Here is a 576,716-nt window from a genome sequence, read left to right as displayed (position 1 = left end):
TGTACCCCTCACGTTTCTCATGCATATAGACTTTTGCTGCTGCCTCTGTGACTTGTTTCATACACCTTTCTATAGATTGAGCGTGATTTGGCCACTGTGGTACTTTCATCGGAACGTCTACAAATTTCTTTACTACTACTGTTGAAAGTTTGCATTTCAAGGGAGATTCATAAACACCCTTAGACTAGTCGATCATCTCTAGCACTAACGAGGGATTGGGGTAGATAGCAGGTGTTTTCTTCGGACGTACAGAGAGATTTCCTTGTACTGCCTCACTTCTCAAGTTAAGTATCTTTTGAAGTACAGCATCCACAACAATCTTCTTCTGCATACGAAGTCACTGCAGTTGAAACAAGATGTGGCATGGCCCTTTTTCCCAGTAATGCTTGACTTTGATGTTGAACCAGCAGGGTAATAGACACTAACAATGTATTTCACTATCCGCGTAAGATTTATGAGATATTTGACGTTAAGTTCATGTTTAAAAACCCACAAACGACGCAGTCTATGTGCTGTAGTCAACCATCTTGAATGACTGACTGGACCAATTTCAAGAAGCGCCAGATCCCATCGAGATTTTCCAGTGGGAATGGAATGTGTAATCTGATATCCATATGCTTGATCTCTAGATAAATCTTTTACGATATTTTCACTCAGCGCAATAAGAGGCTCTCAAATTGGGAGTTTTTGCTATGAAGGATCGATTTCAAGTCCAGTAACTGCGTCTAGCATATCTCCAATAGTACCTTTCCACTGATAGCTAGGCAAAATTATGCCATCCACTGTTGTGATTAAGTGTCGAAAAGGTAACCAGCTGGTGTGAAGAGCACACACTAACCAATTTAGCTTACGACCAAGTTTGACTTTTACCCAATGCATAGTACGACCTTCCCAACCATTGTTGACGTTAGTAGAATCACCTTCAATTGCTTGTAAGATTTTATCAATGCCCTTCTAAAATCTTCAAGATTATCAGCAAAAATTTCAGCTTGCTTTTTATTGTAACAATCTTTCTGAGGAGTGAAATTATAAAGATAGCATCTACCTGGTTCGCTGTAAACAGAATAGTTTTGTTCTCATATTATCCCAGGGAACTGGTGATTTGAATTTTGTGCTACCAACATAACGTTCGTAATATCTTCACGGCCGTCAAAGAAGATACAGTCGATTATACCTTGCTGACAGAACTCATCAAATTCTTGGTCCACGGATTTCATAATTTTTTTCTTGTGCTCTCTTCACTTTATTGGGATCAATCACAAGCCTTTGGTCTTTGTCGGTCTCCGTCATCAAGCCAACATCCATAAGGGCGGCAGTAGATATGGCAGCTGTTGCACGCAAGCCGACAGCATACCAAATGCTCTGCATGACAACATAGCTTAATGACGGGAAGTTCAGAGGGTAACAATTCTCTGCCGGTTCCAATCAAATTACTCCTATGTGTAAATATATCACGTTTCGTTTTTGTCTTAGAAGTCATTGTAAAGAAACATCAAGAAACTACGATGTTAATATCAGGACTATTTGAAAAAGTTTACACACTCAAATTTGAAACTTTCAATCTTATACCCTTGGAGTTATTATATAATAAATGTGAAAAGTTTAGCACCCGTTTAAAATTGAAAATGTATCTAATTTAATGATTGTAGAATATAAATTTGACATAATATTAAAACTGTAATTCAGAAACGTGCAAATAGATAAAACTAATCTTAACAAGCATGTGTTTATGATCAATAAATGAAATAAAACGCTGGCGCCATCTATGAACAACAAAAGTAAATTTATAAAAAAAGAACGAAAATGACAAAACTTTGGACTGATATTTACCTAGCAAAACATTATATCGAATTTGTAAATATATGCTTCGAAACCCAATGTCAGGTCTCAACTTTTTAGCACCCCTCATTTTAGGATTTTGAAAATTGAAAAAATCGACACGCCCTACTATGCACATCATTTTTCTACGTAATCTCTCTCCTTATCAATGCACTTGGCCCAACGGTCAACGAGCTTACACATTGCTTCCAAATAAAAGGTTTTCCGTTGTTCGTGAAGCCACTTTTGCACCGCATTTTGCACGTCTAAATCTGAAGCAAATCGGCGAGCACGCAAAACATCCTTGAGTGGCCCAAACAAGTGAAAGTCAGATGGAGCTAGATCTGGGCTGTAGGGAGGGTGTTGCAATAACTCAAATTTCAGCTTGTTGATGTATTCAATAATGTGATGGGCCGTGTGTGATCGTGCATTGTCATGCAACAACAAAACTTTCTTCAACAACAAACCTCGGCGTTTGTTGAGAATTGCCGGCTTCAGGTTCTTTTCCAACATTTCACTATAACTCGCACTGTTGACCGTCTTTCCCTTTTCCATGAACTTTGCCATTATGAGCCCCTTTGAGTCCCAAAACACAGTTAACATATCCTTTTTTTGCGGATGGCCCAGTATTGAATTTTTTCTTCGTTGGAGATCCAGGGTGTTTCCACTGCATATTCTGGCGCTTTGTTTTTGGCTCATAGTGATGAACTCATGTTTTATCGAAGGTGACTATTTTGCTTAAAAATGCATCATCTTCGTTGCTGAAGCGAGTGAGTAAGCATTGACAGACCCTAAGAGAGTGTGCTTGTGTTCTGCACTAAGCTTTCTTGTTACTCACCGTGCGCAGACTTTATGAAAACCGAGCTCGTCGTGGATGATTTGATGGGCAGAGCAGACTGATGTTCAAAGCAGATGCTACCTCATCGATAGTGATTCGCCTATTCGCCAGAACCATCTCTCAAGTTTGCTGAATGTTGTCATCTGTAGTGGAGGTTGATGGCAGTCCTGCTCCCTTTTCATGCGTTACACTTGTTCAACCACTTTTAAACTTCTCGAGTCACAAAAAACACAGTTTTACGTGGTAGTGCACTTCTCCCATATTGCGATGATAGTCTGCGATGAATGTCTGACCCTTTGACCCCCTCCGACCAGAGGAATCGGATCACTGCTCGTTGTTCCTCTTTGTTGCAAACTTCTAATGGAGAAGCAATGATATATCTGCAACAGAATGAAGAAAAATGGAGGAATTAAGATCACACTTTCACAACATTACCACAACGGTATAATAATAAAATATGCGAGGACAGAAGTCAAAGTGCGCAATGGAAGAAAAGTTATGACAAAAGTGTAGATCATTTTTGACCCGCCCTCGTATATTCGGCATTAACAATAGTTTTCACACGTTACAAGGCAGTAAGGTAAGCAAGGTAGCATAACTAAATTCAGCGTCCACTTGCATAAATGTAGTAGATATTCGTACTATCGCACACAGTTATTTCTAGTAACACGTTGTGTTAGATATGTATTAAACAAAGCACAGTTTTCATCTCTAAGTAGATGTGATCCTTTAGAAACTATATGAGTAGTTGTTTTAGAGTTTAATATAAAATGAGATGAAAAAATACTCGGGTCTATTAAGTAACATAATTTACTCCAACCCGCCTTAACAATACTAATTAATGTTTATTTTCTGTAATAGTTATTCTCTATACATACATGTTTGTTTACCTGACTTAGTTTCCGCCATAAATCGCACTCGGGAAGGGTAAAAGAAAAGAAGGAAGGGATAGTGAAACTTAGATGGATTTTGATACTGACCTTGTTTGTGGCTACTAAAAAGTTAATAAAAAGAGCGCCCCGTACAAAACTTCGGTGCCTATCACCATGTAATGATTTTATAGGTAGAGGCTAAATGACGGTCTGGACTAGTCTTTTCTCCTTTACCAATTTATTATAAAAAATGATAAATACAAATGTCTTTGATTACAAAGAGTAAAATAGTGTGTATCTTGCTATTGACCAGATGAGAGGAAATAGGTGTTTTGCACGGTGCCCCTTCTCTCAAGGCTGTCTCCAAGGCACCTGCTGCTTCTGGTAAGTCTTGAAGGATAGCCCCCTCAGCCCAAGGCAGCTTCGCGAGGCTTGGTTGTAGTAAGGATCCCTAGTTCAGTGCGACCTAAGGGCAGTTGTTGGTTAGTTGATCAGTTGGTCGACTGATGCCAGGTCCCTCGGTGGTTGGGCTTCTATTTGTCCTCTTCGAGTCCTTTCGTGAGGTCCGTCTTCTTTTGGCTTCCCTCGGAAACTTTCGTGTCGGCTTCTCGTCTGCTACACTGTTTATAATGTATTGACATGTGCTTTTGTTATGATGTGGGGATCCTTACAATATAAATAAGTGTCAAACCTTGTTCATACCCTTAAAGCTGTACGTATGGAAACACTAACGGAAATACTAATACTCATCTTCATGGCACTAAGAAGCACTAACGCTACTCTAACCGTTAAATTCATTTTAGGGGCGATTCTGAGATGTGTCCCTGCTGGCCTAAGTTAGTAGGCCTCATTAAATGACTGTTTATTTTTCGTCACTTTTACGCTGTTTTCTCCTCAGTACACTTAAACGTCAATTTGTGCGGCACTATCAAGCACTAATAAAAAAGCTTATGGTTAGCATGTTCATTCGGCTGATTTGAATAAGATGAGTTTGTTGCATGAAGTTGGCAGACCCATGTTCTTACTCCAAAACCTGTACATATGGAAACGCTAATGTTAACATTCATGACACTAAGGATCACTAACACTACTCTAATCTTTGACTATATTTTTGGGACGATTCTGGGATATGAGCCTGTTGGCATAAAGTTAGTGGACCCACAGTGATTATTTAAAAAATAGGAATTATTTGTGGAGCATTAACGATGGAATTTGCGGCACTATTAAACGCTGACGATGTATGAAATCGAAATTGGGATACCATAGCTGGTCTGACAACATCACGGAGAAAGGTACAATTTTAGTTTCTAGTTTCGATTACAAAGACTGGTGTAACGAACAAACATACGAAGTCGAACGTTATAATAATACCAGAAATTATCTCGAAAATCTCTGAAGAATAGAAACTGATCCAGTCAATACCTGAGCAGAAACTCACAGTGGCTCAGTTGTAGATTATTTACCTCTGGTCTGTTGGGACCATGGTTCGATCCCACAAATGTTTATGATAGACAATATCATGTCCGTGGGTTTTATTGACGTACTGCCGTTTCCTCCCACATTTTCATTCCATCAATTCTTCCATCATGATTTACTCGTCTTAATAATTCTTCTTCCTTAGCCTAACCGGCATAATCATGAGACGTTAAATAAAAAAAAACAGGTGAAAACCCTCATGTCTATTAATCTTGAATGACATAATAAGTTACCACTCAAAAAGGTCAGAAGATTGTGTGGATAGATTTTCTCGTGTGTGGTATCATCATCATCATCATAGGTATTGTGCCCTTATTGGCAGGTCGCTTGCCGCAGCTGAGAAGCTTCCATGCTCCTCGGTCCTCCGCTAACCTCTCCGTCTTCACGTATGATCTTTCTGTTTTTATATCATCCATGAATTGCAGCCTCCTTCACCCTCTTCCTTTCTTTCCTGCCACCATACCCTTTAGGACGTCCCTCATGATAAAATTTCCTCTTAGGCAATGTCCCAAGCAGTTTCTCTTCCTCTTCTTAACAATATCTAGAAGCGTTCTCTTCTTCACCACCATTTCTAACACCCTCTCATTCGTTTTCCGTTCGACCCAACTAATTTTTCCATTCTTCTCCACACTCACATTTCGAAGGCTTTTAGTCGTTTCCCATTACTTTTACGCAATCTCCATGATTCCGCCCCATATAGTACAACATTCTATGAAACATTTTATGAGTCTTTTTCTCAGCTCTTTATTCAAGGTACCACAAAACAGACTTTTCTTATTCGTAAAGGCTTTTTTCGCCATTCCTATCCTTGCTTTCATTTCATGTTCGCACTTCATGTCATTACTTAGAATACTACCCAGATATTGAAAACTATTCACTTGTTCTATTTTCTCCCCTCCCACTTTCTTATTTGATACAGACCGCTTCGTTCCAATCACAATGGCTTTTGTCTTTCTAACATTTATTTTTCATCCCATATTCTTCACAGCCCTTCTTAAGATTTTCTGTGAAGCCAATTCTTTTCTTCAGTTTTCGCCGCTTTCTTTAAGTATATTTTCAGAAGTTTGATCCAATTGATCCGGTCGAAAGTTTTGTCAGTCAATGAACCACAAACACAACTCTTCTCCTACATCAGGAACTCGTTCTAGTATAATTCTCATCAACCCAATAGCATCTCTGTTCCTTTTTCCTTTCATAACTAAATATTTCATTAATATTGTGTAAATCTCTTCTCATGAAAATATTTCACGTGGAGTAGTTTCCTTAGCAATCAGTTTTCCTACTTCTAATTCTCCAAACATGATGCATGCGACTTTGTTTATATTTCAAAAATAAATATTTTATTATTAACCCAGTAAATGGCATGCTATTATTCTTCATGAAAAAATCAACGAGGAATAGTTTTCTTTTCGAGGGAGTGTGTTTTCTTAAGGTAAAGTTTGCCGAAGACGTCTTATAACTTTGTTGGTATTTCACTAAAGGCATGTTGCCAGGCTACATGAATCTTGTAACTGTCATAAAAAATCTTGAAACCCTACCATATTTCTCAATGTAAACATGTCTTGAAATGGCCATACAACATTTTTTCCATCTTGCAAGTAGTTGAACCATGTGCAACTTTCTGGGTCGTCTTGCTTGCTACCTGTTATCGCCCTCCCGCTGACATAAAGTTAAAAAACAGTTTCGCCGCTTCAGAAACAACGGATTCTTTTGGACAGGGAGGGGAAGTGCGCCAAAATACGCGTTTTTAATGAGAAGGTTCACTATTTGTCCATTAGAGTGCACTACTGCATGGGTGGAAATATCTTTCTTGCTTTCAGAAAGTTGTAATGTGTAAAGAGTAAACAGAAAGATCAGGTTGCAAGATTTTTTAAAAGACAGCTACAAGATTCATGTAAAATGGAAACCTACCTTTAGACCACGTTTCCATTTTAAATGAATATTGTAGCTTTCATTAAAAAAAACTTTGCAATCTACTGCCGCCCTTATGGATGTTGGCTTGATGACGGAGACCGACAAAGACCAAAGGCTTGTGATTGATCCCAATAAAGTGAAGAGAGCACAAGAAAAAAATTATGAAATCCGTGGACCAAGAATTTGATGAGTTCTGTCAGCAAGGTATAATCGACTGTATCTTCTTTGACGGCCGTGAAGATATTACGAACGTTATGTTGGTAGCACAAAATTCAAATCACCAGTTCCCTGGGATAATATGAGAACAAAACTATTCTGTTTACAGCGAACCAGGTAGATGCTATCTTTATAATTTCACTCCTCAGAAAGATTGTTACAATAAAAAGCAAGCTGAAATTTTTGCTGATAATCTTGAAGATTTTAGAAGGGCATTGATAAAATCTTACAAGCAATTGAAGGTGATTCTACTAACGTCAACAATGGTTGGGAAGGTCGTACTATGCATTGGGTAAAAGTCAAACTTGGTCGTAAGCTAAATTGGTTAGTGTGTGCTCTTCACACCAGCTGGTTACCTTTTCGACACTTAATCACAACAGTGGATGGCATAATTTTGCCTAGCTATCAGTGGAAAGGTACTATTGGAGATATGCTAGACGCAGTTACTGGACTTGAAATCGATCCTTCATAGCAAAAACTCCCAATTTGAGAGCCTCTTATTGCGCTGAGTGAAAATATCGTAAAAGATTTATCTAGAGATCAAGCATATGGATATCAGATTACACATTCCATTCCCACTGGAAAATCTCGATGGGATCTGGCGCTTCTTGAAATTGGTCCAGTCAGTCATTCAAGATGGTTGACTACAGCACATAGACTGCGTCGTTTGTGGGTTTTTAAACATGAACTTAACGTCAAATATCTCATAAATCTTACGCGGATAGTGAAATACATTGTTAGTGTCTATTACCCTGCTGGTTCAACATCAAAGTCAAGCATTACTGGGAAAAAGGGCCATGCCACATCTTGTTTCAACTGCAGTGACTTCGTATGCAGAAGAAGATTGTTGTGGATGCTGTACTTCAAAAGATACTTAACTTGAGAAGTGAGGCAGTACAAGGAAATCTCTCTGTACGTCCGAAGAAAACACCTGCTATCTACCCCAATCCCTCGTTAGTGCTAGAGATGATCGACTAGTCTAAGGGTGTTTATGAATCTCCCTTGAAATGCAAACTTTCAACAGTAGTAGTAAAGAAATTTGTAGACGTTCCGATGAAAGTACCACAGTGGCCAAATCACGCTCAATCTATAGAAAGGTGTGTGAAACAAGTCACAGAGGCAGCAGCAAAAGTCTATATGCATGAGAAACGTGAGGGGTACATGATAGTTCAAGAAGCAAGTCCACAGATGATATCCGAAAATGAATCAAAACAGGACATAATGAAACTTGTTTTGTGAATAACTTGTGCGTTAATAGTATTGCTTACTTGTTGCTATTTCTTGAACACATTTGTATTAAGTAAAACAAGGACAGCTTTATCACAAAATGTAACACAAATTTAGCATATATATATAGTAATACTATAGTAGTATGCAAGAAGTGTATGAACTGTATGATGCAGCAGTTACAAAATAATTCTTTATAATGAAAATCAGTAGTTTGTCAATGTGGTTGAGTAAGGTATTTTTAAAATCAATGAAAAATGTGTTTCTCAAGATTTGTAACAGAAGCGACACACTTCAAACATGGAGAATGTTACATGTTTTTTTTTTCTAAAACAATTATAAAGAATAATAGTACGAAATCAAAATATTGCTTTCTGTTCTTAGTAACTGCAATACAATAATATAAAGTCTAATTACAGTATTTAAGTACGTACGTCTATATATGCAGAAATTTTATTGTTTTCTCAAAGTATTGGTTATATACACTTTCTTACTGTACCTCTAGCTTTATTAATATGTTTGATGATTAATAAAATGTTTCATACCGAAAAATAATTTATTTTATAGCATTGCATGGCATTTTCGAAAGTATTTCAGTATGAAATTCCGAAAACTGCTCTTGTGCTATGTTCAAATCTTGATTTACCTAGCTAGAATTTCTTTAATCACAAAACTAAGTACGGATTTGAATTTCTCATACCTAAAAACATACTTTTAAGACCCCTCATCATGAAAAATTGCAAAAAGTATATTTCCTCCTCAAAAATGACACGCCCTAGTGCATAGTATAACCCTAGCTTTATGTAAATAAATTGTAGAATGAAAAGTGTAGATAATTTTTGACTCGCCCTCGTATTTTGAAAACATAGTGAAATTGTGCACGTTTATTGACTTTGTGTAAAGCCTAGTAAGTGGAAATCTTACCTCGTGTAATAAGTGTAAGAGATTTGCAAAGCATTCTCAACATTTTATGATTGATGATGATTTATGATGATCCAATTCAGTTCATTGAAACTCCCATCAGTACATATTGTCGGGATGATCTTCATGCCATGTTTCACGATCTCCTTATTGCAAACTTTGATCGATTGTTGTCTACACGTGGCCAGACCGAATTTTAATCACGGATCTAAAATTAATTCATTCCACAATGCTTTTTTTCGTACATCATTTGAAAGGTCATCCGCAGCAAGGAATATAGTCTAGTCTGGGCCAAGTGCATTGATAAGGAGAGAGATTACGTAGAAAAATGATGTGCATAGTAGGGCGTGTCGATTTTTTCAATTTTCAAAATCCTAAAATGAGGGGTGCTAAAAAGTTGAGACCTGACATTGGGTTTCGAAGCATATATTTACAAATTCGATATAATGTTTTGCTAGGTAAATATCAGTCCAAAGTTTTGTCATTTTCGTTCTTTTTTTATAAATTTACTTTTGTTGTTCATAGATGGCGCCAGCGTTTTATTTCATTTATTGATCATAAACACATGCTTGTTAAGATTAGTTTTATCTATTTGCACGTTTCTGAATTACAGTTTTAATATTATGTCAAATTTATATTCTACAATCATTAAATTAGATACATTTTCAATTTTAAACGGGTGCTAAACTTTTCACATTTATTATATAATAACTCCAAGGGTATAAGATTGAAAGCTTCAAATTTGAGTGTGTAAACTTTTTCAAATAGTCCTGATATTAACATCGTAGTTTCTTGATGTTTCTTTACAATGACTTCTAAGACAAAAACGAAACGTGATATATTTACACATAGGAGTAATTTGATTGGAACCGGCAGAGAATTGTTACCCTCTGAACTTCCCGTCATTAAGCTATGTTGTCATGCAGAGCATTTGGTATGCTGTCGGCTTGCGTGCAACAGCTGCCATATCTACTGCCGCCCTTATGGATGTTGGCTTGATGACGGAGACCGACAAAGACCAAAGGCTTGTGATTGATCCCAATAAAGTGAAGAGAGCACAAGAAAAAAATTATGAAATCCGTGGACCAAGAATTTGATGAGTTCTGTCAGCAAGGTATAATCGACTGTATCTTCTTTGACGGCCGTGAAGATATTACGAACGTTATGTTGGTAGCACAAAATTCAAATCACCAGTTCCCTGGGATAATATGAGAACAAAACTATTCTGTTTACAGCGAACCAGGTAGATGCTATCTTTATAATTTCACTCCTCAGAAAGATTGTTACAATAAAAAGCAAGCTGAAATTTTTGCTGATAATCTTGAAGATTTTAGAAGGGCATTGATAAAATCTTACAAGCAATTGAAGGTGATTCTACTAACGTCAACAATGGTTGGGAAGGTCGTACTATGCATTGGGTAAAAGTCAAACTTGGTCGTAAGCTAAATTGGTTAGTGTGTGCTCTTCACACCAGCTGGTTACCTTTTCGACACTTAATCACAACAGTGGATGGCATAATTTTGCCTAGCTATCAGTGGAAAGGTACTATTGGAGATATGCTAGACGCAGTTACTGGACTTGAAATCGATCCTTCATAGCAAAAACTCCCAATTTGAGAGCCTCTTATTGCGCTGAGTGAAAATATCGTAAAAGATTTATCTAGAGATCAAGCATATGGATATCAGATTACACATTCCATTCCCACTGGAAAATCTCGATGGGATCTGGCGCTTCTTGAAATTGGTCCAGTCAGTCATTCAAGATGGTTGACTACAGCACATAGACTGCGTCGTTTGTGGGTTTTTAAACATGAACTTAACGTCAAATATCTCATAAATCTTACGCGGATAGTGAAATACATTGTTAGTGTCTATTACCCTGCTGGTTCAACATCAAAGTCAAGCATTACTGGGAAAAAGGGCCATGCCACATCTTGTTTCAACTGCAGTGACTTCGTATGCAGAAGAAGATTGTTGTGGATGCTGTACTTCAAAAGATACTTAACTTGAGAAGTGAGGCAGTACAAGGAAATCTCTCTGTACGTCCGAAGAAAACACCTGCTATCTACCCCAATCCCTCGTTAGTGCTAGAGATGATCGACTAGTCTAAGGGTGTTTATGAATCTCCCTTGAAATGCAAACTTTCAACAGTAGTAGTAAAGAAATTTGTAGACGTTCCGATGAAAGTACCACAGTGGCCAAATCACGCTCAATCTATAGAAAGGTGTATGAAACAAGTCACAGAGGCAGCAGCAAAAGTCTATATGCATGAGAAACGTGAGGGGTACATGATAGTTCAAGAAGCAAGTCCACAGATGATATCCGAAAATGAATCAAAACAGGACATAATGAAACTTGTTTTGTGAATAACTTGTGCGTTAATAGTATTGCTTACTTGTTGCTATTTCTTGAACACATTTGTATTAAGTAAAACAAGGACAGCTTTATCACAAAATGTAACACAAATTTAGCATATATATATAGTAATACTATAGTAGTATGCAAGAAGTGTATGAACTGTATGATGCAGCAGTTACAAAATAATTCTTTATAATGAAAATCAGTAGTTTGTCAATGTGGTTGAGTAAGGTATTTTTAAAATCAATGAAAAATGTGTTTCTCAAGATTTGTAACAGAAGCGACACACTTCAAACATGGAGAATGTTACATGTTTTTTTTTTCTAAAACAATTATAAAGAATAATAGTACGAAATCAAAATATTGCTTTCTGTTCTTAGTAACTGCAATACAATAATATAAAGTCTAATTACAGTATTTAAGTACGTACGTCTATATATGCAGAAATTTTATTGTTTTCTCAAAGTATTGGTTATATACACTTTCTTACTGTACCTCTAGCTTTATTAATATGTTTGATGATTAATAAAATGTTTCATACCGAAAAATAATTTATTTTATAGCATTGCATGGCATTTTCGAAAGTATTTCAGTATGAAATTCCGAAAACTGCTCTTGTGCTATGTTCAAATCTTGATTTACCTAGCTAGAATTTCTTTAATCACAAAACTAAGTACGGATTTGAATTTCTCATACCTAAAAACATACTTTTAAGACCCCTCATCATGAAAAATTGCAAAAAGTATATTTCCTCCTCAAAAATGACACGCCCTAGTGCATAGTATAACCCTAGCTTTATGTAAATAAATTGTAGAATGAAAAGTGTAGATAATTTTTGACTCGCCCTCGTATTTTGAAAACATAGTGAAATTGTGCACGTTTATTGACTTTGTGTAAAGCCTAGTAAGTGGAAATCTTACCTCGTGTAATAAGTGTAAGAGATTTGCAAAGCATTCTCAACATTTTATGATTGATGATGATTTATGATGATCCAATTCAGTTCATTGAAACTCCCATCAGTACATATTGTCGGGATGATCTTCATGCCATGTTTCACGATCTCCTTATTGCAAACTTTGATCGATTGTTGTCTACACGTGGCCAGACCGAATTTTAATCACGGATCTAAAATTAATTCATTCCACAATGCTTTTTTTCGTACATCATTTGAAAGGTCATCCGCAGCAAGGAATATAGTCTAGTCAATATGTACACTCATGTCCAAAATGATGGTCGCATATCTATAACTGTCTTCTTGTAAGAATAAAATTTGATAATGATTTTGCAGGATACTTTTAATACTGATACTAGGTGTATAATCGGGTAATGTATATTTGTGGTAAATTTCATAGGAAAAGCGTTATAAATACGAAAATTAGAATGAGTAAAACAAAATGTTGTTAAATGAACAAGAAAGTTTTATTTTGGTTTTATTGTTTTTATTTACTGCTCCTTTGACATGAAATTTTCCACATACATGTCTTTGCCGATTATACACATACTAACATTATAAGAAATACCGGGCGAATTCGTTATCAAATTATATTCCTATAATTATATTCCAACAGATTTATAGACATGCAACAATAATTTTGGACATGAGTGTACATTAAACCGAAAAAAAATCATAACAAGCTAAAATTGTGTACATCCCTTTGGAAAGGTGTATATAACAACATACTAAAAGTCCTGAAAAATCCGGTGACGGGTTTGGCTGCTATATTGGAAAATGGCCGCCAAACCGTATTTTTTTAAAATAATCACTCGTTCTCACTTTAATAGTTATAACTCACGTTCTGTTTGCACTATTGATATTATTTTACTTCATTCGAATAACAAAGGATTCGGCTTGCAGAGGAAGTCTTCCTGTGATAAACATAAAAGCGAGAAAATGTCTCATAGAATACCTTTAAGAAGCTCCAGTCGTCGTCAAAATCGAAAAAAAAAAAAAACATTTTTTTCTTCTTCACTTTTCTTGCTTTAAACGAGTCTCTATGACATTCTGAAGTCTTATTATCGTGGTACATGCCTGAGTAATTGCATACAGATTGATAATACGTGTGCAGACTTACGTGCCATGAAAACGATTTTTCATGGAAGAAAGCGCGCACCAACGTGTGCTAGGGTAGAATAGAGTAGAGTAGAGTAGATGAGTACAGTAAAATATCGTCTAACATCTGCTAGGGTAGAGTAGATTAGTAGAGTATGTTACGTTAGGTTAGTAGAGCAGTTAAAGTTACTACAAACGAGTAGATAAGGTTACTGCTTGTATGTTGCACTTACCAGTACCGTAATGCATTTTACGGTTTCGCTTAATCGGTTTCACAGTAACATGAGTTCCTATTGCACATGTAATGTTTTCATACTAGAAACGCTACACTCGTAAACATAAAACACGGGTCTTCTACACTGTGCAGAAATGCTTCGCCGGATGAAAATAGTATCTAATGCAGTCATATTGTATATGCAATTACTTATTTTAACTGACGTATAGCATTAGAAATGGTTTCAGACTAGTAATCCTACAATTGTTGGTTGAGTTGATTTTAACGTCCCGTTCAGCAGCGAGGCTATATGAGACGCGGACCTACTGATTAACGTGGAATCCGAACCACATGAGCTCCCGCCGGGAATCGAACCCGGGTCTCCCGCGTCTAAGACGCGTACGCTAACCGCTTAGCCACGGAGGAGCTCAATCCTACAATTGTAAAATGTAGTACAACTGTACTACAGTGTGCCGACTACACTGTCGGAAATTAATATCTACTACAGGCCTCTTCTATATGCATTCACCCATTTTAATAGTAAAGTTATCATTTCCATCATGAACTATTGTAAGCCTGTACCACCTCATTTTCGGATTTATTTCAATTTCCACGGAAGACCATTGGGGAAAAATGGACGTCTCGTGAACATCTTGATATCCTGAGTGTGGCGTTGCTTATACGTCCATCAAGAAATGTCATTATGCTCTGTGGACAGTACCTGCGGATTAACTGCTGTATCGCCGGACCAATTTTAGGAAATTTCCGGGTCAATTGGAGAATTTATTTAAATTTGTGAGGAAGAATGAGTGAAAGTCAGGTAAGGGGAATAGTAAAAGTTAAGAAGGTGGTTGCATTTGTTGTTGTTTTTGATGTTGTAAGCAGCAGTGTATGTGCAGGCGGATGGACTATTTCGTGGAGAGGTACACTTGTTTTACTATACGGATCCATAGATTGTGAAATGTACAGAAAAAATTGGGCAAGTCTTTAATTTCCGCATTTCATGTCGAGAACAGGACCCAACCAACCCCTGTGCGGCTTCTAATCCGATCCTACTACTACTATGTAATCCAACCAAATATAACCGAATGCAGTATATTTTGGTACTTTTTCTCGGTTTTCAAATTGGTCCGCCGATATAGCAGTAATGCCGTACCTACATTCGAGATATCGTTAAGTGAAGATCTGGTATTAAAGTTCCACTTCAAGAAAAATCGATACTACTTTAGTCACTTCTTTTGTAATGGAAAGTCTTTATCATTTACCCTATATGCAGGTACGTAGCCAGGATTTCGTGAAGGGGGGGGGTCGTCACATGAAATACTGTGGTCATCACACCAGGGGCTCGATCATTCTAAACTATTTTACTGGCAACATATATTGGTTCGTTTAGCACGGATTTCGTAGCGGGGGGAGGGCGTGACATGAAATTCTGAAGGCCCAGGACCTCGACCAATCTAAATTACTTTACTATCAACATATATTGTTTTGTTATTACAATAAAATGAGGATATGTTGGTAAGTATTTTAATAACAAACTATGAAGAAATCTCGAGTAAAATAAAAAAAAATGTATTGAAAAAGATTTTACAATATTTACGTCCTTCCTCTGTTCATTCAAATATAACAATTTTCCTTTCATTATGACCTCAACTATTACAAAAAGTATATATTCACTATTAAAAAAAGTACATACTCAATAATGTCTTGTAAATCATTTTACAATATCTGTTTCTTTCTCTGAATCAAATGTTAACAGAACTTCCTTTCCACATAATTTTTTTGTTTTTTATTATTCTGTCAACTACTGTCTGTTCCAAATGACAGGTTAAAGGAGTAGTAGAAAATTGTTTTGAAGTAACATGTTTGACACTGCAAGGATGCTATGACAAAAAATTATGATAAAAAATGTCCACGCTTTACACAACGGCACTATGCTTTCGGAAGCTTGAAATCTCCCTGACTAGTAGCAGAAATTCTGAGAATTCCGTAAGTTTTCTAGAAATTTCAAATTCCCTGGCCCTTACAGGATATGTCGCTCACCTCGCCACCATGTATTGCAAGTAATACAAATCTTCTCATAAGAAAAAGTAACCAAAAGTTTCCTATAGTTTTTTTTTTTAATTTTAAACGCTGATCCTTCTTTTTCTCATTTCATTTTGTTTCATCCTTCCTTAATTTTTTTTTTCATTTCTGGTCTGGAAGGGGGGTCTGGACCCCCCGAACCCCCCCACCTTGGCTACGTGCCTGCTATACGGCACAACTGAATTAGTTACAAGTATTGTTGTCCATGAGACGAGAAATTAGGCTTTCTGGTCTTGTCTCGTGAATTTCGTTTCGTCTCGTCTCGATTCTCGGATAAGCTTTTCTCGAGTCGTCTCGTATTGTGAATTTATGCACACAATTTAAGCTCCGATTTTTTAATAAGTTCTTCTAGAAGTTACCAGAATCCTTTTGAGTCACAAGAGGTCAACTAGGAATGTGATATAACAACATTTAAACCATATTAATTATTGGGGTATGTTGTATAATGACTTGCATAACTTTAAATGTTGATAAATGCTCTTTATTGTGTTCGTACAATCAATTTATTGTTTTTTTAATACCATGAATTATGTAACACTAAAATGGTGTTTGAGACTTAAGACTTGTGTGAACTGTTGCTCACGAGACTTCATGAAATTTCTCGCCTCGTCTTGAATTTATAGTCTAGCCATAAATACTGTTACAAAAATACCAGAGTCTGCAACACTGTTGTGAGTAGAAAGAACAAACCTGGTGGTGAAAAGGGCGATCATGCATTGAGAGTGCCGCTGTAGAAAGGGATGCAAGTAACCCGTATAGGCTGGACATAAAGGGTGGGTACGAAAATAGGTTAGCAATGATAGCGCTACACAAAGTTGGAAAACCAGCGAGTGAAATTTTTGACACACTTAAAAAACGCTAAACGTTAGTCGCATGCTTCTGTAGCGCACCATCCAGTGGTTCCTTAACACTGGGTGTGTTCAAGATTGCCCGAGAGTTGGGCGACCACGAAGTGCAAGGATTCCAGAAACTGTGGAAGCAGTGGTGGTGCGTGTGAGGAGAAATCCCATACGGTAGCAGACAGTAATGACTCGTGAGATGAATATCTCCAAGAAAGCGACGTCCAGGCTACTCAGGAACGATCTTGGTATTCGAGCCTACCGACGGTCAACGGGACACTTTCTGATGCCGCGTCTGATGGAGCAAAGGAAGCGTAAAAGTAAATGTCTACTTCAGCGGTACGCGCAAAATCGGCACAGACAGATCCTGTCCACCGATAAGAGGTTGTTCTCTATCGAAGAGTGTTTCAATCGAAAAAATGATAGGGTGTATGCGTCATCGGCTCAGGAAGCCAGGGACAAATTTTCGAAAATACAGAGAGACCATAATCCCGCGTCCGGCATGGTGTAAACTAGTGCCCGGGTGTACCAAACCACTGTGCTGGAGCCTATAGTAAAGGACTTGACCACCACCCTCTTCAGAAAACCCACATGGACTTTCCAGCAAAACTCGGTTCCTGCTCACAAGGCAAAATCAAACCAGGAGTTGCTGGCACACAATGTGCCTGACTTCAAATCCATTCAGGACTAACCTTAATCCTCTGGATTACAAAATGTGGACAATGCTTCAGGATATTGCCTGCAAGAAACGTCATTCCACAGTTGCCAGTTTGAAGCGATCTTTACTGGCTGCAGTGGCGTCAATTCCCCTGGAGACAGTACGTGCCGCCATAGACGAGTGGCCTGCCAGACTCGAGCCTGAGTGTGTGACATTTTGAAATATGATTGGTGCAAACTATTGTCAGACCATGTATGCTTCACATACTATATGCATATTAAATTCTCTTTTTTCTTATTGCTGATGTTGAGTTTTTCCTTTGTAACAGTATTTATGGTTAGACTAAAAAGATGCTTCGGTAGGCAACATTAACAACAAATTTCACTATTCCAAAACGAGTATACAAAAACAACAGTTGGACTATATATTGGGGTGTCCTAGTACACAAACCGCAAATCTTTTAGTCTATTGTGGAGATCCTACGAAAAACAGATAAAAAGTATTTGATACTGTTTTCATTTCGTTTAGAATTATTGTTCACTGCCTATTCAATGACAGTATGCGCTCAAATACAAAAACACAAGCAGCACCAATTAGACCAATTATTAAAATACCAAATGGTCCTGCCAAATGACTCAAAGAAATTGATACATGTTCAGTTCCATAATCATTGTTATCCAATCGTGAAGAAATAATATCATTATCCCATTTACTACTAAGTCCGGACTCAAACAATCGATCTAATAGACTTGACATTCTTCGTTCGAGAAATGAGTCCTTTTGTAACAGAAGTACGTTATAAAAATTGACTATTATTTCTTTCATTACATGTAACGACGCTTTATTGTGGAAATATTCTTTAAAAATATAATTCGTAATTATTCTTTCCCATGCAATAGCATAATCCCTGTGGTAAATTGTATGATTAATTTCTACGGCAGGATTTCTTACATTCGTGTGACTGTTCTCATAGATAAGTTTTGAAGTGGGATCACTCATGTCTTTATAGTACTGTCTTATGATGGGATGAACCTTAAGTTTAAGTCCGGAATTGACAAGGTCTTCTAACGAGTTAAGGTCAACTTCATAAATAATACTGGTCAAGAAACTCACAAGAGAGCTTTGATACGCTGTGCATATAATGAGAGAATAGAGAACCCATATGATATATAGGTATCTAAGAAATAATTGTTCTGGTATACGCGCAATCGAATTACCTAAAGCTAAAGCTAAAGTATTGAAAATTGAATTCGAAAGAAACGATCCATTTCGAGATTTTTTGGTTATCAAAAGTAAGCATGAGTAAGTCACCAGAACTGCAAGGATGATTATCCAACAACAAACTGTGAATGGTAAGAGAATTTTTTCCCACTTTGGAACTTCCAATGCTTTGGGAACAATCCACACAAATTGTCGACTCAAATACGTTAGAACAATGGTGCAAATTTGATATCTTTCTACATTTGAAGAAAATCCAGCTGCAGCAATATCTGCTCTGCTATGAGCCACATCACCATAAACTCCACAAACAGTTCCATTTTCGTATTTAAACCCCCAGTTCATGTTATCTGCAGGAGGTCTGGCTACTATTGTAAAATTCATTTTCTTAGAAAGCGTTGTAAGTATTTCCCCTTCAGCACCTCCCAAGTCACTTGAATCAGGTGACTTAATGTTTATGTATGGAAGGACATTAAATGCGCTTATACGCACGGTGCATTGATGTAAGTTAGCACCTCTACCAGGAAATATGGAATTAGGTCTTGATTTTGAAAGATTATAGCAGTTACCCATTTCAGTGACTTTGTGTGCATAACCACAATGTTGTGAAGAATATAATGAATACGTATAGAAAATTATATCGTTCTCTAAATACCCACCAATTATAACCAATGTTGCTTTCAATTTCAACATAATGTCAAATACAAGTTGAACTTGATATCTCACGAGTAATACATCAACTAAGAGAATAACAAACTTTGATTTTGGATTCCATAACGTAGTCATAGACATTTCATAAATTATATTGCCAAAATCATTCATTGAAGTACATATGAAAATCATATTTTGTTCTCCATAGAAATTTCCTTGGAATTTTGTTGTCAAATTATTTACTAGGACAAATGTGCTTTGTAAATCTTGTGAGCAACTCTTTAGACTGTTCCAAGTGATTGTTTGATTTTGTGATGATATTAAAATGACATTTTGTTGTCGTATTAAACTTTTGGTGAGAAGAGTAGACACACAGTGTTGAATAAGTGAACTTTGTGTCTCCTGTAGTAAAGCAATATTCAGACCACGATAGCAATGAACAGTATATACCAAAAGTATAATGAGAGTACCGCTTGAAGTATTCATTCTGCTTATGCACCTGTAACCAATAGAAAAAATAATGAGAAGTAATTTAGTAATTATATATTAAGTTCATGTAAGTGTGGCGAATATGAAATATTGTAACTGACAATTATAAACTTTTTATTTCTGTTGTACTTTGATTTCAATCTTACTATTGTCAAAAAAAATAAACGAAACAATCAAAAGATTCCTTCACATAATTTCAGATCAGAAAATCTTAACTATATATAAAACTACATGAGCTGACATAAATTATTGAGCACTTCCTGTAGGGCTACAATTATTAAATTTGACATGATTGGAGCTTTTCGGGACAAATCCACAGAAAAATTCCCAAAAATCAATATCTTTAATTTTTAGGGGGTCTAAAGAGGGGATGAAGAATTTCCCAATGCTATTTAAATCAGCCTTTCTTTGGACCTATAATCTCACGTTTTAGCTACTTAGAATCGGAATAAAAACTTGAAATTTCGTATGGTTGTACGTTTTCATTAGCTTTACCTAAGTAAATCATCAGAAATAAAAATGTCCAATCGTAGAGTGGTTTTATGGGGAACTGAAAAATCTTTCCCATTTATTTATATGGGACGTCTTCTACATCCCAGAATGTTTAGGTACTTCCGGCAGGATTAGAATGATGAAACTTGGCATGATTGTAGCCTTCCGGGACTAATTCACAGGAAAACTGCCTAAAGTGAATATTTTAAATTTTTTAGGGGTCTAAAGGGGAATGAAAAAATTCCCATTGCTATTTAAATGAGCTTTTCTTGGGATACAAAATATTATCTTTTAGATAGTTGAAAATAGGAAATGAAACGATAGAATTGTGGGTTCAAGAGGTGGGAGAACGTAGACTGAGCAAAGACAGTGTGTAGGTGCGAAGCCCCCGGATAGGCAAATTCAGGAAATATGAGGAGCAAGTTCATGAAATTCAATGTTGATGCAAAGGCCGATAGATAAGAAATGCGAGGCCGTAGGCCGAGCAAGCTCGGAGGGTCTGGGACGGAGCCCCCAGCTAGCCAAAGCCTAGTCTATTATAAAATGTTAAAAGTTATTATGTAATTTTGTCTGCAAATTCGTTTTATGTGCTGAAGACAGTTTGACCTACATAAGGAACTTTCTCATTATGTAAATCTTGCGTTGACAGATTTCGTCCTTTAAACTAAATTTCATCTTGTACATAAACCTGATTTTCTGGATCAATCTTTCGATAGCGGGGTTCTACGTCATAACTACAGGCACTGCGGGTAACAAACCTCAGCAAAAGAAATGGTATAAAACCTCAAAATACTTCCGGAGTAGTATGGTGTGTTACCAAATATTATATCGTTAACTGTATCGATGTAGCTCCAAATCTAAAATCACATTTCATCTTTAAACTCTAAATATCATAGTCATCATCTGTTAAAGCTCAAAATAAATGACAGTTTTATCAAACGTCAAACCTCTCTGTGAATCTCCACAATATTAGATACTTGTGCTGAGATTGCGCTCCAAGTAACTGTGTTGTAAAACAATAGGCCTAACCTCAATTTAGAGGCCTGCACGAGCCGGAATTTTTAGGCCAGGTCCGGCCCGGCCCGTATATTTATAATGTGAGGCTCGACTCAAGTCCGAAATAAGTTTTAGTGTTTAGGCCCGAGCCCGACCCGAGCTCGTGTGATAATCAATGAGCCCGAAATAAACCCGAATTACAGGAAATTTGTAATTAACCTAAAATTGCATTTTAATTTACAGCAATTAGAAGTTTAATTTTGCAGTTGTGCTTTAAAAGTTCTCTAGAAAGAACGGTTCAACGTCGAATAAATATCGTTGTATATACAATATATTTACAAAGTTGGGCTCGAGAAAGCCCGAGAAACGTGGTTGTGTATTTAAAAAATTACAGCGCGAGTCCGGCCCGCGGGCTTCGCCCGAGCCGATGCAGACCTCTACCCCAATTACAAACGCGGGTTATATGTTTAAAAGAAATCTGTTTAACTTTCAAGCATGTCTCGACACAAACAATTCACGAACACCAAACAACAACTAATCAAAAACTTAAATCAATCACACATTAAAGCTTATATCTTTTTATTCATGCCTAAATTTACCTAGTTTGAGTATTGTTATAAAACTCTTTTATCTAAGAAATTTAAAAAGTTAGTTATGTTTAAGTCACGAAAACCTCTCCCAATGCATTAGAATTAAAATTTCAAGTAATAATAAAACTTAAGCATAACCACAATATTAAGAAGGAAATAGAAATAATACGGAAAATTAGTACTGAAGTTCCTTAAATTTAAGTTTGTGATGTCGATTAAGGTACAGGCATAAAATCCCAACATTTCCATTCAAATTTCCTACTCTTAGTTGCTTGTTTTAATACCTATTTGGGATATAGACCGCAATAATGTGCCGATCTTATTGATACTCTACGTCTCCCATTTGCTAATAAATGCCTACTTCGAAGCTCATCCTGAAGATTGGAGAACTCTTTAAATTGAAGTTTCAATTGTCAATATCCTCTAAATTATCAATATCTCTAAACTATGCATCTCTGAACCTCTCTGTCTTTTGTTCGTCGTTGGATATCTCTGTGAACCTGTAATAGCCGGAACTCAGTTTCGCTAGTTTGATTGTATTATGTATTATGTTAAAACTTAAAAAAAAATATATTGTCTTTCATAAAAAGCGTACTGACCTTATTTCATAGAAACCACTGAGGTATCAAGGAAGAATAATTGACAACTTCTAAAAACTAATATTCAAAAATTTTTGAAATCTCTTCTTTCAATCGTGTCCTCCGTGGAATCAATGAATTCTCTCGGAAGTGTACAGAAATCCTCTTCGCGACAATAGGTAAGTCATTCTAAATTCTCGGTGCTTTTCTATGATTGGCCGAAATCTTGATGATTAGAAATGGCTATTTACGTTATTGTTTCTTTAATAAAATCTTTGATACTCTAAAACTTTTGGAAACTGATTACTCACGAAATTTCTTACGTCATTATAAGCCCGTACGAAAAGCATTTACTGCTTGGATGCTTACTTATTATTCTGTCAAACCCCTGTACTATAAGAATACAATCGCCACTTGCTTCTTGAATATCTATTGTGAAGATATCGCGTCTAGCACGATCTGATGAACGATGTGGTTTGTGTAATAATAATAATAATAATAATAATAATAATAATAATAATAATAATAATAATAATAATAATAATAATAATCCCTATGTTTTTGAAAATTAATAATTAAATCTTCATTCAACTTTCAAAACATATTTTAAAGAGATTTGTGTGTAAAATATATTTTTAGGTTCGAGATCTCGTTGAACCGAAAATGAATACTCGGTAATGTGTAGTGCCTAATTTAGATACTATTTAAGCCTGTATGTGGTGATTTCAATTCTCGTCTACACCAGTACCGGGATCTGTGAGGTCCCTAACCCCTCCACTACTCTCAAATCGGCAATCCGAGACTATGCTCTTTCGTGGGTTAGCAAAAGCGCCAATCTCTCCTTCCCAAATGCCACATTTTAGAATAATGGACATTCCTTTGCTATTTGTTGATATTTCGTAAAATCATTGATAACATACAACTTCTATGCATCTTTTACTCCTCTGTGTTTGAGGATTTCTCGGTAGTATATACAAGGTGTATGCGGTAAGTATCGTTATTGGTTTGTTCCGAAGTCTGAATGCGCGCACAGAACAGTCGCAGTGGCGGGACGTGGAAGGGAGGATGGCGGGGAAGCGCGCTGACGGCCGGCAGTAGGTTCTGAGGCGCTGGAACGAGCATAGCTTGATTGTAGCAAGTGCGTATGTCTGCCGTAATCGAAATCTGGGAAAAGTGAAATGGAGCGACTTGTGGAACAGCGTTATGCGATCAAATTCTGTGTCAAATTGAACAAAAACGCTACGGAAACATGTACTATGATCTGTGAGGTTTATCAGGACCATGCCACGTCACGTACAAGGGTGTTCGCTTGCTTCAATATGTTCAAAGATTGCTGTGAAGCGGTTTAAGATGATGAACGCGCTGAAAGTTCCTCAACGAGCCGAAGTAAAGACAATATGATAGAAGTGCACGAAAAGTTGTACGCAGATCTTCGGCTCAGTATGTGATTGCCGACGCAGTAAGTTGCCGAAAACGATTGTGCTCGAGATAATCACAGAAACGTTGAACATGAGAAAAATCTTCAACCGCCCAAACTTGTGCCCAAAATGTTCACTGACGATCAGAAGGCATGGTGTGTAGCTGTTGTTGCAGAAATTGTTGCACGTTTGGAAGAGGATCCAAATTGTTTAGACAATGTTATCACTGGTGACGAAACGTGGATCTTCGAGTATGACAGGGAAACAAAGCGACATAGTGCAGAGTGGCACACGAAGCAGTCATCAAAACCGAACAAAGCTCGCATGAGCAAGTCGCGCGTCAAATCTATACTTATTACGTTCTTAACGCGAAAGGGGTAGTACACAGGGAGTTTGTACCCACCGGAGAGACCGTCACCGAAAATTTTACGCAGCAGTGCTCCGTCATTTGAAAGATCTAGTTCGCCGAGTTCGACCGGAGATCACCGACCAGTAGACACTCCATCATGACAATGCGTCCAGTCACACGTCGCTAGTTGTCGCCAAAGTGTTGGCCAGGAACAACAGTAACACTACCTCAGCCACCTTACAATTCGACCTGGCCTTCCATGTGACTTCTTTGTGTTTACCCGCATCAAGAAAACCTGAAAGGACGACGTTTCGAAGATTAACATTGTGCAAGTAGCTTCGACGAGGTGCCTCAACAGTGTTCCGGTTGCCTGGTTCCAGGGAGCCTATGAAAGTTGGAAAAAGTGCTGGCAGTGGTGTATTGATGCCCAAGAGGCCTATTTTGAAGACTTCTAGTCCATTGTACACAAATAGCAATAAATGTGTTTCATATGAAGCCAGTTCCAATACTTTCCGGACACTAGTGGTGAGAGCAAGAGTTTTGGTCTTGCATTTTTTGCAAGAATCTTGCATGCAAGACCAAGACCAAGACCAAGACCAGGAATCCCGATGCAAGACCAAGACCAAGACCAAGGGGTGCAAGACCAAGACCAAGACCATACCTGCAAGACCAAGACCATACCTGCAAGACCAAGACTAAGACTCTTGCGCAAGAGTCTTGCACAAGTATCAATACTACTTGAATGTTTTCATAGAATGTAAAAAAGGGGAAAATAGTTACATCTATCACTTGAATTTCGTTTCTTCAGTAAAAATACCACTGGAGTGAATGTGTTCCCAGTAGTTTATGCAATCCCTGTGAATCGAGCTGCCCCTGTAGCATATTAGCTACAGTATGTCGTTTTCTGAATCGGTTGTTCGCGTTTTTTGTAATTATTACTCGTTTTCAAGCCACACAGGTGTCATTCTAATCAAAACTTGTTACACACAAAGAAATGTGTCATTGGTGCTGGATTCCTGCGTTTTTAAACAATGAGGACTACTTGCCAGGAAATCAAACACTATCCTACAAGTGTGTTATCTGTCGTAAACTTAAACCTTCGACCTTCGAGCTGGTAAAGTTTGTCGGCTCATCATCTGATAAATATAGCAAAAGAAGAATGCTTTTTTACCCTTGAGTTGATTTGCCTCAGGCAAGCTACTGACGAAACGCCACTGCAAAATAAAAAAAACGCAATTGGCGAGCGCTAAAAGTAAATTTCATGCTTACTTCGAAGTTGTTACGGGAAGTGAGGAGTATCCCTATGGGTTATGCATTTTATGCAAAAATCAAAATAAAGAGGCAATAAAAATGAAAAACAGAAACCCTTCAGAACTGACAAACATCTTTTATCAGTACATAAGAACGAAGCGCAGGAATTATTTCCATTAAGCAGCAGCATACTTGAAATATTGCAGATTTCTTTAAATCTGGTTCGGTTATAATCAATATTATTTTAATTTTTCTCTCCTTTTTTTGACTAATATTGCTAAACATATCATCATCATCATCATAGCTATTCTGCCATTATTGGCAGGTCACTTGCTGCATCTTAGAAGCTTCAATGTACGGTGGTCCTTAGCTAGTCTCATCGGCTTGACATAGCAATTTTCTGTCAACTACAGTCTTCTTCGCCTCTCCCTCTTTTTCCTTCCACCATTCCCTCTAGCATGTTCCAAATAATACAGTTCCTTCTCAGCCAATGTCCCAACCAGTTCCCATTCCTCCTCTTAATTATATCTAACATTCTTTTTTTTCTTCTGTACTGCTACTACTTCTAACCCTCATTCGTTTTCCGTTCAACTCAGTTAATTCTTTCCTTTTTTCTCCATGCTCACGTTTTGAAAACCTCCATTTTTTTAAATAGCTTTTGCGTAATGTCCTTGTTTCTGCCCCATAGCAGGGGTAAAGATGGGGGAATTAGGGGAACGGAGTTCCCCCACATCCAACAATTATGCACTGCGTCCCCGTAGTTCCTAAAAATTACAATGGGCAAAGATAGGCAGGGAGACGGCGTAACGTCATGCCGCTACCTACCGTACCCCTATCTTTTCAGATCCAGTTTTATCGATAGCCCATAGAGTACATATTAGAATCAGTAAAACAAAACCTCAATGCGTAATTGGAAGATTGTTCAATACAAAGATTAGGTTGAAAAATCTGACGCTTTTAGAGTGTAAAAATAATTTTGCAATTTATGGTATTTTAGTAATTTCTGCCGTCTTGAATTTCTTTTATGCGTCTCAGGGGTAGCCTTCCCAGTTTGGAAACAAGCGGGGTATTGGATCTGTTAAAAGAAATATAAAAAGATTATGAAACCTGTTGTGATTTGTCTTATGAGTAATGAAGTGAAGTATGGACACCCATTAAAAAAATAAAAGTCATCATCTATGTTGTACACTATCATCATACTTACACGAAGGTAAACTATGTTACATTTAGAAACACATATTGTATTTCTGTTATTATTGGCACATTGTAGAATTTATTATCCCTTATGTCCAGAGTAAAATTTACCTATGAAAAGTATAAGATCATTTAAAAGCAAGACTTGCAAGACTCTTGCAGGCAAGACCAAGACCAAGACCAAGATTGGGTGTGCAAGACCAAGACCAAGACCGAGACCAAGTGTTCCAATGCTAGACCAAGACCAAGACTGCATGTGCAAGACCAAGACCAAGATTAAGAGCAAAGGTTCCAGTGCAAGACCAAGACCAAGACTGGATGTGCAAGACCAAGACCAAGGGTTCCAGTGCAAGACCAAGACCAAGACTGAATGTGCAAGACCAAGACCAAGACCAAGACCAAGACCGCCCCGGTCTTGGTCTTGGTCTTGCATTTGCTCATCACTACCGGACACTCCCTGTATAATGTCATCAGTGGAAATTCTACATGTAAAATAGAGTTGAATAAAACAACTACCCGAATCCTGGTTGAAGAGACCCATAAGCATGCCGACATCGATCCGACAACTGGCATAATCGTAGCACGATAGTGGACTAACAAACTTCACGGCCAAGTGCTCCTGGATCTTTGCTATGCAGTGTTTCTTAATTTACATGTGTATTTTATTCCTGTCTCTGTTAACGAACTATTTTTCGTAGTTATGTTTCACGTGTTTTAACAATACCTTGTGATGATCTAAAGCAAAGAAAAAGAGATAATGGAACCAAACCACTTTAACCACAAATTATACTGATTTCAATGTAACCAATAGAAACAAAGTAAACAAGCACGAAGTTCATTAATTAGAGGTATGCCTCAATTCATTAATTACAGAAAAATGCTATTTTAGGTGTCAGTACTTTTATTATTTAGGAAAATAGTTCCAATTATTCAAGTGACATTTTACTCCTTCTATCAATAATTACAAATATAGATCTAATTATCGTTCACATGCATTGAAAGGAAAAAAACAAAATTTGATGGATGAGACAACACAAATTATTTTCTTCTGGTTTCGATATAACATCTCCCAAGTTAATATATATTTACTATCTTTCTAACGTACTACCTGCATTAATAACAACCTATACATATGCCAAATAACTGTCAACAACCTTATGTATATGATTTATTAAACGATATGACTATATATCTCTATGTTGCTTAAAATAACGTATTTGTGGAACATTTTTATAATGATGCATGCTTATTATCCTTTGATTCTATAACATTACTGTCTAAGTTCTTAGTAGTTGCAATCATTACTATTATTGTTAAGTATCCTGCAGTGCAGAACTCTTTCTATGCTGACAGGTCCTGGGACTACTGAGTTTTTTCATTTTTTTTTTTTTTTTTATTTTAGATTTAGGTCTGGAAATGTTTCTTCCACGTTTCTCGATGCTCAGCTTCCTCTTTCAACTCCCAATATTTTCTTCTATTTTTCAAATCATCGATCACTTGTGTTCTTCTTCTTTCTATTTCTCGCTATCCTTCCATTTTTTCTTCTATCGTGGTATGAAGAAGACAATTTCTTCGTAAGATATGTCGAATTCAATTGGTCTTCTTACGAAGAATGCTGGCTAAAAGTGTTCTCTTCTTTCGTATCCGTTTCGAAACATCTTCATTTGTTACTTTCTCTGTCCATTTTATTTTCTCCATATTCCTCCAACACCACATTTGAAGCTTTCTAAATATTTCTTCTCTAACTTCCGTAGTGTCCAAGCCTCTGAACCATACAGTCCAATGCTCCATATATAGCACTTGACAAACTTCTTCCTTAGTCCGACATTAAGCATGCTAGTTAAGAGTGATCTTTTCTTGTTGAACTTCTTTGATTATGGCAATTCTTGGTCTGATCTCTTTGGTACAGAAAGCGTCTCTCGTTAAAAATACTTCCCATATACTTGAAATTATCGACCTCTTCAAGTTCTCTTTGTTCTAACATGACCCGTAAAGGCGCGATTCCACGGGATATTCTCATAACTTTCGATTTTTCTATATTGATTTCTATTCCATATGGTTTCCCCAGTGTGAAATATTTTCTCAATCATCTCCTGTAGTCTTTCTTCGGTTTAGATACAATTACCGTCTTCCTGTCAATCTTGAAATCTTCAATTCCCATTAGGTCTAATGCTCCCTTCATTAAACATTCACTGTAAATGTTGAATAATTTGGGCGACATACTACATCCTTGTTTGACTCCTCTTCCATTCTCCACACTATTGGTTTCTCCTTTTTTCAAGCGCAACTTCACTCGTTGTCCTACTGTATGTGTACATGTTGCGACTGTGATTAGATACAATTACTACAAGTTATTGAGGTTACATAATTCTAAGCAGTGTTGCAAACTTTATCAATCTTTATAGTTTTATTCCAGAATGGTTTGAGATATCAATTGGTATTGTGACTTCTTTTACGTCTATTGAAAGCCGTGATACTTATTTAAGCAGATTTTTCGATATTCTTCAATATTATTAGTATTTAACGAAAATAAAATGCCCAAAGATGAATCAATACCAATCAATAGATCTAATTGGTATCAATAGAACAATGATATGGTTCAGCACAAAACCTCATGCGTAGTTTTCGAGCAAGTTTAGAAATAGGAATCATTTCCTAAACCTGATGTGTGAAACTGATCAAAAATCAGGCCAGCTAACGAAGTGATACTGATACTAAAGTATAACGTCATAAAACTTTCCATTATGACACTAGCAAAGACGACAATACATAGAATGGTTAATGCGTTATAGTACAAAATTATGAATAACTTTTAAACTTTAAATTCTATTTAACTAAGATGCTGTCCAAAGATAAGAGATATGGCAGTCAATAGATCATGTCGAGCTTAAGAGAATGTCATGCATAAGGGCAAATTCTGATGCTTAGTTTTCGAAAAATTGAATGAATAAAATGAACGAATGCACTGAGAAAAATCCGTTATCCGAACAGCGGTATATTATACAAATATACGTAATCCTTATGTTTACTACGGAAATCAGAACGGAGCTTACGTTATTCATATGCTACATACTTTTCCCGTTCAGATGTTACATCATGCCGCTGTAAGATATCTTACATCTAACAATGTTCCGTATATTACATACGTATACGTATTTTACATACGTCAGCTAAATGTTACATACGTAAATTTGTATGTGAGATCCTGACCGCCGATATAGTACAGTTCTTTCGTTCGTACGGAAAGCACGTTTATTCGGAACACTTATATGAAAAGTACGTATAAAATATAATTTTTCAGTTATACGTTTTCTCTACGTTAAGTCCAGAAACTACTGGATTTACACGTGTAACATACGTTTTTACGTATGCCACACACATTTTTTCTTAGTGTGATTATGGTTTAATGATATTTCAGCAACGAAACTTTTGTCCCCATCACGATAAGACCACTGGCCGACACATACTATACAATTAATACTTATAATAAAACTCCTCTGAAGTATTTCAAATCAAAGTGCTACAAAATAAGACAATAAAACACACAAAAAAGACTTAGACCCATAAAACGACTAAAAAATAAAATATATAACAAGAAAAATAATTCAGAATTGGCCATATCAATAATACATAACGCAAAAAAAAATAAGAAGAAGAAAACCTCAGAGAGCGTTAGCCATTCCAATTCCCCGCATAAAGCTGCAAATGCATTCATGAAAGACCAAATTATTTCCCAAAATCTGACAGGTTTGAGTCTAGACATTCTACATAGATGTGCCGTATACTCAGAGGGACGAAACAGTCTCTATGAAAGATTAGAACCTACACACTTCCTAAAAATAACGTTTATTAAGAAAAAAAATAGCTATATAACCACGAAGATCCAAGTCATGAAACTATTTTAAATTTCCGTAACCACGTTCTGTCATAAGCCTTTTCAAATCGAAAAATATAGCAACAAGGTACTCACAATGGAAGATGGCTTCTTGAATTTGGCGTCCAAGATTAACAAGAGTATCAGTAGTATAACAAAAAGAGCAAAAGCCACACTAAAATTTGGTCAAGACAAGGTTTGACTCCAGATGCCACACCAGTCGCTTGGTTTATCGTAAGTTCGAACTGCTTACAGATACAACCCGTGAGAGGAGTGCCTCTGTAGTTGGTGGCATGCGTTGTGACTTTCTGTGGTTTTAAGATCAGAAGGGCCAGACCTCATGCCATTTAAAAAGCCTCCTCTTTCTAGATACTATTGAACAGCTGGATGCAACATATTGTAAGACATACGATCAATCCCTGGAGCAGTATTTGACGACTTATGTAAGGTAGAGTCGAATTCGAGAGCTGTAAAGGGTACATTGTAATCCTTCCAATCAACGCTACGGAAAATTGAATCGTTTCTCTTTAAACGAGTACGAAAGCGATTAAACTCAACCGAATAGACGAAAAATGTCCAGAATCCTGATTACTGATAAAGCTGTCACACTAGGAGAAGAACAGCGGCAGAGTAGAGAAGAACGATCGCTCTTACAGTTGACATAAGAGGGCTTGATCGCTGTGCAGGGATCCGCACCATGTCTACCCTGGCTACAACTCACGCAAAACAAAAAAAAACTGCTGCCGTACTGCTGGTATCCTCAAAAGACTAAAGCTTAAAACAACGAAGAGGATTGGAAATGTAGGATTGAACATTCAGTCTATAAAATTCAGTCTTTACAAATTTCGGGAGCATAGACAAACTGAATGTAAGACATAGTGACTGAGTTGGAAGTAGTTCACATGATTTCTTACTTTAAATTCGAGCTAAATTTATGACATAAGAGCAGGAAAACTCAGATTAGATCTCTTCTTTAGCAGCGTTCAAAAGGTCCCAGCTAACATTCAGTAGACAGTGAAGGCTGACTGATACAGAAACCGGTACAATGCTATTCAATTTAACTACATTCGCAGTTTGCTTTTCATTTACGGTTTCCGTTAACAAAGTGCTATTTCGCAGTTTTTGGATGTTTTTAACTTGTCCGGCTGTAGCCTATAGTTGATAACTATGTTTATGACAAAAGGAGACAGGCCCTTAATACAGTGGTGCCCACCCCCCACCCCCTTATGTCCATGACGCACCCCCCAATTGTCTATCCGTAGGTGTTCTTCCATGAAAAAAAATAATCTTTTCGATTAATTTTTACACCCCCTCAAACATATTTATATAGATTTTAAACCCCCCAAAATATTTCAATGACGCAGTTTGCGTCACAGCCCCCCTCTGTGGGCACCCCTGCTTAATACTAGTCTGATGGATGGGTTCAGCACTCGCATTGTCATGATAATTTTCCTAGTTTTTAACATTTAATATTATGTGTGGTATTGTAGGTTTTCCTTTAATATGTCGATTTGAAATATTAAATCTGACGTAATGTTATTTGAAAAACTATATATTTTTTGTTGACTTGTTGGGCTATAATTATGTCTGTGTAAGCATGATTATTAACTTGTTGTGTATCAAAGCTAAAGAGCCAAGGATCTTATAAAATAGAGGATCTGTCCATATATATCTTCATCCTATTAAATCAATGAAGCCAAAAAAACAACCGAGAATCGGCACGTCTGATTGGCTACTATCGTTTCTGCCATCGTCTGATTGGCTACTTTCGTTTCCGCCACGATTGTTGGCTCAAAACATTGCGATCCTATTGGGCGGAGTGGGCAGAGTAGGAGTGGCGAAACTGTGACGTATGGCTTCAAAATTTTATTGTAAGGGCAGATCCTCTATTTTATAAGATCCTTGGTCATTACGTTAACAGATGTTTTGTCTACGAAATATATCCAATTGTTAGAAGTCAAAGATAACAAATTAATAGATATTTTTAGATAATAATTAGCAACTGTAGACCGTTGTCAAAGGTCTAAAATAGTGTAACATTAACAAATGATGTAATTTATGACATTACAAAACGCTTTCGGAAAACGTTCATTATGTTTAATTTTTATTTTTATTACTAGAAACAAGATCGACATTAAATTAAAAGTAATGGACATTTTCTCTAAGATTAAGATTATTATTATTATTATTATTAATAATAATAATAATAATAATAATAATAATAATAATAATAATAATAATAATAATAATAATAATAATAATAATAATAATAATAATAATAATAATAATATGCAAAAATAACTTTAAAGTTAATTGATTACAAATGATTTTACTCGTTTAGGCGATATATCAAACTAATTGTCAATACCTCAATTCTTCGCAAGATTCACATGCTTACACGTTATCTTTCGTTTCGAAGAAAGCTTTATTCTGCTGAAAACACTTGTTATGAGCTTACAATAGCTTATATTAGTAGCTTACAATAGCTTATATTAGTAGCTTACAATAGTGCACGCAGAATTCCATCAACGGAGATTCAAACCCACAAGTTCATATAGTTTCAGGTGTTTGTATAAGTAGATATATAAATGCCATTGTGGCACGTTGATTAAAATTTTCTAATATTAAATTAAATTAACTTATGAATGATTATAAGATGTTCGAACTAATTTTTTAATAAAAGTTTGTTATTTCTCGAGGATTACAGTTATAAGCTCTTATAGATATATTCATGGAAACAACTTATATACAATTACTTACACCTAAACTTAAACCTAATCATTTTTTTTAAAAAAAAAAATCTTCCATTTTTTGTTTTATTTTGTCTTTTCTTTTCTGTTATAATCATGTTCTAATTCTTTTAATTCTGTAATTCATTTTTCTTTATTTAAACCTATTTTGTAATGTTCAAGCTAGGGATATTCCATCTTTTAATGCATATCTTTCACTATCGTAAGCGCTTAATGTTAACTTCTTTTCTTTAGCTGAGAATACATTTTGATTTTACTTCGAATAGTGTTTTCTATTTTTGCACAATTATTTCTTTTTTCTGAAGCACAATTTCCACATTTTAAATGTAATTTTATTTTAACAATGTTTGACTTTATTCCTTTCACTTTTCTTATTTGTTTTTTCCTTATATTTATAGCTTCTTTATCTCTACATCCGTATTTCTTAAAAGCATACATTTTTCACTTACAATCTACAACTTTTTTTTTCCTTTTGACATTATTAAGTTTATTTTTAGATTTTCCTAATACTAACAACGGTAATACTTTCTTAATAAGTAACTTCAAACTATATTTATTTTCCTCATAATCTGATGTGTCTAAACTTTCATATATATTTTTCATATTTTACAAATTTGTCTTCTGTTTCTATGCGCGTCATAACGAAGTAAGTATTACTCATTAACAATTTCAAATTATCTCTATATTTCTTTCTTTAAAACATTTTAGTACAAATCATATAAACAGATTTTAGATATATCTAGAATAAACTTTACAACGTAGATAGGCTGATTAAAAATAATTTTAGTTTCATACATACGAATAGCAAAAAGATTTTCAGAAAATATTTCTCTACCTTTAAAAGTAGGTTTGGCAATAAACTTTTCAACTAAACCTGTATTATGTACAAATCTTATATTTTCTCTTCTTCTAATGTCCATAGCTTCACAAACACGCAATTATTTACAGGTTTAAAAAATGTCATTCTTTCCTTATGATCAAAGTTCTGTATTTATATCTACATATTTCTTTAACCACGCTGATTGTTTAAATGATAATATTCTATTTATTTTTAATTTTAAGACTCTGTGATAGATGGAATTTTCGATTTTGACAATATAATATATAATTTTGTTTTATAACAAAATATTATTAATAATTTGGAAAGTTTTTATTCTTTATATAATTTTTCTGGAGCTAATGGTAAATTTAAATGCTTATTATGAAGTTTTTTTTGGATATTTTAAATCTACTTCTAAAATATATCCAATATTAGAGTCGTCTTTTCTAAGTAATATTCTGTTTATCCAATATTCCTCATTTTTGTTGTTACTATATTTTCATTGGAAATTTCCATAAGACACATGATGATTCATGGATGATCCATAATCATTATTCGCACCCATGTACATTATGTAAGGGCATTTCTTATTAGAATTACAATTTTCTAAATACTTATTATTTGCAACCCCATATCGATTTGAACATTGAGAAATTCCTTCTCTTACACTTTTTTTTATAAACAGCTATTCGTCATAATCGGTTAATAATTCGAATTTTTATTGTGTAATTTTTGTCATCGCATTCCAATAATATTCTGAACCGGTAAACTATCATGCTGCATCTAGTTTATATGTTGTAAGAGTTGTATCTATAATTTTTTATAATATCCCCTAATTGAGAAAATCTATTTCGTTATAAAATTATGTACATTCTCTTAAATTTTATAGGTTCAATGTCTTACAGATTATAATATGATGATTACAATCTTCGTCCTCTATCTCTTCTTCTGATAGTCTGTTTGTAATTTTGACTCTGGATAATGGAATGGTTTCTTTAAAGCTTTCAAGCGAATAGACATAATGCTATAGGATTTTCTTTTCAACAAAACACTTACGCTTTAGGAATGAAATTTAATGTTTTCTATAAATTGTTATGCTTTTAAATTAACTTCTAATTCTGCTAAACTCTTTGATAAAATCTAAATGACTCGAAGTCTTAAATCAATTGATTTTTCTTTATTTTTCATCTTTGTATTTTATTGTCTATAAGAATGAAATATACTTTTCTTCTGTGTTGAATATTATATTTATTTTTTATTTTAATTTTCAACTTCCTAAACTTTTAATAAATAAATAAGTGTCATATTCTGATAAATCGTGCATAAATTCTGGGTTTCTATATTTTATATTGCCATACGAATGAGCCGGTCCGCTAAATGTTGCAGTAAAATGATCATGAACAGCAACTTTTGTTTTGCATGATTTTTTCATTACTTTGAATTTTTACTAATAGTTTCTTTATTTATCAAATAATTATTTTGTATTTTTTCTTTCCTCTTTGATTTACATTAATAATTTTCTACATCTATCCTATCTTCCACCCAGGCACGTAGACATGAAATACTGTGGTCGTCACACCAGGGGCTCGATCATTCTAAACTATTTTACTGGAACATATATTGGTTCGTTCAGCTAGAATTTCGTACCGGTGGGTGGAGGGTGTGACATGAAATTCTGAAGGCCCAGGAGCTCGATCAATCTAAACTACTTTACTATCAACATATATTGGTTTGTTAGGACAATAAAATGAGAATATATTGGTAAGTATTCTAAAAACAAACTATGAAGAAATCTCTAGTAAAATGATTAAAAAAAAGTGTTGAAGAAGATTTTACAATATTTACGTCCTTCCTCTGTTCATTCAAATATAACAATTTTCCTTTCATTATGACCTCAACTATTACAAAAAGTACATATCCACTATTATAAGAAGTACATTTCCAATAATGTTTTGTAAAATATTTTACAATATCTGCGTTCCTGTCTCTGTTGAATCAAATGTTAACAGAACTTTCCACATAATTTTTTTGTTTTTATTATTAGGTCAACTACTGTCTGTTCCAAATGACAGGTTAAATGAGCACTAGAAAATTGTTCTTGAAATAACATGTTTGATACAGCAGGAATGCGATGACGAAAAACTATGATAAAAAAATGTCCACGCTATTACACAACGGTACTATACTTTCGGAAGCTTGAGATCTCCCTGACTAGCAGCAGAAATTCTGAGAATTCCGTAACTTTTCTAGAAATTCTGAGTATTCCGTAACTTTTCTAGAAATTTCAAATTCCCTGACTCTTCCAGGATATCTCGCTCACCTCGCCAGTTATTGTAAATAATACAAATCTCCTCATAAGGAAGAGTAACCAAAAGCTTCCTGAATTTTATTTTTATTTTTAACGCGATCCTCATTTTGTTTCATTCTTCCTTATTTTTTTTCATTTCTGATCTCGAAGGGGGGAGTCCAGGTGGCTACGTGCCTCCTTTCACCATATACAATTCTCCTTTTTATCTTCCCGTCATTGTTCAATTCTCTTTTCTAAATACTTAATTAAAATATTTATACTCTCTATCTTCTATTCTTCAAATGTTCTTTCACAGATATGACAATATCAACAGACATTTTTCTGATTTTCTGTAAGGAAGTTCATAAGTTCATATATCGTATATCTTTGCTCTTTGAATCGCTCTTAATTTCTCTACAAAGAAATCTGTTACATCGTCGTCTATAGATGTTTAATAGATTTACTTTTATAACAATTGAAAGTACTTTTAATAAAGTATGTAAAACTATTGGCTGTATGTGCTTGATAAACGTGAGAATAAGATCTTTCTGAATCAGGTTCAGATACCATATATTAATTTGTTTTAATATTGATTAAAAAGTCTGCAATTATTGTAAATGAAATCCTTAAAGAGCGTTTTCGATTAACGGATTTAAGTATTTTATTCCATTCTTCTGGTAATATTAATTTTTACAGCAGAATGTAATCTACAATATTCTTCATGTTCTTTTAATAACTCTTCAGATTCAAAATGCTTACCTAAACATTCTTTCCAGAAAAATCTCTTATGTCCATCTTTAAGTAGTTGTTTGCCTACAAGTTTCCATATATTTTTAATCAAACAATAAAAAAAAATATCTTTTAAATATGACAAATGAATATGTTTTCTTTTGCAATTCTAAGTGCAAAAATTGAAAAGTTTTTATCAAATTCAAATACATTAATGGAAATATTCCTTCTATTTTAACATTTCTTATGTCTATTAAAAACAAGAACAGCAATGTTTTTAATTCTATAGTTTTAATAACAGATTATAATGCAAATTCTTAGTATTAACGCATGCTCTCCTTCTATTTACAAGTTCTATATAAGAAGACTCATTCGCATTGGAACATAATCCTTAACTCTAAAACGTCTATAGCATTTAACATCCATCCCGATCCTTTTCCTTAATTTTCTTCCATTTCTATTCTCAATTTGTTCATAGCATTTGCATAAACTTCATTTAAGACTGTAAATTCAAGTATTATTTTATTTGTTTTTATTTAAAATTGACTTTCGTATTTCGTTTTTTGTAATTTAAAAATAAATAACATATTTATACGCACGTTAAAAAGTTTCAGACCATCTTTAACTTTATTATTAACGACTCAACCATTTCATCTTTATTCCTTCAACTTACTCAGTAATGATGTTCGAAAAATGAATATCATGTTCACTCACCTTTATTTATGAGTACAATTACAGGAAACAAGGTTTTTCATTCCTTGGAGGCCTTTTTTCCAAGGCAATACAATAAAATATGTTACTCAGTAATATGAAATGAATTTTTAAAAAGGTCTGGTAGTGTTTAAATATGAAGTGTTCAAATATTCATGTACTTATATATTCAACGTAGTTTTCACGGAGATTATTATGATGTAAGATATAATACTCCTGGGTTTCTAGTTCAATATTATTGTAACAATACTAATCAAATTCAAGAAAAGATACAATTCTTTGATGCATTAATTACGAAAAAATACAAAGGCATTTAGGATATAGTGTTCACAAAAGCCGACTTACATAGATCTTTATGAACTCCCTTTTTTGGCCATATGGTTAGCGTATGCGCGTTCGGCGCAGGAGATCCGGGTTTGATTTCTGATGGGAGATCATTTGATTTGGATCTCACTTTAGCATGTACGTTTACATCTCCTATTGCCTCGCTGCCGAACGAGACGCTAAAAGCCAAAGCAACATAGATCTTTATGTAAGCAAGTTTTCTTTATCATCATCCAGAAGAGAAGAACTCCATCATTATACAGAGCTAGGATTGATTGTACCTGTAGAGTAAACTACTTTTCATGGATATATTTATGAGACCAAAAATTAAGGAAATATATCCCTGTGATGTATAGATAACGAAGAAAAACATTGTATATTTTGGCCATACGCTAATTCTCCCAGTCCTTGTGTACAAGCTGATTGCTAATCATCATTTAGGCTAAATGAAGATGCTATTGTACACATTATTACGTTATGTTCTTGCAATTAATTACAACAAGACAGAAGTAAATAAAACAATAACCAAAACCGTAACTGAATAATGAGACAAAGTCGGAAGAAGACTAAGAGAAACTTTCACTTTTTTACTTCATTTCATGTCTAATCATGTGGACAATTTAACATTATAGTGATATGATATTAATATTACATTATTCAATTCATATTAAATTCCATGCAATATATTGCTGCACTATGGATTACTGTGTTAAATTACATACAACGTGGGCGTCCAGGGTAATAATCACAATAAATTTCTAGAGATATGAATTAGGTCACAACACCAACCTGGAAGTGATCCTGTGAGACTAAAATCACCTCCAAATGATAATCTATATTTCGATCATATATATTTATCTTGAATGCTCATCGTCGGTATAGTTCATAGCTTAAATCGTGCTACACTGATGGTAAATCGCATATCCTGGTGTGATACTTCAGTGAAAATAAAGTAATTCGATTGAAGAAAATTTGTGTTCTTCATTGATCTTTATTTTAAGCGCAAACTGCATTTACTTAACGTTTAATTTCAAAGCATTTCATGTAAGTACTAAACAACTCAAAGTCTACCTCCATGCAAAATTTGGTCAAAATCCATGGGTCCTGTAAATCGTGTATGATATGTAACATCCTTGTAATCGGTTCTTTTTAAAAAGAAAAAAATAAATAAAGGATCAAAATAAATGAAGCACTTGGAGGATAAAGGTGTTATGTTACATTTTTTCGAAATGTTGCATTCTGGCTGTTCATGCACATGTTATATGCTACTCATGTTACCTAACACATTATTTGGCGAGTCCTCGTCCTAGTTCAGATATTTAGAAACGATGAAGGTGGTATGTTAACGGACAAAGTGTGAAAGTCAATTTTCCCATCATATTCAATTTGTTACATACCGCCTTTATTCTCCAAGCGCTTCAAATGTCTACAGTACCTTTTAAAAATCTAGAACTTGAACAGCTTTTGTATTGAATTGCATATATTACAATCAGTCTGGACAGCAAGTGACACTGTTGCAACATAGTGCACACAATCATTATATGATATCAATAATAACAACAATAAAACACCTAATCTGTAACTTAAAGGAAGTTATGTTAGTATGAATTTATTGAACTTGAAAACTAGTAACACAAAGCAAGTTGTTGTAATCTTTGGGGACAAACTAATTTCAAAATTATAATTCTTTTAAAAATAAAATATTGTGATTTTTAATAATAAATAATAAAAGTTTCGTATCATTTCACTCTCATGATACTATTATGCACTCACTTATGATCCAACACTATCTTATTTATTAGCAGATTATGTTGGTAATCAGAATTGTAAACTGTACATTCAACAATCAGAATGGCTGGAAATTGAAAGGAAGTTAACCTCGAGAAAGAAAGTTTCAAGGTGCTTTCTTTCCAACGATAATTTCATGACAAGCACTACAAGCAACAAGCATCCTATATAGGTAAAAAAAATTAAACTATTGTCACTTTGAAGGCCATATTACTGCTTTTGTTCAGATTTCGTACGAGAGATTACGTGGAAACACTCTTAAATTTAGTCCTCTATATTAATAGATAATGACTTATCTTATAAAGTTTTTGATTTCGAAACTATGGTATGCATAAGTATGAATTATCCGTCTACTCTTCTGTCGACAGATAACGGAGCAAAAATGAGAACAAATAGTGTGAAACGGTTTTCCGGTATCAATTTATCGTCCCAAGAGTAGATTCTATCTCTGCATTTGCTTCTTAATTAAAACCGGAAGAGGTACCAATTTTAATCTCAATTCCTGTTTCAATACTTTGGATCCCTTGCAATACTGCAAAATGGCAAGAAATAGCTTAAAATGTTTCAAGGCATGAGTTCAATGTCTCAAGACTAGGTCCTATCTCTGTTCTTATCCTTCTATTAAAACCGAAAGTTGTAGAATTAAGCACATCCGGCTTCAATATTACGTTCCCATAGAGTAAAAACAGTGCAAGATGTTGAGAAATAGTTTTTTTCTTAATATAAATTTAGGGTTCAAAAAGTAAGTTCCGACTCTACTCTGAACCTTCTATTGAAATGAAATATTTCAGTTTAACGTCCCACGATTATGCCCTTTTAGGCTAAGGGATACGGATTATTTAGGCAAGTGAATGATAGTGGAAGAATTGGTGAAGTGAGAATGTGGGAGGACACGGAAGTACCCCGAGAAAACCCACAGACACAATGTTGTCCACCACAAACTTACTGGGCCGGGGATCGAACCAAGGACCCCACAAAAATTTTCTTTTTAAACGGAGTGGTAGATCTATTACTTCTATTTCAATAATGGATCTTTACAGCTTGGAAGTCGTAAATATATGAGATATTTTCATTTAAAACAAAGTAGAAAATTGGGACGTTCAAATTATTCTTAGATTCTTGGCTATTGTCTTAGTAATTTGATACTAATTGATATTTCCATACTTAGTACTACAATGGTAATCCGTTTAATAACATGGTCAACAAAATTCGAGTTTAAGAAAATATTCTGCATGAAACTGGTTGTTCCTTATAGATTTTGAGGCCCTGAAAATGAATCTGAACTTAGTTTCTATTTTACTTTTTTAATTTTTTTTTAATTTTTTTATTTATTTTATTTATTATTTATTTATTTATTTATTTATTTTATTTATTTTTTATTTTTTATTTTTTTACTTTTTTATTTTTTTGCTTTTTGCCCTTAAATTTAAAAATAATGTCAGTAGTATCATTAATCCTTTAAATAGTTCTTTTAAGAAAATTTTAGGCTTTCACCATAATTAACTTAGATTTGTGTTTAGTACATCATTATCTTTGTAATGATTCGTGCTTTCGAATAATATCACGCATCTCACGATCCATAATTCTGGGAAAATCAGGCGAAATTCGAGAAATTTTCCAGAAAAATATGTTCTTTAGCAATCTGAGCGTCTCTGGCGGAGTCCCATGTGAAGCACCAAATCCAAATGTACAGAAGAGAAGATATGTATTTTTTTTTATGAAAGCAGGAAAGAGAAAAAAATGAAGATCCAACCCAGTTTTGCCTTCAGGCGAACTACTGACGTTCGACTAGATAAGAGTCAAGAAAAAAAGAAAGAAAGAAAGAAAAAAATATGCTTATTTCATGGAGATAGGCTTACTTCTTGGTATTAAGTGTTTCAAAACCAAAACTGTTCTGAATATTCATTTTCTAATTTCCATAATAAGAATAAAGGGAAATGTTAATTCTCATATATAGGAAGAAAGAAAGAAAAAATATATTTCACACAGATAACAAAACAAAATATTCTACTTAACTACGCCTTGGCCTTGTGTGTTTCAAAATTGTTCAGAATGTTTTTCCTAATTCCAATAGAAAAATGAAGGAATAAAAAGAATTGTTAATTCCCATAGAAAAAGAAAACTAATTGCACTTGTTAAACAAAAAGAACAAGATAAAATTCTTCATTCTGCCTTGGCAATTCCAAATGCTTAGAACTATTTTTTCTTCCATCTGCTTGTGAACCCTTCATATCTTCAAACTAATATTAGTCTTGAACAAAACACTTTCCAATAAACGTGAAAACCTTATAATTTTAAACCTAATAACGTTTCCACAAACCATGATTATCTATCACCACATTGATTCGAGGAGGTATGGAGTCAATTAGTGACGAAGGAAGAAAGGAATGGGAAAGGAAGGAAGTGGACTAGAACCTATATGTTAGGTGCCATCCCGGCATTTGCCTGGTATGAATGAGGAAAACCGAAGAAAAGCCTCACTCAGAATGGCTGGACTGAAAAAGCTGTTACATCTTTTCGACCAAGCGTTCCCGTACACATAGTGAATGAAACATCTTATTTCTCAAGACTTGCAATCAACAGTTTTTTTGGAGCGTTTTATGAGATCTGATCCTTGATTATTTAATGGAAGATGAAGATGTCGAGGTCATTGTCCTTCGGAAAATAAAATTTTTCGTTTGGTGTGGGCAACATAATATTCAACTACAAAGTCTCTCTTATTCCTGTTACCTAAGGTTCTTCTTCCTGTTACCTAAGGGTTTTTTTATACTACTTCCTTCAAGACTAAGCACGATTCTTCCTTAACCTCCTAATCTCACTTACAAAGAATTTGTGATCCAAACTTCCCCCTTAACAAAGAGAAATAATAAAAACTCTTGAAACAATATTGGTGAAAATTTCACTAGCAATAATTACGCAATAGATGATTAGGCTATTTAAAACACAGCCTATACGATTAGTAGAGATGCTACAACTATATAATAATTTAATTGAAATGTATGAGGAGTAAACAAAACGCCATAATATTGAAAACTGATACACATGCTATTTACTCTTGTGTGTGTTATTATTTGCAGAAAGTAGTGTTGCTGAGGAAACGAGAAAAGACAACATCGTCCAATATAAATAGTTAAACCTTTTTGAAAACGAAATTGAATTTCCATGATACTTCACGAGACGAGAGAGACCCTCTTCGTGAACAACACTAGCAAATATGCAAATATCACGAAGTTTACGCCGTGACCGTGGCAGTGGCAGTGGTGTTATTCTAATTATTTAACAAGCGGTTCTGTATACGTACATATATATATATATATATATATATATATATATATATATATATATATATATATATATATATATATAATATGTCTTGGAGACGAATTATCCTAGCTAGGATGGCTGTAAAAATTATTGGAAAGACCTTAATCCAGTAATGGATCAAAAATTTTGATAATGGTATGTATGCGTTTCGAATATAAATAACCTTCACAACTAAACTGATGTAATCGCAGTTCTCATTCTTGATATCTGAGCGTTTGAGATTAAGAAATAAACACTTATACCTTGTTCTGAGAGATCATATGTTTAACCCTGTAGCTGTAAGAGGTTCGAAAAACAAAGATAGTTAAACAAAAATTTACTGTTTCTGAGTGTAACTGGGTAACATTTACTGCTGTCTGGATTTAACAAACGGTTCTGCGAACTGAAAATATTTTAACAACCGGTTCTAGCGAACCGGTGCGGAGCTGCTGAATAGCACCACTGGACCATAAAACGATATTGAATATCTATTTTGTAATTTCTTCTATTTTTATATCTTGATTTTGGGTAACGGTGCATAAAAGTACACAATCTGTCGTGTAGAAGAAGAAAAAAGAATATATATATGTTGTTGATTTTAAATAGAAAGAAATAAGATTTAATATCAATAGTTAAAGCATATGTTGGTTTTATAAGTGTAATCTGCATTTATAGCTATCATAACAGCAGATAGTTGCTTGTTTAAAACGTTGCTATGACAACCGAAAAAGAAATGTATAATTAATGAAGTTTTGGAGAATAAAAGTAATAGTAATATAATTTGTCGTGCCTGATTTAATATGATTGGATCATTTTGACATTTTTTAAAACTTACACAGACTGTGGGTTGGAATGTAACGTAAAATATATGTAAATATAAATTGATCGTTATATTTTAATTGGTGGTTTCCAAATTAATCATTACATTTTAGATGGTGTTATCTCCCCCAGGACGTTACATTTTAGATGGTGTTTACCGCCCAGGAGTACTTTTAGATGGTGGTTTACCGACCAGGACATTGAGATTAGTTTGAAGTATAGTAAAGCAGTCTCAGCATAGTGATCAACACGGAGTATACTTTACTCAGAAGTGGGAAAAGAATTTATAGAAGCATAAAAATGAATGTTTCTGGAAATGAAAATATGCATGAAGAAGGTGGTGATGTAGAGCTACCGGGTACGAATTCATCAACAAACGTAGCTTGATCAGCAAATATCGCAACAGCTTGGTCAGCAAATATCGCAGCAACAGCAAAGAATGGATACTCAGCTAGAGCAAATAACTAACTAACTAACTAACTCTATGGCCTATGGAACCCGGAGGTTCAGTGCCGCGTTCACAAAAGCTCTCCACTGACTTCTATCCTTAGCTAATTGGATCCAGTTTCTACTTTGTATTCCTATCTCTGCGAGATCCATCTTAATATTATCCTCCCATCTGCGCCTAGGTCTTCCTAATGATCGTTTTCCTATGGGTCTACCAGTCAAGACTTTGAAAGCGTTTCTACTTTCTTCCATTCTAGCTACATGACCTGCCCACCTAAGCCTCCTAGACTTGACGACCCTAACAATGTTGGGTAAACCGTATAAACTATGTAGTTCCTCGTTATGAAGCTTCCGCCATTCCCCATTCTCGTTCCTCTTGGGTCCGAATATTCTTCTAAGGATCCTGTTCTCAAATACTTTCAGTCTATGTTCTTCCCTCAGAGTAAGCGACCATGTTTCGCAACCATACAGAACAACAGGCATGATTATCGTTTTATATATTTTAAGCTTCAAATTCCTCGACAGAATTCGCGACGACAAGAGATTTTGAACCGAATAGTAACACGAATTCCCTGCTTTTAGTCGACATTTAATTTCTTCGTGAATATGATTTTCGTCTGTTAATATTGATCCTAAATATTTGAAAGTATCCACTTTATCAAAAGTATTATTTAATATTTTAACGCCTCCACAATTTGCCGTATTACGGTCCCGACGCACTTCCATGTATTTAGTTTTCTCTGCATTTACTTCTAAACCCATGTCCCTGCAAGCGTTTAATAAGATCTCTGCATTTATTTCTACTGTTCTCCTATCATCCCCTATTAAATTTACATCATCAGCATATGCCATAACCTGGTGAATGCCGTTCAACTCTAGGCCCTGGTTGCTATCTTTGATTTTCCTTATGGCGTATTCCAGCACAAAGTTAAATAATAATGGCGACAACGCATCTCCTTGTTTCAGGCCATTTTCGACGTGGAAGCTCGTGGACAAAAATTTTCCTACCCGGACTTTACTTTGGGATTCACTTAAACATATCTTAATTAATCTAATTAGCTTTCTCGGTATTCCAAGCTCTGTAAGAACGTTGTATAATGTTTCTCTCCTAACCGAGTCATAAGCCTTTCTAAAATCAATAAATAGTTGATGTACCGGGGTATTGTATTCCCACTTCTTTTCGAGTATTTGGCGAATGGTAAATATTTGGTCGATAGTTGATCGATTTCGTCTAAATCCGCACTGATAATCTCCAATAATTTCATCTGCGTATGGGGTCAATCTTGCTAACAGAATATTTGAAAGGATTTTATAGGATGTTGACAGAAGAGAAATGCCTCGATAATTATTACAGTCAGTTTTGTCGCCTTTCTTGTGAATTGGAACAATGATTGACTCTTTCCACTCTTGTGGCAATTCTTCCTTGTTCCTGATAAGGATAATGAGTTTGTGTATCTTGTTCCACAATTTTTCGCCTCCAGCTAAAATTAACTCAGCCGGAATTTCATCTACACCCGGAGATTTGTGTTTCTTTAATTTCTTTATAGCGGCTTCCACTTCTATTCGATTGGGTTCTGGAATATACGGTTCTGCGGTGTGTATCTCTTTTTCTCCACGCACATTAGTTTTTGGCTGCGTGTTCAGCAAATCGTCAAAGAAATCTTTCCGTCTATTTAAGAGGCTATCCGTATCAGTGAGAACTGTTCCGTCAGATTTCTTTAATATATAAGCACGAGGTTGATAGCCTTTCTTAAATTCGCTGATCCCCTTATACATGTCCCGAATATTTTTATTTTTACTATTATCTTCAAGTTCCCTAATTTTGGCTTTCAAAAAATCCCGTTTCTTTGTTCTAAAAGTTTTGGAAGTTTCCCGCCTGATATCTGCGAAATTTTGTGTAGTTATTTCATTCGGATTTTGTAGCCACCGTAATTTTGTCTGTTTTCTCTTCTCTACTAGTTTAATGCATTCTTGGTCGAACCATGGTTTGTTCCTACGTATTTCCGCGTGTCCCAATTTTTCTATTGCTGAACTTTTAATGCTATCTCTAATTTCAATCCAAGTATCCTCAACACTAGTGCACTCCGAGTCTTCTAAAACCGAGAATTTATTCGAAACTTCACTCTGGTATTCCTCTCTTACCTGGCTCTCTTCTAATTTCTTTAAATTAAATCTCTCCGTTTTCGGACATTGAGTATTACATTTATTCAACGATAATCTATCCCGTATTATCGCTGCTACCAGGTAGTGATCAGTGTCACAATCAGCCCCTCTAAACGACCGGACGTCAATTTTGCTAGATTGTCTTCTTCTATCTACTAAAACGTGATCAATTTGATTATGTGTTTTTCCGTCTGGTGATGTCCAAGTGTATTTATGAACGTCGCGATGTGGGAATTTTGTACTCTTCACGATTAGGTTTTTGGATGTTGCAAAGTTCACGAGTCTAACACCGTTGTCATTACTTTCCTTATGCAAACTTTCGTTCCCTATAATCGGTTTGAAAATATCCTCTCGACCTACCTTCGCATTGAAATCCCCTAATAGAATCTTCATATGGTATCGCGGGAGTTGGTCAAATATCCGTTCCACTTCTTCGTAAAAACTATCTTTTATATCGTCACCCTTATCTTCAGTTGGAGCATGTACATTTAAAACAATAATATCACACCACCGTCCCTTAAGAGTAATAAAAGAAAGTCTGTCAGTAACAAATTCAACCCGTTTAATTACTGGTAATATTCGTTTGTGAACGAAAAACCCTGTTCCTAACTGGTGATTTTTATTTCCTTCCCCGTAAAAGAAAGTAAAATTTCCGGAATTCTCAGATCCATTTCCTTCCCACCTAACTTCCTGAACTCCTACTAAGTCCATCTTGTATTTCTCTAACTCACTCGTTACAGATTTTAACGCGCCTGCCCTATAAAGACTTCTAATATTCCATGTTCCAAATCTCATGTCCATTTTCTTTTGCTGATGTCGTGCCAAGTTATCAGTCCTTGTCCGAGGCTTTTGTGAATGTTTCTGAACAAGTACCTTTTTTTTACAGGATGAGGGTGTTAGCCTTACCCAAACCCCCAAGCTGGAGGACCACTCCTAGTCGTCTGTCCGCGACTGCTTATTCAGTATATTCGCAGCTAACCTCTATATCTAGAGGCCTTCTCCTCGATCCGCAACCTGAGGACGCGCCATGCCGTGGTGACAGGAACCCACGTTACACGGCAGCTAGAGCTAGCTAGAGCAAATGTCCCACCAAATATCGCAGCAACAACAAAGAATGGATACTCAGATAGAACAAAAATTTCAGCAAATGGATACTCGATTTCAACAAATAGATACTAGATTTGAAAAAATTACACAGGTTATGACTCAGCGAATGGATAATAAATTAGATCAGATAACACAGCAAATCAACACCAAATTTACAATTGTACAAAGTGCAGTAGATGAGATTGAAACACAGGTGAATGAACATATCAATCAGATCCGAGAATTGCAAGAAGAAGTGAATGCTGAACTGCACCTCCTCAACCCATAGATGAGATGGTTAGGAAAATGGCGATACTTATAATTTATATGTAGACATCAATCAAATTTGGCCCGGCATCAACGGAATCGTCACCCTCGCGCGTAACGGCTTGGGAACTTCAGAAATATATATATATACATATATATGATTCTTTGATCAAAGACAGACATAGAAAACAAATAAAATATAAGATACACATGCAGTTTTATCGTCTATTACAAAAATATATTACATGAAATAATAACAATAACAGTGAATCAACATGCAGAATTAGAATGACTATGTAATCCATGCATTTGGTTTATCGATTGGATAACTTGTTTAATCGTATCTTACTCCAATATTCCCATGACATCTCGATAGCTATACATTTCTGCTCATAAATACTGCTTATTATTATTATTATTTGCACAGAACAATTACTCATCTCCGCCATTTTATAAATAAGATTCTTTCTCTCGTAGTAAAACATTCATCACCATCACAAATATTTATCGTATTTTTATCTTCTTACTAGTATATATCTATCTATATACGTATATATATTATAATCATACTTCATTTATATTTTCTTATATATTTTTAATCATTTTACATAATCAAATAGCATAGATAACTTTTGACGGATTTAAGTACTCCATTAAAATTAATAATAATAATAGTTCTGTATTAAAATAAATATTCTATCATGATGTTATTTCAAGTGATAAACTCATTTGTTATCATATATGGAACATGGTAAATATTACGTTAGTGTGCACAATTAGATTATATTTTTCATCAATAGAATCCAAATAATGAAACTAGATACTGAAATTTAGAAAACTTGTTTAATTTTGAATAATTTTGAATTTAATTAATCCGTTTATTGGCAGTGGCAGCACATTTATGGAGAATAGGGAGAGGAAACTCTCTCCCGACCTGAACTTTAGATTACAACTGCATTTTTATTTAGATTACTCTTCTTGGAAACATTTAACTTTTCTTTATTTACTACGATTACCTGGAATACTTATTTTTTTCTTTCCAGCACTTTCTCAGCGGATTTTCAATATGTATATCAATTTAATCACTATTCATGTACAAATTTTTAATTAATTCCACAATGTTCTAGATTAGCACATTTAGTTTGTTTATTATTTTCGATTAGAAAAAATCTAAATCAAGAATTATATCTTCTGATACGGGATGTCCACACTGCTACATACAATTTAGAAAATCTGTAATGCGGTGCTGATGCACAATAGCGGGGCATTACAATGCGACCAGAGAATGTTCACCTATTGAGCCTCCAAGTCAAGTAGCATGTCGAGAACATCCTGCAGAAAATTCAGTAGTGCCTCCTGTTTCCAGTCATCAACTTCGAGAAGTAACGGATGAAGAGATGCAAGGCCTGACGAACACTGAGCCGCTGTGGTTGATCTTCAAATAGGATTGGATCCATGAAGAATTAAAATGGCTCTATGTCAGAAAATGGAACAAACAGAATTGCCGTTTAGTTCGACTGAATCATTAATTGAAGCAGCGTTAGACATTCAGTTGGAGGAAGACCGAGATAATGATGAGGAAAATAATGAAGAAGCTCCTTCTAGACAACGTGGCCCAGGATCTTCGCAAAAACTCATTCCGCTGGATTGATGAGAAACACTTATCGGACACGAATACGGAGCAGTGCATTATCAATTGTACCGGTAATGTAACCGAACCTAATTTCAGAAGCAATTCATTCCACTGGATTAATGAGGAACACTTATCAGACACGAATACGAAACAGTGCATTATCAATTGTACCGGTAATGTAATCGAACCTAATTTCAGAAGCAAGAGAAATAGTAATCGCACAACATTTAGAAATCAGCCAAATGTAACCGAACCTAATTTCAGAAGCAACAGAATTATTAATCGTACAACATTTAGGAATCAGTCAAACAATAGATCTAATTTCCATCAAATTGGATTTCGTAATAGTTCCTAGATGGTACAAATTCTCAAAATAAAAACCAAAGTACTTTTGAAGTAAAGGACACGCCGTACTGTATTTATGATGGTGTAATTCAATGCATGGCAATATAACTTAAGCTAATGTTGTAGAGTCCGAGAAAACATATTCAATTAATTCTTGCTTATTTACACTTTGAATACAATTATAATTTCATTTGTCATTCGTACTTTTAATTTTATACAAATAATAAAAATGATGGATACTAAATTTCAGCACGTTGTGATATGAATACGAATATCGTTTACTAAAAGTTATGATAGATATGCTTGAATAAATAAAACATGTTATACGGTATTCTAACCCACATAAACTTTGCTGATTCTTAATATACCGGTAGTAATTTCTTTATTTGTATTGTTTCTGATAATGATATTGATCAAGTTTTGTTTTATTTCACTTTGAATATTGTTATAATTTCTTTGTAATTCGTACTTCTTCTGAATTCTATGCTATTTACATCTAAGCAACGATATAAATATTATTTATCAAAGCTATGTTAATTATGCCCAAATAAAAGAAATAAGTTATATAGTATGCCAGCATATACTGAGTTGATTTGTCAATGAGCTCCCATAATATTGATTTAAAGAATCTATTTTTGGACCTAAATAATTAATAATTAGATATTTTTTTCCGAATTAGTCCTCTTCGTCGATAATTTTATACATTTAAAATGGAATTAATTGTTAAATAAATATAAGAATGAGATAAAATGAAATTAATATATATGTATTGTAATTTATATATATACGAGGGCTATTCGAAAAGTAATGTAACCTTATATGTAAAATTATGTAACGGTCCAGGATTCTTTCTTAAATTGTAACCAATTTAAGAAGTCCTCGTCAGGAGCCATTTATACAACGATACTGTATATCTATTTTGTAATTTCTCCTATTTTTATAACTTGATTTTGGGTAACGGTGCATAAAAGTACACAATCTGTTGTGTAGAAGAAGAAAAAAAGAATATATATGTTGTTGATTCTAAATAGAAAGAAATAAGATTTAATATCAATAGTTAAAGTATATGTTGGTTTTATAAGTGTAATCTGCATTTACAGTTATCATAACAGCAAATAATTGCTTGTTTAAAACGTTGCTATGACAACCGAAAAAGAAAAGTACAATTAATGAAGTTTTGGAGAATGAAGGTAATAATGATATAATTTGTCGTGCCTGATTTAATGTGATTGGATCATTTTGACATTTTTTAAAACTTACACGGACTATGGGCTGGAATGTAACGTAAAATATGTGTAAATATAAATTGATCGTTATATTTTAAATGGTGGTTCTCAAATTAATCATTACATTTTAGATGGTGTTATCTCGCCAGGACGCCCAGGAGTACTTTTAACCGTGGGGAATTCCCTCGTAATAGCTAGAGTTCTGATCTTCAGCACAGGAGACCCGGGATCGATTCCTGGTGGGAGCTTGTGTGTTTAAGATTCCACGTTAAGATATAGATCCACGTCGTAAAAAATAAATTGCCTCGGCGCTGAACAGAATACTTAACTCCAAATCAATCCACCATCCAATCAATCGACGTCGGAATCGGAAGCGCCTTTCCGTCACAATTAGAGTATAGTGGCTCAATGACGGAGCGCTCACTTTTAGTTTCAAGGTCATAGGCTCGATTCCATGCTACACTATGTAAGTTTGTGTTGAACAGCATTGTGTCCATTGGTTTCTAAGTGTTCTTTATTACCTTCCACTTAATTCCTCAGTTCCTTTCATTATTCATTTTGTTCACTCATCATCTGTTTCCTTTAGCCTCCAGGACATAAACGTGCGTTGTTAAAATTCTCATTTCATTTCATAGTGTTAGACCAATAACGCAGTCTTGAATTTCCGAAATCACTTTTCATTGTTCACTCCTCAATTACCTGTGAGTAGATCACGAGTATTTAGATACCTAAATTAATTATAATAGGTAACCTGGAACTTGTAAACTACTATGTATGAATTATTTGTTATCCTTGAAAACAAATTCAAGTATTGTTTTCCTTCTCTGTGTAAAAGCACTAAGCTTAGTATCGAAAAGAACGCTGCTTTACAGCAGACACTGGATTTGTTTGGGAGAGCTGCCTACAGACCTCACGTGAAAGCAGCAAGTCTCTCGGAGATGTTAACTCACGTGAACAGGGTTGGGAATATTTTCTTCTCTTACCCAGCTGACTTATTTATTTCGTAACTGTACCCAAAAATTATTACATATTTCGGATTATATTTAAATGGATCGGGAGAACATAATGGTGAAATTAAGTCGTTATGTGGAATAGGTTGTGATCGAGCCACAGAAGAGTATGTAGGTAGTTTTACTTCTGAAATGTACCTGTAGAAGGTAAAGTAAGCTTATTTGGTATGTGTCAATGCATTGAATTGCATGGGAATGGTCAACCTTCTTTCCAGCTTTACTCGAAAGTTAGAAAATCCGACATACAATTACGTTCATCCGAGCCATTCATTTCTGCTGAGCTACATTAAGGTGCATTATATATATATATATATATATATATATATATATATATATATATATATATATATATTAACTATATTGCAACATTTTAAAATATAAGCTCTTAATTGTACCCTAAGTATCATAGGTTTATGGTTTGTACCAGTCGAATGAAAATACTTTATTTCGACTACATGTTGGTCAGAAGATTTTAAAAGGGTTAAGCTTCCAAATTCGTAGGCTGTATTAACCCTTTGACTACCATTTTTATAATGAATATTCTTTTATATATACATGTACGACTCTTTTAATGTGGGACATTGCTGACATCTGTACACAGTTTTGGAAACTAGCATCTGAACCTCACATCTGAACTGGAGAACAACATATATTGTTTCAGAATTTTCTAAAAAAAAAAAAAAAAAAAAAAAAAAATGTCACCGATGTTTGAATTATTCGCATGGGACACATGTATCCCGTTGGTAGTCAAAAGGTTAAATTAAGATTTATATTTTATGCACAAAGTCTACTTAGAAATCAATATTACAATGTAACTCATTGCGAGTGGTGCTTCAAACACAGGAAAAGTTTGGCATATCAGTGTGTAGTGGTATTTCTAATTACAATGACCCAGGCCCGTATTTAGGTAAGTGCTATTCTGTGCTCGAGCACAGGGCGGCATTTGGGATTTTTTAAGATTCCCAATAAAGCAATATTTAAAACTAGCAACCCACAGAGTACCGCGCAAACGTGAGAAAATATGTTAATATGTTTAAAACGCTCTAATTACAGTAGTAACTAATTAGCTAGATTATCTGATTATTTTTAAAGAGTCATTCTCTCCCATCCCACCCCAAGCGATGAAGATGAACTAGAACATCATGTAACTGGTGCCGTTAAACTCAGCGACCTCGAAAACTATGAATTCAACACTAATATTGGTCATTTGTCGATTACTTTTAAAATCTCGCCCCCTTCGTGGAGAGTATAGTATGACCTTGAAGTTGAATTGAATTAAAACTGTCACTATTCATCTCAGCGACCCCAAAAACTATGAATTCAACTCTAATATTGGTCGTTTTCGATTTCTTTTAAAAAATGCCCTAATGTTATTCTTATGGGGACTTTACACCCTCATATCTCAGCTCAAATGTGACCTAGATACTTGGAACAGGTTATTTGGATCATTTCTCTGAGAACTTTAAAACATATCAAAATTTCATGTTTCTATCTATTCTGGTTCTCGAGTTGAAAATCGCTAGAGTCAGACAGGTTATTGTATTATTAATATAAATCCTATTAAACCATTACGGACGATGAATAATGTAAACAGTTGTTTTTCTTAATAGTTATCATCAATAATTATTGGTGTCTCACAGTGACGTCTACCAATGATCACCTACCTTTGGGCAGAATACCACATCATAATCATCATTGAGAGAATTAGGCCATTTAAAATTACGTTATAACTTTTGTAACTTGTAATACCTAAACTGCTACTCATCACGAGGTGGTATGTTCGCAAAATCACGGCTAGTTTCCTTGTTTGACATAAGTTTTTGCGGGAGGCGGGGTCAGCAAATTATTTGGAGCACAAGGGCGCACAATATATAAATATGGGCCTGCAATGACCTAATAAAACCATACATAAAATGTATGGGGTGCAATAAAAAAAATATGTAAAAGAATGACCAACTCACTATTTTACGTTTGATTCTTCCTGTGAATGTCTGCGATCAGAAAGAAAATCCTTCCTCATACTCTATCATTCTCCCTTGTTCCTCTCTCTCAAAAATCATGTTCATTATTTTTTTTTAAAAAAAAGTATTACCCTTAGTTCGAACACTTACTATATGTTCATAACTACTAATCTTCTCTTATTTCAAGTTGGCAAATATATAACCTAAAATAACGGATTTTTTTTTTTTTTTTTTTTTAATATCTGTTGTGCAGACACCTGACATTGGAGTCCTGGCAGAATTGTCTAATTAAAATATACGTCTTTAAAAGCCAATTTCGGAATTTTTTTTGAATTTCTCCCGAATTTATGGACCCCTACAAATGTGTGGAGTACCAGTCGAAATTTGAATTATTCTAAAGACGATGACGTACAAACCATGAACATATGATGATTAGAGTACGACCAGGAACTTCTTAAGTACATATTTTTGTATTAAAATTGTCAGAACATATTTCGAACACTTTTCTTACCTTCTCACCTGTCAACTATACTTAACGAAACTTGGCAGAAATACAATGTTTGAGTATATTTTGCTTAGGTAACTCACTTGGGCTCCTCCAAAGACGCTCAGATTGCTAAAGAACATATATTTTTGGGGGGTGGATTTCTCGAATTTTCCACGATTTTCTCTAGATTATGGGTTATGAGGTGTGTAATATCATTCGAAACCAAAAAAAAACAATGATGTACTAACCATGATTCTAACTAGATAATTAGGCTAGGAACAGAACTTCTTAAGTGAAAGTCTAAAATTTACTTTCTAAAGAAACGTAATTTCCAAAGAACTTTTTTTCTTTTTAAATTGCAGCACTACTCTAGATCGTCAGATCAAGTCTGCAATCAAATCAGAACGAAAAGAATTTAATGTGTTAATACTTTCAGCCCTAAGCTCAAGTTGAACTTGAGGTACCTTATTAACTCAAACAGGCGATGCCCGAGTCTAGTTCTTGCATTGCATATGAATCTCTCAGATACCTAAGATGGTGTTCTATTGTCGGTTGTGTTGAAAATTGTTACAGACTCTCATATAAAAATAAATAAATAAATAAAAATAAAAAGTAAGAAGTCGACATCTAGCGACGAAATTGTAGAGTTTGTATGTTTTGTTCGTATGTTGTTTGTATGTTCGGCTGTGTTGTCAATATTATTGTTTTCCTGTACTTTACTAACCTATATAGGTGAATAAACGAATGTTTTGTGCATTGTTTAGGAATATATGGAGGAATATAAATGGATGAAGAACAAATAGCAGTTACAACTAATGACAATTGTGATAAAGGAACTTTTTCATATTAAGTTTCTCTTGTATTTTTTAAAATATGTATGTGCAAGTTCACTTGTTTGAAGTAACCTATCAATTCCACTAAATTAATACCAATAAATGTTGTATTTATCTTTAGAGAATGTTTAAAGATATGTTTGTCATGTATTTCGCATGCCTACCTTTTATTACACTACCAGATATACATCTATTAAAAAATGTATTACTGACAAGAAGATAGAATTCGCATACAAAAAGAGTTAAAACTTCTATTCTAATTGGAGTGAAACATTATTTTTAACGAAATTACCTATCAGAAAGTAAAGCTTCGATGTTGATTGAAATGTGTGGAGATTTCAAAACGTTGTAAGTATTTAACTTTATTCATTATTTTTGTAATATTTAATAGTTATTATATTTATGTAGTGTAATATTTGATACTCCATTAAATCAAACTAGTCTTTGATCTTTATTTGTTAAGATATTGCAGAACCATTTAGTAACCTTTGAGCCAATGTTACTTTCTTAGATACTGTTGCTCCCATTGGTATTGCTTTTCAAAGCTATTTGCTATAATTTTATATCGAAATTTCAACTCAATTTCTTATTAACGTATAAAAAACGAACCTTTATTCAATTCAAGAGTTTTTACTAAATTCATATTCCATCCAATGTGTCCCACATAAAACCAGTACGCCTCACGTATAAGATTAAAGTAACATTTTAACAGCGACAATGAACTTACTAACAATGAATAGATAATAATAACGTTAAACAGTTACCTGTTTATAAGAGATGCTGGAAGTGGTGGCCATGGGCATCCAGATATTGCTGACCTCATTTGATGACGTTACTTGGAACACACTGTAATTCTACAAGCGTGATGTTGTTAATGTTAATTTCTAGTAATGTTCAGTTTAAGATTGTCTATTGTGTGAGGATTGTCAGCATACACTTTGATTTTCAATGTGCCGATAAATGAAGCTCACACGATATTAAGTCCGGGGACGTTGGGGACCAAAGGAATTTACTGTCGAGTCTGTTTTCAGGGAACACGTTGCTGATGTGGGCCATATTTTGGTTCGATGTGTGGGCGGTTGCACTATCTTGTTGGAATACTGAAGTGTAGCCAATTTTCGAGACAGCTTTGTCATCCCACAAGCAATTGACTAGAGATGATTAACTGGTATGGTAAGAAACTACTTGAACAAATTTCAGGAGCTAATCCCCGACACCAAAACCAGCAAAAAAGTCCTCCGGAACTTTGGAGAGTGAGGGATACTTACGGCGATATAAAGTGCCGAAAGCGTAGGAAAATGAACTTCAGAGGGCTGTATTTCAAAAACAACGCAACGTAGAGAGTGCGGTTTAGAACATGACACTCGAAGTCATACCTGCTCGATTGAAAAATGTAAGTTTCAAACCTCCACACCATGTGTGCGAGGGATTCCCTATAACCTGGCAAGTAATACCTACGTTTCTTTGGGGAATCACTCGCACACATGTTGCGGAGGTTTGAAACATACATTTTTCAATCGAGCGGGTATGACTTCGAGTGTCATATTCTAAACCGCACTCTCTACGTTGCGTTGTTTTTGAAATACAGCTCTCTGAAGTTCATTTTCCTACGCTTTCGGCATTTTATATCACCGAAAGTATTCCTCATTGTCCAAAGTTCCAGAGAACTTTTTTGCTGGTTTTGGTGTTGGGGATCAGCTCCCGAAGTTTGTTCAAATAATTTCTTACCATCCTGTACACTTTACAAACCTAAATTGCAGTTTGTGATCTCAGTTCATAAGTGGGAAGGCTAGAAAAAATGAAAACAAGTAAATGTTAGGTTTAGAATTATATATTATACCGTTCAGTTACAGAATCTGCCTTTCACAGTGTGAATCGAAACTTGTTGGCTTGTTATTTTGTTGTTGGAGGGAAAAGTCAGAAGAGATTCGTTATTGTAAAAAGTAAATATTGTCGGCAAAGCCCTATTTATTAGGATCACGCAGTGAAAGTTATAAAATTATATTCTTAATATGTACGTCCGTCTATCTATCTATCCATTCGTCAGTTAATCCACACGATAACTTTTGAACGGATGCGAATTTTTAAATTCTTTTTTTAAAATGGCTAGAGCGATTATCTCGGCCAAGTGCGTTAATGAAATCAATCCATTAATATCTTAACGGGTAATGGCGACTTTGAAGGTCGCTATCTATAATCCATATCCGATACAAGTAAAATAATTTTTGAATTCTGCTTCTTGCAGTAGATAACATAAGCAATTATTTAAACTAAGTAATTATTAAAAGTTAACTAGCTTATTTCTTATGTATTTATAATATTAATTAACTTGTAAAATAGGGAGGGATACAATAATATTTTCATAAAGTATTAAAATTCAAAAATGTATTCGATTTTGATCGCTTCTAAAGCAAATTTCTTGTTAATTTGACCATTTCTTTTCAGTACTAAAATAGATCTACTGTTTAACTTAAAATCTGAATCACATCAGCTCCAACTGGAATCGGACCCTAGTATCCCATGCATAAGACGTGTTAAATAACCATATATCCACAAAGAATCTCCAAAATGTGCGTAAAATTTTGCAAGCTTAGTGGAAATCGAGTTTACTGAACACCCCGTAAGTGTTCTCCGCCTTAAACTACCCTACATGACTTGACAATTAGCTATTCTGTACTTATTGATATTCTACAATTTTTTATTTGAATTACAAGTATTACCTATGGCTTTGCATGCTTGCTTTCACAGTAACATTTCAAAAGTAAACTATTTAAAATATAGTTCAAAAATATTCATTCGTTCCCTAAATGCATGCCAAAAAAATGTTTTAATATACATCACGTGTTATTAAATTCCGAAATTGTAAAGTGTATTAAGAAAGTATGTTACTTTTTTCTTCATAATAATCTATATATGAGCCTTGCAAAAAATGCTGCAAAAATGTACTGTGGAGTCTTTTCGCCCTTGAAACAATATGAGTCCGTCTTCCACTGCGACAAGTAAGTTTTTCTTCCCATCGTCAGTGTGGAGCACGGAATACCAGCACAGAGTTAAGGTTCTCTATCCTTCCACCCGCTTCCTCACCTCTCCTCAATCGTCGGCTCCAAGGTAGTGGGTAGAGAGCACATTTTTATTCATATTAAAAGTGTGATTACATTGTACGTAAGGATACGCATTAAAATACTATTCTCTGGGAAAGGATAAGGCGAGAAAGAGCCAAATGGAACACGTAAACAGTAGGTAACATCAAACATCATTACTTGAGCTATGTTTCCAATTCTCCCATGGACATCAACCAGGATTGCAGACTCAATATTAAAATACTAGTATTTTTGTTCGGTTATTTCTCATTCCAATACAGTACTTAATGTCTATAATTATTTTTATACTAATTATTAGTTTTTTGTATTAATTAGGAAAGCATATGACATTGTGACTACATTACAGAGCCGCACCTGCTTGAAAGCATGCTTGTATATTATGTACAGCAATGTTGATGTACTCCCCACTCTAAGTCACTGAGGATAAGGCAAATATTCCACATTATGTGAGATTTTGGGATGATGTTACAAGTTTAATTTTGAGCCAAAGGGGAGTATCTCATAGTTAATTAAATTTGTTTCTTCGATCATGTGCTCCTAAATGGATAATGGGTGAAGTATTAATTATAGTTCCTGGTAAAAGTGATGTTTTATTTCCTTCTTTCTTTTTAATTTGTCGTTATTGCATCATTATACAATGATATTTAAGACATTTTAATCATTTTGCATATTACTCTTTCTGTCATTTTACATTAGGATTAAATATCTTAATTTAAACTACAACAAAGGGTATCTTAGTAAACAATGGGATTACATTATAAATTCATAGCAACACTAGTCTCGGAATTGCAAAAAATTTTGTTCGTGTCTAATTCACCTAATTTCTTTAAAAATTTGGATGCTTTCCATGGTTTACATTAAAATAGAGTAAAGTGAATTCATTACCATTCTGAACTTTGTACATAAAGGATATTTTGATGTTAAACAATATCAGCAAAACGCCAAAGTATTAAGTTAGATAAGTTGTCAAATAGTACAAAAGAAGTTTGTTGATTGAGTGTATACCGTTCTTTATTTTTGTGGAAATTATTTCTTGTAACAGTGAATTAAATGGACTTGCACATTTAATAGAGTGGTTATAATTTAGATTCAATGTTTTTCCACAAATATAATAATAAATTAGCTACAATAGGAAAGGAAGATAAAGTTATAAAAATATAAAAACTTTGTATTGATCTGTAAGTAGAAGATTCTATCTGTAAAAGGCCACATAAAGCGGTGGTTGAAATATTAATCAAATCATAAATCGTCCAACAATCCAGGTAATAAGTTTTATTATTTTTTAACTTCGTACAATTTACATAAAATGTAATATATTTTATGTCCTTTATAACCTCGAAAACAGTTATATATTGCCTCGGTTCGTCAATTTTTATTTTGGAACAATTAATACATAAAATATTATGTATAATAATTCATTGCATAAACGAACACACATCAAATAGAATTGATTTAGAAATCCATAAATTATATATCTGTCAATTACATAATAACTAAATCACAGACGTCTTCATAATTCAGAGTTCTAATTAGATATATCTTAATTATTAGAGTAAACAAGTACGTAAATACTGTACCATTTTCTTAGCAACTGAAATCGATATCGGTTCATTATCATAGTAACAAGTAAATAACAGCAGTGAACACAAATACTTTAAATAAACAACAAACAAATCAATATTAACCCATATACGCTCAAATTATTTTTTCTTGAGAAATTTTGTGAAATTTACCATATTGAGTCGACACTTGTCCAGAAGGAAAGTTTTAAATTAATTTTCGTATAATATAGATATTTTCGGCCTTTTTTTAAATGTTGCAATAACGCATCACTAAGCACATACCGATGAGATACCGGCAGAAGCTACTTCTAACGTTGCAAAGTGAGTTACTGAAGAAATAAGAGTGAAAACGTTTCTGCTTTATTTTCACATTGCTAAAGAACACATATATGGTTTATGTGTGTGTCAACAGTAACAAACAACCTGTTAAACAATGAAATAATAGAATTACACACTGTGCACTATAGCAGAGAACTTAAATATAATACTTGAATCAATCGTTTCACCTGATGTTCAAGCACCTATTGTTTGTGAAATATGTCGAAGTACTTGTCGTGCAGGGTCACTTTGCACTTTTTCGTTGTTTGCTACTTGTATAACGCACACCTCCGTATTTTGATTTCAACACCTATCATATGCTGTCCCTTATCATATTTCACTTCAGTAGGCATTCTCTTTGATTTAGGAGTTTTGACTCTTCCTGCCTTAGACTTTTGGGTTCCGTACTTCTAAAACAACAAAGAAAGTGCCACACTTCTAAATTCTAGGAACTCTATTAGTTTTTCACTGTATTTTTACTGCATTTTTAGATAGAGAAAAAAGCGTTTGAAGAGCAATGTCAATCCCTCAAATAAACAAAAACAACCACCACGTCTTACTTCTTATATTTATTCTGTATGACGCTTCGTTTTCGTCCATTAGGTAGCGGTCCCATCAGTAGCGGTTTCTGACGTAGGGCTACCGGGCTACAGCACGCTTCTTATGTTTGTGTATTTGTGTTAGACTAATTTTAGTTTAAAAAATTTTCATCTATTCATTTGTTTAAACTGTTCATCAATTAACAAAACACAGAACTTTCCCATGACGATCTTTTTCGAGCGTGGAGCGCGATTATCAGCGCCTTCAGCAGTGTGGAAGTTGTACTAACGAACCCAGCGGGCTGTACTGAATGCAGCCCGCTTGAACTATACAAGCCTACTCAACAAATATATCTCTAGCATGGAGCAAAGATCTCAATATGCCTTGTCCACTTTCCTTTTTTTACACCCAGAATAGCTTCCACCGTGCTGTGTTAGGTTGAGCCCGAAGACATTCTGCGCAAGCGCCAAGTATTCCTCTTTCTCACTTTCTTCTACTTACTGGCGGCGCTCACCGCTCGGTTCTGTCTTTTCTCCTCTTTTTTATTTTCTTTAATCCTAAAGGTCCGGGAGCCCAGAATTGTCGGGAGTGTATATTAAATGAATTGAACATTTTTGACACAGATTCAGATCGTAGCAAAATTATAGCGCACACATTTAATAGGGCATCGGTAATAAGCTATCAATTAATGACGTACAATCTAATATTAAAGAACACTTTCCTTTGGCACACTACATCCATTGTTAACCAATTAAATTTGATAATGGGAAGAACTGCATCTCAAAATCAATCGACAAGGGCTTTTTTCCTGTAGTCTTTCAGGATTTTCCACATTTTTCCTCCTGCTCCCCACAGCGTGTATCTGTTTTGGAAAAAGTGGCTGTACGACGTATTCCTAGTGGGTCAGCTACTCGATGGAATTTCAAGTCACGAACCGTCAATTCCATCTATGAAAATTAAAATGTTTGGAAAGAGTGTTTTTCAGAACTAGAGAAATCCAACACAGGGAATTCATGTTTTGGTTAGATTTCTTTCACAAAATAATGCCGCATGTGAATATTTTCTATAATCAAATTCAGTGCAGGCCTACCATTAAAGTACAAACAGCACTTAAACATTTCATTGAAGCCATTGAGAAAATTCGGAATGACACAGACAATATTAGGACAAGTGATATGTTTCTTCCAACAGTTGGTAAAACAAATATGGGCGGATTATACCTTGCAGAGTACCCAATGCCAAAGAAGTATGTGATCGCATTTCTGCGGATGCGCGAAATCGATTTGAGAAAACAAGCCATTTGGATGCCGCCAAACTTTTGGATTCTGCAAATTTTAGTGATTTTTCCGGAACATATTCTGGACACTGCGGTTGAAAGCTACCCAATGTTAGGTAAGCAGTGACTTCGCACTGAGCTTTTGGTTCTGTCAGCTTATCTTTAAAAACAATTTACAGGACAATTTTAGCGAAATAACAACCCTTTTGCAAATAATAGTGACCATACCAATGTCCACAGCAGAGCCTGAGAGATGTTTTCGTCTGTAAATAGAATTAAGACATTCGTAAGGAATTTCCGTAGGTCAGGAAGGTTAACTGCCCTTGCCATGCTCTCGATAGAAAAAAGTTTGATCAACAACATGCTAGATTTCAACTCCAGGGTGATAGAAAAGTTTGCTAACATTAAGAATCGAAGGATGGATATCAACTTCCGCCTTCAGTGGGAAAATACACGTAGACCTATATATATAAATAAAATATAAATATATACTATAAATATATAGTATATACTATATATATACTATATATACATATAGTATGTAGTATGCTATATACATATAGTATACTATATATATATACTATAAATATATACTATAAATAAAATACACTATATATATATATATATATATATATGTGTGTGTGTGTGTGTGTGTGTGTGTGTGTGTGTATGTGTGTGTGTGTGTGTGTGTTGTAGCACGCTTTGTTAATGACAGTACGAGCCGCCACTGCCTCCCATATATTCATTATATTTACCACTAACATGCGGTAGAGGAAATTTGATCTTCTTGCTTTTAGCTGCTCAGTTTCTCGAGACTTCTTTCACTTGTGCCACACATTCGCAATTTGATATGACAGATACCACTCCATTATCGTTCCAACGACAAATTACAAAAGTCTTTATACGTTTGGAAGTCAAAAGAACTTCTCTCCTCTTTCCATAAAACATTTGCAGCCTTCAGAGGACTTCCTTCTATTCTGACCCGGTCAACCCTATACCACGTTCTATGAAGGCATTTACAACTCTAGTAGATAGGAAAAAGTTGTCTGCAAACACGTGATTACCGACGCCATCTCGTGGCAACGTATCTGTAAATTTCATATGTACCCATCCAGCTAGACCGACGTTCGCCTTGTACTAGTTTGATTAGGATTAGGATTTAGATTTCTGGGCTTTCGACATCTAAGGCCATGAAGTCCGTCACGTTTGACTGATGACGTCCCTCGGTGAGCACACTATCCGGGGAAAGGGAAGGAAGAAAGGATTGGGGAACGAAGGAAGCGGCCTGCTATCTATAAGGTAGGTACCACCCTGGCATTTTCCTGGTGTGAATGAGGAAAACCTCATTCAAAGTGGCTGGCCTGAGAAAATATTTTTACACTTTTTCGTCTGAGTGCCTCCAGCGGGAATCGAACCTCAAACGCTCCCACCGAAGGGGTCCTTTGAACCCTGGTACACTTCAAAATAAATTAGATAGCCCAGTCGAGAGTTCAGACACCATATCTTATATCCTACACGTATGGGTTTTCCTTTATGAATTACTTGAGACTATTTCTTCCATAGTATGACGCTATTTAATGTACTCATATACAGGGTGTCCGAGAAGTCCTTCCCTGATTACAGAAATTGCTAACTCAGGCTAGAAATAAGATAGAAATATGAAACTGGTGTTGAATTGTTTACAAACTATAAAAGTTTTGGTCACATCAGTACACTTCCACATGAGCACCCTTGGTAGCACGTAGCACATCTAGGCGATATTCAATTTCCATCCACACATTAGCCAACATCACTGGAGGGATCGATGCAACGACTGTGGTTATTCGTTGCTGCAGGGTTTCAAGATCTGGTACACGTGTTCGGTAGACCTCATCCTTGACATAACCCCATAAAAAGAAGTCTAATGGGGTTATGTCAGGAGAGCGTAGAGGCCAAGCTGTTGGTCCATCACGACCAATCCATCGCCCAGTTAGTTACTTACGTACTACAAACCTAAAACAACAACAACAAAAAAAATTGAGACTTGGTAAAACAGAACAAACCTAACACAGACAAAAACTTTTATAGTTTGTAAACAATTCAACACCAGTTTCATATTTCTATCTTATTTCTAGCCTGAGTTATCAATTTCTGTAATCAGGGAAGGACTTCTCGGACACCCTGTAAACTTGGTGATACGAAAATGTAACATTTCATTTTTTCCTGCATTCACTTGTATGTGCTTAGTGATGCGAAAACGCAATATGGGTTTTGGTCATGCAAAAACTCGAACATGAAACAAATTAAGTACAGAGAATTACTGTACAATATTATATTTATGTATTTTCTTTTGAGTTAACAAACAATATAAGTTTTTTCATAAATTAGGACGCTTAACTTACATTTCATTTGCCATGAAGTGCTGATTTTTTCCACAAAAAGAAACATTGTTTTTGTCACTTCAGAAGGTGAAACAATTGTGCATCCGGGGATTGGTCGTATCAAATAACAAAGATCGTCATTATTGCCAGCTACTCGAAACACAAAATGCAGCATCAGATTATAAAATAACTAGATGTTGACCCGAAACCCAAAACCTGTGAAATGTTGTCTTGTCTTCATCACTACGAACAGTGATAATTTTTTTGAATCATTTTTTTTTTCACCCAACTGTGTTTCTAATGCTGAGTATTGAATATTTAGTAAATTTATATATCCTTCTAACAGTGCTGTAGGTTGAAAACTGTAAGCTATATGTTTTAAATGAAATATATCCTTTTTATGTCTCTAATTTTGTTGTTGTTCCCATTTTATCAGTAAGGCCCTAGTCCAAATTTAAATCAAATTTCTTGAAGTACTATAACTGTCTGATTCATATATAGCTTCTTGAATGTTACTATTTTGGATCTATATTTGATATTATTATATAACTTGTTGTCTTGGTTTTTTACTTGTAATGCGTCTTCATACTGTTATTCGATGTAATTTTCCTTGATATATATATATATATATATATATATATATATATATAAAATATATATTAACTTTTCTTCTTGTATTTATTGAGCTTATACTTTTATTTATTTATTTATTTATTATTTTTTGTATGTACAGTGTTTTCATAAAGTCTGGACGGATTTAATTCGCTTATAATTTACATAAAAATGCTCATATTGAAATCAAATAAAGTGCAAACGGTAGCGGAAGGATTAAATTTTTACCTGTAATCTGCACCAGCTCAGTTCATTCACCGCCACACCTCCAACTGGACCGTCTAGGAATCGACTTCTGTGGGCTGTTGATGATGCTTTCCCTTACCCTGCTCACTGTTGCAGGCGATGTTGGCGGCCTCCCACTTCGAGGACGGTCCAGGACGCTTCCTGTCTCCAAGAACTTAGCATGCCACTTTCGGATTGCACTCTCAGTCTGTGCCGGCTTTTTGAACTCTTTGGTGAACTTTCGACACACCAGAATTGGTGATTTTAGCTCTGCGTACCACAGAACACATTGCGCTTTCTCTTTCACCGACGCCATCTTTGATACGGTAAAAAAAAAATAGTCTTCTCAGAGGAGTTTTTCATTTATTTATTTCTTTAAAAGACACACACACACCAATACAGCTTACAACTTACTTTTAACAGTCAACATTGAAACAACAATGAAAACAACAATGGATGGAATTTGGTAAGAAACTGACCCTTGCCCTCCCTCTCCCTCTCTCAACGTGTTCAGAGTTGCCGCTTATCTAACAGTATTGCCAACTAATAATTTAATCCTTCCGCTACCATTTGCACTTTATTTGATTTCATTATGAGCATTTTTATGAAAATTATAAGCAAATTAAATCCGTCCAGACTTTATGAAAACCCTGTATATAAATTGTTTCCGGTTGCTATCAAGTATTGAATTATGATTTTTATTAAAGTCCAATTGTGTGTTGCCAGAATGTACTTATACGTTAAAGGAGTATATCCATGTATTGTACACAGTTGTTTTAGTAAGTTGATCCTTAAATGTTGGTATAATTCACATTCAAATAGTATATTATTTACTGTGCCAATTCCTTTGTCACACCAACAGTGATATGTTTCCTTTTTTTTTAATTTGATACAGTTTATATGGTGTTAATGCCGTTGCGAAGAGTAATCTACAATAAATAATGATCTCTCTCCTGGACCATGTCTTGAGAAATTGTTCATGTTTATTATTTTTCGTGGAATAAATGTTCCAATATAATTTTCCTTGAAGATTTTGTTGTTGATTTCTCCAATCATTTAATTCGTTTTTTGTTATTCTTAATATATCTGGGTAGAAATTTTGAGGATTAAGTTTCAATGGAATATTAATTCCTTCTGTGCATGAGTTCTTAGCAGCAATGCTAACATGCGATCTCATAAATCCTAGTATTATTGAGTATTTTTGCATGGTCAAATAAGAATAGAGATATTTGATGTTGAGTATGATCCATATAACTTTGCTGTTCCAATGAGAAGTTGAAAGAGCAGTGATTACACTTAATGAGTCTGTACATATAAACGCTTTTCTGATTTATTTTTATTTATTTTTTTTTATTTATTTTTTTTAATGTACACAGAAGAGCTTGTCTTATTGCAAATGCTTCTCCGTCAAAAATGGTCGTGTGTTTTGGTAGTTGATATTTTAAAGTAATTTCTCCGTCTGCTATATAGATTTGCTGCTCCAACGTTGGTGTTAGGGTATTTGGATGCATCTGTGTATATTAGTGTGGGGTCGTGAGGATATTTTTCTAAATTATATTGCCAAATATTTTGATAAATTTGTTTTCGTAGTCCTATATTTTTAATATTAATATACGATGGAATTATTGCTTTTATATGAACCATATTTACTGAATATTTCCATGCATAGCAGGGTATAGAGGGTAATTTATGAATGTATTGGTAATATTTTTGAAGTTTAATATATGCTTCCACAACCCATGGTTTGTTTTTTGCATATGGAGTTTACCAATTTTCTAACATAATGTTCATGTTTTGTAATTTAGTAATTATAGGTGAATTTGCTTTACTAAAATTATTGATGATAAACTTGTATGCTAACTTTAGGGTCTCAAATTGTATTGACATGCATTTAGATTCATTTAATAAAGCAATTTTCGGGCAAAAAGCTGGCTGTGAAAAGATAATTATTGCTATATTATACAATTTTTGTTCCAACTTGATATAGTGTTTATTTCTTTTGTTAGAGAAAGCACTGCCATAAAGAAGCTTTGCTTGGCATCCTTGCTTTAATATTTTGATTAACGTGAGCGGGTTAATAACCCATTTTTTCATTGATAGGCTTTTGAGGAGCTGCACATGTTGTTCTAAGTTCTTTAGGATATATTCCATATGATGATTCCAGTTAAGCTTCTTGTCTAAGTATATTCACATATATTTAATATAAGGTTCGGGTTGTAGTTTTATGTTGTTATATGATAGGTGATGTTGTAACTTTTTTCTTTTCCGAGAGAAAATTATAAATTCGGTTTTTCCCCAGTTCAGCTCGAAATCATTATTGTGCATCCAAGTGACTAATTATTTAATATTATGTTCTAGTATATTTATTCCTTTTTCAATAGACGATACAATAGTACTTAAAATTACGTGGTCGGCAAATGAAATAATTGTGCTGTCCTTCCAATTACTAACAGTATTGGACTTAGATTACTTCCTTGTAAAAGTCCTAGAGATGTTTCTCGAGGTTGTGAATAGGTATTATTTATTTTTATATATATCTTTCGATTTGTAAGAGTGTTGTGAACTATTCGGATTATTTTTCCTGGGATTTTAAGATTTTCCATTTTTCTTATTAAAATATCTAAAATTACATTGTCGTGGGCGCACCTTTTATATCGAAAGAAGTTACTAGCATTGAGTTCCTTGTGATGAAAGCTTTGTAAATATCTAAAATAGTTTGTGCCAAAGCGTCATGCGTTATCCGTGATATTAAATGGGAATTTTTGATGATATTCTAAGAACCAATTTAATCTATTTAACATTAAATTTTCAAATATTTTATATGCACATAGTAGTAAGGCTATTGGTCTATAATTATCTAATGGATTTGTAGGGTTTTTCAACTTCGGTATTGGAATGATGAGTACTTTTTCCCATTCCATTGGTATGTTTCCAGTTTTCCGTATATGATTGTAATATTTTAATAATAGTTGAAGTCCCTTCGATGGTAAATTTTGTAATATTTATAACCAATTCCGTCAATTCCAGGCGCCGTATTACGATGAATGTTATTTACAACTAATTGTAATTCTTTCATGTCGAATTCTGAGTCTAATTCTGTGCAAGAATTGCTAAATAAGTAATCTTTCACCAAAATATGATTATTATTAGCCAAACAGGGAGATAATTTTTGGTGAAATTGTTCTGTCCAGGATATATCCTGTAAGTGTAATTGTGTATCTTGATTTAAATGATAATTTTTGAGTTTCTTCCGGAAGGACCAAATCTTATATGTTGATGTGCGTTCTAATAATGAATCACAAAATGTTTGCCAGCTTTTCCGTTTGGTTTGATTGATAATTTTCTTTTAATGTAGCTTTTTTTCTTTTGGTATTCTAAAAATAAATAAGATTTTCGATAATAAGAAAGTTCTTAAGTGCTGTATGACAAGCATTAGCGCTTTGTTGACATGTTTTGTTCCACCATATAGGTTTTCTAATGTTTTGTGACTTCAATTTAGGTATGTTGTTGTTTTCCATTTTTCTTCGGTTATTTAATAACGATGATGTGGATTTTATTATTTTAAATATATCTGATGATGATGTTGCAGTTATAATATTGTTTTCAATTATTTTTTGTTTGATATTCCTTGCAGTTAAAGTTTGAATGAATATGCTGAAGATTGGATTTTAAACCTTCAAATTTTGGCTGTGATGGATTATCAGCGGTTCTTATGTAATGAGTTTTGAATAATATCGGGAGATGGTCACTACTACAAGGATGATGAGAAGTAGACCACTTCGTTTTTATATAGTGGGCATATTTAGTTAATGTTAGATCTGGTGCGCTATATGAATTTATGGATATTCGGGTAGGAGATCCATCATTAAAGAAACTATAGTTAGAGTTTGTAAGCGATTTCAGTAACGCTTTTCCTGGCTTATCATTTCTGTTTGAACCCCAAATTTTTGCATTAGCATTGTAATCTCCTATAATATAGTTTAAATTATGATTAGCATCTAGCAAAATATTACAAAAATTTGAAACTGGTTGTACTTTTGGTGGAATATAAATATTTAATATTTCAACATTTTGAAATTTTATTCCTATTGTTTGGATGTGAGGATGAATGAAATTAAAATCTAAAGAAAATGTTTGATAATCAAAATGTTTTTTATGTATATTGCTAACCAAGATAGAAATCATGTCTGAGTTGATTAAAGCAGTTATAGTTTTTAATTTTTAAAGGAATCCTGGGGTTGCACCAAGTTTCCTGAAGGAAAATGGTATCTGGCGAAAAAATGTTAATTAATAACTGAAGATAATGACCTCTCCCATACACACTCTGTCTGTTCCACTGAAGTACTGTAAACCTTTGATAACTATTTCTATCCATGTTCGCATTTTTTTTTTTAAATCTAGGCAAGATTGAATGTTATTGAGTATAATTTCAAGTTGTGTGCTGTTTCTATTTTCCAGAGTGGAGTCGAAAAAAGGAGTAAGACATTTTTTAATTGCTTCCATTATTTTCTGTTTTTGTAAGCTAATTCTATCATATGTTCTTTGATCTAAACCATTGCTTTGAGATGTTGTAGCATTACTATGCTGACTCAGACGTGATGGAAAAGTTGATAGCTGATTTGTCTGATTTAAAACTTTTCCTTGGATTCTAACAATGTATGGTCCTTCGCTATGAGCTTTTGTTTTTGGGTATTTTGATTTGCAGAAAGTTTTCTTATATAGTGGTATTCTTCTCTTGTTGTGTGAGAATATTGATGAAATTCTTCTGAATGTTTTTGTGAATTCGAGTTCTTTATATAGTTTGAGAAAATGAATTTAATCGTGATGAAGTTTGTAGTGATGATGGTCCAGCTAAATTCAAACCTGGATTTGTATCTGTGTGTGTTCTTGATAATCTGTTGTCAGTTTGGTTTCTTCTTTTTTTCTCTGGATGTCAGAATGTTCTTGGAGAGGATTCACTAAAGGGTGCATATCTTCGTATGATGCTGCTGAAATTGCTGATTAATACAATTTATTGTGCGGCGTGAAATTAAAATTTGGTTGAAAAGGAGGTGGGCGAGGCGAATTCCTGCCTAGGGGTTGTGTAGTATTTGATTCTGATTGAATTTTTCTCCCTAATATATTGTTTGCTATATTGAAGGATAATATTTCTTGGGTCATAAGTTCCATGATTTTTTGCTGGCGAAGTCTCTCTGAACAATGAGGTAAATTCGCAGCATGATCGTTTCCGCAATTTATACAGTGCAGAGGATTGGAGTACAAATCATGCGTATGATTTCCACCACATGTTATGTATAGAGACTTTTTGAGGCGATCACTGTCCCTCCGATGGCCAAATTTATTGCAACCATTTATGCACTGACGTATTGTTGGAATATAAGTATGTACTGTACGTTTGATGTAATAAAGTTTTATCTCCGTGGGGAGGGCTTGAGAGTCAAAAGTTAGAATTACAGTGGGTGTGGGGTGTAACTCGTTTTTTTTTTCTTTCTATAAATTCTTCATGCCGAAGTTACAGTTACATCGCATTTTATAACATTTAGTAGATCACTAATTTCAATATCTGTATCTACTCCTTTAACTACTCCAGTTGAGTATATCACACGATAAGGTATAAATGCTTCCAAATTATGTTGGGTTAGAATATCGTGATCTAGAAAATTATTGGCCTCTTCACCTGAACGAAATTGAATTTTTACCAAATTTTTACCTATACTGTTTATTTTTTCAATTCCTGAGATTTCTGCGAAAAATAATTTTCTACTTATACTCATTATATGTTTGCGACCTATTTCTTTATTGTTGGACTTTAAAAATACATAATATGGAGCAAGATGATGGGTTTTATATTTAACTTTTTCTACTTGATATGTATTATTATTTTTAAAAAATGCACTTTTATTATTATGCTTTGAAGGATGAATATTTGTGCTTATATGTGATGTGATTGTTACATCTTCAATGTTATCCTATTTTTTTTCCAAAGATAGATCCCTATTATTATCTGTATCTATGATCTCTGTGTTTTGTTTTTCGTCCTTTTTTGTTTAATATTTGTTCATCCATTCTTTTTAATAGTAACTATTGAAATTCTAAACATGCATCTTCTATGTACAACAAATAAAGTTTGAAATGAACTCTTTGACAAACACTGCACAAATAAACTCTAAAAGTTAAATAAGAAATAACTTAAGAACATTCTCATCAATGTGATGGAAAGTTCCAGAGTTTTCTGGACAAGCACTTTGATTATTATTAAAGTTTATATTATCGCTTAGTATAACTTGTTATAAATATTCTCACAAGTTTGTGAGTGCGTTTATCTATATTTAAGATTCACTTTTGATTAAAAATAGCACTGATTCATAATATATAACTTCACATTATGTTTTCTTGAACATGATGAGTTATATCACTGCAATCCGACATAACCAGAAGTCCGACATATTTTGATTGTCCCTGTGAAATGTTGCGATAACGCAACACTAAGTGTATATGAGTTAATTAAAACATTTTAGACTACATTTCTTTTTCTTTCTTTACTGATTTATGACAACATTTGTAAGCGCTTTTTGCCCTAAAGATGGAAATATATAAAACGTTATCGTTGCATAAATGACTCCCCAATTGTGGTACTTGTTAAGTTGTAAAGGTCTGTCATTCATCCAGACCGTAACATGATAACAATGTCACTTTACATAACGTTCGCTAACTTACTGAATGATCCTCAAAATATTGTTCATGTTTTGTTTATAATTTCCTTACTACAATTATTTTGTTAACTTATACTCTTATTACATTCATATTTAAAATTATATTTCAATAACTTATTCACAAGATGGCACATCATTTAGTAACGTTTATAAATTATACTTGGTAATTGGTCCACAATTGTATTTTCAGTTCTTAAAATGAATTACAATGATTCTAAGGTTGAATCAAGCCAAACTAATATCTAACTCTTATATATATATATATATATATATATATATAGCATTTATACTACTTCGAATTCTTGTTCGGGTGCAAAAGACATATATAAATTGGATTTTTTTAAAATTTGATTTAGAACTCTCACTTAACAAACAAATCGATACTAATACGATTTAGCGAACAAATCAATATTAAAAATATCCATATAAATTAATGAAAAAGCTAAAATATTCTTATTAAAATTGACGTAATTAGTGTTAACAGTGAAATTAATAAATTTGCACTTTACCGCACTTCCATGCGTAAAGCTGTGTAAGAGATATATATTTTTTTCTTACTGTTGAAAATTATTTGGAAGAAAATTGTCTTAATCAAAATTGACTATAGCATAAGGATGGGTTGCTGACGCAATTTTAACCCATTCCACGCCAGCCACATCTAGTTTAAAGTACTGTTACTTAATGGTTCAATTAGATTACATTGTACAGCACATTCTCGTGTGAAACTTGGTATAATTTTCGATTCATTATTTCTTTGTACATTCCCTTGTAGATTACTGTCACCTCTGAAATTATTACGAAATCTTGAATTACGTGTAAAATTGTACCGGTTATATTCATTACTTCTAAAAATTGTAGCACTATGTAACGAACCAACGAACGTTTAGAAGAAGAAGATACAATATAGAGATAGATTGTTGTCCAATACCTATGCATAGTTACGGATTAACTGAGACTGTTTTTAGTGATTTGGTAATATTATGAAAGATACAAATATGTTGTAAGTTGATTAAAGGCAATTAAAGCTTTTTCTATTGCAATTTGAGGTTGTTGTGAAGAATTTTGAAGTATAATTTTGCAATGCGTACGATAGCAATATATACGAGTAAAACAAGTTCAAGGCCCTTCAACTGCTTCGATTTCACCTTAAAATATGCTATAATCTTTCTTTTAACACTTTAATCTTCTGTGCTGAGTAATTTACTGATAACTCAATCCAATTATATTTAATCTGCCATTAACTTGCTGATGATAACGATGTGCTTGGTAGTTATTATACTAAAATGAGTTTATTAACAAAGTATGAGAAAATGTATCTGATAAATTAGCATCTGTACATAACCAGGCTAACGTATAATTAATATAGTCATGGTGATGCTATGGAGAGAAATGTTCTTGTGAATGGGTAGTTCGAGCGAAGTAACTACCGAACCGGCAAGTTCTTTACTTTAGGCAAGGCAGTGACAGGAACCGATTCATCTGAACCGGTTCCCGCAGTTACAGTTACAGTTCCCAAGAACAAAAGACAAAAAACAACGTGCTCTAAGGGACTCTAACTGAGGGACTCTAACTAACTGTAACTAAGCACGGGACAAAAAACAACGTGCTTCGATTTCACCTATTCACTCGCTAACGTTCGCTCGGCAATACTACAGTGAATCAGAAACAGAAACGACATTACTGAGAAAATATCCATGTGAATTAGGAACAGCAAGGAACCAGTGACAACCTGTGAATAATACTAATAGTGACAGGATATCACCGCCTTGTCCAAAGTAAAGCGTTACCGCCGAACCTTTTTATATGTAAATATAAGTGCGTTGAATTCTTCCTGAGTAAGCACGCTCGTGACGCCAATGATAAATGTTGACTGTGTTGCTAATGTGGAATTCTAGATGCTTTAATGGTGTGTGATATTTCTCATACGCTCTGGTCTAAATTTTATGTACAGTTGTCCTCAGTTTTAAATGAGATTATTTGTTTCCTTGAAGTTATATATTTTTATTGGAATTACATCAATCATATACAGATGGTGATCAGAAAAATGGAAACACCTGAACGAAATTGCAACTTACCAGATTAATATGGTGTCGGGCCACCTTTCGCCTTCAAAACAGCCTTGATGAGATGTGGGATGGAGGCATAGAGGTCGTGAATGATAGCAAGTGGAATTTTACACCATTCCTCGTGCAGGGCATCGGCCAGTTCTGTGAGAGAAGATGGAGGTGGAAATCGTCGCCGGAGTCGTGTTTCCAAGACGAACCACAGATGTTTAATTATGTTGAGATCTGGGGATTGGGCGGGCCAGGGGAGGTGTTGAACTTCATCCCGATGTTTCTCAAACAATGCTGCAACAACGCCAGCTGTGTGAATCTGTGCATTATCATCTGGAAGATGGCGTCATTGTCCGGGAACAACATCCGGACCATAGGATGCAAGTGGTGTTCTAAAATTGCGACATAATCGTTGGCAGTGATTCGTCCGCAGGACCCAATGACCACAGGACCCAATGAAAACCGTGATATGGCGGCCCACAGCATCACCGAGCCGCCGCCATGTTTCACAGTTGGGCGGAGACACTGCAGATCATAAGCTTCTTTGGGCGTTCTCCACACATAAACACGGCCCGTGGTTGAGAATAGGGTGAAGGATGACTCATCCGACCATATCACACGTTTCCAGTCCTCAACGGTCCAAGTTGCATGGTCGCGGCACCATTTGTGGCGTGCGAAAGCGTTATGGTCCCTGATGAGCGGTTTGGCCCGTGCAACACGACCCCGTAAGTTCATGTCATGTAATTCGCGGCGGACTGTGATTGTCGAAACAAGATGGGGGAAATGCTGATTGAGTTTCTCCGTCACTTGCTCCGCAGTGGCACGACGGTTCTGCGTGACAATGCGCTTTAATACCCGGCGTGACTGTCACTCATGATTTTCTTCCGCCCACTGTTCCGCTTCCCCGATGTAGTTTTCCCGTGTGTTGTGTAGGCCGTCATCACCTTCGACACTGTCTCACGCGACACACCTAACACAGTAGCCACTGCCGTCACACTCACTCCACATAACTGCGCACCAACAATTTGCCCTCTTTGAAAATCCGAGAGGTCTCCCATTTTACACTACCTGCTGCAGCCACTGGACACTGCTGTTCCATTGCGCCTGATGTAGTATGGAGACCGACCTAACACACCACCACCAGCGGTCCGGCACTGCGGGCGCCACGACACAACTGCCAACCCATACATCTGACGTGTTGCCAACTACAGGTGTTTCCATTTTTCTGATCACCATCTGTATATACGTATCAAAAGAAGGAAAGAAAAGTATGAAGCCAGTGATCACCGTTGACATTCAAGAAACCACGGGAATCTGGAAAAGCGATATCTTGAATATTTAAAATGTAAAGTCTACAGTATCATCGTTCGAAGACGTAACGTGTGAGGCTATAACAACTACTAGCTCTTTAGAAAGTAGGTTCGGTCGTATTATTATTTTATTACCAGAAAAACTAAAATTGTCTCTAGAATTACAATTGGTATCTTTTTTAACATTAACGTTTCGAACAGGAAGATGGTTAGCTTGGTTTCTATTATTTTTATTTTACCGTATATCATCATTTGACTTTCAAAGTTCTGAACTATCACAAGTAAGTGATTAAAATTAATTCACTGTGAAGATAGTAGTATTTTTGTAGCTTAATGGATAAGAGCATACGTATAGATGCAATAATGTGTGATTCCTGTTGATACGGATTCAACAATATTAAATCGTTCCAATCCTAGATCGCAAAATCCCTAACGCTTTTATTTATTTTAGGATCAAAATGCCTATTCCTAATCTGAGCATCACGATTTGCTAACATAAAATCGTTCTCAAAGTTTGCTGTCAGTGCATTTTTAAAAACGGCATAATTATGGAAATTACTTCTAATAGCTTTAAATCACACCAAGCAAGGCAGTAACAAAATATGAGGTAAGATTTCAAGAATACTAGACTTATTTACAGCTATTAAATCACACTCTTCAATTTTTTTCTGAAAATGTGCTTGCTGGAATATCGTCAACGCGACAAGAAAATTTAGTCCAAGGCCTTACTTCACTAATTTTTTTTTTCACATGACTTTCATTCCCATCCGGAGATGGGCGGGCCGAAGAAGGTTATGCCTTCTCTATGGCCAGTGATATTTTCACTAAATTTTAAATTTGTTTTTGAATATCTTAGTTTGTTAGGTTTTATGTGAGCATTAATATTCCGCTGTAGTCTTCTCTCTTCACCTCGCTCTCGGAGTTGGAAACCACGTCCTCCATTTCGTGATGATATACCAGTAGATGCCTGTCCTCCTCACAAAGTCGGGTTTCAATTGTATTAAGATCTACGTCAACTGCATTCACAATAAGATGGTGATTGCCATCTGTTGTTCCGAATTTTCTCTGAGTTTTTTTTTTTTTTTTTTTTTTTTTTTTTTTTTTTTTTTTTTTTTAAGTTTCTGAATCTGGTTCGAGTGATCATTAACTTGCGGTTCTACCGCTTAAACTGAACTTCTTACAACCATAAAACTGTGAAGAATTGGTTCCATTTTAGCATCCGTTTATTCCAGTTTGGTATTTAACTATAGTAACTATAGTTAATATATTGTGTCATTTGTTCCATTGTTTGTTCCATTTTGACATTTAACACGTTGACTGCCAAAGCCAAATCGAGTAAAATGCACCTTGGAACTAGTTTTTTTTTTTTTTTTTTTTTAATATGCATCAATTTCTGAAAAAATAAAAACATCAGAAGCCGGAAACCAAAAATACGGAACATCTATCTGAGGCCGGAGAATATATTTAACCATTAAAACTTACGTGCTTGTGCATCATCGGTGCTCAAGCGGTTTCAAAAACAAGGATGCAACGCCTGCGAATCACATTTGATGCTCATGGCTCTGCAAAGTACAGCCAATGTGAATCATCGGTGATTCACATGGCGGTCAACGTGTTAACTATTGTGTTATTTGTTCCATTTTAGCATCTGTTCCAATTTGGCATTTAACTACTGTTCGAGTTTCCGTATAAGATCAACCACACTTGTTATTGAATCAGATGCTGTTGTATCGTTATCTTCTATTCTAACATTAATGCTATATCCTGTTTCTTGAAGATTAATTTTAGTATTTCCATACACTTTCTTATTATTACGCAACAAAATATAATCCATTTTGACTACAAATGATTAAAAATTTAGATGATATAGTTGTACTTTATTTCCAATCAATCTTAATGCAATCCTCGGCGGAACTACCAAAAATATATAACCTCAAAAGCAATTATATATTGCCTCAGTTCGTCAATTTCTATTTTGGAGCAAATAATACATAAAATGTTATGTATAATAACTCATTGCATAAATGAACACAAATCAAATAGAATTGAGTTAAACTCCATATCTGTCAACTACATAATAACTAAACCACAGATGTCTTCATAGTTCAGCGTTCTAATTAGATATACAGAAGGCTGTTTAAGGCTTATGGTAATGAAGTACAGACCCGTGCCCTAGGGCGTAAAATCCCGTTTCCACCAGCGATCATGTTCGATGTGAGAACCCCGTTAGTGAACGATTGCATGACATCGTAGTTTCCACTGAAGAAAACCTCCATTGAGCACTGCCTGATCCAATTTCGCCCACTCCTCCTTGCACACTTTCCAAAGGCCACCAAGTGTGGTCGGACAACGCTTATTGATGTTCGTTTGAGGAGGCCGAAAGCACAGAAGTCCATAGGGGATGCATCTGATGACTTGACGGGGATGTCTCGAAATGGGATAGCCTTTACACCTGTCTCCTGTTCCATACGTATCATGTAGGTGATTGTTCGTTTGGCAGTATGGCTGCTGGCCTTGTCCTGGTGGATGAACACTCTGTCAGTGTCATTGCCATACAAAGCCGGGGAATGTTGGTGATAGATGGGTTCCAGTACATACTCGATATAATGCGTTGCATTCACCTTGACATTTGATGACACCGGTGAATGGGAAACTTTCCTTTTGCACAGAAACCCGTCACTACCATAAATCCCTTTGGAAAACTCTCCTTGCAGGAGCGAACCCACTTTGCATGATCGGTTCCATCACTGCGGCGGTAGTAAATTCCACGCATCTATTGGAATCCTGTCAAATAGACCCATGCTTCATCTAAGGTGATCACATAACGCCATTTGTCATCTGCCAGGTAACCTTCATACAGATTTTTGCATGCCACCCGCCGTTCTGCGATGTGCGTTGGCTTCAGAACATGGACCCGCCGCTTGTGTGCACTTCTGACTGCCAAATTGTCGCGTATGATTCGGTGTACAGTTGCAGTTGACCGTCCAACACGCCTCGCTATGTCACGTTGGGTGGGTGGATTCTCCTGGATCACAAACCGGCGGACCTTGGCAATGACGTCTTGACTGCGTTGTGGAGCCGGTTGCTTCTTTTGTCCCTTTTGACGACGCATGGCAATGGTTTGTTCTCGGTTTGCACTGCGATGGATGACTGTATTAATTCCCTTATCAGACACTGTGAAACCTTTCTTCTTGCACTGTGTTCTTATTCAGCTATAGTTGTAGCCTATATCAAAAAGTGCTACTATGTAGCCCTCCCAAAAAGGGCCGATTTTCGGCGGCATTCTGCTCACACACGTCTTTCCTCTGCACGGCTTGTACACAAGTGTCTGGCTACTCCGTACTGCGTGCGTCACGTTGCTGACGCGAAACTAGCGCCTCTGGTGGCGACTGCAAATTGCTACCATAAGGATGAAACAGCCTTCTGTATCTTAATTATTAGAATAAACAAGTACATAGATACTGTACCATTTTCTTAGCAACTGAAATTAATATCGGTTTGTTGTCATAGCAACAAGTAAATAACAGCAGTGAACACAAATACTTGAAATAAACAACAACCAAATCAATATTAATTAAAACATTTTAGACTACATTTTTTTTTTTTTTTTTTTTTTGTCTCTTTCCTGATTTATACAACATTTGTAAGCGTTTTTTTGCCCTAAAGATTGAAATACATAAAATGTTATCATTGCACCTTATACCTTTGACTGATGTATGGAGTTCAGCTTTCGAAACAAGGACATTTCCGAGAGATCCTAAACTTTCGAAAGTAAGATCTGTATACAAGAGAAAATCAATTACTGATCCAGAGAACTATCATCAATCTCTATATTATTTATCTTTTCCAAACTTTTAGAGATAATTATGCATAACAAACTAGTATATTTTCTGGAGAAACACTCTGCATTCACGAATTGTCAGTTCTGATTTTGAAAGTACAAATCAATTAACAATGCCGTAGCCGCTTTTTTTTTTTTAAAAAAAAAAAAGCCATAAAGCAAGAAAAATAGATATAAAATGTATGGAATGTTTCTAGATTTAGCAAAAAAAATGTATCTAGTTTATTACAAAATAAATAATTTACATAATTATGGAAAGAATTGTGTGTTTTTTTTTTTTAGATTAATGTCCCACGGTTATGGTCTTTAGGCTAAAGGAGACGGATGATTAATGAAAATAAATACGGTACATGTGGCCATATTGATACAAATAATACATTTTGTTTAGCATTGAAATACATATATTTAGGAAACTTCTTCTAAATTATGTATATTTATATCATTATAGTATAATCGTATTTTAAATATTCGATTTCTTTAATTGGGATATTTTTTTTTAAATTATTCAATCAGAAAATACGATGATTATTTAAAATATGTGAGTTATATTCATAGTCTTCTATATTGTAATGTATATTTGGTAGAGACAATAAAAGTTCGGAATTTTTCCCTTCACCAATTTTATTACAATATGATTCTCTTTATAAAATTGTTTACAAAGTTTTTGTAACATAAGTAAGTGTTTTCCAATATTGAACCTCAGCGCACGTAAAGTGGTCTCGGTTTTGATGAAGGTAGAAATTAGGTTTGTACGGACACCTCTTTGCCCAATGCGACCTCCAAGGTGTTGTAAAAGTAGTCTCACAAGCTAAGGAGCTAGTCTCACAAGGACACCTTCTTTTGCCCAATGTGGCCTCCAGGAAAGGTTCTAGTTGGGAATCTTCTTCGCCCAATGCAACTACCAGAGATTAGGTGAGGTAGCATCTCCCTTGTCCAATGCGACGTCGAGAACAGGTGTTGTATGTTATTTGATCAGTGATCCGCTTATAATTTGATCCCCTTTTGGCCTGGGTGACCTTAAATTTTCAGCTGAAAGCGGGACAAGATCCGGTTTTATAAAAATCATGAGAAATAAGAAACAGATCAGTGCGTAAATTAGTACCTGTTTACCTTACCAATACATCTTACCTTCCCTTATCAATACCTCACTAATACTACCTATTGTTAATACAAGCTATAAAATATAAACAGCATTTAACTTACAACATAGTAGGACATGATGCTGCCTGCATGTTCTGCTTTGCCTTTGCTGCGCCCTATTACATTGGTTGAGAAGTTGACTCTTGAACTGAAGAATGCCAGAAGTATTTCTCAGAAGAACCTATCTTCTTGAGAATAGCTTTATTCTTCACTAGTCTTTCATAAGATTCACTATAGTTCTCTGTGAAGTTTACCCGTACCAGTAACATAGATTTCATTGTTGCAACATGTAAGGAAGATTCTTCACTTGTTCAGATGTTATTCATGATTGAAAAAACATGCTCGACAGGAGTTGATGTACCAGGCAGGCACAACACCATTCCTACTACTTTCAATAGAATATCAAACTTTATATTTTCCTCTTCTAATTTATCAAAAACTTGGACCCATCGTTCCGACAAGAAAATTAGCAACCCTGAACTTTTAGGCCTACCTTTGTTCTTATCAGTGCCCTGATATCAGAGCTCCCCCTCCTCTCTCTCTCTCTCTCTCTGTTACAGAGAGGGGTCAATTAATTCGATATTTATTAAAAAGGAAAGACACGTTGAAATGTGTTCAACAAACAAGTAACTGCTAAAACTTCTGGTGCGTTTCGAGCAGTACTGCGAACTATAAATCATGTTTAATGTAGAGAATTTCAGTTTAATTCTTGCCTCTTTGTTACTATTAATATTTTTACAAGGAGTAAAGGTACTGGGTTTATTATTTACTTCTTTCCCTTGCATAAAACGGGACAATATTACTTTTTTCTATCTACTGATGGGACGGCCAGGACACGCATCTGAAACGGGACTGTTTCGGTCAAAACGGGACGTATGGTCGACCTACTTCTGGCCTCCTTTGTTAGGTGATTTCTGGGTGGTTCGTTCCTCCTCGGGTTCCGTCGTGCAGACCTAGTGTCTTCCTGTTTACTTCATGTTTTGTCTGCTTGAATTGATGGCTATAAACAATGGCACGTGTCCTATGATTGTAACATGTGCTTGAAAGAATGATACACTGAATGGTGGGGATTCTTACAATATGTTTACATTTCCATATGATTTAATGTAAACGTTACCATTGAAACAGACGTGTGAATCTCTGACTAGAAGAATATCTGGGTTTGAGATTAGAGGATTTGAGGATGTTTGCAAATAGACGACAGTCGTGGTTAATGTTCGTTACAGAATTTACTAGCAGTTTTTGCTATTTTCGTCAGAAGTAAGATATGTTTGAGAACTGAAGTGTAACTAATAAAGCTCAAAAAGAACTAAATTTTTCTGAAGAAAATCTATTCAATAAAATAATTTGGAAAAAATATCTTAAGAAAAAAGTACGGTATCTTTTACTTCATCAGTGATTTAACGTGTTTAATATGCTTGTTGATTATTAAATCTTGATCATTACTTTAAGTTGAATCCTTATATTGGCTTAGAAGATTCTTCAAAATTAAGTTAGAACTAAATATAAATTTTTGGCAGTTTTAACATTACAATTCAAATTACTTTTACTGGTAGAAGAAGTTGGAATTTTGACAGCATGGCAAAGGCAACTTACATGATTTGTGGCTACTTTTGTTTTAATCCCTCCTTTCACGAAGTAAAATTACTACTTTCCGAGCATTGCACAATATTTAACATAAAGACACAGCATATTAATACCAATGGAACAAGTACAGTTTAATGAGCACTTTTATTTCAAATGAATCTTTGCTAATGTTTACAAAATTAATTCCCACAAGTGTTTAAACTTACCTTGCTGTTCTGATTCTAGTACAGATGCATGATTAGTGGACCAAGTTAAATTATGTTTTGATAATATTTGTATTAAATTATAAGTAATGAAATGTGAATTATAGAATACAAATAGTGCGTAATTTCCAGTTATGTAGGCACCAATATTAGAGTAAGGTAGTGATGTATATTACAATATGTACAGAAAGCATGCAACCCTATAATCATAATTTGGATTTGATATATATCTTGACATTGCATGTACAGAAAACAATGATTTCGTATTTCATAACTTATGCATGGAAACAACTAAGCACTATCTTGTAAGAACATGTGAAATTTATTTTATTAGAAACTTGAGAAGTACCTAGGTACATAACTATTGAAAATCGATTACAGCGACAATTGTGAATTAAGAAAATTGTGAATTAATTAAGATCAGCTGTTACTAGGTGTTCATTATAGATTTTTTCCCCATTTAAAATACTTATATACAATTTGCTATTAATAAAGAATAACCTAATCTGTACGCAATTTTATTTCAGTATTTAACTAAATAATTTCTTTGAATTTTGAAATCTATTTCGTAAGAACTTTTCAGTGTACTTCCAATTATGATTTTTTTTTGTAATAGCAATGAGGTTCTGGAATATATATATATATTCTGGATTACAAGTTGGCAGGTTTATGAAAAGTCAGATTACCATTGAAAAAGAATAATACCGCATTTTACAGACTATAATACGAAGAGACGAACCTTAAGTTTTAAACATTTTTTTCTTTCTTTTTTTGTAAATATCATAACATTTTTTCAGTTTTTCGCAGAGTTTACGGATTGTATATTATACTCTGTGGTTCTGGGTTTGTAATGGCGGGACGGTGGTTTGGTTTGGGCTTGGTACCTCTTCGCAGAGCAATAAATGGTAACATTAACTTTATTATCATTATTATTTACATTAACTATTCATTAACAACAGAGAAAGATAGAGAAAGATATTCAGTTTTGTACCGTTGAAGTAGTAATGCATCTATTCCAAAACATTATCTTTACCTTTGGAACTGCATGATTGTCAAGCCTTTGTCACAATACTATTTGCTTAGATACTAATAAATTGATCAGAAACTTTATATTTGGATAAATTATTTGAATTTATAATTTGAAATTTATGTATATAGAAAGAGATGTTCGGAAGCTTGGCTAATTTACGCTAATATGTATGTACCGTATTTTCCACTTCTATTATCAGTGTGCTCTTGTTCACCTTATTCTGAAATTATGCTAATTTGTGTTAGAATGGCTTCTCAAAGTGTACAATGGGGAAAGTATTTCTATATATTATATCTACAAAACCAAATAATTATTGCTAGATAGTGATTTAAAAAAAATAATGCTTGGATCATGACGATTACTGTCCGATGTATAAAGTTTATTATTATTATTATTATTATTATTATTATTAGTAGTAGTAGTAGTAGTAGTAGTAGTAGTAGTAGTAGTAGTAGTAGTAGTAGTAGTAGTAGTATTAATAGTAGTAGTAGTAGTATAAAAAGAGGAAAAAATTGTGTTGAATAGTTCTGTTTCAGAAATTAGGATTTGTGATGATGGTTGGAGTATATTAGTATTGATAGTCTTAAATCAAACTATGAGAAGTTTGGAATCTATTTATTATCTCTGTAAATGTAGAGTTTTATCTTAGAGCGACCTCACTACTCCAAAACATAAACACACTAATAATTATTGATTCTTTTATTATACTATATTTGTATATCCCTGAGAAAGAGTAACTCAATTGCTGAAAGAGTTTATATCAAACAAACAAGAATACCCATTAACTAAAATAGAGATTCCTCTATAAAAGAGTACATGGTTTGAGAGTCCTGAAAATAATATCTAGTATATCTTTGTTTGCACAGATTCACACCAACCAATAATTCTAATAAGAGTATATACAACCTTCTGTGGCACTTTGAGCCCAATACAAACATTTTGTGGCTCATTGAACCAGTTCCAATTCCCAACAATTAGGCTGTTCCTTGAGTCAGTTGACCATAAATGTTTTATAAATTTTTTCTTTAGTTCTGCTTTGAGAAAGATGAGTGAATTGTGATGCTATAGAGTGAATGTTTTGCTTGGGAGGTTCAATCTGCTGTTTTGTGCCCTGTCTCTACGTATGTGAGATTTTCCCGTCTTTATCTCTTATTTATTTATTTATCTATTTTCTATTCCATGTCTTGAAATGCATTTATAGATACTGAAAGTAACTACACATTTTGGGATATACAGAATAAAAGTGAAACACGTTTCAGTGATGTTAAGTTAAAGTGGTAAAAGATGGCGGATGAAGAGTACAAGGACTATGTTGATTAGAGGTTATTTTTACAAAGGGTAAACAAAGGGATTTGTTTGCTTCACTGAAAGATATTCTCTTAATTGCAAAGCTGTTTTTTGGATATTCTGGACAATTTATTTACCCATTTCCCGTATCCTGGTTTGAGTGAAAGGATTTAATAGGATTATTTCATTGTGTTTGAATGTAATTTTTCGAAGAGAGTTTGTTTTATTTGTGTTGTTTTTGTACTGCATTTTGTATTGTCATATTTCAGGCAACCGCTGATACATTGTTTGAATGCAGATGTGTATATATGTTTGTATATACAGATCGACTGGAATCTGCTGTAGTAGATAGATAAAGTTTGCGAGTTGATAGTTAAAATTATTACTTAGTGACATTTGTATGTCTGAATGTGTGTGTTCTGAACATCCATCTTGTTTTTAAGATTTCTTGTTTACATTCCTTATTGTGAAGAATATCATCTATGACCGACATAGCACAATTAGGAATAAATGCCACCTATTTTGTCGTGTCAAAATTGAGTTGAGTAGGAAGGCATTAGCGCCTTTAAATGCGTTAAAGCATATCTTTATTAGGATCATGCAAGTAGGACTTAAACTAGTACGTCCGTCCATCCGTACGTAGCTACGTTACTATAATATTGTAATGATAGTATGTCGTCCAACCGTCCTCTTGAACGATAACTCTTGGACGAAAACGATTGTTTGAATTTTGATTTTCGCAGTAGATAGCTAAACGATTATCTCAGCCGAGTTCGTTAATGAGCGAATATTTTAACGGGTAACGGTGATGAGTCAGTCTATCACTCCTCATAATTTTTTGAACGAAAGCGAATTTATTAATTCTGTCGCTTCGCAATATATATAGCTAGAGCGATTATCTTTGCGAGTTCATTAATGGAGTTAATCCATTAACGTCTTACGTCCTCTATTACCCCGCACCACAACTCTTGAACGAAACTGATTTTCTGAATTATGGTTATTGCAACAGAAAGCAATTATCTCCGTCGAGTTAGTTAATGAAGTCAATCTGTTACAATCTCCACGAGCAACAGCGAGTTTAACGGAAGCTATCCATATCCCATTTTCTACTATTGAAATAAAGGTAGTAGAAGTTACATATCACGCCGCTAGATGACAGAAAACATACTTCAGCGGTTTACATCTACCGGACAAAATTGAAACTTCTAGCGTTTGACCGTTTTTACTATCTACCAAACTTCATTTGATTTCGTTCTCTAAATTCAAATTGGCATAAGTTCAGTAATGAATATGTAGCAAGTTGCTGATTTTTAATGAGATTTATGAAACACTCACTTCGTTGATTGCGTCTGTGAGAATTTTCCTGTACAATTTCAAGCACTTATTTTGTGGCCTTGTTCATCAGGTTAAGTGAAGGTCGAATCACTTTATGAACGTATTTCACACTTTGGTGCAAGGATTCTAAAAAAACCTGTTGAAAAACTGGTTCTTTATGTAGAAAAAATTGCTGTGATTTTCTGATGAAAATACTGATTCTTTAACATTTTTTCTATATATACCGACAATGTAAGAGTATGTCGTAAGAACTGCTCTTTATTTCTTGATGTGATTTATACACTATTGAACATCTAAACATTATAATACATTACCACTCAAGCACCAAATGCTGACAAAAATTAACTTCGTAATTTTAGTCCTGAAGTGTCTATGAAGATGCAAAATAGCTGTAGGATATTAAAGGCCAATTTAATCTACTTGTGATTTTTTAACGACTTTTCCCATTATTTTTCTAAGTAACCATTTTCTAAGATTAAAGTTGGATTCTTTTACCTAAAATAAAGTGATATGAAGGTACTTCTTTTAATGAAAGAAGAATATTTGAGCAAATACTTTATCCTTTAACAATATAATTTATGGAAATGTTGTGTTTTGATAGTCCTGGAACAGCTGTTCTTTACTCTTGACTTCTCTGTTGTGTTTCCTGATACTGGTCTCAATGTTCCGGTTTGTTGTGCCAATGTATGTTTCGGAGCATTCACATCCCCCCTGGTAAACGGCTGATTGTACAGGAAAACTATTACAGACGCAATCAACGAAAAAAGTTATTTATTTATATCTTTAAAAATTAGATTTAAAATGTGAATTATTGTCTTTCAATAAATAGCATCGTGTTCATGTACTACCATGAGCAAAATAAATGACGCGTCTCTTTATTTTGAAGTTTTTTGAAAATATCTCCGTTTTCTTTATATGTTCGAAATTTCGGAAGGTTTCCCCAGCAGGACAGGTTAATAACAAACCCGTTTTTAATATTTGTGTTAGATATTAGCTTAAAATAAAGAAATTAGAAGCAAAAAACATTAAATCGACAGAAATCTCGAGAATTACCAACTCTGCTAAAGTGGGAAATTTTCAAGAACACGAGGGAATTCTGCATTTCAACACGAAGCAGCGACATCTATGTCATTGAGAGAAATGTGGATTAAATCTACAAACTAAACTTTTAACGAATATTTCTAGTATGTCTTATTATATGCATTATCTGCAAACTCCAAATATATGAATATATGCTAAGTATTAACATAAAGATAGAGCAAATAGTGGAAATTATCTATGGAAAAGGACGAATTGGTAGGACGATCGTAATGAAATATCGTCTTTACCGGAACAGGCTCAGTTTACGTAAAAAAACAAATAGCTCAGTTAGTTAAAGCAATGAGTCTGTATGCTGAAGGTAGCGCGTTCGATCCCATGGAAGTGCCGTTGTCATTTTTATCTCTACACTACGGTTATTTTATTTATTTTTTTATGTGGGAAAGAATTAAATTGTAACGTATGTGTAAAACTCATGACGATACCAAAAAAAGAAAAAATGCCGTTGTCGCACTTGCATTAGCGTCCCTAATTTTGTTTGCAAACAGTTTCGTAATTATTTTCCCTGTGCTCACTGCTCACCATATGCTCGCTGGCGCATAACGAATGTTTCCCAGTAAATGTTAATTCTATTTGGTCTAGGAATTAATTCGTGCGTGTGGACAAGAGATGGCGCAACGAACGAAACGTCCCACAGTTCCGTGTATCCACACATGTGTTGCAAACCCCTGTCATCGCGTATCGTTCGTAGTATAGGGCAGTGGATTAAAGCGTCAACAACACCAGTTTGTAGTTAAGAGAACATGGCGCAATTTGTGCCTGATAAAGTGTTTTTGCGGGGTGTCCTGCTGCATTACTTTAACATGCAGAAAAGTGCGACTGAAAGTCATCGTATTTTGGTGGAAGTGTATGGTGACCATGCCCTAGCTGAGCGAACGTGTCAGAAGTGGTTTGCACGGTTTAGAAGTGGTGATTTCGGCTTGGCAGACCAAGAGCAAGCTGGACAGCCAAAAAAATTTCAAGACGAAGAATTGACAGCATTGCTCGAGCAGGATTCGTGTCAAACGCAGGAACAACTTGCAGCAGCATTAGGCGTTGATCAAACAACAGTCTCCAAACGCTTGAAAGCCATGGGAATGATTCAAAAGATGTCACATTGGGTTCCACATGAATTGAAAGACAGAGACGTTGAAAGACGAAAAACCATTTGCGAATTGCTGCTTCAACGACAGAGCAGAAAGGGGTTTCTGCATCGAATTATTACGGGTGATGAGAAGTGGATCCATTACGAGAACCCTAAACGAAAAAAGGCCTGGGTGAAACCAGGTGAACCAGGTCCATCACAACCAAAACGAGATATTCACTGTGCAAAGGTTATGCTGTGCATATGGTGGGATATGAAAGGTGTGGTGTACTATGAGCTGCTGCAACCGGGTGAAACTATGAATGGAGAACGTTATCGACGACAATTAATGCGTTTGAAGCAAGCTCTGGCCAGAACACGACCAGAATGGGAGAACAGACATGCTAAATTTATTGTTCAACATGATAACGCTCGCCCACATGTCGCAAAACCGGTCAAAACCTATTTAGAAAATGTCGGATGGGAAGTTTTACCCCACCCGCCGTATTCACCAGACGTTGCTCCTTCGGACTACTACTTGTTCGATTGCATGAACAACGACTTGATTGGACAGCGGTTTACTTCTTCAGAAGATATCGAAACATGGGTCTCTGACTGGATCGCTTCCAAGGATGAGGACTTCTTTCGCCACGGAATCCGTACATTGCCTGACAGATGGGCGAAAGTGGTAACTAGCGATGGACAATATTTTTCTTAAGGTATGTATGTATTTTGTGTTTGTACTACAGCTTCAATGTGTGCGTACCAACCGCACGAATTAATTCCTAGACCAAATAATTGATATTCTACGTTAAAGCAACCTATTGTAGAATGATGATGCTTCTTACCTTCAGCACATAATCTTTACGTTAGAGAGTCAGACAGAGAAAAATCCTGGTTTTTCCTCCTCTATGACCACCCATCTTAAACCTCTACATATCATTGTTCGTCTCACAAAATTTCGGTGCTCCAAAACCATTCAAATAATAATAATAATAATAATAATAATAATAATAATAATAATAATAATAATAATAATCCTGAATATGCCATCCTTACATAATGTAAGGATATCTTAGTTTCCTAGTTTAAATCTTAAATATCTTAGTTTAAAATGCTTTCTTTAGTACTTATTTGAGCAACCATGTAGGAGGGGTACGACTTTTTATTTTGCCCCTCTCATTTCAGTACCCTTCCAACAGAAAGTAATTTTTGATAAGCAGGACAGACAAAATGAATAAGAAATATATTTACAGCATCCTCTCCCCTTTCATGATTGGAATATCACGTAATATTTTTTATTCTACGAAAGATGGCCCTGTGCGGTTAGGGGTAGGTAACTAAAAAAATACCTAATATATAGCGCCCCTTGATTGTAATATTACCGCTTCTTTATTTGTACGAGGGAGCCCCTACACAATCAAGGGTGACACAAAGAATAGGAAGAGTGTCTATTGATTCCAGTGGTGGATCCAGCACGAAGTCCTGGGGGAGGGGAGGTGAAGTGAAACATTCTTTTGATGATGTGAAGCTGTCACAAATTACCACTTAACTAAACTAAACAATAGTGGGGGGAACCGGAACCCAGTCAGTTTAAATTGATGTAAAAGTTTAATTTTTGACTTCATATTAAAAGTTGTGGTTTCAAATGAGAATTTCAGTCCAAGTGGTCAATCATCAAATCTCGTGGGGCTCTTCAGTGTAGGCTAATACGGCCCCCTTATGAGAAAAGGCAAAATTATTAACATGTTTATAGCTTTCGAATTTTTCGTCTATTTTAAAGAAATATTTTGCTTCGTATTAAAGTGTTGGTTCCAAATGACAAATTCAGTCCGAGTGGACAATGATCAAATCTCCGGGGGGGGGGGGCTCTTCAGTATAGGGGGCTACGGCTCCCTTATAAGAAAAGGCAAAAATATGAAAATGCTTATAACTTCCGAATTTTCCGTCTATTTTAAAGAAATTATTGGCTTCATATTAAAGCCTTGGCTTCAAATGACAATTTCAGTCCGTGTGGACAATGATCAAATCTCGGAGGGCTCTTCGGTGTAGGGGTTTCGGCTTCTTTATGGGACAAGATTCACGTAGTTGATATTGCAAAATTGTTTTGTATATATAAGTGGAAACTTGCACCATTTGGTTAATTTTACCTCTTATGTTTTGCAGATTCATATTCCAAGCAATAGTTACTTCGCAGAGCTAAAAGAAGGCACTTACTAGTTTCATTAAAATGAAATGTCTTTTATGAGAAGTTCTCATGGAGCCGACGAACGAACAGGCACCCAAACGTTGGTTAAGTCGAACGGTTGAAACCCGTTGAGCTCGCTACAATTATTATTATTATTATTATTATTATTATTATTATTATTATTATTATTATTATTATTATTATTATTATTATTAATAATAATAATAATAATAATAATAATAATAATAATAATAATAATAATAATAATAGAGCATTCACCTTTGGTGCATGGGGTCCGTGGCTCGATTCCACTTCGCGCCAAGTGAAATTTGAGGTGGACAAATACCGTGTGCATGGGTATGTGTTTTCTTGAGATTTTCCATTTTCCTCCCACTTTCTTCATTTCACCATTTCATTCATCATCATTCTCCCTTAGCGTAGGTGCATAATCGACCAACGTTAAACTAGATATTGCAATTTCAATAATAATAATAATAAAAATTAATTCAACTGAAAGGACTGTAATTTATGTGGACAGCAATTATCATAAATATGCAACCATTATAAAAACAATGCTTTGAGTAGAAAGATAATCCTTTCCAAGTGTTAACGAATGCGCACGAGATAAGACATGTCTCGAGAAAGAGACAAGACGCGCTTTGTGACATCCAAGATAATACGAGGCAAATGTTTTGGACACGAGATAGCTTGTAAAATGTCTCGTCTTGTCTGGAATGTCTCGAAAACAAAAGTCTAAGTTTTAATATTATCTTTCAAGATCTATTCTCTCAGAAGTAGTTCTCTGCCTTAAAATTAATAACGACATTTGTGATTTAAAAAAAGATAAACAATGCCTAAAGTTAATAGTTAACTTTTCGAAAAGAAGCTTCATTAAGGGTGAACCTGAAAGATGTCCACAAACTTCGGGAGGTGATTCGTGACATCAAAAGGAGACAAATGGTCCTCTTGCAGTTTTCGAATTCAGCTTCGTTGTCGAGATACAGGGTTGCCAACTGGTCGTGTTTGGGAAACTCACTGAGAATAAATTCAAGTCCAAGAATAAACTACTACTCATATATTTTTCAGGTCAATTGACTTATACCATGTTGTAAGGTCAAATATTTATTTATGAAGTGTGTACAAAATTCGCCAGGGTCTTTTCTGAGAAAATCGTCGAGAAAAAGTCACCTCCAAGAATAAACTACCCCTTGTAAATTTTTCTAAGAGAAATATCTGATACTGCAATATAGGGTTGTTAATTAAATATTGATTAATAAAAAATAAACAAAATTGTTAAAACCATTTTTGAGAAAATAGCGTTTTTCGATTTTCGGCTGTTTGTAAACCACACTTATTTTAGGTGGTAGGAAAAAATGGAAAAGCTCCTGTAAGAATACTAAGTAAACCCTAAGTTTAAAATTTGGTGTAGATAAGTTGAACGGTATGGCCTCTAGGCGAGTGCATATAAAAGTGTGCCGAACGGACGGACCGGAAGGACGGGTGTCGAAAAGTCACATTTTCGGTATGTAGACGCCATGAAACATGTAAATCCGTTGAAATCTGAATTTGATATTATTTTCACAATCACTATATTTTCTTCTCTCTTTTATCGCTCGGAAAAGAAAAGCCTAAGTTTACCACAAAAAGCTAGGGAGTTTCTCAAAAAATATTCAATTACAGGGCCACCGCACTAAACTTTTTCAATTCAATTTCTTAACTGTGTTAGGCCGCAGTTGTTATTGAAGTGTGTATTTGGATAATACGAATAAAATTATCGTATTATTCAAATACATCGAATGTCAGATTATCGAATAAAAAACTTCGATTGAAGAAAATCCACACTACAAAACTAACTCACACTTTGAGCACATTTTCATTAGACATATAATAGACCAATTAATGCAATCATTGTTTATGAAATATGAAAAAAATCAAATGAGTCACTTTGGGAAAGTCGTTCAAAAAGAACACGTCAGGAGTAACCTATCTCTTGTGAATTGTTTCGAACAATGAGTTAAGATATACTTTTGGTTATTAATGAAATATTTGTTTGCGAAATTTGAACAAAATCGCCTGTCGTTCGAGAAAATTGTCGGGGAAATAACCTTGACCCCAAAAATAAACTATCCGTTGTAATTGTTTTTCATAGAAATGACTTATACTAAAATATAGGGTTATTAATGAAATACTTATTTATGAATTATCAATAAAATTGTCCGAGTAATTTTTGAGAAAATCGTGAGGGAAAAATAACTCCCCGAATAAACTATCTCTTGAGGATTCTTTCAGGGTAAGCGAGTTATTCCATATTACTAGGTTTTTAATGAAATGTTTATTTCTGAGTACGAACAAAATTGCTTGACTCATTTTTGAGAAAACCGTGGATGAAAAACACCCCCAAGAGTAAACTACCCCTCGCATATTTTTTCAGAACAAACGAGTTTTGCCATATTGTTCGGTTATTAACGAAATATTTATTTTTGAAATATGAATAAACTCTTTTGAGTCGTTTTTGAGAAAATCGCCCAGACAATACTCCACCAAGAATAAACTACCCCTCGCATTTTTTTAGGACAAACGAGTTATGCCATATTGATAAGTTATTAATGAAATCTTTATTTATGAAATATGAACGAAAACATTTGAGTCCATTTTGAGAAAATCACTGAGAAAAAGCTCACCCCCTTAGTATAAACTACCCCTTGTAGATTTTTCTCAGATAAATGCCTTATACCACAAAATAGGGTTGCTAATTAAATATTGATTTATAAAAAAAGAAAGAAAACAAGATCGTTAGAGACAGTTATGAGAAAATATCTTTTTTCTATTTTCATCGTACAGGAAACTACCCTTGTTTTGGGAGTAGGAGGGAAATAAAAAAACTATAGGAAATACTATGAAAATCTTAAACTAAAATTTGGTGCAGATAAGTTGAACGGTATGGCCTCTAGGCGAGTGCACAGAAAAGTGTAGCGAACGGACGGACGAACAGATAGACATGTATCGAAAAATAACTTTTTCGGTGTTAGGGGCTATAATACGTATAAATTCGTTGAAATCTCAAATTTGATTTTTTTTTTTCGAACACCATACTTTCTTCTCTCATTTGTCACTTCAAAGTAAAAGGAACTCAGAACTACAGATAAAAGACACCTACTTTTACACATAGACATTATTTATTGATTTAAAACTGTTTTAGTTTGTGTCATTTCACTTCCAATTGAAAGGTTTTACAATGATTAACGGCATACCAATGACGAGACGGAAGTTTTCAGGAAGTAAATGCATTCAGAAGTCTAGATTACATTACAGCTATCAGCCTGTTTTTATTTCTGCAATTGTTAACAGCTGTAATTTCGTCCAAACGCTACATGAAATAATTTTTGGTTGACGTCATTGTGTTACTATTTTAGTATTGTTCTCTTCAGACTTGGTTGAAGTTTTGTCTTAACGGTTATACATTTTTTTCTTATTTCATCGTTACACATAAAAATAAAATGTTGTGGTGACTGGATAGATTCGAACCTACGAACATTGAGTTTTTATTCTTCAAACAATTTACCAATGGACCAAGCTTTGTCCTCACGTTAACGTACGGTTACAGGGTTTATTACGATTTAAATAAAATGGCTGGCTGTTAGAGATTCCTGCCCAAATATTTCGATAAAAAATTTTCATTGCTTCGTACATTGTTTAGATACACATTTTAGGAGAGTGCATTTTGGTGTATATAATAATTTCATGCCAGATAAAAGCTGGATAAATTTTAATAACATGTTTCATATGTAGTTCTCAATAATAGACTTGTTGTTCGGGATGACGTTCCAAGGTTTAGCATTGACTAGCAGTTTTTGCTATTAATATCCCTTCTAGCAATATTGGCAGTAGACAAAAGTTAGCCCGTGTTAAAGCTTTTTGCTCCTAATTTAGTTATTTTACTTTATTATTTAACGAATATATTGAAAATTGTCAGAGACACGTATGCAGTAATTTATTTCGGGAGGGTTCCGACTTCAATATTAGGATAAATTGTAATAAAATTTTAAAAGATAATCCCCAAAATTAGGCTAAATTTACAGAAAAGTTGGGGTTTCAGAGGGGGTCCGGACCCCCTACACCCACCCCTAAATGCGTTCTTGTTTGTCAGTAACATTTCCTCATTTTGAAACCCTCAAAAACTTCGGATAGACTATATAAAGGAAAACGAGTTATTTTCGATGAAATATCACTTCAAGGAGACGCGTCAGTTTTATTGCACAGTGTGGTATCCCACGTTCACAATGGCAAGAGTTTCTTTCCTCTGATTCTCTGTCATTGTGCTCTATCGAAAGGTTAGGTTTGTAACATATTACTCCTACGAACAAGCATGACTGGCAGATAGGAATACTGAACACAACTCCAGAGAAATGCATGCTGGAACTTACGTTTATAGCTACGCTTTGGTGATTTGCCCTCAAGGTCAATCGAGTGGTAATTCAGTTCCGTCTCTGTTCTTAAGCCATGTTCGTATTACTTCGAACAGTTTTGATAATGAAAAGCATGCCTCTTAATATAACAGACTTCTTTCGCGTAAGAAATCGAAACTCAGTTGGTCAGAGCAACTAGTCTGTAAGAATTAGGTTGTTAGTTAGTTAGGAGCCCAGTACGAGTAAGGGTTTTTATTACTATTGTTTTTATCTTTTTTATGTGAGGAAAAATCAAATTGTGACATCGCGATATCAAATGTATTTGATTAGGTAGCTTTGTCTTACCTAAACTTTAAACATCAGTAACCGTCGAAATTATTTCACTAACCGATCACTTACTGAACATTTCAAACACGTCAAACCAGTGGCATAACATGAAGGTTAACCTCTCCTCCGCAGTCCTTAGTTATGCGTCCGTACTTTCAAGGGCAGACTAAGGGCCGGGCGACTGCCCGGGGTGCCAGAGAAAGAGGGGCACCAAAACGAGCCTCAAAAAGTAAATTTTACAATGTGCTTTCTACTGACGTTTTTGGTTTATATTCTTGTAAAGTAGTGGCAATTATATGATCTTTTTACATTTCACTATGGAAGAAGAGAGTTTCATAGTACTAAGGGGGCTGTATCGAAAAATTGAGAGATGGCATGTAGAATAAAGAGTGCCGGGAATTAAGTATTGTTTGCTTGAGTTTAGCGTTCCACGGTTATGCCTTAATGGGCAAGGGAGATGTGGATACTAATTATAGTGGAATCCGAACCACTTTTATCGTTCAACAGTAATCCACCGGGAATTGGACCCGGTACCACAGAGGGCAGGCGTGCTAGCCACTAGACCAGAGGGGGTGGAGTTGGTATTGTTTATAGCGGACCATATTCTTTGTGAAGTTTTCCTAGGTAATGGTTTTCTTTTTAAAATCGGGTTTAAAACAGGGGCGTCATTTAGGGAGGGCAGGGAGGGGCATTTGCCCCCCCTGAGTTTGAGATGTATATAGATTTTATCATTAGAATAGTAGTAAATCAGTGAAAAACGCGAAATTTTACTTATATCAAGAGGTCTTGCCCCCCCCCCCCCAAAGCAAAATCTGAAATGACGCTCCTGGTTTAAACTATTAAAAACACTATGATAAAATGTAAAATATAGGCTACTACTAGGGGAAGGGCGCCAAAAAGTCACTTTGCCCGTGTGAAAATTTGGCCTGCTCCGCCCCGGCGTACTTTCTGTATATTTTTTGGCCTTGCAGCTTGTGCGGTCTCCACGCCACATTGTTGCGGGGGCGCTATTTACGCCTACCTTTCGAACGTAATTCAATAACTGTTTAAGAAATTCTACCATCAGCGTGGAAACGGGAATATATTTTTCTAATAGTCCCATAGAACTTTCACTCAGAACGCCAGATGCAATTTTTCAGAGTGGGCTCTGGCTCATATTCAGGAATAATAATAATAATAATAATAATAATAATAATAATAATAATAATAATAATAATAATAATAATAATAATAATAATAATAATGATAATAATAATAATAATAATAATAATGATCATAATAATAATAATAATAATAATAATAATAATAATAATAATAATAATAATAATAATAATAATAATAAATATGAATGTCTTTGGAGAGCCGAAATTATGTGACACGAATCATTATAGATAGAGCTTTAAGATGAGTAGTCATAGGGGAGGAAAAACAGGATTTTTCTCTCTCTGACTCTCTAACGTTAAGATTATGTGCTGAAGGTAAGAAGCATCATCATTCTACAATAGGTTGCTTTTACGTAGAATATCTATTACTTGAGCTCTCCTCCTTCGGGCAACTTTGCTTATGTAGTAAATTCAAAACAATTTCAATTTAAGACAAATATTTATAGAGAAAATTAAACATTTAATAGGGAAATCTGTTATCAAAATATCCAAACTTTTTTTTTTTTTTTTTTTTTGGTATCGTCATGAGTTTTACACATATGTTACATTTTGATTCTTTCCCAAATAAAAAATAAATAAAATAACCTTAGTGATAAAAATGACAACAGTACTTCCACGGGATTCGAACCGTCTACCTTCGGTATACAAACTCGTTGCTTTATCTAACTGAGCTATTTGCTTTCTTACATAAGCTGAACCTGTTCTACAGTAAAGACGATTTTTCATTACGATTGGGCTAACAATTCGTCTTTTTCCATAGGTAATTTACACTATTTGCACTATCTATACGTTAATACTTAGCATAGATTCATATATTTGGAGTTCGCTGATAATGCATATAATAAGACATACTAGAAATATTTCGTTAAAATTTTCGTTTGTAGATCTAATCCACGCTTCTCTCAATGACATAGATGTCGCTGCTTCGTGTTGAACTGCAGAATTCCCTCGCGTTCTTGAAAATTTCCCACTTTAGCAGAGTTGGTAATTCTCGAGATTTCTGTCGATTTAATGTTTTTTGCTTCTAATTTCTTTATTTTAAGCTAATATCTAACACAAATATTAAAAACGGGTTTGTTATTAACCTGTCCTGCTGGGGAAACCTTCCGAAATTTCGAACATATAAAGAAAACGGAGATATTTTCAAAAAACTTCAAAATAAAGAGACGCGTCATTTATTTTGCTCATAGTAGTACATGAAATATTTCTTACTAATGTCTTGCAAATTATATTTCATGAATATAAAGTACGCTATGCCGCAGTACACAATGTAAAGCCGCAGTACACAAATACATTCTTAGAGCTATATTAACATTAGGAAATGTACCCTGCAAGTTCTCTTCTCTGAGGAACTTGCTCATAGAAATAAGTGTGCATTTGATATTATTGCACTTCATCAATTTTAAAAAATGCACGCATTCACTTCCAAATGATGACTGTAGATTAGTATCGTAAAGGTTTTAGTTTTGCTGCAGGTTCTAAAATTACTGATGATTGTGTGTTCGAAAGTTCATAAAAGACTGAAAATTTATCAGCCACTTCTTTTCTTTTTAGTAATTAACTTTTAATTCTGTCAATAACAACATAAAAGGTTTCCACTTTAAACTTTTTACTCTCTGTAAGGGCGACTTGATCTCTACTCTCTTCATCTGAAGAACGTTTACTCTTCTGGAAGCGTTTAAACGAAGTGTCATAATCACTGTCACACAATTCACATCGATCCATTTCCTTCTTTTCTTTCACGTCAAACATATTACGAAGGGAGTCCATATATTCTACAAAAGAACCAGAGTCCGTTTGCTCTTTCAATGGACATATCAACACTTTGGAAAGTTTCGTTTACTTTTCTAAATCTTTATAAAATATCTGTCCAAATCTCCAATATGAATGCAGTTTCCAAGCTATACATGTCATCTAAAATACCACAAACTTCACTTCTTATAAGAGGTTTTTCACACGGGTCATTTCGGAAAAAGTGTGAGGCTTCGATTACAGTTTCCCAGTTTTAACACAAGCTTCTGCAAGAATCTTCACGTGCATACCACCTTGTATCAGATAAACCCTTTACAGTTTTCCTTTTATGTACCTGGCACTGCATTGATTTCTCCCAGCGTTTTGTAGAAGCTGTAAAAAAATTACGTACATTTTGTAATAAATTGAAAAATGCGCATGCCTCCTGGCAACAGCTTACAGCACATGTTCCCATAAGTTGAGTAAATGTGCAACACACGGGACATAAAGCGCTTTGGGGTTAATTTCTTTCATACGAGTTTGTAAGCCGGAGTAAATCTCAGATATATTATTTGCGTTATGATAAGATTGACCTCGACAGTCATTGATGTTAATGGAATGTGATTCTAAAACATTTAACACAGTGTCAGCCAAATTCTCTTATTTGTGTCCGAAATTGGGAATTAATAGCAAGAATCGTTCAACAGGTAAACCATCTTTTCCAACATACCTTATTACAAAAAACAATTAGTCAGTGTGAGAGATATCTGGGGTTGAGTCTACAATTACAGAGAAGTATTTGGCACTCTTGATATCATTAACGATAATCTTAACTTTACTAACACAAAATTCGACTTTATGACATCTTATGTAAAATATGGCCATTGTATTTAGATAAATGTTAGAAGATTAGGTTAGTTAAGGTGGTGTTAGTAGCAGAAAGTATTGTAACAATATAACCCTTGTGTTTACGTAAATGCTAAAATTGATACAAAACGATACAAAATACCATCACCGACATTATATGAATGTTTGATATCGTATTACTAAAGAGAAACTAGTATTATCTCTACGTTTTTGTGCCTTAAAATCCCGGTCATACTCATTTGTACAAAGGCCATACTTTGACCCTACCCCTATAATTTAAAAAAAATGTTTAATTTATTTTAATTTCCCTACAGTTCATGCTCCTATTATTTTCCAAAAATATATGATTCAAAGAAATAAAATAGTAAAATAATCGCTGAACATTAAGAATTGTGCAGTTAAACTGATAAATATTACCATTCTATTGTGCTTGTCACACTGACCAATTGCAAGTGCCAATATTTCTATAATTTATCGGTAAAAAAAAACTTCTTTCGGCTGCCGCTCCTCAAAAGCTGCGCCCCTAGGCACGTGCCTAATATGCCTAATGGTAAGTCTGCCACTGGTAACGAGTTTGGATCATCTAACGCTTGAAAAAGCTCTGATAATTAATTGATTGAATTTCTATAACTTTCTATGGTTAATGACTTATATCTTAATCAGTACGGAGTTCCACTACCTTGTAGCGAAACCTTAACAGGGTTAGTTTTTATAGTTCATTTTATAGAGCTAATAATGCAAATATTACTAGTAGACTTAAGGGGACCCCCATAGAGTTATATTATGTAAGGGAGGTTTCAAATCCAATAATAAGCAGTCCTTAGAAGGTTATACCTTCTCTATGTACCCAGATGTATAGATATTAAGATTATTTGCAATCAAGATGCAATCAAGATGCAATCAAGATGAACTCAATTTCTGCATAAATAAAAGAATTATGTACTTTCCCTTTCAGTTCTTCAGAGACAATCATATTACTTACATGCAATCATGATTCCTGAAAAATTCCTTGTAGTTCCTAACTTTCGGCTCCCTCCTAGAGCCTTGTTCACAAACGATGAAACAGGGGAAACAGAAAAACAATACAAAAACGAAACGGAACGGACTCACGGGGTGAAGCAGCGGGAACACCTTATCTTACCTGTCAGGCACACGCCGAATGGTAAAGCGGCTTTCTGTGAAGTGACAGGGTCAATTTGAATGTTCTTTTGTCCAGGAACGAAAGGTTACCAGCTTATGTTAATGCTTTTGTTTTCTGCCAACATTGCGCCTACTTTCTAATTATTGTCTCCAATTTCTTGCTTAACCATCTCTTACCTATTAACAAAAAAATGGTTACTTCACCGATATATTCTCCCGTGGGAAAACTAAATATTCTCAAAACATATCGGAACAACAACCTAATTCTGTCTTTAGTGGTAAGGTAACAAGAATAAAAATGGATAGAAGAATTATGGTATGGAAAAAGGAATACATACCACCATAATCTGACAAAATGGTGTCTTTTGGGATGTAATTTTATGCACAGTTTGCAACATTGTTGCTTCCGTGTCACTGACGTTTCATGTATTCGTTGCACTAATTGTTGCACTAATTCGTTATACAGCACCTCGCCGCAATTTATTATTACTACTGTGCCAAAGTTTTAAACTGTATTTACTATTTTCGAAAGTTAATAGTGCGTCGTAATTGCCAATCCTGTATCTCGAAAACGAAGATGCAGTCGTGCAAAAGGCATTGAGAAAACTTAATCAGTTTGGTTCAACGAATTTATTCACAAGCTGTGTAACACGTTGTCTGGGACATCCTTTCTATATATACTAAAGATCATCCTACTTACATAGTTCCAAGTCAAAGTCAGTCTTTCGTTGAGAACGTAATCATTGTGATGGAAATCCCAAACAACCTTGCTCTGAAGAACTCAGGTTTGATAACACAACAGCTAAACTTAGGAGAACTCAACAAAAGTACAGCGGAAACAAGTTTCAATGACGAAAAACAACATTCTGGAAAAAACATAAAAAGCATTTAGGAGGGATATTCTTATAGATATCCAACATTATTTATTTATTTATTTTTTTTTTTGGATTAAGAATAGATTGATAGTTAACCTGGGATGAACATGACAATGATTCGTTAAGAAAACTGTGTATGAGATTTTACCTTAAATGGAAACTTAATAAAATTCTAACTTTAGAGACGCTAAGAGCCACATACTTTGACTTGATCTACTCATAAATATCATGCAGGATCATTATTTGTGGTAATACTTACCATGCAAAAAAAAAAAAAAAAAAAAAAAAAAAAAACTGTACAATGCAGACCAAGATACTAAGAAAAATACTATCAGTTCCCTTTCATACACTTTGCAGACCACGCTACCATCTGCTAAGTATAAATATTCTTGAAACATTATTTATATACACAAATAAACGAAATTTTTCACTAAATTCAGCCTTACATCAATATAACGCTGGAAACACCAACACAAACTCACAACTTCTTACATAATATAAAGTGAAATATAACTATACGATAAACTTCCAAATTACTATTAAATAAAAATGAAAACCGACCGATATATTCTTTCTGCAATATACACAATATCATTCAGATACATTATTATAAAGCGTCTGATGAAGGCAATGATATACTACTGAAACTGTAACATAGACTAGTAAGAATAAGTATTTGCAGATACATTATGTCTACAACATACACAATATCACTCAGATACAATAATATAAAATGTTTGTTAAAGGTAATGATATAGTGCTGAAACTGTAATACAATCTTAGTAATTATAAGTATTTGCTTTGTTCAGGTTGTATTTTTTTAAAGTTACATGTAATAGTTTTAAAGCTAGAATGAGCAGGATTTCAAATTCTATTAACAAATGTCAAATCTGCATTTTTAAAAAAAGGTTTAACTTATTGTTACAATACAGAAGAGTACTTTAATTAAATTTTTTCTATGTGAAGTCAAAAAGAAAATATTTTGTATATCAACCAAGTATATAATAAATGGAAAATTAATGTATAAAAATTTGATGTATCATTGTAAATTACAAGTATATGTACTATTTTAGTGTTATCTTTATATTGTACGATCATTTGAATATGTAGCTTATGTGAAGTTTTGTTTTTAATCTTTTTTTTTTTTTTTTATGAAGTTATCAACTCACAGTTTGTTAGGCGGAAAATTAAATAAATAAATAAATAAACCTGAATCAGTGGGGATCGCATAAGAGGAAAAAGTTATGGTGAAATATCATTAGCTAAAATGAAAGTTTTGTAATTGTTTAGCTTTACTGATTTGTTTGTGTTTTTCGTTATATATATATATATATATATATATATATATATACATTTATTTTAAAACACATTTTTCTGACCAGAACAAAATGAATTATTTAATAATTATACGATTTTTGTTACAGTTTCAAGGACCTAACGTCCTCTTCATCAGACATTGATAAAAGACAAATTTCTGTTATTTTATTTTATTTTATTTTATATAAAGATCAATAGAATTGTAAATTGCATTGACAATTAACATATATGAACAATGTAATTATATGATATTGTTACATATTACAAATTTAAATTTTATATATATAAAAACAACAATTAAAATTATATAAATGAAAATGCTAACTAACGGCTGAGGAAGATATAATAATTGCTGTCATCTGTCTTTTCTCAATGTCTGATGAAGAGGACGTTAGGTCCTTGAAACTGTACCAAAAATCGTATAATTATTAAATAATTCATTTTGTTCTGGTCAGAAAAATGTGTTTTAAAATATTGTGATTATCCAGAACCATGGAGTATATTTATTATATACATTTATATAAATATATATATATATATATATATATATATATATATATATATATATATATATATATATATATATATATATATATATATACATTTATATAAAAATATATATTTGAAAAACTCCTCACTCTCTATTATCGTCTTATCATGACTAGGTGACTAGGTGATCAGTAGTGACCAGGTGATAGAGAGTGATTATTATCGTCTCCGGGAAGTACTCTTAATAAATAAATAAGTGTTTATAAATGAGTGAAGAGTTGATAGACATTTTCTCTTCCTTCACGGATATATGTGAGTGCATTATAATTTTCGTTTCATAATTAGACACCGTTAGGCGATTTATTGTAACCCCATAATGTTCTATTCTAGTCACGTGATTAGGTACATATATGTGTGATTGTGTGGATGTACGTATGTGTGTGTGATGAGAAATGGTTGAACATTGGCTCGCTGTACCGAAAGTCGGTTTTTAACTGTATTATGTTTGTAGTAGGCTACATTTACACATCGAAGCTTTCATATGTCATTGCAACTCCTAAAAGTTAATATCTTCGCGAATGAAATTAGTGGGATTATAAATAGAGTGACAACGTGGTGGAACAATTACCAAGTCCTTTTCTCTTTGCCTTTCGTTCTGAATATATGTACATTTGAACTAGGTATCTGATTGCGGACATATATTAGCAATTCTTTGGGCTCGACTACGTGCACGGTGTAATGTTTAAAAATATATCTTTGGATTACCTTAAAAAGTAAATTCGGGATATTACAGATATTTGCTGAATCGTTCAGTAGTTTAAATAGTCGTGCACCATCAACAAGTGATTTATGTACGCTGTATTTTCGGTCGTTGTTTCCTTCTTCCTCCAAGATTTCTTTTCTGAGCACGCTAGTTATTATTAATTGTACGTGATTGAATTAATTTTCCTTTACACTTGCTATAGGACAGGCGATAGTAAACAGATATTATGGTTAGTACGGTATTATTCCCATACCAGAACAACCGTCACTTGCCCTTGCACTTTTAATTTTCTGTTTTTAAACAATGTATTAATTAAAATTAGTGGCGTTTCAGAATTCACGATCCTTGCGGACTGGTAGTGGCTAACAAGGTTTCGGCCTAAAACCCACTTGTTAGCACAAAATTATTTTATTTACTTTTTTTTAAATTTGTGGCTACCACCTTTGGCTCTCTGACTTTTAAATTGTTTTTCTCTACATCTTAACCTGAACTCTTCTTCGTTGCTTTGTGGCGTCAGATGATTTTTGTTATTATAGAAACTGCGAAAATTAAGGCATTGCCATCTATTTCCCCTCCCAATTATCCTTTGGTGGTCTAGAGCCGGATACGATTAATAGGCAAAATTTTACAAAGTCCTTTGTGATGTCTTGACCTAGAAGACATAGACTTGTCCCTTGGCGCCAAGGGTGTCTCCAAGTCTCCAAGTACTATATTTTAAAGCCACAAACATTTGGACCAATCATTAGATTATTTGGTTTTCAAAATCGACACTTGATTTTTTTAGATCCGAATACCATCTTAGTGGCATGTTTCTTCTGTTTTCCTCCTTCTATATGCTTCTGTTCTCTTTCTTCTACTTTCTCTTCAATCTTACCTTTTTAGTTTTTTATGTACCTCCCCTTTTTGAAGTTGTATGTAATTAGTTTAGCCTTAATATGCTTAATTTTCCGGGATATTATCTAGAAATTCAGTTTCTTCATATGAAATACTGAGAGTGATATTTCTTTGTTTTAAAGACCCTCGTAATATATTAAATGACGTTCATTATCATAGTCAATGGTTTTTCTCCCTTCGATCGGTAGTGGTCGTGGACGGATATCCGAATTGATGATATTTCGTGCCTTTTTTTTTACTACTACTACTACTACTACTAACATTGATCAACACAGGTTATATTCTCTCAGTCAGAAGTATTACGTTTTCAGCTTACAAGATTTCCGGTCCCACCGATAACGTTGTTAATAACTTTTAATTCTTGTTAGTAATCTAACTCAAAAGTGAAAATTTTGCTTTCGAAAATTGTGGGCCCACAAAAATTCTTATAAGATACATTCTTTCGTATCATGTTTTGTAGATGTTTGATCTGTAAAATGTATCATACTACTTGGAAACGTAAGATCTCATTTGAAATAGTTGTCGATTGCTTATTTTCACATATATATCTATATACTCCGCGAGTGAACCTGCTAGTTACCCTTCAAGCTGTGAGAATAAAATTTCCAATATATATTTATTGAATATTTATATATCCTGTGCGGTTACTCGTTTTCGGGTCAGGTTTATACAATTGATATTTGAAAGATAAGTTTGAAAATTTTGTGTAAACTGGACATTTAACGGTGCAGCTACTGAATAAAAGTTTTACTTGTAAAGATATTGATATTATATGAATGTATACGTATCTATGATGAAGCGTGGTATATTTGTATGATGTGTCATTTCGACGTGATGGATGTACTTCGTGGGTTTCCCCAGTCAGTCTCTACCCGACTTATGCATTTTTTTCTGCCATATTTATGTGCTGTTGGCATTTGCTGATGTGAAATGTATAGAGTATACCGCCTGTGTGGATAAATCTGAGTTTTCTTATTTTTTATGATGTATATAATGTTCTTAACACTATTAAAGTAACGTTTACCAAAAGTATGTTTCAGATAAAGTAGGTCTGCAGGTTACCGCGATGTACTTATGAACCTTTACATACCCAAAATTTTATTTTATAAAGCCTGTATTTTCAGAAACTATCTAAACCCCTATCTCCTCAGTGATAACGAAATCTCCATGATGTGACTGTTCTTTTTCGTTGGTGTAAGCTGAAACCAAAAATAAATACTGAAATGGTAGTAAATTAAATTTTATAGCGTAGTGAAAACTTCTAGAATCTATTTGAGACAACTTTTCTGGTGATATTTTCCTTCCTAAATGACATCTAATCATATAACTGTTCGTCTCTTAATAAGATCACGTTGAAACCTTGTACTGTCTGAAACTCTCGTTGACTAAGGTGACAAGTAACCTACGTCTTTATAAACGATTAATTGGAATTTAAATAAATGTTTAACCAGTTTTGGAACTAGAATCCCGGAAAGTGGAAAATTGTTTACCGAATGTGTGACTAGTTCGGCTATTGTGCCATTTATATTCTTAAAATCAAGCACTAGTGTTAATTTGATGAGTGTGCTAGAATTGAAATATTGAATATATTTTTTTTAAGTTAGTGATCTCCAAACTGTGCATGAACGCTAAAACTAGCGCAAATGTGAACACGATTAGAGAGAGTAACAGAACTTCGAGCAAGATGAACTCGTATAAGATCTTCCGTTTCACTTCTGATAATAACTAGAGCATATAAAGTTGATTCGTTTTTATCCATGATTGTGGAGAGCAAAATGAGAATTTGTCTTCTCGATGTAAACAGTAGATGTTAAACTCTTAGCTACATTCAGTATTCGTATCTAGTTTCAACATATGTCAGAGTAGAAAATTCTAATGCACCGATTTTGACTAACGAGATTTGTTCGAATAACTCAAATTATTAATTTGAGGAATTATCTATATAATATAATTTAATGTTTAACCACAATATAGTCGTTCATAAATGGATTTTAATTTTTCTTTCTATTAATGACTGGAATAAAATGTAATTAGTGAATGATTAACCAAATATATATATTTGTTTTGTCTTAATGTGGAATGAATGGTGAATGTGTGGATGATTTTAGTTTTAAGCATAGGAACGTACTACCATAATATAAAAGATTGGTAACTATTCACTGCGTAAATATTCATGAGAAATTGTAGTTGTTAATGCATGACATAGATTATGATGAAGATGAACATACTGAATTAACCAGTCATATGGCTCTTCGACGCAAGCGAGAACAAGTGAATAAACTAGTGACAGTAGCCATTAAATTTTGAGAATCTTTCAAGAATTTCAAGTAAACATTAATGATGAAACATTTCAGTAGATTTTTTCTTCGTAATTTCCAATAATGGTTCAACTGTTGAGTGAAAAGTATAAACTTAATAAATGGACAAACTCAGATTGAAAACAATAATTATAGTAATCAAATTAACATTTCTCACCTTCTGGGCTTTGTTCGAGTAAATCCAACTTGTATATTTACTTGGATCCAGGTCAGAGTTGTTTGGGTTAACATGTGTCAAGCTTGCAACAGGTTTTATCTTGATATCTATGAAAATTAACGGGAATATAGTATACATGCAATAGATTATCAGGTTCTCAACTATGTTTCGGAGATTACCTCGTACTTTCCTTCTTCTCTACTTCTTCTTCTCCTCCCTCTTCTCCCTTCCTCTTAACTTTATATTTCTCCTTTCCTAACTTTCTACTTCAAGAAAACTGAAACATAACTGGGAGTCGTTACCGTCGTGTACTATAATGCAGGTCTTTAATTTATATTAAAAGAAATCTTCGGAAGTCTGATAATACATAAACATAAAGAGACTAATACTAATAGTACCCGACATCTAAATATTAACGACATCTGTTGGTGTTTTATTTCAGAAGTACCGACTCCTAGTTCTCTATCATTATTTTGTTTCAGTATGTCACGATTGATATCGAAACTACGATATGATCGAGACGGCGTTGATAGACGAAGGCTAAAAAGCTAAACTCAAAGCTATTTAAAACATAAGGTAGGGTTGCCACTTAGATAGTAGATAAGAACGCAACGTGTTGTATTTTCTCTCTGAACACTTAGTTACATAGCTGGAGTGCATTGTTGATAGTGCATAAGAAATTAGTTCCGCTAATTATTATTTATTTTCGCACTTACTTATCAAACCATTTGAAAAGTGTTCAGGACTATCATCTCTTTGATTTATGAAATTAAAAATGCGGAAGAAATAGTTCAACGAAGAAAATAAAAACGTTCCAGAAAAGAATAGTTGGTTGAGTTGGAATTTAGCGCCACGCTCAGCACTGTGGCTATGTGGTATATAGGGCTACAGCTTAACGTGTGATTCCAATCACATGAGCTCCCACCACTAATCAAACCTGTGTCTCATACATACGCTAACTATGAGGAAACTGCCTTCCATTAATGCGTAAAACTTGTGGGTAAAACATAAACCTGGCACACCATAAAATAAAAAAAAAAGGAGTAAAAGTATAGAAACACTAAAAAAATAAATAGGAACGAACTTACCGGAGAACAGCCGTGAAGATACACCTTGTTGATTTCTCCTTCTTCTTCTTTTGCGACCATCCCCGAATATCCATTACACGCAAGTCTTCCCCAAAGTCTTCTACCCATCTTCTCCTGGGTCGTCCTCTCGATCTCCGTTTATTCCTTTGATATACCCTATCCACCTGATTCTGTGTGACTTTCGGAGGCGCGGTGGCTCAGTGGTCATATACGTTCGTGAGACTTCGTGCTATTCACATCGTCTCTCGCTCGCTGTTAGTGTTGTAACACACGACGAGTCGATTTAAGTTTGTGTACTGTGCGATTATCTTAGTGGGATATTGAATTTATTAGTGCCTTCTAGCTCTTCATATATTTATTTCTTCGAGTGATTTTGTGGTCGTTCTACGACGAAATTTCGACATGAGTTGTTTACGTGAAAATACCTTACGTATAAATTTTGGTCAAGTAAGTCAAAAGCCTTCTAAATTTTTGTCCATGAATGGATCCGAAACACGTTTAAATTAACCATAGATCAAATACACAGCATTGAACTGGACTATATCAAGAAACAACTGTATATTAAGTTAGTCAACAAGGTTCTGTGTGAACGAATTCTATCTTCTGCTCATGGTGAAGTCAAATTCACCGATAGTGACAAGGAATATTTACTTCCTATTGATCTCGCTGACAACAGTATTACCGTCGTTAAGGTGTCTTTGTGCCCCATGGAACTTAGTGATCAACGGTTAACACGAGTGTTTTCTCAGTATGGTGAAATACAGTCAATCCTAGACGAACAGTATTCTGCGGATCATGTCTATGTCACCCGTACTGGACGTAAATTAATTAAAATGAAGGTTAAACAAAATATTCCTTCATTTATTACTGTGTGTGGTTTGCGCCTCTTCTGTAGTTATTCCGGTCAAATCCAAACTTGCGCGTTGTGCAATTCACAGGACCATTTTGTTCAAGAATGCCCCCGAAAAAAAGGTCCGCCCTTCAAAGTTCACCCGCCAGTTCGCAGTTCTCCACTGCAACCGCTTCGTACCCCTTATAATCTCCCACATGAAAAGGTGTCTCTGCATACTGATAACTATACGGAATTTCCTCTGCACACTTCTGCTCACCCTGGTATTTCTTCAAGTCATGACGTTCCAGCACCTGAAACATCCCACGATCCCGTCATTCGCCCCGACCTACAAATGGAAGAAGATCGTACTACTGACCCGGAAGTTATTGCCCCTCTGGAATCTACTGCAGTACCTCAGTCTACTTCTGAATGTAAGGCCCAAGAAATTCTCAAGGAAGGACAACTAGCTCAGGTAGGTGACCAACAGTCAGTAAAGGATTTACAAATGGATTCTAGTGCTCCCTTGGACCACGATAATCAGTCTATTGTGCCATTGGTAGCCGACTCGAATAACACCCGTGACCGGAATGTGCAATCACTCACAAGTGATTCCGCCAGTGAATCCGATCTTAGTGCCCCTGTATATGAAAAACGTAAACTTTCCAAATTAAAGGCAACTGTTACTGGAGTTTCAAAAACTTCTAAAGGAGGTCGTTCTTCAGATGTTACACCTGTTTCAGGTGCACGAACACGGGCCACCTTGAAAAAGTTGAAAGCTGGTATCCCTGTTGGGGAAGATTTGTAATTATCTTCTTTGTATTATTGTGGTATCATTTTCAGCCCTTTATGCAGTGTTTACTACTTCGTTTCACTTTCTTTTTGTTTATGTATAGTTTTAGTTTTGCCACCATTAACCTAAATGGATTTACTTCTCCTGTTAAACAAGAAGCGTTAAGATATTTTATTTACAAAGCAGATATTGATGTGTTGTTCGCTCAAGAAGTGGCCCTTCCAGAATATGGTTCTCTTTCCAATCATACATGCTATTCTCGTTTTACAGAGAATGGGCTAGGTACAGCAATTATCTATCGTAGTGATCTAGCTTTTAAGACAATTAATGATTACCCAAATGAACGAATCTCCCTTGGTATGCTTGAACGCATCAAATTATGTAATATTTATGTCCCCTCTGGTTCTCATAACAAGAGAGAGCGCCAAGATTTCTTCAACACTGACCTTGCTCAGGCTCTATTTAATGGTATTAACCCTTGTATATTAGGTGGAGATTTTAATTCCGTTTTACAACCCATTGACCAGACTCCGAACTTTAACTTTTCTCCCGAACTCCAGCGCATAGTAAATACGTATGATTTAGTGGATGTGTGGCGTCATTTTCGACCCGCTGAACCGGGTCACTCATTTCATACTTCACAATCATCTAGTCGCTTGGACCGTTTTTACATAAGCCGCTCACTTGTTGCACAAGTGCGCAATATTAAACTCGAACCTGTTTGCTTCAGTGATCACTATGCTCTAATTATGAGAATAACCCTACCAGTATCCAAATTTTTGAGAAGTAGTCCCCTTTGGTATTTTAACACCTCTATACTTATGGACCCTGAGTATCAGCATTTAATTCGAGAGGAATGGCGGATCTTGTTTCCGTTAATATCACGCTATCAGGGCAAACTTATGTATTTTTGGGACAAGCGAATTAAACCTAGATTTCGATCCATAAGTAAACAATATTGTATTCAACGGACCCAGGCATACAATACTCAATACAACTATTACTCTAGTCTTCTCAAAGAATACATGCAAGAACAATTACGAGGCCGTCCGGTCAGGCCTCAAATTCAGGAAATCAAAGCGCATTTATTGTCGTTGCATAAACAACGCATGCGCGGTTTTTTTGTTAGAAGCAAACTTGTCCAGGCCGATGACACGGAACAAGCTAACATCGTGCAACTTCACAAAGAACGACTCAGAGGCAAACAAAAGTAAATTTCTTCTATTAAGGGCAAGGATGGCCAAATTTATGAAGGTTCGCAGGTACTTCCCCAATTTGTTCAGTATTATAAACAATTGTATACAAAACCTAATGCACATAATGAAGATGAATCTCTTTTGGACTTTATTCCTCTAAACCTAGATGTAAATGCTCAAGAGTATCTCAACAGTCCCTTCACACTTGATGAAGTCAAGAGATCAATTCAATTAGGGAAACGTGGTAAATCTACTGGTATTGACTCTTTACCATTAGAATTTTATATTACTTTCATTGATATTCTTGCCCCGTTTCTTAGGGACCTCTTCAATGAATATCGAGATACCTGTACCTTAGGGGAATCTCTATCCACGGGTATTACTGTATTAATCCCTAAACTGCCTAACTCTAACTTCATAGACAATTATCGTCCTATCAGCCTTTTAAGTGCGGACTTAAAAATTTTAACACGATGTCTCGCGCTTCGTATGAAACAATATGTGGGAGAGTTATTAAGTTCCTGTCAATATGGTCATGGGCAACAAGCTTTAATTCATGAAGCCTTAGCTAACATAAGAGATTTTATAGCCTATCATGAGACTGCCTCTCCTACGCCCGTTGCTATTTTATCTACCGATTTCTCGAAAGCTTTTGATAGGGTATCACACGAGTATCTTTTTAAACTTCTACAAAAATTTGGTTTCAATGGCGCCTTTTTGTCCATGCTCCAAGGAGTATATCATAACAGGACAACTAAATTAAAACTCAATGGTAGTCTCAGTTGTGTCATTCCTTTCTGTAATGGTATTCTTCAAGGTGATAGCATGTCGAGCCTTTTATTCAGTTTCTCGGTTGCACCTCTCATATACGCGGCACAAACCAGACTCACTGGCATACAAGTTTATCAAGCTTCCATTTCTGTCGCAAGTTATCTTGATGACGTTCATTTCTATGTTAACAGTATTTCTACCTTAGAAGATATTCAGAGCCTTTTACACAGGTATCAACAAATTTCTGGAGCGATTTTAAATAAAGACAAAACAAAACTACTATGTATACACCCCGAATACCGGACTACATACAGTTCGCACTATACGATTGCTGACTCAGTTAAAATCCTAGGTATTGAATGGTTCAATAACACCAAACAAACCATTCACTACAATTCTGACATAATTGCAAACAAAATACGTGGTCTTTTAATACAGCATAAGCCTCGCAATATGAACATGATCAGTAGGAATTCATTTCTCAAACAAAAAGCATTGAGTCTTTTGTGGTATTTCTGTCAGATTTTCCCTCTTCCCACAAAAACATATAACTTCCTCAACAGTCACGCTTTGTTCTTTCTGTGGAAACACAAGCTGTTGAGAATTGCACGTGATCAACTTGAGCTTTTACCAGCTCAGGGTGGCGTAGCTTATGTAAACATAACCCTCCAGGCAAAATCACTACTGCTGAAAAGAAGCATTGAATTGTTTACGAACGATAGGGTCAGTGTGTCGTCATCTGTTCTCTCCGCATGTTTAGGTTGCATTGACCTTGAAGCTCCGATTCATATTTTTCCTTGGGGAATTAAATTCCCACACTTGTGTGAACCCGTCTTAGATATCGCTTATGCATTAAATGCACGAGCACAAATTGAGTTAATGCCTGTCAAAGCACTCTACCGACATTATCTCAGAACGCAACATATCGTCACACCTCACATTCAATTGAAAGAACCACAACTTCATTGGAATTATATTTGGCAAAATATTAATGCTCCCTTTTTAACTACCCAGCAACGATCTCTTTGGTATTTTATCGTTAATAATAAATACGAAACGCGAGACAGACTATATCAGCTCGGTATAGTGTCTTGTAATCTGTGTGACTACTGTCATAATATAGATACTCTTGAGCATCGCTTACAATATTGTACAGAGATTCAACATATATGGACCAAATTTAGTACACTCATAAGTAAGATTTGTCATTCTTCACCATCTCATATTACTGTTACAGATGTTCTGATATATCCAGATTTTAAGTATTTTCCTAAAGCAAAAAATAACAGCGTAGTCTGGCTCGCTGCATCTACGCTTCTTTATGTGCTCACCACACATCGACCATATCATGTCGATGTGTATTTGTCTTATTTAAGGTACCATTTGCAGCAAATGAATGTGCAGTATAAACAACACTTCGCAAATTATTTTGTTGTCTTAGCTCCATAACAATTCTGTAAACTTTTCAGATTTATAACGTTTTTTTTTTTTTTGTTTTTTTTTTAATCAACTCGCTCTTGTATTGCTTTTATAACTGTCCAATGTACATGTGATAGAACTGTTAATAAAGAATTAAAAAAAAGTGGTAGAGCGTTCACCTCCGGTGCTTGGGGTCCCTGGTTCGATCCCAGCTCGCGCCGTGTGGACTTTGTGGTGGACAAACACCGTGGTCGTGGGTTTTCTCAAGGTTTTCCGACTTTCTTCATTCCACCATTTTATTCATCTCTCATCATCACCGTCTCCTTTAGAGTAACCGGCATAACCGTGGGAAGTAAAACTAAAAGATTTCATTTCATTTTTCATTTCTGTGTGACTTTGCTATGCGTACTGTTTTCATTGTTGACAAGCTGGTCTCATGATTCTATCTTTGTCTATATATGTCATCATCGTTCTTAATTTGCCCGAAAATTTTCTTCTTAAAATTTTCCTTTCCAATATTAACAGCTGCTCCGCAGATCTGCATGTGAATTTCCATGTTTCGCACCAATAGGTCATCACCGGTCTTATTAGAGTTTTATACACTTACAACAATAACGTTGTATGTATCATTGGCAATCTGTGCCTATTTTCAGAAAGGGATCAGAGGCGAATTATGTGAACAGTATAATGTATAAAAGAGAAAGAAAGATATATAGAGATTTCGAGATTATTATTTTGTAAACGGTAACTAAAATAAGAGTTGTTGTTACTATAGCAACGATATAAATAATTGTACATATACGTAGACATCTTGATGAGAAAAGAAGTGTGTGTATAAAAGTCCATATATTTTATTATATGTGCAGAAAAATCAATTATATATACTTCTCATGATCAAATAATAAACGTCAGTTAAGAAAGTGATAAAACGCGTTGAGTTATTTTGAAGATTAACTTAAGATAATGAACCAAGGACCTTACAAAAATTGGTGCCGAAACCCGGGAGATAGTTGTCTCGTTTTGAAGAAAAGTAGAAGCGAGCAACAGTGAACCATGAATTCTCCAAATAACATAATAGATTTATTGATAGAAGTCAAGAAACAGATTCAGGACCAAGCACGATGTATGAATGAACGTTTTGCAAAGTTTAGCCAACGTATCGATGAACATCTTGCAAATGTTAACCAACGTCTCGATGAACATCATGCGAAGCTGATCCAGAAACTGGAAAACTTCAACCAAAAGCTAGGTCAATTGCAGCAATGCGATGATAAAAAGCGAGAGCAACTTCAGCAGTGCAATGATGGTAAGCGGGATCAAATGCAGGAACTTGGGATAGGATTAGCCGAATGTTCATATAAGCATACTGCTGTATTGGTTAGATCGGATTATCCCGACTTCTCTCTTAGTTTGAATGCTTTTGACTGCTTTACTGATATTTTTTGTAGCGAAGACTCTGGTATGTATCAGTATGTGAAAAGTTATGATCATCCTTATCTTGAGAACGCTATTAACTGTTTGTGCTACCCGCTAGCAAGAAATAAGTTGACTCCAATATTCGTGATGTGTAGAAAGAAGACGTGTGTTTTCAACAGTGCTTGTATGGAGTGGCCGAATGAATTAAATCCGTTGAATTGTGTATTCAATGAAAAGACCGGTATGATGTCAGTAAACAATCCGATGATGCTTTCACAGCATGTGACGCAGTGTGTTGGTTTCCATTATCCAAATATGATGCTGCAAAGATTAGAAAATACATCAATGTTTCAACACAGTAATAGTTTACATCAAACTAATTTTCGTAACCAAGTTCGAAGTGGCCATGGGAGACTAAAGTGTGATCCCAATGTAAAAGGTGATGTTAGATCCATGTATGCCGATAATATAACCAAGGCTAGCTACAGAAGAAAAGGAAACCATGGTAGAACAGACCACCGTGGATGCCACGTAAAGGACAAATATCGATCTATTAGAAGACATGATATTTCACCTTCAGTGAAACGAAGGAGAACTAAACCTAGTGTTATCGAGGTCGATAAATGTGATACCAGGAACATAACCGAACCTAATCCTAGTTGTGACGATAAATGTGATACCGATAACATAACCGAAACTAACATTAGTAGTGACGGTAAATGTGATTGTGATTGTGTGACTCAACTTAACTCTAGTGAAGTACGATTACGTTTGCCTAGGAAGCATGTAAGTACAAGGTCTAATCTCGTTCAACGGAGATTACATAGAAATACCGGAGATGACGAAAATCCTCAAAATAAGAAGCAAAGAACCATAGATACAACTAACGCGACATATTATATTCATGTTTGTGACTCTCAAAACAAATGCATTGGTCAGGTAACTTGAACTGTCACAAAGGCGTCCGACGGATTTGTATTAAATTTGACCTTTACTTACGTCTATGGTTAATATATTTTTCAGTCTATTTATTATTAAAATGTACGTTGAAAACATATGTAATTATGAAATATTGTTCCAACTTTGTTATTCTATCGTTGAATTTTCAGAATTGTATATTCTATCTGATGTTTAATGTTTGTGTTTCATGATAAGAAATTATCTAAGAGCTTTATTGTAAGAAGCTACTATTGTTTTCGTGTTTTTATTCCATTCGGATTTCATTTGAATATTATGAATATTTAAAAATAAAAGATCGTAATTTTAATGTAAACTTATGAAAGTAATGACAGATATATGAAATAGATGCAATTTATTATATGGAAAGAATAAGAATAATGAATATCGATTCTCTTGATTTTTCGAAGTTTATTAATGTATTAAATGATGACCATCAATGCGTTTATATGTTCCAACTTTGTTGACTTCTGATCCTATTAATATTTAATATTATGAAGATCTTTGTTTGTAAATAGTGTTGTTTATATATGAAGGAATAGTTAATTTTGTACTCTATAACGAAACTATTAGTTAGGTTTAATTCTTGAATAGCCTTACCTATGATAATTGTAATTCGTCGTAATTAATATTGAGATATATTGACAAATATAAAAATATGTTATGTTATAGTATATTATATATAAATGGAAAAGTAGAATATGTATATTAATGGTGATATTATATATATGTTAGGGCTATTCAAAAGGTAAATGTTTCATGATATCTAACCCAGGGTTCTTTCCTTCATAGTAAAACTATTATGGAAGTCCCGTTCGAGGCGACATCTACAACGATAACGTTGTATGTATCATTGGCAATCTGTGCCTATTTTCAGAAAGGGATCAGAGGCGAATTATGTGAACAGTATAATGTATAAAAGAGAAAGAAAGATATATAGAGATTTCGAGATTATTATTTTGTAAACGGTAACTAAAATAAGAGTTGTTGTTACTATAGCAACGATATAAATAATTGTACATATACGTAGACATCTTGATGAGAAAAGAAGTGTGTGTATAAAGGTCCATATATTTTATTATATGTGCAGAAAAATCAATTATATATACTTCTCATGATCAAATAATAAACGTCAGTTAAGAAAGTGATAAAACGCGTTGAGTTATTTTGAAGATTAACTTAAGATAACGAACCAAGGACCTTACACATTCTCACTTTTGTTTCCCTAGATAGTATCTTGCTTCTGAATAGTTTTTCGTATTTGTAATAACATTTTTTTCCAGTCTATATTCTGTTTCTTATAAGTTTCATTACATCATGATCACTCGCTATTAAGTATCATAAGTAGTTGAATTGCTTGACACTCTCAAAACTATAATAATTTATCTTTAGTTCTTTTCACATTGGTGCATTTTTCCGTACGGGAAATTCTCATATATTTTGTTTTTTCTTCATTAATTCAGACTCCCTTGATTCGGAATAGTTGATCCAATTTACGGTTCGAGCTATTATCATTATGTCTTAGCATATGCTAGTAGTTGCACTGATTTATGGAAAATATTATTCTGTCAAGTTATTTGTCTAACAATGTTCTGAGGAGCTTTCTATTTCAGTGTTACTATTTTTGGTCTACAGAAAAAGGTAATAAGATCTATTTTTAATCTATCGCCAAGAGCCTCATGCAAAAGGGTCTTTCAGTCAAATAAATTTTTAACTGTGCCTTGCCTATACATATACAAAAGTGTCATATATATATAAAGAGAAATGAAAGAAGTTATCTTCATGTTAACGATGTACATTTATACAACACACGACAAAAGAACAAGATATTTACACAATACAAAACTATAGGTGTACCAAAAGAAGTGTCCTTCATATATCCACTAAGTTGTATAATAAGCTCCAGACTTAATGCAAGAATACCATACCGAAACTCAAAAATGAACTGTTCAATGTTTTATGTAACAAAATGCATTATGACATTAATGAATATTTGAGTGATACTTTGTAAATTAATGTAATATCAATTATATTGAAATATCTTAATATTATTTGACAAATACTATGTACTGGTCTCTGACTGATAATGTACGAAATGGATGAATAAAGTATGAATGAATGAATTAATGTACTGAAGTACTAGGTTGAAAATTAATGCAGACAAGGCAACTTCTTGCCTTACTCCTGTTTTAATTCCAAATTCTGTCGACATTTCTCCTTCGATTAATACCCTTGCTGTTATTCTATTCGATGTGAGTTTTGTTAGTCTTACTATCTTTCTTGATATCCCAATCCCACTCAGAGCTTCGTAAATTTTATTTCGCGAAGACTATCGAATGCCTTTCTGTAATCTAGGAAGAGTAGACGTAAGTCAATATTGCATTCATGGAATTTTTCCAAGACCTGCGTCACTGCAAATATTTGGTCTATTACACCTTGTTGACTACTGCTTGTTATTTGTCAGTGGTGGTATGGTACACTGTGGAAAAAAGGGTTCAAGTCGTGCATTCTTTCATCCGACTCCAAAAAGCAGAAAATAAAAGCTTTCTTTAAAAAAAAAAAAGACTTAAAAAGGCGCTAAAAGGCAGAAAATAATAATAATAACAAAACACTTAAAAGCAGGAAACAATTCATTATTATTATCTATAAAGATATTTTTGAAGTCATTCGAAGCTGAAAATATTAATATCTAATATAGAATTATTTCGATGGTAATTTTATAAGACATTAATTTGTTTGGTTTGGCACAATTTCAAAAATGTTTTTATACATAATAGTAATGAATTATTTTCTGCTTACAGAGGCTTTACTGTTATTATTTTCTGCCTTTAGAGCTTTCTAAACTCTCATATTTTTTTCAAAAATGTGTTTATTTTTCTGCTTTATTCACATACTTACTGTTCTAAACTTAGTTTAAGTATCTTACTAAACTACTGGGATAACGAAAAAGTGGAAAAATTAAACAAACTTAAAAGAAAAATAAGCCGAGGTGATCTAAACTCAGAACTAGGAGTGCAAAGCTATGGAACGCAGCCTATGAGGCTGAGCCCATCCTGTGCCTAGCTTAGCTCGGCCACTAAATATAACTATGTTTATTCTTTAGATGATGGGCTATTATCCCATTAAATTTGGTTCAGACCCGACCAGTAGTAACCGGTAAATAAAGTACCATATACAAGTCGAGTTGAGCCTATCTCTGGCCAAGCTCGGTCACCAAACATAGTAAATATTATTTCGTAGATGATTAGCTATTTTCCCATCAAATTTGATTTAGATCCAGCTAGTAATTATCGAGAAATAAAGTAACATATGCAAGTCAAGCTAAGCCAAGCCGAGTTGAATCTGTCCCTGGCCAAACATGACCACTAAATATAACAAACTTTATTCCTTACACCAGTGTTGAACAAACTACGTTCCTTAGGTCAGGCGCTCGCTGAAAGATTCTGTCCGACCCGTGATATGATTCCTAATCTGATGAATGTGAATCCACTTCTGAGAACAGTGCATTTCAATTCGAACCAGATTATGAGAAAATTTTAGAAATGCATTCATAATTTCATTTATTTTTCTTCTTCATAATCTCTCAATCATTATTAGGGCTTAGCATTACAATAGTTTTATAAAGTATATCATTGTTGTCTTAATAAACCATAATGGCACCCTAAAGTTTTTCTTTTTGGTTTAGTCTCTCCTTAAAAACTTTCCTCACAGCTGCCTTAGACAATTTATTACTTATCCATCAAATTTCTTTCAGATCTGACCAGTTCAGATCTAAAATGAAGTACCGCATACAAGGCAAAATCGTGCCAAGCTGAGCTAGTCCCTAGCCGAGTCCGACTACCGAACTAGCGATCTTTATTTCTTATACCATGAGCTACTTGCCTATGAAATTTGGTTCATATCTGGCTAATAGTTACTGAGAAATAAAGTACCACACACATATATTATAAGCTTCCGTATGCTTACGCCTGGAGCTAATAACCGACTTAAAAAAAAAAATATTACCCATACATTTATTAACCTAATATTTATGCATATGATTTTTGAAAATTAGTTATCAAACTTTTTCAAATATTTTATACGTAAGAACCATTTCTGGGAATAGCTTATTCGAGTTGTAAAAATCTCACCGAAACATGACCAACATTTCTCGATATAATCGCGAACATTCGTACATACATACATATAAACATTTAGGTCTAACTGAGAACTTTTTTAAGTCGGTTCAAACAGAGAAAACTCGCACGAATGACCAGAGATCAAAACAAAACAACAAAAGATTTATCTTATACAGATAAAGAACGAAAAAAAGAGAAATACTACAGAAAGAACATCAAAAGAAATTCGGAAAACTACTATAGAGAGCTGTTAAATTAAGGAAACTCGAGAGTAACCTTGCAGAATGATGTATCAAACTAAGAAGTTACAAACAATATAAACAAAAGAGATGTAATATTAGCGATACGCGTAATGAAAAATAACGAAACAATTGGCCCGGATAAAATACCTGTGAACGTATGGAAACACCTCGGTGAAAGAGAATAGATCTATTGTTAAATTTGATGCAAGAGGTATTTGTTGAAAAAAAGAATGTCAAAGAAATAGGGAAATAACATAATAATATCAATTTTTAAGGAGAAAAGTAATATTCAAGATCGCAATAATTATAGAGTGATTACCCATACAATAAAGTTGGTGTTTCATGCAATTAAAATTTGTCAAGAAATCACTAAGAGACGATTTTGCGAGAACAATAAAGAACCACATGTAGTGTTGATCGGTGTGGAGACAGCTTATGACAGAGTACCGTATTAGGAGATGCACGAGAAGTAGATGTATTCCAGAAAAGCATGTTCGTCTCCCTCAAGATATATAGGATGTATATATGAAGAAGCTAGGACAAGGATCAAGAGCAACCTAGACTCCTCGGTCTGGATACCTGTCAAAGTTGGATCCTATCAAGCATCTTTCCTTAGTCCACATGTGTTCAACTTATTTATAGATGTTCTATCTGAAATATTTTCTCTCAACATTCATCACCTTGCTACGAGTTCAATATATTCTCAGTATACTTACTGACTGGTGTGCAACTTGGAATGTAAAACTGAATCCTCAAAAATGTTTCATTCTTAGTATTTCCTTGAAGAAAAATAAAATTTATCACAGTTATTGTATTAATAATAGTCCTATCGAAAGAATTGCGACACACAAAGATCTCGGAGTAGTATTTGGTGAGAAACTTACATTCGCTGATCACATCACTGTTACTGTGAAGAGTGCTATGGGAATACTGGATTCTTTACAGATTTACTGAAATTCGCGATCTCAAATCACTCAGTATTTTCTTCAAAGCTTTAGTATCTCCTAAAATTGAATATTGCTCACCGACACGGAATATGGCCTGTGTTTCAAACTTATCCCGTTTTGATTCTGTTCTTAACTTTTTTCTTGCCATTGTGAAACAAAGAGTTCCTGCAGTATATAGTCTTAGTAAAATACAGGTCTTAAACAAACTTAACATTCAGACTCCAAATACTCGACACATGGTGGCAAATCTGCTGTTTCTCCATAAAATTACCAATGTGAAAATTAACTCAGATTTAATGATTTCTGTTCTCAGTTTTCGTGTACCTTCTTGACTCACTCACAGTCATACTTTACTATCATATGTAACACCCAGACTTTCAGATATTCAACGTTCCTTATATTTCATGCTGGCATCATTGTATAGTAATCTATCGTCAGATGTTGATATTTTCGACTCTGAAAATCATTTTAGAAACAAACTGGAATCTCTGTAAATGTTGTACACACCTTTTATATTTTATTTTTATTATTTTGTATATATATTTTATTTTTTATTTTCTTTCTTTTTTGTTATATTTGTTATACTTTGTTACATTGTTTCAGTGTAAAATGGACTTAGACTGTTTCTGAAACATTTAAAAATAAATAAATAAATAAATATGGTGTTCACAGTTGATGCTGTTTTATGTAATACCAACAGAGAAGAGTTAAAAGATAAATGAAAAGAACAGAGAAGAGGTTTGGAGAACATAGACTTAAAATCAGTAGGAAGAAAACAGAATGTATGAACTTCGGAGGAGATGGATCAGAAACTATGTATACAGAAGAAGAGGATCTAAAGAATGTAAATATACTTAAATATCTAGCTTACACTATGGAGAAGAATGGGAGTTTGGATGTGGGAATAGAGCACTGAGTTAAGGTGAGACGAATAAACTGGAAGAAAATCTTAAATATTCTTTGTCATAAACAGATAATTATCAAGATGAATGGAAGATCTTACAAGATCATAGTGATATCCATAAGTACGAAGCAGAAACTTGAGGCATAAAGAAGGCAGGAAAGAAGAAACTAGATGTGGGCGAAAGAAAAGTACTCAGATGGATGTGTGGTGTTATCAGATTGAATAAGATCAGAAATTTAAAAATATGAGATAACGCTTATGTCGAAGAAAGTACAAGAGAGAAGGTTATAGTGGTACGGTCATATTGTGAGAAGAAATTATATTTACATAGGGAAGAGAGTAGGCAAGATGGAGATGAAGGCAAAAGAGGAAGAGGGGGACCAGAAAATAGATGGGCAGATTATGTGACTACGGACTTAGAGGAAGAGAGGTTAAAAAAGAGGATGATATATGAGATTGAGCTATATGAAAGCGAATCATCAAAATATTGACCCCGTGTAAACATTTAACATTTAAAGACAGATTAAATGAAGAACTACTTAATTTAGTTTTTATTTTCTTAAATAAGTGAAACATGAACTTAAGTTACATAGGAGACTTTATCATTGAACCAAGATACTCAAAGTATTCAATTAAGAATGATAATATGGAAAAAATGTCATCTGCTTGGAATTATTCACAGTTCAAATTATGAGTGAATTGAAAGATAATTCGCAAACAACCCAAACTCATCATATTGTCTACAATACTCTAAATGTGACCTAATATGATATTGAGAACATTGGACTCTTGAACAAAATTACAGGCATTTTACGCCGAAACAGGAACTTTTCGAACATAATATTGTATAAATTTAATACCCGATTAGAAGACCTTTCGTACAAAGCGAAGAGTAGGAAACTATTAATTATAATGTTACGACCTGAATTTGGTTACAAATTACCCCTATTTAATTTATTCGAATAATATATATATATATAAAAAGCCATGATATTTTTAATAATATAAGTGGATATCACATTTACTACAGAAAGGGTAAATTCAACACGAAGAAGCTACTAATTTGCATCTTTAGTGCTAAAATCCATTAATCTTAAGCCAATTCATGTTACGCTATCTTCGAAGTAGAAAAGGGATTTCTTTCACAATTAGAAGAATTAATATTGTTACCATCTTAATTTTTTATTTTATTATAAGCTAAACAAATTAAATATTTACCATAATAAAACCAACATAAATATTTTTATAAAAAGTAAATATATTACAGATAAATTTTTTTGAGATAGCAGAATCAGTTTAGATACTTTCTCTATTACAAAACCACTCAATCTTTAATAAAGCACTTTTCTTACATGACTTCAGATTGTTTTATACAATTGCTTCTGTTCTTCTAACCAATTTTAATTTTAATTCTAAAATCATTAATTTAGTATTAAAGACATCAAATAAAATCTTCAAACAATTTGAAAAAAGTTTTTGAATTATAGTGACAAATAAATTTGTTAAATCCTCTTAAATTAACAAAAAATTGGCTACTTACCAATGAATCCTCCCGTGGAAAGATTAAATATTTTTTCAAACGTTTCAGAAATCAAAGTTGGTTCCGTCTTCAGTGGCAAAGTCAAAAGGATTAAGACGGATAGGAGATAGAAGGTTTTAATCTCCTTAATCCTTTTCACCTTGCCACTTAAGACGAAACCAGCTTTGAATTCCGAAACGTTTGAAACACATTTAAGCTTTCGAAGGGAAGATTCATTAGTAAGTAGCCAATTTTTTAATTTGAATCATCCTTTCATGCGCTCATATAATTGTATTGTTAAATCCTTTTTCAATAGAAGCCTATATAACTGACAATAATTTTGTGAAGATCGACAGTCAATAATGTGGATGGGAAAAATTTCTTCATTTCTATGACACTTCTGGATTTCACAAGACTAACAAATCTAAATATTTGTTAATGAACGCTATAGGATACATATTTGTAAATGAAATACTACTAATCTTGTGTTACTGGATATGAAGTAAGGACCCGATAGGACATCTTTATTTCATGTAGAAATTCAACCAGTCATCAATGGAAGCCAAGCAGCCTTCAAGAGTTCACTTCCTGATGATATTAACACCAATACTTTGTTGTACGCCGCTAGCTGACTTTACATCGAAAGAAAAATTAATTCTGCTTTGCTGTTATCGAGAAAGTCTTTGTACTTGTAAGTAAATTGTAATAAACAGTGATAGCGATCTTTAAGAACCTTCACCCTTTAACAGTCTCACACTCGACGCTTTTAGTTTGCTATGTTAGATCAATTGCTTCTCTCAATTGGTTCGACCCTATTGACCCCTCATAGTCAGGCTATTACAAGACATTGTCGTTTCGTTCGTTTACCCACGATACGATGTTACAACAAGGAAGTAATTAATATACAGTAGAAGGAAGTACTTTGACTCAGGTAAGTCTCCTTTTAGTGCGTTTGCCTGTCAACGTTAGCAAGCTCAGGAGGAAGTTTAAGAACTTTGTGTTGAGTTGACGACATGTAGAAACACGGATTTGGTCAATGTCACTTTTGGGTAATCGACCACGCTCAGGAAATCTTGTGGTGTCACCACCATCTCATTCTGACGCAAGAGGGACAGTCAGGTCAAAAGCAATTGAGAGAGCACGATCTTGGTCATTTAATCTTGATCTTTGAATCTCACCCACTACAGGTAACACATCGACGTCACCCTACCTTCGGTCCGGCATTCGATGCCATGGTCGATTGTCGTAGAAGTCCTCATCATAAAAAAAAATCTTCAAGTCGCCTCGACCTACAAGTCTTTGGACAGCGCCTATCATCACCTAAATGTAAGAGCGAGAAGCTTGGATCTACTTCGAATTAGGGTGAGACTGTTCACAATTAGTTGCTATTCTTTTGCTCTACCATCTATTCCTTAACGTCTTATCGCTACCAATTCTAAATGAAAATGCATTGGTTATTTTCAAATTATTTTAACACTAAATTCATATTAATTTTCCTGTCTAACTTAGCTCATGGTTCTAATCGCTAGGTCGAGGTCGCTGGAAACTATTGGAACAATATCTGCTAAATAGATTGATTCATTTTAGCAGATATTGTTCCAATATACATATTTATAGTTTCTAGCAAAATTATAGGGATACCAGCATATTTTTCACCTTACCAGCAACACATGCTACAAACCAGAAGCTATCTGGTTTTTCTTGTAAGCTACGGAAAAGCGAAAAACGGAAAATTTTGGAAAAATTTTTCGGAAAAATGGAAGACGGAGAATTTTACGGAAAATAGAAAATTTTCCAGATGCTGGAAAACTATGTTTCCTAAAACAGTAGAGATGGACATCGTTTCTCAGATAATCGGAATTAGGAAAGTTTTTCCCGAAAAGGAAAATAAACTTCGGATTTTTTTCGAAAATCGGAAAAAGAAAAATGGGCACACGGTAAATTTTCGAAAAAAGATTTTTCGGATATTTGAATACAAACAATTTTCGAAAAATTGGAAAACGGAAAATTTTCTGGAAAATCGAAAAACGAAAAGTCATTGATACTCAGAAAATTTCTCGGGAAACCGAAAATCAGCAAAAATTTCTTTTTAAAACCGAAAAAAATAGAAAATGGCCATTCATAAACTACGTATATAACTTTGATAATAATTATTTTTCAAATATATCATTCTATTTCCTCTTACTTATATACAACACAGATATTTTTATACTAGGAGTATACGTATAGAATAGATATCTGTAGGAGCCAATTGATATATTTAGCAAATATTGATTTTAAACATATAGTTTGTAATATCCAGCAAAGGTTACGAGATGCCAGCATATTTTAATGGAGATAATTTTCCAGCTAACCAGCAACATATGCTTGAAAGCAGCAAGAAACTGTGGAATTTCCCCAGATAAAATCAGCATCTGTTGCTGTTCCAATAGTTTCCAGCAAGAAAACCAGCCCCTTCCACTATAACCAGCAAGTTCCAACAAGATTTTTTTGTTGGTTCCAGCAAAAATTTCAACCTGGGAAAGAAAGATTTTTAAAGTAAAAGTGACATATCTAATTCTTAGAATATTATCTTTCTGCTCTCCCTCCCTAAGTGGGTGAAGCGGGAATGATGGTAAAATCTCAAATGAGAACCCCACGTTTACTTGCAATGATTATGGTTTGTCTGAAACATTTGGCTGTAAAGTGACTGGTACTGTAATGAACAAAAATAAGATGAAATTCGCTTTCAAGTTTAACACCACTTATATTGCAAAGTGTGATTGGATGGGAAGAAATAAGCAACTAAAATGAGAAGCCAAGGTTTTAATAATATATTTTTGGAACTTGCAATCAATTTGCCCGTCCTTTCGCCCCTGATAATTAACATCTCAGTGAACCTCATTTCTGTCACATGCAAGGAGACATAGAGGGAGAAGAATCGAACCAACACTGTGCAGACGACTGTTGAACAAAACCAAGTTTTGTACACATTGTTCTAAAATTGCATTGTTCGGCAAATTTGCTTCGCATTGTAGTTGATTCATTTTTACATCAAATCATTGCCTGTAATCAAAATGGAAGGTACGATTTAACAAGAATTTTACCTACTTTTTTTCCATTACAGAGATATCTATCTCTTATAGAAACACATTTCAGATAATTTTGTTGCGTAGATACAATTTGCAAGAACTAAGGTTCTCATTTACAATTTCACTGTTCCTTCCAGCTTCACTCATTCACAAAGGGAGATTGGAACGATATTTTCTAGGAATTATATTTTCTCCTTTGTATTATGGCACTTTCACTCTAATTATCTTTTCCTCTGATGCAACATTCTCGAGCCGTGAAATGATAAATTCCCTCTGTGATTTCCTATTCGAAGTTTTGTTCTATTCACTTATCTTTAACTGTTTTCATATTAATTGTACTGAACGTTTTATCTGACTCTTTAGTTGTTAAAGATATATCGAACGGGGTATCACTCACCCCATGTTTCCATTCACAATTTTGAAGTTGGGCCCTGGGTCTCCATCAAGAGTGGCCCTGAGGGGACCTGCGACAATACCATTCGACGTGCTCAATGGCATTTTCTATTTGAGTTTTTGTTCGGGTCATTTATGTTCAACCGTTTTCATATTAGTGGTACTGGACGTTTTATGTGATACAGGCAACATGCCTTGGCGGCCATTTTGAATACAGTGATTGAGATGAAAAATCTTTTGCTTCAACGCTTTTTGGTTTTTAAAGCTATATCGAACGGGGTATCACTCGTCCCATGTTTCTATTTCGAATTATAAAATTGGACCCCAGGCCTTCATGAAGGGCGGTTCTAGAGGGCACCGCGACAATACCATTCGATTTGTCCCATGGCATTTCCCGTCTGAGTTTTTGTTTGGTTCATTTATGTTCAACCGGTTTCATATTAGTGGTTCTGGACTTTTATGTGATACAGGCAACATATCTTGGCGGCCATTTTGAATACGGTGACTGATAGGAAAAATCTTTTACTTTAACATTTTTTAGTTTTTAAAGATCTATCGAACGAGGTATCACTCGACCCATGTTTCCATTTAAAATTTTAAAGTTGGGCCCCGGGTCCCATGAAAGGCGGCCTTGGGGAGAACGCTACATTACCATTCGATTTGCCCCATTATATTTCCTATTTTCCTATTTGAGTTTTTGTTTGACTCATTTATGTTCAACCGATTTTGAGATATTTCCGTGGAAAGATTAAATGGGCTACCCTGTATATATATATATATATGTATATGTATATACCCTTCCTTCCCTTCCCCCAAGTTGCGTACTGAATTCCACTTCGTTGCACCGTAAAACTGAAATGATAAAGATTGTCCCAGGTCTGAACCGTATCTATGTTGAAAGTTAGACAGAGATCGATCTGGTGATTCAAGATTTATTAAATTTTATTAATTTATATCTATATCTATATCTATATCTATATCTATATCTATATCTATATATATATATATATATATATATATATACCCTCCTCCCCTCCCCCTCCCCCTCCGCTAAGATCTACCGTCAAAGTGGAATGATAAAAAAAACTTTCTAGGCTCGGCCCTCATCCATGCTGAAAATTTCATTCAGATCTGTCTGATGGTTCAAGTATTAACTTACGAAAATAGTCACTTTTATTTCTGTTTACATTAATTTTGTAAATCTCCCCCCTTCCCTACGTTGCTCTATCAAAGTGAAACAATAAAAAAACATCCCAGGTACGAACCTAATCTATGTTGAAAATTTGATCGAGATTGGTCGTTTGGTTCAAGAGTTATTAAGTTTTGTTTATATTTTTTTATAACTACCCTCCCCTAAGTTACACCACCAAAATGAATAGATAAAAACACTTCCAGGCCGGAACCTTATCATTGTTGAAAATTTTATCGAGATCAGTCAGGTGGTTCAAGAGATTATGAGTCACAAACATAGTCACTTTCAATTTTATAATATAGAAGATTAATCAAAAATCAGTGAATTGTCAAGTAAAAAGAAATGAACTGAAAGAGAAGAAAGGACTTAACACTTATAAAAGCCCCACGTATTTCGTTTTGTTGTCAATATGAACCAACGTTTTCGTAGTTGTCGTCATCAGACGAAAGGGCTTCTTACCTGATGAAGCAGTTGCCTGACGAAAGTTCTCCTTCTTCATTGGACATACGTGGTATGTTACTTTAAAATAGTGATCTTACATGGGACTCTTGAACGATTACTTTTATTTCATAGTGCGCGTTTATCCCGTCAACCACCAATATAATTACTACAATTTTAAGTAGAAATTTATTCCGTTTACTAAAGTGAAAATTATGTGATCCTTATTGAACTCCTATGAAGTCTTTGGATGTGTTGGTTTTTAGTGGTGGTTTGTCTCTATAATGCTATCGTCTGGTGGCAAAAAAGTCAAACAAGGAAAAGAAAGAAGAAAACAGAGAGGTAGTTGTAATCGCTCCGAAAAATTGTGTGTGGTTGTGAGAATGTAATGGTAAACCAAGTGATTGGGCATGACAAATCATATTTTGAAGAATGACGTGGCTTACTAGCTTGATCCTTGTTCCCAAAAATTCAACTGTTTAAACTCTGTACTCCAGTTCAAGTTATTAAATTACTCAAGTAAAGTTACTCTTTAATAAAAATATGTAATTAGTAAAACTTTGAAACGTAATCAACGTGTTGTTGCATTGTTTATAAGGTTACGCCAACGTCTTATTAAGAAAAGTGTAGGAAGACAAAAGTATTAGCGGACTTGAGTGTTATTACGCGGTAAGCACGGACGAGCGTAAGTTACGCATCACACCACTTCCTGCAACACAAATACTTTGCAAGCAATCATGACAAATTTTGTCATAATTGGTTTCCAGCCATAACTTAATGAAGGACACTATTTTATTCACAAATGATCACAGAAGAACCCGGATGAAATGCTGGAAAAGTGAACTGTTCATATCATATACGGGCATTCGCGATCGTGTCCGTGTGCTCGACTTTGGGGCAATGTGATACCTAACAAGTTTTTATAGAAGTTGTTAATATTTTGTGTGTACATTATCCAGATACATTAATCCTTATTTCGAACAAAAGAATAAAGGAAATAATGCTTTGATTTAAAACCAGGCTTAGTAATATGTAAATTCAAAGTATTATGGTTTCCAAAGCTAAACCAACTTTTCTTATCAGCAGTAAAACTGTCATATGGTTGTTAGCGGCCACGTGCGATTTGTCAACCAGTTGGATGTTGCCGGTATTACAAAAGCTTAGCCGCTCTCCCTGTCGCCAGGGTAAACAATGAAGTGTCGAACTATTCTCCTTTTTGAGTGTTGCAAACCAATAAGCAGATACATAAAACAAGAATAGCAATTTAAAGTAGGAATAAAATACGTACGGGTCATTCAACAAATGCTTTTCTCTCCTATTAAGGTAATAATAATAATAATAATAATAATAATAATAATAATAATAATAATAATAATAATAATAATAATAATAATAATAATAATAATAATATAATCTTTTTACGTCCGAGTCGTTTCGGGCTACTGTGCATTTTCGGTAATGCTCGGAAAATAGAATCGATCCTGAACCACCTGTTGGATTAATATTGTAGTTTTACTCGTATGAATTGGGTTTGCCCGAATGACCCGTATGAATAGAGTTGGCCTGATAACCCCACTTTTATGAAAACAAGCTTAGTCTGTCATGATTGTAATTGATGTATTTCACTTTATCATCGTAACACAAATTGTTCTAATTATCATGTACGAACTCATAACGAGTCTATCGGGTCAAATGGTCCAAACAGGCCAAACACGACTCAAACGGGTTTATCAGGTGTAAGGATCGAGTAAAACAAACGCAATGGGTATCGGGCGGGTACTGTTTACCCGAAAAGTTCAAGCACTAATTATAGGTTAAAATCATAATTAAGAGCTCTAATTGTTTGCATTTACTTTATTTCTTTTTCTTTCTTCTTTCTTTCTTTAGTTAGCCGACCAATGAACTTGCGGATAAATAAATATAAATGCTCAAATCTAAATTATTGCATTATATTATTGCAATGAGCATAAACGTGATTTACTATTAGGAGTTAGCGTGATGCACTAATGTTAGTCTTTTATAAATAGCATTATTATTATTATTATTATTATTATTATTTGTTTATGCCCTTCATGCAACTTAGAATCAATCTCACATAAAGCACTATATCAGACCTGATTGAACATTATTTCGAAAATTCTCACATAAATAGATAAAATAAACAATTGGAACTTAACACTTCTAGAGTTTAAAACGAAACATGTCCTCCTTTTCGTTTTCCTCACTTTCTGAGAACGATTGGCTTATCTCGATGACATGATTCTTGTCTCCATCAAAAACTTTTTGCAAGACACGATAACTTTGTTCAATGTCCTGGGAAAACATTATTATTATTATTATTATTATTATTATTATTATTATTATTATTATTATTATTATTATTATTATTATTATTATTATTATTATTATTATTATTCGACAGGCCATCTGTTTATAATGACAATTTAAAACTTTTTTCTTTAAAAAAAGAAATGATTAAAAAGGATTTTATTAAGTACCTAGATCCTCATATTTATTAATGTATGCAGGTTAATATCTGACACTGAGTAAAGCTATCATCATTAATTTCTTATGTATAGTATTCTAATTTGTAGTTTGTCCAGATTTTATACATTTGACGAATCACATTAGAAAGAAACTGATCAATTATTGACCTGTCTAACTATATCATAAAGTTAGAAATAATATACTTACGAGCAGAGCAGACAAACAGGCAGAATCTTTACTAAGCCTATTACTATTATTAGTATTATTATTAGCAATAATAATAGTGATAACTAAATTCCTGGCGCCACAGCCCTTAGAAGGCCTGGACTTATGGCACTCATTCCTGTGGGGTGATATGTTTAGAGATCTGCACGGGCTCGGACCGAGCCCGCGGGCCGGACTTGGGCCTACAAAGCATGTATCACTTCGGGCCGGGCCGTAATTTTTAAAACATACAACCATATTTCTCGGACCTTTGCGGGCCAAACTTTGTAAATATACTGTACAACGATATTTATTCAATCGTTGCTTCTGGAGAACTTTTAAATAACAACTTCAAAATTATACCTCTAATTGCTGTAAATAAAACGCAATTTTGCGTTCATCATTAAGTTTATGTAATTCGGGCTTATTTGATTATGACATGAGCTCGGGCCTACATGCTAAAACATATTTCGGACTCGAGTCGGGCCTCACATTAGAAATTCACGGGCCAGGCTGGGCCCGGGCTAAAAATTCCACCCCGTGCAGACCTCTAGATGTGTTGTCAGCAGATCGGCTTGTACTGCACTACTTTCACCATAGTGTAGAAGGGTTATTACACTTCGTATTCTTTCACATTTTAGGTTCTGCGTGTTGATGGAGACTTCCACAGTAAAGAATATGATCATTTCTACTATCCATATCAGACGTACATGCAGAATATGATTCCTTGTACTATTTACTGGATGATATTCAATAAACAACGTGCTAGATATATTTTATTGGAGATTAATTCGGTTACTCTTTTATCAGCTTCTTCATCAATTTACCTATTTTTATTACTATTAACATACACTTATCACATATAATTATACTTATTTTTAATATTTATTCTCATATTATTATTATTATTATATTTATCACTTTATATTCTGTCAAGGGCTGAATCGAGTAATAAGAAACTAGGATCACATATCAATATATACATGTAGGCATCATCATCCAACTAATTATCTATTATTCTGCGTTATGAAAATTATTCATTGTACTATCTGATAGTTTTAATTTTAATCACAATATTATATACGAACTACAGTTCGGATAGCGTCGATGTTCGATCCGAGACTCACAAATTTTAAAGACACATATTTTCACAGTGCATATTACCTAACTCACAAAATGTCTTCTTTGTCTTGTCTTGTCTTCTTCACCGTAACTAGTTTTGGTTGAACTGAAGATCTAGATGCACCCCTGAAATATTGTGCAACAAATGTGCTTACTGCTTGATGTTATTATTGTTTTATTAGGAATGATTGATGTAATAATTTTTTTAAACTTTTTTTTCATAAGTTAATTCCTGTGTGCTGTAGAAATTGAATCATAGCTAGTATGGCCTTCCAGTTTTTTGATCCGAGAATACTTTTGTATGAGAAAGGTGAGTGACCCAGATGAAGATATAATTTGTTCAGTAGAGTTGGTCTTATATTCTGAAAGGATTCACATTCAAATAATATGTGATTTAAGGTTCCAATCCCCTTGTCACACCAACAATGGTATGTCATTTTTTTTCTAATTTGATATAATTTAGTGTAAAGGGTGTGTGGGGGAGGAAAAATGAAAGGAAACTCCACCTACACACAAGCCGTCAGAAGGACTAAAGTGGGGGATTTAGCTCGTAATACAGGTACTGGATTCGGACGGCTGTCCTTTGAAGTAAAAGATCATTGGCGGTATTTGAGTAATTTACGAAGAATTTCTATGAAAAGAAGAGAGACAGGGTTAGGGTTAGGAATATCAGTTAGGGAAGGTGTACCTCCATTATGACGTCCGGGTTTGCGTTGGTTCCTCACTGGTCTCCTGGTGTCTCGCTCACTCTCTATGGATCAGGTCCCGAACTATTGGCAAGATATTGCGGGCATCCGCCAGTTCGTAGAAGGAGTCCGAAACTAACTTCAACTCCGAACCGTTACTCCAGGCTTCAAATCTGTACCGCTACTCCTCGAGACGGAAGTAACCGGGGCTATTTAAGGAGAGCCCCCAATCTCGGCGACTATTCTCGTTGACATCAAAAGCGAGTCCCAGACGTCATAGGAGGTGTGGTTTTAGGTGTTGGGAGGAGTCGGGAAGATGTCTCTCGTAACTTTATTACAAGATAGAGAAAACAATTACAATAAACACATAATATCCATAAAATGTTGATGAAGCAAAACATCAATCAGTTGTCTGCAGACAGTTCTGAGCGCAAGTTCTTTATACACTTATTTCTTGTTAGAAATTATACTCGTAAAATAATAGGTCTCTGTCCTTCTTAGTAATACACTAAAATTCCACTAAACACAAATAAAATTAACAGTAGCATGTCGCCAACATCATTGTCCGCATGAATCAATAAATCATTAATAACAGACTTTGTGAACCCATGCATAGACACACTGATTCCTTTACACTCCCGCGTCTGGAACTGAAGATATATATATATATATATATAAGTTTATTTTATATCATCGTTCATTAAATAATATGCACCACTAAATTGATAACCATGTATATATATACCTATCACCGAAGAAAACACAAAAATAAAATGAAAACAACACAGAAAACAAAAAAAATGTTAATAATTCAATATTTCAGATTAGAAGTTCCAGTCTTCTTCATATTACTGCACTTTTCTTTCTTTGTCTTGTGCGTAAAAAAATGAAAAACAGAAACACACATATCCATATATATATATTTGTAAACACAATAAACGTTCACTCGACGTATAAAAAACGTTCATTGAAGGACATGTCCATGTAAACACAGAAGCACGTGGAATTGTTTATAACCACGTAAGGCCTTTAGAAAAATTTGCTAATTCGGGTGCCCTTGAAATATATCGGTCAGTAGTACTTTAACAAGTTCCTGGAATGCAACTGGCCTTGCAGGCCGAGGTTTCTGAAGCTTCCACTAGAACGGCGCTGTAGTCTGAACAAGTGCCATCATCATCCGGCATGAAGAGAAAAGCAGTAGTGCGACCAAAGAAAAGATTGTTTATTAGTGTTGATGGACAAAGGTGGCAGAAAACAGGCATGAAGAGGACAATAAAGGTATAAAAAATAAGGGGGGTATGAATTGTTAATTGCAGCTTAAAAGTGGTATATATCAGGCACGGAAATCAGTCTCTGATGAAAAATTCAATATGGCGTCGGGGGACGCTATCCTCGTAACGGTCTATCCGAAGCTTCTATCAATACAAAAAGCGCTGCATGTTGGTGGAAAGGTAAAACAGTGATCCTGAATCAATCCATAGGTACTCGATGTAGCATTCCTGGAGGGGGGGTGGCCTCTTGAAGGTCTACGATGAATGGTAACCTCTTCTTCATTTACTGGTTAATGAAGGCATGGGAGGGAGAAAGAAACAGGTTTTAAATATAAAATTAAAATAGGGAAAAAAAGACTGGGAAGAACTGATATTGAGTAGAATGAGAATGTGGGAGGAAAAGCAAGAAAAGGGATACAGAAATGTAGTTGCGGAGAGAAAATAAAAGAAATTAAGTAAGTGGAACGTAAGTGCAAGGCTAATCTTAGTGCGGTAGAAAAAACAAAAAGTAAACATACGGGGGAAGAGAAGTAGAGGGAGAACAAAACAAAAACAAAAATTAAGCATTAATATGACTTGTAATTTGTGCCCAATGACCAAATAATACCAAACAATACAGAATCAACACAAGGCAATCTTTGGAGGGAGGGAGGGTGGATGGGGCGGGGCCAGAATAATCATAAGACAGAAACCATTTCCTGTTTCAGCTAATCTTCTCAAAAACAGAAACGGGGCCAGGTTACGCCGCCTAGCACTCGGCTAAAAAAAATTATGATTATTCCAATAACAGGGTGGTCGGGGGCACAAAAAGGGGAACCGAAGAAAGAAAAATTAATGTAATAAGCCAATTATATGTTTGAAATGTACGTACGCTAAGTTTCATTATTGAGGGGGTAGGTATAATCAAAATTAAAACAATTGTAATCCCAGTAGAAGTTTACTTAAATTGATGAAACGTATCCATTCTATCTCCAATACTTGGTAGGCAACTAGCGGCAAAACTACAAATAAGTGAGATAATTACGTAAGAAATGAGTTGTTGTAGAATCTCGTGTGTCATTGATCACAGGGCGAGATTCCGAAACAGATGTCACTGTAGATAAGGGTACACATTGCTTATCACTAGCATTACAACGGGATCGTGCATTAGAATGCCGCTTGTATAATTTGTAAAGTAAAAGAATTCCAATAGATAATAGCACGTGGACAACAACCCAGGCGGTGTCACGAAGTGAGAAGGTTTCTTCCGCTCTCACTGTTAAAAAACAGGAGCAAAAAGCTAGAAGTATCTAAAAAAAACAAATGTCTAAATAAGCATGAAAGTTGATAACATTTTCTATCGCTTAATGGCTAAATCTAGTATCTCCTAAATCTTCAGTGCTAAATGAAAGGCAAAAATCCTAGAGTGAAACATGCATCTTTCGAGACTGCTACTATCCCAAAAATAGCTGGTCAAATCGTGCCCACTCAAAAAAGGAATCGTAAAAAGGTATTGCGACACTTCAACACAAAGAAAAAATACTCAATAAACTCAAATATTTCTCTTGTCCGAAAAATGGACACATCACGGAAAATGAACTTCACAAACTCCCTTCTTCCTTTTTGTGTTGGGAAAAATAACAATAACTTGATTCATTTAACACAAGGTGGAATTTGGCTTCAGACACCAAAGACAGATAAACTAAAACGTCAATAATCTGACAAATCAATCTGTCTCAACACAAACAACACTGTATGGTCCTGTAAAACTAAAAACAAAAATCATCCCGGGAACACTATGATAAAACAGGAACCAAACAACAGAAACAAATTCCGATTCAAACAAATATGAGTCATAGATCCAAACAAACATAGACACAAAATAAGGCATATAACGATTCTGCTTATACATAAAGAAAGAGAAAAAAAACTTAAGATTCCCTGGGTTGTACAGAACGGACTTGACGTCTCAAATTACATATCAAGAAACACTGAATGAACGTTGCCAAACTTAAAATTACGACTATTATTGGGATCACAATAAAATAAGTAGTATGTAAATTATTAAATCGCTTAACAACAAACTCAGTATGGTTAATTTTCAACTCCTGTAATTCCATATCTAACTCAGTAAGAGTTTTGATAGACGTAGAAAAATTTAGATGAGGGAGAGAAAAAATTAAATCAATGTTCATATATTCATGTTCCATATTTATCGTTTTCCGAGTGGGTAAAACTATATTTTGAATAAGCACTGTTTCAAAATTGTCATATACTATAAATTGAGTCAGGTTAATTCCATATTTAATAGGGGTAGTATGTAAAATATTATGGGAAGTTCTAGAAGTTATGTGACCTGGTACTAACGAAGAAAAAAGTAAGCCTGCTGGCGTATATAAATGAACAAATTTTGCATCAGAAGGAATGATTTCTAGGTTGCAAAAGGTTAAATTCTGATTAAAGTATATGTCCGTAAGACATTTTGATCGATTATTGGTGTTTAAACCTGAGGTTTCGCAAAAGTATAAAAATTTCTTCCAAACACACTGTTGATTGTCAATTTCTACGAAATGATTATCTGATAAGTAGGCCTCTTTAGGCAACGAATATCTGACAATCTTGTTTGTCATCAAAATACCTAGGTTGTGAATCGTAAAACGCTGGGAAATTTTGTCAGGAGTAACCACAGGTGTCTTTAACATTAGATCAATGTTCCATGAATCAAAATTGAAGTTTATAAGAAAGACTGAAGATATAAGAAGTTTATAAGAAAGACCGTATAAAATAGACCTATATCGTGTAGAAAAAGAGTATCCTTTAGAATAGCATGGCTCTTAACTAGAGAAAGTATCTAAACAGAATTTAAAATGCGCTAGGTTAGTTGATTTTGTAGAATATCAGTTAGCATCTCAGCAACCTTACGTCGGGATTCATAATAATTTTGCATAATCCACAATCGTCTTTCATGGGTAATCACATCACAAAGAAGGTTCGAAGTCTCGTTTTGAATTTGGAGTACGGCGTGCTTAACAGCCAGAACCACGCCACGTACTATTTTCACTTCATGATTAAATGCTTTCTTAATGTTCTGAAGTTTGGATTTCAAATAATCATCGTGGTCTTGTAAAATACTAAGGGATTGCTTTATTCGTTGAGTCTCGACAAAATTGTAGGAAGAAAATCCAAAAGAGGATATTCCTAACAGCCATGAAACTATGGAACGAGTAGGACGGTGTTAATGCATACAATGTAAAGAATTATTCGAATACTGAAATGCACATGGTATAACAGCCTGTAACTTAGCATAAAAATCTCGTTCCATGGTAACTACATCACTAAAAGGATTTACTTTGTTCTCACATGAGGTAGTGTTTAAATTTGAAAGATGAAGGTCCAAATGTATACGTAAGGTAGTATAGACAGTGTCCGTTGTGTGCACAGCGTATCCTGCATGTGAAATGGCGATTCCTAATTTATCCAAGGTAGCTTGCTTGCGGTGGTCTATATCCCACTCAGAAGAAATACAGATAAGTTGCAGAGGAAAGAAAACTAATACCCAATACATCTGAAATGAGAGGAAAGGAAAACTCATTTCAGAACCACTGTATTGAATAGATTATACTTGTTACTATTATTGTTAACCCATATATCAACCTTTACTATAAGTCAAAACTTCTCTATTTCCAGGTACGTCATCTCAAATTATTGTCAGTGAATAAATAACAAAAGACAAGGGAGAAAAAAGACAATTCTAGCGGGATTTCTTCGGTTGCACGAATGGTGCTGGTAACTTGCATGTTATTTTTTTCTTTGCTTCTGACACATACAGCAGGACGACTATACATAGTCTGTCCATAACATACACGTACTAATCTAAATTATAGTTCCCTGGCAGGCCAGTAACAAACTAAACCAATATAATTAAAATATATGTTCTCTTTCAGATCTATTTTGGAAAATATACATGCATCAATCGCTCTTAAATCCGTTGATTTTCTTTGTCAAATTGACAGAATACAACCATGCCTACCAAATTCAAATTTTCTTCCAAAAACTTCCGTATGCAATCCAAAGCAACACGGCAAGCTTCTTCCTTGGGAAAAAGGAAAATCCCAATCGCAATGTTTGGAAAGGCTATGGATCTAAAGCCACTTTTCAATGCGAGACTTAAGGCTTTTTCATAGCACGCTTGTAGTTTCCTTGGGTTCTTATCTGGTGGAGCGCTAACGTGTATGACGTAGGAGGCAGGGAGGTTATAGGCATCGGTGACACAAACATCTCCAACTTTTAGATGACTAATCTTCTCGCAGTCCTGTAGTAAATCTGGTCCAGCAGCCTGGTGGATCGCTCGGTCAACACCTCCACGTGGCTCCAATGACGTGTTCGTACTGGTTACTATGCAGTCTCCGGAGAGCGAAGTAATACTTCCAAAATATAGGGATATTTTCTTGTTGATCTCGTGGTTGGCTGAAAAATTTGGGCACATTCTATCTTTTAAGGTTGAGGTGGGGGAAGCCATGTCGTACCAAGTCGGTAGGTCCACCATAGAAACTATATCCCTGATAAACATACAATCAGGAACAGCATCATCTCTGTCCAAATTTGGTTCTTCAACTAAGAACTGGGCGAAATCACCATTAACAGCTGGTAACTCGGGATCCTTGGCACCTTCACCTAAGACAGTAGGGGAAGAGGCATCTAGCTTCTGAACATCCTTTTCAGCATCTTTTCCTGGTGGGTAATACTTTTTTAAACGGTCAACAGCGAAAGAATCAATTTTAATTTGCCCATGTCCTATCCGAAACTTTACATAATAACTGTTGTCATGTTTGCTTCCTTGAATTACACCTGGACCAAAGTATTTCCTTGAGAAAGCTTTACAGTTACCTTTCTTAACGGTTGAATCAAAAATCCAAACCAGATCGCCTTTCTTAAAAGTTTGTTGTTTCTTCTTTTTGTTGTACGATTTAGCGGAAATCAAAAATCTCTTATATAAGTTATCATGGGCTCTTTCCCGTATATATCTTAAACGCTCTAATTGATCTTGGTTCTCTGAAAATTGACACTGTGTGTCCAACATGGCAGAATGTAACAGTTTAGGAGAAAAACCATAGAGACACTCAAATGGGGAAATCTGCATACTCAAATTACACGTGACGTTATAGAAAAAAACAATCTGGGGTAAAAGTTCAATCCAATTGGACTGGTTATCTTTGTCCAATGCAAGTTTCAGTTGCTGTTCAATATGTCTTATGGCGACTTCCACCTGGCCTAGAGAATAGTGTCCTGCCACATCTGCAAAGTGTAACTGGATATCGAAGATATTACACAGTTCCTTGAAGACTTGAATCGTAAAGGCTGAGCCACGGTCGCACGCCAATTCAGAAAAAAGACCATATTTCAACATAACTTGCTCGTACAAAAATTGAGACACTGAAGCAGCTGATGTATCGGGCAAAGAAGCAGCTATACAGAATCGAGTTCCCTCGTCGACACAAACAACCAAATAACTGTGTTTAAGGATGTTGTTGCTCGGGTATTTCCCGGAAAAATCTATATATATTCTATAGAAGGGTGGAACGCTCAGGTGGGTCTGTAGATTTCCAAGAGGCTTGCCACTCCTCTTCTTCAGCACTTGACAAACAATACATTCCTTGCACTTCTGATAGACAAATTTCTTCATGTCCAAAAAGTATACAGACTTCAATAGCAAATTATACGTTTTGGAGAATCCAGCGTAGTTTGCTGCGAGTTTTTCAGCATGGCACTTCTAAAAAACTCGGTCTCTCAAGGGCAATGGCACAGCGACTAAATGAACTTTCCCAAGAGGCGTGGAGTTGACTTTGTATAGGAGAGAGTTCCTAATGGTAAAGTGTGACGCTCTTCGCTCGAAAGCAGGATCCTTGTCAGGAGCATCCTCCAAGTAGGCGATGATCTTGCTGAAGTATTGATCTACTCGTTGAGCTTTTCTGAGATCAATAGCACCATTATCTTCAATGAAATATATCCGGGGATCCGCCGCACTTGCGTCCTCGTCGGAAATATCACGCTTGTGATTAACAAAACGGCTGAAAGCATCAGCCTCTACATTGCTGGCTGCGGTGACGTGGGATATAGTAAAATGGTAACCTTCGATTTCCGTGAGCCAACGAGCTAGTTTTCCAGTTAAGTTCTTGCTATTCTTCAAGTATGTTATGGCTTTGGAGTCGGTATGAAGGAAAAAATCTCTTCCCAAAACAAAATAGCGGAAAGAACGCAAGGCGTATAGGAGAGCTAGGAGTTCTAGGTGGTAAACAGAAAGATTCTTCTCTGCAGGCCCCACTGCACGTGATGCGAATGCAAGTTCGGATTCGGGATCGTCGGATACGGGTTGTTTTGCGACGGCAGCCAAACCTCAGATCGAAGCATCCGTGTATATGTGCAAGTCACGCTCGGGTTTGTAGGCCAATAAGGTGGGAGCTTCCAAGATGGCGGTCTTCAGCGCTTCAAATGAATCCTGTTGGGGTTTACCCCAGGTAAAATCCACATCCTTCTTCATCAACTTCTGAAGAGGATCCGCGATAATCGCAAAATCCTTGACATAACGCCGCAAAAAGAAGCAAACTCCTAGAAAACTCTTGACTTGTTTCTTCGTCCGTGGCCTCTTGTAATCTCTAATGGTGTCCAACATTTTATCAGAAATGGACATCCCAAAACTCCCAAGCTTGTGGCCAAGTACGACCAAAGAGTGGTGAGCGATTTTGGTCTTCTCGGGGGACAACTTTAAAGCTCCGGAACGAAGTCGTTCAAACAGTATCTTGCATAAGTCGAGCATTTCAGCCACACTACTGGAAACTACATAAAAGTCATCCACATAATACATGATGTTTGATGAAGGAACTCCAGCAAGCGTTAATTTCACCAACCTCTTCAACGCTGCGGCACTGGAGATATGCCCCATCGGTAGGCAGTTGTACACATAGGATCCGAAGCCTGGGATTGAGAATCCTGTGCACTCCCTACTCTTCTTAGTAAGCTTAATTTGGAAGAATCCAGCTTTCATGTCCGAACTCGTGTAAAAAAGCTTTCCCGCCATGCGTCCTAAGATGTCCTTCATCGGTGGCGTCGGATAGTTGCAGGGCATTGACTGGAGGTTCAAAAATCTGAGGTCCGATACCAATCTGAAGTCTCCTGAGCGTTTTCTGACCAAAATAGTAGGGTGATTCCATGGGGAAGTCTCTGCCGAAATTACATTCTGACGCAGGAGAAGATCCAACTGTTTTTGACGACATCTCGAAGGTGGTAAGGTACAAAATACGGAGCCTTGTTGACAGGGGTCTCATCAGATAGCCTAATTTCATGCTCAAAGTCTCTAGCAACGCCCACGTCTGTGTCCGACCAAGAGAAGACATCCGCGAAGGAGCGGATAAGATGGTAGAATTTTTCCTTGTCCTCCGGAGCGAGGTCTTGATTGACGTCCACTCGGGTGGGATCACACATCTTCTTTGATGCGCCTAACTGCTCTGGTGGTCGGGTGTACTCCTCCGTGGTGTTTGCCACAACTTCATCCGAATCATCAGGCACCTCCTCAAAGTCTTCTGCCAGACCAAGAACTGTTATCATGCGTAACTTCACTGGGGTGGTGGTGGGGTTGGTCACATAAACGACTGGTGTCTCACCATTTACCAAAACTCGTGGGATAAAAATTCGCAATAACTCTTCAATTCGCTGAGACGGGGACAACAACTTTTTCCCGGTAATATCAAGCGAATTCCGGAGACGGGCCAAAGTATGTGACCGCGGTGGCAACACAGTATTTTCAAAAACTCGAAAAACAGGAGTGGAACAGCTAGCAAATTTACTTGTAAGAACTTTGGACAAATGCACCTCTAAATTTCGCCTCGGCAATGAACGAGACGGTAAACGACCAAAGTAAGAAAGAGTAAAGGTATTTCTATCGTAATCAATTAAGGCTCTATGAATATTCAAAAAGTCAGCTCCAAGCAGGGGGCCATAGTCAAAGTGTGGAATAACTCGAAACACATGAGAGAAACGTCTCCCATTAATATCAAACTGGAGAATCGCCAACTCAGAGATCTGTATAAACTTGCCAGTAACACCACGTAAACGAGTATTGATGCGATATCTCCTAGCACTTTCAGGCACTAAATTGGAACCGACGCAACTGACTTGGCTTCCACTGTCGATCATAAATTTAGTCTGGACTCCTCCCATAATAACACTAATATGAGGTAACTCATTCTGGGTGAAAAGAGGGACCGTAATTCGGAGAGAACGAGTAGCAATGGTCCTGTTTGCTACCCTAGCAGTTAGTTTAAAGTTGCCCTGCAACATCTAGCGATATGATTAGGGCCTTTGCATCGAAAACAGATAATAGATCCCTTTTTGAGAAGTCGTTATTATGGGACGACCCTGTATTTGATTCGGACTGGTTGGAAACATTTTGGGGCACATGAAAACTATTGCCACCATTATCATTCGTTTGTTGTCTGTTATTAGTGGAAAATTTCGTCTACTGTTATTTCTTCTATTGCGTGAGCCATTGCCATTGTTTTTGTTTTTCTTGTCATCAGAAAAGGCGGATACTTGCAACGTTAACTTGGATAATTGTTGCTGTAATTTAAGCAGACGGCCATTGACGTCATTATTCTGCTGCGTTTGCTCTCGTGACGAGTCAGCAGCTCTAACAGCTGTTTCCTATCTATATGCTGCATCAGCAGCTGTTACATAAGGAAGGCTGTCTGCCGGCTTGTTGCTGACCAAGGCAGACTGCAAAAGGACTGAATTATTTTTAATGAACTGATCCAATTCCTTCCTCTTTGTCAGCAATCGTGCTTTTTCCTCTAATATTAACTCATCGACGAGCGCAGCGAGATTTTCATATCCTTTTTTAATAACAGCACAAAATATTCAGGTTGAAGACCTTCGATAATGTATTGAATTTGTGCTTTTTCTGAGGCCGTAGGATCTGATCTAAGAATAAGATCCTGTTTTGAATAAACGTAATCCATCACGCTTTCATCCGTACCTTGCTCTCTAGCCCTCATCTGCGCAACAGTAAAGTGGGGAAGCGCATGATCTTTAAATGTTTGGAGAATCCGTTCTTTAAACTGGTCATAAGTCCACTGCGCGAATTCGGGTTTTGTCTCAATTGCTGAATACCAATTTTCAGCACCTCCTTTAAGTAATGATCCTAAAATTAACTTCTTACGGGCTCCTGTCCAGCCGTTGACTTCGGCCATAGTTTCGTATTTTCTCAAAAATCTGTCCACATCCTCCCCGAAACGAGCATAAAATGGCTCACGTCTAATAATAGAATTCATATATTGAACGGGACCTTTGCCTCCTGCATTATTCGCTGCAGATGCCATATCTGATACTTTAGGACTTAAACAAATCGAAGAGGACCCAGAAATCTCAGAGAAGGTATCGGATAAACGCAACTGCCGACGTAAGTTATACAAATATTGACGCGTAACCTTAGCGGACTTTGGAGAAGAACACGCGGCAGGCTCAAAATATACAGTATTGCTATGGTCTAAAATTTCCTCTGTAGGGACACCTAACTCCTCATGTAAGTAACGCAACATAGACAAAAATCTCTAAGAATTTGGGCACACAACTACACATTACATTAATACTATAACTCCAATAATTAACTTTAAAAAATAATAAAATAATACCGAAAATACGCTTACACACAAAAAAAATAAGAAACACACTATACTTCAGAAAGAGTTAGCGAAAAAACATCTCGGCAGGACCCAACTGTCATGCTAAAAATAAGAGGAAACAGGTGAGCTATTTTCCACTTGAGGAGAACCTCTCGAACTCTAGCGCTACTACGCCCCTAAACGAGGAAATCGGATCGGTCAGAAGTTCCATCTGATAGCAACGACATCCGTGTGCGGACTCGACAAAAAGGCCTCGACGCTAGAGTAGTACTTTTCGCTCGAAAGTAAGACGCACACCAAAAGAGTATTCACAATAGGGTGAAACCCTCCTCGTACAGTACTACGCTCTTAGCAAGGTTCTGCTCGGGGTACGTCCATACCTCCGCAATAAACCTCGCACAGACTCGGCAAAAATGCCTCACTGCAAAAGTAGTGAAATACAAAAGACCCAATAGACAAGAGAGCTTATTGGCCTCCACTCTGGTGAAACCATCCGTCTGTTGCGGAGATACGCCCAATAACTGGTCTCGATCGGGGTGCGTGTGCTACGCTCCTGCAAGAAAACCAGTCTGGACTCGGCACCGAAATGCCTGCTCCAACAACAGCTATTGACCAGAAAAGAAAACAAGAAAAACATGCACTACTAGAAAACTGAAACTAAAAACAAGCAAAGATAGAACTAACAGGGCTAAAACAATTCTCCACCAAGTAAGACACTAGCAGGGGTAAGAAGAAAGGGTAGAAAGCCACATCTCCACCATGTAAAGGGTGTGTGGGGGAGGAAAAATGAAAGGAAACTCCACCTACACACAAGCCGTCAGAAGGACTAAAGTGGGGGATTTAGCTCGTAATACAGGTACTGGATTCGGACGGCTGTCCTTTGAAGTAAAAGATCATTGGCGGTATTTGAGTAATTTACGAAGAATTTCTATGAAAAGAAGAGAGACAGGGTTAGGGTTAGGAATATCAGTTAGGGAAGGTGTACCTCCATTATGACGTCCGGGTTTGCGTTGGTTCCTCACTGGTCTCCTGGTGTCTCGCTCACTCTCTATGGATCAGGTCCCGAACTATTGGCAAGATATTGCGGGCATCCGCCAGTTCGTAGAAGGAGTCCGAAACTAACTTCAACTCCGAACCGTTACTCCCGGCTTCAAATCTGTACCGCTACTCCTCGAGACGGAAGTAACCGGGGCTATTTAAGGAGAGCCCCCAGGCTCGGCGACTATTCTCGTTGACATCAAAAGCGAGTCCCAGACGTCATAGGAGGTGTGGTTTTAGGTGTTGGGAGGAGTCGGGAAGGTATCTCTCGTAACTTTATTACAAGATAGAGAAAACAATTACAATAAACACATAATATCCATAAAATGCTGATGAAGCAAAACATCAATCAGTTGTCTGCAGACAGTTCTGAGCGCAAGTTCTTTATACACTTATTTCTTGTTAGAATATACTCGAAAAATAATAGGTCTCTGTCCTTCTTAGTAATACACTAAAATTCCACTAAACACAAATAAAATTAACAGTAGCATGTCGCCAACATCATTGTCCGCATGAATCAATAAATCATTAATAACAGACTTTGTGAACCCATGCATAGACACACTGATTCCTTTACATTAGTAGGAATCAAAGCAGTGCTAAATATGAGTCGATAATAAATTATAACTTCTCTTCTTGACCATAGTATTAGGTTTTTTAAATTATCATAATTGTTGATCCTATTAATTTCCCAGTATAATTTTCCAGCTTTTGAGTCAGTATTGGATAACCACTTATGAGATTCTTCTGTGATATATTTGTTTATCAGATATTTGAAAGTAACTGGAGCCAACTTAATGTTTGAGATCTTTCCTTCTTTAGAAGCTCGTTTAGCAGCTGAGTCAATAATGATTAGATTATTATCTATATCTTCGTGAGCTTTGCTGAAAATTAATGTTATCTTGAATTTATTTGTGACCATGGTTGAGTATAAAAATTTAATGTTTAAAATTGTCCACGATGTGTATTTATTCCAATGGGTGGCTTGTAAAGATAATAACACACTTAAAGAGTCTGTGCATATAGCCGAGTTTTTAATGTTGTTTCTTTTGATGTAAAGTAGCGCTTGACGTATAGCGAATGCTTCTCCTTCGTATATGGATGTAAACGTTGGTAATTTAAAATTTTCCAAGATTTTTTGTTCAGGAATGTAAAAAGCCGCTCCAACATGTAAGTTCAGATATTTTGATGCGTCCGTGTAAATTAATAGCGAATCCTTATCTATGGAATTCAAAGTATTTTTCCAAATATTTTTATATATAGATTTTCTTAAGTCTGGATGATGAACTTTTAAGAAGTTAGGAATTTTGGGTGTTATTATAGTTAAGTTAGTCTGATAATTCCAAACATAACAACTGATTGCTGGAACCTTATGAATGTAACTGCCTATGAATTTTAAATTGCAATATGCTTGAAAAAACCAGGGTTTTTTCTTTTTGTAAGGAATATTCCTTTTTCTCAAAAGAATATCTAAGTCCTGGAGTTTTTTTAATTATTGGTGAACATGATTTTCCCATTGTGTTTAAAATAAAGTGAAGTACTTTTTCCATTGTAAGTAGATTCAAAAGTGTGTATCCGATTTCGTTGAGTAAGGCCTGTTTTGGGCAAAATGAAGGTTGCGCAAATATCAACTTTGCTAAAGAGTAAAAATTTTGTTCCAATTTATTTATCTGAGTTTGATTAAGCGTCATGAAGATAATGCCATAAAACACCTTTGCTAGAAATCCTTGTTTTAAAATCGTAACCAAAGAAGAAGGATTTATGCCCCACTTTTTGGATGATAGACAACATAACAACTTACGGTATTTCATAGCTTCTTCTTGCAGATATGTAATATGATTTATCCAAGTTAGTTTTTTGTCCAAAGTTATGCCAAGGTATTTAAAACAGTTTACTGAATTAATTCTTGTTTGGTGAATTTGTTAATTATATTGGTTGTAGTTTCTCTTTCTATTAAATATTGCAAATTTAGTTTTGTTCCAATTGAGGTTGAAACCATTTTGGGTCATCCAATTATTTATTAATGTTAAGTCATGTTCCAGCGTGGATATGCCTTCATTTATATTCTTGGATTGCATGGTTAACAGTATATCATCAGCAAAGCTTATTATTTGACAGGGTGACCAATCTTTGACCATTAAATCTAAAATGTAAATATTAAATAAGATGTGACTAAGCTTACTGCCTTGAAGTAGTCCCAGAGACGTTTCTCGAGAAGAAGAGTAGATATTTTTAATTCTAATAAATATTTTCCTGTTGATTAGTGAATTGTGAATAATCCTGATCATTTTTCCGGGAATCTTTATGTGGTGTAACTTCTGTATTAATATATCTAAATTCACCTTATCGTATGCACCTTGTATGTCTAGAGAGACTGCTAGGAGATGTTGTCTTGAATAAAAAGATTTGTAGATATCGATGATGAAAAGAGACAGAGCATCTAAAGTTGAATAATTCTTCCTGAATCCTGTGATATTAGGCGGGAAGATTTGATTGTGTTCTAGATACCATATAAGTCGATTCAGGATTAGGTTCTCAAAAATTTTCAAAGAGCACGTTAATAGCGCTATTGGTCGAAAGTTGATAGATTGTTCTGTAGAGTTGGGTTTCGGAATAGGAATTATTAGAATTTTCTTCCATTGTGAAGGTATGAATCCAGAGTTCCAGATACTGTTGTAATAATTCGATAAAATCTGTAAGCCAGAAGTAGGTAGGTGTTTATAATGGTTAAACTTATTCCATCAATGCCCGACGTTGTTTTTCTTTATATTGTTAAGTACTAACTGTAATTCCTGTAAGGAAAAGTCTTTATCTAATATGGAATTAGTATTACCAAATAAATAGTTCGTAAGTTGTAATCTATCATTATTAACCGTACATGGCGTAAGTTTCATGTGAAACTTTTCATACCATACTCCGTCAAAAACTGATAAAGAATTGTTGGCTTCAGTTTGATTATACTTAAATTGCTTCCAGAATTTCCAAATTTTATATGAATTAGTTCTGTCAGACAGTGAATTACAAAATGCTTGCCAATGCTAGCGTTTGGTGTTGTTTATTATTAATTTAGAATACGCCTTTTGTTCTTGATATTTTCTAAAATTATCTAAGGATTTGGTTTTGATGAAATTTTTAAAGTACAAAATGCATTTGTTAATTTTTTTTTTTTTTTTTTTTTGACATTCTGCACTCCACCACCCAGGCTTTAAATTAGGTTGACGGAGATTAGTCTTTCTATTATCTTGGAGTTTATTTTTATTTATATGCTTTTCTACTAATGTTGCTGATGATGCAGATTTCTTTATTAACTTAAATATTTCTGAATCCGACGTGAGATTGAGGCAATGATTCTGAATTGTTTTATTATATATAGTCCAGTTAATCGCTTGTGATACATGCTGTAATTTAGAGTTGAAAATAAACGTATTATCTGAAGTAGAAGAAGTACAATACCTAGTCTTATGAGTTTTGAAAATAATCGGAAAGTGATCACTATGACATGGATGATGATACGTAGTCCATTCTGTCTCTATATAGTGATTAACTCTTGACAAAGTTAAGTCAGGTGCGCTAAATGAATTGTATTGAGCTCTTGTGGGAAAGCCATTGTTTAAGAAAGTAAAAGGTGATTTGTTTAGTATATTAAGGAAGAGGCGGCCAGCCGCATCAGTTCTATTTGCTCCCCAAATTTTATGAGATACATTAAAATCTCCGCCAATGTAATCTATTTGAGGGTGGTTGAGAAGTAAGGCTTCCCAGAAAGATATATCTACCTTGACTTTTGGAGGAATATATATGTTAACCAATTTTATATCATTGAGTTGAATTCCCATATACTGGGTGTGGCTGTGATGAGGAGGTAAAATTAAATTGAATGGTTGATAAGTCAGGTGATTTTTAATTCCAATAGTGATCCCTCCATGAGAGTCTTGTCTGATATGATTAAGACACCTATAGCCTGTAATTTGTAACGGGATTCTCGGATTACACCAAGTTTCTTGAAGAAGAATTAAGTCAGGTTGAAATATATTAATCAAAAATTTTAAATGATGGATTTTTCCATAAATACTTTGTGGATTCCACTGTAAGATGGTTAACTGTTTTACATTGATCATTTTCATAAAAATAATGTTGAGTATTTGAACGAAAATGATTAGACAATAACTATTTTTTTTTTTTTTTTTTTTTTTTTTTTTTGGAAAAATCAAGCGTAAAGATAAACTTTTTTTTTTTTTTAATTATGAGAAGAAAGTTCTTTCATAAATGCAATGAGTTCTGCTTTTTCAAGTTTAGGATCAAGCTTATTCTTGATTAATGTCTGAAATATCGTTGGGAAACGTTGCATGACAGAATTAAGTTGTGCTGAATTAGTTCGTAAAAATTCATTTAATTCGAGATCTTGTTCAGAATGTTGTGTATCGTCTAGAGAAGTAGAACGTTTTGATTTGGTATATGCACTATTGCTGAAAGAAGAAGGTTGAGTTGTTTCCTGATTAAAATTAGTAGTGTTAGCCATTTCCTGTTTTTGATTAAATATGCGACTGAATGGTTTTCTTGCTGGCAAAAATTCTGGTTCCTTGCTTGAGGATGAAAGTACACTACTTTCTTTTCTTATAGGAAGTGATTTCCGCAACCAAGATTTGGAAGAACATGCTTGTTCCGTATTTGTATTTAATTCTGTATTTGTTGGCTGTTTCCTGACTATAGGGTTTTTTGAAAAATTTCCAATGACTCTATTTGTATAAATGTTTTCGTTATAATTTTTCCGTTTCTTCTCTGGAGGGCTGCTTGTAATGTCCTCCCTGGATTTGTCTGACAATTTTGAAAAGTTCTTGGAAACAACAGTTGAATATGTATAAAAATTGGTTCCTGAATCTACTGATGTGTTAAAAGACTTATTTGAACGTCCAATAGAATTTTGGGATGGCCCTACTTGTGGAAAATTTTGAGTCAAGGCTGGCGGTCGTTTAATTATTAAATTTGTTTCGTTGAAGGATAATTTCTCCTTCGCCATTAAAATCATAATTTTTTGTTATTGTAATCTTTCTGGACATTGATTAAAGTCTGCTCTATGATTATTACCACAATTAACGCATTTTGTGGTGCTTGTACAAGTATCTGGAGAATGTGATTGACCACATTTTACACAAGTTAGTTTTTTGGAGTGACAATTAATACGCCTGTGTCCGTACCTATAACATCCCATGATGCATTGTTTTGTGGTGGGTATGTAAAGGTGGACATCTCTTTTTAAATAATACAACTTGACTTCGTTTGGAAGGTGCTGGGAGTCGAACGTTAGGATGATGGCAGAAGTGGGTTGTAATACATCATGGTTATCCTTTCTATGGATACGCCTGACTGAAGTTACAGGAATATCACTTTGAATATCATTTAGTAAATCATCCGTAGAGATGTCGTTGTCTATGCCATAAATTACCCCTGTTGAATATAATAAGTGATTGGGGATGAACGCCTCCCATTTATTTGTAGTTAGTAAGGGATGAGTAAGAAAGTTATTTGCTTCGGCTCCAGATCGGAACTTGACTTTAATCAAGTTGCGTCCTATTTTGTCAATTACTTCTAAGCCAGGTATTTCTGCATAGTAAATTTGTCGACTTATTGACATTATATGCCGTTTACCCAATTCTTCTGCACTGGAACGAATGAAAACAATATAAGGAGCTAAGTGATTATCCTTATATTTGTTTATTCCTACTTGCATAGCATTAGTATGAGGGTTAGTTATATGTTTGTCGTTTTTGACTGGTGATTGGGTTACTGGCAAAGAATTCATACTAGTTTGTGAAGTTTCATTCTCCTTAGTCTTACAGGTGTTTTCATTTAATGATTCGATTTCCATAATGGAACAATCTGAAGTTTTTGATACATCTAAAGACTCTGTGTTAGTTTCCATCATGGCGCCTTTAGCTTCCATATATTAGAACATGCACATTTTAAACATTGTTTTTATAGTTATTGAAGATAAAAATTAATAATAAAGAGAAATATTAATTAGGCATCTGAGTGGAAAAGTATTTTCGCTCTTTGAAATAATTAAAATTGGTCTCACCTATCTGGAACAGTAATCCTGATTTAATAGTTTGAGAATGTTCTAGTAACGTTGATTACTACACTCAGCTCAATGCGAATGTATTGTCTGTGATTTTCGTTATTCTGCACTCCACAGTTTCATGCTTACAAATAATTAATGATTCTTATTACACGTAACACACACTGTAATAATTCTGTTCGAAATTACTTTAGAAATTAATATGTATTTCCAATCTTCGCTAAGCCACTTTCACTACATTCCGCCATGATCCAACCGGTCCCATCTTCTTTACTATATAATTTATATCAGTTTGTTTATCCAATAACGATTCGAAAAATTTAATTTCTTTTAGATTTTGTGATTTCCAGATCATCTGATACGGACCGGTGTCCTTTTAAAACATCTTCAAAGGTGTTTTGTAATGTGTCGCTCAGCTATATAATAGCAGCGCATTACAGACTCCTCCTTGTCTGTTAAAAAAAATTTACATTGTTTTTTTTTTTTTTTTTTTTTTTTTTTTGAATGTCCATAATTTCCCTCAAATATCAAATCTCTAAAGGTTTCAATTGAAATATAGCCCAAATCATGTTAAGAAATTTCATGTAACTTTTAACAATAATAAGTTTCTTAGAACATTTAAATACTTAAAATTAACATAAAATAATTAACTTAAAAAGGACACATTAACAGCATTAAAACCTTTCAAATTAAGCACAGCATTAAACAAAAAAGGCGTACTATCTATCCTAACACCATTTTTCTTTTTCTTTCTTTTTTTTACGTCACTGGTTTTGTCGTTCGTTGTCCTTACACCGACATCGTGCCCTCATATAAACTTTCTTCTTTTGCCTTTTCCTGGGAATCACGCATCGTATTCTTATATTTCTTAATTTGTGAGGTATCCACTGCTTCAGTTGTCTTTCCATACTTCCTTTTTTCCTCCTTCGTCTGTAGCTTATCCTTTTCTCAATTTTCTGTTTCTTCCTTTCTTTCTTTCTTTCTTTCGGCTTCTTCTACTTCTTTCTTTTTCTACTTTCTTGTTCTTTCTTCTACGATATTTCCATCTTTCATCAGATTTAACTTTCTTCTCTTCTTCCTTTCCCAAAGGTTCCGTAAGTATTCTTGAGATTTATTTTTCTTCGTCTTCCAGTACTTTCTCCACTTCCTGGTTTTCTTCCTATCTGTATATTTTGTCACGGTTGGAAATCCTTGAGATAGTTCTTCAAAGTTGCTATAGATAGTGGATGTAGAATTGTCGCTTCCTTTATTGCTAATAACTTTCTCTTCATACTCATTTTCTGCTTCTTCTATTTTAGTTACATCACTTACATCATTTGGTTCTTCAGATTCTATCATATACCTTATTTGTTCTTCCTTGCTGCTGTCTTCTTCGACTTTTCCAACTTCTTGCAAATCCTCATATGTAAGTCTATTATTTGGGCCGAGGTGGCTCAGTGGTAGAGCGTTCACCTCTGGTGCGTGGGGTCCCGGGTTCGATCCCAGCCCCCACCAAGTGAACTTTGTAGTGGACAAACACCGTGTGCATGGGTTTTCTCGGGGTTCTCCCGTTTCCTCCCACTTTCTTCATTCCACCATTTCATTCATTATTCATCATCACCGTCTCCTTTAGCCTAACCGGCATAACCGAGGGACCTAAAACTCAAAGATTTCATTTCAAAGATAAGTCTATTATTTCTTTTTCTCCGTCAACGATCTGTTTAAGCTCTTTTCTACCTTCAAGCACCTCATGCCGAAGTTCCAAGAACTTATTATCGAGTTGCATAGTTAGGGACGACAACTTTTCATTAAGTTTATTTCTGAAATCTTGTTTGAAGTCAACAATGGTTCGTTCGAATTCATTCCTCATACAGCCCAAGAATTCTGAGCAGGTGTCATCAGTCTTAATAGCACTTTCTGTCTTCATTATTTTCATGACGATACCTCGGATCCATCTACCACTTCCAATTGTATTACGTTTTCACTGGATATTTTCTTTACTGCCGTCATACTCTTCATCTACACCCAAAAGTCCTGTCACCGTCGACATTTTATGAACTGCACCTCAAAATCCTTTGTCAACGGTCGCCATTTTATAAACTTAACCTTATCACACACATTGGTACATGTTGGATTATATAAATTTGGAGGTTCGGTGCGCAAATGGAGGAACTCTCACAATGAAGAACGTAAAATCTCTTTTCATCAGCCATACGTAAAAGTGACCATTAAAACTCAAGCTGTGCAAGAAACATCGTTTAAATGTCAATTAGATTATGCAGCATTGAAGAACATACGAATATTAAATTATATTTTAATAGAAATTAATTCTAAACTTTTCAGCAGCCTTTTTAAAATTACATGTTACACTTATAACACATTCATTACATATTATAATCTTCCTTGTAATCATATACAATTCTTCTAGTTCATCATATCATATTAACCTCATTCTTAACTATTTTTTCAATTTCATAGAGGCTGTAATAAAAATTAGAATTAATATTCTCAATATATATATATATATATATATATATATATATATATATATATATATATATATATAAACATAATCGAAATTATTAATTATCGATCATTCTACTTCTATAAAGCTCTACATCTTATGTGAACAAATAACAATGTACTTGCAACAGTTCGAACTGATTTGACATTTCTAGGAATTAAATATAAATACATACATAATTTACAGCTGGATTAGCTTTTGACGTACGATCCGTTTTACCCATTTACAGCTTCATATTTCTGAATTAAATTAGTAGTTACAAACACAAACTCATGTTTTTCCTTAACTGTTAAACAGTTTATGAAATTAAATTGCTAATTAATTTTTAAATTCGATTCGAAAAAGTTTTTTTTTTTTAATTTTAATCTTAATACTACTAGATGCGGACCAGACACACAACACCAACTTCTAAATTTTATGTAATGCGCTTCGGGACAGCTAGATAATAGCGGCGCATTACAGACTCCTCTTTGTCTGAAAAAAAATTGTCACCAAATAATTTTTTTTACAAAATTCAATGTCCATGCTTTTCTTCAAGTATCATTCCTATAGAATTTGCCAACTATATATGGACAACTAATCCAAGGATTTCCTAACAGTAATCAGTTTCCTTGTAACATAATGTAATCACAGTTAACAACAATCACTTAACTTAAAGCAAACATTATTGGCATTGTTGATAGTTTTCAAAATGAACAAAACACTAAATAACACCAACACATCACAACACCATAATATAAACATTGGCACACATATCAAAACATCTTTGGAAGTCTTAGGGTTAAACTTGTAGGATTACACCTGTGTCAAATACAAATTCTTGTAATCTTCCCAAATGCCAGGTTCTACTAGTACCTATCCGGTTTCTTCTTTTTGTGGGTCCTTTTTTATTTCTAGTTCTTCTTTCCTTTTAAATTTTTCATGTTTCCAATTCGTTCTCAGCATCTTCTTTTCTCGTGTTGAGGAACTTGTCTTCCTTGCCTTTGGTACCCAACATGCCAATACTTTTTGTTTCTTTCTTTTTCTTTGCAACAGTCTGTTCCTTTCAACAAAGTTGCTTTTTCTTCTCGATTTGTTTTGTCTTTCATTTCTTGATTTCATCCTTTTCCCTCTCCATCTTCTTCTGTCGCTTATCCTTTCACTATCTTTCTGTTTTCCTTATCCTTTGGTTCACTTTTACTTTTACGGTGATATTTATGACGCCTTTTATCTTTCTCTTTCCCTTCTTCTTTGTCGTCACTTTCATGTTTTCTCTCCTTTTTCATACCTTCTGTGTCACTTTTACTTTTCTTTGATTTCATCTTATCCGTTATATGTTTTGTTTCATCTTTCACTATTTTCTTCTCTCTTTCTTCGTTCTTTTCTTCTATGTGCCTATATTTTGTTTTCTTTATCATTTACATTTTCTATTTTATCTTTTACTATTTTCTTCTCTTTTTCCTTCTTTTCATCTTCAACAACATCTTTTATTTTTTTCTTTCTTTTGGTTTCTCTTTACTGTCCTTAGTGCTATTCTTTGTTAACAACATTTTCATTGTTATGCCTCGAATCGAACGTATGCTGCTGCATCCAACTGCAGTATTTATGCTACTATTACTGTCTTCACTGCCGTCGTATTCTTCATCTGTACTTCAAAAGTTCGTTTTCACGGTCGCCAATTTTCTGAAACGCACTACTTTACCACAGTGTAGAAGGGTTATTACACTTCGTAGTTTTTCATATTTTAGGAGACTTCCACAGTAAAAGAATATTGTCATTTCTACTATCGATATCAGACGTACATGCAGAATATGATTCCTTGTACTATTTACTGGATGATATTCAATAAAGAACGTGCTAGATATATTTTATTGGAGATTAATTCGGTTACTCTATTATCAGCCCCTTCATCAATTTACACATTATTATTATTAACATACACTTATCACATATAATTATACTTATTTTTAATATTCTCATATTATTATTATTATTATTATTATATTCTGTCAAGGGCTGAATTTAGTAATAAGACACTAGGATCATATATCAATATATACATGTAGGCATCATCATCCAGCCAATTATCCATTACTCTGCGTTATGAAAATTATTCATTGTACTATCTGATGGTTTTAATTTTAATCACAATATTATATACGAACTACAGTTCGGATAGCGTCGATGTTCGATCCGAGGCTCACAAATTTTAAAGACACATATTTTCACAGTGCATATTACCTAACTCACAAAATGTCTTCTTTACTATATAATTTATATCAGTTTGTTTAACCAATAACGATTCGAAAAATGTCTTCAGGACGCTTGGTGGACGCCGCAGCGCCAACACCGTCTGGTGAGTACGAATAGTCACACCTATCTTTCCTCTCACCAGACCCAGGACTGCTTGACTTCGCTGATCTCATGGAGAGTGATATTCCATTGTGGCTAGGATGTTGGTAATAAAATAATAAATGCGCATTCAAATAGTGAGGAAATTAGCTATTAAATATGACTTACAACGACTCACCAAAGGTAGCCGTTAACCCTGGTCCAGTTAATATAAGTATAACTCTAGTGGCAATACTCATTTATACCTTAAAATATCTTCTGATGTTATATTCACTAAGATGATCACCTTTTTAACGAAATTACAAGTTCATGATAAATATTAAATAATTTATTCTTTGATTACCTTTTAACGTATATTCACACAAACTGTCTTGCAGTCAAACATGTTAAGTATATATAAACAACGACATAGCAACCAACAAGACAATAATATATATTTCTTATAAAAAAATTCTTCTTCTATTATTTTAATTAACGTTATAATATGTATAGTGCTTGTGTAAAAGCACTTTCTGCCCGAAAGATAAACAATTATGAATCATACAATTATGAATCGATACAAAGTATCTCGTTATATAAAATGTCGCTCGATAAAGGGACTAAATATAAAAGTTACATGGAAGCTTGACTTTTATATTTAAGAACCATTGGTCCGTTTATAATAATAACATGATAATAGTTGTGTTCTTTACATTTTGATCGCCCTTCATATATATAACTTCGTTCAGTTACTTCATATAAATACATTTATAATAAAACTTTAATTTCACTATTATTTATCTTTTATCATTAAAAAGTCGTCGCTTACTAATACAATTAACGAAGGATGCGAAATCTAAAGCATAAGAGATAATTACATTCTAAAACATAAATTACAATGATCAAATAGTTTCATGCATTATTAAAAACGGTCATGTTAAAAATGGTTAATCTTTCTAGAGCGAATTATATAATAATTACGTTAGATGACATTTTAAAGTATGTATCATATCAATAAGGTGTCAGGATACAAAAGAATCTTATCCGAGTATTATATAAGATGACGCATGGGTACAGTCGTCGGATAATTAGCTTAATAGAATGAGCCTTATACTGAATATAATCTTTGACAATAAAGTTCCAACACAAATCAACATAATATAAATAACCTTTGTTTTTAAAATCATTTGGAAATTAATATTTGTTAATGAGAATTAAAGAAAATTAAATTAAGTAAAAATCAAAAATAAAATGTAACCTATGCTCGGGCGAGCGAAAAGAAGGAATTAAATTTATTTTCACACAAACAGAAGTCTTAGTTTCCTTCATTCTTATTTATTTGAGCAAGAATGTTAGGTGCAACTAACCTTTTTACAAGCTGCATCCATTTTTCTCTTGTATACTGGGTAGGCCTCCAAACCTTCAACTCATCTATATTACGAAGTCCAATTGACGTACCCGTACGTTCAACAATTCAAAAACTTTAGGGTTTATTTCCTTGAAACATAAATAAGGACCTGAGAAAACGTCACAAAATTTATAAATCTTCTTTAACAACGCATTACTTTGTGGGTGTTGTTTAACAAAAACTAAGTCATTGATCTTGATTCGATATTTTCCTTCTTGTAGAGACTCTAATTGAGAATTACGCTTCAAAAATTTGTTGTGTCTTCGAATTTTTACCATATTCACTAAACTTGAAGAATCTACGATTGCCGAATCTTCTAACTTGACATTAAAATGTTGTTCCACAGGGAAAATCAAATCAGAACCGTTATGTACGTTAGCAGGAGACACGCCCAATGTGTCTGATATCGAATAATTCAAAAGATACGTGATTTGACTAACATGTTTAATCCATTCGGCATGTTTGTCTTTACAAAAGTGTCGAAACAATATACCAAAATTACGATGCACATTTTCTACAATAGAGCTGCTAGGATGATACGGAGTTACGAAATGAATTTTAATGTTAGCCTTGTTCATTGCTTTAATAAACACATCACTTTTGAATTGTGAGCCATTATCACATAATATGTGTTTGACAGGACCACAATGTGGAATGTATACATTCAAAATTTTATTTATGATAGCCGCGGAAGTTGCTCTACGTAGAGGGTAAGCTACTACATAGCGCGAAAAAATATCCATAGTGGTAAGTAAATAAGTTTCTCCGGTAGCTGCTCGTGGTAACGGTCCATATAGATCAATGGATATGAACGAATGTGGTCTCTCTGGAGTTATCGATAGCATAGGTTTCTGTACAGCCTGGTAGTTGTGTTTTATTTGCATACATTCAATACAGTCCTTGATATGATTCTTGATTTGGACTCTCATTCCTCTCCAATAAAAAGATTTATTAATCAAAGCACATACTTTCACATAACCAAAATGACCGAAGTCGTCATGATAGGCTTTTAATATGCGGGCTGTCAACGTAGGTGGAATACAAATTTTGTTTCTAGACTTGAATTTAAAATCTCTAATAAGCAGAATTCCGTTGGATAATTTAAATCTTGAACTCCATTGTTTGGGGCAATTACACTCCGCACTACAAGAAGACAAATGTTTCATGATTTGATTATATTCATGATGGTTCAGTTGATGTTCTCTTAAATCTTCCATTGAAATAGTGGCTATTTCATCCTGTAAGACCTTAAATTCATTGATAGACAAGATATGTTGTTCTTCTCCGGGAAACAAACGTGATAAAGTATCTACGGGTCCATTATCTACTCCCTTAATGTGTTGTACCTCAAAGTCATAAGACTGAAGCTCTAACGACCAACGAAGTAATCTGTTATTGTATCCCTGTATACTATTAAGATATCGTAACGAATTATGGTCGGTAAGTACTATAAAATGGCATCCACTGAGATACGGAGCAAATTTTTGTACTGCAAAACGTACGGCCAATAATTCAATTTCCGTAGTTGTATAGCTTTTCTCAGCTTTTTTTAGAGTACGGCTAGCACAATGGATAACGGCCGGTTCATTGTTAGTTGGATTTGGTTGCCAGAGTACCGCAGAGATTCCAAGTTGAGAACCGTCACACTGAACATAGAAAGGAACATCATACCGAGGGTGGTTCAAATGGATGTTTCGCTTTACACTCTCCTTCAACTTAGTAAAACTAGATTCTTGAATCGGACCCCATTGCCATGGTACTCCCTTTTTTATAATCATAAATAAAGGTTGAGCTATCTCAGCAAACCGTGGGATGGCCTTGCGAAACCAATTAAAGAGTCCTAATACTTGCCGTTTCTGTTTTACATTCGTCGGTGCAGGCAAATCCTCTATTGCTTGTACTTTAGATTGACTAAACTGTAAACCGGATGCATCAATTTGGTAGCCAAGGAATTCTATAGAATTTTGTAAAAATTTGGATTTCTGTATGTTGATAGTGAGACCCGAACTTTCCAATCTCTCTAAAACTATATCCAAGTATTTTAAGTATTCATGAGGATTTTTACCCATTATCAAAATGTCGTCAGCGTAGGTAATCACGTTGCTGCGTAAGTCTTGACCTGAGACTTTATTTAAGCAAGAAGCTAACGCCGCACTACCATTGATAAGTCCAAAGACTACACGGTTATACTCGTACAAATGACCTTCAAAACTGAACGCTGTATAAGGTTTCGAATCTTCATGTAATTCGACCTGATTATAAGCTAGTATTAAATCTAAATTTCCGAACACTGCATTGCCCTGTAAAGAGGCTAATATTTCTTCCACTGGTGGATACCTCACTTGTTCTAAGTCAATATGGCAATTTGTACGTCTCAGATCCAAAACTACACGTAGATAACCATTTTTCTTAGGGACTACATGTAACGGATTAAGGTGAATGCTTCGTGAAGGCCTAATGATTCCATCTCTTAACATGTCTGCGATTTGTTGACGTACATTTTCCCTGTATCGGTAAGGAATTATATATGGCTTAGTCACAATAGGTTTGTCTGTCTTAACCTTAAAAGAATAGGTAAAATCCTTACAACATCCGGGACGTTGTGAAAAAACATTCTTGTGTTTATATAAGATATCCTTAAAATGAGTTTTTACTGTATCATCCATAAAATCGAGGCTCATTTCAAGTGATTTAACACACTCAGAAAACAATACATCATCTTTTGAATCCATCAAATTTTGCGTGACTTGTGTTAGTTGATCATTTAATTTATCACTTTCTGAACTTACAGAAACATTATTCAATACATCAGGAACAATATTATATTGACAAGCAATATCATCAGATTTAGGAAGAAGTTTCTGAACGATTTCTTGAGGAATGCCGGGTATAGTTAAAGTTTGATTTCTGAAATCGAGCATTACACGTAATTGAGATAATAAATCTAAACCAATGATTAGTTTTTCATTCAATTCTTTTATCACCAAAATAGGAATAGATATCTCAAAATTTTGAATGGCTATTGTAATACGAGTAATCCCAGCTACCCTCTTTTTGTGTTTACCGGTAAAATCTACTACAATAAGATTCTCTGCTTTTTGTAATTTAGAATTTGAATAATCACTAGCAATTGCTTTCCACGACGAATATGATAGCAAAGATGCATTTGCACCTGTATCCAATAAAGCCTCTGTGCTTAATCCATTTATTTTGACAGGTATTCTAGCAGTAGTATATGATTTTAAAAATACAAAGTTTTCTTCAACACTAAAACCATCATTGACGTTATCATCTGTAAACCAACAACGATTTACTACAGGCACAAATTGATACTGACATCTATTGACTGCTATTTCTGAATTATTATTTACAAATACATCATGTGAAAGATTGTTTTCATTATTGACATTAACACATAAATTTGAAGATAAATATTCATAAGAATCAATAGCTGATATGGGTTTAACCCCTACTACATCAGCTGCAGTCAGTTTAAATTCGTACTCGTGTATGGTTCCAATAAAGTACATTGTATTGCACAATCCTGATTATGTTCCGCATTATTATTTTGCACAGGAATTGCGTGATTGTTTTGATTATGATACGAAGTGCCATCTCTTAAATTAAAGTTACGTCTATCAATACGGTTTACAGTATTTCCAGAATTACGCCATACATTTCGTCTGTTTTGGAACCTACTTCGGTTAAATGGTCTGACATAATTATTATCACAATTAGTTAGGTTAGGTGGATTTACATCATATCTTTGCCTATTCTGATTATTTAAATTTACTCTATTCAGGTTATGTTCCGTATTGTTTACATTACGGATATTTACATTCCGGACAGGTACTGACCTAAGGTTATCCGAATTATTTCTAATTTTACCTACTCCAGTTTGATTATTCTGTGCCTGGTATTGACTTTCGTAATATTGAACAAGCATTAGCAGATGATTGAAACTTATGCACTGTGTAGAAAGCAGAATTTGTTGCAATTTAAAAGGTAGTAGATTTCGGACAGATGCAATCACTCTGGATTCAGATTGTAGTGGATTTACAACTTTTAATTCATTGTAAGTGTTCACAACAAAATCAACAATAGATTTGTGTAGGCGAGGATGAAAAGGTTGGTTTCTAATCATAGCGTCTCTGTTAGCAAGTAAAAAGTCGTTTTCATAATTTGCGATCAACGCTGCTTTGAATTCCTCATATGTTTTGACGTGTTCCCGTACTGCTTTAAACCATAAAGAACACGGTGGGAGTAATAAATGAGGGATTAATTTCATATATTGAGATTTATCTATACACATTATACTGCATTCATCCTGAAATTTTTCCAGGAAAGAAGTAGCATTTTCATTGCAGTTGCTACCACTAAACTTACTCATAGCTCGTATTTCGCTCATTTTTACACTTAACTTTATATTTCTTTCACCATTTCGTGTTAAATGGAAATTTCTACCTACTGTGTTATGCGTGATTCCACCATCTCTTTTCCGCGTGTTATGCGTGGTTCCACCATCTCTTTTCCGCCCATCTATATTCCTTTGTTGAATTCTTTCCAAAATAATATCCTCATCGGATGGGTTACTTGAAGAAGAAGTAACACAAGGTCCATGTCGATCTGCTTCGGGTGGATGCAAGGGCATCTCTTGTGAATGAGGGAACTCCAAACGATCAGTAACAACGTCGTTCTTATATGCATTATCTTTAATCTGTAACGCCCTAATTTCCTCCTGTATGGTAGATATCAATTGTGTATTTGCAGGTATTTGGTTAGAATTATCTGTCATCTGAATCTTTTGCTGACGAAAAGAAGATTCTATTACTTCAAAATCTTTTTTTACAATATTGACTTCTTGAATTACATGATTATAGTTATCCTTGCAATCTTCAGATAATCTTTTTAACTTCTCATCAAATTGTAGCGTGATGTCTCTCACAGCTTGGGTTACAGATTGATCTATTTGTTCTAATCGTCTACTCAATTCTTCATACTGTCTACTAGATTCTTCAGATTTTTGCTGTACCGTTTGTTTTAATTCTTCAGACATTTGAGCTAAATTTTGTTCCTGTCGCTGTAATGCTATTAGAATTCTGTCCTCTAGTGTCGACATTCCAGGTGTAATGGGAGCTATATTCTGCTCATTGTTAACACCGTCAACAGTTTCATTCTCTACTGTCTCACCAATCATGACTTTTCTTATGATTACTCTGCCACTTCTAAGAATGGTTGAGTTAGTATTCATGAACCTTCTTATCAAGGTAAATTCACCCTTACTTTAAACTTCGGGATATGAATTTACAAGAATCCCGGGTGAGGTAAACCAAAAATTTTACAACGACTCACCAAAGGTAGCCGTTAACCCTGGTCCAGTTAATATAAGTATAACTCTAGTGGCAATACTCATTTATACCTTAAAATATCTTCTGATGTTATATTCACTAAGATGATCACCTTTTTAACGAAATTACAAGTTCATGATAAATATTAAATAATTTATTCTTCGATTACCTTTTAACGTATATTCACACAAACTGTCTTGCAGTCAAACATGTTAAGTTAAGTATATATAAACAACGACATAGCAACCAACAAGACATTAATATATATTTCTTATAAAAAAATTCTTCTTCTATTATTTTAATTAACGTTATAATATGTATAGTGCTTGTGTAACAGCACTTTCTGCCCGAAAGATAAACAATTATGAATCATACAATTATGAATCGATACAAAGTATCTCGTTATAGACTCTCTGGAGCTACGGTTCATGAGGGGCTGTGCCTGCCGAATGTCGCAATACAACAAGCATCAGCTGCGCACAGAAAATATTCGAGATAGGAAGACCTCGGTTTTTAAACTGTGTTGGTATACCTTTACGCAGTGCTCGAAGTGGAAGATCTAAGGAAGTATACCCTGCATACTCCCCCTCTTCTATTTAGAGTATTGTCTTTACGTCATTTATGGAAATAACATAATGCAAAGGCTTGGATCGGGAGTAGAGAAGATTTGCTCTATTAGATAACATTTACATATTTCCCGACATAATTAACATCAAAATAATTTGTGTTTTAAGCTGAAGAAAGTAGAATAAAATAGCTTTCAGATATTGTCACATGATGGGGCTGATTACAAAGCCTAGCTACCGAAATATACGTTCTTCAATCACACTGTAAAACCTACAGATGCCAGACGGAACAAAAGCTGTACGGACGTTACTATGATAACCGTAATGGGATTAGCCATACTGAGGGCTTTATACAGTTCTACCTGAGTTGGAGCGGCAACGCCGGAACCTAGTTACAATGAATAATTTATGGTAGGAGTAAGTAAACCCTTAGATCTTGAGGAAAAAAATGGTTATGTTTTGTCACGTACTATAGAACTATTGCATGGAACTTATAATGATAGTGTCGATAGATTAGAATAAGCATCTACTATGCTTGTTACAATCTGATTACCCACTAGGCCGTGAAACGGTTGTAGTCTCCCGAATCTTGGCATTAGCGTGTTGAGTTAACACAAAGTTTTCATCACCCGTTGAGGACCCGCTCGAAGTGAATGACAACTCCTGGCACTTTTACTGATTTAGTGCAAGGATAATACCTACAACCCGGAATGTTAGTTTGTGTGCAGCGGCTGTTCTCTAGGTGGCGACTGGTTGCTCGAATGGTCTCAACAGGAGAAACACAATACACTAATATAATGGCGCCGGAACCGGGACGGAGCACTCAAAATAATTTTACATTATTATTATGTGGTTCGTTTGGGACTTTACAACCGAGAGATGGTCTGTGTGTGTTACGACTTTCAGAATGGTTTTGTAACCCATATGCCCACATGCGCTAAATTGAGAATGGTTACGTATTGTTGAAAATTTATATTGTTACTATACAATTCGTAGTATACAATCGTGAGTGATAAAGAGAGAACTTTTCAAACTATACTCGAAGCTATCAATGATTGGAGAGATTCGTTATGTAAAGGTATACAAAAAACTTCTATAAACTTTCGATAAAGCTTATTAATACAAACTGAAATTATTCAAAATTTTCAGAGTAACCTTTGCAATGAATTAGACAGAATTTATCGTGCATGTTCAGATGGTGTTGATAATTTTTTTACTCAGTCTGACAAAAAGCTTGAGGTACAAAAAACAGAAAGTAACGAAGTAAGCAACACGTGAGTAACAAGTACTTCTACAGATGAAGAATGTTATCATTTGTATTCCAGCTATAAACGAAAATTTATGTCGCCGAGTTGTGGCAAACACGTCTACTATTAAAATTGATAACAACGAACAGGTAAAAGTTGCAAAAGCAAATGTGTATTATGCAAAGGGTTGATCGACATACACGAGTTCGAGTTGTGTGCATTCCGGTTAGCAAAGAACTGCTCTGATATTGTTGTTTATTGTAATGAAATTGGAGGCAAAAGTAAGTCCTCAACGCGTATTAGTTGCTTGTTTCTGAAGACCTTGAGTATATCTCAGGCATTGTACCCCGCTTGTAACAGTTTTTTTTTTTTTTTTTTTTTAAGATAAATGTGACGGTTGTTAAACTACGTCGTATGAAAAGTAATCAAGTCAGCAGTGAGTTAGTAGTCAGTAAAGTACAAGTAAAGTATATTGAACGAATAACTTTCTATGTACTCATATGCACATTAACTGTAAATTCAGAAAATGAAAATAGTAGCCTTGAACTTAGCGAGTCTCTCAACTGTAGCAGTAGCTTTATCACTTGGGAAGAAAAAGTAAAAGCTTACCGGAAAACATTCAGTAAATTCAAGTATATGTTTGTAGCAAACTTGTCAAAAGGTACATTCATCCACAAGTTTACACAGTAAAAAGAGCAGAAAAAAGAAACAATAGTTAAAGAGAGTACATAAAGTAGTAAAGAAAATATACCGCTTGTTACATAGTTTTCCTAAATTCTCGAAAATTTGCAGCACATTCGTTCAAAAAGTAAACGTGATGATCAACGTAGAATACTGATAATTAATTGCAAACGTAAAAGTAGTTTGACATGTCTATGAACAATACCTTATAGATTCTAATTTTGAATCCAGTGATCACAGTAGTTCATTAAGTAATGAATCAGCTGTTTTATCAGGTGCTAATCACAGATCATTACTGAATAGTAAAGATGGTAAATCTTTTCGAAAAGCATTCAGCAATTCAGTGAGTAAATCACACACCTTTTAAGTCCTAAACTGAATAGACCTGATATGAAAAATATAGTCATGAATATTCGTTTCTCATGCCTAAAACTCTATGTTAAGAAATGATTGTTTAGTATTGGATTGTATTGCATAAATATAGGTATGAGCTGAGAACTTCATTTATGTAAGTGGCCATACTCTCTCACTGATGTTTTTGCATAGCATTTGATGTAATATTCTTGTTGCTGAAATCAAAGTATCTTGATCAAAGTATAAGATACGAGTAAGTTTTCCATGTGCTATTGAAAACACTGTAAGACAACCGTATAGTTGAGAATAGCAACTCGCTCCGATATTATTTTTAAACTTTTGGACTCAATTTTGATTTTTTATTTCATTATTATTATTTTTTTTTAATGTTCTTACTTCAGGAGAAGGTCTTGTTGCCATTCCGAGGGGGTGGAATGAAAATTTAAATATGTAAAAAGGAGGATGACTTAAAAATTTAAGAGGATAGACGCTGAGGCTCAATGGTATGGCGAATCATTTTCTATCCTGCCCCCACTCTTATCGCAACAGTACGAAAGAGTGGTTATTGAAAATGTTTTATACATGTATATCATGTTAAAGAATCATGTATAACTTGTTAAAAATCGTATATATTTGCTTTGTTATTATGTTGTAACTTTTATGTCTAATTTACTGTAAAATGTTTGCAAATGTAGTATTATTGATATATTTCTAAACATTTAAATAGGTAAATCAATATTTAAATTATTGATATATAATTCTAAATATTTAAACAAGTACGTTAATCCTTATTTCCAATAAAAGTATAAAGGAAATAATGCTTTGATTTAAATCAGGCTTAGTAATATGTAAATTCAAAGTAGTACTATTGCATGGAACTTATAATGACAGTGTCGGTAGATAAGAATAAGCATCTACTATGCTTGTTACAATCTGACTAACTACTAGGCCGTCAAACGGTTGTAGTCTCCGGAATCTTGGCATTAGCGTGTTGGGTTAACTCTTAAAGTTTTCATCATCCGTTGAGGACCCGCTCGAAGTGAATGACAACTCCTTGCAGATTTACTGATTTAGTCCAAGGATAATACCTACAACCCGGAATGTTGGGCTGTGTGCAGCAGCTGTTCTCTAGGTGGAGACTGGTTGCCCGAATGGTCCCAACGGGAGAAACTCAATACACTAAAATACATCAAAATTAACACTTGTCTTGCATTTTTTGTGTTACAAAGGCCTTAAAATATTTTTAATGTATCGTTGTTCTATTCTCGGAAATCATCCAACAATAATATAGATAGAATGAGAAATAACAGTCCACATAAGCAGACCATAAGTAGTTTTTTCCTAATAGAAACCAAACGATGATATATATATATCTCATCGATGTTATCAAATCCCAAAACCTAATTTCATTCAAGAATTACGCGCATTAATCTTACTCAAGTCCTTATTATCACCAAAATAAAGGAAGCACCTGAAGAAAATGCGACTTACTTGATTTTATATAGCGCAGAATCACCGTTAGTCTGCATAATTTTTCTAATTCATCATGAAATGGAGGCGTATGTCACGAATAGTTCAATTTGGAATATTGTACAATTTCTCATGCAGTACATCATTCAGTTTCCACCTGCGAGGATGGAGAAGGATATCTACTCCAGATTCAGAGTTTCACAAATGACCACATGTATTCAACTATGTTGAGCTCGGGGAATTAGATGAGTCAGGGAAAGTGTTGTAGTCCATACCGATATTCAGAAAACCACGCCTCAACGGCTCAATCAATAAGAATTGGTACATTATCATCTTGGAAATTGGCTCATTGACCGGAAAAAAATAATCGGAATTACAGTGTGTGCAATGTGCCTTGAAATTTGAATATAATCACTAGTTGAATGTTCTGTGATCATAATCATATGACACACATTCCGGTTAGGAAATTGCGGCTCACAATATCACAGAGCCGCCATCATGTTTAACGGCAAGGCGGAGACAACTCGCAGAATAAGCTTCTTTAAAGTAAGGTAAAAGAGGACTCAGCAAACCATAATACGAGTTTCCATTCACCGGTAATTCACTTTGGATGTTCTCGGACCCATTTTGCTCTCATTAAAGCGTTGTTCGCGCTGATAGTTTGAAAATTGTGACCAATCCTCTTCAATACTCGGCCATTCCTGTCACTGAGGTTTCTTTTCTGTTCACTATTACTCTTCGCTGGTACTGTTTCGTCATAAGACAATATTCAGAAAAGTCTTCCATTTTACATCACCACCGTTTGCCCGTTTCAAAATATGTCTCTGTTCTACACCGCTTGTCTTGCTACAGACAATCATTTAACATATTACTAACAACAGCAAGATGCTGCACATGTGTCTTTGGTGTAACTACTTACACATCTTAATTATTACAAACTGTAGGTTTTCCCATTATTTTGATTAGTATCTGATAGGTATTATTCATTTCGTCAACACCACTTCATGTTGTATTAAATATTTCAGTTGTTTCTCTATGGCATCCTGTTAATTCCAAGTTTATCACTTTACAGCCACGTCTTTAGAGTGAAAATATTTCAGTGAATATTATTGTAGAATTAGTGTTGGAAGGTTTCTTTTAAAAGGAAAATGACTCATTTAATAATTCTTTTTCATAAAAAGAACACGTTCTGTTCCTTGTTCCTTGGAAAGAGAATTTCTTTCATTTCAGATTATTATGTTCAAGCTGAATTCAGAAATGAAATCTTTATTACATACGTAAAATTTTTCAGAACCGTTCGCCAGACGGTAACAGGGATCTCACTCGATCAGTCAATGTGGCACTTGTGTGTAGAATGAGGAAAGCCGGCGATATATCGGGGTTTGACAGGAGGCTGATTGTGATGGCCAAACTTCTCCAAACAAGCATCTCAGAAACATTGCGACTTATCGGGTGTTCGCAAGCTGCCGTGGTTACTAGCTTCCGAAGGTGGAAAAGGGCGGTGAAACCAACACCAAACCACAAGAAGTGGGACAGCTACACCTCATTAAAGATGTCATATGTAACAGACTGTCGAGATTGGTAAAACAGGCTATGGCGTAAACTGTGTACAATTAATAGCAGACATTGGACAAAGCACGAGCATGTTTGAGAGCGCAGTTCGTCCCCAGAGTCCCCAGCTTCACCTGATCTTAACTGAAAAAACACCTTTGGGATGTCATTCAACATCAGATCCGAGATCATTGCTCCACCTCCAGGGAATTAAGTTACTTGTATATGTAAATGTGGTGCACCATACCATCAACCATCTAACAAGGTTTCATTGCTTTCATGCCAAATCACATTCCTGCTGTCTTGCGAGCCGCAGTCGGACATATCACTTATTAGGTAGGTGGACATAATATTTTGACTGGTAAGTGTATATGAATCTATTCGACATATTTTATCTATGGACGCAAGGCTCTTAGATAAAGGTTTTTTCCACATTACTTGTAGATGTGAGAAACAAAACTATTTGGTTATTGATATTTGGTAATTTAAGTAAACTAAAAACAGCTATATTATCTAACAAAATTTTCATCCTTTCTTCTTTATTAAGGGTTAAAAGCATTTGTATTTTTCAAAAAGGATCTAAAATGTTTTATTAAGGAACACGTGCATTAGTAAGCAGGCCAATAAGTAGTTTGATGTGCACTTGTTACTCGGTAAGAATACGGATGAATTACAGGAGCTTATAATAAGTTGTAGCTTTTCTTTTTTTTAATGATTTGGAGTGTCTGTAACCAGAGAGCTCTGTAGATATAACCAATATCTGTGAAAGAGTGATATTCTTTGTTTTAAGTAAAGATTGTAATTAAATAAAATCAGAAGTTAGAGTATTATTGATATTTGACTTTAAGTACAGTTCAATTAGGAAACAGAATATAAGTTTTAAACATATAGCTGTTTCTATCTAACGCTATTTAAGTGGTTAATATCTTAGGTTTTATCATCACCTGAATAATTTTTAATTTTTAGAATCCTTATAATCTTTTAAATACAAGAATATGTCTACTAATTCAGTAATTGCAAAAAGAACGTAATTAATCGCGAAAGTTTGAGCTCACTTCTCTTTAAAGAGTGAATGAAGTTTCTAGAAAAAAGGATTGTGTTCCATGGTTCCATTCCTATGAAGTAAATAAATTTTGAACGCACGACTCCTTCTGAACACAGTGGAGAATGTCCGTAAAGCTAAATTGGACAATGCTGTAATTAGTGTCTTTCATTCTTTATCTGTAATGGAACCCGACTCAATTCCAGGAATATATAGATTTTTCCTGTAAAACTATTTTGAAGATTTCAACAAAATTCCATTACCTAAATTTTTTCTTCTGGTTATACAAGTGTTTAAAGTTTCGCCACTCCAAGTACGACATTCTTTTTTTTTTTTTTTTAAAGTAGCATTATCAAATGACGTCGATATTTGACCATTGAAAAAAAAAAATGTAGGAAAAGTGATTCGGGTAAAATTCTGAAGTATTTGGATGAGAAAAAAGGATTTTTATTGAGTATAAAAAACAAAAACAACTCATTAATGAAAATAATGTACGGTATAGTGTTTTATTGCCTAAGTATTTTTTTTACTCAAACCTTTTCTCTTTTTTTTTACGATGAATACCATTATAATTACAACATGGCTTTCACTTAGCTTTTCATGATCATCAAATCCAACTATTTTAATAGACCTATCTTCACTTTGTACAATGTTGTTGAACTTGATAATCACATAACTAAGCTTCTTTTTTTAATTATTTTTTTACATTTCACACATCAAAACAAAATGGCTTTGGAGCGCCACCTACTCTGTAACCAGGCTGCGAGTATATAATTTCCAAAAAAAAGAGCGAGAGAGATGATCTGTTAACCAAGGTAACAACATATACAGAAGCTCACCCTCTATTTTTTCTTTTATATATATATCTATATATATAATTGTTATTACTTTGCTATGTTTACAATAATCACAGTTTTGCCCTTGGAACACAGATCATCTTCTTGGTGGTGTCCATGCTATTCTTTTGTCATATATGTATTTATTTATTTTAATATATATTTCTATATATATATATATAATTCGTCTTTTTTCACTTTAAAGTTCATATACTTCATTATTATTTTTTTTTGGTATAGAATGAAAAAAAATCTATAATGCAGTTCACTATCATGGACATATTGATATGATCAACTTTCCTTTGATATTATTATTATTTATAAACTTCGCACAAGCACAAAATGCAGTAGCTGTTTTCGTGAAAAAAGAAAATCAAACATGTTAACATATACATATTTTGCTGTTTAAGTTATGAAATTCAGTAGAACATTTAACGTTCATGTTATTTCTCACGTATTTCATATTATTTCACATTTCTCTACTATCACTCACTTCTTGTTTCTAAAGACTTATACATATATCATATCGTATTCATCTATAAACATACGAAAATGAATAAGAAACAAATGTATTATAACGATACTCTTGCAAAACAAAGGAATGTTTTTTTTTCTCTCTCACTGACATAAAAAGTCATGTAGTATTAGTGCTTGTAAATGATGAAAAGAAAAAAATGTGAACCATAATAAATTACTTCTTTAACGTACTGAAAAACCGGTAGAGAAGATTTTTCTAGTAACTTTTCCAATGTTGTTATCTCTCGTAGTTTAAAAAGAAAAAAACTGCCTTCTTTTTAGATTTCTTTCCATCATTTACAAAGTACATGTCCTAAAAACAATACCACTGGTACTAAACAAATCTTTATATTCAAGTAATAACAATGGAAATATAGAAAATCAACTTCTTACAACAATCAACACGAAGTGAAATAAACAAGTATTAATTAACAGACCTAATTTTTTTTATCATGTTTCTTTTTGAAGAAACCCTTTTTTTTATAACTAAACAGGAATGATTCTTTTTTTGTCACAAAACCTTTCACGTTTTAAATTATGAAATTTTTAACTGCGTTTGTTTGTTTGCTTAGAACGACTATTGTGAGCACATTCAACTATCAAAAGCTGCTGTACAAAACAAATTATCTTAAAAACTTCGTGAATTAGTTCAATATATCACTTATACTTTGTTGTTTTTAATATGTTCACTACCACTTGAATAGAACTAATCCAACCTATAAGCTATATGTTCTATATGCAGCTAAGACTGTAATTCTAGTTTTAGAAAAAAAGGTATCATAATAATGTGGATAATGTCTTTAGGAAGTAAAAAATTCTGAGAAAGTGTAATAAAACAAAAGAAAAACAAATATCGGCGATGGGCTCTACGTAAATTAACATTTTTTCCATCCAACTTGTCACAAGAAAAAGAAAGCAAAACTTTCCTGATGAGAAATATCTTACAATTGAGAGCCTATTCAAAGAGTTAAATCGTTAATCTCTCCTTCGACCGTTGGGAATTCATCAGAAAATAATGCAACAGAACGCAGTTCCGTATTTCATGTATGAATGCACAGAATAGTCGTTCTTATGGTGTATATTTACCATAGATTGGAAACAAAAAAAAAAAAAAAAAAAAAAAGTGATGTTGCAATCTTGTTTAGTAATGTTACCTTTTTTTTTAAAAAAAAAATCTTTTTGTCTGTACTAAGTTCCAGTATGAGAGTTTTGAATAATATAACTTTTTTTTGTTGTTAACACAGAAACGCTCAAACAAAATACTGACGTGGTAAAGGTAACTTCTTTCTCATTTACATGTATAACAGAAAATTGCAAATCAAATACAAAAAAAAAAAAAAAAAAAAAAAAAAGTTATCAGGTAAACTGTGATTGAAGCTAAAAATATATATGTACACGTCCTCAATCATTCATTCACTCTCAAACATAATTCTACATGGAGACTAGATACGGAGGAATCATTACACAGGGGCAAAAACTCATTAACATAAATAAATAAAAAAAAAATGAAATGGAAAAGGTTTGCCCCAACTTAAAGTGTCAGACGAGCCCTGAACAGTTCTTTCTCTGAGCATAAGGAGACTAGATAACGGTTAAAATGCAGCAACACGCGACAACTTACTTATTAATTTATTTGATTACAAATAAACAATTCTGACATTCACTCAAATTTAACCTTTCACAGTCTACCTGATATCTTTATGTTGTTTCATACTTTCAATTTTAGTTCTCCTAATTTTTTTTTTATATAACTAACGTGTAATTACAGCATATATTTACTAATACTGTTGAACCTTGTTGTTGATATATGTTGAAGAAGTATGACAAACTTTTAAAATATATATTTGAATGTACTATATATATATAATCTAGATTTCCGGAGTTAATCTCTTAACTAAATTTACAGAATATCTTTTGCTATTAGGAATTGTTTTGAGGGAAGGGGTTTGAATATATATATATAGGAATAAGTAATGCAATGGATGCTTAAAGAAAGAAACAAAAAAAACACATTTTGGTAAATGTGCAGAAAACGGGAAATAGTATTTACGATAACTCGTTTTAAGGAATATTGAAAACATTTTTCGACATAGTCACACAGGATAATCAAGAATTTAACTGGTTTAGAAGGCAAATCATATTTTGAGATTTAGAAGAGGAACTGTAAAAGAGGATTATAAGTGAAATACAGAACTAAAATATATGAGAAAGAGAAATGATCTACTGAATTATTGACTTGGAGAGTAATAAGAGGAGTAAGGATATTAACTTAAAAGATAGTATTAAGAAAGAAATTCATCATACTAGGACGCAAACACATGCTATAAGAAGCTACAGAGAATTCATTTGCAGTAAAGAAATTAAAAAAAAAATCGTTTCTACCTAGCATGCTGATAATTTCTTTTTTTTCCATTGCTAATACTTTTGATCCAGCGAAAAATTATGAAGAAATATTAAAATGTAAGAGACATGCATTATTAATAAAAGTGAACAAAAAAGAAAGCTGCCAAAAGTAACATATTGCTTATGCCAATTAAAAGGCCCCACCAGAGCGAAATTAAAATACAGGTAATTTTACAGTAAGTATGTGATATCTTGAAATAGATAAAAGATAATCGAAAAGTGGAACAAGATCTCGCTAGAGAACATTATTTTACATGAAATACAGCTGTCACGTCTCACTTATGTGCTTTCGATTTCCCACCAGTAAGAAAATCGGTATTTATTTTCGCGTTTCTAAATGGCTGCAAATGGGAAGCTACTAGGTGACTCGTGATAACGATACCTCATGCAAAATGATATTGACTAGTGCAGTCTTGTTCCGACTATCTTTCATCTATATCAAGATATCACATAATTACTGTAAAATTAGCGGTATTTTAATTTCGCAGTAATTTGGCCTTTTAACTATGTTTCTAGATTAGAAATACCACTAAATTTTCTAGAAAGAATTAATGTTGGAAAACGAATATTTATAACAATCATTTCGTGACAACCATTTTGTGAGATTTTTCTAAAAAGTACTTACAGTGTAAATACTGCCCCATTTTTCGTGAGATTTGAAAATAAGACTTAAAAGACATTTTTAATGTAATCTGCACGAGAAAATTCTAAGTAACTGCATTTTGTGTTCTCTATACTGTACAAGTATCCTTTTCCTGCATTGTCTATTTCATTCTCTCTTTCTGTTTACGTTAAAATTTGACAAACAGAGAGAGCAGATAAATTTCTGCTTCTCCTATAGTGAACATATCTCAGAAACTTTTTTTATGATGAAAAACAAAATCAAATTTCCTTTTCAATTTTTGAATTTTTTCCCCCATAAACCAGAAACTATTTATATTGCAGACCATACACTAGAGACCGCCACTGATCAAATAATTTAGTTGAATCTATCAACCAAATTAATAGGTAAATAGTCGTTACATCTCCTGAGTCCAAACATTTGATTAATAGATTCTACTATTTTTCTTAATACCTCTCTCTCTCTCTCTCTTTTAGACCAGACATAATGAATCTTGTATCACTTCTTGGAATAATATATCCCACCATTTTGCAAATATTACATGTGTTAACACTTTCTTTTTATTATTTTTTTCTTTCTTTAGGGAAATGGATTACACTGAAGCACAAAAAATTTCATGCCTACAATAGTACTAACACTTTTTTTAATGTTATATTTTGTTTTTTTAAACATTCTTTTCAATATACAGCTAAGTAAGCTTCCGAAGATGCAAGCATACCAGACAGAGAAATTGTGTTTCTTTTTTCTCAATAAAGAACAGAAAACATATACTAAACATGCACACAAACATCTAATAAAAAGACAGTCTCCCCTTAATGTTGTATTATTATTTCTTAGTATTTCCTGTCAGATATACACATAATACTTTTACCTTTGTACACTAATATGTTTATCGTATCTGTAAGTATTTTCTTTTTATTCTGTGCGAATGTGTGTGTGTTTACATTTAAAAAGAATAGATGTATTTATATGCATGTGTGTGTATGTGTTATGTTCGTGGTATTTGTGAACTCGGTTGTGTGTGTGTGTGTGTGTGTATATATGTGTCCGTAAATAATTTGTTATTAAAGTACAGTACAAAGGATTCTCGCTCAAGTTACTTCTGATCACAATGATTATAATAACCAAAAAATTAATTTATTTGTGAAAAATGCAAACATAAGCTGAATTTATATCTGAAGTCTCCAGAATTGAACTTCAATTGTATAATATTCACAAATCAGTTACTTATGTTTAAGGCAAAACTAAAGTACGCTTCAATTCAGTTACCTTTAGAGTCAATTTTGTAATTTAGTCTAATTTTCATATCATTAATAATATATTAGTAACGCGTATTACAATATATGCGCAAAATTAAGAAATAATCATGTAGATTTTGATATTTAATGTTAAATTACAAAATCAAAAGAAGTGGATGAGGGATGAATTCTGAATAACCATACTGTGAAGAAGTTTATTAACATAAAGACATGATTTCCAGCATAAGAACTAGATATAAAATCCATATTCTCCGAATCAATTTCTATAAATAGTTATAGTTATTCCGGGTTAGAGAATTAGATATTTTAAATTCTGTAGGCTGACTTAGACTATAATAGCTGAATTTTGGATTAAATAAACATTTTAATGTTCATATAAGCATTTCAATCCAAATTCTAAGAAGGAATATACTTTCCTGTTCCGAGCAATATCTGACTTCTGTAGAGAATTGAAATGATGCATCTAGATCTTTCATACACAGTTATATTACAATCTATGTGAATAAAATGTGATAGGAATGACGATTGGAAACCTTCTTCAGAAATTGAGATATTTATATTTTATAAATAAAATAAGTTAATGATGTTATTGTCAATTTTTATCAAAACATTTTAATAACGGAAACATTTCGCTCAGTTGAACCTGTCCATATACGTAGACTACCGAAAAATATTATGAGAAATTATGTGTTTCATCGCATGAAACTAATACATAGATTTATTTGATAATTAATATCATAAATTAGCTTATCGTTTGCAAATTTCATTTAATTGACGACAGAATTAGAACAAGAACCAAAAAAAATATGTGAGGTAGTATATTGTTTAGATCTAAGAATTTTTGATATTCATCAAATGAAAATGAAAGAATCCTAATGAAAGGATGGAACTTAATTAATGGCTCTAATGAATTTTGAGATTATTTAAAATATAACGTTAGTTGGAAAGAGATATGAAATAAACGTGAAAATATAGTATACTTATAGATAAATATGTTTCATAAGTGACTGTAGAGTTATGTTTTTGATAGTGTCTGCAGATTAAGTGTATATATGTATGTATATTGTCTGTGTATAAATGTTATGTGTTGTGCTATTCTGTATAAAAAACGTGCTAACCACTTTTTTTGTCTATAAATAAAATCGATGAATTGGTGGGAATATTACATAATTTATCTTCTTAATGTAAAAGTAACTTCAAAAGTTTGGATTATGTGCAACTAAAAAGTTTTTCCTATCATTATAATTTCTTATTTTTATAGAAAGGCTTTTGCTTTTCGAAAACTGAAGGACAATACGTAAATATAAATGAAGTTAGAATTATTAAAGTAAAGTGGATGTGAAAATTTGGTTACATTCCAATTTATAAATTATACCCAATTTTACATTTACTTGAACACTATATTAGAAAACACAAGTAACATAACTACTTACCCTAATGGAAAGTTTCAGATATGCTACCAATACATTTAAATTTGTTGGTTAAGAATTATGAACTTCGGAAAAAATAAAACTGAATTTGAAAGTTTGCTTCCTATTAAAATAGTCACAATAGTTTGAATTATCTATAGACAACTAATACTTGCATTTAGTATATTTAGTTAACATCCCTAATACTTAAAATGAAGAACCAACTAGCAAATAAGATGCAACAAATTATATGTTTCTGCGCTGCTACCTCAGAACTTAATATCTTTCGAAATTTTATTACAAAATCCAAAATACATAAATATAATCCTTGATGGCAATTGAAATTACTTTTACATTAGAAAATTCTATTAATAAATGAATTTGTTTCTTTTTCTATAAAAAAAAAGAAAAGAAAAGAAAAAGTTCAAAAAGAAACCATTTCGAATGAAAAAGATGAATATGATAATGCAAAAGCCATGAACTTAAAGCTTATTTAAATGTACAACCTGTTGGACCCAATGCAAATTAGGACCAATTTTCATTTTCTCATAATAATTTGCCATCGGCAATAGGAACTTTGTCAATACTTGGTCCTCTTTCCCGATTACACTCTAATACACCGAAAAATTAAAAAAAGTGAGGATTATGACTATATATAATATAATATAATATAATATATTTATTTATTTATTTATCTTCAATAACAACTAGATTTATTTCGAGACACTCGCCATATTGTTGTTGTATAAGGAACCCTGCTTTAAACAAGCGAATGTCACGAAGTTAATCCTAATTCTTTTCACGCATACAAAAAAAAATCATTATTTCTTCTTTAATTAATGATAAAAAGTGGTCACACATCATATGTACCACCGTTCAGCCTACAAGGAACAACCACTTAGCAATTATTATATATATATATATATTCATTTTATTGATATTTTCCATGTATTTTTTTTTAAAAGTTCATTATTTTTTTGTTTTATTTTTTTACATACAGCTAAAATAATACAAAAGCTACTCTACGGGAACATTATAGAAAAACATCCTTCTCTCCCCTATTCAGATGCCCAGGAACTTTTTACCACATATATATACATATACATAGAATAAAACAGAGAGTACATTTAATTTTTGGTGCGTGATTTATTTATTTATCTATTTTTGATATTTCGCCTAGTATAGAAAAGTGATGGAATTCACAGGCTGTCTTCTTAATTTAATATTTAGTTTTATTTTAGCAAAATAATGTAATGTTTGTTTCTGATTAAGAGTTAGATTTTATAATTTTATTAACATAAATGATTTTATTTTCAATCAAATTTAAAAAGTTAATTTTGGAAATTAAATGCTATCATTCAAGGTTTAAGGTTTTTTAATAAATATACTACAACGTTCTCAGACGAATAATAACTGTTATTTTTTTTCATAATTACGTCTAATACAGTGTTACAGAAACTATACTGAAGTACTGTACGGTATTCGATACCTACATTTTCATTTATTGCATCAACTATGGGTAACCTATGTTTTATATACTTCTGTTGTTTTTAATATTAGGATACTTTGGTATTATAATTTTGATATTTATAATTGTCATGTATTCTCACATTTTTTCTTCTTTCGAATATAAATTTGAATATAAACAAAATGTGATTATGTTACTATATGTGTAAGGTTTCATTGCATATATATATATATATATATATATATATATATATATATATATACTGAGAGAAATTGTAAATAAATTCAATTTTTTATTGTTTGAAGCCTATACAACCACAATATATAATATTTAACACCACTCTATATGGTGACTGGATTAAATTTTTATTGCGTGAGTGAATTAGATTAAGTTTTGACTCTATTTTCAAGTGTAAAGTGCTGTAACACTGTACTTTAAAATCGTAAGTAAGTAGAGCTAGATCGGTTAACATTCTATTCTACGCAACGTTTTCCATCATCAAGTCAGAGCACTTCGATTCAAATTACTATGAATAAGCCGACGAGTCCAGATATTATTATTTGCTATCCCAAACAATGCTGAAAATTGAGATGATTGCTTGTATTTTAATTAGCTTTTGATTTTCTCAGTGTCAAATTCAGAATACAATAATTTACATAATTTTATATTATGGTAAAGATATCAAAATAAACAGCATGTATTTTATTCCATCACATTCTATACAAATAACAGATCATGTTGTATGAGTAATATATTCCTCTAAGTAATGTTGAAGCAATTGTGTGAGTAAGAGTCTAATGCTTCAAGTTGTAGCTGCACATTTATCATGTACATAAATTTCTGTTGATGTAAGGAATTTCTCCCTTTCTGTCTCCAGAACTGGTAAGTATAACTATTGAATAACACACAGTACAAGGTGAAGTAATATACAAATATGCTCCAAAACAATAGACTCTTACGCATTTACTTCAAACTTTTGCTTGTATAAGATACGCAAATGATTCGCTATGAATGTATGAAAGAGATATTTCCTTATTTTCGAGTTGTGTGAAATACACTAACTAGACCTGTGAACAATCATAATAATATTTAGGAACTTCATATTTCTCATCATGGAAGACTTTCTATGTCGTCAAAGGTGGTGTTAGTTAGTTTCTGCCAAACAGGTGGAAAATAAGATGACGATATACCAAGTTGCATAAAATAAATTATTATTGTACTAATAAAAAAGTTAAAATGATCAGCATAAAGAGACTGTAAAAAGAAATAAGCATAAACAGGATTTATTTGAACTTTTCGAAATAGTATATGGTCATCTGATTATATTTTAAAGCATTTTGATTTATTGTTTTTGCGGAAGATGAACCTAATCTTGAAAAATAATGAACATGATCTGAAATCTTTGACTTTTTTTTGACATGTTAAGTATATATATATATAGCTTATAGCAAACTGTTTATTGATTGTAATGATTGCAATATATCAACCCCTTTTGTTCACAAAATCTTATGAAAAGTAAAGAAAGAATTTTAAAAATATTCTTAATTTTAGAAAATTAAATATCTTCGTTTATGAAATTAATAATAGAAATTTAAAACATAGACTGGCATCATAGCAGTATACTAGACTTCTTGCTTAGGTTTTTTCTTTATTTTATTGATTACTTTATAAAGTACAATTCTATAAAAAAAAACTAATATTTAATTTTTTTGTAAAATTACGTTGTGAATTTTGTGAAAAATTCATAATTGAGAGTTCAACGACAAAAATACAGACCAATATTATCTATTTCGTTTTCCACTTTCGTTGATTCTTTCAACAATAAAGCTATCTTTGACGGTAAGCCAATTTATATTGACGCGGTGTGAAATTCTGTAATAAATTCTAGAAATTTAAAAATGAAATGTTACCGCATTTAACAATTTATTGAACTCATATTGCATTTTGTTTTGTTAACAAAAGGGGGGTTGGGGTCCTTCCAGATTATTTTTTTCCGATATTAAAGAAAGATACTTCTATAACACTGTACATGTAATAATGCTATAGAACAAACTATAATTCAATGTAAAAAACACAGCATGAAACTTTGATATGAGGACAAATTGGGTCATAATGCCCAATCATATACATCTCTATGAGATCTATAAGTTGACCACCTTAAAAAGGAATCTTTGGAACTTTTTGTGTCATTTTTCTTGTAATTAATTAATTAATTAATTCAAGATAACATGAAAAGTTATATAACAACTCAACAAAAAATTATACATTATTTACCACGTTTTTTTTCTTGCACCCTCTCCCAGAAATAACATACAATCGTTAATAGTTTACTGGTCTTAAGGAACATCCATAACAACAACCGAAACCATAAAATATATAGATATATATAGTCCTTTCTTTTTCAAATGTATTCCTGTCATAATCCCACAATGTTTTTCGTACAGAACAATATGGTTCAAGCTAGACTACCACTCTTAATATGCCTATCGAGCAGTTCAATTGTTCAGTTTATTTAAGAGTTCGAGAATTCAAAATTTCTTATTTTGAGTGTGATTAATGGAAGTTTTAATTCTCAAAAAAAGGTATGTGTAGTTTCAGCATATTCATGATGTAGACACTTTTAATCTGTTCGTTGAATCATTTTTTCTCATGTGTCACGTTAAATTAATTTTTAAAATAAAATATATTCAAAACACACAAATAATTTGTTTACAAACACACAGAAATACTACATTAGATAATGAACGTTTTCATCAAAAGTCTTAAAAAATCAGATACGATGAAAACAAACTTTCGGAAATCAGGTTTCAAGTGGATGATTATAATGAAAATCAAATTAGCTGGATATATATTAAGACTTATTTATTTATTTATGTAAATAAATCTACCTAAAAAAATTAGAACGATTTCCTACCCATTATTTATATTGATGTTTTGATCTATTGATAATATATTCCGAATTGTTGTCAATGCGACATAGAAAATTTGTCTACATTTATATCTGCAACAAATACATCATCTCTCTATAAGATGATGGTGTAAGATGTTAGGTACTTTTCTCTGCATTAAGAACAGAAAAATTTGTTGTAAAATAGTTTTAATTTTAAATTTAATTTCAATTTTAGTGTCCGAAACTACGTTTAATTTTAACGCTCCGAATAAAAGTTCAAAATATGTTTCTGTTACAAGTTTCAATCACTTTATCTCAAACATAAATTTTTATCAATTTGATTTTTGAATTGCCAGATAAGTATATTAAGAGTTATAGTATAGTTATCAATTACTTCTATTAAAAATAACTTGTTGTGTAATACTTTCTGGAAAGAGTTCCAAAGGGCTACAACCCACACAGCAATAAGGAATATTTTTCTTTTTTTTTTCACCTAATAACACACAGAATGTAAGAATAACACCCGGTTTTTTTTATTACCCACAATTTTACACAATATAGAGTATATACACATTATTTTTGTCGGCTATACTACACAAGCTATCTTGAAATTAAACGAAACACAGTCTTGCACTTAGTTCTTTTTCTTCTTCATCATAAATACAGTAATTACGCACAGATAGAGCTATCTTAGATTTCTCCAATTGTAGCAATAAAAAAAATCGAGATTTCAGTTTGAACAGCATTTAATTGAATAAAAATATATTACAAATCACCTTTTCCTATTATTTTTTGTTTCTGCTGTTCAGACTGAAATCACTATTCTGCACACGCTACGTCAAATATACAAAAAAAATCACATACGTGTTATGTTTTAACACTGTGGTTTTTTTCTTTCTTTCCTATTCCCCATTTCGCCTGTTACAATTATCACATAAGCTCTATACTTGAGCCAATGAATCTACCAGTTTGCACTGGTGTCTCGGCTATTATAGACTCTTTATATCGTCTGAGTCTTTAATATAGTATCACATGCAGAGACACTCAGTGGTATCTGGTTGTAACATCAAATTTGATTTTCTTTTGTTTTTTCTCTCCCGAATATTACTTGGAGTTTATATAAATTACTTTATTTTCTTTCTTCTCTTTTTACCCCAAGAAATTGTTTTGGACACACTTTAGTTTTGCTTTAAGGTAAAGAAACAGACTTCCTGTAGTACACGAAGTGGTTTTTCATAGTTCAAATAATATTCAATCAGAAAAAAAAAAAGTTGAGATGTATACGTTAATAATGATATTAACAATTATAATAATACGTAATTCGCATTTCACTGAGCGTGAGGAATTGAATTTAATGAAACGAAACACAAAATGTCGTCAACCTCCTATGATAATTTTCAGTCTTAACTTTTTTATGTTATTTCAACCAAATTAAAGTCATATATGATATACAGTATAAATTACATGTGTCATTCTGCATTTCCAAATAATTAGCAACCACATTTTTTGCAATTGTTTCTAGTTTTGTAATAACTTCTGAATTAGTATACATATATATATATATAAAACGTTTCAAATAGTTTTTTTTTTCTTTTTCTCTCTAGTTTATTGTAACTTACTTTTAAAAAATGGGACATTTTAGAACCTTAATTTAAAAAAGTAATTTTCATGATCATATTTTTACTTTTTTTTAAAAAAATTGTAACAGAACAAAGTTAAACTGGTATCATTGTTTACAATTCTTTCGGAAAATTGTAATTTTCTTTTAATTTCAAGTTGTGACATAACGTTAGGTCTCAGCTGTTTTGGAAAAACAATACAGAATACCACAAAATGCAATGACACATTATATTTCACGTCACAAAAATGTATGTTACATTTTTCATGAACTTTTCTTGACTGAGGTTTTCCTTTTTTTAGCTGAAGACTGATACAGAGGAAGCACATATTATTATGAGTTCACAATAAAAGAAAATAAATATAAGTTTCCTTTTTCTCATCTTTTGTGATAGAAAATATCATCAATTCGTATACGAAAAACAGGAATGTCACAGAGAAACAATAACATTAAAATAATATTAATAATTATAATATTAATGAGTTCGGAAACTTATTTAAACAACTTAATGAAAAGGAGAAAAAAAGTGATTTGATTTTTTTTACATCTGTCCTTTTTCAGAAAAAAAATACGATGAACAAACTTTAGATTGCACATTTTGTTATCTCCTTCTTAGTTCAAAGAGGAACATTCACTTCTGTGCCAATGTGGGCAATTTGCTCTTGTGTTTGTAGTTGATAAGTCTTCTGGCAACATAAGAGAAGAGTCCGAAAATTGCCCACATATGGACCACATGTCTCATTCACTCTTAACAGGTTGTTGTTGCTGATTCGAAGTGGCAGACGTATTAGATCCGAACGCATGCGCAGAAGAAACAAGGGCCAGTGGCGTACTCATTGAGGACGCTAATGATGAGGACAATGAAGTTGGTGTCATCGATGCGATTGACGCAGCTGCTGCAGCGAACATACTGGAAGGAGTGCCAACTGAACAGATTGTAGGGCTGCCAATTGCTGCACTGGGTGGGTTTATCCGTTTCTCTTTTTGTCTCCTGAAATGCGAATACAAAATTAGGCTTGTCATTTGCAATAATAATATAGTTGCTATAGTATGTCACGTGACATTCGATATGATAATACTAGATTTTGCAAGAGAGCAATATTGCTAATGAACGTGTCTGTCAAAGTATACTTGGTCATCACAGAACAAAATACGATCGTTAGTTTGAGACTTTTAAATCCTCTTACTGCTTTATGAATTATAGCCCATATGTGATGATTATATGATTATTATCGCTTCTTAAATATTATCATTACATTACTCTACAAACATCTACACATAAATACATGACGCTTCAAAACTACACTTTACAAAATCTTGCCTTCTATTTCTAACAACAAAAACAATTAAATGAACATTAAGTTAACGGAAATACCATAAAAAAAAAAAAAAAAAAACTCTCAAGAACTGTTTGAGCTAGACAAAGAACAATCTCAAATATGAATTCCTCTAGATGATGTGTCACACGTACTTCTTTACATTTGAATTTAAAATTGTGGATCTTAAGATGGCCGCAGGAAATGTGGCATGATCTGTAACATTTTTCTCTTACTTGTAACATATGTAGGGATATTTCATTCTTGTCTGTTGAGTGTTTTTTTTTTTTTTTTTAATTATATTCTACTGTCCCAAGACTTTGGGCACACCATGTAATTACTTCTTAAGTGGCGTAACCTACAATCTTCTGTGTTTATCTAGGAAGTCTATCTTTTATTCTGTGTACCTAGTCATTTCAAACCTTTTAGCTTACCTATTCGTCCGTGGTAATGGAACTTTCGAAACGAAAATTTGCACCATGACATTGGACATCCTAGCAAAAGTTGGAAGACATGAGACGAGAAAGAAAATTGAATACTTCGAGAAATTATTGACACGGAGAATAGATCTCAATGAGGAGGAAAAAAGCACGCCTTATAGCACATTCTGCGTTTTGAGTGGAGAAAGTATAAACAATGTAAATTAAATTATTTGATGGACATGTTGTTAATTTTAAAAGATATTTTGTAAGAACTAGTTTCCCAGTTGTAGGCTTCAATATCAGTTCACCTAAAGATGATGTAAAACTAGCACAACATAACTTCCGCAAGTTTTGGACTTTGTAAAAGGCATCTTCAAATGAGGATACCGATAAAGATTAATCTCCTTTTTGAAAAGTTTTTAAAAAGTCAAGGCATAGGCATTGCTTACCTATTACAAAACCATACTCTGACCACCTCCTTCTCCATGGATAAGCTCTCAGCCAACATAGCGATTTCTTCCGAGGTAGGTTTAGGATTTTGAAGAAATGCTTTCTCTAGCGCAACCCGAACACTGCTCTCTATACTTGTCCTGAAATAAATAAATAAAATAGTAAAGATAAAACAACATTACGTTAATTTAAGTAAACTGCAAATAATATTTATTAATTTGTTTATCTATTTATAAATGGAGATGATGAGAAATTGTTTTAGGAAAAGTAATTTTCGAGATTACAAATTCATTTTCTTTTACAAATACTTGATAACAATAATAATATCAATTTTGTTACTTTCCTCAAACCAGATTCTCAAAGTTTGAGTGTATTCAGCACAAACATGTGTCTCCTCCCGTTGATTAAAAGGTGTGTTTTTTTTTTATTTTATTTATTTATTTTTTTTTTTTTTTATTATAAGACATGAACAAGAATCTTAATCGAAACATATTCATTCTTTAACTATAGTCCAGAAAATATAACGTCGTTGGCTTCCCGCGCTTGGACCTGCTCGTCACTGAGGGTGTGGTAAGAGGATAGCGAATCACTACCTTTCAGATTTGCCTAACTTACTCATCGCAAGGTCACTCAACCTCAACCATCTGCTGCGCTCAGCGAGCCACGAGTAACCAAGCTGGCAACCTTACATAAACGTCACTACAACTTTTCGCGGGAAGCCAACAACGTTACATCTTCCGTACTATAAAGGATATGAACAAGAATCTCAATTATGACATTAAGTTTTCAATTATAAAGCACGAGAAAGGGTCGAAGTTATGACAAGAGACCGGATGTTAGGCAAAATGTCTATTCTTTAATATTAAAGATATGATCAAAAATAACGTTTGAAAGTTCAGGTGAGGTTTTATATTTTCCAAAAGCCAATTTTATTTTGTCTATTTTGCCCATTCCTGGCTAAATAATTGCTTTAGTGCCTAACGTTGCATTTCTATGCGTTTTCTTCAAAATAAGACTTTATTGGGGATAAAATATGTAATTTAGTATTTCAAGAAAGGATTCTGTCTCTTCCGAGAACTATAAGTGTTGTTTGTAGTGATAAGATGTAAAACATTGGACTGCTATGTGTACTGGTAAAGTGCTGTAAAACTTTAGGCTGATATGTGTATTGATAAGTGTATAAAATTTGGATTGTTACGTGTAGTGATAAAGTGCTTAAGAGAATGTATTTACCAAATATACATGGGATATATATCAAGCTTCCTTTTTATATATATATATACAGTAAAAGAAAATATTAACAAACATGTATGTTTCTATATTCTTTGAACATTATCTATAATTTGAAATTATTTTTTTTAATTGTTTTGAGTATTTATCTCTATTATTTCGAGTTCATTTTAGTGCCTATTTTCTTAAATTTTAAGTGCCTATTTGCCTGAATATTTTCTATGTTTTTTAGTGCCTAAACATCCGGTCTCTAGTTATGACATACTCTAACTTACCTCTTTTTCCGTCTTCTGCCGATAGCTTCCGGAGTCGTAAGAGGGTTAGTGAGAGAGTTGGGGTTATTAAGTGAGTTGTCCGCATCCTCTAACCATTTTTGTAATAACGGTTTCAATTTACACATATTTTTAAAAGATAGATTCAATGCTTCAAACCTTGATATAGTTGTTTGGGAGAAGTCGTTTCCGTACAGCTTCCCCATTGCAAGACCTACATCTCCTTGCGTAAAACCTGAAAAAGAGTTGGATAGTTAATATAAGACTTCTTGTGATTTGTTTGATGTTTCTAATGTGATATAGAAATGTCAAAATATAATGATTCAAACGTTAAATTTCCTTCACAAGAACTCAATAGTTAAACTAACTTTACAACAAAAGAACGTTTATTATTATTTCGAAGTTTGAACTCTGATTTTTGAAGGTAAAACTGTATCAGTCATAACTCCTAAAAACAAATAAATAAATAAATATAAAAAATGCTCAAGCTTGGAAAAATTTCTAGTTGTGCTTTCAATACTAACTTGAGGATCCTGACTCCAATGGAATTATTTTCAAACATATCTGTCCATGAAGTTACGAAAAACAAATTACTTTAAGTTGAGATATTTATATTTATTTATATTCCAAATTTGAGATCACTTTTGTAAGAATCCCCGGACATGTATGTTTAAAAAACAGATTCATTGGGTTCTTTCTTAGTACTGGGATGAAGGTCAGCTCTTTCATACTTTTTTTTTATGTTCATAATAGGGATCTGCATATCAACGTTATTAAGTACCTATGCCCATTTTATGTTTTAGCCCAATCATTTATATGGGAATTATATAATAATAATAATAATAATAATAATAATAATAATTATTATTATTATTATTATTATTATTATTATTATTATTATTATTATTATTATTATTATTATTATTATTATTATTATTATTATTATTATTATTATTATTATTATTACCTTTGAAATGAACTAGAATTTTAAGGATATGATTTTATTGCTTTCCTCTTTAAATTGACTTTTGCTTTAATTAAAATAAATTTGTATTGTATATAAATGTAAAATTATTTAAATTTAATCACTAAACATTAAAATTATATGCAAGCATATTTAACTTCCATGGAGGAAGGAAACACTGATCTCAAGAAGAAATCAGAAAAATTTAACAATTAAAAAAAAAATTCGTTAATTTCAAAGAAGGAAGAAATCAGAAAAATCGATCAATTAAAAAGATTTCTGTTCATTTCAAAGGAGGAAGAAATCAGAACAATTGAATCAAAAAATGGAACAATTAAAAAACTGAACATTTCCGTTCATTTCAAAGAAGGTAGAAATCCATACAAATCAATGGACTAAAAATGGCACAGGTATTGAATTTCTTTAAGCAAAATTGTACATTGACAACACTTGAAGACAGTATAGAACGAAAAGGTTAAATGAAATCAAAGTTTCCAACCTTACATCAAAGCAACCTTTATTTTTTTCACTATTTGAAATTTTTTACTGACTCTTTGTACACAGATTATCATGTTCAATATAAATTGGTACGGTAACATTATTTGTTACCACTTCCGTATTTTCTTCCTTTCTTACCGTTTCCGTATGATCTCAGAACAAGTTGTTTAAGAATCTTATTTTTTTATATAAAAAAAAGACAACTAAATCCATGCTTTTGATACATGTACAACAAAAATCTCAGAGAAAGGACATTTTACGTAAAAGTTCCTAGTACAGAGACTTAAAATGTAATTGTATCCAATGTAAGTGTGAAAATGTTTAGGATTACAATCCACAATATTCTCGCTGTGTTTAGCTTTGGTCTATACTATAGAAATTCATTTAGGTATAGTTTGTTCCTCATATGTTTGTACTATGATTCCTTTGTACTCACCATTATGGTTTCTGTTTAAAAGCTTCAGAGCGCATCTTTTTCAAGCAATTGCCTTCACCACACCATTATCTAGATACACGCAATCACAACACTCTTACCGAACTTTAAGATCATTCTCTAACGCACAAGCTTAAGATAATGGAAAAAAGTTCTACTTCCAACGAAATGTAAGGGTTAACTGCGCTTTCCTTCCCTAAATTAAGAACCACCAAAGTTACAAGCGAAAAGATAAATGTGCAGCGATCATTCTTGAAACATGTAATTTTGCAAAATTTCATCCAAAAACAGTAATTTAAAAAAAAAAAGAAAAAAAAAAGAAAAAGAAAGAAAGAAAGGGGAAAAGAGAGAAAGAAAAGAAAAAAAGTATGTTAATACTTGACATACCGAGTTTTATCCGACGCTGTTTGAAAGTCTTTGCGAATTGCTCCAGTTCCTCTAGGTCGGTGGTTTCTTCGGGCGGAGGTTCGAGTAGTCTGGATGACGGAGTTTTGATATGGGGCATCGAGGATTGCGTCTGTTGCGAGGATGGATGATGTGAGGTTTGATGCTGGTGTTGTTGATGATGATGATGATGCTGACTTTGTTGCGAGTGATGTTGATGAAGTTGATGTTGATGTTGCTGTTGTTGCTGCTGTAAATGCTGCTGATGTTTTTGGAGTTGTTGAAGTTGCTGGGCAGCCTGGGCTACTGCTTGCTGGACCTGTCACAAGAACGTTAGAATTAAATTAGCAAATAATACCGATGAGAGAAATAAATTTACTCAAGATCCTACTGAAAGGATATAACATGATGGTTTAAGTAAGCTGGTGTATGTTGGTATTCTACTAGATTGTGTCAAAAGCATAACTTCACTGAAAAATACAACATGTACAGTAGTCTTCTGAGTATCCGAAGGGCAGTTCAGATATATATATATATATATATATATATATATATATAAACAGGATAGGCCGGAGTACTATGAACTTATTTCTTTGTTCCACCAATACCAGAAGACAAAGTTTTTGTACCAAAACTTACTATTATAATACAATACGTATTTTCTCACTTCTTATTTGGCTCTGTGCTGGTAGTTTATAAATTTTTATGTACTGCACTGCGTGTTTCAAGAATTTATTAGAGAAAAAGTAAGTTAAAGAATATGTACAGTATAGGTAAACTGTTCACATTTTAACATAAACAAAGCATTAACGTAAATCGTAGGCCTGATTCTTAAAAAAATTGACTCAAACTGATTTTACAGTACACAGATATGCAAAAGTAGCCCAAAGATAAGAGTCAGAACTTACACTTTTTAGTTTTTGAAAAAATCCTTAATAGATGACTCCTTCTGCATTTTAGCTCTCTTTCGCGATGTCCCTCCACTTACGCAAACAGATTAGACCACCTTTCGTCGCTTCTTCCTGCTATTTGATATACTGCAACGTTGCCTCTATCATCTTGAGCCCTTCCGAATGTGAGATGAGATTTTTCCTGTCATCTAAGGGTTCCTACACCTCACGCCCACTTCCAATGCCTTCGCAATGTTGCCAATGCAACGCCTTGCCTTTCTCATTGATTTACGATAAAAGAAAACTAGGCTGGAAAGTCGCGAGCCGGATATTCGTGAGTATACTGTATATACACTAATATGCTCTGAATTTTAGGGTTAAAAGCATATCGTCACTGGAAAAACATTCCATTACATTCTCCAATATCCACATGAGTGATTTCATTCGATTTGATTGATTTGATTCTTTTAGTTCAACGTCCCTTGCTGCAGCGAAACTATATGAGACGTAGGCCTACAACTTAGGAATGAATGAATAGATAAATGTGGATATAGTAAATTGCGAATGATCCGCAATACTGAGTATTCGGATTTGCACCGGTTACAAATAATTTTAATTATATACGTATAGTCCATTTGAACAAATCTTATCTTAGTAAACAATACAATGTAACAAATATGTCCCGAAAATCATATTGAGGCGTGTAAAAGTAGAATACAAAAGAACAAACAAAAATATTCTACTAAAAAAAGCTGCTGCAATCTAATATGTTTGGACTACCATAAGTAAAATGTTCGCGGAAAGCAAAAATAGTCATTACTGTTATTTACAATAAAAACTCTGATCATAGCTATCTACATACATTGAATTGAAGTCTTTTCGTGCAACATTTTTAGCTGTTCTTGTTTACAACCTAATATACTAAAATATCTAAAAATGTTCACCTACAAACAACAGTAACCATCAATGTTATTTATAATAAAAACTTCCATGATAGAATGCCTGATGTATTCTAGAGTAATTTTTTTTAGAATTTTTTTGTTTCTCTGTTTTATTCATCTCAATGTAAATTTTATCTTTGTGTTTCGCTTTTCCCCTTCGTTTCCTTTGTCTTGATGATGGAACAAATTGTTGTCCGAAATATATCTATTGATGACGGTAGTTTCAGTTTTTTGCTGATAATCAGTTGAAGTAAGCTTTTGCATTATTCTATTTTATTCATTTTATAAGAAATTTTCATGTATTCTAACATTATGTACAATAATGTTTAATGTAAATAGGATATAGGATTGTACCTGTGGTCCATAATTCATGATACTATTATGTATCAAAAGGCTATATTACCATTTGCTTAGTAATACGAAATCAGAAAGTTGTTCTATTCCTATTTTTGAACATAATCTCTCTCGGTCACACACAAAAAATGCAAACATAATTTCTAAAAGTGAACCATGAATTATCCTTCTGGGTAACACATTGTATTTTAACAGTAATGAACTAAGAAACTTTATATAGATTTTAACGAAAGAGGGAACAACTGATTTTTTTTAACACACCAGATCCTGAGTGAAAAAGTAACTGTCTGGACCAGGACCTCCGGCATACCGTACCGATGCGCTTATTACTACACCACCCAGTCCACTTCCCAGAACAGTCACTCACTCTCTCATTCTCGAAGTCGGTGCTCTCCATTCGAACCACGTGGGTTGTGCAACAGACCACTGCTGTGCTTAGACAATTTCTGTGTTCATATATTGAGCACCTACGACGGTTGCGATTTCATATAGATATTAATGAAAGAGGAGATCCCGAGTTCGAGTCCTAGTCCAGTCAGTCAGTTTTCACTCTTTTTGTGTTAAGAAACTTTAATATTAAAAGAAAGGGAAAAAAACTATTATTCTTTACAGAAAAAGCATTAAAGAAAGTCTAAAGTAACGTAACATCCACTTCTCTCTAAATTGTTTTTTAAAAAAATCAGATTTGTAGAATTAAATCAACTTTAGAATACTACTTCTAATCTAAAAATAAAGAAAATTCCAAAAGCAAAAATTTAATTTCAAGTTAACATTTATTTTAAAGGAAATAAAAATTTCTATACAGAAATCCATGCTTAGAAAAATGCATATTCACTGAGTATTACTGATGTTTTACAATCAAAAGTATGATGCAGCAAGAAATTTCATGTTCTTTTTCTATCAGAAAAGAGCTCATAATCAAATAAAATATATTTCAACTTAAGAATTCTCCCATGGATATATCAAGGTAGTGCTTACTTAAAATCAATTCATGAATTCACACATGACAATACCAGGGTAGTACTTAGTTAAATCAATTTTTTCATTCTTTATAGAGATCTATACTAAAAGTTAAATTTGAAAGCTGAGATTTGTTGAAGACCAAAATTGCTTCTTTATTTTGAAATTATTAAAACACATTTATAGTATTTTTTAGCTAATTTCAGCTATTTTAATTACATTTTGTACTTAATTAAGATTTCACTCTATTTAGTGCCAATTTCACTTGCAGAAATTGAAATCTACTCCATATTTTCGTGTTAATGAATTAACTTTATATTAACAACAATTCTGATAAAGATAATTTCAAATATACTCAAAACTTTAATAAAGACCGTAATCATCGTTTCTTATCTTTCGAAAACTTTATTTATCTAGGACTAAATTATTTGCACCCGTTCATTTTAGCACCTAAAACTTACTATTATTCCATTCTGTTATTACTAATGGTTGTTTGTAACTGAAATTAGTTTCTATCTTTCGCCCTTGTCTTTTACTTACTTTTTATGTTCATGTGCTTAGACAAGTTTATATGTATTTTCTATAAATCCTCGAATTCTTTTGTATTTTTCTCTTTTAATTAAATGCATGCAATGCAACATATATTTTAATTCATCTATCATTAATTATTTTATTTGTACGATATACTTTGAATATTCATTGCATATATATAACCATCTAAAAATCGTTATCAAAACCTATTCTAACAATCTTAAATTAAAATTGTAAAAATAAATAACTTAACAAAAACGTTCCATGCATGTTCATGTTTGGGTGCGTCTGGAATGTTGAAGGGAAAGGAATTCTGAACATTAAAGAAACTGTTGACAACATCAAGATACAAATATATAGTAAAAGTATCCTATCTTCAAATTACCTGCGATGTTTGAGAATGAGATTGTGACACTACAACGCCCCGCGATTGTAGATTTTGGTGTGCGAGGCTCTGTTGAACTAGTCCCTGAAAGAGCCGCTGAAATTATTTACAAAAACAAGCTTTTCTTTTAAAGATAATATCATCTTCCCTTCCCTTACCTATTAATACTCGAGGTCATGAACAAAGCATATAATAAATAAGTAATTTTTTTTCTTAGATTTGTAAAGAAATATGATACCTAGAATTTTTGAAAGAAAAATATGTCCCACTATTATAACTTCAATGTTTGCCTTTTTGCCTAAAAGAAATCCATTGGCCCCAGATAAAATTATGTAGGTTTCCGTTTTCTTTCCCTTTTTTGCTTTCTGAAATATTTCTAAAATTAGCTTTGAAGTTTAACCTGTAGCGTTTTTACTGGTCTCTAAACGACTTGTGAGGTACAGATTTGTTGCCAGTAAAAATTACAAGTTAAATATATCACTCCTTTGATTGTAAAACATCTTAATACTTTAATAAACGTAAAACACACTAGTGTATTTTATCATGATATACATTCACTATAATATAAAGCGCATAATTGATATTACATACCATAATGGTAGTATTCATAATTTTCATTATTTCTTGTTTTTATTATTACTTATTATAGAACATGTGTGCTTTACATCTACGCACAATTTGTCATTGTACAGAAAACTAAAATGTGTAGAAATAAGGGATAAGTCTAAAATGAATATATATATATGTTGTTTATTGTATTTACCTTGTAGTTAAACTACTGAATAATCATCGAATTTCTTCTGAATACATTACCATGATACGATCATAAACAACAATATATCCATAATTTATCAGTTTTAATTGTTTATGATATTTCTTTTGATAATTATAACTAAATGTTGGTTCTTTACACTAATATAGTTCGTTGTAAAATGATCCATTTTACGTTGAAACTATTTCAACGACTGTGTCAAGATTTCTGACATATATAAAGGTTATCATACCAATCCTGTATCTGTAGATCTAGAAAAGCCTTTTGGTAGGTCAGTTGGAACACCCTTTTCCAGTGCTGAAACAGACAGGAGAAAAACACAGACAGGAGAATAGTGTAGAACTTGTATAAAGAAGAGGTGGCAGTTATAAGGTGTAATGATCATCAAGAGGAGGCTAGTATCAGACAAGGAGCGAGACAAGCTAGTTCATTCTCTCCTGGATTTGTCAACGCCTACATAACAAAGAGTGCTGGACGAGAAGAGAGAGAGACTTGGAGGAATTGGTGGAGTGAATGTACATGGACAGCGGATAGCCATGCTGGCAGGGAACAGACCAATTTGAAGCGACACTCTCAATGGTGATGAAGCGACCTCGATGGAGGCAATGGAGCGCTCAGCTCTAGATATAACATGAAAACTGAATAGAAGGAGTACAAAGATACTGACGGTCTTCAGATATGACACAACGTCTATGTATGGTTTGGGAATAGACCGACTTGACAGTGTGAACTCCTTTACCTACATTGGAAGCAAAATAACATCAGATGGGAGAACCAAGGAGGAAATTGTAAGCACGTACATCAACCAAAGATTGCCAACAACAAGAACCGCACCATATTCACTTCCAATAACAACTGACTTGTGCCTCAGAAAAAATCTTAAAACCTTTGTCTGGAGTGTGTTACAATATAGCAGTGAAACTGAGACATTCAGCAAAGAGAAGAGAAGGATAGAGGCAATCGAGTACTAGTGTTACCGACGTATATTGAAAATTTCCTGGGTTGACAAAGTGACTATCGAAAATAGATTGAGGAGGGCTGGCGAGGCGAAGCAGTGTTTGTGGAAAATACTATGAAAAATAAGAATCATGTGGATAGGTAACCTTCTGAGACACGATGGAGTAATACTATCACCGAGCGCACAGTCGAGAGCAGAAATACGAGAGACCACCGACAAATTCAGCAACCAAGTAATGAAAGACATCAGCTGCTCCAACTGTTTGATCTTGAAGAGGTTAGCACAAGGTCGAAACGCCTGAAGAGCTGCTCCAAACCCATCTTCGGATTGGCAACTGAAGAAGATGACCATACCAAGACTGTTGATTAAGAGTACTGCCGCTTCCTAACTTCCATCCACAAATAACGTAGAAATTCAAACATTACCCATCTACATTTAATCTACGTTGCTTTCATGAAACATTAATTATACATTTTCTATTACAGCTTAATTCGTTAATACAAGTCAATGGAAAACTAAAGTAAAATTCAATAAATTCGTCAGTGTTATATGAGAAATTCTGGGAAATTCCGAAGACATGTGAAAAGATTCATAGATATTAGTAAGCATAAGCCTACAGTTAGGAACCTCTGATGACTTTACCACAGAACCCAATGTTTCATGTGAATGACTAATCTATTTTTGTTTGTAAAGTATCAACGTATTCACTACCAATGAAATTAAAATAAAACGTTTTTGTCAGATTATCAAAAAATATTTATAAAGAATACTTTGATAAAAACATGTTTCTAAACATACATTGACAATTGAATGAAAATTAATAATTGAATCTACCACTTAGTAGGAAGAATCAGAATCATTTCTAAAGACTTTAAGAGTGTCCTATAACTAGGTATTTCAGAATTCTGAATACTTAAAGTGTTAATTACTTTAACATTTTACGTAGAATGTTTCAATTCATTTTCCTTTGAGATTTTTTTTTATATATATACCAGATTACAATCATAATGAAAAGAGAAAACATTATTTGAGTAGTAACGAGACTTTTACCGAAATATTTGTCATCCAAGGACAGTAATAAATTAAACAACTAAAGCTACCTACAGAATGAATTGCATTAATAAATTAAACAACTAATGTCGTGTATTGTACGTAGGACAGAAAAGAAAAAAATGAGCAACTGAAGTTTGTATATGGTATGGCATGGAGCCAGTGGCGACTCCTGCGGGAGGTCACATCGGTAAAAGTTTTACACTATTTTACCGTTACAAGCTAAGGTAAAAAAAACTCATCTATGGTCCCAGTTTTTGCATACAAGTATTAGAGCATTAAGTAAGTTTTATTCCCTTGGCATATAATTGTAATTTTTACCAATGTTATTTCCCTCATGAGTCGTCACTGTACGTATAAACAACTAATGTAATCTATAGTAAGCATGATAAAGATAAATAACAGAGGTTATCTATGGTGCGCAGGATCAAAACAAAATAATGCATTAATAATGAATGCATTAGTAAGAATACATGAATGAAATATTGATCGGAATTTGATTTCAACTATGTAACATATTATTTACAAAAAAAAATATGTTCGATAAATATAACCTAATGTTTTAACATTCATATTTCAGTACTAACGTACCTGATTTTGCAGAAACAGTTGTGTTTGTGCTGGTAATTGTGCTGCCGCGCCTGGCTGGAACAACACAAACTGCTGTAACTGTTGCTGCAACGTCTGTTGATGTTGTTGTAGAGCTTGCTGCAATGCCTATCAACAATAAAATAAGAAAATTTTAATTGCGAGTCGCCTTCTCATTTAATGCAATAAAAAAAAAAAAAAAAAAAAAAAAGAGGTGGAGTATAATACAAAAGTAAGACTGAAAGTAGGTAATATTGTTACTATGATTTATAGACAATAATATGGCCATTCAAATAATGTGGTGATTAATTAATTTTAGTGCAAAGAAGCTAGAGGGTAAATGTATATACAGGGTATTAAAAAAAAATGTGTCACAATATTTAGGGGACAGATTCCGTACATCAAAATAAGAAAGAAGTTCATATTGAGAACTGTGCTCAAAAGTGGATAGTTTCGGAGTTGTAAGGTGCCAAAAATGTGAAACGAGTGGACTTTAAAGGTTCATAACTCCACTACTATGGGACCTATCGTAATCGGGTCAAGACATCACTGAGGAACTGGTATGTGAAGTATCCAAATATCCATGTTTTAAGAATGCTCCAGTACTTTGACACCAATCTTTTAGAGAGGCAGGTGGAGAGTGAGTGATCAAGTACTCAGAAACAGTCTCTCTAAAAATGATTCTGCAAGTACCGTAGGTTCTGGAAGATGAATATTTGGATAGTTCACATACTAGTTTCTCAGTGATGTCTTGACCCGACTACGATCGGTCCTATAGTAGTGGAACTATGGACCTTTAAAGTCATTTTTTTCACGATTTCGGCACCTTATAACTACGAAAGTATGCACTTCCGACTACAGGTTTTTTAAATTTTTTTTCTTTCTTATTTTGATGTGAGAAATGTACTCCCAAAATATTGTCATAAACTTTTGTAACACCCTGTATACAAACCTGCCTAGTCAAAATAACAGTAAAGTCGACTAAACGGAGAGAAAGAGCTACCTGTTAATAATCAAGTTCTTTATCAAAACTTTAGGAAACTATGCTATTGTCTTTATCTCTTACATGGTATGAGGTCATAGTAAAAATTATATGCTTATCCCTATATGTTCTTCACTTCCAAAGAAATTTAGTCGTAGTTTACCATGATTTGCAGAAAATGGTGTTCTCTTAGTTTCAGAAAACTGATAAAAAAAGTCTATTCGGTAGTCAAATAGCTTTTCTGCTGTTCTTATTCGAATATCTAAGCATTTGTTTTCAATATACCAATAATTATTTATTATCCGAACAATAACTCAAATACCAACTTTTTCTCGAATAATGAACATTAGAGGTACATATTATTCAGATATTCGAATATTGAATTATTCGAAACTTTAATCATAAGAGTATTGACCAAATTAAGAAAAAATGGATGAAATTTAGGTTATAGACATGTACTTTTGCTTCGACTGGCCCTCATTGCAGTGGCAAATTTAGCCTGGGGATATGGGGGTCTAGGCACCCAGTTTTTTGAGTGACAAAAATATTTTTAGCTATTATATTTTTGAAAGTTTATAGTAAGCTAATGGTGTACCTATCATAGTCTGAGTTCTGGCTATTCCCCCCTAGTTTTATATATATATATATAGCACAGAGGTCATATAAAACATGGATATCCAGTTTCAACAAGGATTTTAAACCACATATACTCCTATCGAGAATAAAACAGGGATCTCTCTCATACTAAAGACAAGAAGAATTCTCAGAAACAAAATCGAAGTAAAGATACTTATAAGATCATTATCATAACATTCAGTAGTATACTCAAATTTTCACATAATTTGACATATTTTTTTAGCTTTCTTTTTTAAACTTATTTTCAGCTATTCTCCACTCTGATAATGGTTCTTAGACGATCGAAAGCATCATTGCATTTATTAATTTTATTATATATTTAACACTCCAGATAATTATATAAGGTTTATCACATTTTGATTTTCGTATGTCTATGATATTACTGATATTCTTTCTTCAAAGAACGTACGTATATGATTGGCTATGTAGTGGTTAACGCATTGGCACGGTATGCTCGAGATCCCGGATTCGAGTCACAGTCCAGTCATTTAGTTTTTCACCCTTTGTGTGTTATTGAATTCACACCAACACAGGATCTGGTGTGTAAAAATAATTTTAAATCGGTAGTTTCCTTCTTTCATTAACATATACATATGTATGTATTTATTTACCATGCATAACATAAAGAACATATGTTAAGTTTATAATTTAGTATATGCCCTAGGCAGTATTTTAGTGCATTTATAAAATTTGTCTAGGTTTTTGTACGTTGTAGCAATATGATTTTTTACCTGCAATTCCTGCGGTCCGAGAGCAGATAAATTTGGCAGTGATGATGACACAGGAATTTGTCCAGCGGCCGCTGCAGCCAATTGATTTTGGAGGAACAACTGCGGGCTCTGGGCACCCAAACTCATCAACTGCAAGATAGGCAGCACCTACAATTACACAAGGTTTATCACGAATTCTACACAGATAACAATCACAGCACAGCACAGTGTTTACATTAATCACACATTCTTTTCTAGTCTAGTTTACAAGTACAAGATGTCCTTAAAATCACATAATCCGAACATTGGAGCATCAGAACTTTTTGACCCTAAGTGCGAATGAAATGGTACTCCCAATTAGGTTAGGTCTGTCTTTGTAGATAATTTTTAGATATAGTAAACTGTAGGATGGGGATTCGACATTCATCCTCATGAATGCCAGAAAAAGATGATGATGAAGAAATTTTTTTGCACGGAACGGGAAAAAGCAGGGATCAGGAAATCAGGAACTTGGGTGGGAGTTTCATTTCATTTGCACTTATGGTTCACAAGTTCTGATGCTTCAAAATTCGGATTGCTTGACTTCATAGACACCCTGTAGTATGATCGTTACTGTTAGAAGTGTGCGTGTGTGTTTCACTGTCATGAGTACTGTGCCACTGTTAGGAATATATGTGATACTGGTAAGAGAAATCAACACAACAATAGATACAATTTGCTAATGCATGTGTATGTATTCATTTACAATACATATGAAAATAAATCTATTCTATCAGAATAAGAACTTAAAAACTATCAACTGTACCGGATGCACTACGAGCAACTTACTTTTTTCTTTACCTCATAACAATTAGTTTCTCGAAAACCACGCATCAGAATTTAGCCTCAAGCATGTCATTTTGTTTAACTTGATATAATCTATTGATTGATAAATACCTTATCTTTGACCAATATTATATGAAACAAAAATTAAAGTTCTAAGATTTAATCATAACTTTAGACAACATCTCAACAATCACACTGTATACTGTATTCTTACTAGTGTTATAATAAAAAGATTGATAAGAAGATACCTCAGTATCAGTTACAACTTAATAGCGGCCTGGCTATAGTTCTGAATCAATTTTTAGGCTTACAAAGTAAGATTTTTTTTTTCAAAAACTACGCATATAAATTTTACACTGACCCATATTATTTTGTTTAGCTGAACGAAATATATTAAATTGGACGATGTCTTATCTTTGGACCTCAAGTTTTTAAACCTTACTAAACTTTATTTTTGACGTGCAATAATAAGCAAATTTCAATGATTATAGAGTTAAAAATGTTGATCACTAACTGAATAGCTGAATTCTTCATTTTGATATTCTAATAATAATAATAAACACATTTGAAACGTAGTTTCTTGATTCAGTTTTGTAAATACAAAGCTTAAGTACCTGATTGAGAGATAGTTGACCCGCTTGGATGGCTGCTAGGGCAGCCTGGACGCTTGCCGCCGTCGCTGGCCCGCCGAGGTTTCCGCTACCCAGCTGGCCATTTGGGGTCGTTTGGCTAAGCGATGAAGTGACTCCTGTGCTCGGGGATGATGACGTCACGGAGCCGTTGGAATGCCTTTGGGAAACATCAGTTACCTATATGAAGAATTTGATAAAAATTTTAATTAAATATATCTTTCATAAAGAATTTCGTCAATTTAGCAATAATAAGGGATGGCGAAGAAGTGGAATTATTGTTATAACAATTTTACAAAATAGACGTAAAGATGTAGAAATAAAGCAAGATAAAATACTGAAATGGAATCGGTAGAGATTATACTGTTATTCATTTTGATACATTCTATTACGAACGATTGCTTAATCGGTCCCTTCTTTGAAGTATCAGTTACAGGACAGAGAGTTACTAGGAGCATCAGGAAATGCAAGTTCCTCACAACGTAAATGAGAAATATGAATCAGCTGGTTTGACAGCAAAAACATCACATTATGGTGTCGCTGTTAGCAGCTAGGTAAACGAAAAAATGCTCTAGTTGTTAAATCACACTACCTGGACCAATAGTGTGGCCTCTCAAATCTCTAGGTTTATACAACATGAATTTTTCCAGAGGGCCAAGGCTTCAAAATACACAATATAGCTGAACTTCGCAGCAAGATTTGAGAAGAATTCAATCTTGTACTGTGATAGTTGGTGCATGCCGTAGTGCCTGGAGAAACATGATTTTAAGATACATACAAAGGTGATCCAATCCATCATGTAACAGAGAACTGAGATTAAAACTGACTATATATTGTTGCTTTGCAATTTCACCTTTTTGATGCACTAATTTATTTTTCTGCTATTACTATTATTAGTAGTAACAGTATTTCCAGGTATCCAATTCATTAAACATTTAATTAAGAAGTTATGTTTTGTCAATTCTGATACTCACAGATTCCATTGCAATTTTTCTTGCAACAATTAGCCAATAACAGGTCTCTAATTAACATATGAGATTACAACTTTAAAGCTTTGTGTAATGGAAAATAAATAGTAAACTAAATAAATAAATAATCAGATAGTAAATCAGTACTTCTTACCATCCCACATATGATAATGCCAGTCAAACATCAAATCAATTTAATTTCAAACTATCAAGCTGAAGAGGCATTTAATGTGTTTGCACATACTTTGGATGCTCAGTAACTCATTATTGAAGCCAAGTAACAAAGGGATTGCATGGAAGTAGAATAGTTATCTTAGTTCAACTAAGTAATATGTCATAAACGTTTACAGTTAAATATTTTGATTGAACGCCTTTTACCCTGCATTTACACTTTTTCTTTTTCATCATCTTACAAAACTTACTGTTAGTGGAATGAGAAAATATGGAGAAGAACCGCGACGAAAAACGGAAATACGATGCTGTACTTCTCAATAATAGTGTAGCCGATAATCGAAGTTATGATCATTGCACTAGATTTTCCAAACTTCAGTTAGATATTCCAATCACTAGTCATCATGAATAGGAATATACTATACAATAAATTTTCCCAAAAGAACTTTTTTTTTTTCACTACTGAGTCATTCACTTTACAGAACATTTATAATTTCAACCTAAGCTTTTGAATAAGTTTTTGTTTACCTGTACAGTCATCGTACACATCATACGTGTGCACGTGATCCATGTTTTCATATCTTTATGAGGTACAGTGGATAGAATTGAGGCGTTCCGGGTAAAAGAGGGCGAAATTAACAAAAACTTCTTTCCTGAATGATCAAAATAACCGTCTATTTATTTTCAAACTGTATTTTCTAAGGGAAAGAGGAACGATTTCCATAAATTATGCATACCGGCAGGACAACTGGCTGCTACAGAGCAATTAGGTGTTATTCCTCTTCAACACCTCAAAATTTAATGTAATTTCCGAGCGTTCAGATTGTACGCAACTTTAGTCGAGTTTACCCTTACTACCCGGAAATCCTCAATTATTATAGTTTGTTTATTTACTTATTTATTTTATATATATATATATATATATATATATATATATATATATATATATATATATATATATATATATAGATATATATATATATTAATTTCTCCAATATTAGTGGTAACGATTAATGGTATTGAACACCGTAATAACATACATTTTTCACCACTCACTTAATTTTCATTTTTCGCTGACTTTCTTATTCGTTACCGCTCCGTATAGTTTTAAATATATTCAGCTCTTCTAGTTGTTGTATATTTCTATTTTATATCTTTCATTATTCTTCATTTTTCTTTGCACACGATAAATGATTTTGTGCACAGTAGTAATATGCATTTTGAACCATTTATTTATTTATCTACTTTTTCCCCTCTGACTTTGAATAATTGTTTGATCATTTTAAACAAGCCGAGAGAAGGAGAAAGCATAACTGTCTTGTTACTTTTGGTCTCTAGTATTCTTCATTTACGGTTGTACTTTCCCTTCTCGCGTCCGGAATAACTCGTGAATTGAATTGAAACATGGATGGCACTGTTTTATTATCGGAATTGAGAGTCTCTTGTGAATAAAAAAAAACGCCCTTTTTCTCCCTTCAACATTTTATACGAAAATATCGATTTTTTTGTGGGTAAGTAAAGTGCGTAGAGTAAATCTAATTTGACAAGAGTGGGTCACTTGAGAAGTTCAGAAGAAAAAAATACAAAAAGAGGGAGGAAAGAAAAAGAATTCGTATTCTTTGTTATGGGGAGAAAAATAAAGATTAGGATGGTGTTATTAGGTTAAAGCATAGCTTAACCTTGATGTATTTTTTACACTGAGAAAAATCCGTTCTTCGGACAGTGCTATATTGTACAAATATACGGAATCCTCTTGCTTACTACGGAAATCAGTATGAAACATACGTCATCCGTATGCTACATAGACACTGCCCTTAGATGTTACATCATGCCGTTGCAGAATGTCTGATATCTAACAGTCTCTTTTATATTACATACATATATGTATGTTACCTTCGTCAGCTATATGTTATATACGTCCATTTGTATGTGAGATCCTGACCGTCTATATTGTTTCATGCGGAAATACGCACAGTTGGAACACATATATAAAGTATTATAAAACATGCGTTTTCAGCTATACATTTGCTATACGTTAAGTCCAAAAACTACAGGATTTACAAATGTAACATACGATTTTACGTACGCCACATACATTTTTTATCAGTGTAGTCACAATATAAAACCAGTTGAGAATGCTCCAAGAGCATCGCCAGAACGAACTTAAAAAGCATTAATTTTTCTTATTAACTTCTACAGGCTTTATACCAATTGTTCTATGCAGTTTAATATTATACTCATTAAACAATTCTTGTAATATATCTATCCATTTACAATTTCCTTGAGTACTAAATTTTTTCCACATGTTTTGTTTAAGAGTTCTCTTAAAACATCCTACGATATGTTGTTTTATGAAGACACATGCTTAAAATCGAGGCCTCAAAACTGAAAAATTGGCAAAATACCATCTCTCTTTATGACTTACGATTCCCGAGATATGACTCCTTAAATCTCCCGAAAGGCGAACTTTTTTTTTTTTTTTAACCAATATCTGAGGAACGGTGGACAGTTAGCCAGTAGCCACTAATTACTATTTGGTACCAAAATATTCACTATCTTTTTAGGTATTGATCAATATCAATATGATCTCTCTATGACGTACGGTTCCCGAGACATGGCTCCTTAAATTTCCCGAAATCAGAACATTTTTGGCCAATATCTCGAGAACGGTAAGAATGACGCGAAAAATTTCATCACTTGTTTGAGTTAGTTTTTGATACTCTATCGAATGGATGGCTCAAAATTAAAAAAATCGCGAATAACACACACACACACAGACAGACATACCGAATTCAGTAACGAACTTTTTAAGTTCGTTGACTAAGCTTGAAGAAACAAACTTACGTGATTCTGAGTTCAAAACTGGGACAGGACAATGTTTGACAGTTTTATTAAAAAGATATGGACATTTTAGAGTACAAGAGAAAGTGTCTCCTTAGAATTATAGAAAATAGCATTAAATAATTATTCACATGTTTGTTTGATTCTCTCCTTCAGAGAATTCTGTAACTTAATAAACTAATCATTTTGTCTTAAAGTCTGCCTACTGATAACATAAGGAACTAGACAAAATATAGTGGACGCAACTAATAAAACTGTGTGATATAACTCAATAAAGTTGATGTGGTTTTCTTTCATACTGAAATAGATGTACTGTGTCATTATGCGCTTAAACTTACAAATTACATTGTCAATGCTGAAAATGCAATACTGTTCTAAATGAATGTACCATTATGCGCTAAATTTACAAATTACATGGTGAATACTGAAGATACAATACTGCGCTAAATGCATGTGCTACTATGCGCTTAAGTTTTCGAATTACATGGTAAATGCTGAAGATACAATACTGCACTAAATGCATGTGCTACTATACGCTTAAATTTCCAAATTACGTTGTCAATACTGTGAAGATGCAAACTTCTAAAAGAATGTACCATTACGTGCTTAAATTTACAAATTACATGGTGAATACTGAAGATACAATACTGCGCTAAATGCATGTGCTAATATGCACTTAAATTTCCAAATTACAATTGTCAATACTGCATCGTGTATAAGTGCTTACCAAATTAAGAGCCTCTCGGTCCGAATCGACGGAATCGGCATCTGCGTCGGCACCTACGTCACTCGTCGTGCTATGTTCGTCGTTGCTCACATCACCATTCATCCCAGGATCTGTGGGAAGAAAAAGAAGAAAAAAAAGTAAGTCATATTTTCAATACCATATACATGACATATACCTACTACCTAAGTACAATTGAACACATTATGAGAAATGGATGCTATTAGCTAGAGAGAGAATTGTAGAAGAAAGAAATGTCTAGCGGAAGGCAGCGATTGAAATATACCGACTAAATAATACAAGACGTAGAGAAGACAAAATACAGGGAAATGAAAAGTTTAACTCAGGACAGGAAGAAGTAGAAAGCTGTGTCAAACAAGTTGAAAGAATGCTGCCCTGAGAAGAGGATACATAGTTATAATGGGAAAATAATAATAATAATAATATTTTTTTGCATTTCTTCTTATTATCAGCAATTGTAAACAAAGAAAGATAACCCTCACAAGCATTCTCTAAGAAGGAACTGTATCACGAGAGACATGCTAGAGGGTATGGTAGCAGGAAAGAGAGGAAGGAGGCGAAGGAGACTATAATTAATGGGACGATATCAAAACAGAAAAATCATATGTGAAGACGAAAAGGTTAGTGAAAGACCGTGGAGTATGGAAGCTTCTCAGTTGCAGCAAGTGACCTGCTAATAATGGCAGAACACATATGATGATGATGATGATGATGACCCACAGAACCTCAAATTGTTCCCGTAGTATCAATAAAAATAAACAAAAGCATAAAAATTTAATAATATTTTAAACAAATAATCTCAAATTTTAATTAGATTAAGTTGTTAATATTTTAAACAAATAATCTCAAGTTGTAATTAGACAATATTACAGTATTTTGAGCAGCTAACTGAAAAAAAAAAAAAAAGATCAATAGCTTACAAAAATATTTGCTAGATAATGAAAGTTAACGTTAAACTCTTGTGAAATACAATAATACTATTAATGAAGCTACATTTAATACGGAAAGATGTTCACCACTTCTACTAAGCAAAGCTCACCTTATATGGTGTTGAACTAAGTAGGTTTCAAAAAAAAAAAAAAAAAAAAAAAAAAAATACTAACCACTTTATTAATAAATGGCTGATTTGTGCATATGCTATCACAAAACACTGATGTTCACCCTAATCAAAGTACATATTGCAATTTATGGATGATATTACAGTAAAGAAGAGAATTCTTATGTCAGGAAAAAATGTATTAGCGAGAAAACACAATAAATGGTAGCTTCTCAATCTGCCGAGCAATTGCCTGCCAGAAATACCAGAATACTTATGATAGTGACATGATCTAATCTGGAGAGAATCAAATGAAACAAAGACGACCATCCATCTAGTTACAACTAACTACTGGTATTTTTATAATGAAATGTGTGTTCATTTAGAAATATCTGTGTGACTGTATACAATTGACCACAAAAGTTGAACCTCCATCAGATTTAGCAAACTGTGTGAAATTTCCTCTTGTACTTTTTTCGGCCGTCTTCATTTCCTTCCTCAGGTCCTGTATACAGTTTGTGTCGTGAGCAGCCATGGTCAACGATGGTCAACTGCCGTCGTTGTGATCAATAATTTATCAATAATCATTGGCAGAGTGACTAACGGAAGCCCTGGAGACACTCGGAAGAGAGCGCCCCCCCACCCCATCCTTCTTTACTCTCTGCAAACCCCAGCAGCTTATGTACTAGCAAGCAACTCTACGGCCCTACATCAGTCTCTTGCGCTGTGTTTGCGGGGGTGGTGTCGGAGGAAAGGAGGGAAAATGAATGGGAACTGCACACAATAGAACACAGACGGTCTTTTATATTTTGCTTGTTTGGCTGTCTGGCTCAAGTTGTGCTTGGTCTTCCTCTATGCATTTGTTAGTACTATCGCTGTTAGAATTATTCGAATATTCTCTCTCTCTCTTTTTTTTTTTTAATAATATGTAACTCGAAAATTCAAAATTATTTGATTTTACCCGCACTAATACGTTAAAAATAAACAAATAGACAAAAAACATATGTTGAATATATGTGTATAAGGTACATATTCTAATGTTCGAATAATTCTTTGTACGGTTAAAATTCTATTTTTCAATGAATAATTTTTATTAGAACAATTAGTTTTTACTCGAAATGATTATTTGAACATTATTCGTTATTCAAGTAACTATTTGAACACTTATTCATTATGCAAATAATTATTCAATCACTTGTACGTTATTCAAATAATAGTTCGAACATTCAAATATTGTTCGTTATTCAAGTATTTATTTGATTACTTATTCGTCATTCAAATAATAATTCGAACAATTATTCTTTATTCGAACAATAATTTGAATAATCCGAGTAACTATTCAAACAAATATACGTTATTCTAATGATTATTGAACCAGTTTAATATTTAGTAATTAGGTTTAAGTAGGTCTAATATTAAGTGTATAAATAAATAAAATCACATCATTAAAATTCCAGTTTAGATAAAAGAAAATAGAAAAATAATAATAATTTCCCATTTGAATCAATGTGGTGAAAAATAAAGATGGCGTAATACTCAAATTCAGTAATGATTTCAAAGATGGACCGAGAGAATCTCCCCAAACTTCAAAATAGTGTTCGTACTTTTAGGCAATTTCCCTAACCTTGGGAAATTTCGTAGGTAAATTTAGCTAAAAGGGAAGAAGAATTTTTTTTCCGATAAAAGTTAAAATTCAGGGAAACTCTCGCTGTGACTGACTGGCCAATATAAATGATTTAATTTTTCCTTTGTTCTTAAAAAATAAATCAATACAATAGCAATTGTTTGTGTGCATGTGTGTGTGTGTTTGTCTGTCTGTTCAAAGTAGTATCCATTGTTGGCTAGGTGTATTCGTGTGTGCGTATTTTTGTATTAAAAAAAAATGAATAGAAAAAATGTGGTTGGGCTTCCTGTAAGGGTCTTCACTACAGCGAAATTAAACTACCGCTAATTTTCGACTTTTTCTGTAATATCTTCAAAACAAATAAAAATATTCGAAAAGTAGAAACGTAGTGAGCTAGACAATTCAATTTTGCATGTGATACCGTTATCACAACTGATATATCTGCTTTCGATTTGCAACTGTAGATATAATTAGCATTTTTTTGCGGGTTCTGTAAATAGTGGCATGCCAAAAACATATACGTGAATTGTGGTAAAGGTATCGCATGCAAAATCGCATTTTCTAGTTCACTACGTTTCTGCTTTTCGAATATTTTTATTTGTGTTTTGAAGATATTACAGAAAAAACCTCTAAAATTAGCGGTAGTTTAATTTCGCTATAGTGAAAACCCTTAATGTAAGTTAATCTTATCACATAACTTCTGTCATAGGTATTGGACACTCGACAAACTAGGGAAAATTTAAACAGAAAATAGGGAAATTTTTGTATCAGTTGAGGGAAATTTTCTTAAGGAAACTTCCGTTCCCCCTGGATCATCTTCGATTGTACTCGGTGTGCATTGCCGGTATATTTTCATTATTTTTCACCCCCGTATACTGAAATACACCTCTCCCGGGGGGAAAAATATGAAATTATGACTACTTAACACAATGAACAGAATAAATTTTCAGAGGTATAGAATTACAAATACATACCAAATGTCTTCTAAATAATTTAATAATGGTGCTCTGCTAGGTTTATTGAAAGTTCTATAGCGTAATAAACAAGAGTTTCATATTATCAGAAAGACTTTATTTGCAATGTTTGTAACAATATACATCTTTATTCTATGAACAAGGCACATACGAATTCAAAAGCAAAGCATACCGTTTACATATTAAGGTTATTCAGAACGTCCAAACAGTTTGTGTCTAAAACGATAGATGGCGCCACCGTCACCAATGTTAACATATACAACTAATAAAATTAAAACAATCAAATATAAAATAAACAGTACAAAAATTAAGCAAAAACGGATATAATCTGGTTAATGGACGTTACAAAATCTAGGGAATGGTACGTGTCGATTTCAGATATTGTTATTAGTTTCATTGTTAGAGGCCACCATTGTTAAGTAAACAATCAACTTTATCTGCCGTACTTTCTACCAGAAACTGACCAAACTTTGCACACCCATTTAAGATTGAGATATCTAGGGAATGGTACGTGTGGATTCCACATATTGTTGTTAGTTTCATTGTTAGAGGCCACCATTGTTAAATAAACAATCAACTTTATCTGCCACACTTTCTACCACAAACTGACCAAACTTGGCATACCCATCGGATTACAGCTGAGATATCTACTGAATGGTACCAGTCGATTTCCCATATTGTTGTTAGTTTCATTGTTCGAGGCCGCCATTGTTAAATAAACAATCGTTGGATTTATCCATTGTTAGATAAACAATCAACTTTATCTGCCATACTTTCTATCACAAACTAATTAAGCTTGGTACACTCATTTACGATTGAGATATCAATGGAATGGTACGTGTCGATTTCACCTATTGTTGTTACTTTCATTGTTAGAGGCCGCCATTGTTAAATGAACAATCAACTTTATCTGCCATACTTCCTACCAGAAACTGGCCAAACCTTGCACACACATTTAAGATTAAAATATCTAGGGAAAGATATGTGTCGTTTTCTCATATTGTTGTTAGTTTCATTGTTGAAGATCACCATTGTTAAATAAACATTCGTTGGATTTCTCTATTGTTAAATAAACGATTAACTTTATCTATCATAATTTCTACCACAAACTAAGCAAACTTTTCACACTTATGAACGATTGAGATATCTATGGAATGGTATGTGTCGATTTCACATATTGTTGTTCTTTCATTGTTGAAGGCCACCATTGTTAAATAAACAATCTTTGGATTTCTAAATTGTTACATAAACAATCAACTTTATCTTACACTCTTTCTACCAAAAACTAATCAAATTTGGCGTACTCATTTACCATTGAGATATCTATGAAACGGTACGTGTCGATTTCACTTATTTTTGTTAGTTTCATTATTAGAGGCCACCATTGTTAAATAAAAAATCAACTTTATGTGCCACACTTTTTAACAGAAACTGACCAAACTTTGCACACCCATTTAAGATTGAAATATCTAGGGAATGGTATGTGTCGATTTCATATATTGTTGTTAGTTTCATTGTTGAAGGCCACCATTGTTAAAGGAACAATCAAGTTTTTCTGCCACACTTTCTACAACAACCTAAACAAAATTTGCAGACTCATTTAAGATTAAGATATCTATGGAACGATATGGGTCGATTTCACATATTGCTGATAGTTTCATTGTTAGAGGCCACCATTGTTAAATAAACAATCAACTTTAACGGCCATACGTTCTACCACAAAATGACCAAACTTTGCACACCCATTTAAAGTTGAAATATCTAGGGAATGGTACGTGTGGATTCCACATATTGTTGTTAGTTTCATTATTGAAGGCCACCATTGTTATATAAACAATGGTTGGATTTCTCCATTATTAAATATACAGTCAACTTTATCTGTAATATATTCTACCACAAACTAACCAAACATGGCACACTCATTTACGATTGAGATATCTATGGAATGGTGCGTGTTGATTTCACTTATTGTTGTTACTTTCATTGTTAGAGGCCACCATTGTTAAATGAACAATCAACTTTATCTGCCATACTTTCTACCACAAACTGGCCAAACTTGACACACCCATTTAAGATTGAAATATCTAGGCAATGGTACGTGTGGATTCCACATATTGTTGTTAGTTTCATTGTTGAAGACCACCATTGTTAAATACACAATCGTTGGATTTCTCCATTATTAAATATACAGTCAACTTTATCTGTCATATTTTCTGCCACAAACTAACCAAACTTGGCACACTCATTTACGATTAAGATATCAATGGAATGGTTCGTGCCGATTTCACACATTGTTGTTAGTTTCATTGTTAGAGGCCACCGTTGTTAAGTAAACAATCAACTTTATCTGCCGTACTTTCTACCAGAAAGTGAAGAAACTTTGCACACCCATTTAAGATTGAGATATCTAGGGAATGGTACGTGTGGATTCCACATAGTGTTGTTAGTTTCATTGTTGAAGGCCACCATTGTTAAATATACAATCAACTTTATCTGCCACACATTCTACCACCAACTGACCAAACTTGGCATACCCATCGGATTACAACTGAGATATCTAGGGAATGGTACCTGCCGATTTCACAAATTGTTGTTAGTTTCATTGTTATAGGCTACCATTGTTAAATAAACAATCAACTTTGTCATACGTTCTACCAGAAACTGACGAAATTTTGCACACAAATTTAAGTTTTAAATATCTAGGGAATGCTACGTGTCGATTTCATGTATTGTTGTTAGTTTCGTTGCTGAAGACCACCATTGTTAAATACACAATCGGTGGATTTCTAAATTGTTAAATAAACAAACAACTTTACCTGCCATACTTTCTACCACAAACTAACCAAACTTGGCACACTCATTTGCGATTAAGATGTCTATGGAATGGTACGTGTCGATTTCACATATTGTTGTTAGTTTTCTTGTTAGAGGAAACCATTATTAAATAAACAATCATCTTTATCAGCCATACTTTTTAGCAGAAACTGGCCAAACTTTGCATACCCATTTAAGATTGAAATATCTATGGAATGGTATGTGTCGATTTCACATATTGTTTTTGTTTCATTGTTGAAGATCACCATTGTTAAATAAACAATCACTGGATTTCTTCTTTGTTAAATAAACAATCAACTTTATCTTACATACTTTCTACCACAAACTAACCAAACTTTGCACACCCTCCCATATAAGATTGAAATATCTAGGAAATAGTACGTGTTGATTCCACATATTGTTGTTAGTTTCATTGTTGAAGGCCACCATCGTTAAACAAAGAATCAACTTTGCTATATTTTGTACCAGAAACTGACCAAACTTGGCACACCCATCGGATTACCACTGAGTTATCTATGAAATGGTACTTGTCGATTTCAGTTGTTGTTGTTAGTTTCATTGTTAGAGGCCACCATTGTTAAATAAACAATCAACTTTATCTGTCATACTTTCTACCAGAAACTAACGAAACTTTGCTTACCTATTTACGATTGAAATGTCTATGGAATGGTACATGCCGATTATCAAGGGCTAACAAGCCCTAGCCAAATTGTGTGTAATACGTCATTATGCTTGGGATCAAACGATAATTATTCGTGATCAAACGAGCTGGCCAAATTCCGATTGAATTTGTTTTCATGGTGGCTGTGGTGGAGGGGCTAACAAGTCATCGGTAAATGTTATTGTTCGGAAAATGGAATAGTGCAAAAAAATAAACATATTTCATTCAGAACTTTGTTGTGCCTGTTTTGTAGCCAGTGTGAATTAGTTGTGTGCCGCCAGATTTCTTTTCATTCTTTTTTTTTGTCTCAGGTGGAGCGGGATGGCCCCCTACGGCGTTCCTAGAATTACACTCTAAAAGCCCACAGTGTTCCTAGAGCTGCACTCTAAAATCCCCTCCCATATAACTGACCTTTGTTTCACAGCAGACACCTCACATTTGAACTCTGTTGAGATTCTGTGTAAGTTTGTCGGTTGTACGCATAAATTGAGAGTATAAACATGTATTAGGAAATGAGAAGTTCTCGAAATAAATTTGCAAGCTGAATATTTTTTCGCGACATACGTGAAGAGTAATTGTATATCCTTGAAGAGTACCCTGGAGAGTAAGAAAACTCTAAGCAAAATAGTCATTGAATAAATAGCAATGTAATCACAGTAATGTACATATGGCATGTTGTATTTCTACCAGATTGTCAGAGCACTAATTCTCTCATTTTTTGATGTGAGCGGTCTCGCTATCGAATCTCCAGAAGAACATAAAAAAAGATGTATTTAGGTGTATTCCATTTTAAACAAACGAAATACGTTGCGTAAAAGAACTTTCCATGTTAAAATATTTGATGGGTAGAGTAGTTTGTGTGGGATTTGATTGTTATTGCATGTATCTATTGCATGCTGATTGGGTAGCTGGGAAGGCAGCCAAGATATTCATTCTGACGGTTGCAAGCCCGTGAAAATACAGAGCAACAGTTACTCCAAGGGAGTAGATAATAGATTAAAAAAAACTACCGTGAGGGAGAGAGCCGAAAAGAGCTTATAGTATGAAATTTTGTCCGCAACTAGGGAAGTTCCGCCAGGAACGCAGGATCACCTGTATATGGCTCTCATTGTTGAGACACTAAAATTTTTCAATTAATCGTATACGGAAGATAAACATTAATAAACTATTTTTATTTATTTACTTATTCCTCGGGGGGTAGTCTATCTCAGAAGATTACGATTAGCATAATTCTATGTTTCAGGGGTGCGCTTCCAATCCACCTCCCAGAGGCGGTTTTTGGGTGGGCGAACCGGACCTTGTCCTTAGATCCACACATTAATTAAAGTATATGTAACACACATGTACGTATGTGTGTGTGTGTGCGTATGATATGTGTATATGTATGTATGCTAAATGTAAAATATTTTTGAACCAATGTTTCCAATCCAAATAATAGAGCCCCACTTCTCCAACTCGCCAAAAACAAATTCCGCCTGTGTCACCTTCTACACATCAGCGGCTATGCCCATAGTATATTCTATGATAACAATTGACTGAATGTGTTTTTCAAGTTTCTAGCTCATTTTCTTGGAAAGATAATGCGTAAGACTCTCTTAGTGTTGCAACGAGACGAGACAGGACTCTTTGAAGCGAGACACGATACAATACGAAACGTTTCGTAAAACGTCTTGTCTCGTGTCTCGAAAAATACAAACACAGTTTCTGAATTTGCTTAAAAATTTATTAACTCGGAATAAATTATTTGCCTTCGAAATGTATACCATCTTTTATTATTTCAAATGATCCAAATGATTCAACGTTTCAAACCCTACAAAGAACAGGGAATACCTAAAGCACTTTTTAAAAATGATTCTTACAAACAGCTTTCACTTCCATTTTTCAATCGATTCAAGTTTAATTATTTTGTGATAGTGCTCCAGATTCAAATACAATGTAAAGCGTTCATTGAGATCAGTGTTTCAGAAGATTTTATTCCGGGGGCTGGTGGAGATATCTACGTATAAAAATCCTTTAATAGAAGTACAAGTATGCGTAGAAGTGGCAATTTTATCAGTAACTAACTATTGTTTCATGGTCTTTCTCGTTCCGAACTAAGACAGAAACGTGTCAGCCTTTCTCGACACTGAGTTTCGAAAAAGATTCTGATTTGACAATAACATTTATCTTTCTTATCCTTTTATGCTGTTATTCGAAGATAAACCATTTTTTAAATGGGAAAGTTACATAGGCCTCCTTATTTGTTGAAGTGGCGCCAGGGGTTCTGAAAAAAGGATATCAGAATAAATGGGGAAATCTTGCCTTTCGTCTGTACTGACGGTATTGACAAATGTTCCTATCGAAGTAATTACGGGTTCAGTCGAAACTAAGCAGTCGTTGCTGGAGGATTGCAGTCGTGTTTTGTGTTGTGCTCTGTTAACCAAACTAGGTTAAAAGTTATAATTTTAACCACTTGGTTTAACAGCTCTTTTGTGGGCCTCAGCCTTTCTGGTGTTGCCACGAGACGAGACAGAACCATTCAATACGAGACGAGACGGACACATCTTTTCTAGACGAGACGACACAGCCAGAAGTCTCGTGGCAACACTAGACTCTCTAGATATATAAGTGCAAGGTATGACAACGTTCCTCACGGAGCACATGTTAGCTCTCAGCCTCTTTCTTTCACTGATGTTTGTTTACGTAGTAGATGAATATATAGAGAGTAACAAAAGGATGAGATATGCAGATTCTCCTGAAACCACATTAAAATTGTAGCAGTATTTGGAGCTTGTTATAAATGGATTTACCGGGGAACTAAAATAATTCTGGGAACTGATCATACAGTATTGATATAAATAAACATGGAAACAAGTAAATACAAAGAACTGAAATCGTGAATTGTTTTCAAAATACAGAAATCTCGAAGGAATATCTGTTTAGGCGGCTTTAATTGTAAAGGAATTTTGAATAAATTTGCATCCCCTGAATTCTTATACATAAAAAATAGAAATCTTTCTTTTAGCGTACGAATGAGATGCTTTAGGAAATTAGGTTAAGATAATTAAAATGATACTGTCCTTTGCAAAATTTAAGAGGAATACCATGATCGAAAAAGCATGAGTCAAACTATAAAGGTCAGTGGTAGCTTTTGCCATTTCTTACGACCAATATACGCACCTTATTACGAAAAATTTATTCGTATTATAAAACCGATATCATTCAATAAATGTCAAATTTAACAGATCTTGAGAGATGAAATGACAAAAATTGTCATTACCTCTGTCGCATAAGATATTCTAGCTTTGTGACCCATGTTATTATATGACTTTCACGATAAGTGACAAGGAGAATATAAATCCCAAGTTCAAAACGTAAGGAAAGAAACCGGCTGTTCGCGCTTCAAATTATGAAAAATGTACCAAAATGGTTGAAATTATGATTTTGTATTTCTTTACGAGAAAGAAGAATAAAAATAAAAATTGGAGCAATTCTAATCATGTATGTATAAGTCCACTATCTTCTTCAAGTTACTAAACTAACTTCAAGTGTTTCAAACATTTTTGACACATAACTCGAAAACTTTTAGAGATATTAGAGGCAAGAATACGTGGTTGATAATGAGCTTTTTAATTATGTCACAATACTTTTGAACTTTACCTTATGAGAAATGGCATATTCCAAAATTAATTCAGTACCACCCTAACCTGAATTTTACCAAATGATTAGCGAAAGTGATACGGTGTGCATCGTCCAGGGATTAATTCCCGGTGTGGCACTCAAACATTTCTGTGTTGACCAAATATCGAGAGAAAAGTTGGGAAACTAAAAGATAGCGGACTTCAATCTAGACAGCCGGCGACGTTGGGTGTGGTTGTGCTTACTACTAACATAAGCCCGCTGCAGGCTCAGATCACAAGGGACTGTTGCGCCAGGATTATCTATCTATCTATCTATCTAATATATATATATATATATATATATATATATATATATATATATATATATATATATATATATATATATATATATATATATATATATATATATATATTGGTGTTATTATTTTACCTTACATTCTCTCAGTAGCGTAAGTAAGGACGAATGGGCCTCCCCGCAAAAATGTTAAACGGATCCCCTCTTTCCACATTCATGAGTCACGTAAAATTTACAGAGAACAGTTTTGACTTTCTATGTTCTATCTAGTGAGTCACAACTTGCTCATATGCAAAAAAATGCACATTATTATTATTATTATTATTATTATTATTATTATTATTATTATTATTATTATTATTATTATTATTATTATTATTATTATTATTATTATTATATTGTGCTATAGTTTTCGTCTATTCTGCTATACCAAATTCGAGAGTCTACGACATCCGACATTTTTAATGAGGTGTGGTAGTCCCACTTTTTGTTGTTTGGTTCGATGCTGGTTTCACTGTTCTTTTCCCATCTTTGAAATACATAAGCACGGCAGATCGCGAAAACTCGACAAGTCGCGTTGTTTCCGAAATGAAGCTCCCAGCCACTTAGTCACCCTGATATATCGTCGTCCTTCCCCATTCAAGGCACAAGCATCACACTGACTAATCGAGTGAGATTCTTGTCGTGTTTGGGGCGCGGTTGTGTTATGCCTTGTAGCTCTTATCTCAGCCCGATGATTTCGTTCAAAAAGTAGCGAGTGGTCATAATGTTTTCGCTGGTCAGTAAAAGTTTTGTTGGCATTTAATTTACTAAATAATCGCTCAGGTGTTACCGTCTTCATAGGTAAAAATGAGATATAGTTGGAACATCACATAATTTTTAACATCTTAACATTATAAAGTTTAACTTCGAAACTGAAATGGGCCTCTTTCTGTTCTGGGCCTCTCAATGTTGCGGGCCCTGCAGGCCCTTTAGTTGCGCCACATCATTCTCTCTACTCAGAAGGATAGGGACAAATAGAAAAGTCAAAATTCATTTTGTCCATTTTTCATGCATCATACACTTCAGAAAAAAATCATATAATACTGATATGTAAGAAAATATTAGTATTGTTTGTCTGTTTTCTGTACACAAAGAACCATTTAGGTTCTTTTTATCTCATATTCTGGTAATAATCAAAAAAAGAAAAGAGTTTCATGTGATAAACGTACAAAAGATAATTTGTCAACGCGATGTGAATGACGTTCTCTGCAACCTAATTCCTGTTTTTCGTACAAAACTCTATTCCTACCTGCAAAAAGAAAAGATTTATGTTACTCATCAATGGTTGAGGTTTTGCCCTGCGGCTGAACAACACGGCTTGTATAAATAGACTCTGACTGACTGCAGGTGCACGAAAAAAAAAACTGTTGGATTCCTCTCCCCGCCCACTTCAAGTGTGGATATCCTGGACACATTCAAACTGAGCGGTACGATCTTTCAGTTCTTCCCAGTAGAGGTACCAGCAGTGATTGCTAAATGAAAAAGTGAGCATCTGGTGGCGAAAAGGCGAAGTGCTCGGACAAGGGGGAGTTCACAGGAACCTTAAGTACCATAACCATTAAATAAATACTTATTATCGTGATGAATTGAAATAAATTTGCACATGTTTAATCATGTTACGTACACAGTAATGCCTTATTATGCAAGCTATGAGAACACCTGTGTATAAAAGCTGTCAATGCTTATACGTATAGAGTTTATATTTGTTATTTGCGAAAAAGTAAACCATACCGTACAGCACTACATTAAAGGATGCATCTGTGCAAATGTAAATAAAGATATAATAAGAAACGAAAAAAAAAAAAAAAAACATAAAACAAACACAGAATAGGCAATTGAATACATATATTCATACTCAAGAAAAGGTTTGACAACGCGACATCTACATATTGTCCTGAAAGAGAAATCGGGATTTATTTAAAATAACACAATTAGGTGTAGATGATGAACTATTGTGTATTTTCTTGCTTGAATACATTCATGACATGTTACAATATTCTTGTTACATATTATCATGAAGATGTTTCCTACACATGTGAAATGTCTGTATTATCTTTCGATTTTCATATTTTAGATTCAAAAGGTTCAACAAGTGTATGTTCTATTTAACAATACGTAAAACACGCTATAACAGTTATTACTGACGTAGAAATTTTGTATTACTGATACGAAGGTCCTAAAATTATTTAAGTCAATTATTACTGCTTCTTTTGACTTAAGTTGGTAATCTCAGGTTACTAATATTTCAACTTTTCTAAAACACTATCTCTTGAAGAGAATAAAATCTACATTAATTAAATGTGTCTATGTCAAAATAAGTGAACCAAAATTCAAGCTATAGCTTATGAATCTTCAGTTTTTGCCCAAGTTAGAAAATTTTTGCACCTTTGAATTACGTTCAGAATATGTAATTCCAGTTACTTTATTATTAAGTTCATAGTTTTCTCCATTTTTTTTATTCTCAAAATTGCGTTCAAAAGGGCTTTCGCATTATTATTACTACTATTATTATTTTAATGAAAAGCAATTATAGTTTAAACCCAGTAACAATGCCCAGGCTTTTATATACTAGGGTTTTCATTTGCAGACAGCGACGACGCCAGGAACGCTGTTGATCCCTCTAGACATTGCCGCCTAAGAGATCGTAGCCGGTAATGCCCTATAATACCGTTGGCCTATAGAATGAAACTATGGTATGATCAGAAGTGCACCCCCCTCCCACAAAATGTAGTTACGCCAATGAACGCCAGAGGAAGAAAAAAAAGAGCGTTTACTGCTGTTACTAAGCTTGTCCCTCCCCTAGACATGATGTATTTTAATATAGGTTAAGTACCATAAATCTATTATTTTCGATATACAAAAAAATCTACCCCAGCCCCCAAAGAAATGTCCCTCTGCTTGTCTTAGCAAGTAATTAAAGCTGGATCGTCCTCACTATTTACAGATACTGTATAGCAAAAATACTTATATAATCGAAACAAAACAAAGTGTGTTTAATTAAGTGTAAATATCAAGAACCAGGCTTAGGTATTTGGTCCTCGTAGGTTACTTTAAAAATAGTATACACAAACAAATCACAAACAAGAAGCAATTTTCGTTAGCGAGACACGTCTTTAAAAACTTTGATACTTCTTTCGTTGAAGGTCTATAAGCAGTTCTTCCATTAAGCTAACAACGAACGTATCAAATTGCTTTTTTAAAAGGCTCAGGGGGAACGGATAACAGTTTAGAATGACCTGTGGATGCAAATTAGCTTTAAAATATGGTCGATAGGGGTTCTTCTGAAGAGGCTCAATTTGTGAACACGAATGCGTTAGGAAGAAGAAGTGTGAGAAGGGTAATAGAGTTATAATAAGGGAAGGGAGTTGTTCCTTCCTGCTGTTTTTTATGGGGGACCAGTTGCTTCTTAAGAGGGGAATTAAGTGATTGACACTGTTCTACAATTTTTACAGAGATAAAAAACCTTCTATATTATCCCTTAGTTATTGGATGTATAAGTGGCTTATAGAGTACATATTGTGAGGGTATGTTTATATGAAAGAATTTAAAAAAAGAAGAAGAAGAAGAATTTTAAAAAAGAAGAAGAAGAAGAAAGAAGAAAAAGATTGGTCGGTAAAATAATGAATTCATGTAAGAAAATTCAAAGCGTAAGATGTAATCCCTAATCTAATACGATATTAAGTTCACATACACAAAAAGAGATATAAGTAAACAAATGAACTATTTTTTTAGTTTTACGTCTCACGTTTCTGCATGGACGCTAAGGAGACTGTAATGATGAGATAGATGTTCTTGGTGGAATAACGAAAGTGGAGGAAACGGGAGAACTCCGAGGAAACCCATGCACATAGTGATTGTCTACCATAAAACTCACTTGGTGAAAGATGGGATAGAATCAAGGACCTCATGCACCAGAAGTGATCGCTCTACCACTGAGCCACTGCATAAATGAGAAAAGTTTCACAACGCTCAACTATACAACATGTACAGTCTTGTTTTTAAAAAATTGGCTCTCTTTGAAAACTTATCCACAGTTGGAAATAAATCAAAAAGGTTATTATTATCATTATTATTATTATTATTATTTTACTATCAGACATCTTTATTTAGAGTTAAAGTGTTAGAACTGCCTATGCACAGTTGCCAGAATATGACTTTTTAAAATAACGTGGGTGGCCAAAAACTTTCCAAAATAAGACTGTACCAACTACCAAACATAAAAGAATAATTACTATAGTTTGACACGAGATGCTTAAACGTGACCCAAAAAACACAATTTCTGTTAAGACTTAAAGAAACACTTACAATAGTTATATATATATATATATATATATATATATATATATATATATATATATATATATATATATATATATATATATATATATATATATATATATATATATATATATATATATATATATATATATATTAGGGATGGCCAAAATTTTCCAGAATCGGAAATTTCACTTTTCGGAATTCGGAAAAATTCCGAATTCTTTCCGAATACCGGAATTTACCGACATCGGAACTTTCTAAATTCCGGAATTTTTCCGAAATCCGGAATTTCTCAGAATTCCGGAATATTTCCGGTTCTACTCTCCGGATTCCGGAAAGCCCCATAGTAGAACATGCCGCGATCTGCGATGTGATCGCAGAAAATTTGCCGCGCCTGTGCAGAAAAATTGCCAAAGGACAAAAAATAGGCAAGAGAAAAGTATAAAAAACATGCCTGTTGGGTATATATCTTAAATGGACGGAGTACTCGCATAAATATAGTTTGAACTGTTTTTTACGTCGTGTAAAGCGTATTTTTTAAGAATCACAAGTGTTTCTTCTGCAGAAAACTTTTGACATAAAAAAAACTCATCGCAGAAAGACAAGACAAATATGAACCCCCTCCTACCTTAGAATACGCATTTTAATCAAAACGAAAATGATAAAATGCCAAGTCAGCCTAAGAACTAAAATTATGTTCAAATATTCATTTTTAAACGGTTGAAATATTTCCTCGCTTTGGCTATTTTATGAACACAAAATTAAAAGTAAGACGTTTTAGAAATTACAGGGTTCCTACTGATCTGGAGAAATCTATTTTCCTAACTTTTCCCTGACTTCCTCTGACTTTTAGCAGGAAATTCCCTGACTTTCAGGCCAGGTGACGGATGACGTTGACATATAAATAAGGAATAAATAACTGTGAATATTTATATATGAGAATATTTATTCTGCTTTATATATGAGAACATTTATTTATATATGAGTAATCAATTGCTCATACGTACATTCTACTTATTTACCACAAAAGTAGGCATTATAATGGTCGACTAAACTGAAATTGGTGTACAATTAATGGTTGACAAAATATATTTTATAAAATTTCCCTGAGCTTCACTGACCTCCTTTATTTTCCCTGAGTTTTCCCTGACTTCCCTGGTCAGTAGGAACTCTGAATTAGCACGTAGTCGCAGTACTTAACCGTCACCAATCAGCTTAGCGACTTAAAAAAAAAAAACAAAAAAACTACGGGTTCGATACTAATCTTGATCATTTTGGCTCGTACTTGAATTTTGAAGTGTCTCGGAAACATTTTCTCGTCTTGGTTTTGAGACGCGAGTCATGGTATACTACGTAGAATCCGAGCCACGTGAGATTTTTTACCTGTATTCGAACCTGGGCCTTCTGCAACAAAGATGAGAACGTGTTTACACAATGGTCACAGACGGTATATTCACTAAAATCAATTAGTCAATCATCAACGCATACGAAATAAACAAAAATGGATTTCACGAGAAGATAAAAATTGTTTTATTACACGACAGCTATTTTAAGTCAATTTTAATGTCGCTTAAGTCATTTTTCCTCTAAACTTTGTGCTTTCGGGATCAATGATATAGGCAAAAATGTCTCCCCTTGTTACCCTATCTGTAAAGCACTTCATCCTTCTATACAGTGCGTACCGCTGACTTCATATTAAGAGCGTTTAAATTACTATCCCAAATAGCTTGTTAAAAGACACCACTACGTCGTTTTTCATTCCTACCCTTTTTTTTTCATCCTATTCTTCTTTTTTCTTTCTTTCTTAACATCATCTTGTCTCGCTTTATTTTTCACCCTTCGTTCGATTTTTGCCCTATCCATGTTCTATCGCTCCCTCGCTTTTTTTTTTTTTTTTGAACGTTTTAAGTTCTGTCAAGAGGGTTGCCGAAGTTTCAGGGGGTTGAGAGACGTTTTGGAGAAAGAAATAGAGAAAAGAGAGAGAGAGATGAGATTGGGGAGAAATATATATGAAAAGAAAAGGAGTTTCATATTACTTAATCCCTGAAGTCGTTTTGAATAGCGAAGATTCCGTGACGGATGGTGCATATAGGACAAAGTTTAACTTCACTTAAATGTGTTTTCCAGTGTTGCTAAGACATCCATTTTTGTTGTGATTAACTCAATAGAAATAATCTCCCCAAGAAAAAAGGACAGAAAACTTACTTTGCTGAAATAAACTGAACTTTTTGGTTTTACGTTCTGATTATGGCCTTTAAGCTAAAGCAGAGGGACGATTAATGAAACTAAATGAATATGATATAAATAATTGGTGGAATGATAACGTAGAAGGAAACATAACGTCGGAAAAAACCCTCGGATACGATGGGCTCCTCGCACCAGAGATGAGCGGTATACCATTAACTCACAGAAGAAATATTTTAATTACTTATTAACTGTACAGTGCCAAGTATATCGCTTCTTTATTCGAAAAGCGACACAACTTAAAAATGAGTGTTATTGAGATATAATATTGAAAATGGCTCTAAAATGCTAGAAAAATTTTGTGTAAAAACATCGTAGGTAAAGGGGCACATCTTTTCTCCATTCCCTCACCTACCCAGGGAGTAAATGTGTGATTTGTCTGTCTCTTGTTAACTGCAGCAATATAAATCTTCAAATTGCTCTTCTGAAAAGCTGATGATTTTGAGTGTCGCTTTCCTATTAAAAGGACCGATATGTATAAACCCGCAAAAGCGCTTTGACTTGATTGATTCCATAAGATTCAATGTTGTATATGCAAACCCGCAAAGCGCTTTGACTTGATTGATTCCATAAGATTCAATGTTGTATATGCAAACCTGCAAAACGCCTTGACTTGACTTGTTGCATAAAATTGAATGTTGGATATGCAAACCCGCTAAGCTCTTTGACTTGCTTGGTTGCATAAAATTGAATGTTATATATGCAACCTGTGACCCTCATACGTCTTGCGGAATTGCATAACTCTTTTTTCCGTTATTTACAAGCGAATTTATTATTGTTTTTTTTTTAATTTTTCCTTTCTTTCTTTTGACTTTAACGAGTGTTATGTGTTTCAACGTGAGTGGGTTGTGTGTATTTATGTATGTGATTATTGTATGGTTTCTCTTTCTCTCACTTCTCCACCACGCACTTTCACTTCCTTCGTATGTTGCGTCGCCGTCGTTAGAAGAACTTCCACCCCCGTGGAGTAACCGTTAGAAGCAGTTTTCATTTTCACAGTTTGCCAGTGTTAATTGGTACTACGGCTGGTTCTAATGGGCGTCCTAGACAAAAATCTAATTGAATTTTCTGTTCGGTTCTTTTAGTGGTCGCTTTTATTTAGTAGGGTGGTCTGCAAAAGTATCTCCTCCTCCAACCCTCTCTTCCGCCCCTTCCTTCACACACACAGACACACATTCTTACATACATACTCATTTCGCTTCCACTTCCACTTGAAAAAGTAGTGAGCGCCCCACCTTCTCGCACACACAGAGCACAGAATAGCCACTGGTTACTCCCCTTTTTCGATCCCAGCTCAGCATGCCAGAAAAACGCTCTTGGAGGATATAAGGGGGTAAAAAGAGTGTATAGGATTTGGAAACAAACAAAAAAAGAGATTTCTTAAAGTAGAGCTTTTGTTATTTAAGTTTTAAGGACGAATATGATTTTTGATACTACGCTTCCGGCTTTACATTAAAAAAAATCATGTATTCGTTAATAAATCAGAACTTCAGTTGCATTCGTTATGAAACCATTGTGAACTGGCAAAATTAACTGTAAGACGTGTGAATAAACTTTGAGAGGAAGACTATACGGCATGTCTCCTTAAAGAGACTATCTTGGTAAGACTTCAAAAAAAATGAAAAAAATCAGAATAAGGGAAAATCATATTGATTAAAAAATAATAATGATAATAATATTGCATATCTAGCATGTCAGGTGACCCCCAAGAATCGATAAGGGCAATGCTGAAGACATTTTCGTCGTTATATGTCACGCATTTCCTTACTTTGAAAGTTTTTGTGGGACCGTAGGCTCAGTGGTAAAGCGGCCACCTCTGGTGTGTGGGATCCCTGGTACGATCCCAGATTGCACCAAGTGAGCTTTGTGGTAAACAAACACCGTGTGCGTGGATTTTCTCGGGGTCCTCCCGTTTCCTCCCACTTTCTTCATTCCACCATTTCATTCATTTCTTATCATCACTGTCTCCTTTACCCTAGCCGGCATAACGTGGGACGTAAAACTTAAACATTTCATTTCTTTTCATTTCAAAGATTTTGCATGAACGTTATTCTTCCCGTGCAAAGAATGGGTATCAGCTCGTTAAATTAATAAAGAATTATAGAGAACTAAATTTTAAAAAAAGCATTTAAGTAAAAATTATCTAGGTATATGCATTATTCGAATATTTAATGCGGATGCGCATCTCCTACTTCCGCTCCAATATCAAGACAGATTGGACAATTTATAAAATAATAATAATAATAATAATAATAATAATAATAATAATAATAATAATAATAATAATAATAATAATAATAATAATAATAATTTTTATTAAACAGAAAACCGTTTTCTTTTACTTGAAGAACTTAAAAATGGCGCTTGATATTCAGATCAGTTGAGAAACGGAAAAAAAAATCAGGTGGTCCATTCGCAGTCGCTCATCCAGCCTTTTGATGGTAATATCTCGACTGTCAAAGCCACACATTGGACTCTTACATATGAATGGGGAGCCGCAGTGTGTGTCAGTGGCAGCCTGTCCATTTCTCATGTCAATCTTGTCTTTTTTTTTTTTTTTTTTTACTTTCTTTCTTCTCTTTCTCCATGGCTATATGTCCACAATGGCCATATATAAAGATCTTGCTTAATCTGAAAGATTTTGTTTTAAAATAGTCTCTGAAATGTAAGATAGTTCTTAATAGGTGTGCAGTTTAGAATGTCATTTAATTATCGGATACTCAAAATTCTGTACGACAGTAGTATATCAAAAGTCACTGAAAACAAATGTTACTACATACAGTACAATTTTCTAAATATTAAATTTGCAAAGACTTTTGTCAAAGTTATCGTGTTGTTTGTTCTATCGAGTTATTAAAAATTTTACTATTATGAAAGGAAAATATTTAAGTCTGTGAGTAATCCTAATTCCTAATAGCTAACGCTCGCTGCTAAATTTTGACGCTGCCTACCTGACGTCAGTAGATGGCGCTAGCGTGCATGAAATTTGCAGATTTCAAACTACTGAGACGATTTAATTCCGATTTAAACTCTTGTGACGATTTAATTGCAATTTAAACTCTTGTGACCATTTAATTGCAATTTAAACTCTTATGACTATTTAATTGCAATTTAAACTCTTGTGACGATTTAATTGCAATTTATTGTGACAATTTAATTACAATTTAAACTATTGTGACGATTTAATTGCAACTGAAGCTGTCTTATTTCAAATTTGTTATTTTTAGTGTGTAGTGATGATGAATATGAACGTGTTTTGCTGTTTATTAAGATTAAATGTGAACAATTAAAACGTTTTTAAATTAAGGATGATTTTAACCTATAATATAGTGTACAGTGACCCAAACGCTTGGGATGAACAACTAGTTATTAATATATTGGAATCGTAGTGAATGCGTGTAAATAAGCGATTCTTAATGTAAGTCGCGACCAACTGGTAGGTCCTTAGGAATTTTTTCTCTCTTGAAATTCTTATATCAGATTAAAATATCACATATAGCTTAATTTTTGGGCAGTGTAATTAACAAATAGCTACTCTGAAATTTTGAATGAAGCATTAAAAGTAGCGCACATCAGTGTTCATTCACTATACGACTGGGTACCTACCATCCTGAACTTTAGGTACTGGAATAACAAAGGAATTCGCTTCATATTTCTGAGTTCCGTATAATGTTGTTCGTTCGAATTAGATCCCAGACTGGAAAAAAAATCAGAAAAACTTTGTTTCGAGACAGTCAAACATATGTTGATCTCACTCTTCATGTTGTACAAAAAGTGAGAGAGAGAGGTTGGTGAGTTGGTTAGTTTTGACTTTAGCGTCCCTTTTCAGCAGCGAGACTATATGAAATGTGGACCTTCCACAGTTTAAAGTGAAACCCGAACTACTGCAATGCGTTTTAATCTCAAGGCTCTCCCACCAGAAATCGAACCCAGGACTCTGCACCAAAGGCGGGCGCGTTAGCCACTGAGAAAGAAAGAGTTCACGTAATTTCACTACTGACTTTTATTCGGTTCTGGAAGAACTTGTGTCAAGGAAAACAATATTTTGTAATAGCTTCACCACTAACGAAGTTCGAAAGCAAGCATTCGATTGGCATGACGAAAAAAGAAAGAAAAAGAAGAAGCACAGTAATAACTGAGGCCAAAATAGAATAAAGGGTAGATCAGACAGACATGTCATTCCACGTAATAGACTATGAGTCGTGACTGTGAAAGTACCGTCCACACACTAACTCTTACCTGGACGAAAAATGGCTTCTACAGTGTCCAAGGGAAGGAAAGAGGGTAGAAAAAAGAAAAGAGAGGGTCTTTTCGCTTTTAGGAATAAGAGATCATGATTTCTGGATTGTTCCCCGAGACAGATTACCATTCCATGCTCAAAGGTATTTCAGGAGCTATTTGGGGACTCCCTTTACAGCTGCACCATGCGAGAAAACCTGCTTCCCCGCCCCTCCCCAAAGTCTTTCGTACTGTCTCTATCTTTCACAGCTTCGGTTTTCCATTCTATCTTCCAAATTTATGCCACTGGACGTTTGCTTGCTAGCTGGATGCTACTGCGGGGGTGGTTTAAGGGAAAGGTGGTGGAATTGGAACAGTGGGGTTTTAAAAAGAGTAATGGAACAAACGTGTACAATGGAATCAGTTCCGAAGAGGAACTGTGGTTGTTCTCAACAAAGAATCGGAATTGTTATTTAAAATTTGACTAGCCATTTCGGTTTTGTGGTTTTAAAACTGACCATGGTGGTTAAGACTCCCCTTCCGAATTCTTAATATATTATCAATGCTCACTTATAACTGACTTATTAGCGCCTACCTTGAGAACAATGCGAATTGTGATGAAGCATCTAGTCTCATGTTTTGATTTATCATGTGATGTCATGATTATGTGCAGCCCATAATTATGGTGTTCTCTACCATTGTGAAGCAATTAGGGGAATTACTGAAGAGTCGATGGATTCCAACCTAGAAAGTCAGAGGGAACAACGATGGAAGATAATGGTCTTCTACCCAACGACAATTTATACCCCATTTACTTAACATGGTGCCCAAGTTCTTTCTCTTTCTTGATTGATTAAATTTGGCTTTATATCATTATGCAATATCTAGGACCAAACCTGCTACTTGCTTATGCTCTGAACCATCTTTGGCTTTCAATCCGGTGCAGTTGGTGGATGAGCAGACTATTATACAAGATAATTTTATATAAAACAGACCTTTTCCCCACTAACTTTGTCTCGCTTCCAAGATAGAGTAGCTGGATCACAAGACTATACCACGGATCAAGGTACCGGTATGGGAAAACTGGACATTAGGGAGCTGAACTAACATTATGGGTTGAGAATTAGAATTAGAATACCAGGTAAGGAAGAACTGAGTGATTAATTAGGATTTCACTAAAGAGATAATCACTTTTATATCTCAATTACTATTCCTTCCATACTAAAGGGTGTTCTGACTTTTATCATCTGACTGGTATCAAGAAAGAAGACACTTCACAGTCTTCATTATAGTACGCGCTGATAATAGTAACTTAAAAGGACGAGTAGCAGATTTTGATTTTGAAGGTTTTTTTTTTTTCTTTCATTCATTTTTCCCCCGAATGTATCATCGGACATATCACTTTTTGAGTCAGCTTTTCGCATGTAGCCTATACTGTAGGTCTGTATAAAGATTACCCGGAAACTTCATTTCTTACAAGCGGAGCCACACAAAATTATACAACTGTAGCTATTGGCAAGGAATGTTGTATTTCTATGACCAATAGCAGCCACGGAGAAAATATAATAAGGGTTCTAGCTTTACTCGGTTTCAAAATTAAACTCAAGTGACCTTCTCAGAATAAGGTAAACATATTTTGGATTATATTATATGTTATCCTATTCAGTTCTGAATTACGATTTCTATATCAAATTCATTGAATATCAAAATAAAATCAAAAGATATTGATTAAGAAGGAACTGCGTCATGAGAGACATGCTAGAGGGTATGGTGGCAGGAAAAAGAGGGAGCGGGCGAAGGAGACTACAATTAATGGACGATATCAAAACAGAAAAATCATATGTGAAGACGAAAAGGTTAGCGGAAGTCTGTGCGGCATAGAAACTTATCAGTTACGGTAAGTGACCTTCCAATAATGGCAGAAACCCATGATTATGATGATGATATCAAATTTAGAAATTGCTTATGGATTTTCATTCACAATATTGGTAAGATATTTTCGAGTGTAAGTCGTCGGTGTAAAAGCTGCACAACGTTAGTTTTGACGGAAATGTTTGACGAAAAAATATGTAAAAATAAATCTTCGTTTATTTGTTTGAAATTTAGCATCCCTCTTCACTCACCAAGACTTACGTGACCTATAGTTGAATATGGGATTCGAATATCACATGAAATCGATTTGAATAAAGCATGTAAAGATGCCAATACAGAATATTATAGATTTTAAAACAATCAAACGTTCGACTAACACTATTTAGGTTCTCGCTAAGTCAAAGACTTCCATCAAATAGTTCTGAACATTTTTTTAAAATAAATCATAAACATTTCTTTAAAAACCTGTTTGAATATTGAACAATTTTGCCCTATTTTCGTCCACTTAAAACATGTAGATGATAACAAATTGTCTATCACTTCACTCTTAAAAACGGAACAGTTCTGAACCGGAGCTGCAGAACAAAATTGTTCCTCTTGTTCCAACAACTGACCACCTTCATTTTTTTTTTTTTTTTTTTCCTGTTTACGATGGACTTTAGTGTGAAAGCCGAAGCTGGTGAGGGTGTAACGGGGGTGAGTCAGTAGTGACCATCGCTAGGGAACGAACAAAAGAACGTCTCTGCAAACCTCACCGCTCTGCATGCATTGTGGGCCCATCTGAATATTCGGTATTTTTATTCAATTCATGCCAGCTTTGTAGTCGGTTCATCATCGACACGGAATATATAAAAGGCGAGGACGAGTGATTGTATGAATTTCGTATGCTGAACACGAACACTTCGGCAGGAGGAAAAGGTGGTGGGGGGAGGCAAAAAGCGAGAAACGAAGAGAGATTGAACTAAGAGGGAGGGGGTGGCGTCCACTAACGCCTTTCCTCCCTGCTTTGGGAGAGAGGACCCCTCTCTTTCAGAAATCCGTGATCGGGATTTCAGTGCTTGATTTCCATACGAAATATGGGCATATGCAGGCGTGAATAAAGCTGTCGTTCCAGGACTACTCGGAAAAGCTCTTCTCTAGACACTGGATAGAAATGGGCTCATCAGAAGAAGCCAAGGGACCTATATTTCCTTTTGAATATCAGCTAAACCAAATCTAGTTTTATATTGCATTCAAAACGAAGAAAAAGTACTAGTCCATACGTCATTCGTACTACCGATGAAAAACACTATACTAGACTAGTGTACTATACTGGCATAGTTACGTTAAATTTATCAACAATTCAAAATTTCTTGATAATATTTTGTAATTTACATTGTAACTGGAAATTCTTCAGTAATTTGTCTCAAAGAAACTGCCAGAGCTTGTTTCTCTTACATCCAATATCCCCCACCCCCTTTTAAAGGAAAAATAATGTTTACAATAATTCAGTGAAATGCAAGAATATTCAAACTTGACTCAAAAGAATATTGGAAACATTTATGAAAAAGGTTCATCCAATGGCGGGTCGTGAGGGAAGTGACTGGGATCATCCATGTATGTTGATTTTCACTCCTTGTCGAGAACACATTCAACACGTAAGCAATATGCATCCAGTAATTTACATTTTCAATAATATTAAGAAAACTTTTTTTCTTTCTTCACATAGATATAACAAGAGCATTGAATCCAATTTGTGTTTGGACAAAGATTCCTTTGAATTGAACTGAACTATTGTGTGAATATTGTCGGAACATGAGAAAGTACATTTAAAAGAAAATAGGGAATACATGTAACAGATATTCTTCTGAAGAAAACAAATAACAGAATTTCATTGGGAATTACAACACATATTAGTCCTCTTTGATTAGAGACTATTTTTTAAACATCTCAGATCACTGATGCCAACCCAAAGAGCAATCTTTCCACTAAATAATTTTTCATTGTTCTCCTGAATTTCTCTAAATTTAAAGTGATATTTCAGCCCTAACTCCTATTTCTTATGATAGATATGAGATTTATAATAAAAGTAAATTTAGCATATATTAGATGAAAAAGAAGAGAGTGATGGGTCAAATGAGCGGGTAAAACAAGGAATATGTGAAAATCAAAAGGAATTTCATATAAGAAAATAACGTTCTCACAAGGAATTCTCACTAAAAATTGGACCACATGAGGCAAAAAAAAAAAAAAAAACTTTTATCCCAAATTTAGGTAGAAAAACAACCAATTTGGCAACGCTAGTCAGACCGCAATAGCTATAACAATTGGGTTCTCCAATGCCTAGTAAAGTAAGTATGTTTTGTTGTTGTTAGTTCAGCGTCCTTGCAGCAGCGATGCCATATGAGACGTGGATCTACTGATTAACGTGGAATCCGAACGACATGAGCTCCCGTCGGGAATCGAACCCGGGTCTCCCACGCCGAAGGCGTGTACACTAACCGCCTAGCCACGAAGGAGCTATGTGAGTACGTTTTGGTACACGGTCCCGGGTTCCATTTCCCAGCAGAGATATATACAGAGCTATTCATAATTTTCGGTTATGATCCATGTACGGTATAGTAGCCACTGTCTGGCTAATGTTGTAATAAAAACCTTTAAGAGGGTATGTTTTAGTATCGGTTTTATTTGGGGTGGTTATTGTACAGGATTTATTTTTAGTGTTTACAAAACATTTTTGCCTCGATACTATCTATTATTATTATTATTATTATTATTATTATTATTATTATTATTATTATTATTATTATTATTATTATGCACTAATACTATTGTAGATTTATTATACGAAAGTTTTAACATATGAAGCTTTAGGTTTGTTGTTGAGTACTCGGGACGATGAATTATAGAAATGAAACTTGAGACGGATAGAGGGGAGAGGAGAAATGGTCGGCCATGTTGATGATCACATCTTGGGATGCTGCTGTGGCGTCAGTTGTGTGTCCATCTCTTAATTCGTCTCTCGTTCTGTGTCTTCCTCTCATTTTTAGATCGTTTTCTCGCTTCGCACATGAAACATTTCCACGTGCTTTCTCGGTCCTCCGTTGCCATGGTAACCCACTGGACGGACGGGGTCATTATTTGGTACGCGGGGCCCCCGTGCTATTGACTCATTCGCATCTCCTTCATATATATATATATATATATATCCTTTCTCTTCCCTTTTTCTTAGCCCAGCACCATCCCAATTTTCCGTCATTTCGGCAAAAAAAGAAGAAGAAGATAGAAATAAAAGTAAGTATACGGACGGAAGTTGCCTATGTACTGTCTGCAACATCCGCTCATATTTCTGTTTTCTTTGTCGATACGACATGGCACTCCCGAAGAAGTTTGTTATAAGATGTTCTCCTTTCTATTCGTTCCGTGGTAAAACTCAACTGAACAATATATTTTCCTTCTTTTCGTTTCTATTAATCAATTACATGAAACTTCACTCAAATATATACATTTTATTGAAATTTCTGGAAAATAGTTTTCTTCTCTCTCTCTCTCTCTCATACACACACTGTATTCCCGGTTTCATAAGATTTATTAAGTAACTTAATGATCGTTTTAACCTTTCTACGCCCACTAGGGATATGAACAAACTCGTAGACTCTCACGTTGGTGAGGCCTGGTCAAGGGCGTCGATCCTGGGGGGCCGGGCCCCTCTATTGTATTTATAAATATACAATATTTGGCATAATTTGAATTCAATTTGTCTTAAAAAATCCTCATTTATATACCTTCTGTATCTGAAGCCCCCCCCCCCCAAATTTACAGATAAATCGGCGCTCTTGGGCCCTGGTGACCCCCTCTAATTATCACAGAGTCATGATAAATACATCGTTGAAAAGCTTATGAAACACAGATTTTATCGAAGTAAAATTTGTGCAATTTCAGCCCTATTCGTAGAAGAAGAAAAAACAAAAAGTCCTTAAAAATATGCAAAATAGAATTTGGGGATCCCGGCAACCCTTGGTATGAAATGTCTGCAGGATCTAAATTATTTGAGTAAATTATAGCCTAATCATATACCTTCCAGGCCCATAGTCAATATCACTAGAGGCAGTGGTGGATCTATCCCGGGACTCCCAGGCCCCCAGGTTTTTCAATAATGAAAACAATTGAAGCTATTATTTATAATATACGTTTGAAACTCCATAGTAAACTCATGGTATACCTATCATCGTCTGGGTTCTGGCTCAGATCCGCCATTGACTAGAGGACACAAATTATTTTTTATATATTCTTTTAAATTAAGCCGAACAATGATCCATAATTATTATGTGTTTATTGCATGGTTGGTTGATTTATTCAGCACCAAGGCAATATAAGATATGGACGTGGGATCCGAATCACTTGAGCCCCTACCGGGAATCAAACCCGGTACACTTAACCACATAGTCACGAGGAAGTTTGTTCTGTTGCATCAGCCTTTAAAATTTGCTACCGGTTATTTTGGTTGTGGAAAGATGACCATCAAGCCACACCAGTTTTCAGGACAAACGAGCGGGTAGCAAAATAGTTTACCAAAAAAAAGCGTCAAAATAGGGATGGCAAATTCCGGAATTTTTACTTTCCGGAACCTGGAAAGTAAAATCGAAAAAGTCAGAAATTCGGAAAAAGTCTGGAATTCGAAAAAACAAAATTTTAAAAAAATCCTCTTTCGGAGAAGTTGCGGAATTCGGAAAAATTTCTGAATTCTGGGATTTTCTAAATTCTTGATTTCTCCGAATTCCGGAATTTTTACTAATCCCCGAATTTTTCCGAAATCCGGAAAGTGAAATTTCCGATTCCGGAACAATTTTGGCCACCCCTACGTCAAATAACTTCAGGAAGCTATACATAAGAATTAATACATTAGATGAGCTATCTTTCTTAGATTATAGCAATACAATTTAAAATGTTACCATCAAAGTGTCTTCCCTCACGAGCCACCCCTGCCAGAGTCATAACTGCGAGAAGGCTTAAAATATGTACCTAGCTTTACCAATACTATCAAGGCTTAAAACTGCTAATGGAGAAATAATTAATAACGTTATTAACAAAACATGAGAAGCAGGACAAGATTTAGGGGGGTGCACCGGAGCATGTGCACCCCCTTCATTGTGAATATACACTTATCTAAAATGAGAAGCCAGAAGTGAAAATAGCAAGTCTTTCCGAAATTTTCTGCTGTCATGTTTCCATTTGGAGCCTAAAAGAAAGCGGAGTTTTGCAATAGGAATAGTTTAAGTCGATTTTCTGAAGGTTGAAGGCAAAGGATTCATCATGTAAACAACACTCCTCGTTCACACCACAGATGCCTAAAGGCATTTAAAAATTTCAAATATACTGGTAGTTATTGGTGCACCCCCTGTCAGAAAATCCTGGATCCGTCCCTGATGAGAAGTACATACTGTTTTGGTAATGTATATGAATACGCGTAAAATCAAGGGAAAAAGCTTTCTGTGAATACGTGAGAAAAAAGATACTGGAAGATAACTTATACTACTACAAGAGGAAAGAGGTTAAAAACAAAGAAGGAAGAAATAGATATAAAAAGAAAACGGAACTTAAAAATCCCTTTGGGATGATCCATAGACGAATGCTACTTAAATGCTGTTTAACCTCCCCATTTCGATCCCAATGGGAAAAACTAGGTAAAATAAACCATCCGTGAGAGAGAAAGAAACGCCTTTTTGCGTTGCCTGGACATCAATCTACTCATCATTTCTTGGTTTGTTCTTTCTTTACCCTCTCCTCTCGTGCCCCTTCTTCGTGAGGCAACAGTAACGGAAGCAGTCCTTAACTAAATTTATCTAAGGAGTCACGCAATTCGGCTTCAAATCGACGTCACTTCACACACACACACAAGCTTCGGAAATGACGAAAAATTTCGCATTTCCGGAAGAGAAATGCTAACACACTCACCATATATACACACACACGCACACACACACGAAATATCTTCGTTTATCGTTGACGGCTGGTAAAGGTAAAGCCCTCAACATTGCATAAAACAGGTTAATCAAGGAAGGAGGAGGAATTTATACATGATTTCAGGGAGCACTTAAAGAATACTAATGGATTTTTTTACTTATCGAAAAAAGGGTGAAAAAATTGTAATTTATTAATTTATATGTACGAATGGCTGGAAGGAAACTAAATGTTTTCTCTTTCTCTTTTAACCTGATTTACCGTATAAAAGTAAAAAACAAAAAAACAGTACATGCATTTACTAGAGTAGAAATGAGGTATTTTTAACATTTAACGTTGTTCATAAGCTAGAGGTTTACGTCTATTAGACTGGGTATTGCGTTTCCTCCGGGTGATTGGGGTCTCTGGTTCAATCCCGATCAAGTAAGTTTGTGGTGGACAAGAACGTGTCCCTAGGTTTTCTTAGAATACTCCCGTTTCCTTCCGTTAAACATCTTATCTTTTTTAAAGCCAGATTTAGGACATAAAAGTCAAAGAGGAAAAACAGTATATGCATTTACTAGAGTAGAAAAAAAGGTCTTTTTAACATTTGAGAGTCTTCATCCCGGCGAAATTAAAATACTGCTAATTTTACAGTAATTATGTGATATCTTCAAATAGATAAAAGATAATCGAAATGTGGAACAAGAGCGCTCTAGACAATATTATTTTACATGAGAAACCGTTATCACGACTCACTTATCTGCTTTCGATTTCGAGCCATTTTGAAAATCGGCATTTATTTTCGCGTTTCTAAAGAGCTGAAAACGGAAAGCCACTAGGTGACTTGTGATAACGGTACTTCACGCAAAATAATATTGTCTAGGGCGCTCTTGTTCCACATTTCAATTATCTTTTATCTATTTGAAGATATCACATAATTACTGTAAAATTAGCGGTATTTTAATTTCGCCGGGAGGAAGACTCTTAACGTTGTTCGTACATTGTAGGCTTACGTCTATTAGACTCGGTACTGCGCTTACCTCTGTTGCTTAGGGTACCTTCTTCGATCCCTAGCTAAGTAAGTTTATGGTGAACAACATCGTGTCCCATGTTTTTTTTTCTCGAGGTACTCCCCGCATTGTCATTCCACCATTTTTTCAATTATCGTTCAATTGCTTTAATAATCTGTCTCCCTTAGTCTAAGAGGCATAGCTGTGGCACGTTAAACTGAAAGATTGCATTTCATTTTATTTTAGGCTCGGCACTAAAAGTGCACATTAAACTGTTAAAATAAATAAATAAAAACATAAGTAGAATAATATAGATAATTTCAGATTTTCCCAGGGAGAGAAATAAAGTTTCTAGTTTTACGTATGTTAGGCTAAAGGAAAGGGTAATTCACGGAGGTGAGTGATTATAAAAATAATTGATGGGATGATAAAATGGCGGTAGAACCCGGAGTAAACTCACCGATATAATATTGTCCACCAATTAAAACTCGCGTGGCCGGAGGACGCGAATCAGGGATCTCTCGCACCACCGAGGAGCACTCTACGCCCAAAGGGGAGACTTTTAATATATGAGAGACGGGTGAAAACATTGGTCGAGCACGAACGGAAGATATGTATGTATTAACTTTATACAAGAAAGACTCATACACAAAGAGAGTGGAAAGTAAGAACAATTCGGTAAATTTAAAAACGGTACTGATATTGGAGGTTCATTTTAGTACTCGAAGTTAGGGAAATGTGTCATGAACTACGAGGTGAATGGATATCCCTGCAAACAGTGACGACGTCAGCTTTTATTTTTTTTTGGGGGGGAGGGGTAAGTGGAATGGCAGAGATATTTTTGGCGGGTCAGCAATTTTTTACTTATTTATATATTTATTTATTTCTATATGACGAAAATAATAGATTTAAGTTATTTAACCTACATTACAATACATCCCCAAGTAGCAATTGAAAGCTTTCGCCCAGTTGACGCCTCCTTGGCTTTTGACTTTCTACGCGTGCCCTACCAACGTGCGCTTTCATACAATCTGCATTTTGTTGTACTTTCAAGCGATACTTTAGCTTCCTTCTTTTAGCGATACTTCTTTCGCAGTGTATCACAGCACCACTGGCTGTTCATTGGCTATTGAGTTGCCATCAGCGTAAAACGCTTACGTCAAGCTTGAATAGACCCACTGAAAGCAAGGTTGCCCCCATGTAACTTCGTTACTTCAATTCAGCTTGCGACATACTTGTTCGCTCTCCAATCAAGCTTAATACAAGCTTGCCGACTTCCAATGCAAGCTTACAGCAAGCAGTTTGCAAATTGTCTCTGCTAGTAAGGTAATATTAGGGGGGGGTTGGCAGATGGTGACTGGACGATGCCAGTGGATGATGACCACACCCCTTGCCCCTTTACTCTAGCGACATCACTGCCTGCAAACAGTACAATTGTACAGAACATGTAAAAGCATATTATTTGAAATAAACTAAGCATCTCAAAAAGAGAGGATATCACTGGACTGTCCCTGTGAGACTCATTCAATGTATGAAACGGTTATAAAATGTAAAAGAGATATGTATGTTAGTTAAGACAGTTGCTTCCGATTGCTTCTTCCGCCAAAAAAGGACTAAAAACATCTGTACTCTTTTAATACATTACTATCATTATTAGTATCATTATTTAATGACATTCAGGCAGTGAGGAAAGGAAGCATTTAAACCGATGAAAAGTAATTTTTTCCGTACAATTTTCGGAGATGATTATGAATTACCAGATGACGCTTGATTGAGAGGTCTCGAAAGGTTAGAAAAACACAGCTGAACATCACCCATAATTGCTTTGATCTTTATTAATGGTAATTACAAAGAAGCTTTGTGTAAGTCGATAATTTCTTCATTAAAATGCCGTCATATTTAACAAACACCATATCTCTTTATTTTAACGCATAGCAAAAAGAAACTACAGAACAACACTGGAAACATGTTATCTCATGCAGGAGAGAAGTAGCAGTAATTACAAAACTTACCACGAGATGGTGGTGGTGAGGGCGGTTCCTTATCCATTCTCGGTATCGTCCCTCCTGCGGGAAGAGAACGAATAGACACATCAATGTGATTTATGGAACATAGCAGAAATTGAATAAACAGCAGAAACAGTCAGAAGCTATAATGTTAGCTCATATATTAGCTATATGTGGTAAGCAATTATAAATTTAACCCAATAGCACTTTTAAAAAAAGAAGCTAATTTTGTAACCAGCAAACGGAGGGAATATTTTAGGGGTTGTATGAGTCATGCATTGTTGATTGTTGGCGATAAATTGCTTCCTTATAAAAAGAACATCATTTAATATCACAAAAGAAGAGGGAATTTTTATTTTATTAAGTAAACAGGCGTTTTTCTAATAAAGTTTATTATCATAGGAACGATACTCTTTTAATTTACAAATACACAAAGTATCGTCAAGGATACCGTAATGATGCCAAACTAAGATTGACTTTTAAAAGTGGAGTTTCGAAAGGTCAATTTTCATGTTTTCATACTTGGTATAACTTAAATTATAGAAACGTTTAGATTTTGCTATTCGAATTGTCAACCAAATAAATAATAAAGGTACTTTCGAATGTACTGTGGAGCGATGTGATCCCAAAAATCCAGCAACTAGCCTAGATCTCATGAAAGGAGGAGCGCCAGTTCCAAGCCTTTCAGGAGCCAGTAAGACTTGTTGGCAATTTATATTTGCAATACAGAAACTTTGAAGATTGAATTGTACAATTCAATACACAAGAGAATCGAGACAAGACGATACAACTTTATTTCTCGTCTTGATGTCTTGCGGGCAGCATTAGCTACAGCATTGCTTCCTGATAACATGAACACGGCAGTTGAATGACATGTTTCCCAGATGCTAAATTGGGAGAATGTAGCCTGTGCAATGACTGGCCTTAACCCCATTTATTTTACGTTTGAAGAATTTTGAAATCCAAGATGAATTCTACCAAATCCTAGATCCGCACAAACCCCGGAAGACGATAACCACTAGAACGGCATATGTATCAGCAGGGCTGGATTAGCCGATCTGAAGGCCCGGGGACTAGAAGAAATATGTGGCCCCTGCTGACTTCACCTAATACATTTCTGTGAAAGTACAGTAGGAAAGTTATTTCATAGTTTCGGTCATATTTTATTTTATGATGGTGATTGTATCTTCATGATTCTTTTTAGATAGCCAGTTGAGACTTCGATCAGAGTGGAAACCCCTGTCCACCAAAAGACCCGGGACTATAACCGCTCTAAGCCCACTTAATCCCGCACAGTGTATCAGTAGTTTTGCACTTTAGCGTCCTCTTCAGCACCAAAGCTATAGAAGACTTGGACCTACAATTTAACGTGGGGTCCGAACCATATGAGCTCTTACCGGGAATCGAACTTTGGTTTCAGGTGCTAAAAACGTGTACTAACCTCATAGTCAACAGGGAGCTCTAGAATGAATTTCCTCGGGACTATACGGAATGAAATACATGTTGAAAATAATTTAAAGAAACATAGTAGAGAGAAGGAGGCCTATAATAACACGTTGTTGTCCATCACAAAATCACATGATGTGAACCAGATGTGAAAATTTTATTACTGAGAAACCGTGGTTTTCAAAAGTATTCTAACGGGAATACGGTGCTCAATGGTGGAGCGCTTATATCTTGTGCGAGGGGGCCCTGGTTCGATCCCCGGGCCCAGTAAGTTCGTAGCTAACAATATTGTGTCCGTGGGTGTTCTCGAGGTATTCCCCTTTTCCTCCCACATGCTCATTCTACCAATTTGTCCACCAATATTCAATTTCCTTAATCATCAATCTCCCTTAGCCTAAAGGGCATAACCTGTAAGACGTTAAAATGAAAAAATGCATTTTCATTTCTCAAAGGTGTTTTAGTTTTCCAATAATGATAATAAGAAGATTCTAAATTTGAAACAACACAGAAATGAACCCGTAAGTAGGATTCTGTAGTAGCAACTGTACGGTGATGGAAAATAGATCCATTACCAATGAATCTGCAAATGACCATCCTTCGACAACAATATTATTGGCGCTTTTAGCATTACAAATCGTGAATGGTCGTCAGTTATTGGGTGCAGCGTTATAAAAATAAGCTTTTAAGCATACCAGGAAGTCCTCATAATGTCACCAAGAAAAAGTAATATCTACGGCAAAAGATATATACATTTTCCAGAAGCCTTCCAAAAGACAGAGAACGACGCTGCAACGTAGAAAGAGGGGGGGAGGGGGATATGTGTAGCAAAACAAAAAGGGAGCTTAAGAAGAATAATGTCTTTTTAGAGTTGGGAACCAAATTAAATGCGAGGAAGAAACTTACTTGTCTTGGGTGACAAAGAAACAACCAGAGGGGTAGAAAGAAAAACAGCCTCCAGTTTGGATTCGAGAAGAAAGACCCACTTGGAATGATGTGCTGGTAGGAGGTAGTTTTTTTTTTCAGTGATACCATTGGCACTGGAACTGGTACTGGAAAAATCTATCGTTCTTTCGTGGGTATCTTTATGTATATGGAAGAAGGAACAGGAATCGGTGCTGGAGAACTCATAAGCAACGGATATCGTGAGTTCGATTCCAGTTTCAATGTTTTCTTTCACTCTTTGCAAGAAACGTTCGTTTCTTTTAAATTTATACGTAGAACTAACTCCTTTCTGGATTAGTTGAGCGTTTAATCGAACCGAATCAGGTACCCTACGAACAATTGTTTGTAGGCCGTATTGAGGTGTAATTTTTGTGCGGTATCATATTCATTTCTATGTTAGCAATTGCAGGCCGAAAGTTGAATTATAAGAGAGAGAGAGAGAGAGAAAGAAAAGAAAGAAAGAAGAAAATCAGTCATGCTGATAAACTGGAAAAACAGAAAAATATAAAACCAACACTATTATTAGAGAATATTATTTTAACATCAAATACATCAAATGAATGTTAGAATTATTACGAGTCATAACTCTGTAAAATATCTTGCGAGCAGTTTCAGCTCTCAGGAGCATTTTTTAAAAAGCACGAAACTACTGGAAAATGAAATTTCTGGTTAAAGTGTCACGTCTATCTCCTAAAGGCTAAAAGGGATGGGCGATTAATGCTTGTGAAAAGTGATTGTGTGGGAAGAAACGGGAGGACCCCCAAGAAAACCCACGGACACGATGCTGTCCTCTAAAACTCACATGATCTGAAATCGAACCAGAGACCCCAGGCACCAGAGATGATCTCTCTACCCCCGAGACATTGTATCATTCTAAGAAATCCGTTGGAGTCCGTATGTAAGGTATCATCAATACATATGCCTAAGAATACTTGCAATATTCTCACGTAGGATATCTGATATTGGCAATCGAAAACAAAAGCTAAAGAATGCCATGTTATATACTATTATTAGCTAAATTTCGTCCCGTTTCGAATTTATTTGTTTTGAAATTCAAATTTAAGCACAATAAGCTGTACCTCAAAATGTCACTATTTAAAAGTGAATAGACAGCTGAAAAATACTGTAGCGTAAAATGTCTGGGTATGTTATTATTTTAATTATAATTTGAGTGCGAATATATGTATAATAGCTAAAAAATGAATTTCATTATGTACAGCACGGTATACAATTTAAAAAGTTAATGACTTTGCGGAAAGCAAATAACACTGCAAATTAGCGGATGTAATGTTCAATTGCAAAACTTGGTTTCATCAGACTTGTGTTAATTATACATAAATGAGCCCAAGAATAACTGTGCGAAAAATAAAGCGGTCGGAATCATTATATTAAGAAACTCCTAGTGACAGCAGAGCAGTTCCTTGCAGTGACTACGAGATCTACTTCAGTATTTTCACACTCTGAATCTATCGCTGTGGCGGTCTTTTGGGAGCAGTTCAAACCGACTTTCTGTCTGAGGAGTCTTGAGTTGTGTGACCACTGGGACACATTGCGGCCTCTCCTGCCTTGCAAATGGGAGAGAAGGGGGGTCAGCAAACCCCCTTCTCTTCCATTTCTCCTTCTAGAGAGAACCACTCAATAACGAAGGGACGTAAGGCCGGACACACGAAGATGGACAACCAAGATGCATATAACAAGGCGATCAATATAGCACATCCAAACACTGTGTTTACCTTATTCTTCAGTTGACTATATAAAACTAATGATTGTTAAGAATAACCTCGAATTCATATGACAATATTTCGAACATTTTAGCTTTTCTTTTATTCTCTTTTTTTTCCCTTCATATATTTATTATTTCGTCTCTTTTCTTTATAATATACCTATATGCTGCTGCACAAACATCCATCATTTTATGTATGATGTCTACTTAGCGTATTGTTTTTATTTTCTGGTGCAGTACTTTGTTTCAAAAACAGATCCGTATCATGCAACGTCGTAGTTCAAAAATAAAAATTTAAAAAAAATCACTAAGGCAAAACGGAAAGCAGTGTATTATTTATGAATTTATTAACGCTGTAGTTGCAGATGTAGGTGGTAAAACTATTTTACACGAAAACTGCAATTCTGAACAGACCTGTTTTATTAACCAACTTTCAGATGCAGATAGTGAAGTTATTTGACACAGGAAATGCAATTGTACTTAGACTTAATTTATTAACCAACTTTCAAATGCAGATAGCAAAGGTATTTGACACAGGAAATGCAATTGTACTTAGACTTAATTTATTAACCAACTTTCAAATGCAGATAGTAAAGTTATTTGACACAGGAAATGCAATTGCACTTAGACTTAATTTATTAACCAACTTTCAAATGCAGATAGTAAAGGTATTTGACACAGGAAATGCAATTGCACTTAGACTTAATTTATTAACCAACTTTCAAATGCAGATAGTAAAGTTATTTGACAGAGGAAATGCAATTGTACTTAGACTTAATTTATTAACCAACTTTCAAATGCAGATAGTAAACTTATTTGACACAGGAAATGCAATTGTGCTTAGACCTTCTAATTTATTAACTAAATTTCAGATGCAAGTGGGAGAGTCACGGAACACGCATCTGCACGCAAATCTTCTGATTTATTAATCAAGTTTCAGATGTAAATGGGGGAAGTCATTTTGTACAGAAAATATCATATAATTGTGCTTCATACTGATTTCTTCATGCCGATGCAAAAGGTGTTTTACACGGAAAACACAACTGTGTGCAGACTTTCTGATATATTGATGAAGTTTCAGATAGACCAGATGGGAAACGCAATTGTGAGCAGAGCTGACTTGCTAACAAGTTTCAGATGTAAGCGGGAAAACTATTTTACAGGGAAAGCACCAATGTCCACAGATTTTTGGTGTATAATCAGGGATCATCAAAACTATATAATAGATAGAAAGGAAATTCTGCGATCAGCATCCGTGATCGTATTGCCGCGTCCAATAAACAGTTACAGATAGTCTTAGCTGACAGCACGGGTTAGCATTGGGTTGTATATCTCTGATGCGACCCATAATGGCAGCTTGTCCGATTCTGTATCTGGAGTGCATCTGTGTGCCGCTTATGTATGTGTGTATACCTTCGTCGAACCAACGATGTACAGTGGACAAATCCCGTGTAACATATCGCGAGATTCTGCAGAACAACCATCTGACTTCCCAGGTCTCCAATGATGTTAATTCTCAATTTTGATGTGCAATATTAAGCTGGGAACATTTGGCTATTTCTTTAGCATGTTACCAAGTGATGTTATAATCTTGAAGTTTCCACAGATAATACTCGTTTCCTACTGATCCACAATGTCGCAGTGTTGATCATCACGATGCACAGTGTAATAACAGTACTTGTGTAAAATGCATAAATATGGTGTATGTATATCACCTCCTTTCCAGTGACTGTGTATTTGTTATTTGGACATTGTATTAATTCAATGATTTGAATAATAAATGACAAAAGAAAAATTATTTGAAGATTGTTAAGAGAATTGGTAGAGTCCTCTTTGAAAAGCCCTGTTCCTCATTCAGAACCTTGTCAATTATCTTCTTCAAGAGTCAGTGGCGACTTTTGAGGGATGTCACATAAGTAAAAATTTAAATTTATTGCAACAATTTCCTGGAAGATAGATTCATACAGGTGCAGAAACCTGTATACAAGTTATTATTATTATTATTATTATTATTATTATTATTATTATTATTATTATTATTATTATTATTATTATTATTATTATAGTATCGTACAACATTAGTACTTTAAGTAAACTTTCTTCCTTTAGCTTGTACTGATAAAAATTTGTATTTTAACTTAAAGGTTGGTACTGAATGTTAGAGAAGGTAAAACAGGGAGGGAGAGAAGATCATTCGCGTACAATATTACAGCAGTGCAATTCTTACCTGAAAACAGTTCAGCAAACCGTCGTAGCAAGAAATTTTCTAAATTTGTGGCAATTCAGTATCGTGAAAATAATAATATTATCACCACTGTACCAAAACCATCTTCACTTATTTCGTATGTTATTCGTAATACAATATATTTATACTATTCCCATAATCTATCTACATTTGTAGATTTGTGATTGGTTTCAGTAGGTATTTTTTTTGTCCACCACTGTACTGAGGCGGCAACTCATTCAATGTGCAGATAGTCCTCCTAACGTATCTCAATTCCTTCATCCCTGAGACACTAAGGATGGTAAACGAATTGATGGTGAGTCCGCTCGAATACAAGAACAATCCGGGTCAAGAAGCGACTCTCTTGGGGGGCATCAGCCGCCGAGAAAACAACAGGACCATCTCGTGACGGCTAAGGTCTTCAGCACTGCTTTATGTCCGTCCTCGTTCGAGGGCCACTAGTCTTTTTCACGCCGAAACCTTATAGCGGTCGTATATTACGAAGATCCACATAGCAAACCCCCCTGTATCTATATACGAACTACTTTCATTCACACACGCCTTGTATTGGAACACAAGTCCCGGCTGTCTTCTGAGGCTATATTTTAACCTGAAAGAAGATAGGGATGTCTTCCTTTGAAGTGAAAAATAAACTTACTTTAGGCTTTTTTTCTTTGTTCTACAATGACCATAATAAGTTTTCTGTCTGATAGTCATGAATCACCAACAAGCCATGACGAAATTGATGTATTTGAAATTGTAAATATTAAAATATAATATTTTCTCTATAACATCTGCATTTACTTCTTATTTCGTTATTTATTAAGGATCTGGCGTCTTGACTATTCCATGACACAGAGCTAATGCTGCTAACCAACTGTATTGGTGGACAGAAAAGGATCCAATATTAAATTACATAAGGTAGGATAATACCTGAGTAATTACTGCTCAGTTTTTGATAATTGTTTCCTAATTCAAATGTTTAGCCTGTCGCTTTATATAACTACTCTAATTTATCAGTTTCCTTGTTTCTTTAAGCCATAGATAAAAAAGAACTGGATAGTCTACTACTATTCTTCTCTCCAATAGACTTCCTAGATGTGCTTGGTAAATGGGTTAGAACGTCTAAACAGAAAAAATACACCTATACTTAGTGTTGTCCATGTACATTCATCCAGATCCCTTGTAGATTCATTTCTCGTCTTAAAAACGAGACAAGACGTACGTTTTCAAAAGTCGAGACGAGACAAAACAAATCGAAACGAGACGAGACGAGAGATGATTTAAATGTTGTTATCCCATACTCGTCGTGGACGGCTTTTCCTGGCACGGAAGAGTTACAGTATCTTCTAAATTAAATTTAGAAATTCAGGAAGACATAAATTTACAAAACGGCATAATTCGAGACGAAAAAAAAATCTTTGAGAATCAAGAGAGAGTTCTAGAAACGTTTACGAGACGAGATTTAAGAAAAAACTTATTTGTTGTCTCCTCTCGCGTTTAGTAATTTACTACACTCACATATTATAGTGTTGTTTATGTACGATCCGAATATAATGAAAGAATCGTGGTACGAATCAAATAAATATTGACTCGTTCCTGAAGTGATTCGATTCTCTCAGTGTGTATCATAAGATCGTAACGTATAAATTGCGAATCACTAATGGGCAGTTTGTAGGTAGAAATCGGTTAGTGTTGCTTTAATATGCTACATGCAAAACACTGGATGAGAACATGAGCCAAATGAAGGAACTTGGGCGTCACGTTTGCACTAAGAAAGTATTCGGGATACATTCGAGGTATAATTTTTTTTAAAAATATATATATATATATGGTGATTAATTTTATTAGAAACAAATTAATAGCCTTACACGGAATTTGATTTAATCTCCTTCAAACTACCGCTCTTGGTTAAAATGCACTTATTCCAACGTTGAATCCATGACTGGAAACATATCTGGAAGACTTCTTTTGGAAGGGCCTTCAACTGCTCAATCGTGGCCCTCTGAATATCAGAAATGATGTCAAAACGTTTTTCTTTAAGCACGGTTTCAATTTTTGGGAAGAGTCAGAAACCGCGTGGTGCTAAATCTGGTGAGTAAGGCGGATTGAGACAAACGTGAATATATTTTTTCCGGCCAAAAGCTCGCGGATCAAAAGTGAGATATGGCACGGCGCGTTTTCGTGCTAAACAAGGAAGCCATTTGCCCATTTAATCGGCGGTTAAAATGCTTTTCATGAACCCATTCAAGATATTTAGTTATTCGGAAAGCTCTCGAATAGTCATTCGCCTCTTGGAACAAATAAATCATCTGTGCCACATTTTTGCACGTTTCCATCTGTTTTTGACGTCGAAGGACGTTTCGATCGTTGCTTGTTTTCAACCGACTCCTTGCCGCTTGTGAATCGCTCATATACCACTTGTAAACAGTCTTAAACGCCACCCACCGCTTCATCGCCATATGATGATTTTGACATTTCGTGAGTTTCTTTGGCATTGTTTGTACCTTAGAACAAAATTAAAAATATTGGCGTGTGACAGTCCTCACTCTTATGCCTCTGGAAGCCAACAAACATGTCACAACTCGTTCAAACTGGACGCTAATTGTACCAAAGATTTAGGCTACCGGGTTTACTAGTTGAAATTAATACAACATCGATAGATGGCACTGTGAAACTACATTCACCGTGTTGTTTGATCATATGTTGTATAATCGAGTTATTCCCCTCATCAATTCGTTAGTTTGTTAGAATTAAGCGTCCCTTCTCAGCACTAAGGCTACATGAGACGTGAACCTACAGTTTTAAGATGGAGCCCGAACCTCCGTAATATGTTGAATGTTCTCCCACCGAGAAACGAATTCGAAACCCCTTGGTTTAAATGTCTCATTTTGCTGCTCAAATTCACTAAAATATCAATAAGCACTTTGCGTCATGGCTTGTGGATATTTTTGTGTTACATATCTTAATAATTCTCTGAAAGTTTAATCAAAATCGGTTCAATAATTTCAAATAACGTTACACACGCTGTTAATAGTTATAAAACAGGTGGGACAGACAAAATACTTTTTTAAAAAATCTCGTTAGCGTTTCTATTTCTAAATGTGCTTTAATAAATAATAAATCTAGTGATAAGGATTTCGTAACAGGAAACCTAACAAAGACAAAACATGATCTTAATGTAATAAATACCGCATTGAAGGCAGTATATATCCACTACGCGGTCACGGGCGTCAGAGAAGCTCTTGTGACTCAAGAAAACATGAATTTTCCAATAAGCTACCCCCTGTATTCGTGGAATAAGGATCAAGGCACCCGCTCTCTCGTTCCTTCCCTATGGTAAGCATAAATGTTTCAGGAGCACCACCTAGCGGATATTGCAGGCACTGACAGCTGCACATCACGTCTTATTAGACATCATCTTCGATTCATATTTAATTCCTCATGCGGCGACACACACACATATATACCACTATATACATACATAACATGGAATCCCAGCTACAAGATCGTGGGACTCCCTTCAGTGTTGCCATATATTTAAAGAAAAATCCCTTTAGGAAAGAAATGTAACTTACTAGAACATTCGTATGAAATTTTATTTTTCAAGTATTGAAGAATCAGTTGAGGAAGGTACTTTGCTTCGAACACAATCCCGAGTTTGCATTAGTTCTAAAGTATCGATTTTAGTTTTTAAGGTTAAACATACACAGAATGCTAATATCGTTAAGATTTATGTACTTTATATTGTTTGTTCACAGATGAACCAGCTATAGTATAGACAAAACTTTCTGTTTAGAGAAAAGAAGTCTTTCTTCATATAAGCATATTTTAGCTTTAACACACAAGGGTAATAGTGGTAGTTGCAAATTTTAAGTATAACGCTGTGGAAAATTAAACAAAACTTTCAGACTGGTATAATCTGTAAAGCCAGCACGATATATAGAAACAATAGCAATATACCTAGGTTTAAATAATAATACAAATTATTATTAATATTTTTTTTTACTGTTTTCAGTGCCTATTATAATGCCTATTTTGCTTTTAATGCCTATTTTTGTGCTTATTAGGCTGCATATTTTGCGATTTTTAATACATTTGTGTCAGAGCCCTATAAATATAACAGACGTTTTACGAAAGAACAAGAATTTTAGGAATGTTCAAAAATGGATCAAAAAATTGCGATTTTGGCCAATAATTAGTTTTTGGATCAGGGGCCACAAAAGTTTTGAATAGCCCTTAAATCGAGTTTTCGTATTTTCTACGGAATAAGCACATCATACTGAGTTAAGTGATAGTTTGGGTTTGGCTACACTATATGTAGTTCGCCAGATATAAGTGTAGTAGGGAAAAGAGAGAGAGAGAGGAAGCAAATGCAGCTACAATTGATGAATGGTATCAAAACAGAAAAATCATACGTGACGACAAAGAGATTAGCTGAAGACTGGGGAGCATGGAAGCTTCTCAGTTGCGTCATGTGACCTACAAATAATGGCAGAATACCTCTGAAGATGATCATTTCATATGTCAGTGGAGAATATTACTGGCTCAAGCAAAATCTAAAACGACGGTGCCGGTTTCGCCTGTCTGACGCCTAAAACTACTCGACTACACTACACCGTCTTTGCCCACCAGAAGACACGGGTAAGAGGAGAAAAGAAAGGATATAGGCAACACTGAATTGACCACTTCATTACTTTTTCTTTAATATTAAAAGTCTGAAATCAGAATATGATTAAAGAAAACTTTCTGTGCTACTTAATTTTTGTCTTCATCCCCCTTCTCCCCCGCCACACTTCTCGTACTTCTTTTCTTTTTCTTTGCGAAATATGAATTAATGAAATAAGCACGTGTGTTTTCTTCATGCTTATTAATTGCTGAGGCTTATGAATAATTCGTGTCTGGACATCTGGATGATATTAATTTTCCTCCTTCCGCTATGGACATAACAAAATGTTGTGTAACCTTTCTCAAAAATTCATGTAGAAGATGATGAAAAAACCGCATAACATGATTAGAATAGAAAAAAAGAAGAAAAAAAGATTTGTTTAATTTAATAACTTGCGACCACACAATTGAATACTTAAGCAGCAACCAACTCCTCCACTACGACGAAGAAACTAGAAAAGCATATTTTGTATGCAGAGACTTCGTGTCGGACGGATTATTCAGTTTAATTTATTCTAAGTTGCACGATAGACATAATGGGCCTTATTTTAGAGTCGTTCTTACCTGTGATTAGCGTCATACTAAGGATTTGTCTACCACAGGAATCAAGCGCTAGTCAAGTCCTTAGTATGATGCAAATCACACGTAATAACGACTGTGAATAAAGCCCAATATAAACAAGAAATCAATTAATGATGTCGGTTTCTTTTGAATTGATTTGAGTTTAGCATCCCTTTCAGCAACACAGCTATATGAAATGAAGTCCAAGATTATTCTCTTTAGGCTAAGGGAGACGATGATTAAGCCAAGAGATTGATGAAAAATTGGTAGAATGAGAAAGTGGGAGGAAACGGGAGTAACCTGATAAAACTCACGGACACGATGTTGTCCACCACAAACTTACTTAGCCGGGGATCGAACTACGGACCCGACACACCAGAGTAAGAGCTCTACCACTGAGCCACCGTGCCCCATACGAAGCTATATGAGACATGAATCCACAACTAATGAATCCAACAACTTAACGTGAATCCGAAGCGCATGAGCTCCCATTGGGTTGAAATCAGTTGTTTTCTTGTATGCAGAGACTATAATAATAATAATAATAATAATAATAATAATAATAATAATAATAATAATAATAATAATAATAATAATAATAATAATAATAATATAAACTCTCTAGATTTACAATCCGCGAAGGGGTTATGACCAGCCAGACGGCCTTTTGGCCAAAATTGTAGCAACAAAATACAAAATATTTCCACTAGATGAGAACTGAAGAAGTCGCAGAATCCCAATAGATAAAGATTAAAACATAAATCAGCTTGCAAAAAGTAAAAATCAATAATTTATTGTTCCGTTCTATTTTATTACTCAACTAGCAGAAATGATATCGCGTAAGTCTTTGAATTAACTGAGCTGTATGCAACCTGGAATACAATGAAAACTTTTGGGTTGTCTAACTTAAAGGTCTTCTGACATTCTTCATACATTATAAAAACCCTCTCACGTCCTCCTTAAGATAATAATTCTAAATCGTGTATGGTCTCTTCATTATGATTTCCTAGAAGTATGCCAAGCCAGGGTGTCCAAGGCAATAATTGAATTTACAATTTATTTTTCGACTAATTAGATTAATCATAGTTACATAAACAATTAAGCTTCAATAAGTGTTTAAAAAAAAAAGAAGAAGGGCACAGTGATTCGGTTAAAGGTTGCCTGCTCATCCCTAATCTCAATGGGACTTACGGTTCTTGACTTCAACAAGATTCGCGCTTCATAATTTTAATGGAATTAGCGCTCATTTAAATCTCCATGGAATTCGAGTTCCTTAACTTCAATGGAATCGCGTGCCGAACTTCTTAATTTCAATGAAACTCGCGCTCACAAACTTCAATAAAACTCGCGGTCTTTAACCTCAGTGGAACTCTCGATGAAACTCGCTTTCCTTAACCGCAATGAAGCTCACGATCACTAACTTAATTAAATTCGAGTTATTTAACTTCAATGGAATTTGTGCTCACCAATTTCGATGAAACTCACGCTCCTTAGCCTTAATGAAACTCACGCTCACCAACTTCGATGAGACTCGCGCTCTTAACCCTAATCGAACTTGAGCTCAACCTCAATGGAACTCACACTCTGTAACCTAAAAGGGGTAAGTGTTCTCTAACTTTAATGGAACTTGAACTCATTTTGAACTCGAGTTCGCTCATATCATGAGGTTGAGTTTGTTTAAACGGAGGTTTCGAACTTGAGGGAGAGAGAGAGAGAGAGAGAGAGAGAGAGAGAGCTGTGTTGCCTACAAAAAATAACGAACTTTATGTTTTAAGAAACCCAAAAATATATTACTACAGAACATACAGCCACTAAGTTTTTGTTATCCTGTGCGAAACCAATCCAATCAGGATCATAATTTCTTAGACTAAACTTTATATAATCCTGCTTTTTTTTTTTTTTTTTTTTGATCAAACGAAAGCTTCTCTTGGACTTGCCAATTAACAACCATCCACGACGCGAATATGAATAATCATCAAAATTTACATTCCAAGAAAACTCTATTTTAAGATACATCTTCAGTACTTCTTGGTTTTAAAATTAAACACGATTTCATAATTTTTAAAAATAAATAATTATAAAAACTTGCCGAACAAAATTTTCTTTTTAAAAAAACTATTTTAAGATAAAGAGAAAATTAAAGAAGCAGGAAGGAAATTATGTAACTGTATGTAATACCCTTTTTCTTCGTTAACTGTAAAACTAAAGAACACTTTGTTTTCGCGTCCATTGTGAAGAGAACCTCCATCTTAAATGTTACGACAGCTAGCCACTCCTCTCAACACCCTTTCTTTCACTCTTTCGATGGTGTCTTTAAGAGAGAAAGAGAAAGAGTAGGCGCTCCTCTTGTTACCATAGCAACGCAACATGATTTCTTCATATCGCTCAAACAGCTTCCGAGTATCGTCGCCATTTCCAGCTGGACTCCAAGCCTATTAACGGCGAGATATAGCTTAGCCAAAAATACTATATTATACAACTGATGCTGTGACTTTTTTTTTTTTTTTTGTTACCAACACCGCCAAGTTCCTATGTATTACTATAAAACAGATCAGTGTTTACTTAATGAATTTCCTGTTTGCAGAAAAAAGTAGTCCTTGATTGATTTTAGTAAATTTTTGCTACGAAGTAAGTATATATTACATTCTCGAACAATGAACAGTTTTTTTTTAATGAATTTTTCCTTTTAATTCGTATTCTAAAAAGGAATTAGTAAATATTTTTGCAATATCTATCTATCTATCTATCTATATACAAACGTCAAACTTGGACTCACACCACATTATAAATAATTCATATTTGTACTACTACAGTACAGTCAACGACAAAACTTCTTTCTGTTTGGTAAAATTTATTTCGAGAATAACGGTGGAACGTACACCGTTCCACAGAATTTCAAAGCTGGAACGTACAGAAAAATTGCATTCTTTTATTATTATTATTATTATTATTATTATTATTATTATTATTATTATTATTATTATTATTATTATTATTATTATTAATATTATTATTATTATTATTATTATTATTATTATTATTATTATTTTGCTGAAAACTCTACTCATCAAATTGTCCTTCCATTCTGAAATTATTTATGAAACTAATTTTCATCAAACGGAAAGAACTTTTGTCGCTGACTGTACAAGCTCTAGTACCATTCCAATTTTGGTCAAGATCGAATGAGTTTCATCAATAGCTCTTTTAGTGATTTAAGAAATTAATTTACTAAAATTCCTTTCCATATTTACTCTGTCCGTGTGGCTATCCGCCTTGAAGACTAAAATCTTCAAGAACTTGTTAATGGATCACTATCATCGTCCGGTAAAGGTCTGCACGAACCGAAATTGTTAGCCCTGGCCCGGCCTGTGAATTTACAATGAGAGGCCCGACCCGACGCAAAAGTTAATGTATATAACTTTTCAATTAAGCACAGTAGTTTGTCAATAAACACGTTTCAGAACTAGAAGATATAACTTAATTTATATATTGGGTGTTCTAAAAATGGCGCCCACGGTCAAGCCAAAATAGAGCAAAAATGCTTTATAATAGTATACCCTACAGGGCCTTCCTCAGCCGCTACAAGGAATCAAAGGTTTCATTATGTGACAATGTCGTATATTAACTTAGAACCATTAGCATTGCTCTACTAATTCATCAAACAGTTGCATCGCTTGTTACGCTAATAAGTTGTGCTAATACCAACGTGTATCGACTTTAAATGCTATCTGGAAATAATCGATGTAGCTATTTGATGAATTGGTAGATCTACTATATGGTTCTTTATCTGCGACGTTGCCACATTGTGCAATTCGTGTATATAGACGAGGATCCGAAAGGTATACAATTATATACTTTTTTTTGCTTTATTTTGACTTGTAGAATAGTGCCCTGTAGTCCGTGGACGCCATTTTTAGAACAATTAATGAGTTTTCATGTAATTTTGCTTAATAAATATAGATGTATGCTTCTTATTTCAAGGTTAACTTAATAAATAAGTGTTTACTTCTTAATAATTCAGTTAAATTCATAAATGAGCTCCTTGGTGGCTAAGCGGTTAGTGTACACGCCTTTGACATGGGAGACTCCGGTTCGATTGCCGGCGGGTGCTCATGTGGTTTGGATTCCACGTTAATCAGTAGGTCCCGTCACATATATATAGCCTCGCTGCTGAAAGGGACGTTAACCTCAATATCAGTCAACCTCATAAATATGTTTCTCAATTGACCGATATATTTTAAGTTAATAAATACATATAGTTATTGAATTACCTAGGTACATATAGCTAATACGTGTAATACATTCAGTGTAATATAGCTTAAACATATGCATCTTTCGGAAATAATAAATGTAACTGAATAATTACATGTATGGTTCTCAATTAATCAATGTAAGTTAATTTCTATAATAATAATAATAATAATAATAATAATAATAATAATAATAATAATAATAATAATAATAATAATAATAATAGTTTAATTTCAGAAACTATGTTTCCGAAACAAAAACTGCAACTTGTCTTAATAAAATGTTTATGAATTAATAAATGTAGTTAAAGAAATATGCTTCAGAATTAATCAATGCAATTTAACTAGATGTAAAATTTTACTTAAGTAAATGTGTGTTTCTTATTTCAGATTAGCTTAATAAATATAAATAGGGGTCTACAATCATCATCATCATCATCATCATCGCCGCCGTCGTCGTCATCATCATCATTATTATTGTTATTATCAGGTATTCTGTCATTATTGGCAGGTCACTTACCGAACTGAGAAGGTTCCATGCTCCACGGTCTTCCGCTAACCTCTTTCTCTTCACGTACGATTTTTCTAGTTTGATATCATCCATTAATTGTAGTCTCCTTCGCCCTCTCCCTCTCTTTCCTGCCACCATATCCTTTAGCACATCCTTCATGATAGAGTTTTCCTTCTTAATCAATGCCTAAATCAGTTTCTCTTCCTCTTCGTAATAATATCTAAAATTGTTTTTTTCTCGCCCCACCATTTCTAAGATATCATTAGTTTTCAACTCGACCCAGCTAATTTTCCACATTCACATTTCGAAAGCTTCCACTCCGTTAATAAATATACATAATTTAATGTAATATAACTTAATAATCGATATAATTTAATAATTACTTTATGCTTTTCAACTAACAAATATAATTTAATTTAATAAATAATGTATATTTCGGAATGAACCCTTTAGAATTTCACGTAATACATATAGGTATGTTTTCTACATTAATCGCTCTAACCTCGTAAATGCTATGGTAAGATGTAAGTTAACTTTACAGATAGATATTTCAGTAGTAATAAATGTAATCTAAATAAAATGCTTGAATTAATAATTATACGGTAATTAAATAAATATTTCTGAATTAATTAATGCGAATTCAATACATGTACGTTTCTCTGAATAAGTGTGGGTTAATCAAGACACAAGAGGTTCTCGAATTACTCTACGTGGGTAACGTTAGTACGTGTTCTCGTAGAATGATCTATCAACGTTAGTAAAAGAAAAATAGGGAAGAAATTAAAAAAGAGAGTGATGATAAAAGATCTTCTAGATTACAAGTAAATTTACTCGAACCATATTGCCTGCCTGCCTGAGCAATAGCTCAAATCTCAATCGAGCTTTAAAAGTCATCTCCAGAAACGGACATTATATGTGATGCTCATGGCTGCGTAATAGTTCTTGTAGTGAAGTCTTAATAATTACGACCGAGAGATTAGCCACCGTCTGCTGAACCAATAATTAATTGGTTGTTCGCGACAGAACAATATTAGGGACGGAGGAGGAGAAAAATAATTTAGGTCGCCATATTGGAAGTAATTTTTTGTTCTTTCTTTCTCTCTCTCTCTCTGCACAATGTCACCAGCATAAGAGCAACCACCTAGTGGTAAAAATTCTGGAACTAAAAGGCTATGAACAGCAAAAGGAGAAAGGAAAAAAAAAAAGCACATAAAGTTGATTATATCACAATAATAGCTCTTAACGCATCACTGAATATAGTATTATACCTAACCTATCGTTAAATTTTGATTCCGAGGGAGGTGATTAGATTAAAAATCAGAGTGTATTGTTCTCTACGGTTTGAGTATTGGTTATTGGAATAACTACGTAACTGAAGGAGTATTTGTTAATACGCATAATTGGTTTTCTGGCATTAAAAAAAAGTGCTAAATACATATAAGCTGAGAATATTTCCTGTCTGCTACGAACTTTCCAGGTAAAAGAAGATTGTCGGTGCCCTTGTATCCGAGTAACCGTAAAAGAGAGAGGTGAAAGAAAGATGACTACCCGTGTTCTCGTATCCGAGTGTCCGTAAAAGAGAGGGGTGAAAGAAGACTATCGTTGCCTTCGTATCCGAGTATCCGTAAAAGTATCAAGTGGTAAAAGAAGACTGTCAGTGTCCCGGTATCCGAGTGTCCGTAAAATGGAGTGGAGAAAGAAGACTGTTGGTGTCCTGGTAGCCGAGTGTCCGTAAAAGGGAGTGGAAAAAGAAGACTGTTGTTGTCCTGGTATCCGAATATCCGTAAAAGGAGAGTTCCCTTCGATAATAATACATACATTTTACCGAGACAAGTAAGTTTGTCCGTATTATGGACATATTTGCTATCGAGAGATGTCTGTCAAGGGAGGTTTCACTATATATATATATATATATATATATATATATATATATATAGGAAGGAGATACTTTTTTTTTAGTTTTCTCCAATCAAGAACATTCTTTTCCGAATCTTGTTTCTTTCTTATTCCATTGGCTGTCTCGCTTTGAAACTATCTGCTATAGAAATTCTTGACACCAAATAACTAGAAGAAAGATAGTCAATAACCATTCGATTGATAATTCTGGAAAAAATCTGTCTATGCAGCAGAAAAATTCTTGTATGCTGTCAACTCCGTGTGACTTAACAAGCTTGAACCATAGGTACAATCATATACGGTGAAAAAAAAAACGGGGATAAAATGTAACTATATATAACATATACGTTTATTGTCCGTGTGGGTTGTTGACATCAGGAAAGAAAAGAAATTAGATGTATCAAACGGAAGTGTCAGACAATTTTTTTTTTTCAAGAACAGCATGACTTTCCTCCTGTTTATATATATATATTCTAGTGACTTTCTACATCTTGTTAATAGTATGACAAATGAATTGATAAAAAAGATGTATTTCTCTTTTTAAGTGATCTGAGGAAATGTACCTATTGGAGAAAAAAGTTACTTAAGATGTTAGTTGTATATAACAATTGAAGGGCTTGGTGGAAGAAGGGCCAATCCCATTCCTTCGTGAAACATGAGTTTTGTGGCTGAAGTGTAAGATAGTGTTACCTAGTCTTACACATTGGACTAAAATGCATTGTGAGATATGCAGTAGTGTTTTGTATCTACTCCTACAAACTAAAATACCTATGTTACTTAGATTTTTTCTACATCCAAATCACAATATAGTGGGATAGGCCCTTCTTCTATTGACCCCTTCAATTAATATGGTCTTTCAGATTACAACGAGTTAAAAAATGAGAACTGTATAAGTCAAATGTCAAGTAAGCAGATCAGTTTCATTTCACATTGTAAAAACTACAATAGACTTACAAATTATAGAGGTCCAGTAATATTAAACAGAAAGAGGTAGATGAACCACTTTCGATTTAAATATAGTGACAAGATAGATATATAGATAGACCCTATTCTAAGATAGATCCTATTCTAAGTACACAAAATATATACCTAGTACGATATTAATTAGTTTCCTCTGGAAACCTTTCGTTTCCCAAAGTGTCGGCAACCACCTAAGTTGGGATTTGAACTAACCTTGTTGCAAAAAAAAAAAAAAAAAAAAAAAAAAAAAAAAAAAAACACTAATTACCTTCCAGGACAATAATTAGGCGAAAATACGTGAAACATAATTGTTGAATGTTAATTGGAGGTTAAATGTAAAGTAAACTCAATGTACGCTTACGAAGGGCGTACAATAAGTTCTAAGCCTAAGGGTATTCCCACAAAAGAAGCAGGGAACCAGCCGTCAAATCAGCCTTGGACAACATAAAGGATCAACGTTAACTCATCATCGTCGATGTAATGTAAACCGTGCAAACGTTTCTTTAGTTTTTTAACCAAGTCATTTTGAAGCCAAGTCTGGAGAATAAAGTGGATGAGAAAGAAGTTAGAATCCGCATTGTTGAATAGCAACTATGGAAACAATGGTTTGTATGGACAGGAGCATTGTTGTGTAGCTTCTATACATATTGCTGGGTATCAACGTTTAGCATGTTGAATGTACGTGTCCTTAAAAGCAAACTATAAATGACAGCGCCTACTACTTTTCCTTTTATGCTAAGAAAGGATGATGGAATCGTATCAGCGAATTTCATTATCCTACGTTTGTTGCGTTACTTTCAAGTTTAGAAATAATGAGCGCTCCTTGTATAATAAGGTTTATTAAAACCATTGAAGAACGATTTGCTTTTCTTCTCACAATTACTACTAGTCTGAGTGTTGAGTGATAGCTCGGTGGAACTTTATTTTATTTTATTTTATTTTTGACATTTGAAACATAGTTTGTTAAATATCAAAAATTCGAAACAGAATTAATTAGTACCGTTAACCACAGAGTGTGGTATTCCACATACAACAAAGGTATTAATATGCAGTGCCTTAACATGTTCCCATGAATTAATATCATTAACATACACTAAAAGCCTTGCTTATATACTTATTTATATACTGTATGCGAATTTTAGTTCAAATATTCATACACTTTCAAATTACCTTCACAATACAATACAGACTTCTTACAAAGAGATTTTATTCCCAAAACAAAATATGAGCGGGATTTAAGAATGTTATGCCTTCTTTCTAGCAAGTGCTGTATGGGTAACAAGAGGAATTAAAAATACAATTAGGTTAATAAAAAAAATATTTCAGAATTGACTTTACAAATTTTAAACTGTAAAAACTAGTGTTAAATCCTAACTACAATGTTAAGTTTATTTTCCTTTTTTTCTAAATTTGTTTATTTGTACTGTTAAAAATATCTAATATTCTTTCTGTGACCACTTCAAAAATTGAAGACGAAAGTTGTGAGTTCTCCAGTGGATTTAGTTCATATTGCATGTATATACTTTTTTTTTTTTTAAGGTCTTTCTTTGGTGAATTTTTTCCCCTTTAACCTACGGTCAACAACTGTTGGCGGGGGATTTTGTAGGGTTTAAAAGATATGTGTAAGGGATTCCAAAAGGTCAGAAGTCCCTGTGGAATACTCCCCGCCCTTCATTTTGCCTCTCCCCCTTTTTAACTTGTGTGTATGTGTGTGTGTGTGTGCTGAGGGTAGGGAGTTAAAGGAAGAAGCATATTGGAAGAAGGTGGGTCATTCACGTTAGCTTCTGCCCGCAGGACTGTTGTCCTCTTGCTTTTCCTGTTGGACACAGACCCACATTATTATGGAACTCTGACCTCGTGGGGGTGGATTGAACTGGAGGGGAAGAAAAAAAGGGAAGAACCCATATTTACATAGCGCAAGAGACATGGCGTCGAGATTTTTTTTAATTCTATGTCAAGTATATATAAGACCAGATTTTAGAGTGTGTTACAATTCACAAGGAACAGCACTCAAACTATGGCATAGCTTAAGAATATTTATAATAAATACACTTTTCACTAGTATTGTTAAAGTTATTTGAATATTTTTTTCTTCAGTTATTTGAAAATCCGGATATTTATTTGTAATATTTGAACAATATATGCTATTCGAACATTCAGATAATGATTTTAATAGCACCACTAGTTTTTTTTTTTTTTTTTTTTTAATACTTAAACGACACGTTAATTTGTATAGTGAAAAGAAAATTTTGAATGTATCAAATAACACATTTGAATAGATATTTCTTCGAACGTACACTCTCAACGCAATAAAGTTCTTCATTTGATTCAGTAATACATTTAAAAAGCTTTGCATAAATATTATATATTTAAGATTTTTCATTACTTCCCTTCACCTAATGCATCACATAAACCAACAACAAAAACAAAATGCATAGTTGTATGCTTGTAAATTTATGCTGATGCAACAGGACTACAGTAGAAGCCCGATATAACGTGGATTCGGATATAAAATAGGAAAAAGTATGTCCCTCAATAAGAAATATACCGTAGTGTTTTAAACGAAAATTTACTTTTGAAAGGTAAACCAGTAAAAATTCTGCGAAAAGCTGTTCTGCAGTATAATTTTACCGTTCGACTCGCTTTTACCACATCCCCTAACCCTGTTCAGCGTAAACTCTAAACTCCGATAAACAAAATATTTGTATCCTTCCGCTTTTCACAAATAAGATTGGCTACTGATATTTCTCTCCCACTCCCCACGGGGAGGAGCAAATTATACACGTGCATTTTGACAATACTATCTCGTGTTGTCCAGATACAGCAGCAGCAGAAAGAAAGAAAAAAACTCGAAAGATTTAAAAAAAATGAATTTCGCTGGTAAACAATTGCTGGCTTAGTGAGTAAAGGTTTACCTTGTTGGTGTTTCACCATAACACTCGCGGAACCGGGATTCATGCTAACCATCTTTCAGACTTTAAAAGCAGAACACGCGTCCACAGTTGAATTGGCGCCATAATTACTGCGCATGCTTAGTGTTTATTTCTATTGTTTCATTAACCACACTGGATTGCAGTATTATTAGATAATCCGTATTATATTTTTGTCATTTATAATAATATAGCAGTTTTATATGAAGCTTCATAGTAAAAGTAATAATGCAATCACATGAAATATTTTGCGGAGGAGTACAAGCGTCGGTAGGCCAACAGAAAATCAGCGAGATTTAGTTTCGCGTGGCTTTGCTTATCGCAGTTTAGAGCTTAGGCCGAACAGGGTTTAGTTTACCACAACCACTGCAATCCAAAGGATTTTGCCAGAAGAAACAGGATAGATTGAGTTTTATCATTTCTACGATCACACTTCGATATACCGCGAAAAAAAAAATAGTTTTAACGCGGGGAGTAAAGCATATCTCCCAGGAACCGCGTTATATTTGACTTCTACTGTATCAACTTCTACAACACGTCTATAGATTGTATCACGTCTTGTCTTTTGCTTCGTTCTGAGGATACTATGCTTTTGTCAAGAACACTATATTTTAGTCAACTGTTCCCTCCAAATGAACTATCTATATGTATAAAAATTAAAGTAACTGTGTTTGTGACTTAATAACTCTTGGACCACCCAAATGATCTCCATCAAATTTTCAACATAGGTGACAACCGGGAATGGGGCGTTGGTTTCATTTTACTTTGACGAAACAACTTAGGGAAGGAGAGGAGGAGTCATGTAAAAAATGATCGAAAATGACCGATTTAAGTGCTGAAATCCATAGTTTTCGAGCTCGCTGAGATTAACAGTGACACTTTCGATGCCGTTTAAATCCAGATGGAGCCCTGCAACTTGGGAGAGGAGGGCGAGAACCCCTTGCTTCTTACATGACCAACTTTATGTGGCAATGTCTCAAGTTGGAAATCCTGAAACTTTATTTGTTCTGGCTGAAGAATGCAAGACAAAAAACATCATCTATCACAAAACGCTTCAGTAATAGTAAAACGTGACTGACTAACGCAACATATTACTATTTTTTTTTTTAATTTAACCCAGTGAAGCGGGTAATTGATACTAGTAGGTTATATTTTATTGTTGTTATTTGTTGCTGTTTAACGTCCTTTTACAGCGTCAATGTTATACGAAAAGTAGACTACAGTTTAAAGTAGACTTTCTCGGGAATAGAACCCAGAACTCCGTGCATCAAAGACGCACGTGCATGGCACTAAAGCGGCCAGAAGGGTTATACGCAGTGTTCGAAGTGGAAAAAAGCAGAGGCGGTATGTTTTATTATGATTTTGACTCAACATACCTGTTATTTAAATATTGTTTTGAACACTGAAAAACCAGAGACGGTATGTCCTCATTACTGAAAAACCAGAGGCGGTATGGCATACCACCACATACCGTCTAACTTCGACCACTGGTTATACGGATTATAGACTTCATAGTATATACTAAATTATTTTAGCAAAACGCGAAAACTCCTTTTACCATTACTTGGAACAAACTGGAAAATTATTATTATTATTATTATTATCAAATTACATGCTTCCCATAAGGGCAACAGTGACTGCTACAATTTCTTACTATGGCAGAAAATTATAACATTGTGCAAATTATCTAAAAATTTTGTACCATAATTATAGTCGCGTGCACACGTTTCTTAAACGTGTTAACCATAGTATATCTACTTTTGTGACACCCCAACTGTTCCGGTCCGTAGAAGACAGGACATCTGCAGCCCTTAAATTTTATGTGGGTGATTATACTGTATCAATTCTATAGAAATAAAATAGGAGGGTTTTGGTTCTGGTTGTCGTCAAAAGCCCAAGGGTTGAAAGGAAAACGAAGAAGAAAAGGTCACACGTTCATTGTGAGAGCAGTACCAACAGCCAGCCAAACTACTTTGAAACACGGCCACTTTACACGCACCTTTTGACCTCTGCTCACTATTATGACTAACAGCCAGTGAAACCTTGGAACATATTTTTTTATATTGAATAAAAAATATATAAAATATAATAAACAGTGGATATTTCGAATATATCTGGAATTTCGCAAAATTACAATGAATAGCTGACAAATATACTGCCAATTATAACCTACTGTAACATAGTAATTATAAATAATATTGAAACAATCAAAAATTGCTGTTTCAATGATTGTAATTTTACTAAATACCATATTTGTTGTCTTCGATAACCATTAACATCATTACTAACTTAAGATTTCTCGCTGCTGACGAGATTAATTTAATTTAACTTAGTAATGAAGTTAAATTAATTCTAGAACCAAACATTTTTAGCTTACACATTTGACTAATAGATTGGAATTATTAATAGAGACATTAGCAGTGAGGGACCTAAATGACTTGTATCATTCATATAAAAGTAGTAAAACTAAAAATCTTTTGATATACTTTCATGTCGCACTGTGTAAATTATAGCGCGATTAGCACATAGACCTAAAGGAGTTCCTGTAACATAGCTAAAAGCTGAGGTGTTCAGTATTGCAACTTGGTCTGTAAGTTGGAACACGTAAAGAAAAACAGATTTAAAAAAATGAAATGAAATGAAATGAAACCAGTTTCACGTCGTCCCACGGTTATGCCGGTTAGGCTAAAGAAGACGGTGTTGATGAGAAATGAATGAAATGGTAGAATGAAGAAAGTGGGATGAAATGGGAGGACTCTGGGAAAACCCACGCACACGGTGATTTTGTCCACCACAAAGTACCGCATAAAAATAAAACAAGAAAAAAATATATAGACAGTCAAAGTGAGATACGAAGTTCTGTTCTCTATTATAAACTTGACACTAATTGGGTGAAAGGGTGGAATTTAACACTAATTGGGTAATGTTAATCTTGCGGCTCTATGTGTATTATTTTCTCATGCTTCAAGAAATAGTTCAGTGGAGGCTCTTAAGGGAAGTGACACCAGTAAAAATTTTAATTTTATTTCTAAAAAGCTAAAAGAAGAAAGCTTGTAGCGACAAAATGTCACTTCCCTCAAGGGCCGCCTTTGATCAAGTCTCTAGTTGAACGTGAGCTCCCTTGTGGTTAAGCAGTGTTATCACATTTGTTGTGGGAGACCAAGGTTCGAGTTAAGCTGATTTTGAGTTTAGCGCCCTTTTCAGCAGTGAGGCCATGTGAGACGTGGACCTACTGATTAACGTGAAATACAAACCCCATGAGCTTCCATCCTCCAGGAATCGAACCTGGGTCTACCACGCCAAAGGCATATATGCTAACTGCTTAGTCATGAAGGAGCTCTACGAAGGTTCGATCCCCGACAAAAGCTCATGTAATTCGGACCTCATCTTAAGCCCAAATATAACCGATAAGTAGAATCGATCACGTTTTCGTTTTTCAGTTTGGAAATCTTTGGTTGCATATACGATTGTTGACGGTCCTGTCACTTGTCATGGCTCACATGTCAGAATAATATGTATATCGTCGAATTCCATCGAAAGGGGATAATAATATAAAATTTACATGTAGCAGATGGAGACAAGGCTCGAGCTCGGGACCAGAAACACCAAAAGTCTACTTGAAAATTCACGGCCAAAAAAGAAACTGAATATCGAACACGAAATAAAAAGAGAATTTGATCAAAAATATTAAGCGTAAGTAGCTTGGTCCACTTACGAAAGAAGTAACTACTAACGACATCACGTGGTGATGGTTGATACTACGTTGATCGAACCACTGCTATTACCTCGCATTACTGTAATATCTCACATAAGCTGCCCAATGAGATCAATCAGCATCGTTGTTGTTGATGACAACAGGTTCCAAACCTCCAGTGCCGAAGAAGACATCTTTCACAAAGTGGTCCCGCACCAGCCAACATCCACGGAACACTTGTGTTGCCCATCTCACCAAACCACCTAAGCCAAGCGCTTGGGAAGTGTCTTCAGCCAGATACCTCACACAACTAACCAGAGCGACTGCCCGGCCGTCTGCATATATTTTATTATGGTCAGCGCGGTTGGTCAGCTAGGGAAGGAAAGAAGTCTCTATGGACACACTCAGAAAGAGGCCTCCTCCTCTCCCTCATACGCCGCCACTCTTGCAACATGTGCATGCCATATGAACGAAAAAGACACCCACCCACATATATAAATATATTCCTGTATATATGGGGACCAATCATTAAAACAAGAGAGCATAACATAAACCACCGCCCCTTGTCGTCATAAGAGACGCATTTTCTTTGGTTATACTCTTTTTTACGTGCGTATTTTTTCATGGAGAACATAGTACATATATATCTAAAAACAGCGCGGCATCCATTCAAATAGAAGCAAAAACCATTCAACCAATATGGCCTCACTTGCGATTACTTATTGATTTCTCGATTTTCGTCGGCAGATGGCAGGGACTGGTCAGTTCGCAAACACACAACTTTCGATACTTCTTTTTCTTCCTTTCTTTTTCTCTGGTTTCCAAAGGATACGCACGGAGTGAAGCTGCCTAATTGAATTCAACTATCTAGATTTTTCTATAATAATAATAATAATAATAATAATAATAATAATAATAATAATAATAATAATAATAATAATAATAATAATAATAATAATAATAATAATAATCTTATTTACTACAAGAACTATGGACATGTTTAAGATAAATTATTAATTGCTTAATTATTTAAATGATGTTCGAATTATCGAATTTCAGCATCTCTCGCACTGAGAAAAATCCGTTATCCGGATAGTGGTATATTGTAGAAATATACGGAATCCTTATGTTTACTACAGAAATCACTACGAAGCATACGTAATCCACATGCTACTTATGTACTGCCATTTACCCACTAAGATGTTACGCCATGCCGTTGCAGGATGTCTGACATTTGTCTTTCGTATATTACTTATGTATGTTACATACGTCCATCTGTATGTGAAATGCTGAACGCCTATGTATAGTTGTTTCGTTCACACGGAAAGTATGTTTATTCGGAACACTTATACGGAAAGTAGAAACGCTTTCAAAGTCTTGACTGGTAGACCCATAGGAAAACGACCATTAGGAAGACCTAGGCGCAGATGGGAGGACAATATTAAGATGGATCTCGCAGAGATAGGAATACAAAGTAGAAACTGGTTGCAATTAGCTAAGGATAAAAGTCAGTGGAGAGCTTTTGTGAACGAAGCATTGAACCTCCGGGTTCCATAGGCCATAGAGTTAGTTAGTTTATACGGAAAGTACGTTTAAAATATACTTCTTCAGTTATACGTTTGCTGTACGTTAAATCCAAAAACTACAGGATTTACACATGCAACCTACGTTTTTAAGCACACCACATGAGCTTTTTCTCTCAGTGTGTGCTGTTAAAATTTGAGAATTCGATCAGCATTTATATAATTATTCGAATCGATTAGTTTAAAAAAAAAATGAATTCGTCTAACGCTCAAAGATTTAAATATTTCATTCATATACTGTTCGTCGACTAAACGAAACAACTAAATACTTTCTAATACTAACAGAAAGACTAAGATTGCGATGAGACAAGACAGAATGTTCGTGACGAGATTAGAGACCAGTAAGAACTCTGCCAATAGAAACATTCTTTGAGAAGAGATTTCACTTCCACAAAACGTTTTCAAAACTAGACAGCCTCAAAATAAATAAATAAATTAAATAAATAAAACTGTCTCACACGCATCCATAAGGACGAATTTAAAATTAAATGACTGAGAATTCTTTAAAAAAAATTATATATATATATATATATATATATATATATATATATATATATATATATATATATATATATATATATATATATATATATATAAAAGAGAACGTACAAATCCTTTGTCCGCTCATCACGCTAATACGGCTGAACCAATTTCTTTTATTTTTGGGGGGTTATTAGGATTTGGACCCTAGATGGTTTTTATCATATCACTTTAATTTTCAATTACCAGTGTCTTGAGATAATTGACCATTCAGGTGTCCACAAATCCTTTGTTAGTTCATCATAGGTAAAAATAAACGTATTTATATGCAACCCGCATGACCGTGTCACTCGGCGGGTTAACATAAATGACAGGCGATATACAGCGGAAAATAGCTTGAATCTTCTGTTTAAAATTTTTTAATTGATTTGCTTATTTTTACAGACACTTTTACAATATGCCAGCACCGGGATGACCGCAGCGAAGCGGGGCGGGTTAACATAAATGACAGGCGATATAATGTTAAGATTTACTGCAATCTTCTATGGTTTTTATCATATCACTTGAAAGCGAAAAAGTAAAAATTATCTAAGTAACAAAGTTTATTGCGTTCCGGGGTGACCGCAGCGAAGCGGGGTGAACGCTGCTAGTATATATATATATATATATATATATATATATATATATATATATATATATTTTAAATAAATTATTTTATAAAATTTTCAAAAACTTATGACGAAATCTGGGGACTATAAATTTCTCACTTTTGGATTATGTTTAGATGAAGGAAGATCAAAAGTAGGTTAAAAATGGAAGATTTACAGGAGAAATGAGTTGAAGTAAGGGAAGCGTAATTGATTTAAAAGGGTCACAATAGGCCTACTTTTGTCTATAGTATCTATCTTATGTAGAATATTTGGTTCAGTACTGATCTGTATTATATGTGAATGCACACTCGATAATCTCCACACCATTTGATCTTCATTATGAGGTTTACCGTGCTACAAAAATTTTAGACTAAAATTCTTATTGAAGCGCAATAAAAAAAAAAAAAGACATTCTGTTTATTATTTCACCGAAATAGGGGTGAAACATAAATGTTATCCTAACAATCTACGTATATGGAAATGTACTGCACAGACACAGAACATTTTATAAATGATAGGCAACCCTACTTGACGATATAAAGAACAAGAAAAAGACAAAGAAGAAAAATTTACAACTCGATTACAAGCACTATTTTGCATTCCAATGGTATATCTCTCTCTACTTTCCTAAAATATCTCTTTCTTCCCGTCCTCCTCTCCGATTCTTTTCCATTTTTTCTTTCTCTCCTGTATCCGGATGTGACTTGGAGAGAGCTCACTTTTTAAAAGATAAATTGATGATCTTCTTCCTTTACTCACCCTAACTACTTTTTTTTTAGTTGATTGTGGCAGGCGGTTTAGCTTGTTAAGAATAAAATGGCAACAAGAGAACGTATGGGCAGAGGGGGGAAGATGCTGTGGCAAAAGATGATAGAGGGAGGAGAAATGAAAAATTTGAATGGTAATCCGATTGGAGACCAATTTACCCCCCCATCTACGACACTCTCTTTCAAACGCAAAACATAGCTTTAAAAAAAGAAGACGAAAAAGAAAATGCAGCTTAAGTACCGGTATAGGGGGATATAGAAAAAAAATCACTTGACTTGTACCACTATAAACGAAAATCAAATTAAGGTCTTTAAAAAAGTACAATGGAAAAATAAACTTTCGATTAGTTTTTAAAACTGATATACTTAGTATAAATAATTTTCTGATTAGCCCGTAATTTATCGAAATTATAGTTTCTATTTTTTTTTAAAAAAAAAAAACTTTTTTCTTACTTTTTGGTTTAACAAATTCTAAAAACCTAATTTTATTAACTAATTAATTTAATCAATAGAAAATAAAATGAAATATGTTAGCTTTACATCCCACGGTTATGTCGGCTAGGCTAAAGGAGATGGTGATTATGAGAAATGAACAAAATAGTGGAATAAATAAAGCAGGAGGAAACGGGTGAACGTCGAGAAAACCCACTCACACGATGTTTGTCCACCACAAAGTTCACTTAGCGTGAGCTGGGATCGAACCAGGAACCCCATGCACCGGATATGAAAGCTCAACCACTGAACAACCGTAGCTCCTTAATCTAATAAAATTCTATACATTTGTAGTATCAGCAACCCTACTAACGTTACAGTATAGTCCAATATAATTAGGCCTATAGCTTCAATACTAAATAGCTCCACTCCAATGGAAATTTCACTCAGGAAACACCAGATCATTTTTTAAATAGGTCCTACAGATTACTACTATTCCAATACATCCTACAAAATATATAAGAAAATCAGTCTAACTTTGATGATGTTAATATTAATTCCCTCAGTTCGTAACTGGCCATGTAACTAATTAACACTAATCACAACATAGTTTGTCAAATTAATTCTGGAACTTTTTATTCCTCTTTCCAAAGTATTTGTTACAACATTTGATAATGTTAGCATGCATTTTGCTGATTTTTTAGCAACTAAGGATTGTCTATATTTCATTTTTCACCATACAATATGATGATATAATAAGAATACATAGCAGCGTGGTAATCCAAACAATCTCCTATCAACGATGTGATCTAGTAGTATATAGAAAGTGCTAGATGTAAAGTATATACAAAATATATAAAATATTACATTTTCGTTTTCTTTCTTTGATTTGTGCAAAAATTTATAGTATTTTCTTCAAGTTTGCAACTTTCTTCTAGCTTCAAGGACAAATCAATCCTGTTTAATGTTGGTTCAGTCTAGTTCCATCTCAATGTTGTAATCAATCCGTCGTTCTTCCAGTTTGAGGGACAAGCCAATCCGATTCAGTTTCCAGCCAATCTAATCCAATCTCCATTAAAGTGCCAATCTAAAATTCTTTTTCTAGTTTTTTTTTGGGGGGGGGGAAACCAATCAAATTAATTTTGAAACCAATCTATTTCAATCTCCATTATATTTTCAGTGCAATATCCTTGTTTCATAAGAAAAAATCTCATTCAGTTTCCATTCAATCTGATAAATTCCTTTTATATTGTTAATCCAACATTATAGTTTCACTAGTATGTCAATCCACTTCAACTTCGATCCAATCTAATTCGATTCCCGTTATATTGATAATCCAACTTCTTTGTTGCTTCACAAGTAAACAATATAATTTAATTTCGATCCAATCTAATTCAATCTCCATTATGCTGCCAATCCCACATTCTTCTAGTTTAACAAGTGGACAGACCAATCCAATTTCATTCATTCTAATCCAATTCTCATTAATTGTCATTAAACATTCTCTTGTTTTACGAGTAAATATAAAAAAGCAAATTTAGGAACAATCTAACTCAATTTCCGTTATATTCTCAATTTAGCATACTTCTTGTTCAACGGGTATACAATACAATTTCACTTCCATTCAATTTAATCTAACCTTCCACTCCAACCCATCATTCTAATTCCAAGTACAAGCCAATCCAACTGAATTTTGATCCAATCTAGTTCAATTTCCACTATATCAATCGTAATAACTAGTAGTGCACCCAACGGGTTCCCACTATGTCAATCATAATAACTAGCAATACACCCAACGGGTATGTCCTCACTATATTAATCATAATATCTAGCAGTGCATTAACGTGTATATCCTCACTATATCAATCATAATAACTAACAGTGAACTAAACGGGTATGTTCTCACTACATCAATGATAATAATTAGCAGTGCAGCCAACGGGTATGTCTTCACTACATCAATCATACGCACTAGCAGTACTCCCAACGGGTATGTCTCCACTATATCAATCATAATAACTAGCAGTACACCCAACGGGTATGTCTCCACTATATCAATCATAATAACTAGCAGTGCACCCAACGGGTGTCTCCACTATATCAATCATAATAACTAGCAGTGCACCCAACGGGTATATCTCCACTATATCAATCATAATAACTAGCACTGCACCCAACGTGTATATCTCCACTATATCAATCATAATAACTAGCAGTGCACCCAACGGGTGTCTCCACTATATCAATCATAATAACTAGCAGTGCACCCAACGGGTATGTCTCCACTATATCAATCATAATAACTAGCAGTGCACCCAACGGGTATGTCTCCACTATATCAATCATAATAACTAGCAGTGCACCCAACGGGTATGTCTCCACTATATCAATCATAATAACTAGCAGTACACCCAACGGGTATGTCTCCACTATATCAATCATAATAACTAGCAGTACACCCAACGGGTATATCTCCACTATATCAATAATAATAACTAGCAGTGCACCGAACGGGTATATCTCCACTATATCAATCATAATAACTAGCAGTGCACCCAACGGGTATGTCTCAACTATAATTATAAGTAGTAGTGCACCTAATGAGTTTGTCCCCACTATATCAATCATAATAACTAGCAGTGCCCCTAATGGATGTGTTCCGTCTATATCAATCATAATAACTAGCAATGCACCCAATGAGTATGCCCCATTATATTGCTAACCAATATTATACTAATGTAATGTCCAAACCAATTCCACTTGATTCGATTCCGATTTTCAAACCAACATTTCCTAATAACAGTGCACTTACGAACCCAAAATTTGATTCAATCGTTATTCCATTATCAATTCAACATTTTTTCTTGATACTCTATATAAGTAACACCTTCACCAATCCAATTTTTCACGTTATTATCACGTTATCCAGTACAAATCAACTCGCATCACATTAAGACACACAACATTTTCTAATAGTAACACACCTACCAACTAAATTTCAATGTAATCTCCAATGCAAAACAATCTTATTCTATTTCAAATCCAACACTTCTCCAGTCCGTAATTCAATTGATTGTTTAAAAGTGCTCACCTCCAAGATATCACAGTTGGTACTTGGAACTAGTATTAAAAATAGAATTTGTCTTTTTTTTTCTTTCCTGGATCCCGTTGCCCAATTAAAACTTCTATAAAAAGTAATTTTTTACTTAAATAAAAGAAAAGTTACTGTTTTTATATAACTGTATCTGCACTTCTGCGATTTCCAAAAACAATAACAAACAACAGAACAAAACGGTACCAAAAGTTAAGTTTGTGCCGGTGCTTGTGATTATAAGAAGAAAAATATATTAGTGAAATAATACCGAAAATCTTATATGTAGTTAACGCTATGATTCTTATAAGATCTAAACCAAAAGACAAGATAAAGCGGGGTGGGGGGGAGTGTCTATTCGCGTATTATAGAAGAGAAAGTTATATAGATATTGCAGGAATTATTACTTACAGCCGGATTGTCTCTTTTGGTATTATGAGCAAGAGAATCTCCGCGGTAGCCAAAGGGGGAAACAGAACACAGAGGCGGGAAGTGGAGAAAAGAAAAGGGGTAGTCGATTCGGAAGGAATCAATGCTGAACGACGATACCAAAAAGAAAAGGACACAAGACGTAGAAACAAAAGAGAGAGAGAAAAAAAACTGCGGAAGAAGCAATAGACGAGGATAAGGAGGGAATAGGTCGTGGACGATAATTGGCAATTACCAAGAACGGTCGGGATGAGAGCCTGTGAAAAAGTTCTCCGAGAATGGAAAGAGGGCAAAATAACAAAATAATAATAAAAAAAAGGAAAAAGTTCAGAAAGCCCCTTAAGGCAACGAAAACGAATCGAAATAAACATTTTTAAAAAAGTAAATAAATAAATCGAGAATTAATTAATTTTGCAATCGAGTTGACTTTGAGTGGGTGAATGAGAAAATTTCGGAGCAGATCAAAACTGGTTTCGATCACTTCCTCTCCCTACTTCATATCTTGCTCTCTACCACAAACATATGTCATGTCATATGCCATTCAATAAGGTTAAATTCTCATATGCATTACTTTCTCTTTTTCTTTTGTTGTTAATTACTACTCTACCTCGTTAATAAAATGTCAAAAGGGCTAACACAATAGTAACCTCCAAATATTGGAACACCGAACGAGGTATGTGTTACTACCCATCTCCACCTTATCAGCTTCTTTTTTTTTTTTTTTAAATCATTCCTCAAACGATTTTGACCTACGTCTTTCTTTAATCGTTTGTTGGATATTATATCTCATTTTAATTCGTCATGAAATTGTGTTAAGTACCTGTCATAAATAATAATTGCTGTGGCTCTCTCGTTAATTAATAGTTTTGCTGGTCATTAGGTTCAAATACACTCATTTGATAAGTTTAGTAGATTAATACATATAAGCATTATTACGCAATCTTTAGAACAAATCTTTTAATTTACTTAATGCATTATTCTTATTCTTATTCTTATTATTATTATTATTATTTTGAAATCAATCAACGTGCAAACATTACTATTCTTTTCCCATTGATTAGAAAACAGATAGCAGGACCAAACACAAATAAATGGGAAACACATTATAGTTATAATGAATATACCATCAATATACAGGGTGTTTCAACACAACGTTTAGGAGGTGATTCCTGACATCAAGATTAAGATAAGAAGTGCAGACCAACCTAGGTGCAGAAATCCGCCATTTCGGAGTTATAGGCTGTCGAAAACATGAAAAAATGAACTTCCTTAGCTCATGAACTTCCATAAAGGTCCATAGCTCCAATACTATGGGACCCAAGAGTTGGCAAGAGTAGTCGGGTCAAGAGTTGGCAAGAGTTTAACATGTGCGCTATCCAAAAAAATACATGTTTCAAAATCCTGCGGTACTCACGCAACATTTTTTTTAGAGAGTTTGACTACGAGCATATAATTTGAAGTACTCATCAACTACCTCTATAAAAATTGTTGCAGAAGTATGACAGGACTTCGAAATATGGATATTTGAATAGGGCACATACTAGTTCCTAAGTGAACTCTTGACCCAACTACGGTAAGTCCCATAGAATTGGAGCTATAGACTTTTAAAACTATGTTTTTTGGTTATGTTTTCGGCAGAATATAACTCCGAAATGCGGATTTCTGCACTCAAGTTGGTCTATACTTTTTGTCTTATCTTGGTGTCAGGAATCACCTCCCAAACGTTATCTGTGTTGTTTTGAAGCACCCTGTATATATAAAAGAATACTTATAAAAATATATATATATTTTTGACGACACTAGTGTTGATAAGAGTTAGACCCAAGTGTTCTGTGCATAAAGCCGGGTACGAATTGTAACAATGATACAATTGCTTTATATTTAACCCTTTTATTTAACATACAATACAGTACACCAGTAATAATAATGTTCATTATGTTGGCCATGTTTCATTCAAGAGAAAAATTACCGCTAACATAAAAGTGGCAACCACTTCGTGGCTTTTGTGCTTTGTGTGCGTCTGGTACCGGGCTCGATTCTCTCTGGAGGGTATGGTATAGAGTTTGATTTTCTTTGGATAGCTCGGATCCCAGTTTAAACGTTATATCACGCCTTACATAGTCACGATGCTGACATGCAACTTCAACTAACAATCAACCAACCAATCAATAGAAAATTTGCAGACCACAGTAGTAATAGATGGTATGAATCTTCACTGTTTTGCAAATACGAAAACAAATAAAGCAAAATAAAGCAAGTAGCCACATTAAGAAATGACCAACTTAGTAGATTCAGTCATCTGACTAACGTGGTCAACTTACGATAGCTGGGCGATATACCGTTGCAAAATTTAGAAGTTATATCGTAGTTCGTATCGACCAATTTCACAGCTTATACTGACCAAGTTATTGAGATGACACACTTTATAAAAATTTTGCAACAAATTACGTGGCCAACTTACTGACTTCACATTGCAGTAAGCCATAACTTACTGTGGTGGCCACTTCAAAGATTATAATATTACGTGGCCAAATAGCAATGGTAAAGTTTAAAAGTTGAACTAAAAGTCCCAGACGCGAGAATAGACACAAATTCATATACATTGAACCAGAAAATGAAGATTATGGAAATTGAAATCTCGTAAATCTACAAGTATGTAGGCTTTTAGTAAAAGACCAAAACTAACTTCTATGTAACTGGGGGCAGAAAGAAGATTTGACTTGTAAAATAGGTTAAAAGTTCAATCGAAATCCCCTCGTATGTATGCATATTTAGGTAATCTAAAAGGTTTCCATTCTGAAGAAATTTAAAAGCAATTGCAAACATAATTTAAATATCAGCGAACGAAAAGAAAGAAAGTAAGTATTCTATCAAACGAAGGAAAAAAATAGCCACACGCACACAAATGCAAACCAAACACGATTCCCTAGGCACAAAGGGGCAGTTTGACTCTTTTATATTCCGTTTCCCTAATATATTGCCAGGTGGACCCTCCATCTCCGCTCAGCTATCCTTACGGAAATGCACCAGTGAACGAATGGACTTTCTTTCTTTCTCTCTTTCTGGACCAAGGAGCAAAAGGAGAGAGAAAATGTAGGAAAAACGAACGGAAAGTGGTATTTTTACTGAATCTCAATAGACTTCCAAATTCCCACAAGACCAAAAGAGGGCACGGAGTAGGAGGCCGAACAAAACAAGCGAAAGAACAGAAGATTTTTTTTTTTTTTATCAAGACTGGAAACACTATACCAATCTATTGATAGAGAAAATACGCTAGCAAGTGTTGCTAATATATTATTTTTTCAACTGATCCTAGTGATGACAAGTATCCTGGAAGCTTATGCAACATATGCTAACTTTTATGTAATGCTAGAGATGTTCTAATAGGATATTCACTCATGAACATTCACACTGTTTAACATTGATCTTTTTTGGTGTTTTATTTTATCTATAAGGGTGCTGCAGTGTACAAGAGCAGCTAGTACACCTCTCTTTACCGAGTGAAGTCTTCAGTTCGATTTTGCGTATTGGCAAATAATTTCTCATGTTGATTTAGTTCTGTACGCCAACTGGAAGCTACTTGAATTAAGAGCACTCCCATATGATGCCACGAATATTGCATCCCTATGAGAATTAATCCCTCTTCGAAATGATATAAGATCTTTAAGTTTTACGTCCCACGTTTTATCGTCTAGGCTAAGGTAGACGATAATTAAGGCAAGTGAATGATGATGAAAGAATCGGTGGAGTGAGACTGTGGGAGGAAACGGGAGTACCAAAGGAAAACACACAGACATGATGTCCACTACGATCTTACTTGGTCGGGGACCGAACCAAGGACCCCACGTACCAGAGGTAAGCACACTACCACCAGAGGTGGATCCAGGACTTCTGGGGGGCTGTGGGTTATAATATAATACTGCTACTTAGAACTACTTTTAAGAGCTCCAAACTCTGGGATGGGTTTTATTTATATATAAAATAAGAAAGTTTCTTCTTCTGGGGGGCAATCGCCCCGATCACCCCCTGGATCCGCCACTGTATACCACTGAGTCCTCCCTCTACGAGCATCTTCTAATTATAAATAAGTAAAAATCAAATTATTTTAGAACTTCTCAGAGCACAGCCTACAAGTTCGCAGGTTTTTTCATAGTCTTTCCGGTAATGTCAATTCGCATCAAAACACTTCCAAAGCCTTCCCGAATACTGACAATTGTATTATATCCTAACATATCCGAAGTCTTCTGGAATACTGCCAATTGTAAACATTGTATTCATACACCTCCGATTCTTCCTGGTTACTGTCAACTGTAAGTATTGTATCCAAATACTTCTGACGTCTTCCCGAGTACTGTCAATCGTAAGTACTATATCCAAACACTTCTGCAGTCTTTTTCGAGCACTATCAATTGTACGTATTATATACAAATAGTTCCGAAATGTTCCCGATTATTGTCAATTATAAATATTGTGTCTAAATACTCCTTAAGTCTTCCCGAGCACTGCCAATTCTAAACATTGTATCCAAACACTTTTAAAATATTCTCTGTTGTAAGTACTGTATCCAAACATTTTTGAAGTTTCCAGATTATTATTGTCAATCGAAAGTGTTGTAGACAAACATCTCCGAAGTTTTTTTTTTCGATTATTGTCAATTGTAAGGTATACTGTATCCAAATACTTTAGAAGTACTGTCAATTGAAAGTAATATGTCCAAACATTTCCGACGTCTTTCCAAATACTCTCAATTGCAACTTTGTGAATTATACCGAAACACTTTGAGAGTTTCTCCGAATATTGTCGGTTGTAAGTATTTTACCGTAATAATGTCAACTATAGCGGCAAACTTAATCGTAAATAATGAACTGAAGATATGAGAGGTGAAAATCATTAATCTGCTTCCCTTTTTTTTTAACTTTTAGTTCATAAATTACACATTAGATAAAAGTCTAATGCAAACATGTGCTGAAAATTAGGCTTTTGACGCTATCGTATAGAACTGAACTCAACAACAAGTTCTGAAGGAAGTGTTGGTCCAGTTTTCACAAATTATAAAATGTTGGGCTATTGATAGATAAAAAGAATTATCAATATTGAATAAGATAAAGAAATATCGTGTCCTCTTCTCAGTAAATTTGTTAATATGGCAATTTTGCCAATCAACTCAATAAAAACACTAAAGAAATTCTTCCTGCAAGTCTTTTTACATTAATTGATTTGCCTTCAGGAGAATCATTTGTTATCTCGTGATTATCCTCTACCGAATAATCTCAGTTGGAAACACTGAGATGGGGTCAGTTCATTTCTTTTTTCTTTCTTTCTTTTCTTCTAGAGCAAACTAATTCCCTATTTTGGGTATACGTGGATTCGATATAGTCTTTTCCTATAAAGGTTGCTTCGCTTTGACATGGAAAATTCAACCCAAAATCGATCTTTCGCTTCTTGCTCCATCTGTGTTTGCATACACGGTTTCCCCCCTTTCTCTCTCTCTCTCCCGTTTCTCTGTGTGTTATTTCCCTTTTTTTTCCTCCACGTAGGGTACAGTTTGCCCTTCGGTCGTCGTCTGCTCGGAAACATCTCCTGATGACGTCACTGCTGAGTGACCATCAGTTATCTCACTGAAGCAGGCTGATCCAAAAAGTGGTGAAGTGTAAAAATGAACAGGCGAAAGGACTTTCAGTATTAAAAAAAGGAGGGGGAAGAAAAAGAAAAAAAAGGATCCACGCCTTTACCCTCAAGACATTCCCATTTCACACTTCACAAAGCAGCATAAAGCACAAAAGCCCTGTACATAAATCTACTCTCCATAGAGCCTAACACACCAAACTGACCACAAAACGGAAGTAACCTTACGACGTATATAAGAGATAGTTGGCTTCTTAAAACTCATTCAGTTGATTTTAAGGATAATGCGAAAATTCTTTTGTAAAATAGCGAAGAAAGATTTAAATTATTATTATTTTTCTGATCAGAGTATGCATTTCTCTATTAAAGTTACGGAGTTATGGAGGAAATTACGGAGGAAGATATAGGAGTCATATACATATTTAAGATTTCATTCGGATTTTTGAATATACTTACATTATAAATTATATTATGTAAGTTTAATAATAATAATAATAATAATAATAATAATAATAATAATAATAATAATAATAATAATAATAATAATAATAATAATAATAATAATAATAATGATTATAGTGAATCAAAGGTGGTCAACTTTGATAAGTTAGCCTGCAAAGAGAAACTTGTCTTGGACATTTTTGGTTCAGCAGAGTTGAGTTGATTTTGAGTTTAACGTTCCTTTCAGCAGCGAGGCTATATGAGACGGGGATCTACTGATTAACGTGGAATCCGAACTACATGAGCTCCCATCGGGAATCGTACCCGGATCTCCCATGCCAAAGGCGCGTATGCTTACCACTTAGCCAAAGAGAGAACTCTTTGCTTCAGCAGAAAACGATCATCTAACTAAACAGGTATCAACGTCACAAAGTATTAACACTGTATTAATATGTTTATCATCTCATGATTTTAATAATATATGTGGTCCAAGTAAGTACGTAGTACTAAAAGTGGCCAGCTTTTTTCTAACATTTGAATCAATGTGTTGCCAGATTGTAACATTTATTGCCGTTACAACCTTATACTTTTATTTCACAAAGAACAACAAACAAGAAAGATCAGCTACGACCACTCACTTAAGACTTGACGATTCATTAACTTTTTTTTTTCTTTAAATCTAGCGTGGTGCCAACGCGTTCAAAGGTTAACGAGAACAAGATTGGTTGTCTCGTATATATGGTTCTTTCCGGGTACTGGAAGCACTTGCATTCTGCACGTGACTCAAGATACTAGGATTTTATATATATATATCGATAGAAATATAAGTTCCGTATCAATGCAAAAGCAAAATATCACTAAATCCTAGCCTGTGCTAAGGAGTGTTATTACCCACTTTTCTCAGGTCCTGTTTCCCCATATTACCCTAACACATTTTTCTTGGCCAACGCACGTTTTCTATGTTCCAGATTCTCAACTATAGCGTTCTGCATTAAATACATACCGCTTGTATTTTCATGTATACGCTGGCCACCTCAAAGATGTGGGTCTTAGTATCAATACGATATTTGTACAATGAATGTCTCTATTATATAAATTTATCCAATCAGTAGGTTGTTTGTCCATTTTCTTCACTAGATATTTTACTCATTTTTTTTTTTTAAATCTCAGTTTCTCTTTTCTCTGCGGATTGGCTATCCACCATATAATGCAACTTTTCCATCCATATAATGCAACAAGTAGAACCATCCATTTATACACTTATTCGATACTTAACTGCTTATGGTAACCAATGATGGAAGTTCGTGACTCGTGACCTGGGAGCAGTCAACCCCTGTTCCATCACAACCAATGACCGGGGCACATACATAACCCAGTAACCCGCAATGACTACGACGCGACATAGAATGGTCATACGCATGGGAAGTATGTATGAAGTTGTTAATCTAATTCTAGAAATTCTCTCCTCTCCTTCTCTTCATAAATATATAACTTTTATTGTTCTGTGCGTCAAAACATTGCACTGAAATATAACTATAAGGTCTCCAAGAGTATAAACGCGTGAAAAATTACAGAAAAGCTACATATTTCTCTTCTTCTCTGAGACTGACAAAATTTCATGGTACTTTCATTAAGAAAAGTCATGGCGGGGCTCAAACATGTGAATATTTTATCTTAACTAGCGGATATCATTAATCCATTATACAAATATGCAGCAATGCTGTAGAGCTGATTTTTCGGTTGAAGTGACTAGGTAACCCAACTCATCATTGATGGTAGATCTAAAACTAAGAAAAAATAGATTTTATTTTTTATGAATAGTCCTCTTTAAGACTGGAATTAGGAATAAACATTTCACTAACTAGAAGAACTTTTACATTACCTCTATATATATTCCTAAATATTCCTAAAAAAAAATTAAGGATTAAAACTGAACTTTCTATTTCTCTACGATAGTGGGTCAAGGAACTGGCTTACTTTGGTACTATCAAGTGTAAGAAGTTATAGAGTACTTTACATCTGAAAAATATTAATTGAATATGTGTATTACAACCGTAATTATTTAGTTTCTGTGCTACATTGTTATCTTAAAATCTATCCTAACACTTCAAGACCCTCATTTCCAGTTGTGTATTATACAGTGAAACTCTCAAAAACGGACACCCGCTGGGACTTGTTCGTAAATGTTCCGTTACAGAGGGGTTTACACAAAATTTACTTTGCATAGACTCAAGTTATAATTCTATGCAGCTTGGTCAATTCCTTATAAATGTAAGTATAGGTAAATATCGAAATAAGCTTGCATTGTACTCAATAGTCTAATTTATTGGGTAACAATGAGGGGGGAATTCCCCATCCGTCACTGGAGATGTGTTTATACGGACGTACACTGCAAAATATAATCCTTGTGGTGTGATATTCTTTTCTCAACTACTTATAGAAGCCCTGAATTCGTATCCTGATAATATTAAAAGTAACACAATTAGAACATACAACGTTATCATTAAATAATGAAGATGTAAACATAACTAACTAATCATTGCGGTTTGTGAATTTCTTGCGGAAAAGTCTGCAATAGTTGTCTATGACATATAATCCTGCGGCCATAGTTCCTGATCGAAATTTGCTTCTAAGTGCTAGATCAGTTATTTTCGAATTGCTATATATATATAATGAAGGCGTCCCTTAATGGAGGTTTCGCTGTACGTACCTTTTGGACCACAGCGAAAAGGAACTCAGCACTCTACTTCTATCTTCCATGTTTGTTCCAATTCGCGTTCACTAATCTCCATGAACATTGGGCTTGCCAATTTGGATTACTCTTGGTCAGATATTCCTAAATGACTTACTTAGAACTCGGCATTAGGCAGAACTCTTAGGCATAATGATGCCCGCAAGAGAGAGACAAGAGACAAAATTTTCGTGACGAAACACGAGGCAAACGATAGAAATAGATATATTTTGAGAGCCAAGACAGTATTTTAACGACAGCTTTTCGAGACAAAACAATACCGAATATCGTCTCGTGAGCAACTACGTTAAACAAACACAAGCCAGTTACATAGGTCAACAAAGTTCAACTGCGTAGACTTGAAAGAAACTTCTAATTACACACAGAGTAATAAAGAAGATACTCGTATTACCCATAAGGAGATTAATATATTACTTGTAGTTTCTTGGTCATCGCAAAGTCTCTGGATCATATTCCCAGAAAAATGGAGCGGGAGAAATAAGAAATTCACTGGAACATCCATGTATATACGTAAAAGGTAGTCAGAGTAAGTCCCACCCCCCTTTTTTTTTCTATTCTCCCTATGTGAACACTTGAATGGGCTCGCAGTTCGGAAATCAATCGGAAACATTCGGGGAAAGAAAAGAACTCTCAGTTCTTCTGTCTCTTTCTCTTCGACCCCGTTCCATACCGTACCACCGCCCCCAACCTTACTTTTTTTTTCTCCTACGTCCTCTGTCCATTTCCCTCGCCCTTTCCTTCTTGTACAATCTCAACGTAATTTTTCAGAAGAGAAAAGGAATCGAGAAAGCTTTTAAAAGAGAAGATAAGTTGAAATAAGTGATGGAAGAAGGAGAAGGAAAAAATTACATTTTCGGCATCGTCTTTGTCACTTTTTTTCTTTTCTTTACCTGGCTCCCACTTTTCCTTCTTCTACTTTTCTTATCATTTTAACTTCAGGAATCTTTACATAATTTGAGATAGATAAAAGGAAATTGAGATTTAAAGAAAAAACCTATAAGTCAGGTTTTATAAGTCAATTCTCTAACCAATTTCATCAGTGTCTTCATCATGCGTTCTCTGAAGAATTGCGTGTTCAAGAAAGACAAATAACCGCATGGATATAAGGGAAAAGAGAATAAGTAACCGCATGTATATAAGGAAAATGGGACAAGTGCAGCATGAATATGAGGAAAAAGAAGACAAGTACCACATGGATATATATGGAAAAAAGAAGACAAGTACCGCATGAATACATGGAAAAAAGAAGACAAGTGCCGTATGGATATATGGAAAAAAAGAAGACAAGTACCGCATGAATATATGGAAAAAAGAAGACAAGTACAGTATGGATATATGGAAAAAAAGGAGACGAGTACAGCATGAATATATAGAAAAAAGAAGAAAAGTACCGCATGAATATATGGAAAAAAGAAGACAAGTACCGTATGGATATATGGAAAAAAAAGAAGACAAGTACCGCATGGATATAAGGAAAAGGAGACAAGTACAGCATGGATGTAAGGAAAAAGACAAATGCTGCAAGGATATGGGGGAAAAGGATACAAGTACAGCATAGATATAGGAAAAAAAACAAGTACCGCATGGATATAAGGAAAAAGGAGACAAGTATCGCATCGATATAAGGAAAAAAGAAGACAGGTACCGCATGAATATATGGAAAAAAGAAGACATATACGCATGGATATAAGGGAAAAGGAGACAAGTACAGCATGGATATAAGGAAAAAAAGAAGACAAGTATCGCATAAATATAAGGAAAAGGTAGTGGAGAAAAAGAGGATAGAAATAGATTAAACACATATTAGAACATCTCTTAATATTTGACATAGAAGATAAGGAGGCGGAAAGAGAAAGAAATGGGAATTGAAATCATTATTATCATTATAAGATCTTCATGTCTCGGGATCTCTTAAGATTAGAGACATGAAATTTGGTATTTAGACATTTTATTTTAAATAATTAAAAACATCTTTCAGCATTTTTCGATATTCTTCCCGTGTGAAGAGTAGGGACTTCTCCTCCCTCTTCTATATCAGGCTGGCTACTTGTACTATACGCAGATAAAAAAAAAATGTAAAAGCACCAACCCACTATAAGGACCAGCATCAAGCAATAAAATGCTAAAAACAACGCAAGCTACATAAGGATGGATATATATACGTATAAAAAAAATGAGGGCCAAACTTTAGTTGACAGAAGTTGATGGTTTCCTCAATCAGTAGTCGTGGAGGACATGTGTCGTTGGCGAAGCAGAGTCTCCTGTCATATATCAGCGTGTAATAGCCCAGCCATCATCGCAACCTGGCGCCGTCATCCCTCTGTGTATACGGGCGCAGGCAACACGTGTATACGGTCTCCACCGAACATCCATTCATTCTGCCGATGTGCCCCCGATTGACACTCCCATCCATTGGCCCTTATTGGAGTCAACACACACACACACACACACATCACGATAGGGGGATAGAATATACGACCAACTGATTTTTTTTTTAAGAAAGTAGACGACAGGAACTGAAAAAAGTCACAAGAAGAAAGCGATACAAGTTTCCCGCATCGAGGATTATGTAGCTATAAATAAAACAAGGTACAGAAAAACTGAAAATTGAAAAAAAAGAAGAAGACAAAAGTATAATATTGAATAAGTTTTATTCAAAATTTCACATAGAGCTTGGAAAATCTACACAGTACTACAGTATAGCGGAATTCTCAGCATGTGTATTTAGTGGGTATTTTGAGTATTGGCTCAGTATTGTGAGTCGATTGAGAGTTGCTTGGAAGAATGTTGCAAACTCTGGCGTAAAAAGCCGAAAACAACTATACTGGGAGCCATTGTGCCGACCTCGTATAATCTTACGTAGAAAGAACTGGCTCGTCATAGCCTCGTTTTCTGTAAAACCATACAGTTTAGTATAAATCAGATTAATTCTATTTTCTGACTTTTGTCATGAGGAATTTTCAGTTTAGCAGTAAGCCTTAAAATTGAATTGAATCGAAGAGGGGGATTAATGGGGATGTCGGACACACCTCTGCTATTAACTATTACACTGACAGTGAGTATCCCTAAAGACTTTCTCCTGCTGGTTCCTCTATAGCTTACTTTTACTCTGTGTATCATACAGGAGATCTTAAGTGTAGGAATCGCGTAATTTGATTAACAAAGTTCATTTATTACTGTAAATGTTATATAATCTATTTTAGAAGCTATGAATCCATAAGGTAAAAATGAATAGAAACATTTGTACCTAATGCCCTATAATAAATTTAATTCATAAAATAACTTTAGAATTCTATAAAATACTAATCACCCGTTAGACTTGCAGCCCAGCAAAATACAATGAAAAAATTCATAAACAGTATCTGTTATTTAAAAAAAAATACTTATCTACTTCTTACTGTAACAAATTCCATTCAACTGATGTAGTAATAAGCAGATTACATTTTTTAAAAAAAATATTTTTACATTAAGAAAACTGTCAAAACTTTGTCATTATATTTCGATCACAAGTACAAAATATGTTTTTGTCAACGTGTTGCAGATAAACAGCGATTTTTTGGTATCCGTGCTTATATCCTCCCATTCATCAATTCGGATACACACGAATTACCAAGCGTTGTAATAGAAACAGGCTCTTATAAATATCTCCCTCCATAGCCGTTCTATTCGGAAACGCAGAGACCTTTCCCATATCCAACCTTTACGTCGTACCCCTTACGCTTAGACAACACACAATGCGTGTTGTGTGTTGCCTATCCGATCCCTTACCCTAGGAGTCAGGTTTTCGGTGCAACAAACTAATCTTAGCCAATCTATAATTAATTAATAGTAAACAAGCTAAAACAAAATTCAATAAATTGACTTGATCCCGAAAAAGAGCCCTATTCCGAAGAAAACTATAATTTATATATGTAACCGAGTATCTGTTACATATATACAGTTACATAATTACAGCAATAATTACTCAGTTTTTGTATATGTCAAACTATTGATTTAAATTATATGATTTGTATTTATCCACTCCAATTTCTTAAAAGTGTAACTTCATACTTATCATTTTGTTATAGAGAGGAAAGAAGTTTGCCACTATCCTACTTGGCTATTAGACTAACTAGCTTATTAGATTCTATTAAGTTACAGCTCCAAGATTTTCACACTAAAAATCCGGGACGTCCTATGAAAATTTACACATAACACCGGGACACGTTATGAAAAATTTACAATACAGTCATAGCTATGCACTTGCATTTTTTGCTAAAACATCAAAATTAATTAAATACTAGGTCAATACCCAATAAACGTGAGTGTGGCAGAGGTTAGAGGTTAGATTAGGAGCATAAATGACTAATAAAATACTATTATATTCAATGACTAATGAAAGCAGTACCTTTTTCGATGATTAAAAAGTAGTACTATTTTCAATGACTAATAAAAGCAGTACTCTTTTCAATGATTAATAAAAGCAGTACTCTTTTCAATGATTAATAAAAGCAATATTCTTTTCAGTGACTAATAAAAGCAGTACTCTTTTCAATGATTAATAAAAGTAGTACTCTTTTCAATGGCTAATAAAAGCAGTACTCTTTTCAATGACTAATAAAAGCAGTACTCTTTTCAATGACTAATAAAAGCAGTACCCTTTTCAATGACTAATAAAAGCAATGTCCTTTTCAATGACTAATAAAAGCAGTACTCTTTTCAATGACTAATTAAAACAGTACTCTTTTTAATGGCTGACAAAAGCAGAACTCTTTTCAATGACTAATAAAAAGCAGTACTCTTTTCAATGACTAATAAAAGTAGTACTATTTTCAATGACTAATAACCCAGTACTATTTTCAATTATTAATAAAAGCAATATTTTTTTCAATGAAAGCAGTACCCTTATTTTAAATATCGCACGAATAATATTGACTTATGTTTTGGAGGAGCAAAACCAAGATATTTTGAGTTTTGAACAAGTTTTCAGGAAAAGGTTCGGGAGTCTATAGGCTAAACCGGAACGTCTGGAAGTTCTATATTAGATCTTAGTGAGCCAAGGATTTACCTGCTTTCGGTCAGAACACACAGACAAAACTTATTTTGTACGGGTTTTTAGAAAAATAACATTTCCGTGCTCACAAATTGTCTCCAGAAAATTTATCTTTTTGATGTTATTCATCACTGAAATTTGTACCTACATTGCGGAGAAAATGAATCACAAGAAAACCTTCAAGCTTTTTTTTTTTTTAATCTTATCATAGGGAAGTTTTCTTTTGCATTTTCCTTTATAAAGATGAAGAAGATCAGTAGACCAAAATTCTAGATACAGCATTCACTCAAGAAGAGTGAATAGTTATAGATACTCTATTTAGTAAAATATACGAATAACAAATCACGTTATTGTAAAGATTAGAAAACGTAATATATATACTCTTAATGATAGTGGATTTAATAAAAAGAGATGAGATATTCTGTTTTACTGTACTCACCCTGCGGAAGTCCCAGTCTTGCTTGAAGCCTGGATATGCGCTCTGCTTCTGTTTGATCCGTCCGCCATGAGCCTTCCCCTTCGCCAAGCCATTTTTCTGAAAGATCAACAAATTATTTGTATTAGAAAACACAAATCATACTTAAATAATTCATTTCAATTCTGATGCAGCCATGAAAAAAAAAACTTGTTTTACTTCAATTGATTTATGTAACAATCTTATGTTTAAAAAAAATTCACAACACATTCACAACAGATAGAATTACTCTGAATTATTTACATTATAACAAATAAAATAAAGCAAATCATAATTTTACAGTGATCAAACTTCTGTAGTTTACGTCACAAACATTTCTCTGATACGAGAAGAAGAAGAGAGTCCATGAATATGAAGGTTGTGTCGTTTTAGGTTGGGTATACTTTTAGGTGCTCAAATCAGATATTTACCGTCCAAGATGGTCGGTCGGTTGATGGACTTAAACTTGAAACCTCTTAAATATCAATGCTACCCTGGCGTGAGTCAATGAAAACTTGAGCCATGACCACTGACCCACTACCCATCGTGACCCACGATCCACCATAACCCACCACCTACCAAAACCCATCGTCATCAACTCTGATCCATGATCCAGATAAATGTCCAAAAGTGCCTGAAGTTCTTTTTTAATTCGTAGATATACTCATCTTAGGTAATTAAATAGAAACAAACGAAAAAGAAAAATGGAGGCCTTCAAAGTAAAATGTAGACAAATTCAACAGTGTTCAGAAGATGCTATGTGCACTGAACCATTACATCTTTGGTTCTCAGCCACATGAGCTTTTTTCCCATCGAGATTTGAGCCCAGATCTTGCGTTTCGAAGATGTGTTTGTTAATCATATATCCGCGAGAGAACTCTTGCCGTCTAAAAGTGCCTTTCTGAAGTTCTATTAGCAGTAATAAGGAGTTAATAACTGTTCCAGCTCCTTAATACATTAGAGATTTCAGCAATGAATGAGATACCATATTAAGATATCTAATTGAGTCTATCGCGCACGTTAGTCATTGTGAATCGTCGAAGTCGTTTTATAAAACAATTATCATAGCTTTTATTACATGATATACTATTGAATATTCTACAGAAAAGATAAAAATGTGATTATATTCTAGCAAACGTCTAAAATTCCCATTAACCTCTTTAAGCTATACAAAGTAATAACGTTTTAATTCTTTTAACTCTTCGTTTGTTCGGGTGTTTATAGCCATGGCGAAAGATGGTCACCGATGCTAGCGAAGAAGAAAGTATCTCCGTTGCAGATCGTCTGTCTTTTGGTTCCCCTCTCAATGGCGATGGTGGTGGAAATGGTGAACAGCCAATCTTAGCTCCTCGTAATCAATACGACTAAAGCCTTCCGTCACACATTACATTCCCTTCTCCTTCTTTTCCTTCCCTGCGCCAGGTCCATAAGTGATGATAGCCACCCTTTTCCACCAACAAATATAGCCTTCTTATGTGTATATAGAAAAAGAAACAAATACACGAAATTACAATTGTATGGGGTATGGTCTAACGAGAGAGAAAATAGAAAAAAAAATATTTTAAAAAATTAGAAGAAAGTTCCTCTTTCTGCTAACATAACTACCTCACTTAAGAGGTCGAATCACTGCGAAATTAAAATACCGCTAATTTTACAGTAGTTATGTGATATTTTCAAATAGATAAAAGATAATCGAAAAGTGGAACAAGAGCGCCCTAGACAATATTATTCTGCACGAGGTACAGTTATCACGAGTCACCTAGTAACTTACCGTTTGCAGCCATTTAGAAACACGAAAATAAATGCCGAAAATAAATGATGATAGCCATTTTAAGTTTATATTTTATGATATTACAAATATGCGACCAAGATAAACAATTATCAAATTGCAGGGATAGGCATCTTTAGAGGTTTTTTTCTATATAGCCTATATATAATACCTAAAATTTTTAAAGAGATCGGAGCAAAATTTAATGTTAATTATTGGATTTATGGTTTATAAGACACTGTAGACACTTTCCACTTTTCGGCATCCATCTATTGTCGTGATGCAAACTGGGGGATCATGTGAATAAAAGATGTGATGGTCACTAGGTCTGTCAGAGACAGGGCGACGGAGCGTACTGATCACGTGTGTCATTGATAGCCCGGTCTTAGTTCAACCGGTCGCTAATAGATGGCGTTGGAGAAGCTCGCGGGCACAAGGGCTGTCCTGCCAGTAGTTAGTTTTTTTTTATGATTTATTTCTCAAGGCAAAGTAGGCACAAAGTTTTCTATAATTTAAGAACATACTTGTAGATATATATAGGTATGATTAACACTGCTCAACAAGAAATTGTTTATCTTAATGTTTTTACATTTACCGAATGATTTTGACGTGCTAATTACGAATCTGGTATTAGTTTTCCTCAAATGTCGATTATTTGGAAGGAATTTTACAAAATCGTCTTTGTTCAAGAACGCTATTTTAGAGGAAGAATTTCTGCCTTTACTTCGGCTGTCCATAGACGTCAACACAGAACAAACTCTTGTGGATTAATTAGCAAGTTTCGTTTCGTAACATATTCGTTCTATGATTACAAATTTTGAATACAGCATTTATTTTGAATGAAAATAACTGTCTGGAAAAATATAATTTCTTATTTTTCCCCTTACTTTTACAAAAAATATTAACTTTTACTTAAGTAAAGTCAGTAAATTTCTATATGATTCCACTTGGATCGCCAGCTGCATATAGCATTGAGTAGCTATAGTGGTAACTATATTATATCAGTGGCATTTGATTTAATTTCACTAGGTGCTGTGTGGAAGATAAAATGTCTACAATTAGGCGTTGTAAATTGTTAGCAGACTCATTGTGTTACGTTTGTGGATATTACATAAGCCCCAAACAACTTAAACATGACATTGTGCTTGGAATAAAGTTCTGTGTTGCATATGAAGCTTACTTTCGAGTGCCCGTAGGTGATCGAAACAAACATTGGGCTCCGCATGTGTGATGCGATAATTCCCGCTCTACATTAGAAGGTTGGTTGTGGGGAACCAGCAAGTGTATGCCATTTGCTATTCCTCGAATTTGGAGAGAGCCTACTAATCACCATAATGATTGCTACTCCTGTTCAGTTGACATGACACACTATAAAAACAGAAAGAGTAGGAGACAATAGAATAACCCAGTAACTTACATCCATTGCTCCAGTTCCACACAGTGACGAACTTCCTGTACCCAAACCACCAGATATATTGTCATTGGAAGGAGAGCCAGAGGAATCTTCCAATCTTGATATTAGTTTTTCGCATGAAACCAGGAAAAAGGAACCTCATTTGCTTAATCAGCAAGAACTTGATGACTTGATAAGAGATTTAGATCTTCCCAAATCAAAGGCAGAACATCTTGCTTCACGAATGAGTGGAATTTTCTCCTTCCAACATGTAAAATATCAAAATATAGGAAAAGGCACAAGCCTTTTTCACAATTCTTCAAAATGGAAGGAAGTTTGTGTTATTGTCATGACGTTAGTGGTCTATTTGAAGCTGTCTGTTTCCCACATCAACCAGAGGAGTGGCGTCTTTTCATAGACAGTTCATCTAGAAGTTTGAAGGCAGTTGTTCTGTACAATGGAAATGTGAATCCTTCTGTACCAGTTGCACACTCAGTCCACATGAAGGAAGACTACGAAAACGTGAAATTATTGTTGGAAAAGATTGAGTACCAAAAATATAAATGGGATATTTGTGGAGATTTTAAGATGATCAGTTTTCTTCTTGGTTTGCAGAGTGGCTATACTAAATATTTGTGTTTTCTTTGCCTTTGGGATAGCAGAGCTACTGACCTTCATTATACACTCAAGATGTGGCCAGAAAGGAAACATTTACTTCCTGGCACTCACAATGTCATACATGAACCTTTAGTTGAAAGAGAAAATAATCTTACTGTCACCACTCCACATAAAATTAGAACTTGTAAAACGCTTTGTTAGAGCATTAGATCCACATTCTGCAGCTCTTTCTTACCTAACAAATATTTCCACAGTTAACTGACGCTAAAATCACAGCTGGCGTATTTACTGGCCTACAGATACGTGTGATGCTTCAGTCTGAAGAACTTCAGAATGGAATGATTCGAGAGGAAAGAAGTACTTGGGAAGCTTTTAGGGCGGTAGTTCAATTTTCTTTGTAAAAATAGGAGTGAAAATTATAGGCAGTTAATAGATTCTTTGATTGACCTATATCGCAATTTGGGTTGTAGAATGTCGTTGAAATTGCATTTTTTGTTTTCCCATCTTGATTTTTTCCGTCCAAATTTAGCAGATGTGAGTGAAGAACATGGTGAATGCTTTCATCAAGACATTGAACAAATGGAAAGAAGATACCAAGGGCGCTGGGACACCGCGATGATAGGAGATTACATTTGGACATTGATTTCTGATGACAAATCAGCTTCGCACAAGCTAAAAAGCAAGCGTGCTCATTTTTAAAATGTTCTGCATTGTGTGCTTGTAGTGAAAGAGGATATATTTTTGCTAAGTTTTTTTTATTTTGTACGCTGTGTTCGTACTCCGTAGTGACTAAGTTAATTCTGCATAATTTCTTCAGTGAAGCATATTCTAAGATAGCAATTAGATCTAAATTTCTCGATAAAAATTAAAACCGGGCCAAAACTGAGGCTTATATAGACTAGCCATTTAATATTCACTTCTTCTACGTACGAAAAGTGTTAGAAATGTAATATATTTTAGTTGAAAATAGAGGTAGGAACTATTACACGAAAATGAAAAATGACTTTTTTTCATTTTTCTTTCTCAAGTTCCACTTGATTTCATAACCAAATTTCTAATTTTGTCCCCAACATTTTGTGTCGTCTTGTGAATATCAATTTAAAACTTGCAGAATCAATTTTTGATTAAAAAAAAATGTAATTTGACTAACTGTACTAACAGTGTTGCCAACTCCATAAATAAAAAATACTTAATTTTGAGGAAAAATTAAGATGTTTTTCAAAATTTGTTGATCTTTCGCATGCAATATTGCAAATAAACTGCAGTTTAAAAGCCTGTTCCTTTGCTTAAAAAGCAAGGTATAACCGGTTGTGTGAGGGCAAATGGTTTCTTAGTTATTACGCTTAAACTAAAAATGGAGGAAAAATTCGACAAATTACCAGATTTCTAAGGGTTAAAGACGAATTTTAAGGCGATTTTTGACATTTCGGGAAAACCAATGTTATGCACGTTATTAGTACCACCCAACGATATTAAAAAAAGAAAATAAATCAGATAAACATAAAGTTGGTCAAAATTTGTTACCCAGTGAAACTATATAAAAAAATGTTAATGAAATGGTCGAGTTTCAATTCGATGAAGTAGTTTAGACAAGTTCTTGTATTGAATATTTTTCTGTATTTATTATAGGTTTAAATTAATTGTTTTTCTACATATGGACAACGGAAAATTCAGAAGACCAACAACAGTTTGAGTAACATTTCTGTAAATGTTTCTCTCTCTCTCTCTCTCAATTTTTTTCTTTCTTGTTTCAACACATTCTCGTATATATTCCCTAGGCTTGCAATATACGTAAGTTCTGAGATATAGTTGAAGAAAAACAGCATAAGTAAATTCTTATAATCATTAAAAAAAAAAAAAACAATTATGGGGGCTTTCTTGTCGGCATTAAGATACGGTTCCAAGAAAATGTTTTCACTGTTACATACAAACAATACTAGTAGTCGGTATTGCTTTTTTTTTTCATTCTTATAAAAAATTCAGTGAACCATTCTTATTGAAGTTAATGCTGGCAAGTGCATCATGTACGGAAGGAAGAATGAGGAGGAAAAACTTAATGGCGTCACGGGGAGGGAACACACTTGAGCAGTTTAGCAGAAGTTCGGTCAGTCGTTAGTACTTGGCCATCTGGAAGAATTCAAGTAAAAGACTCGCTCTTAGTCTTTGCTCGTGCTGCATATACAATCAACTGAGTTACTTAGGGAAAGGGGAAAAAAGGGACCTAGAGAAAGAATTGGGGAAAGCCCGAAAGCTCTATGAGTAGCCCCTCAGAGCGTGTGTGTGTGAGAGAGTCTGAAGGCAAAGAGGAAGTCGGAAGCCACTACGAGCCCCAGAAGGAACATCCCATTCCATTTTAGGTTTGCAAGCTTTTAAAGTTCTTCCTTTTATCAGAGAAGACCACGACGAACATGGAAAAAAGAAACAGGAAAAGAGAGAAATGGCAGAAGTAGATTCGTCTTCCTAAGAAAAAAAAAAAAGTAGAGTACGAAAAAAAATGCGTTTTTGCGGTTGTGGCTACTCACCTCGATTTTCCTTCCGCACACTCACACATGCACTAGAAGGGCCGACATTTCTTCTTTTCTCTTCTTAGCCCCCTTACGTTTTTGAATAAGAAGAAGCCTACAGTCAGATAGACCAGAATGGACCAGTGAAAGACATATATAGCAGAGAGACTTGTACAGTTCTGCTAGTACTAATACTACCACAAACTCTCTCCTGCATAAAGAAGGTCCCTTTTTTTTAATGGTAGAAAGAGAGTCGCCACAATTCAATTCTAGTGTAAGTAAATTGACCGCCCGTCCTGATTTTGTTCTTATACAATGAGACGCTGAACGCCATTTGCTTTGACATACACTCAAAGAGAGGGAGTCGTCTAAGGAACGGAATGGAATGGAATAGAAGTAAAAAAAGAAGGGGGGGAATGGTTACAGGGTAATGTGTCTTGATGGAAAGACGAGAGTGGTCAGTACTGGCAGAAAAGGAACCAAGAAGAAGTATTTCGCTAGAAGGAGAGAATGAAGAATAGTGAAGACGCTGAGAGAAAAACTGGGAAAAGGAAAAAAAGGAAAGTCAAAACACACTAAATATAATCAAAGAACAAGGACTGAAGAAAGAAGGAAAAATATAAGATGCTGAATATACTTAAATCCTTCTTTGGTAGTTGGAAAAATACATCACACACACTGCACTTTCTTTTTAGAGGAAAAGCGCCAAAGGAAATAATGCAATATACAAATGCTTTACCTAGCAGAGATGCTTCACCACATCCTCAGTCACCCACTCAGTCTTCTCTTAATACCCAAGAGTAGTGTTGAATCTGTTTAAAGAAGATCACTACATACTTACTGTAAATGGAACGAGATCTAGTTATTCAAAATTCAATTTGCATTGAGGGTCTTCAAAAACTTTGTTTTGAAGGAGTGAACAGTTGAATGTAAAAGCGTAAATAACCCCTGTCCGTTATACTGAAACAACCGGATCAATTTTCGATTCCTCAGTGTTGTTATGTACTGAATATTCGTAGAGGTGGTTCATGAGGAATTTTGTGAAAGGAAGTACATAATTATCACCATGATAATCAATCTTTACATTGCAATCACACATCTCACATTATTATTCACCAGAATAAGGCGTCCAGACATACGGTAAATTCAACGATGACGTATAAGACGTGGATGACATGTGAAACGAGAATGCATGCAATTCCCTTTTACAAACATTCCTCTGAAATCCATTAATGCATTCCCGTGGGTCTCCGTTGTTACAATCCTCTTTCACGGACATTCGCCTGTGAAATCCTTTGACACGTTCCCCGTAGTTTTGCATTGTTCAAACAAGCGTTGAGCCGTACACATTCGACGGGTCTTTGGAAAGTTTGTCCAAAGGAATTAAACATGCTTAATCAAACTGTGGTTCAACGCCGGCTTCTTCGGTGGAAACTGAGATGCAGGGAAATAGTCAACAGGCAAAGCTTGTACATCTAACATAACTGTTGATGGCGACACGGTGATTTCTTAAGCTGATAAATTGTGAATGCTGAAATGACCTTCTGTAGCAAATAATGTAATTATGTGGAAACCAAGTTAACAATCCAACCCTTCCTGGTGGCTATCATGACCACCTCTGGTGTACAAAGTAGTACCGCGTTCAATTACCGGTGGAAGATCATCGAAAGCACTACAGTGCTTCAAATTCCAGTTTAAAGTGTAAATGTTGTCCTGTATAGCCTCGCAGCTATCAAACAACGTAAGTAAAGTATTCAATCAGCAGGTCAATTCAGTTCTCAAGCTTGTTGATAAATTAATTCATACAAATTACACTCAAATATATCTTTAACTTCATTGCGGCCCATCTCAAAAAGAAAATCTAACAATAGTTAGTGGTACAACTAGTTCATTAAACAATGTTCCCTATTTGAAGGTACTAATCAAAATAATACTTTATAAACGTGTACGTACTTACAAGTTTACAGTTTACTTTCGTAAATAATGCTATGTGAAAATTCTAATATAAGTTACATTTAGTACATTTTTTACTTCCCTCCCCCAACACAATACTTGCGCACCTAAAATGAGTTAATTATTAGAATACTATGGAGATAATGGTTAACACGAAAAAAAAATCTCATGTCGGAAAATACTTTGTGGAGTCAAGAGTGAATTTCCAAGTCCTTCCACAAGATTGAGAAGATATGTTGAAATCTTTACTTTACAAAAATAGTTTGCGTAAGTTTAAATCAAACAATTTCGACAATCATATTCATTATCACAATTAGTCCCCGATTCCAGCATTTGTTGAGTGTGACCTCTTCCAAAAGACTTCTTCAATTCCATCATTCTGCATCCTTAATCTTTCCATATCCACCACAAAATCTTTTACACAAGAGTTTCATCTTATCTCTTAACCATGAGTTCCATAATATTCAAATAATTAGCATGTATTAGATACGTGCCTGATGTGTGAATGTTGGGGCAGAGGAGACAAAAGTTTACTCAGTTATTAAAATTTTCATGTAGTATTATTTAAAAAAAAAAAGGCAAACTGTAAACTAGTAAATATGTATAAAGTTTCATTTTGTTTACAACACCATTGAAACCTAGTAAAATTTTACTATTATTTACATGTGTGGAAACTCCTTAGATAAACAACTATCATGTGCAGAAACGTTGTTTTTCTTTCATTCTTTCGACATAGAACTGTGCAATATTCGGATTTTGATATCGAAAATCAATATCGAAACTTGATCGGTAAATCAAAATATCAAAAATATCGATAAAATATAAATATCGTATGTAGAAATAATAAAGAAATGTTGAATTCTGAAATATCAAAATATCGAAAATATTGAAATACCGAAAAGTCAAAAAAATTGATATATCGAAAAATACTGAAATATAGGATATCGAAATATTAAAAAAAATACATTGATATATCAAAATATCGATCAGTAATGATTTTCATAACGATAATTTGATATTTGAGAATACTAAGCCATCGATCGATAAATCGAAATATTACAAAAACCCTATTTTCATTTTCTTATATCAGCGTAACGTGCTTTTATTTATTTATTTTTTATTTTTTTGAACAATTTCATAGTTGAGTGTATTTTGATTAATTAATTTTCTTGTTTGATATTTCTGCTTCACTCTTTCTTCGTCTTTATTCATGTTCCTCCAGCGTTTATGATTGTGAGTACGCAGTACATGTTATGCAGAAGATTGTAAGTTTCTGATGATGACTTCCAGTTTGAATACCATATTCCTATCTGATGCCACTTCATGTATTTATGTGTAAATCTTCATATAAATGATAAGTTTGAAATTCAAATCATTCATAAATGTAAAACACCTAAAACAAGATAACTGAAGTTTGAACGTAAAGCTTTGCAAATTAGAAAACGAAGTTCTTTCTTTTTAATTTAAAGTTCAAAGTTTAAAGGTAAATCAGGTAAATCAGAGTTCTGCCTCCCAAATTAAAGTTCAAAACTTCACAACCATGGAAAATACAAGTTATTTCTTACAAACTGAAGTTTTTTAAGTGTTGCGAATAAAACTTACGAAATTGTTAGTTTCAAATTAAAGTTGAAAGTGTAACCTTTCGCAAACATGGCAATTCAAGTTTTTGCTTTCAAATTGAAGTTCGATGTGTAAAGTTTTCAGCCAAGACAACTGAAGTTAATTGTTACGAACTGAAACTTGAAATTCAAGTTATAAATATTCCAAGTAAGCAACAGTTGGTTAGTTGATTTTTTTTTAACTAAAATTAAAAGTGTAAAGCTTAGGAAACTAGACAAATTAAATTCTATCTTTAAAACTGAAATTCGAAGATTTGCAACTAACATTAATGCAGCTGAAATTCTATCTTTATTCTAGCTTAATACTTCAAATGGAAAGTATGGAAGGACATGCAATGAAACTTACTTATCGACGCATACAGTTTCAGTGAATGAAAAATTAAGGAACTATAGACGATAATATTTTTAAAATTCGGTTAGCGTTTGGAATTTTTTTATATAACAAGAGACGCGAAAATACATCTCTGGTGTCAAAGAAAATAATTCATAAATTACCAAACTCCGTAAAATATTCTATTTATGGGTGAGAAAACGATGTACCGCGAGCTGTGTTACCATTTATTAATATTCAAATATTTTTAAAATTCTTTGACTAACCCTCAAAAAGCACATAGCCTTAATAGGTAATGCTGACTCATCAACGGCTTATACTTATCCCATATGATTTATACATATTTTCGTTTAAACAGCATTTGAAAGAACGAAAAAAAAAAATATATCTCATGAAGGGTTCCTACCAGAAACTGCCAGTTCATTTTTTATTATTATTATTTCAAAAAGACGAGGCATTTCAAAATATGTAATGCGATACATGAAGAAGGTTACAAAAGAAAATGGGATAAAGAAGGTCCTATAAAATGCAAATAGATATACACGTCAGCAATTGCTATAGTAGTGTATATTCTCCGGCCTGTTTTATTCTGCTTTTCCCTATCCTAAAATAAATTAATTCGGAACCAGTTCTCTTAATATTTTCCCCTAACCGTGGGAATTTGGTATTTATGTGGAAAAAACTATTTCTCTCCCTTTTTTGGTAAAAAAGAGGGTTAAACTATCAATCCTTCTTTCTCCTTTTTCTACAAAAAAATATTCAATAGACCAAGAGAAATCTTAACTTAAAAAACATGGGAAAAATCTATGAAGAAAGAAGTTTCTGAAAGAGGTATTTTTAAGAAAAAAATATATATAAGGTCTCGTAAGGTGTACACATTAGGGGAATCTTTTTCCCAAGGGTTGAAAATTTCACATAAAAATATCAGATTTTCTTTCGCTTTTTTAAGGGTTTTTGTAATGTCTTGACCATTTTTTTACCTTTCCTTTTTTTACATATCAAGTTCCTTTCGTGGGAAAGTTTTTTTTAAAAAAAAAAAAAAACTTTTCTACCTATACAAATTTATGTACGATGTTTATTTATTAGCAAAGAAACGCAAAGAAGTGCACAAAAAAGAAAAAGAAAAATAGACATCTTACAATGTTTCTTAATAGTTGTAAGTTTCTCATATCAAATTTAAACATCAGTGGTAGAGAGCGTTCATCTCTGGCGCATGGGGTTCTTGGTTCGATCCCAACTAGCGCCAAGTGAACCTTGTGGTGAACAAACACCGTGTACGTGAGTTTTCTCGGGGTTCTCCCGTTTCCTCCCACTTTCTTCATTCATTTCTCACCGCCTCCTTTAGCCTAGTCTGTATAACTGTGGGACATAAAACACATATTTCATTTTTTTTTTTCAAATTTCAACTTGCCAATAAAAAATAAAAATTTCTAATCTAGTTTTTGTACTCAAGGTTTGTTTTAAGTGTCGAACATAATTTCATAACATCTTTTGTTCATCTGACAAAATTTATATTAAGCCAAAAGAAAGGGTTAATTATGTTCAATCTTTTTTGTGTTTATGGAAATTTTTAGTGTGGGACCTCTTTGGACTGATCAACTTTTATACGTTTTATTAGACTTCAAATATTTCCACAACCTATGTTAAGTAAAGTTTTTCACGTAATTAACTATTTTTTAATAGTCATAAATTTTGTTAGATGGACAGGAGACGTGTTGAAAATAAGCCCGTCAAGTGCAATGCTTTGAAAAATATAACAAAATAAAATATATACATTTAAAAAATTATCTTTTTTGAGAAGTATTTGTTGAATTTCTGCAATTGCCACTTTGTTTACTGAGTGTAAATAATTACAAAGTTCACAAACGCTAGAAATTTTTTCTTGTAAAATATTCATCATTAGGTAAGGAAAAAAGACAGCAAAGAATTGCCTAAACGTTTGCTATTGGCTAATAACGGTAATAAAAGTGTCTGATTTGATTGGTTTAAGGGAACAGAAAGAAGCAAAATTCGTAATTAATTCTGTATTTACGTATGTCAAAGAATGTAAAAATGTTACTAAAACATTCCTTATATATTCTATACGAAAACTAAAATATAATAAATAAACTTTTTTTAATAAGAGTCCTTCCTTTCTTTAAATCTCTTTTAACAGATAAATATAAATTATATATTTCAAGTATACGCTGAAATTATCTTAGAACAAAAATTTGCTAATCAATATCAGTCATAATTGATAATATTAAGTAAAGTATATTCTAACCTCCGAAAGAATATTAAAATATATCCAGAAATACTATTTTTAAAAACATAAATAATCTCTATTTTGTAGGGTAGGGTGACATCATGACTTGCCAAGGTCCTGCCATCGAACACAGACTGGGATACAGATATTTAACGTCTGATGTATATTGTTTACTATGAAGGGTGAAAGCATCAACTGACCTACTGAAAAGGAGATGCACAAATAAGTGTTTATTTGGTAGATTAGATCCTAAAGAAACTCGGTTAGGAAGGGACTTAAAAAGCATGAGGACAATTTTTGGCGAAGATATTCGAGAAATTCATGCCTTCAAATGACTTGATTATTTGAAATGTTTTAGGAAAACAAAATATTCCCTTCAGAATGTGGCCTCTGATTTATGACTTCCCAAAATCTTTTTTTAGGTACGTGTTCCAAGTTGAATTCCCGAAGGAAATATATGGGGTTCGACTGTCATGTTAATCTTTCAAGTTCTATCGGCCATGTTAGAAGAGAAGACGATGAACGCGATATTCAATTTAACAAAACAAGAAGTTCTAATACGCAACTGTATAAATACTACCGCATTCACCACTAGGAAAACGATTATATCTACTTTGAAATAAATAAAGGAATCATATGCAAATTTTTTTTAATGGAATGAAAACAAGACCATATAAATGAATATAACTTACCCAAAAATTTAGCCCTTTTCGTCCTAATTTCCCGCATTTTATCACCACCACTATCAATAAAATTCACTTGTAAGAACTTCATATCTTTCCACATTCTCTACTCAATCACAGATAACTGTAGATCTCACATGTATAAAATGGTGCACATATTACTACTACAGTATACCAAATATGTTTCACCAACAAATGCGATTGGTGTAGCTCATGTCTATGCAACCACCATTTGAATAAACCTTTCTATTGTGACGTAGTTCTTGAAGAGATTCATTCTGTATGGATGCCGAAGAATCAGCCATCCAACCAACCAATGTGTCGTTAGGTCCCCGCGTGCCTGGGACTTTGCCAAAAAAAAAAAAAAAAAAAAAAGAAAAAAAAGCGCACAAGCGAACACTCCTTTGAGACCCTCGCCACAGACTTCTCGCGAATAATAAAACACGAAAAAAAAATTATATAGATAGAAAGAATATCAAACCGAATCGCGAGTTCTTCAGACTGGGAAGGAGGGATCGAATGTATTAAGTATTAAAAAAAAAAATCGGTGTATATGTATTTAAGAAGGGGAAGGTTAAATTTTAAAGTATCTAAATGGTTCGGCATGGTATTCGTTCCTTCTTCTTTATACTGTTATAGGATGAATAAAAAAAAAACCCGCGCGCGTTCCACGTTTTCGCCGACGGGACTAAGTGTTATATACGGTATATAGAAAAAAAAAAACACTGAGATTGGGCAGGTGTTTGTCGTGTGTGGGTCCTGGAAGAAGGGAGTAAAAAAAATCGTAGAACTGGTTCCCCCTCTCTTTCTTTTCTATACACATATAAAATATACATTTCTAACCCCCTTCCCCTAGAATTCTACGTTCCCTGCCAAAAATCTATGTATGTATGTTATATACATATACATGGTTCCTTCAACGGTTATTTTCCTATTCTTTTTATCATCCGTTGCTAGCGACTTAACCCCTTTTTATTCTGAATATTTTATTCACAACTCCCTACCCAATACCCTTGCTTCTTTTTTTGCCGATTTTTTTTTTCTTTTGAAAGACTATCAATCTTGCTATTGCATTATTCAGTAAGTTCTCCTTTTTTAACTCCTTGGAGCTTGAAAATGGTTGGTTGATGCCGTCGTGTGTGTTGTGTCCCGTGACCTAAACTTCCTTGCGTCTTTCAACCCCTTCCGCCAATACAGACGAAGCGCACCACTGTATTTAGGAACCTGTATAGTATATAAGATATTCCTTATGTGTTATATGTATTTGTATTCTCGTATTCTCTCCCCCCACTCCTCCCTCCCCGTTCTTTTGTATTCTGACGTAAAGCCTTTCCTCATTCCTATTCTTAACCCTATCTCGGAGGTCAAACCCCCCTTCTTGTACCTTCCTGCTATGTACTGTGTCCTATGCTGTTTTTTTCTTCCTACATATATATATTTTTTCTCCCCTTTATAAAGAAACATCTACAGCAACATCCCCCTCCCTCTAACCATTGCTAGTTCGCAAGGCAAAACTCATGCCACGCTCCTATTGGATAAGGGTTGGGCTTTTCTCGTATCAAAGAAATCAAATCTAAAATCGCGAACGCTCGTTGCGTTTCATGATGTGTTTACGATATTTTTTTTACTCTCCCTTTCTAATATAAAGGCAGCACCTTCATCTTTCAGAGACCCGATGAATACGTAGAACGCGTTCAAAATTATAACTAGTTCTTGAATATGCATTCGTATTACAGTGAATATTACACTGACGCCATTTTGGTTACCACCATGCGAAAAGCACTTGCATTAAAGCTGAAGCTCTCTAAAATAATAATTAATAGACCAAGGCCTACGATTGAATTGGGTACAGCTTATGGTAGTTCGGTAGGAGGAGGTCAAAATCATCGTGATTTATCTGGTTTTCCAGATGGGAATACACTACCTCTTAATTAAAGTTTTTCCCTCGATTATCCCGCGACGATTGAAAGTCCGAGGATTAAACCAGAAATAATGTATTCTGGGAGCAGACGTGTGAGCGCTAACTATTGCGTCACATGAAACTACACAAATACACTTGCATTATATGTCGTTTGTTCCATCCTTCGTAAAAAATTGTTGTTGTTTGTTGTTTTCATCGTAACCTATATAAATAAAATGCTTTCATCATTTTCTCTGTCTTTCTCTATCATTTTACTAAGATAATGCGTTATGCCAAAAGCATAGGTCAGTGGTTAGTGTCTTTGCTTTACAATCGGAAAGTCCCGAGTTTCAAGCTGGTGGGTGGTCATCCTGACAGTTTTCTTTCTCAGTTTCATCAGGCTAATATAGTGCTGCAGGAACACACCTAAAGATGGGGTCCACCAGGTCTGCCCTCCCCCCTCCTAGAAACTCCTTTCAAATAATAAACTTGTGTTTTGTCTGTCCAAGGGCACGCTCACAAGGGAGCCACCCGGAACGTATATTGGACTTTGCATCCTCTCCCGACACAAAATTTCTTAAGTGCGCGCCTGTAATGCCGGGATGGTACTTTTAAAAATACAACCTGGTAAACCTTCTTCCCCTTCCGCTCCTATTATTGTAAATTGTGATAATTCTAGGGTAAACTGGACTACCACGCTGTATGTATACGTTTTTTTTATCTATACCATAAAAATATTTCGTAAGCAAGGGCGCCCATCAGGGGGGCAAGGTAGGGCGCTCGCCCCCCCTTTAGAGGAAATTGTGCTTCGGAAGATCGAAAACCCAATAGATATTTTAGAATAGTGACCGCAAAATTTGAGACTACATTTGAAATGTCGCTTATACTTGTTCCCCTTCCCTTGGAAACCACAACATGGGCGCCCTTGTTCGTAAGAGACACGAATATTGAGTTCCCTACGAGACATCAGTAAAAGCTGTCGCGTATTGAAAAGATGATGTGAAAGTGATGTCTTGTCTCGTCTCGTGAGTAGCCATGACAAAAATACATTTACAGAAATGCTGACCATTGAAAACCCTTCAACGCGTTTTTGTACTTGCGTTTTTATATGCAGTAAAAGTACTTCATTTGATTTTATAGATTCATTAACTGCATTGATGCACTGTTGTTTATTTTCCTAATTCTACCAGGATAAGTTTAGATTAGGGATTAAGAATTCGATTTCTGGGCTTTCTGTAGAGATGCGCTCGAGTCGAGACATGTCTCGAATCTCGACTCGACTCGACTCGAATTCGAGTCGAGATTCGAGTCGAGACACACTTTGTAAAATTCGAGACGAGTCGAGACAAACGTGTTTCTCGACTCGAATTTTCGAGTCGAGACACGAGTCGAGTCGAGACAGCTCATAAAAATCTCGACTCGACTCGAATGTCTCGAAAATTTTTCTAAAACTTTTAATATTATTATGAAGAAATTATTCACTCAGGAACAGCCTTGAAACCAATTCCAGCATTTGTTACTTTAGAAAGGTACAGAACGTATAAATTTAATAGTTAATCTTCCGAGATTAAGATCTAATTTTCAGCACAATTCAGTTAATTAAAACTAGTAATTAATGTCGTGATATTTGATTGTACTTCAAATATAATAATAATAATAATAATAATAATAATAATAATAATAATAATAATAATAATAATAATAATAATAATAATAATAATAATAATAATCAAAATAATAATAATAATAATTGATTATCTAGTTTGTATAAAACAATTATCCGTAGCCTATATCTAGTCTGTATAAGAACATTGCAATAAAGTGAACATCATAAATTCTCTGAATGAGCAATTGGCAGTCTATAGTAATTTAGCATAGTTATAACTATTGTGTTTTTATTTCCATGAACGATATAGGGCTACATAACTTCTGGACAGGGCCAGATTTAAGGGGTGCAAAGGTGCACGCTACCCCCCTTTGTTGTAAATATACCTGTCTAAAATGAGAAGCTAGCAGTGAAAATACCGCGACAATGGTGTGTCGTGAATGGGCCACTGGTGTACCGCGAGGATATCAAAACAAAATTATTAATTCTATAGCAATCAAATTGCAAAACGTAGGGGAAAATGTATATTTGTATTGCACATTACTATGAACCTCTACTATGAATCTACAATTTTAAGTTTCATGCCGTGTTACTTTTCTGTACATTTCTAATGTTGAAAAAAGTATTTGTTATTGTTATGACCATTATTATTATAATGGGAGGCGTTAAAATATTAAATAATACTTTTGATAAAGTGGATACTTTCAAATATTTAGAATCAATATTAACAGATGAAAATCATATTCATGAAGAAATTAAATGTCGACTAAAAGCAGGGAATTCGTGTTACTATTCGGTTCAAAATCTCTTGTCGTCGCGAATTCTGTCGAGGAATTTGAAGCTTAAAATATATAAAACGATAATCATGCCTGTTATTCTGTATGGTTGCGAAACATGGTCGCTTACTCTGAGGGAAGAACATAGACTGAAAGTATTTGAGAACAGGATCCTGAGAAGAATATTCGGACCCAAGAGGAACGAGAATGGGGAATGGCGAAAGCTTCATAACGAGGAACTACATAGTTTATACGGTTTACCCAACATTGTTAGGGTCGTCAAGTCTAGGAGGCTTAGGTAGGCAGGTCATGTAGCTAGAATGGAAGAAAGTAGAAACGCTTTCAAAGTCTTGACTGGTAGACCCATAGGAAAACGACCATTAGGAAGACCTAGGCGCAGATGGGAGGATAATATTAAGATGGATCTCGCAGAGATAGGAATACAAAGTAGAAACTGGATCCAATTAGCTAAGGATAGAAGTCAGTGAAGAGCTTTTGTGAACGCGGCACTGAACCTCCGGGTTCCATAGGCCATAGAGTTAGTTAGTTTTAGTTAGTTAGTTATGACCATTATTGCTTCTTTATCGTTACAGACTATTTCGTAACTTGAAAATTTAAAATATCATTCAATCCTTTCGATAAATTATTTACATTTGTGTTTTAAAAGTAAAATAGATTTGTTTGTTTGTTCGTTATTTAATGATCTTCATTCTTAGTAAAAGGTTGGATACAGTTTTCGAAAGAGTAAGCGTATTTTTAATAACCTGAGTCCAACATTTCATTGCAGTTGTTTTCTCCTTTTAAATTAGAATGAAAAAATAAGCATAGTGATTTACCACGAGGAAAACCCAGTGATCGAGCTTTCTTCTCTGTGCGAAGGAGATTAGTAATCAAAGTAAAAAAATACCAGTGTGTTTTATATTTACAAATAATAATATCTATAAGTGTGCCGCGAGAATCCATGTTACACCCGTAGTGTGCTGCAAGTTGAAAAAGGTTGAGAAACGTTGGTTTAGAGGAAAGAATAATTGGTACACTCCCTCCTCCCTGCTCTCTCTCTGCCTAGTATATTTTCTTTATTTTATTGTCTCTGAAACACCATTCCAGACAATTGCTTTTCGGTAGAAAAGTTAGAAACAAACCATCCCGCTCTTGGACAAAGTGGGCAACATGCGGTAGTCAGGTCAATGAACCTGCTTTGGAAATTTTCGTGCAATTTAGGTTACTGAGAGGGTGTAGTTTCTTCAACTAAGCCGCCTTCTACTATGGCTCGTGCCATAAATAAGTCATCGTCTGATCGTATGGGAAACACCGCTAGTTGTCCTTGCCTGACATCTGTTTCATATTCATATAGCAAATGTTTTTTTATAGACGGTGTTGTATCTATCCAGAGAAATATCATCCTCCCCTGTTCCCATTTGAAATGTTGCGGTTGACCCCCTTGAGCCTTATGATGGGGGCCCTGGGGGACTTGCTTCTTACAAAGTTCTCTTGGCCCTCGACATGAGTACATTCCTATGCAATTGGATTTGCAACATCTCTTTTCGCTTCGCAGCAATTTGAGATCACATTGTTCGATGCCATGTTAAGCCAACACATATTTGTGGCGGCCATTTTGAAAAACATGCTTCATATAGCAAATGTTTCCTATATATGTTGTTGCACATTCCATGATCAATCGAGAGAGGTAACACTCGGTCCCTGTTTCCATTTGAAAATTTGAAGTTTGCTCCTGGGGCCCTATGTTGGAGATCCTGGGGGCACTTGCTTCTCACAGACTTTTATCACCCCCTGACATTGGTACATTCCTGGACAACTGGATCCGTCACATTTTTGTACGATTCGCAAATCTTTCAGGTCACAAAGTTTGGTGGGACACCCTGCATATTCCCACATACGACCCAACCATGACATTTACTTCTATTATCGGTTTTTGGCTCAACCCAACCATTTCATGTTCCCCGACTTGACATTGCCTCAATCACTCTAACATTGATGCATTCCGAGTGATTCCTGTTGCCGGAATTTTCTTTTTCTGAAGCGAGTGGCCTAACTATATTAGACTTGTCTGGATGTCCATGGCCAGTCTTGCCAACTTTGGAACTCGTTTTTCTTTTCGACTCTAGGTACGTCGGTTTCCTGCATATTCGGTGCTTCTTGTTTTGTTCATTCTAATATGTACAGCCCCTGATCAAATGTGGCGCATTATGGCCAACTCCGTTTTTTCCGTATTTTTCGTACTTCTGTTTTTTTCTATTTTCTTTTGTTAGATTGTACCACTGATTAGACATGTTCTTATGTTCTACATGACAGGTTGACACTGAATATTGCACTCACTTCATATAGTGCTCTTTGCAAAACATGTACTTTTCATTGCAGTTGGCAACACTGTTAACCCCACTGGTGGCCTTCATTTGTTCCCTATTGTGGCAAGTCTCTTTCTATACATCATTTGTCAGCATTGTATTTTGCCGTGCCCCCCTTTTTTTGTGGAATTTGCACTTTTGCACTTGTCCAGCCTTGCTGTTTCCCGAACTTCCACCCCTTATATTTCCTGAGCCTATTGCTATGGGCAGCTAATTTTTTGGGAATGAACATCTCTGTTACAGCTCTTTCAATTGGCATAGCACCTTTCACTGCAGCTATCATTTTCGGAAGGTTCCCTTGTGAGATCCGAACGAGACAATTGTGTTCGCATTGGATATGTTATAACTAGACGAATCCCGAAGTTATACACGTCACCGGGCGGGATATCGTGAGTTACAACATATTCAACGAACTTAAAAAGTTCGTTACTGAATTCTCTATGTCTGTGTGTCTATCTGTCCGTCTGTCTGTTATTTGCATTTTTTTCAATTTTGTACACTGCATTAGATAGAGCATCAAAAACTATTAGACAAAATGATTAAATTTTTCGCGTCAAGCTAACCGTTGGCAAGATAGTGGCCAAAAAATGACCGATTTACAGAAATTTAAGCAGCCATATCTCGGGAACCGTAAGTCATAGAGAGATCATATTGGTGTTGATCAATATCTAAAAGGATGGTAAACATTTTGGTACCAAATAGTAACCGGTAGTCACTGTCCAACTGGCCAGTGGTTTGGCCAATGGCCAGTTGACCAGTGGCCACCAATTAATATCAGGACAAAAATGTTTAGCATTCTATTAGGGATTGATTACCACCAATATCATATCTCTATGGCTTACCGTTCCCGTGATATTGGCCAAAAACATGACCAATTTCTAGATATTTAAAAAGCCATAGCTAGGAAATTACCTGCTAGAATAGTTTGAACCGAGTCATTTGTTCGGAAACGATTGGGTAAATGGAAAACTCGGTGAACATGTATCTCATCATTTTCAAGGCCACACTTTTTTGGGGTAAAAAGTTCGCCTCAGGGTTCCCCGCAGGGCCCCAGACGGGATCCAACTAAAAAGTTTCAAATGGCAAGGGGGGTTAAGTAGCACATCGTTTGAAATCTGTTGTAAAATGAAGGAAAATGGAGCAAGTCTCGACTCTCTACGACAACCCTGTGCAAAATGGCGGCGGGTCAAAATGAAAACAAAAACTTAATTGAAAAGTCCACGGCCACCCGTATAAATCGAAAATGGTGAGACAAATGTAAAAACAAGAAAGGACGTGTGGCATTACGAGATCGAGCTGAAGAGAATTTCACAGTAAATATCAAGCTCAAGCTCGAATTAGTGAGAAACTTGACTAGTGTGATCCTCATTGAGATTAGCGAACGCGAGCTCCATTGAGGATAGAGAGCATGAGCCCGAGTGAGTCACGGTTGCAAAATTACCAATTTTACTTCTTTCTTTCTTTCTTTCTTTTCTTTTCTTTTTTTTTCCTACTCCAATGCGTAAGGTTTATGAACAGCAGAAGTGCTTGCTAGAAAGACCTTAATTAGCATTGCTTGAATTATCCATAGACTAGGAACTGCTTAGATATCTAATGCAACTTACGTTCGCATTTTAACAATTCAGGTTGTAATTAAAACCTTGAATACTGAGCAGATGAGCACGCAGAATGTTTTGTTGGGGTGTATTTGTAATACGCAATTAATTATTCGTAAACAAATACAACTCTATAGTATCTGAAGCGGCTTGAGTTGGATTGAATGAAAACGTGAACATGTATTCGAACTGCGCAATGTATTGTTAATTATCATGAACTGGAACAATTATAAAAAAAATGGAAGCGCGACTGATGAGCACCAAACATCAAAATTTCACAAGGCGTGGTCAAAGCTCACACCTCAAAGACCAGAAAAAAAGATTGCCCCATCAACTAACCGTTGTCTTGTCCAAGTCAGTTGCTTCCTTTCATTGTGAAATTTCCTGCAAGTTAATCAGAATGTTGAAAATTTCCTACATTTTAAATTTATTTAGTATGTACTGATCAGTCAGAACATTATGAGTACCAACCTACTATCGATATAATTTCCGTCCAGGCGATATCTGTGTCACCTGCCGACGAATGCCTGCTAGTCAGTCACGCGTACGGTGCATGTAGTATCAGTGAGAGTGCTGGCTGTGTGTAGAATGGGGAAGGCGCGCGATCTGAGTTTGACCGAGGGCAGGTTGTAATGACCCGCATACTCGGCAGCAGAATTTCGGAAACTGCAGGACTTGTCGGATGTTCGAGGAGTGCTGTGGTCAGTGTCTTCAACAAGTCGTGAAACCAAGGAAAAACGACGTCCAAACGTCGAGGGGTTGGGCGCCTCCACCTCATTACAGATGTCGGACGTCATAGGCTGGGCAGACTGGTAAAACAAGACAGGCAGCGAACTGTGGCAGAACTAACACCATACTTTATTACTGGGCAAAGTACAAGTGCGTTTGAACACACAGTGCACCGAACACCTCTCACGATGGGCCTCCGAAGCCCATGTCCCATCTATGTGCGAATGTTAACAGCACGACATCGGCAACTACGACTGAAATGAACACATGACCATCGTCATTAAACCTTGGCACAGTGGCAGAGCGTTGCATTGTCTGATGAATCCCGATACCTTCTTCATCATGACGATGGGAGGGTGCGAATTCGTCGTGTTTCAAGAGAACAGTTCTTTGACACCTGTACTGCGGGACGGAGACAAGCTGGTGGTGGCTTAATTATGCTCCGGAAAACATTCACGTGAGCATCTATGTGTCTAGTGAAGCTCGAGCAAGGCACCATGACGGCCAAGGCGTATCACACACTGCTTGCAGACGACGACCATGTTTCCCAACGGTAGTGGCATTTTTCGAAAAGATAATGCACCATATCACAAGGCCAGGATTGTGATGGATTGGTTTGAGGAACACAGGGACAAGTTCCAAGTGATGTGCTGGCCGCCCAACTCGCCTGATCTGAACCTAATCGAACACAAATGGGATGTGATTGAACATGACTTCAGAGCGCATCGCCCCTCTTCCCGGAATTTACGGGAATTAGATTACCTGTGTGCAAGGGCGCCGATCCTGGGGGGCCGAGGGGGCCCGGGTACCCCCAAAGCTCATGTGAGCCCCCGCATTGTATTTATGAATGTATAATATTTGGCATAATTTGAATACAATTTGTCTTAAAATCCTCATATATATGCCTTCTGCATCTGAATGCCCCCCCCCCCCACATTTACAGAAAAATCGGCGCCCTTGCCTATGTGTACCAATCAACTCTCTCCAGTGACCTTTCAAGGATCATTGCGTCCATGCCAAGACGCGTCGCCATTGTTACCCGTGCCAAAGTTGGACACACTGACAATAAGGTAGGTAGTCATAATATTCTGGCTGATGTGTGCGTATATTTTAACTCGTATATTTTGTCTCGACTCGAATTTCGAGACGTCTCGACTCGAATTCGAGTCGAGTCGAGACAGAGACTGTCGAGTCGAGACACGAGTCGAGACAGAAACATATTTTCGAGTCGAGACAACATTTTCTCGAGCCGAGTCGAGACAGGCTTAAATCTCGACTCGACTCGACTCGAACGCATCCCTAGCTTTCTGCATCTATGACCATGTTAGCCCATCACGTATGAGGGATAACGTCCCTCAGCGATCACAATACCCGAGGAAAGGGAAAGAATAAAGGACTGGTAAACGAAGGAAACGGACTGGGTTCTATATGTTAGGTACCGTCCCGCCATTTGCCTGGTGTGAATGAGGAAAATCCAGGAAAACCTCGCTCAGAATAGCTGGCCTGAAAAAGCTTTTTACACTTTTTCGACCGAGTGTCCCGACCGGGTCAGGATAAATTCGTTTCCTTGAAGTAAAAAAATCATAGTCAACATAATCGAAAGTATTCATTGTTACCAACTGGTGCGTCCTCGGCTACAAGTCTTACAGATTAAAATCTTCATCCCCTGTCTATTATATCTTCTATAAAATTTTTAGGTGTCAAAATTAAGTGCAAAATTACAAATACAGTGAAACCTCTACTAACGGACACCTCTATAAAGCGGACACCTCCCATAACGGACATATTTTGTAATCCCCAAACAGTGTAATAGGAAAATGCACATTGGAAAACCTCTCTAAAGCGGACACTCTCTAGTACGGACACGGAAAGTCTTTCCTGTCTTTTATAGGTATTATTTACCTCCGTAATAGGACACTTTCTCTAGAAACAAGTTGAAAATTACAGTAAAAAATAATACATTTTTTGTGTGATTCATACGTGCGTCAGCAAGGAAGCACCTGAGGGTGTAACAACATTTTGCCCCCTCAACTGTCTGCTCAAGAGGAAAGGTGTCCGTTTAACAACATCCTCATGTTCTTTGCTTGCATTCTACTCTCACCCAACCTGTTTTAGATACAAAAATGATTGACAGTTGCCCGCCGTTTGGGATGATAAGTCATTTTACTGTCCGCCGGAATCTCTAACTAAGCAAAAGACAAGTTTGGGATTTTTTGCCCACGGGTACGCATATTGTCTCAAAAGTCATTACTGGACAGCAATTAACTCACAAATTAAAGCAATACACCGAAAACGTAGTAAGTACCGATAAATGTAAAGTGCAGAGAACTTTAACATCTTATTTTCATGTTGTGCCTCGAACATAGAGTATTGAATGGCGCAAGATAATGCAAGTACAGTAACATTTTGGTAATATTTGTATATACATGATGCATGCAAAAATATTTTTCTAATTGCACAATACCTTCTACTAATTTACGTAAGAAGATATTGAAACCTCTCTAAGGCGGACACCTCTCTATAGCGGACAATTTTTGATTCCCCACGGCTGTCCGCTTTAGAGAGGTTTCACTGTACATATAAGAGGATATTTCTTCTAACGACCTTGAACTTTCGATGATCATTTTTCTACATTACTTTTGTACACTAATTACCAGGAACGTACACAGGAGATGGATCCGAAATTCGGAGTTTTCTGTATTTTTTTTTTTCTAATTAGCCTCATATTGAACTTGGACCTCCCCCCCACACACACACACACATCGAAATAAATTCCTGCGTATGTGATTGCTGTTGTAAAATGGGTAATTAGTTGGAGCTAGTGTGTAAAAGAAACCTATATGTGTATAAGTATAAAAAGAATGAAAATATGTAGATTCTCTAACTCTAAATTAGTTGCAGAATAGTAGATATGAGTATTATCCCGGGCATGTGTGAAAAGTGATCGGATTCATCCGCCATCTTTCATTTTTGCTTATTTTCATCAAACGTTTATATTGAATTTAAACAAATCTCAGTGATATGTGTGATTGGGACCTAGTTTTGCACCTTATGAAATTTCAATTGAGGTTATGAAAGAAAGAACTGAAGAGAGAGAGAGAGAGAGAAAGAGAGAAGAGATCCAATAATTTAATTTTAGTCACTCTCTCCATTTGAACGAAACAACAGTCGTAGCCTATGAAGACATTCCGTCTGATGCATCCTCTCCCCCATCACTGATAATATTGTATAAGAAAGAAAGAATTTAAGCGTGGTAAGAATAATTAAATTCGGATGTTACCAAGACCTAAACGCCAAGATGTCAACCATTTAATACAAGAGTTTTTGAATTCGCTATTTAAAAAAAAAAAAAACTTTTTTTACCAATAATCTTTTATAGTTAGAGAATTACTGTACTTTATGATATATGTTTAATTATAGGTCTATATAGTACTACGATTAACGTGTAATATGAGCAATTAATAGGGTCTAGGGTCTATTATTTTAACTTTCACATCTGGACCGACAGATTTAGATACCTATAGATATGTATGTGCTATATTTGTTGCAGCATCGCTGTTATGAATCCTTCTATCTAATACAATATGTTTACAAAGTTACTTACGTAGAGAACATGATCTAAGTTCTGCTTCATAACCCCTATAACCTCAATAGTTAAGAAATAAAGAAAGAAAGAAGGTGTTACGATATGTGTACAATGTTGGAATTATATGTGGCAAAAGATAAAATAAACATACTTTATGCAATGAATGAATCTTTAGTTAGTTCATTTTCAATGTTCAGTTGTAGGACGATCCGTACTGCTGAAATAATTGAAGGAATAACCAATAGTGGCACAGAATTAGATTAAGGTTGCCTGTCCTTATCTCACGGAAGGTAATTCATTCGTTGGTTGAATTCGAGTTCCTTTTAGCATTCCTTTTAGTACTGAGGCTATATGAGACGCGGATCTACAACTTAACGTGCAATCCGAACCACATGTGCTAACACCGGAAATCGAATTCGGGTCTCCCGAGCAGAAGTTCTATTACGCTACCCATATTCTCACGAGGGAACTGTAATTTTCTGTTGAATCTGCACTCGGCTAGATTCTTAAATATAACAAATGCTATATATCATCCTGGACCTACCCAACATCGTTCCATAAATTCGTTCCAGACTTGGATTTGTAGTGGTTAATTGCGTTCCAATTGTATTTCGAACACGATAAAAAAATAAAACATTGTTTATTTATGATATATCAATATATATTGTATATGATATACATAGATATATAATTTTTTCTCTGTATTCTACGTGCAACGAATTTCCTAGCTATGACGCCATATTGGCTACAAAGAATAGTTCTAAATTTACAGCAAAGCTGTAAAAGAGGGGGAAGGAAGTACTTATAAAGTATGTTACAAAAAAAAAGCCTTACTAAAGGATTATGTATTTATTTCATATTTATAAACGCATTTAATAAACAAAGAGTAAAAACAACAATAATAATAATAAAATGGAAATTCTTCGAGAAATAATATTTCACGGATGGGTTGCATATATACGGTACGAAAATCCTTTTGCGCGAGCTCTGTTGGCCTGGTCAAGCCCTGGATGTTGCCTTTGGCGCATTTGCATCCGACATTCCGCGCTCCCCGTTGCCATAGCTACGCACTCTCTTTATTGATGGCGTCCCGAGTTTTTGTCCAATAGACACCAACCGAGAGGAAGGGTGCAAAAGATCTCCGCGAACGGATTAGGGCGGCTCCGGGGTTTCCAACCAAATCCAAGCAACGAACAAAGTTGATGGTAGTGGAAATGCGCCGACGACCACCAAGAAAGAAGAAAAAATAGATTTCCACTTCACTTCACTTTTTTTTTTTCGTAATTTTCCTCCAGAAAATAAGTTCAACTTATTTTTCCCTTTCAACTTATTAAAGTTCAAAAGATTTTTCACAATTTCTTTTCAAATATATTTTTCGTGGTTCGTAAAATCTTTCTTCACCCGTTTATTTCTATAGCACTATCATAGTATGCCTTTGTGTTTCTTTTCTTCCTTTTTACTTCCGCTAGCACTTGTTTCTGACAGGGTTGCATTTAAAATATTGAAGGAATGAATTATTTAACCCTTTAAATGCTTTTTTCTTTTACTTTTAGGATAAATAGTCTCATCACCATTCTTCCATTAATACTGGCTGCAACACACTACTTCTTCCAGTTGCAATACTAATTCCCATAAGATATCAAACCTTTTCCAAATGGGCACCACATTTATTACGCAGAAATTTTTACCGACCATTCTACTCTTGTCACTCTCGAAAGCAAATTTATCATTTCTCTTTATTTATTTCGGCCACAAATTAATACCAGTATACAGTAGACCATCAACTATTCTGCCTAATGTGGCAGAAGAGTAGACCAGAACATTTGATTTCCGGTGTTGTGTTAGTTGACATCATACCGCTAGACGTACTCAAAACCTTTTGAGGCAGTTCCACCGGGAGTTTTTTAATCATCCTCCCTATAGCTCAGATCTGGCGCCGAATGACTACCACCTCTTCAGACACATGAAACACTAGCTTGGGTCGCACCACTGCGATATCGACAATGTGCTTCATAATTCTGTTCGAGGATGGCCTCATTCCCAGGCGGGAGATTTCTTGCAGAAGCAATTTCAAACCTTGTAAAATGTTGTGTCAAGTGTCTCAATTTGAATGGTGAATATGTTGAAAACTAATCTAATGTTGTACTTTTCTAACGTGTATAATAAAATATCTTTATCGCTGAATGTATGTTATTCATAACCAAATTGCGCTTTTTTTTAAATGTCCTCGTATTATATAAAAAAAAAAATACATCAATGCAGTCTATTACATAACTTACATAATCTTTATCTTATTAAATTATAAACGCTATAATTTGTATAATCTATTCTTGTTTGAGAATTCGTAACTGTAGTGTACGATACACAATCCACATGAATTTAAGTTCAGTGGTAGAGCGTTCACCTCTGAGGCGAGGGATCCCTGGGTCAATACCAGCTCGCGCCAAGTGGACTTTGTGGTACGCGTGGATTTCCTCGGGATTCTCCCGTTTCTGCCCAATTTCTTCATTCGACAATTTCATTCATTTCTCATGATCACCGTCTCCATTAGCCTACAGGGCATAACCGTGGGACGTAAAATTTAAAGATTTCATTTATGTACAGTGGCATAGTGGTATTATGCTCAAAATATATAGTAAATATTTCTAAATTTCCTTTCGAAGGAGAGAAAAATAGGATAATCTACAGAACATTCTGATTGTACAAAAACTTATCCCCACTTGAAAAACATTTTACAAATCTGGCTTGAATATATTCGGATAAAACGAGCCTTCAATAAAGTGCTGATATATATATGAAGTAAATGTAATTTACTTCCATATGATGAATATGTCAAGGCAGGGTATATCCTAGAACAGTATTGTCCTTCAGGAAGGGCTTATTGGAAGGGGTAAAAAGTTTTTTTTTTCTTAACGGGGGGGTCCAATATAAAGCACTACATCTGTGTGGTATTGAATCGATTATATTCTACATCAGAAAGAAGATAAATAATTGACACGTACAGTATATGTTCAGAACAAATATATAGAACTAGGATATTTTTTTTAAAGAAAGAGTATACGAGTAGATGAAGGGTAAAGTCAAATCTTTATGCTCCTCAAATAATTCCCCGCTCAACGATTATAGTATTATTAAGAAAGCATGCAAAATGTTTTTCGAGTTACGAAGTTGTTTTTAGGGATGCGCACGAGACGAGTCGAGACAGAATTTTCCTGACAAAATTCGAATCGACACACAGCTATTCCAATAGAGAAGAATACATTTTTCGAGTCGAGATATCACTTTTACAGCACATTTTCGAGAGGAGACAGCCTCAAATCGTGTCTCATGCGCATCCCTAGTTCTTTTGGGAGGGGTCCGGATCCGGTGGGTGCGCCCTTATCCTTCAGTTAAAATTATACGTGGGAAAAGGATTTTTTTAAAAAAATATATGTTTTCATAAATGACACCAAATAAAAGAACTTTTCACCAAAGAATTTAGTTTTTTTTTAAGACATCTCTGTCATTTATTAATTTATTCTAGTGAAGATAACGTCAGAACTTTACTTATAATTGACACGGAATACGTAAATATATCAGGGTGCACGGCAGGGATAGATCTAGCCCGGGGCCGAGGGACATAGACCCCACACTTTTCTTTTATGACAAAAATAATTTAAGCTATTATTTATAAATTTTTAAAAGCTTATAGTAAACTCATGACATATCTATCATAGTCTGGATTCTGGGTGTCCCTCCTCACTTTTAATTTTCTACATCCGCCACTGGTGCACGATGGCTCAGTGGTAGAATGCTTACCCCTGGTGCTTGCTAGGACTCCCAGGTTCGATTCAAAGCTATGTGAGTTTCCGGTAAACAAATTTTGCCTGTGGGTTTTCACGGACTCCCCCATTGTTTTTTCTTTATTCCATCAATTATTTTATAATCGCCCACTCCCCGTTGTTCTACTGGCTAGCACGCGCGCCTTTGGTATACAAGGTCTCGGGTTCAATTACCGGTGGAAAAGCGTTCAAGTTTGAACACGTGTCGATGGCTCGGATTCCACATTAAGCTATTGGTCCATGTCTAATATACAGTAGTTTTTCTGCTAAGAGGATCGCTAAAACTAAAAACATCAGTCAACCGTCCTTAATCATTGACCTTTCATTAATCATCCGTCTCCATTAGCCTAAAGGATATAAGCGTAGGACGTAAAGCTAAAAGACTTCCTTTGATTGTTTCACAGATACGTTATAAACCCTGTTAGTTTCGTATAGCGTTGATTAGAAACTAATATATTATCCAATTTCAGTGAAATATTAGAGAGGTAGACCAGAACATTATTTAGACATAGAATAAAACAATGTCGGGTTAAGTTAATGAATCATACAACAAAGAAGGCACGTTTTTCAGTTTTGCAGAAAACGTGCTAATAAAGAATACATTAACTCATTAAAAAAGATAGAAAAAGAAAGAGAGAGATATGCATGATAACGAAAAGAAGATTTTAATCAGAAATGTTGTTTAATGTAATCAAAATGTCCTAATTACAAAATTGCAATGTCTATATAAGATATGAATTTATTATACGACTTTTCCATTTTTTTATTTAAAAAAAAGATATACATATGCGATAAAGGTGAAACATTCTTTTTCTTAATAATTTAACCTCTTTATTAATCCTCCCACTTCCACCTGAACACATGAATACACACTCAAATTATATATATATATATATATATATATATATATATATATATATATATATATATATATATATATATATATATATATGGATGTATGCTTGTGTGTGTTAGTTCACCTGTAATTACTTAGTCTCAAGATAAGACAATACAATTATATTGAATAAAATTTAATGCATAATTGCCTACTTATCTAAACGATTTTGAACTGTGATAGATGGGCGTGTCTAAAAAAAGAATAATACCACAAGTGACAATGTATGAATGTTTAATACCTACATTCTTTTCTGTCAATTCTTTTCCATCTAGTAGTGGTAAGGTCTTCAGGGAAGTCCTATCAGTAAAATAATAATAATAATAATAAATTTACCTTTTCAAGCTAAGGCAAGTAAGTTACACATAGGGCAATGTGATATCCGGATATGAATATCGAAAATCGATAAAATATCAAAACTTAATCGATATATCGAAACCTCTTTAACCGAATTTGATACAACCAATGATGCTTCGGTTGAAAAAATTCGGTTAAACCGTTAAAGGTTTTGTTTATATTATATATATATATATATATATATATATATATATATAGTAAGCCTACTGTGTATTTGATACATATATTTTCATCGTAAAAAGATGTTGCTGGCAACATGATGCCTTCAAAACTGAACATTTCTAAGCTTAAGTCGTGCCTAAAACAATGAATTTCAATTCAAGTTGTACAGAAGTAAAACAAGAATTTTAGAAAACCTAAAAATGGATCAAAAGATTACAATCGTGTCTAATAATTAATTTTTGGATCAGGGGCCACAAAATTTTTGAACGGCCCCTAAATCAACTTTTCGTATTTTCTACGGAATAGGCACATCATTCTGAGTTAACTGATAATTTGAATTGACTACACTACATGTAGTTCTCCTGATATAAGGACTGCAAGATTTTTTTTTTTTTTTTGTTGAAATATATTGGATCTTTTGATCCAATTGGATCAGAGGCCACAATATTTTTGAATCGAGTTTTTGTATTTTTATTACGGAAGGCCTACAAGAAAATTTTTGATTGAAATACAATGGACCTTCTGACCAAAAAAATTTTTTTGGTTAAGATCAGATTATTTCTTACCAGCTCGTTTTTTAAGTCGGTTGATTAACAAGCAATTTAGAATCGAATTTTTCAGCGATTTGGTTAACCCGAAAATTTGGTTAATCCGGATCCGGTTAAATGAGACGGTAGTGTATCGATATATCGATTAGAAATTTGTTTTCGATGCTGCAACTCTATGAATCACGACTCTGAAACTCACTAAAGGAATAATTACCACTTCCGACCAGAATATATACATAAACTAAAATACAGTGTATATACTCTGGTCAGAAGTGTTAATTAGAGCTATTCCTTTGTTTTCAGTATTTCGATATTTGAAAATACTGATCGATACATGAAAATATCGTACAGCCGTAGCTGCATGCACATTAGCACATTACTAAGTAACCTTTCTTCCCTTAGCTAGTAGCGATAACGATGTGACGTCCCTAAAGTCATCTATTAAAAAGAAGAAAAATCGCGAGCACCAATAATTAAAAGTTGAATATAACGTACGTTTGACAATAATAAGCGACGTTAAAATACGTGCATTTTTTTTTTTTTTTTAATATTACTTCTTCTCCCCTTATTGTCCTTTCTATTGTTCTTACGCATCGTGTCATGTTTCTACAAAGAGTTGTTCAAGTAATCATGGTTCCTGTTGTTCTTTTTCCTTCATGTATTGAACAACGGTATACAGTTTTAGAAGGCACACAGCACAGCATATGCAAACAGTGGTGTGTATAACGAAATATGGTGAATGCCTTCACACTTCCTCACTTGCCGAGAATATCAAAAAAACCAAAAAGGTAGGTAAGATAACGTGTCACCACGCAGGTATTTTACTTCAAAAACTGACACGCCCTCTATGACAACTGCACAACTTCCGTTACAAGACACGAGAACATCTGCGACGCCATCGCAAGAAAAATTAATACAGAAAAAACAAGAGGAAAAATCAACTACAGTGTCTCCTCAACTAACTTAATTTGTTGTATTTCATAATTAGATGCTCAATAAATCAAATCCATTCTAAACCATCCAATGATTCCGTAGACGGGGGACGTACGAACATGCCAGCAAAATAGGGGAGATATCGTGACACAAATTCTGTAATTTAAAAATTTAGGAGGGGAAAACTGAACTATTAAAAAGTAGTTAGCAATTAAAAACCTAATAATTTAGAAACACACACACACACACAACTTTTAATGAAGATCGTACCACGAATGCAGGATATTGAAAATCAAAACAATTAAATGAAAGAACTTTTAGTTTTACATTCCACGATTACGTTTTCAAGCTAAAGGAGACGGACCATTTTCTGAAAATGAATGATTATTAAATGAGTTGGTGGGACGGGAATGTGGGAAGAAACAGCAGAAATCAGAGATAACTAAACGAAAATGGTGTTGTTCATCACAAACTTACACGGACTAAGATCGAATCAAGAACCCCTAGCCCAAGAGACGAGTACGCTACCATGCCCTCCTCTCTCCCCAGAATAAAACTAAGAAAAGTTTTAAAATAAAGATTGCTTTTGCGGGGACATATGTCAAGATAATATACGTGAGTCGGGAAAATGTCTTGAACTTGGTAGGATATAAACCCCTTTATAGTCAAAGCTTGTCTTCTCCCTCATAGAGAAGTAAGCCCATAACAATATCAATTATTATTTTTATTACTATTGTTTATTAAATTGTTTTCAAATACTATTGCTCTATTGAAAACAGTTTTTAAGAATAATATATCATACGGTTTCTAAATACTGAAATCTATCAATAAATCGCACTTACTACAGGCTCGCGGTGGTCCAGTGGTAGAGCGTTCATCTTTGGTGCGTGGGGTTCCTGATTCGATCCCGGCTTGCGCCAAGTGGACTTTGTGGTGAACAAATACTGTGTGCATGGGTTTCCTCGAGATTCTCCCGTTTCCTCCCGCTTTATTCATTCTACCATTGCATTCAATTCTTATCATCACTTTCTCCTTTAGCCTAGCCGGCATAATGTGGGACGTAAAACTGAAAGACTTCGTTTCACTTGCGTTTACTACTAGGAAATTTCATCGAACATATACCTTCCGTTCTTGTCTTGTTTACCGTTGTTCGTAGTTTTTGAGAACTGGTTTATTTTCTCAATTAAACTGTTCTCAATTAAATTTATTCCGTATACGGTGGCAGGTTCACTTTCTGTACAGCTTTGTATATGTGAGGGCCGGGGGCATTCTGATATTTGTGTTTTGTTGTCAGATATCATCTAACATAATCATAAGTTCCTGATACGCAGTCGTGAACTCATCATGCATCATTTGAAGAATGTTTATTGCAGAAGCGTCATTTAGAGAGGGCAGGAGGGGACAATTGCCCCCTAGAGTTTGAGGAATACATATACTTTAATCGATTGTCTACTAATATACTAGTACAAACGTTAGTCTTATGTCGGTGGTGCTCTTGCCCCCCTTCCCCCAAGCGAAGTCTGAAATGATGTCCCTGATCTGTTGTTTTGCTTTCGAACAATAGGCAATTGTGTCTCCATTTTTTGTTGGAATAAAATGTATTTTTTTCGAATTCATGTGGTATATAGAATTCTGGAACTGACACAAGCGTCTATCGATGAAATGTGTGCCTCAAGGCAGTAGTGTAAGCAATTCCATCATTTCAACAATATTGCTAATTTTAAGTTATCAACAACTATGACTATTATAGGCATACGAATTACGTACTGTACAGATAGGTGAAACGACAGTGGTGTAACATTTTTATGAACCCATTAAGGGGCCTCGAGCAAACTTTGAGGGTGGAAGGGTCCCTTTGCCCAAGGCACCTTCAGAATCGGCGCATATCGTGATAGGCGTCCAATGACTAAAACTTAAAAACTGAACTCCTTGCCATTAAAGCCATAAGGAAGTATGTGAGATCAAATATCTTGCTAGTCAATTAAGTGATCTGTGATTCATCATGTTTGGCTTTTCCTAGAGAGAGGCTCGCTGCTTCTTAATCGCGTATGTTAACCAGTACTTCTCAAACGAGGCTTTTCAGTTGTAATTTATACCAATTACATTTACCAACAAAAATTATCCAAAAATAATATAAATGATAAGAATTCATGTAAACAATATTCACCAAGAATTATACAAATAATATTTAAGTAAAATTAGATATATAAGCAATATTCATCAATAGTTATATATCCCGTCCTGTTGCATTTCTTTTACAATATCCGTGAAATGATTATAATAATTAGCATGATTTGATTTGATTTGTTTACACTCAAAATTTCTTCAATTGTGATTAGAAAATTCTCATCATCCAAAATAATTAAATTAATCAAACTCGTGTAGAATACGACGGACTTCTATTATTTTACTGAAACGCAGTTTACATATTTAGATAACATTTTAGCCAATAGCCATAACCGAAATAAATAAAAATAAATATGTAGGATAAATGAATAAATTCGAGATAAATCACATAGCCTTCTATCACAGTAGATACAAAAATTTGTCTCGTTTACAATCAAGATTATCTCGTTCTTCACTTAGCCTTTTATCACAGTGAATACAAAAATTTGTCTGGTTTACAATCAATATTGTTTTATTCTTCACTTAGCCTTTTATAACAGTGGATATAAAATTTATCTGGTCTACAATCAATATTGTTTTATTCTTCACTTAGCCTTTTATCACAGTGGATATAAAATTTATCTGGTCTACAATCAATATTGTTTTATTCTTCACTCAGCCTTTTATCACAGTGGATATAAAATTTATCTGGTTTACAATCAATATTGTTTTATTCTTCACTTAGCCTTTTATCACAGTGAATACAAAAAATTATCTTATTTACAACCAACATTATTTAGTTCTCTTAGCCTTTTATTGATCTTTCTATAATATAAGTTCTTTTATGGGAATTGCATACTTTACTTCCTTGTTCTACAATTAATATTCTTCAATTAGAAATGAAAACGAAATGAAATCTTTCAGTTTAACGTTCCACGATTAGGCTCTCTAGGATAACAAAAGGAAGACGATGATTAAAGCAAGTGAATGATGATGGAAGTGTTAGTGAAATGAGAAAGTGGGAGGAAATGGAACTACACTGAGAAAATAAATGGACACGGTGTTGTCCATCACAAACTTACTTGGCCAGAGATCGAACCAAGGACCCCACACAAAAGAGCTAAGCGCCGTACCACTGAGCTACCGTGCCTCCTTTATCAATTAAAGTTATTCGACTAATATTCATTAAGACTTATGTAAACAACATCCATGGACAAGAATTATACAAATAATATTCATCAAGAAGAGTTGCACAGTATTTAATGAGAAAAATAATAGACAAGGAAAGGTGGCTGGAGAGAATCAAGTAGAAATGTAATCACGCTTTATTATTTTATCTTTCTTTTTAGAAAGAAAGAGAGAGAAGGAGAAATGAACGTTAAATAATAAAGGAGAAACGAACGGGAAAGAATAGAGGTAGGTGTTGATGTATCTGCGACACCCTCTGTTGTGTTATGGTGCACACACAGAATGTAATGTAATGAAGGAACAAGAGCACAGATGGAAAGGGTGGTACGGAAACGATCAACAGCAGATATATCCATCTGAAGATTGTCTGTGTGCGAGAGAAAGAGAGGAGGGAGAGAGAGAGAGGGAAGAGATAAGGGGCCAGCGTTTCGTGTGCAGCTTCTTTCCAACTAATAATTACGCCTCCCGACTCGCCTCTAATGGAAGGGTTGCCATGGAAACGTGACGTCCGACTACCTGCTGATGATTCTGCCTCTCGCTCTCCAGAACTCAACTTGAGCATCAGAAGCGGTGTGGTCTTGCACCATCAACTGAACTCATTATATTTAAGCTTTATCTAGAACTAAAAACGGTAACAATGCCAGGAGAAATATAAGAAAAAAAGTCGGTTGGAGTATTTAGATAATCCCTGCATCTAAACATAGCTCTTATATTTTTTATTTATTTATATAATAATCATAATATAAATACTAATACTAATTTACTAATCATACTAATTTATTCTCCTTCAATGAACTGTTTTCTTTACAAATTTGCGAAAGTGCAACACAAAAGCAAAGGAAAGTGCTAACAGTGGCGTATAGAGAATTTCATCACAGGGTACAAGCTCCCAAGTTTACACTGTATCAGGATCTTTGTATACATATCTTAGTATGTAAATGTTTATTTTTCATAGTATTTATTTGAAGGTGGTTAAAACGCAGATACTTTTCCCGCTCTTTGTATACGCCACTGAATACCATGATTTGGAGAACGTAACAATCAATTTACTTATGTAACAAAGAGATAAGTAAAGTAATATTCTTTTTAGAACTAACTGGTACTACAGCCTTGAAAGGACTATGGTCACCCAGGTGATGCATGGTTCAACTAAGCCCCGGATGGTCATCGCACAAACTTCCATTCCCAATTATTAGTGATTTTTAGACCAACATAAGATACCTTTTAATTCAGGATTTTTTCTTAATTCAACGTAAAATCTCCCTCAATTGGAATCGAACTCAAGAAACTATGTGCACCAAAGGCACGCGCATTAGCCATTAGGGTTACTCACAATTAGAATACTTATCATAACATATTCCGAAGTTCAGCCGTCGCTTTAGTTTGGATGTCTTCTACTGCGGCAAAAAAAGGTTGCCTTTGAGGACCTTTTTGATCTTGGGGAAGAGCTAGATCCTGGAGAAGCACCGGTGGATTTTTGACTCTTCCCCAAGATCAAAAAGAACCACAAAGGTAACCGTTTTTCCACCGTGGAAGACATCCAAACTAAAGCGACGGCTGAACTTTTGGAACATACCAAAACGGGACTTTCAGCGTTGTTTCCAGCAATGGAAGGAGCGGTGGAACAAATGTGTGTATTCTCAAGGAGCCTATTTTGAGGGCGTTTAAGTGAATGTGTACCTATACTATGGTAGTAAATAGTTACAACGAAATTTCGGGAATTTCCTGAATGCCCTGACTGTCCTCTTCGTGTATATATATATATATATATATATATATATATATATATATATATATATATATATATATATATATATATATATATATATGTGTGTGTGTGTGTGTGTGTGTGTGTGTGTGTGATTAACGAAAGAACAACTCATCCAATAAAGATTGGAATAACAATTAATTATACTAAAAATATATTCAAACAAGGAATATTTGAGTGGACCCCTGTAGCGTAGTCGCTAACGCTCTCGCCTTCGGTTCCCGGTGGAAGCACTCGGTTGAAAAAGTGTAAAAAAAAAAAAAAAAAAAAAAAGCTTTTTCAGTCCAGTCATCCTCATTCACAATAGGCAAATGCCGGGGTGGTACCTAACTTATAGGCCCCAGGCCGCTTCATTTCTTCCCTTTCCCCAGATAATGTGTTCGCCGAGGGACGTAATCTCTCTCATAAGTGACGGGCTAAATGGCCATACATGCCGAAAGACCAGAAATCTAAATCCTAAACCTAAACCTAAGGAATATTTGAAAAATATAGCCTATTGTACTATTTTGTCCGAATTCCTTAAATGAAACTCAAAGGAAATAACAATAATAACATAAAAATAAGTTATCATCGGAAACACAAAACCATGCTGTAGTGCTACATACATGTGAGAAAAGCTAGTACTAACCATTCGTTTAGTCCACAGCTCATTTTAAGGTTGTAAATAAGTTTTTATTTTTATTTTCTTTGCACATATCCACTTGTATTTACAAGGACGAAGGATATATATATATATATATATATATATATATATATATATATATATATATATATATATATATATATATATATATATAAGTTTTTAGTGCCAGGATAACATTACCCTCTCATAGTAATTAAAAACACTTATATTAAATGGACAGTAATAGGGAGCCTAAACATTAACCATTATTCTGATTATATAATGTATAGAAGAAGACAAACTATAGAGTGGAAAAAAGAAAGAAGAACAAAGAGAAAGAAGAAGAAGAAGAAAAGAAGAGAAATTAGAAAATAATTAGTAACAAGTTAGGAGGGGAGAGAAAGGAGAGGAACAGAATAACAGCATAAATTAATGGGCTATTCATTTTCGTCGGTCAATTTAGAAGGGAAAGATGTATATCACTCAACGTTTGGGTAACTTAATTAAACAGAATATATTCTTTCCGTTTTTTTATTTATATTTTAGTTTGTTTAAAGTTTTACCCGGGTTTGTTGCCACTTGCTATTATATATGTGTTGCACCTACATTCACACACACACACACACGCACCTATACACGCTATACTCATTCATTATATTTAAGAAAAGGATTGTTTATGGTTATTTGTACAGAAAATATTAAAAAGTCTTAAAATGGCGGGGGAGAGGGAAGTATAGATAGAAATGTTGAAGGGATGGCACAACACACGCTTTTTCATGTCTTTCTTTCTGTATCTGATACGTCAAAAGACATTTATTTTCTTATATCACGCTGTTTTTTATACGACAACGCATTTTGTTATTTAAGACGTAAAAATTTGTTTTATGTTAATCTTTTTATGCCGTTTCTTTCCTTGTGAATGTAACAACAAAGTATACATTTCCCTTTTCTTTTAAATATTAAAATCTTTATGTTACAGTGTTAGCATATATATTTAATATTAAAGACAGTGGCGGCTCTTGAGGGAAGACCCGTCGGTAAAAGTTCTCAATCGGTTACCTCTATAATTTAAAGAAGTGGTTTCCAATCTTCTTTACCAATCTCTGATACGAAGAGCGTATGGCTCGATCCCAGCACAAGCGAGATTGTGGTGTACAACATTGTGTTCGTAAATTTCTTCTCGAGTTTTCACGTTTGTTCCGAATTTTCCCTTCCTACTATCTTTCCATTAACCATTTGATTATATTCATCATGTGTGTCTTTTAGACTGTTGTACAGAAGTATAAGACTTAACAGCATTTTATTATTCAAAAAGAACGAAAAAAAAAGTCCTTTCAATATGAATAAAAAAAATTGTTCCGTTCAGGATCTACAGCCCGAAGTGAAAGTCCTTAACTTCAGCAGTAATTTCCAACTAGATGCTCTGTGACACCACAGGCTCATATTCAAAATAAATCACACAGATAAAACAAGAAACAGACAAGAGCCTACCAGGTCAAGAAAGTCAAACCTGGTATTTCATTTCATTCTGGAATCACTTAGTCAAGTATCTCACACATGTGTTGAGTCAATTTGTATTATTATTATTATTATTATTATTATTATTATTATTATTATTATTATTATTATTATTATTATTATTATTATTGGAAGTGATTAGCGCATGCCCTTTGCTGCAGTGTTTTAGATATGATTTCTGGAGAAACCACTATACATTTGAGATATTGAGCTCTCTCGTGCCTATGTAGTTATCACACATACTCGATTCCTGGTGGGACCTTATGTGGTTCGAATCCCATGTTAAGCTGTAATTCCATGTCTCATATTGCTTCGCTGTTGAAGGGGACGCTAAAACTTAAATCAAAAGAAATAAAACAAAAACCTTTCGATATTAACCCAAGAACGTAAAGCAAATTAAGATCTACCTGAATTCAAGAGATAGACTCTCCAGTCTATCCAGTCTGAATTCAAGTGATAGAGAAAGAAAATTGCAGTCTAGAAACATTTAAATAATGGCACTGAAAGCCCATGTATAAACCAAACAAACAAGTTATCTAGTTAAGACATAATGTCACGGGGTAAAATGTCAAGAATTTTAGTTTTACTTTCTATTAGTATTAATTTATTTTAATGTAGGGATGCTCAATTCCGGAATTTATACTTTCCAGAATCCGGAAAGTAAAATTGGAAAATTCAGGAATTCGGAAAAAGTCCGATCTCGGAAAATATCCGGAATTCTTAAAAATTACGGAATTTTTCCGAATTCCGGAATTATTTTAATTCAGAATTTTTCCGAAATCTGGAAAGTGAAATTTCCACCGGAATCCGGATTCCAGAAAATTTTGGCCATCCATATTTACAAATAATAATTTTTTTGACACCTTAAGGTCCAACGTTTTTTATGCACCGAAGTTAAGAGAAACGATGCTGATGAAATTAATGATGGTGGAATGACAAAACCGGGAGGAAACAGGAAAATTCTGACAAAACCCAAGCACGTGATGTTTGCCTACAATAAAGATCACTTGACAGGAGATGGGATCGAAACTGAGTGGTAGATAGTTCACCGCTGGTGCATGGGGTCCTTGGTTCGATCCCAACTCGCGCCAAGTAAACTTTGTGGTGGACAAACACCATATGCCTAGGTTTTCTTGGAGTTCTCCCATTTCCTCCCACTTTCTTCATTCCACCATTTTATTCATTCTCATCATCACCATCTCCTTTAACCTAGCTTGCATAAACGTGGAACGCAAAATTCAAAGCTTTTTCAAGCCTTCCACCCTGAGTGAGGTTTTCCTGGATTTTCCTCATTCGCACTAAGCAAATGATGGGATGGTTCCTCACATATGGGTTCCCCAAGTCGCTTCCCTTTCCTCGGATAGTGTGATCGCCGAGGGACGTCATTCTTAATACATGACGGGCTAATAAGGCTATAGACACCAAAAATAAATTTAATTTCTAATCCCTAATCAACTACATGAGAAGTTTTGAGCTCCTCCGTGGCTAAGCGGTTAGCGTACGCGCCTTTGGCGTGGGAGACCCGGGTTCGATTCCCGGCGGGAACTCATGTGGTTCGGATTCTACGTTAATCAGTAGATCTACGTCTCATATAGCCTCGCTGCTGAACGGGACGTTAAACTCAAAATCAACTCAACTCAACTACATGAGAAGTTTCATCCAACCCTCTGAATACATGACAATCGTCGTTACCTTTGGCTAAGAGCTCCTCCTTGAATATTTGGATCCAATAAATAAATTTAAAAAAAAAAAGTTTAAGGTCATGTATAGTGATAGAAAAAACAGTGAAAAAAAGAAAACATGTATTTTAGAAAAATAGAAGTTTTAAAAGAGTAAAAGTTATATATATATATATAAAGAAGTAATCCATGCTTAAATTCCCGTCTAATTATCAGGCGCAACATGTCTTCCCTGCTCTCGTGGCGCTGGTTGGCGATAAGGGCAATTAAGATGCCGCCATAAAACTGCTGTTAACAATTGCCTCGACGGAAGAGTAAGACAGAGAGGACCAACAAGAGCTTGCACGAACAGCCACTTGTCTTGATTTAACAGCTGCAGATAAAATTCACGCAGCATCTCTTTACACACATACACAAAAGATAACAACAGAACATGCATACGGTATAAATGACGTCACATTGCATACATCTTGTTATGATTTAAGCGAATAATAAATTGCCCTTCTCTTTTTGTAAATGTTATTCCAACATAACCAAAAATCAATATACAGTAGAGTACCGTTTAACCGAATCTGATGGAATCGATGATACTTCGGTTGAACAAAAATTCGGCTAGCTAACTCTATGGTGTATGGAATCCGGAGGTTCAATGCCGCGTTCAAAAAAGCTCTACATTGACTTCTATCCCTTAGTTAACAGGATCCAGCTTCTACTTTGTATTCCTATTTCTGCGAGGTCCATCTTAATATTGTCCTCTCATCTGCGATTAGGTCATTTTCCGATTGGACTTCCGGTTAAAACTTTGAAAGCATTTCTATTTTCTTCCATCCTGGCTACATGGCCTGCCCACCACCTGAGCCTCATAGATTTGATGGCCCTATCAACGTTTGGTAAACGATTTAAATTAAGTAGTTCCTCGTTATGAAGTTTCCGTCATTCACAATTTCCGTTAATCTTGGGTCCGAATATTCGTCTTAGGATCTTGTTCTCAAATACTTTCAGTCTATATATGTTCTTCCCTTAGAGTAAGCGACCATGTTTCGCAAACATACAGAACAACAGGTATGATTATCGTTTTATATATATTTTAAGCTTCAAATTTCTCGACAGACTTCACGACGATAAGAGATTTTGAACGGAATAATAATACGAATTCCCTGCTTTTGTCGACATTTAATTTCTTCGTGAATATGGTGAAAATATAGCTAAACCGAAATAAATATATTGTACTGTATATTTATGTGTATAGTACTCAGTGTTGATATATATTTTCAGCGTCACATATGATGCCTTCAAAATTGAACATTATTAAAGCCGTACAACTAAAACAATGAAGATTAATTCAGCTTGTGGAAAAAAAAATATTTTGCTCAAAATTAGATGAGCAAAACAAAATGTATTTCTTTTGAGTGAGGACGTTTCTAGCAATTCATTTAAACAGGGAATTCAGTTAAACGAGACTGTAATGTACTGTGAAACCAAATGTCTCCTATAGTTGGACACTGCTGATTTCATTTCGTACCCAATCTCCGAGCAGGAAATAAAATTACCTTGATTTGTGCTTTATATAAATCTTTATTTTTTTACTTCAATTCAGGTGGAAATAAATTTTCGAAGCGACTTGAGTTGAAAAGAGGAGCCGCAGTGGCTCAGGGGTAGAGTGTTCACCTGTGGTGCAAGGGGTCCTTGGCTTGATCTCGGCTCGCGCCAACTGAGCGTTGTGGTAGACAAACACCGTGTGTGGGGTTTTTCTTTATTTCTCCCGTTTCCTCCCACTCTTTCATTCTACCATTTCATTCATTTCTCATCATCACAGTCTGCTTTAGCCTAGCCGGCATAATCGTGGGACGTAAAACTTCAAGATTTCATTTTTATTTTTGAGTTCAAAACCAACGGTACATCTTCTTTCTTTGTTTATTTGGAGTTTAAAATCATCATTGGTATTTTGTGATACATCTTTCTATTTGTTCGTTTTATGTTGTTTTATTTTGTTTATTCGGAGTTAAACATCTATTTTCATAATCGAGACTATATAATGAGAATGGATCCGCAATTTTACGTGAGATCTGTACAGAAATAACACCCGCGCCGGAAATGGAAATCACGTCTCCCGCGCTAAACAGAGGAACAGTAGCCATTTAACCACACACGGAAGCCTAAACCTCATTCATACCTGATGCTCCTGTTTCAGAGCACGATTTAAAAAAAAAAAAAAAAAAAAAAAAAAAAAAAAATTGCAACAAATCTTCGTTAGAAGGAACAGAAATTAGAAAGAAACTATTCATAAAGATTTTTTTTAAAATGCAGAAAAAACTATACAAGTTAATAGTAAAAGAGAAATACGTACAACTATTGTAGTAAAATTTCTTGAACAGTTTTTTTTTCCTCCAAATTCTCAGCGGTAAAGTTTAGCTGCTGGAATGCTTGAGAGTGGAAATTCTTATGAAGGAAAAGAAAGGGCAGTAAAATTGAAAATTTTGGAAATGTACTTACCGTAAATGGTCAATTTACGGGGTAATGAGTACCTACATTATTTCTAATATGTATATAGCTAATTTAACTAGGAATTAGTGAGAGACAGTAAGACAGTTTACCATGAGTGTAACGTCCACCGTAAAAACGGCAGTTTTCCAGACTTCAGACATGTTACTTATTACCTAGGTAATATCGCTGCACAGTCACGAGAATGCATTTTCAAAGTGACAAATTAGCATTCTGTGTAAATTTCTGTATGAAAAAAAAATCAACAACCAATTATATAATTGCTATATCGATTATCGCAAACTACAACGCAAATTTCTGCGTTGCGCTAATTATGACCGATATTTAATGAGATTTTTGAATTTCTTATCTTTTTTTTTTTTTTTTTTTTTTTTTTTTTTTTTTTTTTTGCAGAAGTGTATGAATGGTTCTAAAGTACACTCCTATAAAGCTTGATTTGACCTAACACAGATGGTGACGAATTGCCACCGTATTCTTAGGATGTTCTAGTGCAATTTTCCGTGAAACCCTTCTTTTATCTGAATTTGTGCAATTGCCTACGAAACTTTGTTTTAATTACAATAATTTATCGGGCACTACTATTTATTTAACTGGAAATGCCCAGCAAAAAAAAAAAAAAAAAAAAAAAATGATACTATTGGACAACAGTTAAACTCGTTCGGTCTCTTTTTTTTTTATGTGAACGTTCATTTTATCGGAAAACGACACATTAAATATTTCATTCCAATAATTTTTTTGCAGTACTGTTTTGTGAAAAGAAACAAAAATGTTTATAGAATGTATTTTGGAAGGTCGAAAGTAAATTTTTGTTTGTTCTGTCTAGAAAGTCACAAAATGTAGGGTAGAAACTGGATTTTTGTTTTCAAGATACAGGACAGAATAAGAGAACAGCTTTGTTTTTCCTTTTTTTGTTCTCGGCAGAAATCGTTGTTGTACACTTCGTCAAGTGTCTTGTGTGATGATGACGTGTTCCTGTTCAGACTTTACAGTCTTGGTTAGTCGTACGTAATAAGATATAACCTTGTTATATACCACGTACACACAGAGAGAGAGAGAGAAACAGGGGCAAAATCTCCTCACTAAAATACGAACGAAGGTACACACTCCAGTGAGCCATGGCAAGGGACACAAGAACACAATTTGTACTCCAATGTTTATTTTCTCGCTTTCGTTACGAACCTTCTTTTTTTTCGTTTCCTGTTTCTGTCCTGTCCTGTCCTCCGGGAAGCAAGGCGTACGACAGGCACAAGACAACCAGCAACCGTCAGATGAAGATACATTAAAAAAAAAAAAAAAAAAAAAAAAAACTAGATTGTTCGATTGTCAATTGTTTGAACACAAACGTAAGAATCACCCTCCCGTTCCTCTCTCTCTCTCCCTCCCCCCAAAAAAGGATGACTTGAAAAAAAAAGGGGTTGGTTTGGAGTCTAAAATAAGAGGGGAACAGCACACGTTCACCACTTGTTCAAATCAAAAGATCAGATCTGAATCCTTTCCTTTTTTTTCTTTCTATTTATGTAACTGAAGTTCGAATACTGGGTCTTTATTCTTGCTAAACCCAACCCGACCGCTCTATGATTGGACGTATAGGAAAAAAAGGAAAGAAAAGATAAAGATTTGTCAACCAATCAGATATGTTTGTCTCTTCTTACAGTAGCTATCTGCCATTCAAGTTTGGCTCTGATGTTTGTAACCGTAATCAGATATCTAACCACAGCTGATACAAGTATATAAACTTTTGAGGTAAAATCAAAATAAATATCTTATTATCATAACAATTATGTTCAGTATTGAACCACGATTGTGCTGCTGAAGTTGGGAAATCCGAGAGAATTCTCTTTGCAGTTAATTTCTTCTCTCCACTCTTGTGTCAAGAGAACATAAATTCGTATATTTCATTATTTTGTCGAATTTTGGGAAAAGAAATTTCCTGTACGCAAAAGGAAATGAAATCTTTCAGGTTTAAATCACACGATTATGCCGGTTAGGCTAAAGGAGACGGAATGTACTCAAAAGGAATTAATTCAAAGTACAAATAATGTAAATTATAATAAGTTTAAATAAAAGTAATGATTATATGTAGTACTGAGCATGATTGCTGTTGGTGAAAGGCATTGCCTGATACACTCTTGTCTCAAAATTGATTTTAATTAAAAATTAATGGTTCATAATATTTAAATTCTAAAAATTTCGCGACCCACCCTACAGGACTGGTTGGGAACGGCCATATTAAGCTACCGAAAGCTTAGGATTTAAAAATAAATAAATATCATCATCATCATCATAGGTATTCTGCCATATTGGCAGGTCACTTGCTACAAGTGAGAAGCTTCTATGCTCCACGGTCTTTCGCTAACCTCTTCGTCTTCACGTACAATTTCTATGTTTTGATAGTCCATTAGTTGTAATCTCCTTCGCCCTCTTCCTCTCTTTCCTGCCACTATATTCTCTAGCACGTCCCACATGACACAGTTCCTTCTTACCCAATGTCCCAATCAGTTTTTCTTCCTCTTCTTAATAATATCTAAAATTGTTATTTTCTCCCCCATCATTTCTAACACCTTCTCATTCCTTTTTCCGCTCAACCCAGCTAATTCTTTCCATTCTTCTCCACACCCACGATTTGAAAGATTCCAATCCTTTTTCATCAATTTTGCGTAACGTCCATATCACAAATAAATAAATAAATTGAAAATTGTAATTATTTTGATCGACCTAGCATTAACAGTTTTATTGCTAATTTAAATTAGAACACATTTATTATATCTGTGCTAAATTTATTTTTATTGAAACGAACTGCTCTATTGTTACCGCAGTCCTCTCGTAGTTCTGACTTATTTAAAGACAACAGCGAAAGTAAGAATTTTTTTAAAAAAAAAATTGTTGTATGATCAATCACATTTCATAAATTTCTAACTTTTTGTTAGGCAATTCAAACATGTAAAATGTAACTTGTTCGACCAAAAGTTTACCCTGGTGGCTCTTATGACATCAACGCAGGGGCGGATCCAGAAGGAAGGGGGGGGGCAATCGCCCAGCCCCAGAAGAGGAAACTTTCTTATTTTACATATAAATAAAATGAATCCAAGAGTTTGGAGCTGTTAAAAGTAGTTCTAAGTAGCAGTATTACAACCCACCCACCCCCAGAAGTCCGTACTGGATCCGCCCTTGCATCAACGATGTAGAAAATGATGACATTTAATGAACTGCTACACAGGGTAGCTACTGTGCCATCATTAGGACAGGATACTACGATGTATTCAATTAAAAGTGTACAATCAGCTAATGCGACACGAAAATATAGATGATGAGTTTAATCGACGTCCATTTTTTTTTCTCTCTGTTCGATACGTAATACCGTCAATTGAGTAGAAAATTGTATTCGATTAGGTTTTAAAGTTAATAGTTGGTGGCACTAAAGACGTTTAAAAATAATCTTATTCGATCGGTTTTCACGCTTGATACCTATGCCACCAAAGGTACAGAAAAATATTAAATATTTTTAATAAGCTTTTACATTTATGAAATAATGTTAACAAATTGAAAGAGAATAATTAATTTAACGTACCTCACATTTATGACTTGTAAGCTCAAGCAAACGAATATTTACTGTACCAAACCATTTAGCGTAACAGCCCCTTGTGGGCCGCACCAATGCCATCTGTTAGCGACCAGCTGAACTACATACACGTGGTCAGTGCGCTGCGTCTCCCTGTCGCTAACAAGCGTACTAAGAGCCACCTAGTGACCATCATAGTCTTTTATTCACGTGATTCCCCAGTTTACCTCACGATGCTGGGTGGACGCCGAAAATTGGGAAGCACCGGAATGTTTCTTGAAAGTGATCGATAATGCAAGAATTGGTGGTTTGAGAATGTGAATGGAAACAAAATATCCCCGAGAAACCCCACAAATACGATGTTATCAACTACAAATTCACATAAACTAGAATCAAATCAGGGACTTATCACTACCAGTTGCAAGCGTTTTACTACTTAGTTACCACAATTTCTGACAACCAAGGTGTACAGTTGGTGTCTTGATTATTCAGTGATCATTAACATTAATATATCTGGCAGCTATAATACCATCAGTGTTGAAGATTATGACTTGCTCAGTAAGCTTTCAAAAAAATATCTACTACCATGAGAGATATTAAAGAATGTGATATATTCTGTAAGCTTTTAGGAATATAATAATGTCGTTGTATGAACAGATGATAACTTATCCAGTTAGTTTCTCTTTACCTCGTATCGAATACATACTTAAAAAAAAAAAAATACCAAATAAGAATTTCTCAAAAAACTTAAAGGCTTTCTTAATAAAATTTTGCTTGGTAGATTACAAACGACTAAGATATTGGTATACCTCGTAAATACATAAAAATTACATTCGCTATTGAACATGGTTGCTTATTCTACGTCATTTAAAGGATAGCAAATAATTAGAGACCGGATGTTTAGGCACTAAAACCTGGAAAATAGGCACTTAAAATTTTAAAAATAGGCAGTAAAATAGGCACTAAAATGTAACTCGAAGTAATGAAGATAAATACTCAATACCATTAAAAATAGATTCAGGTCATAGATAATGTTCAAAGAATATAGAAACATACTTGTTTGTTAAATAATATTTTCTTTTACTGTATATACAATAACGAGGCATGTTATGCATTGCACATACTAGGTGAATCTGAAAGATGTGCACATACTTTGGGAGGTGATTCGTGACATGGAAAGAAGACAAAAAGTGCTGTTGCATTTTATCGAATTCTGCGTCGTGTTCGAGTGACAGGGGTGCCAAATTACAATCGAAATCGAATCCTGACATTTGGAACGGAACATAAAGGTGCGCTCATACTTCAGGAGATGATTCGTGACATTCAAGAGGACATTTATCATCTTTTCATGTCACGAATCACCTCCCGAAGTATGTGAACATCTTTGAAGTTCATCCTGTATATATATTGTAACGTACCACGAGCTTGTGTTTACAAACACATAATATAAGTAAATATGTGTGTATTATGTTACGTAAATTATATATTTTCCCAATGAAGGCTTATTTTGAAGAAAATGTATAGAATAGGCAATATTAGGCACTAAAGCAATTATTTAGGCAGTAAAAGTCGAAATAGGCAAAATAGGCAAAATAAAATTGGCTTAAATCGAAACTATAACCCCCCATATAAACTTTAAAACGTTATATTTGATCATATCTTTAATAATAAAGAATAGGCATTCTGCCTAACATCCGGTCTCTACAAATAATGATACCAAATTACTCTCAAATACGTATGTCCTTAAGAGTTTGAATAAGAAATATACTCGTGGGGTTCTATCCAAATAGTATGCAGAGCTCCTTCGTGGCTAAGCGGTTAGCATACGCGCCTTTGGCATGTGAGACTCAGGTTTGATTCTCGGCGAGAGCTCATGCGGTTCGGATCCCACGTTAAGCTCTAGGCCCACATCTCACATAGCCCCGCTGCTGATGGGGACGCTAAACATAGAATCAAATCAAATCAAACCAAATAATAGTGCAAAATAGTAAAATAATAATAATAATAATAATAATAATAATAATAATAATAATAATAATAATAATAATAATAATAATAATAATAATAATAATAATAATAATAATAAAGAAAGAGTTAAAATCAGAGTTGTTTCACAGTTATTCGAATAATCTTTCTGTTGTTATTCGAATTTTCGAAGATCCGAAGATTCATTTTCAATATTTGAGCAATTATTTCTTATTTGAATAATGGTTCGAATAACTATTATAACATCTATTTTGCCCTAAGTTTGCTGTTTCAGAATTTCAGGAACCAATTAAAACGTAATCTACTCACTAAATGTTTCAATGATAACACAAAATAAAATTTATTTAAACTGATGTATTTTCCGAAGATTTTCTGCATTTACCTTTTTTTTTTTTTTATAATTGAAAATACATCCACTATTAATGTCTTCTCTGAGCATTATATTCTTTACTGCTTAAACAAACATGTTTATACATGTCTGACCACACAACTTCACAAGATAACTGTTTAGATCTGGCCATCAGTGTTGCCAACAATTTGATACAAAAAGTCGCTAAATAGGAGATGAAATGACTCCAATTCTAGGTGAAAAGTCGCTAAAAAATTTTTCGTGGAGTTTTGCCTTTTTCATATATATATATATATATATATATATATATATATATATATATATATATATATATATATATATATGTGTGTGTGTGTGTGTGTGTGTGTGTGTGTGTGTAAGGTCCGTGATCAATTCAAGCCATAGTACTATATACGCTAAAAGAACGTATAAGAAAGTCTGAAATCAGGGCCGGATTTAGGAGGATGCAAAGGTGCACGTGCATATCCACCTTCGTTGTAAAGATACACTACCTAAAGTGAGAAGGTAGCACTGAAAATAGCAACACTTTCCGAAAATTCCTGCTGTCATGTTTCCGTCCTTCCGTTAAAACAAAAGGAAGTTTTGCAAAATCGATAGTTTAAGTCAGTTTTCTGAAAGTTGAAAGAAAAGAATTTACCGAGAACAGACACTTGGCATTTCCAGGGCATTTCCTCACTCACACTACAGATGCCTAAAGGCATTTAAAAAATTCCAACTGAATTCAAATGTATTGGTAGAGCCTAGTTATTGGTGCACTTTCCCTCAGAAAATCCTAGAACCGACCATGCTCATATATAACTAACAATAATTTCACTTATATATATATATATATATATATATATATATATATATATATATATATATATATATATATATATATATATATATATAACTTTATGATCAATTTTGCTTCAACGAAATCAAAAATAACTTTAGAAAAACGAACAAAATTCAAGGTCTAGGAAAAATCTTACTTCACTTCTACTCACGCTTCTACAGATAATCTGTTTGCTATCGTTAATGAATTATTTGTGCCTCTAAACGGAAGCTCTGTAAACTAAAGGACATTAAAAGCTGGAGTTGGTCCCCGTTAGAAAGTAAGAGATAACAGCAATCAAAGTGGGAATATAGAGATAAATGTTATGTACTTTCCCAGCTCGTCAACATCTGCACTGATTCAAATGAGCAAAAGGAAAATAAAAATATATATCTGAACTGATTCGAGCTAATAGTACTTATTTTATTTTAAGTTGTTCGCAGTAGAAAAGTCGCTAGATTTGTAAATAAGTCGCCAAATTGTCATTCCAAAATCACAAAAAAAGTCGCTAATCGGAAAAATTATTTTTTGCCGCTATCCTGCAATGCGAATCCCCTAGATTTAGCGACTTTTCCCCCAAATTGGCAACACTGCTGGCCATACAAGAAAATGATATCATACGATACGGACTATTGTCCATATCAACCTATACATAGTTCAAAGTTATCATTCCATTATTCGAATACGAAATATTTGAATATTCTATGATTTAAATACTAGATTATTTCAGTAACAAATATACACTTGATCTATTATTTGATTTTAACTAGTTCAAACAGTCTACTCTTACTTGGTACACATTTATTTACAATAAAAATAAAAAGAATGACCTTCAGCATAAGGTTCTACAATAATCTCTTGGAAAACACCAAGAAGAAACTTGGTAGGTTGTTTTTTTCGTAATTCTTTTCTTTCTTTCGTTTTTTTTTTAAAAAAAATTTGAAACTTGTGGGTTCTTATGTGTATGTTTATACATTAATAAATAAAAAAAAGAAAAAAAGAATTAATGACGGTATTTTAATCGTGAAGTAGCTTCTTTGATACAAGATTCAGATAGGAGAGTGGCCATCGTCAGCTCAGGAAGCCACAGAAGGGGGGAGGGGTTAAAACTGGAACGACAACTCTTGTAGTCATGAAAGAAAATTCTTTTTTTATTTATTTTTTTTTTACTAGTGGGACAGAGGGAGATTTAGAAAAAAACAAGATTCACCGATAAAGATCACCATAAGCAGTTTTGTGGGTTGTCATGCGGGGAGCACCGACTGTATATCTGTACCAGAAAAAAAATAACAACAACAACATAAGTAGGATCATCTCAACTGAAACAATGAAAAAAGTGGGGAGGGGGGAGGAGGTGATGCAAGCCATGCAAAGGTATTAACTAAATAATAAGAAGAAGAATAAAAAGTAGTTCCAAAGTATCTTCACATGCAAAGGAATCGTCCTTCTTCCATTTCTTATCAGTGACTGTTATAATATGCATGTGAGTTTGTATGTGTGTGTGTGAGAGAGACAGGGGACAGGAAAAAAATCGTTGTTGTAAAAACCGTTATGTGGTCAGAAAAAAAAAGATAGTGTGGATATATATAAATGTAATCTTTCATTATAATGGGAAGAACATTTTAACAAAATGTCTATTGTGGTCAAAGAAGAGGGAGGAAAACAAAACCAGTTTTCGTAAAGAATGGAAAATTTATCTCTATTTTTCTTGATAAAATAATAATAACAATAATAGTTCATTTCACTGTATGTAGTATTTATGTACCATATTTTTGGAAATGAAACGGAGATACCGTTGAGCCCTACAGGTCAGATAAAGAAAGAATCAATTATAAATGAAAGTGAATAAAAATCGAGGGAAAAAAATACCACATATACGGGACGGAGTACGTCAATCCAAAAGTTCTTTTGATTCGCGGTTCTACATCACACACCAGTCGTCACAAAATGGAAGTATACCTAAGTTTTACGTAGATATATATTTCGGATCAAACGTAAACAGTAGGTCTATATCTTCTATTGCTTCGACATTAAAACACTTAATTTAATCAAAGCTTTAATTTAACACTGTGCTTAGCTTAAAGGGTATTTTCGTATCGTATTTCATTAAGCTTGAGATGTTAGTTTGCCACACAAGAAGCTCCCTCAATGGCTATGTGGATAGCTTACGCGCCCGTAGCGTGGAAGATACAGGTTTCATTCCCGGCGGGAGCTAATGTGGTCCGTATCCGACATTAAGCTTTTGGTCCACGTCTCATATATCCTAGTTGCTGAACGGGACGCTAAACTGAAATCCAATCCAATCCAATTTACCACACAAGAATAATGGTTGAATATCTTCTTACGATCTTCACATTTCCAGTAACACACAAGTCTTAGAAAGGTAAAGTATTCTTGTGTATTCTCTGCGTAAAGATGGACTGTAACTTTGAGGCAATGAAGTCGTTGATGCAATTTTTGATATTATCGATGTATGCAAACGGCTGGTCAGAAAGTGTATTCTATAAAGATCAAAATAATTATCGTAAATTGAAGGATCGATATCAGGTGAATATGCTTCATGTGGAAAAACTTCCCAACCCAAGTTTTGACCTCTCGCGTTCCTTGTCCTTTTCCTCGACTTTTTTTTCGCTTAAACGGGACAATTGGTTGCTGTAACATTTAGCATTGATGGTTTCACCTGGCTTCAGCAATTAGTAATAGAGCATGCCCTTGATATTCCATCAGATGTACAATAAAACCTGTTTGCCATAGACACTCGTTTTGACAACGGAAGTTGATGGCTGCCCAGGATTTATCCACGCTTTTGACGTTCAGGTTTATTATAGTAAACCCACTTTTCATCTTCTGTTATGATTTTCTACCGAAAATATTTTCTTCTATGGCGAACAAAAAGTGATACACAAGTGTTCAGACAATTCTCTATATTGCGCTCTGGAAGCTCGTGTGGCATCTATTTTTCTGCTTTTCGAATCTTGATAAATGCGTGTAGACGTTTAACGATTTTTGAATGATCGAATGGAAACTTCTCGCCCAGTTCTTTGGTTGTTTGGCACGGATTTTCTTCAGGCATCGCTTCCCACATCATCATTTTCAAATTCTTGAAAGTGCTTGTTTTTGAGGTCGAAATCTCCCTTTTTTGATCTCGACAAAAATTCTCTTACCGTATTTGTAGCAGTGCTGTCCTTCCCATACACTTCGTCGATCGTCCTTTTGGCTTCTGCAGCAGACTTTCGAAAGTCTAAAACGAATAACGTGCAATGTGAAGCGTGTATCTTGTCGGCAGACATGTCAAATTAACTATGAACTCGTTTTATCGACTAACTGGTTGTCTTGCTATGTAACCCTGCCTAGGTTTCTTACTCCCTCTCCTCAGACAGTTTAATGGGGTTGCTCATCAAATGTAGCGCTTGGAAATTTATGCATACACCTAATAAAATTACCATTACAAGCACAGAAGAGGGCGGTAAAAAAAAAAAAAAAAAACATTCAATATCGTCAATAAGGTTTCAGAACAAAGAATGAAAGACAAAAGCTTGAGTCCTCATTTTTTATTTTCTGAACAATCCCCAAATACTACATACTTTCTGCCATTTCTGTCGCAGCAGAAACTTGTGATGCAAGCTATACTCTACCTTGTTCATTGGACTTGTGTTGTGAATTATACTCTATAATGTTCTTTGGACATAAACTATTGTTTTGTGAACTACACCACTCTACAATGTTCATTGGACATAACCTATTGTGTTGTGGGTCGTACTCTACAATCTTTAATTGACATAAACTGTTGTGTTGCAAGTTACACTCTACAATGCCCATTGGACATAAACTATCATGTTGTGGACTATGCTCTACAATGTTTATTGAACATAAACTATTGTTATCGGTTATACTCTACAATATTCACTGAATAACCAGTGATGCAGACACACGATCACACCTACTAGGCATATGTGCTAACCATATGGGTGCTTAGAAATAGTGTGTAGCACATTACATAAGGATTAAAATTTATTTTTACTGAGGGATTACAGAGTGATAACACATGGCGGTCATTTACCTCGTTTATCCTGCATTCATTAAAAATCACTATTTATGAATGTGAAAATACACTTGACATAAAATTATAGTACCCGCGTCAGAAAATCACTTAATCAACTTGATGGTATGTACCATTGACCTAAAGCAATATTTTTCGCTAATTTTCTACCCCGCATAACAACGTATATAAAGTTCATAATTTCTGCTAATTATAATAGGAGAAATAAGAGGAAGGAGAGGGAGAAGGTATTTTCCACTTATAGCCTCGTTCATATATGAGTGTTGTTTCATGTGGAGTCACCTATGGCTAATAGAGAGTTAATGTACACTTGCACGCAACGAATTCTGGGAAGTGTATAGTGTTCCGGAAATGGCAGAACGGTTCCTTTAACATAACATTGGACTGGACAAGAAATTACCATACACATCCCTAAAAGAGACGGATAATTATCACAACTGATATGCATACATTCATAACGCACACATTCATATGAGTATGTTCATTCATATGTATGAGTGAATACACAAGTGTGTGTGTTGTCTCTTTGGGCTAAAGGCGTTCTTTTTTTAATACTTGGAAAATATTCCATGCATGCTAAGCAACAACATATGATATTAATTATATCCGAGGCTGCTAACAAGCATGTAGAGCTACACACGTCTGTGATTTAAGTTATTTGGGGAAATAATTAGTTGTGAAAAGCCGTCAACGAACATCCAAAACAATTTCTCTTTTTCATTTGATTATACATAATATGACATTACTTACACAAAAGTCATATTAAATGTGCCTTCTTTTCATGAATGATATTCGCGGAAGGAAAGAATACTTAATGAGATTATTGCGCACTCAATACCTGTATTATGGCTGTCACATTCAAGTTATTTATATATTAGTAAAGTCATCAATCAGGTAATATTCAATATTGTAACACATAAATACGAAACCAAACATAAGAATAAAATCTCCAGTAAACAACGTTACATTTTATTAAAGCCTTCAATACTGTCAATCAAGTAATATTCAATTCTGTCAACACGTAAATACGAAACCAGACGTAAGGATAAAATTTCCAGTAAACAACGTTGTATTCTACTAAAGCCTTCAATACTGTCAATCATGTAAAATTCAATTCTGTCAACACATAAATATGCAATCAGACGTAAGGATAAAATCCCTAATAAACAACGTTATATTTTACTAAAGCTTTCAATACTGTCAATCATGTAAAATTCAACCCTGTCAACACATAAATACGAAACCAGATGTAAGGATAAATTCTCCAGTAAACAACGTTGTATTCTACTAAAGCCTTCAATAGTGTCAATCATGTAATAATCAATTCTGTCAACACATAAATATAAAATCAGACGTAAGGACAAAATCCCTAATAAACAACGTTATATTTTACTCAAGCTTTCAATACTGTCAATCATGTAAAATTCAACCCTGTCAACACATAAATACGAAACCAGATGTAAGGATAAAATCTCCAGTAAACAACGTTGTATTCTACTAAAGCCTTCAATAGTGTCAATCATGTAATAATCAATTCTGTCAACACATAAATACGAAACCAGACGTAAGAATAACATTCCCAATAAACGATATTGTACTTTACTAAACCTTTCAATTCTATAAATCATGTAATATGAAACAGACAGATGGATAATATGCTCAGTAAACGACACTGTATTAAAAGAACCAAAGTATATGGGTACTATTTTATACAACAAACTCTCTCAATACATTCGAATGGCGAACAAATACTAATATTGAAGAGATTGACAACTGCCTTTACTATGTTGTTAATAAATTTCATGACCATATATATATTCTTCCTGTCATTGGTGGCGACTCATTTATATGCACTTATTGGTGTAACATATATGATTATGAAGGAGAAATAAATTGAATTAAAATGGAAGCATTTTTATCAAGCTTATTATCACCTTGGTATATGATGAAACAGGTTGGATTGAAGTTTACCTTCCCTTTCAGGCTCGTGGATCACATGAGTTCCTTCCTGGAATCCAATCCGGACCCCTAGCGCAGAAGGGGCGTACGCCACATAACCACTAGGAAGGTAATAACGAAACACGATATCCTACAAAAGTGAATAATTTTATTTCTTCTTCCGTTTGGTTTTAAAAACTAGTTTTATAATACGTTATTTCACAAATTAAGATATGGTTAAGGATATATTAAATAGCATACATAATACTGTTGATTCATATTGAACGTACCGTCAAATATTTCAAGACATCTTGATTCAACACCGGGTTCAAAATTATCGAATTCCTGTTTAAAATACGTATATATAACTAATTTTGCTGCTAGCTTAGCGAGAATGGCAGGCATTGTTCAAATATTTTGTAGATATACTTGTTGCGAAAATTTCTGATGATTTGGAAACGATTTTGAGTAAGATTGAGAATTTGTATTACTCGATTATGGTTGTTGTCCACAAGACCAGTAACACTACGTAAATATTTTACTCGCCTTTATTCATTCAAGTAGTTTATGAATAACCAAAGAGAAAAAGATGGAATTGTCCATACCTTGCGATGATTATTTTAAAGATTCCAAACAGATACTACATGCAAGATTCTATTTATCTTTTGTTTTGCGAACAATGAAGCTGACAGGGCTCATGTATCCTATCCCTATTCAATCCAGTTACTTCGGGCATCCTTCAGTAGTTCACTTTCTGCATTTCCTTATGAGAAAAAGACACATTGAAATTTTCTACTGCAAGGTAAAACCTATCAGTGGCTCTTGCCTATTTTTCTCGTTTTCTCTCGAAATCCATCTTATCAACTACCACTACTACTTTTCTTCTTCCTCCTCTTCCATCTGCTTTTATAGACATCTTTCTTTGCCGGGTAGTTTTCCTTTTCTTTGAACCAGACATTCTGGAAGGTCCAATATCCTAGCGTATCCCATCATGCAGGAATCCTTCAATTACAACGCTATGGGAAGAGTGGATCCATTCAGGAGAAGAGGACTAACATATACGCGCCATGCGATGCAGTGCGTTGCGACAAGGAGCGCATCCACATCCCTTATTGAATCGCCAAAGAGGAGAAGGAGGTCTTCAAGGATGATGAGAACGTACTTTTTTGTTGTTGTTGTATTCCGGTCCGCCCTCCATGTTTTCTGTTGATGACGTGCTGCAATATGGAGAAAGAATAGGATTCAGTTTTGTTGTGTGTGTGTAGTAGAGTTTTCAAACATACGCCGCCACCGACCATTGCCCGATAAGGGGTCAGTCCTCCTATATATAAGAGTAGTTTTGCCTCCGTCAAATATTAGTTTTCTGGCCGGCAGTACCCATATACAAGAGACCCCCACAAGATCCTTTTCTCTTAAGAGCTAAAGAGGAAGGGACGGCACACATCTATATCATCTTCAATTAAATAGCCGCAGGATTTTGTTCATTCATTGACTTTTTTTCTTTTTACTTTGCAGGGAGGACCCAACGAACCCTATTGGCTTACGGACTACAAAAGTGTACTTTTTTCTTTCTTGCAGTTTCGTTTTCTTTTGGATAAAGAGATGAGTTTGATTTGATCCACGTTGCATCAGGGGAGAAACCATTCCTGTGACGCTCATTGCACTGGAAATGATATACAGAGTATTCCGAGAATAAACCAACAAACTTTGCACGCGTACTCAGGATCTTGATACAAAATAAAGGTTTATCTCCAACTGTGGTAAGAAATTTTTAATTATGAAGATAGGGCGAATTTAAGGTAATTAGTGGAATTCGTCGTAGGATTGCTTACAATTAATTCGTCTTATCTTCGTAGGTAGGCGTATTCAACCAAAGTCGCATATGAACTTTTCTCTTGTATTTAAGTCCCGAACACGTATACAAAGTCTATCAGTTTCACTTTGTATATACACAATTATTTATTTTATTCATCTCGGTGCGTGAATCGCATGTGTTCAAGCTTGTGACCCCGCTCTCGGCTACATAAAGGCCACGAGTTCAATAAACGAGCGCGATCCATAAGACACAAGCTTTAGAAGCGAATAACAAGTCAGAGACCGAGTCCAAGCGAACGTAAGATCCCGAATAAGACTCTTGAACGCGAGCACGAAAGAGTACGTTCCTCATTAAGAGTCTTCATCCCGGCGAAATTAAAATACCACTAATTTTACAGTAATTATGTGATATCTCCAAATAGATAAAAGATAATCGAAATGTGGAACAAGAGCACCCTAGACAATATTATTTTACATAAGAAACCGTTATCACGACTCACTTATCTGCTTTCGATTTCCAGCCATTTTGAAAATCGGTATTTATTTTCGCGTTTCTAAACAGCTGAAAGAGGAAAGCCACTAGGTGACTTGTGATAACGGTACCTCACGCAAAATAATATTGTCTAGGGCGCTCTTGTTCCATATTTCAATATTATCTTTTATCTAATTGAAGATATCACATAATTACTGTAAAATTAGCGGTATTTTAATTTCGCCGGGATGAAGACTCTTAAGAATAATGAGCCTGAGCCCTATATTGAGTGTAAGCCCAACGATTAAGGTTACCCATAAGACGAGATGAAACAAGAAATAAGATTTTCTCGTCTCGTCACATCAAGATTCGAGAAAATTCTTTCTCGTCTCGTCTCATTTTGTAAATTCATATACAAAAATTGATGTATCCCTTTCTTCTGTTAATTTTATCCACAAGTTATCAGAATCCTTCTCCTTCACGAGACGACCACGAACGGTGTGATATATCAACATTTAAATCATATTTATTATTGAAGTATATTGTGTAATGACCTGAATACCTTTAAATCTTGGTAAATGTTCCTACAACCACTTTATCAATTTATGGTATTTATACTATGAATCATGGAATACGTACTGGATGGTACTGGAAGTGAATCGTGTGATGGAAGAATTGGTAGAACGTGATGAAACAGGAAAATCCTAGAAAATTCATAAGACACGATCTTTATCCACCACAACATCAACATGAGATTGAACAAGACATTCTTAGAAACAGAAATGAGCGGTCTACCTTTATTAAGTTTCGAATAGATCACTCACTTCTGGTGCAAAGAATCTCTCATTCGATTCTAGGCCATGTGACTTTGTTGTGGATAATACCGTGCCAGTGAGTTTTCTCGAGGTTCTCGTTTCCTCACGCATTTATATAATACATTTAATAATTATAATACATTTCACCAATTATTTCATAGTTATTAACTTTCTCTAATCATCTATCTTATTTTTGCCTACAAGGCAAATATGTGATTAGAAATTTCATTCAATGTATTATAATCTTCTGATTCTTTCTTTATTTTTATCCAGAGCTTCCTCGTAATTATGTGAATAGTGTACGCACAATTGGCGCGGAAGAGTCGGATTCAATTTCTGGTGGAAGCTCATGTAATTCGGGTTACACACTATAGGTTCATGTCTTATATAGCCTCGCTTATTAAAAAATACGCTAAACTCAATCTAAAACTTCACCGAGCGAAGTAGCTCAAGTGGTAGAGCGTTGGCTTCTCATTTGGGAGGTCGCGGGTTCGATTCCCGCTGCCGACCATCCTGATTGGGGTTTCCCTCAATCCTACCATGCAAATGCCGGGATGGTATCTACTAAAACAGGCCCTGGCCGAACCTTCGTAAATCCTTTCCATTGTTGAGTTGTTCTTATTGTTATTGTTAGAGCTGTATCTGGTAATTGTTAAATAAATAAATAAAAATATATTTTGACGCAAAAAAACATACCCCATTACTATATTGTTAGATATTCTTTCCTATATTATTCATGCAGTTCATGTTGTAATGAAAAACGACTGGAAGCTTTCGAAATGTGGATGTGGAGAATTAGCTGGATCGAGCGGTAAACGAATGAGAGGATCTTAGAAATGGTGGCGGAAAAGAAAAGAACGATTATTAAGAAAAGGATGAGAAACTGGTTGACACATTGGCTAAGAAGAAACTGTTTCATGACGGACGTGCTAGAGAGTATGGTGGCAGGAAAGAAACGAAGGGGCGAAGGAGACTACAACTTACAAATAATATCAAAACAAATAAATCGTAGTTGAAGATTAAGAGATCGGAGGACCGTCTGTCAACAATGGCAGAATACCTATGATGATGATGATGATGCCTGTTGTGATTATCGAGATATTGAAAATATACTTGTTATTGTAAGTTAAGTAATTTACATGTCTCGTCTCTTCTAAATGTCAAAGTTACTTCTCCAATCAGACATTGAAATCTCCACAACAAATTACCCTACTCTAATGCAATGATTTAGGACACGGTGGCTCAGTGGTAGAGCGTTTACCTCTGGTGCGTGAGGCCCGTGGTTCGATCCTCGACCAAGTAAGTTTGTGATGGACAACATTGTGTTCTTAGGTTTCCTGGGTGTACTCCCGTTTCTTCTCACAGAATCATTTCATACATTTTCCCATCATCATTCACTTGACTTAATCATCGTCTCGCTTAGCCTAAAGGATATAATCGTAGGACGTTAAACTGAAAGATTTCATTTCATTTTTCCCAACGCATTAACATAGTTCAGTCATAATCCGAGTAATATTAATAACTAAATTAAGTCACATGGAGTTCATTCGATATCTTACCTTGATCATGTAATAAAAAATTCAACATTCCCTTACAAATAGTATATGTGACACTGTTAGGACTATGTTTGACACTGTTAGAAGTATGTGTGACACTATTAGGAATATGTGTAACATTGTTAGGAGTATACGTTACTCTGTTAGGAGTATGTGTGACACTGTTAGAAGTATGTGCGATACTATTAGGAGTATATGTGACACTGTTAGGAGTATGTGCGACAATATTAGGAGTATGTGTAACATTGTTAGCATTATATGTCACACTGTTAGAAGTATATGTGACACTGTTAGAAGCATGTGCGACACTATTAGGAGTTATGTGACACTGTTAGGAGTATGTATACCATTGTTATTAGTAAATGTAACACTGTTAGGAGTATGTGTGACACTGTTAGGAGTTTGTGGAACACTATTAGGAGTATGTGTAACATTGTTAGAAGTATATCTGACATTGTTAGGAGTATGTTTGACACTGTTAGAAGTATGTATAACATTGTTAGAACTATATGTGACATTGTTAGGAGTATGTTTAACACTGTTAGAAGTATGTGCGACACTATTAGGAGTATATGTGACACTGATAGGAGTATGTGTGACACTGTTAGGAGTATATGTCATACTATTAGGAGTATGTGCGACAGTGTTAGGAGTATTTCTGACATCCTGGCGGGAGCTCATGTGGTTCGGATTCCACATTAATCTCATATAGCCTCGCCGCACAAAGGAACGTTAAACTCATACTCAAAAAAAAACAAGTATTTTTGACACTGTAGGAGTAGGTGTGTCACTGTTAAAAGAAGTAAAATGACAACAGATACAACTTGCTCCTAAACAAAGTACATGTTTCACATGCAGTATATATATATATATACATATATATATAATATTCGAGTAGAATAAATGAAAAAACTATTAACTGCATCAGACTGGCTACAAACAACTTTTAAAGCCACAAAGATTCGATTTTCTCGGTATGCAAGATAATGTACCCTCAAAATAATGCTATTATATTTTATCGGATATACAATATCTTATATTTGGACAATATCATAGTTAAACAAAAATTTAAAGGTTAAAAATTAATCCAAATTTTGGGGTTTATGTCATTAACCATTCTGTATACTATCGTCTTGCTTACGTCATAATGAAAAGCTTGATTTGTGTATGTTTCATTTCGTGTGTGTGGATAAATCACTCACTGCAGGTGTTAGGTCTCTGGTTCGTTCCCAGGCCAAATAAGTTTGTGAGAGACAATATCGTGTCCGTGTGTTTTCTCAAGATTTAACCACTTCCTCCTACATACTCATTTCACCGATTCTCCCATGATCGTTCATTTTGTTAAATTAATAATACGTCTCATTGAGCCTTAGGACATACGACGTAAAACTAAATGATATATTATTTTATTAATAATATTAATAATAACAGAGCCAGAGACTGTGTAGATCGATGCAGTATATATATATCAGTCTCTTGGAATACGTCAACCTCAATAATAAAATATTACGTCATCCAAAATTTTTGAGAAGAAGAAACTAAAATGAATATAGAAACCTTTCTCTGTGAAATCAGTTATTAAAAGATGCTTCTAAAAGAAAGATGACGCAAGAAAAAAAAACTTGTATACCCGGAGTATTTATTAGACCTATATATTGTTATTTTCATGTAGGGAAGCCATATATATACACACGAGTGAGAATTAAAACAGGAGGTAATTAGGAGAATGAATACAAAGAAATTGCAAAACAAAAGAAGAGAAAATAAATATATATATATCTACACACACATACAGCTACATACATATACATAAACACTATATATATATATACCTAGGTATATACAAAAAACACGGAAAAACTGCAACTAGTGTGTTGTGTATGCATGCATGGCTTTCAAATACATTTATGATACCTAAAAAAACATGTTTTTCTTCTGCGCACTAATTAAATTTGTTGTGATGACAATTGTGTGTCTGTATGTGAGTGTTTGTGCTGAATATGGTACACATTTAATTTCATGACAAAAAGAGCACAAAGAAAAAAGATATTTGAGACACTTAAGTAAACATGCAACAATTATGTTAAATTGCACTTTTTTTAAGGAAGGAAAGAATAGATATGCATACAAAGATGGAGAACAAACAGACCGACTGCATTATATATGATTTACCTTCAAATTAAATGCCTGGAAAATTGGAATCTCAATTTGTAACAGTGCGTAAGTTGTAAACTTAACCAAATCTAGTGAAACTTGTGAATAATGGACACTAATGAGCCTGTCAGTAAATGGTACGTGTCCCTTACAGAGAAGTTAAAACAAATTTAGATTACTTATCGTTCAAGCGATAATTCACGTATAGAGTAAACACATTTAGTCGAGTCGCGTCATTTCAAATTTTGCTAGCAGAGGGGGAAGATTGTCCACTGACAAATACGTATTTTCCTACTCGAACTTTACTTTGGGATTAAACACGTCTTAATTAGTCTAATCAGCTTTCTCGGTATACCAAATTCAGTAAGAATTCTGTGCAATGTACTCCTCCTAATTGAGTCGCAGATATTTCTCAAATAAATAAATAAATAATGAATGTGCTTGATTTATTTTCATTTCCTTTCGAGTATTTGACGAATGGTAAATATCTTGTCGACGGTTAATCGATTTTGTCTAAATTCGAACTGGTAATGTGCAATAATTTAATCTGCGTATGGGATCAATCTTGCCAACAGAATGTTTAAGAAGATTTTACAGTATGTTGACAAAAGAGAGATCACTCGATAAATTTTACAATCAGTTTTGTCGTATTTCATGTGATTTGGGACGCTGATTGATTCTCTCCACTTTTCTGATATTTCCTCTTTGTTCCAGATGAGGAAAATTAGTTCGTGAATCTCACAAATTCACGTTGCACAATTTTCCCATTCCTGTTAAAAGTAACTCTTTAACAGGAACTTCGTCTACACTCGGAGGATTTGTACTCTTTAATTTCTTTATAACAATTTATATTTCTGTTCGTTTAAGATTTGGCTTATGCGGTTAGGGAAACATATACATAAGCTCAATTACGGAAATAATTCCTCTGTGGCTTAAATACAGTAAAGATTTCAGTGTTCCCGGTGGCAGTAGTCGAGTGAATTCAAATCATGAAGCTCAATCCAATAGGGGTTCGAGTCCCTCTGAAGATTTCTAACTGTCCTTTTACTGTATGAAAAGGGCGCTACAGTATGGAAACTACAGAACGAAAAAGTGCCTTAAAATGATAGAGGCCTCACTTCTGATGCGCATAGCTTTCAGTTTGATCCCTGACTACTCGAGTTTGTGGTGCACAACATCGTGTCTATTAGTTTCCTCAAGGTTTTTCATATCCTCCCACGTTCTCATTCCACCCATTATTTCGTACAGTTTCATTAGTCATTCGTTCCCTTTAGCCTAAAATGGTATCACCGTGGGAAGTAGAACTACAAATTTTGCAGTGGTTCCATAGTCTCTGTCACAAGAGAGAAAATCATGTAACATAAATCCTAAAATGGTATAATTTCACTCATGAACTCAAGAATTTTCCTCTATCCTTTTTCCGTGGTGGATCTAAAAAGTAAAAAACTGGGAGATAGCCAGAACTCAGACTATGATAGATATATCATGATTGTACTATAAACCTTCAAAAATATATAAATAATAGCTTAAATTATTTTTGTCACTCAAAAAAAAAAAAACTGGGGGACCTAGCTCCTGGCTGCATCCGCCACTGTATCTGTCAATGAACAAACTCATATTTATTAATTAAAAATAAATAAATAACTAAATAAATAGACGATTAATCTAGAGCAGAGATTTTCAACATTTCCCACTATTTTTCATCATGATTAATACCACCATAGTTGTAAAGCTACGCAGCAGCGTCTCGCGTACCATTAATGATATATGTACCACTTGTTGAGAAACCGTGCTCTAAAGAAAATTTCAAGAACCAATAGTAATAGTAAACGAAGAAAATAAAGAAAAACATGTTAATATATATATATATATAATGAAAGAAAGAAAAATAGATAATTAAAAACTCACCATTAAAATTGCGTAATTAATAAAGAAATTAAACAATACCAAAATGTACTTTTTCATTTTAAAAAAAGAAAAAAAACAGTATATGCGTGGCCTAGGTTTAGAAGAAACATTTATGGCAGTTTCCGATACACAAGAACAAGACTTTTTTTCTGGTAATTGAATTTCCTCTTTTCTCTCTCTCTCTGTCTCTCTCTCTCTCTCTCTCTCTCTCTCTCCTCCCCCTCTTCACTTCTCCATTCGTAATTCTCGGTACTTTTACCAGAGTTGCCAACACTAAAAAAAAGTAAAGCTACTAATTCTTAAAATCCTTTTTTAATAGTCACGCGATAAACTAATATCATTAGGATTTAACGAAAAACAAATTTTGTCCAGAGATATAACACATACACACCAATTGATAGATCACAATTAGATGATCAAAATTATATGAGTGAGTGTAAATAAATTTCTTATGAGTAGTTTTCGAGAAAATGAAGAGAAAAAAAAACAAATGAAGTTTTACGTCCCACAATTACACCAGCTAGGCTAAAGGAGACGGCAATGACGAGAAATGAACGAAATGGTGGAATAAAGAAAGCGAGAGGTAACGGGAGAGCCCCGAGAAATCCCACGCACACGGTGTTTGTCCGCCACAAAGCTCACTTGGTGCGAACTGGAATCGAACCAAGGATCCTATGCACCAGAGGTGAGCGCTCTACCACTGAGCCACCGTGGTCCTCGAAGAAGAAACAAATTATCTTTATAAACATAACCATAAAAGCCCACGCCATTTTCTTCTGTAACATGAAACTTATACTGAAATATACCTTAATTAAGTTTTTCATTAGGATGCTATCAACACAATAGTATACACAGTATGATTAATAAGGCATAGCCCGAAATGACGAATGGCACTTAAACTTTATTATTATTATTATTATTATTATTATTATTATTAATAATAATAATAATAATAATAATAATAATAATAATAATAATAATAATAATAATAATAATAATAATAATAATAATAATAATAACTATAAAAGGCTGCTCAAAGAAAAGATCTTTATCGATCGATAAATCACATTGCTCTGAACAAAATGACATACCGGTACTCAGGATTAAATTCTCGTACTTAGTTTTCGAGAAAAACTAATTTTTTAGACGTTAAAAATGTATCGTTCCTTACTTGCTAACATGATGTCATTGATAGTTTTATTTTGCTGGAATAGATTATTACGTATTTATCTAATGTATATAAACCGTTTAGTAGCATATTGCATCCGTTATTGTTTTCCTAATTTCTCCCAATAATGCCACACGCATATAATAAAAATGACTCGCATTTTGTAATAATATCAATAAAATTTTAAAAAAATGGTTGAAATGATGTATAGTCACCCTTAAACAACATTTAGAGCTCCTATGGCGTTACTGTTGTTTAGGTTAGAGTAGAAGCCGGACCAGTTTCACCAAATTTATTGTTCATTGGCCTACAGCCCAAGTGACAATTTATGCCACTATGTCTATTTCATCTCTTTGGATATAGAAGATATATGAATTCTTGTTTGTCCTACTTCATTCCGACTTAGCTTCCAGATAAAAGGTGCATAATATCCTACAAATTTTAATGGTTATTTATGGAATTATTTTTATAGTATATTTTTGCTCATTTTAAAATATAATTTAGTTATCAAGTTAAAAGAAAACTATATCTCGTACTCGAGCAGAATTTACACAATTCCTGGTAGGCCAATAGTCCAAACGATTATTGACATTAGCCAATAAAATATACGATGAATAAGGAAGGAAAGTAAAATGTACTTATAGCAGTGAAAGAAATCAGCATTTATCACTTCTGATGCAATAGAAAAACAATCTTCCCAGCTATAATGGTGTCACCGTTTTACAATAATAAATACACAGTATATTACACCATAATTTTACTGAAGAAAATTCAAAGATTACCTCCCTGTTCACTAGTCCATTCTCAAGTAATAACATTTGAAACAGTGAGTATTTCACTCATGGAAGATTAGGCAAAATAAAACCAGGCCAAATAGGAATTCCTATTTTGTCTACATTTCAGGCGAGATAGAGATAATGATATAAATTGACAGCAGTGCTATAGGCGAAACAGGAATAGGCAAAAAAATTCTGTTCTGCTTACATATAAGATAAGAGAGATATAGAAATAGATATAAATTGCCAGCAAGGCTATAGATGAAACAGGGATAGACCAAACAAAACTTCCTATTTCATCTATATCTAAGATCAGATAGAGATAAATATGTAATTTGTCAGCAGGGCTACAGGCGAAACAGAAATAGCCCCAAAACAAATGTCTGTTTTGCCTACATATAAGAGTGATAAAGATAATGATATAAATTGCCATCAGTGCTGTAGGTGAAACAGGAATAGGCCAAAAAGGAATTTCTGTTTCGTTTATATCTAAGATGAAATAGAGATAATGATGAAAATTGCCGGTATTGCTACAGACAAAACAAGAATAGACTAAAGAGAAATCGATGTTTTGCCTACATCTGAGATAAGAGAGAGATAAAGACATAAATTACCAGCAAAGCTATAGGTTTGAAATAGGGATAGAAAAAAACAAGAATTTCTATTTCGTCCATATCTAAGATCAGATAGAGATAAATATGTAATTTGTCAGCGAAACAGGAATAGCCCCAAAAGAAATTTCTGCTTTGCCTATATCTAACGTAAAACAAGTTAAAGATAACGATTTAAACTACCGGCAGGACCGTAGTGAAACGGAATAAGGCAAATACAGGGCTCATAGTGGTCTGGTCTTTCGTAAATAGTTGAAAAGTGACCAAAATCTCACCATGCCCCTTTTTTGCCAATTTTTCCATCATCTCTCTGTTGTTTTGTTTCATCTTTTCTTCTTTACTTCTTCTTTTTTAGCTTCCTCCTTTCTTAGCTTTTCTAAGTATTCTTTGTAGTTACGGTAAGTAGACATAGCAAATGTAAGAAGCTTCTGAGCAAGTGGAACCAGTTCTGGCCTATTTCCGAATTTCTTCATCCCAGGCATTATATTTAACTTAGCATTGAGAGTTCTCAAAGCCATGAAATATTCAAATTCATCACCTACTCTTAAGAAGAATATACAAGAAGCATAACACGAGACGAACGTGATGAACCACACAAACACACATACACACACAACGTTGAGCGGAGCGTTAACTATTACGAGAGAAAACTAAAAGACTATTATGACAGAAGAAAGAATAAATACAGAAGGGTTCTCAACCCTATCTTGAGAGCTTAAGCATCCACCAACCATCCACTGTGCTTTAAAAAGAATAAAAGCTGAAGTGAGAATAAAGCTGACTGTTTCACATGTTGCAGCAAGTACTGAAGCTTTCAGAAGAGTAATGAGTAACAAGTTTCTGCATTTTTCTATTTATTTTTATATTTTTCTTAGAAAACTGCCAATGCAAAACATAAATCACAAGAAAAAGTCACTTTACCTCCCAAGAAAAGTAACTTTTAGTGACAAATTTGAAAAAAGTAACTTTTAGTGACCAACTTGAAAAAAAGTAACTTTTAGTTTAAAAAAAAAAAGACTCGCTATGAGCCCTACAAATATTAATAGGAAGACACTGCTTTTACGACTGTTCTTTAAGTAGCAGTAATAATTCCTTAGCTTATGCATGGGCGTTCTCAAGAGAAGATGGAGGTTCCAACCTCTTAAAAAAAAATGATAGCTCCATTTAATAATAATAATATCGTTATATACATACAATATGTATGAATGTGTAATATAAGTTTATATGGTTGTATGGAGAGTTATTAATTCATTCATATTCTGAAGTAAGACTTTTGATTTGTTTTAGGTACGTAAAAACTGGCCTCCCTGAACAACTCATAGATTCACCCCTCTAGAAAAAAAAAAAAAACTTGCTACTTACATTGCTGAGCTTATACCTAGAAATACTATATAAGTAGATCTATTACGTGAGTGGTCAAGATTTAAAATATTATTCAACGTACCCATTGATAATGAAACTAACTCTAACTTCCTCTAACCTTGAAGTAGGTATTATGATCAGTTTTGTTCCATTTTTTCTGTAAATCCGGCTTCAAAGTCACAATGTTTTGCAAACATTTCAAACGTTTTAACTTTTCATATTAAAAGATGATTATGGAATCTTATATGTTAAGCTGAATGTATGCTTGTTCATTTGTATATTTGTTCGCCATTAATGGTGGCCGCTTTAATTTTTTCGGAGGGCAAGCGGAGGAGCACAGAATTACCTTTTTCTGGGGGGGGGGGTTTGCAGCCAAATTGAAAATAGTAGGTTTATATTACTTAAACTACATTACAATACAGCAAGTCTAAGGAAGCAGGCAGAGCCATTGGAGATTCCCCTTTCTCATTCTTTTGTCGTCACTGTTGTCCGCTATATAAATTCACACAGTGTTTCCATGAGAAATGGATTTTTGAACACAGTAACCACTTGAATTGGCTGGGTTTTTAGCATGTCCCTTTCATTTGATTTAATTTTCAGTTTAGTATCCCTTCCAGCAGCGAGACTATGTGAGACGTGGACATACTTCACGTGGGATGCGAACCACGTGAGCTCCCGCCAGGTATCGAGCCCGGATCTCCCATGCCGTAGGTGTGTACGCTAACCGCTTAGCTCCAAGGTAGCTCCATATAACTTTCATTAATACGCGTATCCTAAAGGGAAGAGAGATTTAAATTATACGTCAAAAATAGAGTATTCTCGTGTTAACAGTAGTGGATCTAGAAAGTAAAAATTGTGGGGCCAACCAGAACTCAGACTATGATAGGTATATCATAAATTTATTATAAACTTCCGAAAATATATCATTAATAATTTATATTAGTTTTGTCACTCAAAAAAATGGGAGGGTATAGGCAGCCCGGCTCCGAGCTAGATGCATGTTAAATATATTAAAGTTGGTCTAACATTATAAACTCCTATAGTACTCTAGCGTTCTCGGAAATTTCATCCCTAGACTGGAATGTGGAAGATGACAATTTCAACAAGATTTTAATTTCCCCATTTTGTATTCCTAAAATCTCTCAAATATGGTAATGGTTGAACCGTTTAAAACCAAGTTTCGAAAATAGTAAGCACTTGAGTCGAGCTGAGCTTCCTATTATTTCATTTCGAATCAAATAAACACACTGCGGGAAGAAATAAGAGTTCAAATATACCTATCAAATATTTTTCCATAAAATCACTTTTCCCATGCGAAAAATTACTTACAGATGAGAATATCCGAATCATCAGTTACTAAGAAACAATCTTACAGATCAAGTATGACACCACTGATGTTGGCAACCCTGTATATTTCTGTATCTTTCCTTCGAAGAAGAAGAAAAGTACACAACATTTTTTTTTTTTTTTTAACGTTTTCTTTTCGCAAGCGCACACACAATTCAGAAGCTACGGAACAAGACACGCGAGAATCATGTAAAATCCGAGAGAGTAACAGAGGCATACAAGAATCCAAAAAATAAGAATAATGAGTGTCGATGTTAGCTCCATTGCTGTGTGAAAAACCAAAGCGCATTAGACTGTATAAAAATGTATATCCTCATTTCTCTATAGACATGTTATTTTGCCTCTATACCTCTACCCTTCCCTCTTCAACATTTAAAGGGAGGGGAAGTGGCGGCGATAATAATTCTTATACTTAAGCTTTTATTATTATTATAACTACCAATAAGAAAAGAGAGAATGGACGGGACGGGACGGGACGGAACGGGGGAAATATACACAAGAATTAAATTAACTTGAAAAGAAAATATCATAAACAAGTATTTAGTATTATATACAAAAGAAGTTTCCATTCGTAACATCATCCATCCTCGGCTAATTAATACTTCCTGGTTCCTACGAAACATCATCACTTCTAAGAGTTTTACTTTTGCTCTATCGTGATAATAATTGACGTAAGAAACATTACCTCACATTATATATTATTATTACTATGTCTTGAGAACTATGTTGATTTTTTTTTTTTTTTTTTAAGAATTTGAAACTTCATTTACGTCATTATTTCAAAGTCTAACCACACGTCAAGTGTGTATCCATTAATTAACCGAAAAAAGCCAAGGTCATTTCACATTATGTTATTTTTTAACGTAATATATCCATCAGGAACATTTTAATTTTGATTCATACATCACAGACCAAAACTTTTTGGTTAGTCATTTGCAGAATTTATTAATTGGTTGATTAGATGTGTATATATAATGGGGATATTAGAAATCATAAAGACTGAAGACTCAAGGTTACTGCTCATAAAAGGATTAGCATATTCTAATTACCTAAGTATGTTGTTCTTATTATACTTGTAAATTATGCTACGAATAAGCATGAAAGATGATATACCTGTTCATAACGTTAATACGTTTGTCTGCAGGTATCAGAGCCAAAACGGTAAGCAGCAGCGAGAAATGCTTACACTGACCGGTTAAAACATTATGACCATCCGCTACTTTTTCTGAACAAAGTCGGAATCTCGGGTCACAACAGAATCGCTCCCCAGACAGTGGCAAGGATGTCACTCAGTTAGTGTGAAGCTTATGTGTGGAATGGAGACTGCTGATGATATATTAGGTTTGATTGTGGCCAGAGAGCCGGAAATGAGTATCTCGTAAAGAGCGCGACCGACTTGTCGGGTGTTCGCGATCTGTCGTACTTAGTGTCTTCCAAAAATAAAAAGGATGCTGAAAGCAGCAACAAACGACAAGGCGTGAGGCAGCTTCACCTTAAAGATATCAGACACCAGTGTCGTGGTTGGTAGAATAGAATAAGACACAAATTGTGGTCAGATTTTAACAGTGGATAAGACAAGAGCGTGTTTGAGCACATAGCTTACCGTACACCCATCATCATACAATACCAAGCAATGGCACAATCTTGGATGGTCCGATGAATCACGATACTAACTTCATCACATCAATGGCCGGGTCAGAATCCATCGTCTTCCAGGGAAACGGGTTGCCCTGGGATGGCACAGTAGGATGACGACAGGCCACTGGTGGCCACATTATGATTTGGAGAACATTAACATGGTCATCTATGAGGCCAGTAGTACGTGTAGAGCACACCATGACGGTTCGTAGTAACAGCAGGTCATTGCTGATCATGTCACCCATTCATGTCAGTAATCTTTCAGCTGGCAATAGCATCTTTCAGCAGGACAATGCTCCTTGTTACAAGACCAAGTTCCCCTGCAATGACTCGAGGAGCACAGTGTTGAATTTCAATTACTGCAATGGCCTCCAATTTCACCTGATCTTAACCCAATTGAACACTTTTGAGATGTTATTGAATGTCAGACCCGAGCTCATTGCGGAACTAACACTAATTAAGAGTATTAACAGTAACAATAATTAAGATGTGATGCGCCATGCCTCCAGTCTCCTACAAAAGCTTCATGCCATACAGATTTCCGCTGTTCTCTGAGCCAAAGGATTATTATTACATATGGCTTCAGTGCATCTCAAGTAGCACTATTATCCTTCCAACGAAACCAGACGTGACAGAACTCTACCACTTCTGGTTTCAATATTAGATCTCACACACGAAAGTCGTTAACAGATAGCGAGAGTAAGTCAGTAAGGTGAGATAAGTAATTTCACTACTTCTGGTGGCAACAAAAGCACTAGATTTCAAAAGTTGCCCCTGTGGATCAAAAAGAGCATTATTTCTAGATAAAGAAGGCATAGGCTGGTATATGATTTACGTTCATTTCTATACGCTTCCTTCTTTACTTTCCATACCTCTGATCTATTTAACGTTTCAAGTTTCTTGATTCTGGCAAAATTGCAATTATCGTTTTCATTGGAATGTTTAAGGATAGGAGTGTCCATTCCTTCCAAGAGCTTGGACGTGATCCTCCAACTACCATTTTCCCAATAAATTTACCATTCTCTCCCAAATTTACCATTTATCCACTTTAGCTCTACCATTTTCAACGAAAAATTATGCCCATTCAAATATTCTCATTGGCACACCTTACGCCCTAAAAGCCGACTGTCTGCAACCCTGTTTAAGAGTCAACGCAAGAACAGCCATTATGTAACATATTTCTTTGGAACCAATTGCAAACAAATCATACCGGAAGAAATGGCGGAAAAACGTCATGTTTGATTCTTTCTTTGAAATCACGAAGTAGATTTATCAGTTCCGGTTTCTGTATATAAGTGTTAGTTTGGAAGTATATATATCGTAATCATTCAACGTAAAACGTAACACCTTTTTTATTAGTAACAGTAAGTTTTCCACACTATTTTTTATGTTAGACACAACATCAGGAAGTAATTTAAAGCCACTTGAATTTAAAAAAATGGATAGCACAAAAATATATATAGTGAGAAAGCCAATATGGTAACTATATCATCATCACTCATCATTTTGTCTGGCCCGCCATAGCCAAATCGTGGGTTCTAAAAGCAGGGGAGAGATGATTACCGTTTGATAACTTAACTCTTTAATTCACGTAGCCTCCACTTGCCTCAGAATCTTGGATAAATACCGAAACAATCTGTGATTTTACAAGAGAAGCCAATATGGAAACAAGCGCACCGAAGCTACAAGGAAATAAAAAAATAATAATAATAATAAAAAAAAAGAATTTAAGTAAACTAAAAAAAATTTCAGCTAATTATGAAAGACGTAAAATGTTTACTTTTCACAATACTAATTAGTTCTTAAACGATGAAAAGGTGAGTCTTCAATTCATGATTGATTGTTCATTTACTACAACGAATAAAAGAATACCAGTGTCAGCCATTTTCAAGTCAGTGTGGAAAGCAGGAAGAAGCGAAGAAAGAAAGAGAAAAAGAGTATTGTGGTGGTAAAAAAGAAAGAAAGAAAGAAGAAAAGAAAAGAAACATTGACGGAGTCTTTTCGCTTGACTTAAACGAACTGATTAGCAATTAGGAAGGAGTCGGACTAAAGATTGGTTGGGGAGAGAGAGAGAGAGTAGGAGGGGAAGAAGAAGAGTTAGTTTGTCTTTCAAGAAAACTAGAAGAGTCCTCATGAAGAAAAGGTGAAGAATCGAGAAACGAGAGAAAAAGAAATATTTTTTTTTCTGTTCCGTAGACGTTGTTGTAAAAGTTTGCTTGCTTGGTGCATCCATTCTGTTGTGGGGCGTTGGCAGCAGAATTCAATTACCGCTTTCGTAAGAGGCCTCCCAAGAAATCAGCAAATTGCTATTAACTACCATCTTCAGAAATAAAAGTAACAAGAGAGAGAGACACACACAGGACCTGAACTTGTAGGTGGAAAGGATGGATTGAACAGCCCCTACCTACCTAAGCATTGTGCTGTGTTGAACTTCACCCAGTGCCAGCCAATGAGTTGTTGTTTAGAAAGGGGAGGAAAAGTTGCAATATATTTTTTTCTTTATATTTCTTTTCTCTTAATTTGTTTCGCGGGCCACTCTTAACGTAACGTTTCTGCCGGACTTGACTTGACCTGACCCGACCCTTTTAATTCTAAAAACTTTTTATTTTAGTTCGGATTCGAAAGAGCGTGTTCTTGATTTGAGATGACTAGTCTGTAACACTAGTAAATAAATGTCACTTGTTCTTTTCTCTCTGAACCATTTTTGATTTCCACTCTGTTTTTCCCCCTTATTGAGTTGTTTTTCCCTTGTTGAGTTGTTAACTCTCTCGAAGTTGAGTTAATTTTTCGTTAAGATGAGTTTTAAAAAAAGAGCGATAATCACCGACAGATGGCAGCACACGTTAGATATACATATCTTTCCAATGTATGTGACAAATATTCACAAAAAGTTCAAATCAAATTCAAGGGATTGATTTCGACACTTTGTTCCAAAATCAAATTGAATGAATAACAATAATCAATGGAGATTATGTGGAGAGGTGACAGAGGGCCCACCTACACATGTATGTATAATTTACACAGATATCTTTAAAATAAATATTTTACGGCGTTGGGAAACGATCCAGGTAATTAATTTTTTTCCCTCTACATTTTCTCGAGAAGTGCACATGAGCTTTTACACTCACGCGCATCTGAAATGAAATGAAAAGAAAACCTTTCAGTTTAACGTTCCACTATTATGTCCTTTAGGCTAAAGGATACGATGATTAAGGCAAGTGAATGATGGTAGAAAAATTGGTGGAATGTTATTCACCACGAACTTCCTTGTTCGGGAATTGAACCAGAGACTTCACACACCAGAGGTAAGAGTCTACCACTGAGCCATTGTAGAATGTAGCACATTTTTCTTTTACCTATATTCAAAAAAAGAGAAAAGAAAAGAAAAGTGGAAAAAAGAAAGACAGCAGATCTATTCTCTTCTTAATATTACTGATTCTTTCCTTAATCTCTCGTTAGGTCACATTCATTCTCTGGAACTTATTAATATGGTGACTAGTGGACGGTGTACAGTCACAAGTTGATATGACCTAGGTTGACTAATTTATGCTTATAATGACTAGTTCACGGTGTACAGCCACAAGTTCATATGGCCTAGGTTAACTGATTAATTTATTTTTATAGCGACTAGTGGACGGTGTACAGGCATAAGTTCATATGACCTAGGTTGACTAATTTATGCTTATATGACTAGTTCACGGTGTACAGCCACAAGATCATATGACCTAGGTTAACTGATTAATTTTATGCTTATAGTGACTAGTTCCCGGTGTACAGCCACCAGTTCATATGACCTAGGTTGACTGATTAACTTTATGTTTATAGTGACTAGTTCCCGGTGTACAGCCACCAGTTCATATGACCTAGGTTGACTGATTAATTTATGCTTATAGTGACTAGTGAACGGTGTACTGCAACAAGTTCGTATGACCTAGGCTAATTGATCAATTTACGCTTAAACCCTTTGTTAATAATGAGCTTATATGGAACAAGCCTTATAGTTGGAAGATGAATCTGAACCATATTCATGCTGTTGGTGCTTTCCCATCGAAGTACCTGAATCCAAAACCTCGAATATCAACAATACGCCTTTTAGCTAGTATAGAGACTAGGAAAAACTCGCATGATCTAAGATAGAACAAAAAAATCCACATGACCACTGAATTACCATTCCCTTCTACGATTTATCAAGTTTAATTATACATTACTTAAGCTAATTAATATAAAAATCAAGATTATGATTGATTTTAATCTATAAAAGATGGGGAAATCGCCATGACTTGTTCGGTAACACTGAGGTGATATAGTTCATTCTTACGCGATACCCTACCCACAAATATCCTCCTTTCTTGCATTATTAATATTCCCATTATAAAATAAATTCGGATCATACTCCTGAAGAAAATAAACACGGTTACTAAGACTATATACATATAGCATAGTGTTTTAAATTATGAAATTATATGTTACTAAATTACACTACAACCTTCTTTTTGTACAATATAACTTTAATCAGAGTGATCATGAATATTTAGTTGGAATTTATGGATGGACAACGTTATACCGAACAACAAATTTACGTATTTGCATATAGACCTTTTATATGCAGTAAAATGAAAGGAAAAAGGTCTGAGATGAGCTACCCAATTAAAATTCTGTTGGAAGGAGATAATTATGCATGGATAACTATAACTCCACAGTATGTATGTATATGTAATGGGGGGAACGGGGTCTACTTCAGACGTGAGGCGACCTTTACATGCTTGTCCCAAGGACAACGTATAAACGAGAATACCAAACTCAGAAGAGAGCAAAACATCCGGAGAAAACTGTGGTGTGGTTGGTGGGGTGGAGGGGAGATGGGAGACAAAATGATGAACCGCCGTTTGTCTTAACCTTTGACCTGAGTTTCTGCTCAACTCCTGTGCAAATTCTTTTAAAAAGCAGAACACGCCCTCTCTTATAGTTCAGTGTTATCAACACGTCAAAGAAAACTCTCACAGTTTAACGAGGAAAAAACCTGTTTGTTCTATAGGAAATTCAAAACAGCCTCATCTAAGTGTCTTTTTTCTTTTGATAAAATAAATTATAATTATTAATTAACATAGATTTTTACAGAAAAACTTGAAATTTTTCTTCTTGTATCTGATGTTCTCTTGAACACATACTCAGTGCCGGATTTACGCATAAGTTAAAACAAGCTATAGCTTAGGGCCCCAAAAAATAAAGGGAAAAACTTGATTTATATTTCCAAAATATAAGAAAAACAGTAAATAAGATAAAATCTATATATAGCAACAGTGCTTCGTGTTGTGTAAGTCCTATGATGTAAGTAACGGGCTCCCTTCTGCTAACCTAATTTTTAAAATATTACTAGTTTCTTCATTTCTATATATAGGACGCCTACGCTCATCAGGACACATAAAAGGCCCATTACATTTGATAGCTTAGGACCTCACCAAACTTAAACCCTGCTATGCACATACTGTACTTGTTCCATGCACCCACACTTAAGCATTGTATAAAAAATGAATTTACCATTTCGATATACTATAGCTACTAGGCCATGCTGAAAAGTAATGTTTATTATTTGTTTTCTAAGATGTAAATTTATAATATACTTTTATTGAGAGTACCACTGCATTGTACTAATGACACTTTTCACATGTTGCAGGTTTCATCCTGGTCATTACTGGGGTCCAAGAGCTATAGTACGAAACATGGTGGCATGTAAAAACACTGTGTCGGTGCTTCTCAAGCAGCGTGTGGTGATCGAAATCTCTGTCAGTTACTAGACGCAAAATTTTCTTTCTTCTTTTTCCAAATTTTAAAACAAATGATAATATTAAAATTTGGAGAACAGCACTCTACGTAGAAGATAGACGGACTACGACACAGATTGATTGATTGGTTGAATTGGAATTTAGTATTCTGTTCAGCACCGAAGTTCAATGATACTTGAACATAAAGCTTAATGTGGTATCCGAACCAAGTAAGCTTCAATCAGGAATCGAACCTGTGTTCTCTAGCCTTATAGCCTTTAGATAGTTCCGAGTACGACAAAAGAGTGACAAATTTTGAGATGTTATTGTCAGTTGAAATGTTAAATGCTAAGAGTTTTGAATATGGTATGTTTAACTGACAAATATAGTGCTGATAACATTTTTGAACTATTATATTTAGCTGAGAAAGTTAGTGATAAGAGTTTTCAACGTTATTTTTAGCTGAAAAATTTAATAGTAAATGATTTGGACATGTTATTTTCAGCTGAGAAAAACAGTGATAAGATGTCTGAACGTACTATTTTCAGCAGAGAAATGTAAGAGTTTTGAAAATGTTACTTTTAGCTGAGGAACAGAGTGAGAACATTTCGAGAGTAGGCAGAGAAATAGTGCCTAAAGGTATGAATATTTGTTTTCAGGTAATAAATATAGTAATACGATTTTTTTTAAAAAAATATGTAATTTTAAGCTGGAAATTTAGTGGCAAGAATTTTGAACATGCTTTCTTCAATTCATAAATAGAATGATAAGATGTTTTCTTTTCACATATTATTTTCAGCTGGCGTGGGAGACCCGGGTTCGATTCCCGGCGGGAGCTCATGTGGTTCGGATTCCACGTTAATCAGTAGGTCCACGTCTCATATAGCCTCGCTGCTGAACGGGACGTTAAACTCAAAATCACCTCATTATTTTCAGCTGCTACACTTAACTACAAGAGATTAGAACATGTCATTTTCAGTTGACATGTGAGAAGTAGAACAATAGAAATTTTGTGAAATTTTATTTTCAGCTGGAAAAAAAATTACTGGTAAAAAATTTTGAACACTTATCTTTATTTTAGGAACATGACGTAACGCGTTTATGACGTCAGAAAATTGTCTTCTTTAAGTTAGTAGCTGAAATTAATGTGTTCATAACTCTAACCAATCTATTTTGTAATACATGCTTCTTGTATGTCTAAGGCCTTATCTTCTCCAAATCTTATATTATTCTCGTTTTGCACTTATCCTAATTATAGTAGGCAAGCAAGTCAGTATTGTTACGTTATCCTGGAATATTATTCAACCTTTGCTTAACATATTTCTAATATTGGTTGTCCAAAGACAAGGGGTACAGTGAGAATTTCTTATAATAAATAGCAGAGATATCAGTGCATCACGCTCATTTCCAACAGTAAACAGTCACACTAACACATACCACTAACGTGCTTTACCTTTTAACGCTAATAGATATCGCTACTTGTGGGATTGTTAGCTATAACGAAATTCTTCAGTAATTGCATAAAACAATATGGTACGATACAGAGTTTAGGGTGTTTGGTGGGAAGTCAAATATATAAATTTGATATAGAGTTTCTTTAATAAAGTAGAGCTTTGATATAATAGAGTAAATTTGATAAAGTAGAATAAATTTATTAAAGTTAAATTTGACAATTACAGCTTTTATTTCTAAACACGATTTAACCTATAGTTCAAGCTCCCAGACATCCAGAATATCATCTGTACACTCGAAGATTATTCAAAACTCTAAATATTATGGATGGCAATCTTACTCCAAACCAAACGTTAATACAATATATATTTAAAAGTCCGCTAATATTAGTATTCAATTTTCAATTAACAGAAATAATTTACTTTCTATCACTTACTTTTGGTGAGAGTTGGTGTATTATTTACTTTTACAATTTAGCAAAATGCATGTGTATAATTGTAAATTCTCATAGGGTGTCAGATCTTATAGTCAGAGAAATCTAGGAACTATACATACAGTGTATAGAAACGGCTTGATTACAACGGCTAGTTTGTTTCGCTTTTTAAAAATCAAACTAGCCCAACTATTTTCTACCTCAAACAATTTTAAAAAATTGAGTTTACAATTTTAAAAATGTTAACTTACAAGTACTATATCACATATATATTTAAAAAGCTGGGTTTACTATTTAAAATGTATAACTTTCGACAGATGGATGGCAACCTTTGTTTTCCACTGGAAGGATATATATGACGTGGGTTTGATTTGTGTAAGCAGTACACGCCATGGTTTCCCTGTTCGGTGGATTGTAGTAGAAGGTAGTCGCTGTCAAATTTGCATTCAGCGGGTGGGATGGGGGAAGAGAAGACTCGCTCTCGTCATTAACATGCACAACAGGTGAGTTGACACATGTTAAACCACCGCTAGCCAACAAAGTGTGGGAAGGTCGCTCCTTAGCTGGAAGCAGAAAGACTATGCGCCTTGGCGATATATCCGTTTGTATGTATGTATGCATATTGTGTTCCTGCATTCTTTTTGTTGTGAGTAGTGTTTCAAAATAAAAGAACATTAAAAAAAAAAGAGAGAATGGAAAAAACAGCATGCAAATTTAGTTTCCTACAATAAGTATTATAGGCAATATGCACAGAGTAGTGATTCTTAAATCAAAAGTACAGGGAGATACACACATGTGAAATTAGCTACATACGCATTAAAACGCTGCGTTTATATATTTGGGGTCAATTCTTTCGAGAATGAGATCTCGGAAACTACAAACTCTGGAAACGTACCATTTTCGCTAGTCAATTCCAAATTGTGTGTAAATTTGCTAATTCTCATTCAAATTTGAAAAGAAATACGTGTTGTTATTTCACTATTCAACATTTCAGGAGGTCATTTTGAACCCCCATTAAGATTAACATTGTCGCTAGGATGTTGCTAAGATTGATATTCTTGTATTAGGCAACCAGTAGAATAGATACGTATAACGGGTTGACGAACATCGCAGGCGTTTTGTTTTAATCTGAATGGCAAAACCTAATTAATCCATATGCTGTGAACTTCAAAGAACTGTAGAGCCTCAATGAGGGATACTCGAATTTGGATTTATTACGGGAAAAATCCCTTTTATATCATCTATCACATACTTTTCCCAACATTTATATATATATTAAGATACTATGTTTATAGGTTTATTATTGCAGTCATTCCCAACCTGGAGGATGTAAAGAGCGAGCAAGAGGGGCGCAAGCTATGACAGAAATAAAATGCGAAATTATAAATGAAACCCAACTTGTAATAAGCATTTACACTTTGGCTGGGGCAAACTTCAACACGCTACATGTTTGATGTCTTTCCTAGTCGTCTTGAAGATTTCGGCTTTATTAAAACTAAATTATTATGCAAAGTTTGTTTACAAATTTATCAGAAATAACTTTATCAGAAAAACGCTATTTCAGAGTGTAAAATGGAGTTCAAAAACTTATCAAGTAATTATAAAAGGGAAAAGCTCGGTGTGATGGTTTTAAGTTGTTTTTCCTTCACAAGTTTCTTGATATTCGATGAAAAGTTCGACAAAGTCGTGAACTGAACAAGAACATGTAAGGCTTCTTTTGCTAGTCTTGGGTAAACAGACAGAAAACAAACTCAAAGTTCTTCCAAAGATGTTGACTGAAACAGCTCTTTGGCACCGGAATTGCACTTCAATTCAATTGTTTGCACCTGCATTTCATACTCTTTATTGTCGAGAAGTTCATTTAATCGAGTTAAGATGAAAAGTTGGGCGTAGAAGCATTTAGATTGTGTTTCCATAGTAGGATCTTTTCCAGGAAAGTTCTTATTGTGTCATCAGAAGTGAGTATGTTCTCAGAGATAGTCGGAACCGGTTTCGGTTCTGAACGGATCCGGTTCCGGAACAGGGTTTTCGGATCCAGGTCTGGAACCGGGTTGTCGGACCCAAAGCTGGAACCGGTTCCTAAGATCCGGTTCTGGAATCGGGTTTTTCGGATCCAGGTATGAAACCGATTCTGAAAACCGGATTTCCAAGAACCGGTTCTGCCAGAACCGGAACTTTGTGACTATCCCTACGTTAAACCTGAGCTACTGGCAGGCTGTGAACAGTGTGCTAGATGAAATGCTGAAAGTGACAGCCAGCGGCCGCTTGTCTTATTTGGCTAAACAAACTGGTTAACTGGCAAACTCATTAGCTAAACTCCCACTGGTGGACCAAAATTTTTTTTTCTGGGGAGCACAAGCGGGTCTGGGTGGGGAGGGCACAAGCGCGTGGTCCTCATTGCAGTGTTTTGAAGGTGTGCTTTGTTCCTCTTTTACGGGTCTTTGGGGGGCTTTTGGATCTAGGTCTGGAACCGGTTTTGAAAACCGGATCTCCAAGCCGGTTTCGCCGAAACCAGAACTTTGTAGCCATCCCTAGTATGTTTATGTATCTACCTTGGAGTTCGAGATTGAGATTATTCAATATTTCAAAAGATTCAGCAAATATAAAAGAATATGTCATCTGTAAAAGAAGTACAAAGTTCATCCTTTCCTACACTTAAGAGAAATATTTCAACATCTGACTTAAAATTCGCACAGCCTATTTAACATATTACCTTTCGACAACCAACGAATTTCAGTATGGAAAAGTAAAGTTTTATGTTCAGCACTGAAGTCGTCACAGGTCTTAAAAACACGAGTATTTATTAAGAGCACTTAACTTTACATGTCTCCAAATCACAATCGGTTGTTATGTGAATATTAGGACTATATTACATAACCTAACCATACTGGTGTATCAGTTTCCGTGAGCTCACTACAGTTAAGGACTGTCGGGTTTGGTTAGTACTTATGTGTGTGTTGGTATTGTAACTTAACACATAGCCGGTCATGAAAACAATTGAGGATCTACAAATGTACTTAAATGTAAGAGATTACCGGTTATGGTCTGAAAAAGGGGGAAAAACAGCGGTGTTCAAGTGCATTCCCAATTCAAATCGCCAGCTGATCTGGTTAAGTTGTTCGATGCTTCGTGCGAATTAACACGCTATTTGTCAAAGGTAAGTTCACGTAAATCAAAGAGAAAGAGGCTATTCCACCACATAAAATTTGAAGTAGCCTACTCATCACTTCATAGTACCATAATTACAATATTTTCTGATTTTGCAATTATTATCCCCCCTTTGACACTGAATTTTTAAGGGCGTTTAAAAAGAAGAAAATAGTCTAAATTTAACACAAAATAGATATATTAGTGTAGCGTAAAATTCTCTGCTGGTAGCATAAAAATTCGAAACATAAAAAAATTACCTCAATTCAAAAGTTCGTTTTATCAGGTAAGAGTACAGAGTTTCTTCCTATTTATTGTCAATTGTCCATCTTTCTGGTCATCGCTTGTGTTGTTACTTACCTAGAAAATATAAAAGAAAGAAAAAACAAAATTAGCATACCTTAAATAACTGAAGAGTGTTGTACGTTAGTACTTAAATAATTCACAAGCCTTACTGCAGACACATTGATATTCACTAATATGAAAAATAAATAATTAACACGTGGTTTTCAAGTTGGAAATAATCAGAATTTGTTTTTAATTTAGCGTTCCTTTTTTTTTTTTTCAGGACTGATGCTAAATGAGGCATGGGCCTACAGTCTAATATGGAATCCAAATCACACGAACTAGCACCGAGAATAGAAGAAGGATCTCTCATGCTGAAGGCGCATAAGCTAACCATCCTAAAGAGCAAAGAGAGCTCTATCATTAAGTCTTCATCCCGGCGAAATTAAAATACCGCTAATTTTACAGTAATTATGTGATATCTTCAAATAGATAAAATATAATCGAAATGTGGAACAACAGCGCCCTAGACAATAATATTTTACATGAGAAACCGTTATCACGACTCACTTATCTGCTTTTGATTTCGAGCCATTTTGAAAATCGGCATTATTTTCGCGTTTCTAAATAGCTGAAAACGGAAAGCCACTAGGTGACTTGTGATAACGGTACCTCATGCAAAATAATATTGTCTAGGGTGCTCTTGTTCCATATTTCAATTATCTTTTATCTATTTGAAGATATCACATAATTACTGTAAAATTAGAGGTATTTTAATTTCGCCGGAATGAAGACTTTTAAGTATTCAGTATCATTATTCGTACAAGTTTGCGCTTTCTTTAACTATTTAACTAAGAGTGTATGTCTGATGAGGACCTTGGTTAGAAGATCGGAATGTAACATATAAAGTATTTATTTTTATGAATAGTACAGTCTTGTTCAGCAGTTCAGTGTTTTATTTCTGTTCTTACTTGCAAGACGTGCAGCAATGGTGTGTTGTCAGTTAACTATTTGCTCATATTCGATTTTAAAAGCGTTGTTAAGAAATAAACTCATCTTCATATTTAATTAATTATACTAGAGTTCTGTTTTAACTGAATTTCATAGGACAAAATGATGGCTTTCATGGAGGGACCGATAGTCTGGTGGTTAGAGCGTTCGACTAACGACCGCGTGGTCCCGCGCCGGTACTTCCCCCTTTTTTGGCGTCCACTCAGCGTCGTGAGTAAAACTGGGTAGTCACGTGAATAAAAAATCTGAGGGCCAGTAAGGTTTAGAAAGTTCATGATACGTTTAGAAAGTTCATGAGACAGGGCGATGCAGCACTCTGATCAAGTGTTAGTTGCAAAGATGGTCGCTAACAGATAGCAATGGAGTGACTCAGGCCCAAAAAGGGGATGTCACGCCAAGTGGTTTGGTTTTTAATGCTGCTTTGGTTAAACGAAATTTGGTTAAACCGGAATAACGTTTATATATATATATATATATTCTTGATTTTTACAGCATTGTACAGTACGCGTGCTAAAAATAAACGGGAATGATGGAGTATAGCCAACGCATCGTAATAATCAACTGTTGGATCAAAACAAATCCTGTACTCATAGTTGGTGTTTTTAAATAAAAGTCGTACACGTGTAAAGGCTTTTTAAAGCGGATTGGTTAACTCGAAAAATTGGTTAAAACAGGCTTGTAGGATACTAAACAACGATCTACGTGTCATGATGGCCGTCATTTTTTTTTTCGTTTTGTCCTCCCGCCAGCATACTTAAATTAAATGATTACAAGTTAATAAAAACCCACCTTCTCTTACATTAAAGTACTCATTTATTAACATAATACACTGTAACTTGCCATTAGCTGTGCAAAAATTTATTTGTTTATTTATTTATTTATTTGAATTCAACGTTCCTTGTCAGCATTGAGACTACATAAGATATGACCTAACGATTCAAATATATTGATTGATTTGAATATCATGTCTTTTTACAGCATCGAGACTGAGAGACAGGATCTTATGTTTGAATTGATTGATTGATTTGAGTTTCAGGTCTCTTTTTAGCATCGAGGCTATAGGAGACGCGGCCTCGTGGATATATTGATTGATTGATTTGAATTTCACGTCTCTTTTCAGCATCGAGGCTATAGGAGACCTGACCACGTGGATAAATTGATTAATCGGTGTGAATTTCACGTCTCTTTTCAGCACCGAGGCTATAGGAAACGTGATCCCGATAAATTGATTGATTGATATGAATTGCGTCTCCTTTCAGCACCAAGGCTATAGGAGACGTGACCTCCTGGATAAATTGACAGATTGATTTGAATTTCACGTCTCTTTTCAGCACCGAGGCTATAGGAGACGTAACCTCCTGAATACATTGTCTGATCGATTTGAATTTCACGTCTCTTTTCAGCATTGAGGTTATAGGAGACGTAACCTCCTGAGTACATTGTCTGATCGATTTGAATTTCACGTCCCTTTTCAGGATCGAGGTTATAGGAGATGTAACCTCCTAAATAAATTGATTAATTGATTTTAATTTCACGTCCCTTTTCAACACCGAAGCTATAGGAAACGTGACCACGAGTATAATCTGATTGATTTTAATTCCATATCTCTTTTCAACATCGAGGCTACAGAAGACGTGGTCTCCTGGATAAATTGAATGATTTGAATTTCACGTTTGTTTTCAGCACCAAGGCTATAGGAGACGTCATCTCACGGATAAATTGATTGATTGATTTGAATTTCAGGTCTCTTTTGAGCATTGAGACTATATGTGACGGAATGTACTTTTTGAACTGATCGATAAATTGATTTGAGCTTAACGTCACAGCATCTAGACTACATGAGACATTGGCTACAGTTCAGCATGATAACCCAAACTACGTAAGCTACAACCGGAAATCGAAACTAGGTCTCCCACGCCAAAGACACGAATGTTAAAAGTTGCTAGGAAACTTTCGAAACCATTTAAAGCGTGTAAACATAACCGCCTACAATAACTGAACAATTTCATTGCGAAACAACATCCTGTCTTACTTCACACAATTTCCATTTGTGACTATTTTAACAATTCGATTTTCTTTAAATTTTATTTGCTTCAGCTCATGTGGAGGAACGGGCAAAGAGGAGGATAATACGATAATTACGACTATGCTTTTATAAGTCTTCCGCGTTTGAGTCCTGTCGGCTTTCTTTGAAAAATTCTGTCGTCGGATCTTTGAAAAGAAAAGAAGAAAAAAATCATAATGTAATTTTTATGGTATGTGTTAACAAGAGGATTTAACTTACAAAATATTTGAGCAAAAGCTTTAGATAAGATTACAGTTGGTGTTAGAGACTCAAATTTATCCTCAATCCCCGCTTCGATAGATAAAAATAATAATAAAAAAAAAATCTGTTCTTTCTCAGGGGAGAGAAAAATTGTCAATTATCACGTCATACAAGAGGCGAAACAATAAATTACGTAGTAGTATCTAAAAGATACTGACTACCTTGTTTCATAATATTTTGTTTATTAATTTATTTAAACTTAATAATAATATTTTAGACACAATGAAATCTGCTTTAGAAAAGTTGCAAGTATTTTTTGTTTTCGTTCTTTCTTGCAAATTGTAGAATGTTTTCAAGCAAAAAACGTTAAAACAATAGTAGAGCTCCTTCGTGGCTAAGCGGTTAGCGTATACACCTTTCCCGGCGGGAGCACATGTGGTTCGGATTCCATGTTAATCAGTAGGTCCACGTCTCATATAGCCTCGCTGCTGAACGGGACGTTAAACTCAAAATCAACTCAACGTTAGAACAATAGCAAATCTATTGCTAGTGCCTTAAAAAGTCGCGACATGACATTCCCGAGTTTAACTTAGATGAAGATCTTTAGAAGTTCAACGCATACAAAATTAGTATTTCTGAGAAATATTATAAACTAGGTTCATCAAATACAAACATAACTAACCGAAGCTAAGCTATAGTTAAGTTTATCTCAGCTAAGTTGTACTTACTATAACCAAGCTCAACTTTTTATAAAAATAGGGGCCGCGATGGCTCAGTGCTAGAGCGTTCACCCCTCCTGCATGAGATTCTTGTTTCGATCCCAGCTTGCGTCAAGTGAGCTTTATGTTGGACAAACACCATATGCATGGGTTTTCTCGAGGTTCTCCCGTTTCCTCGCACTTTCTTTGTTCCACCATTTCATTCATTTCTTATCATCACCGTCTCCTTTAGCCTATGTTCAAACATGCTTATACTTATTTGCAGCTATAATTTAACACTTGTTACTCTATTATATATATTCCACTTTTGCAAGTTTCATGACACAATTGCATCCTTCAAATCTTAATTTTGATATCTGTTTCTTGTCTGATTATTTTAAAATACAAGTTACAGATCTTATAATCTGTGAAATGATCGAACATTGCAGTAAGAAATAAGCATAATAGATCGCAGACTGTTGAAAATACAAAATCAGTGAAATATTTGTTTCTTAACAAAAAAATTATTTATAACAGAATGTTGGAAAGTAGTCTAAATTTGGTTTAACCTAAATTAAGGAAAATTGTTAACAAATAAAGCCTTACTCACATGGGCCTACAGTATAATCCAAACTCTCAATGTAATTTAATTACTGTCTGACATGTGCATTCGCAAGGATTCCGCTCTGTGTTAAGACTAGAATGTGATGCTACTTTTGGATTTAATTTGCTCACCAAATGATCCTCGTAATACTTAAGCATCACTAGGTGGAGAGCTTCTTTAAAAAAATACCTTCGAAAATACTTTTTTTTTCTTACTTTACGTATATAATATAATATTAAACCAATAATGTTCTTATCCATATCGTTTGCTCGCTATTCAAATCGTACGGTTATGAGTCTATTAACAATATCAATGTCCTGTACCCATTTCATCTCACCCTCCTTTGTGGCAATCGGACACAAATCATCACATTTCTTCTAAAAAAAGACACACACACATTTCAAATCGTATTACTGGGGGGGAAGAAGTCCCCCAGTTCAAAAATTGGAGGGGACACGTACCCCTCATTCTCCCCCCTCCAGCATTTGCGCTAGTGCTCGGAGGGAAGGAGGGAATACATCGAAATCGAAATAGTACTGTCAAAATAGTGGTATAGCACGTTGAACATAATTGTCAATGGCGTATTTAGGAGGGCTTCCGGGCTTAAGCCACCCCCCCGAAATCTTACTTACTATAGTAAAGTATATTAAATATCTTGCAGAATTTTCATATTTTCAGGCAAAGCCCCTCCCCGAAAATTAGCAAAGCACCTCCCGAAACAACATCTTAAATACGCCACTGATAATTGGAGATATTTTTGCTACTCTGAAAGGGGGGAAGAAGGTGGAAAAATAATCCCCCAGGCCATTCGCTGAAATCATGGTCGTTTAAAAAACAAATGATGGCAGTATGAAGAATAAAATTTACCCTCAAGAAAAAGAGATTAACCAAAATCACAGTGCATAGAAACTTCTTTAAGTTTTAAGATAACGGCCATACATCAGTAATGTCAGAATTACTTATAAGATGATGAATTAAAACTTTGGCAACAGTGTAAAAAGATATACAGTATATTTTTTTTGTCTTTCTTAAACAAACCTACCACCTGGCTTTATAATCATAAATAAACATATGCGTATCTGAATAGGAACATGGACTTTTATCTTTCGATATTGAGTTCGTGGTACATGATCACATACATACAAAAAATCCTTAAAAAATAATATATATAAAAGTATTTCTTTTGTTGTGTACATAACGACAAAATGATATTCTTTGACTTTGGATACATAACTAAGTCCCTAAAAAGGTGTCTCCTTTATCAGTATTTTCCATTTTACAAATATTACACTTTTTCTTTTTCTTTTTTTCTTCTTTTTAATCCTGACTCTGAGAGTGATAAAGCTGTAGGCATATCCAATAAGGACCCAACTTCTGACTAGGAAACAGCAAGGGCTATTTGTTTCAAGAATGACAGATATTAACTTCGAATAAGTAAACTTTGGTATCATAACCTCAATTTATATATATATTCATACTCTATAAATAAAGAAAAAATACAAAGTATTCTATGATCAGAGTATTTTTTTTTCAATTCTGTTATTTCTGAATATATTAAAACACACACACACACACACGTTTCAACATGTGTAACGTGCACACAGAGAAAACAACGTATGTAGCGTACGTAAAAACGTTAGTTACATGCGTAAATCCTGTAGTTCTTGGCTTTAACGTACGACTTTATGTAACATCTGCATCAAACTTATAACTGAAAACATATGTTTTATAGGGGGTCTAATACTTTACGTATAAGTGTTCCATCTACACGTGCTTTCCGTATGAAAGGAAGAACTGTGTATAGGGTAAGGGATATCACATACAGATGGACGTATGTAACATACATATACGTATGTAATATATGGAAGACTAGATTGTCAGACATCCTGCAGTGGCATGACGTAACATCTAAGTGGGGGGAAGCAGTACGATGTAGCATATGGATAACATATGCTTCGTACTGATTTCTGTAGTAAATATAAAAACTCCGCATATTTGTAACAATATACTTATGTCCAAGTAACAAATTTTTCTCAGGGCACATTTCAAAATTCAATTCCTCGTGCTGCGAAACGTGTAGCTGTTCAACTGGATTTTCAAATATCCTTAAGCACATTAAAAACTCCATCTCCTTAATCATAAGCAAAGTACAGCAAATAAATGTGAATTTTATATTTTAATAGAAGCCAAAATAAAATATAATTATTTTAATACGACCTATTAAAGATATATCAATATTTTTGTCAAAAAGATTTATACATTAAGTACATTGTGATCATACTAGATTTGATTGGCCAATTCTGATGTCGTACTATTAATACCATGAATGTTTTGTTGATTGATTGAATGGTTATTTCACGTAGCGTCCTAATGCAACACGAAGGTTAAGAAGGATGAAACCTATTATTTACGTGGGTTCCAAGACACACTGGGACTTGAACCCGATACAATTGATGATTCCATAGACCATTGTGGTTCTACTCCATCATACAATCTCCGCTGCGAGGAACTTTGTAGTACAGGACCACGGCAAAAACTCCGGCCTGAATGTTTCGTGCTCTCTATGTTCAACATTAAATTTTTGACATACTACAGTAGCTTACGAAGTTAGGGTGATAAGCAGAGTGTGTTTGTGTTCCAAGCTAGAAGATGGATGTTTCAACATAATTTCACAATTTATTTCAACATAGTTCTTCATACTAGTGTATTACAGTTTGCGATCAACTCAATTTTCGTTCATTTAGCAGTCACCTCTGACTGATAGGTCAGTTATGAAAAAGTAGCCCGATTTGCGATCAAAATGTGACAGATTTCTTTAACAAAACCTTTGGGGAAAAGAAATTACTGAACTGGTTGTTGAGTTAAATTATTTTTAACTCTTAATATGTGCAAATAAGGTAACCATATAGAAAACATGGATGATCACAGAACTTTGCCTTCTCAGAAAGAATAGTGATGTAAATGGTACCAGGTCAAAAGCTTCTGAATGGAAAATGAAAAATATGAAATTTCCCTCACATTTTAGTGAGAATTCTGCATTTTTATGAATTTTTACAATTGCGTTCCATATTTTGACCTCTGTTTCGCATCATGTCTGTAATACAATTTATTATAATTCTGGCGATCTCTATTTTGAATATTGCTTTGTCTTTATTAATTAATTATTTCGTAATTTTCACTTATAACACTAAAAGTATCAATATTTGTAGGAATAAGAATGGTTCAGATTTAGAGTTATGTGAGAATGCTGACTTAAATTTGTGGGTAAGACATCTATTTTATTTAACGTTTAGTCTATAAAATCAGCACAACTGTGAGATAAATTTATCATATTTACCATTTGAAACGGAGAAAATACTTGTTTTATAATCACGAATAATAGTAATATAATAAACTCTCTAAAGTTGAATTGCTTGTAACGCTATGATGGCCCCCAAAGCTGACTCCTGCAAGGAAATCTTGAAAAGCAGGAACGTCCATGACCTTTCAACACAGACATAGTAACTGCGACAGTAACGTTCATGGAAGTTTGCAAGCCCACTTTAAACACTGGTCCCATTTATCGAAATATACTGTATTGCCAACACAAATTCTTTCTAAACATGTAAATTATAACTTGGGCTCAACCTATTTCCTTATTATTTCAGATAGGGCCTGCCACTTTCATTTAAGTACGAACGAAAAAAAAAAAAAAAAAGACAGGTCCGTCAGATAGGTGTGATCTGTCTTCACTGCATAATTGACTTATCCGTGTTTGATGCGGTATATCTGGATTTGATTAAGATAATTTTGAGTCCCATGTTATTCTGTTTGTATCACTGCTAAGGAGCCACACTAAATATCACACGTAGTCTGTTCTAGAGGTAGAGTTATACCTCATATTGAATTGAAGATATTGTACAAGAAGTCTTCTACAGAAAAATTCTTTGATATCCTACAATATTATTTCCGCAGTACTATTTCAATTCTTTGGGTGTATCGAAAATCTCCCTCTCTCGAAGGAAATAAACTGAAATCGCCACTGCTTACGCATGGCATACCTTGAAAAGTCTAAAAGTTAACTTTATGCTCACAAAATGTTCTGGAGTTAATAGACTGTACTGAGATCACGCTGGAGGGCCTTATAAGACTGCAATGTTAATATACACACATATCCGTTAGTTCAAAAGAATAGACCAATTCTTGAACGAAAGCGAATTTTTAAATTCTGGTTTCTTTCTTTCTTTCTTTCTTTTTACAATAGGTAGCTTGATCGACCTCGGTAGTGGAATCAATCCGTTACTACCTTAATATCCGTTAATATCTTAATGGGTAACGGTGACTTTTAACGGTGGCTATCCATATCCTATTTTTCTATTATTTAAAACAAAGAAGCCTAATTGTAGAATACTAGAAGTTACGCATTGTATCGTTGGATGGCAGCTAACACCCTCTCTAGTGGTTGACATCTACCGGACAAAATTGAAACGTGTCTAGGCGTTATCCTCCTTATCTTCTTTTTTTCTTTTTTTAATCGAGCCAGAAAGGTATGAAAATGATTCATTTTTCATTTTAATATAAGGAAAATATTTTTTAAAAAATGAAAAAAGAAAACTAAAAGCATGATAAATACTTCTCTATATATAGAAAACACTCTTTTTAATTTTTTGCAAAAATTAACGCAAAAAGATCAACAAAACGAGTATTTGGCGCCAAGGCATCATAGTGTTATGTCTCAATTACTCCGCCTTCTTCCGCTTTTTGGCGTGTTAATTTAAACAAAGTTCCATCTGTGGAAAAATAATGTTTAAAAGGATACTCTTTTTTTAAGAGAGAGAAAGAGAGAGGCAAAACCAACCCACCCCTTCCCTCCCTCCCAAAAAGAAAGCAAATCACATTTGACCGACCATCAAAACCACATACGATTCCAACCAAATAATTGTATCCATACTTCTCATTTTAACTTCTTATTTTTTTTTCTTTCTTTTTAATTAACATGAAATAACTTAGAACTTACGAATTTTCGATATAGTAGTTATATTAATATTACCCCAGGTCTTCTGTGCGTAAATTGAAATTGTATTTTCTGTGAAGAAAGAATTTAATGTAATCTTTAGGGGCGGCTTTCTTCTGTCTTTAGAGACGAAAACAAATGCAAGCCCTACAAGCAATAAACCTATGATTGGGTATTAAATTACTTATTTGATGCAGATGAGGCTCATGAACCACCCAACCTTTCTATCTAGATGTGTTTATATATCACATCCGTCCTCTGTGATCGACTGTGTTTATATGCCACGTTCGTCGGTAAAGGGTTAATATCCACGGTCCACTCTGAACACTACAGAAGACGAATGATGTATGCAAGTAAATTGTGATGAAAGAACTGCTAGTAGGGGAAACTAAGCATTGACATAAATCACGGTCTCTCCTTGGCTTTTGTAACGGAGGTAAGTCTTCTACCATTGATTTACCACGTTCTGCTTTTTTGTGAAGAAAACTCGAAATCTTTAATTCATTTTCATATTACTTTTATTATTATTACAGTGCTTAGATAGTTATGCACTAATCATAATAATCGTCATCATACGTATTCTGTCCATATTGGTAGGCCACTTGCCGCAACTGAGAAGCTTCCATCCTCAACGGTCTTCCGCTAAACTTTTCCGTCTTCACTTACGATTTCTCTGTTTTGATTCCGTTCATCAACTATAGTCTCTTTTATTTCCTTTCTCTCATTCCTTCTATCATACCCTCTATCACGTCCGTCATGATATAGTTTCTTCTCAGCCAACGTCCCAACTAGTTTCTCTTTCTCTGTTCTATTGCATCTAAAATTGTTCTTTTCTTCTCGATCATTTCTAATGCCCTCTCATTCATTCTCCGCTCGACTGAGCTAATTCTTTCCATTCACCATGCTCACATTTTGAAAGCTTCCACTCTTTTTTCATAATTTTTATGTAATACCTATGTTTCTTCCTCATACAATACAATACTTCTTACGAAGCATTTTATGGGTGTTTTTTTCAATTCTTCATTCACAAAATTGATTTTTCTATCTCTAAATGCTTCTTTCTCCATTCCTATCCTTGCTTTTATTTCACACTCGCACTTCATATCGTCACTAATAATATTACCCATATATTGAAAACTAGTCATCTGTCTCATGTTCTCCCCTTCTATATTTAACAAGGACTGCTTCGTTCCAATCACCACGTTTTTTTTCTGTCTTTTTAAAATCTTGAAAATATTCATGCAAATATGCACTATAAACAATGTAATAAGAAAAAAAATTCATTTCAAATTCATTTGTTTGTAATGTTCATATGCGTGCAGAATCAATTTCCACGATACTCTACTAAAGAGCTTTTCCAGATTTGCAAGTGTCAAACATCGCTTATCGTCTATGAAAATAAGATCGAAAATGATCTTTTAACATCAACTGAAGTGATTGGATAATATTTTTACAATGATACAGAAAGTTCGCAACAATCGGCTAACAAAGATTCACCGATTCCACACATGTAGTTAGTAGTTGATTCACTCAATCTTTCCTAATCCTAGATTTGAACAATACCCCTCTTCCAACTTCTCTTCAACTTTTGTTTCAGCTCTCTGAGGCAGAACTTGACTCCCAGTCAGTCTGGGTTCTCGTACTGTATAAGCTAGTATCGATGCATCCTGAGTTCCTGTACTGTATAGGCTAGTATCGATGCATCTTGGGTTCCCGAACTGTTTAGGCTAGTATCGATGCATCGTGAATTCCCGTAAGCCCTACTGCATAGACTAGTATCGATGCATCCTACGTTCCCGAACTGTATAGGTTAGTATCGATGCATCCTGAGTTCCTGAACTATATAGGCTAGATCCTGAATTCCCGTACTGTGTAGACTAGTATCGTTATACTGCCTGTAAAGAAACAAAAGTTCGCTGCAGAATATCATTATATGGGCATTTACTTCTAATTGGACTGTATACTATATGTGTGGTAAGTTTATTAGCAAGTACACATAATCCTCCCTATAAAGATCTCTTAATGCATATACTGCTTGCTCTAAAATAAAGCCAATGCAATAAGAATACTTTATACAGCATTATTATTAAGTAATGAAAATGTATAAAGAATTCACCAATTATAACGGTTTATGAAAATCTTGGGAAAAATGTCTGCAATAATTGTCTGCCATGTGCATTCTAGTTTCTGTTTGAAATTTGCTTGTAATTGCTGGATCAATTGGAGGGCTTCATTGTTACAGCGATAAATAGTGAACTTCTTTTAACTGTGTGTTAAAGGAACTTTTTTTATTGTAGTAGAATGATGACTATGACGATAATGATAATGACTGTGAGAACCAGTCTTTTCAACACTGATTCAAAATGAGACATTGACACAAAAGTCAACACGAGGTTTAAACTCACATTATTAGTTATGTCACTCGGAACCATGAATAAAAATCACTTATTTTTATCATTTTATTTTGAGTGGATCACACTCTTTGTGAATACTACAACGCAATGTTTAAAAAATAAACTCTGGCAAAGACAGTAAAGAGAAGCACGCGAAATTTACATTTATGAATTAGTCTATGTTGATATCCTGTAAAGACGCCCTTACTCGTAAAAACGTTAACGAATCGAATCTGTTATTTGCTTTAACTATCTATTCCAAAAACAAATAAATAAAATAAATTTTCTTTCGTTCAAGAGTTATCGTGTGGAGTAAAGTATGTACGTAAGTACTTACATTGGCTTACTAACGCTTCTTATAAAATAAGACTTACTAGTGCATTTTATAAGGCTTGCTAGCGCATCTTACAAGGTTTAGTGCCTCTTATAAGGCTTACTAGAACATCTTATAAGGCTTACACTTAGGGTCAAAGCCGCATTCGAAGGGTGAACTTTCTTACTCGATCGTTAATGGTTTCCTTTGAGAGTCTACATCTTACAAGGCTTATTAGCGCATTTCATAATTCTTAGCTATGCATCTTATAAGACTTACTAGCGCATCTTACAAGGTTTACTAGCACATCATATAAGGCTTACTAGCACATCATATAAGGCTTACTAGCACATCATATAAGGCTTACTAGCACATCTTATGAGGTTTACTAGAGCATCTTTTATCTTATAAGGCTTACTAGCGCATCATACAAGGCTTAGTAGCACATCTTATAAAGCTTACTAGTGGATCTTACAAGGTTTAGTAGCGCGCCTTACAAGGCTTACTACCTCATCCCATAAAGCTTACTAGCGCATCATCTTATAAGGCATCTTTACTAATGCATCTTATAAGGCTTATTAGCGCATCTTATATGGCTTACTAGCGTATCTTATAAGGCTTACTAGCACATCTTATAAGGCTCACTAACACATCTTATAAGGCTCACTAGCAGATCTTATAAGGCTCACAAGCACGTCTTACAAGGCTTACTAGCACATCTTTCAAGGCTTACTAGCACATCTTACAAGGCTTACTAGCACATCTTTCAAGGCTTATTAGCATATCTTGAGGCTTAGTAGCGCCGTAGTATATCTTATAAAGTTTATTAGTGCATCTTATAAGGCTTACCAGCGTTGTTACAAGCAACTTGTTTTGACACTGTATAAAGAAAATAGAGAAATATACTCTACATATTCATTAGAATTGCTATTACATAAACACATATTAAACCGAGGAAAATATGCAAAAATCCTTGTTTACAACTAAATAACGAGCTTGATTACAACGTGGTAAAACACTAAGAATCATAAAAAAGATATATTCTGTACTAAACATTGCTTCCTTCAGTACTAGTCTGTCTTATTTCTTTATAATATATTCATAAATATTATATTATATAATGACTTCAAAATGACCCTGAAAACTACCAGAAATTTTCCCATTCATTTGTACAGAACATTTTCATAGCGGATGAATAGAAGTAGCTTTGCGCGTAGGAAGGCGTAAAGATGATGAAATTTGATAATCATTTTTCACTCATTTGCATTTTCTTTCTTTTTATTAAAGATTTTAGTTTACTAACCAAAAAAAAAAAAATATTCCCCACTCCTGTCCATGTATCCGTCCGTCCAGGAGACAAAATAATTACCAGAACTATTTGATTGGATCACCATGAATTTTGGCCAAGATGTAGAAGTTCAAAACTTACGAATCGGGTTCGTTGATGACGGTAATATTTAAACGGGAGGTGGTGGAGATAACCCGTTTTTTTTTTTTTTTTTTACGTTGATCCGTATACAGCAAAATCAATAATGGATAGCCAAAAACGGTTTCCTGCAATCGATTAAGCGTCCCAAGAATTCGATTTATTACGTTGATCACTATAGAGCAAAATCGATAATAGATAGCGAGAAGCGATTTCCTGAAATCGACTAAGCGTCTCAAAAATACGAGTTTTTACGTTGATCACTATAGAACAAAATCGATAATAGATTACGAGAAGCGGTTTCCTGCCATCGATTAAGTGCCCCAGAATACGGTTTCTTACGTTGATCACTTAACAGCAAAATCGAACATAGAGAGCGAGAAACTGTTTCCTGCAGTCCATTAAGCGTCCCAAGAATACGGATTTTTACGTTGATCCCTATAGTACAAAATCGATCATATATAGCGAGAAGCGGTTTCCTGCGGTCGATTAAGCGTCCCAAGAATACGGTTTTTTACGTTGATCAGTATAGAACAAAATCGATAATAGATAGCGAGAAGCGGTTTCCTGCAACCGATTAAGCATCCCAGAATACTTTTTTTTTTACGTTAATCACGATAGAACAAAATTGATAAGATAGCAACAAGCGGTTTCCTGCAATCGATTAAATATCCTAAGAATACATGTTTTTAGGTTTATCATCATAGAACAAAATCGATAATAGATAGCGAGAAACTGTTTCCTGCAATCGATTAAGCGTCCCAAGAATCTGGTTTATTACGTTGATCACTTAAGAGCAAAATCAATAATAGAGAGCGAGAAACTGTTTCCTGCAATCGATTAAGCGTCCCAAGAATCTGGTTTCTTACGTTGGTCACTTAAGAGCAAAATCAATAATAGAGAGCGAGAAACTGTTTCCTGCAATCGACTAAGCGTCCCAAGAATACGGATTTTTATGTTGATCCCTATAGAACAAAATCGATCATAGATAGCAAGAAGCGGTTTCCTGCGATCGATTAAGCGTCTCAAGAATACGTTGTTTTTACGGTGATCAGTATAGAAAATCGATAATAGATAGCGAGAAGCGGTTTCCTGCAACCGATTAAGCGTCCCAAGAATACGTTGTTTTTACGTTGATCACTATAGAACAAAATCGATAACATACCGAGAAGCGGTTTTCTGCGATCGATTAAATGTCCCAAGAATACATTTTATCCTAGTTTGATTCTCTTTGGTCTCAGTTAAGCAAGCTATTTTCAGGCCAGATTTTTTCGTGGATTATTATTGTTACTTAAAGGAAAAATATATCCAAACATCCTTTACTACCTCAAAGAAGAACAGGGAATGCAAAATGTGGAAAGATGTTATTTAAAAAAAAAAAAAAAAAAAAAAAAAAACTTGGTTTCTGTACCGTCTCTTCAGTGGTTTGTAGCACTAAGCTTACAAAATCATGTTACAGCAGCCTTGCTATGTTTATATGCGTTTATCAAGCATTCTTTGCTCATTATTGTTCTTACTATTATTAGTATTACTGCTGTTTGTTTCGTTACAGTTGTTGTATAAATTCTCTGTTTGTTGTTTTTGCAATATTTTGTCCAATTATATAGTGTGCAACCATTTTTAATTTCTGTTGTTGCAGTTGCTGGTAGAAGTAAGCAACCTTCATTCATCAGTTAAGACATAAGCAACAAACACACAAAGACACCGGAAGCTAAATTGAAAAAAAAAAAAAAAAAAAGAGCCCTCATTAGATCTTTCGATAGGACTTTTACATAATAAACACCACTTTTTGTTATATTCTTTATTGTTTTTTTTTTTTCCTTTTTTCTTACTTCTTTCTCTCCTTACTTTCGGTGTGATTTACTCTGTACGTGGCTACTTGCATATTCTTTGTATAACCTTGAACTCTTTCTCATGCTTTGAATGACTGGTTTGACTCATGCTTCCTCAGTTTTTTTTTTTTATTCTTTCTACCCTTGACGGAAACAAAAAAGGTGGATGTCCATTCATTAACTCACCCATTCATTCATTCATTCAAAATGAACTTCGCCATTTTGATATTACGAGTCAGAGTCAAAAAAAAAAAATCAGTAAAATAAAAACTTCATATGTTGATAAGGGGTAAAAGAGAATCTGAAAAGGTAAGGGGACGGATGACGTCACGCCATCACCTGTGCCTATCTTTGCCTTTCGTAATTATTTTAGGAAGTAGAGGGACGTCTTATATATTATTTGGAAATGGGGGAACAACATCCTCCCTCGTTCCCCCTCAATTTTGCCTCTAAGTTGATACAAACTAAAATTATAACAATAGCAGTAGATAGTTGTATATCGATACCCTAAGAATAATCCGAGGATGCAGAGAGACAACTCTTAGTACATTAACTGCGTGACACAATCACAACGTTGGAAAGGCATTTGCCTGGCATGTCGTCGACTGAATATATGATACGAGGCTTTGTTGCATTGCTCCACTGTACCTCGACTCGGCTGTCCTTTCCCCTGATCAATATGCGGCCAGTCTGAACAGCAAACGCCTCACTCTATGAATCACGTTAAAAATCCAAATATTAAACAGTTACGCTAATAGACATCGCTATCTGTGCTATTGCGTATCGTAATTATCTTAAATTCCTGATTCCTACATCATGATTTGTGCTTTTGAATAAAAGGCCTACCAAACCTATGCCTCTTGGATTCAAAATTCAGACTTTTCCTCGGAAAATTAAAAAGCCTGTGACAAACATCTTGGCATTTCAGCTAAACGAATAAAACGCAAGCTCTGGCGCGACGTTGCCAAGTGGTAAAGGGGAGTGGCTATGGAGTAAGCAAACTACAGTCCGATCAGGTGACAGGGGTTAGACGTAAATGTGTACAAAATAAACGTGGCAATACCGCTGGCCTCTCATTTGCTAGCAGCATTTAAAGGGAATTTGGAGCGCCGCCTTCAAATGCCAAGATGTTTGTCACGCCGTTTAAATAATAATAATAATAATAATAATAATAATAATAATAATAATAATAATAATAATAATAATAATAATAATATGATGATGATGATGATGATGTATGCTATATTTTGTCCATTTTTATTCGTGTACTGTTAGCAAGTTAAAAAATAGAAAATTTTTCGATGTACTTTGTGTGACAAGCCGAATTTAAAAGAAAGAAAGAAAGAAATCGCTTAGAAAACTTAATCCTAACTCTATCCTTCTTTCATGGTTCGTACATCATGGTCTTCAGGGTGATGAACACTCAAATTATATCACACACATCTGTCATGATCCATCCATTCAGAACAAATTTGAGAAAATGTCCTGTAAAATGAAAAGAGCATTTTTAAAATGTTCTTAATCCCTATCGGGACCTGAAGGATCGGTATCCCGATTTTTTTTTTTTTTTTTTTTAGTTTCATTGAAACATAGTTAAGGTATTCAAACCAAGAACAATATTTCTCACAGCAATTTTTTTTTAGAAGTTTTGAATGATAAAATAGAGCAAGGGTAGTTCGATAGAGAGATAGACAGAAAGAATGTGCGTGCAAGCGGTAACTTTATACTAAGACAGGTTTCATACACACACAATGTAATTAAGAGTGTGTGAATACACGGGATACCTTATTCTAATTTATATTCTTGTTGAGGTGGGAGTGTGCGAGAATATTTACGGCACCTTATTTCGATTACATGTTGATTGGCTGATTTTACAAAGGTTTTGTCGTTTTTTTATTTTTATTTTTATTTATTTATTTATTTTTTGCGGTGAGGAGAGAGGTAAACCATAAACAACCTCTCTGATACATAGTTTTACGTTATACAGAAACTTTGAAAAAAACAAACAAATAAGGATGGCTAAAATTTTCCAGGATCGGAAATTTCACTTTCCAGATTTCGGAAAAGTTCCGGAAGTCCGAAAAAGTCAAATATTGGAAAAAATCCGGAATGTTTCCGAAATCGGAATTATTAAATTCTGGAATTTTTCCGACAACGGAATTTTTCGATCTTTCTTTCCGGATTCCAGAAACTAAAAAATTCTCGAATTGGCCATCCCTAAAAACAAATTAATCTAAGCAATAGTATGCATTTTGTTACCAATACATTTAACAAAATTACTTTTATGCCTAGTCGATCCTTTACTGTGGAATATTGATTTTTTTTTTCTTTCTTTTCTGATTTAGCTTTGGAAATATGAACTTTTCCAGCTCCTCAAGAACCTGAAATTTCATGCAAAGATAATACTTAAAAGAAGGTACGGCATAAGTGATTTATGATTTTAAGCAAATTCACATTTGGTATAAAGTTAATGTCTCAAGGTGTCTTGGAGATATACTTTACGCACAATTACCCTTCCTTATTTTATTATCTAGACCATCATATTCCTGCTTTAGTATTGTATATCCACTAGCAAGTTAATACGTGTCAGCGAATGCATAAACAAATACATACATTATGGCAGTGACACATATGCATTACAAAAATAACATTTTAAGTTTTTAATTACTTCCAACATATTCAGTGTAAAAAAAAAAAAAAAAGAACCAAATACAATATGCACATTGCATGCGAAGTTAAATTTATTGCCTCTTAAAAATAAGTAACACCATATATATACACGAAACGAACGTTGCAAATAGTAACAATAATATAAGTATAGTTGTCAAGTCGTTGATATGCAGCGGATGCAGGAGGAAAGAGCAATTTAACGCTTTAAGAAAAAAAAATTGGTAAGCTGGGCAGCAAAGTAAATAATTTCCGTATCAGAAACTCATATGCACAGCAGCTACGCAGACACAGTGAAGGAAGCGTGCAGCGAGACGAAAATCGAAACGGACTGAGGCTGCCATAAAAATAAATACGGGATGATCCCACTGTTACGTTAATTATGTTACGTATTGCAAATTATTTTTGTTTCAATGTTTTAATTTCCTTTTCTTCTTTCTTTTCTGCACTCTTAGATCTCTCCTCTTTCTTTCTTTCTCTTATTGCTTAAAGATCCTTAAGAGGGATAAAATACCGTAATACTATGCATTTCATAATCTCTTAAAGGAATTTTATTACAAGAATTTTAGGAGTGATCCAAAAAAAAAAAAAAAAAGAAAAGAAAAGAAAAGAAAAGAAAAGAAAAAAGAATCAAAAGATTGCGATCTTAGTCAATAATTAGTTTTTGGATCAGGAGCCATAAAATTTTTGAACGGCCCTAAATTGAGTTTGTCTTTTTTTTTTTTTTTTTTTCGGAATAAGCACATCATACTGAGTTAAGTGATAGCTTGGATTTGGCTACACTATATGTAGTTCTCCAGATATAACGCCTACAAGAAAATTTTTGCCTGAAATATATTGGATTTTTGAACCAAAAATGTACAATGACAAAAATATCTCATTTTATTTTAAAATTAACCTTTTGTTTTGTGTTGATATATACGTATATACTCGTACAAAAAAAAAAACAACCTCATAACACAAATTATATATGAAAAACTATTTCACGAAATCTAAATTTTGCTGTAACAAATGTTAAAGAAATGGTTAGGGATGGACGCGTTCTGTAGAATTCCGAGACGAGATGGCTTATGGTAAGTCTTGTCTCATCTCGAATGTCTCGGGGAAAAGCTTACTCTAATTAGTAAAATTATTTCGGAACATGTAAAAATGTATTTTCACAGAGAAACATTTCCATTTTTCTTTCGTAAAAATCCTCTTTTCAACAGTAGCCGGGGCCGGGCCGGGGAGCGTAAGTCCCCAGTATTTTGAATCGCAAAAATAATTTAAACTATTATTTATATATATTTTTGAAAGTTTATAGTAAACTCATGATGTACTATCATAGGCTGGGTTTTGGCTTGCCTTTCTTCCTAGTTTTTACTTTCTAGATCCGCCACTGATTTTCAACGATTTCTGAATCTTTTTCAGTCAAATGTGAGATCGCAAATGGGATGAACCAGTGACGACTCCAGTTTTAATTTCATGGGGGAAGTAGGAGCAAGCGAAGAAGTACATGTAAAATTTGGGAGGAATGTTTTTGTATGTCTAAAATGATATTATTTTTAAAAATTACTTGACCTATATTAACAGTGGGGAGGAGGAATGCAGACGTAGCCACAAGGCAGAGCTTACACAGATTTCATAGGCTCCTAGACAAGATTTCTGTTCCCCCCCCCCCGAATGATCGTCAGCACTATTGCCAACTTCATTTTCATGAAAATAACCTTGTGTCAATAAAAAAGTCACTAAAAACCTGTATTATTATTATTAATAGACTAAACTTTATTCTTACCACCAAAAGGAATTTGAGAAGTTACTATAGCACTTCCAACAAGAGATGGTCTCTGACGTTTCTTACCACATGCGGTGGGACATTGCAGCCCTACTTTGATACCAGTGTTACCAACCACGATCACTCTGTCTTATACCATTAATTAAATTGCCACTACAGTTGCACAAAAAAAAAAAAAAAAAAAACTTGACACGGGAGTAGTGGCAATGTTACTGCGAGCTGTCAGAGACGTTCTCTTACTGAACGCACTATAAATCTATGCTTTTTTTTAAAAAAAAAAAAAAACACATATTTGTTTAACTTAATCTTCAGAAAAGTGACATTTTATTGCTGTAGAGAATTTCTAAGAAAAAACTAAAAAACAGCTTATTGTTCGCGACCCCCTTTGAGAACAGCCCTGCACGGGAGACGTTTCCTTTCCTCTGGTGATATTAGTGGGCTGAGACCCTGACTTTTCATTTTATTTTTCAACAAAAGAACAAAATCAGTAGAACACACACTTCAAGAATATCGACGAAATCTTTTGCTGTTCATTTACATTTTTTTATCATAATTTATTTAGGTTGGCACCACTGTTTCTTTTTCCTTAGTTGATAATTTTCTTTTTTTTTATTATCATTATTTTTTCCCATCGTCATGTATGCATACACAAAACATAAACATAAACGCTAAACAGCCAACAGAACTGAAGTCATCAAGAAAGAAAGGAAAGAAGGGAGAAAAAAGGCGGAAAAAATCATTTCTTATCCGGTCTATCAATTGTTGATTCTTTTCTCCATGCCAAATTCCCAAAGCCATCAACGGATTGCCTTCATTTACATTGCAGAAAGATGTTCCCATGTTCACGTCACACGTTATCAACATATAAACAATTCATGTTTACTCCAGTTTCCGTCTCATTGCACCAACATACAAGTTATGATGACTTAGAAAAAAAAGAAAATGCACATCCACTAAAAACTATTAGAATGCAGAACGGATTAAATTTTCATTATATTGTACGTATAGTGCAATGTATAGGTTGGGAATGAATTATCTAGATATAAATGTCGCATTTATATTTTTTTCCTTCTTCTTATTTCAATGTCCATGTTCATATTATATAGTGTCCTGTTCATACATATACTCTAGAGTATAAATTATCTTATAAATTAAAGCGTTTTTTTCTTTCCTTATTCTGATATGGGAAAAGAATTTCCACTATAATTCTCAGACATTGTGAAAGAAATAGAGACGTTAAGAAGATTAGCCCTGCTCGAATGCTCTTCAATCGATAAATTTATTCCCTTGGAAATGAAATGAAATGAAATCTTTAAGTTTTACGTCCCACGGTTATAACGGCTAGGTTAAAGGAGACGATGGTGATGAGAAATTGATGAAATGGTGGAATGAAGAAAGTGGGAGGAAACGGAAGAACTCCGGAAAACCGTACACACGGTGTTTGACCACCACAAAGTCCACTTAGTGCGAGCTGGGTTCGAACCAAGGACCCCAAGCACCAGAGGTGAACGCCTCACACTGAGCCACCGCAAATGTACTCCCTTTATTCCAATAATAGGACTAATCTCTTTCTACAGACCAGTCTCTTTTCCACTTTCTGTTACAATATATTGATGGATTTTCGATCAGATATTTTGAATCTTTTTTAAAATTTTAATCATAAGCTTCTTTAAAAAAAAAAAAAAGAAAAAAGAAAAAGAAATCTTATTAGCAGAAACTTATACCCTTAACTGATTCTACTATCATCATTATTATATACTTTTTATGGCGTTTTGGCATATAAGGCTCAACTCGAGATAGAGGAAGGGAAAGAACATGGAAAATTGTATGGTACCATCCCTGTATTCACCGCACGGTTTTCAGCAAAATGAAAATTGGTTTTGTATTTTGCTACTCACTTAGTATTACATAACAGGTACGTATGTTCAGAACAGAAATACAAAAATTTAGCTTGAAAACATTCGAAAGAAACGTGATAAGGAAAATCTGTAGACCGGGAAGGATAAGGGAAACTAGAACATAAGATATAACTAGAACTAGTTTTATATATATATATATATACAAGGGCGGATCCAAGGGAGGGGCTATAGGGGCTACACGCCTTGACGCTCAGGTTTACACTGGATAAAATGAACTTCAATCCCGTTTTACACTGTTTAAAGTGGCAAACTATGGTTTAGCCCTTCCCTTGATCATATCCTGGATCCGCCACTGTATATATATATATATATATATATATATATATATATATATATATTGTAAGTCATATCAAGGCACATAGGTTTCAGTGGCTGGGTCAGCTGCTCAGGATCGAAGGCAGGTTGATGTCAAAAGCAATATTATATATATATGTATATATATATATTTCGTCTAGGAATTAATTCGTGCTGGTGGACAAGAGATGGCGCAACGAACGGAGCGTCCCACAGTTCCGTGTATCCACACATGTGTTGCAAACCCCTGTCATCGCGTATCGTTCGTAGTATAGGGTAGTGGATTAAAGCGTCAACAACACCAGTTTGTAGTTAAGTGAACATGGCGCAATTTGTGCCTGATAAAGTGTTTTTGCGGGGTGTCCTGCTGCATTACTTTAACATGCAGAAAAGTGCGACTGAAAGTCATCGTATTTTGGTGGAAGTGTATGGTGACCATGCTCTAGCTGAGCGAACGTGTCAGAAGTGGTTTGCACGGTTTAGAAGTGGTGATTTCGGCTTGGCAGACCAAGAGCGAGCTGGACAGCCAAAAAAATTTCAAGACGAAGAATTGACAGCATTGCTCGAGCAGGATTCGTGTCAAACGCAGGAACAACTTGCAGCAGCATTAGGCGTTGATCAAACAACAGTCTCCAAACGCTTGAAAGCCATGGGAATGATTCAAAAGATGTCACATTTGGTTCCACATGAATTGAAAGACCGAGACGTTGAAAGACGAAAAACCATTTGCGAATTGCTGCTTCAACGACAGAGCAGAAAGGGGTTTCTGCATCGAATTATTACGGGTGATGAGAAGTGGATCCATTACGAGAACCCTAAACGAAAAAAGGCCTGGGTGAAACCAGGTGAACCAGGTCCATCACAACCAAAACGAGATATTCACTGTGCAAAGGTTATGCTGTGCATATGGTGGGATATGAAAGGTGTGGTGTACTATGAGCTGCTGCAACCGGGTGAAACTATGAATGGAGAACGTTATCGACGACAATTAATGCGTTTGAAGCAAGCTCTGGCCAGAACACGACCAGAATGGGAGAACAGACATGATAAACTTATTGTTCAACATGATAACGCTCGCCCACATGTCGCAAAACCGGTCAAAAACTATTTAGAAAATGTCGGATGGGAAGTTTTACCCCACCCGCCGTATTCACCAGACGTTGCTCCTTCGGACTACTACTTGTTCGATTGCATGAACAACGATTTAATTGGACAGCGGTTTACTTCTTCAGAAGATATCGAAACATGGGTCTCTGACCGGATCGCTTCCAAGGATGAGGATTTCTTTCGCCACGGAATCCGTACATTGCCTGACAGATGGGCGAAAGTGGTGGCTAGCGATGGACAATATTTTTCTTAAGGTATTTATGTATTTTGTGTTTGTACTACAGCTTCAATGTGTGCGTACCAACCGCACGAATTAATTCCTAGACCAAATATATATCAAGGGAAGCTGTATACGGGAAGGAAGAGAGAAAGACCTAAACTGAGGTGGTTCGATTATGTGATGGGAAGACTTGAAGATCATGCAAGTGTGAGGATGGAGTAAGAGAATCAGTAATAGAAAGGATTAGAGGCAGATGCCAGGGTCCACATCGGGTTGTAGCGCTGGAGAGCAAGTACTTAAGTACATTTACAACAGAAGCTGAAAAGTAAAAACATAAAAGAATTAAGAAACTATATTCAATTTACCGATTCACTTGAGCTTTTGGGGACGGACATAGACTGAAAGTATTGAAAATAAAATCCTGAGGCGAATTCGGACCCAAGAAGGACGGGAATGGTAAAATAGCGGAATTTTCATGAGGAACCACGTAGTTTATACCATTTACCTAACATTCCTATGGTCATTAAATTTGGGAGACTCAGGTGGGTGGTCATGTAGCCAGAATGGAACAAAATAGGAATACTTTCGAAATTTTAACTGGAAACCCAACCGGAAAAAAGAGTATTAAGAAGACCTCGGTGCAGATGGAAGAATCTCAGATAGAAACTGGATCCGATCTGCTAAAGATAGAAGTTAAGGAGAATTTTTTTTTTTTTTTTTTTAATCAAAAGATCCAATCTACCAGTATTTCAATCGAAAATTTTCTTCAATTCCTTATACCCTACTGAAAAACTACATATAGTGTAGCCGAACCCAAACTATCAGTTAACTTAGTATGATGTGCTTATTCCGTAGAAAATAACAAAACTCGATTTAGGGGCCGTTCAAAAATTTTGTGGTCCCGGATTCAAATGACCCAAAAGATCCAATATATTTCATTCAATCAAAAATTTCTTGTACGCCTTATATCTGAAGAACTACACATAGTGAGACAAACCCAAACTATCAGTTCACTCAATATGATGTGCTTATTCCGTACGAAAACACGATTTAGGGGTCATTCAAAAATTTTGTGGCCCCTGATCCAAAAACTAATTATTGGCCAAGATCGCAGTCCTTTGATCATTTTTTTTGGTTTTCCTAAATTCCTGTTTCTTTCTTTTTTATTTTCTTTTCTTTCTTTCTCTTTTCTTTTTTTGTGAAAGCAGCATTAAACCTTCTGGTTCGATAAGCCACAGAATTATTTAGTAATCGAGACTGGCAGTGCAGTCCTTAGTACTGCCTACGAGACAAAAGTAATCTCGAAAAAAGATGTAGGAAAATGTATGTTTTCTTTCGGAACTCATTTGTGCACCCAGGTTGGTCTCTACTTTTTGTCTTACCTTGGTGTCAGGAATCACCTCCCAAATATTGTCGGTATTGTTTTGAAACATCCTGTATATGTGTTCGGAAAGTATACTTCTTTTGGAAAAGCTCTTTTTCCCATAAGCAACACTTGGGTCTGTAAATATACCTTTCCTAGAGACGAGATAATACACAAGGAAACAGCGCAGACTATGATGGTCTATGTACTCGTCATCTGAACCGAATTCAAGCCTTGATCGTGAGTTCCGTTCTTCATAACCTAGGTGTTGTTGTAAGGATGGCATAACACAAAAACTCAAAACTGAACTCTACAACAGAGTAGTAAATATAATAAATACAATTTGTTAATATGTATGCTATACTATTCTCCTAACCTTCCACATACACACCTATATACAGGGTATTTCAAAACAACACCGACAATGTTTGAGGTGATTCCTGGTACCAAGATAAGACCAACCTGGGTGCACAAATGCTTCCTTTTGGAATTACAGGCTGCCAAAAACATGAAAAAATGAACTTTAAAGATCCATAGCTCCAAAACTATGGGACCTACTAGTCGGGTCAAGACTTCACTTAGGAATTACTATGTGTCCTATCCAAAAATACATGTTTCAGAATCCTAAGGTACCCACTCAACGGTTTTTATAGAGGGAGTTTTGCTAAGGGCATGTAACTTGAAGTACTCATCAACTATCTCTATAAAAAAATGTTGCGGGAGCACCACAGAATTGTGAAACTTGGATATTTGGATACGGCACATACTAGTTCCAAAATGAAGTCTTGACCCTACTGCGGTAGGTCCCATATTTTTGGAGCTATGAGCCTTTAAAGTTCTTTTTTTTTTTTTCATGTTTTCGGCCGCCTATAACTACGAAAAGAAGCATTTGTGCGCCCTGGTTGATCTATACTTTTTGTCTTATCTTGGTGTCAAGAATCATCTCCCAAACGTTGCTGGTGTTGTTTTGAAACATCCTGTATATTATACACAAAACTGTAGGCTAACACATGTATAATTTTTTTTTTCGGTCACTAACTCAGTGTTAAGATGAATATATATATACACTTTAATAAACTTTTAGTATGAAAGATCCGTATCATTCATTTATTTAGGTGGCTTAAGCTTCAGTTTTAATACACTTGTGCATTGTGCCTTATAGTTACATACTGTTTATGTACGGTATAATAAAGAAGATTTCAGGACACTACATGTAGATAAGATTTCTTCTTTTTGATTAAACCAAAAAAATAAATTGTGTGAAAATATTCATGTTTCTTCCTACGGTTGAGATGCGTATCAGCATATATTTAAGCCAGCTCAAAAGAAAATCTTCTGTTGTTCATTTACATTTTTTTTATTATTATTATTTTGTTTAGCTTCACTCACATTATCTTTTGATTCTTTTCTCCTTTCTTTCTTTACCTCTTTCCACTGCTTGTCTGCTCTATTTATCATGCAAATCATCGAATGTTACCCCCACACAAACACATACAGTACTTATTAATATATTTTGATCAAATGAATTGATACATTTATTAAGTAAAGAGTTATCACTTCCTTGTTTCATTTTTCACATCCAAGATTTTATATATATACGTAACCCATTATAATAATTTTGAGATACACCGTGTGGGCCTTTTTGACACTAGCAGTTTTTCAGTTCTCAACTGACTAGAGTAGGAATAACTGATTGGACCGTAACTCACTTGACACTAACAGTTATCCAGTTCTCAACTGATTAGAGTAGCAATAGCTGATTGGACTGTAAGTAGTTTGATACTAGCACTTATTCAGTTTTCAACTGATTACAGTAGCAATAGCTGAGTGGGCCGTAAATCGCCTGACACTAGCAGTTATTCAATTTTCAACTGATTACAATAGCAGTGGCTGATTGGTCCATAAGTCGCTTGACACTAACAGTTATTCAGTTCTGAACTGATTAGGTGATTGGACTGTAAGTAATTTGACACTAGTAGTTATTCAGTTTTCAACTGACAAGGGTAGCACTAGTAGATTGGATTATACGTCGTTTGATACTAACAGCTATTCAATTCTCAACAGAATAGAATAGCAGTAACTGATGGGCCGTAAGTCGCTTGACACTATCGGTAGCTGATTGATGTAAGCTATACGTTATAATGTGGCTTGTGAATAATACTTTTATAATAATACAACGTAAAGTACATATAACAAATTATCATCTACCAACATTAGTTGGCCTAATGTAAAATATTTTTCTTTGCTTAAAATATGTATAATTTGTGAATTGAAAATGATGGGAGACAATTTGAACACCTGATTTCGATTGGCACATTTTTGTCAGGTGATTTGCGGCCCACTCTGTAACATCTTTGTAAATAGCAGTGGCAACCAGGAGCGGATTAAGGGCGGAGCCAATGGAGCCAGGCTCCGGGGCCCCCAAAAATCCCTCTCTTTAATACTAAAATATAGCAATCAGCTTATTATACATTAAAGGCTTCAGACCCATGCTATTTTTTTTTCCCGCTCGCTACGCTCGCGGTATCGCTAGAGTTAAGTCTTCTTCCACCAGCGTCTTCACGATACTTATTTTGTGAAGAAGTGAGCTATTTTGGGCCTCTATTACAAACCAAATTATTAGCTCCTGGTGACAATGCCTTTGAAATATCTCTGTCATTACTTAGAGCAAATCTAGATTTTCCAAATCTCCTTTACTCTATTAGTGCTTTTGTAGGGACTGTTGACCACTTGTAGGGATGCATTCGAGTCGAGTCGAGTCGAGATTTAAGCCTGTCTCGACTCGACTCGAGAAAATGTTGTCTCGACTCGTGTCTCGACTCGAAAATAAGTTGCTGTCTCGACTCGTGTCTCGACTCGACAGTCTCTGTCTCGACTCGACTCGAATTCGAGTCGAGACGTCTCGAAATTCGAGTCGAGACAAAATATACGAGTTAAAATATACACACACATAAGCCAGACCGTTATGACTACCTACCTAATTGTTAGTATATCCACTTTTTGGCATGAATAACAACGGCAGCGCGTCTTGGCATGGTCGCAATGTTCCTCGGTGGGTCGCTGGAGAGAGTTGGCACCACATATGCACACACAGGTCATCTAATTTCCGTAAATTCCGGGGAGGGGGTGATGCACCCTCACGTCACGTTCAATCACATCCCAGATGTGATCGATTGGGTTCAGATCCGGAGAGTTTGGGGGCCAGCACATCACTTGGAACTCGCTCCTGTGTTCCTCGAACCACTCCATCACACTCCTGGCCTTGCGACATGGTGCATTATCTTGTCGAAAAATGCCACTACCGATGGGAAACATGGCCGTCATGAAGGGGTGTACGTAGTCTGGAAGCAGCGTGCGATACCTCGGCCGTCACGGTGCCTTGCTCAAGCTCCACTAGACACATAGATGCTCACCTGAATGTTCCCCAGATAATAATTAAGCCGCAGCCAGTTTGTCTCCGTCCCGCAGTACAAATGTCAAGGAGCTGTTCCCTATGAACACTACGGATTCGCACCCTGACATCGTCATGATGAAGATATCGGGATTCATCAGACAATGCAACGCTCTGCCATTGTGCCAAGGTCTAGTGGCGATGGTCACGTGTTCATTTTAGTTATAGTTGCCGATGTCGTGGTGTTAACATTCGCCATCGTTAGGAGTGTGTGTTCAGACTAGTGTTGTGAAGGCCTGTGAAAAAAAACGGAAATTTTGGGTTAAAAAACAGCTTTTTTTACTGTTTTTCCGAGCTGGGGAAAAAACGGAAAATTTGGGTATTATCAGAATCATCATTTAATCACAGAATCATTTTAGTTAATATGTTAAATCAAACATATATTTCATAGAGATATCTTGATTGTTCTATGTAAAATTCCGGAAATTTTGAAACCATTAGAAAAAATCGTTTGTTCGGAAATATTGGCAAAAACAGGAAAATGTAGTTTAAAAACTATTTGTTAGCCTGATGCTAGTAATCTTACTTGCTGTAAAATGTCTGCAACATATGCAGTGGGAAGTCGAAAATCCGAACTAATTGGGACCACAGGTATTCGGATTTTCAAATTGTTCGGATTTTCGAAAATGACCAAGAAAATGCCATTTAGGCTTACATACTGTACGGTATGTTCTTCTATCGATACAGTGGTTATTCAGTACATACAGTAATTACAATACCGTACGTAAGGCTACTTACATTTAATGTTTCTGAAGAACTTGCTTGTACTCTAAATAACACTGTTCTTGTAGGTCACACTTAAAACTTATAGGCCTAAGAAAAAATAAAAATAAAAATACATGACAAACAATTACATATAAATGAACTTTTGTAAAAACACTGACTTCACATAACGTCGATGGACACGCTATTGTTTGTTTATCGCTAGCGTTAAGACAAAATGTAAAAAGCTTCTAGGGACCGCATAAGGATTTTTGACGTTAGGATTATCGACGTCCTACTGTATATACAATGTATTTCGCTAACGGAAAAATACTTAAAGCAACAGGTTTTAATTCTACTTTACACATATATACCGCACAAGTGATTAAATTTGAGCAGCGAGAAATATATTAACTGAAACTTCCGTTAGTTATTATTACAGACTAGCAGAATATCCATTCTTCGCACGGGGAGAATACGTTTCATTTTGGACACAAAGGGCACCAAAACTGTCACTAATGAACTTGTGGAGCCCCAAAACTATGAATTTGACATTAATATCGATAATTTTCAATTATCTTTACATGTCACCATCCTCCTTAGAGTACTAATGGGGCTGAATTTGTGGATTTAAACGGCATCTTCTGCTCATCTCAGCGAGTATGGATTCGAGGCCATTTTCTATCATGTATATATATATATATATATATATATATATATATATATATATATATATATATATACAGAGGCGGATCCAAGGGGGCTATAGCCCCCCCTTCACACTCAAGTATACACTGCATAAAATGGGCTTCAATCCTGCTTTACACTGGATAAAACTGCAAACTATGGTTTAGCCCCTCCGTTGATCATATCCTGAATCCGCCAATATATATATATATATATATATATATATATATATATATATATATATATATATACAAGAGCGGATCTAAGGGGGGCTACGGGGCTATAGCCCCCCCCCTTGACGCTCAGGTTTACACTGGATAAAATGGGCTTCAATTCAGCTTTACACTGGATAAAACGGCAAATTATGGTTTAGCCCCTCCCTTGATCATATCCTGGATCCGCCACTGTATATATATATATACTAGCAGCGTTCACCCCGCTTCGCTGCGGTCACCCCGGAACGCAATAAACTTTGTTACTTAGATAATTTTTACTTTTTCGCTTTCAAGTGATATGATAAAAACCATAGAAGATTGCAGTAAATGTTAACATTATATCGCCTGTCATTTATGTTAACCCGCCCCGCTTCGCTGCGGTCACCCCGGAACGCAATAAACTTTGTTACTTAGATAATTTTTACTTTTTCGCTTTCAAGTGATTGCAGTAAATGTTAACATTATAGCGCCTGTCATTTATGTTAACCCGCCGAGTGACACGGTCATGCGGGTTGCATATAAATACGTTTATTTTTACCTATGATGAACTAACAAAGGATTTATGGACACCTGAATGGTCAATTATCTCAAGACACTGGTAATTGAAAATTAAAGTGATATGATAAAAACCATCTAGGGTCCAAATCCTAATAACCCCCCAAAAATGAAAGAAATTGGTTCAGCCGTATTAGCGTGATGAGCGGACAAAGGATTTGTACGTTCTCTTTTATATATATAGATATACTGTATATAACGCTAAAAAAAATTAGGGGTTCAGCTGAAATATCACACAAGACCTTAAGATAGTGTATGAATAAGCTTGTGTTTGACTCATATATATCATACAAGAAGGAATGCTTTAAGATACACTAGAAAAATGGGGCACATACTGGTGTTGGGGCACGGAAAACCTTGTTCACATGGCTCATGACACAAGACGGTTATGTGTGCATCTCTCGAACTGCCCATAAACAGGCAAAGCAACAACACTGATTGTTCCTTAATATGTCATATGATCACTTCGAATAGCCAACAGAGCCTCGCACCTGCGTGGCATGGATTCAATCAGATTATCGATGAGTTCTTGGGATGTTGTGCCACTCATCCAGAAGAGCGACTTCCAGCTCTGGAATGGTTGTTGGATTTACTGGCCTAGCGGCAATTCGTCTGCCAAGCATATCCCAGACATGCTTAACTGGAACGAGATCCGGAGATCATGCTAGCCACTTCATCCGAGTGATACCCTCAGCATCTCATCCACTAACCGAGCTCTGTGAGGACAGGTATTGTCATCCATAAAAAGGAACGAATCACCAATGGCACCAGCATAAGGAAGAACAAGAGTTTTCATGATCTCATCCCTATATCTGAGAGCCGTCAAAGAGCCATTTCGGATGATGTGGAGCTCAGTACGCTCACCAATGCTGATTCCTGCCTACCTCATCAGTCCACCACTATGATACTGGGATCTTTCTCGCACAAACATGGAATTGTGTCGTGTTCCACACTCTCTCCAGATGAAAACACGTCGATTATTAGGCTCTACACTGAATCGAGACTCGTCAGAGAACAAAACATTGCCCCATTCATTGCGTCACCACCCACGATGTTCCTCCGCCTACGCTCTTCGATCAACACGGTGTCGTGCAGTTAATGGGACACACACCATAGGCCTACGTGCGTAGAGACCATCTTCTCGAAGGCGATTGCGGACCGTTTGAGTAGATATTATGCGTCCTGTTGTTGTTCGGAAGGCTCGCGGTAGCAGAGTTGTATTCTGGTTTCGACGGGCTGTTAACAACAGATAACGATCGTCTCTGGCTTTAGTTGCTAGTGGACGGCCCTGTCCTTGTCTTCTTCGAACACTTCCAGTTGTTTGAAATCGATTCCACAATCGGGAAATCACACTTTGTGCCACTCCTATGGCATGTGCCACCTCCCGCCATGACTGACCAGCTTCCAACCTCATTGGGGGCCGCGGTGGCTCAGTGGTAGAGCGTTCACCTCTGGTGTTTGGGGTCCCGAGTTCGATTCCAGCCCCTGCCAAGTGAACTTTGTGGTGTACAAACACCGTGTGCGTGGGGTTTCTCGGGGTTGTCCCGTTTCCTCCCACTTTCTTCATTCCACCCTTTCACTCATCTCTCATCATCACCGTCTCCTTTAGCCTAACCGGCATAACCGTGGGACGTAGACACTTAATGATTTTTCCCGGTCCGCATACAATTATAGCTGAATTTGCATATCATCGCTAATGGAATTGTCACCATTGATTTCAGCGACTGCGAAAACTATGGATTTGACACTAATATCGGTCATTTGGGATTACTTTTACTTGTCTCGGTATCCGATCCCCCCGGTGACCCCCGGCCCGAATAGGGTGAATTTGTAAGTTAATGTGATCAGAGTTTTCAGCGACCGCGAAAACTACGAATTCGACAGTAATATCGGCCATTTTCTACCACTTTTACATGTCCCTGTAAGCGCCCCCTGAGACCTCCTGGTCCGAATTAAAAAAAAAAAAGATTCGTCTTCATCTGGGGCCTGGGCCAGGATACCCCTGACTAAAATTTGGTAACTCTCGGTCCACTCGTCTGGTCCCTAGGCCGCATACAAACAGACAAACACAAACAAACTATTTATTTTATATATATTAGACTAGATAGATTCTTGCAAATTATGCCAGATTTTCATATTATCTTTCCGAACTAATTTTAAAGACCCTCTCCTACTTATCTTTATATATATATACGCAGTATCTCTATATTTATATCTATCTATATCTATATATATATAACAAACGTAGGAATTACACCTTCAATAACGCTCCTGGAGGACCCCTTTCTCAAAAAAAAAAAAAAATGCTGGGGAAACACTTGTAGAAACTTCATTTTTCGTGCCAGACGATTACCGAGACCTGGTGAACAAAAAAAAAAAAAAAAAAAAAAGCGATCGAATTAAAAAAATAGTTCTCCATAATAGTATTCATTGAGAATATTGTTATAAAATTTAAATTTGATGGGTAAATCAGTGGACTTCGAATACATCCACTGAGTTGCGAAATTGTGTACCTCCAGACATGGGCGGCCGAAGAAAATTTTCTAGGGGGGCATTTTCAATGTTTGCTATATTAGTCTGGCATTTAATGTGCATGATTTGTTATATTACGTGTACATTTTCGTGAGCCAGGGAGGTTCATTCTTATCAAACACGGAGATTATGAAGGAGCCGATCTACTGCACAAAATATAATAAAAACATCTCTTTCGTATTTCTATCATCCCGCAGTCCAACCCCGAGACGGAAACATAAGAGATAGGCTTTTTGTTTTTAAACAAGATAACGTGCCTAGCGAATGCTTTACATTGTGAAGATTATATTAGTGAAAATTAAACGAATATAATTTTACAACTTAATATACATATCACTAAATGTTGAGCTCCCCGTTGCTATGTGGTTAGCGTATGCGCCTTTCTCGAACGAGGTTTGATTCATGGTAGGAGCTCATGTGTTTCAAATTCGACTTTAAACTGTACGTTCACGTCTTGTAGAGCTTTGCTCCTGAAAACGACGCTAAACTATAATCTAATTTAATATTACTAAATATTAAAAAATAATGACTTACCAAGGTGACGTCAATTTGGCAGTCATCAAATCCATTTTATACTTTCACTTAATCCAGTGGATATTAATATAACAATTACAAGACACACGTCATCATCTGCTCATGTATCTGCATTATTTGATTCATCCATAGATTTGTTATTTGTACGCATCATTCATTTTTGCATTTTCGGGAGGGTTCAGGGTTCTTTCTTCATTTAAAGAGTCGGTTCTCTGTATTGGAAAGAGAATCAGGGGAAGAAATATATACAAAACATGCCGCTTCCGACGCAGCACTGAAGCATTTCTTTTAGCGGTCATACCCCCCTCCCCTCTCAAGTTGTAAAGTGAGAAGGGACAGCAACATCCCAGACACTCAGGGTTCAGTTGACAATAATAAAACTATAGTAAACATCTTGTACAGAGTCACGTTTTGCTTATTTTTGAACATTTCTGTGAATTCAACAATACAACAGCGGAAATACTAACTGGTTTTATTACTCCAACCATCGCTTCAACTAAGGGTAATTCCCAACGCTCAGTGAGCCATCTAAATTTTCGTTCTTTTTCTGTTCTCCAGGGGAAAGAATGAGATTTTGCCAAGATGCTAAAGTCAAGATGCTAGATGCTAGATGGGAGTGAATTATACTAGATCTAGCACCAAGATGCTAGATATGGCTTCACTGGCGGGCTTCGATATCTACAGAACTTTCTGCCAAAGCATACAAAAAAAACACAAAGCACAATAGTTTCGATAACATCTGTGTGGTCCTTCGGTAGGCTACACATCCGGTAAGAAGCTCAATCCAAAGAGTAGTTTGCACTGCACCGTGGCCGGCTAACAAAAGACTCGTAGCCGGCTTGTATAGATAATTGAGTTCAAATTTTCAAGTTTCCATTAACTGAATGCCCATATCGTGTATGCATGCATTTGCATGCATTATTTAATAAGTAAATAAAGTACACTCACAATTAATTATGTCAGTGATAAACGGTGTTTATTGAAAAAAAAACAACCTCTCCAAACAATGAAGATTAATCTTAGACTGGAGAAATGGTTATCCTTCGTTTTCATTATCATTTGGCCATGAAACAAACGCTTGACAGATATAACTAACTAACTAACTAACTCTATGGCCTATGGAACCCGGAGGTTCAGTGCCGCGTTCACAAAAGCTCTCCACCGACTTCTTTCCTTAGCTAATTGGATCCAGTTTCTACTTTGTATTCCTATCTCTGCGAGATCCATCTTAATATTATCCTCCCATCTGCGCCTAGGTCTTCCTAATGGTCGTTTTCCTATGGGTCTACCAGTCAAGACTTTGAAAGCGTTTCTACTTTCTTCCATTCTAGCTACATGACCTGCCCACCCAAGCCTCCTAGACTTGACGACCCTAACAATGTTGGGTAAACCGTATAAACTATGTAGTTCCTCGTTATGAAGCTTCCGCCATTCCCCATTCTCGTTCCTCTTGGGTCCGAATATTCTTCTCAGGATCCTGTTCTCAAATACTTTCAGTCTATGTTCTTCCCTCAGAGTAAGCGACCATGTTTCGCAACCATACAGAACAACAGGCATGATTATCGTTTTATATATTTTAAGCTTCAAATTCCTCGACAGAATTCGCGACGACAAGAGATTTTGAACCGAATAGTAACACGAATTCCCTGCTTTTAGTCGACATTTAATTTCTTCGTGAATATGATTTTCGTCTGTTAATATTGATCCTAAATATTTGAAAATATCCACTTTATCAAAAGTATTATTTAATATTTTAACGCCTCCACAATTTGCCGTATTACGGTCCCGACGCACTTCCATGTATTTAGTTTTCTCTGCATTTACTTCTAAACCCATGTCCCTGCAAGCGTTTAATAATATCTCTGCATTTATTTCTACTGTTTTCCTATCATCCCCTATTAAATTTACATCATCAGCATATGCCATAACCTGGTGAATGCCGTTCAACTCTAGGCCCTGGTTGCTATCTTTGATTTTCCTTATGGCGTATTCCAGCACAAAGTTAAATAATAATGGCGACAACGCATCTCCTTGTTTCAGGCCATTTTCGACGTGGAAGCTCGTGGACAAAAATTTTCCTACCCGGACTTTACTTTGGGATTCACTTAAACATATCTTAATTAATCTAATTAGCTTTCTCGGTATTCCAAGCTCTGTAAGAACGTTGTATAATGTTTCTCTCCTAACCGAGTCGTAAGCCTTTCTAAAATCAATAAATAGTTGATGTACTGGGGTATTGTATTCCCACTTCTTTTCGAGTATTTGGCGAATGGTAAATATTTGGTCGATAGTTGATCGATTTCGTCTAAATCCGCACTGATAATCTCCAATAATTTCATCTGCGTATGGGGTCAATCTTGCTAACAGAATATTTGAAAGGATTTTATAGGATGTTGACAGAAGAGAAATGCCTCGATAATTATTACAGTCAGTTTTGTCGCCTTTCTTGTGAATTGGAACAATGATTGACTCTTTCCACTCTTGTGGCAATTCTTCCTTGTTCCAGATAAGGAGAATGAGTTTGTGTATCTTGTTCCACAATTTTTCGCCTCCAGCTAAAATTAACTCAGCCGGAATTTCATCTACACCCGGAGATTTGTGTTTCTTTAATTTCTTTATAGCGGCTTCCACTTCTATTCGATTGGGTTCTCTAATATACGGTTCTGCGGTGTGTATCTCCTTTTCTCCACGCACATTAGTTTTTGGCTGCGTGTTCAGCAAATCGTCAAAGAAATCTTTCCATCTATTTAAGAGGCTATCCGTATCAGTGAGAACTGTTCCGTCAGATTTCTTTAATATATAAGCACGAGGTTGATAGCCTTTCTTAAATTCGCTGATCCCCTTATACATGTCCCGAATATTTTTATTTTTACTATTATCTTCAAGTTCCTTAATTTTAGCTTTCAAAAAATCCCGTTTCTTTGTTCTAAAAGTTTTGGAAGTTTCCCGCCTGATATCTGCGAAATTTTGTGTAGTTATTTCATTCGGATTTTGTAGCCACCGTAATTTTGCCTGTTTTCTCTTCTCTACTAGTTTAATGCATTCTTGGTCGAACCATGGTTTGTTCCTATGTATTTCCGCGTGTCCCAGTTTTTCTATTGCTGAACTTTTAATGCTATCTCTAATTTCAATCCAACTATCCTCAACACTAGTGCACTCCGAGTCTTCTAAAACCGAGAATCTATTCGAAACTTCAATCTGGTATTTTCTATTCCTCTCTTACCTGGCTCTCTTCTAATTTCTTTAAATTAAATAAATTAATTTAAATTTATTCTTCTAATTAATTTATATACGCTTGACAGATATATAACCCCTATATACAACTATGTGATGTTGGAATATATAACTCGTAGGGTATGATGCTTTACTTTTTCAAAAATTTCAGTACTTCTAGTGAAATGAAATCTTTAGTTTTACGTCCTACGGTTATGCCGGTTAGGCTAAAGGAGACGGTGATGATGAGAAATGAATGAAATGGTGGAATGAAGAAAGTGGGAGGAAACGGGAGAACCCCGAGAAAACCCACAAGCATGGTGTTTGTCCACCACAAAGTCCACACGGCGCGATCTGGGATCAAACTAGGGACCCCATGCACCGGAGGTCAACGTCCTACCACTGAGCCACCGCGCCCCCACAATACTTCTTGTGTACCCCTATAAATGCAATAAAGAACTAATGGCCATGTTTTTTTTTTTTTTTTTTTTTACAAAAATATTCAATTAGAACTGGACAATTTACATAAAATTTGGAATCGACAAATGAAAACGGCACGTTTCTAGCACTTGTGGGTTCGAGGTCTCATTGTTGAAAGGATTGGAGACAAACATATAAACTTTTCTGTGAATAGAAACATATACGCGTAAATCTAGTATTTTAATATATAGATAATAATTGGAATAATTTTATTTTCGAGTGCTATTTTTTAATATTCGCAATATTGAAATTTTTGAACTTAAATTTTTCCCGTGTTTGAAAACAAAAAGATATCATTACTAGTAAAATTAACCTAATACAAACATATTTATTTTTTTCAATTTTTCCAGAAAATCGAAAAAAACGTTTTTTTAAAAAAAACAGGTTCAAAATTTCCGGAAATTTGACAAAACTAGTTCAGATACACTTGTACTTTGCCCGGCATTAAACTCTGATCTTAGTTCCGACGCAGTTCGCCGCCTGTTCTGTTTTACCAATCTGCCCAGACTAGAACGTTCGACATCTGTAATGAGGTGGGGGCACCCAACCCCTCGACATTTGGACGTCTTTTTTCCTTGGTTTCGCCACTTGCTGAACACAATCACCACAGCACTCCTCGAACACCTGACAAGTCCTGCAGTTTCCGAAATACTCGTGCCGAGTGTTTCTGAGCGAGCACTTGCTTCAAAATAATATTAAAAATTATAGAAAAATTTTCGAGACATTCGAGTCGAGTCGAGATTTTTAGCAGCTGTCTCGACTCGACTCGAGTCTCGACTCGAAAATTCGAGTCGAGAAATACGTTTGTCTCGACTCGTCTCGAATTTTACAAAGTGTGTCTCGACTCGAATCTCGACTCGAATTCGAGTCGAGTCGAGTCGAGATTCGAGACATGTCTCGACTCGAGCGCATCCCTAACCACTTGGCTTGTATTTGGCATTTGTGTGTTACACTGCAGTATATGAGCATTTAACTGTTAGTAATGAATGTAATTAAACTAATTATTGTAAACTTGGGGCACATTAAAATATTGCAGCATAGTTCTCGGTGTTTCGATAAGCCTATGAGGCTGTGGAAGGCAGCAAAGAAAATGTGTGCACTGGAATTATTCGTAACATAAGGCCACCTTGAAATAATCGGCTCCAGAGCCCCAAAAACCTTAATCCACCCCTGGTGGCAACATTTATTGTTTTCTAAGCCAGGTCAAGTGTAGGCTTTACTAAATAGTCGTGAAAATTACTTAAAATTAAGTATAATTCAGTATAAACTTGACAGTTTCGGGAGAGGGGGAAAAGATAACTGAGTTCCAACACTCTTCTCAGTGCAATCAAGAAAAGGTTATTTACTAATTTCCGATTGTTTATTTCCTAGGCTTTCTCCACATCAACTTGCCAGTAGTTTTAAAATAAAAGTACGTGTATTATAAAGTAAAATTTATATTAAAACACTCCATAATGGTGCATCAAATTCATCATATTCAATATCCTGATTTTGACTAAATGTGAACCAAATCCCTTATTATACTTCGCGGTAGATGAATTGGTGTTGCATATGATCCAATGAGCTCGCGTCGCACAATTGCCAAATCTCCGATGAGAAATTTGTTTTAGTTGGTGACTGTTGCGCGAAGTGTTAATAAGCTTCATGTAATTAGCGTACTGTAATTGAATTAAGATGTTCACATTATGAAAATTTCACAACGGAAATGTTTGCTGCTCATAGAATGGTAATAAAATCTACAACACCAAGAAACTGTACTCTTCAAGAAGTTTCTCAAAACAATTTGGTACATCAAAATTCAAAGTTATGAAGTAGTATTTTCAAATACTACTACATAATACAATACAAAATTATAATTTTAACTTCTTTTTTTTTTTTTAATCTACAATACATACTATAATTTAAAGTTCTAAGTAGTTTCAAGAAGATCCTCATTGTTGTTGACCTCTACATCGTAGAACTCTTGCAATCACTATTTAGATTATTAAGAGTCTTCATCCCGGCGAAATTAAAATACCGCTAATTTTACAGTAATTATGTCATATCTTCAAATAGATAAAAGATAGTTGAAATATGGAACAAGAGCGCCCTAGACAATATTATTTTGAGTGAGGTACCGTTATCACAAGTCACCTAGTGGCTTTCTGTTTTCAGCTGTTTAGAAACGCAAAAATAAATGCCGATTTTCAAAATGGTTCGAAATCGAAAGCAGATAAGTGAGTCATGATAACGGTTTCTTATGTAAAATAATATTGTCTAGGGCGCTCTTGTTCCACATTTCGATTATCTTTTATCTATTTGAAGATATCACATAATTACTGTAAAATTAGCGGTATTTTAATATCGCCGGGATGAAGACTCTTAACATATTTATAAGTTACGTTATTGTATCGTAGCCAATAATACAGTGAAACCTCTACTAACGGACACCTCTATAAAGCGGACACCTCCCTTAACGGACATATTTTGTAATCCCCAAACACTGTAATAGGAAAAAACATATTGGCAAACCTCTCTAAAGCGGACACTCTCTAGTACGGACACGGACAGTCTTTCTTGTCTTTTATAGGTATTATTTACCTCTGTATTACGGACACATTCTCTAGAAACAAGTTGAAAAGTGCAGTAAAAATACACTTTTAGTAATTCATACGTGTGTTACCAAGGAAAAACATGTGGGTGTGACAACATTTTGCCACCTTAACTGGCTGTTCAGCAACCCAGAGGAAGGTTCTCTGTTTCACAACACCCTTATATCCTTTGCTTACATTCCACTCCCACCCAACCTGCTTCAGAAACAAAAATGATTGACAGTTGGCCACTATTTGGAATGACACATCATTCTACTGTCCCGCTGAAATCTCTACCCAAACAGAAGACAAGTTTGTATTTTTGATCGTGGGTACGCATATCGCCTTTTTTTTTTTTTTTTTAAAGTCATTGCTGGACTGCAATTAACTCACAAATTAAAGCAACACACCGAAAACGTAATAAGTAGCGATAGGTGTAAAGTGCAGAGAACTATAACATCTTATTAAGGTTATGGATGGCGCAAGATAATGCAGGTAGAGTTACATTTTGGTAATATTCATAAATACGTGATTCATGCAAAAATATTTTTTTTCTAATTGCATATTACCTTGTTTATTAATTTACGTAAGAAAATATTGAAACCTCTCTAAGACGGACACCTCTCTATAGCGGACAATTTTTGATTCCCCACGGATGTCCGCTTTAGAGAGGTTTCACTGTATTATATTTTAAAAATATATTATAAAATTCTTGAATTTTCACCTTAAAAAAATTGAATTATAGGAGAACGTAATTTTGTGTAATACATTGTCGTTTACGTTATTATAATATTTTTAAAGGTTACATTATAACTTTGAAATATGTCAGAAAGTTACACAGTTCAGTTTTCATACAATGCTGTTTTTTAAAGATGAAAAATTCAAGAAAGAGGCTTTACTTTGTAATATTATATTTTAAAAATATAATTTTATCTTCTCTGGGCTCATTTATATCTGTAAGGATTCCCTTATTTTTACAGTCCTCATCCGACCTTGACGAAATTAAGCATGTTAAAGTTTTTTGAACACAGGAAACACAATTAATGTTTATTATGATTGTAGTGTCACGGAATTTCTTTTACATAATTATTTAGAATGAAAGGAAGAAAGAAAAAAAAGAAAACGGAAGAGAAAGGCCAGATTATATTTACTTGTGTTGCCACCGAGAAGTAAGTAAGTGAGAGAAACCAAAGTTATAGAGTAACCAACCTAGGACTAGCGTCTCCACAAACGCTGAGCAAACAACCTTAATTACAAGCTTCTGCCCTTAAATCATCGTCAATGCGACGCTGGCTTTGAAATTGAATCTGCTGACGAGAAAGGTTTATTTTTTCTTTCCTTTTCTCTCCCTCCTTACCTCTTTGCTTATTAACCTCTTGTGTTTCCTGTTAGTCATTAGAGCTAATGTTCCTAAACGTTTTTACCTGGTGAATTCTCTTTTATAAGTCTGTTGTTTGTTTGTTTGTTTGTTTGTTTGTTTGTTTGTTGTTCATTGAGGTTCAGCGTTCCTTTATCAGTACCAATGCTATAATGAAACGAGTACATACAATTTAAAGTGGAATCTGAACCACATATTCTCCCCCACTGGAAATTGAACCCGGAACCACGTGTACCAAAGATGTGTGCAACCTAGCCACTATCCCAGAGGGTTGGGCTTCTTAAACTTATAAACTTGATGTGGGGTCCCTGGTCCGATCCCCGTTCAAGCCAAGTAAACTTTGTGGTAAACAAACACCATGGGCATAGGTTTTCTCGGGGTTCTCCCGTTTCCCACTTTCTTCATTTCATTCGTTTCTCATCATGACCGTTTCCTTTAGTCTACACGGCATATCCGTGGGACGTAAAACTGCCAGATTATAAACTTGATGTCGTTCCGTGCTTATTTGGGATCTAATCTAATGAGCGTGCTATTTGTGTACGGGGTCCCGGATTCGAAGCCAGGGTCGAATTCAAACTTGAGTGACGGATAATACTTATACTTTCTTAATCGTAGAGCAAGTTAGTTAGCAATTAGTAAGAGTGATAAAAGAGAAATGAATACAATAAATATTAATTTACTAGTAGATAATAATTTTGAACAGTATACAGAGTAATTCCTAGATCCAGACAAAGATACCAGTGTCAGTTTACAATACATGGAATCATATCTGTGGCTACGTGCACGAAATACATAACCCACTCAAAAGAAGTTCACAGAAAATCAAGACTAAATGCATGGAAGTTTATTTATTAAAGATTTCTAGACCATGCTACCATCGCTGTTGCTTACATATTACTGCATATGCAACATTAACGATTGGTTGGTTGGTTTATGAATTTTACCTCCCGTTCAGCAACGAGGCTATATGAGACGTGGACCTACTGATTAACGTGGAATCCGAACCACATGAGCTCCCGCCGGGAATCGAACCCGGGTCTCCCGCGCCAAAGGCGCGCATGCTAACAGCTTAGCCACGGAGGAGCTCTGCAACATTAACGATTGGAGGGATGATATGTTAAAGGTATAACACTGCAGGGGTATCATTATCTCCAGTTCAACATTTTGTGGCTTTTGGGTTTAATGCACGGTGCCATAAAGATGAAGAAACTTAGGAATCTTCGAAATATAGGTATGGAGAAGAACTTTAAAATATACCAGGAAGGTAGCAAATAAAATATAGGGTCTAGGAGTTTATAAGAATAGATATGTTGGGTAGAGTTTTAAGTAGAGAAGAAAACTGTTAAGAAATTGGAAACATACTTTATTAAAATGATTATGGGTTTAAAGAGAATTTCTTGATTATTGTGATGAAAGAACGTTAGAGCTACTTATCATAGAAAGAGATATATATAATGATACAAATGAGTATGTTTTAGCACAAAGAGAAGTTCGAGGACACAAAACAATATTCTTTGAGGTAATACATTGCGGGATTCTTAAGCATAGAATGAACATTATAGATTAATGATTAACAGTAGAAAAAGAGTCAGTAAATCTGTTTTTATGTATTCTTTGAATCCTGTTTTAATTGTTGAAGTATTAATTTTGTATAAACGACTGCAACTTAACATTTGTCCATGAATAAATCATGAAACATGAAATTATCATTCATTCCTTAAAATCAACTTCACAAGAAGAAGAAGATAGTTTTAAAAAGAAAAGTAAACTTGTTTGGATAATGTTCTAGAAGAAAAGAATATTCTGAAACTTGAGATAGAAGATATAATGAATAAAAATGGAGGCTTAGAAAAAAAATACTGACGCTAATACACGGTGTTACAGCAGGCAATTTTACGATAATTAAACCCTTAAAATCAAGGAGTTTTAAAAGAAATTTTAGACTTCCATTTTAAAAAGGTTCTCCTCGTACCCTAATAATGTTAGAGTCATATTTTGCATGCCATTGTCTTCAGAATAAATAAGAACTTTAAGTGACATCATACGCATGAGTCACGATCCATAAATTCATGACGTTTTCTCAAAGTTTTCCCTAAAAATATGTTTTTAAATTTGGGGCATCAGGGTACCAAGTTGAGGTAAAGGTACCTCGATAAATACTATATACTATTTACCAAGTTTTGAACTATACTTCAGAATGAAGTAGGCTTTCGAATGGTATCACACTAAGAAAGACTTCTCTGAAAATTTTCCAAAATACATTCTCTTTTTAATTATTACAAGCTGAACTTGCGCAATTTACTCAGCGCATAGTTCTAATATGAGCATGGATCTGCTTCCCTCTTTTTAGTATATCTGTGCAAGTCATTTTACGGACACAGGTAAACGACAGGAAGACTCTCAAAGGGAGTGAATTGCTATAGACAAACATATAAATGTCGTATTTTAATATATAGAATGTTGGGGGTGTGTTTGGATAAGTAATAGATGATACCAAATGCAAATATTTTCCCTATAATTCCATATACGAGTACGCCTCATTGTGGATTCACAAGTCTTCGAAGTTATCAGCTTGCAATAGGTTTTGTCAATCAGAATTAAAGCAAAGCGCCTGCAATGTCTATTTGCCCGCTATACGTAGATCCTCTACTGGTTGCCTATCACAAGGGTATCAACCATAACGTCCTAGTGGCAATATTAAACTAATAGGATCAAAACGACGCATAAAATGTGGAATAGAAAAATAAAGTTTTTTTTTTTTTTTTTGAAAATTTGAATGAAAACTGGTAAATCTCCACAAAATTTGGATTCGACTAGCGAAAACGGAACGTTTCTAGCACTTGTGGTTTTCTAGATTTAATTGTCGAAAGAATTGGCGACAAACTTAAAAACTTTTCTAGACTACAAACATACAAACATATACTGTAGATTATTTGAACGTTTTTATGGAATCCCCAGGTTCAAGTAGCTGAAACAAAGGCACCTCGAAAACTACTACATGTCTAAGACTATATACCTCCCAAATTTCACTGAAGTACTAAGTAGTGGGTATTAAGGTTTAAGCCAAATCGAAAACCAAGCACAAGAAATTTTGCAGTTAATACGACTTATGGAGGGAGAGAAAATTTTTACTGTGTAAACTGCAACGTGTAATACGTTAAGCAGATGTAAATGTACAATTAAATTACGACTACGAAAACTTCAGGGGCGGCTGAGTATTGACCAGAGGAGGGTTAGCCAAATCATGGCAGAAGGAGGGGTGAGGGGATGTGGAGAGAGAGAGAGAGAGAGAGAGACCTGAGAGTATTAACTGTGCATTTTAGTTACAATGTTGGAGAAGCATTTGTCTAGCCAGTGCATGAATGATTATGTGGTATGAGGCTTTGGTACAGTCAGCGACAAAACTTCTTTCCGTTTGGTAAAATTTATTTCGGCAATAACGGTGGAACGTATACAGTTTCACCGAGTTTCAAGGTTGGAACATACAGAAAAATTACATTCTGTTTAATTTTGTGAAAACTGTACTCAAATTGTTCTCCCACTCTGAAGTTATTTACGAAATTAATTTCGTAAAACATATGGAAAGAACTTTTGTCGCTGACCATACATTGCCGACAGTACTGAACCTCGGCTCAGCTGTTCTGCACTTGTGTCAATGTAAGATTAGCCTAAAGAAGCTAAGAGGAAGAGGTTAGTGGACGACAAGTGTAGTGCTTAAAATGGCTCTCCATTTGTAACAAGCGACTTGCCATTTGATTACATAATGGTGATTGAACTTGCTGTGGAAATGATACTTATAATGATAATAGTAATATCTGAAAAATAAACTTTAAAAAAGTGTATACTAATTAAGAACTAATCGAAAATTGACGGTCAATGAAATTTGTACATTTCACAATATTACAAATTTAATCAAAACACACCCGGAAAGAACCATTGTATTTTCGTCATGTATATACATATACTCATACATGAAACAAAGAGTAGAAAAAAGTTATTGGTCATTAATCTTGTAAAGATTAACAGTAAAAGCATACGCTTGATGGTGAGTTTTATCACTGTGTGCTTAATACAAACAATAAACATAACACATACACGCACATATAATAAATAGTACCTACACACAAAAAAAATATATTATGTAAACTCAGAGAAGGGGGCAAAAAAGATAAAATTTTTCTTTCTTAAATGTATGTAACATGTAGAGGTTATTACCTTTTCGCTATGTAAATAAAACGAAGGATAAAAAAGTGATTAGATTTTGACAACTTATGCACAAAATGTTGCGAAATGTTTAAAAGAAAATAAAAAAAAAGATATGGAGCATTTGGTTTAGTAAAGAAAAAACGGTTGATGAACCTCTGCTAAACAAATCAGGAAATTTCTTGATGTAGTCTTATTAAATATTATTAAAAAGTAACTAAATATTGTTAATTAGAAAGCAATTAATCCCGTAGAACAAATATTTACTTTACATATTACGTGTCAAATATGTGAAAAACAATTTTTTTTTCATAGAAAATACGCTATTAGGCTTACAATATTAGTTAAACATGTATAGTAAAACCTCTCTGAATAAAAGACACCGATGGAACATCATTATTTGATTACCTGTCCGTCATGAAAAGATTATCTACTTAGGCCTTATTCCATACCAGCATTTGCAAAAATTGCCGAGTAAACGCAACATAAAATTTGCAAAAAATCAGTTATAAATGTTATACTTAAGAGTCTTCATCCCGGCGAAGTTAAAATACCGCTAAGTTTACAGTAATTATGTGATATCTTCAAGTAGATAAAAGATAATTGAAATATGGAACAAGAGCGCCCTAGACAATATTATTTTGTGTGAGGTACTGTTATCACAAGTCACCTAGTGGCTTTCCGTTTTCAGCTGTTTAGAAACGCGAAAATAAATGCCGATTTTCAAAATGGCTCGAAATCGAAAGCAGATAAGTGAGTCGTGATAACGGTTTCTCATGTAAAATAATATTGTCTAGGGCGCTCTTGTTCCACATTTCGATTATCTTTTTATCTATTTGAAGATATCACATAATTACTGTAAAATTAGCGGTATTTTAATTTCGCCGGGATGAGGACTCTCAACTATCCAAACCAAAACCAAACTACTTGGCGCAACAGTCCAGTTGTGAGTCTAAACCTGCTCCAGCGCCATCCGGTTGTACAGTCACGAAAGAAAGTATTTTTCAGTTAACCAAAATTTCTTTTCCTAATAACTCAAGAATAAATTAATCTATTAGAGTACCGATTTTGGCAAGTTATCAAATTATAACTATTCTAAAGAAAATGACAAAAAGATCGAGATTAATTTATTTGTTCCCAGGTTAATGGGAAAAGAAAATTTGTCAACTGAAGAATACTTTCTTTTCATGTGTACTACGTCCAGCCAGGCCGGTAGCCAGCTCAAAAATGTAGGGGAGCCCGGCCGAAGTTAAGGGGGGCCCGATCTAACTATATTATAGTTCATCACCATATTATAGTTCATTTGCAAGCCTAACGTGAAAATTTTAGGGGGCCAGCGAAAATTTATGGGGGCAGCCCCCCTAGACCCCCTGGATACGGGCCTGCGTCCAACTTAGCAGCAAGCACGTGGTCAACACGCTGCGACGCCCTGTTCCTAACAGGCGCATCAGGAGCTTTCTAGACATAGTGGCTCCCCAGTTTGCCTCACAACGCTGGGTGGATACCGAAAATTGGGAAGCACCGGCCGGAAATCGAACCCGGGACCACTTAGACATAAATCCAATGCTCTAACCACGTTCCCCCTTGCTATGCTAATTATCGCAAACTAAAACATAGATCTTGCGTTGCATTGATGCAAATTATTACGGAATGGCGCTCCATGTCCGTAAAAGGGAGATTATTTTCCGTAATTGTGCCAGGATCATGGTCGCCCGCAGCTGAGAGCGAGAGGAAGTAATAGCCCTCCTTTAGATTTTCGAAGAGAATTCACTTGTTCGAAATATATACTTTATGTCAAAATACGTATATTAGACTTACTTCTTCACATACTACAGTATTTAGTATATTTACTGTTGGTAATAATGTTATGCAATGTGTGTTTTAGATGAAGTACCTAGTACCTATGTATTATCCTCATCAAGATACGTATATTCACGACATTGCTTGTGTGTTAATTCCCTCCACACAACCTTGGAAAAATTCTGCGAGGGTTTCCAGCAAAGACAAAAGAATTTGCTCATATTACGGAGGCGTCCGTTAAGAGAGGTTTGAAGAGGTTACAGGGTTAGTGTAGAAAAACAATATTTATTAAACTTTAGTCAATCTATTTAAATATATTATTTTCATTTTATAATAGTTTGCGTTTCAACTTATATCAGAATGCGTCACTCACTAAAAATGGCACCTACATAAATTTAAAAAGTTACTGAAAATGGCACATTTTCCTACACGTAAAAATTTAATAGGTTTTGCTCATGGTTGCCTATATACGAAGGAAGAGTGGCTCTCTGCCTCTCTCTTGCTTCCCGTTGTTATTGGCGTATTAGTGACTCATTATATATTCGTCTGTCTGACTCGAGAATATCATTCAATATTCTCAATACTGGTTTTAGAATATGTACTCCCGTGTGGTGTAATACCTAGAACGCGAGCCTTGGGTGCAAGAGGTCTCGGATTTATTTCCCGACACAGCATCACAAAGCAAGTTGTGAGCTACTAGAACTAAGAATTAGAGAACTCCTATTTGGCAAACCAGCCCAATCAATGATGAAACTAGCAATGTTCTGATCATACATTCCCCAGCGAAAATCACCATCTGGTCTGCGTTAAGACTTTTGGCGCTTCGTGCTTTGGACATAAAACAGTTACTATTGATTCTAGAATAGCTCTTGTCATCCTCTGAGGATATTAATTTCGGTGAGACAGAAAATAAGTCAAAGGTAACTTATTTAAACCCAGACTAAGTTACTGATTAGATTACCATTCGCAGATGTGGTTTCAGGAAATAATGCTTATGATATAATTTCAATCAGTGCGAACAATTTCTCAACAGATACCAGAAATAAAATTTGTGAATTCGAAGCAGTATCTACAATTATAACCTGATATTTTTTCTTGATTCTTTCTCGCGAGATAACATTTTGTTCTTCCTTTTCCTGCTCGGTACTTATTCAAAGATTTAAAAAATATATATCCCAGCCTTTTGTCAAAATTTATAGCACTTATTTGAGGGGATGGAACCTTTACGACTGACAGACTGAATTATATATTTCTTTTGGAGCTCGATGGACCCGCCATCTGGTGATGTTATTTTGTGAAGACCTGAAAGTAATAATTCAAATTGGAACGAGGTTTGTACACGGAGTGGGAGTTAGTGGAGTTCGGCGCCTGCCTGTCTTAATATGTAATTATGTCCATGAATGCAAGGTATCATTAAAAATAATAAAAACTCCAAGGTGGCCAGTGATTTAAGAGTTTTAATTAGTTCCCATAATAATTCGCTTTGCAAGCTGTTGGACATGGACTACCAGCTATCTTGTATGTAATTGGGTAATACATGAGCCGCGCTCTGGTTTTCCGAGAGGAAAAAGGAAAAAAAAAAAAACTTTCGTTAGTATATTCGTAGTTACGCTCTTCTGCACGAATTTTGACAGCAATCGAAACGCGAAAATATAAAATTAAAAAAAAAAAAAAACCTCCTAAAATATCAGTTTTATCTCTACATACAAGACTTAGTCCGTGGTTTTTCACACTCTTCTTAACACAAAGGAACTAAAAGAATGTAGAAATGCAGCTTTTATTTCTATTAAAAACAATATTTATTATGTACTGTACGATCAGCTGCTGACGGCGCCATCTTAAGGTTCACAGATCAGGTGCTTTCACTATTGGTACAGATTACATCGAAAAAAAATTATTAAATCAAGCTTATATACAGTATTTAAGTGTTACGTTAAAATTTTGATAAAACTCTGCTAGCACCTCCCTAACTTGTTGTTAATGTAATTAGTAGTTTCCAACACATTTCGGCTGTAATAATTAATTAGATTTTCTAGACCATGTGTGGGCCTTCATGACAACTGAGATAAAACTTAATATGGATACCTAGATAATACCATTTTACGCTCAAAGTTACCGTAACTATTTCAAATTTTTGTTGTCAAAATCATTCTAACTAGATATTTATTATTCAAAATATAAATTCAATATACTATTCGTTATTGGAACATTGTTTGTTATTCCAATAATAATTTTAATAATTATTCATTGTTCGAACAATAATTGGAACATTTAATGTTAGATATTCAAATAATAATTTGACAATTATTTGTTATTCAAATAATAATGTGAAGATTTACTTGTTATGCTAATTACAATTTGATTATTTATTCGTAATTCAAACAATAATTCGAACGATTATTCATTATACTAGCAATAATTCGAACAACTGTTCCTTATTTGAAAAAAATATTCATTATTCAAATAATAATTCGAACAATTATTCATTTTCACATAATAATTCCAACAACTACTCGTTATTTGCAAAATGTTCATAATTCAAATAACAATTCGAATGAATGATTATTCATTATTCAAGTAATAATTCTAACAACTGTTCGTTATTTGTATAAAATGTTCATTATGCAAATAATAATTCAAACGATTATTCATTATGCAAGTAATAATTCGAACAACTGTTCATTATGTGAAAAATATTCATTATTCAAATAATAATTCGAACGCTTATTCATTATGCAAGTAATAATTCGAACAACTGTTCATTATGTGAAAAATATTCATTATTCAAATAATAATTCGAACGCTTATTCATTATGCAAGTAATAATTCGAACAACTGTTCATTATGTGAAAAATATTCATTATTCAAATAATAATTCAAACGATTATTCATTATGCAAGTAATAATTCGAACAACTGTTCATTATGTGAAAAATATTCATTATTCAAATAATAATTCGAACGCTTATTCATTATCCAAGTAATAAGTTAAACAACTGTTCGTTATTTGAAAAATATTCATTATTCAAATAATTCAAACGATTATTCATTATTCAAGTAATAATTCGAACAACTATTCATTATTTGCAAAATATCCATTATTCAAATAATAATAATTCGAACAATTATCCATTTTTCAAGTAATAATTCGAACAACTGTCCGTTATTTGAAAAAATGTTCATAATTCAAATAATAATTCGAAAGATTATTCATTATTCAAGTAATCATTCAAGATTATTCATTATTCAAGTAATAATTTCAACAGCTATTCGTTATTTTAAGAAAATGTTCATTATTCAAATAATAATTCGAACAATTATTCGTTATTCGAATAAGAATTTGAACAGTATCAGTTTTTCAAATAATAATTTAAACATTTACTTGTTATTCCAATTTCAATTTGATTAATTATTCGTAATGCGAACAATAATTTTAACAGTTATTAATTTATTCAAATAATAATTTGAATAATGATTCGTTATTCAATAAATAATTCGAACAATATTATTCGTTATTTAAACCATTGTTCGAATAAATGTTGGCTATTCGAGTAGACTGTTAAAATTAAAGTTCTTCTGCAATAGCACTGAAGTCTATTCCTACAACACTAAGACTTAGTAGCGCCCAAAATCTAGGTGGTATTGGCAGGACAGAAATGCAAGCTACTGATAGAAATTAACTATATACGTAATTACAAATATTCGTGTCTTCTGTCAAAAATTCTGAAAGAAAGAAATTAGTTACTTAAGAACACCAAATAATATGCAATAATATTATTTAAATAACAAGAAAGTTTCACTTAACAGTGTGAAACTACGATAGGTTTCCAAACTACGCGAATAGAGGAATAAGATCAAAACTGGAACCTACTCCTTGGACACTGAATCCCTATCATAAAACTCGCTATCTCGTACTGTTTTTCTGTTTTATGGAGATTAGTTTCATCATCAGTTGCTGGGATGAAACCGCAAGTGTTAATTGATGTCTATCACTTCCGGTTTGAATACAGGAATAAAATCAGAGGTGAAATATATTCTTGCGGTACTGAATTCATACATTTAAAAAAAAAAACTGCTCATCATTTATCTATTAGTGTTTTATAAGGTGTGATCATTGTTGTAACCGAAAAATTGTAATTTTGCCCCCACTTCCGGTTTATGGATAAAAATTTAGACAAAACTCATTTCTTGAGACGCTGAATCTGGGTTTAAAAAAACTTTTCGATGTGTCTGACCATTTTGCTATCTAGAAACCAATGTACTATAGAAATATGTAAATTTCAACCATTTTCAGTTTTGGTAGTGTGTTATGGATGGTAATAAAATGTTGCCTTAAGGCGCTGAATCGATTGCAAAAAACACGCTTATCGCCATCTGTTACCGGTTTTGTTCAATGGCACTGAACGTTGAAACCGGGAATGATTTATTTCTACCACTTACGGTTTGAATAGAAAGCATAATGGAGAAGATAGAAGCTACTCCCGGGACGCTGAATCGATTGAAACAAAAGCACGCTTCTCGATACCTCTAACCGTTTTAGCTCTGGTACTTGTCAACAGATGAACAGACATAACCGTTCTATAAAACTTTCGAAATTTATGCATAACATTGCTTCGAACTATAATTAAAATGAGTAAATACTCTGTTCTTAAAATGAAAATACATCTGAGTATTTTTTTAAGAAAAAAAAAGTAGGGAAAATTGTTCTATAGCAAGAACGCGAAAACGAAACTGAAAGATTGCGGACGACTTATATCACGTTATAGTGTAGATAATAGAATCAGGGATGGGCAAAACCGGTTTTTATAAAAAATCAGTTTCTAGAAGAAACAACATTTCGGTTTTCCACAAAACCGGTTCGGTTTTCACCGAAAAAGGTTTTGGTGAAAACTTTTGGAAAACATAAAACTATTTCTGTGGAAACGGAATCGATTTCCGGAGAACAACCAACACTATTCTGGTCAGAAATAGAACCAATTTTGAAAAAAAAGAGAAACCGATTTCGAAGAAAACCGAAATCGCATCCGGTAAAAAACCGAACCGGTTTTGGAGAAAACCGAAACAGTTTCGGTGAAAAAGTTTTTTTTGTAATTTTCCAAAACCGGTTTCGGTTTTCCTGAAAACCGAAAAACCGTTTTTTTTTTTGCGCCCACCACTAAATGATATATTGATGTATGAATTATATATAAAATTGTTAGAGCCGTTTTCGAGAAAGTAACATTCTTTTTTTTTTCTTTTATTTTATCCTTTCATTAAGACTCTACCCTTAATTTTGGAGGAAGAAAGAAAATTCGAAAACTCCCGTGGAGAATCTTGTTAAAAGAAACCTTAAGTATAAATTTTGGTGCGGGTATGTTGAACGGTACGGCATCTAGCGACTGAACACATATATGCACAATAGCATATTCTTGATTCTGGCTAGTCCCCCTGTTTTTCCCTTCTAGATCCGCCACTACAGAAACCCTGTCTATTGTTTTACAATTTTTAGTTAAATTATATTGTCCAGTAGATTGCAATATTTATTTTTCTTTCAATTCTCCAAGCTGTTGAGCTCTATCTTCGGTAGTAAAAACTTTTATATACTGTTCATATATATTTCCGTTATATTTTGATAAATACCAGTACAGTATCATTATTTAAACGAATGAGAGTATGTATAAAATAGACGTTCAAACTATAGGCTTCTAATATTTTAACCGGAAATGACAGATTTATGAGCCCCATTCTACAACTCCTGGTCTCACTAGAGAAATTGAACCTATTATTGGGATACTAAATTAATATCAAAGAAACTCTTTCAACGCTAAACATATATCGCCGTTTATGCTATATATCGATCAATATTGAAATCCGGAAATCATAAAGTTGTACCACTTCCGGTTACAATACTAAGATTAGAGCCGAAATGGAATCTATTTTTTTTGAGACATTAAATTCATAGCAAAAAAAAAAATAAATAAAATAAATAAATAAAACTTGATATCCATTAGCAAGTTTGCTCTGTGCGTGTCAATACTGAAACGGGAAGTTTGTAATGGATTTCAATCACTTCTGGTTTTAGTGTAGTACTAAGGCCAGAAAAGTCTATTCTTGAGATGCTGAATGCAAAACATTTCTCGCTACCTTTCTTCAGTGTGTTTTCTCTGTTAATTCCTTCCATTTTCGGTTGAAATAGGGAGGTAAGGACGAGGATTGAACCTATTCTTGCAACGCTGAATTCGTATCAGAAAACTGTTTTTCGTTATATCTTCTAAGCCAGAGATGCAAATAACCACTCGCCCACTTGCACAGGGCGAGTAGTTCATCGGTGCTGGCGAGTTTTTTAATATCACTATTATTTATTTCAAAGGTAAGTAAATGATTTCTATTGTGAGATGTGGGATTGTAGCTTTTATCTTCGGCTAGTAAAATTTTGTTGTTTATTTGCATCCCTGTTCTAAGCGGTTAGCGTACGCACCTTTGGCCTGGGCACCTGGGTTCAATTTCCAGCGAGATCTCATGTTGGTTCGGATTCCACGTTAAGCTGTAGGTCCACGTATCATATAGCCTCGCTGATGCTCAAAGGGAGGCTAAACTGAAAAAAAATCAAATTATCGTTATCTCTTACCATTTTTGTTGTGATAACTGTTGACGTTCTGTAAGACTTCCCATTTCTATGCATAAGATAGTTTGCAAACTTAATAATAATAATAAAAAAAAAGTTTTTGAACAGGACGCCTTCTGTCAAGTCACGGATGATAAAATATCAAAAGGTCAATCATTGCAAGTGTGGATGTTTCGTCAATCCAATCATGCATACGTCGACCGGGAACAAAACAGAAAATGTTCTTGTGTCTTGAAACAAGTAAAAAATGCACATGTCTTCTTAACACTAGAGGATCACGAAGATATTCTTGGAATGTCTATATATATTGCTGGAAGTGTCTTGTTATTCTTGATTTCTTTAAACTAGAACAAAAGGCAAAATACGAACTTCTTTCTCTCAGCTTCTTGAACAATTTAATTTATGCACCTTATCACTTTTAATCGCTCAGATGCCTATACATTATCTTAATTGGCATGCTCTGGTTAACGACTTCCTTCTTTTAGGGTTGACAGCACCATCTATTAATGTAAAACTTCATTACTCGTGGTACTTTTTCCAGTTAGTATTATGATATATATAATGCATATGTACTTTTGTGCAAGTTTTCCCGATGCTTGGCAAAGTAAATCATAAATTTAAATTAATATTGCATCAAACATGTGCATCACTGTTAGCAGCAACCAAATAACAATAGATAGAATCTGCTAGTTAATAGTGTATATTATTCATATACAGAACATACATAAATAATATATTTTAGCAGAATAACAACTAACAACTTCATCAGTTTCACACTGAAATAAATAAATAATATATTTCAGCAGATTAATAACTAGCGACTTCATCAGTTTAACAATGAAATAAATAAATAATATATTTCAGCAAAATAACAACTAGCAACTTCATCAATTTGACAATGATATAAATAAATAATATATTTCAACAGAATAACGACTAGCAACTTCATCAGTTTGATAGTGAAATAAATAAATAATATATTTTAGCAGAATAACAAGTAGCAATTTCATCAGTTTCACAATGAAATAAATAAATAATATATTTCAGCAGATTAATAACTAGCGACTTCATCAGTTTAACAATCAAAATAAATAAATACATTTCAGCAGAATAACAACTAGCAACTTCATCAGGTTGGCAATAAAATATATAAATAAAATATTTCAGCAGAATAACAAGAAGCAACTGCATCAGATTGACAATGAAATACCTAGGTCAATAAATAACATATTTAAGCAGAATAATAACTAGCGACTTCATCAGTTTGACAATGAAATAAATAAATAATATATTTCAACAGAATAATAACTAGCAACTTCGTCAGGTTGACAATAAAATAAATAAACAATATATTTCAGCATATTAACTAGTGACCTCATCAGTTCGCCAACGAGAGACATTTTTAAGCACCATAAAAATTCATTTTTCTCGAAACTTACGCATGACATTCAGTTCTCCCGCGAGAATATTATTATGTTCAGCATGCTGTGATTTATCAACTGATATAGTCTATAAAGAATATTTTATTTGTAAAGAAATTAAAGTTTAAAGAGTAAATGATAATTTTGAGCTTTATCTCATTTTCTATATTATGCAATGTCATCTTGCTAGCGACATAATGAAGATGTTAATGAGAGCAACTTGAGCTCCCCACCCTCGTGGCTAAGCTGTTCTACTAAGGGTGACTAAACGGGCTACGTGGGAGACCTGAGTTCGATTCCCGGAGGAAGTTTATAAAGATTGGATCTCACGTTAGGCTATATGTTCATGTCTCATATACTAAAGACCCTCGCTGCTGAAAGCCAAGCTAAATTGAAAATCAAATAAAATCAAAATTAAGTCGAAAGCATGCTTCACTATGTTTCACCTTCATGGGTGGTATTACTTTTTCAGGTTTATGAAAAAAAAAAAAAAGTTTCTCTCGAAAACAACGCATCAGCTTTTATTCTGACGTAGGATATAATTTTGTGGAGTTCAATGATACCACCCCCCACCCAACAATCCAATTTCCAGTAATTGAAGAACAAAAACTTCTCGTTTGAAAGAAACTGAGTCACTTGTCGTGAGAACATCAGTCAAACGATCGTGTAAAGGTACTCATCAGCTTTTTTTTTTTTTTTTCGCCACTTTGTCAAGATGGTGCAGAAATCAAAATATTAATATATAAATTTTTCGATGTAGTTTTTAAAGTAAAATATTGCTCAATAAGTCCGTCAATATGTTTTCTTAATTAGCTTGATTCTTGTTCAATTCATTATTTTAGCCTGGAACATCATAATTGATTTGAATGCGTGTTCTTTGATAATTGGAAACGTATAGACAACGTTAAACAATTTCATTAAGCAGTATTTTCTTGATATATTAGATAACAGTAGCGTACGTAAAGAGAAGGGAAAGGACTTCCACCTCCCATGTATAGTATGTAATTTTAGGTAGACCCCATTTTTATCTTAATATAGTAAATGTTTATTTTCGCATAATATCTTGCTCAAGGGGGGGAAGGATTAAAATCACGAACCCTGTATTGCGATGTCCACTGTTAGATAATAACACAAATACAGTTTCGGGATTATTTTGTGATTTCTACAGTGTTTTGATAGAACGGGAAAAATCAGGGTCAGAAACTGATGAGCACTTTTAAGTGTCAAATATAGTCTCAATGATATTAATTTCACTGCGATTTCCATATGGTTAGCAGGTGCCATTACGGTGCGCGGGACTCCAGGTTCAACTCTCAATAGAAGCAAGGATTTTTTGCTGTTAACCTATCATCAAGAGTCAATTGCCTGAAGAAGTAATGGCCTAAAAGGCTCCTCTTTTTTTTTTTTCGTAAACCTTTTTTTTTTTTCCAGTTAGTGTCGACATTTCGGATCGCTGTCTTTCACTTGTAAATATCTTGTGTCATACCACGTATTCACCATACCGTACACCACCGCACCATGCACTACGCATCCACCGTGCACCACACCATACACATAACACCGCACCATATCGTTTTTCATAACAATTTCCCCACTTCTTTGGTCTGTCTCGGTCTCGATCTCGTTCTCAATCAACTTCCTTGCAATTTTCTACTATTGGTCTCCTCATCTTCACTGTTTCTCGGACCACTTCATTCTTAATTTTGTCCTTCCACATCACTCCATACATTCCCGCAACATGCAATTTCTGTTCCTTTCTCTCTTCTTCGTCGACCAAGATTCCACTTCGTATAATATGGCAGGCCGCCATTATTCTTTTGTAAATCTTTACTTTAAGACACGTTCGTACTCTATGACCACACAATACGCTGTCACTTCTCTCCAATCGCTCATAATTCTGTTGTTTACATCTTCCTCTTATTCCTATAGTATTGATCCCAAGTACTTCAATGTTTTCGCCACCATTACCTATTCTGGTGCTTTCGATTACATTTTTGCTGAATCAGCAATATAAATTTTTTTGGCTTGGTTTCATTATTTGTAAGCTCATTGCTTTCCAATGCTCTTCTTCAGGTATCTAATTTCTAGAAAGCCAAATAATAATAATACAGTAGGACGTCGATAATCCGAACATCAAAAATCCGAACGCGGTCTCTAGAAACTTTTTACATTTTGTCTTAGCGCTAGTGATAAACAATCAATAGGGTTGTCCGTTGGCGTTGTGTGAAGTCAGTGTTTTTACAAAAGTTCATTCATATGTAATTGTTTGTCATACATATTTTAATTTTCCGTTAGGCCTATACAAGTTAAGTTTTAAGTGTATGTTACAAAAACAGTGTAATTTAGTGTACGAGCAGGTTCTTCAGAAACATTAAATCTAAGTAGCCTTACGTAAGGTATTGTAATTACTGTATGTACCGTGTAATCACTGTATCGATAAAAGAGGATATCGTACAGTATATTTAAGACTAAATGGCATTTTCTTGGTCATTTTCGAAAATCCGAACAATTTGAAAATCCCAACTACATGTATAATAATAATAATAATAATAATAATAATAATAATAATAATAATAATAATAATAATAATAATAATAATAATAATAATAGTAAAGAAACCATTGTACTGATTATATATCATCTAGCTGATCATGCACCAGCTGCTCGGCCATAGCCTTTTATGGGTGTAGCACCATAGAATATGGACCAAGTAAAATAAAGAGTTTCATTATACAGTATATATATATATATATATATATATATATATATATATATATATATATATATATATATATATATATATATATATATATATAATAGTTGAAACCGAATTCGAGTTGTTGAATTGGGTTGATTTTGAGTTTAACGGCCCGTTCAGCAGTGAGGATATATGAGACGTGGACCTACTGATTAACGTGGAATCCGAACCACATGAGCTCCCACCGGGAATCGTAGCCGGGTCTCCCACACCAAAGGCGCGTACACTAACCGCTTAGGCAAGAACAAACTCGAAACCGAATTCAAATAAGTTTTCTTTTTCTTCTTTCTCGCAATTGTTTCATGCTATAGCCTATGCATACATTATTTTCCTCGAAAAAAACTTCAGTAATTATTTTTTTTTTTCTGCCTAAGCTCATGGAAACTACAATTATATATTGACTAATTTTTCCATAACAACACGAAAGTAGCGTATTTATGGATATTACTTCATGGAAATCTTTTCGCTGGTAGTTTATTCTAAAGCATGATGAGTCATCTACCCTAAGGTCCTCCAGATCATTATGAAATTTCCGAAGAAAGAGAGAAAGAGAGAGAGAGAGAAGAACAAGAAAGGATTTCGAGATGAATGAATGAATGAATGAATGAATCAAGAGAGAAGAGTTACTGTTAGTACTATTACTACTTGGTTTGTTACAACCAAAAATTGTTGCTGAACCCGAAACGCCGCTTTAAAACATCATGTTCTGTTTTCACCTGTTGAAACTGTCTTGTTATACAGTTGTGCGTGTATGTGTGTGGTGAGTAAGTAAGTAAGAGAGAGAAAAAAGAAAAGAAAACAAGTGCGCCTGTAGAGAAATAAAAAACAGTATAAGTGCGTATAATCATATATATATATATATATATATATAAATGAGTGCTTGTATGTGTGTGTGTGACATCAAGAGGGAGGGGAAGGAGAAGACGAAAGAGAATGGGCAACAACTTAACTACTTTCTAACGAGCTCCCAGCCTTATTCCTAGAAAAAAAAAACACCAATAATAATAATAACAATGATAACTAAAGATGTAACCTTAATCAGAAAGTAATGACAATACTAAAGTGTTTTTTCTTTTCTTAAAAAAAATGTCGGAGCGTCATTTTAGGCACGAAGAGAAATAGGCAAATGGAAATTAAATATAGGCAAAACTATTTTCGCCACTGTGTTTAGTAGGAAGATGTCGGTAAAGATGATGGGCTTTATGCAGAATCGTTTTGACGCTTGATTAGTGCCATACTAAAGACTTCGACTAACATAAATTTCCTGCAGTAGTCAGCTCTTTAGTATGACGCTAATCATACGTCAAAACGACTCTGCATAAGGCAGAATATGTTTTTTTGAGACGTTGAATTGATTAAAAAAAAAAAAAAAACAGCCACTTGTCGCTATCTCTTCTTTTCTTAGTTTAACGTCCCACGATTATGTCCTTTAGGGTAAAGAAGGTGGATTTAGTGATTAAATGTGAAATTAATATTTTTCTAACCGGGAATCGAACCCGGGATCACGTGCAGAAAAAACCAAATGCCCCAGCCACTAGACCAGCACGAAGGGCTTTGTTGCTATATATATAGTACCGTTTGTGCTCTATGGCGATAAAACGGTGAAATCGAAAATTGTGAATTTCTACCACATCCGGTTTGAACAGGAGGTTAACGAATGAAGCGGGACCTATTCTTGAGATGTTAAAACGATTACAAGAAACTTCTTCTCAATATCTCTTACTGTACTTCCCCCGATACTTGTCTGTAGACGGACGGACGGACATAGCCGTTCTACAGGGTGTTACAAAGATGTGTCACAATGTTTGGGAACAGATTCTTTATGTCAAAATAAGAAACAGTTCATATAGATCTGTGCTCAAAAGCGAATAGTTGCGGAGTTTCAGGGTGCCGAAAACGTGGAAAAACAAGTCAACTTTAAAAGTTCAGATCTTCACTACTATGGGACCAATCGTAGTCAGGTCAAGACATCATTGAGGAACTAGTATGTGAGATATCCAGATATCCATGCTTAAGAATGCTCTAGTACTTGCACACTAATTTTTAGAGAGATAGGTGGAGAGTGATCAAGTACTCCCAAACAGCCTCTCTAAAAATGATTGTGCAAGTACCGGAGGTTTTGAAAGATGGGTATTTGAATAGTTTACATACTAGTTCTTCAATTACTGGATGTTCAGAAAGTAACTATGCAGTGCCATGCTGTGGTGTGCTAAGTGATTACTGATATGATTGTCAATTAGTAATACAACATTTTCCATTGTATAACATATTTGAACCATATTTGAACCCTATTTGTCCAGGTATTTGTATTTGTTCACAGGTCCAGTTTGATTGAAGACCAACGTCTTGTGTGACATCATTGTGATCCAGTTATGAACTGCGAACACCCGGTATCTTGACCCAACTACGATCGATCCTATAGTAGTGGAGCTATGGACCTTTACAGTTCATTTTTTCCCCCACATTTTCGGTCAAAACTATGCACTTCCGACAACAGGTCCATATGAACTTTTTTTTTTCTTATTTTGACTGAGGAATCAATTTGCAAAATATTGTGAGAAATTTTTGTAACACTGTGTATAACACTTCCGATATTTATGTATAACATAGTTTGGAAATTTAAGAAAACCTCTTATACTGTTACAAACATAAATCCAGTTATGAGCATGATTTTTTTCTTTTTATTCTATGATAGAGTTAATGAATTGAAAGTAAGATTTTTCATAATAGATAATTCTTCTGCAAACTACAAACCAATAACTGCTTCCAGAGTGGTATTTAATTTTAAAAAAAATATATCAGTAATTAAATAACCCAGCCCACAATTATAAATGTCAGAAGCATGAATACATTTTTTAAAAAACACACACAAGAACTCCTTCTTATAAGCATGCATATCTACTACAGACGTATATGCATGTTAAGTTAACGAAATAATAAAAAAAAATCGTTTAAAGATGATCTTTTTTTTCTTTCTTTCTTTTTACACGAGCTGTTTTTTCTTGGCACCATCACTGTCTTAAGAGTTCAAATGAACTGTATGCAAAGAGGTGGAGCCCAAAGTTACAAGTTTTGTATTTTATTGGTCAGGATGACTAACAGATCGTGTATAATTATGTAGCGCCATAGTGGCGTCCCCACAAAATTATTCTTTTCAAGTACTCCTCTCTCTCTCTCTCTCTTTGTTTCTTCTTACTTTAGCGGTTTTTCTCTTAACATCGTTTCACTTTTTTTTTTCTTCCAGCTTTTCTTGTGGTGTGCATGTCTTTAAGTTTTGTTACCGTTTTTTTTTTTTTTTTTTTTTTTTTACCACGTAAAATTCATGACGAAATAGCGGCTCCTTAGAAAAAGAGAAATTTTTATTTATTAATCGTTATAAGTACATACCGCTATTTACATTTTGTTTTCTGAGAATTAGCTCTAACTTCTCAAAGATGTATATTGCATGTACTTCTGACGAGTTCTTAATACCTGTAATTAATAAGATATTGTCATTTTCAAGGTAACGTTTGTTTAGCCATTAGGCAGATATCCTATTTTCTCTCGTAACATTACATTTGTATTTATCCAGTGGAAGATATTTATTCCCTCTCTGTCCCTCCAGGATATTGAAACTACGAAGTATACAAGTATATGAAAGACATTAGAACTAGGGCTGTTTGGTGTTAGACAGTTTGCTATCGAAATTCGAGAAGAATGGACTATTTGTCAATAGTTGTTGAATTCAAATGAACAACAAATCAATTATTCTATCCGACCTTGTTTAAATATTGTCAAACTAAACACAACAACACACTGAGCAAGGCTATGTGATAATGTACAGGGTGCTTCAAAACAACACTGACAACGTTTGGGAGGTGATTCCTGACACCAAGATAAGACATAAAGTATAGACCAACCTGGGTGCACAAATGCTTCTTTTCGAAGTTATAGCCCGCCGAAACCATGAAAAAATAAACTTTAAAGATCCATAACTCCAAAGCTATGGGCCCTATCATAGTCGGGTCAAGACTTCACTTAGGAACTAGTACGTGCCCTATCCAAAAATACATGTTTCAGAATTCTGTGGTACGTCTGCAACAATTTTTATGGAGATAGTTGAAGAGTACTTCAAATTATATACCCGTAATCACTCACTCTCCCTATATAAAAAATTGCTTCGTGAGTACCGTAGGATTCTGAAACATGGATTTTTGGACAGGACACATATCAGTTCTTAAGCGAAGTCTTGACTCGAGTAGGGTAGGTCTCAAAGTTTTGGAGCTATGGACTTTTAAAGTTTATTTTTTTCATGTTTTCGGCGCCCTATAACTTCGAAAGGAAGAATCTGTGCACCCAGGTTGGTCTATACTGTATGTCTTATCTTGATGTCAGGAATCACCTCCCAAACGGTTATCGGTGATGTTTTGAAACACCCTGTATATAAAACACACAATCACGTAACAGTTTCAACTCAATAATTGTTTCTTCATCAGACTTCCACTCCTTCCCTTCTGTCTAATGAAGCCACAGATGTTGTTTTGAAACTGTTACGTGATAGTGTGTTTTATATATACTATCACATAACCTTTGTGCAGTGTGTTGTGTTTAGTTTAACAAATCAATTATCAGAACTCTATGAGGAAAAAATGAAAACTTTCCATTTTACGTCCCACGCTTTTTAGCTAATACAGTCTAGAAGAAACACATATTTAAGGAAAAGTAATGAATTTAAAAGATTTGGAGGAACGAAAATATCGTAAGAAACTTGGGAAGACCCACGGAGACGATGTTGTTCACAACAAATTATTATTATTATTATTATTATTATTATTATTATTATTATTATTATTATTATTATTATTATTTCATGTTTTTCATTAAGTTATTAACTAAAATCAAAACACATGGAGATGAATGTACTGAAAACCCTCTATTGCAATTAATCATAGATGTATATTTAATTGTATAGACTCCTACAACTGAAGATGACAATCCCTATTGGATGGAGGAAGAAATAAATATACATCGTAGAAGTAAGCATGCACTTTTATTGGTAAATAATTAGTCAAAATCTGAATCAGTTCTTGTCTTTCTCTGCCAACTCTCGTTTCACATTACACACTCACACACACACGTGTCGTCACTACGTGTGATGTGCGTGTGAGATTTCCACCCTGCTTTTGTGTGCGCGTGTGCTGCGTGTGTGTGTGTCTACAGATCCTTCCTTTAAAATTATATACCTGTTGAACCCTTTACTGGGTAATAATGTTACGGACGGGTTGTTGCCCCCATCTGGTGAATAGGCAGAGCACACGTGAACTAATAGAAAGGTCGGATGAGATGTGAGCCAAAGGGTCTTTTTCTCAATATCAAATAAAAAGACATTCAGTTCCTGTCGAGGTGATACTGTATAGGATATGCTTTTTTAATATATTACGCGTGGCAAAAACGTGTCGGGATATGTAAGTAATAACTGCAACGTATTATAGTAAGTCTATTTCTAAAGTAAAAGTTTTTTTTTTTTTTTTTTAAATAATAATATACAAGCGAAATGCATTATATAGAAACGTATTAATTGTGAAAGTAGTACAATTAAAATATGGAAGCCATCTTAAGGGATGAGGACGAGGGGGTGGGCTCCTTCAGTCCCTGTAACCTTCAGTCTTCGCTCATCTAGTTGCTAGCAATTGTACTTTTGGGCACGTGGTTCTGGGTTCGAGTCCCACTGGGATGACACATATATTTAATTGCACAACATTCACTTTCATTAATCATCCGTCTTCTGTAGCCTACAGGACATATGTGTGGGACGTTAAACTAAACAATTTCATTTTAATGTTCCTTCGGCTTCTAATAATAAGCTGAGGGGTCACGGTTAGTGCTCTCAACGGATCGGGTCGGGTTGAAGACCGACCCGACCCGACCCGATTGACCTGACCCGACCCGAGCTGACCCGATTGATCCAACCCGACAACTCGACCCGACCCGACTCGGGCCACGGGTAGGGTCGGGTCAACCCGACCCGTTTGAGAGCACTAGTCACGGTGGCTCAGTGGTAGAGCGCTTACCTCTGGTGTGTGGGGTTTCTAGTTCGATCCCCAGGCCAAGTAAGTCTCCCTTAGCTTAAAGGACATAATCGTGGGACGTTAAACTGAAAGATTTCATTTCTTATTATAAGCTTCAATTCTTTACATTGAACAAATGTATTTATTTATTTTTAGTTTGACTACCAACCAACATGCAGTTGCAAAAAAAATATTAATGTTCACATCTACATATGGCTTCGGGCTTAGCCTTAAAAAAAAAATAAACAATGTCATTTTGAAGTTCCAACTAAACAGATTTCCTTCGAGAAAAGTTTCTCTCGGGAGGATGTAAAATCAAAATGTCAAGAAACTGCGCTGGAACACTATTTGCGAAAGGACGTACCCTATGCACGTGTGGCATGTAGGCCTAATACAAATTTAATTCATCTTATCTCTGCGGCGAGACAATTGCCCTTCCCCCGTGCAAGTTTACCTGAAGGAAACACTGCAATTGAACCGTTACAATAGTTTTAAATTGGTAAATTGCCCGCACGCTAGCGACACCTATTGTCGTCAGGGAAGCACGTGATAGCGTAGGTAGCGAGATTAGCGTGACTGTTTATGGTTAGGAATTATGACTCATTGAGGCATTTGTAGTATATAAATAGGATTTTAAATCTCTAAATTAAACTTTGGTTAAAGTACTGGAATACTGTTTGCGATAATAACTCATCAAGTCACGAGATTACTCACCATTTCAGGATTTCTAACACTGTTCCACGAAGTTGACTTCACAATATTAGGGTAAGCAATGACTGTAGTAATAATACGGTAAAGATCTATGTTGTATGAGAAATACCATTACTCACAATACACTACAGAGAATATTGCTACATCCTTCCATCTGTTCTCGTTTAACCCTTCCATTAAATTTACTTAGCCAAATTCTAGATGTTATTCTGAACACTATGTGGTAAAAGAGTGTGTGTCACCGTTAACAAAAGAGAAATAACAATAAATAAATAACGATTTCTTCAAGCAAAATTAAAAAAAACTGTCAATTATTGCTGTAGCGGACGACATACTTTTTAGCGGCTAAGTGACTAATTTGGAAGTAGCTACGTTACGTGCAGTCAACTTAACTACTGCCAATTTAATTTCTGCCTGTTATAAGTGGCTAACTTGATAGTTAACTATTTCCAAAGTTACAAGCTGTTCAGTTATATGTGACCAAGTTAGTTACTATCCAAGTTAAAAATGGCCAAATTAACCTCTGTTTAAAAGTTACAAGTGGCTAACTTTACTTTCACATAATCAGTTTAACTAGCTCCTGTAACATGTGTCTATTTAAAGATTGGAAATTGATTTGGTTTCTCTGAAAACTACATGTATTTTTGTATTTCTCAGTAATCATATCATTAGAAATGTCATCAATGTTCGTAATTTAATTGAAGTGTGAATGATAGACAATATATTTTTTTTTATTTGATTACAAAATATGTGCTAATCTTATGCCCATTTACAAAACTTCTTTTTACCAATACACGTACTGATAAGTCTTAACGTTATGTTATCAAAAATCCATATAATAAAATAAATAACTATTAAGTAAACAAGAACGTATAATGTTAGGAAATTTTATGATTTTCTAACAATACTGTGTGTCCTCTTACTTTCAAATACAATGGAAAAAAGTTATAGTGTACACATAGATAAATATTGACTTCATCTTTTTCCTTGATTATCAAATAGGACACAGAATAATCATTGAATCTTATCCAAAAATTTAAACAATCAGTCAGTCATTTTATTTTATCTTGTTAATCTTGGTCAGAAAGTCAGTTTCTTTACACACCACAAGTCTTTCATGTACTATTAGAACACTGCTGCAATTAGAGATTTCCAAAATTTTCCGGAATCCAGATTCCGGAAAATTTATTTTCCGAAATCGAAAATTTCACTTTCCGGATTTCGGGGAAATTCCAGCATTTAGAAAATTCCGGAATTCACAAAAATTCCAGAATTTTTCCGAAATCGGAATCTAAATTCCGGATCTTTTTCCGAAATCTGTAATTTCTCCGAATTCCGGAATTTTTCCGACATCGGAATTTTTCCGAATTCTGGAATTGGCCACCCCTAGTTGCAATAGTCAATTTTATATCTTCATTTGTTAGCATCGTGATAAAGTAGATTTTTATTATAACTGTTTCAGAATATGCTGCATACCTTATGGATAACAAAATTTTAAAGTAAACTTACATTTAAATTAATTTTAAAATGTCATTCAAGAATGATTTAAAATTAATTATGTAACCGGAAGTAACGTTCTAGTTGAAACACAAATTTAAGTTTCGGAAATCTGAACGGAGTCCAACTACCCACTGGAAAGTAGTTTTTCGTAATAAACGCGGGGGCTGCGGTTGTTCAGGGGTAGTGTTAAATTCTGGTATGTGACATCCTTGATTCGATCTTAGGTCGCACCAAGTGGACTTTGTGATGGACAAACACCGTGTGCGAGGGTTTTCCCGGGATTCTCCTGTTTCTTCCCACTTTCTTCGTTTCTCATCATCACCATCTTCTTTAGCCCACACGGCATAATAGTAGGACGTAAAACTCAAAATTTCATTTCGTAATAAATGCGTTTCACGCTAGTGAATGGAGGCGAAGGATTACCGGTATCAGAATGAATCTATTTAAAATTTATGAGAAAACAAAACGTATGATAATGATGATATTCAAAGCTATTCGGAAAGAAATTTGCCACAATAAATCTACTCAAAAGTACTGAAAACAATTTATCATGGCAAATCTTATTTCCAAATTATCGTAAAATTATCCGAATAAGTTTATTCGGAACTAAAGACGAACTAATCACAATGTTATCAACTCAAAATTTTGTATAGGGAAAACAAAATGTATCATGGTAAATCTGTGAAAATGCTGGGTTATCGGGAATGGGAAAAGAGTAAGTACGAGTGTTTCCTCAGAAAATACACTACTATACTTGTATGTGTTAGTTGCTTGAGAATACAACAGAGAAGACACTGCCCAATTAACCGTAAATAAAGGAAAAGTACGTACTTTATGAAGGCATAGAGCCTTTACGATACATGAAAATGAAAATTCGGGAAGAGGGGACACATGCACGTGAGCAATGACGTTGAATGGGTCTGCACGCATGTTTTTTTTTTTTTTTTTCGCCCTGACAGGGTATGGCCGAGTTATCCGGACTGCAAAGTTATCGAGTGCCGAGTTTTAGGAACTCTACTGTACATTAACCCCTTATTAAGAATACGTTTTTGAAAATTTCGTAGTTTCTCTTACTATCACGGGAAAACGACTAAACCGTTTAAATTAATTTTGAAATATAGTTAACAGTTAGAGCTGTTTTTTTTTTTTTTTTTAATCATGTCACTTTCTTTAAAAGGCTTGCCATAAGGGGAAAAGACGGTTCAAAATTTATGCCAAGAATAAGGGATTTTTCACAAAGAATAGCGCCTGCACAGCTTGAAATCAATTTTTGAACGTAATTAGCAGTGGCGGCTTTATAGCACGTAGCCCGGGTAGGCACGAACCTACCTAAAAAATTTTAAAAATTTATAAACGCTAAAAGATACAATAAAGAGTAAATATGTATATTTTCCACTATTTATATTAATGGTAGATAATTATTTAACAAATAACATCAACCATTACTGTAAAAGTAATTTCCTACTGTAATTAATTAATCGAACGTGTATATGTATCCATAAGCGAGGGAGCGGGCCTACCCAAAATTAAAATTCTAAAGCTGCCCCTGGTAAATTAGCCTTTGAGTGAAGCTGAGGTTTTGTCAATTTCATTTCTATTCAGATATGCATCCTAAAGGAAGAGAGAGGAGTACTGTAATTGAAATATACATTTAAAATATTTTTCCATCTTCCCGTGCAAAGAACTAATAGGTACTTTAGCAGCTAGAGAGAAAGACTTATCTATTGCTCAAAAATCACTTCCAACATTTATTAAGCGCCTAAAACAACAATAAATGTTAAAACCTACTAAATGAATAAAGCAAACGGAAGTTGAATATATAATAATATAATAATTTTCCTCCATAGATATAGGGATTAGAGGGGCGAAGAGAGGGAGAAGGGGGTATAAATAAAGAAAAACGGACGTCGTAAACAGGTATAAATGAGCGGGCGCGCAGTGGCAATCAGGTGAGAGGCTTCTATTTACTTGTATGAGCAGCTGTATTGCGTGACAAGCGCCAGAAACTCGCTTCAGGGTCACTGCTCGCTCCTCATTATACGCAGGAAGATCATCCATCCTCACTACCCGTCCTCCTCTCCACACTCCCGTCAATCCATCTTGGATCACGCCACTATTTTAAAAAATTAAAGTTAAATGTCCCCTCCCTTTTCTTCCCGCATCCTCAAAAAATTATTATTTATATATTTAAAAATTAAAAAAAAAAAAACTCTTGAGCACTTCCAGTTAACCTTTTGAATATACTTAAAATGAGTGCGCTTCATTCAATTTGGTTTGTGTAAGCATCGGAATACAAAAGATAAATTTGTTGCTGACGGCGAATCAATGTTTCACTCCTCATTAAGTACCTCTCCGTTTAAAACGAAATTTTCTATACGGACTGTTATATTCCAAGAAGATCCTCTGTTCTTTTCGACACGTAAACAATACTTTAGTCTACATTAAAAAAAAAAAAAAAAAAAAAAACTTTAGTTCAACATCATACAAATTATTTCCTGTGCGCTAAAGAGGACGGGCGAAGATTTTTTTTTTTTAAAAAAAGCGGGAAAACCCGAGAAAATTCCAAGATTCCAATACCGTCCACTAAAAGTTTAGATAGTATGAGTTGAATCGAACCTGCAACTTTATTAGAGAACCGGTTTCTATTACCGTTGAGAACAAATATGATTCGGATTCCACGTTAAACTGAAGCTCAAAGTCTCATTGTAACCTCGGTGTTTAAACGGGAGGTTAAACTAAAGAAGAAGAAAAATAAATAAATAGATAAATAAAAGCTAAGTGACACGGGAATAAATGAAAGAAGACTTAAGATGAGTGAACACGTTCTCGTGCGTCACACGTCGTTCCTCACAAGATGAACAGCACTATTCCGAAAGCCAGTAGGAAAAAGACTTCTGATGTAAGGCTGTGTGAGAAACCTCTGAATCCGGACACCGAAAATCGGTATCGATAGACTATCGAAATTCAATCGATGTATCGAAATGACAAAATATTCAAATATTGAAAAACATAACTTTCAATATCAAAATATCGAAAAATATCTAAATATCGATCTGTGTAAGATATTTTCATTTTTGAATAATACCTATCGATCGGTCGATATATCAAACTAGAACGGAGCCCTACCTATGATAGATCACAAAAAAATACAGAGAGAATACGAAGTGGGAACTATTTTAGTGGGTAACCATAATTCTGACTGAATTGACTTCGAATAGGTATGGAATCCGGTGGTCTGTTTTTGTTCCGGTGGAGAATTTCTTAAATCAAGGAAGTTAGACTTTAAAATATTCCATTGTAGCCAAATAATTAATATGCATGTTTTTTGTCGTAAATAGTGTCAGATTAGATTTCCAGCGGTAGGCTAGGGCTATAAGACATTTCGATATAGGAATCAAGAAATGAAATACCATTACCGAAGTTAATAGAAAAAGATACATAAAATTTGTACATAGAAATGTTAACTGTTCTTTCACATTAGTTATCTGCAATATCTGAATATCAATCTTTTGAACTTTGAAGGGAGCTTCAAATAGCGATCTTAAAGACGAAATTTGACCAAAATGATCAAAAAATGGACTTGATTTTCTTCTGCACTAAACGCAGCATATTACTGATCGATATTTCAACTTGTTTTGGTATTAAAATATTTCAATATTTTTGTATTAAAATACCTCGATAATTTTAGCTATTTTGATATTTTCAAAATTCGATATTTCAATATTTTTCCATGTTTCCATTTTCAATCATTCATTTTTTTTGAAATTACTATATTTCAATATTCGATACTTCAATATTTTTCGTATTTCTTCTGATATTTTAATACTTTTTTATATTTTCGATATTTCGGTATTCAATATTTTTCGCTATCTTCATATTCGATATTCCAATATTTTTCGACATTTGATAACTAAATATTTTTAATACTTTGATATTTTGTATATTTTGCATTTGATATTCGATACTTCTCGATATTTAATAGTTTGATAAGTTTCGTATACACTATTTCAATATTTTTGATATTTTCGATACTTTGGTATTCGATATTTTTCGATATCTTCGTATTCGATATTTTTCAATATTTGATATTTCAATATATTGCCGTATTTCCATACTCGATATTTGAATGTTTCTCGATATTACCATATTTCAACATTTTTTGGTAGCTAATATTTCAATCCTTCTAATACTTTAACATTTTTGCATTTTAGATATTTTAGATATTTTTGTATTCAATATTTTTCAAAATCTTCATTTTCGAGATATTGATATCCGACATTTTTCGATATTTGATATTTCTATATTTTTCGATATTTTGACATTGGATATTTCGAGCTTCCAATATTTCATCTTTCCATATTTCCATATATCGACGAAGTTTCGATATTTTATCGGTATCGAATTTCAATATCCACATCCGGCTATCACACATACCTAATAGGGATACTGAATTTTCAGTGTTGACACAACATTGTGATACATTTGAGAACTACTTGAATTAGTAGGCCTAAGTAGATGAATTTACGATGTAGAAAATCGGGTGTCAAACGTGCTAACCAAACATCAGTCAACTAATTTACTGTCTGATCAGCCATAGTTCTTCTTTCTGGACTGAAATACCCACGCAGTTTATTAATTTTTCTTTTTTTTAATATAATCTTCATCTTGTTAATGAATAGAGTCAGGTGAAATGTTATACAATTCCGTTTCTAGCGCCTGGAAACAAACTAACAAACAGCTTTGGTTGATAAAATTAATTTGTTTTTTCTCTGTTTCTCATGAGTCATCGTGGTTAATAACTTTATGCAAATGTCTAGTTTTAAAATGATAACCTATTAAAAAGACATATATAATAATTTTATATTAAAAAAGATCAAAACAACACATCTTATTTATTACTATTTTTATTAGTATAATCTAATTATTAAAATCATATATTTTCTGTTCGTAATTTTGCATATATTTTACACAGTGAAACAAAACTGACAATTTGTCGTTTTTACATTCTTTTTAATCCTTGTTTTTTTCTTTAATTGGCATTTATTTTATTTAAAAAAAAACTGGAAAAATAACAATTTATTCAGATTGTAAGGTCATTGGTTAACACAAACTAATTGCAGAAAACGCCTACTTATATATTTTTTCTTTTCTTTTCTTTAAAAAAGAAATACAATACACGTGCAGAAAATTAATTATTTATGTCCAGAACAAATGAAGATGTTAAGGAAAAATGATTTTGACTTTTTTTTTATTTCCAGTAAAAACATGTATATTGAATATTCCTCTATGTGAAAGAGCAAAAATCACTCTGGAAAACTAATTTAAAATTCAATTATTTTTCAAAACAACTAGCTTTACCAGTACATATCTAGATTAATGTCATTGTTAGAATCCATTTTCTTTATTTTTAATTATTGATAGGAATATGTATTATTAATAAGAACTACTTTTCAAGACCTGTTTTAGAATTTCTAAACACATTCTCATTGACCTAATATAGTTACATCTTGCTTATATATATATATATATATATATATATATATATATATATATATATATATATATATATATATATATATATATATATATATATAATTCTAAGAAATTTTTGTAAGTGCGAAGGTCAAGAATTCGAATCCCCCGCCTAGCTACATTGATTAACTGGGAGCATCATTTCAGATTTTTCTTGCGGAGAAGGGAGGGGTAGCGTAAGATTCTTCACAAAAGGAGAATGTCACATTTTTTCATGAACATATTAATTGAAAAATTTGCATCTCAAACTCAGAAGGTGCGACAACTGCTTCCTGCTCTCCGTTGTTCTTAAAATTTAATCACAGCTTACACTAAGTAACACGTGTATGAAAGTATGAGGCACTTCAGATAGTAAGGATCAACTTAACAAGATTTGTTGCCCCTTTCCCCCAAAGACAAAGAAAAGCGATCTTACTAACTTGCCCACACATAACTTAACAGCTTTTAACTTAGGTAGGTAATAATCTGCTTTGAAAGTTAGCCACATGTAACAGGCAGTATTTAAATTGGCATACGTATCTAAGCAGCTGCTTGTAGTCATAAATCTGTAACTAGGAAGTAGTTAAGTTGGCCACATGTAGCTTAGCCACTTTGACTAATCTAGGCAGTAATGATGTTGGCTAGATGCAAACTAGCTATTATTATTATTATTATTATTATTATTATTATTATTATTATTATTATTATTATTATTATTATTATTATTATTATTATTATTATTATTATTATTATTATTATTAGGTATTTGATCACGGCTGCTTTGAGTGACATAAGTCTGAATATAGTAGGTTTAAAAGTATTAGGCACTTCAGATAATAAGGATGAACTTAAGTAAGACTTGACGTCTGCACCCATTCCTCTCAAGAGAACGATCTTACTACGTGGGAGTACATTGAACAGCACTTTTTTAAAACGGTATTTTCTATGCGAAAAGATGATGCATTTGCACAAAACACGCATGTTATCATGGGCACTGACTGACCCCAATATCTTGAAAAATCCATAAGAGATTTTCTTGAGAAAAAAGGCCTCCGTTGAGCTTTCGGGCTTACATCAAAAATGGACGATATACAGGGTTGCCCAAAAGTAGGTATACAGTCAACTCATTGCTTTTAACATAATTTCTTACTGTTATCCATTAAGTAGACTTACTTTCTTTATTATTCATTCTTAATGTGTCTTTACTTATATCTTAAGCTCGGAATAACCGAAGCAAATAAACCTATAAGCTAGAATGCTATACTTGATCAATGCAGGAATATATACCTACTTTTGGGCCAAGCTGTACTGTATTTTGAGTGTTCATTGCTACCTGGTTATATGTGATAAGAACGGACATGGTTGATGACGAGTTTCTGTGCTATGTATTGTCAAATCTTAAAGGAGAACTCCTAACTTGGTGTTAAGTATGTCGCGTTCTACTGAGTGAAACATACACGTAAATTAATAAGGAAATAAATTTGCGTTTTATTGTCATTAGACAGATAGATGCAAAAAGAAAAAAATGAACCGTTAGAGTTACTTAGAAAATAAGTAGCATTCTAATATTGAAATATAGAATAGTCAAACACAAATATGTGAGTTTACTAAAAAGGCAAATATCTTACTTTTTAAGTTCTTAATACTTGTTACAAAGGGAAATAAATAATTACTTCTTGAAAGACGGAAATTTTGCTTGCGCGCAGTAATTAGCATTCTTTGTTCTTTTCCCAGAATTCCTTACTTTCTTAGTGATAGTAATTATTTCTAGTATTGTAATTAATCTCGATACGTAATATTCACTGTACAGATTCGTAGAAGAGCTTTTTCTTTTCTTCCCTTTTCAACGGTGTGCTCAAGAGAGTAGTTTTTAACATAAACCGAATGACATTTTTTTTTTTTTTTTTTTTTTTTTTTGTAAACTCAAATCTGAAGACCAGTTGGATTTAGCTAGAGAAATATGCAATTTCCTACCGTTTGTATTTATTATTCTGGTCGCCAAGTTCTCGTTGCCACTTACCTGTAAGAAAAAATGAAAAGGCATAAATTCAATTGAAATAAATGAAGACCTTTGTTTTTTTTAAAAAAAAAACATAATGCAAATAAATTTCAATCAAACGACACACATAACTTACCCTACTTTATCATAATATCTGTTAGACTTAGTGCTGATGAAATCACTTGGGGTAACAGCCTTTTGTGGGTCTGAGCCGCTCCAACGCCATCTGTTAATGATTGGCTGAACTACATCCAACCTAGCGGCGAACAAGTGGTTAGCGCGCCACGTACCCTGTTTCTATCAGGCGCATTTGGTCGTCTTTTATTCACGTAACTCCCAAGCTTGCCCCACGACGCTGCGTGGACGACGCGGCCAGGAATTGAACCCGGGACCCCGCGGACGTGAGCCCCACGCTTTACCCATTAAACTACGGTGTCCCTTATATTAGTGTTGATACTGTTTATATATTATTACTGTTAAAGCACAAATTGGAGAGGAAAGCTAGGAAAAGAATATCGCACTCTAAGTTTTTTTTCTTTTGAATCTCTAAATTACGCCGATAGATGGCTCTAAAGATATCGCGTTCCACTACATTTTTCATTAATCCCTAATATTTACTATTTGCTGTGGGTCTAGCACAGACTAGTGGGTTCGATTTTAGAATGCATCAAGTGGGTGGAATGGAGAAAAAAAGAAAAAAACTGTAGATAAACTTAGAATGAAACGCTAATTCGCATTTAACCATGTAGTTGCAATGTTAATTTATCGTTCCTCTTTAAGATATTAACAGGAAACGATGTGGTTTTGAACTTTTGTATATAATAAAGATTTCAAATATATTATTACTATTGATACCAGTTATATTCGATGACTGGTCTTTACTATTTTAATATAAATATTTTACGGGGTTTAGCGGCTCTAGTTAACACAAAAGCCATTTGAGATGTTAACTTATGTTCAGTTATGCGAAACAGGAAATTATATAGCGAACCAGGATTCACATTTTTATTCGTGAGGTTTTATGCCCCCACCAGGATACTGCAGATCTTTCAGTGCCAGATACGACACACCGAGGGATTCCTTCGATTCCAGTTGGTTGACACCCTCCCTTTTAGTCCTGTAACTAGTACTCGTTCCTGTGGTGTACGGGGTCCTGGGTTCTTCAATTCCCGGTGGGAGAACCTTGAAATTTTGGTGCATTACAGTGAATCGGATCCATGTCTCATATAGCTTCAGTGATGAAACGGAACGCTAAAATTCAATCAACTCATTCCAGTTTAAAAAAAACAAAACCACTTGGCGTAACAGTCCTTTTTGTGGGCCTGTGATGCTCCAACGCCATCTGTTAGCAACCGGCTGAACTACATCTAATCTGGTGCCCGTCACATCTTTTATTCACGTGACTCCCCAATTTGTCTCAAGACTTTGGATGGACACGGTAAATTGGGAAGCACCGGCCGAGAATCGAACCCGGGACCATGCGGACGTGAGTACGGTGTCCTCAACTAATTCCAGTTGGCAACACTGATTAAGTCCATTCTAATTACTCTAGCTTTAAAAAAGTTTGTACCGTCTGAATTACACCAAAAAAGAAAAAACAAGAAAAATGTCTCGCAAAAATACGTTGACCATTAGCTACTATTTTCTTTTCTAGTTTTTACTTGCTTTAGTTTTAAAAATGAGGAAGATTTATGATTTTTCAACGATAAATCTTTCCTTCTACAAAAATTTTTTCTTGTTTTGCAAGATCACTTGGAAGAAAGGGGAAAAAAACTTTTTAAACTAAATGAAGAGAAAGCAAGTAAGATCTAATTACACGAAAGAAAAAAAAAAACGATGTGTATGAAATATATATAAACTTGTTCTTCTTTTTCTCTCTATCTTAAATCCTTGTTTGCGCGGGGCCGTTTTGGTTCCTGGTACATAAATTACAAAAATCTCCATTGCTTGAACAAGCTGTGAGAAAACTCTTTCTTGTATAGGCTATATACGCAGAAGAACAACTACCAAAGCAGGGTGCATCACGAATTTTCCGAATGCAATACATTCAAAAGAAAAAATACTATATGTATATATATGAATATTTAAAATATGTAAACGTGAAAGCAACATTGAAGTGCTGTTGTTTGTTCACTTTAAAGATTTCGTTACGTAGGCTGAAAAAAAAGGAACTTTTTTTTTTTTTTTTTTTTTGCATTCATATTTTAGTTTTGTCAATTTCATCGCTTTGCTCTTCAACATCTTATATATACTTATGATTTATAGGATACGCACTTAATCATTTCAGAAACAAGCTATCCACATTTGCTAACTGAGCCCATTTATCATTATTTATAATACATGGAACTTTAAACTCGCAGAAATACATTCATATATATACAGTACATGCATAACGGGAGAATAGATATTACAAAAGCGAAAAATAAAATAACGAAAATTCTAATCAGTTAATACGTATAATTCATTATTCATTTTTTGTACATTTTAATATTGACTTGAGCTGATTTTGAGTTTAACGTCTCTTTCAGCAGCGAGGCTACATAAGACGTGGACCTACTGATTAACGTAGAATTCAAGCCACATGAGGTTCTGCCGGGAATCGAGCCCGGGATTTCCACGCCAAAGGTGCGTACGCTAACTGGTTAGCCACGAAGGAGCTCCAGTTTAACGTATAATATGATTGAAATGTAGTCCCATCCGGACTCGAACTCGAATATAAATTATTGTTTGCATTATATTATTTATGGATACATGTACTTCTTATACGTATTTATCTAAATTTTCATAATAGATTATGTCAATCATTGCGATAAATGACTTTTAAGCAAAAAGAAATACATTAATGTCGTGAATATTATGTGACTAAATAAATTTACCACGATCAGCTTATAACATTCTTAACAGAAAATCATATAAAGCTTCTCAATTTCTTTGAAAAATCGATCAGAAACTTCATAAAAGAATCATTTTTTCATTAAAAAAAAAGAGGTTAAATTTTTACGTAACCCTCTGCGAATTCTGTTGGATAATCAAGTTAAAAAAGATAGTAAAGAATCAATTAAGCATTAAAACATACATGAAGTTAATTCGTTTATAAAACGTTAAAATATACAAGGTTTTAATTTCCTTTGAAACATTAAAACTCACAACACATGAATACCATATAAAGCATTAAAACACATATAACATTAATTCTATTTAAAGCATTACAATATACACAATATTGATTTTATTTAAAGCATGAAAAATATAAGAAATAAATTTCATTTAACAATGTTCTAATTTCTTTATGTTTTTTAAAGATATTTCTCTTACAGCATTAAGCTTATATGATACATAGTTCTACTGTTTTAATTTTTTTGTTTGTTTGTTCGAAGTTAGGGGCCACATGAGATATGAATGTAGCGTGTTATATTCCAACCGGAGTCGAATCTAAACTCCCTCGCACTGAAATCGGAATGCTATACTATTCAACTCGAGATTTGATCCATAAAAGCACTTACCGGGATTGAAGTCGTAATAATCCACACAAAAAACACATGCCCTAATAATTTGCTTACTTATTGATAGCTCTCAAAAATATACTGATGAATGAAATACAAAGAATGTTACTTTTTCCCTCGCATGTTTTTTTTTTATTTCTAGTTCACTTTTTAAAATATTTCTACTTCACCAGTAAAAACATTATCTACTTCATCTTTAAAAAATATCTTCTATTTTACCGTTAAAATATCATCTACTGTACTTCATCTTTAAAATATAGCATCATTAAAAAGTATTTTCTACTTCTTTAGAAATATTATTTATGTCATTTTTTAAAATATTTTCCACTTCACTTAAAAAAATATTTTCTACTTTATCTTAAAATAATATTATTTTGTTGCGATAAATTTAATTGCACCTCATACAAAATCAGCGCACTTGCGGAGTAATTGTACCGTTGTATTAAAACTTTCGATTTGTCGCCAAAAATAAATTTGTGCAACTTTGGGGAAGATATGAATTTAGATAAAGTTAATATAGTATTATTTTATTTTATTTTATTTTTAAAGTATAGCCTTCGATGTCTGAAAATGTTGTGCAGTCGTGTATTCAATATCTCAGTTAAATGACTACATTTCTAATCTTCTTGATAATTGCCATTGGCATTAAGTTGTTCGGCCATCACTGACAAGACTTGGCATAAACTGGAAAGTTTTCATGTAATAAGATCCTAAGCTAATGTTTTCGTCTTAAAGTAATAATTATCCATGTCTGTTTTATTTCCTCCTTTACTCTCCTTTTTTCTTTCCCCATGCCTTCTATCACGTTCTTTAGAACACAATTTCTTTTCAAACAATGTTCTAACCAATTAATTGTATTTCTTCCTTCTAATTGTCCAATATTCGTTCTTCTACCACGTTCTTCAGAATACGATTTCTTCTCAAACAAAGTACCAACCAGTATCCTTTTGTCTTTCTAATTGCATCCGATATTAATTCTTCTACCACATCCTTTAGAATACAACTTCTTCTCAAACTATGTTCTAGCCAGCTTCTTTTCGTCTTTTTAATTATATCCGATATTAGTCTTCTACCACGTTCTTTTGGAATATAATTTATTCTCAAAACAATATTCTAATCAGTTTATTTCCCTCATTTCAATCAAGTCTGACATCAATTCTTCTGCCACTTTCTTTAGAATACAATTGCTTCTCAACGTTCAACCCAGTTCCTTTTCTCTTTTTAATTAACATTTTTTTCTTCTAACATGTTCCTTAGAATACAATTTCTTCTCAAACAAAGTTCTAACCAGTTTCTTTTAGTCTTTCTAATTGCATCCGATATTAGTTTTAATACCACGTCCTTTAGAACAATTTCTTCTCAAACAATATTCTAATCAGTTTATTTTTCTCTTTCTAATTTCATCCAATGTTAGCTCTTCTACCACATCCTTTAGAATACAGTTTCTTCTCAAACAACGTTCTAACCAGTTTCTTTTAGTGTTTCTAATTGCATCCGATATTAGTTTTAATACCACGTCCTTTAGAATACAATTTCTTCTCAAACAATATTTTAATCAGTTTATTTTTCTCTTTCTAATTTCATCCAATGTTAGCTCTTCTACCACATCCTTTAGAATACAGTTTCTTCTCAAACAACGTTCTAACCAGTTTTTTTAGTGTTTCTAATTGCATCCGATATTAGTTTTAATACCACGTCCTTTAGAATACAATTTCTTCTCAAACAATATTTTAATCAGTTTATTTTTCTCTTTCTAATTTCATCCAATGTTAGCTCTTCTACCACATCCTCTAGAATACAGTTTCTTCTCAAACAACGTTGTAACCAGTTTCTTTTCCTCTTTCTAATTACGTCCAACATTATTTCGTGTCACTTAGTCTAAAATTTCTTCTCAAACAATATTCTTTTCGTCCTTTTAACTACGTTCAATATTAGTTCTTTTACCATGTCGCTTAGAATACAATTAATTCTCAAACATTGCCCTAATCATTTTCTTTTCTTTCTAATTATATCTGATATTAGTTCTTCTACCACGCCCTTTAGAATAGAATTTATTCTCACACAATGTCCTAACTAGTTTCATCTTTTTAATTATATGTGATATTAGTTCTACCGCGGTTTCTTAGTGGTAGTGCGCTCCCCTCTGGTGCATGGAGTATTTGGTTCGATTCCAGTTCGCACCGAGTTTGTGGTGGGCAAACACCGTATGCGTGGGTTTTTCGGGGTTCTCCCGTTTCCTCCCACATTCTTCTTCATTCCACCATTTTCACTCATTTCTCATAATCACCGTCTCCTTTAGCCTAGCCGGCAAAACGTGGGACGTGAAACATAAAGATTTCATTTCATTTTTCTTCTTGCTCTTTGTTTCCTCCTGTCATTGTGACGTCAACTCAAATATTAAGTATAGCAAAGGAGACAAAGCCAAGAATAAATGTTCATTACATTAATAACATCAAGAGATTTTTAAAAAATGGAAATATGAAATTTCTATAGCAACAGTTAGTTTAAATATATATTTTGTTTTTGATTTCTGGTATACCATGTGTATATATCGTTTTCATAGCTTGGACAACACGCCACACGTGCATTGTGACCGTAATACAACTCATTGTGGTCTTCCGTAACAGGGCCAGTGGACTTCCCCGAGAACGACGAAGGACGTTATAAACATTCTTGGTACTGGTGGATAATAACAAGCGGAAATAGCAAAAGAATATTTTCGCTCTTAGCCATTCAGTTTTTTTAATGTAACAAATGAAAGATTTATTTAGTAACAAAATCACATTTCACCTTGCAACCCTGTCTGTTGACCTCCACCTTTTGCAGAAAAGCCTCCTGTAATGCTTGTATGTATAAATATTTCGCCCGGGGCCAGAAGATGGCCTTATTCTTTTGCTCATGTTCATCATCATAAGAAGAGAAGCAAGAAAGCCCCGGCCCGGAAGCCTTCCTTCTCTCTTTTGCTTCGAATGTCAATTAATTCTACAACATCGCTCGATTGACGATAGATGGATCTTCACAGCAGAAACGAAAAATGAAAGAACATCTCGTAAGAAGATAGGAGGGAAAAGTAAGAAGGCAGATTTTTATATTCCTTTTATATCAACGGATGAATTTCATTGAAGTATATAGTATACCTGCCCCTGACAAAACTCTCGAGTCTAAATTATGGAAGTAGGCCACGCATCTTTTCCATGGAATTCTTATTGACATTTACAAAGAAAAGATTAGTTGTACTACATAAATATCCCTGTTAATATATTCTTTTTTATTTAACTTAACAGTTGTGAAATATTTTACACTTGGTAAAGTGTGTGTAAATTTGTGCTTCCTGTGTAGCTTACTAGTCTCCTTTATGGTTTTGCTGTACATGGTTTGAGGTTCGATCACTGTTGGTACACACAACATATGAAGAATTGAGTCACAATCTATTGAGAGGTAATTCGGAAACTATTTGAATAAACAAGTATTAGCTGATTCAAATAATGAATAAATTTTGTTTATTCAGTACTCCCCCCCCTCGCGCCTCTCAAATGCCTTTTTACTGAAAAAAAATGCTTCCTTCCTTTGTTACTTGTTTTGAAACAATAATGTTTTTAATCTATATTTCATAGATATAGAATACATTTCAGAAAGGTACGGTCAGCATACCGTCAGAGTATTTATTAGTATCAAAAATAGTGAAAACATAAAAAAAAAGTACAGTATAATAATTGTATTCTAACATGGCGTCTCCCAGGATGTTTCATAGTTTATTTGTCCGTTCTTTCAAGATTACAGCGACTTTAAGGTAATCGTAAAAGATTGAGTATTATCAGTAGATTGCAGCACCTACCACCTATTTCTCCAATGTATTTTGTAAGGAGTAAAAATATTCAAAATAATTCAATCAAATTCAAGAGATAAATATCAAGTTGCATAAATAATCAGAAGGAACACCAATATTCAAAATAATTCAATCAAATTCAAGAGATAAATATTAAGTTGAATAAATAATCAGAGAATGGAGTACATATATATATATATATATATATATATATATATATATATATATATATATATATATATATATATTCTCTCTCTCTGATTATTTATTCAACTTAACATTTATCTCTTGAATTTGATTGAATTATTTTGAATATTAGTGCTCCTTCTGATTATTTATTTAACTTGATATATAGGTTATTTCATTGTTGAAGGAATCATTATTGGGAGTATACTTTCAATGAGTAAAATTAAGTCCTCTAAACAATGGAAGAAACAAATTATTTATTCAAGTTATCTTTACACAACGTTTGAATATGCTGTATTTTTATCTCTTGAATTGGACTGAATTGTTTTGAATAGTGTTACTCCCTACAAAATACATTCAAAAGGGGCACGCGTTGTTATCTACTAGTGATAGTCAAGCCTTCATACTTACCTTAACGGTATCGAATACCTACGCGATTTATATATATATATGTATATTTATTTATTTATTTTAACTCATTGAATTACACATTAGGAGCTAATTTTTCGGTTTCATTGAAATGAACTGGAATTTTTTTTTTTTTTAACGAAGTGATTTTACTGATTTCTTTTTCAAGTCCAATTAAATTTCCCTAGCACTTTGAAAATGAATTTGCAATACATACAAATTAGATAATAATATTTCAAAATTAAATTTGATATGTTAAATACGTATTTAAAATATTATAGAACACAAAATTTAATTTTCTGGAAGTAAGTGACATTTAAAAAAGAATTGAAGGAAAAGAAAACACTCAACTCAAAATCACGAACATTAACTCATTTCAAGGATATTAAAAATAAATAAATAAATAAATAAATAAAAAGTTCCCGGTATGTATTTCAATGAGCTAAAACAGTGCTTCCCATTTTTTTTAATTGGAGATACATTTTTTTCTGAATGTCCTCGACATCGTGACACATTTGTTTGATTTTTTAATTAGTAACATTATAAATTATAATACAGGTAGAGTAAAGCTATAAGTTTCTATATACCAACATGTCGTACTGAGAATTGTTGTTGCCACTGGAGGTACTGACTGGTACAGTCTATCTCAAAATTGATTTTTATCTAATTATTTAGTGCTTCGTGATATTTAAATTTTAAGATTTCGCGGCACGCCGGTTGGGAACCATTAGAGTAAAAAAAATATATATATATAAATGTATTTACTTAAAATCATTAATGATTTGCAATATTGGAATATATTTGTGTGGGATACAATGCAATGTTTGCGTGAATGCTGTGGCTTGTGCAGAATTTTATCCAGTGGGAGTTTAAGCAATCAACTTAATACACTTTCAGTACAATCAATATTTTTGCACATATATTTTATTTCTCTATAGTATTTTACTCAAGGGACGCTCGAAACACCCTCGAACCTCAAAACCCCCTTGCATATGCCATTATTATTATTATTATTATTATTATTATTATTATTATTATTATTATTATTATTATTATTATTATTATTATATTAATTCTATGACCTATGGAATCCGGAGGTTCAATGCTGGGTTCACAAAAGCTCTCCACTGACTTCTATCTTTAGCTAACTGGATCCAGTTTCTACTTTGTATTCCAATCTCTGCGAGATCCATCTTAATATTGTCCTCCCATCTGCGTCTAGGTCTTCCTAATGGTCATTTTCCGATTGGTCTTCCAGTTAAGACTTTGAAAGCGCTCCTACTTTCTTCCATTCTGGCTACATGACCTGCCCACCTGAAGCTCATAGATTTGATGGCCCTAACAATATTTGGTAAACGGTATAAATTATGTAGTTCCTCGTTATGAAGTTTCCGCCATTCCCCATTCCTGTTCCGATTATTCGTCTCAAGATCTTGTTCTCAACTACTTTCATTCTACCTTCTTCCCTTTTGGCGTGGGAGACCCGGGTTCGATTCCCAGCGGGAGCTCATGTGGTTCGGATTCCACGTTAATCAGTAGGTCCACGTCTCATATAGCCTCGCTGCTGAAAGGGACGCTAAACTAAAATCAACTCAACTCTACCTTCTTCCCTCAAACTTAAGAGGCCATGTTTCGTAACCATACAGAATAACAGGCATGATTATCGTTTTATATATTTTAAGCTTCAAATTCCTCGACGGAATTCGCGACGACAAGAGTTTTTGAACTGACACGAATTTCCTGCTTTTGGTCAACATTTAATTTCGTCGTGAATATGGTTTTCGTCTGTTATTATTGATCCTAGATATTTGAAAGTACTGTATCTACTTTATCGAAAATAGTATATATATATTATTTAATATTTGAACACATCTATAATTTGCCGTGTTACTATATAATAATAATAATTATAATAGTTCTTAATTTACAAAGCAATGTCAAACAAATATATAGTGTACATTTTATACTACCATATAACTACCTACAGTAGGTAGATATTTATTTCTTCTCACAGTTGTTAGCATTACAACTGTTTCTGCAGATAATAAGCACAAAAATGCTAACATATTAACATATGAAGAAGACACTCGTATTTCTAGTTTTTTTTTTTTTTTTTTTTTCGGAGAGTGACCTTTTCATTTAACTTTTTAACAGGTGTTCATTCTTCTGCGCGAACTTTCAGAATGACAGACGGTGAAAACAGGAAGGGGCTTGCTTTAAAAAAAGTCAAAAAATATACAGATCTTACTCTTTTTCTTGTACGTATAATATACATTATCACATATCTCGTTAAGTATATTACAGTAACAAAAAAAAAAAAAAAAAAAAAGAGCTATGCGTTTCAGCGCAGTGTCAATATTTCAAACTCTTCCGACACATTGTAAACGAGGATTGACAGCGGAGAAGAAAATAAACAACAAAAACAAAAACAAAAAATCGAGATACAAACATCATTCTAAATACTTAGCGAAAAAAAAAATCTGTAACTGGCGCCAAGTTATTTTCTAAAAAGATGGTCTCTGCTCTTGAGGTAACTATGATCCAATGACAGTGTATGTCATATATACATATATGTATATGTATAATGTATGTATTTGTGTGTGTGTGTGTGTGTAGTTAGAAGACATAATGAGTATTATTTTTTTTTTGTATCTCTTTTTTTTAAATACTTCATTTATACTTGTATTTTTCTTTTTTTTCTTAGTTCGTTTTAAGTGCCATTTCCCACGGTGATCTTGTGGACATTAAGGTCTTTTCATAAGCAGTGTTGCAATAACCATTAAGTAATCTCTTAATTGTTTGAAATATTAAACGATCTGTTTTATGGATTAAAGTTTATGTATTTTTACCACATATTTCGTTGCCGATTATTAGGAATATCTTCAGCATTTGGGTCCTCATTTCAATCCTCAATATTTTTGATATGAGCGGTCCCGGCTTCGATTCCTGGTGAGGACCTCGGTCGAAAAATTGTAACAGTTTTTTCGGGCCAGATATCTTGAGTGAGGTTTTCCTGTCTTTCCCTCATTTACACCAGACAAATGCCGGGATGGTACCTAACATTGTACCGTACATCTTCCCCAATCCCTTCTTCCTTCCCTTTCATCGGATAGTGTACTCGTCGAGGGGGACGCCATCCCTCATATATGCGACGGGCTAGATGCCGACAGCCCAGAAATCTAATTTCTAATTTAATTCTCAATATGTACTCTCATATTTGAATCATCACCTTGTTATTTGATATTTAGTATTCTTTGAAATAAAGTTATTTCAACATTTTCATTAGATGATGACAAGGCTGGTACAGTCTTTTTTTTTTTTTCTTTTAACTAACTACTTTGGTCGTAATGAAAGGACGTGGGATAATTTAATATTTTTGTTTGAAATAAAGATCTTAACATCCAACAAAGATTCAAGTTTACTGTATTTATTGGCATATGAGACGCACCCGATTTCAATTTTAAGGGAAAAAAAAATCACTGTATAGAGTATTGTAAACTTATTTTTATACACAAATTGATATTTTAGCAAGAAACATATGCTAAGTTAAATATGTTTAACCACATGTCTCGCAATGTCTACAGTGTATGCAGGTCCTGAGGAAAACGAACATACATACTATGAAACGGTAAAGATGACGATTGTATCGAAACCTTACATTTGCTTGATCACTGAACTGAACATAGCTAGAATGCTATTGCACATTGTAAAGAAACAAAGAAAATAGGAACCAACACCGAATGTATGAAACGTGTTGAAATTGAAATAATCGAAATTACATATTCCAATTTCTGAATTTATTCTCAAAGGGAATTGCGACGGAAAGTGTGCTACTTCCGTTTATAGATAAAAGTAGAGGGATTTTAAAAAGATAGATCAATGGCCAGGATTTTTTTTTAAAGGATGTACATTGTGAATGTTATTACAGCATACATGTATGGGGAAAAATCTTACAGAACCAAAATATTGTGATATATATTTGAAATCACAATTAAATTCAGAAACAGCTGAGTTCAATTATTAGTAGCCTAGACAAGACTTAGTCCACTATCTTTAAATGATCACTAAATGCTCACTATGAATAAAATAAATACGAGTATGGTTAATAACTGAATTGGTATCGCGATATGAACCTCTTATATTGGTAAAGTTGCAACTTACTAGTTGATCTGCCGCAGTTGATAGTTGGCAGTTCATTTCAAGTTTAATTAACATTTGCATGCTTTATACAAGTCAATTAAGATTCTGAGAGCTTTTTTTACCGTTCGTTACAATGACCAGAAGTTGTCTGTTTTTCTGTCGTGAAATAAATACTCTTCCTGTCTCATGGGCAACCCCTCGTATTTTACAAACATATAAGCATAGAGGGTGTTAATAAATTCCTGTGTCACAAGTTGAAGAGGCAATTCCGTATATCAAATGAAAGAAAAAAAAAATGCAATAAACATGGATGATTGGAAAGCGCGTCCTTTCAGAGTTATAAACCGTCGAAAATCCATATTTGAAAATGCCCTGACTTGAAAATTATGAGATCTTTCGCTAGTGGTTCAACGAATTACATAGGAACTAGTATGCGCTCTAGCTAAATGTGTATGTTTCACAATTCTTTGGTACCCACACAACAAATATTCAATTAGTACTTAAAAGTGTATTCCCATTACCCAATAAAATTCGTTACAATTTCTAAATTTGACACAGAGTGCATTAACACCCTGTATATAAATATACAAGACAGTATAATAACTTTACGCACGAACAGGGAGCATCCAAGTTTCTCTTTGTGAAAAGAATATGTATGTGTAGAAACAAAACGTTTTTTCATGAAGACGGCAGAAAGAACTAATTACACCAGAGGGTAAATTTTCAACATGGAAGCGAACTATTTTATGTACATAATTCAGAACTTCCGAGTAATGTTTTTAGCATCTTTATTTTAATATGTATGATCCTGTCTCATACAACTTCGATAATACAATGTAATAAAGTGTCACTGTTACCCTCTTTGGATCGAAGGTGATTAATACTGCACATACGTCAATATGATTCAAAAACCATTAAAGAAAAAAAATGCAATAAAAATTATTCCTCACATACCTAAGAACATAATATCTGTCTACATCAAGTGTTCTGTGTTGCCGAACGTATGTATGGTAATCTTTTACACCAGAAGTAAATGTTAGATACTCTATTAGTAAGCCATAATGTATTACCAGGAATATTTTTACCCCTTATTCCTCCAAAATAAGTTGAGTTAGAGTGAAGAAACAGAAAGATCAATAGAACAGCTAGTTAGTTTAAAAGCAGAGTCCTCGAGTGACAACAAATGAAAAGTGTGCCGATGAAAGAAATATAGTGTGCCGATGAAAGAAACATGTGATAGTTAAAATTCGGAGAAAATGATAGTTTTTATCTGGTGTCCCTAGCATTTTTCGCATAGATGTACCTAGTTTAATCGACATCTACGAACCTAATGCATTTCTATATTAAACCGTGGATCGATTTATATTTTCAAATATCGATATCCGAAAGTCATGTCGATTTATTTATTTATTTATTTATTTATTTATTGAAATCTTGATTTTTTGTAATTTCCAACTGCTATATGCAAATCCGAATATCACACAGCTCCTTAATATTGCACAAAATATGTACTAATGCATTCATTTCAGTGAAAAAAATATCTATTTCAATTTTCGGCCGACTTTTCGATTGTATATTTTATTATCATTTGCATATTTTACACAATTTGTATTCATCACTCTCATAATTATTAAATTTCGTGTTTGGATCTTGAGTTCAAAGAACCATACAATAGGGACAAATAATTTTCACTTGGTATGCTTAACCACACATCTGCTAATTAAAAGAAATTTGGTTGGTCACAGTCCTTTCTTGAACAAAGAGTTTATTTCAATAATTTCCAACTGAGTGCTCTGAGGTGTTACAGTTTGCGGCTCACCTTCTGAGTAAAACCACACGGAGAGGGCAAGAAGCAGACATGAAAACCCTGATGTTGATAAAATAAGACAGTGGTGATAGATAAATAAGAATAGCGATAATGTTTCCGATAGCTTTGCAGATGTACCTCTTGTGAATCCATAACTACTTGCTTAGTGGTTACACTTGCTTATTATCTTACCTCAGTCCTCCTTTGCTCTAATACAGAAGTTCTTAATTTATGGTACGCGTACCACTGGTGGTACGTACGATCAGCGGCGCTGACTTTCAAAAATTTATATGGGTGCATATTAATGGCGGAGTGTTACATGTTTTGAGGAAAGTGTCGATATTTGATTGATTTATTTTTAGTTAAGAGCTTTATGAACACTGTCATAAAGGGTTGTGCTGTGATAAAGTAAAATATGCCGGTACTATAAGTATAAGTTGGGGCCTCCCTAGCTCAGTCGGTAACACGGCTGACTTAAACGCAAAAAGAAACGGGTTCCAACCTGGATCCAAACTAAAAATCTTGTGGGTGCCAGAGCCCCAGAGCACCCACGAAGTCGGCGCGCATGCGTATATGGTAGTATTGATTAATAATATGCTTTGGTGTTACACCGATGGGAAAGGTTTAGAATCCCTGCTCTAATGTGTCTCTGTACTATTTATCTGATTGCAATACTAAGATTATTATTTACCCAAATGGGTACAGGGAGAAAATACATTTATTTCAATTAGAATATTGTAAATCACCATGGTTGGTCTGCAGAATGAATGAACATGCGTAAATTCGTTTCTTTACATTACAATAAATTTCTGGCTGTGCTGTGTTCTACGTACACAATACAATCGCTAAAACACACACACACACACACACATGCATCACAGAAGTTCTCTTGTCAACACTGGCGCAAATCCCGGAGGGATGAGGGGGACATGTCCCCTCCAACCTTGGTACTGGGGGACTGTCCCTGCTAATAATCTGATTTGAAATGTTTCTTGGGGAGAAATGTGATAATTTGTGTCCAATTGCCACAAATTAAAGTGAGATGAAACTGATGTCCCTCCTACAATAAGCCTCGAATCTGTTCATAAATATTTTGAACATCGCTTTAAAAAAAAAAAAAAAAAAAAAAAAAAAAAAACGGTGTTACCTGTACCTCCAATGTTGAAGACAGATTTGCGCCGCTGCTTGTCATCAACAAATTTACACGAATCTTTTTTTTTTTTTTTTTTTGACAAAACCCAAAATTACACAGTAACTATAATGAAATTGGTAAATTTTCTTGGCAAAAGAATGGGCCATGTACTTTTGTTGGCAACAATAGAAGACTTAATATGTTTTTGAGGTATTCGGAAACATCCGTCAAAGGAATAGAGAAAAAAATATTTGGAATAATTCGAAAAAAAAGAAAAAGAATTAGTCATTTTTTCGTGTATGAGTTGGCAACATATTTCATGACGGCGGAATAAACTTCTCTTGAAAAATGGACATCCAATTGCTGCAGTACATATTCAGACCAACAAAAGAGACGGACGGTGAGGAAGGGAGAGAAAAGACATAGAGAAATTAAAACAACAGTTTTAATTTCTAGATGAGTGTTTTGTTGCTGATTGTTTAACGAAACAAAAAATAAAGTAAGGGGGAGAAAGAAAAAGGAAAGGAAAGTTACGAGAAATTGTTTAGCACGACCAGCCAGCCAGCCAGTAAGGGTGGTCCGGTTCTTACGAGACGATGATGACAACAAATAAAGCAAGAGAGTCCGCGCCACTTCTCACTGGTCGCCAATTTATTTTTTACAATTACATTTTGTACGCATCTCCATGAACTTGTCCTCAACACAAAAAGCACATTATTCTGTTCGACCAATAGTCTAATAAGAAGACTCTATGAGTTGGCAAGATTTGTACTCTTTTCTGAAGAAAGAAAGAAGAAAAAAAACAGAAAACAATATGAACCAGTTGAGAATGCTTCAAGAGCATTGCCAGAACGAACTTAAAAAACAATTAATTTTTCTTATTAACTTCTACAGGCTTTATAACAAATGTTCTATGTACTTTATTATTATGCTCATTAAACAATTCTTGTAATATATCTATCCATTTTCTTGAGTACTAAATTTTTTCCACATGTTTTGTTAAAACGTTCTATGATATGTTGTTTTATGAAGACACATACCCAAAATTGAGAAAAATCACAAAATATAATCTCTATATGACTTACAGTTTCCGAGATATGGCTTCTTAAGAGGTCTCATCCTGGCGAAATTAAAATACCGCTAATTTTACAGTAATTATCTGATATCTTCAAATAGATAAAAGATAATCGAAATGTGGAACAAGTACGCTCTAGACAATATTATTTTACATGAAATACCGTTATCACGACTCACTTATCTGCTTTCAATTGTGAAAATCGGCATTTATTTTCGCGTTTCTAAACGGTTGAAAACGGAAAACCGCTAGGTGACTTGTGATAACGGTACCTCACGCAAAATAATAATGTCTAGGGCGCTCTTGTTCCACATTTCGATTATCTTTTATCTATTTGAAGATATCACATAATTACTGTAAAATAAGCGGTATTTTAATTTCGCCGGGATGAGGCCTCTTAAATCTCTATTGGCCAATATCTGAGTAACGGTGGCCAGTGGCCACCAGTTACTATTTTGTACCAAAATGTTCACCATCCTCTTAGGTACTGACCAACACCAATATGATCTCTCTATGACTTACGGCTCCTTAAAACTCCCGAAATCAGATCTTTTATGTTTTGACCAATAGTTCAGGAATGGTAAGAGTGACGCGAAAAATTCCATCACTTTCTGAGATAGTTTTTGATGCTGTATTGAGTGGAGGGCTCAACATTGAAAAAATCGCAAATAGTAGACACACACAGAGAGAGAGATAGAGAATTCAATAACGAACTTTTGAAGTTCGTTGAGAATTTGGCTTCTTAGAAGTCTAGTAAGGCCCATAGCCAAAACATTACGAGACAGACAGAAGGGGTGGGTGGGAATACTTTCGGGAATAACTTGACTTTGTGATTGCTTAGTTTTTGACCATGTCATCTAAACTAAGAACCGATAGTTTCAAGCGGTGCTCATGCACTATCCTTTTTCTCTGGTCCAAAAGATACAATTCTGATCATGGGGGCCGCAGTGGCTCAGTGATAGAGTGTTAACCTTTGGTGCTTGGGGTCCTGGGTTCGATTCCAGCCCCCGCCAAGTGAACCTTGTGGTGGACAAACACAGTGTGCGTGAGTTTTTTCGGGTTCTCCCGTTTCCTCCCACTTTCTTCATTCCACCATTTTCATTCATTTCTCATAATCACTGTCTCCTTTAGCCTAACCAGCATAAACGTGGGGCGTAAAACTCAAAGATTTCATTTTTCTTTTCAATTCTGATCATTTCAAGATCACATGCCATTAAATCAGATCAGTGTGAATCCTTGACTGTATGTACTATAATAAACTTCACCTAAATTGCAAATTCTAGACTTAAAAGAAGATGCACCTGCAGGAGGAAAACTAGCTTCATCATGGACTATCAACAAAATAAGCTCCCAGATAAAAATAACGTAAACTTCTTCACATAAGATAATTGCAAACAGTGTGTGAGGGCAGAATGTTACATTGACATCTTCACACAACTTGCTTCAATCGCAGAATATTTCCCTCCAAACTTCCTACGAACGGTCACGTTTAGCCTCGCGAACTTTAGGGATAGTTGAATTGACTTGATTTTTTAACATCCCTTTCAGCAGCGAGGCTATATGAAACGGAATGGAAATCAACCCTTTCATTGAACTATTATAATATACTGCAACACACACACAAACACACACACACACACACACACACACACACACACACACACACACACACACACACACACACACACACACACACACACACACACACACACATTGCTTTTGTAAGAAAATTATTGTTTCGTAGAATGACATATTTACGACGTAACGCTGGACTATTACTCGTAACATCAATCGATGCACAACAAGCTTAAAACATCAGAGTCTATATTGCTTTCGGTCAAGATGGGGACGAGTGCATAACGCCGCATCACTGTTACAAAATACAACAACTTTGATGGTAAGCATATTATTTCTGCTTATTTTTGTTTATTTCCTATCCTAGTATAGTTAGAAAACCGTTAAATGGTGTAATAATTGACAGGTAACAAGGGACGATCAAATTACGCATTAATAAGACATGACTCACAGATAGAATGTTAAAGGTATTGTTTATCACTCAGCGTAATTCAAAAGCCGTTGTATGGGGTACTAATTGATAGATAACAATGGGCGATCAAATTATGCAGTGATAAACCATGTGTCACAGACATAATCCGCCTTATGCAGAATAGTTTTGACGTATGATTAGCGGGGGCCCTGACTACTACAGGAAACTGTTAGTCGAACTCTTTAGTATGGCATTAATCACGCGTCAAAACGACTGACTGTCCATAAGGCCCAAGGTTTCTGAAGTAGTGTTTATCTCGTAGCGTAATTAGACCGTCGCTACAAGGCATAATAATTAATTGCAACAACGAACGATCAAATTACGCATTAATAAACTTCTCGCAGATACAATGCTTGAGGTATTGCTTATCTCCCAGCGTAAGACCGTCCTTGTATGACGTAGTAGTTCATCGGTAACAAAAGGACAGTCAAATAACACATCAATAAACAATGTCTCACAGACAAGTGTGCATTTTCTCTATCACTGCAGAATTTAATTATTTGTTAGTTATTGCGTTACATAACAGGTGGTAAAATTACCCTAGAATATAATGTATCGAAGTCACCCACCACTTTGATTGATAGTATTAGGTAATTACCAAAATTCTCGTTTCTTATTTCCCTTTTCTTTTTCTTTATTTTATCAAATGTTTACGCTAATTTTTTTAAACACCAAGGTTGTTTAATAAAATTTAGTTAAATGTTTAATGTACAAAATAAAAATACAAATCCTGAGTGCTGTGAAGTCTGAGAAGGAAGTATGAGTTGAGACACTGACAAATGACGATCAAGTGGAGATGATTCTTTGTGGACGAGAGGAAGGAACACAACTGACTTCAAAACGAAGCATTCGGTGAAGTCAATAAGCCAAAGTTCAGTTGGGAAATTGTTTTTATGATAAAAACAAAATTGAAAATGAGAATAACCGCTACAACGTCCTTCCTGATATAAGATCACCCGTTTGAGATACAGTGTCGAAATTGACAGCGGACATTTAGAGATAATAATACACTTGAAATTTCAAACTTGAACGACCAACTGGAAAACGTGCAAAATGAAGATAAATAAGAAGAAAACCAAAGTGATAAAGTGCACAATAGCAGGACAGGAAGGGGCAAACGTATGGCTAGAGGGAGAGAAAATCGAAGACGTTAAGACGTTCCCCTATTTAGGAAGTCGAATACCCTCGGACAGAAGAAGTGAAAAAGACGTAAATTCCAGAATAGCACAGGCATTCAATGGGAAAATAGGACTGCTAACCTCAAGAAACGTGTCGTTAGATGTTCGAAAATGATTTATTAAAAATCTGGTATGGAGCGTGACACTTTACGGATCACAGACGTGGACATTGAGCAAATCTGAAATATTCAAACTGTAAGGATTTGAAATGTGGTGTTGGCGCAAAATGCTGCGCACATCATGGACCGAAAGGAAAAGGAATGAAGACGTACTAAAAGAAGTTAACGAAGGACGAAGATAATAGGAAAAAGAAGAAACAGCATGCTTCGTCATCTTATTCGGCTCTCTGATTTGATCACCGTCCTGATACAGTGAAAGGTAGAAGGAAAACCAGGAAGAGGAAGACCAAGGATAGAATATTTAGATGCAGTTACGAAGAAGAGACCTTATCAAAGTATAAAAGAGAACGGGGGAAGGAAGAAAGTAGCCTCGAATCATCTCGACGTTTGCCTGGTGTGAATGAGAAAAATCTGAAAATCCTCACTCAGGACGGCTAGCTCAAAAAAAAGTTTTTTTTTTACACTTTCCCGATCGAGTGCACCCAGCGGAAATCGAACACAGGACCGTTTCTGCAGATACTATAGTGATCGCAAGGAATCGTGAAGCTTGATCTAGCGTTGCCAATTTTAACACCCAATAGAATGCGAGGATGCGTCCCGGTCGTCAATTCTCACTCATGAAAGTTTGTCAATGCCGTCTCTCGCGCTATATATAGAACATTTCCTGAGAGTACAATGTTGCCGGATATCTACTAACAGTGTTGTTTCGTTGTCATTATTGTTGCTGTTGTATATTTTTGTAGTTATTTCTGTTACAATTTAATTCGAATAATTGTTAGTGTTCGTGATATAGTTCTTTAAATGCTGTTATTTTTTTTTTCGCTCCATTGCAATGTCAACAACATTGTTGGAGCACTTCTGCTGTTTCACTATTTTCCGGAAGTGTGCGTTGGGAAGGCAACTCCACGAATCGAACCGAATTTTCCCGATGCAAAACACGTGAGAGAAAGCAGTTCTATGATTGATGTAAAGTCTAAGCTTCACGAGTCTTTGCGGTCACTATATATCTAATCGAAACTTGCTATATATATATATATCCGTATTATGGAGGTGTAAGCTATCGAGGGTGCCCATTAAGGGAGGTTCTACATTATTATTATTATTATTATTATTATTATTATTATTATTAGTAGTAGTAGTAGTAGTAGTAGTAGTAGTAGTAGTAGTAGTAGTAGTAGTAGAAGAAGAAGAAGAAGAAGAAGAAGAAGAAGACTATTCAACACCCCAGCCGCAGTAGAATGCCGCCTCTTGTGAAATCAGCGAAGCCAAGCAGGTTTTGGTCCGAGAAAAGATAGTTGACGGCGTCCATTCAGCGTTGTGAGAACAATTGGGTAGCTACTAATATTTAATAGAAAGTAATGAACTCTGGTCTAGACAGTTAGTATTAACGGCGAGGGCAGCCGATGTGCTAACCACACATTATCCCATAGGCATGGGCGTCACAAGTTAGCTGCTAGCCCCTGGCTGTAAGTGACACGAGCTTTTTTTTTTTTTTTTTTGTAACAAATTTTATAAAACAATGATATGATTCTTACTTAATCTGGGCACAACTTGAAATGAAGCTCCCTCTTCGAAGTGACGCCACTTGCCAGTGGCGTACTTAGGATTTTGTTTTGGGGGGCACTACGCACAACACGTGAATAAGCACATATATTCTTCCTTTTGGGTGGCGACAAATTTTAATGAAGTTTTGCATATACCAAATTTATTTGGAGGGCGGTTTGAGACCGATAGCCACCCCATAAATGCACAACTGCCACTTGCTCTAAAGACATGAGTTCAACACGCATCACCTAATCGAATATACCACCCTGACCGGTTATAGTCCTCTGTGAAATATGCTATGCCAGAGAAAAGTTTTAAATACATATTTAATTAATACTTTAAATAATATTTTGCTTAGTCTAACTAAGCTTCTTCAAACTATAGAACAGATTAAGTTTTTAAAAATGAAACTTTTTTTTTAGGAATATTTGTGCCATCACTGGTTGATGTCAACTTCACTGTGCTCTTGCAATGGTCGTCTTCTCATTTTCTTGCTCTTGTAAAGGCCGTCAACTGGCAGAAGGACAGAGCATTAGCCGATGATGGATGGGAAGAAAGTTGCAGTAGTTTTTTTTTTTTTTTTTTTTTTTTTAAAGTATATTTTCCATGACGATAGTCCTTTCAAATTTGTGCCACGTAATGTAAAACAAATAATTTAATGTTCTCCAAAAAATAATTCTGTTTTTTTTATAATAAAATACATAATAAAAATGGAAGAAATTTTGTTCAATTTTCTGAAACAAATTAAGATTTCTCATTTATATTATTTAATTTCACTTTCCGCATTTGATTGAAGAGATTTCTTTTTTTTCTTTTTTTTTTTCATTTTTGCAATCGACAGGTAAAAGAAAAAATATATGTCGGTAGTATTGTCAAACACCTTTGCGAAGTCGAGCGGCATTATTGTTCAATTAAGAAATACTCTTTTTTCTCTTCTTTCTTTTATTTTTCCTGTATTTTAAAGATGGGACGAAGATGAATTATGGATAAATATTGCGATGAGGTCACTGTTAAAACATATATGAAACTCATCAAGATTTCTTTTTTTTCTAATTTTAATTAGAATTGATAGGCTAGCTGTGAGTTTTATATTTTAGCGTTCCCCAAAAGAAATACTGGTATATGTAAATACATTTCTTTATCAGCTCCGGATTACATGTTTCTACTTGTAATTATTGCGAATGATCCTCTGTGTTTACCTTAGGAGTTGTGTGTGCAGTAGTTGGCTTGTGACGGAAGTCACATCGAAAAAAAAAAATAATAAAAAAAATACTTCAAACTAAGAGAACGAAACTTGCCTAATCTACTAATGTTTATATGTAACTGGTAGTATGTATATTAGGTATGTTAGTTTTGCTTAGATTGAAATCTTAAAACTTTATTTATCTATGTGACTCCTCTCACGAGCCGCCATTGCAGCATATACGTCTATGCAGCATTTCATCTGCAGGCAGAAGCTGTGGAATCCCCTCTTTCTTTCCCTAAGTTCGTTTAATTATAGTCCCTATCTCTCCACCTCCTTCTTAAGCTATTTCTACGAAACTTCTTTGAACTCCTCATAAGACTAAAACATTTCTCAATTTGTACTTAGGTTTCTGTGCATTAAGGCTATGATTAGTATTTCCTGTTTATACTTTTCACAGGTTATATATATATATACATACTCACAAAAAGATCATCTTTCGTAGATTTCCTTGTTCTGAGTATATTCGTTAAAATATTCTGCTTTTATTTAGATAGAACAAAAGTTCTTGGTTGGTTGGATGAAAGTTTAACTACCCTCTCAGCAGTGAGGCTATATGAGAGATGAACCTACAGTTTAACATGGGATTTGAACCACATGAGCTCCCACAGCAAATCAAACCTGGCCCTCCCGTATTAACAGGACGCATGTTAATCATATAGCCAGGAGAGATATCAACAAAAGTCCTTATACTCTATGTGATGAAAACATGGACAACTACGGAAAGCGATGATAAGAGAACGGAGACTTTCAACGTGTACGTATGAAAAAGAATGGAGAAAATTAGCTGAGGGAGGGGGTGAACGGAAAACGAATGAGAGATTGTTACGAATAGTAGGAGGAGAAACGAACAGCAATATATGTGTGTAACTAAAAAAGAAGAGAAAGTGGTTGGGAGATTGATTGAGAAGGAAGTATATCATGAGCTACGTGCTATAAAGTACGGTGGCAAGAAAAAGGAGGGGGAATGAAAAACACAGTATTAAAACAAACAAAAAAATGTTACATGAAGACGAATACGTTGGTTGAGAACGCGGTGCATGGAAGATTCTCAATTTGTGGCAAGTAACCTGTCAATAATGCCAAAATACCCACGATGATGGTGATGGTGAAGTGATTCAATCTCCCGCCCCAAAATCACACATTTATGCAAGTTTTATAGATAGTTCTGCAGTATTTCCCTTCTCTTGACCCTGTTTACCTATTTGCCTAGTAGAACTATACTAAGGGACTGTTGATGATGCTTGAAGGTGCCCTTTAAATGCTGTTAGCAATTGAGAGTTCTGCGGTGTTGCCATGTCTTCGTTCATATTCACGTCAGTTTATACACGAAAGAAGCGATTCACATTTCACTCGTGTCTGCTTAGTCACATCCTTGCACACACAGCAACGTTGCGCCACAGCATTTGTTTCATTCATCTAACCCACATCCATCGACCGAGCCCCACACTTTAGACATAAGGTATTGGAATTACATAGCGTGTTGTGGCCGCGCGAAGTAGGTACTTAAATATATAAGCACATAACGCCATATAAAGCCTCATTTTTAATGGACCAGATCACATCACGAGCAGAACTCGAAGAAAATGTTCAATGCAACAAAGGCTCCCTTAAGATATTTATAAATCTGTTTTCAGTGCTTACAGCAAAGCATTTAAAATCTAAATCCAAACGGTTAATAAATTGTACAATATTATTTAACGTTTCATATGGAGGGGGGGGGGGATTGTCCAAAGACGAGGCATATAACGATCAATATATCTTATTAAGTTGAACAAAATTATATATCTCAGTATAAAAGCCCATGCGTAGTTTTCAAAAGAAAATCGAAAACTTTTCTCCTTTTGTGTGTCAGTGTGTAAACTTAGAAACTAGAAACATGATACATATTAAGGTGAAACTGATCATGAAGTACACTCTCATCAACCCCTTCATTAATGTTAAAAGACGACAGTATACAGCACGATTAATGTGATAAGGTCTATAATTATCATAACCCTTAAACTTTTAATTTCTGTTGAAATGAAATATTTGTCAAAAGACATACGTCAGGCGATAAATCATATCAAAACAAACCAAATCAAACCACTTGGCGTAACAGCCCTTTTGTGGGTCTGAGCAGCTCCAACGCCATCTGTTAGCGAACGGTTGAACTACGTCGAGCCTAGCGACTAACCGGTGGCTAGAAAGCTACGTCCCTTGTCTCTAAAAGTTTGTGTGTGTGTATCAGGAGATTTCTAGAGATAGTGGCCGTCACGTTTTTATTCATATGACTCCCCAGTTTGCCTCACGACGCTGAGTGAAGACCGAAAAAATTTGGAAAAACTGGCCGGAAATCGAACCCGGGACCACGCAAACGTGACACCATTGCTCTAACCTCTAGACTACCAGTGTCCCTGATACATCACATCAAGCTGAACAAAATTGCATATTTGAGGAAAACTCTCAGGCGTAGTTTTCAAGAACATTGAGCAAAACGAATATTTACGGCACTAAAAAGAACGTCATTCGTTGCCAATCTGACGTCATTGATAGATTTCATTTTGCTGGAATAAATTATTTATTTATTTATTTACTGTACGTAACTGTTGTCTCATTTCTCCCACCAATAACGCACATACTACTAGTACAACTACTAAATATAAATAAACAATATTAATAAATTTAAAGTAAAGCAAATGGATAATTTTTATCTTTTCATAGTTATAAAGCAAGGTCAATATTGACCTGCAGTGTGTTCTTTAAAATAAAATAATAATAATAATAATAATAATAATAATAATAATAATAATAATAATAATAATAATGTCATTCACCCTTTTAACTTCTTTCTCCGAAAATTGTGTTATAAAGTTTCCTTACAACTAACTGGTATTCGTTAAAACTAATCAACTCACGAAAGCTTGCTTTTAAAGTGTTTATACATTATATTAGAAAATGAAACTGTAGCCTATAATTATTGTGTAGGTTCATGCGTTTAAAGGAGCCCATGAATGCCACAAGGACACAATCAATGCATGTGTTTAAAACTAGAACTGGTTTAGAGGAAGAAACTGAATACATATAATTGGTTATTTTGTTTCTTTTTGTTATTCGTATGTTTATTGTAGATATTGACAAGTAGCTCCGTCAAGCAAGGAAAATATTACATATTTTTTGAGATTTGTACTTTTTTTTTTTAACAATACAATCAAATTGTTTCCATAAGAAATACTGTTTTGGATTCAAGTAGGCTTCCTTTTTTATGTGCCTCTCTGGCTGACCATACCCCTTTTGAGTTGTAACACCACAGAGTTCAGTTTAACACGTGAAATTTACTCCTTGGAGAGCTCGAAAAGGCTTAAGACGATGAGCCCGAAGATTTGGTTGTAACCCACTACTTCTTTCCTTAATTCACTGTATAGTTACACTGAAATCTTACAATCTAGCAAGTAAGAATACACTAAAATATGCAAGGCGAATCAAAACATTAAAATAAATAAAATAAAAATACTGGATTATTTAAAGCGCATACTGTCTTATATAGTACAAATGTTTTATTGAAGGATTTGCACATTACCCCAAAAAGAGCATCGTAAGATTAAGAGTAAGTGCGAAATTTTACATCTGTACACTAACAGATCCAGAGGGGGTTGTTAGGAGGGACGGATCGCTTCCAGGGTGATTAATGTAGGCTTGAAATACGGAGTTTTACATCAAATCAGAATAAAGTAATGCAATATTTTATATATAGATTTATTAAAAGGTAGTCTTTGGGGGGGGGGCGAAACGCTCCTACTGCCCTCCCTGTAGATCCGCCAGTGAGTCTGTAGGTTTGTTAACATTGTAACTTAGCTATACACCAAGAAGCCATACTGTACAGTTGACCGCGGAAGAAATGTGGCTCTAACAGGATGGACAAATGTCACATTGTCTATGTAACAATTGCATTGTTACGAGAGAAATTTCCTCGCTGCGCTATCTCATGCAATGTTGATCGGAATGGGATCTTCGTTAATCCACAATTTGACATTTTTTTTTTTTTTAATTTAGCGCATAATCATCAATAAACCAGAAGGAATTGATGCACTCAAGAAAGTTTGCGTTTCGTTGTCGAAATTAATAAGTTAATACTATATGAAAATGTCATCGAAGATTTCCTGAAATTGGTTGGCTGGGTTGTAAATATCTGAAATGTAGACCTACAGTTTAACATGGGGTACAAACTACCTGAGATCCCACCGAGAATCGAACCCAGTTCTCCCACAACAAGATATTTCCTGACAAGAGTAAGAATGTGCCACCAGAGTCGTGGCGAAATTTTTACCATCTATCTTGTTCAACATTAATTCGTGGAGTGTGTACTTTCCCCTGATGTACAAGTATTGCCACTTTCCAAATAAATAATTGTTTAATTACGATATGAAATCCTTGTGCTCCTTATACAACACCCTATATATGGCACAACATTTTTCTCGGAGATAAGAATGATTTACTTTGATCGTTGGTTTTGGTCCGCGTTTTAGATACGTAGTTATTGATGCTAACGTTTACAAATTTCAACTGTTTCCACTTTCGAAGCTGGTGGCTGTGCTTTAAAAGGGAAGTAGTTTGAATTACGAAAACCATCACTATTACCATTAAAAATTAAAACGCGAAAATAAAAATTACTTATATGCATACTACACTGATACACATTTCTGTGCGTTATATGTGGGTTTTCTATCCATATCTTCCACGTCACATCATTGAAATCTTTACATCGAAATGAATCTATTTGACACATATCAATGTCTCTAATCTGTGACTAATCTACAACGTAAAATGTTATACGCTATTATGTTATATTCACTGCTTTAAATTTTCGTTTTTAACGGTGGTTTTGCTGTAGTTCCTGCAGAATTCCGTGTCTACACTCCCACACATTGTTTGTCTAGAATACATGTGCCTTTAGTACTTGTGAACTTGCGTTCGATTTTCGATGTGAATGCATTGAATATTCACTTTCCATCAAACCCCTTTAATCCATAGCAGGAATTCTCAGCATGTGGTACGCGTATCATTGATGGTACGTAGAGCTCCTGTTTGTCGTACATACGACTTATGATGATATTAATAGTTAATGTTTTGGTAGTACGCCGGTGGAAAAAGACTGAAAATCCCTGGTGTACAGGATATATTTTAATTTTACAACAGTGTAGGTTTCTTTTGATAATTAATTCTAACCAGGCGCGCACTCACAAATTTTTGTTGGGAGGAGTCCAATATTACAAGACATTACATTTATGTTACTGAACAGGTGTTATTCTGCATTCGAAAAGACTATAAATAATTGTTAAGTATTGCTACATATATTATCAGAAGAATGATAAAACCATTGTTTTTAGTATATAAAAAGCAAGAGTACAGATAATGTTTAAGATCAAACCTTTATGCTACAAGGCTACATAAATAATTTATGTGCTAAATAAATATAGTTTTATTAACAAAGTGTACAAACATATGTCAAGTTACGAAGATTTTTTGGGGGGAGTCTGGACCCAGTGGACCCTCATGCGTACGCCCCTGTATCCTGCCACAACAGAAGATGGGAAGCACTAGCTTTCATTGATTTATTTGAATTGAACTTTCATTTGAATTCATAGCTTAAGAGTCTTCATCCCGGCGAAATTAAAATACCGCTAATTTTACAGTAATTATGTGATATCTTCAAATAGATAAAAGATAATCGAAATATGGAACAAGAGCGCCCTAGACAATATCATTTTACACGAGAAACCGTTATCACGACTCACTTATCTGCTTTCGATTTCGAGCCATTTTGAAAATCGGCATTTATTTTCACGTTTCTAAACAGCTGAAAACGGAAAGCCACTAGGTGACTTGTGATAACGGTATCTCACGCAAAATAATATTGTCTAGGGCGCTCTTGTTCCATATTTCAATCATCTTTTATCTATTTGAAGATATGACATAATTACTGTAAAATTAGCGGTATTTTAATTTCGCCGGGATGAAGACTCTTAAAGAGAGGTCTGAATTTCCATTCGAGTATTTCCACGAAGATTGACCCCAGAATCTCGCGCATACAAAGTACAAGCACTGTATCAAGTCAGTGGATAAAATAAATTAGTTAGCGCTACAGAATACAGTACTTACATATTCTACGCCTTTGTATTTCAGTTTCTTTGTATCCTTCCTGCAGAACAGGAAGAGTGTTTAAATTTTATTACATTATTATATATGTATATTGATTAACGCACTTCTGCCGACTGAAATCGTTTTTGGGGAATGTACAAAAAGAAGCTTAACGAACATATATTGTGGCATTTGAAATTCTGGTAGTTCAGAAACAAAATTTATGCGAAGCAACGCATTCCTACATATTTTTAGAAGGTCTCCGTGTAAACCAAACCATATAACCATCCCGTCATGTTGGATTAGTAGAAGAACGAAAAACTTTCACAACACTGTCCTTTTCTTTCTCTAAAAAGAAAAAAAAAATCTCCCGCGCTCATGCTTGTATGCTTCTCAAAAACGGCCAGAAATACAACCCCCCGCCCTCACACACAAACTTCCTGCAAAAGACACACCATCTTCAACAACCCCCCTCTAAAAACCCAATCCACCCTCTGCTGACCTGGCTTTGGCAGCAGCGAAAACATCCACCATTAGCGAGGGGTTATATATAACATTAAAATCGCATCATCGTACCGCGCGCGTTTATACCCCTAGCAACTACAGGTTTCAAGGATTCTAGAAAAAAAAAATCGTTTCTTTTATACAAGTAATTGTGAGCAAAAGGTAATAGCAATTATGTATTGTCTAATTTCCTCAATAAAGTATCTTTCTCCCTTATTTTCTGCGATTTTCTTTCATAACTTTCGGATAGCATTGCTTCGCGCGAAATGTTCGGTTCCTTTCTTTCCACTGAGGCCAAAGACCTCATTTTTTTTTTATGGAAAAGAAAAAAAAGACACCCTCTATAATAAACCAGGAGTCAAGGGCACTCATCAGCGAACAGTTTGGATTAGTATGCCGAAGCCACCTCATCCACCCCTTGTTTCCAACCCTTACAGCTTTTTTTTTTTTTTTTAACCCTGCTTACGCTGCCCTATCTTGCTAACTCCAATACGCGCCAATAACTCTACCAAACAAAAAATAAAAGGAATTATATTGTAAAAAATTTATTTGTAAGAATTTTTTCATTATTAATACTGTATTTCCAAATTACCAACATAAATAAAATGGCTGCACTATTTGAACAATGTATGTTCTACACACCCGTGTAAACTATTCAAAAAGAAAAAAGTAATAATTTCTGTCCCATCTACTGTATAAAAATTGTAGAAAATCGAGTCGAAAGAAAACTATAGAACATACATTGTAAGGCACAAACGCTCGCGAAATATGGAAATTGAAATCTTACAGTATATGTATTCTTACCCCCCCCCCGCCCTAACATTTAGTCTGAAAGTTTAGCAATACAATAGCAAACCAGCCATCCCAGTATGCAAACCCAGACACAAAACTATAATTCCTAACATTAAAAAAATCCTGTCAAAATTTCTGTCCTCTTATTCACAAGAAAGAAAAAAAAAGTTCTAGAACTGAAAACTATTATTCACTAAATCAGTCGCGGATACAAGGGAGGCTATAGGGCTATAGTCTCAAGTATACACTGGACTTCAATCTTGCTTTACACTGGATAAAGCGGCAAACTATGGTTCAGCCCCTCCCTTGATCATACCCTGGATCCGCCACTGCACTAAATTCACTAAAACCCTAACATTTACGCAGAGAACACATACTACACTTACTTAAAGTATTTAAACAGTAATATTCGTAATAATGAACTAGTTAAACTAGGTTAGAGATTTTGACATTAGCACCACATATTAGTGTAAAAAATTGATGTAACTGCTTATGAATCCGTAGAACAATGATAATGGTTCCAAGTTAATCTACGACGTTGCCACAGTGAAATTTTTGATTCCCCATAGCGGCTGAAGGAAGCCTCGGAGGATGTTCCGTTATATAGAATTTTGCGCTATTTGTAGAATAGCGCTCTGTTGTATGCAGAATGGCGCTGAGCGCCAATTTTAGAACACTCAATATATATTACTGGATTACGGAACCATGCTACCTACCTTGACCAATAAATAAACTAAACTGTTATTGAGCATTCAAATAAATTTACCGACTATATTAAAAGAAAAACTGCATAAAAAGTGAGATTCAAACAACCATTCAGGTTTTTATCCCAGGCAAGTAAATCAAGCCGGAGTCGAATTTGGGAGCGACACGCACGGAAGATATACACATTAGCTGCTAGGCCATAAAGAGGACCATCCTACCTGCTCTCTAAGCCCCAACTTTAAAAAAAAAAAAAAAAAAAAAAAAAAAAAAAAAAAAAAAAAAAAAAAAAGCTTTCCATTTGGTTCATGAAAGTAGTTTAGAACCAACAATTCTGTCTGTACTGGGACTCGAGTTACATGCATAAAAAGCTAAAGTGCCAACCAATCCACCACATAGAAACTATCACTCTTAAGTCTTTTATATTCTTGAAAAAAAAAATCAAAGATATGGTTAAAATATAATTTAAATATCCACAAACTTCAGAAAAATTAATGAAATTATACATTACATATTTAGCGCATAACGAAAAATATAATATCTAAAGATAAGACATAGAACAAAGTGGTATACGTGTGCGAGACATTTTGAAACATATCTTTAAAAAAAAAATAAGGATCTTTATTATGATCCTAGCAAAACAACAACGCATAGTAGGTTAATGAGACATACATAACATAAATTTCAAATTTCTGTTTAACTAAAATATTGTCCAAATATACAAAGATATAGACCTACGTTCGTATATCAGTTGACAGATCAGATCTAGCTGAACAAAATAACAGTAGGTAACCTCAAATGCGTAATTTTGAAGAAAATCGAAAAATAGAAAGAAAACGAACTTAGTGGCACTAAAAAGTATATCATGTGTTGCTAATAATAATTAACAAGAAAATCGATGCAAGAAAAAGGAAAGAAAACGAACTTAGTGGCACTAAAAAGTATATTAGGTGTTGCCAATAATAATTAACAAGAAAATCGAAGAAAGAAAAAGGAAAGAAAACAAACTTAGTGGCACTAAAAAGTATATTAGGTGTTGCCAATAATAATTAACAGGAAAATCGAAGAAAGAAAAAGGAAAGAAAACAAACTTAGTGGCACTAAAAAGTATATTAGGTGTTGCCAATAATAATTAACAAGAAAATCGAAGAAAGAAAAAGGAAAGAAAACAAACTTAGTGGCACTAAAAAGTATATCATGCCTTGCCAATAATAATTAAGATTAAAAAAAAAAACTTTTGCTGGAAGAAATTGTTATTCTATGTACTGTATACGTAGCAAATTACACTGTTACTAACTAACTGCATCTATTATTGTTTGTCGTTTCCTAACACACACACACACACACACACACACACATATATATATATATATATATATATATATATATATATATATATATATATATATATATATATATATATATATATATACTCCTTTACGCACATATATCACTTGTAAAAAATAATACATTACTAATCTGAAGAAAATGATCAAATGATTTTGCTATGGCATGTTATAATGTAAGCAATTGTAAACCAATCTACATAAAAGTACAAAACTTATTTATGTGAACAGTACTGCAATTTATTGAAAATTAATTAATTGAAATAAATAAAAACTAATAATTCAGGCATAGATCTTCATAAAATCTATGCCTGAATTATTCTTCAGGCATAGACCAGGCATCTTCATAAAATTTACTGTAGTATTCGAATTTTATTAGTATTTGGACATAAACCCAAGTTTTTATTCCAAATAAATCTACTTTATTTGATTTCCTCCATATTTTATATTAGCTGCAGAACGAAATTGTCCTCTCTAATACTATGAGCAAGTAGATTTTAAGTTCTTATTTAAATAAAAAAAAAATCCTTTTGAGAAACTATCGCATTGTACTTTTGAAGTGAGTGTCCTGAACTCACGGTATATCAACTTCATTGGCGTCGTCAAAAGGTTTATATGAGCTACAAGCAGACCCCTTCAAAATTAGTAGCAAGGACAATCCATTTACTGATTATAAAGCCATGTGTGTGTGTATATATAGAATAATAATTTTATTACCAAATACTAAAACTTGTTAACTTGCTGTTAGAGTGAATATACGTATATCATTTCACTTAAACAAAAATAAACCGAACTCCCTGGCTTCACAGCATGCAAAGGGCTATGGCGCGTATAGATGGATGTTAATTGGATGAAGTAGCCTGTATCAAACTACACACTCATTCTTTTAATCGCCGTTATTTTTGGCTCTCTATAGGCCTATGTACGCTATATTTTGTTTTAAGCAATCCCTCAATAATAGAAATAGCAAATGTAAGTGGACTGTAAGCTAAGAACATCACTTCGTATTATTAAAAAAAAAAAAAAACTGTTAATATTTTGAACACATTATTCTGGCAACACTGAAGTGAAATGGAGAAAACAGTGGTGTCTATGTGTATGTGTGTGCAAGTGTGCAAAGGACGATGGTACAGAAAAGTTTACGACTCGCATCCTTCAACCTGGAAAGAAGTCTTCAACCAAAATTTTCCCGCAGGGCAAACGGAATATGGCAGAAGGGTGAGTTGTTTCTGAAACGACGCAACAAGGGTGGATAGGAGTGTGTTGCATGCCATTTTTTCTTCCTTTCCGTAAGTTTAAAAGAAAGAGAAAAAATCAAGGCCCGCGTTTCGTCTCATGGAAACCTGTTGCCGATGTTACAGCCAAATGAATGATACTTTCATTTCGTACGGATTAAGAATATGAGAACCAACATATAATGACTATAAATATAGGTTGTATTTGATTGGTGTATTTATTTATTAATTGAACAAATTCCCAGATACAGCATAACTTTACCATTTTACACAGAGCAACAACAACATAAAACAGTGTCAAAAAAGAGTGTAAAAGTAATATTATTCCGTCAAAACTGGTTTAATTGCTCTTTCAAACACCGAGTAGCTCGAAAAGATGTCCACATCAGTTGTTACTTGATTATAACAGTTTGACATTCTGTAAAAAAGAGACCTCTGTATAATTGCCAACCTAGGACGGGCAATATCGAATAGGTTGGTATTCCTGGTGATGCGAAAACGGACACGTAAGGATAGTTTCTGAAGTAATATTTCCGATCTTAAGTTTCCATTAACTATTTTATGAAGATATTTCAGGTCAGATACAATTCTGGTTACTTCCGGAGTCTGGGTATTAAGATGTCGCAAGAGTTCCTTCTTAGATAATATTCGAAGTGCAGGAACACGAAAACGGACTATAGCAATGAAGAAATTGAGAATAGAATCAAGTCTGGAGAGATGTGTAGGTGCTGCCATGGCCCATATGGGAGAGCAGTATTCGATCTTGGGAGCTGTTAAGGTTTTATAAAAAGTTGCTAATGACGAAACAGTGCGTAGTTCAGTGAATCGATAAAGAAGTCCCAACATGCGCATTGAATTTTTAAGTATTGAGGAGATGTGGTCAGAGAATGTAAGTTTTGAATCAAAGATGACACCAAGATCGTTATGACTAGCAGAATGTGTGATAGGGGAATCATTGATATGGTATGTGGAAGGAACAGGAGACTTTTTCAAAGTAATAGTAATAGAATTTTTAGAACTTTATTATCATGTATTTAGAGTAATAGATCATGTATTTAGAGAATTTTATTATGTTATTCGTTTACGTGTAGATTAACAGTAGCGGCGCACACGTGTCATGGATAAAATCTATTACTAATAACTTAAAACCTCTTATTCTATTATCAAGTTATTTCTCTTTACGGTGCATTACATGATAATGATACACTAATTATGTTATTTGTACTTGATTATGTTATTGAGCGTGTAATAAATAAGTTACTTGGATATCACTCTTTCTTTGCCAATTACTAATTAGATATTACTCATCCATTTTTCACATACTGCCCCAATATTCTGAATTTGTACCGCATTTTTTTTTTAAATCGTTCTTATATGTAAAAATAATGACATGCTGAATTTGAAGTCGAAAAGAAGAATGTCTGGATACCGCTCGGTGTCTCTTCATGCGTCAAATAAGGCATGCATATCATCTGAATGTACGAAGGGTGGGACATACGTGCATATGACTGTGTAATTCTGACTTAACATCACGCAAGTCAATCGTTTATTATGACAAAAAACAAAGAAATGACGAACTGTGAACTGTGAACCTCATAATTTCGTTAAGATAATAAGTCTGTTCTTTTGTAATGAGTTTTGCACCGACAAATTTTTCGTTTTCTCATTAACTCAGATCCGACGACAAACATCCTATTATTATTATTATTATTATTATTATTATTATTATTATTATTATTATTATTATTATTATTATTATTATTATTATTATTATAAGGCAAATTACTGAAATATCACCTCGAATAGATAAAAGTGAGGGGGAACGCGGGCATACCAAAAATATGTATGGTGTTCCCCTACTTTCTAAAATAATTACAATGGTCAAAGATAGGCACGGAGAATAGCGTGACGTTAAGCGTCTCCCTACCTTTTCAGATCCACTTTTAACCCTGTTGTGAACTAACTAGTCAACATACTCTTTCTAGGCACTGGAGAAAGAAACTGACCATCCTAACCCTGGGCTAGTGACACTACCTTAAAAAAAAACTTATTTTTGAACAACCCTTTTCTACAATTTGGTCAATTTTCTGTAAAAACGCTAACATGAACAGGTTAAGTTTCAAACACGCGTAAATCGCCAGTTTCCTTCAGTAATCGTGAAATCTTTATTTGAGTATATGAATTTTGTATTATTATTATTATTATCCGAGTAGCAAACTGATACAGTATTTTTCGTATAATCAAGTGGTTTATTGAGAACTAGGCAAACAGTATATTATAGGTTAACGATACGTTTTATGGAATTAAATTTGATACAAACATGTAGTACGTACGTACTAACAGTTTTAAAATATTATAAGTTCCACTGTGTAATTGTAATAAACATACAATTATAACAACTTACGAACACATTATTATTATTATTAATATTACTTAAATGTTAAAACCCATAATAGAAAAATAAATATTGTTTCTAATGGTGAAAATGAGTTTTTTTCTTTTTTTTTAAATACAAAAGTCAATATCCACTTCTAATCCTGAGGGTGGAACAACACTGAATGATATACTATACATTATATAGTCTACTATACGAGTAATCAAAAAAGTTCCCGAAATTCTGTTGTAGTTCTTTATTGACTGCACCTCGTATACATTTTCATTCGTGGGCCAGACGAAATATAATCGATGACTACCATCTCGCAATCACTGACTTACATAATACAGTTTGCTTGTTATACTAATAAAATGTTCTATTTGTTATTCTAAACGTTGTGAAGTGTTTATACATACACACATAATATATACTTCATGAAATTCATGATTACGCAGTTAACTCAGTAATTTTCAAATTTATTAAACTCACAAAGCCCAACGAAGAGAATTAGTAATTTTTTCCTCACCTTTATTCTTCATTTAAAAAGGGGAAACAATGAATAATGATAATCTTGCTTGCACAAAAAGCAAGTTTGCATTAATAAGCAAAAAAAGCCCATTGCATATGCATAAGAAGAAGAACCATAAAGGAAGTTGATGATTGGGGGCAATAATTGTGTTTTAAAATAAAATACAACTTTACATTTTCCGTCAAAAGAATGTTGGTAAAATACGTTATATCTACAAATTTAAGATACAGAGAAGGCAGTCAGAATCATGTAAAAATTATGCAAAGCTTTGTGTTTTGGAAGCTCAATGTAGATCTATTTTATTATTATCTTTTGTTTCTTCGTCTATTATTGTTTCTTCTATCCCTGTTCTTTGTCTTTTAATATACATATTCCTTCTTAACCATTATTTTTAAAAGCCAATTTGAGTTCGGAAGCCGACTAAGGAAAGAAAATACCAGAAGCGTGACTCAATTATTACACTCATGGTTCCGTAATTTTGTTTAAAATGAAATAATAATAAAACGAGATGCAAATTTTGCTTAAATTATTCGTTTATTCATTGTATGATGTTCTTTTTTTTATTTTTTAATGTGTCGGATTTACATATGAGCGCTCACACACAAGGTAAAGAAAAGAACATTAATATACACTGAGGCACTTTTGCGTTTATTCAGGAGCAAACACCAAATCGTTTTTTTTTTTAAGTGACGTCATTTCATTTTACTATAATAATTATTTCATACTCATGTGATAAATTAAATGGATGAAATCTGTTCATTAATTAGCAGCGTTGCTACTGTTTTTATTATTTTTTTTTCAGGAAATAAAAATGTCACTTCAAAGTAAAGTGCTAATTTTTGTTTATAAATCGAATATTTTCTTCTACTGTGAAAAATGAGTAAGTTAACTGCAGAACATATCAGATCTAAAGGTTTTCGTACAAAACTTCACTGGCCAAAACCAATGTTGTCAACAGCTCGGCTCACCACTGAGTCGGCTGAGAAGTTAGCCAGGCCCGAAACCAGCCACAGAGGTTTGGGGGGGGGAGGGGATGGATATGTTAGAGGGGGCAAGTCATTAAAAATTCTCCTACAGATTGTTCTTTGTATTAATAATGGTATTTTGTATTGAGGTCTGGAGGGGCCACTAAAATTTATGAGAGCCAGGCCCCCTAGCCCCCCCTCTGGTTGCGAGCCTGCCAACAGCTCACCCAACCGAGCCGGCTCGAGCCGATGAGTCACCTGAGCCAAGTCGAACCGAGCCGGTAGCTCATCGCAACCGAGGCGACTCGACTCAATGGTTCACCTTAGCCGAGCCGAACTGAGCCAATGGCTCATTCCAATCGAGCGGACTCGAGCTGTTGGCTCAGTTGAACCGAGCCGAACCGATTGACATCACTAGCCAAAATCACGCTGGACCAAAATTTCGAGAGCCAAAATCTTGAGGAACGAAATCTCGTGTCATCAAAATTTCGCGGGGCGAAATCTCGCCTACATCAAAATCTAATCAAAACACATCGCTGTATACATATCTACCCCCCCCCAATATATATTATTATAATGGCAGAAAATAAATTTCAATAAAGGTTTAGATATATAACATGATGAAATGAAATCTCTCGGTTTTACGTCCCATGGTTATGGCGATTAGGCTAAAGAAAGGAGATGGTGATAATGAGAAATGAATTAAATGGTGGGATGAAGGAAGAGGGAAGAGATGGGAGAATCCCGAGAAAACCCAAGCAATGGTGTTTATCCATCACAAAATTCACATTGCGTGATCGGGGATTGAACCAGAGACCCTAAGCACCAGAGGTTGTATAACATGATCGATTTCATTAAGTTCATGAAGAAGAATTTTAAAAAAATGCTTAATAGTTACTTCACTGTGTAGATTAACATAATACTACGTTCGAAAATATAACACATTTTCGAAGTTCACGTTCATCAAATAATTTAAGTATACTTGGAGCAAAATAAGAAACAAACTGATTGGAGAAGCACGTGTTACCAGTTGCATTCCGTTTTGAGTTCTGAACATGTGCTGCAAGACGGCTACATTGTAATGCTACAGAAACTCTCCACTTGTAAGTGCCACCATGACGTTTATGATTGGCCCTTCTTTTGGTGGTCCTATGATATAGATCCCCCTTCCACATAAATTTCCACGTGTGCCTTAAAACTGTCAATTAATTTTTATAATTTTGCTTCATGTATAAAATAAGTTCGATGAATAATATATGGTATTGAATGTCAGAGCGATTGAATACATTTAGAAGCACGCTCTTCAGTTTAGGTATTACGTCAGGTGAACTAACGGGGGGAGTGCGTCATATATTTGATCTGTAGCGTAACAGTGGATCAGACTAAAATTTTAGCTAAAAACACACACACACACAAACATATATATATATGTACGTTATTTGTTGCCAATAATAACACCGGTACACACACATATAAAAATACTATTCAGCAGACCCCAGCATATGAATTTGATGTATTTTGTTATACAGAATCCAAATTCAAAATCCCAGGATTATTGACCGTGCCAATTCCTTTTTATGAAAAAAAGGAGGACCCCACGGTATGAATTTGATGTATTTAGTTTCATAGAATCCAAATTTCCAAACCTCAGGACGATTGACCGTGTCAATTTTGTTTTATGGGCGAAATATATAAGCGTTTTTGCATAGGGAGGACACACGTTTTCCGCCCATAAAAGAAAATTGACAGTCAATAGTCCTGGGGTTTCGAAATTTGGATTCTATGAAACTAAATACATCAAATCCATACCGTGGGGTCCTCCTTTTATATATATATATATATATATATATATATATATATATATATATATAAAGGAATTGGCACGATCAATAATCCTGGGGTTTTGAATTTGGATTCTGTATAACAAAATACATCGAATCAATATCCTGAGGTCCACTGCACAGAACTTTTTTTTTTTTTTTTTTTTTTTTGTATAGGTGTGTTACAAAAAATCCAGAACTTTTATTTGTGTGTCTGTGGCTGCGTAATTGATAATTTTTATTTTGCTGAAATAAATTAATATTTATGTATTGTATATATATATATATATATCTATTATATAAAAGAGAACGTACAAAATCCTTTGTTCCCTCATCACGCTAATACGGCTGAACCGATTTCTTTCATTTTTGGGGGGTTATTAGGATTTGGACCCTAGATGGTTTTTATCATATCACTTTAATTTTTAATTACCAGTGTCTTGAGATAATTGACCATTCAGGTGTCCACAAATCCTTTGTTATTAGTTCATCATAGGTAAAAATAAACGTATTTATATGCAACCCGCATGACCGTTAACTCGGCGGGTTAACATAAATGACAGGCGATATACAGCGGAAAATAGCTTGAATCTTCTGTTTAAAATTTTTTAATTGATTTGCTTATTTTTACAGACACTTTTACAATATGCCAGCACCGGGATGACCGCAGCAAAGCGGGGCGGGTTAACATAAATGACAGGCGATATAATGTTAAGATTTACTGCAATCTTCTATGGTTTTTATCATATCACTTGAAAGCGAAAAAGTAAAAATTATCTAAGTAACAAAGTTTATTGCGTTCCGGGGTGACCGCAGCGAAGCGGGGTGAACGCTGCTAGTCTATTATATAAAAGAGAACGTACAAAATCCTTTGTTCCCTCATCACGCTAATACGGCTGAACCGATTTCTTTCATTTTTGGGGGGTTATTAGGATTTGGACCCTAGATGGTTTTTATCATATCACTTTAATTTTTAATTAACAATGTCTTGAGATAATTGACCATTCAGGTGTCCACGTATTTATATGCAACCCGCATGACCGTTAACTCGGCTGGTTAACATAAATGACAGGCGATATACAGCGGAAAATAGCTTGAATCTTCTGTTTAAAATTTTTTAATTGATTTGCTTATTTTTACAGACACTTTTACAATATGCCAGCACCGGGATGACCGCAGCGAAGCGGGGCGGGTTAACATAAATGACAGGCGATATAATGTTAAGATTTACTGCAATCTTCTATGGTTTTTATCATATCACTTGAAAGCGAAAAAGTAAAAATTATCTAAGTAACAAAGTTTATTGCGTTCCGGGGTGACCGCAGCGAAGCGGGGTGAACGCTGCTAGTATATATATATATATATATATATATATATATATATATATATATATATATATATATATATATATATATATATATATATTATAGCAAAATACATTAGCAGATTGTTGTTTATTTTTCACTTAACTGTCACACACACACTTCTTTACACACATAGTTGTAAGCATTGTAAAAAAATCTATAATCATTTAACTGTTTGAAGATCCAATGGACTATATAAATCTAAAGAGTTTCGAAAAAACAAAATTCAGGTAGATAGACATCCAGCAAAATTTGATTATACATAGGTACTTTCTTGTCTGTATGTAAAACAAACCACTGACTAAAAAAAAAGCATTACAATATTGCTTGCATCAGTCTTTCAACAGCGTTATATAGCGCCTTCATTTACGCTTTTTACACGTTCACTTGTTTTGAATAAGACGTTGTCCTTTAAAGGACCCCCTACACATGTCCTTATAATGATATCACAAATCACTCGGCTTTCTCCATGCATATTTATTTCTTTGAATAAACCTTATCAGTTATTTTCTATCTTCTTCTTCTTAGTTGCCTTCTTCTTTTCTCTCTCTCTTTCTATTCATGAAGAAGAAAATTCTTCATAACGATAATGGGAATGCAAATTTATATCAGAGAAGGCCGAGATGATTATCTTATTCCATTAGCAGCGCTAATAAGCTATGGCTTTCCTCGATTTTAATCGCTTATATTTCACGGATGTAACTTGTATATATATATATATTCTGTTTCCCACTCGAACAGAAAGACAACGTTTCACATACTGTTATAATGTGATTCATATTTAATATATAATTTCCCATTTCTCTCTCTCTCTCTCTCTCTCTCTCTCTCTTTTCCCCCGTCTCTTTCTTTAATCATATTTAATCAAATTAACTTCAATAGTCACCGAAAGATATCAAAGAATGCAAAAGAACGTTTTCATTTTACTGGATTACTTTCGGAAATCTAGATGGGCTATAAAGCAATAGAATTCATATTTAGAATTGGACGATTCTCTTCGTATTTCCTCTAGTACCGTATATACTCGAATATAAGCGCCTCCTCCCCTTAAAAAATTTGAATCGGTTTTAAGAATCCATTTATTAAATGAAAACAATCTCCCATAAGATCACTACAGCACATTAACAGAAATACCAAACTAACGGTTCCTCATTGGCTGCAACACCAGTGACTTGTTAAAAGTATCTTTTCAGATAGAGTTATAGGTAGCACCTTTATCAATTCCGAAAAAAAAAAAAAAACATGCTTGAATTTACATACAATATTGTCATATTTATAGTAGAAATATTGCACTACTATGCTTCAAAAAAGAGTGGTTAGATGGAGGAGAGTTTAACGTGTCTTTCAACAGTGCGGCCATATGAGATGTGGTCCTACAGCTTAAGGTGGAATCCGAACAACATGAGCTCCCACCGGGAATGGAACTCGGGTATCTTGTGTCGAAGACCCTTGTATAAAAAAGAAGTTAGAGTGTATGGTAGAGAACAGAATTTTACAATTTCAGCAAGTACTTGTTTCTGCTCAACTTAACTGATGAAATTTATTATTTTTCCATCATAACAGCTTTTTTTATATATATATAGAATACGGTATGTGAGGTTTTTAGTTCGATCCCAGTTCCCATCAAGTGGGTTTTGTGGTAGACTACGTGCGTGGGTTTTGCAGAAGTTCTCCCGTTTTCTCCCACTTTCTTGATCCCACTATTTCGTTCACTACAGTCCCCACCATCTACCTTAGCCTCGGTTCATAATCGAAAGCATGATCACATGTGTCTGGTGCACGTAATCCCGGGTTCGATTCCCGGTAGGATGATTCAAAAAGTAAATTTCAGAATCATTCAGTTCCCTGTCTTTAGCCTAAAGATCGTAGACCCTAATCATTAGACTAAAAAATGCACACTGTTCTTTCGATTAAGGAGAAGATCGCACTGTTTCCGTTGAAGAAGTGGTAGTTTCAAAAACGTTTAAGATTGCTCCCTGATTTGTCTCAATTCAGACCACAAGGGATTACTTTATAACTTTGACTCATGATGGGGGTGGGGGGCGGAAGAGTAACGAATATAAAAGCAATCGGGGAAAATCCACTAGGGGAACACATCACAAGGAGAAAACGCCACATGCGGTAAAAACTACGCAAAGGATATGATCTAGTAATGTGCTTTGTTTCTGAGGTGATGAGCTTACTGCTTTTAAAAATAGCAATATCATTTCCTTATTAGGCTTACGAGGGAATTTGATTCCAATGAATGCATTTGTAACAAACAGGATAATTGAGCGCTTGCTAAAGAAACAAAGACAAAAAAAAAAAAAACAATCGGAAGAGTTTTTTTTAAATACCTTTTACTTTTGCAATTGAATAAATATAATATCATTTCTGTTTCTTTTCTTTCAGTTGTAACCATCATCATATAGAACAACTTTCTCCAATTGGTTAGCATTTATTGAAAACTGCTCCAGCGACTTTCTGAACTTTCAAACTCCAGAAGAAAAGACAGAAGACAGAGTAGAGGAAACGTTAGTACATGAGTTCAGAAATATTTTTTTTTTTTAAAAAAAAAAGAAAGGAAGAAAGAAAGATGAATGAAGAATAATACCACATGTCATCTTCTTTCAAGTGATTCTACAACTGCAGTTGTCACGAGTGCTAACATGTGGATAACTTGTTCTTCAGTAAAGCTCGGTTGGATAGCAAGAGCCTTCACTATCTTTTCTCTTCCTTCACTTTTCCTTAGTTTAATGTAATTGATTTGAAGATACGTATTTTATTTGTAGTTGTAACTTGAATAGAAAGATTAGGTAGGAGAGATCTTATATACAGGATGTTTCAAAACATCACCGACAACGTTTGGGAGGTGATTCTTCACACCAAGATAAGACAATATATATATATAGACCAACTTGGGTACACAAATGCTTGAATTCGAGTTATAGAATGTCGAAAACATGAAAAAAAAAATTAAAGATCCATAGTTCCAATACCATGGGACCTACTGTAGTCGGATCGAGACTTCACTTAGGAACTAGTATGTGCCCTATCCAACTAACAAGTTTCACAATCCTGCGGTATCTTCGCAACAAATTTTATAGAGATAGTTGGTGAGTACTTCAAATTATATGCTCGTAGCCAAACTCCCTCTATAAAAATTGTTGCGTGAGTGCCTTAGAATTCTGAAACATGTATTTTTGGATAGCGCATGTTGTCGATGTTCTTTTGAAACACCCTATAAAATTACCCGCGATTTTGACATAACTCTGCTTACATTGTTCTTATTCTCTTCTTATACTGTTCTCTGTCCTTATGTATTTTATTATTATGTTATTGTGGTCATGCTATGAAAGTTTGATTCTAATACTTCTATTTGTCTTCCTTTTGTTGCAAATTGGTCATGTGGCTACTTCATTAGAAGTTTGCACTAAAGAGAAACAACAGTCAGTGATTCGGTTTTTTTTTTTTTTTTTTTTTTTTTGTGGTCGGAAGGTGTATCAGAGGCTGCAATCCATCAAAGACTTTCGGCAAAATACAGGAACAGTGTCTCGCTGCAACGGAGTGTCTATCATAAGAAGGGGTTGAAATATACAAAAATTGTTGCACAAGTGTTACGCACGAGGAAGGAGCCGAACGACCATCTAAGGCCACAAATGATGATAATATTGAGCGTACACGTGACATGGTTATGTTAGACAGACGAGTGACTATTGATGAAGTGGCACATCATCTTGAAAGTAGTCATGGTTCCTGATACACCTTCTGATCAATTGGTGCAAACTTCTAATGGAGCGGCCATGATCTATCTGTAACAAAAGGAAGACAAATCAAAGAATTAGGATCAAACTATCATACCATTACCACAACAGCACAACGATAAAATAAAAGAGGACAGAGGTTAGCAAGGGCACCCATCAGAGGGGGAAAGGGGGCGCTCGCCCCCTAGAGGAAATTGTACTTCAGAATATCGAAAATCCAATAGAATTTTTACATTAGTTACAGCAAAATTTGAAACTATTTTTGAAACGTCGCTTATACTTGCCCCCCTTGGAAACCATAACATGGGCGCCCTTGGAGATTAGTATGAACAATGTAAGAAGAGTTCTATCAAAATTGCTGATAATTTTTCACTTACCCTCGTATATATAGTATTGTTCATCTGTTAAACCTTTAAACGTATCTGTATCCGAAAGTGGATTCTAAGAGGACGACTATAGGGTCTTTTTAGCCTCGTTGAGGTCTTAGGGAGAACAGTGGCTCAGTGGTAGGGCGTTAAATTTTGGTTCGAAAGAGTCTCTGGTTCGATTCCCAGATATGTGAATTTACGGCGTAACATTTTCATTAATCATAAGACACCTTCAGGCTAAAATACGTAACTATGATACATAAATCTAAAATATGTCATTTCACATTAAAATTTTGATTCACTGTCTGGTGTTCGCTTGCTTTTGCCATATGATCATTTTTAATCTCACTTGTCAAGATTCAATCAAATGATTTCTTTTAATTTTTTTCTTCTGTTATAGCTTCTATAGTTAGGCCTATATCTTAATTTTTTTTTTTTTTTATTTTTCTGTAGATGACACATTTCATAGCTTTCTGCTACTCTTTCTTTATTATTACGAAAATAAGTCACAGTCAATAAGTACGTACATTATAGGTATACTTAAATGTTAATTAGTAATACAGTTGGTAACACTGTTTGTATTCTTTGAAAACTGTTTAATAACATGAATTATGGCGTGAGTTAGGTATTGAGGCTTTACTATACATAACATTTGTACATATATATATATATATATATATATATATACACACACACACATGTATATATACGCACTCCCAGGAGGTTACAATGTTCCTAATAGTGTCGTCATAAACAACATATACTGGTCTTAAGAAAGGGAAAAATCAAGTTTTCTTTCGCGCGAAGAACATGCTTATGTAACCGGCATCATTATGCGAGTTGTCGGGACGAAGAATCATAGAGGGGAGGAGAGAGAGAAACGCAAGGAGGGTCATCAACAATCCAACAATCCGTTAATGCTTCCCTCTGTCCTTGGTCATGTGATGTCTTTTCCGCCAACAATTATCCTATGGTTATCTAATCACCATATACACGCGAACTACCTATGTCCCTTCCATAAGCTTCCTTTTTTAAAATTTCTTCGTGTAAAGATATTATATTCAAGCTTGTATGGGATAAGAGCTTCCATTTAACATGAGTCATTAACACTTTTCATTGTATATCTTAGCAGGCCCGTATCCACGGGGGGAGGAGGTGCTAGGAGGGCGACCCTCCTAAATTTTTACTGGTCCCCTAAAATTTTCACGGTAGGGATGCAAATGAACTATAATATGGTTGGATCGGGCCCCCCTAACTTTTACCTGCCCTTCCTACACTTTTGGATTGGCTTCGAGCCAGGCCGGTAGCCAGCCCAAAAATGTAGGGGGAATGGCTGAAGCTAGGGGGGCCCGATCCAACCATATTATAGTTCATCGCCATATTATAATTCATTTGCAAACCTACCGTGGAAATTTTAGAGGGGGCTCGCTAAAATTTAGGAGGGGAAGCCCCCCTAGACCCCCCTGGATACGGGCTTGCTACAAGCCTGTGTCTTATTCATCGAGAGTTGTGTGTGTGTGTGATAAAAAATGTACATCAGTTCAATGTACACTATAGGTACGGTAATGTAGCTTCATGGACAGTAAAATATTAATTAATTATATTAATAATCGAAAAATCCATAAGGACACGATTTAATTCGATAAATTAAACCTTTAAATTGTCCATGAAGCTTTGTTCAGAAAATGTCCAATGTGAGTATACGGTTAAGTTAAAGGTGTCAAATTTAGTGTATGACATTCTTTATTTCTCTATATCTAAAAATAAGTCCTGACTGACTGATTAGCACCTAAGCCAAACGACTTAAAGTAGAAAATTGAAATTTGGACTACATAGACGTAAGATATCACTAAGGAAGATTTTTTTTCGAAACTTCTTAACAGCATCCGTCTGCACCTTCATAACTTAGAGATACGCAATTTTCTATTTTGACTTTTCATTTGAAATAAGCCCGATTTCGATGTTTCTTGATGTTTAACCTAGAAAAAAGGGGGTGGGGGGAGGTGGAAAGATACAGCGGTAGGAGTTGCCGTTATTATAGTAAGGTGTTCATGTACCGGTACACATTCTGTACCGGTTTGCACCAACACAAAGCAAAATCTGCGTTTGTGATAATGAGCATAGCAGTTTGTGCGTTGCATTAATTTTTGTGAAAGCTAGTACGGAATAAGTCCCCACATCTTGGATTTAAAATGAAGTAATTTGGACTTTTTGTTTAACATAATTAAACACGCGTCTAAACGATTTTTGATATCTGACTTAGAATGGAAGAAAATGGGATGAAGGTTATTTACTAAGATGACCATGATGAGGGGCTCCAATTTCATGCAAAGACTTCGAGCTTCATACTAATTCTACATAAAAGGCTGAAGGAAGAACGCAAAATGTTTCCCGCAGTAGCACGTTGAAGCATTTGTTACTTAAAAATATGGCAAAACGAGTTTTTGAAAACTCTACTCCTATAGTGAGGTAATAAAATTTCCGACTCTACATTCAAAAATGCCCGATGTGAAAACTTGCTTAGTCTTTTGGGTGTGAAATTCAGACTATATTAAGTCATTATTTCTACAATATTCAAATTTCCGATTTTATATTCTTCCTGTTCAAAAGATGGGCCCTCCTGCAAGTTCTAATGTAATTTGCAATGTAGTAAGCATGAATTTTGTTTGACTTTCATATACACTAACTCCGTTTGTGTTTCATGTACGAAGGTTCTTTTGAATTTGAAGCAAATGTAATTTACAAGGCTGTGAAATTATGAACTTGACAAAGTCGCTTAGATATAAGAAAAATATTATATTAGCTAACCTTAAAATATTAGAAAAAGTTGTTTGGAGATTAGTATTTCCAATACAATCAACAACAATAATAATAATGTTCACAGGAACCATTAATTTTTCTTTTATAAAATTGTCATATTTTCCTCATGAATTTAATATGGGGATATAATTCATTCATTACGTGTGATTTATACAGAATATCCGTTCATACACTATAATTCCCCAAGATTGTATTTATCATTTCCGTATTTATGAATACGGATTTAAATTTAAATTTTCTACAATAAAAGGCCGAACACGTTATGTGCATCCGGTAGCAGTTAGAATGACCTTATGCAAACTTACAAACATAAACAGTAATGGTAGAATTGATCCATTGATTTTTATCGTATTTTTAAAATGTATCTATATAGAACCTAAACATGAGCTGCCTGAAGTTCATATATAGTTCATGTTTTCCCCAACCTTTCGTATATATATATATATATATATATATATATATATATATATATATATATATATATATATATATATATAAAGTCCAGCTAAGATTTAAATCAACTCACGAACCCTAATCATATATGTATATATTATGCTCGGCAAATGTATTCCGTGTAACTATATACTGAATTACCATACTAGTTGGAACTTCCCGTTTATTCAAACAAATCTAAATATATACTTGTGTATACTTTCAAACGTATTTTGCATGAGCATTTCCCTCCTAGTTCACAAACAGCTTAAGTTATAACTGCATTATTCTGCATACAAATATTATTGAGCACCTTGAGGGGAAAATAATCTGATTTGGCCCAGTAATGTATACCTAAAATAACACTGTAATTCATATCTTTTCTCCTAGCGTGAAGGGTCCCTGGTTTGATTCCAGACCATATAAGTTTGTGGTAGGCAATATTGTGTTCGTGGATTTCTTTCACGGCTTTCCTTTTTCCCTCTACACTCTCACTATCCTGGAGAGCATTCCTAAAACGTTAAACAAGAAATTTAGCCTGCAGGGCATAATCCTAAATCGGACAACTAGAAATTTAGCCTGGAGAGCATAATCCTAAAACGTAAAACCAGAAATTTAACCTGGAGAACATAATTCTAAATCGTAAAACCAGAAATTTAGCCTGTAGGGCATAATCCTAAATCGTAAAACTAGAAATTTAGCCTAGAGAGCATAATCCTAAATCGTAAAACTAGAAATTTAGCCTGAGAGCATAATCCTAAATCGGAAAACTAGAAATGTAGACTGGAGAGCATAATCCTAAATCGGAAAACTAGAAATTTAGCCTGAAGGGCATAATTCTAAAACATAAAAAAAATAGAAATATCATTTCATTTGATTTGTAATTCATACATGGAGTTTTTCTGTTTTGAAAATAATAATAATAAACACATACATACACGTGGTGTGTGGGGCATAAAGTAAAAGCTTTTATTTCTTTTATGACACTCATTATCAAAATTATTTGTCAATGGTATTATTGTTAACTTTCTAATTTAGAACATTGAGAGTTCATGACAATTCCTCTTTCCGTCCCTCACCCCTCATACACATGATTTTCCATACTAAAAAACATATTTTCTTTTACTAAAAAATGGAAAAAGTGTTATTTTCTGTCTTAATTAAAATAATTAATTAATCACAGTTGACGAGGCAGGTAAGGAAAGAGTTTTTTTTTTTTTTTTTAATATCTTATAAATTCCGGAGGTTTGCTCAATAATATGAAATTTTGAGATCGTTATCGCATGCAAGCAGCTATATATGTACAGTACATGTTCATGAGCATACACGTGGTTTGGCGAAAACAAAAGTTGCAACTCGTAAACATAACAATAATCATAATAATAATAATAATATAAATTAGAATTGCACATAATCCGATATCCTTGTTTACGAAGCAGATATCTAGCTGTCTTCCTGTTGTGGGAACTGAACTTCCTAACCCTGCAGTTATAATTAATATGAATTTTTTTCACTAATTATAAAAAAAGAAAAATGAAATATACTTTACGTAAAATTTCAAGTGAATTTCGTTTTGCGTTACGTAACGAAGGTAGACTTCAAAACTATGTAAATCCAATATTGGAAATAATGGCTTAGAATATTAATCCATGAACAAAAATTAATGACTAAAGTAATCAGTTAATAAATGTGTTAATTTCTAATATATAACCGTTCTAATAGATAATAGATAGGTTTCTAATAGATAAATAGATAATCGTGACGATTAAAAAGTTGTTTTAACGTTTTATTTCTCATAAAAAAAAACATGTGAAATGGATATTCTGCAAGGATGAGACACTCACATATCATACTCTATAATAATTTTAATATTATACATAAATAGAAGCGTTTTATTCTTCCCACATCGTTATTAAATTTTACATTAACTTTCACTATATAGTACTGAATGTTCTTATTATGCAGTATTGAAAACTGTTAATTTTAATTTTCATCTATTAATTTTCATTTTTTTTCAACTATGTGAAAATGGAACTTCAAGTTAAAATAGAGGGATCATGTATGAGGTAGAACCTGTTCTAACGATGAATCCATACAAAAAAAAAAAAAAAAATCTAGCTATCTTACAATTGTAGTCGAGAATACCACCAAGGTACACTCATGTAAGAATGATTGTCGCACATCTATAACTGTTTTCTTGTAAGAATATAATTTGATAATGATTTTGGAGGGTACTTTTAATACTGATACTATGTGTATAATCGGGAAATGTATATTTGTGGTAAATTTCATAGGAAAAGAATTATAAATACAAAAGTTAGAATGAGTAAAACAAAATGTTACTAAATGGACAAGAAAGTTTTATTTGCGTTTTATTGTTCTTATTTACTGCTTTTTTGCCATGAAATTTGCCACATACATCTCTTTACCGATTATACACATACTAACATTATAAGAAATACCGGGCAAATTCGTAATCAAATTATATTCCTACAACATATTTATAGACATGCGACAATAATTTTGGACATGAGTGTACATGCTCTCGTAGAAAATATCCTGAGGACGAGTCTAGCCCTCACCAGCCACCAAGGTTCTTGGTGGCGAGTCTAGCCACCAAGGTACACTCATGTACAAAATGATTGTCGCACATCTATAACTGTTTTCTTGTAAGAATATAATTTGATAAGGATTTTGGAGGGTACTTTTAATACTGATACTATGTGTATAATCCTCCTCAAGATAAATAAATGAATAAAATGTTCTACGTACGGCAACGGTTCATAAAATAAAAATAATTTATCTAGCCGCAGTTTCTTCAATTTTAGGTGCAGTAAATGTTATTACGACTGTACTTTCATTCAGGCCCATGGCCAGCCCAAAACCATAGGTGGATCCGGAACTTAGGGGTGGCGATCCAACCATATTATAGTTCATTAATATATTATAGTTCATTTGGAAGCCTACCGTGAAAATTTTAGGTGGACCTGTGAAAATGTAAGGGGGGATACACGTCCCCTAGCCCCCGTGGATACGGTTCTGCTTTAATTCTTTCCATGGAACAATCGTTGAAGGAGTGAGCATTTTTGTTTGTTAGTGGGGATGCGCACGAGACAAGATTTGTGGCTGTCTCGTCTCGAAAAGGTGCTGTAAAAGTGATGTCTCGATTCGAAAAATGTATATTTCTCTATTAGAAGAACCGTGTCTCGACTCGAATTTTGTCACGAAAATCCTGTCTCGACTAGTCTCGTGCACATCCCTATTTGTGAGAGGTGATTTTGTAGGAGAAAGAAAGAAAAAAATGAAATTTATAGTTCTACGTCGCACGATTACGCCCTAGTATATAAGAAAGCGGATAATTAACGGAAGTGAATGACTATCAAAGACTTGATTAGGTGAAAATGTGGGAGGAAAGGGAAGAACTTCGAGAAAATCCACGGACACGATTTGACCACTACAATCTTACACGACCTGGGTGTTGAACCAGAGACTCCAGAGGTGAGCGCTGTGCAACAGAGTCACCGTCTCTACTTGCAACAAGAAAAGGAAAACGCCATCATGAGAAAATTGTGTCCATACAAAAATGGGATCCATATATTATCTGCCAATCCGGAATCACTAATATCTACATCATGCTGCTCTCTTAATTAACGTGCTTACGCTTTTTCTTTTTTAAAGTCACTTCAATACCTATGCATTTCTAAGAAACATGATTTTTGCTGATCTCGTCTTCCATCAAATCAAATACAATTTTCATTCTTTGCAATGTGTTGTCATGAGGAACCGTACCGAATGAACGTGTGTATATGTGCGCGTACATACGTATAGTAGATATGCTTATCTCACGCGACGGATGAAATGCCGCCATGTGACAAAGTATCGCCTGAACTTTTTTTTTTTTTAAGCAACACCTCATTTTATTAATCTATCTTTCTTTCTATTTTTGGGTTAATCGCATGATGGACTATCACATCTTCTGAGTCATTAATAATTAAGGATTGTATCAGATAATACAAAAGGACTTCGTATATGAAAATTAACAATATCGATAAATCAGCAATGAGGTTTTAATGATGAGTGTATTTATTTTTATCATACATTTGCATTCTTATAAAACATTACATTCTAAGCAGCTGCATTCTTTTTTTTAGATTTGAAAATTCCAATTGTACATGTGTATTTAGTGGCGGCTCTTAGGGAAGTCATATCAGTAAAAATAAAAAATCTTTTGCTACAAACTAAGAGAACGAAACTTACTTAATGTTAATTTTTTTTAATGAATTGAAATCTTTCAGTGTAACGTCCCACGATTATGCCCCTTTAGGCTAAGGGAGGCGATGATTAAGGCAAATGCATGATATAATGGAAGAATTGGTGGAATGAGAGAGCGGGAGGAAGCGGGAGTACCCCGAGGGAACCCACCGACACGACGCTATCCATCTTTGGCCGGGGATCGAACCAGGGACCGCACATACTAGAGGTAAGAGCTCTACCACTGAGCCACGTGTTTTCCAAAGAACAATTTTCCATTAACAAATGCAGAATATGTACAGTACCGTATCTAATATTTTGATATCTTCTCTGTATCTTACACTAGAAAAGTCTTCTTTTTCTTTTTTTATTTTTGATTCTGCTGAGCATACTTCTGCCACGAGAGCAATATAAAAGGGTATTTTAGGTACCTACCTCCGACTATATTTGGATTTCTTTCTTTCTTTCTTTTGAAGTAAGAGCTGCAGCCAGTAATCACTGCCACGCTTCCTGAACCTTTCAATCTACGGTGAGCTGACGCGATTGCTCTCAAGAAGAAAAGGGGTAAAAGCAGGTATGTATACAACAAGGAACAGGACAGACGTGAAAGAGTTAACTGTGCAGCAAGGTATTGTATTATATTCACACATTCATAGCAAAATGGTGTCAGTGCTACCTTTCCACTAAAACCTTGGGCCACATTCCGCAACGATTTGCGTCAGCGCAACTCAAAATCAACGTTTTAATTACTGATAATCAGCATAGTAATTACATTTGATGTGTACTTGTTTTACGTTGCATTACATTCTGCAATTTTTGCAAAGGCTGGTACGGGATGGGCACCCTAGTTTCGGCCACAAGGCACACATACAAGTGGGCAACATCGGTCAGCACATTGGTTCCTAACGTCATTATGTTTGACCTTGTATTCCTGAGTCCACTACCTATCAAACTAAATTGAATCGCCAATTGCCCCAATATGTAGATCAACACTGAATTCAGTTTTCTTACTTGGGGTTCGAACTATGGACACTAAAGGACAATCAGATACTTCACGTTTAAACAGATGGTATATGGTCAGTATATTGGTTACAAACGACATTTTTTCTTGAGCTTTTGCGTGGCTATATGGTCTAAATTTGCCCTTTCGCCATTGCGAAAGATCTGAGTTCGAGCCCTTTTTTCTGGCTTAGTGGGTGACGCACGTGGATCGGATCGGATCTCACCTTAAACTATACGTCCACTTTTCATAAGGCTAAGGCCTCGGTACTGAAAAGTGATGCTAAATTCTAAAATAACCAAACAACCAACCCCAGTTCGATTCCTGATAAAAAATAAAAAAAAAAAACTTTTGGCTCGGATTCCATGTTACGCGGAAGATCCGCATCTCTTATATGTAATCGGTGATAAAACGGCACGTTAAAAACTACACGTCAACCAACGAAGATATTTGTTCTTCTTTCTAGACAATTGAGACATTTGTTCTCAATTGTTATCGTTTAAATTCCTTAATTGCTTCAAGATGCTGCTGCATCAACGCAAAAGGAAAACTTTGCCCTGGCCATGGATCGAAGCAAGGACTATGAATACAAAGATACGCTTACTAACCACTTACCTGTGACTTTTCTTGTAAATAGATAAATCACTTAGATGATGAAATTCTATCATGAATAAGGCAAAAAGATGGAACAGGAAATATCTTAATAAAAATGGGGCGCGTTCATCTTGCGAAATGAGGAAAAGAACAGATAAGTATACTCATATATGTATTCATACATGTATGTACATATAAATTACTTAACACAAGTGATATCATCCAAATAACACGTGATTTTAATGTGTATCATATCCGATAACATCTTATAGTTATTCATCCCTCTTTCACCAGACAATACTTACGTTGTTAATACGTGCTAGGTAAGTTAACATCACTGCATATACGTGCTGATTACAATATACAGTATGTCCCCGTGCTTCCGGACACCGTTAGATTTGGCCATTATACCATTAAATTACACTGCAAATTGGCCACCTGCGTAAGTTGGAGTGGATAGTTTTATATGAAACCAAGGGTGATCAACTTATATTGTAGGTTTCTGGATTGAATATTTAAAACTTAGACGTCGTTTAATCGGTCATTTCCAACTCCATTAAATCAGTGGTGGAACAAGTAACAAAATTCGTTACCCGTAACAAGTCAGACTCATAACCAATCAGATCTTGTGGCCCAAACAGACTTGTGACCTGATCTCACCCGGTCTTACGCATGGAGAGTGTGTATCAGGCTGCTAATGTAATTCCAACAAACACGATTATCTCCTCACTTTATCTGTATTCTCACTAAATCTATAATTTTCTTCCTAGCTTGATTTGTTTCTCAAAACATTGCACTGAAAGAAAACTACAACGTCTAATAGAGTATAAGCGCGTAAGAGTAGTGGCAAAATATGTAACTCTTCTTTTCTGCTATTCACACACAGTGTTGTCCACGAGACGAAACAGAATTTTCTTGATGAGATACGAGACGAAAAAGTCTTCAAACTTTTCGAGACGAGACTCCTCTTAATCAGGCAGTCTTATCTCGAAGTTTATCTTTTTTCTATTGGAAGATTTTTATTTTTGTCTTGTATCTTATCAAGAAAATCCTGTCTCGTCTCGTAAGGAACATCACGTGTGAATGAAAATAGCTGAAAAGAAGAGCTACATGTTTTGTTTAAAACTTGTGCAGAATGTAAACAAGATACCGGTGAACTTAAACAGTACTTTTGTTAAATCTTTTTGAATAGTCTTGCGTTCGAGATTACCGAATTATTCTTCAGCTCGGAAAGATGTAAAAAAAAAAAAAAATGAAATTGTATTTGAAATGTCCAAGACATGGTATACTTTCATTAACAAATGTCATACACCGGAATGAATATTCGAACAATATTGTGAATCAAAGAAATGTATATATGAACTCGAGTAGTGGACATAATAAGGCTGTTTGCGGATCTGTGCGGGTTTGTCTGGGTCTGTCCAAGTCATCTGTCTGTGGGTCACCGAGTTACACCAGGTCTTGAGAATTGAGAGTGCGGTCTGTCTGAGTCTTTCCGAGTCATCTGTCTGAGTTACCGAGTTAGACCAAGTCTGAGAATTGAGATTTAAACTCGGATGACCCAGGAGAAACTCATGTCCCAAGTGACCCGTTCCATCATTGAATGGAATATGACGCTACATTTTACTCCTCTTGTTGTCAGTAAACAAAACAAAGAAACACAAGAAGCAGACAAGAATTATGGCGTTTACAAAACCAGTAGTGACAGTCAAAGAAGAAAAGAACATCGGTGATGTCTCAGACACCAGATGATCGTTTCTACAGACTAAGTGGATCCATGATACTTGTACACTGCTAACACTTATTTACTCCCACCTCATCCCCCCTTTTATACTTACTTTTTCTTTTTACTACTCGGACGTCACGCGTCAGTCAATTGGGAAATGGTTTCGAAATTTTAAATGTCAATTTCATAATTGTTTGAAAATTCATCAGCAAAGTAAATGTTTTGCAAAAAAGGTTTGAAACATACAAATGTACGATTACACATGTTTACTAACGAAACGTCGTTTCGTTACGTTTATAGCTAGTTTCGCCGAAATATTTACTAATGTACAGGAATTTTAAATGCTTACTAAGATAAATTTTAATTAGTCAAATGTTCTGCAAAAGAGTACTAATAGTCGCATTTTAAAGTTTACCAAGAAAACGTTTTCTTAGACAAATGTTTAGCTAATTAAATGTTTCATTTAAGTTTTACTAATAGACAAATGTATGAATGTTAAATAAGACCAAATTTAGATACTTAAAAGTTTTGTAAAAACTTAAACTGTAAAACCTTTATATTAAAATTTTGAAATATAAAATTCCTTAAATTTACTTTAAAAAAATAGTTTAGCTCATTGAACTTTTCACAAAAGTGTACTGATACACACGTGTTTCAATTTTCACATAAAGCGTTTAGTTAATCAAACATTTACCTAATTAAACGTATTACAAAAAAAGAATAGACAGATGTTTACATTTACCTAAGAACAATTTTATTTAGTCAAATGTTGAACTATTTAGCTAAAAGTTTTTCCAACATTTACTAATAAATTGTTTCTTTTAAGTTTACCGAAAATAGACAAACGTTTAGCTACTTATATGTTTCGCAAAATCTTTACTAATACACAGATCTTTAAATGTTTACTAAGAAATTGTTCAGTTAGTTAGAAATTCCATATACAATTTCTTTCACTGGCACCAATAACTCATAGGATTGTGTGGATCTTCGGACGATGCACATTTAATGTATAGCCAACACATAAGATCGAAATGACATTATTGCATGCTTTCTAAACCAAAGCTTGCTCCTTTTTTTATTTATATTCTCACAGTACTGAACCTTGGCTTAGCTGTCCTGTCTCCTGGTCTATATACGGCCGGCCTAACTCTTTATGGACTCTAGAACCAGAAAAATAGAGTAAGATCTTTCGTAAACGTCGACAATGGAACTTTGTCGTTTCCAGATAAAAGATTTTGCTAGATAATTGGATATACACTATATAAGAATATTACTCTTGTGTTTTACGGGGGTAGACAACATGACGGCGCCATGTGAATAAAGGATTTTAAAATGTCTTCCTAGCGGCATATGCTGAACTATTTGCGAATGAAATTGGTTGATGTAGTTCCGGCCGCAAGAGCCTACATGATAGGGCCAATGAGCTGCTTAGAGTAAAATATTGTGTGAAGCGTTTAGTCTAGACTTGACTGCATAAGGCGAATAGATAAAGAATACAAAATTGCCCTTGGTTTGGTGGTGCTGGTTAAAAGATACTTTACTATAATTATTTCAGTGAAACTATGAAAAAGCTCATTAGGGAAGGCAGATCCCGAGATTGGAACTCCATACTTCCCGATTAGGAAGCAAGAATTTGGATTTCTCCGTCAAGGACATACTTATAATATAACATTTCGACAGTACAAGTAGAATTTTTTTGTAATGTTTCAATATTCGATTACCAGTATACCAAAATCACAGAAAAGCACGTATTTACAGGTATTTGTACTATACAAGAAATGTAGCACACGAGATACGCGTGCACAGAAACACTACAATGAATGAATGAACACATGAGCTGAAGAAAAAACCCTTTTTTCTTTTCTTCTTTCTTCTGCCGCGGATCCATTTCATTGTCGGTCGGTTGGTGTGTCTATAATACAAGTCTCCCGGGCCGAAAGGAGTCTGCGAAAGCACGCATCTTTACACAATCGTGCCACACGTTGGGTGTTGAACGGGGGAGCCTGAGGTTCTTCGCTTCTACTACAGCGAGCAGAAGGGGGAAGATGTTCAGGAAGAGCACACGACACACACACACATTACATCACAGATGTTGTGTGTGCGTGAAAGGGTTTGTTCCATCACAGGCCGCAGAGACTCGATGGAGGAACGACGAACAGCTTCAAAAAAAGGTTTGTGCCAGACACACGATTAACGTGTGGACAATCTCAATGAAAAAAAAAAAAAAAAAGACGAAAGAAAGTGTAGAAGTTAGAAAGGAGAAAGGAATAAAGGAAACTAATAGAGTCTACTTCTTTACATGCGTATATAGTTGAATGTTTCTTTAACCGGAACTTAACATCATTTTTCAGTGCTGAGGTCACAGGAGACGTGTGGATCTATAGTTCTAATGTGGAATCCAAGCTATATGCTCTCACCGGGAATCAAACTTAAGTTCCTCACAATTAAATTAAAAGCGATTAGCATTTAAATCACGAAGGATCTCGTTGTCTATAGCAAGGCAGTCAGGGCCGCACCTGCGAGGGGCACAGGGTCAGGACCCCTCCGCCCAATTTCCTAACTCAACATACATTTTACACTTTCTTAATAAAACTGTACGTGTTTAATAGGAAAATGATTCCTCTGTACACTTTCTCTTATAAAGAGAATCTAATTGTATCACCCGTTCAATACTATATTGACATAATGGTTTGTAGTATTAAAACACCCTCTCCTTTTCAAAGATTGCACCCTCCTAACAAACATTTCTGGGCACGCTGCTGACTGCAGTTGATAATGTTTCGGATTATCCAAAAATCGAAAATTATTTTTAAAACAAATCTTTAAAAATAAGTAAGGCAATTGAGAACCTATTTAAAATATAAGAATAAATCTTCTTTTGTCTAAAGGGCCAGAAATACTAAAAATAATGGTGATGGAATTCGATGTGCTGAACACACATCAATCTGAGACCAATAGTGTGATCCTGTAGTGTGGTTCTCTTGGATGCGAGGTAGCCTGATGGGGAACGGCCCATACTATTAGGTCTGATCTTGAACGATGGTTTGTGCACCCGCCAACTGCATCAGATTAAGCCCCGGTAGTAGCCCATGTGTTAGTAGCCCATGTTAATACAAGGTTGTCTAAAACGTATTGAGCATTTAGAGGTATACATTTATTGTGATTTTCACCATTTTGTTCCATAATATACCATTTTTTTTTTCGGGAACACCATAATCCCATAGGCATAAAACTTCCGTGATTTCTGGTCAAAATATTGTGACACGTGGTTTATACATGTCTCTTTTGAAACTAACAACATTCGGAGAGTTCTGCAGAGAACGAAACACATAATAGTCTGATAGTGACAGGTTCGAACTATCTGGAACTTTCAACGTTGGACCAACATTGTAAGGGGATTGGGGAGCTAAAGACGTACCAAACTCAAGTCCAGCATGGTCTCAAAAAAGATACTGTGAAATATACTAACTATTTCTATTAAAAGAGACCAGTCTCACATTGTGGAATTCTGAACCTTTGTATATGTTTGACAACTTAATAGCTGCCGCATACTCGCCTATTTCAGGTTTCATCTCCGGTTTTGAAACGTGAAATTTTGACAGTCGACACCAATTATCAGTGTAGCAGTAGTTTTGTGGTATCCAGGTTTCAAAGGGGGTATTACGCAGGAAACAACATAAAAGGAAGGGGATAAAGCAAACTCAGTCTTACATATACAAAATTCAAACCCAACACAAAATCGCTTTCCGTCAGCTGCGATAAAAGTGAAGAGATAAAGTAAAGTCAATCTTAATATACAAAATACAAACCCAACACAAAATCGCTTTCCGTAAACAGAGATAAACGGGAGGGGTTGAAGTGAGGTCAGTCTTAAATATACAAAATACAAACGCTAAACAAAATCGCTTTTCGTAAACAGCAATAAACGGGAGGGAATGAAGTAAAGTCAGTTTTCAATATACAAAATACAAACAGAACACAAAATCACTCTTCGTAAACAGCGATAAACGGGAGGAGATGAAGTAAAGCCAATTTTTAGTATACAAAATAGTCTACAAACGCAACACAAAATTGTTTCCCGCGGAGGGACATAGCCCTCCATTGTCTCTTCTAGTTACGCTACTGGAAATGTAGAAATAATATCATAACGGAATTGATATACACTGTCTATACACCATCTAACTCAACCATCCATCACCTTGAAGGCCATACAACTTTACGAACTGTAATACCAGAGAATTTAATTTGAACTGCATCCAGATCATTGCATACCAGAACTTAAGACAAGTTACTGAAATCAAAATAAATATTTGTTGTCGGGACTTGAATCCGGTATTCTTCGTGAATATTCGAAAATCTGAGCACGCAATAGGAAGACAGTGATATAGTAATATAATACAATGCCAAACACTTTGAACACGGAAACGTTTTAATGTTATATTTGTTGCTTTCTCACGGAACACAAAAGTGTTTGGAGGTATAAAAAAAAACATAGTACAATTAAACAAAAAAAATGTATATACAGAAACAAACACCTTTTTAAGTTTTCTTTTACTGAAAAAAACAACATAAAAAGGTAAAAATTTTCAGCATGTTTCACCTTCAGAAAAACCGGTTCTACATACAATTCAGTAGCTTAAGAAATTAATGCAAATCTTATGGATATTTAGGAAGGTCATTCATAATTAGTCAAATACAAAGTAACAGCCATAAATATGAATATATGGTAGTATTAACATCAGCACGCAAGGAAATAGAATATTCATATTATTACATAAATACGTAGTAGTGGAGTGTTTGCCCACGTACGTAGATTACCCCACACAAGCTTTGTTAATTTCTATTACCGTCCGTAATTTATTTTTTCTCTTAAAAAGTTTTAGACAGATAATGAAGAATGACGGCGTACTATATTTTGTGAGGCGAAGCGTAAAAAAAAAAAAAAAAATGTTATGTGAGTAGACAGGAGGATTAGTGATGCCAATGTTTTGAGTGAAACAAGTCACAAACTGACAGCTTGCGCTAATGGTAAATGATGGCTTCTCAAAGTGAGGTTTTTAAAAAAGTAAAATTGAGCCATGATTATTAGTAAGTAGCATAAAGTGAGACGATCTGTGTTGGAAATTGGTTTTTTGAAGATTTTTTTCCATAAGGACAAAAATGGCAATTTTTTTCTAATATTTCAGTCAATCATGCAATTTTTATTTTTTTATTTTAAATTCATGTTTACGTGTTGTTACTTTTGGCAGCACAGCATCCCTGTTTCCGCGCACAACTCCCTCATGAGGTTACCTACGCGTAACTAGCCTTCCTAAACTCTGACTTCAAACTCGTATCGCATTGTTTTACCAGACCAATTATCTCATACAGCTACGAAATATTAATGAAGATTTGTCCCGGTTTTTTTTTTTTTTTTTTTTATATATAAAGACGAAATAAGGATCCTTGTTTGCCTAAACCGATGGGCAATAAAAGCTTACGGAAAGTAGGAAAGAAAAAATTTCCATTATGTAAAGAATACAGAGATTGACATTGATTTTATGTTGACCTCTGGTCAGTATTTTTTTTATTTTGTGGAAAGCTTGGTTGTGACTAGCTAAACTCAACGAAGAAGTATTATTAGGGTCTATTATTATTTGACTCGGTTGTAGGTGGGGTTCTTGATTTGATCTCCGGCCAAGTAAGCTTGTGCTAGACAACATCGTGTCCGTGGGTTTTTTCGGGATTCTCCCGTTTCCTCTCACATTTTCATTCCACCAATTCTTGCCTTAAGAGGCCTCATCTCGGCGAAATTAAGATACCGCTAATTTTACAGTAATTATGTGATTTCTTCAAATAGATAAATGATAATCGAAATGTGGAACAAGAGCACTCTAGAAAATATCAATTTACATGAGAAACCGTTATTATCACGACTCACTTATCTGCTTTCGATTTCGAGCCATTTTGAACTCGGCATTTATTTTTCGCGTCTCTAAACGGCTGAAAACGCAAAGCCACTAGGTGACTTGTGATAACAGTACCTCACGCAAAATAATATTGTCTAGGGCGCTGTTGTTCCATATTTCAATTATCTTTTATCTATTTGAAGATATCACATAATTACTGTAAAATTAGCGGTAATTTAATTTCGCCGGGATGAGGCCTCTTAACCATCCGTCTTCCTTAGCCTAAAGGGCATAATCGTCGGATGTTGAACTGAAAGAGTTTCAATCCATTTCTCCTAACAGTAACACAAATGCCTAATAATGACGCATATATTCTAGCAATAACTTAAATTACCATTTCTAACCAGGTATGAAAGCGGTATTTCCTATAAAATGTGAACACCACTTCTAAAAAGATGTGAAAGTGGTATTTCCCACAAAACGTGGCCTCCACTTCCAAAAAGATGTGAAAGCAGTATTTCCCACAAAACGTGGACACCGCTTCTAAAACGATGTGAAAGCGGTATTTCTCATAAAACGTGGACACCGCTTCTAAAAAGATGTGAAAGCGGCATTTCTCAAAACGTGGACATTCTCGCACTATTTTCTCTCTTTGGCTTTTATGCCACTGACAAGGACAACAAATCCTTAACATTTTCTCATTCCACGTACCTTCAGATATTTAAATTTGACAACATACCCTATATGATAATTACGTATATAAGCCGCACTAAAAAAAAAAAAATAAATAAATAAATAAATAAATAAAAAAAATAAAAAAATAAAAAATAAAAACGTACAGTTAGCTACTTGACAAACAGCTGAAACTGAAAACGTTAACAATTTGATACTTGAAGAACTATTTTGAGCATAAGCAGGTTCTCTAGAAAAAAGACCAAAATTATTGATTGCTCTCACATAAAATTGACTGAAAAGCAATATTAGCTCACGAAACAATGATGATTCAATACTTGAAGTACACATGCTCCAAACAAGTGGTGGTACGTGCCTCGATGCACGAATTTCTTATCATTCACGTATAAACACTGTTCTTAATTATTTGGAAAATGCGACTTATAGTTAATAGGGGTCTAAAATTAAGACATTAATTTGTGTTCGCAACTTCTTGTCCATTCAGTTTTCGTATGGTGTTATATATTTTAAATGAAAGAAATCCAATCTTGAGATTTTACAACGCTACAACGTCAACAACACATATGTCAGTAGTTCGCCGTAGTTTTACTAGACAATCTTAAAGTGTATATGATAGTTCTTATCCAAGTATTTCCCCAATTATTCTACAATATTGATTATCAGACTGGATTCGTGACGGAGACAAATAACCTCAGCGATGAGCTGACATAATCAAATAGGATTGATTTTAGTTTAACGTATCGTTTCAGAAGAGAGACTGTACGGGACAGGACCTTCTATTTAAAGTAGAATCTGAATTAGCATTCGAGTTTGTATCCGAAATTATAATTGCCTCCTTAACAAACGCTGAGGCTGTCTCGTCTTTTAAGATGTGTTCACAGTGACGTGTCATCTCGGAAACTATCTGTTTCCATTAAAAGAGCTAAGTTGCGTATCGCATCTCATTGTGAAAATTATCTCTCTTTCGTCACGTGAGTCGAACTCGGGACCATAAGAACAGTTAGCAGGAGCATTAGCTATTCAGCTATGAGGAAGTACACTATACTAATCAAGGAAATGCAGGAAGTTCTGCTCTGAGCAAGAATCAGACCTAGGAATCACATAGGAGAAAAAAAAAATGAACGATCTCTCTTTTCTTCTTTGAAGTATATTAAAAATCAGTGGCGAAGGTCATCATAAGAGAAATCATAATTACCGATAAAACTACTTTTTAAATCTATATGGTTCGATTTCCGGTGGGGATACTCGGTCGAAAATTGTAAAAGCTTTTCCAGACCACCCATCCTAAATGAGATTTTTCTTCATTCATACCACGCAAATGAAATGAAATGAAATATTTTAGTTTTACGTCCAATGGTTATCACCCTAGGCTAAAGGAGAGGGTGATGATGAGAAATGAATGAAATGGTGGAATGCAGAAAGTGGGAGGAAACGGGAAACCCCGAGGAAACCCACACACACGGTGTTTGTCCACCACAAATTTCACTTAGTGGGAGCTGGGATCGAATCCGGGACCCACGCACCAGCAATGAACGCTCTACCACTGAGCCACTGCGGCCCCATACAAGACAAATGCCGGGATAGTACCTACTATACGGGTCTCAGGCTGCTTCCTTCCCTTTCTTCGGATTGTAGAATCGCCGAGGGACATCATCTCTCATACGTGACGAGCTAACATGGCCATAGATGCTGACAGCCCAGAAATCTAAATCCTAATCCTATTAATAATACATCGATATGATTTCCCTCACGAGCCGCCACTGTTCAAAAAATTAAGTTGTATCTAGTTAACTCTACTAATTACGTTATCTCTCTCTCTCTCTTTTTTTTAAGATTACGTAATTTATTTCAGGAATCTTTCTTATCACCACCACACCTTGTCCTCTCTCTTCACTCCTCTCAGATACTTCAGAATGATACTCAAATTGATGTAATGTATACTCAACCACTTAAATAACGTGATAATGCGTCTAACCTCCTACGCGGAATTCGTTAGGAATACTGGTATTTAAAAGGTAAAAGGGGAAAAACGAAGAAAAAAAAGAAAAAGAACAGATTAACTTTTATCCTGATAATAAAAATACATATATAAACATTATTATGGTATTTAATAGTAATATTTAATAATGAAACAATAAAGACAATTTGTTCGTTTCCGTACATGTGACACGTCACGTGTGCAAGTCATTATCTTTATGGCTTTGTATTTAATCATATATATATATATATATATATATTGTGTGTATGTGTGAGTGAGTCAGTCTTAAATAGATAGGTTTTTCCCGCCTTTTATGAGGTTGTAAAAAATTCTTATAGAATATTCTAGTTAGAGGTGATGGGATTAATCTACATATATAAAAATGAGAGTTTGTGACAATAACTCTTGAAGCACCCGACCGATCTCAATCAAATTTTCAACATAGATCAGGTCCGGGCTTGGGATTTTTTTTTCATTTCACTTTGATGTTGCAGTTTAAGGGAGAGAGTGATGGAGGGGGAGATATATAAAAATGATCAAAAATGATCGATATTAGTGTCGAAACCACAATTTTCAGGATCGCTGAGATCCGTTTAAATCCACACTTTCGATTCCGTTAAAACCCAAAATTCAGCACTTGTAACTTGTGGGAAGAGAAGGGGAAAATATGTAAAATGATAGATATTAGTGTCGACTCCATAGTTTTGGGGGCCCCTAAGTTGATTGGTGACAGTTTTATGTCCCTTCTATGTGCAAAATGAAAGTATCCTTCTCGTGCGAAGAACGAGTATTCTGTTAGTAGAAGATAAATTTGAGGTGTTAACAGTTTCGAAATAATGTAAAATGAAACGGAATGTATACATAATTTGGTGGAAGAATGCAATATATCTTATGTGCTTTCATCTACCCCAATGACAACCGCTATATTTTTGATGTGCATGGTGAGTAATGCAAACGAGATGAGAACTCGAAATTTTTGTAGAAGTCTCTTCTCGATTCTAGAGAAAAAACTTTTCCGTCTCAAAAAAAAAAAAAAAAAAATCTCCTCTCATTTTGTAAATTTCGGTATAAAGTTTATGCTTTGATTTTTTTTCCTTAATTTTTCCTAGGAGTTATCAGAATCTGTATCACAAGAGATCCATGAAAAGTGAGATATATATATCAATATTATTACACTAAATTTATTATTGGAATATATGTTGTCATTACTTGTGTGTCTTTAAATGTTGATAAATGCTCTTCATTGCGTTCGTACAATCACTTTTATTCATTTATAGTTGTTTTATACTATGAATCAGGTAACACTAGAACAGTTTGAGATTTACGACTTTTGTTCCTACGAGAACTAGATACTGTTGTCTACATGACTCGTAAAAATTATCCTGTCGTCTCGAAATTAAAAAAAAAAAGATATATCTCGTCTCGTTCGAACACTATTTGTGGTTCCCAGTCCAATTCCGGATGAGGGTATGATATTGTGAGAATGTCGCGAAAATTCAGTCCAGAGATCCTCCCATCAACTTTGGACCCCTGTAGAGTGGGCCTGGGTAAAAGCACACAATCCAAATGTATCCCGTAAAATACTATAGGGGATAAGAAATGTGTGTACCAAGTTTTGTTTTGATAGACGGAATAGATACGAGGAACCGGAATAGATACGAGAGAAAACTGTGTATTGGTATAAGCTAAAGTACTTAAACTTATAGGAAAACATGCAGTACTTTTTTTTTTTTTTAACTTATGTACGTTCGTTTTCTCTTAATATGCCGCCGTATTATTTACTTGATTATTAAACGAATAGATTTTCTCATACTTAAAATGTCAGGGACATGGCCCTCACACTTGCTAAAGAAAAACTTCCATAAATACACAAATATGTGTACATTATATATACACAACTTAACATTCATCGTTATACGAAACTTTTTTTTTTTTTAAAAAAAATCATACGTATTTGTTAATAACTGTTATTATTGTTCTTTCACGAGGTAAAAAGTAAAGAGATTACATTACGCAATGTGGAAAATAAACACTATATATATATGAGGAAAAAAAAAAAACAAACGGAAGTTAGGCTTTTTCTAAGAATGATTACCCTCCCTCATCACTAACCACTTCTTTACCTTAACAAGTTCTTTTTTTTTTTTTTTTAACAAATTAAATTATATTGATTTTGCGCAACCAATTAAGATTATGTACGTTTTCCTTTCCTGCTACGAATGTTATCAAGTGAGATAGTAAAATAATAAATGCGCAAAATGCAAGATTAGTGTTATTTCATCAGGTGAGAAAAGCAGGAAAAAAAAATACATTGATTAAACAAACTTAGTACCGTAATATTATACAGCCCATAAAGAGACTCTGGAAGGAGAGCGCTTATGGATTCAGGTCCCATCTTCGCTCATATCCCTTTAGTGAGACCGAAAGTTTTAGAATTAACAACTTCCGCTTTCAATATTGAACCCGCATTGAGGAGAAAACGTTAGATGTGGGAGAAGCGTCAATAATATCCATTCAGCGTTCCAATAATAGGTTAAATATTAACCACTATCACCTTATTGAAACCGAAAGTAATAGATTTAAGCATTTCCGGTTTCAATGTGGGTCTCATATTGAAAAGTAATAAAAAGTAGCGAGAAATCGATGTTCAGTCTTGTATGATTTGGAGAAAGTCTCAATAATAGGTTCACTCAACTGAAACCGGATGTTATAGATTTAACCACTTCCAGTTCCAATACTGAATTGGTAAACGGCACTGCAAAATGGTTTCCTAGTAAGGATTCAGACTCCTACGCATCATCTTTTCTCTTATTCCTCTTGTAGGACCGGAAATTATAGACTTAACCACTTCCGGTTTCAAAATTAGATCCGTATGCAGGCAAAACGATCAGGTGTAGCTAGATTTTTTTTTATATGGGTTCAGTGTCTCAAAAGTAAGTTCCATTTTAGTCGTTATGACTCCGTTGAAACCGGAAGTGATAAATTTAACCACTTCCGATTCCACAGTTGACTTCCACAAAAGAAAAGCTGCAAGATATAGTAAGAGTAAAAAAATGTATTTGTGTGTGGAGCTGAACACTATATATGTGAGTGAAATACTGTTAATTACTTCTTCGGAAGTACTTCAAATGTTTGCACTTCATTAGTAAAACATTCTGCTTTACTGGAATATACTTAGCTGAAATTGAAATATTTTTTAAAAACAAATATTATTTTATTAAGACATAGCTCTATATTTAGCCGCTAAATTCATTATATTGTACATATTGCAAATAATGACTATGACACGTGGAAACGATTTACGAGAAAATTTTCCAGAGCTTAACAAAGACCCTGTTAAAAACTCAGTCGTCTGGTTAAGAGGTTTGAACCTGAGACTGTAAAAAACCAAAATGCTACCAGTGAACTCACCACTGCTAACAATAATATCAATATAATGAATTATCCTGCTTTCAAAATCATTTTTCCCCGTTTACTCAATCTTTCACAGGTGGTGATGGTGGGTTTTCTCCCTTCCTTGAGGCACAGCTGTCAATGGTCTCTGGGATTTTCCATAAAAACTTCCTTACGGTTCTCTACGTACGAAATTGTCAGCACGTATTAAATCTATTCTAGGTTTATAGGTCTCTATATATCCTTTGCTAGAGTTTATTTTCACTTTTGATCCTTTTGATATTAAAAGTTTCTAATAGTGTTTAAATTTTCAGATATTTTACTTATTACTGAGGAGTTCCCAATATTGACGCGTAGTCTTGAGTTTGATTCTCGGTGGGAGTTCAGAATTTTTGGTATTCAAGCAACAATGTGAGGCATTACAATAGATCATAGAATAAATAAATAATTCTATTTTAAAAATGTATTTTTATCTGTTTGATCAGAGTAGGTTATTTGTATAACTTTGAAAAAGTGGCATTTTATTATTAGTAGTATTACCTTTTTAGTTTACATTACCGACTGTTGCACTTAGCAGAAATAGAATTCAGGACCTAATTGAAAAAAGCATTAACATGTGATATTATTATTATTATTATTATTATTATTATTATTATTATTATTATTATTATTATTATTATTATTATTATTATTATGTTGTTGTTGTTGTTGTTGTTGTTCCAAGATTTAAAAATAAACAGAAATGAGAAATTGAAGATTCAGAGATTCAGTCTCAAACTTACTTTATATTGATGTTATTTCAGTTAAAATTTATTACAGTAAAAATTGACGTATATTGCAGAGCTCTTTCGTGGCTAAGCGGTTAGCGTACGCGCCTTTCGCGTGGGAGACCCGTGATCGATTCCCGGTGGGAGTTCATGTGATTCAGGTTCCATGTTAATCAATAGGTTCACGTCTCATATAGCCTCGCTGCTGAAAGGAATGCTAAACTCAATGTATATTGCAACACGTTATTACCTATTCAAGAAAAGAGATAGGTCTGGTTAATAGTAAAACTCGAGTTGCCAATTTTTTTTTTTTTATTTTTTATTTTTTGGATAGACTCGAGCTATAACGAAGAATTGAATGACACAGGCAAGTTAAAATTCTTAAGTTTTCCTTGATGGACACCAGGCGGGCTACTACGAAGAAATTGAATTACACACACACGAATAAGCGAGTTATCAAAATGTTCGATTTTCTTGATAAACACTGAACTACTGCGAAAAATTTAATTACACACACGAACAAGCGAGTTATCAAAATGTTCGATTTTCTTGAACACTGGACTATCGCGAAAAATTAAATTACACACATGAATAAACGATATATCAAAATGTTCGATTTTCTTGAACTCTGGGCTATTCGCAAAAATTGAATTACACACATGAATACGTGAGTTATCAAAATGTTCGATTTTCTTGAACACTGGACTACCGCGAAAAATTGAATTACACACACGAATAAGCGAGTTATCAAAATCATCGATTTTCATGATGGACACCGGACTACTGCGAAAAATCGAATCTCGGACACGAATAGATAAGTTATCTTAATTTTTTCAATGGACAAATAATTTCCACAAAGAAATCGAATCACACACACGAATATCCGAGTTATCAAAACTTTTAGTTTTGTTGTTAGATACTGGTTTACCACGAATAATTGAAATAGGGAAGAATCGTGAAAAACTAACTCCAGATCACGTTATATTATTCTGTCAATCAATGAAAATAAGACAACTGATAATATATGTAAATTAGAGCAAGCTTTAAAATTAACTCTGATTAACGTCAGTTGATTTAATCATAGACGTTGGTAGTGCAAGTTACGTATTTACTTAACCACATTGCAGCTCTTATCAATATATTTCTTTCTTCCCCTGGATGCATTACAAAGTGTATGTGTGGTTTTATCATATTCCTATGCAATATATTAATAACACACATAACACAAGGAAATACGTTTTAAGTGTTTCCTAGAAAACACAAGTTAGAATTGGAACACATTTCTTTGCTTTATTGTGTAATCTAATAATAATCCTCTCGATTTCTAACAAATTTTACATTTTTTTTTTTTTTTTAATGTTACGAAATACTAGTTCGTATCTGCAGGAGATTATAAGGTGTAAAGTCAAATGCCCATCGCTATTCTCAATATACACCTAAGGCCAGGCCCCGGCCTCCCAATGCTCATGTGGGCCCCATGTATTTTTATGAATATATTTTTTTTTATTGTTATATGTACTGTTATATTTATTGTTTATGAATATACAATATTTGGGATAATCTGAGTTCAATTTGTCTTAAAATCCTCATATATGCCTTCTTAGACCCTTGTCTGCAACAAAACACAAATCTGAATGCCCCCCGAAGTTACAGAGAAATCGGCGATCTTGTAATACACCTACCTACATCAACATAATATACCTCCCCTCGCTAATCAAGTAGCTATCGCACATTTCTTTTGTGCACGAAGTCCCGAGTTCGACTCTCGATGAAAGACCTGTGAACACACACTATGGTGCTTCAGATTTCACTTCAAACTATAGGTCTTGACTTTAATAGCTTCACCACGGTCGAAAAAGACGTAAAAAACTGTCATTGGCAGATCACTTGCCGCAACTTGATAACCTACCATGCACTACAGTTTTCAATTAAGCTTTTTTTTATTATTATTATTATTTTGACGTAACAGTTGTCGGTTGTAATATCGTTTATCAACTGTAATCTTATTTTACCTCTCCCATTTTTACCTTCCATTACATCTTTCATCACAATTCTTCAAAATACAATTTATTCACAAACTATGTCATAAGCAGTTTCTTGTCTTTTTAACTACCATCAACTTTGTTCTGTACTTTTCTCCCCTAATGTTCCTGTGGGCCTCCGCTACGCTTATCTCAACGTTTTTCCTTATTATTATTATTTTAGTGAATAACTTTAAAACGGTGGAGAATATCAAGCGATGAGAAAGTGAAGCAGATAGTGTATCCTATCCATCTGTAAACTACTGTTCTATGAACTAATAGTTGTTTTTAAAGACCATTCTTTCGTATAATGTACAAATTTAGGTGCCGAACTGTTATGATGTCACAAATTTCATACTCAGATTCCTTGACTATAAGAAAAATAGTAGTTGTTAGTCTGTGAGTAGTTGTTAGTTTATTTAAATAGTATTTTACAGATACCCAAGTGATTCATTTTCTTTTCTTTTCTTTTCTTTTTCTTTTTTTTTTTTTTTTTTGAAAATCTTCATTGTTACTATTATTACATTGTTAACCAAATTTCGTTTTTAAAAAAGTTGAGAGAGCACAATGAAGACTTTAATACTTCTTCACTGGTTCTCCGTTCAACCCTGGTTCTCCGTTCAACCCAGCCTAGTTCACTTTTAACACTTCTTCTCCACACCCACATTTCGAAAGTCTAGCAGTTTTAGTCGCTTCTTCGTGATTACTTCATCATTTCTTCTCCGTATAGTGCAACACTCTACACGGAACGCATGATTGATCTTTCTTGTAACTCTTTACTCTAGAACCATATAAAATACACTTTTTTATATAAAAAAAATCGAAAAAAAAAGCTTGTATAGATATACTTCATTGACTTGATCCCTAGTCTTCCGTTGCAAGCGCTGCTGTCGGCTAAAGGAATTCCACTCGCTTTCTCTTGCTTAACAACAGCTGAACCCTTATTGGCTCAACGCATGGGTATGTGAGGGTGTGAGCTTTAGTTCGCATTTTTGCCACGGCTTAAGACATTTTGGCAGCACAATAGTAATTAATATCTGACGAATATGATTCAGATTAATTATTTTCTTTAAATTTCAAAATTCTTCGTAACGAAAGCTCACGAGATTGGGGTTAACAGATTGGTTTCCATTCTACGGCAGTTCTTTCCTTTCAAATTCAGCATCTTAAGATAACATGTTACTAAATGATCTAGCTATCCTACAATTATGCCTTCGTTGGTCATGTTTTACTTCCACCTATTATATTACATTGTGTCCTCTTATACGAGAATCCCTTATACAAGTAAGTATATTATCTAATTGATTGGAATGGAGTTCAAAATATCTTTCAGCACACACAGTTTGTATGAGACGTAGGATCCAAACCACATGAACTCCATCGGGAATGGAACCTGGGTTTCTCGCACCAAACGTGCGTACACTAACAGCATAGCCACGATGGGCAGACCCTATATGGCATAGAAAATGTTCTGACTTACGAAAGCAAGAAGCACGCCCAAAATAGATGGTTATTGTGAAGAGTTGGAAAGACCTTCATCACCACTATATCAACACTAGGATATATCGGTCCGCTTTCCTTCCCTCAATCAAAATTAGATACGCAACCGAATTGCAAAATGTTTGAACGTAACAGGTAAAGTTATATAACTCAAAAAGTACTTCGGTTCAGATACAAAGTATAGGTTTGAAATTATATCTAATTAAAAGGTACGAATTAAAATATACGTAAAATGTACCTAGATACGCATCTGCAAGTACTCAGTACTACTTCAGATTGTTTATGAAAGATGAAGAAAATGGGAAATCAATATATACATAATGCTTAAGATGTAATGTTTAATATTGTTCTAGTATGTAAATATAAAAATACGATATTTTAATCAATATATATATATATATATATATATATATATATATATATATATATATATATATATATATATATATATATATATATATATATATATATAATATGTCGAAAGTTAACTACATGTTCTTAGAAGAATAAATTAACAATATTTATATTTCTAAATAAGTTAATATTTATGTTCTTAATTTCTAAAAAAACTTACAAATTTTTTTTGACCAATTAAAATACGGTAAAACACATAGATAATATCAAATTTGCACTACCAATCGAAAATACGTCGTAACTTTTGCAATAAAGCGTAAAACTGAAGGAAAAACGCACATCACTCGAAAAATCTGAATTAGTAATTCGAGGAACAACGGCTGATCCTATTAGTAAAGTAGTAGTATGCTTATATTTATTCATTAATGTAATGTTCTCCCTAAATACAGTTCTCAATAAAATCCACCCTTACTTGAAACAGATTTCTTTCGATTTTTTAAAAAATATATAAAACATTTTTCGATCACCTTGTTAAATTTTTGATATTTATAATTTTCCTCCTCAGATTTCAACTAATATACAAATTTTATAGATCTTATATAAAATTTGTACCAGTTGACGTCTAAGGATAGAAGCAATGTTTTCCTTTTGGAAGTGAGAAATTATTCTTATTATTATTTTATGGATAATTGGATACACACCCAAAAGCGTGATATGTATTTTCCATCATAAATACCACCACTAAAGTTATTAATACATTGAAATACATAACAAATTGTTTACGTTAATTTAACTTTTGTTATTATTACTTCCATTAAATAATTAATAAGTTTTCGTTCTTTGAGTTAATATGATAAAATAAGCAACGAAATGTATTTTTATTTATTTATTTACGACTATGTTTGAATGAGGTCACATTTTCTTTTTCGGAATGGACAAACACAGTGTGCGTGGGTTTTCTCGGGGTTCTCCCGTTTCCTCCCACTTTCTTCATTCCACCATTTCATCCATTTCTCATAATCACCGTCTCCTTTAGCCTAACCGGCATAGCCGTGGGGCGTAAAACTCAAAGATTTCATCATTTCTTTTTCGGAAGACGGCTGAATTCACGTAATGGTAATAAAACAGTAGCCATACGTGCACTGTATTGGTAAAACAATAATATTATAAATCCTATATAACTACTTGTATTAATAAAGCAATAGTATTATAAATACGTATATCGACACAATAATTATCTTATATACTGTATATGAATTTATTGAAAAAATAATATCTTTATACATACGTATATTGATACAGAAAGTAACCTTATAAATGCGTATATTTATAAAAGTATGAATAGAACAATTATTTTTTGTAAACATGTGTATTGATAAAACTATAGCGTTACATTTACTTAGCATGCATATAATAATAATAATAATAATAATAATAATAATAATAATAATAATAATAATAATAATAATAATAATAATAATAATAATAATAATAATAAGTTAAATCATCATAAAATTCAACCAATGTTTATTTCGTTATCTGTCACACTATATTTTTTTTATCAACTATGTAGTGAACCCAATAATATGTAGCAATTTCACTGAAAATATTTAGTGGTTACGTTTAACTTGAAATTTGGATCGAACGTGTTTGTATCGGAGATCGAACCCTATTCTTTCGTAGCATGCACAAGAACAACATATAACTATAAGGATGCTACACCGCTCAATGAAATTTCGATTGTACTGTACTATAATGATTAAGGGCATTTTCATTACTATCAATATATTATAGAGTAAGATTTCCGTAAAATAACATCAAATGCTGCCAAAATGTCACAACATCTGTTTGAACTGACAATCGAGGACAATACGGAAAGAAATTTACAGTAGTTTAATAATTTCAAACTTAAAATTTTAATTTAATTTTAATAGTTAATGTTATTTTGGGATTCTATCATGTGTACTTGAGATTGTGAAGGTGAACATAACATTTCTAAATTTTTATCAATGATGAATGTTATAAGTCGGTATTTCATATGTGAGTAGCTAATCTTTCAATATACAAAGAAAATTTTAAGTAAATTTTATAGAATCCTTTTTTTTTTTGGGGGGGGGGGTAAAATGTCCAATAGCTGAACGTGGTAAATGAATGACAAGGGATTTTGGATTTTTAGCGCAATACTTACAATTTTCGTCAAAGTTTGCTTTAGCTCAAAACTTTGTGACTTCCGACAATTTTAGAGTTAAAAATTACCATTGCACTTATTTTTAAAATTAATATTCCTAAAACTTTTTTTTTTTTTTTTTGGTTACCTTTAGAACAAATTACGCAAAAAGACTGTTGATTGGTGCACAATGTAACTTATCAGCACTGAGATTGTGAAAGACAACCTATTTTTTAAAACAAGTGAATTTAGTTTCCCAGTGTGAAATTACGGTAGACTTTCAATCTATGGGAAGTCGATACTCAAATTTGGAGTACATGTATAACTACTGGTTATAATAGCTACATTAATAAGATCAAAGAGAACCTGTTCTTCGGACGCTGAATCTATATCAGAAAGGCATAACTCGCTATGCCTTACTCTTTTTGTTTTTATGGTGATAAAGATTAATATCAGAAATCGTTAATTTGAACCATTATCAGTTTGAGTAGATGCTTAAGGGAGGAGATAGAATCTACTCTTGGGAAACTGAGCTGATTGCAAAAAAAAAAAAAAAAAAAAAAAAAAAAAAAAAAAAAAAAAAAACTGCATCTTGAGCTTTACCGTTTTTGCTCTATGTAAATCAATATTGAAACCAGAAGTAGAAGTAAATTACAACCACTTCTGTTTTTGGTAGAGAATTGCAGGTTGTAATAGTACGGTCTCTTGACACCCTGAATCAATTGCAGAAAACCGCTTGTCGCCATATATGACCATTTTTGTTCTATGTTCGTATAAATGTTTAAAACGGAAATGGTTAATTGCAACCACTTCCGCTTTGAATAGAGGGTTAATGGGGAAGACGGAACCTATTCTTGGGAAGTTGATTCAATTGCTAAAAAACTGGATCTTTATATATCTCTGATCGTTTGTTCTATGGAAGTTAGTATTGAAACCGAAACTAATAATACATTTCAACCATTTCCGGTTTTGGTAGAGTGTTCGAGATAGTTATGGTACGTTACCTTGAGGCGCTGAATCGTTGACAAAAGCAATACTTCTCGCTATTTGTTATCGTTTTCGTTTTATGGCGAAAGGCGATAAACATTGAAACTGGAAATTACTAATTCGAATCTCTTCTGGTTTAAACAGAGAGTTATCGGAGAAGATTGAACCTATTCCTGGGACGCTGAATCGATTGCAAAAACCACATCTCGATATATCATATCGTTTTTGCTCTGATACCTGTCAACAGACGGACGGACGGATGGACGGAAAAGGCCATTGTATAAGACTTCTTATACTTACGCATAAGAGTTTGAAATTCTAAGAAAAGTATACAACATACTTTTATCTCTTATAATTACAGGTACTAGAGTTTGTATCTGAAGGAAGCACCCCATTGAGTATCAAACCTAGAACCACATACACACAGAAAACATACACATTTGCCACTTTACCACACAGCTGCACTACATTATATAGGGCTTAATTCCGCTGTTATTTAATTTATAATTCCATGTTTGCAATTCCGTGTTATTGTTTGTATCTTTTGCCCCAAAAATTTGCTGTTATGAGAGCGGATTTTACCATTCGTTCCATGATTTTCTATGGAATCAATCTATCAACAAATTGAGAATGCCGATTATCTATGTTCCTCCCACTAAAGTGGTGATTTAATATGTTTTATTAATTACATCCTTTTTCTTCCCCTCCCTTGTTTTTCTTCCACCACATCGTCCAAAATATCCATTTCCGAGAGAAAATTTCCTCTGAAATAGTTGTAGAAAATAACCAACACACACATATATATTGATCTGAATTCTTACTGTAAGAATTTAGTAATCATTTTGCAATACCTAGTTTCCTGGCTATTTATTAAATAAAATGTATCTCACTTGTGCAGAATAATAATCTATTCACAAACTATGTAAATAAACTCATTAATTTATTTTGAAGTATATAAGTATCAAAGTGACGTTTAAAATGATCAGTGCTACGCATTTGTAAATATTAGGCTTACATTTATGTTTTCTTTTGTTCTAATGCCTATTTTAAATACAAAAATTTCTAGCGATAAGAAAGAGATATTGCAGCTTGTAATCTCCAAGTATACTTGTTATACTGTCATTCTTAATGATTTTGAATTTTCCATATATGTATATCAAGTAATTATAAATGGATTCACAGCTTGCATGTGCTCAGAGTTTTAGAAGTCATATTTAAAATGTTTTTCATATCTGTAATTATAACCGATGAATTTACTCGTTTGTTGCATTGAAGTTATGCCTACAAATTACATAAATAAAAAAACAAAATGTTTCAAAATCATAATCTAACACTAAGTGAAAACATAACGAAATTTTCCATGTTCATACACAAATTGTTATTTTCTCCTGAAATTTATTTTTTAAAAAAATCTTCGAGAAGGTCTTATATAAAACCAACTAAAACATAAGGAGTTACATCCATCTTAATTTTTAGTAATATAATAAATTCTTTTTCTTGTAAGAAAACAGAACATGTTCTATTTGTAACTTTTCCTCCAATAATTGACTTTAATAATTTTCTTTTATTACTCATAATAATAGAATTTTCGGTGCACATTTTCTTCCTAAAGATTATAACAAATTATTCACTAGCAAGCGCTTATAATTTATTAGAAGATAAACCAAAGGACTTAAAGATTGTTTAAATATATAAACTCATAACAGATATATATACTCAGAATTATACAAAAAATATTCATATCGTAAAAGAATAGTGCAGTAATGATTTAGAAATAACTACCCTATATTGTAAAAAGAATATAATATTCCTATTGCAGGAAAAAATGTCCTATATTGATTTCTTTTCAGCAATCTTTATTATAGCTAATCAAGTTTACCGTCATTAATTGTACTTCCTTATGCTTCAAATTGACGTTTAATAAATTCATTTTGTATTTTGCTCTAAATAGTAGTTAAAGCTTTTATTATTTATTACTTATTACTATTTTGATGAGCGTATTTATACAACACTATATTTTCACCAATGGTTATTTGTAAATTCTATTTTATTTTACATTACATTTTCAAATTAAATCATTCTCGTTTTTTCTAGTTCTTCCATATTACTATTACTATTATTATTATTATTATTATTATTATTATTATTATTATTATTATTATTATTATTATTGAAGGATCCGTAGTCTAGTGGTTAGAGATTTGGACTCTCATCCGCATGGCTCCGAGTTCGATTCCCGACCGGTTTTTAGCGTCCAGTCAATATCGTGAGGCAAACTGGGGAGTCATGTGAATAAAGAAGGGACGACCACTAGGTACAGAAAGCTCTTGGTACGCCTGTTAAGAGGCCAGGGCGCCGCACCGCGCTGAATCGCGTGTTTTTCGCAAAGCTGAACGTACAGTAGTTTCGCCGGTCGCTAACAGATGGCGTTGGAGCAAGCTCAGGCGCACGAAAGACTGTAACGCTAGTGGTCCCTTACATTTGATATATATTATTATCCCTTACATTTGTTATATAATTATGTCCAAGTTATAGTATTTCTTTATGAATTGTAAATAAATTTGGTTAAATTCTTTCTCCGTTTTAAACACGGTTTTTCCTTAACGCGTGTGCGTATAAAATGAAGAACGGGACATATTTCCATTAGTTTAAAAGTTTCATGGGAGGCTCTACTGACTTATTCATTTGATTAAAAAAAAAGAAAAAAAAACTAGTTAGAGGGTAAAATCAAAAATTTTTATACGGTATTCAATATATTCAAATTTTGGAAAATCAGAACGCCTGACATCGTATCTACTACCGGGATTTTTCTTAGCTCAGTTAAAACTACAATTCCTAGTATTTGGCACACTTATATTTAAAAGGACTTTCTTCCAACCTTCTTCAAGGAAAATAGGTCTGTAGCTAGTGATGTATAGCTAACAGAAGATTGCTATTAGGATTGCTAAATGAGCAGAGTGGATCCAATCCCCAGTAAAGATTGAAGATGACTAGATTCATTATATTTTCCCCATTTTGTTTTCCGCAAACGATTACACCGTCTTTTCAGTAGTAAAATTTACGTTATTTTATAGTTTACTATATTTTGGATGGTGAATGGAAATTTTACATAGATTTATTTGGGAGAGAGAATTCATAGACAAACATAGAATTCATAGATAATTCTTCATTTAAATTCAAAAATTGGATGTTGAAACTTTACCTAAAGACAAACTGAATCAATGAGAATAATCTGTCATTTAAATTTTAAAAAATGGATGTTGAAACTTTGTCCAAAGACAAAAGAGACAAAAGACAAACAATCATTAAAGTAGTCCAGCATTCAAATTCACGAGGTTAGCTGGTAACTGAAACGTTGACCAAAGATAAACTGAAACAATCGTGAAGATAATTCAACATTCAAATTCAAAAATTGGATGTTGAAATGTGGCCCGTGGAGATAATCCATGTAAATTCAAAAGATGGATGTTGAAACTTTGATCATGAGGATAATTTTCATTAAAAGAATGATCAAAAAGAATGATCATGAGGATAATTTTCATTAAAATTTACGAAAGTGTATGCAAAACGGTGACCAAAGACAAATTCAAACAATCATGAGGATAATCCGTAATTTAAATTTAAAAGATGAACATTGAATCTTTCCCCAAAGAAATAAAAAAAAAACGATATGCAATTCGATTTAAATTCACAAGATGATAGTTGAAACGTTGACCAAAAACAAACTGAACCAATCGTGAAGATAATCCGGCATTCAAATTTAAAAATTGGATGTTGAAACTCTCTCCACGGACAAGTTGAGTTAATAATGAGGATAATCCATCATTTAAATTCAAAACATGATCTATGCTAAAACTTTGTCCAAAGACAACAAATAAATAAATTATGAGGATAATCAGCCATTTAAATTTAAAATATGGATGTTGAAAATGTCAAAAGACAAAGAAAAATTCATGAGGATAATCCGACATTCAAATTCACGAGATAGTAGTTGAATCAATGACCAAAGACAAATTGAATCAGTCATGGGGATAATCCGTAATTTAAATTCAAAAGGTTAACGTCGAAACTTTGCCCAAAGACAAAAAGCAAAATCTATCATAAGGATAATCCGACATTCAAATTCAGGAGAGAGTAGTTGAAACGTTGAACAAAGACAAATTGAATCAATAATAAGAATAATCTGTCATTTAAATTCGAAAGAGGGGTGTTGAAACAATGCCCAAAGACCAAAAAAAAAAAAAAAAAAAAAAGTCAATCAGAGGGTAACCCGGTATTCAAATCCACGAGATAGTAGCTGAAACGTTGTCAAAAGACAACTGAATCAATAATGAGGATAATACCTCAGATTTAAATTCGAAAGATGGAAACCTACTTTGCCTAAAGACAAATTAAATCAATATTCAGAAGATAATCCATGCATTTTTTAAAAATTATTGTGTTTCATATATTGTGGAGAGTTTAATTATTGGAAACATGTTGAGCTTTAAATTGAAGTACTTTCAATGAAACAAGATAACCAAGTATACAGATTATTATCTGATTATATTGATTATTTTTTTTTGGGGGGGGGGGGTCAAAGTTTCATCTTTCGAATTTGGCTCATTTATTGTGAATAAATATGGCTCTTAATTAGAAATGCATTGCAAACATACGGTATATGCTGCCATCTGTTGAAAATTAAAGCTCAACATTATATATATATATATATATTAACTTCACCACAGAAACAAAAGCGTAACAGTGGATTCTGTATTTTCCTAAACTAGTCCAAGAAGCAGGATTATAATTATTATTCTCTTTCGTAAGATCTATCATTCTTTCCGGTGGCGACTTGTGAGGAAATTATGCAAGGATTAGAATAATAAGCAAGCATTCTTTTATTAGTTTGAACCAATCGATGTGACTCTCCTCAATAACCGCCACTGTGTTCTCCCATCTTCTCTGCTTTCCCAGGTGCGTTTTCTACTACATGGTTTGCAACTAAAACTATATGTATCCTTTTATTGTAGCGACGTTTCCCTCATACCTTTATATATTTCGAATCGTATATCGCAGCCACTGGCTCTGATAGCTAAGTAAAGACTACCACATTCGGATCTGGGGGCTTCCTTGGATTAAAAAAAAAAAAAAATCCGGTGTTCAGAGTAACACAATCATAATGCAATTACTAGCATATACCTTAACAGAGAATGCATTAGACAGCTTTATACTACATTTTATAACTTGATCTTCAGAGACGAAGGCTGAACTGCCATACTATACATATCCGCATTCTATTCGTTTACGTTCGTAATTTACATCTGGTTTATCATGTGCCGAGTATTTCTTTTGTTTTCTTTAAAAAAAAATATCAAGTTACGCAAATGTATACTGAATTTCAATATTGCTCACTTTAGCTTTTGAACTACGGCGAGTGTAGAGGAACGCTAATAATAATCGATAGAGGTAGCACGTATACCCGCTATCTTTCTAATGTATTTTGTAGAGCAAAAAATTCAAGATAATTCAATCAAATTCAAGAGATGAATATTCCACATCCAAGAGATACATCTTTGAAAGTACTATTTTGTAGGTAGCGACAATATTCAAGATAATTCAATCAAATTCAAGAAATGAATATTTCATATCCAATAGATATATCTTTCCGAAGTATTTTGTAGGCAGCGACAATATTCAAGATAATTCAATCAAATTCAAGAAATGAATATTTAATATCCAATAGATATATCTTTCCGAAGTATTTTGTAGGCAGCGACAATATTCAAGATAATTCAATCAAATTCAAGAGATGAATATTCCATATCCAAGAGATACATCTTTCCCAAGTATTTTGTAGGTAGCCACGATATTCAACCCAATTCAACCAAATTCAAGAGATGAATATTCCATATCCGAGAGATATCTTTCCCAAGTTTTTTTTGTAGGTATCGACATATTAAAGTAACTCAATCAAATGCGAAAGATGAATATTCCATATCCGAGAGATGTATCTTTCCCAAGTTTTTTGTAGGTAGCGACATATTAAAATAATTCAATGAAATGCGAAAATCATCTTTCGCATCTGGCACGGTGGCTCAGTGGTAGAGCGCTTACCTCTGGTGCGTTGGGTCACTGGTTCGATCCCCGGCTAACTACATTTGTGGTGGACAACATCGTGTCCATGGGGTTCCTTTTACTTTCTCATTCCACCAATTCTCTCATCATCATTTATTTACCTTAATCATCCGTCTCTTTTAGCCTAAACGGCATAACCATGTCGGTCCCGCCGTCCCTCACAGGGGACATAAAATATGACGATATTATTCTTTCTTTACAACTTTAAAATCAGACTGGCAACATTGAAAACTGTTTACAGGGGATGATCATAAGTGGATCATGCCCTGCAATAATCGTGGGGCGTTAATATGCGTTTCATTTTCAAAAGCTTGATGACACTCTACTGCGTTATGAGTTTTTATATTAATATGATGTGGTTATCATAAAGTATTGTTAAGTTTTGGGTTTACAAAAATAATATAGTTTCTATCGATTTGCTCGAAAATTGCGCATGAGAATTTGTACTCACTTTATGCACCGTATCATTTTATTCACTTAGATTAGATTTATTGATTTATATATACTATGTCTTATCTTTAGACTTTCTTCTTTGTTTGTTAAATGGTAAAATAATGCTTAATTTCACAAATATATACTTGATGGTCTTTGAATGTTCCGAAATTTTCAATTCATATTATGCTGCTTGATTTCTTTGTAAGATTAATTGTGATAGAGGTATTCTCTTTTTGAATACAAGGAACCAAATTGTGTTAGCATGTTCTTTGGACATGCATGTAGGCTAATGGGCATTTGCAAAACTAGGGAGGCAAAATGAATTTCATGAGGGGAAGAAAAACTCTTTTCTGCAAAAGCAAAACAGGATTCCCCGTTTTAGCTTTGTCCGATCCTTATAATATAAGTACTACCACATAACGGTAAAGCTCTTTTTTTTTTCCAGGACAGGAACTGATGGTAAAGGGTTTTTCTTTATGCTTTGAATATATGAATACTTCCCAGCGGGTGGGCGATACAAGAAGTGGTTGAAATTTGCACATATACATATGCTATAAGGGTTGTAGCGCAGTGAAAAATTGTACGGGTGTAATTTTAAACTTTTAGCATACATGCTATCTCAACAACAGTCTTCTTTTCTTAAAAAAGAGGTTATGAACACATTTACTTCCGTTTATGTATGACCGAAATACATATAAAATTAGTTATACACTATTGTCCTGTTTTATCTATCAGTAAATAAAGTTTTTCAACTATCCGGCTCGTATAAATCGGCCCGCAAAGTTATTGTACAGCTTCGACTAGTTAAATCTGATGTCACATGTTCATAGGTAACTAAAAGTGTCTGTTCTTCATATGATTAGAATAAGATTTAATGAATGTACGATAAAACCAGAAATTCGAATATTACAGAAATTAACCCCCTTTACCCAGTGGCGGATCTAGCCTGGAACCAAGAGGGGCCTTCTCCCGTTTTTGAATGACAAATATAGTTAATTATTTATACATGTTTGAAAGTTTATAGTAAACTCATGATATACCTATCATAGTCTGGGTTCTGGCTGCCGCCCCCCCCCCTAGATTTTATCTTCTAGATCCGCCACTGCCTTTTCCCCCATCTAGAAGAGGAATTTTCGGAAACGCTGCAACACATGTGAGCTTTTTTTTTTTAATCTTTCTTTGTTTAATGAACAACTTATATATCAAAATTTCACATGTCCAACTCAAGTCCTCACATTCGGCATTTTCTGAATAAAGAATCGGAAATTTTAATACAGGTATTAATTATAGGTATCGTGCTCCCCTTTCCTCTTCTAGAAGCGGAATTTTCGTAACCGCTGAAGAACACGTTCCTCTATTTTTAATAAGCAGTTTATGTACCGAATTTCACACATTTTGTGCGAATTCTCACATTTTGACATTTTCTCAATGAATACAGTGGAAATTTGGTATTGTAAAAAATTGCTTCCTTTCTTCATTTAGAAGTGGAATTTTTGAAAATGCCAAAACATGTGTTATTTTTAATAGGAAAGTTATATGCCGAATTTCACCTTTTTAACTTCAGGTATTCGTGTGATACATTGCCTTTGGTATTAAATTTGAACACCCCTTCCTCTCTTACGATATGAATTTTCAAAAATCGTTTGTATCCTTTGGTTTTCTGACAAAATGAATTTTCTGTTCAAATTTTACGTTTCTACTTATAATAGTATGACCTGGGTGATGATGAGTTATTTCTATTCTTTCATTGGTGGCCAATTAACAATTCAGTGCGAGCTAAGACAAAATAAAAGCGATACTTGGGATCCATTTTCTTTGCGCTCATTAGACAGCGATTCACTCCAAGATTTGCGTTTTGAGTCATATATTTTCAAAATTGCTGTTCTATTCTGCGTGTCAAGCTTCTTGTTTGATGTGTTTATGCTAATTAGGGCCTGAGCTACAAAACATTTCAAAGTAACTCTATGAAATATCTATCTACCATGATCTCCCATCCACTATACTCTTCCTGTTACGATCTGGGTTACGAAAAGGAACAGTTCTTTCACTTTTATTCACGCGCCGGATGAAATATATTCGCGGGCCGCAATTTGGTCATCACTGGTATCGTTATATTTTACATATAGCTATATATTACACTACCTACAGAAGTAGAATCTGGATTTGGTCAAGAGGGCATAAATACGCTATTGTGACATTTTGTCCATTGGAAAGTATGATAAGTGCCATAAGCTGTTTTATCTAGCGTAAATTCGAATCTGCAGAGGACTACACAAGCTAATGGAAGCATTGGGGTTAATGCTGGGGGCTGATGTCCCCTTCCAAAAAAAAAAACATGCTTGGGCCACCCACAATCTCTGGTTGCTTGTTTGGATATCAGACAACGAAACTCATTCCTCAAAGTCCTCTCCCTCCCCCCCCAAAAAAAAACTTATGCAGAAACGGCGCCACTGAATGGCAGCCCCCTAAATCCTTACCGCATGCCGTATCATATATGGCACATACTCTTTTTTCACTTTAGCTTTTTTGTGATTTATCAAAGGCATCAAATGACTGTTTTGTCTGCTGTGTGAGATATTGACGTGTATGAATGAGAGATTTTGGTGTCATCTGGCATGTTCTTTGTGAGTTGTAAATGTGTCATATATGGCACTTAGTTATTTGTCGTCGGAATTAAGTGAAAAATCTAAAATTCAAGTTTTAAATTCATTTTTCAAGTTCCCATATGAGGATTTCCAATACTGATTATTATTTTTTTTTTTTTTCGCTAAAAGAAAAAAAATCATGGAGAAAGGGGTTAAACTCCAAATTTACAGATCTTAGTTTACGATGGATAAAGTGACACATACACCTGTATCGTGCCCTTCCCCCCACTTGACCAAATTCTGTATCGGTGCTGTAGCTATCGGTAAAATAACCATTTTACAAAAAACATACGTAACAATCTACAACAAAATTCCATCACTATTCCTTCTTTTACCAATATTGTTAGGGATAAATTTTGTTTGTATATTTCACTATCTAATATATATATATATATATATATATATATATATATATATATATATATATATATATATATATATATATATATATATATATATATATATATATATATATATATTCAAATATACAGGGTGGTCCAAAAGTAGGTATACAGACCAGTATCGATCAAGTATAATACTTTAATTTATTAATATAATGAATTTATTTGCTTTGGTTTGCTTCGAGCTTAAGGTATAAGTGAAAATAAATACAAATAAGGAAGAAACTAAATCAATACTTGTATGGATAACAATAAGTAAATGATATAAAATGTCATGACCAATCAGTACGGGACAGTATACCTAATTTGGGCCACCCTGTATAGATTCAAAATTCATATATATACATGTACAGTGAAACCTCTACTAACGGACACCTCTGTAAAGCGGACACCTCCCATAACGGACATATTTTGTAATCCCCAAATACTGTAATAGGAAAAAACATATTGGCAAACCTCTCTAAAGCGGACACTCTCTAGTACGGACACGGACAGTCTTTTCTGTCTTCTATAGGTATAATTTACCTCCGTATTACGGACACTTTCTCTAGAAACAAGTTGAAAAGTTCAGTAAAAATACATTTTTAGTAATTCATACATGTGTCACCAAGGAAGCATTATGACAGCACTTTGCCTTCTCAACTGTCTGCTTGCAATTCAGACGAAACGCCTCTGTTTAACAACACTCTCATGTCTTTTGCTTGCATCCCACTCCCACCCAAGGTGTTTTAGACACAAAAGTGATTGATAATTGTCCGCCGTTTGGAATGACATGTTATTCTACTGTCCCGCTGGAGTCTCTAACCAAGCAAAAGACAAGTTTGGTATTTTTTGCCCTCGGGCACGCATATTGTCCCAAAAAAGACACTACTGGACTGTAATTAACCGCAAATAAAAGCGGCATACTGAAAACGTAGTAAAGTGATAAATGTAAAGTGTAGAGAACTATATCATCTTATTTCCATGTTATCCCTCGAACAGAGGGTATTGGATGGCGGAGAATAATGCGGGTACAGTAACATTTTGGTAACATTCATAAATATATGATTCATGCAAAATATATATGTTTCGAATTGCAAATTACCTTGTTTACTCATTTACGTAAGAAAATATTGAAACCTCCCTAAGGCGGACACCTCTTTATAGCGGACATTTTTTTATTCCCCACGGCTGTCCGCTTTAGAGAGGTTTCACTGCATTCAAATTATTCAATTCTCGTGACGGGGACAAGACTCTATATATATACGTATATATATAAAGATATACACAGACAAAAACTTCACTTGTACCTTCTTGATTTCCTAGCTCGCATTATGTTTTCTTTCTTTCTTCCTTTCTAAATCCTGAACTAGCATCCCGCAGTAAGCATTTCTCTTAATACGTCAGAACAATAAATAATCTTAAATCTTTTGTTTATCTCCTCACTACTATAGGGAACTTTACTAGTTAATTTTTGCACTGCCAACCATGGACGAGTTTCGTTACTTGCTAAGAATACCGATGAATGATTAGTACTGAGTTAGATATTTTGGATTTTGCATCTTTATGCAGCACCGAGGTTATAAAGAACAGGACCTACTATTAACATGAGTTTCGAACCCCGGTCGGGGCTTGAATCTGATGTAGCTGACAGGTGAGATCAATATGCCAAATCAATCCTTACAGTAGTGATGTTCCTCACCACACTATTTTGCCACTAAGAGAACTCGATTACAGGATCTCGTCACCGGTTGCGGATGTATTATTATTATTATTATTATTATTATTATTATTATTATTATTATTATTATTATTATTATTATTATTATTATTATTATTATTATTGTATACTCAAGCTAAAACGAATTGAAAAACCTTACATAACACTTTGAAGCAATTCACATTGCAAATATTCTGAACTCGGAATAAAAATTGAACCTTCAATTAGTTCGCTTATTAAAACTGTCCAGAAACGACTCCGATCTTAACCTAGTTAAGTATAAGAAGCAAGTCTTATTAAATTGTAATAACAATAATAATAGCAAACAAACAAACTAACTCTATGACCTATGGAACCCGGAGGTTTAATGCCGCGTTCACAAAGGCTCTCCATTGATTTCTGTCCTTCGCCAACAGGATTCAGTTCCTACTTTGTACTCTTAATTCTGCAAGATCATCTTAATATTGTCCTCCGATCTACGCATAGGTCTTCCTAATGGTCTTTTTCCGATTTGGTTACCAGTTATAATAATAATAAATATATATATATAGGTACAAATTGAAGTGTATTTTGCAAAACTTTTCGTAATTAATTGATTTGTGTCTACATCCTCTGTCCTCGGCGAATTAGACAAGATCCACAGCTTAAAGTGTGGGTCTGAACAACTATAGTGAATCCGATACTCTCCCACCGGGAATCGAACCAGGGATTTCACTAAAACACTTTAATATATTTTGCTCCATTGCAACAACGTTTATTTTTCATTTCATAAGTGTCCATAAGTGAATTTTAAAACTCAAAAATGTAATTAGGTTTTACTTTTGAGTTGTTTATCATAATTATGCACAAATACTGTTTGCAAAGTGTTTTTATTTTTATTTATTTATTTTAAATATGTTTTTGTTTCTAAATATGGTAAATTCTGAGGGAAAATTCAGCAAATTGTTAAATGTAATCAACGCATTTATTTTCTAAATACTTATTTAAATAATTTTAAGCTAAGTAACCACAAGTTCTAAAGCACAAATATGATGGATAATATATTTTTGTCAATCAATTATGATGCGATGGAAGAAACAAACGTTTTTTAAACAATGAGAAGTACATCAGAATCAACTTTAACTAAGGCTGATCATCTGTCCTGTCCTATCTCATTTTTTTTAAAAAAACATTTTCTCCCCAAGAATATTGCGCAAATATAAGTAATAGTACTAAAATTTTATCTAGGTAATTGTTTAGTACTTAGAAAATACTATTTCGTGAAATAATTTTGTGTTTGACCAATACGTTTTCTGTGAGAGAATACGTCTTCCAGTACGTCATGACGTCGTAGGTTTAAGACGAGGAGCTACACAAGAACAAAGACTAGTTTACAAAGTAATACTTTGTACTTATTATCAAAAAGAGAAAAAAGAAAGACATTTTTATTAACATTATTCATTTTCTTTGATTTCTGCAAAATCTTGAAAGAAAAAAAAGTAAAAATAAATAAATAAAATTTTAAAAATTCGGGGATAATTATTTTTTCTAATAAAATTTATGCTTCTTCCGACAAAATACTTTTCATCAAATAAATATTTTTTGTGCAATTTATTTTTTAAATAAATATAAATAAATAAATGAGAATATCATCAAATTAAATGATATTGATATAAGTTCGTTCTCAGTATCGGGTTCTAAAATTTACATCAAAATTTTCCATTTAAAGATGTGTTTTTCAGCAAAGAACAACAGTAAGTTTGCAAACAGTGATAATTTTAGTACATACAAATACTATATTCAAAGTACTTATGAAACAGTGTGGAAGCAAAATGTTTCTAATATTATCCGCATTAATCTTTGTTCTTCATAACCTTTGTGCTGCAGAAGCACGTTATGCAAGAAAACAATCCATTAATGCGATTAATTTTACAAATAATAAAAAAAAATGGTATTAATAAGTGTTTGAGTGAACAATTTCTTGAAACAGAAGTTTGACAATAAAAGGAAATTTTTCGAAATTTATATTAGTAATATGTCAAAGTATTAGCGCTCTATAGTGCTACTTTCCCGGTGCAATGCAATGTTACGACACTCATCCACCTCTCTCTCTCAAATTTATTAGCAATTCATAAAATATTTATTTTTTTTAAATAAAATTATTATTTATTGTTGCAGTAAAGTAACCGATTTGTATATTGGTTGAATAAATGCATGTAAGGTAGCTACGCTATATTGTAAAAGATGGATTATTAAAACGTCTTTCTGCCTGTTAGATTATATTATACTATATATTAATATTCTAAAGTGAATCGTTTTTAACTATACATTGCTATCTCGTCTATATGATAACGGCAATGCGATTATTGATAGACGTAATTCCTGTGTTCATTTGGAGGAAGTTTCTGATTTTCGGATTAGGACAAATTCAAATATGATTTTTTTTTTAATAATGTTTTTCGTTAGCGCAAAAGGAACTGAATGTAAATTCTATAAAGCATTTGAGACTTCTTGATTTTCATTCTATATATGTAGTTGCCTTTGGAAATACAGTCCCGAGTTCAATATCGAACGAGGTCGTTAACCATCATAAGTTTTGAGATTAAAATTGCGCGATGTAGATTTATTTTTTTAAATCGCAGTAATATACGCAAGAAAAGGCCACATTACCGAAGTTGACATGGACATTTAATTTAAATTACTACTTGCAAATGTTTCTTTCAACGTAATGACGAAATATTCACATTATATTCATACGTTGTTAGAAGTTCGATGAAAATTTTATCTTGCATAACAAAAGCTTACAAATTTGTTAGTACGTCAGGTTACTGGAATTTTGACTTCTTTTTTTTTAAAAAAAAAATTAGTACAAATTTCAAGAGATCTATTGTCTTATTCATTAATACCCTGTAATAAATAAAATCTGCTGCACTTCAAAAAATGAAAATAATTGTTAGACCCAAGTTAAAATGGTCTCCATCATACTATATTACTGCATTATAATATAATCTAAAACATCCCTTTATATATATATATATATATATATATATATATATATATATATATATATATATATATATATATATATATATATATATATATATATAATAAATTTAGGCAATTGTAACTTAATATTCTGCACATTTAAATAGCGTAAACAATGTTTGACGAAAATATTATAAGACAGTAAGAATAGTCAATCAGAATAGTAATAAATATATTGCCTTTATATTTTTATTTCTGAGGCAAATAAAAGTTATAATCATATTTCTGCTACCAGGAAGAAAAAAAAAATGAAATTTTGTAGTAAAGTACGGGACATAAATAAACGGCCAAAATCAACATTAATTTTAATGGGTGTTTTGGTCGTTTTTTTAAATTTTCTCCCGTACTTTATGTTATTTTGACATGTTGAGATGTTAAAGTAGTTGTTTTTCAAGTTCTATTTCGATCTTTAAAAAGAAATTTACGGCACTTCTTTTTTTTTTAAAAAAAAAATATTTGTATATAAATTATTTCAAAAACAACACTAAACAGTACCGTATTATTCGCATTTTTCTGTACTCAATCGTATCCAATAATTACTTCACAAATAAAATAAAATTACCTCCTCCTCTTTTCAGCGCATTTTACTCAAAACACTGACCGTACAACATTCATGTTTTGCAATTTTCATTAAAAAAAAAAAAAAAAAGTCAATAGGCAATTTTCATTCAAAAAATGATTTCAGGTTTAATTCAAATTATGTTTGGCAGGATTCAATGATTTCCACTACGATAGCAATGCATTGTCTTATATAAAAATGTAACAAAGGAAATTCAAGTTCTTTGATTGTAATATTATGGACAAGTTTCGTGGAAGCAAAGAACATTTTGGGTGTAAGGGGTTTGCTAAAATTCCATGTTATGTAATAAATCCTGCATATATATTTTATATCCATATCGGGTATTCAAATTAGATATATATATATATATATATATATATATATATATATATATATATATATATATATATATATATATATATATATATATATATATATATATATATATTACTCTAATAAATCGTGGACCTGTTTATGTTACTTTGCATAGCAAGGAAGGTGGCGTTCAGATCAGAGGAAGATTATGGAATGATATGCAAATTTGATGGGCGGTTTTTCGGTCACTCTGAAGACTTCAGTACATCCTCGACTGCCTAGTTTCGGCATGGAAAATATATACATAACTTTAACACTTACCGTTTCGGGGTCCTATTGGGGAATCTAACGGCGCTTCGTCTTCGGAACTTGAAGTGGAGGGACTCGAGCAATGGTCAGCGGGGGTGTTGCGGATGGGTTGTAGGGGTGGCAGTCCACTTCCATTCTGATGTCGTTCTTCTTTGAACTTATCTAGTTTCCTCATGGCGTTCACAGAAAAGTCCAACGGCTCGTCGTTATGGAGAAGCATGGAGGGGGTCGGGGAGGGGTCTGCCCACCACGGGGGGACCCAGCTAGCCACCGACCCACACCAACGGGGCCTAGCCGTGGTAGTTTGCTGCTGCTGTGTTTGAGGGCCCGGGTTTGAGCCCGCAGACCGACGTCCTGCTGGCGTGGGGGACTCTTCTTCGCTATCAAGTCTCCAAGAACTGGTTGTAATATCACTTGAGTTCGCCAGTGCCCGCGGTGTGGGTGGCCCAGGCGCCCAACATCCCGATGACCCCCGAACGCCGTCACCTCCGTCACAAGGCGTCGTCGTTGTCCTTGTCCTATCCAGCGGGTCAAAGTTCAACAAGGTAAAAAAAGCCACAAAAAGATCCAAAAAGTTCTCAACGCCGCGATCGCAAAAGGGCAGCTCCAGGACACCAACATCGAACACAATAGTAATACACACACATGGTCTCCTGATTTAGTATATTCAAAACAAAAACAAAAAACGCTTTGGAAACACTCAAAAGAGATATGTTGATGGCACTGAACACCACACTAGTATTATGAGTAATGTCACGGTATTATCAAATTTTCAAATATTATAAAAATTTCACTCTTTATTTTTAATCCTTATTGTAACGAAACTTCAGCACCTGTTCACTCGGTTTCCCTTCAGATTTCTCGTCACTTCACCATCACCGGAAGTGATATCTCGTACACATCAGTAACAACAGTACATATCCTCCTCCCGATTGTTGATATCTTTAGCGACGTGGGTGTTCCCAGCTCCCGTGCCTTGTGCGATTTCTTCGGAATCTCCTGCATATACGTTCGGTGATGATCCGAATAAATTATTATTCGAAGGGGGGAGCAAGAGAAAAGGGCCCCACGGAAAATGATTTAAGTTTCTTTTTGCCAGGTGGTTAATAGTAGTGGTGGTGGTTTGATGCCTCAATACGGGACCCGTGGCGAATATGGTAGCGGGCGGTGCGGGGGGTTCGGGATGAACCAATTGGAGCAGTGCGCGGCGTCCTCGTCTCTCATAGTATGGTCATGAGCAGCGCCGTTGTCACCGCAGCGACGCAGGATAACTTACCACGCCCCGCGCATGTACCGGTACCTCCATATATTCACAAACACATCCACAAACAGAAACACAAGAAGAGACGATCAAAATTCACCTCTTCCAAAATTCAATTTTTTTTTCGTTTGTGCGGCGGGGGAGGAACTTAGATTTTTTTTGTGTCTAGTGCGTAATATAATTTGCAGAGTAAGTCTCTTCTATTCTAATGCTTATTAGAAATTAATATTCACTTTGTCACTTATTCTATTATTTCTTTTCGATTTGCACTGTCTCGCACACACGCGCTTAATGTATATATTTATAACAATAAACATCCATACACACGCACTGGGTACTAGTTCGTCCACGTGGTGGGGTGTCCCAATGTACACATACATACAGCACAATAACAAAACACACACATGCATCTAAGTTCCCCGGCTCCTTTTTTCTTCTTTGCCTTTCGTACTTTTTTTCTTTTACTGCTCTCCTGTCTGTCTTCTCTTTTCCTGCGAGCAAACACTCTCGACCACTCTCCTGCTAAGGCCTGACGGCAACTAAAGCCCCGATCTTCACCGCACTAGCACGGCCCTCCCCTCCCGCACGTCTCACTCCCCGCTCTTTGTTGAGGCACGCATTCCATGCACCGCTGCCCCGCTACTACTATACCACCCTCCCCTCCCCCGCTAACAATTCCCTCATAAACTTTTTTTTTCTTTCCTTCTCTTTTCTGGAGCTAAAGCCGATCGGCGGTTTCTGAAAAAGGTGGCTACCTACCAACTAGTTATACCATTAGCAAGCAGCAAGCAAGGTGGGGTCCTCCAGTATACCAAGAAATGGGCACCTCTTCATTTGAAAATATTTTGGTTACAAAACGCACAACGAGTATACTTTTCATTCATACTTGCTTTATTGCTTCATATCGTCAGGTTTTCTTTTCCAATCCACTGTATCGAACGATATATTACTATACAGGAAAAGTGACGTCATATCAATGACGGTGTAACTATAAGTAAGGTACTTGCACTATTTACTATGCGGTGACTTGGCTAATAGTACGCACGTAGCATTCTACATTCAGTGGGATTTCCCCACAAGAACTTCTCGAAACGGTTCTTATACTTACTTACAAGGAACTAAAGAACGTAAATCTATTTATAAAAATATAATAATATATATGCACTATTTGTCCTTCAATTTGTAAAGAAAAGACAAACGCATAGTTTTTTTTCTTGTTCCTGTTCCCTAACAATTCCCTGTTCAAAGATCACAATGTTAAAAAGAAAATGCACAGTTTGTATAGTATCTGTAATCATATCCTCTATTTCGTTCTCGTTATTAAAAAAAAAAAAAAAAAAAAAAAAAAAAAAAAAAAAAAAAAAAAGCTTGAACCGAATGTTCTGACTTTTCTTTTCTTTTCTTCTTTTCTTTTCTTTTTTATTTTATTTTCTTTTTTCTCTTCTTTTTTCTTTTGCATACAATTTTTCTACCGCAGACTAGACGAATGCTAGAAAATTGGTAAAAAATATTTTCCCAACTTAATCCAAAATTTTTGATATAGCTGGTGCAAATTAATTTTTCTCTAGAAGGAAATAATCGTTGAATTTAGGTGTTCCATTACAACACCGTGGCTACACAAGACATTAACCTATAGTTTTAAGGTAGAATCCGAATGATCATAACAATTTCAATGCTCTCGCAGTAAGATTCGAATTCGGAAGCATATGTATCAAATGCACACGCATTAGCCATTAAACCAATGGGGAAGGCTGGAGAAAATGAAAACTGTTTGCTAACACTGGTACTATTATCTTAAATTTTACATTCGACCCGGCTTCGATTTCCGGTGAGAGAGCACTAGCACTTGTAGTGTTTCAGATCCCAATTTGAAAATGTAGGTTAGGAACTATAGTTTTTGGCATTACTGGTATCTAAAGCCTAGGTTGGGCGTACCTCGGCGTACATGAAGGATGGTGTACCTCGGCGATCACACTACCCAGGGAACTGGGAAATGAAGGAGCGTCTTGGGATCTCTATGTTAAGTATCATCCTATGTGAATGAGGAAAACTCACGAGAAACCGCAATCAGGATGGCTGGCCTCCTTTTCTTACGCCTTTTCGACCGAGCGTCCCCACCGGAAATTGAAGCCGGGACCGCTCGCACTAAAGGCGAAAGCGTTAGCGATTTACGGAAAGCACTTTAAAATGTAGATCTCATTCTGTATAGCCTTGCTGCTGATATAAGGACACAATCAAAATCAAATCAAATCGGCAAAATTGCCGATAAATCAAACCGAATCGGCAAAGGCAAAGGCAAATCAAATCAATTCAAAACTCTACTTTCTCGCGCATCCAAGTATATATTCAGCCCTCCCTGTTGGTCTATAGTAGTGGCTAGCACATATAACTTCGTTGCACGGGGTCCTAGGTTTGAATCCTGATGGGAGAACCTTAAAAATTATTATGGTTGTTCAGGTTTCACCTTAGACTGTAGGACTGTAGGATATTATGTAGGCTAAAGTAGACGGTGCCCATCCCTTCTCAAGAATTTGGGGGCAATTCCCTCCAAATGCAACATTCTCTTCCCAAATGTATCATCCAGCCCCCCAAATTGACCATTCTGTCCCCACATTTACAATTCTTCCTCCAATTGTACAGTCAGCGACAAAAGTTCTTTCTGTTTGGTAAAATTTATTTTGGGGATAATGGTAGTATGGTTGGTATTTTGGGAATAACGGAGGTAGTAACGTACAGTAAATTACATTCTTTTTAATTTACCGACAATTGTACTCAAATTGTCCTTCCATTCTGAAGTTATGTACGAAACTCAAACGGAAAGAACTTTTGTAGCTGACTATACCTTTCTATCCCCAAATTTACCGTTCTCTGGTTTTGTTGTACCATTTTCAAGTAAAAATCGTCCCTCCAAAATAATCAAATGGAGGTAACCTTCGCTCTAACCCCCAGACAGCATTCCTGGGCTAAAGGGGAGATGGATGATAAATGCAACCCACATTGCACACTACGTCCCTGGGATGTCCCATTTGGATCCCAATCATCCCATTCGGTTCCCGGGATTATCGGGACAACGAGAAGACATCTCATGGACGTCCTGCATGGGACTTCCTGAAGGATTCCCATGTAGGATGTCCACGGGACGTCCCAGATGGGACAGGAGGTCCGAGGGAAAACCAATAGACATCCCTTCGTGATCCCGTTGAATATTCCGTATCCCGGGATATTAGCGGACATATGGATCTCCCGCGGAAATCCTGTGGATGTCCCGGGAGCACATTCGGATAATCCCGGTATGTCCCGTCGTCCGTTCTGGGCTCAGTCTCGGACATCCCGTGGACGTACTTGTGCTATGTGGGAAGAGAGTGACGATGGAAGGATAAATAGAATAAGAAAATAGAGAAAAAATTCTAGAAAACCCACGGACGCAGTATTGTGCACCACAAAATCGTATAACCTTTGATTAAACATGGAACTGTTTGCAAATGAGGTGAAAGATTTAGCATTAAGCCACCATATCCCATGGTAAATCAGCTATGGAAAGAAATAATATGAAATGAAATATTTGAGTTTAACGTCCCACGATTATACGATTTAGGTTAAGTAACACCATGATTAAAGCAAATGAATGATAATGGAAGAATTGGGTGAATGCGAAAGTGGGAGGAAACTGGAGTACCGCGAGAAAATCCACGAACACGATGTTGTCCATCACAAAATTACTTGGTCTGGGATCGAACCAGGGGACCCACGCAACAGAAATAAGCATTCTGCCACTGAACCACCGTGTCCCCTCCCCCCAGTTATGGAAAAAAGGAAGTGTAAGCAGTGGAAGATGGAAAAATAATTCTTGGAAGACAGTATATCTAAAGAGATACCACCTCAACATTCGCATCTTAATAAACGAAAACATGTTTCAGCATTTTCGAAAATTCCATTTCTAAAGGGGTAAAAGGGAAGGTAATTTCCATAATATTCAAAATTTTGGTTTCATATTCATCAAACCATATTCTTTCCGTACGAAGAACAGGCATATCTGCCAGTATATTTAAGACACAATCCCATCATTTGTCTTAAGACACTGAGTGAAGACTTTGGAAAAATCCCAGTGATGACAGCCAGCCGTGGGACTTGAAGTTGAGGCCCTTCTACAAAGAAAAAAGAATGTTAAATGTTTGCGAATTGGCCTAACCATGATAGTGAGTTAACAAGTTATTACAAATTGAATCGTGGTCTCATTATACGGCCTTCAGGAGAACAAATACCACGTGCTGGTACTTACTTCACTCGGTACATACTTTCTTCTATTATATCAGTCCGTCAGTTGTTTATTTTTCAATCTTAAGCATTTATAATAACTCTCCTTTGGAGATAAATATATAACTTAATTTCATTTTTAAATTGTTATACATTTTAAGATTTCTCTTGCTAATTGCTAGTTTATGTAGAATGAAGTGTAAAATTTTGGTATCACTGGGAATGAAACCTCACCAAATCGTCAAAACACAGCAAGAAATTCACAACGTTGTATAACAACATTCCCAAATCTTTCAGTTTAACGTCCCACGATTATATCCTTTAGGATAAGGGGGACGGACGATTAAGGCAAGTGAATGATGGTGGAAGAATTGATGGAATGAGGATGTTAGAGGAAAAGGGGGTACCCCGAGAAAAGCCATCTTGATCACAATGTTGTCCATCACAAACGTTTCCAAATTCACACCAATTATGACCCTCGTTTGTGGTAGAAAATATCGCGTGAGGTAATGGTAGAAAATATCGTTCCCATGTGTTTTTCTTTTTAGTCATCATCATCATCATCATCATCATCATCATAGATATTTTGCCATCATTGGCAGGTTAGTTGCTGCAACTGAGAAGTCTCCATGCTCCACGGTTTTCCGCTAACCTCTTCGTCTTCACTTACGATTTCTCTGTTTTGATATCGTATATTAATTGTAGTCTCCTTCGCCCTCTCCCTCTCTTTCCTGCCACCATACCCTCTAGCACGTCCCTCATGATACAGTTTCTTCTTACCCAATGTTCCAACCAGTTTCTCTTCCTTTTCTCAATAATATCTAAACAAAAAAAAATCTTTTCTCCACCACCATTTTCAACACCCTCTCATTCGTTTCTTGATCGACCCAGCTAATTCTGTGCATTCTTCTCCACACTCACATTTCGAAAGTTTCTAGTCATTTTTCATCTTTTTTTGCGTATTTCTTTTTAATAGGGTTCTCTATTTCATATCTTTCATTATCATTATTCATTCGTCTATAGGACATACAGCCTTGAGTTGAGTTGGGTTTAACGTCCTGTTCAGCAGCGAGGCTATACGAGACGTGGACCTACTGATTAACGTGGAATGCGAACCACAGGAGCTTTCACCGGGAATCGAATCCGGGTCTCCCACGCCAAAGGCGCGTACGCTATCCGCTTAGCCACGAGAGAGGTCTGACATACAGCCTTGACTAGAGGGTTTTAGTCTACAGGGCATAAACGTGGAATGCAAAGCTAAATGGAAAGTATGAAGTGGAAAAATGTCAAACTTATTTATTTCATAGCCATGTGAAAAAAAAAATCCAAAAATTACACTTTGACATTTGAACCAATTTTAAGTATCGTTGGTACGTTCCAAGTCGAAAACCTCGAGGAACAAAATAAGTTATTTTCTCAGGCTGATCAGTTTACCTCCACTGGAAATTTTGGCCGGTGACGTTAGGGGTAAAAAAAAATAAAAAATAAAATAAAGTAAAGGTAAGTTCGTAAATCTTAATCTTTGGACTAATAGACTTTCTGAACAGGAGACGAACTAGTGACACGCTTGACGTGGATGGACATCTTACAAACACCTGAAATGACATGAACTTGGAAGTTTGAAACTCTCCAACTTTTGACGAAATTATGCGTATGAAAATGTTAAGAACATATTAATCTATCGTCTGTGAATGTTTTTTTTTTTTTTTAATTCTTCGCCTGACATTTTCTTTTAATTGGCAATTCCTTAATTTGAATCTTTATTTGCATCATTTCTTGTGGTAGACTTATTGGCGTGAAGGACGATACTCGATCTTTTACAACTACAGTTTCCACTCTAACCTCAATACTCAAACTGGAAGTAGTATAAATATAGGCTACCACAACTTCCGCTTTCGATATTAAGGGTCTTCACTACAGCGAAATTAAACTTCTGCTAATTTTAGAGTTTTTCTGTAATATCTTCAAAACAAACCAAAATATTGGAAAAGCAGAAACGTAGTGAACTAGACAATACGATTTTGCATGTTATACCTTTACCACAATTCACCTATCTGCTTTTCCTATGTCGCTATTTACAGAACCCACATAAAGTGCTAAACCTATCTACAGTTGCAAATCTAAAGCAGATAGATGAGTTGTGATAACGGTATTACATGCAAAATCGTATTGTCTAACTCACTACGTTTCCGCTTTTCGAATATTTTTGTTTGTTTTGAAGATAATACAGAAAAAACTCTAAAGTTAGCGGTAGTTTAATTTCGCTGTAGTGAAGACCCTTAAGTGAGAAAATATCACATCATATAAACTAAACTTTTTAGTGATGTAAACGTGACATTGCTACTTGTTTCGAACTGTATTTTGCGGAACCTTTCACGTGGGATCGCGGATTCCCTGTTTGTAAATATTGTATCAGAGCTTGTAACAATCCTCTTCAGTAATGAGGCTATATAAGACAAGCACCTATAACTTACCGTAAAACCCAAACAAGGAGTAAAATCGTTACTAAGAGATAAGTCGACAAGTATAGTAGAAACGGCTAATTGAGAACACGAACAGTAAAAAAGCGCCACCGCGTAATATAGTCGCTAACGCTCATGCCTTTGGTGTGAGATATTAGATTCCCGGTAGGGACAATCGGTCGAAAAGGTGTAACAGCTTTTTCAGGCTATCATGAGTGATGTTTTCCTTGGGTTTTCCTCATTCATATGAAGTAAATGCCGGGTTGGTACATAACATAATAGTCTCAGACCGCTTCCTTCCGTCCCCATTCCTTTGTTTCTCCTCAATTCCTCGTGTAGTGTGATCGCCGAGGAACGGCATGCTTCATATGTGTGACGGGCTATCATGGCAATGGATGCCGAAAGCCCAGAAATCTAATTCCTAATCTTAATCCTAGTGACGGGCTAATATGGCCATAGATGCCGAAAGCCCAGAAATATACTATAATTCCTAATCCTAATATTAGAGATGGGCTAATATGGCCATAGATGCCGAAAGCCCAGAAATATAATTCCTAATCCTAATCCTAGTGACGGGCTAATATGGCCATAGATGCCGAAAGCCCAGAAATATAATTCCTAATCCTAATCCTAGTGACGTGCTAATATGGCCATAGATGCCGAAAGCCCAGAAATATAATTCCTAATCCTAATCCTAGAGACGGGCTAATATGGCCATAGATTCCGAAAGCCCAGAAATATAATTCCTAATCCTAATCCTAGTGACGAGCTAATATGGCCATAGATACCGAAAGCCCAGAAATATAATTCCTAATCCTAATCCTAGTGACGGGCTAATATGGCCATAGATGCCGAAAGCCCAGAAATATAATTTCTAATCCTAATCCTAGTGACGTGCTAATATGGCCATAGATGCCGAAAGCCCAGAAATATAATTCCTAATCCTAATCCTAGTGACGTGCTAATATGGCCATAGATGCCGAAAGCCCAGAAATATAATTCCTAATCCTAATCCTAGTGACGGGCTAATATGGCCATAGATGTCGAAAGCCCAGAAATATAATTCCTAATCCTAATCCTAGTGACGGGCTAATATGGCCATAGATGCCGAAAGCCCAGAAATCTAATTCCTAATCCTAATCCCCTAACAAACAGACATAAGATTAAGTAATCTAACTCATCCTCAAATTATTTTGACTTTTTACACATTTGTACGTATGTATATCAATAAGCTTAACAACTAACCATACCAACTACGATATTAATAAAAACTGTTATTCTACATACAAGGTCATACCAAAGGCAGATACAAGAATTCGGAAATCCCATTCGATATTGTCACCAAGTCATTTTCGGCCTTCACTAATGAATTATTTATTTATTTATTTATAAGGTATACTCTCCAGAACTTTCTTTTTCTTAAAAAAAAGTACGGCTTTAAGGCAGTGAGGAATTAATTTCTTGATGGGATACAGAAAAGAATAAGAGAGGCACAGGGAAGAGAAAATTTTTATTGGGAGGTAGCTATTTCTCGTGTACCGAAAAGGCTTGTTTCACATTATTTAACCAACAGCACAATACAACATTTCTAGGAGAGGAGACAATCTGGGGTGAATATAACAATAGGGACGCTCACACTCCGTTATATCACTAGTGACTACTAAATATTAATTACTTAGGATATGCATTCCCGTGCAGTGCTCAGTCGTAGGACTCCAACACGGAGCGAAAGATGGGATGGTGCCTTAGTCTAGTCCGAAGGGAAGTGAAATGCTTACAAACTTACGTTCCGCTTGAGTAATAAGTTCTTAGGAATCCATCCCGATGCATGATTGTAGTTTCTTTAACAACGCAGGAAATGACCGGAAGTTACTGTAATGTCGGGAGTAAATATTTAACAGCAAGCACAATCATAAACTGTACCCTACAGAGTTAGTAACTTTGGTTGAATAAAATTAATAGCTCCACCCCCACCCCTCTTGTAGGCTAGTCGTCACTGTTCTGAGCCCTTCATTACTTTTATTAGTGTATATTGACACAAATATCAATAATAATAAAAAAATAACTGAATTGCATTATCGTCAAAATTTATAAACAGAAAGCAATTTAGTTATACCAAATGTGAATCTCTAGCAGACCTCAGGACGCCGTTTGAGAAATTATAATTTACGCAGAACCTCAGAGAAAAGATAAAAAAGAAAAGAAATAATATATAGACAGTCATATAGATAAAAAAGAAATTCAAGGTTTTACTTAATTCTCTATAATATATTATATTTAGCATAGCATGTTCACAATTGATGCATAAATGAATTAATTAAATACGTTTATATATACGTATTTCTTTTTCAGAGATAAGCATTTTTCGTTTTTTTCTTTTCTTTCTTTTGTCATTACAATAATTGACGTGAGAACCGAAATATTTATGACGTCAGGTGGAGTTATCATTATTACTTAATGATCATTAATAAACGAGAAGATAGTACGCCTTGAAAAGAAACGTACCGCAGTTTTATTTGTTCTACTTAAAATAACGTGTACCTCCTCCCAGTGGCGTCGTTTTCTGGATAACTTTGGAGGGGGGGAGTCCCGTTCAGGAATGCGTGTTTGATAGTGAGATATAGCTCAAGTGGTAGAGCTTTGGTTTCGCATTCGGCAGGTCGTGATATCGATTCATGACTGGAGTTTTCCAGGGTTTTCCTCAGTCCTATCATGCAAATGCTGGGATGGTACCTACTAAACAGACCCTGGCCGATACCTTCTCAAATCCTTTCAATTGTTATTGTTGTTGTCGTATAAAATGGCCTCTGAGCTGTACCTATCTGATTACTGTTAAAAATAAATAAATAAATAGACCTAAAGATGTTTTCTTTATTTTTAACCCTTATCCGGGCAAGCAGGGCCTTTCAGGCCCAGTAGATTCATATATATATATATATATATATATATATATATATATATATATATATATATATATATATATATATATATATATTTGAGTTTCTCAATAACTATAAATATTTCGATGACATAAAATTCTGAATTCTTCTATCTTTAGTCGAAGTTAAAGTCATGAACATATCGAGTTGGTAAGTCTCCAGTTGCCGTCTACGATACAAAAATAGCTTGCCCAGACAAGGGTTAAATGGGAAGTTTGATACAAATATGGTATTAGTCAAACAAACTTCAATGCCTTCGGGCCATCTCTGGCCACTCCCCCTCCCCCTCTAAGCTTGGTGCCCGTGGTACCTCATATTTAATAATGTTTAGCGAAAAAGCGATGTCTAATATTATATGGCTGACAGTAAATTCCCATCCGCTTTTAGAGAAAATCAAGTACAGCTTTGTTTCTTGTTAACTTAATAATTGATAACAACATAATTGTAAACAATAACCTCACCACCTATTAGGATGAAGTTGTTACTGACGTATATCCTCGTCAAGCTTTTCATTATAACTCACCTTTGATTGCCAGCGGTGGGGACACTCGGTCCGAAAAGTGTTAAAAAATTTTCAGGTCAGCCACCCTGAGTAAAGGTTTTCCTGGATTTCCCTCATTCATACTAAGCATATACCGGGATGGTACCTTACATGATGGTCACAGGCCAGTTCCTTCTTTCCCTATTCTTTTCTTCCTCCCCAATTCTCCTGAAAGGCTGATCGCCGAGGAAGAAGGAATTAGGTGCTGAAAGCCCAGAAATCTAATTCCTAATCCTTTTCATTCATTATGGCACTAGAAAACTTTGGATTTGATACTAACATCATACTATACTATCATCATTTCATACAATATATTTTTTTAAAAAAATCAGTTTTGTATGTACCCTACTTGCCACGCCCTTCAAGGTGTGCTAGGGGTTTTAGTCCCAACCATCTGAACTTAAAAGCAGGGGCGCCCGAAGAAAATGTTGTAGGGAGGGGCCTATCTCTATGGTTGCTATATTACATCTGATATTTCTGGTAGTTAATATACGTGGTTTGCTATATTACGTATACATTTTCGTGAGCCAGGGAGGCCCGCGCCCCACCTTGTGCTCCCCTTCGGGCACCCATGCTTAAAAGGGATCGGAACTGTCACCAATCAAATTAGTAACACCAAAAACTATGGATTCAATACTAACATCTGTTCTTTTCTATTATTTGCACATGTCACCATTTCTCCCTATAGGAGCTAGTGTGGGATAAACTTGGACTTAAACGGGCTCAGAAGTGTTACTGTTCACCTCAGCGACCACGAAAATTATGGATTCGATACTAATATCGGCCGTTTTCGATCCTTTTTTTTTATATGTCATCCCCTCCCACTACCCCTAATGTGCTAGAGGATCTTATCTCCACTGAGGCTAAACTTGAACTTAAAGGGCATCGGAATTGTTATCAATCAACTTAGGGACACCAAAAACTATGGATTTGACATTGATATTGGTCATTTTCGATTATTTTTACATGTCACAATTCCTAATCAGGAGTGCTAATGAGGGCTGAACTTGGTCTTACTGGCATCAGAAGTGTTGCTACTCATCTCAGTGGCCCCAAAAACTATAAACTCAATTCTAATATCGGTCGGTTTCGATCATTTTTATATAGTACCATCTTCCTCTACCTCCAGGTGTGCTAGAGGGATCTTACCCCATAGTGATATCTTCGAGACAATAACAAATACGTGTAATAAGTTTGGTTAAAATTGCTAAAGGGGTTCCAGAGTTATGCTGGAAAATACATATATTAAGCTATATATATAAAACATTAATTAATAATATTAATGAACCAGTAATAAACCGAGTTGTAGGTTAGTGAGAACATAGAAAGTTACAGTATGTTTGTAATGGATTATCTTTGAGTTATGTATTTTATAATATATATATATATATATATATATATATATATATATATATATATATATATATATATATATATATATATATATATATATATATATATAAATATATATAAAATTTTTTGTACTACTTTAAACCAGTTTTTTGTCACCCTGTGCAAATGCAGGTGTTGCACATACGGCAGAGCCACTCCTGCCTATCAGTGACACAAACTACTTGTAATTAAACAAATGATTGTGACAGTCGGTGAACTAAATTAAGAAACTCTCGGCGCGCAAAACTCTGACCGATTGTTCCAAGCAGATCCTGCCCCTGACCGAAGTAGGCCACCAAATATATAGATTTTTGTTCTTTACATGATATGCTACTTGCTCACCAACTTTGGTGCAGATCCGGCCAGTAGTTATCGAGAAATCAAGTACCATATACAAATCGAGTTGAGACTGTTCCTGGGCGATCCCGACCATCAAATATAGCGATCTTTAGGCTCATTTCTTAGATGATGGACTACTTCCCCACTGAATTTCATACAGATCCGGCTAATAATTACCGATAAACAAAGTCGTATACGAGCCTATCTCTGGTTGAGCCCGGGCACCAAATGTATCGATCTTTATTCCTTAGATAATAGGCTATTTCACCACCAAATTTCGTTCAGATACGGCCGAAAAATAAAGTATCACATACAAGTCAACCCAAACCTGTTTCTGGCCGAGACGCAAAGTGATCTTTATTCCTTAGAAGAAGGGCTACTTTCCCACCAAATTTCGTTCAATTACGGCCAGCAATTTTCGAAAATATAATTTACACACACACACACACACACACACACATATATATATATATATATATATATATATATATATATATATATATATATATATATATATATAACTCTATGGCCTATGGAACCCGGAGGTTCAACGCCGCGTTCACAAAAGCTCTCCACTGACTTCTATCCTTAGCTAACTGCATCCAGTTTCTACTTTGTATTCGTATCTCTGCGAGATCCATCTTAATATTGTCCTCCCATCTGCGCCTAGGTCTTCCTAATGGTCGTTTTCCGATTGGTCTTCCAGTCAAGACTTTGAAAGCGTTCCTATTTTCTTCCATTCTAGCTACATGACCTGCCCACCTAAGCCTCCTAGACTTGACGACCCTAACAATGTTCGGTAAACCATATAAATTATGTAGTTCCTCGTTATGAAGTTTCCGCCATTCCCCATTCCCGTTCCTCTTGGGTCCGAATATTCGTCTCAGGATTTTGTTCTCAAATACTTTCAGTATATATATATAATACCTGGTGTGAAACTATAGTCTTCTGTATGGTTACGTCGGCTTAACGGATAAAGGAAGATTTATTTTCAGACATCCTGTCTTCCTTTCACCGTGATAGTATTGAATATGCGTGATATTTTTCTTATCGCAATAACAGATGCGTATTAAAGTTGTTTCTTGTTATTTACATTCTATGTTGATTTTATTTCCTAACATGATATTTCAATACGATCTTCGTACCTATAGATATTTTATCGCACGCGGGTTACATCTTTAAAAAAAGAAAAAAGACAAAAAAATAAAGACATTATTGGAATAAGGAGTGAGCAGGAAGAATTTTTATTTGATCAAGAATTTTTTTTTTTTTGAAAGCTAATCTCCTATCAAAAAGTCTTGTGTATATACTTTTGATCCTGAAGGTGAGAGCATACAATTATAAAAGACGCTTTAATTTTAAATAGTATTGTATGCGGAAGTTACCACAGGTTGAAATGTTACGACATATTATTTGGAAAATTCAAACACATGCTCTTTACGTTGAAATGTTATGACTTAATTCCTTAGATTACACAGACTTCCTCTATATATGTTTATGACTTTTCTATAACATAATTATCTTGGGTGGGATGTCAGTTATTTCGCAGGCCTTATACAATTGGGCCTTGCTGAATCGGAAAATCAAAGTCGTGTCAATTAAAATAATAATAATAATAATAATAATAATAATAATAATAATAATAATAATAATAATAATATGCTTATTAGGGGACACCATAGTCTAGTCCCGGGTTCTATTTCCGGCTGGTACTTCCCAATTTTCGGCGTCCACCCAGAGTCGTGAGGCAAACTGGAGAGCCACTAAGTCTAAAATGCTCCTAATACGCCTGTTAGTGAGAGGGCAACGCAGTACGCTGATCACCTGTTAGCCTCTAGGCTGGACGTAGTTCAGCCGGTCACTAACAGATGGCGTTGGAGCTGTTCAGGCAGGCCCACAAGAGGTTGTTACTCCAAGTGATTTGACTTGGAGTGGAAGAAGATGCTTATTAACATTAATAAGAATAACTTAAAATGACACTTTATCCACTATCCAGTTTCAACTGGTGAATTAAGTAGTTTCGTCATGGATATGTGTTAGCATACTTGTCTTTGGTATGGAAGAGACTGCTTCTATTCGCGGTGGAAGCTCATGTGATTCCACGTTAAGCTAGATGTTGTAGGAGATGAAATGAAAAAAAAAAATGATACCTTTGAGTTTTATATCCGACGGTTATGCCGGCTAGGCTAAAGGAGGCGATGAAAATGAGAAATGGATGAAATGGTGGAATGCATAAAGTGGGAGGAAACGGGAGAACCCCGAGAAACCCCACGCACATAGTGTTTGTCCACCACAAAGTTCACTTGGCGAAAACAGGGTTTGAAGCTGCAGGAGACGGTAAATTCCACACCGACCAATCGATAATTAAATGGAAGGGAGTTAAATTTCCACATTTTCCCTCGATGCAGTCTTGGAAGGACTCGAATCGAAATGTTTTACTTTAGGAAGATTTACACAGGGCCGTGCCGTGGAAAATCAGCACCCGGGGCGATTATACGACGGCTCCCCCATACATATATTTCAAGCAATTTTTCCTATCTTTTTTCCTTTTTTCTCCCGAAATTTTCGCCTCCCTTATTTCGGCGCCCGGGGCCGTCGCCCCGCTCGCCTTCCCCCCACGTCATGGCCCTGGATTCACGTCAATGAAATCTTACATGCGAAGGGTGAGAGTCAATAATAATAAAAAACACCCTAACGACGAAAGAACCAGGGCAATATGTCCTCATGTCAGAGCTTCTGGCAAAATGGCTTTACGTAATTGAGAAACGTTCTAGTCAAAATGAACTCACTTCATTTCGCATCAGATGGGTGTAAATCAGAACAACTCTGTTTGAAAATGCACGTCAGATACGACAAAAAGATATGTCAGAACAACTTCTCGTAAGCAAGTTTCCTCAAAATAACTTCACATTAGAAGGATCCTCAGTAAAAGCAGCTTCAATAGCATAGTCAAGAGGGTTTGTATGTATATAAATCTTCAGGTTAGAAGATGAAATTTTCAAGTGTGAGACATCAGCTCGATCTGAGTCAAAACGGCGAAAGAACCAAGGTCAAAATGACTCCGTGACAGAAGGGCTCAAAATAAAACAACTCTGTGTCATAGACTGGTCAAACTAGGCTCATTTGTACTGGGATAAAACAAAACGGCACAGTAAAAAAAAAAAAAAAAAAAAAAAAAAAAAAAAAGAAAAAAAAGAAAAAAAAGCACATGAAGCAAAGTAACATTTTTGTGCTGTTAGTAGGATACATGTGTCTCTGTTCAAATCCAAATTGTTCTGTTCAAATCCAAATTGTGTTTAGATCCTGTAATGTCTCTTTTCAGCATGAAGATATGGTCCATCCTGGATTTCCGTACCAAAGATCGGAACGTTAACTATTTTACCGGGAAGAGTGTCAAACTTTTCTAGTTGTTGCCGAATAGTCAGCGAGCATAATTTCTATGCCTGTGATTTCGGGTTCGAATCTCTGTAGGGAAGAGTTTTCAATATCAAGAGGTAATAGGGAGCTACTTGATTTAAGGAGAAATAAAATCCAGTCTACAAGACCAGAAATAATGACGTTAGGACATCATTCGCTGACCACGTATCTGTCAGTTGAATGCGTGTGTGTGTGTGATTTAGCCGGTTTCGTGTGTTTTAGTACCGAAGAATTTAACAGTAAATTTAACTTTCAATATTGAATACAAAAATGAAAGAAGTTAAAGCAATTTCGAAAACAGTTTTACACGATAAGGCACTTCGAAAGTTTGACGGGTAAATGAAACGGTATTTCCCCACAAAATTTCCTGTTCAGAAGTGATATCCATACGGTGTTTGATTTCCGTAAGAGTTCCCCCTGCCTTGATCTTCATTTGCCGCCAAATAAGAGGTCGAGAGAGAGACGACATCGCTCGTGTTGGCGGCATGCTTATTTCCGCCGTCGATTCGTCCGCCTGCGTCCCCATCATTAAAATCAATACACGGACTCTGCTCGTAACACGTCACGGCGTGGGAAGGGGAACGGGGGGGTTACACCCTCTATACATACACACACACATACACACACATCGTGAATAGCGAGCGAAGCAGAGATGTGAGTTTCTTTTTTAAATCTAATCTGTTTTTTATTGGGAGCATCCCGTTCCACCCTTCTACCAATAAGATTATTTTAAACTTTTTCCACAAGGGGTGTGCACTCAATAAAGGAATACGAAATCGCATTGGTGCAGATGGAGAACTGCTGAGGGTTGAAAGGGATATATGGAAGTGAAGGGATGGAACTTGAAAGCTGCGCATGGGCAATCGTATGCAAAGGGGAGTTTGCATACACGAACGATTTTCTAAGAGGCTCCAAAGTGCTTTTTCAGTGTGCGTCGAGCATGCGTTATCTTTTCGATTCCATTTTCAAATCCTCACAAGCTTACTTAGACCTAATAAGTATATTCTTACCATATGCTATTATAATTTTTGTGTCAGAATATTGGCATATTGAAGGAACATTTTAAAAATATGATCACATTCAATACCATTTTCCGCAGCAGGTCACTTATCTCAAATTGAGTTTCCACGCAGTCTGGTCAACCGCCAACTTCGTCTTGCCAAGTTGTCTGTTTGTAGCGTGCGTTTGTTGCCAAGTGTAGCGTCCCTTCTCAGCTGCAAGGCTATGTGAAAAGTGGATCTACATTTTAAGATGGAATCTGAACCACTGTAATGTGTTCAAACTTCAGTGCTCACCCATCAGGAATTGAACCCGGGATCAAATTAATTAAAACCTGATCGCGCTAGCCACTAGGCGATCAGGGAGAGTCTAATATTGTCCATTTTAAATGTCTATCAAATGCTATCTTCTTCTCTACCGTCATCTTTTCCTTCCACCATACCTACCATCGTGTTCCTCGGAATATATTTTCTTCTCAAATGTCTTTACTTAGACCTAATAAGTATATTCTTCAGCATATGCTATTTCATACTATCTTCAATGTTATTTTTTCTTTTCTCATTTTCCTTTAAACATCCGTATTTGTTTCTCGTTCAACTTAGCAAGGAGTTTCAATAATTTTCTACAACTCCTTTGTAGCTATATGGTTAGCGTACGCTCCTTTGCCACAGGAGAGCAGAGTTCGATTCCTGATGGGAGCTCATGTGCTTCATATCTCACGTTAAACTATAGACTTACATTTCATATAGTCCCAGCGCTGAACAGGACACTAAATTCCAAATCAACCAATCATAAATTACTTTCTATACCCACATTTCCATTATCTCTAGTAGTTTTTCCTCTTTTCATGTTCTAAGAAGAGCCAAGAAATAAACATACGTTATTATTTTATGTATATTTTTCTTTTTAAAAAGTACGAAGACCGCCTACCTTTATTTTAAACACCATCTGTTCTTATCAAAATAATAATTAAAATCAAACTAATGTGGATATTCTTTATCTGTGTCAGATATTTAATTCAAGCCAGAGTATTAAATTATTCAAATGCGAGCTCTTGTTAGAATATGGTCTTTAAAAGAGAGCTGAGTTACTAATTAAGATTAGGAGGATTAGGAATTAGATTTCTAGGATTTCGGCAGATATGGCCGTCACGTAGCCTATGAGGGATGACGTCCCTCGGCTAGGAATGAGCACGAGACAAGATTTGTGTCTGTCTCGTCTCGAAAATGTGCTGTAAAAGTGATTTCTCGACTCGAAAAATGTATATTTCTCTATTGGAAGACCAACGTCTCGACTCGAATTTTGACACGGTGGGCGGGTGGCTTAGTGGTAGAGCGTTCACCTCTGGTGTTTGAGGTCCCGGGTTCGATCCCAGCCCCCGCCAATTGAACTTTGTGGTGGACAAACACCGTGCTCGAGGGGTTTTCTCGGGGTTCTCCCGTTTCCTCCCACTTTCTTCATTCCACCATTTCACTCATCTCTCATCATCATCGTCTCCTTTAGCCTAACCGGCATAACCGTGGGAAGTAAAATTTAAAGATTTCGTTTCATTTTCATTTCGTTTTTCGAATTTTGTTACGAAAATCCTGTCTCGACTCGTCTCGTACGCATCCCTACCCTCGGCGATCATACCATACGAGGAAAGGGAAGGAAGGAAGCGGCCTTTGACCTATATGTTAGGTACCATCCCGGCATTTGCCTGATGTGAATAAGGAAAACGCAGGAAAACTTCACTCAGAATGGCTGGTCTGTAAAAGCTTTTACACTTTTTCAACCGAGTATCCCCACCAAGAATCGAACCCGGACCGCTGGGGGTGACTAATTGTTTGGACAAGATAGTACATCTCAAATTATATTCACTAACATTTGCTGAGTATAAATGAAAGTACGTATCTGGTTATTCAGAGTGAAAAGAGGCTTTCATCATTGAGTCTACATGACACCCGAACTTTTATAAACTACAATCGAATCAGAATCGGAACTGTGGGCTTCCTTGTGGCTAAGTGGTTAGCAGTATGGGAGATCCGTGTGGAAACTAATGTGGTTCAGAATTCCATGTTAAGCTATAAGACCACGTTTTGTGTGGACTAGGCGGGGAACCCAAATCAAATCCAAGACTTTCTCGGCCCTGCTGATCTAGTAGCTAACTAGCGTGCGTTGCTTTGACGCATGAATTAGTCCCAGAAGCGACAGTCCTATTAGCGACAGAAACTGTTATCTGTCCTATGAGCGACCGATTCATTTATATTGAGATGATGGAAGATGATATGATTTCCTCTTGTAAAATATGTTTGCCTCTGGCGTTATTAGCGACCGAACAATCTTGGTATGAAATATGTACGTGCCAGTGATATTGTTCGTCAAATATATTTTTCCTTTACTGTGAGTGTAAATAAACCTTACTTTAATTATGAGTTAGATTTGACATGAAACATATCAAATAACTTAACAAGACAACAGGGATATTTCCATGGAAAGTATATTCCTATGTAATTATTGAAAATCCAGTTGTAATATCCCCTTTCTTCAAAAGCTCTGTTTTTTGTGCTTAATTTGATTCAAATCTAATTACTCACTAAGCACAGTAATATATTTTATCTTGGAAAACTTAAACGTGTAACAATTTCGCCAACTATCTACTCTTTAGACTTCCTAAGACACTGTGAATAAATTTTTTAAGAAAATGTCAATGATAAAAGACAGCTTTTGAGATCCCTTACATCTGATTGGCTATTCCAACCAATTCCACCAATTACAATGCAGTTCACTCTAAACAATCTAAAAGATAAACGAACTCTTTAAACTACCTTTCCCCCTATTGTAAGCTACTAAAACGTAAACTAATTGCTTAATTTGCCTTCCTCCCTTGTTTTGACTTATACGTAAGAGCTTGTCGTATAGCAATCTGAAATAATCCCTTATAACTAGACGAACTTAAGTCCTGCGAGAGACCTGTAACTTGTGTAATAATTTCTTCGAATACACCGTGTGAATATCCTCTTTCCATGGGCGCCTGATGGGAAGGCAGGGATCGCCCCCTGGCTCACGAAAATGTATACGTAATATAGCAAACCATGTATATTATCAGATATACCAGACGTGATACAGCAACCATGGAGATGCCCCTCCCTAGAAAATTTTCTTATGGCGCCCCTATCTCTTTCTCATCTCTTTCTTATGCCATAAACATATTCAATCTAAGCTTATGCTCCGTATCGTTTTAACATGAAATTTAAAGGTTAATGTACTCACAATATTTAGTTAGTTTTCCCCTTGATATAGTCAGTGTATTCATAGAAATTAATTCAAAAATATAATATTAGGACAAACATATAGAAGATTGTTAATGTAATGAGAGCATTCTCACGTATTACATTCAGGTAGAGCGAAATTTTTCATAATACATTTTGTTAGGTTCTAATTCACATTAGCATGAAACAAGTTTAAGAAGAGAGAACCTTATCTTCTTCCATTATTTTAGTATGAACGAATCGGTGACTCGTAGGGCAGTTAACAGATCGAATCGGTCGCTTGTAGGACAGTTAACAGTCCCTGTCGCTAATAGGACTGTCGCAAGTGGGACGACACCTTGACGCACGGAGATCTCAGCATCAGTTCCGCTGGGAGAGAATATTGAAATTTGAAAGCATTTTAGTTGTGTGGATTTCATCTTTCCAAATGTCGGTACTAAAATGGAACTCTGAAAAAACTAACACTAACAACAATTAAACCAAACTCAAGCTGAGTATCAAGTGCTAACATTGATGATCTACTACTGACTTCTACCATTTGGAAACGACCGATTTGTGAAACTGCTTTCAAGTTATCACAATGAGATAACGATAAGCCAACAATAATATTCTTTCCTCATCAAAACTCTAATCTAAGCCTCATTTCATGCCAATGTCTTTCACTGAAATTCAGCCTCAAATGTTAAGATACTATGAAATATATTTTTAAAAATTAACCTTCCTTTAAGCGAAGGGAAACGCATAATTAACGTAATTGAATGATTATGAGATACTTGGTGGAAGAAGAATGTGGGAGAATACGTGAGAATCTCGAGAAAACTCACGAACATTATGTTGTCTATCACAAACCTACATGATCCGACATCAAACCAGGAACCCTTTGTACTAGGGGTGAGCGTTCAGATGGGATAGAACGGAACTTAGTCATGTAACACCGTGCTCTTTCTTGTAGAGTAAGGAAAGGTTCGAGCAAGAATATATACATTTTGGCGAGGGAAGAGAGGTTCGTCATCGTGCGACTCCCAAGTGAGCAGTGTGCAAGAGCCATTGGGTCTGTGGTATATCAGCTGTAATCTGGTTTTCAGAGGTTTCCAGAAATGGGTTGGACTTTACCGGGCTGTGGTCTTACAACGGGATTCCGTAGCTGGTTATATGAAGTCGAGATGCTTGCCTTAACGTTTCAGTACCGACATGGAAATGTTGGTATATACATTCCTGCTTACTACGGGGGAGTTCCCCCCACCAGCAGGTATAACTGGAAAAGAAGGATCTTGGTCCATCGCGCTAATGATCGTATTCGAATACTCTTCTTTGGAGTTCGTGTGTGTGTGTGCGTGTGTGTGTGTGTGTGTGTGTGTGTGTGTGTGTGTGATGCAGGCACAATTAAACAAGCATATTACTGAAAGCCTTGCAAATACAGGTGAGACAAAAGTGTAAAGTACTGCCTTAAGGTAGGCGATCGCTCATCTGAAGATAGGAGAAGAAATAAACTCTGCTTAGAACAGTAAAGAAGATCACGCGAACGTATATTTATGAATTAATAAAGTCATCGTTATCAGTTAAGATGATAATGGATTGTCTCTATTAATGAACTTGGCTGAAATAATTGCTCTAGTTAATTGCAAAAAAATAATTCAAACATTTTGTTTTCGTTCAAGAGTTACTGTGTGGAATAACGGATGCACGTACTAACATTACAATATTATAAATCCTACATGCATCTCAAGTTGTTCTTAGTGGCGGTTTCACTCAATCGTGCATCACACTCACTAACCTCATTGGAGCTATAGTGCTGCCAAAATGTCTTGAGCCGTGGCAGAAATACGAACTAAAGCTCACACCCTCGACACACCCACGCGTTGAGCCAATAAGGGTTCAGCTATTGCTAAGCGAGAGATCCTTAGCACAGGGGAGTGAAATTCCTTCAGCCGATAACAGCGCTGGAACGGAAGACTAGGTGTCAAGTCAATGTAGTATATCTATAGATAGGACTCTGGCCCCTTATCCACTTATAATATACCAACTGCTCTCACGGGTTCGCCCACAATTAATTACTGAGCTCAAGAGCTGCCCCGCTTGTTCGCGAGCGAGTTTATACATGGTTCTAATTGCGATTTAATTGGATGAGTTAAAAAGAAGCGAATTGTGGTCTAGAAAGCCGGAAACAACAAGCTATAAAAGCCAAATGCACTGAACCACCCATAATACTGAACCTAAAGTAACCGATTGGCCGGCCGTAACCTCTTTTGGTTAGTACTAACAGTACAATTTAATACAGAATTATCTTCGTTTTGCGCTTTATCTAGAATTTTATTAATAAATTTCCACAATATTATTGACGTGTAACGGAAAAAATAAACTGTCCAAGGATGAGACATAAACCAATTGATAGATCACATTAAGCTGAATAAAATGTTACAGGTGAGTGTAAATCGTCATGCGTAGTTTTCGAGAAAATTGAAAAAAAAAACTATATTGTTTTCTTTTGTAAACCTAACAAATGATGCAGTAGGATAACCACACAAGTTATCATGATGAAACTGATACTAATAAAAAATTCACTAATCAAGCTTTACATTAAGATAACAGTGAACAGGATGGATAACAAGTTATAGCCCAAAATTATGCTTAACTCTGTAAACATACAAGTTTTAGTTATCTCTAAATATTGTGCAGAGGTAGAACACAAACCAATTGGTAGATCATATTGAACCTGTAAAACAAAAACGAGATACTGAAAAATTTAATTTATATGGGACTTTAAAAAAGTATGTCGCTCATTATATACAGTATATATACACGCCCGTATATATATATATAGGGTGTTTCAAAACAACATCGAGATCGTTCGGAAGGTGATTCCTGACACCAAGATAACATAAAAAGTATAGACCAACCTGAGGGCACAAATGCTTCCTTTCGGAGTTATAAGCTGTCGAAAACATGAAAAATTGAACTTTAAAGGTCCATAGTTCCAAAACTATGAGACCTACCATAGTCGGGTCAAGACTTCACTTAGGAATTATTATGTGCACTATCCAAAAATATATGTTTCAGAATCCTAATGTACTCACGTAACAATTTTTGTAGAGGGAGTTTGGCTACGGGTGTATAACTTGAAGTACTCACCAATTACCTCTATAAAAATTGTTACGGAAGTACCGCAGGATTCTGAAGCATGGATATTTGGATAGGGTACATATCTATTAGTTCCTAAGTGAAGTCTTGACCCGACTACGGTAGGTCCCATAGTATTGCAGCTATGGATCTTTAAAGTTCAATTTTTCATGTTTTCGGCAGCCTATAACTCCGAAAGGAAACATTTGTGCACCCAGGTTGGTCTATATTTTTCGTCTTATCTTTGTGTCAGGAATCACCTCCCAAACGTTGTCGGTGTTGTTTTGAAACACCCTGTATATAAAGATTCAAGTGACTATGTTTGTGACTTAATAACTGTTGAACCACCCGACTAATCTCGATCAAATTTGTCACATAGATGAGGTTCCGGCCTGGAATGGTTTTTATCCTATCATTTTGAGTGTGCAACTTAGGGGAGGAAAAGGGGGAGATATTTAAAAATCATCGAAAATGACAGATATTAGTGTCGTATACATAGTTTTCGGGGTCACTGAGACAACAGTGAAACATCCAGTGCCGTTTAACTCCAAATTTAGCCCTTTATGTCCAAAATGAAACGTATTCTCCCTATGCGAAGAACGGGTATTCTGCTGGTTTTCAATAATACTAAATCGGCAATTTCTATTCTACTAGAACAGATAGTTTATTTATTCTTTCATTTCCTGTATGTATAAAAAAATACACGATAAAGAAGCAGATTCGCTTAACGGTGACGCACATGCTCCTAACAGTGACACACATATTCCTAATACTGACGCACATGTTACTTAATATGAATAAATAAATAAAAGAAAATTGCTTGTTCTTCCTTATTCAATAAAATACGCGTAAAAGATCACGTAATAATATTGTTTTAAGCATAAGCTTGCAACACTTGCTAAGAAGATTATTTTAAAACTTTCATTTTTTACTTTTCTTTTTTTTTTTTTAACGGGTGGAGACTAGATAACGGAATACGAAATCGCATTGGTGCAGATGGCAAGAGGGAAGGGGAGAGCGGTTGAAAACTGACAGACAAAAGGAGAGAGACGGTTCTCTCTCTATCAAATGCGCATGGGCAAATATATGCAAAGGAAAAGTTTGCATATGTGACGAGAATGGCTCTTCCCCATGGTTTCCGAGAATGCGCAGTGCATTTGTCGCCCACATCGAGATACGTAACGGCTCGTGAACTGCTTTAAAACCATCAATCGCGGTTGTCTTCTGCAAATAACCGGAGGTTATAGGTGTTACCTTGATTGTTTTATATATGTTACATATGTTTCAAATGAGACCACGAAAGCCTGATAAGCAAGTGACTATGTTCTAATGAGGCAAGGAATGAGTAACTGTCTAGCAATTCTCTTATGGTTTAGGCTAAGCGGTTAGAGCACGCACTTTTGGCGTGGGAGAACCGAGTTCGATTTCCGGTGGAGCTCTGTGGTTTGGATTCCACGTTAAGCTATAGGTCCACGTCTCATATAGCCTCGCTGCTCAATGGAACGCTAAACTGAAATCAACTCAACTCAACTCTTATGGTTTAGACGGATAACGTTGGCGCCTTTAATGTTGTGCAACAGAGCCAGGTTCGATCCCCGGTGGAAGATGTGATTCAGTTGTTGTTCTTTGTTAGGTTTGGCATTCCTTTTCAACGCCTAAGGTTGAACAGCGGAGGCTCTTTTCAACACCTGAAACGCACAGTCTGAACCACTTTAATGTGTTTCGGGGCTCTCCTACCGGAAATCGAACTTGGGACCTTGTGCACCAAAGACGCGCGCACTAACCACTAGACCAGCAAGGAGAACTGACACATGGGTCGTATTTTACATTTCTTGAGTTCTATAGCGCATTATTTAGTACTATTAAAATTTCTAAAATAAATGAAAGATCGGTCGTTAAACATGATTTTAATTGGGTCGCTCTTCACGAGTGGCCAACTTGGAAATCCTACGTGATTCCAGAGATCTATTAATGGTCAAGTCAAAGTGGTGGTCAATTGAACAGAATTCACTACTTCAATGATGAACACGGGTCACGACTGGTTCACGACTTCAATCCAGGTCTGCTGCTGCAATATTACTGCAGAATTTTGTAGTAGATTAGCGATGCTTACCACTCGAACTCGAATATTCACTTTCGGTTTGATATTTCTTATTGAAGGTACCATACTTTCACTTATTTTAAATATAATTTCATGTTTATTTGTCTTCTTATACTGAAAAATAATGAAGTGGTTTTTTGAACACAGATTATATATATTGAATACGACACTGTTTGGCTCAGTATTACAGGTACTTACCTCATATACCTATCTTCAGCTTCAGATAAGTTCTACAGCTTCGTCTGATTACATTTTGATAATCCGTTATAAGGAAATCTTCCTTTAATTTTTATTTAGTAAGAAAAAAGGGCTAAAGGAGATAATAGTGTTTATTAGTATTATATAAGCAGCCCTATATTCACCCTCTCCATGTCTATAACGATGTTTTGTCATCTCTGGTTCACATCTAGTCTGTTTGGGTCATACCGAATCACGAGTCTGTACGAAATTTATGACCCGTTCTATATCTGGTACACTTAAGTTGGCCACCTTCGATTCCAAAGCAAACATGCCCTACTTACGCAATTGGCCAATTTACAAATGAAATGAAATCATTGAGTTTTACGTCCCACGGTTATGCCGGTTAGGCTAAAGGAAACGGTGATGATGAGTGATGAATGAAATTGTGGAATGAAGAAAGTGGGAGGAAACGGGAGAACCCCGAGAAAACCCACGCACACGGTGTTTGTCCACCACAAAGTTCAAAGATCGAACCCGGGACCCCAAGCACCAGAGGTGAACGCTCTACCACTGAGCCACTGCGGCCCCCTGGCCAATTTACAGAATAAAGCCATCTCATTGTCAGAACAAAGTATTGCTAACTTGAATATGAGCTCCCTCGTGGTTAGCATGGGAGATCCGGGTTCGATTCCCGACGGAAGCTTATGTGGTTCGGATTCCACGTCAAGCTGTAGGTCAACGTCTCATATAGTCTCGCTGCTAAAAAAGGGACGTAATCTGAAAATCAAGGGTATTCTTAGGAGATTGTCACCTTTACATGTTTATAGTGAAATTTTCTGTTAACAACTTAAGGTTTCGAAGAGAGGCTGTCCAACTTTATGCAAGTTTCTCATTCACGCAATAATAATACTAAGTACACTGCCAAAATATTATGGCCTACATAAGCAACTGACCAAGTTTTAGATTTGGTGAACTTACTAGGATTTGCTATACTGGCTAAGTTCTAAAAAGTGCATTTCAAATGTCAACTCTCAGGCTTGATGCTGCCAAACCACCTTAAACTTAAAAAAAAAAAAAAAAAGATAAGCATTATTACAATAGTTTATATAAAAAGGTATATTTTCTACTGTGTTTAAAATTTTGGAGAAGTGGTTGTTAATGAACGAAAATTATCCTCATTAAAAATGTTCGTTTTCAATGCTTCCATAATTAATTTGGTCACGTCTAATTTTGATAGTTTAGACGGATTTCACTATAAACTACAAGTGTATACCTTTTCCCTCATTAAGATATGACCAATTTCGACAATAGACCAAGATTAAGTGATGTCATTATCACAGCTTTTGCAGTGAAACTTTAGCCACTATCAGTTCTGAAGAAAACTGTGCAACTTAACAGAAGCGACCAATTTAGTGACTATTTAAGACGCAAGTGTGCCTATTGCACCCATCTGCGAGAAATTATGACCAAGCTATAAGTTACAGAGCTAAGTTAACGGATTTTACTGGAGTGAATTCTAAGTTGGCGTTTTGTTGAAATGTCGATCTTACGCAAGTAACAAACTTAGATATAAATAAAGTTGTAAATGAATATCTCACTGTTTATGCAAATATATTACCAATTTAAACGATGGAAAATTTCACAGGTTTACTCTACAGAAAAATTGGTCTAAATAGGCCATTTTTCTTCCCGAAGAAACTGTCTTACTTAAACAAGTGACCAACTTAGAAAATAACAAATTAGTAGCTTTTACCTTCTTGTCCGTATAGAAGTATAACTAATTTCTAAGTGGGAACAAGCTATAGAAATTATAAACTTTTCATATTTAATTACCCGGTAACAAGAAATGTAAGCTGGCCAGCTTCGTTTAGAAAGAAACTTTTTTCCAATTTACACAAATGATCTCTGGTTCACATTCGGTGTGTTTGGGTCATACCGGATTTACGAGTCTGTCCATTTCTGGTACACATAAGTTGGCCCACCTTCGATTCCAAAGTAAACCTGTCCTACTTATGCAATTGACTAATTTAGAGAATAAAAGAATCTCACTGTTAGAACAAAGTATTACCAACTTGAATAAGAGCTCCCTCGTAGATAAGCGGTTAGGATAATGCATCTTTTTCGTGAGAGACCCAGGTTCAATTCTCGGTGGGAGCTCGTGTTTCAGCTAAGAAACTTTGCAGAACAATCACGTTGTTTGCACAAAGTGTGATCAACTACATAAGTGATGAAAATGATGTTCGAGTCTACAGCAAATCACGTCTAAGTCGACCGTCTTCTATTCCGAAGAAAACTGGCCAATTTACGTAAGTGACCAACTTAGAAGAATGCCTATTCAAATTATTAAACAACTTAAACATACGATTAAGTTACCTAACTAGCTAACTTTATATGTTTTTCTTTACAGTAAAGTTTGTCTAAGACGGTCATCTTCGTTTTCCAATAAAACTGTCCAACTTAAAAACAAGTAACTGAGAATAATAAAGCAGCAAGTGCATATCTCCGTGACTTCAAAAATATAACCAACTTCAACACGATAGCCAGTTATAAAATTGGCCAAATTAAATAATTTTATTTTCGTAATTAATTTTGTCTAAGTTGGCCAATTTCGGACCCAAAGAAATCCACCCACCTTACAGAGAAAGTAATTAAATTATTCGTATATCTCCAAATTAACTACTGGCATGATAGCCCTTATGGGCCTGAGCCGTTTCAATGCCGTCTCTTAGCGACCGATTGAACTAAGTCCAGCCTAGCGCCAAGGGCGTCGATTTCCCTGTAACTTTGGGGGGCCCATTCATAAAAAAAAATACATGTAACAATACATATAACAATAAAAATACATATAAAAATATATATTCATATAAATACATGGGGCCCACATGAGCTTTGGGGGGCCCGGGCCCCCTCGGCCCACCCAGGATCGGCGCCCTTGCCTAGCGCCGAATATGTGGTCAGTGCACTGTGTCACCCTGTCTCTACTCTAACAGACATACAAGGAGCTTTCTCGACCTACCGTCCCACACATCTTTTATTGATATGACTCCCCAGTTTGCCTCACGATCCTGGGTGGACGCCGAAAATTGAGAAGTATTAGTATGGGATTGAACCCGCGACCACGCGGAGATGAGTCCAACGCTTTAACCCTAGACTACTATAATCTCCATGTCTCCATGGTGGCCAATTTCAGTTACAGTAAAACTTTACTAAGTTGTCAATCTATTTTTAATTCGTAAGAAAACTTTCCAATTTACAGAAGTGACCGGACTTAGAAGAGAAGAAATTGTTAGCTTCATGTCTGTACAAATATATGACCAACTTAAACACTTGTCCAAATTATAGAAATGGCTAACTTTAAGATGTTGCCTTACAATGAAATTTGTTCTAGTAGACCACCTTCGTTACGGAGAAAAACTGTCCAACTTAAGCAAGCGACATATAGAGTAATTAAACCATTATGTATATTTCTCTGTGTGCACAAAACATGTGGGGTACAGTGGTGTACATTTTTGTAAAGCTTTGGAGGTGGAAGAGGTCAAAGGTACGTATTCGTGTTTCGTTGTCAGATGTCCAAGCAAATATATTCAGATTCTGGAGATCACAATTAAACTCTGGAGACGAGCCCCTTTTTCCTCGCAAGTATCGATGCCCATTCTGATATGATCAATTTTAGTACAGTATATTTGTATCTGTTGTATGTCTGTAAATATATTTCTCTTCTAATAAATTTTGACTAAAAAGTTTTGTGTTAATATTTTTTTGTAGTAGATCAGATTTCAGTTTATGTTTATAAAAACAATAATCATAAGTATTGTTCTGTAAACCTTAAGTATTTATTATGCGGCACATAACAAAAGGTTTTTTAGTTTTTTTATTAGTTTCTTCCTTCTTGTCTGATTATTATATATTATATACGTGTACATACATATACATTCGTATAACTATTAAAATAACGGAGTTGGGTGCACCTGATAAAAAGGGTTGATAATATTTCAGAAGCGGAAGTTTTTTTTCTTTCTTTCTTTCTCTCTTTTAAAGAAGCAATGAAAAAGTGTGGAAGAGAAGGGGATATTCTTAATTTCAAATAACTAGCAGGTGAGGGTTAAATTGTTTGCTTGGATGCGCCTAAAAGTCCTGCTATAAAAAAAAAAAAAAAAAAAAAAAAAAAAAAAAAACTTGTATGGGTTAATGAAATTAAAAAAAGGTTCAAAAACTGAAATAAAGAAGGGAGGGTGGTGAGAAGCAGGGAAAGAAGGGAGGGTGGTGAGAAGCAGGGAAAAAAGGAAAATGATGATTCAGATATGAAGAATTAAGGAGGAGAGGGGGTAGAGAAATGGTTCCCAAAAGAATTAATTCTTACTTTCTTTTTTTAAAATTTCAAAGTGAATATTATTATTTATTGCTAAGATCCTGACTTGTTGACTTTATTTATTATATTTATTTCGTTGTTTTTTTTCATTAAACAGTTTGATTCCGTAAGAAACAAAAAGCTTCAGTAATTTTATGTTGAAAGGACCTAATGCAATGATAATGATATGATATTATCTCTTTAGCAGTACAAGAATGAATTCTCTGGGTAAATCTTGAGGGAAAATAATGTATTGTGTTTTCCCAGTACTTGACTTTTTTCCCCTTAGATTACACAAACAGTATATGCTATAATCATAATATGTATAAGAAAGATTTGCGGGTGGTTGCGTCTTGCCAAAAAAGATTGAAGTAGTACAGAAAAAAAAAGTTTAGAAGAGATATAAGTTTGTCAGAAGTCATGTTAATTTACAATCTAGCTTAGCAGAAGCAAAATAAGTAATATTGATTTTACTCCTAGTTTAGTACTTGTTTTATTATCAAGACTCATAAGCCAAGACCTATTGCTTAAAGTCAATTTCAAAAGGTACTATATAATTCACCATGATGGAACAACCGCACATGTTACAAACTACAATAGAAACTGTAAGCTTACCAGGGAGGTACGGTGACCTAGTGGTAGAGAGCACACCTTTGGCCCGAGAGGTCTCTAGTTCCATCTCAAGATATGAAAGTTTGTGATGAGCAATATATCATGTTTGTGAGTTCTCTCATTCCACCAATGCATCATTATTATCTGTTTCATTAATTATTCGTTTCCCTTAGCCAACAAAGCATAATTACGAGACGTAAGACTAGTAATTTTATATCATGTAAGCTTACCAAAGTATTGAAAGGGACTAGAAATAGCACTTGCTCCTGCGCATTTAGTACCTTCTATCTTCTATGCTGTTCATCTACCTCTACTCACTACCGCTCTCTTCAATCCTTGTGTAAATGTACCTAGCAAAATTGTCAACTTGCGAACAGAATAAGAATTTTGAAAATATACGAGGGTAACTCGGAAACTAACCTCATTTAGCTGTAAGTGAACTCCCATACTTACATCTGAAAAGTACAGCTGTCCTCTATTTGTGAACATTTGCTTTGCAAATTCAAGCACTCGTCATAACATTTCACGAACTTACAAATCCTTTCTCTATGAAACTCGGGCGCCAGGGAGTGCATCTTTGGCGTAGGAGACTCGAGTTTAATTCCCGGTGAGAGTTCATGTGGTTCAGATCCCATGTTAATCTGTAGGTCCACACAGCCTTGCTGCTGAAAAGCACGCTAAACTATAATCATTCATTGACCACCTGGGGATTGAAGTAATCTGTCACAGCATTTGAAGATTCTTGTCGACAACGAAGTGCCCAAAGCCACCTCTTGACATGAATTAACAGATTAAAAACAGAAGGAGAAAAGTTCGGGCTGTATGGGGGATAATGAAGGACATTCCATTTGAATACAAGCTTTTCCCTCATATCTATTCGTCTGTCAATACACATGTCTTATTCCCTATAGTATTTATCGAGATACATTTGGATTCTGTGCTTTTACCCGGGGCCACTCCAGAGGGTTCCAAAGTTAATGGGAGGGATTTCTGAAGGGAATTTTCCCGACATTCTCCCAATTTACCTTGTTCAGGTACGTTATGGGCCCAAATACATATGACCTTTGGAAAGCTTGTTTTATGCTAAAGAGAATGAACTATAAACCATGACTTTCCAATGAATAGTGTTGATGCAACAGCTATTTCACTGTTAGTCTACGATTTTCTATATACTAACAAGGTAAATGGGCCCCAGGGACTTACTCCGTTGTCCATGGCATCTAATTTTTGTGCATGAACATATCTTTGTTATGTTTATCGAATGGACTAGGTGTGATTCGGATGTTCGAATGGCAGGTGCATGTCCTTCAGCTTGTTTGGAGAAGCAGTATGACCCATGCTATTGACTATTGTTTGTTCTCAACATTCACATGCCACTCAAATCTCGCCGCCAGTCACAGTTATATTCAAAGATTCCTCCCCTTCCATGTACCGGAAAAGTTTAAGGCATAGTCCATTCGATTGGTTTTCTGGAGTTCCGTCTAGAATTTTCCATGGAGCACAACTTTCTATAACCTAATTTTCCAGTGACTACTTAACACAAAACAGTCCGAGAAAATATTCGGAAATGGTTCAGAAAGTACCTAGATTGCGAATCGACGGTTCTCACGAACTTTGTCGTCAATTTTTTTTTTTTTTGCTAAAATCATCAAACTACAGAAGGCCAACCCTTCCTCAGTTCATCATGAATATTTGTTCTTTCTTCTTTGAAAAATCTAATCAACTGACGCACAATATTCTCTCTCATAATGTTTGGGCCATATACAGCACACAATTCACGATGACTGTCTGTAGCAAACAGATCTTTTGGCCACAGTAATTTTATCACTCCCCGTGTCTCACATTTGGCGGGATTTTCTATGGCAGCACATATTTTATAACAGAGTAGCTGGAAGCTTACTGAATCAAATATTGCGTGATATAATAACAGTGGCACTCCGTTCACTTCTACAAGTGCCACGCCACAATGGCAGCTACTTTCCGAATTGCCTTCCTGTACGAGATATGATCAAAAATTACGATGAATCATTTTATTAGAAACAAATTAATAAGCTTACATGGAATTTGATTTGATCTCCTTCAATGTACTGTCCTTGGTTAGCAATGCGTTTATCCCAACGTTGACTCCATGACTGGAAGCATTTCTGGAAGGCTTCTTTTGGAAGAGTGTTCAGCTGCTCTGTCGTGCTCTTCTCATGTCAGGAATAGTGTCAAAATGTCTTTCTTTAAGCACAGTTTTAATTTTTGGGAAGAGCCAGAAGTCACATGGTACTAAACCTGGTGAGTAAGGCGGATGTGGACAAACAGTATTGCAGCTTAGAACAAAACTTAATGTTGGACCGCGACAGACACTCTTAACACGTCTTCTCTTCTGCCTCTGGAAGCCAATCGTTCAAACTTGACACTGACTGTACCAAAAGTTTAGGCTACCGTGCTTACTAGTTGAAATGGGTACAACATCGATAGATGGCGCTGTGCAACTACATTCACCATACTTTTTGATCACACCTCCATAGTAATGCATTTGTCATCCTACTACGAACGTACTCCCCAAAAGATGGTAAAAGTATAGTTGGTTTGGCATCCACCTACCACTCGGATGTTAGATTGCTAGCAAGAGAGGGATTTATTTCGACGTTTCTGTTCCGATAGTACAATATTTGACACGGTCGGTTAGCATAGATAAGTCCTTATGGGAAGTGGGAAGAGAGGGAAGAATGATGGTAACTATACTGAGCATGAATAAAATTCAGAAAGTTTTATAACAACTTGGTAAAGGCATTGTTCATACATCTAAGAGTATGTATTCATGAATGTGGGCATTCAAAGCTGGAGAAAACTTTGTAAAATTTGAGCAATTACGCCTCAAACTTACACGCCGTATAGCTATTTATTTACAAAGACCAGATACGTTTTGGAAAGCCTTATGTTTACTTTTCAAATACGGAAACAACCCCCTCATTCTTAAATTCACAATAACACAAATAGTATTGCAATATATTCTTTACAGTATCTTAACATTTATGTTTGTTTTGTGAAAAAGCATATTTACAAACAGTGAAGTTACAGCACTGAGATTAAACCAATGCATACAGCGACCGTCAAGTCATGAAAGAATCTGGTATTCTTGCCTTTAGCGAGAGACATAAATTTGGTAAGCAAAGACTATGCTATTATTATTATTATTATTATTATTATTATTATTATTATTATTATTATTATTATTATTATTATTATTATTATTATTATTATTATTATTATTTATTATACACCACTTGTATTACATATTTCATTGTAAGACAGAACGACACTGATCCTTACTTAAAGTAATTAAAGAAAGCACATATTAAAATATGTCTATGTACAAAAATTTGAGAAATGATTAAAAAATTGCGATCTTGGCCAAGAATTTTAGGAATGATTCAAAAAAATGCATCGAAAGATTGCGATCTTGGCCAATAATTAGTTTTTAGGTCAGGGGCCACAAAATTTTTGAAGAGCTCTTAAATCGAGTTTTCGTATTTTCTACGGAATAAGCACATCATACTGAGTTAAGTGATAATTTGGGTTTGGCTACACTATATATAGTTCTCCAGATATGATGCAATGATTCAAATAGATAGATAGATAGATAGATAGATAGATAGATAGATAGATAGATAGATAGATAGATAGATAGATAGATAGATAGATAGATAGATAGATAGATAGATAGATAGATAGATTCATTAATGGGATATAGATACAAATTTTCATAACATGCTTTAAGATGTTTCAACCAGTGACTTGTTTTTAGTTATTGAATCATCAATCCCATAAACAACATATTTTTGTGCATATTTTCTAGATTCTTCTGTACATTGTAAATCCAATTACAAAACACGGTCTAAATTTATGTTTATATCTACTAGTTTTATTTATTTATTCTTAATGAACTCAATATTACTCCTGTTATTTTTTTAAAAAACCTAACTGAACTCTTCTCAACACTTTTTCGCCTCTTATTATTATTATTTTTTTTTAATAAATGTTATCTGTTGATATCTACTTAGATGTCAAACATAAAGTTCCACGCAGACAGTTACAGTTGCATTTAGTGCATAAAGAACATTTTTACGTCCAATAATAATTATAGCTCATAACTAAACATGAAGCGTCCTTTTGTACGAATCGGTCAATGGCTATTATAGTGTTAGAATTTCTATTCTTCACAATAATAATAAAACGAACATACGGCTTCTATTACGATTCTTCCACACATGTATATTTTTAAAAAAAAAAAATATTTTCTAGTGAAAGAAAAAGGTAATTTTGCCAATTAGAAGATGTAACAAGACCGATTACTCATGAAAACAAGACTTTCGTGACTGTGCAAGAAATTTTTACTTTTCTTTGTAAATATATATATATATATATATATATATATATATATATATATATATATATATATATATATATATATATATATAATTAAAAAATGAACATGTATGTAGCAGCTATTTAAGCTATAAAGTATGTATAGAAAAGGAAATATAAGTGTACTTTCCCTAACATTTTTATATTGTTTTGAAAAAAATATTAATTAAACGTAATGTATTTATTCGTTTGATGTGGGTATAATGTTTAGTTAGTGAGAAAAAGTTCCACAATATTATTAATAGCGCCTACACCAAGGTCAATTGTGCAGAAGACTTGCTAGTCATGGGTCATGTAAATGCGAAACAACACACATCAACTGTTATCTTCGATTTAAAAAAATAATAATAACTATATGAAATTTCACAGGTTTGTTATAATATATAGTTCATTCACTATGTCTTGACAGGTGATACAGTTGAAAATTAATGATAAAATAACATTATTTATGCTGTTATATAGTCTAATGCAGTATATTTTAGCTAGAAATAATTGCTTGTAGATTAACTGTTGCAACTTTGATGTCAATAGAATGTGTGCACATATGAACTCCAGTTATTTCAGTGTCATGTACATAATATAATTGTAAGATTATACTTAACTTTTATAGGTGTTCGCTTTTTACTCATGATTATAGGTAGGGCACGAATTTACTTAGGCATATGTACTGAAAACCTGAAAATATGCACTAAAATGTTAGAAAATGTACATTGTAAATATAATAAAATGCACTTAAGAAACAACTCCTTCATTTCAGATTATCTTGATTAGTGTGCGTATGATGAGTTTTCACAGTACACTACTAAGAATTTCTGAAGTTTTTAAATTAAGTTAAATTAAATTAAATATATTTTTCAAACTTCATCTATTGATTGCTAAAATAAGTTAAAAGGCCGAAAATTACCTTTCAACATCAACATCAACAAACGTTAACAATATTTGTATGACACAGAGAGTTTGGAACATTCGTCTGACACAACATGATTATGATTCCAGATATATACTGATTGATTGATTCAATCTTTGCTTTAAGCTAAGCAACTGAACCACAGTGACGGATCTAGAAAGTAAAACCTGAGGAAGGGGGATGCAGAACCCAGACCATAATAGGTATATAATGAATCAGTTGACAATTTTTCATTGACCCTGCAGGAGTTCCTAACTTAACTCTCTCTCGATATTTAGTATGGCTAGATTGGATGTTGACATTGTGGACTTCAAGTATAGTTTTACACATTGTACAAATCAAAAACTGCTACTAAAACAATGCATATCTAAGTTTAAAAAAAAATCCAATACAATAAAAAGTCAACCTTATTATAATCTTTCGAAAATATGTAAATAATAGCTTCAAATATTTTTGTCGCTAAAAACAACTGGGAGGCCTAGGCCCCCCTCCTCCGAGCTAGATCCGCCGCCACTGCTTATCCGACTTATTCTTACGTTTTTTTTCAGTTTCTCCTGGGTTAGAGCTTAAAGGAGTTGTTTTCTTAACAAGTTCAAATGACACGTAGAGGAATGCACTTTGATCTTCTATACGCTTAATTTGTTTAAATAATTGTCGCAAAATTATACATAAATGACGTGAATGAATATCTTAATGACAGAAAATAATACTCTCATTATTCAAAGAGTGTGATTTTTCTTTCTTGATGGATCTCCAATACACAAGCAACTCTCGTAACTTCAAATATGCAGACATATGTGAATACCGTTAAAATATGTTCGAAATATACACTAATATTCAAAATTAACAATAATATTCCAAATATGCACTAATATTTAAACTTAACACTAATATTCAAAATATACTACTATTCAAAATATGCATTAATGTTCAAAATAAAATATGAATGCACATATAATTATATACATTTTTGAAACACCCGAGCCTGAATCATAGGTTTTCTACTATTATTGGCAGTTTACTTGATCCAAACTGAGAAACTTCCACGCATCATGATCTTCAGCTCTAACCTCTTCATTTTCACGTAATAATCTTCTGTTTTAATACCGCCTAGTTTCTTTCGATCTCTGCCTCTTTTTTTTCCACTGTATCTTCTAGCATGTCCATCATGTTACAGCAACTTCTCAACCAATGTCCTAACAAATCTGTTTTTAACTTAGCTAAAATTGTTCCTTTTTCTCCTACTGTTTCTAATACTTCTTCCTAGTTTGTTTTCCGATCTCATTCTTCTTCAGACTTACATTTCTAAAGCCTCCAGTTTATTTTCTTCTCTTTATCGTGTTTCTGTAATGTCAATATTTCTGTCGCATAAAGTACAATTAAACTGTTTATTATGCGCAAATTCACAGTCATTTAAGTTATGGAACGATACTTTGGGGTCATCAGTCCTCCATTAAAAGCCTATTGAAAATACAAAAGATATGTGTAAGATTAATGCTCGGTCTCCCTAGTCGTGCACATTGTAGGTCAAGCTTCGTTAAATTAGGAATTATGACAGTACCTGCAATTTTCATATACCAATGTTTGCTTTACATTAAGGAAAACAATCTTATCTACAATGAGTTAGGGTACTCTCATACGTATCAAACTAGAAACAGGAACTGTTTAGGATTATTTAGATGTGAATATACTAAGACACAAAAGACCTTTTACTATATGTCAGTTAAATTTTATAATTTTCTACCTATATTTCTAAGAGAACTTCCATTTCTGGCTTTTAAAAAAGAAGTACAGAAATTACTTATTAATAATTGTATATATAGTGTTGAAGAATTTTTTGAACTCAAAATTGATAGTTAAAATATTCGCGTCTGTTATGTAGTGATCTTTGTTTATATTATGGTATGTTATATATGTAACCAAAATTTTCAACTTCTATTTCTGACGATTGTAATACATCTGATGTTCTCAGATGTTTCTGCAATAAAATTTATTATTATTATTATTATTATTATTATTATTATTATTATTATTTTATAAGTCTTTTTCTTAACTAAGTATTTAAGGATCCACAAAGTATTCTTCCTAAATGTTTCTTTCGTCATTCTTATCTTTACTTTTATTTGACATTCGCAAGTCATGTTCACACCAAGAATACTCAGAGATCGAAACTAGTCACCTGTTTTAATATCTCCCCTCCAACTTCTATATTTGATACAGACTGCTTCGTTCCAATCACTGTTGCTTTTGTCTTTATAACGTTTACTTTCATTCCATATTCTTAGCAGTTTTTTTTTTAAATACTTGAAACATTTTACGTCTATCGGTAATCGTAAAAGTAAAGGAGTTTTTGACTCCTTATCACTACACTCTGCGGAGGGCCATGATCGGCCATAAAGTTATGTGGCGAAAAGTCAGTGAATCAAAGCCTCCATTATTTGCTATTATTTCTAATTTCTTACAACGAAATTCGTTATACATTTAATTCTGATAGAGAGTAATGCCTCAACCGTTTTACGATGCTACATATTTTAGTAAGGAAAATCTGTGCTTTCATGGGAAAGCAAACTCTGGACCGTATAAACCATACGGTTTCTCTCACAAAATTCTAACCGGCTTACATTAAGCTCGATTATTGCGAAGGAGATTTTCAGAAACATAGGCAGCAACGATTTCGAATAATAATCTTGAATGTCGGTTGGGGTATTGACTAAGAAACTGTATTACGAGGGACGTGCTAGAGGGTATAGTGGCAGGAAAGAAATGGAGAGGAGAAGAAGACTACAATTAATGGACGATATCGAAACAGAAAAATCATATGTGATGACGAAGAGGGTAGCAGAAGACCGTGAAGCATGGAAGCTTCTCAGTTGAGGCAAGTAACCTGTCAATAATGGCAGAATACCTATGATGATGATGATTATGAATGTCTTTAAAAGTCCTACAATTATCAACAGAAGTAAATGGCCTAGTTCTTATACAAACTACTGTATATGTACCCTATTGTTATTTTGATTTGTTGTAAAATGCACAACTCTAAAGTAAAAGCGTGGACACTTTGGCTGTCAATGGTAAAGCGATTGCTTCTGGTATGACGGATCTCTGTTTCGATCCCATATCCGTAGATTTCCTCTCACAGCTTCATTCCACAATTTCTTTTTTCCCAATAATTTACTTTTACGAACCATTCGCGTCCAGTGGGACGTTAAACTTGAGGTTTAATTTCATTTTCTGAACTGAAAACGCTATAATAATAACTCTCCTACGTACTTTCCAGATAGTTGGCAGGACAGGATGAAATGTAGGGCAAGTAATTATGAAAGGGTATTTAAGAAAACAATATCATAAAGCCTTGCCAGAATGATCTTAATACCCCTTCCCCCCAAAAAAAAAAAGTTCATTTCAATCTATAAATGCAAAGCATCTTTCACGAATATAAACTAAATCCTATTTCATGTAAAGTTTTGAATTGAAGAAAATTTGAAACCAGGTGAATGGAATGTTGTCCAGGGACGAGGGAAAAAAGAGAATTATGAACTACTATCGCTAACGTCTTCAACAACATGAAAGCTAAAAGACTCGTATTACATGAGTAGACAAAAGAGAAATCACACATAGTATACAAAGAATTTGGCTTACCAGAACTTCTTTACATGATTACCCTGTCCGCCCGTCCAAGAGACAGAAAAATCTCAAACTACAGGGTGGTCCAAAAGTATGTATACAGACTGCATCGATTTTTTTTGGCTCCGGTCTGTTCCGAGCTTCAGGTATATCTAAGTGTAAAGAAATTAAGAACAAATAATGAAGAAACTAAGTCAATACCTGTATGGATAGTAATAAGTAAACGATATAAAATGCGATGAGCCGATCAGAACAGGACTGTATACCTACTTTTGGACCACCCTGTACTTGATGGATCACCATCAATTTTGGCAAGGATATACAACATCAAAAATTAGAAGTCGAGTTCATTGATGGAGGTGATTCATCCGGCGGAAGTGATAAAAAATACCATTTCCGGTTTTAATCTTGATCACAATAGTGCAAAAACGGTATTAGATAGCAAGAAGCGGTTTCCTGAAAAAGCAATTCAAGAGTACGTTTCATCTTCATTCTTAGCTTTCTACTAAAACCGGAAATGATATAAATCTATTCCGACTTCCGACTTTAATATTGATACAAGTAGAACAGAAACGAAAAGAGATAGCGAAAAGCGGTTTTTTAAAAATCTATTTAACGATTTGAGAATATGGATCATCTTGCTTAACAGTCTACTTAGACCAGAAGTGGCAGAAATCAACAACTTCCAATTATAACGTAGATCGCTACAAAGTACAAACGGTAATAAATAGCGAGAAGTAGTCGTCTGCAATCACTTAATCACCCCCAAAATAGGTTTGTATTTCATTTGCACTGTAATATTTCTTATAATATCGGAAATGGTAGAAATCGGCTACCACTTTCAGTTTCAATATTAATTGAGCAAATATCACATTATACAAACCAAATTCCTTCACGTGGTGTACACATCGCAATGTCACTTGTTTAGTTAAGTATTCCGGTAATAATTCCATGCAATGTTGCATTTTAAAAATTTTATATGCTTCCTGTATGAGGTTATTGTCTACTTTTAGTATATACAGAGAATATTTAAATTATTATGCACGGCATCTGAAGTGGCGTTTGATCTAGCACTGTTCTCACCACTCGACCAATCCGTTTCCCGCAACGTTGCCAACGCTGCTATGCGATTCGTTCCAACATGCTGTTTCTTCTTAAGACGAGAACTTTGTTAACATACCATGATGTTTGTAAGCTTCTCACATGAGGTTTGCCAACAGCGCGTCGCGAGCTCATTGGTTCACCACAAACGTCAGTACTCCATTTTGTGTTCTTAGAGAGACGAAAATCTCATCAATTTTTCGCGCAAGGTTTGCCTGCCGAAAACAAAATTTCTCATCGGAGGTTTGGCAATAGCGCGTTGCAAGCCAAACAGCAATTCGGCTGCCACATAGTATAGTATGTTAAATTCCGTTCGAAAATCTGGATATTATTTAAGAATTTACTAAAACATTTATTTATATAATAATAATAATAATAATAATAATAATAATAATAATAATAATAATAATAATAATAATAATAATAATAATAATAATAATAATAATAATAATAATAATAACGTGTAAACGTCAGTTTATAGAAAATTTTCATTCTGAAAATATAGGTTCCAAAATTTTGTGAGAATTAAAAAAAAAGAAAAAGTACTCTAAAAAATCTCGGTAAATTTCTGGAGTACCTCAAGTAAGCATATTGGGACCACTCACTTCAAAGCATTATTAGTTTTTTCTTTCTCTCTCTTAATCTTGAGCACAGTGCGGGCATTCGTGAATGTGTTTATGTTTGCTTTTATGTTTCACCTTCTTAATTAATGACCGTTACAATAAACATAATATAATATCAGCCATGAGTTAAAATATTTTTTTTTTTTGTTGTTGTTTTCAAAATCTAACGCTTGTTTTTCTATGAAAAGCAACGTATCGTTTAGATTTTCCCCTTCTTCTTTAAGGGCGATACTTTTATTGTTTACCCACCACATACTTCTATATACACATAGCACAAAAAATACGTAGTATGTATACATATAAATGAGAATAATAAAACATTATCATTTGATGGGATGCAACAATTAGCCTATAGTGTGAATGAATATTATAAACTCCTCTATTCTTCAGAGAAAACACCCACGGTCTGATGGTTCTTGTTGATAACATAACAAACAGAAGCTTACACACACCCCCACACGTACGCTCACACATACACGTATATATATATATATACTGCCAACACTGACCCTTCTCTTCCCCCTAACACACGTCGTTCCACATAAGAGAAGATCATTTTAAAGTGAAATGAAGGAGCTACACACATATATATGGATTCAACCAATTAACAAAACAAGCATTTTCTTTTTTACCTTTTCCACTTGGCCTCCTGCGTAGCTCGTACGGAAGTACAAGAATATATGTGTGTGATTATTCATATATGATACAACGCGTAAAAAGGTATAAAATCTCACGTTAATTTTCAATAATGAAGATAAATCTTGCATTTAATCACTCACAAGGTCTCACGTTAGTGTCATGCATCTACAACTATCTCTGTACAGAGTAAAAATGAATAGCATGCCTCTTTAGTTACATGCAGTCATTGCTGAAATTACCTGCTTATGTGTGATAAAGATGAAAGAATTGATCGAAATATTGAGATTTTTTTTTAAAAATCTATATATTTTGTGGCTAACACACCTGGCGTTCATCAAGGTACTATAATAGGACAACTTTGCTCTGTGCTATAACAAAGACATGATTTGCTATACCATTGTAATAATTTACTCTGGAAATAAGTAAAATAAACATTTATATGTTTGTGATTCAATAAATACTTGTAATTCGGAGATGTGTGCAAGTTTTGATACTCCATCTTTGTTTTATGTTGTTCGAACTAGCATTTCAAAGGAATCTGACTGCACAGACAGAACATCAAATATTATTTATTGAATTAAAACAAACCTTTGTTTATAGCATAGAAACATCATGTATGAAAATAAATCTTGTTTATGAAATTATATAAATTTTGTGAATTACAAGTATTTGCTCTATGAAGAAAAATCTGTGTACGGAGCCAACAAAAACATATTTTATGTTGATGATTAGCTCTAAAAATAATGTTTATTGTAGTAACAAAAATCATAGGATTTTATATTTTGTATTAAATAATTTGGTCTGCCAAACATTGTTTAGTACATCACCTTCAGCACTGTATTCTACATTTAAAAAAAATCTGACAAACAAACCATGTTTTTGATATAAACTAAAACATAATATATTGAGTTTAAAAAAATGTTCTCCTAAACCAACTCTATTTATATCAACAAACTCATGGAATGTTATTATACAATTTGCTTTCCCAAATCCTGTTTACTTCATTCAGATTTTATTATTATTATTAGAATATTATTATTATTAACTTATTACTATTTTAATAAGTTGTTTTATTGAACTCTTTTTCTTTTTTTCTTAATTTTTTTTACATAAACAAAACTATTGTATGCTGTATTGAAATTTTACACTGCTAAATAATCCTTATTCTATGACATCAATAAAATTGTTATGTAGTTATATTTCATTTGATTTGCTATATCCTGTTTACAACATTTAACAAAACGATGGTGTGTCTTATTAATATTTTGCTGCGACAAGTCCTAATATTTATGAGATAAACAAAACAATGATACGTCATATCAATAAATTTCTCTGTCAAACAACTTTGTTCTTTGACATCAATAAAAACATGATATCTTTGTTAATATTTTCATGTGTCAAACAAATTCTCTTTATGAAAATTCAAATAGAACCATCGTATGTTGTATTACAATTTGGTCCATACAGTTTTTATAACATTTACAAAGCGATAGCATGTCGTATTAATATTGCTTTGCCAATTCTATTTATGAGATAAGCAAAACTATTGCATGTCGTATCAATAATTTGCTATGTAAAACATTACTTGTTTTTGACATAAACAAAACCATTGAATGCTCTATTAATTATTTTTTCTGCAAAATAAACCTTGTTTATGGTATCTACAAAGTTATCGAGAAATACTTATATTATACAGTTTGCTTTGTTAAATCCTGTTTTATAAAATTAACAAAGCTATGGGAGGTCGAAACGATGGTATCTATATTCGATTTCGGTTGGAGCTCATGTGATTCGAAATTCCTCGTTAACATGTAGTTCCATGCCTCATATAGTCTCGGCGTTGAAAGGAAAGCTAAACTTACCAACAATCAACAACAACCTCAATGATGGTGTGCCATATCAATAATTTTCTTTGCATATATAAGCAAATAAAAATATGGTGTTCTAGGAAAAACAGTGCATGTGGTTTTCAGTCCTCCTCCTATCTTTGTTAAAAATGGAACTCCTCAGGAAGAAGTATTTCTATCTCTTTTTGTAAATTCATGAAGAATTGAGTAAAAGAATTTTTTTTTAGAGTATCGGACATGATAAAAGGGTAAACGCTCTGCTCTCCTTCACTATAACCCAGATCTTTTATACTTTAATCTTGGGTATATTCTCTATCGATTAGCCTCCTATACAGAATATGGTATGAAAAGGTTCGAGAGGGTTGAACGGAATACTTTTACTCCGTAAAAGAATTCTCATATGTGTATATATATATATATATATATATATATATATATATATATATATATATATATATATATATATATATATATATAGTATCGTCCTGATCATCGATATAAGAAGTGTATTGTATTCAATCAAGATATGTTCCAAAATCCATGAGAAAGGGGAGAAAAACGAGTTTTTCCTACTTATGTAGGCTATATATACATAAAAAGAAAAAATGTGATTCTCACATTATTTTTGGACGCCTAGTACATGTAGAAGGGCTGATCATAAGTTTTTCCCACGATTTTGGAAAGCGCGGGTTGGTTTTCACATATAAGTACGTAAGGAAAAAAAAGGAGAAAAAAACCTTCCCAGAACTTCAGCTCCAAGGACGTATATTTGCATAAGGTGCATTTTCTTTTTATCATCTCATTTTCTTTTTCAATTCACAATTTTTCTTTTTTGATGTAAAGAAAGGGTCTAGAAAAAAAGCATATTGAAAAGGCTTCGTTTTTTTACCTCAATCTTCCAGAAAATAAAAGGGGAAGAACATTTTTATTGTGTGTGAATTATTTGCCAAAAAAAGGGGAAAAATAGAAGGTCTAG

General features: G+C 34.6%; 2 protein-coding genes across 6 annotated transcripts; both read right to left on the bottom strand.

Annotated features, from left to right (window-relative positions):
* Positions 1 to 18,022: 18,022 nt before the first annotated feature.
* On the bottom strand, positions 18,023 to 19,495 carry LOC145689244 (uncharacterized). The gene has a single exon (XM_081763383.1). It carries the CDS (start codon positions 19,493 to 19,495, stop codon positions 18,023 to 18,025), a length of 1,473 nt encoding a protein of 490 aa, XP_081619509.1.
* Positions 19,496 to 169,648: 150,153 nt separating this feature from the next.
* On the bottom strand, positions 169,649 to 533,186 carry LOC145690279 (uncharacterized). Of its 5 annotated transcripts, none has more exons than XM_081765029.1 (12): positions 531,383 to 533,183; positions 284,261 to 284,356; positions 236,741 to 236,794; positions 204,080 to 204,189; positions 199,358 to 199,552; positions 197,940 to 198,086; positions 195,594 to 195,719; positions 192,223 to 192,306; positions 188,165 to 188,480; positions 185,886 to 186,117; positions 184,380 to 184,520; positions 169,649 to 183,183 (listed from the first exon to the last, which is right to left on the bottom strand). In XM_081765029.1, exons 1-12 carry the CDS (start codon positions 531,588 to 531,590, stop codon positions 182,931 to 182,933), a joined length of 1,962 nt encoding a protein of 653 aa, XP_081621155.1. In that variant the 5' UTR covers positions 531,591 to 533,183; the 3' UTR covers positions 169,649 to 182,930. The 5 variants fall into 5 exon arrangements, with proteins under 5 accessions (XP_081621155.1, XP_081621156.1, XP_081621157.1 ...); XM_081765030.1 differs by having other exon boundaries at positions 197,940 to 198,068; XM_081765031.1 differs by lacking the exon at positions 236,741 to 236,794 and having other exon boundaries at positions 531,383 to 533,186.
* Positions 533,187 to 576,716: the final 43,530 nt, after the last annotated feature.

This window comes from Thermobia domestica, chromosome 7 (genome assembly GCF_964235325.1).
Source record: "Thermobia domestica chromosome 7, izTheDome1.hap1.1, whole genome shotgun sequence".
NCBI classification, from domain to species: domain Eukaryota; kingdom Metazoa; phylum Arthropoda; class Insecta; order Zygentoma; family Lepismatidae; genus Thermobia; species Thermobia domestica.
The sequence above is the reverse complement of the archived record's forward strand: the minus strand, read 5'-3'. Positions and strand labels throughout refer to the sequence as shown.

Excerpts from the sequence above, each read along its gene's own strand:
- LOC145689244 (XM_081763383.1), bottom strand. The coding sequence starts at position 19,495 with ATGTCTATGACTACGTTATGGAATCCAAAATCAAAGTTTGTTATTCTC.
- LOC145690279 (XM_081765029.1), bottom strand. The coding sequence starts at position 531,590 with ATGCTTCTCCATAACGACGAGCCGTTGGACTTTTCTGTGAACGCCATG. Across the intron at positions 284,357-531,382 it reads CCCAATAGGACCCCGAAACG|AAAAATGGCTTGGCGAAGGG; the intron begins GTAAGTGTTAAA and ends TTGATCTTTCAG. Across the intron at positions 204,190-236,740 it reads CTCACCACCACCATCTCGTG|ATCCTGGGATGAATGGTGAT; the intron begins GTAAGTTTTGTA and ends TTCTTCCCACAG.